Consider the following 576,716-nt stretch of genomic DNA (forward strand, 5'->3'; position numbering starts at 1 on the left):
TATCAATGGTCTGGAAATCTAATGACAGCTTCTTCCCTCCTTCTATAAGGAGTTGAAATGGACAGATCAGAAGTTCAAGTTTGGAGTTTTGGCCACAGATTTCAGTGAACTTGAACCCTACTCAAACCTAATGTGCTTTTATTTGCTTTGTGATATATTCCATTGCAGTGCCAGCTTTAGGAGATAGCTAGTTCAGGATGTAGTCCTACGGAGCTCAGGGAGAATGAGCGAGCTAAATGTCTCCCCTTGCAATGCTGCAATGCCACAGTTGCATGACCAAACTTGGATATGTACAGCAGATTCACACAGGCTAATTTCACAAGGATCTGAATGTTTTCCCATGAACCATTCATCCTACTCTAATAAGTAGCCTCAAGCTGTATGCTGGAAATGTTCAGGTTGATTGAGATAATACATTTTTAGATTCACATGGAAATTTACTCCCTCGGAACCAAAAACTTGAAGAAACAACACCAAAAACCCTCTAGCACATAAATTGGTCAATTGTTTGCTGAAAAGGCAATAATCTGTGATAACCATTTTTTCAAAAAAGTTTATTTTTTTATTACTGCTCTGAAGAAAGGCAAAGGGTCATTGCTCTTGCTTTTCCTCCCAGGAAAGTATTAAACAGCAATAGGGAAAGGGTTCCTGAAAGAGCAGAAGTTAAGTGGTATAAATGGACTAACACACTCATGATTCCATATAGGCCCAAGTTCACATTTTGCTTTAATCATAAGTGAAATAAGGTTAGGGATCTCAATCTAGTGTCTAAACAGAAATTCATCCTTAGCATAAAACCCTCAATTAACTTGCACCAACTGAGAGTCTGTGTTTTAGAGACACCATTTGCTATAATAATAGGAGTAGAAAGAAGCACTGGGGGATCATGATTAAATTCAATGGCAGAACTAGGTTGAGTAGTATGAACAAAGCTGTCAAATGTTGCCACCTCTTTATGGCCTATAAAGATCCATTTCTAGAGCTGCGCTGCAAAAAGCTTACATAACGCTCTGACCCCACACAAAGTCACACCGTGAGGCCAGTTGCAAATTATGTAATCTCCAATTGCTTTGAAAGACTAAAACACAACATGCAAATGAAAAGGGGCTATTTTATTTAATTCATTTATATACTTTATTACATTTTTTTTTCATTTACAGTACTTGGAAAATGAAGTTGACAGATGTAACCAAATATTTTAATTACATTAATTGCTTGCACAATAAACACTTGCAGCATGGTAAATCATCTTGAATTAAACATAGTACTCAGTCAGATACATGATTTTTTGAACGCAGGACAGTCTGCAAATAATAGATAAAATAGATATTGACAGATGTTCACATTAGTCATAAAGCCTTTCCAAACTGAGTTTAGCTAATACATTAACTCTTTATGAATGCTGTCATAAAACTGCTAAAGAGAAAGAAATAAAGAACTTCTACATCTCCCTCTGGAAGATTAGATTTATGATGTAACTTTTTGCTAAATACTAAAGTGCTGAATGAATAAATAGCCACTGGAAACAGGAAAACTAGGCCAATTTAATTGCACAAAAGTATTCACTGGAATAGAAAAAGTCTGTTGCAAAACAACACCTCTCACATCTCTGTCCATTTTGGGGGATACATTGTATCTCCAGGCCATATAGGGACACATTCAGCTTGCTTTTATCACATGAGCAGTATTTGGGCTATCATGCACAAACAGTTGTTAGCATTAGCAAATAGCAGTACCAGATGGGAAACTTGTATGGCTGTGCTCTTTCCCTGCTAGATAAATTCATTTTTCAGAGAACAGCACTGTTCATGTACATAGGGCCCATTTCACCTTTGCTTACATGTCTGTAGTTGGCACGAAGTTTTGTGTTGGAAGTGTTGTCACAAGTACTGGAGGCCAGCTGGGATTCTCCAGGTCACAGTCCCACAATTTGAGGTGTTCTCAGGAAAGGGGTTCCCAACTCAAGGATGTAGTTCTTACCTGTCTTGGTCCAGCAGAGCCCAAGCTGCTTGACATAACTCCTGTGGGAATTCTGCGCCACTGTATATGTGCAGAATTTATGTCCCCCACTGATTTCTTTGTGTCCCTGCAGAAAAATGACTTTCTGAAAGGGAAGAAAAGGGAAGCCACAAGAGCAGTCATGTGACCCTCCCGAGCAGTATGTTTTGGGTGTCCAGGGAGAAGGTCCCTGAGGCAGAAAGAAGGTAAATCATGGTGGGGCAAGGGGCAGGACTGGGGAAAACCAGGCTGGTGGCTCCTACCCTGCGCTGGGCTCAGCTGCTAGTCCCAGCTGGGCTGGGAAGGACAGGATTCCTCTTCCCCTGAATGGCATCCGGGGCTGGGTCAGACCCACCTCCATTTCTCCCCCAACTGCAGGAAAGCTCTGCAAACTCCACCCCCCACTTCCTGCACCCATTGTCCCTCAGCTGAAGGGGGATGGATCCCTTTACAGAGGGCTGTTCTCCCATCCTCCCAAACCCCAGGCATCCAGACTCTCGCATACCCAGATCCTCTGGCCAAGCCTCACCCTCCCATACTCAGAACACCCCCGACCAGTCCCACTCCCCCTGCACCTGGACTACCCTAACAAGCCACCCGCATCCAGCTCCCCACCCCACTGAGCCCCACTTCCCCAGCATCTGGGCCCCTCACTAAACCCTCCACACCCAGAGCCCCCGGTCGAGCTCTATCATCCCCCCACCACAGATCTCCTCCCGCTGAGCCCCAACCACCTTCACCTGGACCCCTCTGCAGAGTCCAATTACCATTGTACCCAGAACCCCCCAACAAGCCCCTGTGCATCCAGATCCCCCCCTGCACCCAGATCCCTCACTGAGCTGCCTGTACCCAGATTGCCCCACACAGAACCCTCTCAACCCACACCTGAATCCCCCTGCACTAAGCCCTTCCACACTTGGATTCTGTCTTGCTGAGCCTGCCTGCCCACACCTGGTGCACCTGGCATGGAGGGACAGGGCTGGGTCTTGTGCAGTGTCAGGGTTGGGTGCAGCCTCACCACTGAGTCTGTGTCCTGGGCGGGGGAAGCTGCACAGTGATCCCTCACTTCTGTGCAGCCAGTGGTCTGTGCTCCCCAATGCCATGCTGGAGGCTCCACATTTATTTGACAGACAAAATGTGCAGAATTTTGCAGAATTTTAAAATATTGTGCACTGAATTTTTATTTTTTTTGGTGCAGAATGCCCTCAGGAGGCTAGCATTCAGGACACATTACAAATCCTGTCTATTTCCTCAGGTCTTTTTCTGATGGGGTGAGTTGAATATGGAGAGAAGTAGGTTGAGGATGGGAAGCTTTAGTTTTTAGGCTGGATGGGGTTTGGGAGTGATTAGTCCATTGGTCTGTGCCTGTGAAATCACTCCCCTTGTGCTCCATACTGAAGGTATAAGAGGCCCGGTGGACTAACACTTCTCCAGTTCCTTCTTACAGCTGCATGGCATGAGTTGGAATCCTCTGTGTATTTTTAGTGTTTGTGTTTTTTAGTCTAGTTAGTATAGTTTAGTTTCTCTCTGCCTTAGGGACCCTCTCCCTGGGGAGAAGGACTATGCCTAGAGTCCTGGGATTTAAGACTGTCCCGGGGTTTAACTGTGTCACCTGCCTCCGTTCCTTCTTGGTCAGTGACAAACATCAGCACTGCCTTTACTGCCTGGGGGAGGCTCATATCTCTGCCAAGTGCAGCATTTGCTACTTCTTCCCTCCCCGAACCAAGGAGGGATGCGAACTTTGACTGAGGAAGTACCTCAGGGAGAAGACCATGAGACTCTCCTCCCACTTTATACATTGGCTTTGGCCTGCAATGAATTGGAAAGGAGATGACCAATAGAGATAAGATGTTCACAGAAGATGGAAGCCAAGGATGGAACCTTCAGGCAAGGTGGAGGGGTTTAGCAAGAGAAGAAATTCACATTTGACATTTACCAATAAGGAGAAATTGAAATGCTCAGAGATTAGCATATTTGTCTTTCATGTAAACCCTGTTACGGTCAGTGTGAGCATCTCTTTTGCTAAGAGAATTGAGGAAGAAACAGTCAATACATGCTTTATGGGGCATCAGTTTCCCCCGCCCCCCCCCGGATATTACTATTTCATGATGTCTCTGTTAATGCCAATTTCATTCTACATGCATTTTTCATTCACCCAAACCAAACCCCAGATTTTCATTGCTGACATTATAGCATTAGGAGGCATGTGCATTTTATGGAAAATACAGACACTTGGTAGCACGTTGTTTCCACCATTGGTACCTTGTTTACTCATCATGGTTAAGGCTACAATTTTGTCACAGAGGTCACGGTGATCATGGAAATCGTGAATTGTTGGTAGTTGCTGTAAAAACTGAATGATGTTGCGACCTAGTGCACAGGGTTGCAATGTCACTCAAGTTTGGCCTGTCTACCTCTGCCTCCATCTAAAGAGGGGCAGATGGACCAAACCTGAGTGGCATTGCAACCCCATGTGTCAGGTTGCAAAGCCTGGAGCAGGGAGCCGGGCCCAGCTCTGTGGCAGAGGAGCTGTAGGGTGGTTACAGGGTGAATGTGGGGTGGGCTTGCACTCCAGTCTTCCCCCTGAATTATTGTTTTTTCTCCCACACCTCTGCCGGGAAATTTACTAAACATTTCTGTGCCAAAATTGTGGACTTTATCATGGTTATAACTTCAACTTGTAAATACGACAGTTTATTGTACAGTGAGCTCTACAGAGATCCAGTGCAGTCACCCACAAGTTGAATTCCTGCTGTGAAATCTTCAGGGCATTTAAATGTTTGATTGAGGAAGCACTAAAATATAAATGTAGGAGTCAGTGACATTTCCTTGGCCTGATGTTGTTTTTAAGGCCTTTGGTAAACACTTCCTATCTTATATGTTTTACAGGGCATCTCTATAAATATTTCCCTGACATATTCATTCTTAGAGAAGGAAAAGCTTCATTGTGGTTAATTAGTTTGCATGCTGTGATAAAAGGTATGTTCTGATCTTCAGTGCTTGTTAAATGTCAAATATCTTACCTCTGAATGAGGAGTGTTATGAGTTTGTTTTTTTTAAGAAGACCAAGATTTTGCCTTTGCTTGAGTGAAAGAATCATAATCACTGACTCATGGCTGAGTAATGAGGCTGCTTCTAAAACAAAATATTTTGTTGTTTCAATTACTAGACCTGCTTATTAAAAACAAGTGAGAGTACAGCATGCACATGAATAGCACTTCTGCTTTAAAACTTGAGGCCAGAATTTTCAAAAACATCTCGTTGCCTAAATCACCAGCTTGGTGCCTAATTGAGCAGCCGAATGAAAGGTGTGTGGGGGGGGGCGGGGCGGGGGGGAGATAAGTGATTTTCAAAGGATTTTCAGAGGCACAGGTAGGAGTTCTTCCTTTGAGGTGGCCCATACCCAGTTTAAGAAACTCACATGAGTGCTTATTCCTTTATACTCCCTATCTTCCATTCATGGTCATATGGAAAACTCCTCCCATTGGTTATTCCAGTGTATTTTCAAAAGTGACTTAGGAACCTAAATCAATGTCATGCAGGCTCCCTGGTGCCTAAACATTTTTTTGAAAATGGGAGTTAGGCTCTTAATTCATTTAGGCACTTTTGAAAATTTTACCCTTACATCCTTGCACGGGTACCTCATCCAAGCTCTAAATAAGTAATATGTGGTTATTTCTTGGAAGTTCTGTGTAGGCACACTGAACTTCGATATCATTTGCCCACATCAGAAAGATCTGCCACATTCACCGAGCACACAATTAACACCAAACCAGTGAAACTGTCATTTCATTTTTTCACACATTTTCTTTTATATTGTGTATCTCACTGGAATTTAACACACTTCCTTCCCCGCAGCTCATTGTCACAAACGAATGGACTGTAATATAAAACAAAACAAAAACTCCACTCACCACACAAAGGGCCAGCTTCCTCCAGGACAGAACTGCCTTCCTCCACAAATTCTGCAACATTAACAACCTCCCTCAGAAAACTGTCCTTGCCACCATGGACGTCACTTCCCTGACACTAACATCCCTCACTGTGATGGTGTAGCTGCCTGCCTCACATATTTACAAGACAATGGACAACCCTCAGATATCCACCCCAAACACATGGCCAAACTTGTCCATTTCATCCTCACCCATAACAATTTTACATTCAACAACAAAAACTTTGTCCAAACCATGGGAACAGCTATGGGTACTAGGATGCCCCCCAAAAGTACCAAACTCTTCTTGGGCCACCTTGAAGAAGAATTTCTGGACAAGTGCACTATGAAACTAATGATATACCTGAGATACTTCAATGATATTTTCATCCTCTGGACAGATGACTTAAACTACATCATAGATTTTTACCACAACTTCAACAACCACCACCCGTCCATTATTCTCTCTCTGGAACACTCCCACACTAGCATCAACTTCCTGGACACAACAATCAGCTTCAACAATGGAGCCATATAGACATCTATATACAAGAAACCCACATATCACCACACCTACCTTCATAGATCTAGTAACAACCCCAAACACACCAAGAAGTCTGTTATTTACAGCCAGACACTCATACCACAGAATATGCTCTGAGGAGAAAGTCTGGGATATACACCTTAACACACTCAAAACTGCCTTCAGCAAACAAGGATACTTCACCAGAGAAGTAGATTGCATCATGAAATAGGCCACCGAAATAGCCCAAGAGAACCTGCTTCAGTACAGAAATAAACCCACCTCTGACCACACACCCCTTGTTGTCACCTACCACCCCACCCTGGACCCCATATCGGGTACCATCAAACAACTACAATCCATACTCAAGGCGGATCCCATCCTAAAATCTTTCCTGACCCCCCCACCCCCACTTCTGACCTTCAAACAACCCCCCCAACCTCTCCATGCTCATTATCAGAAGCAACCTCCCCAGACCAGGACACACCAACTCAAAGTGGCACCAGACCCTGCCAGAACAACAGATGCAAAACCTGCAGACATCTCACAACTACTACAATGATCAACACCCCCCACAACCCACCTTTCAAGATCCCTGGGTTCTACACATGCTTATCACATGTGGTGTACCTCACCAGTGCACTAAATGCCCCAATAACAACTATATGGGTGAAACTAGATAATCACTATGCTGTCAAATGAACTCACACAGGAAAATGATAAAAGATAAAACCATCCTATCACCTGTGGGTGAACACTTTTCACACAGCGATCACTCTATATCTGACCTATCAATCCTCATCCTCAAAGGGAACCTGCACAACACTTTCAAAAGATGAACGTGGGCGCTTAAATTCATAACTGGATTGATGGCTTATTACAACAATCTGTACTCCACTAACCCCATTTTTTGTCTTATGCCTAAAAGGGCGTTAACCAGCCACTTCACCTGGAATGTTCCCTTAGCACATATTCTAACTACATATGCTAAACTGCGTTCAATCTTTTATTTAGCTGTGACACTCTGAGTACCTTTCTCATACCTGAGGAAGAGCTCTGTGTAGCTTGAAAGCTTGTCTCTCACCAACAGAAGTTGGTCCAATAAAAGATATTACCTCACCCACCTGGTCTCTCTAATAAGAAAAAAAAGAGGCAGACAATGAAACATAGGGGAAAAATCACAAAAGAAAAAGCTGGCCTCAGCAAGTCGTCTGGTCCAACTGTGATGGGGTAGAGGTTCTGCTTCATCCAACAATTTCTGCTGCTGCTGTGGCCAGTGTTTTTTTGGTACTTTCCATAAGATGAGTAGCTTCTTATTGCGAGTCTGAGAGAAACAACTGTACTACTGAGCAACATTATTGGCCATGGATTTTCTGCTCCTTCTCCACTAAGTTAGCTGCCTTCTCAAGCTAAAACAGAGCTTCTAATCTTCCCCAACCAAGCCTCCCTACTACTTCCTTTCTTGGTTACTATGGAAAATAACACCATCCTTACCTGCTTCTCATCTTCAACTTGGACCTCTCTCTTGGTCTTCACCCCCAGGCTATGTCTAAATTTTGCCAGTGTAGATCATCTGTAAGAGAGAGCCTTTCCTGTCCATCCAGCTAAAACTTGTGAAAGCTCTCATCATTGCATGACTTGATTACTGCAACATCCTTCTTTATTTCATTGACAAATGCAATCTTGCCCGTCTCATATCCATTCAGAATGCTGAAGCAAAGATAATTTCCCTAGCCCAGGGGTCGGCAACCTTTCAGAAGTGGTGTGCCGAGTCTTCTTTTATTCACTCTAATTTAAGGTTTCATGTGCCAGTAATACATTTTAATGTTTGTAAAGGTCTCTTTCCATAAGTCTATAATATATAACTAAACTATTGTTGTATGTAAAGTAAATAAGGTTTTTAAAATGTTTAAGAAGCTTCATTTAAAATTAAATTAAAATGCAGAGCTCCCTGGACTGGTGGCCAGGAACCGGGCAGTGTGAGTGCCACTGAAAATCAGCTCACGTGCTGCCTTTGGCACACATGCCATAGGTTGCCTAACCCTGCCCTAGCCTGTGGCTTTGACCATGTCACTTCCTCTTCGCATTCCCCATTGTCTCCCCCTTCTCTACTGCATAAAACATAAGCTGCTTGTCTTCACTTTCTAGGCCCTTCACGCTCTATCCTCATGCTACCAATCCTCTCTTATTTGTTACCAAGTTGTTGACACAAGCCTCCAATGCACATTTGTTAAACTTTCCAACAAGCACCTTTGTGCTTTCTCATGCTGTCCCTCTGCTAGGGAAAGAAAAGGCTAAAGAATATTTAGGTAAGTTAGATGTATTCAGGTCAGCAGAGCCTAATGAAATTAATTCTATGGTGCTTCAGCTAGTTCCTGAAGTACATCTTGGAACCATTAGCGATTATCTTTGAGAAGTCATGGAGGATGGTTGAGGCCCCAGAGGACTGGAGGAAGGCAAACAAAGTACCTATCTTTAAAAAGAAAAAGGACTTGGAGAATTATAGACCACTCAGCGCAACATTAACTGGACACTTGAACAAATTATTAAACAATCATTTTGTAAGCACCTAGAGCATAATAGGGTTAAGAACAAATCATGTTGAAACTACTTTATTTTTTTTCTTTGAAAGGGTTACTACCTTGAGGGGTGGTGGTGGTGGGAAGCACTAGACTTATATATCTTGATTTTAGTAAGGCTTTTCACATAGTCCCACATGACATTTTCATAAACAAACTAGGGAAATGTGAAACACATCAAAGATTCTGAAGCATTCAGACAATACAGTAAGGGGGCCATATAAGTACCTAAGATAATAGATAGAGAGGGGTGAGAGAGGGATCCAGTAGAGAACGAAACACAATACAAGGATGTCTTTTTTTTTCTTGTTATTCCTCTTCTGTAATCTTTCTTTGGGGCCATTGTGTGACACCTTAGGCCCTAAGGTGTTCCGTCACTGCCTGCCCTGTAACCACGGGTACCTCTCTGCTGTGCAGCTTTGGCTCAGAGCCCTGATGCCAACAGCATGCCCACAGCACGGTAGCCTCACCTTGGCTTCCATCATCCTGGTTACTCATTGTAGGGTAACACCAACAGTCATTCTGGTCCTGAGTCTCCCTAAAACTATCTCCACTGTAGTGTCCAGTCCCTCTCACTGGGCCCTCACAGAAGATATTAAGTTTGCTGCCTCCAAAGAGACACCATATGTCCCAGCCTGCTAGTTTAGCTGAAGGCCTGCCCACATGTGGTTGAAATGCACAGCATTCAGATGGTTTGTGGTAAAACTAAAACTAAGCTCATTAACCAAAAATTTAGGATTAAGTGGGTTTCTAGTACAAATGAAAGAGATATGAAAAGTTACAAACTATACATGCTTTCTAGTGACTACATTTAACTTCAGGAAGTCTGAATATAAGGAGGTTTCTCATTTATCTTCAGTTTCCAGAGACTTTCAGCCTCCTTGGTTGAAAATCTCTATTTGTTTTTCCTCAGATATACAAGACCACTGGCCTCTTGTATCTGTCCAGTAATGGCTACCAAAATGGCTCTCTATCTTTGCTTATCTCTTCCAAAGTTCAATAACCTTATCCTCAGGAGGCAAGGAGGTTTCTTGGAGTTGCATCTTCCATCATCCATTGTTAAGAGGCCATCCCCCACACTGGTTTGCCTGATGACTTTGTCTACTTTGCATGTAAATGTAATTCCGTTGTCTCTCCTTGCTCAATTTACATTGGAAACACATTCAAGCAGGCAGAACCACATACCTTTGTCTAAGGTGGGGATGGTCTTAAATCCTGTTTGCCAAACACATGTTAAGAAAATATTTCCTGCACATATTTATAATTATTCATATATCAGCTGTACATACACCACACACTAATATTAATGATCAACATGTCACCAGTTTACATATAATATCTTCCAGGGCACCTTTTAGGTACAGATGATGACAATAGCGAGTTGGAGCAAGGAGAGTGCCAGGCCTGATATGAGTTATATTATGGTGTGCCCTCTGCCAGCTGGCACTGAAGGGCTCCCTAGGTCACACATTGCTATCCCCTTTGCTGTGGCTACAGGGGGACCCAGATGGAGTGGGATTAGAGTTGTCTTGTGCAAGGTCTTGGGAGGTAGAATTTGGAAAGCCAGCTCAGGGGTCTACACTGGGAATACATTGCAGAGCCAAGTTGTGTGTGGCTCTGTCAGGATCTCTGTACAATGGCTTTGGCAGTGCAGAGCTGGCAGATGGCCTGGGGGCTGCCACTATGCAGAGCCACTGCTGTTGTCCTTTGTAGAGTGGCAATGCAGTGGCTGGTGAGCTGCAGTAGCATCCACAGAGTATTTTTTCCTCTTGCTCTTGCACTAAGCCTGACTACTTGGGCAGGGTGCAGGAAGAGGACTTGGTGCTCTATGTTTTGATGTATTTTGTTTGTCAGCCTGCTGTGATGAACGCACGTGAGACAAAGACTAGCATAGTCCATTTTGGTGTAATTTCCCTAGGTTCCAAATTATCCATTTATTTTTTTAAACTATCACCAAACAATTTGAGTTCTCATGTTAATCATATCAGGCACCCCGGGAGTTTGGAATTTCTGTACCTCTACTGCAGACAACACATCTTTGTTATTGCACATCTCCTACAGAAAACACACACACACTGCAGTCATTGTAGACAACAATGAGCAGTTGGCTCATACTTTCAATTTATTATCAAAAGGTTTTCCCCAGATGACAAACTCAGAAAGCTAAAATGAACATAGTTTTTTAATTACAGTATACCCATTATAGAAGTCATTGGAGGTATGTGGTGTTTATTTTTGGAAGTCTTAACTGGCTTCGATACAAGAAGCAGTAAGTTCCTTGGCAACCTGCACGAGGGCATTTCATATATATCATAGTGTATTTAAAGCCTTTTGCCAGTACCGATTAAGGGTCCAATCTTGCAAACACTTATATAACTCTAATGACATAACCAGTCTCATTGACTTCAAATGGACTACTCACATCAACAAAGTCAAAGTATTTCCTGGATCAGGCCCTAAAAATTGAAAAAGTGAGTCTGAAAAGTTGTTTTTTTGTGCATCCCTTTAGAGATCTGTTTTATAGGCTTTGTCATATTATATCATACTATGTGTAACTAAAATTTCTCAATTATGCTGCCACTGATCAAATATATAACAATAACTTCAAGTCATAAGTGTAGCTCAGAATTAAATATAAAAACTATGATTTATATATTACTACAAATCTTTTAAAAAGACCAAGTTTAGAGAGAACAAGAAAACCCTTAGAAAACTGTGAAGGGGTCTTAGATCACAACATTACTGATTATAAACTCAAAAATTAATAAATTAGCTACATTTTCATTTTGGCTGGAAAGTAGTAAATAAAACCAAGTAAATAGTGAATTCAGCCTTTAAACATTGGAATAATTACTGAGAAATTATTTAAGTGAATTACAACAGGTCTTTGGACTTTTCTAATATAAATCATTTCAAGTAAAAATGAAAACAAACATTTGGTAGAACACATTTATCATGACAGAAGAGGGCACAGAGTCCGACATTTTTTATATGAACTGTTGTCTCATTATATTTTGGTGTCCAAGATAGGGTGTTACTTAATATCTTCTTCCTCCATCTGATCAGAAATATTAGCATACATTCTCAAAGGAGTAGATGATTAAGTGTTCCCCAGTGAGAATAAAAAAATCTGTAGACCAAATGGGAAACAGAATTAAACTATAACAACAATGTTGTTTAAAAGTGAAGCAATAGGTACACAATTAAGTGATTTATATTTTGCAAAGTTTGGTCATAAAAAAGCAGCTTATATATTTGTTGCCTTGGCTATAAACCTTAATTTGAAGAATCGATTGTTTTGAATCTCTGATCTCACAGATATTGTTGGGTTTTTTTTGTCCGCTAACAAATGACTTTTGTCATTTCCTTCCCCCAGTCCTCCCAGGAAGTTCCAAATTTCTGTTTGCATGGGAAGTTTGTCCTTGGGCTGCCTGGTTTATAGCTCTGTCACCAAACACGGCACTTTTTTGCAGGGTCCATGTACTCTGTCGTGGTGCATGAAAAGGCTTCGGTAAACTCTGCAGAGTTCTGCAATGATCCTATGACCCTTTAAAACAAAAACAAAAAGAAGTTGGCACCACTGATTCTCTTTAAGACGCAACTTAAAATAAAAGCTAACTGTTATTTTCTGCATCTCAAAATATTTCAAGAAACATCCATAATTCTAAGCTTTTTCAAGTTATCCCCCTTTCTCCTCTAAAATTGTAGTGGCCTAACTAAATTTTTATTTTTCCAATTTGCATATTCCCTATCACATACAAAAGAAGATGACCCGTAGAAACACAGGCCTGATATTATTTCCATTGATGTCTATTGGAGTCAAACTCTCATTGACATAATAGGAACAGGGTAATGGCCTTTCGTTAGTTTTGGTGAAAAATTTTCAGACAGCTCCACTTGTGCTTTAAGTCCTCTGTAAAAAGTAGGTAAAACCTAGAGCTGGAGGAATATTGAAGAAGTTTTTTGTTAGGATTCATTGCATTTGACTATAGTCATGCCCCTTTTTCTGGTCACTGTCCACAAATATTCTAGTGAACAAGTTTTCTGGAAGAAATGTTGACATAAACAGTAGATTTTAAGTGAATTTTGGGAAATGCTAGTAAAAAGCAATTTTCAGATTTGTATTGTGAAACCTGATTCTAAGAATTACACCCCTCCCATGGCAGAAATATACCCTGTGACCTATACATCTAGTCAAAACAACTCCAGTATTTAATGTCAAATATCAAATAGTGGCACTGAATTGATTGTGAAAAAGAATTATTTGCAGAAATCATTTTCTGAATAATTTCAATAACAATTAGATTCAATATAATCAAGACCTGTCTGTGGAAATTGTGAGCAGTAATAGAGGTGAAGCAGTTTATCAGATTACATTTGTTACGAATTACTGGATCGGCCCTGTAAAATCAAAAGGGGAATATTTGGTAAGTATTGTCAGGAGCCATCAGCAGCACATGGGACCAAATAGAAGAGAGAAAAGAAAACAAAGATGGCTTTCTAGTAAGTGATCCAGCAAAGCCTTGACCAACCCCAGGGCTGGAGTCACTGAAGTGGGATTTTGCCAAAAACATAGCCAAAGATATTCTGTGTGTAATAAAATCTGACTTACAGCTGGCATTATTTTTGATCTATTGGCAGTGGAGAACAAATCCTGCTTTTTTTTAGTTATGTCATTAGTACCATAAGGTGAGTCACATGAGCAGGATTTGACTTGTATCTGTTGTTATATCTGATTTGTTTTAACATGGAATAACAATCAAATGCAAATTAGCTGAAAAATTACTTCATTTCTTTTTCCTCCGTTAGTGACACCTAAATCTAAGGCTTCCTTTCACATTTATTTTATTGTGGTTAGATATTGTATTCTATTGCTACATTTATTCAAATTGTAACAAATGTAATCTGATCAACAACTTCAGGTTTCTACAAGCTTCTGTTATTCCCCATCCAGTGCTCAAAACACCCAATCCATACATTAAAAAACATATAATGCAAATAACAGAGCAATATAAAGAACTGCCCATCCCACCTTGACAGAGAAATAAATCAGCTCCAGCAAATGCAACAGGCATAAAATAAACCTATACATTTTGAGTCCATATTACTTTTTGATACAAGTTTTATATATTTAAATTAAATATATTGTAGTTTTAGATATGATTCTAATATGTACAAAGATGCTTTATATTTTAGAGTTTTATGTTGGGCCTGATCCTGCAAATCATTACATTAATATCAATGAGATTTCTCATGTAAGATGACTTGTGTGAGTAAAAGTCTGCAGGATTAGGCACATGTCTTGTTTGTAGCCACCTATATAGATATAAAATAGTAGTGAGATTTAATGTATGACATTGAAGCAAAGTGCATCCAAATATAAATGCATAAAGACATCAAGCCGATTAATTTACAAGAACTAATGAACTGTACAAATTAATAACACAAATATGAGGCAAAGCTATAAAGAACTGCCGCAGACCCACATTAACATTGTGCCTAGATTCAGCGGATTGCAGGAGTTTTAAATATAATTGCCTTGGGGAGAGGTTTGCAGATTACACAGAAACGCCCACACCAAAATGCCAGTTTAATGACAACCGCAGGAACAGTCACTGCTTTCACCAAATATTTGAATATGTGGGATAAGCAATAATTCTCTGGTAAAGAGTGAGGGTTAAGAAAGAAAGCCCTTTGGAAGTGATGTGATGAACTGTAGCAGAAAATAATGTGATCAGCGGGAGTGCAAGTGCTGTAGGGTTCACAATGATTTTTGTGGCTAGCACAGTTATTGTGGCATCCACCAATTGGATTTATAAGAACAAACACCGTGTTTTTATGTTGCTCAAACTGAATGTTGTGCTGGTTTAGGTTAAAATGTAAGAGTCCTAATCAGCCCACACTGTCTGCAGCATCTCGGCACCTAAACCTCATAAGCAGGGCCAGGGGCGGCTCTAGACATTTTGCCGCCGCAAGCACGGCGGCATGCCATGGGGGGCGCTCTGCCGGTCGCCGGTCCCGTGGCTCTGGTGGACCTCCCGCAGGCATGCCTGCGGAGGGTCCGCTGGTCCCGCGGCTTTGATGGAACCGCGGGACCAGCGGACCCTCTGCAGGCACGCCTGCGGGAGGTCCACTGGAGTCGCCTGCCGCCCTCCCGGCGACCGGCAGAGCGCCCCACATGGCATGCCGCCCCAAGCACGCGCTTGGCGTGCTGGGGCCTGGAGCCACCCCTGAGTAGGGCCCTACCAAATTCAGAGTCCATTTTGGTCAGTTTCATGACCAGGGTTTTTTTAAATTAGTCAATTTCACATTTTCAGAAGTTTACCTCTGAAATTTCAAGGTGTGGTAACCAGGGGGGGTCCCAGCCCAAAAGTGGAGGGTTGCAAGGCTATTGTAGGGGGGCCATGGGATTGCCACCCTCACTTCTGCCTTGGTGCTGGCAGGGGTGCTGCCTTCAGAGCTGGGCAGCCAGAGAAGAAGGCTGCTGATTGGGTGCCCGGCTCCAAAGCCACTGCCAGCAGCACACAGAAGTGAGGGTAACAGGTTATGGGAGCGTGGGTTACCATCTCTGTGGTTTTCCCAGCAGTCTTCTACCCGAGTGGGGGGCTGACAGCTGGAGCTGCAGCCTCCGCGTGGGGGAGGAGGGGTGACATCTGGAGCAGCCTCTCTGAGTGGGGAGGACACAGCTGGAGCCGTGGAGCTTACTGCAGCTGGGGGAGATTCCGGAGGTGGGTCTGAACTGCCCTGGGAGCAGCCCCTGCAGGGGAAAAGGAAGTCAGGCAGCCTAGCTGACTCTTTAGACTGTCAGGAGTACTGAGCAAGTGCAGCTGCAGGGCCTTCCTCCTGACACCCCCTCAGACACGGAGTCAGCTTTCTCTAAAATTGGTCGGCTTGTCAGGGGGAAGGCCTGCAGCTGCACCTGCTTGGTAATCCTGAGAGCCCAACAAGTCAGCTAGGCTGGCTGACGGACTGCCCTGCCTGACTGGCTGAGGAAGCTAGCAGGCCGGTTCTCAAGTCAGCAGGAGCAGTAGGTTGCCGGTTGCTCAATGCACATGTCCACAGATCTGCTTCCCTGTGCTTGTCTCTCTTTCCAAGCTCTTCTCCGCCACTGCTCCAGCCTAGACCCTGCCCTGCTCCCAGTCCTGTCCCAGCTTTGCTTTTGCCTCTGAAACAGCCCTACTGCTGCCTTCCCTGACTCCTGGTAATGCACTTCTGACCCTCGGTTCTGATTCCTGGCTCCCACCCTATCTTGCCCCTTGGTTCTGGCATTTGGACTCCTACCCCTAGGCATGACCAGCTATGACTCTACTCTCCATCACACCACAGTGCATGGGTCTGTTGTTGCTCAAGGGATGGAGAATCTCTGTCACCAGCCTTTTTTTTTCTTCCCTCTTGTTAGGGATAGGGAGGGAACAGGGACCTTGTTTCCCTTGTTTGTGTACAGTGCCCAGTACAATGTTGCCCGAGTCCTGTTTGTGGCCCTACCTCAGTATAATTAAATAGTAATAATGTAGGTCTAGGGATACAGTCACACTGTCTGTGCAATACCAGTGAAGGAAAAGACCCAATTCAGACAATAAAAAACAAAACAAAAATACCCCTGGAGTTCTGGAGGGTGCTCCTGCTTCTGATTTGGTGTGATGCCTGCATATCTTTACGCAACGACTCCCACCATAGAGAGAGGCCCATCCTCCTCCCTTTCATTATCCCTATTTGTGGAGAGACCATTTGATTTCTTCATCTTTCCCTGACTGAGCCCTCTCCCCTTAGAGCTGTCAAGAGAGACATACAAAGTGAAATCCTTGCCCCGATGAAATCAGTGGGAGTTTTGCCATTGACTTCAGCAGAGCCAGGATTTCAATCCTAGCCTTCAGGCCACGCAGCCCCTTAAGTCACTTCCCTGTCTGTCTTTCAGCCATCTTGGGGAGAACCTTAGCAGAGGCTCCCTGCTCTAACTTAAATGAACATGATCATAGGAGGCAACATGGAAAGGACACAGGCCTGGAAGTCTGCAATCTATTCCCGGCTCTGTCACTGACCTGCTGTCTGACCTTGAGATAGTCATGTCACTTCTTTGTGTCACATCCATAAAATGAGGATAATGATACTTGCCCTGCTTTGTAGAGTGCTCTGATATCTACAATGAAAAGCTACCTTACAGCCGAGGATGATGATTATAAACACTGACCTGAATTTGCCTGGGCTATGCGAATCAGTTTTAATGGAGTTGACAGCATATTCTGGACGGTATGTTCCACACCATATCTAGAAACATATCAGAAAGAAAGTGATCTGTTGTGAATAAGATTTTTCAGGAGAAGTGCTGCTTTAGTTTTATTACGAAACATTTAATGCTGGAGAACACATTTCAAATTGGACCACAGTGAAAATATGTGGATTCTATAAAACCCCACATACTGTAGTGCATTTTCACAGGCATTTGAGCCTAGCAGACTTACTCCTGCATGAATTCAAGTGTGTAGCTAGGATTAACATCCTGTCTGCTTTGCTATGGCCACTGCTCAATTTAACAATCCTGCCAGCTCTTGTTAGAATGAGAAAAGTCAGACTGCTGTTCCAGCTTACAGTGAAATTGTAACTCAAAATGATTGTCAAACCTTCAGTCAAGAAGGATACAATACCTGTGCAAAGTTCAGGAAGAACAGCTGCTTATGGTTCATGTCAAGCCCGGGAAGCAGTTTTTCTTTTCCATTTTTTTTGACAAAGTTTTCATAGGCCTGCAAAACAAATGGAGCAGAAATGTTATGATTTCCTATTTCCCTTATCAAAATGGCACTATAATGAGAAGGAACATGGATTATTTGACATACTACAGCAAGACTATCTTAGGTATCCTCTCTGGCTGAATACCACCGATGTGCAGCATAGGAAAGAAATGCAATGGCCTGATTGACCCAGGGCCTGATTCTCCTCTCAGATCAGTTTTACAGTGGTGTAGCTCCACAGAGTTCAGGCAGTTACTCCAGATTTATACTGGGGTAAGTGAGGGGAGGCTTAGGCCCAAGGAATGCAATTTACTGACAGAAAAGGAAACACAGCGATAGCATTGTCTCAGTAGGAAAGGTGTGATAGCTGGTAATATGTCATGCCCTCGGCATCTAGATGTCATGCACTTTTTTATAGGAAAGATAATGTACAGGAGAAGAATTGTGCTTGTATGACAATAACAATATAGACTGTAGGCAATAACTCTAGACAATAACCTCCCCACTTCAGCAAGCTTTACATTAGTTAATATTTTATCAGATCCCATTTAACTGTCATGTACTTGCGCTGCATTTCCCAGCATTACTAATTACCTAGGGCTAGATTGTCCCCCACCATGGTAAAAACCATGGCAGGGGGCTTCTGGGAGATTCCCTCATATCCAAGGTTTACATCCTTATAGAGTATTTCCTGGAGTCCTCCTCCCCATCCCTCTCCCCAAATCCTATAAAGACTCTAGGGGGGGTTGAAAAATGTTTACCAGAGCTCTGCTCCAGACAGCACCAGCTGAATTTAAGCCCTGCTCATATCATCTCCTTGTGGACGGGGGGATTGAACTTCCACAGACAAGAGTGAGGGGCCAACTTCCAAATCTGGCAGGCCCCAGAGAGCCAATCACATGGAGGCCCTGACCCTCAGTCACTCTAACAGGGACTACCCCACCGTGGCCCCCAGAGCCTGGGGCTATGTAGAAAAGTTAATGCAGCCTGATGCTGTGCTGTCTTCCTAAAGTACAGTGCCTGAGACCAGAATAAGGAGACGATGTTCATCTCACCCACCCATTCTTCCTCTCAGACCACCTGGACGCTGCACTATGCAGAGTGAGCTCTGCTGCCTAGGTGAAGGGACAGCAGTGGGAGTGGACTGAGCAGCTTCTGCGCATGAAGGAGCCCTCTGTGCCTGGGCTCAAGGGGGCACAATCTGTCTCCAAGATGATTAGTGTATAAACAGAGGCTTTATTCTGCTGTTTAATCAGCTAACATTTCTAGCCTGATCCTTTCCATGATATTACAGTTAGAGCTGTGGGGTTACAAGTTTCAGTTGCAGCAAAAATCACCATCTTCTCCAATTTCACACAATACACAAATGTTATTCTTTTCCCAAATTCTTTGTTTTCTCCATGACTGTAAGTAATTTCAAATTATTTAATTAAATTAAATCCATAGGCTGTTACCACAGGAATTACGACAATGCTTCAGTTATAAGATCTATTAGATCAGAATCTGGTCTGACTCATGTGGTGTGAATGTGGAGTAACTTCACTCCTCTTACGCCATATTTACACAGTAGGCAATCAGAATCTGATTCATACCCACTTCTGGTGTAAAACTGATTTTGTGGTGACAAATGCAACATTTCTTGATGAAAAAGAAAATTTCCCCATGGCTTCTTTTATGAAAATGCAGGCCATTTTCAGGCTGTAATTAAGTTGATTTGTTAGTCTGTAGGTTCTTTTTATTTTGAAAAGAAGAAAAAGTGTTCATTGGCAGAAATGGTGAAACTTTTCCCTGAAATAAATTCTTGTAAAATCTTGCAAAAAATCTGTTGTCATCAAGTGAAACTTGCTCCTCTCACATGTTCATAATACAGCCCATATCTGTGATATCACAGTAACTCTGAAGACCCAGTTCCTTCGTGGTAGTACTGCTGACTTGCGAGTATTCCCTATACTAGTTTTGCTCTGGCTCCCATTGACTTGAGTCAGGATAATGTCCTGTGTATTTGTGCTGTCTTGTTTAAATGCTAAATATTCCACTAAACCAGGGCTTGGATTGAGCTTTTAGGTAGCAGTATGACATACCAGCTCCTCTTTCTGGCTGCTGCTTCGTTCTCCAGAATCTAAGCTTTCCAGGAACTCTCTAGTGAACTGAGCATAACTGATGCAGTGATTCCTGTGTTTGCAGAACCTGAAACAATAGCTCTGAGAGGTCCGAGCTGCCCCATTTGTTCCAGGGGTGCTCTGGTGTGGAGTGATAATTCATTAAGTGTCAAAATTGTGAAATATTTCACTCTGATTAAAGTGGAAAAGGGGAGGGCAGGTCATATTATGAGGATCTACATCATCTGCTGTTATGGACAGCTCACTGTGATGCCACAAGAGTGGAACTGGGAAAGTACTGCCATTTGCCCATCCCAAACCTAAGAAGCCTAGAAGAGCCTAGCAAGGCATCTGGGCCTAGGGTTGCCAACCCTCTAGGATTGGCCTGGAGTCTCCCGGAATCGGCATTGATCTCCTGGTGACTATTGAAAGCAATCCAGGAGATTTTAATAGGATATTTTAAGAAAATGACATTATGTTGGGAAAAAAAAAATCTCCCGGAATAGCTTCAGTCAGAGTGGGAACCCTATTTGGGTCCCCACTAGGGTGACCATATGTCCTGATTTCATAGGGACAGTCCCGATTTTTGGGTCATTTTCTTATATAGGCTCCTATTACCCCCCCGTCCTGATTTTTCACATTTGCTGTCTGGTCACCCTAGCCCCCACCCAGGGGTAGCCTAGCACAAGGAGCCCACAGAGCTGATGGGTGTATTTGGACCTCAGTAAGGGGGAACTAAGCCCTGAAAGCAAGCAGGATCATATTTTGAACATCTGAGCAATCTACTGTGAATGGCGTTCCATGTGGGCGGAGACTGTTTTGTGGGTGGAGCTTGGAAGACTACTGTTACCTTTCCCTGCCATTCATAAACAGAATGCTGGTGAACAGACATAGACAACAGGTCAATATGATAATTCAGTCAGGTTAAAGTTTGTGTGCCATTGATTCACTAAGTGTTTTCATTCTACAAATTCTTTATGCCCAATGAGTAATAGTGAGAGAGACCTATAATGGGCAATAATAAACGAAAGAACACTAGGAATAGAGAATCCCTTCTCTAAAGTGAGTAATATACTGAACAAAAGGTAACAAGGTTTCCGTTGTTTTCAAAGCTGACTCGGTGACAGAGAATTACAGTAAAGTGTCATTCTGTCTTTGCCACATAAAAACTGCTTCCCTCCACCAAGGCACTTTATTAAATTTGTTTCAACAGTAATAATCTCAACTGTGAGGACAGAGAGAAAATGGATCTTTCTCACCTTATAAGCTTGTCTAACACCTCCATTATCAGCAATGTTTTCTCCCAGTGTATTGATTCCACTCAGCTGCAAAGAGAGAAATGAAAAAGTTGCAGGTTTTCTGGCAGGAAAAGCTTCTCTATCCTGGGAATTACAGTGCTAAACTTCTGAATATCTCCTGTTTATTTACCCACTTTGGCCTTGACTAGAGGTCTCAGGTTCCAAAGCAGAGATGAGTGAATGGCAAAAATTTCAAGAAAGCCCCCCCAAATTTGAATGTTTAACAGAAGATTTAAGTTAATGCATCTGAACATTGTCTGCCTCTCTTGTCTCCAAACCCTAATTCCCTCCTTCTTGATACAATAAGCATTTTATGGCTGTCATATCTTTCTTGCCCAGACTTTCTGATGTCTGCTGATTAATTCACTTTCTTGTTCTTTGTGTCCTTAACATCTAGCTTCTTATCTTTCTCAAACCCATCCTCCTTACTTTTGCTATAATCTCAACAGTGGGTCTTGCTGATTCGGTGTGGTTTTATCATCATTGCTCAAGGTCTCCAGGCCAATGGTGGCCAGAATACACTGGAAACCCATGAAGCAGGGAAGATCCAGACTTCATGATGTTGGAAGACATCAGTTAACAGAACCAAGACTGGCAAATCTGCTGGAACCTTACTAGGAATTTTGCTGAATATCAGGCAAGGTGGGTGCCTGATACCTTAACTTCATGGTCTAATCAACACACTGAGACAGATCCTCAGTGGGTGTAAATCAGCATATTAACACTAAAGATAATGGAGCTATGCTAGTGGAGAACCTGGCTCTTTATTTTTATTGAAAAACTTTGCCAGTCCTTAATCCAAAACTGCATGTCATCTGAAGTCATAAAACTGCAACTCATCATTAGATTCAATTCTGAGGGTGGATAAACATCAGAACAAAAACCTGCACTGTTATTTCCTCGAAATTATTTTAAAAGGATTCTGGTGATCTTATTGGTATAGCTGTTAGATTGAAAACTCCTCAGGATGGGAGTTTGTCTTTGCATGTTCTGTATGGCAACGAACAGACTTGTCAGCTGTCAACAAAAAGACAATAAGAGTCAAAGTTACAGCTGGGAGCAACCCCTCATTCATCACTTGCAGCAGGAGGTTCCATCCCATTGAAACTCTGCTCTTTATACAAATAGCTTTCAGCACTGCTGAACACTGCATGTGGTTATCCGGAGAAGTCCAAAATAAACAAGATAGATGTTGTAAGAACTGGCCTTTCACAATGGAATTGGGTGCTATTGTTAACACCTTCCTCCCATTTACTGTCTAACAGTGTTTCAGGAGCTCATGCTCATTTGCTGTGTGACCTCCTCTGTGAAAGAAACAGCAACGCAAACTGGAAAGCACATTAGTGCAGTACAAGCCTTTACAAGCTGTCCACAGAGAATGCAGGCAGCTCAGCAGAGACTTCAGGTGAAAGAGCATTGAAACCCAGTCTTTGAAATGTGAGAAATGCAAGTTTGGAACTGCAAAGACACTCAAAGTCTGCTTTACTTCTGCCTAGTTCTATCCGCCTTTCTCAACTAGCCTAGATTATTAGGGCTCTTTCTGTGTCAACATTTCTTTGCGCTGTTTGGTTAGGAGGATGCTTTTTTTCAGTGCATTTTTAGTTTGAAGGAGGTTCACTGGGATAAGTTCTGTGGGACAAGTCACAGGATATGGCTGGTGTTCTAGTGAACCACCAAACTTTGTACAAACCCATGCAAATGTATGCATTCCAAACCGTGGATTGTAGATACATGAGATTTAACAGTTATTTATCGGCTTTTCTGTGGTGATATTTGAGTGCCTCACATACATTAATGAATTCATTCTCACAACATCCTGATGAAGTAGGGAAGTGATGTTATCCCAGTTTTACAGATGGGGACTGGGGACAAAGAGAGCTTATATGATTTGCCCAAGATCACACAAGGAAATCAGCAAATCCAAGATTAGAACCCACATAACCTTAAATCCTAATCCAGGTCTTTAACTATAAGACCCTTCCTCTATGAGAGAGCCACAGTTGTTTGAATGCCAACTTTGCTTAACTTCACAGCCTGTGAATATATATGCAAAATGGTTCTGACAAATTCATGAAGCTGTTCAAATTGAACTTTGAAGGGTTCACAGCTCTGCTTAGACTCTAAGCAAATTCCAGACCAAAGGAGTAGAGGAGACTGCAGCAATGGAAGGAAAATGTGCTAATATAGGTGTCTGTTTATAAGAGAAATAGAAATACACTGATATGACTGAGTATCCTTCAATACTTCTTCAACTGAAAATTTTGCCATTTGAGTTAAATGGGCTGGACCCATATTCAGTTTAAAAAAAAGAAGACAGATGTTATTGTCACCTGCTTTTATGAGTTAATGGAATGTTAAACATGCACAAACAGACTAAGGGCCTGAACCTGCAAGCCTCTACTTATTCAGGACTCAAGATACTATAGTGATGAATACCATAGCTCTCTCCAGATGCACCGGAGGCCTGTCTCTATGGTTTGGGATCTGTGTTGCTGACAATGCAGGGGGAGAGACTGAGTGGGCCAGGGAAAGTCGCAGGTAGGGATGAGTTTAGACTGGGAGGTACACTATCCCCACCTCCAGCTCCAAGGAAATGAAGCCAAAAATATAGCAGATTATCTTTCCTGTTCTACCAGGAAGTTGAAGGGGGAGGGGTGGACTTTCAGAGCCCAATGCTGGTGCAGATTTGCAGTCACAACCATGGTCTTACAAAGGGAGGTAAACCCTGGCCCCTGCTGGGACAGACAGTGTGTATGTGATCTTCTTGGATCACCAAAGTCTCCTTCCATAGGTTTTTCTGAGGGGGGCTAATCTGGGCCATACACCACAATGGCACTACTGTCATGAATAAGAGTTTGTGGGATTGGGCCTTAAATGTCCATCTTACTTCATTTAAAATGACATTGTAGAGACATGCATCCGACGAAGTGGGTATTCACCCACGAAAGCTCATGCTCCAAAACGTCTGTTAGTCTATAAGGTGCCACAGGACTCTTTGCTGCTTTTTCAGATCCAGACTATCACGGCTACCCCTCTGCTACTTGATTGTAGAGACAGAAATTATGAATGACCTACATGTTTTCCACCTGCTAGGTCCCATGAAAAGTTTCCATACTGGTATACCATACACTGGGACTGATCCTTAAAATGTTGTGCTGATTCTTGCGTCCACCAGTCTATGAGGTCCCCATTTTCATTAAAATTTCTACCTGTAATGATATGTGCACAGAATGATGTATGTACGAAACAAGCTGATGATGTAGTAATGAAGGGCAATAAAAGTTACTTTCTCAGTTAGAAGAAAATATATTACAGTATAATTATCCATGCAAATAGGTGTTTCTATAATGAAGCAATCACAGAAATGATGCCCTTTTCTTCTTTCAAAACAAGCCTGTGTTCTAGCCAGGAAGGACAGGTACTGTTGCCTACAACATACGGCTCTCTCCACAAGAGCATACAAGGGGCTTTGGGAATAGCCTGGGGGAAAAGCAGAAGATCCACTAGTCAAAAAACCATGATGGAGGGAGAGCATCTGCTGTGCTACTGCTCAGGAGTGACGGAAGCTTCTTAAAAGTGTGTGTGGGGGGGGACCAGTGCCTGAACCATGGTCCCACCTCCTGTGGTGCCCCTTCCCCTTAAGGCCCCACCTTCATGCTGCCTCTTCTCCCCAAGACCCCGCCTCCTTCTTGCTCCTCACTTTTAAAAGTGGTGGGGCCATGGCCCTCTGGACCTCCCAGTTCCGGAGCCCCTGCTATTGCTGCAGCCCTGAGGCTAATCTAGTGCCTCTGTAGTGCTTTGGCTGTTGCTCTCAGAGAATACCAGTGCAAATCACACGGAAATATGATTGAGTCCTAGAAGCACCATCTTTTTATCTTCTACCTTGAATGACTAGATTGCAAAGTATGCAGTCAAAAATGTAATATCTACAAAAAATAAAAATCCTGACCCTTACCATTGTCATCAAATCCATGAGTGATTTCGTGGCCAATGACCATACCAATGCCACCATAATTCAGTGATTTGGATTGAGAGGCACTGAAGAAAGGTGGTTGCAAAATGCCTGCAGGGAAGACTGCAAAGGAAGAAAACACAATAAGATGCCGATTCATTATTTCATGCACTCAACTTTAATAAGTAATTCATTCATATGGGATCTCTTACAAGAAATGTATTTTATTACAGAATCATTTACATAGATTTCAGTGAGGAAGTCAAGCTGTTTGCCCTCAAATAGAACAGCAAGGATAAATATATTTACATATGAAGGCTCTCTGAGAAGCCAAGAGAAATGAGCAAATAAATAAATAAATATATCAGACATGGGGCAAAAGGAAACATCCCTTCAAACATTTGCTCAGCGCCTCACAACTGGCTTTTACATTGGATCTTTGCTGTTATGTGCAGCACAAAGAAGTAATGGTACGTAGCTATTATACAGCTTTTGGCACCCCCAAACCACTATAGCAATGCTAATTAATCCTCACGACACCCAGTGAGGTCAGAGACCATAACAGGAAAGAGAATAAATTGTTTGATCAAAGCCCCACAGGGAGTCATTGTCAGAGATAAGACCTTATTCTCCCAGCAATGGATATGAATTGATTCCATGAGAACCAATATGAGCAAGTTATATGCAGTAGGGGAAGATTTGGGCCACAGGGGTTCCTTTCACCCAGTTCTGTGATCATTTCTTTAGGCCATTAACAGAAAATCAGAAAAACAGACACAAATAAATAAATCAATTAAATCAATTAAATTAAATGCATGTTTCAATTGTGTAAAGATGAAGAATTAAAAAAATCTTTAAAAACTTGTTTCCCTCAAACATAAATTAGAGAATTCTGTTCTATTTTGTACTCTATGCAGGTTCTTGTTCTACACTCATCACTGGGGGTTCCCCAGAAAACAAGGGATTAATTCCCATTGTGAATGGTATGATTGTGGAACTACAATATAACTGGAGTGAGGAATTAGTGGACAATTTTTCCATAAGGAGAATAGAGAAAATAGATACATTCAGTATTTTGCTATAAATCCTAGTTTGGTTCAAGTCCTTCCTCAAAATATTGAGGGAGGGGGAATAGGAAAATATTAAAAAGGCAAAATAAAACGCCACAGTAATTGTCCATGCATTCTGCCTACTGAGAATAATCAGCAGATTGATTAATCACCACAATTTGTACTGTAGAACTAATGTCCAAATGCTTTGATGTTAAATATTTTCAGGAAATGCAATAGAAATGAAAAGAAATGAATGACATTGCAGCTACTTTGTGACAACTTAACTATTGGCAAAACTGGGCAATATCAAACAAAGCATCAGCTGTTTATATTCCTATGGAGGTGTGACAGAAGGCACTCCTCTATTCACACCCTGTACCAGTGGTGGGCAACCTGTGGCCCATCAGGGTAATCCACAGGTAGGCCACAAGACAGTTTGTTTACATTTGCACGGCTGCCCGCAGCTCCCAGTGGCTGTGGTTTGCCATTCCCGGCCAATGAGAGCTGTGGGAAGCTGGCGTGCTGGCCACTACTTCCCGCAGCTCCCATTGGCCGGGAACGACAAACTGTGGCCACTGGGAGCTGTGGGCGGCCGTGCGAATGTAAACAAATTGTCTGGCGGCCGGCCAGCGGATTACCCAGATGTGTTGCGAGCGGCCCACCGGTTGCCCACCACTGCCCTATACACTACTGTAGTAATATTTGTACAAAGTATGCCTTGTGAGGTATCATCTGAAAACGTATAACTTGCTGATCAGTAATATCATGGTAAAATGTGTGTAGCAGCAGTATGTGTAAAGTTATACATTTCCCCCTTTATGATATTAAAAATATATGTTCAGACTCACATAACATCAAACAGATCTGTCTTGAACAAAGGAGTGTGTGTTTGCCTTAATTTGCATTTAAGATGTAAACAGAATCATCAAGCAGAGAAGGGGAAGGGAGGAAACAAAACGAAACCTGCATGTGAGCATACAGTTGAAAGCAACTCAGCAGGGAACATTCTTCCACACAGACTCTTTGGTTCCTGGTTCTCAGCTAGAAATGCTTTTCAAAAGGGGGACTGAAACTCTACAAAGGAGGGGCAAATACCCCAAAGGTACCTCTCTTTTCTCTCCCTGTCTATCTCACTCTTTGCACCTGAGAAGACAAAAGAAGCAGCCGTTGGACTCTGGGGACGAGTCCTGACTTAGACATTGGTCAGTAATACTGCTGGAAGCATGTGGTGAGAAACTTTACTTGGATCTAATATAGATTGAAATGTCTGGGTAATTCCATTTAAGGTGTATAGTTATTGTATAGTATTCCCTTAAAGGAATAAGGGACTCTAAATACAAGAAAAATGTATCGAACAAACATGAATCTGTCCAGTGTATCAAAAGCATTTGATACAGTCAGTAGAGGAGGATTATGGATGATCCTCAGCAAACTTGGTTGCCCACCAAAACTGGTAAAGACCATTTATTTCATGAGGAGATGCAAGGGCAGGTACTTGGTAATGCAGATCTCACTGACTCTTCCCAGTTCAAATGGAGTCAAACAAGGCTGTGTCCTTGCCCCTGTACTGTTCAACCTCTTCTTCACCCAGGTTCTCAACCATGCTACAGATGGGCTCAACAGCGGTATATTCATCAGATACAGACACGACCGCTCAGTCTTCAATCTTACAAGGCTTAAAGCAAAAACAAAAGTAACAGAACTACTAATAAGAGAAGCACTTTTTGCGGATGATTGTGCCCTCCTAGCTCACACAGAGGGAGATCTCCAGTGCATTGTAGATCACTTTGCTGAAGCATCAAAATTGTTTGGCCTCACAAGCAGCCTGTAAAAAACTGTGGTGTTGCACCAGTCATCTTCACCGCTCCATGCAATATCTCCTAGCATATACATTACAGGAATCCAACTAAAGCAAGTTGGCAGTTTTATCTCTCTCGGCAGCAACATCTCCACAGATGGATCTCTTGACAAAGGGATCATGAACAGGATAGAGAAAGCTTCTCAGTCATTAGGAAAGCTATGTAGCAAAGTCCTGAATCCCAGAACATAACCCTCTCAACAAAAATAAAACTTTGCAATGCTTTTGTGCTCACATCTCTTCTCTATGGCTGTGCGACCTGGACACCATACAAATGGAGCATCAAACAGCTAGAGGCCTCCCATATGTGGTCTCTGCACATCATTATGGGGATCCGCTGGCAGGACGAAATTACCAACCTGGAGGTTCTCCAAAAGTCAAAGACCACAAGCATCAAGGCTATGCTGATAAAAGCCCAACTACGCTGGGTTGGACACATCATTAGGATGCCTGAATATCGACTTCCCAGAAAAATTTTCTATGGATAATTGGCACAAAAACACGGGAATCAAGGCTGCCCCAGAAAGCGCCACAAGGACAGCATCAAGAACAGCACACACTTTGGTGCAATAAAACCAGATGATGTTGAGAAGACTGCATTAAGTAGAGCAGCATGGCAACACACAGCACTCAGAGCTTTCCAAGCCTTTGAAGAGGACAGAAATAACTGATTGTTTGCTGCAAGGGAAAAGCATCATACTACTGCTGTAGCACCAAGATGCTCACCAATGACTTTGTCTGCCCGATCTGCTCATGAGCATGCGTGTCACGCTTTGGACTTCAGAGTCACTCCAGAATACACAAATGAAAGAGCATGAAAATGTCATCATCGAACACACACACAGACACACGAACACACAGACACATGAGGGCTGGACAGTGAAGACATCCTGTCAGGACTCATGGGTTTTTACCCACGCTCCTATAAGAGCATTGATTCCATGACTCCTGTTACATAACAAAATCCTGACTTAACTAGAGTTACCTGAGGCACTATAAAGTTATGAGGTACATTCAGAGTGGAAATTTTAAAAGAGACCATGTGCAACTCCTGCTGAGCATCAAGAGCCTGAGTGTGCCCTGCTCCTCTGTGGACTCTTAGGCACCTCACCACACCAGCCCTGTGCACACCTGCACAACACAGCTCTGGTTCCTGAAGCGCAAAACCTGCTTCCTCTAGGCACTCCTAAGATGCAAGATACCCCAAAGACGACAGGAACATGGGTCCACCTCCTCCTTCCCATATACCTGCCAACAGAGACAGCTGGCTGCATGGGGGGATCTATGGTGCACCTTCTGAAGGTCTCTAGCAGTGGGCTATTCCCATCATTCCCCTTGCACGCCCAACAGCTTAGGGAGAATTCTCTTTGAGGCAGAGTGCCTCCCAGAGGTCCTACTGGATCCATACCACCCCTGCCCTCGGCTGTACTGAAGCACCAGGACAGAGTCCTAAATTCCCTAAGCACTGTGCTGAAAGCTCTGCTTTAGAAGAAATCTTCTTAAGTGTGTTACTAAGCTATCCAAGCATCAACTTTAAAGATCATTCTGCTTTAATTATAAAGTGACACGCCACAGCTCAAGGATGAGATAAGAATTTATGGCTCATATTTACTGTCAGTCATTAGCTTCAAGCTTCCAAATTATGACTCCTGTTCAACTGATTACTAAGCAAAAGCTATTTTAAACAAAGCTCTGTGAGCAGATTTTTATGCTGCATGTTGTTCCTGCTGCGGGAGGTGGAGTGCCGCGGCTGGGAGCTGGCGGAGTGGAGCGGGCTGGGATCGCGCTGCTCCACTTCCACTGCTGCCAGTGAGTGCCGGGGGGATCCCTTCCCCCAAACCCCTTCCCCAAGGGGTTTGGCAGGGGCCGGGGCGAGGGAAGCAGAGCCGTCTGATCCTGGCCCTCTGCTAATCCCCAAGGCCACTCTGGGACTGCGGGCCCCCCCAAAATGCCTTCCTCCTCAGCTCCTGTCTCCCAGACCCTGGGGGGGTAAGCCCATGACCCTCCCTGAGACCCTTTGCCCCTTATCCAACTCCTTGGCCCCGGCCCAGCACCCTTAACACGCTGCTCAGAGCACCGTGTCAGAGCTTTACCGCGTTGTATGTGAACCCGCGTTATATCGGGTCACGTTATATTGGGGTAGAGGTGTATTTCCAAATTATGTATAATCAAAGGTGGGCCTGATAGGCTGATATTAGAAGGTTTCTAGCTATACCCAAAAGCATTGCTAAAGCTATTTGATTGTTATTGTGTCTTCTTCTCTTCTTTAAGCTGTTTTTGTGCTGAGTTTAATCTACCAGGTTGACATTTTTTCCCCCCAGTACAAAGGAAACCAGAATTAAAGAGAGATGAAACATGTGACAGACCAGAAGTTTCAGGTCATCTGACAGATGACAAATGCTTAGCAGAAATAGGAACCAGGGAGCCCCTAGTCTCAACAAGATTTTACAGAGCTGTACTTTAGAGAATGTGCCTTGTGATTGTAGGTTTAAGATAAAAAAATGACAATGCCAGCTGAGCCTATTGCAGTGTAAACAGATCTCTTTACAGGCTAAAGCGAGTTACACTCATATTTCAAGATGATTTAACATAGGGCCATCTTCTGTTACCTTGCCAAAAGGACATTTCTCTGAGAGTAGCCCCATTGATTTAGATGAGAATACTCCCAGGGAAACGTACCTCTCCATGTACGTAAGGGCAGGAGATTTATGGCCTATAAGGAAGACATGAAAAGGGATGTTAAGGGATTGTAAGGAATACGTTCAGTAAGTTCATGCTCCCGTTATTCAGCTGGATGAAATTCACTGTCCTGACTAAAGCTAGAGTAAATAGGCTTTGTGTGAAGGAGCTATGGAAGAGTTGTAAGGAACAGAATCCTCCTCTAATCTACAGACAGAGCCCTGGGCAGCTCAGGCCACTGCTTCCTCTCTCAGGCTGGTACAGTTACTGCAACTCCTGGGCATCCCCTAGGCAAGGGTTGTGGTCACTGGACCTATGTAATCTTTGACCCACTGGCCACATCTCTTTCCCTTCCACAGCTGAACTCCAAGCTCTTTTCCTTGCTGGTCTATGCAGAGATGGCCCACTTCCCAGTTCTTCCATGTACAGAAGATGTGGAGTCCCCAGCCGCGTGTGAGAGCCCCACAATTACCTACTCTCCAAGTAATGAAACCTCTGTGGGTCTGCTAGACTGAGGGCCTTCTGCAGTCCATATGCTACTGGGTTCATATCACTTTCACAGCTTACAAACAAATAACCAGGCCATTAAAGAATTGTACCTTCAGTATGTTAGTAAACCTTACCTATCTGATTCCTGCTTGCAGAATAAAAGGCATTGACGACAGCAGCCCCACTTATCCACCTGCAGAAAATACACAAGAAGTCTAGTTAGAAATACAGTTTTTAAAAGCAAGCTCAAATGGGCCTGGGAGCAGACCAGGAAAGTGACCCTCTTCTTTACCTGTTACTGAAAATATTTAGATTTCCTTTTACTGGCACTAGAAGATTTCACTGGCAAAATTTAAAACACAAAAAAATCATCATGAATCCAGATTGCATATCTTCAAGTAGTGATAAACACCAGCATAGATTAGTATGATTTCAAAGTATTTATGATTCATTTAAAATTGCATTTACAGTCTTATATGTCAGTGTTTTCAGGATCCATCATCAGCTATAAGTCCAGAAATCTAGATAGTGACTTGATCCTGTGGTCATTATGCAGGGATGTAAGGCTTACACAGGTCTAGAATCCAGTTCTATAGAGCTACTAATATATAATAAGGAGATATACCTATCTCTTAGAACTGGAAGAGACCTTGAAAGGTCATTGAGTCCAGCCCCCTGCCTTCACTGGCAGGACCAAGTACTGATTTTTGCCCCAAATCCCTAAGTGGCCCCCTCAAGGATTGAACTCACAACCCTGGGTTTAGCAGGCCAATGCTCAAACCACTGAGCTATCCCTCCCCACTAAGGCAGCTCGCCACCCCAGGCTGCTACCCAGCAGCAGCAGCTATAACTGACTTGTGCTCCATTTCCCATGACCCATTGTGGACACAGACCATGGAAAGTTTTGCCTCAAGTGTTTGACAGACAGCAGCCCCGTGGCTCCTGATTGGCTTCCTGACCTATATAAACCCAAGGGGCATTCCAGGGAGTGCCTAGGCAACACTGTGGTTATTCTGTGGCTGCCATGACTGGTCCTGCTCCTTGCTGTTGAATTCCTGGCTTGACCTCAGCTTGATTTGGACTTCACTGCCTGACTCAGCCTCTGACCCGTGATATCAACCCTGGTCTGGATCTGACTATGAACTCCCCTGCCACTGCCAGCCTTGAGTTTGCCCCTGCTCGGACCCTTGGCCCTGATTGACCTTGCTGGAATCCTGACAGGGCAAATCTTCCAGTCCAACTGATGAGAATTATACCTCCATAAGACCGCAGCACTGAGCCCTTATTTACTATAAAAAAACATTCCTATCTAAAAGGGGTTGAGTCTGCAGAGTACTAAGCACCTTGAATTCCTTTAAACTGGAGTTTATAGGTGCTCAGCATACAATTTGCTTTATAAGCATTTCAGTGTTGTTCATCACTGTATCTTGGGGCCTCACAAATAAATTATGAGGTAGGAAACTATTACTCCCTTTAACAGAAAAGAAAACCCAGGCACAGGGTCAAACAGGAGGGCTGTCACCGAGCCAGGTCTTCTTGGCTTTCAATCCTGTGCCTTAACCAAAAGACAACCTCTCCTCCCCTTGTAGGGTCAAGCCTACTGTCTGGAAAATACTTGAAAAGTCTTGGCCGTTTTTAGCATCAGACATTTTTTACTGCTTTTCACTGGTACTCAGTTTAAGATGCTTTCCTAAGCAGACACCTAGGACTAGACCTTCAGTGAAGAAGCTTCAGCAGCATCGGTACTGCACACGTTCAACTTGCAGTATTGGAGCTAAGGGCGACATTTCACACCTGTACAGAGGGCCAGAATGAGGCCTATGCATCAGCTAAGTCTTACTTAAGATCCGAGACACGAGGAGCGTAAGTGGTGCTTGTGACTTCTGCTGGCCCACTGCATAGGGGTTTATTTCACCCTCAGTGATTAATTTAGAAAAATACCTCAGAAGATACCTTTGCCCCAGTAATCTCTTGATGATAAAGACCCAACGGGGGATATTTGGGAGGGGTGGGGCACGGCTAAGTGCTCATTGGAGAAAGGTGATACAATTGGCAGAAATGGTCTGTCTACTGTCAACTTGATATTTATATTATATGACGTGAAAGTCATGAAAAGGTCAGCCAACTTTGTGATTTCACTGACTATAAAAGTTTAATTTATAGAATCAACATAAAAGCAAAAAACACACACACAAAGGATTTTTGAATTGTTAGTAAGAATGGTTTCTTGTGCCTATCTTTCACATACCCATAAACCAATGTGTTGTGTTGTTCATTTATGTTCTGTTCTCAAATACAGTCCTGATGTAACGCCACTGACTTCACTGAAGCTGAGCCTGCTTACACTAATGCTGAATTTGGCTCTGGAGTCCTGATTCTGTGTCTCACTGGTACACTTCAGGAATATATCGATTTGAAGTCAATGGAGTTATATTAAGGTGAGAAAGGTCAGAATCAAGCCCTGTATCTTCCATAGCACTCAGCAATGTATAGGATCTGGCCCAATGTTCTGGCTTATGATAAGAGGATAGGTTTTTGCTTCACATCAATAAAAGCTGAGCCCATATATTCCAAGCCGGAATATAACCCTAATTGTTTTATTAGGCTTAATAAATATTAATATTTATTAGGCTTTATATTCTACTTGAAGTTTTCCAAGCAGACTTTGGACTAGTAGGATGATATTGTAAATGGTCTATTGGATAATTTATTGCCTATAAGTAATAAGTTACTGTGCTAGAGTCCATCATTTAAATGACAATAAACAAGTGGACTGTGTGAAAGATCAGCTACTCTTGCATGGCTCATACCTGATATAAAGTAAAATGAATATTAAGAATGAATAACGAGTCATATATAATAAATCATTTGGGCCTGATTCTCCTCTCACTTACTCAAGTTTTATACCATGGAACTCTACTGACTTCGGTGGCGTTACTCCTGCCTAGCACGCTGGTGTAAGGCTATGGCTTCATTAGAAATGCTGCAGCCACACTGCTGTATCGCTTCACTGCAGACACTCACTACAGCGACAGGAGGGACTGTTAATCTACCTCCCCAAGTGGCAGTAGCTAGGTCGATGGAAGAATTCTTCTAGGTCGGCTTAACTGTATCGCTCCGGGGTGTGGATTTTTCACACCATAGCTGGGCTGACCTGGCCTAAGGGTATGAATACACTACAAGCGCTACAGCAGCACAGCTGCAGCTACACCACTGTAGCATAGACACCTGCTACAATGACAGAAAGGGTTTTCCACCGCCGTAGTAAATCTACCTTTGAGAGGCAGTAGCTGGGCAGATGGAAGAATTTGCCCATCCACCTAGAAGTCTACACCAGGGCGTAGGTTGGCTTAAATATGTCTCTCAGAGGTGTGAATTTTTCACACCCTTAAGCGACCTACCTAGCTTGACCTAAGTTTTAGGTGTAGACCAGGCCTTCATGAGAGCATAGACAGACCAAACTTGATCCAGCCTAACAATTCTAGCCTGGACAACTAACATGAGAGAGCCTGGTAGTGAAGACAGAACAGAGACTAGGCAGCCATTGCAGTGGGGAATATATCTTTAGGGTAATAAGATGTGAAAAAAGAACAGGAAAATCAGTAACTGCAATTGTTTATCTAACGCGAGGAATGCAATTCTGAATTGATAGGCGATACAGACAATAGACTGGACAAGAGAGGCACTGACAAGAGGAACACCACAAGAGTGAGATAAGCAAGGCACTGCAAAAAATACCTTAAAAGCATCAGAGGACTATGAGTTAGATAAAAGAAAGCAAAGACACAAGACAGAGTGGTGAGGGGGTCTCTGACAGGCTGACTTGATGGGTAGTGAGAGGGGAGAAAGGAGAATGTATTCTTTGGGGATGTCTTCATTTCTCCCATTGTAACTAACCTAAGAGGTACCTCTCTAAGTTAACGCTTACTGAATACAAGGATACATGGGTCATGCAGGCTGCTGCTTTTGTATTAGTATGATTTTTCTCTCTTCTAAACAGATTGAGTTTTTAATTCTGCTTGAGTCTTACTTCGCTGGGGAGTTTCCTGCTGACCTTCCCAGAGACGTAAAACAACCTTCAACCTTTAAAAAGATGTAGTCAAAGAAGGGTGCCTGGAGCCTACTCTGCCCAGGATTCTTGGTCAAAGGGGAACAGACTAAAGTCCCCTCCAAGAAGGTGTATCCCGTGCAAAGCTGCAGTCCAGTGGGTGCATAGGGAATACCTAGTGACCATAGACAAAAAACAAGTGTAAGGCAGTAAGGTGACAGGCTGGAAAAGATTACCTGTAATCCTTTGGACTCTGCCAAAACAGAGTTAAAAACTATAAACCAGCTATAAGGATAAATTGAACAAACTCACTTCTGCAGGTCTTACTTATGAGAATAGTCCTGCTTTTGTGGTGATTCATGCTGGCCATAATCCCCTCTCTGCTTGGGTCCTGCAAGTGGCTAAAGTAGCCAAAAAAGTGGGCAGCGCTGGCAGGGGAGGGATGTGGCCAGGACAACCAGGAACTGGGCAGATACAGCACATGCCTGTTTCAGCCTTCGAGTGGAAAGAAAAGCTGCCCTCCCCCATGGACACTAGCCACCCTCTTCAAGTGATGAATCCTCACCCCATTTTGCCATGGGTTTTGGTGGAACAGTCCTTGTATGCCAGCAGGGGGCAGATCCGGTCAAATAGCCACAAAGTATATTATCTCACAACAGGTGAGAAAACAGAGAATTTGTTGATGCATTAAGGCAGTTTCTGGTCCGAAACAAAAAGAAGCATCAGCCAGTGAATCACAGCCTTTGAACCCATCCACAACAGTTAAGTTTTTCCATTCTGGTACTGGTCAATCCTGAACATTTTCTCAAAAGATGGACAAAGAAAGTTTTAAAAAAGCTAAAGGCTGAAAAATGAAATTGTAGCTTCGAGATACGCTAGTGAAAGCAGAGTTTAGCTGAGCCCAGACAAGAGAACTGGGTAATAGGGCAATGTATTGTAAAAGTAGAGTGTAAATGAAACTAATAACAAGAGAAGTAGGTAAGAGAGCACTGCAAGGGAGCCAGCTGGAGAGAGGGATGTGCACAAATTTAGTAGTTAGCTGCACTCATACAGTTGCACAGATGTACATGCTTAGATCAGTTGCTTTCAGTCTGTAAGAGTTACATGCTGTGTCACTAAATTAAATGACCTAAGTGAAGTATCATAGTAATATTTCAGGTTGGAAGGAGGTTCCCATGACAATTTAGGGCCACCTATTGTTTAGCTTTTTTATATTAGCTTCTCTACCTCTAAGGGTATGTCTACACTACAAACACGACGGTGGGACAGCAGCAGCGCTGCAGCTACACCACACTGTAGTGTAGACACTTTATTGTAGAGATGGAAGCGGTTTTTCCATCGCTGTAGCAAATCCAGCCCCTTGAGAGATGGTAGTTAAGCATCACTGGAAGAATTCTTTCTTTGACCTAGTGATGTCTACACTGGGGCTTAGGTAAGCTTCACTACAACTCTCAGGGGCGTTAATTTTTCACACCCCGTGAGCAACGTAGCTAGGTCAACCTAAGTTTTAGGTGTAGACCAGAGCTAAAGTGTTTGTCTAACTCCTTTTTGTGACTTATCTTATAAGATTTGCACAGAATGTGTATAGTAATTAAGAGCCATTTCCTGCATAGCTAGGTAGACAAACCTCCCATTGATTTCACTGTGCCTCACAGCCGGATAGTATTTATAAGATAAATGTATACACGAACGATTGCATTTGTAATATAACTGCATTATGTTTCAGTGCCTCTAAGCTGTTATTCTGGTATCATTCTCAACTCAGTACCTCACAAGGTCAAGCTCCCAAAAAACTCACCAATATACATGCTGCATTCTTTTATATTACTGAAATAAATGTTATCACCTTTCTTGTTTTGATAAACACGCAGGCACCCGATCTTTCCTGAATTCAGATCTATCTTCAAACACCAATTAATGAGAGAACATCTGGAGAACGTAGATCCCTGGTAACATCTGTGCTGACTTAGGGTGAACAAGCAAGTCAAAGTGCTAATGCTCAGCTTGGCACTACTCACATAGTGTGGAGAAATGTGCACAGTGCTCAGTAAACTTCTTGGCCACATGGAACTGAGCCCTGGTGAAAAGGGAAGTGCTGGGGATGAGTGTGGCTAATCCTAGGCGCTTACCTGAAAGCCAGTTTTATGTCTTACTTTAAGCACACTTGATAAACACTACACGGATATTTAAAATACATACTGTTCCTTGTCCACCTTTTCTCTGAGCTTCTTCAGCCGCTTCCTTTGGCTAAATAGCAAACTTTGAATGATGTTCTCAAAGTATTCCTCCTCTTTGTAGTTCAGCTTAAAAAAAGAGAAATAAAAGAAAAATGATATTGCAGTTTTGTTACTTGACTGCTACTGAAGAGGGACTGGGTTTAAAAAGTCCATTTTGAGCATGGTGCTCAGAGTGATAAATTTCCTATGAAAATTTCTAAACTGCAAAAGCAGATCTTGGGTTTGCAGTGCTCTGTAACATCATTCATTGGGTATCACAGCTACATCAGCACCAGGACATATGCTAATGTAATGTAGCAGTGCAGTGTATCCCAAAGGATCATTATTTGCCACCACTATTTCCTGTTTGTAGATTTAGGGCTGGATTCTGCCATCATTACTTGGAGTGAGTAGTACCCTATTCTGGGAATCACCTAATTCACATCAACGGTGCTACCTGCCTGGTAAGGTGCTGCTCCCCAGGAGTATGCATGTCATGCATTTTTGTCCATAGGTTATTTTAAGAAGATATTCTGATTTTTTTTATGACTCTCCATTCTTTTTTAGCTTTAAAAATATTAACAGCACTTTGCACTCCTACACCACCTTCTATCTGAGGATCTCAACATGCTTTACATACTTTAATGAAAGTAACTCATGATATCCCTGCAAGGCAGGAGAGAATTATGAGCAACACTTTGCAGATGCACAAACTGAGATATAGTTTACACTAGGTGACTTGCAGAAGGTCACAAATGAAGGGCCAAATTCAACCCTGATGTAAATGGGCACAACTTCATTGACTTCCATGAAACTGCAGTCACTTAAATAGGGCTGTTTAATTTACACACAGTCAGTGGAAATACTGAGCCTGATTCTCCATTGCACTACTCCAGTTCTATGCTGATATAAAACCATTGGAATCTACACTTATATGCCCTATCCCCTGGGCATGTCTCGGCCTATACCAGCAGCAAATTACACCACTACCCATGCTGGATCAGTCTTCTGTGCCACACTGCATGTGGGGGAAGGAGGGCAGAAGTGCAGAGCCTAAACTCCACCCACTACCTGACTCCTGCACCCCAAACTCGATATCCATGTAGCCCATGTGGAGGTGAAATCTTATGCCTTATATCCCTGCATAGGCATGTAATACAATCACAGTCTAGTTCTTAAGAGCCTTTGCTAATAATTGTTTGCATGATGACTTTATGAATACTTACATCTTGGTATTCGTTATTCAGTTTACTGTTATCCGTTATGATATCATCTGGATAGCCGATCCTCTCTGTAATTGCTGTAGCCTAAAGGACATAATAATATTTAAATTGGTTCACTATTACATGCCAATCCAAATACAGCTATACCTTTGAGATGATCAGATACTAGTAATATTCCAGATGTTTACAGGCACCAATTTGGAAATACCTGTGTAGGAGCCTTCAATCTCATTTATATCGTTTTTGTTGAGGTTTTTTTTTTCCTTTTCTTTTATGGATTTTAAGGATTGTAAAGTCCTATGATTAATTACTTTATGACTCCAAAAGAATTCAGAAAATGTGTCCCATTCAACAGAAATACTATCATATGCTTTTTTTCGATAAAACTGTATGCTATAGCCAGACCCCACATCTCAGCAGCAGTTTCAAATGAAATATTTATTTCAGTGAATGGAAGGTTTTCCCAATGTATCTGATATTTCTACAAGACAGAAATTAAATTAATAATTATAATTTGTGTAACTTCAACACAAGGCAGGCAAAATGGTCCTGTTAATATCTGCGGGGATAGGTACATTATATGGAGAGATGGGATCAAATTGAAACCCTGAATCTGAACATATCCCAGCTTTCAAAGACAAGAATCTTCAGAATCTGAATCTGGATCCAAATTTCAAAGCAGGCTCCTACATCTACCATTGACTGAACCCAACTTTTGGATTTGAATACCCCTGTACATTGAGGTGTTTGTTTGAAATCCACATCCAAGCTTTTCAGTCCAGACCCATTCAATGTCCATTACTTTGTGTAATTGATCAGTCTTTTTTATTTGATGCTGCTGCCAGAAGTTATAAAAAGCCTCATGATAGTAATGGCCTCCTTGGCAATCCTTTCTGACATTTTCAATATACAAATGCCAGAATGAATGTAACTGTTAAACCAATTTAACTGATATGTCTGTAAGTAATGGTCTGACTGGCTATGCACACAAATAAGCAATATAAGTAACTCATCTCAGTACATTTAGGTATCTTAGAGCTTGTCTACACTTACCGGGGGATTGACGAGCGGCGATCAATGCATTGGCGGTCGATTTAGCGGGTCTAGTGAAGACCTGCTAAATCAACCACAGATCGCTCTCCCATTGACTCCTGTACTCCACCAGCTCGAGAAGAGTAGAGGGAGTCAATGGGAGAGCGTCTCCCGTCGACATAGCATAGTGTTGACCCTGTGGTAAGTAGGTCTAAGCTACGTTAATTTGAGTTACGCTATTCACGTAACTCAAATTGTGTAGCTTAGACAGAATTTCCCTTGTAGTACAGACAAGGCCTAATACTAATGAGTTTGAAATGTAATGATGTTAGTCAAAGGCTCATCCATGTGAATCTGCATAGTCTTGCAAATGTTTCTTAGGTTGGAGAAGCTGAGCATATATAACATCCAGAACTAATTACAGTACAGAGTTGTCATAGGTCTCACCCCCACTTGGAGCTGTTGGGTTCACAAGATGGGGACCTGCATGGATCCTTCTAAACTTAAATCCTAGTTTAGATCTGGTAAAAAAAGCACACCACACCACCACCCAATAATATTGGACACAGGTCAGTCCCCAAAAAAATCCTTGGGGATCCCAGAGCCCCCAAAAGTTCTTCTTCTTAGGAGAAGAGAAATAAACCATTTCCCTTCTTCTCTCCTCCCCCTTCTTTCTTTGGAGAGATACCGATCCAACACAGAGAGCCTCTCTCCCCTCCTCCCCTTTCCCTGAGAATTCAGATCAACCAAGTCCTTAGTTAGAAAAGAAAAGATTTATTTAAAAAAGAAAAAAAACTGTCTCTGTAATACCAAAAAATACAAATAACACACAGTAACCTATAAAACTATAGAGAATTCCCTTTCCCCTTTCTTTTCTTTCTAGCAAAGTAACAGCAAAGTAACAAAAAGAGATCTGAGCATAATCCGCCTTTCTAATTAATACTCACTATTGGATAGTAGGAACTCCTCCAGGAGAATTTGGACACTGACTGCTCTCTCAACAAAGAGGAGAGACTCAAAGAACACACACAAAGGCTTCCTCCCTCCAGATATATAACATCCAGTACTAATTACAGTACAGAGTGTACTATGGGTGCTCAATATACTACCCTACTTAAAATACCATTCTTGGAACCAACCTACTGCATTGTTGAACTGTTGATCTAGATTGTTCTCTATGACCATGGATGTACATAAATATAATATGGTATTATTGCATCTACATTGCATAAGCATGTAATGAAAGACACTAACGTAAAGCAAAATGTGCAGGGGAGCATGGTTCAACTCATTGGGGAACACCAGGGCTGGCTCTACTGTTTTTGCCGCTCCAAGCAGCGGGCCGAATTGCCACCGCGGACGGCGGGGGCAGTCTGTGTGCCGTTAAGGCGGCATACGCGTTTCCGTGACGGCAGCAATTCGGCGGCAGCTTCTGTCTTCAGCCGGAAGACAAAAGCTGCGCCGCCGCAGACAGCTGAACATGGAAGCTGCCACCGAATTGCTGCCGCTGCGGAAACGCGCGTGCTGCCCTAACGGCACATGGACTGCTCCCGCCATCCGTGGCGGCAATTTGGTGCACTGCTTGGGGGAAAAAACACACAGACTGCCGCCCCTTTCAGATTGCTGCTCCAAGCACCTGCTTGAAATGCTGGTGCCTGGAGCCGGCCCTGGGGAACACTAACTTTGAACTTCCTGACTGTAATGTTGCAATAATAGTGTTATTTTATATGTTGCAGAATCTAGAGTCTGTTGAAAAAACAGTAATACATTTCACAGGAATTTTTCAAAAACAAATTAATGTTTTTTTCCAAATTTTGAAAAAATACATTTGTCAAAAAAATTGACCAGCTCGATAGTAGGTAGAAAAATCCCATTTTCAGGGTTTTCTTTTTAAAAAAATTGGAGACAGAAATTGATGAAAAATGTCATTAAAATACTCAAAATTGGGAAAATGTCAACCAGCTCTAGAATATTGTTGGTACATGCAAAGTAATGCACATACTCCCAACTATGCATACAAAATGATGGGGTCTAAATTAGCTGTTACCACTCAAAGAGATTTTGGAGTTACTCTGAGTAGTTCTCTGAAAACACCTGCTCAATCTGGAGCAGCAGTCAAACATGCTAACAGAATGGTAGGAACCATTAGGAAAGAGATAGATAAGGAAGAAAATATCAGAACACCACTGTATAAATCCATGGTACACCCACACTTTGAATACAGTGTGCAGTTCTGGTCAGCCCATTTCAAAATAGATATATTAGAATTAGAAAAGGTGCAGAGAAGGGCAACAAAAATGATTGGGGGTATTCAACAGCTTCCATCTAAGGAGAGATTAAAAACACTGGGACTGTTCAGCTTAGAAAAGAGATGACTAAGGGGGGATATGATAGAAATCTATAAAATCATGACTTGTGTGGAGAAAATGAATAGGGAAGTGTTATTTACCCCTTCACATAACACAAGAACCAGACTCACTCAAGGAAATTAATAGGCAGCATATCTAAAACCAACATAAGTGTCAGGAATTAGGGACTGCAGCAGAGCTAGTCTCTAAGCAGGCTCATCAGTACAGCTGACCAGCAGAAGGCTGCCTAATTAGCGACACCACCTGATTGGCTGTTGAGGCCAGAAGGCTGGCTTTGAAGTCAGCAGCAGCAGCTTGCTGGCTTCTCAGTGATCATACTGTTCTCCTCTCCTCCCTCATATGCCTGCTCCTGCCTTTCACCTAGCCGCTCTTCTGTCCTGACCATGCCTTGAACCCCTCCTTGCCTGCTACCCTGCTGGATCCAGTTCCTGACCTCCTCTGACCCTCAGCTCTGGCTCCTGACTATGGACTCCAGCTTGACCCTTGTATCTGGTACTCAGTTTCTGCCTTCTGGTTTGACCCTGGGCTCCCAATGACTGACTATGGCTCTGACTCTGGCCACTAGGCTAGACTGCCCATGGCTCTGACTCTGGCCACTAGGCTAGACTGCCCTCATCTCGATCAGCCGACAATAAGGAAGTATTTTTTCACACAATGCACAGTCAACCTGTGGAACTTGTTGCCAGGAGATGTTGTGAAGGCCAAAAGTATAACTGGGCTCAAAAAAGAATTACCTAAGTTCATGGAGGATCGGTCCATCAATGGGTATTAACCAAGATAGTCAGGGATGCAACACAATGCTCTAGGTGACCCTAAATATTGGGCTGCCAGAAGCTGGGACTGGACAACAAGGGATGGATCACTCTGAAGCATCTGGCACCAGCCACTGTTGGAAGACAGGATACTGGGCTAGGTGGACCACTGGTCTGACCACTATGGCCATTCTTATGTTCTTATTAGAAATCATTCCATTTGGTTATCTCCCCTGCAAAAGAAGGATGGTCTCCTACAGTATGTTGTCTAGTGTTTAATTCAGCCTAGTTTTAAATGTCTAAAGCAATAGGACTTTATCTCTGCCCTTAGAAGACTGTTCTACAGATCTTGCTGTCCAGGAGTTTTTCACAATATTCAGTCTAAATGTTTCCCTTCTTAATTCCATCCCATTACTCCTACAGTCATTTTAGCTCAGTGAATTACCTTAAATCATTCCTTTCCATCTTGGTCTTTATAACTGTCTACAAATATTGTATTTGAAAGGGTATCTACTCCTTTTGTCCCTGCTCAGCCCAGCGATTCTCAACGTTTTCTGTACAGGGATCTCCTGTTCCATGCCAGGATCCTCCAATGTAACCAGGACTTAACTGAGACTCCCTTCTATTCAGTAATATGGGAAAGGCAGAGTGGTTGTGACTCCTCGCCCCTAGTTAAAAGCCCATGGAGTAGTCAAACCATGCATATTTACCTTTTTTAACCTTTCCTCATCAATCATTCCCAGTCAATCTGAAAACTGCTAATGTAGCATGTGGAGCTTTAAAAACTATGATTATATGTGTTTTAAGATCTGGAAAAATTCTGTGTTGTAGAGTCTGAGTCTGATCAGTTGTAGCTGTGTTGACTGGAAACTGACCCTCAGAATGAAATGGGATTGGCTATATAGTTTGTAAACAAGGGATCTCCATATTGTACTAACTTGATCACTGTTATTCTGATCTAACTAAAGTAATAGTAGATAAATGCAATGGTATGACTGATTAAATTATTTAGTCAATTTAAGTTAACACTCTTTACAACAGGGTAATAAAACAAATCAAAACTTGTTTTTTCACTTACTTTTTGTTCTGCTTTCTTTTTGGTTTCTGCATCCATCCAGGTGAGTTCATTTAACGTTGTTATAAAAACCTCACGGATTTGTGTAATCATTTCTTGCACCTGGGAAAAGCCATCAGAATACGTAAGACCATCCAGTCATTTTTTTCCTAAATCTTAATCTGTTTTGTACATTCTTGTTGTTATTCAAATGGCATATTAATTGAGCAACAAATAAACAAAATCTTAAGGCCAATCTTATCAGAAAGCAAAGTTTCCAAGTGGAAAGTGTTAATTATAACAATTACCTTTGTTATTTAAAGAATCAAAAGTTAAAAGTGGCTATTTCTTATTGCAGCAATAATTATTTGGGAAGATGTTATGGTCAGTGATACTAAAGAATTTATGATTAGACAATAACCCTGTAATAACCACAAAGGAAAAATCATGTATTTTTACATCATTAGCCATAATAAAATACTGTTTTAAATAACTAAATCACCCTCCTTTCACTGAGAAAATATACCTTACATATTTAATTCATCAATTTATTTTAATTAAGTTGATTTAAAAGAGTTTGTTTTCAGAAAAGGTAATCAAATTCAGTGCCGTGCTCTGTAATCTTCTCTGCTTTATGATATTGCCAGCTGTAGTTTGCAATGGCTTCTCCTAATCTTCACTGACATCCATTCTTAGCATCATTTGCTAATTGCTTGTTTTAGTGTCCTGGAAAAGGTACATAATCCCATCACCACAGACTGCTGACATGGGTGCTTCCCAACATATTGCTGAGTAGCATTTTCTTCCCTGTTCTTAATCCAACCTTAACATCTGAATGTGGGAAATAACATTTTATGCTTTGGCAATTAGTGTTCCCTCTGTAGTGGATGAGGGAACTAAATCTATTTGCTTGGAAACATTAGCAGATTAGTACTGCATGATGATATACTGTGTAATGTTTGTCAGATAACTCAAAGATTCTCTTGAATTGATAAGCTTGCTTTTCCTTTTTCTGATCCAGCCCCTGGTAGCCATTAGCATAGGAATGAAACAAAGCTATTATACTTTCAAGGAACAAATTCTGACACTGGATGAATGAGTGGTGCAGCTCCCATTTATGTCAGTTGGAGCAGCTGCAAGCATCCCAAGACAGAATTTGCCCTGGGCATCTGCAGTGGAATGAAATGAATGACATCAGCAATAATTGGGTTTCTACAACTCTAATATGAAGCCAATTTCTATTAAATCATCATCTAGTAAACTTAACCACTTGGATGGTGCACAAGTTAAGTGAATTGAAAACGTTACCACATGTTTACTGTCTCCAGAAAATGCTTCCTCTACATACAGCCGTCCCACTGCATTCTCCATATTGCCATTGACATAGTTAGCACAGCGCCGCCAAACAGCCGTTTCTGATGTTGTGCCATAAAGTGCCTGTTAAACATTAGATAAAGGAATGACATCTGGGTCAACATAAACAGAAGGAGAATGGTGGCTGATTGCCAGACTATGAGTTTTGGAGGAGTCTAATCTACCCTCACTGACTGCATTTAATTCTCATTAGAGTTAGTGGGGATGAGAGGTACTCTCTAAATTGAACACCCATCTGAGGAAACATACGGGAGTCACTGGCAACATTCCCAATACCCCCAGCAGCCATGGAAGGGGAGAGGGGTGGAAGAAATACACCCCTAATAGCTACAAAAGGGAGAGATAAGGAAGGTGTTGCTGCACATCGCTGCCTCTGGTGCCTGGATTTGAACTGCAACCCCTTGCTCCACTAAGGACCACTGTGACCAGATGGCAGATTTACACCCAGAGGAGGACGGTGGAGCTTTCCACCACAGCCCTGCCGGCAGCTCCATAAGAGTGCCACTGGTGGTATCTGAGCAGGGGATCCCCCTAGTCAGTGCCCCAGATACACAGGCTACACCACCTTTCCAGTGAGAGCCACACATTTTTGGGGCAGCCCTGACTGCTTGAAGGGAGGCTGTTGGTATCTTGTACTATCAATGTACATGTTGCAAAGATTTTGTCATGATATTTCATTAATAACGATGCAGAGATGTTGATGTGATGGTGTGACATCATAACAAAACGATTACAATGTTAGGGAGTCGCTCTGTGATTATCTGGAGGCTCCCTGGAGCCCCGTTCAGCGAGGAAACAGTTATCCTTCTCTTCAAGATTGTAGATTGGGGACTTCATGTATTAAGAGCTCCATAATTCCTGCACCTTGCACTGAATTAATGTTTGTGAAAAGGAAAACTGCTGATACTTCCTTTCACCCCAACAAATACATAAAGAATTAGGAGGAGAGGAAAGGTCTTCTGAAAATGTTATCAGCGGCACACAGTATAGAACTGTCTACAACAGGCTTCCCTGAAGACCTTGCATTGTTGCAGCTTTTCCATGACTCTTACGTGATTCAACACTGCCACTGACTAGAATAGAAATTCCCCTATTTCTAATTTTGCTTCCTTTTTCACACACAGACACACACATATACCCTACATCAGGGGAAATAGGCATGTAATACAATACTGGCACAGTATGCTGGGACTGATTCACTTTTAACCACAAAAAGCAGCAGACATAGCAAAAATAAATGCAAAAAAAATTACACTGTCATGTTATGGTAGAGATTTTATACCCCCAAATCAGGGGGTCAGCCAAGCTGTGCTCAGCACAAGTCCAATGGGAGACCATGAAAGTGTCCTCAGTGCTGCTCAATCTTACACCAGCTGCCCACAAACCAAAATGGTGGGGGGGGGTTGTTGCTGCAGCTGTTTCTCAGGTGCTCCCTTATACCTGGCCACACCCCACATACATGGGTTAGAATAGCCAGGAGAGATTGCAGTGCTCTTTGTTGCTCAGGAATTCTCCTTCACCTGTGGAATCCTCAGGAAGCTGCTTTTAAGTCTGTTTTGCCTCACCAGCATGGCACCATGAACTGGTGAATCTGGCCCTGGAAATCCAATATTATGCTTCCTACAACAATGGAAACTCATCTGCTCTGCATGTGATTATCAATGGTGCTAAACTACAATGCATTAATATAGAGTCATATGTGTAATGTGACCATTATGGTTCCATTAGAAACCATACCACTAACTTTCATTACTGTATTGTGCATAAACTCTCAATTACAGTGTTGCACTAATATAGCTTTTAACATTTAATTTCTGTTTTTAAATAATAATAATAGAAAAAGGAAGGTGCCAGTGCCTTTCTTTAAAGGAAATAACTATATCCACAGTTGTACAGTCACTTCAATTCCAAGTGCTATGCGTCACCATACTAATGTGCATGCCATTTTCACTGCCTTTCCAAGTCTGTCAAAAATAGATCTGCTGGAGGGGCAGCAACTATGATGGTGCAACCTAACAGTTTGGCCTCAGGGAACAGAATGGAACTCCAGTGAGCTAGGGTCATAGTCTTGCCTTTGTAACAGATGGAGGCTTATTTGAATATGCAGTCTAGCAATCTGTCAGGCTTCTTCTGCTGAGATTCTAAAAAGTGGTGGCAACAGGTTTGATGGCCTTTTTGCTAGGGCCCTGGCATCTTCACCTGCGAATTTCAAGCATTCTGTGCTCCAGCTCCAGACCATGTGAAATTTTAAATCAACAACTGACCAAATGGTCTAACCTTCAGAGAAACATGCTAGGGGCGAATCAGGGGAAAGGATCTTAACGTGGTTATGTTAGGAAGGTAGATTAACTACAGTGATGGGAGAACCCCTCCCGTCACCGTGATGAGTGTTTACACTGATGTGCTACAGCATTTTAAGTGTAGACACAGTCAGTACTTGGCATCTTACAGGATTGTGCCATTAATGACAGCAATATTGGGCCCATAATGTTTGGCTATGGGTCATGATACTGTAAGGTGCTCAGAAGCTTGAGCTTGCAGCAAGTCAATAGGAGTTGAGGAACCATAGTTATTTGCATTAAAATATTACTGTACTGCCACAAAACTGATCATGCATTCACTTGATTGACTCAAATTCAGAATAACACAGAGACAGATCTTAGAACAATATCTTTCCAACCCACTTTCCAAGTATCAAGAATACATCATATAAATTATAAACACACTCCAGCAGGAGCATCAGCAAACATCTACAGCTTTGTGTGTTGCAAAGTTCAAAATGTATTTAAAAATGTATATGGTGTAGCTGGCTCTCAGAAAACATTTATCTTTGTTGGGTGTTAAAAAGTCATATTTAAAATTTTAAAAGAGAGAGGAATTTCTGCACCTTACGAAAAGCATTCCTTGTGTCCTTGTAGTTACGGCTTAGACTGTTTACAAGATCCATTACGTATCGCCAAATCATGTAATTTTGAATGTCTCTGTGTAATAAAACAACAATAATAAGCTGGTGATGTTTCTAGGCTTTTGGAACTTATTGGCAATAAAATGCAAATTTTAAAAACATACCTGACATACCTACCTGGAAGTATATTTATTAAGAATAGGCTTTAGTTTGGTTAGATATTCTGGAGCATAAACAACCACATCTTCTGCATTCTCAACATTAATTTTCACAGTTGACATTATATTATTTATGAATTCTGACCAGTTGAATTGCTGGAAAAAACATGCATTTTAAGGATAAGTAGTAAATAAGATATAAAATAATGTGAGTGTTACCCATTTCTTTTTGGGATTCAACTATGTTTGAGTGAAACAAATGTTTCAGTTAATCTTTAGTTTTTCTAATATCGACACTACTGTAACTGGAGCTATAATGGTAATACTTGATTTTGGAGGACTTGAAATTATATTACCCCAGGCATTAGTGTGCAGGATATAGATTTTTTTTAAAGTACAGTGATTTAAATGGTTATGGTACTGTAAAATAAATCTGGAAAAGTGGAAATGATACTTTAGGCAGTTTCAGGGGCTCTTTTCTTTTCTAATTTCTAGTCAAAAGTTTTTAAAATAATAATTCACTGAGAACCTTATTTTCATTTACTCTAAGGCCCCTCTTTACTGCTCTGGGAGTGTAATAGGGCCTTAGTATATATGATAATCTGGTCCTGAGACTTTCATATGCATTAAGGGCCTGATACACAGCACAATGAAATCAATAAGATGTATTCCAGTGGGCTTTGGAATATACCCTGAATCCTTTTACTCTTGCTCCCCAGCCTGCCATATTTTCACTAAAATGAGAGAGTTGAAAAAGATCTGGTTGAAAGCAATACTGTTTGCAGTGTAAAGAGGCAGTTAAATCTCAGACTAAGGTTAGTGCTTGTCTTTGGAGACCACATTATAATATCAATAAATTAAACAATGCCTTTGTATTTATACTGAGCGTGTACAATGAGATCAATGCAGGCTACAATAAAAAAAGAGCCATTGTGAATGGCAGGTACACACCTGCATAAAAGCAAACAGTTTGGACACATCTCTGGATGAGCACCCTAGAACATGGGCATCCCACATTCTGGCTTGTGCAAAATGTTTCCTCTCAGAATTCCATGTCATTCACATGTGAACAAGGTACACAGTCTGAAACAGATCACGTCTATGGCTTATGAGGGTGAGTTACACTCTAACATTACAGTAAGGTGCCTTTTCTCCTCCTCTTCTGTCCTCCAACCCCAAATTCCTTTGTGCTGCTGTTCATTATTACATGGTCTTCAGAGCTTGGGCCAACAGCTATCAACGCAATTTTCTATTAAGCAAATTCTAATTGAGAAATGCCTATGCAGTCTGCACAGTGTGTTGTTTTAAAATGTGAACATGTTAAATTTGAAACTGTGTGAAGGTATAAGAGATATCATTCCTCAGGGGTCAGAAGCCTGCAGCTGGCTGGCTGATTAGCCTCACCAGTTGCACCTGGGGAAAAAGAGCTGGCACTGAATTGGTTCATCCTCATTAAAAAAGGTAGCAGAAAATGGAGGGAGGAGTTAGTAGTACCTTCCAGAAAACTGATGGGCTAGTGGCTGTTTGCAATAGACTGCTGCTAGACCAATTATGTTACTAAGGCTGTGAGGTAAGAGTCATGAAATTTTGGGTTGATGAACTTACTGGTGTGAGGAGCAGACTTGGGGAAGGGACTACTCAGCCTGCACAGATATTAAGTCTGTGAGGTTTTGTTTTCTTGTGTTAAGAAGGCTTGAAATAAAAAAAAAAACAACTAACTGTGTGGAGAACTGCTTCCCTGGATTCTATGAGAGACCATCAGACAGAATTACCCTAGGGAATGAGCTGGCTCAGCAAGAGCAAAACCTGGCCTGGTAGGAGGAAGGTGCTGTAAGATAGGCCTCCAATCCTTTATGCTCTGTAATTGTGAACAACCTTTGAATAAGAAATATCATTGCTTGCCATTATGTTTTCTGTTTAATAGCACTTTGCTCAAGGAACTAGATGGATGAAAGTAGAGTGACCAGATGTCCTGTTTTTAAAGGGACAGTCCTGTTTTTTGGGACTTTTTCTTATATAGGTGCCTATTACCCACCACCTTCTGTCCTGTTTTTTCACAGTTGCTATCTGGTCACCCTAGATGAAAGGATTGGTAAGAGGTTATAGAACCTTTCATTGAACACTGAATTTGTCTCGCATACAGGCAGTAGTTATTAAAAATTGTTGACAGCTGGAGACCACTTTGTGGATTATGAGGAATGAGTTACTGGTCTCACTCTATTATGTAGTGGGACAGTATTTGTACTACAAACCCCATCAGCAACATGGCATCTTTGTTCATAGTTTCAACAAAGAACAAGATCTGAGTAAAAATGGAGAATATACTTCTACAACCTATACATGCTCCTTCTAGGTCAGTACTGAAGCATATTGGCAGAGTAATGGCCTTTTCCACAGACAATTATATTGACAGCACTGGAAAATGTGATACTTTTCATATGCATTACACTCCTATTGGCCTTATCCTGTGTGGCTCTGAAGACTACATGGAAGATGCTTAACTCCTTCAACTACCAGAAACCTCAATGGAAGTTGCAGGATGAAAAAACAAAAAAAATACATTGCAGGATGAAAATACAAACCCCTTCTCATTCATCACTTTACCAAATGAGCTTCCACTGTGGGTAGATGATATGGCAGTTTCCATTAGGAAAACCGTGAATATACACTGCTTTGTGTAGAAGTTCACATGATTTGTTAAAATCTCCATATTAGCCTGTAACTCCCTGTTCTGTTGTACTGGTATTCAAGATGAAAAGAGGGCTGCAGAGCCTCTGTGGGCCAATGTGAAGACTGAGGGGGTGGAAATTAGAGAAGAAGATGGTTGTCATTGGAGACAATAATTGAGCTATTCAGTATTTCCCCCCCTGTTCAGTTAAATCTGCTCTTTAAATAGTTGAGGAAAGTTACTGTATCTAGCACAAGCACCCTTGTCCTTTGACACCTGAGGAAGTTTGTCACTCAAAATGGTCTGCCTCTTATTTTGGAAAGTGGTTTGGTCTTGATTTGTACCTTTTGAGGCATTCTTGGACAGACTTTCAGGACAGAGGTGGCTGTTTATTTTTAATTCACGGGGAAATTAACAGAGTAGTAATATTTTATGAGCAAACTAAATAAATTCCTGATACCATGGTTTATGTATAGTAATTGTTTTACTGAGATCTGTGGGTGTATATGACTCGTATGAAATCAGAAGTACGATAAACTTAGCTAAATTAAATTATTATTTAGGTTGGGAAATTTAAGGTCATTGACAGTCTTTGAGATTAAGAAGGATATGTAACAGGCAGTGGCAGGAGGTGTATTTCAAAGTACATTACTTGGGCTGAAACACTCAATAATAATACACTCCTGCCTATCATTCCAAGTTCTCTTCTAGTGACTATTAGCTAAGACTGTATTTCCAGAAGTTGCAAGTTTCACCCTCCTGCCCTGCCAAGAGTAAATCAAACCCACATAATTTGTTTTTAATGAGAATTTTCTCTCATCTTCTCTAACCTTTCCATGGGGTGGGTGGGGTGTGACAGGGGCAAGGGCAGCCATAATCTGGCTCAGAATAATGTCTTTAGCAGTCAAATGTAGAGACATGTGGATAACTTTATTTTTCATGCTGCTGGCTGTTCTGAAAAATAAAAAACAACTTGCTTTGGGTCAACAAAACATTTTGTTTAAGCTGTAATGGAACAATTCATCTTGATTTCTGGATTTATTTTTATTTTTTTTACTTTTTGTTTTGAAATGTCCTTCAATTTTTATTTTAAAAATGTAATTTTTGAATCATAAAAATGAAAGGTTTCATTTAGAAAATGTTGAAACAAAACCTTCTGTATTGGGGGTTTATTTTTTCAATTGAAACCATTTGGTGAATTCAACATATGCACAAAACATTTTGGTTTACCAAGTCTGCATTTTTTGGTTGTCTCCTCCCCCTTTTATTCCCCCCCCCAAAAAAATTTATGTTGAAAAATTTTGACCATCTCTAGTCAATGCTCTTCCAGCAATCCTGAGTATTGGCTTTAAAAGAGCACCTCCTTGTTTTCAATTTAGTGGCATCAAATCAGCCAGTAATACCCTATCATCTTCAAGCACTTCATGTACATAGTTCAACTTTAAAATCTCAGTTCTAGATATAAAAGCTTTATTTCAAAAAGAATTCTAATATTACAGTTTCTTTTATCAGGCACTAATAGGACTTGAAAATATTGGGATATTAACCACTCACCTTATGATTGATCTCCAAAGAGAAGTTATTTTGGAGTTCTGTTAATGTCATTTTATTGTACAGCAGAACTGGATCGCTTCTGTCTTCAGGTTTAGTTGTGGCCTACACATGTTAATTACAGAAGAAGACTATATAAGTTGAGGAAATTTATAGCAATACCAGGAAAAAGAAGTGAAAATGATGAAAGAAATGAAGTTCTTACGGCTTGATACATGTCTACTGTATATGGGCAGTACATAATATTGCTCAATGTCTTGCAGGTACATGTTGTAGGCTTGAGTCAAAAGAGAGGACAAAATTACACTGACAAAACCTCTGTTAATACTATAGGTCTCCGCTTTTAGGATTAGAGAGCCAATATCACTGACTTTCCAAAAAGCTCTCTTGCTTTGCTAAAAGACTTTCAACCCATAGGATATACTCCTACTCTTTTCTCATGCACCATGGATATCCCCAGTTAAGTTGCTTAAACAGCCATCTGGTACATGTTCTCTTGTCCTCAAAGATCCACCCTTCATTCCTGGGTTTCCATCTGTCCTTTCCAATGTACAGCATCTGCCCCTGAGCCAGATCTGCCCAAAGGGTAGGAGAGAAGCAAGCACTTGCATGATGCAGCACTGAGCAGGGAAATACAGCTCCTTGGACTTTTTGCCCTGGGGGTGCCGTACTGCTGCTTCCCCTTTATCTCCTCCCATTGCAGCTTGTCTGACTAGAGAGGGGGAGGAAGTATCATCTGGTGGCATATCGTCCTTGTGTCCCTTCTTACCTTGGCTCCTATGATGGTGAGTTGAGAACGCAAAACAATAAGGATCCAAGTGATTTCTCAAAGGAAGGTGGTCTATCCAAGGCAGAATCTCCTGCCTCTGTTGACACAGCCAATTCTGCTGGTGTAGGGGTAGCAAACTTTGGCCACTCCATTCATTTTTAACTTAGAAATTCTCTCCCCAGCTCCAGTCCTTTTTAAGACTTCCTTTAGATTTATTTTTTTCATTCCCTCTTCCCTGTTCCATTATTCCTCACTCAGCTTCATCATATATTTTTCTCTGCACTCCTTTTCCTACAGGCTTCTCTAAGCAGAATGCAGATTCCACATTCCTTACAGCTCAAACTGGAGCTGAACTTTCAAATTTAGGTCAAATGGGTTTAAAATTAGGCAACGGCAGCTTGCCCATCACTAAGCATGGCATTTGCCAATAGCGAGTGCTATAGAGAAGTGTCAGATGTGATTTCCTTTCTAACTTGCCTTTTCAATCCCTCAAATCTTTATCCAATAAACTCCTTTTGGTTGAAAGTAACTTCATAACTGTTTATAATGTTCTTTCCTAAGTGTTCCTACTGGTTATCTCTTTTAACCTGCAATAAAGTCAGTTATGTAAAACCCACAAAGAAAAGTTTCCTTACATTGGCAATCTCTATCTCCAGATCCATAACTCTTTCCATTTCTTTAGAAATCTGGCTTTCATTGATAGTGAGATTTTTTTCTTGGAGAATTAGCTTAGCCACAGAAATCATGAAAGACACATAGGCTGAACATGCCTGCAAAAAAGAATCAAACAATTTCAAGACAAACCTTTTCAAAGTACTGTGTATCAGACAAATCTTAGACTAACTTTGATTTTTGTGAATTATTGTTCTTGGCACTTCTTAGCTACATTTCTAAAGAACAAAATGTAGTACTACATTCTGAAATGCTGCGTTATAACGTGGAAATTAACTTTAAAATTTCGTCATGGCAAATTGCTATATGGTTGCAGCACTAATCAAGGCTAAACATTGCGATCTGTTGTGCCATGCACTCATTATTTAAAATTAAGATGTTTCCTAGTCCATACTTAAATCCCACCCCTCGTGTTTGTCTGGGAATTACCCTAAATTTCCTAATCATTTTACTTAAATTATAATTTCTGAAAATAGTGCCTCCAGGCAGCAGAAGCAGAAACATTAAATGAGGGAAATGCTGATGGGATAGTGCTGAATTAGCATTTGGGAAATATCACTCCCAGAAACAATGATTCTTTCTTAGTCAAGTAACTACTATATCTTTCTTGTGAGTCTATAGGAACCTCTGTACTATTGGGTTATCCGGGAGAGGGGGCGGGCGGAAGCCCGCCCCATGCTAACGGATCCCCCCCCAGCCTAAGGGGAGGATCCACAGGGCACCAAAAACCCACAGGGCGGGGGGACAACTAAAAAAAGAACAGGGAGGAGGAGGTGGGGGGGGGGGAGGAAGGGAGGAGGGAGATGGGGACAGAGAGCAGAGAACCCCCCCCAGCCGCCCCACTGCCGTCAGGAGCCAGCGGGAGCCAGCCGCCGCCGCCAGAGCGCCCGAGACGTGAGACGAGGAGGAGGCAAGCCCCCCCCCCCACAGTCAGTCCCTCCCTCCCCCTCCTCCTCCTCTCCTGGTCGGGGGGCCTTTTTAGGCGGGAGGGGAGGGGGGGGGGAGGAGGAGGGTCTTGTGGGGTGGGGCCACAGAGTGAGGAGTGGAGGAGAGGGGGGGGGAGGGAAAAGGAAAAGTGAGCAGAGAATGGCGTGAGGCTCTGTGCTGGGCAGTTTCCTCAGTCTACAGCGATATGTACTTTCTATCAGAACATCCTGAGGTCTCACTAATGGCCGTGCACTCCTTAGGCCATCAAAGGCTAGGGAAAAAATGTTCTGTATACAGCTTTTTATAAATTGTGTTGGCTAAATAGTCTGTATCAGGGACATTTCTGCAGCTCCTGTAGAATTTAACAGACAACAATAACCTGTCTATAGGCTTTCAGATCATCCTATTCTATCTAATGAAAAATAATATCCCAGCTATGGATATCTATAGGGTGGTTCACATATAGTACGGATATAATTTTATAAGATTGAACTTCTATAGAACCCTCTTGGTATCGTCTGTTCAATTCTATCGGACTTTTCCATAAAGGAAAGTAGGGCAGGAATTTCATTACAATGCCTCTTTATAATTCCCATTCATTTTGCTTTACCTTCTCCCTGATAGGAATCCTGCTTTCAACATGCTCCCTGAATGCAAATATAAATAAATTAAACTAAATAGAAAAACAATATAATTTTTAAAAATATATGTGCATTTAAGGAACTATATTGGGATGTTTTGATGTCTGCTCACAAACTGACAGAATGTGTCCTGAAATGAGACATTCAGATGGACATTTTAGTGACTACCACCAATGCCATTCATCTGCAGTTAGCCTCTCATATGTGTGTTAAAAGGCAGTGCTGGTTACAGTCTGTATGCACTTGGGGCTTCAACCTGTGGGCCCTCAGTGGTACTTGTCATGAGTTAGAAAAGAACACTTTAACAGGGAGGAAATGGCATGAAGATCCTGGCAGCTACAATGACAAATTGTACCATGGGGCGTGCTCGTCAAGCCCAGAAACACCATTTACGAGTACGCAGATATGTACACAAATCTTAAGCTTTCTATGGGCCTATTCCAAAGCTCACTGAAGTTAATGGCAGTCCTTTAATTGCCTTCAATGAACTGTGGATCAGGCCTAACCTGGAGACCATTGTTCCCAGGTGCCATGCAATCAGAACAGCCAAGAAGACAATTCAGCTGATCTCTAGCTACAGTTCTAAATAGGTGCTAATATACTGCAATCTTAAAGGGCATTCAGGGTCAAAAATAACTGTCAGCAGTAGTGTGAAATGGTTTCTGAGGTACCATTAGTTTAAAAAAAACTCTCATACAGATTCCACATGTAGTTTTGGGGTGAGAAACACTCTGATAAAGCTGAAAATGCTTAGGTTAAAGAACAGGAGATGGACCATCTGTCTGTTCGCCACATACAGCTCAAGGATAAAAGCAGAATGACACAGCGGGAACCAGAGCCAAGAAAAGGCTGCTGGCAGAGTGCAGGTGGTTACTCTGTTGGGAAGAGACTTTTCTCATTCTCTTGAAGTCTTCGGGGTGGTGGGAATATTTAGAATCTGCCTGCCTAGTGCTTACTCTTGGCATTGCTAAGAGGTTTTTTGTTTTTTGTTTTTGGTTTGTTTTTGGGTGCTCCTCCCCCAAACATTTGTCCATACTTTCTTCATTATTTAGTGGTGGAATGTTTGAGGTTTTGATGGTAACTAATCTTTCAGGTCACAATGTAACACCATCTAATTTGTTCACTAAATTCTGTATCAAAACAAATACTAAAACCAAGTATCTTGCCTTTAGAAGTCCCAACAAATAGCTATTGTTACAGCCCAGATGCATCCTTAAGGTGGATGGAATTTGGATTAAAATTTGAACGGGATGCCAGCACTTTCATGTTAAACATTGCACAGATTTGTATATCTGAGAACTCAGTGGCCTGATTCCCCTCTCACTTAAGCTTGTGTAAATCACAATCTGCTCCACTGAAGTCATTCGTGCTATACTTTGTAAAAACTATTGTAAGATCAAAATCAGGCCCATAGTCAGCCCAAATGAAAATACCAGCAAGAATCACAGTTCACACAATTTATATAATTTTCTCATGACCTACTTTCTGGTAGGCTGTAAGCTCTTTGGGACAGGGGCCATCTTTTTGTTCTGTGTTTGTACAGCACCTAGCACAGTGGGGTACTCGTCTATGAAAGGGGCTCCTAGGAACTATGGTAATATGAATAATTAGTGGTTGTCTTTATTAGTAAGTAAACTCTAACTAAACATAACTAGTATAAATTGTAACATTAAGTATCATATGTTAGCAAAAATCAACAAAACACAATCATGTATTTCCCACCACTTCTGCCTTTAATTATATGATGGGAAAACTGGATAATTAAAGGCACAGTTTTAGCACTTAGATGACTTCAGTAAATATTTATTTATTTATTTATTTAACTCCTTCGGGGTTAAGGTGCACCCCTTGTTGGCAATGGGGGAATATACAATTCTAGTATCAAGGAGTTAATGAAAATATGCATGCATGGTAAGTAAATATGAATTAAAGAAGATCAGCTAGAACTATAAACAGCTTTAGTAATTCTAATGGCATGATGTGATGTAGGTGCTATGCTCTTTGCTTACCTTCAAGCTTGAGATACACTTAGACCTTTTCTGCTAAACCATGCAATACAATAGTTCTGACTGGAGGCTCCTTTTTGACTGTAGGCTTCCTATTCTCTTTGTCCCATTAAACATACCAGTGACAACTAATATTTAACAATTTTTTTCAAAATGATCAAATCATAGAAGCTAACATCAATCATAGAATAGCAGGGTTGGAAGGGGCCTCAGGAGGTTTCTAGTCCAACCCCCTGCTCAAAGCAGGACCAATCCCCAGACAGATATTTGCCCCAGATCCCTAAATGCCCCCCAGATTGAACTCACAACCCTGGGTTTAACAAGCCAATGCTCAAACCACTGAGCCTATCCCTCCCCAAATGTCATTGCCATTCTTAATCTTGTTTTCAAAAGTCAATGAATCCACTAACTCTAACTCTGGTCTATAAGCTCCCAGGACAAGAACCTCAAGAAGATGGCAGCAAATCTGTAAAGCCTGGCCTCCACTGACACTCTAGACTCTTTCCAGTCTGGCTTCATCCAATATGTACAGAAGTGGCCTTGGCTGAACTGATGAGACAACTTCCTCACGATGCTGGAACACCAGGGCTGAGACCAAAGCTTCCATATTAAATGCTTTTAACACTGCCAGTTTGAACTATCCTGGCTTGTTTTTTGTGTCCATTTTGGGGAACGGCTGCTGTTCTGTAAGAGCTTCAACTTGCATGCTCACACAAGGCTCAGCCTCATCATTGCTCTTCTTTGACATCTATGTGCAGCCACTAGGGATGACCATGAGGCAACATGAGCTATGTGCATCCTTCTCATCCAGCACAGAATATTCCCACTATCTCAGTGCATATGTGGAACTTGATTTTGGCTAGAGAACAGCTGGCTCAGAGTGCACTCGGGAAAAATGAACCAAGTCCCTACCTTTACTGAATCATATTCACAGCAGCACCTCAGCCCTACAGGCTCTTGTCCCCTTCCACTACTCTCATTTGTATCTCCTTGCCTTCTCACTTGCTACTCATATTCATATTCAATGTTTCCTTTTCCTGTACCTGATTTTTGTGCCTTTCTTCATGTTCCTTCCTCCCTCTTCTCTCTGCTAAGCACACTCTCCTTGCTATCAAATCAATCTCTTCTTAAAACTCATTATACCCATGAACCTCTCTGTTCCCCCCCACCAGTGAGGTTTCCATGGGAGTTAGATTGCAGGCTCTTTGGGCCAGGGACGGTTCTCCTTTCAGTATTGCCTGTGCACATGGGGAGAGACTGTGCACCCCTACTTGTTAGCCATGGCTTACCTCCTTATATGCACCAGTACATTCATAGTAGTCTCGAGAAGGCAGACCAAGCCCAGGTTGATCAATCTACAAAAACAATTAAAAAAATAGCTTACAGACAAAATTGTCCCACCCTGTAGCAAACCAAAATTTTGGAAATGATGAAAGTATTGCTCTCTGATTTCATTCTTGCCTTAATATTGCAAATCCACAGGCTGACTGAGGTGGAACGCTTTCTCTCTCTTTTCCTACCTTCCTCTCCCTCCCCCCTCTTCTTTTTCCTCTCTTTTTTTCCTTCCTATTACTGGAAAACTTTACATCAAGACTGAATGCTTCCCTAAAAGCCATGCTGTAATTCAAACACAGACATTGGACTTGAGGAGGGGATTAATACAGGAAAGTCCTCTAGCCTGTGTCCTGCAGGATGTCAGATTAGATAATCACAGTGGAACCTTCTGGCCTTAAAATTTATGAATCATCTCCTCTTAGCTCTTTCCCTCTGCTGCCCTATGAACAATACAGTCCATTGTGGCATTGTCTTCAGAGGTAAGCAGACAACGCAACTGGTGGCAAGGAATACACAGACAAATCTACCGGTGGGCACCATGGCTCTTGCATACTCTATATAATGTGTACAACAGAATAGATTCACCATTGCTAAGGGTTGCATGAGAAAGCTGGGTTGCAGATGGATTCACTAGTGCACTTCCCCAGATATTCTGCTATGGGAGACTATTTTAAATTATGGCCAGGGTAGGCTGCACAGCAGCTGCCTGGAAAATGCGCTATTTAATCAACAAATAGACTGGTCACTCTGGCCACATCCCTTTCAGAGCTCTGCTCAGCAGATCCTGCAGTGGAGTAAGGGGTGTGACTGTCTTCTACACCTGCAACTCCCTTCTTGGTGGGTTTTCTGCCTTAGGGTCTTGGAATCCTGAGTTATGCTGGCTGAGCATAGTCCAGCGAGTACAAGAAAATACGCTGCATGCATACGGTTTTCACACCTATACAGATATTTGTCACAGTCCTATTAAGTGTAATTAAAAACCCTCAGTAACTGAGATTCTCTGTACCAGACAGATAAAAGCTTTAAATACAAAGGTACAAACATTCATAAGATTTGCTATTGCTTAACTGCCAAAATTCAAATCAGTAAATTTTTCCTTCTGACTTCTTATAGCTAATAGAGTGAAATGTGTATGGCTCAGGATTATTTAGCCAATGTCATCCTAGCAGACTTACATGAATGATATGTGCTGTGGAGTTCTTATCATCTGTGCCAACAAAAAAATTAATAAGGACCCTTTTCCCATATTGTGAATTCAGTTGTGCAATAGCTGTTTCAGCTGTCCAACTGGCACCTAACGAAATGATAGATGCATTTAGTCTCAGTATTTTTGGAAAATAAAGAAAAAATACAATCATTTAGAAATTTCTAACAGAAAAATAAACAGACAAAAGTTGTCCTACCATATGCAGAGTCCCAGTTATCTGTTGCTACAGGCCATTCAGACACCCGTGGCAATATATTGATCAAAGGTTTTCCACCTCTACTATCAATAATAGCTTTTGGAAACAAGAAAATTAATACAGTATGAGTTATATGCCCAGATATTTTAAAACATCCAAATACTATATTGACTTGTATAAAAGGTTCTCCATATTCCAGGATTCTGCAGCTGAAAGACTTTCCCACAGAACACACCCACCAGCAGCACCGCAGATTTGTGCTCCAGAATCTGAGATTTCTTTTTTAAAAAATCCTCTCATGGATGAAAAACAAACCAACCAAATAAAAAACTTCAAAATGTAAGCCAGAGTAAACTGAAGTACAGTCTGCTGCAATCACCTTCAAACAATAGCTCTGAAAAGTTTCAGAGAAAGGGCTACATTGTTAGCTATTTTACTGCTGATCATTTTAGTAGAAACATCTGGCTAACGTTCTTATCCCTAAAATCTAACGTTTCACTCTGACACCTAACAATGATAATTCAAAGGGCTACATTGTTAGCTATTTTACTGCTGATCATTTTAGTAGAAACATTTGGCTAACGTTCTTATCCCTAAAATCCAAAACTGTCTCCCTATGCCTTTCCTGATGTCAGAAGTCCCAAATGACTGCTACCCAGCACTCAATCTCCATCTTACCCCTCAAGAATTTCTACAGTGCAGTTCTAAGTTGCTGACAAAAGGCAGCAGCACAGAGAATACTGAAAATGCATGGGAAGAGTAATCTAAACTGATATCAAAATTAATAACATGGGCTACTGTACTGATATTGATATTTAATTAAATAAAAATCTACATAAGAACAGCCATACTGGGTCAGACCAAAGGTCCATCTAGCCCAATATCCTGTCTTCTGACAGTGGCCAATGCTAGGTGCCCCAGGGAGAATGAACGGAACAGGTAATCATCAAGTGATCCATCCCCTGTTGCCCATTCCCAACTTCTGGCAAACAGAGTCTAGGGACACCTAATTTAGTTTACATGAAGTTGGGTCAGAATTTCCAGTTTGCTTCCCGAGATGGCTCCAGAAGCTGGGAGTCTTGTAACATTTAGGTATAGCTCCCATGCACTGTGCAGTATATGGATTATGCCCATATTTATATAGAAATTTTATGTACAGTAATTTGTGGAGAAACTTACTTTCATTTATACATGATCTGTACAGAGTTTTTGCTTTCTGCACTGCCACTATGTCATTGCTGTTGTCCCTGTCAAGGACGTCTGAAACAAAGAACACATACATGGACAAATATTACAGCATCTCATCTGCAATGGGAGGAGCCTGGAGAAAAACATGATGGAAACCAACTGGGAGCACAAGTATGGGGGATCAATAACTCTTCGGCATGCTCCCTGTTCATAGCAAATCCCATAGAAGCCTCTCCACTCCAAGTCTGAGAGGACAGGGCCCTGGAGGTGGCATGGCTGAGTGAGGAGTGGTGAGACTCTTGAGACAGCTACTCTCCATGGTATCACCTCTAGTCTACAGATGTTTCCCAGTAATGTTTGCCAGGTAAACCTTCTATGGAGTCCCCCTCTGTAGAATGAAAATTCCCTGACCCGGGCAGGAGAGTTTGCAGATGGTGGGGAAGCTCTGTGAGTAGAGGGAGCTGTGTTGCCATGCAAGAGGTGAAGCCTAGGAAACAGTACAAGAATATTGGGTTTCCTTGCAAAGGCCTATTACCACCGGGGATGCTCTGAGTTTTGCAGGTTGTGTCCCCAAAATGATCTGCTGGGGGTAGCTGGGAAGGGTGCTAGCTTCCCACCCCCTGGAATGGAATGATTAGAAGAATACCCTATGTGTGGAAACTCAAGGGAGGGATTATATAGGCCACAATCCTGAATTTGGTCTTAATACCTTGTGACATCTTGATATGCCTTGACCTTAACATTTAGAAAGGGGTCAGCCTGTTTGGCTGCAGCTGAAGGACTACTGACATGCAGAATGTAAAGCTGGCACAGAGCAACTTCCAGCATGTGGAGCAGTGCTCCAAGGGGTCACACAGAGTGAAAGTCCTTTCTTCCCCTCACTGGAACAGCTGTCACTTATAGGTCATGAGGGTAATGAATCGGGTTTCAGCTGTTGTAATAGGTGGATAAGTGCACAGAATTCAGTCCTCACAGAGGTCAGTTCTGGACAAGTCTGCTTCAGTGGTCAGCTATTATTTTTCAGAAACAACAGCATAACCACCAAAGCTCAAATTACTAGCCAAGCAAATATTCTGGCTTGACTTATGCTGAACTGAATACAGAAGAATCTTGACTATTCTATCATGTATAAACCTTTATTAGATAACGTGTTTTTGTTCTGATTACACATAAGCCAAAGAGGAAACTTTTATATGGTCCAGCTTTCTAGTACATGAACAAACTCCACTGACCTTTCAAAACAACTTCTAGTTCGTCTCTTAAAATGTCAAAGTTGCTGTAACGGGAGCTGGTCTCTGGAATGACATTCTTCTTTAACCATCCTCCACAGGCATATTGGTAAAAATCTTTACAAGGTTCTGCAGTAGTGTCCATAGCCTCAATGATTCGGGCTGCTGTAATATGAGACAGATCAACATGTAGAAACCTTAGAGAAAATAAATAAATCTGGATTCTGAGGTGGAAAGGGACTAATATAATTCCTGAGTTTAGGATATCCTGGCTTCCCCCTTCCCTCTCCAAAACACCTACACAATCTTCTTAAGTTAAATTAAAAGATTTTTTTTCTAAACTAGCCAGTAAATTTTAATATCTTTAAAGCCCTGGGTTGACAATGATGAATTCATCCTCATGACAGCCCTGCGGGTTGGGTGGGTATTATCTCCATGTTACTAATGGGAACACTGAGATAGTAAGGTAAAGTAACTTACCCAAGGCAGAGTCAGTGTGAGAACCAGGATTAGAACTTAGAATCACCTGACTCCCAACCCTGTGCTCATTCTTCCAGACCACACCACCTTTCTAATTCATACTATAATATGATAAATACTAAATTGATATCTGATATTGTTCACTGAAAGCTCTTCATCCTCAAAGGGCAGTAGAGCTGGACCCACATGTAGTGGTGAGTAAGCAGCCTTAAAGCAAAACTCCAGTGATTTGTTTGTTATCTAAAAGGTATTTTAAAAAAAAAAACCAAAACATTTTTGTGCATATTCCTACTCAGTATGCATTTAAAAATGTCAAAGCATCTTTTCAAAATCCTAGTTGCTTATTTAGGATCAAATGCTGAAGTACTTTCTTAATTTAATCCTTACTCAGGTAAATCTGCCATTGATTTTAATGTGCCTAGATGTGGAGCTACTACTAAACATTCCACAAAATGCAACACGTACAATCATTTTTTTTAGTAACCAGTTTTTTTTTCTAATTGTATTTGGCATCATAAGATTTTCAAGATAATCAGTCATGGGGTCATCATTTGTTTTTTAATTATATACAAGGTACTTATGTTTCCTTTACTCATTTACACTTCTTTGTAATAAAATGTGGCTAGAATAGCATTTAAATTACACAGAGAGGGAGACATTTTCAGAGGAGATTGGAGTCTGGTGAATGAAGGAAACTAGGGATTGGAGGTGAATGTTAGGAGTTAAGTCTCCTAGAAAGGGTAGTGCTCAGTCTACAGAATTAAAATTATATTTTGGTGGAGTTGGAGATTTGAGGGCCTGCTTGTGCACAAATCCCTACCATTTGAGCTAAAAGAATAACCGTTAAGTGAAAGCAATGGTAAACGGTTAGCCTCTATGTAAACTAGCCACCAGAGCAGGACAGTTTTCAAGCACACTTAATTTGCAGTAGTGGTAGAAAGGCTCCCAGGAGCCAAACTAGAAGGAATGAAAGACAGAGCCTACAGTAGAAGAAATCAAGCACAAGGCTGTCAGCAAAAGGAAAAGACATCTGGGATTTTGAGTAGAGATGAAGATTTAAGGTTCTGGAATAAAGATTGAGTGTGTGTTGAAAATGTGTGGAAAAGAAGACAAATAGATGCTTGAAGCAGAAAGAGAGACAAAACCCTGCAAATGAAAAGTCAAAGCACATCACCAAGAAATTCTAAAAAGTTTGGTAAAAAGTTACCAAAACACGTCATTACTCCATTCCTGTATTGTTCCTTAGAAATCTATATTTTGAGTAAATAAAGTTTAAAAATTGTATACCACTAGCATTTTATACATAATACATAGTGTGGTCTGCTGCCAATTACTTTTTTTAAAAAAAACTATTTTGTATATTTCTTCACATGAGGCAAACTGTACACTCACAATGGAGAGAATGTTAAATTATTTTTATTACATTTTTTTGGATGAACAATATACTCTGAAAATCCTATGGGGAGTCACTGCAGCTTGAATGATGAATTTGTGTCTCAGTTAAATTTGAACTTTATCACTTTCCCCAAGGCACTACTGATCTTGTTTTCCTTTATTTGTCCATGCTGCAGCTCTTGGTTTTATTGGGCCTGCTCCTGCTCTCATTGAGATCAGTAGCTAAACTCCTATTAACTACAGTAAGAGCAGACCCACAGAGCTCAATCAATTGGCATCTATAATGCAAGACCTTCATTTTAACCCTTTTCAGGGGCTTGTACATACTGCAAAGTTTTTGAAAATGAACACACAAAACTGTCCCAGTACATCGTTCATATCTGTAAGTTCAAGGCTTTACCAGTTTATTTAATTTCTATCCCTAATAAAATTGTGCTGATTCAATTTCTTTTGCGACCTCTGTATAATTTCCTTGGGTTAGTAATTTGATCAGATACTTTCCATGTGTGAACTGCTGCCATAGTACTACTGAAAGTAACCTGAGCAGCTTATCCCACTTGGCCTTGATACCAAAGTCCAAACAGATATTCAATGGACACCAACTATTGATTTAAATTCTGAACTCAGAGTCACAGTTTATCACAGTGGAAACATTAATAATACATAGTAACTAATATAGATTGACAACTATTTCTCTGGTTTAAGGGATTTTTTTATTATACCAGTCTTTCGCAACAGAGTGAATTTTATCATGCCATTGAATCACTTCTTAATGGTGCAAAACTCATGAAAACCACTATATTACCAAATCTTTTGAACTGCTGGGTGCCTTGAACTCCCACCAACTAGCCATTACAGAACACTGGCTTAGGGTTGGAGTTTGGAGACCCCATTTGCAATAGCGAGCATTTAAACCCAGGAGTAGTCGTGTGGGTGAATGAGTATGTGCTCACAGACATGAACAAGGACTCCACAATCTGGCCCTTAGGTCATGTGCCATATTTATAGGTCTGACCTCCTACATAAAATAGGCCACAAGACTTCCCTGGAAGAAGAAGAATGCAGAATACATGATGGGTTATACGGTTTAAGGGTTTTATGGGTGCTTGTTTGGAATGAGCTGTGTTATTCACAAGGCTTATCTCAAATTCATACTAATAATTTTATCTATGATTATTCACATAGAGCATATAGAACAAATGGAATGTTCTCTGGGTCTCTGCCCAAAGGAATTTACAGTCTAACTCTCATAAATATGATATATGGACAACAGTTCGAAGATGAGTAGATGCAGAGAACTGTATTTTTGTATCCCAATGAAAACCAAGTAAAGGCGAGACTGTGGCTGTAAGCTGCTGGACTGAGTTGGTGATGTCTCTCTGTGACATTGGAGTCAGTGGCAAAACTCCCATTGACTTCAGCTGGGCCAGTATTTCACTCATTGTGCCTGAGGCAATACAATGTTTCCTGAAGCACTGGGTGAGTGCCCACAGCAAGGGCATCTGCTACTACCATAGTGCAGTATGTGCTTCCCTCTTTCCCGTGGCAGCCAATGATGAAGGAATGATGAAGGAAATTCTATTGCTCCTCTTAGCAGTATAGTCCCCCAGTCCTTTTACTCTAAAGGGCCAATGACTGGCTGTGCTTAGAGAAGTTAAGTGGGGTACAAGGTTCCTTGCTTCCTCTTCACCTCAGCCTCTTTCATATGCCCATGCAGGGCAGTGCACAATTTAGAAGATGGAGGATGAAATCTGGAAGATACAGGGTAAAATCCTGCCCCACTGGAATCAATAGGAGTTTTGCAATCGACTTCAATGAGGCCAGGATTTCACCCATAAAAGATAAATCACTACCCTTGATTTTACCCTTGAAGGCTTGATCCTGATCTCAGCCATGCAGAGAAGCTGAATTTTACAAGAGAGTCAACAATGAAGGCCTGTGTTTTGAGATCAGGACTGAGGTTTTAATATGCTTTAAAAAAGTAAGTGAACCATTGCTGCTATATTTCATGAATTAAAAGTATGATATACAATTAAATCAATTAATTTTACCAAACATTTTAATTAAACTTAAATAAAACTGATATTATAAAACTCCCACAAAAGTATCTACTACAAACACGTAAAGACCATATGAAATCAATACTCTTTCAGTGCCATTGCTTTCCTGAAACAGCTAACGTGTTACTAAATAAATGAGAGATTTGTGAAGAGGGGAATATTTAAGGTAAGCAGGGTGACAATGTATAATGGATTTCATAAAGTACTTATACAGGCAAAAGTATTAGAATCAGTTGAAAAGCTATATATCCTTACCTGATTTTATACAGTCTGAAGACTTGCAAACACCATCTGAAAAAAGTTATGGGACAAAAATTCAAATCCTTAATTTCCAGTTGAAAGTCTCCTTAATGTACACTACTCTAAATTTTAATTTCAGTGCTACCATCATTTCAGAATTGAATTTAAAGGCAATGCAGAGACTAACCACCACCTAAAATTTTAATTCATTAAGGGCCTGATCCCTGCAAACACTTATACAATTGAATATAATGCTAACTGCTATGTCCTATTGGCATCAGTGGATACTCACAATAGTTAGTGCTTCAACTGGTAAGTAAGTGTTTTCAGGATCAGGCCCTAAGATTGCTAACATCTTCATTTAGTTAGGGTCATGCACTGCTTTTGATCCTTCTGATGAAATTCCGATTGACAACAATGGGAGCCGTACTGCAAATCAAGAGCCTTAGTTAGGAAGAATGGAGTTTTCATGCTGGGTACAGTAAGGATGTACAGAAAGCTTTTCCATTTCATTTATCTTTTCACCAGCATATTGAATACTCTGTGCTTCACTGTGTAATTATAGACTGTAAACTACAGAATTAGTATATTGGAACAAACAGGGTTTTTTTTAAATATAGCATTTGCCACATTCTGTTTCTTGAAGTAAAAATTGTTGGATAAGGAATGTTCATAGTAAATCGGAACTTTAAATGAAATATTAAATTTGGATTAATTTTTAAATTTCAGTTGACCATTTAATGCTGTCTAATGACTCTTATCGTCAGCTGCCAATAAATGGCAGCTGTTAATCAGCTCATTTTATACACAATACTTTGTATGATTATAAAAAGTATAACATAGTAGTGACAGGCAATTAAATTCTTGGCTGAGCCCCTCTAGGTCAAACATAAAATGTTTTTTTCTTTTATTAGCTAAATAATTTAGTTAGCAATATATATGCACTCAAACATACTGAAACGTTAACGTTGCATTTGAGCCTATGTCACTTGAGTGCTATTACCTTATTCTATCAGGTTCATTCTATTCTTGAAGACTTTTTTTGCAGAATATTAACAACTTTAACATTCAAATTGCAGTCAGATGAACATCCACTTACCATCATATGTTGCATACAGAACTATCATTGTGATAGATATAATAGTTAGGAGAATCACTACAACAACCAGCCCTATTTCGAGGGCGCTCCATCGCAGTTTTTTCTTTGGTTTTGGAGTGTTCATTTCAGTTATATCCATCTGGCTTTCCGACTTGCCCATAACCCAAATTCTGAGAAGGAAAAAGCCAAATTCACTGAGAGCCTAATTGAATCATATTTCCCAAATACATCTAGCCACTTAGTTCATCAGCTACTAGGATGTTTTCCGTGGTGAGCTAGGAAAAAACATTGGCTTGTTTACACATCTGAGTAGCATGTTAGTCATGAAATTAAAGTGACTATAACCACACAGTTGTTTTGCCACTCACAGTTCACAGGACAGTTCTTCTTTCACATATACAACCCACCGAAAAGGAAAGAACACAAACCCAAGGTTTTAACACTTACCCTTGTGATTTAATCATACATCTTGGTACAAGAGTTCACAGACAAGCAAAAGGCAACTATTACTGTCTGAATAAAAATTAACTTAACATTCCAATCTTTGATCTAATGCCAAAGGTCAAATGTTGTTTTTTGCCTCAGTGGCATTTTTTTAAATCATTTCAGCAATTAAAGATTGTAGTGTTGAGGCTATGACTAAATAGAAGCAAGAAAAATGCTTTGTTCTGGGCTCAAACCCACTCACACTGAAATTAGTGGGAGTCTTTATGTTAATTTTAATGGGAGTAGGATCAAGACCACTGATCTAACTTTAGATGGGTGTAAATTAGGAATAACTCCAAGAAAGTCAGATAAAACTAGTGGAAGTGAGGTCAGGGAATGTGCAGGTAGTAGGACATGGCTGTGGTGACAGCCCTTTTTGTTTGTATTTCTTTAAAGGCAGTTTTTGGTTTGCCTCTTACAGTACTGCTGATCTTATATCCACTCCTTGCATCCTCATTTGAATATTGCCATTCAAATGGGGCCCGTTCATTCCCTCTTCTTCTGCAATATTGGGTCAGATTCTCCTTGATGCAAGGTAATTCTCCCCGCCACAGAATGGGGACTCTGACAGTGTCAACTCAGAGTTTCCTTGAGATTCTTTTATCCCTGCCCTTTCTACTCTACAGGGAAGAATATTGGATTTCTACCAGCAGGAATTGTGGAAATCCTCAAACTCTCTGGGCTTGTTCCCCAAAGTAACAAACCAAGGGCACAGCAACAAGTCAGGACCTTTGAGTCCTCCTGCCTCCATCATATCCAGAGGAATCCCCCTGGGGCATCTGGCCCAGTGGCCCTCCTTGCCATCATCCAATAAGGAACAACAGCTGGTGGTGACCTTCTCGGGAATCTTGACATCAAAACTCAATCAGCTCTGAGGCTTGTTCTCTCTCTCTCTCTCTATTATTTACTGTATTGCTATTGGTGGCTGGTTCTGCTTCATCCCTATCCTCTCCTACCACCATAGCCATTCAACTGCCCAACCTCATTTCCTTCCCCATACAGATTGTGAGTCCCACTCATTCCCACTCTTTTATACCTATGACCTCTTCCTCCCCTCCTTTCAATTTCAAGATCTCTGCACCCCCTCCCAAAAAAAAACCCTAGCCCGCTATAACTAGTATTTGTAAATCAATAAATAAAATATGTAAAAGAATTCAACAGCCTGGAGCTAACTTTCCACCTGTCCCATCACCCTGATCACTTTGTGTAAATGTTCCCCAACTCTTCCTCTTTTTTAGACTCTAGGCTCTCCTGGGCAGGGCTGGTGTATGTTTGTCCAGCATCAAGCTCAATGGAGTCTGCGGCCCTGAGCCTGACTGGTGCCTTTGGAGGACTATGGGAACAATAATAACAAGAGTAAATAAATGAATAGGATGATATGCCCTCCCATTGTCTCCAAGTTCTACTTGCAGTCCCCAGGTGTCACAGTGCTTACAGGCTTTCCTGACTCACAGCTGCTCACTTAAGGGATAGTTCTGGAACCACACAGCAAGGAGGCACAGGAGGTCCCTAGGAGATTGGAATCCTGCATAGCTTGTCTAGCCCCTCTCTTTTCAAACATATAGCGACCACCAGAGCCCTACCTTCCTTCCAGTCCACATGGGCCCTGTTTTGCTGTGAATTACAGGCCTTTCATCAAATAAGTTACAGCTTGCCACACATAAGAGTGGAATCCCATAGAAAATGGATACAGAAGAGCGAGAACTTCCCATGATTGGGAGAACTGGGTCCTATATTAACCTGTGAAATCTAAATTCACAGATAAAAATGTATAACTTTTAAATTGCTTTTATCTTTTCACCTCCACACACAGCAAGCAATAAGAATTGCTCTTTATTTATATTAAGAGCTGACCAATGCTCAAAATGTTACAAACACTCTCCTCCGAAATTAGAATATAGTACACTCTTCTGATTTTGGAAGTGTTTTTAGTGCCCTGGAAAGGCAGCTTTTCAGAGCTACAAGAAGTGTATCTTTCATGTGCAAATGTGCTTCTTGCAGTCAGCAACTTTTTCCAAGTGAACTAATCTTTCTGCTGCTGCAGGAGTGTTCCTCTTATTTAAAGGTATCCCACTGATTCATTCTTACTTTTAGTTCTTTGTAAAACCTATAAAGTCTGCATTAAAGAACACCTAGTAAAAGCCTTTTTATGTGTTAATTGCAGACACAACAAAAGCCTAGGAGTAATTTAAGCAGATATGACCTTAGGTATTATAGTTTCATTATGTTTCTCCCAGTGCTCCTGTGATCCTCTACTAGCTCCCCATTAAGGCTTAGACAAAACAGACATCCATAATTATTTTGACTGACTGGCCTAGGTGGTAGAGTGAGTTAATGCATTAGCTTTTCACTTCTGGATGTATATGTTTAAAACTGACTTCTGAGATGAGCCATGTGTTCTCAATCAAATCTCTAAAGAAATGTATGTGTCCCAAAAGTACCACACACTTCCACATGAGTTAAAACTTATGTCCTGAGGAACTGAGGAGTAGACATACCTGGTGTGTTACAGTAAGAGTAGGAAAGGATTGACAGAGATGACTAACGAATGCCTTCAGCCATCACTCAGATAAGCATGAACTCTTGGGCTAGGGCCACTGTCTCTTCTACATTTTATCAGACATGTGAATGTGATCTTGGAGTAACTATATATACCTGCAACAACCTTCGCCATTTACAAATATAATTCATTTTTAATTAAAAAGCGAACACAGAGTATTTGTTACAGCCATACCACTTTGTGCTATGATTTTGTCAGCTCCTACAAGCTAAGTAGTGGCCTGGATCAAGAAAAGGGGTATCAGAACCCTATTGACACTACTGATTATTCAGTAGGTAGCAATTTGGTTATGGCATCCATTGTTCATCCTTTGGAGGAGATGTAAAACCAAAGTTACCAAAGGTATAAGACCAGAGTCACGATCATTTCAGTAGGATGACTTCCATAAGTAAAGGGTGCAGGATGTGGCCTCTGGAACACTAAGCTGGATCCTGCAGGGTACTTAGCTAGGAGCTGGATGTGCTCAGCATCTCACTGCTTTTATAGCATCTCACTGGTGGCACTAAGTTTCTTGCAGGTTCAAAACCATAGTGATTTAATAAGTTTTATGAAATGTGTAATATCAACTTTTATGTAAAAGACAATGTGAAAAAATAACCAAATGCCCTCAAAGCATAATCAGTATCACTGTAAATTACATTTGAGTCCAGTGGAGGAAAACAGGGTACTTGTAAATAAGGTATGTATGGCTTCATGATGACAAAAGTAGCAGAAGACCGAAACAACATACATCTAGATAGTGTTAACTATATGCTGTATATAATTAAAAATCACAGTCCAATGAAGGCTTGGCCACCATAACATCAATATCCATAACATTAAGAGGAGACTCCGCTGCATGTTCCAGGGCACGTTTGTTGAAGAGAAGGACAGCCAAGTAACTGTGTACAGGGAGGTGTGATAGTCACAGAGAGAAAGCAGTTTTCTAAACTATCTCCATAGCTCTCCAGTTGCATCTTCTCCCTGTCCTCCTCTTCCTCCCTCACTTCCAGAACCTCTCCCTGTCCGACCCCACTCTCATTCTCTTCCCCTTTTCCAGTCTCCTTCTCTCCACTTCAAATCTCCCTCCCCCCTTCTCCAGCCCATATGCCCTCGCCCTGTCCTCTCCCCGCTGCCCTGGCTCCTCTCGCTACCCCTCTCCCCCTGCCAGTCCCGCTGCCCGGTCTCCTCTCCCGGGACTCACCAGCTGATGTTCGGAGAAGTTCGGTGCGGATGTAAATAGACACATCACCGACCAATGAAAAAGCGAAGGCAGCCTTGGGTGTCCCCGGCTGAGCAGTCGCCGGGAGCCGGCGGGACAGCGGCTGGGCTGGGCTGAGCGGGGCACAGACTCTGCTCCTGGGGCGCTGGGCTCAGACTCCGGCTGCAGCACGGCCAGGGGCGAGGAGCTGCGGCATCTCCAAGACATCAAAGCCCAGCAGAGCGCTGCCTGCTTCCCGCACCGGCTGCGGTGGGAGTTTGGCGGCGGCTGCTGCAGAGCCAGGCTTCGCTGGCGGCAAGAAACCAGCCCTTGTCTCCCGGCGGCCGGCTGGGCAGGTCCCTGCGGGGAGCCGAAGGCTTCCCCGGGCGATCGTACAGTGGGATGGGGGCAGGAGGATGAGCCCCTCGTCACCTCGCTGCCCACACCGGGCGGGGGAGGAGGGGGTTGGCCAGGCACTCCCGCCACAGCGCGCTCGGGGATGGCAAGGGAAGGAGGCGCCTGCTGGTGGCCCTCAGCGCCGGGGAGCACTGGTCCGATGGAGGTGCCCCATTTCCTGACTCGGGACTGGAGGCTTGGGGCAGACTTTCGCCTGCCGCGCGCTCTCGCGTGTGTGAAACACGCACACAGGCCGTATGCAAAGTGACAGCCGAGCTGCAGCGGGAGCTCAGACTGCACCTTCCTTCCCGGGGTTTTCGTGTCTCCCCAGGCTCAGCCCAAGGAGGGGGCGGGGGGGGAGGTTAGCAGTGGAAGTTCTGCCGTGCACAATGCAGGCGCGTTGCCTTTGTCACATGAATGCGGTCCCATCGCTTCTCTGCAAGCTTCCTTTCCCCACGCGCACTTCATGATTTCTGAAGACGGAGAGACAGACAGGAGAGACTTTTTGCATTCAGAAGGGGGCTGGGTATAGAAATGGCCCTGAACTGCACTTTTCTCAAGATCCTCTGGCAAACTAGATAGGCATGTGCACCTTTGGCGCCATAATAGTAGAAATCACGCTACTATCTACATAGTTAACAAGGGCAGTCGTTGGATTTCTGTCACTAACGTGCCAAACAGGCAACTGATAGATTTTTATTACCATTCCCCACACCCACTTTCCTAGAAACCCATATTGTGTTTCAGGGTAGCAAGTGCCAACTGAAATGTCTCAACTCTGATATTACCAGCTCCGCAAACTAAAATATCTGCCACCCTCAGAGATGCAACCTTTCTTTAATGGAGAAGGGTGAACACTGAGAACTAATTTCCTTTCTGAGCTGCACAGCAAATGGTCCCAACCACCCATCAGTAAGAGGAGGAGGCTGTGCAGCCTATAGTTAAGTAGGAAGCCTATTAAAGGAATAAAAAGGAACATAAGTTTTTAGACTGAGCAGAAAGGCAGAGAAGCATCCAATGAAGGCAAGAAAAGGGCTCATTCAAAAAGTTATCAGAACAGAGATACCCCATTTTCTTCCAGTGTAAATCTAAATGCAAAGTAATAACCACCCTACTCTAATCTTTTCTAGAGACTCATTAATTAAAACGTCTCAATTTCAACCTTTCATGCATTAGTCTTTCATTCCTGCCACTTCAGTTATTACAGCAAGCCATCTGCTTCCAGGACTATCCATCTTTCTGCTGCCTTAAAATCACCCTTTACACAGTCATAATTCCAACCCTTCAACCCATTATCCTTCTTACAAATGGTGATGGCAGATAAGTCATTTAAAAACATTTTAAAATGAGTCTAATTATGTGAGGGTAGTAGGTTTCCCCCAACCGCCTGATATTTAAAGTACAGTAAAGTTCCAGAAGTAGAGGGAAATTGGAGTGGTCTGAAATAAAATGAGCCTCACCGTTTCATTTTTCAAAATGTTCTGAGGTGAACAAAAGAAGTGCCAATACTTTGCAGAAGGAGGAAGGAGGGAAAGTAACATTAAAATCTGTTCAAAGGGGACTAAAATGCCTGAGTCTGCATCCCTTATTTGTCCTGTTGTTTTTAGAGCCCCTAGTTTGGAGGGGGTGGGGGGAGAGAAGATATTACAAGCTAGCCCATATGGGGCTAATCAGTTGTATAATCTGTGGATCAAATTCTGAAGTTCTTCCTCAGTCTTTATTCAGGCAAGAATCCCATATAAATGTATCCTGTTTAAGAGGTGAGTGACCAGGTAACAGTTTGGGCTCAATGGGCCTCTTCTTCAGCTAGTGTCAATTTGCACAGCTCCCTTTACTTCAGTAGGGCAACGCCCATTTTCACCAGTTGAGGGTCTGGCCAGTGCAGTAAAGGGTACTAATATGAAAGGATCATAGAATCATAGAATATCAGGGTTGGAAGGGACCTCAGGAGGTCATCGAGTCCAACCCCCTGCTCAAAGCAGGACTGATCCCCAACTAAATCAATACACTTGTCTGCGTATCCACTAAGACACAATAGCTAAGAAGACTTCAGAACTATATTCTCTAATCTTTTTATGTACTGCCTTTTTTAGAGATAACAAAAAGGTCATTCCATTCATGGAAATATTAAATATATTTATTAGATATTCCTCTACTGCCATGATGAGCCAAAGAAATGACAATATAATGCTTTAACTCATGTGATGTTCTCTCAAAATATTTGTGTGCACGATCAGATTCCTTACTGTAATTCAGTTTGCTCATTTGTTCATGTTATTTAAAAAACAAACAAAGAAAAAAAACCCAGAAACAAGTTCTCTCTAAATTTTAAAATAGTTAATAATAGTTTATAATCCCAGGCATTTTGGTGTTATAATAAATGGTCGGACCTCTCAAATTGTACTCATGTAAGTAACACTTACTCCACTGAGTAGTCATATTGGTTTCAGTGAGAATAACCACAGGAGTAAGGGTTCGTAGGATCAGGCACTATGTTGTAACTTTAATGGGATCTCAGGTTACTCCCTGATAACTTTCTGTACTTCTAACAGATGACTACTAAGTTGAAGCTGATACATTAAAAAGTGGTAATTTGGTATTCAAAGAGAATACAGCATGCCACTTACAGAATCAGAGACTGGGAATAGTATTAATAGAATGTCTCTGGCTTGAAACATACAGGTTTCTGTGCCAGCTATTTGTCTAAGGGAGCTCTGATGGCAGTCCTTCATACTAATGACATGATCTCTTCAAAAGACGAGGTTAAAGAAATCTGCTTCTCCTGAAACTTTACTTCCAGGTACTTTCCCCACCCCCCAGCCCCATGCATCACAAGTCATTATCCACATTGTTCAGCCATCTAACTGCTGCATCATTGAGAGTAGTAAGGTGTTGCAGTCCACCATCCAGTCTTCTAATTGTGCACTCCACCACGTTTGATTGTCTGCGTCACTGCTCTGCAGTCACACTGTGAAGACTGGGCTAAGCCAAATTTTTGCATTGTGGGACCCACTATGTCCATTCTAGTTAGTAGCCTATTAAGCCTAGTTCAGGGTATGCATCCTAGATTGTAAACTAGGGCTTCTGAAGTTTATTGGCATGCCTGTTTCTCTATCCCAGAGTTGCTGCCACTCCATAAAGTCATAGCTGCTGGCCCTGATATGTTGTTTATTTGAGATAGGCACTGGATCGGCAGCACTGGACATGAATGCACGAATGGCCACCTCAAAAGGATATTGCAAAGTCAGTTGTGGAAAGTCATCAGGAACTACAGGGGTATGTGTTTTCTTCTGAGTTGCTTATTTGCATGTATTGGAACCATTGTCAGGCGTTGTGTGCAGCAGGTGGTTTCATCTATCCTATCCCGCATGCAGTTTTAAGGGTGATGGCATCTCATCAAAGTTTTGGGGGAGCTATGTGAGCCAACAAATATAAATTAGATGTTAATGTGTGGCTAAGGCAGCCACTAATGATACGGTGACTGTGTTCAGCTCCAAATCAATGAGATGCTGGGCCATCTTTTGCCCCACACTGCTGCACTGTATTCCTCTGAAGCGAACACCAGTGCCAGAACTGAGGTTTTATAGAATATTTGCCTCTGCTTCCCAGGAGGTTCCTGCTGACTTTTGGATCAACACAGTGTAGGAGATAATCTTTTTCTTTGTGTTCTACATGGGACCATTAAGATAGACTAAAGTCCAATTTGACTCCTAAATTAGTGGCAACTAGCTAAAAAGGGAGTGAACAATCCTCAACAGAGACTGGTAAGCAGTAGATTGGTTATAATAGGTGAACAGTTGGGCTGTTTTGAGGGAACTCTTGGTAAACCCAGGAGGGGGAAATAGTTGAGCTATTGTGGGGGTATTTAACTTCTGTTTTCAGGGTAACAAGTGGAGTCTAAGACAGTGGCCACAATCTTCCATCTAAATGATCGCCTGGCCAATCTGTTCTCCTCAGGTACGGGTCTCCAGGGTGTCTAAGGAATTTCTAGAGGATATGGATACATACATTTGCTTGTGTCAAATGATTGACACAAGCAGTGTTCCAAAACAAAGCACCCTTTATTGGTGCAAACACAAATAACACAAATCCCTAACACAATAACAACCTAACAACACCCCTTATTGATGCTATAAAGTGCAAATCCCTCACAACAAGCTAGAGAGCACCCCAAACTCCATTACCATACAGTTTGAAGTGATACTAAATGGCTGTGCCTTGCTTCAGATGGCCAGTCTTCCACAGGTTGCTGACAGCTGCTGGTAACAGTCTTTCAATGTCTTTCACATTAAGTTTAATCTCTCATTGGATCCTTCTCTGGTTTCTGCTCCAACTTCTACATGCACTCTCAGACTCTGTCTCTCTGCACAGTCTCTACACTCCTTGCACCTTCTCTTCTGCTATCTGTATCTCTGACACTCTCTTTATATACTATGCTGACAGGCTTGATAGACAGTTGTTTTGCTTACTTTTGCTAATATTTTCCTGTCAGAGTTCTACAGAGCACATACCACATCACAATATTTTTTAATGTACACAACTTCATGATCAACAACTGCCTCACCTCTGCTTTTGCTGCCAATTTCTCTCCTGCCAATTTCAGTGCTAAGTGACCTACAGCTTTCATCTAATGTGACTCTTGCTCACCCATGGAGTGACTCTTGCTCATTCAAAATAGATGCTAGAGATATAAGATGGAGTCTGGGGACTTCAAAATGACAAAGGTAAGTGGCCAGAGCATTTGTGTCTTGGCAGAGTAACCCTTCAATATTGTGTATGTAACCCTTCTGCCCACCTGAGTTGGCAGCAACAGGGGTCAGGTTCAGTATCTAGGGGTTCTGTTTCAATAACACAATGCAAAACCAGCTTGAGCCCCCACCCAGAGACCTGGGACAATTACATACCACTCCCCAGGTGCCTCTGAGAGGCAATACTTCCCCTCTCGCAAGCACGAAGTCCGAGTGTAGCAAAATCCTTTTAATAAAGGAGGGAAACAATGTGGCATTATGTTGGGGAAACACCACAAACACAGTTCATAACACAAACCATGAGTAAAAGACCCACCCTCAAGTACATTTGGCAGTATCCTTTTCCCCTCAGGGTCTTAAGTCCAGCAACCCAAAAATCACCCAAAAGTCCAACAACCCAAAAGTCTCTGTCCCTGGTCAGTGCAGCCCCAGAGTTCAAAAGTTTATCTGCAGAGTTTTACCTCCCAGCCTGGGGGGAGAAGGGGGACACAGCAGTGTTAAGGGGCACCTTACATGGTCCAAGGCCAACTGCCTCGCCTCTCCATGGGGTTCTGCTGCAGCCTTCACAGCGAGCCACTACGCCAGCCGCTCCACTCCACCAGCCATCCTGTAAGCTGCTCCAGCCATTCTGTAAACTGCTCCACTCCACCAGCTGCTCCGCTAGCTGTTCCGTGAGCCACTCCAGCTGTCCCACAAACTGCTCTGCTCCGCCAGCTGCTCAGCAACATATCTTCAGCCCCACCCCCACCACTCAGTAATTTTAGCTCTTCAGTGATTGCAGCTTGTAGTAGGGGAGCCTCAGTGCAGGTGCACCATTGGCCCAAAGTGCATTCAGCTCAGCAGTCTGTAACTAGACTCCTAATGGGATTTAAATTAGCTCTGATATTCCACAGTAGAGAGAGGAGGAGGTGCAATTGGTACTTCAGGCCCTCAAAAGGGGCCCATATCATCAGATACAAATGTCCATCCCCAGCCTCTCTCAATTCACTGGGTTTTGGAACCCATGTCCCTTATCTAGCGAGTGCTACTTAGTTGAGGGCGAGTCCCTCTGTCATAAAACAGTTCCATTGTCCTTGATTCACATAGTCCAGGTAACAACACTTTATTCTTCCTGCCCCAATAACAGAGAAACTGGGGGTCCCACAGCAGCCAAAGTGACCATTTGGGGTGGACTCATGCTAGGCAGAGTGGGTGTGCCTATGCAAACAAGATCAGCCCCTGAAGTTCTTTTCCACAACTCAGCACAATTCACCACCAGATGTCAGGGTAGAGCTCATCCTGACTCTGCTTACATGTAGAATGTTATCCACATCAGTGGGATGGATGTGATCAGTATATACATACTAATTAGCTTAGGTGTTGGTAGTTTCTAAGTATGTATGTTGAAAAGGAGAGGAGCTAGAATGGATCGTTGTGGAAGTCTATAACAGAGATGCCTAAGGCAACAGACTTTGTCTCCTGCTTGCAAGATGAAGCATCAATTCATTATGATTTCCATGATGAACCGTACCATGGGCTTGCAGTCTGGAACAACTTGGGGGTCAGACAGTGTTATATGTATCCTATATGTTATATGTATGCAGACAGTGTTATATGAAGCTAACATGGATGGAACCAACTTTCTTGCCCTTCTCAAAGGCATCTTCAATGTCTTGTATTAAGCAAATGACTTGATCTTAGGCACACCATCCTCATTTGAAGGCAGTTGTGGTTTGATAACCTCATTGATGGACATCAGAATCTGTCTCTCCATAAGCTTGCATAGGCACAAAGGAGAAGAATGGTTTGATAGCTCTTGGGATCTGCCACCAGTTTTTCTGGTTTCAGAATGGGTACAATTTTTGCCCTGCACCAGATTTTTGAAATGCAGTTGTCCTGGAAACATAGGATGAAAAACCAAAGCAGCCAGATTTTGGCTGTCAGGCTTCTGTGAAGTAGGAACTCTATATGGATATAATCCAGGCCTTTCCTGTTTTCATAAGCTTTATGGCCAGGTCCAGCTCTTTGTCTGAAAAAGGCGCCATCAGGTTTGAATCTGCACTCAGAGCCTGCCACCTCTTTGTAACCTCAGCTTTGATCACACAGATGAAAGGTTTATCCAAGTTCAGTGTACGGCTGGGTTGTGATAGAATTTGTGGAGACTGGAAACTCCATTTTGCTGAGTCTGGAATCTCCAGAATGTCTTTTGATGGTCTGCTAGGCTTTCTGGCTAGAATGAGTAATGTCCATCTTTGTGACTGTTTCTCTCCATCTATTGCACCTACTTTGATCCAGCAGTTGAATGAGCTCCCTGTTCTTATTAACAACTTTACATTTATTATCAGCAGATTGAATTCCTGTTAGACCTTAATTGCATCTGACAACCACTCAGGGATATACCGTCAGCGATAGCCTCTAGGGATTGATGTCTTTGCAGCTAGCTGAACTAATTCACAGAAAATTTGTTAGGAATCATTTATATTGGTTGGCTATATCAAATCCAACTCAGCCAGTTCACTGAAAGACCTCCCATAAGCTTTCCAAAAATTTCACTGGGCTTTCTGTAAGCTGTTTCTTATTGATATCCACAGACCCAGGTGATCAAAGTTGGCTGATGTTGAGACTTTGGCAAAGCTTCAAGCACCTTCTGCTTTATGGCAGCAGTTGCCCAGAAGATCATAGAATCTCAGGGTTGGAAGGGACCTCAGATAATGTTGGGTGAAGAGCCTGTTGTCCATTTGCTACTATGAAAGCTTAATATTTGCTTTGGTTTGTAGAGGAGTTGTAGGTCAGCGATTAATGCCCACTCCATTAGAATCTCTCCATCTCCATTGCTGTCAGGGTATCCCCAATTGACATGGTAGGAATTGAAGTCGCCACAGTAGATGGAAGCATCTGGAAAGCTGACATGAGATAATGCTGAGAAAAGTTGATATGTTGCCTTTGAAAGCTGGTCATTTTGATGAGATCTAATGTCCACCCTTAATATATAAATTATATTACAAAACACGACATTAAAAGAACATTAGGTTGAAAAGTCAAGCTTTTGAAAGTTAGGAAAGGCCAGAATTAGGGTTGCCTGGACTACCTCCTCTCAGGTCCTGCATGCAGTGCCAGAGCGATCCACATCAGCCAGAAACAGCTATTGCAAGGAAAGTCCTGCTCAGCCCTTGCATTCCCAAGAGGGAGCATGCTCAGTGCAGATGGAATCTTCAGAGAATGTAACTGCTAATCTCCAACAAATCTCTATTGAGCATGAGCAAACAGATTTTTCAGAGGCTTATAGCTTGTCCAAATGTGTGGCAATTTTCATGGAGACTGCACAACCCTGGCACCATGTCAACTCCTCCCACCCACCACTGGCCAAATTACAAGTCTTTGCTCTAAAGTATGGAGGTAATAGAAATTCTCAACAAAACAGTTGTAAGAAATTTTAACATGGGAAAAACAACATATATTTCCTAACTTTGTTCTGAGAAATTGCTGAACTAGTTTAGCTGAAATTTGAATGAAATAAAATAAAGTCAGCCTGATGCAGCCACCTGGCATGGAAAATTTCAGCTGAAATGATTAAAGTTGGGCAAAGTTATAAACTACTGAAAATAGGGTCTTCTAATGGAAATTGTGAAGCAACTATAGGCATTGCTGGCTGTGCTGCCTATAGTAATAAAAATTTCCCGCACTCAGGTAGCATTTCCCACTTGAACCTCTCAAAACATTTTGTGAATTTTAATAAATTAATCTTCTCAGTGAGGTACGTTATTATTATTACAATATTATCTCAATTTTACAGATTTGGAAACTGAGACACAGACAGGTTAGATTACCTGTCTAGGGTCACACAGCAAGTGAGTGGGAATTGAATTTTCATCTCCTGACTTTCCATCTCCTGTTTTTTATCTACTAAACCATACTTCCTAAATTATCACTCTCCACACCCAAATTTAGGGGCACAATTTCTCAGTAAGAAGCTGTCAGCTCAGTCAGATACTTCTTCCTTGCTGTACCCAGCACTGCAGCTTGTTTTGATTGAGGTTGATTTATTTATTTATTTCTAGAATTTTTGTCTTCTTTCCCAGACTTAAATTCAACTCCTGGCTAGCAATGTGGCATTCTCCTATAATATTATATAACTGTAATGTCTCCTCTACTGTATCTAAACAAGTCTGTGGCCTGACTATTTTGCTTTGTAAATTATTCATTTAAGAAGATGGTTTCCTCCAATTGACTCAGTGTAGAGTAAAGCAAGGCAGGTTTAACATTGTCTATTTTGGTATGAGGGCCTTGATTTAAACTGTCAACTTCCTCATGCTTCAGCAGCTTAGGAATCATCCAGGAGGTTGACGGACCAGATGATAGTTGCTGTAAAACAGATTGTGAATTCATGGCTCCAGGTTCATCATATACAAGATTCAGAATTCCTTTCTTTGTGTTTCATATGATTGCAGACTAATTGGATTATAATCCCTGGATTCCAAAGGGATCACAGCTCACAAAAGGTTTGTTAGAATTTCTAAACGATTCAGATGTTAGTAGTAGAGTACTGTAAACCCCTCTAGGGCTGGCATGAGCAGGTTGATATGTTTTATATCATACCTGATTCAGATGAGTTTGCAATCCTTGACGTTTGAAAAGGTTTGGCTGCAAACACATCTGGTTTGCCGTATGTTTGAATCTCACTGCAAACCCACAGGCAAAGTTTGAGTTAACATGGGTTCACTGGCTCACTGGGACCAGAAACTGGACTAATGACCATGTTGGAAAATATGATCGTAAGTGTTTATTAGAAGACAACACAAAGGCCTTTTCTTTTATGAGAGGGGGGAGCAAATTAACTAGAGATAATAAGTGACACACACACTTTATACATGGGGAAGAGGGGACACCACATTGGATGAGCATAATATAAATGCAGTAAGAAAGAGAGAAGGAGAAAGCAAGCATTTTGGGAGATTGTGGTAATAAGGGCAGTAGGCAGATGGAGTGATAACCTGGGAGGCAGGTGCAGTCTGCTGGTGATCAGATTAGAGTGTGGTCTATCTTTGGGGACCATTTTCCTACAGGAGATACCAATCAGATTGTCACTCACAATCAGTGCTGCAAAGCGGTGAACTGTGGTCTGGAAGGAACATAGGAACTATAGTTATGTGGGAGGATAAATAAATATATGACTATGTTACAAGGGTAGTGTGATTATAACAGTGATCTTGGGGTGACAGAGCAACACTGTGGCTGAGGGAAGACGCATGTATGAGCATCTGCTGGGTAGCCAGAGCAGATAGCTGGAGCTGTAGAAAAGTTGGACCTGGTTGGCACAGGATGTAGTGGCATTAGCTGAACCAGGATTTTGAGTCAGAGAACTTTTCTCTTGCAAAGCTATACAAGTAATACATATAATTAGGCTAAATAATAATAATTTAGTTTTCCACTAACTGATGGAATGAAGGCTAGTAACATACGGGCCTAGACTACTGCCCAAGGCTGAGTTGAAATGTTTATTTTCTCTGACTTTTCTGTCTGATAAGTGACATTAACTTAACCACAGCCTAAGAAACAAAATGATATAGTTTCTGCCTTCCCTTCTTATTGCTCACAGTAGGCACCACTAGTCAAGGACACTGGGGATGTGCTATGTAACTTGTCTCAGTTCAGAACTGAAATGCACAATAGCCTCAAAGTGTCCGTGAACTGGGATAGAGTAAAGAAACTCCTAACCTGCTTTGATAGAGCATTCACAGACTCAAGCAAATTTGTGTGAATCATTGCTAGTTTCTGAATGCAGGCTGGATTTGTGTTAAAGTTCAAACTGAATGTGTTGCATAACTCTGCTTTTTAGTAGGCACTAGTTGGTGAGTTTAAGAAAGAAACCAGACAACTATATATGGAGATATACCTATCTCATAGAACTGGAAAGGACCCTGAAAGGTCATTGAGTCCAGCCCCCTGCCTTCACTAGCAGGATCAAGTACTGATTTTGCCCCAGATCCCTAAGTGGCCCCCTCAAGGGTTGATCTCACAATGCTAGGTTTAGCAGGCCAATGCTCAAACCACTGAGCTATCCCTCCATGCTCTGCCCCCCCCCCCCAATCAAGTGAGGGAGATTACAGTGAGGATGGGCCCTCCTACTTTTAGAATGGGAGTTGAGGGATCTGGGCATGAATCACTGGAAATATTTTAGATATACAGTAGTTCTGTCCGGGGTAATTTGGGATTATAACTCTTCTTGGGGGTTGATTTTTAGAGATTGTGAAGTGTGATATGCAGTCAGAGGGAATGGCAAATCCATGAAATGAGACTTTATTCAAGTGTGTAAACTGCAGACTTCATCAGCTCCTTGCATGCTGTATGCTGACTTAATGTCTGCAAATTCAATTATTCAGGGAATCAGGGAAACATTTCACGAGATTATCCAGATCAGTGAAAAGCAATTCCAGGTCACATTTACTATGTACCTATTCAACATGAAAATCAGTTGATAATAAAACATAAAAGAATCAGTTCCATCTTGATCTTAGTTCCATTTAGGGTGACCAGACAGCAAGTGTGAAAAATCGGGACAGGGGGTTGGAGGTAATAGGAGTCTATATAAGAAAAAGACCCCAAAATTGGGACTTTCCCTATAAAATTGGGACATCTGGTCACCCTAGTTCCACTAACCTAGTTGAGAAGGAAAAAGTTGATGTTTCCAAAGGCATTTTCTACTGAGGAGTTACAGTACTGCCTGGTAAATGAAGCTAAAATTGTGTATAATGAAAAAAACTGCTTGTTAAGGGAACATTATTTCTGCAAAATGCTAGAATTAAGTTCTAGAAGGTACCTTAACTCAGGCACGGAGGACTTGCATGGTTAGACTTTATAATGTGCAGCATCGCATGGTATATGTTTGAATGAGGAGAGTAGTTTTATGTGATTTTTCATTAATATTTTTGGTTTAGCTGCTTGGTATTCACAGGCATGTACTTAGTATTTTTCTGTGCCTGTACTGTGGTATTATACATTGTTTGTATGAAAAATTAACAGCACTTCAATATTGTATTTGACCTTGGTTTGAACTGTTTTCTTTTGTTTTATTATCACTACCTTTTAAACTTTAATATTTGCCTGTACACTAGCAAACCTGGAGCAATGGCAGTATCTTTTTTTGTTAACAGTTTCTGGCATATGAACATTGCAGGGAGGGAGGGAGATTGTTGTGAACTCTCTTTTATAGTAACTGGCTTTTAAATGCTTATCTGCTGTATACTAGCTTAGAGATACATGCAGTGCTTCACTTTGTGTTTACAGTGCTTGGCATATTAAAGTTAGAGTCATAGCATTTAAGGCCAGATCACATAACTTCACCTGCTGTATATCACAGGCCACAAACACCAACCCCCACACTAAACCCAACAAACAAAACGAGACCAATGTATTACAGTCTACAGGAGACTAAACTATTATGTTCACAGGGAGGGAATAGGAGGGATCGGGCTGCATCAGTGCCCAAGGCCCCCACAATGGCAGGGTAATTATTAAATGAGATATGCCCAGATAATCCTCACAAGTGACCGACACCCACATGGTGCATATGAAGAGAAATCCCTCCCCCAAGATTACTGCCAATCTGACTAGGAGGAAAATTCTTTTCCGAACCCATATATGATGATCATATGCATTTGTTCCTTCCTAGTTATGCAATGGTTGACTGAATTTTTATATTGTCTTCCTGCTCCTCTCCTCCTTGCAATCAGAGACCACTGTTATTTTGCATTTGGATTCTATTCTTAACTGAAAGCTATGAGATAATCTATTTAAATTATAATTTAGCTGTCTTGAAAGATTGTGTGTGTATATTTTCCCTCATGTTTTCTTTTGGGTGGGTAATACTTTCCTTTTCATGCAATCTGTACATTTCAAAGTCAAAAATTCCTCTTTGGTATTTTTACTGCATATAAATTGTACTCCTCATTTCTATAGCTCCTAATCCCTGTGAATTCTCTAAATTTAGTAAATATTGTGTTCACTTTTTGTAATGCTTAGCACTTTTCAAGGCCTAGCAATTTTAAGTGCTCAGAGCTGCATGCCACATATAGGCAGGATGTGCCTCTTTCTCTGACCATTAACTCTCTCTAGGGGCAGATCTGCTTCTGCTTGCTACATCTTGAATCAGACAGTCCGACTACCAATGAAAATCAACAAAATTTGGGGGCGATAATAAGCTACCCTATTGCTGCCTTCTTAAATGGTGCACCTGGAAAAATGCCTTTTATTTTTTTTAACACAGGGATGTGGCAATAATTCATTTGGGCTATAATGTTGTAGAAAAGAAGTACTTTCTTGTGCTGCATTGGATGGCTGAATAACTGAATTCAAAGAACAAGCTCAGCAAATTCAGTTTGGCTCAAAATAAAGTCTGGCACAAGTACATTCTGCACTTTATTACACCAAAATAACTGGTTTGGGGAATAGCGGAAATGTAGTGGACATAAATATGTGGACTTCAGCAAGGCTTTTGATACAGTCCCACATGACATTCTGGTAAGTAAGCTGGAGAAATGTGGGCTTGGTGGAACTACCATTCAGTGGATACATAATTGGTTAAACAACTGCGAACAAAGAATAACTATTAATGGAATGATGTCAGATTGGAGAGAGGTCTCAAGTGGGGTTCCACGGGGATCTGTTCTTGGTACGGAGTTGATTAATGTCTTTATTAATGACCTGGATGTAGGGATAGAGAGCAAACTGATCAAACTGGCAGATGACACAAAACTAGAGGGAATTGCCAACACATTGGATGATAGAGGCAAGATTCAGAGAAAAGATTCCTGATGAATTGAAGAATTGAGCTATAGACAACAAAATGAAATTACACAAAGACAAATGTCAGGTGCTACACTTAGGGAAGAAAAAACAAATACAAAAATACAGAATGGGGGATAACTGGCTTGGCAGCAGCACTGCTGAGAAGGATCTGGGAGTTGTGGTGGATCACAACCTCGAAATGAGTAAGCAATGTGATGCTGTTGCAAAAAAAGCAAATGCTATTTTAGGTTGCATTAACAGAAGCATAGTGTGCAAGTCACAGGAAGTGATAGTACTGCTCTTCTCGGCACTGGTTAGGCCTCAGTACTGTGTCCAGATTTGGTCACCACCATATGGAAAGGATGTAGAAAGACTGGAAAGGATCCATATGAGCCACATGAGCAAAGGCTGAAGGAACTGGGTATGTTTAGTTTGGAAAAGAGACGACTGAGGGGGGACATGATAGCAGTCTTCCAATACTTTAAAGGCTGCCATAAAAAGATGGAGAAAAGATGGAGGCTGCCACAGAAGGCAGGACAAGAGGAAATGGGTTCAAACTACCGTGTAGTAGATTTAATCTAAATTTCAAGAAACTCTTCCTAACTGTAAGAACAGTTTCCCCAGTTGTGAAAAGGAACTTAGGTGGTAACCATTTCTCTCCACAACTCTACATTCCCTCTTCTAAGTAGGGCACAGAGAACCCCAATAGTAGCTTACTTTTATCCCTCAATCCCCATACCTGAGAAAGGAATGAATAAGTCCAGCAAAGACAGTAGGAGGCCAATGGCATCTCCTTCCTCTACCTAACAACTATATCATGAGACAAGGGCAGGAAAATCCCCTGGCTTCCCATTCCTCCAACCTGAAACCCAAGTTGGGAAAATCAGCAGCTCATTTCTCTTCTTCCGATCTCCTGTTGGACAGAGGTTGGGAAAACTTGGGGGCTAGGTGCTGCAGGGTTCTACCAGTTATAAGTACGACTTTTGGGGGAGAGGATGGGTCTCTTTACAGCGCCCCCTGCCCTTCCCTCTCTCTCTTCCACTGCACCTAATCACAGGAGGTAAATATACTGATAAGCTGGCTGTTTCTACTAAAATGGGCAGCAGTGAAATAGTTAACATTAGCTTTTAAATTGTAATCACTGAGTTTCAGCACTAACACCAGGTGAGATTAACGGAAAAGTTTATCTCTCGTATTGTGTTTTTAGGGACTCAGTACGCAGCAGCAGAGGCTCATATTTGAAGCTCATATTTGACTAAAAGAGCCAGGAACTTAGGCCAAAAATTTCAAATGTCTGAAGTTAGGCAGTTAAATCCCCTACCTGAGGACCTAAGCAAGTGGCTGGATTTTTAGAGCGGTAGGTCAGACCACTTAGGCCTGCACCTTGAAAGTCAATGGGAGCTTTGCCATGGACTTCAAAGAAGGTAGGATCAAGCCCTTATTTAGATGCTTCGCTATGCATTTGGTTGTCTATTTTTAGGCACTGTATGCATATTTTGGCCTTTAAGGTTTTTTTAAGAAACTGCAGAAACTAATGTGGACTGTTCAGAATGGCCATTCTTTCCCTCTCCCCAGATCTATTGCTGGAAGTAATGTAAGAAACATGATTTGGATTTGATTACGTGAGAATTCTCACTGTGGTCTGACAGCCAGGACACCCAAAGGGACAAGGATTTCCTTTCTCTTTTTTTCCATTTTTCTACAGGCTTTATGCTGTGCAACATTCTCCCAAATGGCTGCACTTATGTGAAAGCATCCAAGTACCAGCTGATGCAGGCAACATCAGAAACATATATCACGGGATCAAGAAAGTCTTGGGTCCAACTTCAAAGAAGACAGTCCCATTGAAATCAACAACAGGGAAACTATCAACAACCACATCAAGCAGATGGATTGCTGGGTAGAACTCTACTCTGAGCTTTACTCTAATGAAAATATTGCTACGGACGCAGTCATCAACACCATCATAAGTCAGCCTGTTATGAACCAACTCGATGATGAACTGAATGTTGAGGAGCTTAGCCTTGCCATAGATGGCCTCCCCAATAGAAAGGCCCCTGGAAAAGACTGCATACTGTCCAAAGTCATAAAATGTGTAATACCTATTCTACTGCAACATCTTCATGAATTGCTCTGCTTGTGCTGGAAAGAAGTACCACAAGAAATAAGAGACACCAACATCATCTCTCTCTATAAAAACAAGGGTGACGAGCGACTGTAACAACTATCATGGCATTTCCTTTCTTAGTATTATGGGAAAAGCCTTTGCCCGAGTTGTCCTGAACAGACTTCAGAACCCTGTAGACAGAATCTATCCTAATTACAATGCGGCTTCAGAGCTGAAAGGTCTATCATCAATATGATCTTATCGCTGAGACAACTACAAGAGAAATGCAGAGAACAAAAAAAGCCCCTCTATATAGCCTCTGTCAGCCTTGCAAAGGCTTTTGACTTTCTCAGTAGAAGTGAACTATTCTCGCTTCTAGAAAAGATTGGATGTCCCCCCAAGCTCTTAAGCATGATTCAATCCTTCCATGAAAACATGTACGGCACAGTCCAATATGATGGCTCAGTGTCTGAGACTTTCCAGAGTCGTAGTGGAGTTAAGTTAGGTTGTGTACTTTCCCCAACTCTGTTTGGGATCTTCTTCTCCCTGCTACTGAAACAAGCTTTTGGTTCCTCAACTGAAGGAATCTACTTGCACACAAGATCTGATGGAAAGCTGTTCAATCTTGCAAGACTCAGATCTAAAACCAAGACTTGGGAGGCCCTTATCCAAACCACCTCTTCGCTGACGATGCAGCAGTGACAACCCACACAGAAACCCATTTCCAAAACCTTATGGACAGTTTTTTCCAAAGCCTGCCAAGACTTCAGGCTTACTATAAGCCTAAAAAAAGATGAACATAATGAGCCAAGGAGTTGAGGAAGCACCCTCCATCAAGATCAACAACTATGAGCTTGAAGTGGTGAACAAGTTCACATATCTGGGGTACACTATTGCAGTCAACCTTTCGTTGAAATAGAACTCAGCCTCTGCATTGGAACAATATCTAGACTGAACAAGAGGGTATGGCAAAACAACAAACTGACAGAACACACAAAGATCTGTGTGTATCATGAATGTGTTATCAGCACACTTTTGTATGGGAGCGAGACATGGACCTTGTACTCTCATCAGGAAAAGAGGCTCAACAGCTTTCATATGTGTTGCCTTCATTTAATCTTTGGAATCTCCTGGCGGGACAGAGTCACCAACACTGAGGTGCTCAAACAGGCCAGCATACCCAGCATGCAAACACTGCTCAAACAGAGACACCTCCGCTGGCTTGGGCATGTGTGCCAAATGAATGACAGGCCCATCCCAAAGGGCACTGTCTACGGCAAATTGATATCTGGAAAAAGACCCAAAGGACATCCAAAATTGCATTTCAAGGATGTGTGCAAGCGAGACCTCAAAGAAATGGACATGGATGTGGACAAATGGGAAGATCACACTCAAGACTGAAGCCTTTGGAAACAAGAGCTTAACAAAGGTCTCTGGAGTGCCGAGAGGAAGCTGTCCAGCTAAGCAGAGGAGAAAAGAGAAGGCAGAAGGCAGAGCCCAAAGGGTCGAAACATCACCTTTAAATGTGACGGATGCAGCAGAAATTGTCTCTCTTGAGTGGGTCTCTTCAGCCATGTTTGTAGCTGCCATAAAACCAACTGAGTAAATTCTTTACCTCTTGGGGACACATATCCATGGTCTCTCAAGAGTGACGGATGCCTACTAATTATGCTGTGCAAGCCTTGTATTTTGTCATCTGGGATAAAAAGACCCAAAAAAGACACTTAAATAATGGGTTTTGCTCAAATTATCTCATTGTGCAGGGACATAGAGCCAGCTAATCTGTGACATGGAACTAGACCTTGTTTTTCTTTCAGGCTATTTGCTTACATCATTGGGAAGGGGAAATGAGACTACAATATAAGTTTTAAACACAGTGTGAAGGATGTGGGTTGAAACTCTATAGTTGCATTGATTTGTTGCTGCAGTGGATGAAGTGCTGTGGTTTGTAATTTTGTAAGGTTGTGAAATATTTGTCCAGTGCTCTAGATGTTACTTTGAAACAATTTATATATTTTTTTCTTCCTATGTTTAGACCAGATTCTGCCCCCATTACTTACATCAAGCAGTGCCTTGCTTCCTGAGTAATACCATTGATTACAATGGTACTCAACAGGAGTAAGACTGGCACAGTGTAGCCCTTTGTATTTAGCACATATATAAGTGTACAATCCATCTTCCATCCATGGCTCGTTGTATTATAACAAGGAAAACTGTACCCAGTATTCTTAGATTCTGTATAAGGCTATGTCTACACTTATCACAGCATGTACAATACATACATGCTCTCCAGCAGGAGTATATATAGCAATATATACAGTGAGGCACTGCTTATGCCAGTAGAGTAATGAGACGACAGATCCTTAGGGTCCTGCACAGTCCTCTGCATGCAGAGAAAGGCTCTGACAGGGGAGGCAGCAAAGCATTGGTAACTATTCTTTGAGTAGGGTCTTTCAAACTTTGACAATCTGCCCCTCTTTGCAGCAGTCAGTAAGAAAAATCTGTCTTTTTTTCCCCTCTTCTCAATTTCTGTCATATATCTCATTTTCTTTTAAAGATTAATATTCAGAGCATATTATATACATGAATTTACTGCAGTTATGCATCCATACTACTGAACTACTACACTATCCCTTATAATGGGTTAGATCCTGATCCTTAGACAGTGATCAACTTCTTTTGAATTACCAAAATCATAACTCACACTCTGTGTTTATTTTTGTTTTCACTGAGATCCGTGTTAGATTATCCTGATATATATAATCTATCACTATTACTATCTTTATTAGAAGCCATTCTGTAAACTCTACTAAGTAGGACAATTAAATCTGTACTGTAGATTCCAAAGTGTTTTTAACAATAAGTTGGAAAGATAGTTTGTAAATACAAGTGGCTAATAATTTGATTACACCAGAATAATTTAGGAGTATTTCTAGTAATGTGAATGATTTACTTTAGATTTATTTTCATAAAATCATAAGGTTAGAAGGGACCGCAAGAGTTATCTAGTCTAACCCCCTGCCAAGATTCAGGATTTGTTGTGTCTAAACTATCTAAACTGTCTAAACTATTCAAGACAGATAGCTATCCAGCCTCCTTTTGCAAACCTCCAGGAAAGGAGCTTCCATTATGCCCCTAGGCAGTCTGTTACATTGTGTGGGCTCTGATGGTGGCAGCATACTTTCCTGTCCTATCTCTTTTCTCCACTTCCTATGTGGACACCCAACTGAAGTGAGAATTAGGGATGGCTGAACCTTGTGGAGTTTGAGATTTGGCAAACTGCTTGAAGTACTCTTTCAGGTTAGCAGAGTTCACAAAACTTGCTCTACTACAGAGGTGGGCAAACTATGGCCTGCGGGCCACATCCGGCCCGCTGGACCGGCCTGCCTGGCCCCTGAGCTCCCGGCTGGGGAGGCTAGCCCCTGGCCTTGCCCCCGCTGTCCCCTCCCCCACAGCAGGGGGCGGTTGGATGGGGTGGAGGTTCTTGGGGGTGGATGGGGTGGGAGTTGGATAAGCGTGGGAGTCCCAGGGGGGCCTTTCAGGGGCCGGGGGTGTGGATGGGATCAGGGGAAGGGGAACGGGGGGTTGGATAGGGGGTGGGGTCCTGGGGGCAGTTATGGGCGTGGGGTCCCGGGAGGGGGCGGTTAGGGGACAAGGAGCAGGGGTGGGTTGGACGGGTCAGGGATTCTGAGGGGGGTAGTCAGGGGGCGGGAAGTGGGAGGGGTCAGATATGGGGCAGGGGCCAGGCTGTTTGGGGAGGCACAGCCTTCCCTACCCAGCCCTCCACACAGTTTTGCAATCCCAGTGTGGCCCTCGGGCCAAAAAGTTTGCCCACCCCTGGCCTAGTATATGAACCTTTTATTTCTGTAATTTAAATCCTTTAAAAAATAAAAGGAATGCTTTGCAAATATTCATGTCATGCTTGTGCAGAGGCCATGCTAATTGTATCTGCATTGTTCCAGCATCTTTATGGTGCCAATCAAGCAGGGTTATTTCCTAAGGGTGATTCAATTTAAAAAAGTTAATCTAACTGAAAGAGAGCCTGTGCAATGTATGAAAGCAAGCTAGAATCCCTCCCTCCACTCCCACATAAAGATACGATATGACAAATGGGTACTCACTGTTGTAGATTGTTCATTTTGTAATTAGAATTTTTTCACTCCCAACCCCCAGACTTTCAGGGGGGTTCAACCTTACCCTTGTGTTTTCAGTCTGCCCACTCTCTGCTCCAATTTCCACTTTGTTCTTACCCTCTCTTCTTCCCTTTTTGACAGCATCTCCAAAGTACAAAGTGAACCAAATATTGTTCAAGGTTAAACCAAACCCTTGAACTCACAATGTTTAAATAGGTTTGTAATTAGCCCACCCACCCCTACTGAGAAAAGGACAGCCTTGGAATTTGCCTGGATTTTCAGGGGGATTTAGTAGTCTGCTTACAGGCCTCTTAAATGCCCCTCAGCTCAGCTGAGCATAAGGCATTCCAAAGACACCACACACTGAGACTAGAGAGGATTTTGAATGAAGCTACCTCAGCCTACATACAAAAGCCTAAAGGAATAAGGAAAATTATTTTTTTAGAAAAATAATTTAAGAAAATAAAAGTGAGAGAGTTTTAAAGTTTTTTTTTTCATCTAAAATGGAAAATAGCATCTTAAAACTTTGTAAAAGTGATAGGGGCCTTTCAAAAATCAACTGGGCAAAACTTTGCTGGTTTGGTTCCAAATGATATGATTTTTCTGTTAGTATTTGAGCTGGCATACAAATAAATATGTGCATGTTAAAAGGTATGCCTGCCAGACACTGCACCTCACACTATCGGTCCACTAAAACACAGTGTTTGTGAACAAGGAATTTCACAAATTCCCTTTTCCCTGGTGACGGTTTGAAATGGGTTTGTTGAACTCAGGAAGAGACCTGCTCCCCAAACCTTCACCTTCCTAGATCCTCAGATGCAAGGTGTCTGTTAAGCATCAAGTTTTATTGCTGTGTTCGTATTATGAAAATAAGAACATATGAATGACCATACTGGTTAAGAACAATGGTCCATCTCACCCAGTTTCTTGTCTTCTGACTGTGGCCAGTTCCAGATGCTTCAGAGGGAATGAACAGAACAGGGCAACTATTGAATGATCCATCCTCAGACGTCCATTCCCAGCTTCTGGCAGTTGGAGGTTTCAAGACACCTGGAACATGGGGTTGTGTCCCTGACCACTCAGCTACTAGCCATTGATGGAACTATGCTCCATTAATTTACCTAATTCTTTTTTTGAATCAAGTTGTACTTTTGACCTTCACAATATCCCCTGGCAACAAGTTCCTGCCCTTAGTTGTCTCTCCTTTCTAAAATGAATAGTCCCCGTCTTTTTAATCTCTCCTTGCATAGTAGCTGCTCCATACCCTGAAACATTTTTGTTGCCCTTCTCTGTACCTTTTCCAATTCTAATTTATATTTTTTGGGATGGGACTACCGGAACTACACGCAGTATTCAAGGTGTGGGTGCAACATGGATTTATATAGTGGCACTTACATATTTTCTGTCTTATTATCTATCCTTTTCTAACGGTTCCTAACATTCTGTTAGCATTTTTGACTGCTGCTGCACATTGAGTGGATGTTTTCAGAGAAATATTCAACAGTGACTCCAAGATCTCGTTAATACCAGTAAAGAGTAATTAGCCCACTCACATTCTTCCTGACTACAAGGGCAGACCTCCACTGTAGCTTTCCTGGCCAGGAAGAGAGTGCAAACCAAGTTCTTTAACTGGGATCTAAGTGAGTAGCCCACTTTTCAGTGCTGCTAGTTGAAAATAGCAGTGTATGTGTGTTAGAATAAAGGGATAGAAGTAGAGCAAATCGTTGTTTTTGAGGCAACATGACATTGCTTTTTCTTCCAGTTTGGGCATGTTCTGATTAGATATGGGCTTGAGCTGTAAAATTTGGCTCCAGAGCCAAACCCAAACTTTCCCAAAGTCCAATGGGGAGTGGGATCTGGGGTTCTGACTTGGGCCTATCTCTAGTTTTATTGTCCAGCCAGACCTTCTTGCCAACATAAGATCTCTCCATTTCGTTCCCACTGAATTCACAGCTCAGCCCTCATAAATGAAATGGAATGGATGTAAATGAATGAGAAATCATTACGTTTTGCTTCAACTACTAGCAGTGCTTCAATCCACCCTGTGCCTGAGTCATCTAAGATGGCTTTGCATCCAAAAAGAGTGTATTTAAGAGCTAATAACTCATCTGTTACAGTGGCCACTCAGTGTCTCCCTCAGCTTCTCCATTACTGGTCTGGTGACATCTGTAGTGCTGAAAGTGAATGCCTAATAGTATTAATATACAGATTTAATGCTCTGTTGTGCCTGATATTGGGGTATACAGGAAAACATTAGGGGTTTTCACTTGGTTTTTGGCCTATGCCTTGGATGTATAATGAGACATGAGGCTGAAGGCATAGATCCAAAATCTGTGCTCATTTACATAGGTAAAACTCCAGAGTTCCTCTATTACCTGCAACTGAAGATATTCCATTGCAGTCCTTAGAGTTATATTGGATTTACACTCACAATCATATAACTGGGAGTATAGTTTGGCCCTTATTTTTTAAATAAGAGTAGTAGCAGCAGCAGCAGAAAATAGTTCATTGTGTCACACTGTGAATTCCCAAAATGTAGCCTGAACTATAAATCTGAAGAGTTTCTGGAAAATAAAATTGCTATTTGAACATCAAGCACACACTGTCCCTTCCTCTTCCTTGACTGAATTAGCTTTTAAAAGGCCAAGAGCTGCTGCAGAGATAACAAGGACTAAAGAATTTACAGCAGGTGGTACCAACTGTGCAAGTATAACTCCAAGCCAAAATAATATGACACCCAGCTGTGTAGAAGCCTTGGGGATCTGAGAGTGACTAGTTAGGCGGAAGTGAGAGTAGAGGATCTGGTCGAGCCCCCGGCCTTCCAGAAGTGTGTTACTATTCTCTCTTACTCTGTGAGATAACCCGGAGGGAATACGATGTTAAAATTAAAATAACCTCCTGGCTAGGCAGCAAGCAGATACAGTCAAGAATACTTGTGGACCAGTTAGAAAATCTCCATCCCTATACACAGAGGAATTGCAGAACAAAGCTATGAAACATTGTGTCAAACAGTGGTGCTCCCAGTATAGTTTGAGAAGTAGAAGTTCATAAATATTATAAAATCATGCCATTCCATACATGATGCTAAAAACAGTCATAAATCAGTATAAAATATGTTACAGGGAGCCAGTAAACTCCTCCTGAGTTTGAATCTGCCTCTGCCACTGATTAGCTATGTGGATTTGAGTAAGTCATAGTGTTATCGTCCAGTGGACAGAAATAGCTGTGAGGAGGTTTCTGCTCTATACTTGGCTCTGCCACTGAATCACAATATAGTCTTGGATATATCACTTAACTGCTCTGTGCTTTGGTTTTCTCATCTGTAAAATGAGTCTGATTGTACTTTTATTGTATCCACCTCTACAAAGCACTTTCAGTTCTATGGGGGAAAACTGCTAAGTGTTAACAGTAAGAAGAAACAATGGTATTTTTATATTATAAAAACCTCTCTGTATTTCAGTTTTTCCTTCTGTAAATTGGGGATTGTAATACTTATCCACCTAGGGCGTGCGAAGATAATTCTCACCTTTTGTGGAACCGTAGAAAATTCACATTTTTAAACCCCAGGAAATAGCTGCTTTATGTGAAAAGTGTGAAATTCACACACATTTTATGTGGATTTTACTGGCAATTGCTGTCAATTTTGTGAAAATTAACACACAGTACTGTGTTGGCCTAAGTTCCTTATATTTTCACAAGCATTTACCTTTCTGCGTGATTAAAATATCGTTATTCTCACCATTTGACATTGGCTCCAATGGGATTACTTGAGAAGGAAGGGCAGGTGAATCAGTGGGATAAAGGGAAATGGATAGACTCTTCCAGATATAGTAGCTGGTTGCATGACAGCCAAAGACTTTACTTTTATCTTGTCTTACAGCATTTTGGGGTGTTTCTCAGAGGACGGTTGTAGAAGTGGGTGCAAGACTATGATTCCAATCTAGTTTCCAATGGCATCAGATATGGGAGCTTGATTCTGCTCTCACGCTGGTTCTATGCCCATGTAACTCTTTTGACTTCAGTGAAGTTGCTCCTGAGGTAAACAAATACTTCTCTCTGATGGTTGCAAAATAATATTGCATATGCCTTAACTACTAAAGAGTTACACTTTATTGTCCTTTTACTATTCCTTATTCCAGGGGTATGCTTTTTCAGTATTGTAACTCTTTCCACAATTTTCAAAGTAGTCTTCTTTCTAGCAACTTTTCTTTTTTTTATTTTTGCATGGGGATATTATGTCTCTCCAGCAGTTCTTTCCTTCTCTGAGTGATCCAAAATGTGTACAGATATTGAAAGCATGTGCTTGAAGATATCCAGTAGAATGCTCACCCTCAGGAAAATCCTACATAAGCTGTGCCAGACAGCTGAGAAACCAAAGCTCGTATGTGAGTTTGTTATTGCACAATGAGCGTACAACATTGTCAGTGATGATAAAACTGGGGGAAGACTTTTAGCGGTATGCCCCATGTTTGTTTAGTCTTTCAGAGCAGATGGTACAGTTGTGCTGAGGGTTGTGTGATCTTGTTATAACCAGAGGTGCACAGTGCAGCTTTCACTTGAAAGTCAATTCCAGTGGTCGAAACAGATACTATGTAGAATGACACCGTAATGAGCTCAGACACTCATAGAGTTGTTTGTCTGTCTGTCTATATAGCTATTTATGCTACATTCAGTCTAAGACCAGATATGTAGGGGAGAGAGCTAGTTTGGACTAAGTTGCCTTTATATTCTTCTTATTCTGGGCCTGTCCTCACTACTTAACCCAACACGGTTCTGAATGAGGTGTATCTATATGGACAACTAACCCGTTCTGCAGATTATTTTCCCATCTCAAACAGCTCGTATCAATCTTTGCTAAATAAAAGCTGGTCACATTATTTGCTGCAAATATTTTTTCAGAGATTTTAGCCCAGAGGCGACATGTGGCGGGAGTCACGTGGAGTCACATGTCCCTACAGGGTGGGAGTTTAGACTCAGAGCAGCTTAGGGGGATGTGCCTTGGAAAGGCACTGACACCTAGTGCTCCTGCCTAGTCCTGCTAGGAGGCACCCGGAGCAGAGAAGAGAAACCAGAATGGCAGCACCGCTCTGCCAGATGGGGTGCAGAGAAACCCACTGAGTCCCATCCCTTCCTCGCCTGGACCTGCAGTTACCTGCTTGACAGCCCGCTCCAGCCTGCACCATGCCTGTAGTGGGAAGGCGATGGAAGCAGTGGGGAAGGAACTCTGAGAGGAGCCAGGGCAAGGTAGTGCTGGCTTGGAGCGGTGTGGGAGGTACAGGGTGAGTGGGAAAGGGCCCTGAGGCAATGCGTGGGGCGGTCACATGTCCCCCAACCTTTAATTGTGCCTCCCACCATCAGGTTGTCTCTGTGTTCTGCTCACAAATTGTCTATGAACATATTACAATTTTCAAAGTTTGTTCTTTGTTCAAACTCGTTTGCTGAATGGTTTATGAATACATGTCAGTTAGTGGATTGTTCACATATTGTTCAAAGTGGTCCTTCAACTTTTGGACTTTGCTGTTCAAGCTGCATGATGAGTCATATGATGTTACTGATTTTTGACTGCCTGGATGCTCCAATATTTATAAACAGCATCTACTTCTATGCAAAATGCATTTTATGCCTTGGTTCACAGATCTTGGCTCCAGGTTTAAATTAACTTTCTATGAGCCTCTCCTCCTGTGAACAAGGCTGGACTGAAACGTAATTCAGAATTCACAAAAATGTTCATAAATACTTCCCCCCACTATTTGCCCAGCTCCAGCTACAATGTATTATGAGTATACCTCCTGGGTGTACCTCCGATAGCTTGACCATCCTTTTGACGTCGGTGGTGATAATCTTTGGGGGGAAACTGAATGATAATGACAATACTTTAGTACTTGCTTTTTCTCTTTTAAGTTAATTGCATGTTTAGTCTGGCTGGTCTATGTGTTAAATTCAAGGTGGGAGAAGGGAAAACAGATGACCTTTTTCTGAGACAGACCATGGATCTATGAGATAAACAGGAGTGAGTTATCTTGTCCACATGTGGTGTAGGATCACATCAAATCAGTATTACTGCTTCTGATATGGTCCGTTTCTAATTGTATGGTATAGTCCTCTAATTATTCACCATAGTCTGAAAATTGTACAGTTGCTTTTTGTTCACTGCATGATTCCTGATTCGTTCCCTGACTACAGCCTTGAATATGTCCCACATAGAGTTATATGGAAACTCCTGGCTCTCATTCAGCCTATTGAAATCCATCATTTTAGAAATGTTTCCACATGAAGTCAGACCCTTTAACAGAAGCGCATTATGAGCCAATGTGAATCTTCCTACTGACTTCAGTGGGCACTGAATCAAGCCTTATACCTCCTTCTACAGTCACTGGTATTGATGGGTGATCCTCAGCAGGTTCAGAAATTCGTTAGGATAAGCACACTGCTCATCCGAACTATCAACTTTTTTTTGTGTGTGCTCCATGTTGTTGGATGGCCTGGAAATACCGCAGGAGCATCTTTCTCATGATATCTTGGCACATCAAGTTTGTTCCAGTTAGAAAGAGGATGTGTGGAAGTAGCATCAGTAAATATCTATATCATGGTAGCACTCAAAACCCTCAATCCTGACTGTGGCCCCATTGTGCTGTGTGCTGTATAAACACATAGAAGAGACAATCCCTGCCCCAGAAGGATTACAACAGAAAAAATACAAACAAAGGGCAAGTGATGGAAATATGACACACAAACAAACCAGTGTGGCACAGCTTTGTTAATTACATGTGGTAGTGGTGGCATTTAATACAGGGAAAAGTAGGCAGTAAGGGAGTAGGAAAAGAAAGAAAAGGAAGAAGAACAATCACAGATTGTCACCTATCTAGCCATTATGTATCTGGATTTCAGAGGCATCATGACTGAAATGACTCGTAAGGAGGAATTTCAAGAAAGATAAGCTAGTGGCTGGACAGATTTTGTCAGGGAGTTTTCCCAATGCATAAGGGAGTGTGATGGGGTATGTAAACCCCACACAGGACACAGAAGGTTAACTGGATCTGGAGAGCTTTATTAGCCTCACCTAGTGCACCTAAGTGTGAGTGGTAGGCTGAGGGAGGAAGCTAAGTAGGGAGTATAGGGGCAGTCAAAGGGAGAAGGCTCTGGGGAGAGGAGGTTTTGGATCCTCTCCTGTGAGAGGAGTGGCAAGAGACAGGGATAAGGGGATTCATGAAAGTGGAAGGAGAGGATTCTTTTTGGGGGAGCCTGGGAAAGGACAAAACTTGAGGGGAGAGGCCTTGTGAGTCAACATCCTGAGAATAGGATGGTGAACTGAGAGGAATGGGAAGAGAGACTGGAATTTCATGCCCTGCAGGGCTGAGGACTGGAGGTTGGTTTTTTGTTTGTTTGTTTGTTACTTCTCAGCAGAGACACTGGTACTGAAAAGAGACCACAGAGGAACAAAAGACATTTGAGTTGAGTATATATAATTTGCCAGCTATGGTGGACATTATTTGGAATTCTAAGGACCAGTTGAACCCAGGAAGGGGTGGGGCTAGAATGTGACCTGGCCAAGACACCATGATGCCATATCACTGAAGTCCTGAGGGAGAGCCAAGGCAGAGTCATGGAAATATCACGTCACATCACAAGGGGGTACACTGGGATGATAAGTCAGTTAGAGGGAGAAAGGTGAAGCTATTTAATGGAGAAGGCAATGATGGGTAATACAGGCTGGGAACATTGGAGGAGTGGTGGTGAGGTTGTTGTAATAAGTTACAAAATTAGCTAGATAGAGTGGGCTTAATTGTGAAGGTCCTTAAAGATAAGGACAAGACACTTGTGTGGAACTGGTTTGCGTCTTCTCTTTCCAATCTGATCTATATTTCATAGAGGGATACCAGACTTGGCTGACTCATATAAATACAGGCACAATCTACAATAGTGATAATAATAGCTGCAGTTTCCCTTTTGTTCTGCCATGCTACCCTTCCAGGACCTAACTCCTATCTAAATCATGTGTTAATGAAGAATATTTTCTAAAGCTTTAACTTTATGGGCATATGTAATTGGCCAGATTTTATATACACATTGACCTGGAACATTCATAGTGGATTCTTTGAATGCCATGAGGGTTTTTCCATGTGGGTTATTCAGTTGGCTAGTGGAGGAACTTTTATTGAACTTCTAGGTTGATACTAATCTTGGCCTGACTTCTCAGGTGATGATTATGTTGGAAGTATGGTCCAATAAAGATGGAAGTAACCTAGGAAGCTATGCCTACAAAAGCAACTGGACCGATACATCTGGCAAGGAAAGGGTAAAAATGGGGAGGAAGCACTGAATAGAGGTGTGCTTTCTGAGATTTTGGTCCTCTATCATTCCCTGGGCAAATTCACTTGTTAGGATTAGGATCTATTATTTCTGAGGAGGGATGAATTACACTAAATAATATTGGATCACTTCAAATGTCTGAACATTTTTTAAAAAATTGTATCATGCCTAAAATTACAAAATTTAGGAAAAGGTTGAGGATATGCAACAGGATATTTAGAGTTTTCACACGAACAGGATCATATGAAAACTGATTTAGATACTTTAAAGACATTAGCTACCACTATAGCTCAAGAAAATGTTGTCTTACACCATGAGTTAGAAACGTAATCAAACAAATGAAGAGCTGTTACTCCTCATAACCCAGGAAGGAGGATTAGGCAGTATGATTGCTGTTGTTTCTTTGCAAAATCTTTTGGAAGAGACAGTAGCAGCATTTGAATCTTCACTATGTGTTGAGAAATTATGTAGCCTTCCAGATGTAATGTAAGCTTTTGTACAAGATTATGGCCCTATGGGAAAGTAGATCTGCTGGACGCTTCTGAACATGTTTCACTCAGTTGTTGTGAAAGACAAAATTGCATCATATATTAAAAAGGGAAAATAATTTCAGTTGAAAGGAAATGACTACTAATGTTCTCTAGTACTGCTAGAAAGATTTAAAGTAGAGGGGTAAGACTCAAGCTTTTCATATCTTTACAAATATTAGTGCTGAAATGTTAGTCTTAACATTTAATTTAATGTATTTTACCCTCAAAATTAACTCTTAAATGTTTTTACTGATTATGACAAAACAAAACATTTCTCTTTGAGTCTGAGCCAAGAGTTACTAAGGCATTATACACCAAAGCTGGTTTGGAATCTAAAAATTACCCATTCCTAGAGTACAGAATTATAGATAGTGAGAAATGTGAATTGTCTTCTGTCCAGTTGCTATAATCTTCATTAGTGTGCAAAGCTTTATTCTAAGGTTAAAAGTTTTGGCACGTAATACTCTGCTCTTGACTGTCTGCCCTGGATGTGATTGAATAACATGTTAATGTCACTCCATATAATCAAAGATGAGTGCTACTGTTGTCAGGTATGATCTGTCAGATATTTAAAAAAGAAGAATCCATCTACATTAGCGACTCAAAATATATGTGGAAATGAAGTTCAGATGTATTTGTTCAGCTGCTCAGATGCCTTGGTGAAGAGCGTGGTAGAAATGCACAGATAGATAAAGCCTGCCAGTTGGTGGTCAGACACTAGAGCAAACAACCAAATATCAAGATTCCTCTGCTGCTGACCATGCAGTATGGTCACCCCACATATAACCATAGCTGAGACTCAGACTAAGAGGCTCTGAGGTTTGGTTTGTGGAGAGTCAGGAGCTTCTGAATTATATTGCCACTACTGCTATTGAATTTCTGTGTGGTCATGGGAAGTAGCTTCACTTCGGAGTCTGTTTACTCTTCTATAGAATGGAGATAAAAATTATCTACTTAACAGTGATGTCACAAGAGGTAGTTATTTAGGCTCTGATTCAGCAAGGTGCTCAACCCTTTCATTAAGTACATGAACAGACTTATGCTTAAAGTTAAACTCATGCTTAAGTACCTTATTGAATATGGGCCTTAAGGCTTTTCTAGACAAATAGCATACAGCAAGCTGAGTTGTAAATCTACAGCACACCAGCATGCTGCACATCATAGACCTGTCTACACTATGGGGACTGTAGTGGAATAGCTATGGCACTGTAGCCATGCCAGCATAACCCCGTAACATAGACAAATCCTACAGGGACTGAAGAGGTTTTTCCTTTGTTGTAGAAACTCCACCTCTTAGAACAACAGTAGTTTAGGTCAACAAAAGCCTTCTTCCATTGACCTATCTGTGTTTACACTGGGGGCTAGATTGGCCTGCCTAACTGTCCGGGCAGACCATGCTACCACACATTAAAAGTTCCCTAGTGCTTTGAAATGGGAGTAGTCATTATGTACTAGGGAATTGTTAGTGTGCAGCCGCAAGGTCCACTTGGACATGTTAGAGCACTGTAGATTTATATCCTAGCTTGCTGTGTGCTACCAGTTTGTCTAGAAAAACCCTTAGTGCTTGTACGGTGCTTTCAAACTGGAAAGTGTTCCATAAGTATTATTACTGAAGTCAACAAACAGTGTAGTAGCTCTGCCAGACGAGCCAAATGGAATCTCTTTCTAGTTGATCTGAGTTCAACTTGGCTCCGTTAGAAGTTGCTTTTTCCATCTATACTGACAATCCATTCTCCATGCCCAGTTGCTGCTTTGATTTGATCTTTTCCATTCAATAATTTGGTTATCAAAATAGGCAGCCCAGTTTTTCATAGAGTCAGTTATTACCCCATTTTCCTCCTAGACTCCCCCAGTGAGAATTCAACCTCAGAGACCTATTACCTAGTTTGCTGTGAAGATTCCTGGGCAGAGAGATGCATTTTTAAAATAAGAGCAACACTATATTGTTTTATAAAAATGTCAGGAATTTGTTATATTTTATTAGGTGATTTTCCCTTTTGCATTCTAGGATTCCATATTCATAGAGGAAGTGAATGATTTCTGACCAGTTTCCTCTGACCATTTGACACATTCTTTTTAGAATTTAGCTTTTCTAAGCACAGTATACCTACTGCAAGACAACCCCCCCCCCATCATACAGTATAATACTTAGGTAGCTGAGAACAAAAAAAGGCATAAAGGGCATTAATATTTGACCAGCTGTGAAAGGGCATTTTGAGTGCACATGACCAGTCAGTCCATAGTAGCCAAGAGCCTGCACAAAGTAATGAATGAAATAAAAAGCTCTTACTGTCTATGGCTATCCAACAGAGCTCCCAGTGCAAAAGAAAGGGCTTAATTCTGATCTCACACCAGTTTGCATTAACATTAATGAGATTACTCCTGATTTATTCTGGTGTGAGATGCCCAGAATGTCCATGATGACAGTTGCTATGGTTGCTCCTTAAGGAATAATGAGAGCTCTTCCATATAAGGATTTTCATTCTGAAAGATTGTAGCAATCCATTATATACATGGGCCCACAGGGTCTAAGTGTATTCTTGCAGGATGCAGATGAATTAGCTAACATTCTATATATATGTTTAGGCTGAGATTTGCAGAGCTGCCCAAAGGACTTGGACACCCAATTCCCATTAAAGTTAAGTGGAAATTGAGTAGCTTTGAAAGTAGTTGCTCTTAATAAATCAACTCATGTTTGAATATTGTCCTGAAGATATTCAGTCAGAAACAAATTTACCCTGGACTGGATGGTTAGGAGACTGTTAATGGGGTATGGCTCTAGGTCTCTGGATGTGTGAGGGTACCAGCCTTTAGCAGGTCCATATTTGGTCAAATATTGAGCCTCATCTCATCAAAGTATTCAGGTAATAACCACTTTGGCTGAAGTCCTGCTCATACGCCTTCTTCCCAAAGCCTTAGAGAAGGAATTATCAGGTTATGGGTATCTCTCCTCACACACTCTCTCCTGTCCTCAGGAAGAGGGGCCACACAGCCTGGAGGGAACTTCTCAATTTCCACTTTTCCAGCCTTCAGGAAGCAAGAGCCAAGCTGTCTGAGTAATTTTACCTCCTGAAGCATCAGGAGTCTGGCTTGCCAAGATCTTACTCCCTTTGCATCCAGGGAAGGGAGCTAGACCATTTGAATAGTCAATCTCTTCCAACTGGAACTAGGAGAGCAGTAACAGAAGTATCATTTTCTCGCCCTCCCTCTCCAAGATTTGTAGAAGTGAGGTGAGCCGGAGAAGGGGGATGGTAGAGATGAGCCACTGCTGGGCTTACAGGTGTGAGCTAGCTGAATGAGGGGTGGATCTATGCTTCTTTGCTTCTTCCTGTCAGATGGACACCAGCTGGATCACCAATCAGCCTGTCATTCTTCCTGGTGGTCTTTGGCATCATGCTTTCCTGAATCTCATTTCCTGTCCCTGAATCATGACTTATCTAAATAGCTCTGAATATTAGTGATTTTTGGTATTTCTCTGAACCCAGCTGTCACCAATTTAAGATGATTTGGGTAATTTATTATTCACTCGGCCCACCTGGAGTCATATGTTTAAATCCAACCCAAATCAGCTGTAACTGTAAGGGGTTGTCTCTGAAGGCTGTTCAGTGGAATGAGCCATTGGTCAGTATCGGGATGTTGGTGGACAGGTGGCCAAATTACCAAAATCATCACAAAAAGGGAACTTAACGCTGCTGAAAATTCACTGCCAACAAGGAGGCATATTGAGCAGGGAGAAGACATGTCAGGATGGGAAGGGGTGGAGCCAGAGTGCAATATGTTAAGGTGATCATGGTCCATGGAACTGCTCCAGAAAGTGTAAGCTTCAGCAGTCCTGTGGCCACTCTGACCTACAGTAAGAGCTGGCTATTGGATTGGGGCAAATGGAAAGATGGCTAAGTGCCCAAAATGTTCAAGGCACTTTCCAAACACAGGAAGGTGTAGCCCCTGCCCCCAAAAGCATAGCCTGGTTTTTCTCAGCAGGCCATAACTGATGCTGTGCTGTCTTTCAAGAGATAGTTTTGTTTCGGTGGCTGTACCCTAATTACATTTGAAAATATGCAATTCATTTATGGAGGGGAGGAATAAAATTGTATTTTTTTTAAAGTATTGACTTTGGTTTACAGTGTTGTTTTATCTAGATAAGTTTATGGAGGAGATGGTATGATAGGATAACGGGCTTAGTCAATAGGTCAATTAAGTGCCACACTGGTAATTAGTACAATGGGTCAATGATAGGATATTGTTAGCCTTTTTCCAGAGGGTATGGCTGGAGAGCCTTGCCCGCATGCTCGGGGTTCAGCTGACCGCCATATTTGGGGTCGGGAAGGAATTTTCCTCCAGGGTAGATTGGCAGTGGCCCTGGAGGTTTTTCGCCTTCCTCCGAAGCATGGGGCAGGGGTCGCTTGCTTAAGGAGTGGGTGGATCGGCTTATGTGGCCTGCATCTTGCAGGAGGTCAGACTAGATGATCATAATGGTCCCTTCTGATCTTGAATTCTATGATTCTATGATCTTTTTTTAAAAGACACTGTTCTGACACTTTCTCATAAATACTAATATAATTTGTTTTTAAAAATAAATTAACAAAAGTAAGACACTTGAGCTCACAGAGCTACACAAATTCTTGCTCAAAAGTGTCTGATAGTGCATAAATAGGCAATATGCATTAAATGCATATATTATTACATGTATATGGAATCCACTATCTTGGTAGACAGCTATGTCCTAGACGGCTTGCATGCATCCTGATTTGTAAGATCTCACATCTAATTAGGATTATCCATGGACTGAAGCTCTGCTTGGCACCACAGATACCCAGCTGGCATAAATTAGACCAGCCCTGAGGCTGCTCTAATTCACGTTTGGGCTGACACCAGTAGAGATTAACCCATGGAATCAGGGAGTCATAATCAGATTTGTGATGACTTCCTTGACCCTGCGCTGAGTGGATCTCAGACGCAGGAGAGAATCAAGCCCATCTTCGTAGCTGGAATATCCATTTTGACTAACATTCGCAAAAGCGTCCACTAACTTTGGCTCTTCCATTTTTGGGTGCCCAGCCTGAGACACAAAATAAAGGCACCTCAAATTAGGTGGCTTTTAAAAATTTTTTTGCCATAGGTTCTTCATGTTAGATGCCCCAACACTGAGGAAATCCAAAGTAGCGGAAACTTTTCAAAAGTTTGTCCGTTATGTTTTAGGTAGGAAAGGACCATATTACTATTCACCATATAGAAAATTTGTATTACTCCAAGCTGAAAGCCCATGCTGTGGAACAGGTGTGGCATTTGGGCCAAGTAATCTACCATCTGTGCAGTCTCCCTCGTATAACCAATGTAACCGTTACATGCAAATTAGCTGTAGAGTAAGGGTGGTGATTGATTGAGTTACTGCTGATCTCACACTGTTCTAGGACTCTTGGCCTTAGATACATGCCTTACTGTAGCTGTAAATGGCGTAGGTGTAATTCATAAAGTCAAAATGGCTGAGAACTTAAAATTTGGACAGTAGTAGACAGCGAATCCCATTGATGGTTGAACCTGGTGGTATTCTAAACAAAAAGAGCTCTCAGCCTTTTTTGTATTTCTTTTCATTGCTTCACTCTGACTCAGATATTCTAGACTTCAGAGTGACAATCCTGGAATCTTATTATGTAGATGGAATTTAAAAGGGGTAGCTCCATGTTATAGGGATTCAGAGTTGATTGCAATAATACATTGCAATTCAGCAATGTATTATTACACTTTTAAATGTATCAAAATATTCACTGCATCATAGCAAACGTTCAAAGCAAAGAAAAGACAACGTGCCTTTATATTATCAGACAATTTTTAAATATTATCTTTGCTATATTTAGATTTGCTTGTTCCTTTACTAAAATAATACAGTTGTTTTTTCCCTAGTGTGGTTTAAAAAAATTCCTGTATGTAGAATTTTTCTTTCAACACTTCCAGTTTCCATATAAATTATGACGTAGAAAAACATTCATCTGGACGTTTGGTGTTCGCTGTAACACTGTATCATTGTGCTGCTCAGAAGATGTTTGTAATGACCTTGAGACTAGGAGATTTTAGATATGTAGTTTAAGGGACTGCAATCTGAAAATATGATAGGACTATAATAAAGACACTTTTTTCCATTCATCCCAGCTAGCTTGAAACATACAGTCCAACAGACACCAATAAACATAGGTATAGAAGGACTAAGAAAAGGAATGTATCAGATTTAAATTAACGAGGAAGAAGGGAACCTGGTGACAGACATAGAATGGATTTTGATGCCAAGGCGGGGCTGTAGCACCCACATTTTTAATATTAGATTTGAATTTACCAAACATGCTGATTGAAAATATAGTTCTCCACAAACCTGGTTTATTTAAGGTATAATTTCCCATCAGCCCATCTCCTTTTTTCCCCCTGGAAAAATGCAATAACTAAACCACTGATGAATTGAATCATCACCTCTTGAAATGGCCAGATATGCCGAATCATTTAAATGAAACAAAGCTTTTATCTGAATGTAAACAAAATAACAGAAACTTATTCATACATTTCTTTTTTGCATAGCATATCAAATTCAATTGATCTGCTAACTAAGGAATGTTAATTCAGTTTGCTATTTCTTCCCACTGTCCATCTTTTTCTCATCAAATACAATTAAAATGAAATATTAAACAAATTGCTATGCACAGTAATGGAATAGGATGAACTAAACTATAATTTAAGCACATGTAAATGGACTGAGTGAGCAGATCAATTTCAATGATTGAAGTTATCACAAAAGAAAGAAGAGTAGCCATCTCATAACCTAAGCAGGTAGTGGAGAGGATATAAAAAGAACAATTCTTGTGATCAACATTAAGTTTGCATTTACTGCACTATTTGCTAAATTTAGAAAGGGAGCTCACATTCCAATATAAAAAGGGCACCTTGATTAAACAAGAAATCATCCAGGGAGATTGTGTAACTGACTTTCCATGAATAGTTATTTAGTTAAGAGAAAATTAATGACTTTGTTTCACAGGAAATATTTTTTTCTGTGACACTGAAGTTTAAAGGCAGAAAAAGTGGAATCCATCAAAATAAACTCAAAGGAATACAGCTGGAATACTTACATCAGTATATTAAGTGCTTGCAACTAACCATAATAACCTTTACTAAATGGTTCCAAAAAGTTGCCAACAGGCTTTCCGGTCTCTGAACTTAAACATTCATAGTTTATTAAGTAGATTTATGGGAACTAGGCTGGTACGGTGTTCTAGTGTGTTAGAAAAGAAAATGCATTGAACCCTGCCTCCCAAAGGCCCCTCACCACTATCACTAGGAAAGGTTAAACAAGCACAATATTTGTACTGTTTTTTTTTTAATTCTTGGAAGACTATATAAATGTTCTCATTAAATATTTACTATTGCCAAATTTAGTCATCCGGATTATCTCATGGCTGTTTTAATAGCATTACCAATAAGGCTTTATGCAATATTTAGCTTCAAAAAGGTTTATTACAGGCTGTTACCATAAATCTCATTGAGCATAATTCTTATTTATACTACAGCTTCTTTACACCGGTCTGGCAGTGTCATTTGCTGCTGCTTCCATTTGCTCTCTGGTGTTGAGATCGACTATTCTTTCTCTGATGCTGTCTGGGTGACTCATGAACGTGGGTGCCAAACTCAGAGCAGACTGTCAGGAAATAGGGCACAACCCCCAAATTGGTTGTATGTTCTATAATTAGATTTCATCAACCAAATAACAAGTGTCAACTGCACAAACTCTACAACAGCCTTACCATGGAGTCACAGACAGTCCCCTTGGGCACTCTGGTCTATCTTACCACCCTAGGCAAGTCCGCCTCTTTGATAGATCATCTCTTATACCAAAAATCACAGCAATAGTCAGGTTACTCCTAATCCCAAAGGACCAGTCTCTTACCCAGGTCAACTGTACTCAGATCTCAAACCAAAGACAATGCTTGCAGTTAGTAAGAAATTAACTAACATTTATTAACCAGGAAAAAGAAATGAGAGTTATTTACAAGGTTAAACAGGGAACACACCCACTCAAATGAGTTACAGTCTTAGGTTCTAAAAGATAGAAACTTCTATAATAAGCAAACTCTATATGTTCTTTGTTGTCTTTTGTTTAGGCTTAGTGATTCTTGTCCCTTTAGAGTCCAAGCAGCAAAAAGAACCAAGTTTCTTCTTGTTGGGTTTCTATCCCCTTCACCCCAGAGCCCATGCTGATGGGATGAGTTCATGCACAGGTCTCCTTTCCCTGGAGCAGGGAGGTGAGCACTTAAGGCCTTTGTTCTTTTAATGGGTCATGTTGGCTCATTTGGTTTTAAAGGCCTCCTTGTTGGTCAGAACCTAGCATCTTCTGTAAGAAGCCAGGATTTGCACTAAAGAAGGCGTCTTTCCTGTTTGATGAGTTACGCATTTACATGCTCTATAACATGGGGTACAGATAAGTGAGACTAATACAGCATATTACAAGCTATTCATAAGGTCTAAACACCAAACACATTCTTACAACTCTAATATCTATCTTAACAATACTGCCATACAGATAAGCCAGAATGGTTTCCATGCTGATTTGTTCAGTGAGGCAGGGGCACTTGGCATGAGCTGGCACCAGGTCTGTCAGAATCACACTGTCCTGCCTCCCAGGTTCTTCTTAAGGTTTCTCTTGGGCTCCCTCGTTTCCTCACCCTCAGATGGTTTCCATTTGACAGCTGCATGCGGAAGTCTGTGTGTTGGAATCATATATAGCAGACTCCAAACCAGATTCCTAAAATTGGTAGTCATACAGAGGAATATAGTGATGAGGATAAAGATGAGTTCTACAATTGCTTCCAAAATATGATTGACAGAATACTTAAACATGATTTACCTCTTGTGATGGTCGACTTTAATGCTGAAGTACAATATGCAACCAAAGAACTGAAAGAACAGTGGGGAAGCACACAATGGGAACCATCAACCAAAATGGCAAGGGATTCATTGAATTGTTTGGTGTCCAACTTAGTTCTTGCAAGTACCCTGTGCCGTCATAAAGATCCACACAAAGAAACATGGAATTCACTAGATGGCAAAACAAAAAATAAGATTGACACATCTGTGTTAATTTGAGATTCAGGTCATCTATCCACATCACAAGGGAATGTTGAACAGCAGATGTTAGCAGTAACCACAATCTTTGCAATTGCAAACTGAAATTCAATTTGAAAAGGATCAACTTTAAGCAGAAAGCAGGAAAGAATATCAACAGTACTGTGAAAACAAAAGAGTACTGTGAAAAATTCCAGTCTGAACGAAGGAATCATTTTGAGCTCTGTTGTAACCTTCATTTATTGGTATTCATTTCAAAATTGTACTTGTCTTTTACTTGACTTCTGGTTTTCAAATAGTATGTCTTGTCCATTGCCTTTTGTTTCTTCTCAACACCCTTTGTCAATTCAGCTTGTGTTTTAGTTGTAGTTTTTACTATCTCTCTCTTGTGAATTAATGCCTCTTTTAGCTCTTTACACGCCATCTTAGTTCACCCTGCTGCTTCACTTTTGTGTTGAAGGACAATATTTCCATCATATTATGTGCTGTTCAGCAGAGATCTCCAAATTTAATTTCTAACTGCTTCTGTTTCTCTAGTTTTCTACTATTCTACTTTGTAGGGATATAAAATGATATTTTAATTGCATCTGGAAAAACCTGTATGGAAGATTGCAGGCGTAATATAAACATGGCTTACAAATGTAATTGAACCCTTCCTTTCTTAAGTGTGATTTATACATTGTATAAATGCTTTCATGAAAACTTGCATTAAATGCCCTGCTGTGAAATCATGATTATACTGGGACTAATCAGTTTAACTAAATGGAATCATTTAAAAATGCCATATTAAAGGAAACTGTTGGTGTATGTCTTTTTGAAATAGCACAATATCTCCCTTTTTCATGAAAGCCAAATAGGATTCAGGATGAAAGTGAGCGGAAATGCATGCCTCTGGAAACACAGCTGTTTTTCTTTTCCTTGAAATTCTTCTCTTTAATAACCTTTATGGGAATTCTTTTCCCCTTCTGTTCATGTGAAGGTCTGCAGGGACACTTTGCCAGAAACATAGGACACACCAGGACAACATTTTCAAATGTGGGTGCTAAGCACTAGGCACCCAAATACCTAAATAAGTGGACGGCTGTTTAGAGGTGCTGAGCACCTTGCCTTGAGATCAGTGGGAGCTGTAATTTCCCAACACCTCCAATAGTGCCACGTTTTTCCAAGATATTCTCCCCTGGAGTATTCTGTACTCTTCTATGGTATAGAAAAGCAATCCAAGAAGGTCTGAAAACCTGCAGTGGCTTAACTCTTAAATGGGGTGAAAGTCCCTCTGAACATATAACTCCAGTACTTTATGAGCTGTGGTGGCTTCCTGTTTGTTTCTGGATGCAATTCAAGTACTGATAAACCTTTTTAAGTCGAGGATTCAGGTATCTGAAAGATAGGGAAGAGGCAATCTCTGTCCCCACAGTTGAGATCTGCTGGAAAATTCTTGCTGTTTCCTGAAATGGAATTATCCAGGAGAAGGTAGCAAGACATTATCAGTTTAAGATTCTTGGGTGGGATTTTCAAGAGCTGTAGTCACTTATAGCAGCTGAGTTTCAGTGGGCCTGCATAGATTACATTGACAGTTTATAAAGCCACAAGGGACCATTGTGATCATCTAATCTGATCTCCTGTATAGAACTTCCTTGGTCACTTAAGTGCTTTTGAAAAGTCCACTCCTTTTCTATAAATTTTGCTCCTTTTGATGATCTATCAGAATATGAGTTCAGCAATATTCAGAATGTGGTATGATCAGGTTCTTAAATTAATCAACCAACCATCACCATTGCTAGGGGTTTGTGTTTAATTTCATTTAGTTAACTGTTTGTGTAGTTTCTTTCAATGTATTCAACAATTTTGTTTTAATTTCAAGTGAGATGCCCAGCTAGTATGGAATGGATGCTGCATCGCAACATCAATAAATGAATTGGCTTAAACATTCTTTGAAATTCTCCAAGGACATTTCTAGAAATGAAATGGGTGCTTTGAAAGAGGGGATGCTGTCACAGCAATAGGATCATCTGTGAAAAGGCATTGTCCCATAGTAGTGTCAGATTCATTTAGCAAGACAGTAGGATGACTGAGAAGCAGTTTGGAGGACAGGATTAGAATTCAAAATGACCTTGAGAAGTTGGAGAATTGGTCTGAAATCAACAAAAGTGAAATTCAATAAAGACAAGTCCAAAGTACTACACTTAGGAAAGAAAAATTAAATCCCCAACTACAAAATGGGGAGTTACTGGCTCAGGAGTAGTGCTGCTGAAAACGATTTGGGTGTTATAATGGATCACAACTGAATGAGTTGACAATGCAGTGCAGCTGCAAAACAGGCTAATATTATTCTGAGATGTATTGATAGAATTTCTGTATGCAATATACTCTGATTGAAGATAATTGTCCAGTTCTACTCAGCACTGACAAGGCATCAGCAGCAGAACTGTGTCCAGTTCTGGGTGCCACACTTTAGGAAAGATGTGGACAAAGTGGAGAGGGTCCAGAGGAGAGCAACAAAAATGATAAAAAGTTCAGAAAACCTCACCTCTGAGGAAAGGTGAAAATATCTGGGCATGTTTATTCTTGAGAAAAGAAGACTGAGGGGGAACTTGATAACAGATTTCCAATATGTTGAGGGCTGTCAGAAAGAGGATGTTGATCAATTGTTCTCCATGTCCACTGAAGGTAGGACAAGAAATAATGAGTTTAATAAGCAGCAAGGAAGACTTAGGTTAGATATTAGAGGTTGTAGAATCCCCATCATTGGAGATTATGAAGGAGAGATTAGACAAACATCTTTCAGGGATAGTCTAGGTATACTTGTCGTGCCTCAGCGCGGTGGGCTGGCCAGGATGACCCCCTTCCAGCACTGCATTTCAATTATTCTATTTTTGGAATTTACTTCATGCTCCAGTAAGAACTGTCAAAATCCTTGGTATCACAAGAGTCTTCCCTTACAATGAGAGATAAAGTAGAAATACTCCCTTACCTGCAAAGGAAAAGGCAAATTATGTATGAGGCCATCAGTAATGTGGAAATAGAATGTAGACTCAACTGCTAGCAACAGGCTACATTTTTCCAGCACACACAGACTTCTCAGTATTGTTTTACTAAAAATTTACTAAATCATTCACCTGATTTACAGAGGTGCTGAGCCCCTGCAACTCCCATCAGAGTGCTCTGTAGATCTAAAAATCAGACAAAATTCTCAAATCAACCAGTTTTTTCCAGTTCAGAGTCTTGGATTCCCCCACCCAGGGGCGGCTCCAGGCATCAGCATGCCGAGCACGTGCTTGGGGTGGCAAGCCACGGGGGGCGCTCTGCTGGTCGCTGCAAGGGCGGCAGGCAGGCTGCCTTCGGCGGCATGCCTGCGGAGGGTCCGCTGGTCCCGCGGCTTCGGCGGACCTCCCGCAGGCAAGCCGCTGAATCCACGGGACCGGGGACCTCCCGCAGGCAAGCCGCGGAAGGCAGCCTGCCTGCTGTGCTTGGGGCGGCAAAATACCTAGAGCTGCCCCTGCCCCCCCACCCAATATTCTCCAGGTTTTTTTTACAAGACTAATATGTCCCATAACTGTCACATTTTTGTTCTATGGTTTGGATCTACCTAAACCTTTTTATTAATGCACTTTACTCCCATTCTCCCACTTCTATGCGCCTTTTTATCTTCCCAAGTTTATCCTTGGGGATGGGAAGAGTAAAAGAAAGACTCACATGTGACAGATGCTAGACACATCAATTAATGCGTTTCTGGAAGGTTCTCAGATGTTACAGTGATGGAGGTTGTATAAGCCCTGAATAGAATGGAACAGCATATGTTTGGAGCAGGACCCATTTTCCAGTGCACCAAATGTTCTTACTGTCCTTCACATTTCTCCTTCAAATGTCTTCTGCATTTTATTTTCTCTTATGGGCAGAGTGGTCCTGTGGGAAGAGTACAGAGATCTGGATTCATTCTCAGCACTGCCACAGTCTTCATGAGTGAGCCTGGGCTAGTCACTTAGGGCTAGGTCCACAAAAATACTTAGGTGCCTAACTGCCTTCTTAGGCGCCTAAGTCCAACATCTAGGCAACACTGAGATCTCCAAACCCTTCACTCAGTGGATGCTTTGCTCTGTAGGTGCCTAGATTTCTGCCACAACAGCCTCCGTCTAGTGACCACTCACCTACCTCATGCCATAGCCCCAGTGGGATCCTCTGACTAGCATTAGGGGGAGGGATAGCTCAGTGGTCTGAGCATTGGCCTGCTAAACCCAGGGTTGTGAGTTCAATCCTTGAGGGGGCCACTTAGGGATCTGGGGCATAAATCAGTACTTGGGCCTGCTAGTGAAGGCAGGGGGCTGGACTCAGTGACCTTTCAGGGTCCCTTCCAGTTCTATGAGATAGGTATATCTCCATCTCTCTCTCTATATATAATATTCCCCACCTATCTCACCTGCAGGGCCTGAGCTGGATGCTCTCAGAGCTATCCTAACCCCCTACAAAAGAAGTGGTGATGCCCTCACAATGGTTAGTCCAGTGATTAGAGGGCTCCCTTATGATGTGGGAGACCTAGCTTCAATTTCTCCTTCTATAAGTCCAGCTTCCAAATTTCAGCAGACAGAGTGGTGCTTTCAAAACCCCTTGTTAGTACTAAATCATTTACTGGGGTTGCTGCTGAGTTATGCAAGGCTCATGTTTCACCCTGACCTCTATGTGCTTCACCGCTAAAATGCTGAAAACTAGATTGGTCTGGAAATCAGACGTGGGTCTTTAACATGTCTCCACAAAGAGTTGTAACCAATCTCTATTTAGAGAACTTTGAATGCTCTCCAATGTGTTTCAATACTATCTTGCTTCAGAGGAAAATATCACTTTTCCAATCTGCATAACATTTTAGTGACATCAGTAGAATAAAATTTTAAAAATGAAATATGTTAATACATGAAACCCCAATAATTTGGCTATATATTCACATCTCATTCTTTGCTCCTCCCACACCTACTTATTTAATTTACTTTAATTTAATTTAATTTAAAGAAAATGTACCAGAGATATGATTTAGTTTAGTTTAATGTTAATGTCTGATGCACCTTCAGAGCAAGGCTTTGCAATGTACTGCAGCAGCTCTGACCTTGAAGAGTCAATTTGCTATTATGTTTGTTTTTTGTCATTTTCTTTATCCAAAAACAAAATAAAGAATAATAAAATAAAATAGTTTGTTCCAAAGTGATTCATGTTAAGGTCTGAAAACATAAGCATGCAATACAATCACTTATCTGTTAGTTTAAATTTGTTTGATGGAACAATTATTGTAGGTAGTCACATTTAAAGGATTCATACCAAGGACATCTATTATATAAAATACAAAATAGTATTTTCAAATATACAATGAATTCAAGATAGCTAGGCAGTCTCATGCAATTAGATTTAACAATCTCATAACTGAAGATATAGGACTTAAGTATCAGAGGGGTAGCCGTGTTAGTCTGGTGCTCATGCTGCAAAACATCTGTTAGTCTATAAGGTGCCACAGGATATAGGACTTAGTATTATAGATAAAGCCATGCCTGGATACTGGATCTAAAACGCTTGAATTTTGGCACATTTTATACTTACCATCAATTCTGGCTCTGAGTTTAATATTTCATGGCCATTTATTCCTGAATATTAAAATTTTATTTAATTATGTTATGTAAACAATTAGGGGGAAAGTATGCAATTTGCAGTAGTTCATATTTGAAGAAAAACAAGTAAACAGAATGCACAGATTAGTTTAAATCAAAGTATGGTGACCTAGTCTGATTGATAGGTAACAGACTTGCATTTTTTGTAGAAAATAGGAAAAAATTGCAATCTGATATTACCGTACTGTGTACAGTAGCAGATGTAGGAAGATGTACAATGGAAGATCCTAATTTGGTCTGCATGAAATAACTTCATTGTTGTTTAAAAGTGCTCGTTCACTGCTGACTGTCGCCCACGAGTAAGAAGAAATATACTGTTCACCAGCTCTTTGAATTAGCAGACTTTCTAACATTTAAATGCAGAACACAGATTAGCTTTATATACACAAACATTTCACTATTTCACAGTTTGAAAGAAGCAGTAGGTGACACCAGGCAGTGCAGGTGTGGTGGGACGTGCAGGCCATTGGGTGCTACTTGGTGGCCCTAGGAGCAGGGCTCACTGAGCCAGATAGTGGTGTGGAGTTTGCTAGGTTTCATTGCTGCAGGGCCTCCAGAGTTCCAGCTGGCTGTGCCTCCCAGAGCTGAAGCAATCAGGGGCATCTGAGCCTAGCTGAGCTCAGACCCTTAAAAGGGGTGAAAAGAGGATGGCCTGACTTTATGGGGGCAGATATGGGATGTTTGCTATGTAGAAGCTAGGCCAATGAGCTCTGGAGGAAAAACAGCTGTCCCATTTAAATTGTTTTGTTGAGTTGTATATTGTTTGTGCAGTTTACAGGGAATGTATGAAGGGAATGTGGCCACAGAGTTTGCTTTGTGTTCTGTTAGTTGAACAAAAAATCGAAAGCAGAAAAACGCAGAGAGGGAGTTTTGGTTTAATCTGGGCCTTTTATATCCCAAGCAGCTGAGCCTCTGGACCACCTGTAGTAGGGCAGATGATTGGGATCCCAAAGTGAACCTAAGAAAGCAGGGAATGGTTGAGCAGGTAGGTTCCATGGACACATTGCTCCAGTCTTGAGGTTTTCTTTGTCCTAAGACTCAGTGCCTTTCATCAAATCTCTTTCTGTGCCTCTTATATCACACAAATGACATGCTTTATTACAAAAACAAGAATGAGAAGACCAGCCACTGACAAAAAATCAGAGTGGAAAATGGGAATCCCAGCCTCCCCACAAGGGCTCTTCAACCTTTCTTTGAGTTGTGGGTCTGGATCTCTGAATATAGATCAGTGCAGGCTGCCATGGCCACTGCAGGCCAGACATTTGCCAGGCTAAACCAAAACCAGTTTGTGAAAAAGGAGCCAAAAAAAAAAAAAAGAAAAAAGAAAGTGATTATCTTCCCAGTGTAGCTATAAACAAATAACAAGGATGTGACACTAAAGGTAGTGTGGACTGGGTGTGGTCTAATGGCTAGAGGAAGGGGCCTGGAAGCCAGGCACTTGTGTGTTTTAGTTCTTGGTCTGACTTACTCTGTGGCCTGGGGCAAGTCACACACGGCAAAAGTTTTGAAAGTGACGCCTAAATTTAGATACCTAAATCCACCCCACTTAGTGCCTAAGAGGTGATTTTTAGATTTTCATAGTACTGGGTATGTGTAGTTCCCATTGACCTGTTTAAACATATTGCTCTAACCTCAGGATGGCTCATTTTCACCATGTGGAATGGGGATGATAATTCTTCCATGCAGTTTTGTGAGACATCACTCCTTAATTGGCAAGATTCGCCCTCCAGACATGGAGTCTGGGGGAGTACAATTTGCATCCTCCTGTGCCTGCAGGGGAGAATTCATCCGTGGGTGAATAACATACCTCCTAGCGCTAGACCCAAGGAGCTCAATCTGTTTATTTTAGCCAAGAAAAAGTTAAGGGGTGACTTGATCACAGTCTATAAGTACCTACATTGGGACCAAATATTTGATAATGGGCCTTTCAGTCTAGCAGACAAAGGTTATAACAAGATCCAATTGCTGGAAGTTAAAGCTCGATACATGTAAACTGGAAAGAAGGCATACATTTTTTAACAGTGAAGGATATTACTCAATGAAAGAATTGACCATGGTTTGTGATGGATTACTGGAAATGTTTAAATCAAGATTGGATACATTTCTAAAAGAATTCTTTCAGGGAGGTACTATGGCTTGTCGTATACAGGAGATCAGGCTAGATGATCACAGTGAATCTATACTGACATTGCCCTTTCCAAGGAATTCCACCCTGGGAGGGCAGCTTTAAAATCCTCATTTATTAGAATTCTCACTCTTGAGACTGCAATAGACAATTCAAGGGTCCTGGCAGGATGCTGGCTTAGGCAGCTTACACCAATGAGCCTCCATTCCAGGTGCATATTATATGTGTATATATTGGGGGGCATTTATGGAGCTAAGTAATGACACTGTGCAGCCATTGTTTTCTCACTCTACTGTACTGGGAAGAATGTCAACAAGTAGTTCTACTGAATGGTTTGACTACTGAGCCTTTAGCTAAGTGTTTATTGCCTGCAGATAGTCTTTCTGTCTCACATGCTTACACACATCTTTCCAGAATAATCATTTTCTATAATTTTTTTCTCCAGGAGTTTGGGGAGTGGAGATACAGATCTATTATTTTAGGCACTTAAACCAAGAAATAGTAAAATTATATTGAGGTGAAACATAATGTTAATATTGTCTAGTCATGCCAGAAAGTACAGAAAACAAAGCCAAAGACTGGCACATATAAAAGAATTCCAAATCCTCTTTGTAAGAGTACAAGGCATCCTTTTTCCTGATAACAGACTTCACATCAAACTTCTAAAACAATAAGCTGTCAATTGTCAGCACTTCATTGAGCATTATCGCAAGTGTGTCCTGCAGAAAATGAAATGCTTGTCTCTTCCTCTTATCTTCTAATCACTCTCAGTGTAGTGCTCCTTATTGGCTGGAACAACTTAAATGAGTAACCACTGAAATTAGGTTAATCACATGATGGGTGAAAGTGTAAGTAAGATTTCCACTCCTGCTTCAGTGGTGAGTTAAATACAAACCCAATCCATTGCATGTGTTGACAAAAGACCAGACTCAGAACCATAAGACTCTAACAGCTTTTAGTCACTACCAACCTGAACTAGTTTCTAGCCAGGGACCTGGATATGAAAGAATCTGAATCCTGTTTCAAAGCCCAGTGCCTTATAATAGACCTGTTAATCAAAGCGTTATTCATGCTGCTATGTGGACATGCATGTCTGTATAGCTGGGTACCCATCACTGCAAGTACTTGAAACTCATGTAGCAAAAGGTATATCAGATTTCCACAAAAGAAGACCGAGGAAGTCATATGATGCATAATCGAATGTTTGAATGCTATTGACAGCAGGGATGGGCTGCAAGGATTTCAGGAACAATTGCTACGTCAATCTTAAAATTTTAAGTCTAATACCAAATGGGATTTACTTGTTGCTGTTACACAAAGCTCAAATTCTCATCTGTCACTTATCTTGGGTTATTTCTCAGCAGAGCATGACAGGTTGTTTCCCTTTGGGATGACAAGTAGGTATGGAGGGTTCCCCATGGTATCACTGTGGAATGTCTGGCACTTCAGAGCTGGAAATGGCCTCACATGCACTGGTTAGCAACTGACACCTCCAGATTGGATGTGAATGCCAGGAGAATTGAAATCTCTAAACTGGCAAGTTGGGTTCCTCCTCTGAAATCTTTCCCCTTTTTTCTCTCTCTGTCCAGAGTCTTCAGCACAGCCAGTCTTTGTGATTTACATGGTTCCTTCCTCTCGGGTGCTAGTGGCAGTCAAGAATGTCTGGAAATGAATTATTTCCTACCATTGTAGGAGAGGGAGGTAGGGCTGGACTCTGAGTTAGGAGAGTTTGCATGGGAAGTTGAGCCATCAGAACAACAGAGTCCTAAGATCTGCTTGCTCTGCTTGTGCTTAAAGCTAACTCTAATCAAGAGACTACAAAGGCACCACCTAGTTTCCTTGATAGGGATGTCAGACTCCCAACAGCAGACAGCTTCGATTTTCCATTGGAGTGGTTGGAAGCAAGAAACAAGGGGAAGAAGTGGGTCGGGGAGAGAGATTCTTACAGACGCAGAAGCTTTGCCATGCCTGACCCAATCCTGTGAGATGCCCAGTGCTTCCTGCACAATGCTGAGAGCCCTCTATTCCCAGATGCTGACTGGGAGTTGAGCAGGGTTCAGCAACTGGTGGGAAACACTTGGCATCCAATAGACCCAGAGTTTGTGCTGAGGTTTTGTGTAAACTAATCTTTCAGGCTAACTTTTGAGGCCTGAATCCTTCACAGAAATTCATTTATTTTCTTTTGGAAGGCATGGAGAAGTGAAAAATATCTTTGGTTTCCCTTTCTTTTCTCCCTACTCACTTCCCCTGCCTCTACCTGCAAGCTCTTCCTTGCAGTGCAACGTTGTATTAGGGACTAGAGTTCCCTCAGCTGCTAGCTTTGTATCTCAGGTTCTCATAATGCATAGTCCTCCACCATTTAGATTACCTGCCAGTTTTTCCTGTCTTTTCAATACACTCAGCATAGGGATGCGTCCTACTGGTGATGTAAACAAAACAATGCATGAAAAAAAGGACCTTTCAGCATGCTTATGAGATGCAGAGGTCAGCACAAGGGAGTGTGATTTAGGGTTCCTTGTTCTCTTCCCAGCTCACTCTTTGGTGTACGAGCGTACTTTTTAAACATTGTCTATGAGCCCAGGGACAACTGTACTAGCACAGTTTTCATAGCTGCATGTCAGGGTGTAACAGAGTAGATACAGTGTATATAACAGTTCTTATCTGCAGGAAGTTACTTAAAAGATCTAATTCTGTTCCCACAGAAGTCAATGGGAGTTAATAAAATAATTGCATTTTGAATCGTGACAATTTTTTACTAATTAAGATTATAAATATTATGCAAATATTTTAACTAATATAGCAAAATTAGCTTGGATAACCATTTTTATGCCTGTAAACAAAACACTTTTCCCACTGAGAATTCCCATTATAGCCTAGCTGACATTGATACTGGTCTATGCTATTTTACTCTCCTGTATTGTGTTTTTGTTTTACATGTTAAACTACGTAAAATGGCTGTTATTAAACACAGATGCCGTGAGCTGTTTTGCAATGACCTGAAGTCTGTCGCTGTAGGGTGAGGCACCGGCCCCATTTCAAACCATTCCAAGCAGAAGAGGCAAGGGGGCTGTTAACAACATTGAGCTAGTGCGCAGTCAGAATCAGGTCACTGCGTTATGAGCTGGTTCTCAATATGACTTTTGTGGGTATGTAATGTTTGAACATCACCCAGACTTGAAAAGCATAAAGCATGCATTAAGCCCCAACAGAACTGTTACCCTGGAAGTGCTTTTCCCCAAGAATTAGACACATCTGTGAAGAAGAAACCCTGTATTCAGCCTCCCAAAGAGCACATCTAATATGTTATAGTTTGTCTAGTGAGCATTGGTCTGTCTTAGTTTATTTGAATTCCTTATTAATTTCAGGACAGATTCTGATCTAAGAGACTTTAGTTTAAACCCACAGTGACTCCAGTGGCCAATAAATGCCTAGTACACTTGGGGGCACTGTAAAATAATTCTTCCTCCCCCTCCACATTGTTGTTGCTTGTTTAACACACATTGTGATAACACCTGGAGGCTTCCACCAGGTTGGGCCCCAAATTAGGCTAGATACTACACAAATATAAGTAGATAGCAGCCCTAGTCCCAAATATCTGGCCCTACCTATTTAATTGTTACACTAAAATTTTGTTAAAGGAATACAAGACAAAAATACACAGCACCTTTCTTTTTTAAGGGGGATATGAATGCCCTGTAGAATGTTGAGACTCATGGGGAAGAGAAGACAGAGAGCCTGGGACATGATGCATTGCACACACTGTTTTTCATCACAGGGAAAGGGATTTAGATAAGATTGTTAACCCTTTGCCTCTGTCAGCATAGTATTGGTTGAAATCTGATTGAGCAGCTTTGTGTCAAATGAGGTGATTACCTTGGTTAATCTGGATTGTCTCTGCTTGGTTGCTGATGCGAGTCTTCCCAATATGAAGAAATGTCTGTTTACTTTGCAGTTAATATCAACTAGCATCAGACCAAACTGTCTGCGTCTATGAAGGTAGGGCCTTACTGAGATGGGACAATGCTAGTTCGTCTATGCTTGATTTACCAATGTCATTTACAGAGGCTCTGGTCGTGCTGGGAAGACATTTGTGTCGCAACCTGTACTTTGAATCATTGTTCCTTCCTGGCTGGTGAAGGCCTGTGGGGAAATACTGAGTTCTTTGCTGGTAGAGATTGTCAATTCTTCCTTTGAGGAGGGCAGGTTGCTGTCTGCTTTAAAAGACACATGCATTCAGCCTGGGCTCAGAAAGCCATCTCTTGATGTTGACAATCTATCCAGCTATTAACCTGTATTAAAACATCCAATCTTGGTTGGACAGTATGCCAACAGTCATGGGGAGGCAACTCACAGATTATCTGGATGCCTCTGACTTCTTTGACCCTTGTCATATGGAGTTCGAATCTGGGTAGAGCATAGAACCTGCACTGGTTGATGATCTTTCTGGTGTGGCAAAGATCAGGGACCAAATCTCTGGTCTTTTTAAAATCCTCTTTGCTCCCATAATCCATGCCTTTGTCACCTGTAGACTGGACTACAGTAATGTGGGCTCTATACAGTTCAGATGCTGAAGCTATTGAAGACTATAGTGGCTCATCTGAAGTGGAGTACCTCAATGTGAGCACAGGTCATCAGTGATCTGTGACCTGCAGTGGCAGCCCATTGCCTTCTGGGCAAAGTTTAAGATTATGACTGTTGTCCTACAGAGCCCTTTCTGAGAGAACCATCCTCCTCTGGGCCACAGTACCATGGCTGGGATCAGTTGAAGCACTCAAGCTGGAGTTCTCTTGATCTATAGAAGAGAGGCGGATGCAGTCAGGGCATTCTCTGTGAGTGCCCCTTGAGTTGGGGGACTCCTCACCTCCGGGGTATGTGGTCTAGTTTATCTTTTTGAGCAGGGCTGAAATGACTAAGATTAGGGTTTCTTTGCAAATCTATAGTTGCAAGGAGGAAATATAGTTCGGTTTCTGCTCTATTTTACTGCCTGACAGTGTTATGAATAGTGAGAAACGTGTTGCTGGTCTGGTTTTGTAATGATTTTTCTAGTGTATTTTAATTGGTGACAAGGACACCTGAAGCCTGGGCATGGGTGTTTTATAAAATCCAAACAAATAAATGCATACATGTAAGTGTGTGGTGTTTATTTTATTTTAATATTTTAAATGGCTGCTAAATAGAACCAAAGGAATGTTTTTATTTTAAAGCAAATGTGAGTGTGCTTTCCTTGTCCCCTTCTGTGCCTGATCCACAGAGGATACGAGTCTGTTACAGCCAGACCTAACACTCCTTGGTGTTTAGCTTAAACTAGAGTAGTTCATGCTTTTTGTTCTGGAGATCCCTAGTTCAGTCTTTGTTGTTTCAGCCAAGATAGCATCTGTGATATAAGGGGACTCATCCAGGATTCAAACTGCTGTGGGCCACTGACACTCACTATCCAGTGGGTCATATATGTATGCTGCACGCACATATACACAAACAATGTGGTGGTGATATCCAAATTACATGTATCATGAACCTCTGACCCAGCACACCTACATTGTGTATAATAATCCAGAAACCTCTGGAACTGCAGTACTTCTAACATTGCCTGGGGAATGTAATATGCCAATATTTCCTTCTTGTCTGCACAAATATGGAATTTCCTTCCAAAAATACGCTTACTTGAAGCTCAAAGTACTAATATTTTGTGCTGTATCATTGATAGGTTTAAGGTGAAATATATCATGATCCTTCAGCCTAGCAAGTGACATTTTTATTGATAGAAAACCTAATTTTTAGAGCCATTTAAAATTTATCAGCTATATATTTTTTTCTTTCCCTCACTGCTCTGTAGAATTCAGCTCATGGTACAAAGGGACCATAGCTTTATTTAGTATACTGGTTTATTTCTCTTTCTAGATACAGAAGATGCCATCCATAGGTCTGGGCACATCCACACTATCACAACCAGTGTTAAATATAATCATCAGTAAACTAGAAACCTTCAGCAATCTCCGATACCGACCAATTAGTGACTGTCTGGATTAAGGTCAAAGCAACCTCCTAAATACCTGAGAGAACAGATGATCTTTTCAACATGCATGGAATGGCAACAAATCTGGGCTCCAGACGGTCCAGGGGAAGCACATTCCTGAGTCAAGGCCTGATGGAGAATACCCTGCCAGCTGCTTCCTTCCATTTCTCACAAAGGAGCTCTGTGCTGAGTGCCTCTGTGGATCACAACTCTGGATGTATTGTATGGGGAGAAAGATGATCTCTTAGGTAGCTGCATCCTAAACCATTTAGAGCATTATAGGTTAAAGCTAACATCTTAAGATCCATCCAGGCAGCTAGGGCAGCTTATAGAGGGTATTGGTTTTATGTACTCTGAGTGAAGTTTCACTTAGACAGCAGGCAGCTGCATTCTGCACCAGCTTCAGTGTCCAAGTGATCCCAGGATGTAGCCCCATGTAGAGCACATTGTAGCCTTGAGGTGAGAAACAAGTGATTAATTATAGCAATCAGATAGAAATACATACATGCAAATGAAAAATAGAACTCTGCAACAGCTATCCCCTGAGCATCAAGAGCAGATACCTGTATCATGCAAGATCACCTAAAAGGTTGTTACAAGGAGAAGGGAGGTAAACAGTTCTCATTAACCTCTGAGGATAGGACAAGAAGCAATGGGCTTAAATTGCAGCCAGGGTGGTTTAAGTTGGACATTAGGAAAAACTTTCTAGATAAGCATTGGAATAAATTGCCTAGGGAGGTTGTGGAATCTCCATCATTGGAGATTTTTAAGAGCAGGTTAGACAAATACTCCCTCAGGGATGGTCCAGATAATACTTAGTCCTGCCATGAACTCAGGGGACTGGACTAGATGACCTCTCGAGGTCCCTTCCAGTCCTACAATTCTATTATTCTAAGTTTCACTATGCAAGATTTCACAGATGTTATGGTAGAGGTAAAATTTGATGATTTTTAGAGTGAACCTAAGCATGATGACATTTAGGGTCAGTGGCCCCTAAGTAAAAAATAATTTAAAATCAATTAAAGACATCAACTGAGTGGTCTGCTGGCAAGGTACAGGAATTCAATACAGCCACTAGGCAAACCATGCAAACAGTTAACGTTTGACAGGTACAACAAAGCAGAAGGGAAAATATCAGAGTCTTTCAGTCTTCCAAAAAGTAATGGAAAGTATAACTTGGGGGGCTAACCATTATATACTTTGATGACAAATTCAGATGTGATATTGATGGAGTTGTTGGTTTATATATGGCTGACTTTGGTCCAGTGACTCAAATGACCTTAAACTCTTAGGGAATTGTAATAGTGAGTAAAAAAGCCTAGATAAAGAACCTTGGATCACATGGTCACTGCTACAACTAGTGACAAACTGGCACCCTACAGCTGTTCAGAACCCTATGTCAAACAAGTTCCTAAGGTCTGAGTACTGTCCATTCCTTGTGGACAGGTGTCTATCACAAAACCCACTGCCATAACAGACACTGATTGGCACTCTTGTTGGCAGTGTCAATGGAGAAGCCAAGGACTGAATAAGACTCAAGTATAAATTGTTATTTTTACAAGACTTGACTTGAGGCCTACTGGCAGGGTAGGAACACGTGCACTTCAGAGAGCAGGTTTCGGTATGCTCTTCGGTGACCTGGGAGTGCTATCATGCTCTGTGATTTTCTTAATGGAAAGTTTAAAAAAGTCTATTCCTCCACCGCCTTTTTATTAGCTAAATTTGAGGCCACTTGGATATAATAATTAAAGGCTAGCCTGTGGCCAGCTGCTCAGCTGGTCCACCAGGAGAGAGGGTAAGTCTACAGAATCTTGGATCATGGTGTAGCGGCTGTGCACAATTCCCTGTGCAGTCCACAGGGGACAAGACACCACAAAGAGGGTGGGGAGGATGCCAGGGGAATTATTGAGTAATCCGTGAAAAATTGTATCAGAGGTGCACTCCCTTTCTTGTTGATAAAAATCCCATATTTCCACAAGTTCCCTTTGGAATGCTGCAGCTTCTTCATCATCCTCAATGCATGTCTGAGCCCTAAGTATTTTCTTAGCATAATTCAATGCATTAGAATGTATTAAAATAGATCAGAGATGTTGATTGTACAAATCTGAATCTTCTTCTAAAAGAGGTAGAGCTTGTTTCTTTTAATTTAGTTTAAATTAAACATAGATGTGGAGTGACTGTGGCTTTGTAGTTTAATAATTAAAGATACCATCACAAACATATTTTGCAATCTGCACAGTGCTTCCTCTGGACACCACTATATTCAGCTTAAGAGAACAAGCTTTGAAACATTTAAAGAGCTTTAGGATCTTTCTTGATGAGAATATTGGACCATATTCACTGGAATGCTCTGGCAGCTTTATGCATCTGGCATTATTAGGCATTATTGTTAAAAAAAATGAATGTGAACATAGTCATATAGCCAATGCCTATTGAATAGAAAATGTTTGGCCTTTTAAATATCAGTCACTGGTGGATGCATTTCAAATATAAACAGCTAGCTGCATCTCTAAGGTAGATCCTCCACCAGTATAAATGGCCATAGCTCCATTTAAACTAGTTGAAGATCTAGCCCTCCGGATTACATGGCAACTGAAATACTGTACCATGAACATTTAAACATTTGCACAGATTTCTTTCTGAGAATGTTATCTCTGACATATTGGAAGAGCAGAGCAAGATGGACATTTTACCTTGTTCCCTCACTTTTCTCTAGCAAATTTCTAATCTTCCCTCCCATATTCAGGCCTCTCCCTTTCTCCAGCCCCATCTTCCTCTCCCCCACAGCTCTCAGCTTTGGAGTCTTTGTTGACTCTTCTCTTCATTTCCTTCTTCACACCTAGTGTGACACTTCCCAGGGGTGACCAGAGCTATGAGGCACCTTGCTACCACCTGCTCTTAGCATGAGGAAGCCTTGTCTGTGCACGCTGTGGGTCAGCTGCCCCACTCCACCAGCCAGGGGCAACACAAGCCCTCCCCTCTAGGCCTCACAGTCCTGCTGTTACTTTACAGGTTAGTGATTGGCACAGCCCAAGCTTGAGCCCTCCAAGCATCTCCCTCTGGCGTCTCCAGTCCCTGGTCCACTGGACACTTGCAGTGTTCACAGGTTTGCTGCTTCTAAAGAAGCCATGAATCCCAGCTTGCCACATTCACATCAGGTCATTGCTCCACTTAACACACAGCACTTAGATTTGTATATAGTGAAAACAAGTATAAATAAGTGTATTTAACAAAGCATAGAGCTTCAAGTAGACGTATTGGAACAAATGGTAACATATAAAACATGCATTCTAGAGCCTAGACTTATTAACAAGACCTCCTTTGTGTCTGGTAGAGCAGTGGTTGTCAAACTAGGGCCGCTGCTTGTTCAGGAAAAGCCCCTGGTGGGCCGGGCCGGTTTGTGTACCTACCGCGTCTGCAGGTTCGGCTGATTGCGGCTCCCACTGGCCGCAGTTCGCCGCTCCAGGCCAATGGGGGCTGCAGAAAGGGTAGCCAGCATGTCCCTCAGCCCGCGCCACTTCCTGCTGTTTGTTTCATCTTGTAAATTTCCTTTCTTGTAGATTTGAAATCTCTCATTCCGCTCCTGGCTCAGTATCCATATACACATACTGTGTGAGGCATACAATATACATTACGCAAAGGGACAGACAGGGAGATAGGCATCTGTTACCTACTGTCTGAAAGGAACATTTCTGAGGTATGTCACTTCCTGGTGGCTTTAAGAATGCAATTTTCAATATAGATGCGTAATGCGTACACACATATCACAATGATTATGACAACCAGTGGGCTCTGGGCTGTTGGTAGAGACCTCACATCCCACCTTTAAGTGAACTGTTACACATATATCTGACCCAAGGCGTCCCTGTAAAACCATATGCACCTCCTGTGCCTTCTGCCAGTTGGCACCAAGGGATTGCTGGGTCACACTCAGGCTCTTGCCAGTTTCTGTTACTACTGCCTCTACAATAGCACCGCAATCCACTCCATCCTTTCTAGCCCCACTGCCTAAATGCTCATCCATGCCTCTCTATCAGCCTCCTCTGGCTGTTCTCAATGGTGCTGCAGTAATGAAAGATCTAGATGCCACCATCAGCATTCTCCACCCCATTCCCTGCTGTACTCGCCATCATGTTGCTGGAGACAAGAGGGGAGAGAGAGTTTGTAATTGGTTTACACCCCCCAGCCCCATTACCAGCTGTCATTTGTAGCAGACAGAGAGGATTCGCAGCTGGACAAGAAAAATGACTGGAGGCATGGAAAAACTTCTGTATAAAAAAATGAAACTAATGGGATTGTTTTGTTTAGAGAGAAGATAATGACTGGCATAGGAAGGTAAATCAGACAGCCCTATATTTATTCTCTTATATACAAGAACAAGAGGCACTGAAGGAAATTTAAAGGAAACATTGAAACTTGATGAAAGAAAATACTTTTAAAAATACAGTTTTCTATTCACTGTTATTAAATTGCATATGACATATCTTTTGCAAAAACAAAAGGAAAAACATACACTGTGTAAAACACCACCAACATCCATATACTACATATAGTACATTAAAATGTCAATCATAACTTGAAAAACTCTCTTTGTCAAGTCAGTGCTAAAAGGGCAAAAATTGCCATTGATTTAATTACTACCGGGGATTGAGAAAATAGTTAAAACATTATCTTTTATGATGTGATAGATTCTTTTTTATACAAAAGAGGTAAAATCCAGTGTGCTCTCAGAAGCTGAAAAATTCTATAATCCAAAAGATAATGAGGTGGCTCTTCCAATGCTCCAGATTTACATGGGCAAAACACAGATTTTAAGGGAATTTTCCACATGTACCTTTAAGGACAGCACTTATTTTAAAAATATAAACTCTTTATGGCAGTTCCCTTTATTTCCCCTCTTCTCTCCTGCAATGAAATATATCCATGGAACTCATTGCTACAAGAATTCACTGAGGCCAAAAGCTTTAGAAAGATTCAAAAACGTTTATATGGATAAAGAGAAAATCTGTAGGTATATCAGATAGAATAAAATGATGTAAGGGATATAAAGTCTTACACTTAACCCCCAACCTCTAACTGTGGGGGTTTGAAAGTAACTTCTCTTATGGACTGGTTATTTTGTAATTGCCTATATAGGTCTGATCCAAAATGGAAGCTCTTATGGTCCTATATTCTTAGAAAATCAGTAAGGGTTGGCACTCAGAACAACTCTCTTCTCCCCATCTGCCTCAACAATAAATTATAGGAATTGTATTGATCAGTGTAATTTCTGTGTTGTACAGGTGACAGTAAAGGCCCTATGAGGCAATCCTTACTTATGGAATACATTCCCAAGTCATTTATCAAGGTACCAAAAAAAAAAAAAGAAGAGGAAATGTATTAATGTAAAAAATCATGCAATAGAGCTTCGTTCTCTATTATCAGCAGAATTTAATTAAGTCTGAAGGTAGTCAAGAAATATTCGGGGATATACTAATTTTGTGTTTCCATTCAGCATGCCAGGTGAAGAGTTCTATTTTCCTAAATTGCAGATATAGAATAGTCACAGATCAGGACGAGTCAGTCTAACAAAGGGTGAAAGTGACAGGAGGGCAATTTGACAGTCAGGTTGACAAATAAGCCTGTCAGGTAAGAGTCAAATGTCTGGTCTGGCTGTGACATCTTGTTGTTGTGAAGAAAAACTGAGCCTAATGAAAGGCTCTCAGTTTTCATTTAGAGATGTCCTGCCGGTCACACATGTGTGCGTACCTCCACACCACTTCTATCCCCCTTACCCCTGAGGTCAATTATATCATTGCACTTATGTAGGTGGGTGTCAGAGTTTCGGCAGCAATTCTATCACAACCTCTGCCTTTTTTGGAATGAAGATAGAAGAGGAGATATTGTTGGTGCCACAGGCGCAGAACAGGTTGACCTGAATTTTCAAAGCTGATGAAGAGCACAATTAAAAAATGATGACTAGCAGCATAACCAATGCTCCGGCTGCACGACAGGAAAGGAATAATTTAAGATATGAAGTAACTTTTGCACTTGATCCCTGGTGGCGTCACTGAAGTAAACATGTTGGAACATATCCTGAGAAGACCATTCTGAAGTTTTTTCTAGCTCTCCTGTTGATCCAGTACTTTGCCAAGAAAGCCCAGCAACTATGCCTGCATAGCTACTAGAACATAAGGGTCAGAATATTGCTGTCTTTAGATGCTTTTCATATTACCTTTTAAGATGGTGAGATGTTCTAATTCCAAAAAAATACTATTTATTTAATACATTTATAAGGCACCTATCATCTAAGTGCAACACAGTCAGATCACAAATCAAAGGACATCAATAATAATAATAATGAAAAAATCCAACAGCTCAAACAGATCCCCAGCCAGCGCCAAAGGGCAGATGTCGTAGTTCTCAGGCAAGCCATCTTGCCAAATAAAATGCAACAATTCTCAGTTCACATGCAAAATATTGAAGAAATGCAAAAACTGAAGAAATCTAATTCTATCTCACCACATTCCCTCCCATCCACCCCAACAACATCAATGACAGAGTCAGGATTGTTGGCTCCCATTGTGTTCCCCCCAGCAAGGGATTCCAGGTTCTTCTATTCTGTGGGAGAGAATTCCACAAGCAAGACCCAGAACAAGAAATTTGTGCTGCTGGCTTAGTCCTGGTCCTGCATGGATGTAGGGCACAGGATCCCACCCACTGATTGACTAACTACTGGGCAGTGATTTATGGAGAGGGCACAATTCTTGTCCTTAAACCCCAGATTATGAAAGGCTTTATATACAATATATGAAAACCTTGAATTGTACTGAATTAATTTACATATCATTCAGATCAGCTGTGCAGTTTTATGGGTGAAGAAGAAGCCTACAAACCATAATGGTGATTGAGGGAGAAGCAGAATCCTCATTGACATTTTTCACTTAGTATTCAGCTGGCTGCTAAATGTTTGGCATCTGACCAAACTGATTTGAATCATAATCAAATAATTCTTTCGCACATGTGTCTGGGTCAAGTGCAGGTGGCTGACAGCATAAGCCTCAGAGAGCACAAACACCCAGTCACAGCAAAGCTCCTCTGGTTGAGCAATTCATGAAATATCATTGTCTTGAGTGAGCAAGATTGTATCAGGTTATGAATTATTTCCTTGTATGAGATTTTAGTGTATAATTTGGACAATTCCTTACCGACTTCTATCACGAAGATAGCTGCAGGTGTGGTACAGATTAGTATTTGAACTAGAGTTTCTGGGCTTGAGCCTCAGTTGTTTGAAGTTAGTGGAGCTATGCCAGTTTACACCACCTGAGGGTTGAGACCTTAAAAGTTCATTATTTGTTTTGCATCCATTGATGGACGTTGCCTAGACAGCTGTGACTGAATCCCAATGCTGAATGCCACATGCTTTAGCTTGCTGAGGTTAGCCAGTTTAGGCACTGTGCTGGCTTTGGGTTTCTAGCTAAGCATTCCAGGTCCAGACCTAATGTTTGACACCCCTCTTGGCAGTGGGGGCTCCATGGGGTGAAACTAGTGTCTCCCACAAAGCTCCCAGGCAGCTCTAGCATGTTCCCTAGAATCCTGCTGAAGGTGTGAGTGAGCCTTCTGGTTTACAGAATACCTCTTCAGAGAGATGTGACAGTGAGAGTCAACAAACACAGACTTTGCACAAGATTCTAATACATTATTATTCTTTACTTATGTTTCACAAGAAATACACAGTTCTATACAAAATAATTGTAAGCAGGGCCTGCTGAATGCTTCCCTGACAGCTAGCTGGGAGGGGAAGAGACTTCAAGAGCAAACTGTTTACATGAACACACCTACTCTCATAGGTGATGGAACATAGGGGCTGCAGCACCCCCTGGCTTGAAGTGGTTTCCATCATATACAGGGTTTACAGTTTGGTTCAATGGCTCTCAGCACCCCCACTATACAAACTGTTACAGTGCCCCTGCCTACTCTGCTTAGATATCCAGCAGATAAAGCGGTGTGTTGCTCAAAGTGATCAACTTTGGCTGGTGTTGGGTTACAAATCACCTTAGTACTGAATGCAGGGGTAGTGAAATGCTGTTACCAATGTTGGCAATATTTTGAATGAAGGGGAGCAGAACTGTGTCCAGTCAGGAAGTATGTGGACCCTCCCTAAGGGTCCTCCCCCAGACTGGTTTAACCTGTTCCTCCCCACTGTTCATTAGGAGCCTCTTTGTTAATTTAAATGCTCAATCAGAGCTGAAATCAGTTGTGGTAGGACTGTGTTTCTGCCCTGCCTGATAAGAGCTAAAAATCACTGAGAGCTGAAATCACTTGAGATGGGGCGGTGTTTCTGCCCAGCCTGCAAAGAGCTGAAAATTACTGAAAGACTGACCAGCAGAGAGGCAGGTAGCAGCAGAAGGTGACTGACAGTTGGCTGGTGAGCTAATGGCTGGTGAGGCAGCAGGAGCAGCGGCTGGTGGGACGGCCAGGAGGCGAGAAGCAGCGGCTGGCGGGACTGCCAGCCAAAGGAAGTGCTCAGATGCCTGAGCAAGCAAGGTGCCTTCTTCCCCAGGTGGGAAGCGAACTCACACAGATGTGGCTCTGAACCCTGGGGTCCTCTCTGACCAAGGATGACCATTGTGACAGGGGTATGGTGAGGGAGCAGATAGGGGCACAGAAAAGGAACTTTTGGTTGTAGAACTCAAGAACATGAGGCAGAAGGCACTGCCCCACACTCTCTGGGGTGGGTGTCCTGCTCACAGTTTTATTATTATGAATTCTGCTCATGGCATTTTCCCTAATTAACGTCAGGTGACTTCACTCCTTTCATTAAAAGTTTATTTTCTACACTCAGAATCTGTGCTTGCGAGTAAGGAAGTATTGCCTCTCAGAGGCACCTGCGAGGGTGAGTAATTTTCCCAGGTTACTGGGTGGCGGCTCGAGCCAGGTTCTGTGGTGTATTGATGGAAAGGAACCCTTAGATATTGAACCCAGCCCTGGCTCCACCTGGCAGAAGGGTTACATAATAAACACAGCTATACACATTTTCCCTGCCACAACCCCCTCACCACTTGGGAGAGTTCTTTGGGCATAGTCAAGAGTCCTAGGAAGAATCCAATATCCTTTCACTCCCCTCTGCTTTCCTGTATGTGGTTTTTCCTCCAGAATATAGAATCTCAGGGTGTTTGTCTTTGTCCCTTCCCAGTTTCAAAATGGCTGCTGAGAGACCCTCTCATTCGTAATCTCCAGCCAGCTTTGTCACGTGACTCCCTGATCAGCCTCAACAGGTAACCACAGACCCCTACCAGGTGACTTTATTGCAAGTCAACCTCTCCCTTGATAAATTATTTCTCCTGGGTAGGAGCCAGGCTATTGCCTAGAGGCTTCGATTTGAATAGAGGACTATCCAGATTCAACCACTCTCTCTATTTTTAGCCCTCACTTTACTATCTTTTGGAAGTCCAGTCCAACATGGAAGTAAAAGACAACTGCGAAGGCAAAGAAGCTGCACATTCAAAATGGAGTTTTCAGCTTGACAAAGACACATACAGAGAGTTCATAATTGCACACACAATTTATCAGCTGTATAAAAACTGGTTCCCCAAATCATGACAGCAATAAGCAACAATAATCATGGTGTCTGAGCTATCAAGAGATTTATCCCCCTTATCTAGAAATGAGTCCCCCTTACAATAGAATCCTGTAAGGGGATGGATTGAGGAAGAGGAAACATAAAAATTGGGTTTCATTGGTATTGCACAATAGCAGCTACAGCAATCTTGGGACTTCCATTGAACATATATATGTTTGCAAAGCTTTGTTCCATGCCATCACCAACCCTGGGACTGATAGAGTCCTGCTCCTGTACTCAAAGTAGCGGAAAAAATGGTCCTGGGAGTGATTTATCCAGTGATACATTCTTACCTTGTAAATAGGAAGCACTTCAATGTTTCTGTGATGCAAGCTTTTAGATGGTCCTCCTGTGATTCCAGTCTGAACTTGCAATAAAGATGCTTTCTTGGAGGATCTTAGTGCCTGAAAACTGAACGTTAAATAGGTGTAAACCAAATATCTTCAAAGAAATCAAGAGGAGGACCTTGTTGGGCTAGATGAGATGCAGTGCAAGAGCCTGCTTTCTAAATGCTTCACAATTGAAAAAAGCCTGAGTGAGCTAAACAGAAAGACTCTTACAAAATCTGTTTTGTGGGTATATCTTCCTCATACTTTATAGTTTAAAAAGTACTCTGCATTGTTATAACTCAGCTCCCACAGAGGTCAATGGAACAACTCCCATTGACTCCAGTGGAGAGCCTAGTTGGTCAAGGCAAATGCCTTTGAAAAATCCTATCCTGTGATTTTCTTTAATTATTTGTATTCCCGCCAATTTCAGTTGTTCTGCTCTCATTGCTTACAAGAGTTCATTGTCCCTCATTAAAGCAGCTGTCACTCTTTATAGATCCAAATTTTCCTGTGTGTCTCATAAGTCTGGTGTTCCTTTTTATTAGCAGTATGTGTTCTTGCAAGGTACGTCCTTCAGAAAGCAAACCCATGAGACCAGCTGTGAGAAATGTTAATGAACGAATCCCATATCATTTACAGAAAAGCAGTATTATTATTTTTGTGTAACCCTCATTTGACTCTCTCTTATGTCAAGAAGCCTGTTTATAAAAGAACACGATTGTAAACAGGGTTATATGACTTTATTGAGCCCTTTTCTCTGAATCAGGACCACTCAGGGCTGTAACCAGGGTGGGGAGAGAGGGGCAGCCTCTAGTGTCTACAGAAAAGTGTCTACAGTTTTCTTTCTTCTATCATGTTCAATTCTAAGAATCCAGATTATCTCTGCCGACTGATTGATGATGGGTCTTAAGCCAAACGATTAGCTTGTTTTCATTAATTGGAATAATTCACCTTAATATTTAAGCGTATTTTATTAGTTTGTTTTATATCTTTAAAGCAATATCCTCATTATATCTGGACAGGCTAAAAAAAACTATATTCAGAGAACTGTTCCATGGCTTCCACTAATGTCCACCTTCATATGAGCTTAAGGCATTAAATATTTACTAGTTTAGTTAAACTATCTTTTCTAGTGGCTGTATGGGGATGTGATATATATTTAATTCATGCATTTTAGTGGATACAGCCTAAACAAAAACAGATTTCTTAATTAGCATACAGTGGGACTAATTGCCACAAACTCAGATGCCAAAGGCTGCACACAAAAATGCCTAATTTTCACCTGCTCACCATCTTTCAATGAACAAATTATGTTAATAGTGCATATGTTTTTCCTTAGAGCCCTGGACTTCTGAAGTTTAGAAAAATCAGACCCGGGGAGTTTATATTTGGTATAACTTTCTTAACATATTCAGCATTTCTTATGGATTGTGATAGGCCAATTAATTTGTCCACGATTCATATTGGATATGGAGTAGTCAGTGTGATACCTGCAACAAAGCATGGCCATGAAGAGCTGTGCAAAAAGTTGACAGATTTGTAGATATGTTATACTTAGTTGAGGCAATAAGGTGGAACAGGAACACAGGATTTGAACAGTTTGGGCACAGCAAAAATTATAACCAAGAGTGGTTCTGGAGAAGACCCGGGGGTTTACCACTTGGCAGTAGGGAGCTGACTGGCATTATAAAATGCCAGGCATGCTGGAGGAACCTGAAAGGCTTGTGTGAGGGAAAGAGAGCAGACTTGAAACCATCAGGGTGAGTGGCTGAAAGGTCAGCAAAGAGAAAAGGAGAACAACACATTAGATATAGAATCATAGAATCTCAGGGTTGGAAGGGACCTCAGGAGGTCATCTAGTCCAACCCCCTGCTCAAAGCAGGACCAAACCCAACTAAATCATCCCAGCCAGGGCTTTGTCAAGCCTGACCTTAAAAACCTCTAAGGAAGGAGATTCCACCACCTCCCTAGGTAACCCATTCCAGTTCTTCACCACCCTACTAGTGAAAAAGTTTTTCCTAATGTCCAACCTAAACCTCCCCCTCTGCAACTTGAGACCATTACTCCTTGTTCTGTCATCTTCTACCAGTGACAAATCCCCCCTCATTCTTCTCTTCTGCAGGCTAAACAATCCCAGTTCCCTCAGCCTCTCCTCATAAGTCATGTGCTCCAGCCCCCTAATCATTTTTGTTGCCCTCCGCTGGACTATCTCCAATTTATCCACATCCTTCTTGTAATGTGGGGCCCAAAACTGGACACAGTACTCCAAATGAGGCCTCACCAGTGCTGAATAGAGGGGAATGATCACATCCCTCGATCTGCTGGAAATGCCCCTACGTATACAACCCAAAATGCCATTAGCCTTCTTGGCAACAAGGGCACACTGTTGACTCATATTCAGCTTTTCATCCACCGTAACCCCTAGGTCCTTTTCTGCAGAACTGCTGCCCAGCCATTTGGTCCCTAGTCTGTAGCAGTGCATGGGATTCTTCCGTCCTAAGTGCAGGACTCTGCACTTGTCCTTGTTGAACCTCATCAGATTTCTTTTGGCCCAATCCTCTAATTTGTCTAGGTCCCTCTGTATCCTATCCCTACCCTCCAGCGTATCAACCACTCCTCCCAGTTTAGTGTCATCTGCAAACTTGCTAAGGGTGCAGTCCACACCACCCTCCAGATCGTTAATGAAGATATTGAACAAAACCGGCCCCAGCACCGACCCTTGGGGCACTCCACTTGATACCGGCTGCCAACTAGACATGGAACCATTGATCACTACCCGTTGAGCCCGACCATCTAGCCAGTTTTCTATCCACCTTACTGTCCATTCATCCAGCCCATACTTCTTTAACTTGCTAGCAAGAATACTGTGGGAGACTGTATCAAAAGCTTTGCTAAAGTCCAGAAATAGCACATCCACTGCTTTCCCCTCATCCACAGAACCGGTTAGCTCATCATAGAAGGCAATTAGGTTAGTCAGGCATGACTTGCCCTTGGTGAATCCATGCTGACTGTTCATGATCACTTTCCCCTCCTTTAAGTGGTTCAGAATTGATTCCTTGAGGACCTGTTCCATGATTTTTCCAGGGACTGAGGTGAGACTGACTGGCCTGTAGTTCCCTGGATCTTCCTTCTTCCCTTTTTTAAAGATGGGCACTACATTAGCTTTTTTCCAGTCATCCAGGACCTCCCCCAATCGCCATGATTTTTCAAAGATAATGGCCAATGGCTCTGCAATCTCATCGGCCAACTCCTTTAGCACCCTCGGATGCAGTGCATCCGGCCCCATGGACTTGTGCTCGTCCAGCTTTTCTAAATAGTCCCGAACTATTTCTTTCTCCACAGAGAGCTGGTCACCTCCTCCCCATACCGTGCTGCAGAGTGCAGCTGTCTGGGAGCTGACCTTGTCTGTGAAGACAGAGGCAAAAAAAGCATTGAGTACACTAGGTTTCTCCACATCCTCTGTCACTAGGTTCCCTCCCTCATTCAGCAAGGGGCCCACACTTTCCTTGACTTTCTTCTTGTTGCTAACATACCTGAAGAAACCCTTCTTGTTACTCCTAACATCTCCGGCTAGCTGCAACTCCAAGCGTGATTTGGCCTTCCTAATTTCACTCCTGCATGCCTGAGCAATACTTTTATACTCCTCCCTGGTTATTTGTCCAATCTTCCACTTCTTGTAAGCTGTTTTTTTGTGTTTAAGACAAGCAAGGATTTCACTGTTAAGCCAAGCTGGTCGCCTGCCATATTTACTTTTCTTCCTACACATCGGGATGATTTGTTCCTGCAACCTCAATAAGGAATCTTTAAAATACAGCCAGCTTTCCTCGCCTCCTTTCCCCGTCATGTTATTCTCCCAGGGGACCTTGCCTATCAGTTCCCTGAGGGAGTCGAAGTCTGCTTTTCTGAAGTCCAGGGTCTCTGTTCTACTGCTCTCCTTTCTCCCTTGTATCAGGCCCTGAACTCGATCATCTCATGGTCACTACCTCCCAGGTTCCCATCCACTATTGCTTTCTTCCCTGTTTGTGAGCAGCAGGTCAAGAAGAGCTTTTTCCCTAGTTGGTTCCTCCAGCACTTGCACCAGGAAATTGTCCCCTACACTTTCCAGAAACTTCCTGGATTGTCTGTGCACTGCTGTATTGCTCTCCCAGCAGATATCAGGGTGATTAAAGTCACCCATGAGAACCAGGGCCTGTGATCTAGCAACTTATGTTAGTTGCTGGAAGAAAGCCTCGTCCACCTCATCCCCCTGGTCTGGTGGTCTGTAGCAGACTCCCACCATGACATCACTCTGGTTGTTCATACTTCTAAATTTAATCCAGAGACTCTCAGGTTTTTCTGCAGTTTCATACTGGAGCTCTGAGCAGTCATACTGCTCTCTTACATACAACGCAACTCCCTGCCTATCCTTCCTGAACAGTTTATATCCATCCATGACAGTACTCCAATCATGTGAGTTATCCCACCAAGTCTCTGTTGTTCCAATTACATCATAATTCCTTGACTGTGCCAGGACTTCTAGTTCTCCCTGCTTGTTCCCCAGGCTTCTTGCATTTGTGTATAGGCATGTAAGATAACTCACTGATCGTCCTGGTGTCCCAGTAGGGGGCTGGAGCCCTCCCCCCTTGCACTCACCTACTTGTGCTTTCTCCCGATATCCCACTTCCTCACTTACCTCGGGGCTTTTGTCTCCTTCCCCCAGTGAACCTAGTTTAAAGCCCTCCTCACTAGGTTAGCCAGCCTGCTTGCAAAGATGCTCTTCCCTCTCTTCGTGAGGGGGAGCCCGTCTCTGCCTAGCAATCCTTCTTCTTGGAAGACCATCCCATTGTCAAAGAATCCAAACCCTTTTCTCCGACACCATCTGCGTAGCCATTCGTTGATTTCCACGATTCGACGGTCTCTACCCTGGCCTTTTCCTGCCACAGGGAGGATAGACAAGAACACCACTTGCGCCTCAAACTCCTTTATCCTTCTTCCCAGAGCCACGTAGTCTGCAGTGATACGCTCGAGGTCATTCTTGGCAGTATCATTGGTGCCCACGTGGAGAAGCAGGAAGGGGTAGCGATCTGAGGGCTTGATGAGTCTCGGCAGTCTCTCCGTCACATCATGAATCCTAGCCCCTGGCAAGCAGCACACCTCTCAGTTTTCCCGGTCAGGGCGGCAGATAGATGACTCAGTCCCCCTGAGGAGAGAGTCCCTGACCACCACCACCCTCCTCCTCCTCCTTTTGGGAGTGGTGGTCGTGGAACCCCCATCCCTAGGACGGCGCATCTCATGCCTTCCAATCAGTGGAGTCTCCTTCTGCTCTGTTCCCTCAGATGTATCATCCACTCCACCCTCTGCACTAGTACCTGCGGAGAGAACATGAAAACGGTTGCTCACCTGCATCTGTGTTACTGGTATATGGACGTTTCTGGTACTCTTTCCTCTTCTGGAAGTCACATGCCGCCAATTATCCTCGCTGGCCTTCTGTACCCGCTGCGTAGCCTGCTCTGAATCTTCAGAACATTGTGCCCGCTGAAGCTGATCCTGACGTCTATCCAGGAAATCCTCATTTTCTTTTATGGAACACAGGGTTGATATTCGTTTCTCCAGACCTTGAATCTTCTCTTCCAATATGGAGATCAGCTTGCACTTTGTACAGACAAAGTCGCTTCTATCCTGTGGAAGGAAGACGAACATGGCGCATCCTGTGCAGGTCACAACAGCGGATCGCTCCACATCCATAGTCTCTTCCTTCTAAGAGCCTCCTTACTTGTGGCAGACGCTACTCAGAGACACCTGTGAGGGGGGGCCTCGGTAGGCTCTCTCCAGGCGAACTCCCAGGCAAACTCCTTCTGTTTGCCTCTCTGCTGTTCGCTGCTCAGCTGGTTCGCAGCTGACTGCCTTTTTATAACAGTCAGGCCCAGCTGGAACAAAGCACTCCCAGGTCACACTGGTCAAACAAGCAATCAAACATTCAAGCACACGGTCAAACTGCCAAACTGTCCCCTCAACAGACATTCAGATACTCACCAGCTTATACATACCTAGAGCTTAGTTTAAGCCAGCTATGAAACTGGGTATGTTCTGTACTATGTGTATTTTGGTTTAGGTGGGTTTTCTTTATATAGTCATAATAAATCTTGCTTTCTTTTTTTAACCAGACCTTTTGACTGTGTTGAGATAAAGTCAGGGAGGTATGTCCTTGAAGCGAAGATGATCTTCTGACCTCTTAGGAGAGGAAGCTGGGGGGAAAACAGTGCCTATCCTGGAGCACTCAGCTGAGGCAGGCCTGTGAGAAATGCCATCTAGACACTGGCTGCTGGGAGCAGGGACACAGGAAAAGCTGGTGCACATAAGGACTGGCAGGAATAAGGAACCAAAGATTACAGGGATTGTAGGGAGCCGGGGTGGCCCCCTACTGAGCCGGTCCAGGACGCGCCGCGTTCTCCGCCGGAGGGGGCGGGGCCAGGGCGCGTTCGCTCCGTCCCCAGCTGTGGGAGGGGAGGAGCGAACCGGGACGCGCCGCGGTCTCCGCCAGAGAGGGCGGGGCCAGGGCGCGTTCGCTCCGTCCCCAGCTGTGGGAGGGGCGGAGCGAGGAATACAAAGGGCAGGACCCTTTGCTCCGAACGGGTGGCACCACGGATGGAGGTAAGGCCCGACGCCGAGCCGCTTCTGCCCGACCCAGCTGCCGACTCCGGGGAGGCGGAGGACCCGGCAACCCTCAAGGAGCCGGAGCTGCCCGCCGCGGTCTACCCGACCGACCCAGAGGTTCATATACCTGGACATTGGCCCGCGTCCCCCTGCTAGAGGGGCACGCTCGGGACTTTTGCCAGCATTCCCCTGCTAGAGGGGCACGCTAGAGACTACGACCGGCGCTCCCCTGCCTGAGGGGCGCGCTGTGGACAGTTACCAGCGTTCCTCTGCTAGAGGGGCGCGCTAGAGACTACGACCGGTGCTCCCCTGCCTGAGGGGCGCGCTGTGGACAGTTACCAGCGTTCCCCTGCTAGAGGGGCACGCTAGAGACTACGACCGGCGCTCCCCTGCCTGAGGTGCGTGTTGTGGACGTTTGCCAGCGTTCCCCTGCTAGAGGGGCACGCTAGAGACTACAACCGGCGCTCCCCTGCCTGAGGGGCGCACTCTGGACATTGGCCAGCGTCCCCCTGCTGGGGGGGGCACGCTAGGGACTCGTGCCGGCGCTCCCCTGTCTGAGGGGCACGCCGTGGGCATTTGCCAGCGGTCCCCCTGCCCGAGGGACGTGCCCGGGACCCCTCCACCGCCGCCGGCGGAGGTAGCGAAGGACCCCCCGGCTTACAGGGACATGTTCCCCTTCCCATTGGGTGTAACTAAGGGCAAAACTTGGCCCATTATATTTAACTTAAAAGAAGAATTCTTGAAATAAAACTTCTAAAAATAAAAGTTAAGAGTCACATGGTTCTGAGGCCTCCCGCCCTGCTCTCTTCATAGTAGAATGGAAGGCTGATTGGAAAGTCACCAGTCCATCTGTCAATATGTGGCTCCACAGACCTAACTCCCCCATGAGCACGTGCAAGGAACCCTTCTGCTTCAAACCAGGGGCTGCGAATGCCTGCACAGTCATGGCACACAGACTCAGAGGATTCCTTACTTCCAGCCCCTCTTAGATTCCCCTTTCAAAAGCCCATTTGCTTGGGCAACTTATGGGAGAAGAAGATTTAGGGCAGCAGTTTGACTCAGAGTCTGTCTGTTGACTACTGTATTTTGCAAAAGTGTATTACGTTTTCTTTTTTTAAAAATCTTTTTTCTTACTAGAAGATCAAAACTAATAGCAAGAGCATCCTGCACTGTGAGCTTTTCAGTTTGTCTAGCTAAGCAGTATTTGGTTGGATGACCACAAAGAGAACGCTGGGAGTTGTAAGCAGCAGTGATGCCGTAGTAAATAGTGTTTTTCCCTTTCTGCCAGCGCTAAGGAGTGCTGTATTTATGAGTAGAATTATGGATGAAAAGCCTATCCATTTGCATTCATTATAGATCTGATGACATTTGATGCACAAATAGGAGTTTAAGCCCTGATATCACAGCCATATTGTGACTTGGGAAGTTATATTTCTGTGCTATCTGTATCTAACATTAAGATGTTAATCAATTCTTAGAAAAAGTGCCAAGCACCCACAGTTTGCTTTGAAGTCAACAGGAGCTTTGAGTGCTCAGCACCTCTAAAAGTCACTGCTCCAGTGTCATGTTTCCTTCCTAGTAGTGGGTGCATTTCACTGGGGTGTAACGTAATCCCTACGCATGCAGGGTAAAATTTGACCCACACATGTAGAACAGAGTGTCTTGTAAGGGCTCTATGAACAAGGGAGTCTATTTCACTCACAATCTGCAGAACACTGGGTTGGCATTGTAAATTATTATTAGTTCACATCAATATATATTCTTTGCATGATTTGTGTTAGCTTTATTACACTGTGTCACTATTAATACAAAACTAATTTGCACATGTCAGCTGAGAATGTAATAGACTTGTTACCTTTCTTTGACAGCTCACCATTAAGTTGCTATCTGGTTGTTTGCATTCAAAGAGAAAACAAGTTCTGCACCAGGAATAACAATTTATTTTTCTGTTATTAATCAGAAATGTCTTCAGTGTGAGGTCTAGCATTTATCCAGGAAGAGATAAGCCCAATAGGTTTTCTTGTATTAGGCCTTTTTATTTTGAATGGCCTGTAGCCAATTTGGCTAGTTGTACAAGAACAAGAAACAGTTCTCATGACGTGTGCATCTATGTTCCCTTTGTGTTTAATATTAATCCCAAACCAGTGTTGTCTGAATGAAGTTCAGTGGTGTTGCAAATAAGGTAGTGTGTACTAAGGTCTGCAATGCACTGCAGCTACATCCCATCCTGTGTAAACTATTCGCTGACAGGATGCCCACATATATCCCACTAGAAAAGTATATCATCAGGAACTGAAGAAGCTGTAAGATTGGCTAGTTAGGATTCAGGAGTAGCACCTCCAGGGCAGGAAGGCGGGATTCCTTAGAAGAATTTCATTTGAATTGTATAATAGCTGGTCATAGACGCTATAGTGCCATAAGTTGGTTTGGGTTTAAGCCTTATTGGGCTTTTTCTCTTACGGTAACTTGTTTCTTGGACTGGTTATGCTCAACTCTCTTCTCAGCTACACCACATTGAAGTCAGCATTTGAAGCCCCATATCCCTTTCTTTCTCTTTTCTCCGCCAAGTCTTATTGTCTGGAATAATTGGATTTCCACCCTGCTTCTTTCCTTTGCTCTGGCCAGTCTCTCCCTCCATTTACATGCTCTGAAAAAAAGCACTAGATTTCTGGTTGTTCATGTTATTTGTGCAGTTGGATCAAAGGAAATTAAACGAAGACTGCACATTTTAATTTGATGGGTTTGCAGTAGAGCAGCTGTGGCTTAATCCTGCCAGAGAAACTTCGGGGATTTTGCTCTGGAAGTGTGGAATGGCATAAATTCTTGGAAGCAGAGAAATTTTCTACCTGAAGTACCGTAGTTACTATAAAACCTGCTTGCACACAGAATAAGACAGTGCTTATAATAATAGGCTGATATACGCTTTCTCCAGGAATATTTTACATAAAAGAGTTCTCTCTGATCAGCAGTAAATTGTTAGCTTTGCATATACAGTGCATGCCATGTAAATGGAACATGCTAAGCAAGGACCAACATATTATTGGAATGTTTCCCAGGAAATCAAGTTAGCGTAATGATAGCCAATATCATCTGCTTAGTCAGAAGAATGCTTGCAAAAGTTCTGCTTAACAGGAACATGGTTAGTGCCAAGAAAATAAATGGTACCTACCCTGGTGTTCTACAGATATGTAGCTGCACACTTACTTTTTATTACAAGGGGCCACATTGTGGCCTCCCTGACATCAATGGGAATTGTACCTATGTAAGGGAGGGAAGAAATCGGCCTTACTTGTTAATGGGTAGATACAGTAACACATATGATGACAATGAAAATCATAAAGGCTCTTGGTGTATTATTTATATTAATTCATCACATTTGACTGTTGCATTTGGTGAACATAAGGGACAAATTTTGCTCTCAGTTATAGCTGTGAAACCCATCACATCAGGTGGGTATCATGAGTGTAACTGAGGACAGATGCCCTCCAATGAGTGTTTCATTGTGAAACTTCATTTAACACATTAGTATGGACAACATTGTTCTTTTTAAGCTTATAGATAACTATTATCATGACTTTCTCAACAGCACAAGACTTGAACAGAAGAGAAACGGGACGATGAAGGATACAGCATCAAGATTATTGGTGCTAGATGGACTACAGTCACTGCAAATCAAGGCATCCAATTAAGGAAGATCCAGGAAGCACGATGTGCTTTATTGGCTTGACTATCTGTTCAGATTTAAATGATATTCTATGACACACAAATAGTTGGTGGAGTTAGATGGGCAAAAGATTTCTGTGAGGCTTCCATGTTCTACTCTTATCTAGCTGGCAATCTCCTTTGCTTTAGTTTCTGAAAAAAGGGAACTAATCAAACTGTCTTTCCATAGTAACATCTTGGGTTTGTCTTAGTATTTCGCTGGAAAAAAAACATCTTTTACATCATCTGTAGACTCCTGTGTTGTGGGCCAGATGGTCTGGTGAGTGTTAAGAGCCCCTCTACCTTCCTGCATGTGCAGATCCCACCTTCCTCCATGGAAGTGTATGGGGGGCTGACACCTTCATGGCATCAGTACCAAACCTCCTGAATTTCCTCTGTGGAATCAGAGATCTGCAGCTTGAAATGGGTAGTGGGGGGGAATGGGAGTGAGAGGGTCATGTGTGAGGGAGACACAGTTAATTTGTCAATGGATTACAATACCAGTGTAACCCTTTTCCAGGTGTTCTCAGCAGCAACAAGGACCAGGTTCAAATATCTAGAGATTCCTCTTAAAATTAACATACCATTGGCTCAAGCCCCTACCTAGCGACCTGAGAAAACTGGGCACCCTTAATAGGCAATATTTCCCCACTCACAGGCACTGAGTCTGTATGCGAAACCCTCACAGCAGTGGTAACTTTGGGAGTCATCCTTTACCTCAATTCCCCACTAGAACATTTGATAGGCGAATGTCCCTTTAACATGTCACTTTCCACCTTCCCCCTGAACTACTCCATGGTTGGTGTCAGAGGTTAGTGTAGCTCCAGAGAGCACTTGGGTGGTTCTGTCTGCAGCCACTAGGCAAAGTGATGGCCGATCCAGTCCTGAGGTTCTGCCACCTAACCCTGCTGTTGAGACTTCAGCTTGTTTTGATGCTGGGTAGGGAGGACCTCAGCAGAATTCATGGAGCTCTGTTGCTGCCCCTGTGACTTCAGCAAAGAGCTACCTCAGTGCTGTGTCTCTGCAAAGCATGATCCTATCACAAGGTCTTCAGTGGAGGGGGCGAATGGCCTATAGGACTCCTGAGTAGAGTCCCTTTCCCCTCCCTCTGTCTCTGTTAAATTCCACTACCTCACCAATTCCCATCACTCACTGACACCCCATCTGACTTGCATCACCACTTGGATAGTTTCTGGGTGGAAAGCTTATGTAAATGGACTCTCTCTAGGCATACATTTCCCCTGGGAGTACTGAGCTCCTTACCTTCTAGAGCAGCAGTTCCCAAACTGTGGGTCAGGACCCCAAAGTGGGTCGTGACCCCATTTTAATGGGGTCACCAGGTTGGCTTAGATTTGCTGGGGCCCAGGTCCAAAGCCAAAGCCCAAGCCCCACAGCCCAGGGCCGAAGTCCGAGAGCTTCAGCACTGGGTGGCAGGACTCAGTTTATAGGCTCCCTGCCTGAGACTGAAGCCCCTAAGATTCTGCTTTGGCTCCCCCACCCGCAGCTGGTGCTCAGGCAGGCTCAGGCTTCAGTCCCCCTTCCTGGGGTTGTGTAGTAATTTTTGTTGTCAGAAGGGGGTCTCAGTGCAATGAAGTTTGAGAACTGCTGCTCTAGAGTGTGGAGAGGGCTCATGCATTATTTTAATATGGTATACTATTAACTTCTAACTGTCCATTTCCACTTCTAGGAAGTCTAGGAGGCTTCAACTCCCAGTGACTTCAGTAGGAATAAAGTCATTCTGCATGATCAGGCCCTTGATTGTCAGGAGTCATAAACAATAAGTAAGAAAACGATACGAGAGCATGATAAAAAGTGAAAGACTTTATCTAGTGATCAGCCATCTGCCTGCTCTGCTTCCCCACGCCAGCTTGTTTCTGAAGCCACAGTTTTTACTGAGCTGACTCAAGGCACCAAAAGAATTCAACAGTTCTGCAGTTACTGCCAAAGAAGAGAATGCTGTGGGAGGGTAACTTCAGAAGTTATCATGACACAAGAAGTGCAATACATCATAATCACTGACCTCCAGAAGACTGCGCTCTTAAGCACTGTGAGAATTTTGAGGAAAGTGGAGAATGAGTGCCTTTGAGCACCTAAAATGCAGGAACTCTCTGGAGGGTTTAATAAAACTCCTGACTACCCAAACCTACAGAGTCAGTGCATGGTCAGATGTATTGGTGACTCCAGGAGATACATTTTAGACAGTAGCTTCCCCTTTTATATGCTTAAAGATCTTGTATGTTATGAAGGCTATTTGTCTGAAACAAACACATCCCATGATGTAATGCTGAGGGATAATAATGATAGTAAGTTAGAAAGCAGAGAATGGGATGATTTCTGCAGTGTAATTACTTTATTCATGCTACCTGTAATGGAGTGGCCTTTTGGAACTGGAATAACTTCTCCCTTTCTTTACATTTTACCTTAAATCTTTTATTACGAATCTGTCAGGAGTGATGATTTGAAGTCGTTCATTTTAACAAAGTCTGTTCATAATTAAGAGCTATGTTGTGCCTAGTATTATTTCATAAACAAAAACGTATTTAAAAAGGGTTAAGGTTATTGTGTATTTCATTGGAGTCTGGCTAACACTCAATTACATTTTCTTTACAAAAATTCTACAACCTCAGCATCAGTTGTTGGGAGTGACCTACATCTACCCTGATCTAATTGGCCCTGTCAACACTGGTTCTCCAATTGTGAGGTAACTCCCTTCTCTTCATGTGTCACTATAATCATGCCTGCATCTAATTCTCACTCCATGCATCTGAAGAAGTGGGTTTTTACCCACAAAAGCTTATGCCCAAATAAATCTGTTAGTCTTTAAGGTGCCACCGGATTCCATGTTATTTTTGTGGATACAGACTAACATGCTATCCCCTGATACTTGACAACCTCAACAAAAACTCCCAACATTGGGGATGAACAATTAAGGGATCCAGCTACTTGCCCACTACCATCACTCACTGATACCCCATCTGACTTGCACTACCACTCCCAACCTAAAGTTTTCCCCCTAAAATTTGCAAAATTATATTCAAAGAAACAAATTACCAAGAGGTTTACATAATCCCACTTCCTACTCAAGGGAACCACAGATATTAACATCAACATGTTACAACATTCCTAACTGTAAAAATGCCTGACCTATATTAGTTGCTACAGAATGTTGTTTAAAAAAAGCCACCAAATTTGTAAGCTCTACATGCACTTATTAAACCTACAACAACATACAAATCATGTGGATTTTTGTAAAATCAAATAGCTAAATTGTTACATTTCATGTCCCTCACTTCTCAATCCAAAATTTCTGTTTTCATTGTACTGTATTCTGATTATTTGTGCACCTCCATTTTAAAAGCCAGTGTTAATTCTTTGTTTTAAAGGATTGAGAACTGAGAAATGCACATATTGTGGTATACCTTCAGCCAGGTGGAAGATGGGCCTTCCACTTTGTGTGTGCAATTTGTGCTAACATTTTCTTCCAGTAAAATGAATAGCGGCACAAATCTGTGTTGTTGTGCCTCTAACCACTTGCCCATATGAAAAAGTCCTGTAGAAATTATTAATGATGAGGCCAACAGGGTTCTATAGGAATTAAAGTGCTTTCTGTAGAAATTACTTTAAAAATACCATAGAATTTATTAGTGGAATATATCTTTCTGTTGAATTTTTAACACAAACTATAGCAACTATACGGGAGAGGGATAGCTCAGTGGTTTGAGCATTGGCCTGCTAAACCGAGGGTTGTGAGTTCAATCCTTGAGGGGGCCATTTGGGGATTAGTCCTGCCTTGAGCAGGGGGTTGGACTTAGATCTCTTGAGGTCCCTTCCAACCCTAATGATCTATGAACTAGGATGCAGGGAGTCTCTGCAAAACTCTGTTCCATGGCTCACAGTGTGTATATATATATATATATATATATATGTAGATCTGCATGAGTTCCTGGCATCCTGCTCCTGCCTGGGCAACAGAACACACCTATGCAGGACAAGATTTCTCCATCCTTCTGTATCCAGAACTCCCATTCACTCCACTAAAGATTTCTATGAATTAGAGCATCACTGCAGCAGAGAGGTCTTAAAATAGGTTTTTAAAATATTTTGGGCTGGAGGAGAAGTCATCCATGTTGGAACTAAAATGGCAGGTAAGCCTTGAAATATTGCAAGTGTCTGGCCTCTGGGGTGGGTAGAAAAGGAGAATTTTCTTACGAGGAGAGGTAATAAATGGATACTAGAGGGAATCATAAAAGATTGGAGAATTTTCTAAATTCTTGCTGAAAGGCAAGTGAGTGTTCTGGGACAGAGGTTCTCAAACTGTGGTCTGTGGACCACCAGTGGTCCGCGAGCTCCATTCAGGTGGTCCTCAGAAAGTTCCTCTACAGTGCGTGCCTAGGAGGCCGCACACAAGAGAATGAAGGGCCACCCAGCTAATTAGTGGAGCCACGCATAATTAGGTGCCTGGACCCCGGAGAAGATGCACATGTAAGGTGAAGTGGTGGTCTTGGGGGAATAGGGGGCAGGTGGGAGGGGGCAGTGGGATGAGAAGAGGGGGTGGGGGAATTTGGAATGTGCAGGGCTGTGGCAGCCAGAGAAAGAGGTGACTTTCCCCAGCTCCAGGGCTGTGGCTGCTGAGGAGAGATGGCGCTCCTTCCCAGCCTCAGCTCTGTGGCTGCTGTAGTGAGAGAGAGACCCACCTGCTTCGCAGCCCCAGCTTGGGGGCTGCCGCGGAGAGGAGGAGAGGGCACATCCATTGCATTGGAAAGGTAAGACTACTGATATTACAATATGAGTTGTGTGCTTTTATTTGTAGAACCAAAAATGTTAATTATTATTAATTTTTTTATATAGCGCTTTTATCCAAAGCGCTTTACAATAGTTATTTAACAGTACAAACAACATTTGGAAAGATCATTAAGTGGTCCGCCAAGACCCTCAGCAATTTTCAAATGGTCCGTGAAAAAAAAAGTTTGAGAACCACTGTTCTAGAAGAAATTCATGTGGTAGGCACTGATATAAGGCAAATGGATTCTAGTTTGGTGAAAAGGGGTTTGTCCTTCATATCAGTGAATTCAGATTGCAAGCAGGATATAGCAGTAAAACCTTGTTGGCAGGAATTGCTGTTTGCCTGCTGTCTGCACAAATTCTATTACTATGTATTAGATTACCTTAAGTCCTGGACTGTTCCGCTACCACAGCTGTAATTTACTAGAGAACATTTTTAGCCACTAAGCGATTATGGACAGTGTGGTCCACTAAAATGATTGACTGAGGAGCATGCCTGTAATATGCCATACAGCAGACTGGGGGCAATACCCTCTGAATTCAGTGAGTCATAGCAGCTGCCGTACAGGGCACTAGCTGAGGCAGCATCACAAGGGAGTGTTGCACCTTCAACTCCTGCACAATATGTGCTTTTCAGTATGATCCTCCTTTAACCCAGATTTACATTTAGGTTGTTGAGTCATAAAGAGGTTGTGAACTTGGGTATCTCAGCCTGGATTTAAGCCCAGGATCCTTACCCTCGCTAACCCTTTGCTGTAAGCAACAGACCATAATGTTCTTCCTTCTTTCTCTCCCTCTTCCCAAACAAGCAAAAGGATCATATGTATTTTAAGCATAAAGCAAACATCAGGATGAACCAGATTCATTTTTCATGACTTTCCAATATGGTTTTGCAGCACATGGTAGTTAAGTTATTGAAAACTGGATTTCTCTACAATTTAATGAGCATTTAATTCACACTGTCTCTGCATAATGAAATATTAAATGAAATACAGGCCTTAAATGATAAAAGAGGGAAACATTTTTACTGGAGATGTTCAGAACAAACCCCAGTTAAACTAATGTAACCGCACATTCATACTGGAGCTTTGTCAACACACATGAAAAAATGCTTCATCAGTTTATCCCATTTAGTTTGCTAAGAGAACCTTGGGTGAACATTGCTTCTAAATGAATTAAGAGAACCAGCCACTCTAGAAAATAACCCTTTTGAATGTTTAATTTTACAGGTGCATAATGCACCAGCTGATGTACATGTCGTCTCAGAAGACATCTTACAAAGCAACATCACACTAACAATTAAAGAGCAGAGGGATTTTGTATGTCTGTCATTTTTTGTTTGTATATTGTTTTGGGCACAATTCTACAAACACTATTGACTTTAAAGAGGCTACTCAGGGTAGTCAGTACTTGTTGGCTCAGGGCTTTTCTTTGTTCCTTTTTTGGTTGGCGGTTTCTTTTGGGACCTAAACTAAACCCCATAGAAATCAATGGAGAGACTCCCATTGCTTTCAATGAGTTTTGGAGGAGGCCTCTGATGAGGGATTGTGAATGCTGGGCCTGATTCTTTCACCCCTATTTAATTTAAACCAGTGGACTCCCTGCATTCACCATGAGTAAGGGCTAACAGACATTGGCTTGTATGTTAGAAAGAGAAAACAATCAGTAACAATTGGAAATAAAAAGGGAGGCAACACAATAATTTTGTGATCGTCATGAGCTATTTTAAAAACTCATTTTAAAAAAATCCTCTGAATAATACAGGATTCCTTTCTTCATAGGAAAAAAGTAAAACATGCTTAAAGAAAAGCAAATGATCCATTTATTCTGTAAAGCAATAATAGTTTTATACCACTGAGCATAAAGTAAAATAAATATACAGAGCTTAACTGAATGGGTAATTAAGAATTTTCTTCATGGGTTTTTTTCCCCGTCATTTGTTCATGTCTTACTCTTTCTCTGCACTAAATACTTGCTACTGCTTGGAACACCAGCTGATATCTGGTGAAGCACTTTTGGAATTTGAACAATGACAGTGATTCACTAGGGTTTTCAAACATAATTCCATAAAAAATAAATAAATACAATAAAAGTATTTTCTACCTATGAGGAGAAAAGGAAAAAAAATAGGTCAGCCAGCATAGTAACTCTTCAGGGTAAAATTGATTAGTTATGACACTATACACAAGGGTAATGTTTTCTTGGACACAGCTGCAAGAATTTCTGAAGCACAGGAAACGGGTATGAGGCAGTCAGTAAAGGCAGAATGGGTGGTTTCCTGTTTATTAAATAGTGCATTTGCTATTGATTTACACCTGGCTATAGTTAGAGACCCACTTGAAAAAGGTTTCACTTCATTAAGATACTTTGGGCTGTTTTCTTTTGGGTACTAACTTGCTGCACTTTTCCTTCTTCCTGCTCCGTCACCCACAAACCAATATACATATTTCTGGGCACATGCTAAGGAGAGGCTTTATGGTGTGGACTGACTTACCATACAGCCCCTGAAAGAGTAGCCACTTTGGGTCATCACTTACGTCATTGGCACACAGTATAGGGGGCCATCAAAATATACCTGCCTCTTCATTATCTGAATTTTACTATATTTGAATGCTTGTTTCTTACACTACTAGAACTTTAGCCCTCTTGAGCTAAACTTTTCCACCTCCATAAAATAACAGGCTTTCAGACTCCCTCTTTGCCATACTCTTGTCATTTATGCATGTTTGCCCTCGTGGTTGCCAGGACATATGAAGGACCTTTATATAGGGTGTGGAGGGAACCAAGTACTATATTTTTGTAATTTTAAAGTTTAATCAGGATGATATTTTAAAATTGTAAGCTTGGGCTAGATCTTACCATCCTCATTTAGGTCAATAGAAGTTTTGCATATGTGAGAAATGAAGGACTGGGCCTATGTTTGTTTGTTTGTCTGTTTTAAATCTTGTCAGACAGCATTCCACACACCATTTTTCTGCAATATACATCTGAGGTTCATAATTAACCCCAAGTCCAACTGTTAGAAAGGAGGTATTCTTGGTCATTTTTGTTATTTTACTACTATTCCCCTGCTAGGGGCAAAAAAAAAAAATCCCGCATAACACTCAGTGTGATTCTCTGTTACTCAGTGTAACTGGTAACTTTAGGTGAGTTATTCCTGATTTATACAAGTGCATCTAAGATCATAATCAATAACTTTAGGGACAATCATCCCCTGAACTACCTCATTAAAACAAACATTGTAGAAAATTAACACTTTAGTAAAAACATGTCATTACATTGCCAGAGATTAAAAATTATAGTGTTAATAAACTTTTATTTCACACTAAGCCCATTTTTAACAAGGTTTTTATTTTTAACATTATAAACAACAAGATCGTACATGTCCTCTTGTGATGAGGTATTCACCCCCCACTCGCCTAGAAGGGTTTATAAGGCTGAGAAGGGGCAATTAGCCAGATAGGCCATTGCTGAGGGGAATTAGGTCGCCTAAGTAACCCGTGAATAATGATGAAGCCAAGCTGAGAAGGAACAGACAGGGCTAGTATAAAGCCAGACAGTCGGCAGCAGAAAAGGGATGTAGGGAAGAAGCCTGCAGTCACTCTCTGGCCATTAGCGAGGGAAAGGAGGAAAACCAGGATGGTAGGAATAGAAACCCTGGGGATCCAGTCCATGAAGGGGGCTTATCCAGAAGGGGATGGAGCAAAAATCTGAGAGAGGCAAAGTAGGAAAAGGCTCAGGGAAACAGCAGCAAGGTGAAACTCTGCAGACCCTGGCTGCTGATTAAGAGGGTCCTTGAGCTGAAAATTGGAGTACAGGGCAGGCCTGGGTTCCCCCACCAGCTACTGGGGAAGTGGCACAGTCCAGGCAGTGGAGTTGGAGATTGGCTGGGATGGTTTGTTTTGTGATACTTTGATACCCCCTGCAAGGGGAAAACACATAGGGTATGTCTACCCTGCAATTAAACACTTGTCATTGGCCCATGTCTGCTGACTCAGGCTCATGGGCTTCATACTACAGGCTGTTTAATTGTGGTGTAGATTTTCAGGCTTGGCAGGACCTGAACCTGGGCTTCATAGACTTTAAAGCCACAAGGGACCATCATGATCTAGTCTGTCCTCATGCACATTGCAGACCACAGAACCTCACCCACCCACTCCTGTAATAGACCCATAACCTCTGGCTGAGTCACTAAAGACCCCAAATCATGATTTAAAGACTTCAAATTGCAGAGATTCCACCATTTAAACTTGTAAGTGACCCATGCTGCAGAGGAAGGCAAAGACAATGAACAAAAAATGCAGGGTCTCTGCTAATCTGACCTGGGGGAAAATTCCTTCCTGACCTCAAATATGGAGATCAGTTAGACCCTGAGCATGTGGGCAAGACCCACCAGCCAAACACCTGGGAAAGAATTCTCTGTAGTAACTCAGCGCCCTCCCCATCTAGCGCCCCCTCACTGTCCATTGGAGATATTGCTGCTAGCTATCACAAATCAGCTACATGCCATTGTAGGCAGCCTCTGCTCATTAGCCCAGTTTTAAATGCCACATCTGAGCTGGTTTACACTTTTGCATCAGTATCAAACAAAATGGACAGTTTTTCATGGTTTTGACATGAAACCCAGTGTGAACTGAGTTTTGCTTTGAGATTTTAGGTTCACTTGAATCAGAAACACAGCGTAAAATGCAAAGGGTGTGTGGAAGCAAATGTAATCTTTGTATGCAATCTTACGAAGGAAAACCACTGAACTGCATGAAGCTCTAAAAATAACTTAGTTTGCTGTCTCACTCTTCCTCATCACTTCATTCCTTCAGCAGTAGTAGTCTCAGTTAGAAATGGCTAAACAACTTTGGGAAATCTGGTCAGATTTTTCTGAAAGGAACCACGGAAATTTAAAGTGTACCATATCCAAATCCAAACTTTACTGATGATGTGTGGGTATAGGAAAGACAACCCATTATTTTATTTTTAGAACAGTTTAGATTTTTTTCAAATGCTTCATCTAGATCAATGTCAACACTCATATGAACAGCAGGTAGGTTCAAAATCTAAGCATGTCGTCTATTTGAATATCATGCTACACGTCAAAGGGGCTTTGAATTGTGGTCTAGCAGTACATAAGGCAGCTTCTCCATCCATATCTATACTCCATGACCTTTCTCTGAAAGGCACCAACACTGTACACCATATTTTAAACCAGGATGTTTTCATCTACACTAGAATCATGCATAACATAAGAGACTAAACCAGATTCTGAACCTGTACCTCTAAGCATTACAGAATGTCTGATGACAATAAGTAATATTTAAGATACTAGTACACATTGAGAGGACACAAATTCCATAAGACATTTTCTGCCTTGCCATCACCACAAAAACAAGTTTTATTAGGATAGTGCAAACAGCTGTTTTTGTGTAATCTGACTAGTGTAGTCAACACATTTGGTATGACCTGAACAAATAGAACATCAAAAATACAAAAACAATTTTTGACTAAAGATATTTGCTATTTCACAATGTGGCATGAAAGCACAGATTTTTAACAAATCTAGATCCCTGCAGTGGTGTACTTGTGATGAGAGGTGGTATACTGAACTGAAGGCAATCGGAGTTGGATTGAGCTCAAAGATGTCATAGAATTCTTATCAACCCTGAGTTTAACCACCTCTACAAGCAAGCAATGCAACAATACCTGAGCAATGCCATCATCTTGAGGGCATATTTTTCTATACTAGGAACTCCTGGTTTTTTTTTTTAAGTTAGTCCAATATTGGTTCTGATTCTCTTCTCACATCAGTTTTATTCCTATCTAACTCCACTGAGATTACTGGAACTACTCCTCATGTACAACAGGAGAACCAGGTTGTTCTTCATTTCTGCCATGTAGTGGTTGGTTAGTCATGGGACTGGAACAAGCTTTTGAATGTGCCCATGCTAAGTAAAAAATTGATTAATATACTAAAACTGATGTGACTTTCAGCCAAATTCAGTACCAAGAAAACCAGGATGGATGAGAAAGGAACCCAAAAGAGAGTTTTGGACATTATGGAACATGGGGATGGAACATCTGGTAAAAGAATGTGTGACTAAAGGCCAAGAGACTCCACTAGTGTGATGAATGACCCACTGCCCACTCCTGAATTAATTATACACGACCGATTTATTCTCCAAACCATCGTCAGATTAAAGTGATTCCAGTACCTACCCTCATGAAGAGGCTTAACTGACATACTCATTGAATCATTGCAATCATTTCATTGAACAAATTTTCAAAATATTTAAAATGGTAAAGGGATGAGATGTGGCTGGCTAATGCACAATAGCACTACTTGGCATGTGAACTGTTACATCTGAAAGCTCTCCTCACCTAGCAAAACAGTGCTGACTTTGAGACAGTTGTAGGACTAGAAAATACTCAGTGTCTCTGTCGGAATGTGAAAACCCCTTGCGCCATGGGCTCTTCTCTTTCGATCAAAATGAAGTGCCCGCGGAAAACCTTAAACTCAGTATGAAGCGGGGAAAAGTACTGGAGGGAAGTGCTTTGGCAACGATTACCACAATAAAGCTTTTGGCCAAACAAAATAGACCTTCCATTACAGATAATGAAGATTCGTTCACTCTAAATAATGGAAATTAACTAGTATGTCTTGAATATCTGAGCATATGGAGGCATAATCCTTCCCAGAGCTACTAGCTGTGCAAGGGAAGTCTACATGCTGCATCTTCCCATCAGATAGTTCCAGCCCCTCCCTTCTGAGCACAGGGAGTGCAACTATTCCTGGCCTTAACATAAGGAATACAAGGGGGGGGGGGGAGTTTTCTTGTACTTGCCTCTCCTGTGAACCTGCTCAAGGCCCCGGCAGAGTCTGAGTCTACACAAAATCTTTACTTATATAAGCGGTGACTCGTTTGGATTCCTTTTACCATTCATCCAATTTCCAATCATGTTATTAAGCACTTATTATTTATATAGAGCTGGAAGTGTGCTTTGTGCTTTACAAATGTATTCCTCTGACAGGTGATGTTGCTAGCAACAAGGGCTAGGTTCAATATCTAGGGATTCCTCTAAACATTACACAATAGCTAGGGATTCCTCTAAACATTATACAACATTCTTGAGCCTCCACCCAGAAATCTGGGAAAACTAACTTCCTACCCCAGGCCTCATGGTATTAGTTTAACAGAGAGGTTAAGGGGTGATTTGATCACAGTTTATAAGTACCTCATCCAAACCACCAAATTAAAGTTGACATACAAGAATGTCTTCATCGGATTGAAGTCAATCATTCCTGCCTTTGGAACCTTATGCTATATCACATTCTAGTCATTTCTGCCCATCCATCATACAAACTGTTTATATATAAAAAAAGCCATGACAAGATTCAACCTAGAAAAAGACATATAGGGAATGACTGTGAAAATATCCAATGTTGAAAGGGATGCATTTAGCATATCATCGCAACGGGCCATGCAAAAACAAAATGTGACTGTCTTCTGAATGCTGAGTCATAGGATGCCTGTCACTGGGAGTTTTTGTTTTCTTTAAAAATAATTATATTCTTCTGTATATTTCAGTTAGAGAGAAGTAGAAAGGACTATCAGAGATCATTCAGGAAGCCACACTCATGTCTCCAGTTACAACTGACAGCTTTACAACACCCAAAAGAACATTTCTCCTAATTTTGATGTTGTTATTGAAACTGAAAATAAGAATCTTATTATAAATAATGGGTCAGATTCTCATTTATACTAAGGCCTCTTTACACCTCTCTGGCAGTGTCAAGGAGCCTTACAGTGGGTGAAAATTACCTCTTTAAGTGCAACAGCTCCAAATTGCTGTCCTGTAACCAGAGAGATTAATGTTTCCTAGTCTTGAGGAGGGAGCAGTGTAGTATCGTTGATGTAGGTGTGGTTCACTATACAATTTATTACTTCCAAAGTCTCCCTTTTGTTAAAAAAAATGTATTGAATTGAGTGTTAATGAAAAGTTCACAGCATTGGAGACTAGAGTTGTCTGTTTAAACCCAGAATAGCATGGGCAATGTTAGTGCAAGCTGTTACATCCACCCTGCCTATGTACCTCAGTCTGAATTTGGTAGAGGGTCTATAACATCAATCCTTATATCCTCAGTCAATGTTTACTCTAAATATACAGAATGAGACACATTTTCATGATTTGGTCTAAAAAGTAAATCAAGGAGCTTGTTCAAGATGTCTTAAAAATAATAGACTTGGAATCATTACAAAAATAACATTGCTCACAAATTTGAGATTGTATAAATGTGATTTATCATAAATTGCTATGGTTAATACACCAACCATCCAGAGATGCACATGCATAACAGCTGGTTGAAAATTTTTTAACAAAACATTTTTATCATACAAAAACTGAAATATTTCATGGAATCATTTTGGTTTCAACAAACTTCTTCTGAAACACAGGCAGGGTTCCAATGGAAAGCTCTATTTTTCAAACTGTTGGAATTTCCAAAGGAACAGAAATTCCAACGTTTGACCAGCTATATATAGGATACTTTTTTTTTAAGGGGCAAGTATATTTTCTCCTCATTGCCAAGTATCACATCTGTCTCTTCCACATTGAATAATCTCAGTCTAGTCGTCTGTTACAGAATACAGTTTAAGGGATGCTATCAGTCAAGAGTCCGGTGGCACCTGAAAGACTAACAGATTTATTTGGGCATAAGAAGATTCATCTGAAGAAGTGAGGTTTTTTTACCCACGAAAGCTTACGCCCAAATAAATCTATTAGTCTTTAAGGTGCGACCGGACTCCTTGTTGTTTTTGTGGATACAGACTAACACGGCTACCGCCTGATACTATCAGTCAATACCTACACCACTAATAATTAATTAACATTATTTAGGATTCATCCCATTTGGAACAACATTTAATCCACAGTTGTCTTTGTCAAAAATCCTATCAGATTTGATACCCACATTGAAATCTCTTTGAAGTGCAAATCAGCAATTTTAGCAGAGACATAAATACAATTCAGACCATTCATTGCAGCCTCTATTCTCTAACGAACACAAAAAGACAAACTGGATTACTAATAATTACTGAGATAAACACATAATAGGTAGGAAAGGGCATGCTTTATACAAGTTATTGTTGCTGAGAGCCAAGAGACTTGATCTGCTTTGCAGCTGAGTTATTTAACTTGTGCACTTTGTAACCTAAGTTATACTGAAAAACAATATTATTTATCAAACATGTGCAATAATGTGTACGAGTCAAATCATGGTGAGTGAAAATGAAGTGGCATATAGCAAGTGCATCCTCATAAGAAAAGGGTTACAGGATCTGATCATAGAAAAACCCATATGTCAATGAAAAAAAGGCTAGAAATGCATCCTGACCATGTGCTCATCAGAAACAATTTAAATGCCTCAATAAAATGTGGGATTTACAGAGAAAAAAATCATTTAATTTCTACCTCACATTTCAAACTAACCCTTCACTCATTACTATCTCTGGGCTAGATTTACACTGAGCTTTGCCGTCATCACGCTGGGCAGGTTTCCCAGTCGCTGACAGTCCATCTGGATAGAGGTTGCAGTAACTTAAGTTGCCCACAACCTTCCCTTTGTTTAGGATCCAACAGTCATCTAGCCCTGGCCCAGCAGTGGGCAGAGCTGTCTGGGAAGCATGCATAGCCAGCCAGGGAGCTGGGATGTGAGCTGGGCAGCCTTCTCTTACTTAGCCCAATGGCAACTTGAACTGCTTCACGGTCAGACCCCTCAAGGGAAGGAGGGCAGCAATACCTTTCCTGTGTGTGACTCCCACCCAGGGCACAGGGCAGTGCACTGAACCCTCACACTGCCTTGTTACACTGCCCTGTGTGCCTCCAGAGGTTGCCTCTATGCAGCCTGTGCAATGCATGCGTCTTATATTTCACTGAAAACACAAAGTGAGTTGCATTTTATACAAGAGACCTGACAAGTTTGTTTTATTTTGCTGTTGCAGTGGGTGGGCAGCATTGTGAAAACAGCCCTGAAACAAAAGAAAACACTCATTCAGTCAAATTGTCCTTTTACTTAAACTCATATAAACCCACTGGAGTCAACAGATGGCAGCAGTGGACCTGAGAGGAGAATTTCACCCTTTTAATTTATATTCCACAGATCACTGAAACACTCACTAGCTTCTGAAGTTTACTGGGGCAGGGGGTGGGAATGGAAACTGTTCATTGAGGCGAATATGAAGAGGCCAGGCCCAAGCGCTGAATCTAGATGGATCCAGATGTCAAATGCACAACAGGTAAAGGAGGCCTTGGAAAGCCATTTCCCTCCCGCCAATTGGCTTTCCCATGCAGGACCAAACAGAGTCCCTTGGGATTGAGTGGTGTATCCTGGCAGGGGGTTAAAAACTATTTAAAGTATAGCCAAGGACACCTATTATTATTATTTATTTGTATTGCAGTAGCACCTACAATCCACAATCATGGACAAGGACCTCACTGTGCTAGGTGCTGTACAAACACAGAACAAAAAGATGGTCCCTGCCGCAAGGAGCTTACAACTTATGTAAATCTAGCAGGATCAGTCACTCTCTGACTAGAGAGAAGGAATCCAGCATTTTCCCTCAGAAGCTTGTGTAAGTTGTGAGAGTGTATTAGAAACTGGAATCTGAATAAATTATATATTCATATCTGAACTCAGGAAACATACAGGAAACATATTTCTAAGGGAAAAAACAGGTTGAGAGAGTTGGCAGTTTGTGAAAGAGACATTATTAAGGGCACAAGAGCAAACTATCCCACTGCATAGGAAAGATCAGAAGTATGGTAAGAGATCACCCTGGCTTACCCAGGAGATCTTCAATTATCTGAAACTCAAAAAAGAGTCCTAAAAAAAAGTGGAAACTGGATCAAATTATGAAGGATGAATATAAAAAACAGCACAAGTATGCAGGGGCAAAATTAGGAAGGCCAAGGCACAAAATGAGATAAAACTAGCTAGAGACATAAAGGGTAACAAGAAAACATTCTATAAATACATAAGAAGCAAGAGGAAGACCAAGGACAAGGTAAGCCCATTACTCATTGAGGGGGGAAAGACAATAACAGAAAATGTGAAATGGCAGAAGTGCTAAATGCCTTTTTTGTTTCAGTTTTCACCAAAAAGTTTAGTAGCGATCGGCCATCTGACATAGCGAAAGACAGTGAAAATGGTGTAGGATCTGAGGCTAAAATAGGGAAAGAACAAGTTAAAAATTACTTAGACAAGGTAGATGTCTTCAAGTCGGCAGGCCCTGATGAAATACATCCTAGAATACTCAATGAGCTGGCTGAGGAGATATCTGAGCCATTTGTGATTATCTTTGAAAACTCATGGAAGATGGGATAGATTCCAAAAGGATTGAAAGAGGGCAAATATAGTGCCCATCTATAAAAATGGGAATAAGGACAACCTGGGAAATGACAGACCAGTCAGTATAACTTCAATACCCAGAAAGATAATGGAGCACATAATCAAGCAATTAATTTGCAAACACCTAGAAGATAATAAGGTGATAAGTAATAGTCAGCTTGGATTTTTCAAGAACAAATAGTATCAAACCAACCTAATAGCTTTCGTTGACAGGGTAATAAGCCTTGTATATCTTGACTTTAGTAAAGCTTTTGATACTATCTCACATGACCTTATCATAAACAAACTAGAGAAGTACAACCTAGATGGAGCTACTGAAAGGTGGATGCATAATTGGTTGGAAAAAAACATTCCCAGAGAGTAGGTATCAGTGATTCATAGTCATGCTGGGAGGGCATATCAAGTGGGGTCCCGCAGGGATCAGTTCTGGGTCCAGTTCTGTTCAATATCTTCATCAATGATTTAAATAATGGCATAGAGCGTACACTTATAAAGTTTGAGGACGATACCAAGCTGGGAGGGGTTGCAAGTGCACTGGAGGATAGGATTAAAATTCAAAATGATCTGGACAAACTAGAGAAATGGACTGAAGTAAATAGGATGAAATTCAATAAGGACAAATGCAAAGTACTTAGGAAGGAACAATCATTTGCACACATACAAAATGGGAAATGACTATCTAGGAATGAGTACTGTGGAAAGGGATCTAGGGGTCATAGTGAATCACAAGCTAAATATGAGTCAACAGCATAACACTATTGCAAAAAAAGCAAACTTCATTCTGGGATGTAATAGCAGGAGTGTTGTAAGCAAGACAGGAGAAGTAATTCTTCCGCTCTACTCTGCACTGATAAGGCCTCAACTGAAGTATTGGGTCCAGTTCTGGGCACCACATTTAAGAAAAGATATGGACAAATTGGAGAAAGTTCAGAGAAGAGCAGCAAAAATGATTAAAGGCCTAGAAGACATGACCTATGAGGGAAGATTGAAAAAATTGGATTTGTTTAGACTGTAGAAGAAAAGACTGGGTGAGGGGCGGGGGGATATAATAGTTTTCAAGTACATAAAAGATTGTTACAAGGAGGAGGGTGAAAAATTGTTCTCCTTAACCTCTGAGGGTAGGACAAGAAGCAATAGGCTTAAATTGCAGCAAGGGAGATTTAGATTGGACATTAGATAAAACTCCTTCCTTATTGCCAGGGTAGTTAATCACTGGAACAAATTGTCTAGGGAGGTTGTGGAATCTCCATCGTTGGAAGTTTTAAGAACAGGTAGGAAAAACATCTGTCAGGAATGGTTTAGTCCTGCCTTGAGTGCAGAGAACTGGACTATATGATCTATTGAGATCCCCTCCAGTCCTACACATCTATAATTCTATGTTTGTGATGTGCTTTACATTGTTGTCATTGATACAGGAGCCCAAAGAGAGGATATGGGCATTTGAGTACTTAGTGTTTGGGCATATCACAGTTAATCATCTTTGGCACAATGAGGAGGCAGTAATGAGCTTTCTCCTTTGTTTTATTGGTCCCACAATCCAAATGCAGGATTCAGACTTGGGCTTAAAGTTTGATGGTTTCTGGGATCCTCCTGAATGCAAACATTGTGGATTTAGCAGTGAAGGCAGATGTAAAGCAGGGCCCATCTGGTGATGGCCACCTGATGAGTGAGTCAGAGAAAGACATCATGATAACAGCTGGGGCCAGACTTCAGGCTGCAGATTGGGAATGAGGCACAGAAGTTCCTTTCTTTTTCACATGGTCTGATTGCACATTTGAAAACCACAGAGGCCTCTTGCTGGGTATACAGGCCCACACACAGTTACGACATATTTAATAAAGCAGCCTACAGTCTTTCTGCACTTACCTTTTGTGTCTTTTTTTATTTCACCTTGAGCTGTGATGGCAGCAAATAATAAATTTCAATATTGCCTATAGAAAAACAGGGATTCACCTTAATCCTCTTTGGCTTCTCTCTGTAATGAAGAGTCAGGAGTATCCAGGTACATCAGAGCTTTCAGCCCACAGAACGGAAGGTAGGAATTTGACAGATCAGTGTGAGCTGCACAAAATGAGAATAATTTCAAATATGTGGTTTGACATTATTATTAACCAAGAGTTACCATGGTGATTTTATTTTAGTAACGTTGTGTTCCTCTTCCTGTGATACCTGGGCACAGCACATGCAAAAACTCTCAGTATACAAAACCCCACAAAAGGGCATCCAGGCCAGCTGTCCCACAATTAACCATTCATCTACCACAAAGGAAATTAAGGGAAGTAGGGAAAGACAAGATGTTGCCATCCTTAAAACCCATTCACAAAGCTTGGCTGAAAGTTAAACCCAGGCTCTGATGGGCCATATGAACCGGACTGTCCGATCCTGATATTTGAATTCATGCAAAGAACTTCCCTTCTTTATCAACACTTATACTTGGCTATATGAGAAATATTATGTGAAACCAGCTCCCTCTAGTGATAACAACCATCATGTCCCATCTTTCTTTGCAAATAATATTGCACTGGATAACAAAGTGCTCACAGTCTGAGGCCATGATTCAACAAACCATTTAGAAGCATAGGACATAGGGCTGGAAGGGACCTCCTGGGCAGGCAACCCCATAATAGAATCTTGTTCATAAGCTCATGCCCCAATGCTCCTATTGGAAGGTTGTTCCAGAACCTCTCTCCTCTGATGGTTAGAAACCTTCTCATTTTCAGCCTAATATCCATGGCTAGCTTATACCCATTTGTTCTTGTCCCAACATTGTCCTTTAGCTTAAGTAGTTCTTTACCCTCCCAGCCGTGTCCCGTCCCCGAACCCCAATTTATTTGTGGAGAGCAATAATATCTCTTGTCAGCCTTCATTTTGCTAGACTAAATAAGCCAAGCTCTTTTACTCTCCTCTTGTAAAATAGGCCCTCCGTTCCCCTGATCATTCTAGTAACCCTTCTCGGCACTTGCTCCAGTTTGAATTTGTCTTTCTTGAAATGGGTGAGTAGAGTAGGGTGACCAGATGTCCCTATAAAATCGGGACAGTCCTGATTTTGGGAGCTTTTTCTTATATAGTCTCCTATTACCCCCAACTCCCTGTCCCGATTTTTCACACTTGCTGTCTGGTCACCCTAGAGTAGAGTTGTACATAGTATTTCAGATGAGGTCATATCAGTGCCTTGTACAATGGCATTAATACTTCCTCATTTCTGATGGAAATACCTTGTCTGATACATCTACTGTCACGTTTGTCTTTTTAATGGCTGAATCACATGGGTGGCTCATAGTCATCCTGTGATTTACTAATACCCTGAGATCTTTTTGCTCTTCTGTTATTTTCAAATTATGAGCTTCCATCTTACAGCAGAAATTCCTGTTGTTAGTCCCTAAGTTCATGACCTTGCACTTTGTACTATTAAATTTCATAAGAACATAAGAACGGCCATACCAGGTCAGACCAAAGGTCCATCTAGCCCAGTATCCTGTCTACCGACAGTGGCCAATGCCAGGTGCCCCAGAAGGAGTGGACCTAACAGGCAATGATCAAGTGATCTCTCTCCTGCCATCCATCTCCATCCTCTGACAAACAGAGTGAAGGGACACCACTCCTTACCCATCCTGGCTAATAGCCATTAATGGACTTAACCACCATGAATTTATCCAGTTCTCTTTTAAACGCTGTTATAGTCCTAGCCTTCACAACCTCCTCAGGTAAGTAGTTCCACAAGTTGACTGTGCGCTGCGTGAAGAAGAACTTCCTTGTATTTGTTTTAAACCTGCTGCCTAGTAATTTCATTTGGTGACCCCTAGTTCTTGTATTATGGGAATAAGTAAATAACTTTTCCTTATCCACTTTCTCCACATCACTCATGATTTTATATACCTCTATCATATCCCCCCTTAGTCTCCTCTTTTCCAAGCTGAAGAGTCCTAGCCTCTTTAATCTCTCCTCATATGGGACCTGTTCCAAACTCCTAATCATTTTAGTTGCCCTTTTCTGAACCTTTTCTAGTGCCAGCATATCTTTTTTGAGATGAAGAGACCACACCTGTACACAGTATTCGAGATGTGGGCATACCATCAATTTATCTAAGGGCAATAATATATTCTTAGTCTTATTCTCTGTCCCCTTTTAAATGATTCCTAACATTCTGTTTGCTTTTTTGACCGCCTCTGCACACTGCGTGAACATCTCCAGAGAACTATCCACGATAACTCCAAGATCTTTTTCCTGACTTGTTGTAGCTAAATTAGCCCCCATCATATTGTATGTATAGTTGAGGTTATTTTTTCCAATGTGCATTACTTTACATTTATCCACATTTATCTACATTTATTCACATTTCATCCCAGCTAGTGCCATTTAAACACATGGATAACTTTAAGCATGTGACTAGTCCTGTTAACTTCACTATGATTACTCACATGCTTAAAGTTATGCACATGGTTAAGTGTTCTGATGGACTGGGGCCTGAATGTATAGTCAAGTTATTAGTAGTAGTATAGTATTTGTTTAGTGTGTGTCAAAGGACATATTTCATATTTTAAAACTCAAATGGCATTTCAATTACAACAGAGTTGTGACAGAAATCCACAGCAGTTTCTGGAGATTCTTGAGTTTTCATTTTGCTTCTTTAACAGCTCGATTCTTTTTAAGCCCACCGGCTCCAGTGTTTTTGCCGCCCCAAGCTGCGGGGAAAAAAAAAAGCCGTGATCGGCAGCACTTTGGTGGGAGCTCTACCGCTGCCGCTTCATTCTTTTGTGGCAATTCAGCGGCAGGTCCTTCCCCCCGAGAGGGACTGAGGGACCTGCCGCCAAATTGCCACCAAAAAGCCGGACGTGCCGCCCCTCTCTGTTGGCCGCCCCAAGCACCTGCTTTCTGAGCTGGTGCCTGGAGCCAGCCCTGAAGCCCACAAACTACAATTAACCAGTTAGCCAGGATGCTAAATGCATTGCTTATGCTAAAATTTACCTGCAGTTATCAAACCTTGTTTTCCATATACTGTGATTTGGATTTTGCACTTTTAGAAAAATAACAGAAACTACAAAAGGCTACATGGCTTGATCTTGCAAGGTGTTTGGCACCTTGATCCAGCAAACCACAGAAGCATGTGCTTATCTTTAAACACAAGTAGTCCTGTAGAGGTCTACTATGTGCTTAAAGTAAATCACGCGCTTAAGTGCTTGGCTAAATCAGGCCAGAATTCTCATCATCTTGCAGGATCTAGCCCTATTTTGCTCTTATTCACAAAAAAAGTGTATAAGGGAGTGTTATAGTCTAGTGAACATGCCAATGTAACTTATACTGTAATGAAAGTAGTTGAGCCTGGCACATTAAAATAGCATTTTAGTTTCTAAGAGAGCTATTTTTTTGCTAAGTAAGGGTCAAATCTTGCAGTCCTTACATTCCGGTACTCGCTGCAAGTATCTCTTTACACTATTTTTCTGTATACTTCACTTTTACTTTTCTAGGCTGAGAAGCTGGTCCGTTTTGTTAGGCAGATCCAATGGAGTATATGTGCCCTCTCCTCTCGCTCTTTCTCTCTGACATGTTCTTTCTTGTTGTTTTCTCTTAACCTACAATAAAAGTCTTTGAGACTGAATGAATGTGGTTACTCTTTGTACATCGGAAACATATCCCATTATGCAGGCCCTGATTCTGTAGGTCTCATTCTGAATGCCTTTGTGAGTTTTGCCTGAGTAAGGACTGCAGTATTTGGCTCCTTAAGAAGCAATATAAAGTCAGCACTGCTTTCGGGGTGCTTTATCCTGATTTCTCCCAAATCAAAGCAGTTATTTTCATAACACCTTTATCAGCCTCTTATATCACCATTGTTCTCTTTTGCTCTGAATGATGTTTACCTGGTCCTGACATGTTCTACTTTTGCATCTTGTCCATTGATTATTTTTAGCTAACCAACTGCAAAATCTATTTTTTTAATGGAAGCAAGTAAGTCTCATCAAACACCTTCCACGGAAAACACACTGGTTGTACTTAAAGAGGCTCAGTGGAGAATCAATAATGAAGAAGCATAGGAAAGAAGATATTTTACTGCACATTGGCAAAATGTCATATTTATTTGAGAATGTGAAGCAAAACACAAGATTAAAAAATAAAAAGTACAGAGTAAAAACACCACTCAGCGGTCGATAATTTTTCTGTCATGATCATAACTTGACATTGATTCTATATGTTAACATAGGGATGAATTCTGATGACCTTATGCACATGAGTTAGGCCCATTGAAGTCAATGGGCTCAAAATTCACCAGTAATGTAAGTGATGATGCAATGGTAAACTGGACTGAAAATGAGGGCTTGTCTATTTGTTGGGGAATGAGCACTATGGGGGTCTGATTTCCATAGTACCTTTACAGAACAATGATTCCTCCAGATGCCATCTGTGCAGTGCAGGGTCAAAGCCTTTCATTGTCTCTTTTGTGTGGAAATGGCATGATATATATACGTGATCCTCTGTTTTTCTGCACTCAGGTTTTTCCTTCCCAACCCATTCTCATATCGCTTTGCCATTTCCCAACATGGCCCCAGTCCTGCTGCCATTGAAGAGGATGGTAGTTTTGCCACTGATTTAATCAGGAACAGCATTAGGCTTTGGGTGCTTCTTAAAACTTTACAGGCAATGGCTTAATTTTTCTTGGCTGGAGTAGGTCTGAGGAATTTTTAACTGATGTGATCACTCTGCATCCAGAACTCTGATTGACTTCAGTGGGAAACCTGCATGCAGAATATTATCAGGTCCCAGAATTAGGATCACTGTGTAAAATAGTGGTTTACTGATGACAAAGGGCTCAGGCCTGCCAGTGTCTGAGCACCCTCATGTCCCAATGGAAATTGAAGGGGTACAGTTAAAGGATAAGGACCTTAACAAAAAAACACACTTCAGTTTTACAGGCCAAATCCTTCTTACCCTACTTAACTAGATACACAGGAGGTAACTGAGAGCAGCATGGCCCTTTGCCTTTTTTAGCCAAGCTAAACCCAAACAGAAACTGTCGCAATTCATTTTCAAATATATTTTTCAGCAGTTAGATATAATTCTGCTCTCAAATTCTCAACTGAAGCTTGATCAGCACTGAGAAACATGCAAAGAGGAAATGCCACGAGTGCTAAAAATTCATAGTGTAGGAAAGAAAGACATAGACCAGGAAGCAGGAAGCAGCTTGGAGCATGATTTGGAAATCCTTTCTTCAGCATTGTACCTAGAACATTCCAATATGTACCTAATATCAATCTGGGATGCATTAATGGGATTGTTGTCTATAACACAAGGGAGATAATTGTCTTGTTCTACTCAGCATTGGTGAGGCCTCAGTTGGAGTACCGTGTCCAGCTCTGGGTGCCACACTTTAGGAAAGATGTGAACAAATTGGAGAAACTGAACAGGAGAACAACAAAAGTGATAAAAGGTTTAGAAAACTTAACCTATGAGGAAAGGTTAAAAAAATTGGGCATGTTTAGTTTTGAAAAAAGAAGACTGAGTGGGGACCCAATAAGACTTCAGAGATGTTAAGGGCTGTTTTCAAGAAGGTAGGACATGAAGGAATGGGTTTAATCCACAGCAAAGGAGATTTAGGTTAGATATTAGGAAAAACTTTCCAATTATAAAGGTAGTCAAGGTCTGCAATAGGCTCCCAATGAAGGTGGTAGAATCCCCATTATGGGAGGTTTTTAAGAACAGGTCAGACAAACACCTGTCAGAGATGGCCTAGGTTTACGTGGTCCTGCCTAAGCTCAGGGGGCTGGATTTGATGACTTCTTCAGGTCCCTTCCTGTCCTGCATCTATATGATTCTATGCGATGTAAAATCTGAGAGTTAGCATATTAGAGTTTACCTCACACATTCTGGGCAGAAAACTCTCAAAGGCTGAATAAAGAATAGAAGAAACAATAAAATTATACCTGGTATTCGTGGGTTAAAGGAATAACTAGAAAAACAACCAAAGCAAAGAAAAAATGGCTAATGCACACATCGTAATGCTTGAGCACCCATGCTGGAGGTATAAGCTTGGGCAATCTTCTTGCACCCTCCAGGCCAGCAGCCTATCGTTATCTCTTCTCCCCATGCTCCAAAGGGACACAGGAAGTAGTATGTGTAAAAATTACAATATTGTTCTGGCAAAACTGGCAAAGAAAGCATTGCTTAGTAAGGAGCCCAGAAGTGACTTCAGATTGCTCTTCCTGAAGTAAAACCTTTGACATTCCCCATGAACAATTGCCAAGTACATCCCACCAGCCTCAGTTTCTGGCTCTAGGTTTATAGTCCAAATAAAATCAATTTAATTAAATGAGTAAGGCTTATATTTAAAAAAATAATGTCTTTTCCAAATTCTGTCATTATTAATTCATGACTATCTCAAACTGTCTCTTGAGAGGAAACCTTTCCTTCAGCCTCAGACATATTGGCTCCAGTTCTCTGAAATCTTTTAACAGCACAATATCTCTTGACGGGAGACAGGACTCTAATCCATTGCTTCATGTATTTGTACTCTGAGATATAAACCTAAAACCCATTTTCTGGCCTCAGTGCATGTACAGAGGAGACTGTTAACAAAAATTGGTTTCCTTGACTCCACTGGCTGATGTTTGGCTGCAAAAGTTTTTTTTTTTTTGATGTTCCCACTCTACTTTTAGGGATGTTTTCTTTAGCCTATGCACTGAGAAGATAAAAATAGAACAAAACAGCACTCGTGAGCAGCGATCACGCAGTGCTTAAGATGCTTGCAAGAGCCCAGCTTTATTCTGAGTCTGCTTTCAAATGGGTGTGCATAACAACAAGAGTTTCACAGCACCTTGACTTTCTGGCAACTCTCTGGCCTTTAAAGGCAGGGCCCGTAATACAATAGGACTACATTAATGCAAACTAGGTACCTTTTCCTTCATGCCAGCTGTGTCCACACAGGGCAGTTACAATGCAACAGTTTGGTGTGCTCTGCAATTCACACCCTATAGTCCACACAGAGACGCAGTGTAGACATAGCTTAAGCTAAACATGTCGTAGAGTGAGCATAGCAGAACTGAAATGTGTCTGTATCCCAGTGCATCTCACCTGACGCCCTTGCTTTTACGGAAGAGAGGTCTACAAAAAATTCAACAGTACACTATGAAAAACAGTGTTTCTATATTTTGGGTTTTATCCCTAAGTACTATCCTTTGAGTTGTTTGAAACTAGAAATCCCATATACTTAGGAAAAAGAGAGCATGTTGGTCATATCACCAGGGAAGGTTTTTGACTGTTTTCATCAAATAAGTTATATCAAAATTTTGTGTCTGTGACTCAAATAGACATTTCAGACAATGAACCACAGTCCCTAGAACAGTTCTTATTTTGTGCCAGCCACCAATTTCATTTCCTTCTCTAATACCTTTAAAAGCAGTCCCTGCTGAACGCACTGCCAGTATCTTCATTCTTCAAGCTTTCTGATCATCCTGACTTTGAACCTGAGTAACTTCCCTGAAGTCAATGGAATCACACAGGAGCAAAAATAAGAGGAGAATTAAGCACTATTCATTCTTGGACTACTTAGAAAAAAATACAGCTCTACGATGACATTGGGAAAGAGGGTAGCTCTATTCTTCTTGCTTCTGGTGAGGCCAGAAAAAATACACCTTTCTCTTCCTACCTGGCCACTTACATTTCACATCCCAGTCAGAACCTGGAAGTACAGAAGCATGTAAGAATGCAGATGACTTCAGTAAAGTTCATTGAACTTGTTCCATCACAGAACAGTCTCCCCTTGGGCTGAATTCCAGTGTTAAGCAGAGGCTTCAATCAGTTCTTATTCTGTCTGAACCATCGCTGCTGCACACATCAATTTTCCATTACAAACTATAAAGGGCCATGAAATAAGAATACCCTTTACATCTGTCATGTCCTTGCTATTAATGGGCAAAAAGTTTCACACCTATTGTCACGGTGCAGTGAGATATATGCCAAATTCAACAGAAATATCTGACATGTCAGGGCAGGTAATACAGTTTCATGATTATTGGCTTCACCTGTGAGCCAAACCTGGAAAAACAGAAGTCCATAATAACAAGGTCTTCTTGGCACTTACAGTGGGTTCTGTAAGAGGAGCTCAAAAATATTCACAGACAATGGATTTAGTCCCACATCACCTTTGTGAGACAGATTACTATTGTTATCCCCATTTAAAGATGGGTAAATTGAGGTTAAAGGGCTAGTGCTGCATTCGACATCTTAGGGTACATTTTCACTACTCGCCGTATCGGCGGGTAGCAATCGATTTCTCGGGGATCGATATATCGCGTCTCATCTAGACGCGATATATCGATCCCCGAACGCGCTCATGTCGACTCCGTAACTCCACCAACGTGAACGGCGGTAGTGGAGTCGACATGGGGAGCCGCGGACGTTGATCCCGCGCCGTGAGGACAGTAAGTAATTCGATATCAGATACTTCGTTATTCACGTAGCTGAAGTTGCGTATCTTATATCGATTTTCCCCCATAGTGTAGACCTGCCCTTATTGTCATGGCCAAGGTCAAGTGTGTGGTACAGCTGAGAACAGAACCCACATTTGTTTCCCAGTTCTTTGCTTTAATCACAAAGTCAATCCAAAGTTAAATTTGAACACAGTTGCTTCAAAGTCTTCATTACTATAGAAGGTACATTATCTAGCACTTTTAGCTGTTTGCAGCTCATTTTATCTGACATTTTAATTAGCAAATTACAGGCTATCTTTCTACCTATCAGTGACAATGAACAATCTGAAATCTTAAGAAAAACAGAAGCACAGGGAAAGACATTGTCAAGTGTAATTTTATTATCATGTGTAATTTTAAAACTGAGTTTAAAGAGGTTCTATCATCATTCTTAGAATTCTCACATCTAGCTTCCACCATGAGATGTAAATTACTCTCTGAAATCTCAATAATACTTTATGAACCTTCTTCTATTAAAAGATGAACAACTCTTTTTCTTTCAAAGTTGTCTTTTTGATGGTTGGGGTAGGAGAAGATGATGGGAGAAACTCAAAGGTTTTTGAGGAATGTTATTGGTATTAATTTATTTATGGTGTCACCTATGATTCCCTAAGCACTTTTCATGGAGACGTAGTCCCATCTCAAGGATCTCACAGCCTAAGAGAGGAAAGTAGACAGAAGTTACAGGAAGGGGGTAAACAAAAAAGGAAATGTTCATCTAAAGTTTATCCATACTACCCAGAGAGCTACGAATATAAAATTGGGCTGGAAATCTCAGAAGATTAAGCTTTCCATTAGATTTCTTCCTGCTTTCAGTTGAGCTAGAAATACCATAAAAGCAACAAAGAATCCTGTGGCACCTTATACTAGAACAGACAGCATGAGCTTTGAGCTTGAAGTGAATACCCACTTTCTTGAGAAGAGAAAGAAGAAGAAGAGAAGTGGGTATTCACCCACAGCTCATCATGCTGCAAAACGTCTGTTAGTCTAAAGGTGCACAGATTTTTTTTTGTTGCTTTTACAGATCCAGACTAACACGGCTACCCCTCTGATACTAGAAATACCATGAGTCTTTTTCACAGAGTTTTTGACTTTCTGCTTCCAGTCCCAATCAGAACCATATCATTCAAAAATATGTGACAATGAAAAATAATGTGAGGAGTAAACCAAACTTTCTGAACTTCCAAAAAGATTTAATTTTAGTTTGGATCAAAGATTCAGAATGGCTCTCATTTTATCTGAATTAGTTCACCCATCTTTGTGTGGACCAGGTTCTATTTTTATGCTGGGTTTGCATTGCTGTGTATCTGAGTACAAAAAAGAACCTATGTAACCATTTCCTTTATTGTTTGAATTTTAGTACTATGGTATTGAGCAACTACACCTCTACCCTGATATAACGCGACCCAATATAACGCGAATTAGGATATAAAGCAGCACTCTGGGGGGGGAGGGGAGGCTGCGCACTCCGGCGGATCAAATCAAGTTCGCTATAACATGGTTTCACCTATAATGCGGTAAGATTTTTTGGCTTCCTAGGACAGCGTTATATCGGGGTAGAGGTGTATTTTGGTTGAGATCACTGTGCCCATATGTTGCTATGATGGTTCACAGTATTAGTATACTTAGAATTATTCATTTTATTCTCTCTATTTTCCAGCAGACCCACTGACCATTTAACAACATGGATCAAATCTACTCTGATATAATAATAATGTTCTACTTAAACAAATTAATGCCATTCAGATTAAATTAGACACTTGAAATTAATAAAATGAGATATTTTATGGAAGCATTATGTTTTTCTGGTCAGTCTGGTTGTATAGAAATTATCAGCAGGAAAGATATGGTTTACTAAAGTATGACTAAGTATATCTTTGCAAACTCTGATATGTCATTGCGATCTAGGGAAATCAAATAAATGAAAATGTAAACTATTGTTAGTGTTATTTTAAAGGATCTTTACAACAAAGGACGTTAAATAAAAAATGGAGGGTAGGAAGAGAGAGATTTTTTTCTTTCTCCTGCCCTCGATTTAAAATATAGCTGTGTGATACTATTAAAAATTGAAAATTCCAGCCTGATGTGGTACCATGTTACAGATGTTGGGCCTGATCCTGAGAGGTGCTGAATACCTGTAATGCCTATTGACTTTAACATCTTACACGGGTATAGTACTTTACATAATCCTTTGTTTGGGTTTCCTAGGCCAGGGGCTCTCAACCTTTCCATACTACTGTACCCCTTTCAGGAGTCTGATTTGTCTTGCATACCCCCAAGTTTCACCTCATTTAAAAACTACTTGCCTACAAAATCAGACAGAAGTGTCACAGCAGACTATTACTGAACAATTGCTGACTTTCTCATTTTTACCATATAATTATAAAATAAATCAATTGGAATAAAAATTTTGTACTTACATTTCAGTGTATAGTAAAGGTCTGAATATGGCTTTGGGGATGGCATTTTCAAGAGCACACAAGTGAATTAAGAGCACAAGTCCCACTGACTTTCTATATGACTTATGCTCTTCAGTCACTTGGGCACTTTTGATCCTAGAAGACTAACTTTAAGCACCTATTTTTGAAAATCTCAGCCCAGGTCTCCTGATTCCCAACTCTACATCTAGTGCACTAAACCACATAACCTCTTTTGCAAGCCTCTTTGTATGTCTACAGATCAGTATCCTTATCAGTTCCCCTAATTGTGTGCTCCTCTATTGTTTGCTCCTTCGCCTCAGTTCTTTGTCCAGGACCCCCTCACTGTAGAACCAGATTCCAAGGACCGTGCCGTTATCCACTTTTCTTATACCTTGACACTGTGTACTTAAACTTATACATTCTGTGATTATTTTCTTCGTCAGCACAGAAAATAAACATGAATTACCATTAGATTAGAACGCATCTGGAGTTAGTTAACGTCATGACCGCGCTACAATGATACATTGTCATTTATTCATTGCTCCTCTATTTTGTGACTGCTTGAGAAATTGGTTATTGGTCCCAGTTTTGCCCTAAGCGATAGACTCAACTGAACTCTGAAGTCAATGTGAGTTCCACCTGTGTCACTGAGGGAAGCACTGGCTCCTGTATCCCTTAACCTTGTCTCGGCACTGTGGGAATCAAAGTGTTATCCACTTTTGCAAATCACAAACAGAAAAGAAAAACAGTTTTATTCTGAGGTCACACTGTTCTGTAGCTTGAGAATTCTACACACTCTCTTATGCACTTCTAAGACATCTATCACCATGGTATCTAAGCCCCACATCAATATATTGAGCATTTCAGTGTATCCTGCTTTAATTTGTGTGTCTCCGTGGTTTTATTTTTCTTTGGCTCTCCTGTGCCTTCGTTCCTTCTTCCTTGCTTACCTTTCTTCTTTCTCTCTCCTCATCCCAGACAAATGGTGCAATGTGAAGGTGATGTAATTGGGGAAACGCTGAACTATACCTTTATACCTGAACAGACACTTTGGATAATGACACCATTTGCCAATGTGTAGAAATTGATTAATTTGCTGTTGGACCACCGCTACGAAGTCTCTCCGGAGAGAAATTGAATTCTTCTCTGGAATGAAATTTTTTCCCTCATCCTTTTGATCTTGACAGATTCCATCTTGGGGCTGGGATTCTAGAAGCTCTGCCACTAAACATGGGAAGGGAGACAACAAATGAACTTTGCTAGAAACCCTTTACCCATTTGTGCTAAGGGTATCAGACTATGACTTGCTTGGCTTTTTTTTAATGTAAAACTTTAGTTTTCTTCCTTTTATGAAATCCCCTCCTATCCCAAGTCTTGTCTTGCACCAACATTCTGTTTATTTCTTAGTATCCTGATATCCTTCTTCCCCCTGTTATGGAAGCAGAGATTTCACACGTCAGGTGAGTCACTGGAGGGCTTCGGGGCTATGCATTAAATACCATTGTCCTTCTTTTTGATGAAATACTTTAATCAACAATTTGGTACCATTGTATGAAAACTTGACACTGCATCTGAAAACAGCAACAGTGGCAGTGCTGATTTTGTGTGACAAAGAAAATCTGATCTCCAATTTTGTTCATACATTGGCACATACAATAGGGCAATTAAAGGGACAGGTGTTGCATCGGCATGCAAGATAACTATTGGCAAATGACAATATGGTATTTGCACAAAAAACAAGTCTCTGTGCAGTTTTTCACAGGAAAAGTCAAAGCCAACATGTTGAAAATACTTCATTGCCTCAACCTTTTGCCACAGCCCTGAGTGATGTCACTGCTGACCCACTTACTATTCTCTCTTATTTACATGGTCATATCCTTCACTAAATTTGATTTTTGAATGCCACTGGGAACCAGTATTGGTTTGGCTTTGGGGATTTCTATACATTTGGACTTGCCATTAATTCAGGTTTGTTACTGGAGTACTAGATTTTGTTCCACAGCACTACACCATACAGAAAATAATCAACTCCCATTAAAATGTACAAGGCTGACACAATATTTATCATACTAGTCATGTCCCATTTTGCATTATGCTGATTGTTTATGTCTCCTTTCTCTTGTTGCCCCATTTGCTTTTGATGACCTTCAATCATTGTGTCCATAGCAACTAACAGAATGGGTTGTTAACAAGAAGAAATGCTACTGAATTTCAGAAAACCTGCGTCTCCAAGGTTTGATACACATGTTTTATTACGCTAAATTGTGTTAAAGAAGCTACACTGAGAGAACTTCAAGGTTGCATGGTAAAGCACTCAAAGCCGGGAAATCACAATATTAAGGTTACACACATGACCTCAACTCTGTCCCTTTCTGCATACATTCTAGTCCTCCCAGGGAGCCTCACTGCAGGGAGCTGCAGGGACACAGGAGTGCATCACCCCACAAATGAACAATTCAAGAGGAACTCCACAAGGGGAATCGTGTAGAATTATCTTCCCCCTTCACTATGGGAAGGTGCAGCCAGGCCTTATACTAAAAGTGGTCTAAGCCAGTCAAACCTAACTTCCCTCTCTACCTGTTTCATGGAGCCAAAGCCCACTATCTTTGGACAAGTGTTTACTAAAGACTAAAACCCATATTTTTCATGAGTACAATGATGCCAAAGTCATCTTATTAACAATGTAGAAGGAAGATCATTTAATGACAAAGCTGTAGCCCCGATGATAACCAGTACTTTTCCTCTGGCAGTGAAACTCCATGGTGCCCAACTCTGCAGTGCTCAGATCAGGAGCTTAAAAGCCACAATGTAGCCCAACATGCCACTTGTAATTTAAGAGTAAAAACTATGAAAATTGAACTTGATTTTCCTATCCTGATGCAGCATTTGCTTAGCTGCTGGGGTTTTGGAGAAGTCCACTGTGTAAGTTTTTTATTAACAAATACATGAGGAAACTTGTAAATGAAGGAGGAATTTGGAACATGATGTTTGTCTTCAAGAACTCTCTAACAAGGAAAATGAATACACTAGTTACATAAAGTGCCGAGCATTTATGAGAGCCATTTTCTTTCAGCTGCAGCCCACGTGCTGACGCAGAGATTGCTTTTATGTTTGTACCTGAATTTCATAGACCTGTTTGTGATAAAACTGTGCATTTCATTTCTGATTTTTAAAAAAGAAAGAAAATGCAAACAAGTGATCTCTGCAAGTGAGAGGTGGTTCAGTGTTATAAAAATTTACACTAAGCTAAGTGAGCTCAGCAAAGATCTTTCTAAAAATTACAGGCAGACTTTCAAAATCATGGAGAGAACCAGCTAAGGGCCCAGTCTTGCCTTTCTTATCACAGGAGAGTAGTTAGTATGACCTTCATAGGGACAACCCACTCCTAGTGTCAAAATGAGATTTCACTCACAGTAGATTGTTCTGCATTGTTCTGTCACACAAGTAGCAACATGTCTTGATGGAATATAGCCTATGACCCTCTGCATGTCCAGACAGAAAGTTTAATTTCCAAGGCCACACAGTGAATCAACAGCAGAGCTGATATTACCTTTGTGGAGTTTCTGGTTCCCAGGCCTAATATCAATCCAGTAGACTCATAGACTTTAAGGCCAGAGGGGACCATCATGATCGTCTAGTCTGCCCTCCTGCACATTCCAGGTCACAGAACCTCACTCACCCTCTCATGTAATAGACCCATAACCTCTGGCTGAGTTACTGAAGTCCTCAAGTCATGATTTAAAGACCTCAAGTTGCAGAGAATCCACCCTTTATGCTACTTTAAACCTGCAAGTGACCCACGCCCCCACGTTGCAGGGGAAGACAAAAAACCTCTGCCAGTCTCACCCGGCAGGAAAATTCCTTTCCAACCCTAAATATGGCGATCAGTTAGACCTTGAGCATGTGGGCAAGTACCAGGGAATGAACTCTGTAGTAACTCAGAGCCCTCCCACATCTGGTGCCCCATCTCTGGCCATTGGGGATATTTGCGACTAGTAGTCACAGATCGTCTACATAACATTGTAGGCAGTCTCATCATACCATCCCCTCCATAAACTTCTCAAGCTCAGTCTTGAAGCCAGTTAGGTTTTATTGCCCCCACTGCTCCCCTTGGAGGGCTGTCCCAGATTAATCCCAATCCACATGCTGCCTGCTCAAAACTCCAAGATGCTTGGTGCCTAGTAGGGAAGCTACTGGACCCTTATAGTGATCCAGCTACTGCTGCTGCCACTACTGTGGAGTAGGGCTGCTGAGTATTTTCCAATCGTTTTTTAAGGATAATTTAAAGGAAAATAGTTGTTGCTTTTTTTTTAAAAAAGCAATGTTTAATCAAACCCTCAGAGCAACTAGTACACAATGCATAATACATTTGAAAAAGCCCAGCAGACATCCATCGCACACACACTGTTCCAGGAGGAAGGTGCCCCTCTTCAGAAATGCGCCCCAGGGCAGTTTGTGTGCAGTGAACCTGCAAGGTCTTCCCACTAGTTTTTAACTTCTTGAAATGACTGTAAGACTAAGCAAGGCCTTAGGCTAACTCTCTAGTGTCTGTAGCACACTGTCTCTGAATTTAGCAGGAAGTTTGCCTACATTTATTAAGTTCTTGTTTTCCTCCATGAAAGGAATATGCCACTGTTTCCATATTCCATGGAAAAATACTATGAATTCTGATATTTTTCCATGGAAGATGGAAACAGTGACATGTTCCATGTACAACAGTTTCATTGAAGGGCAAATCTTGCTCTCACTGAAGACATTGAGAGTATTGTTATCACTTTTAATAGATATGAGTTTCAGTGAAGGGTTTATGGCCCAGACAGGCAGAATGGGCGGACACACAGAGCAGCAAAGTACTAGGAATGGTACATTGTTCAGTATTTCTTTGTGTCTCTGTGAGCCAGTGGGGATGGACATTTGCCAATTTGCATAAGGCAGCCCAAACTCAGTGACGCACTGTCCCCTTCTACCACTTTAGTCTGCAGTTTGTTCTGTTGATCCTTGATCAGGAAAGTCTGCTGGCCAGTTAGCTGAAGAATTACCCAGCAGGCTACACCAACTGAGAGGCCTTGAACTTTGAAGATCTTGAGCACAGACCTCAAAGTCTGCTCAAATGGCTTTCCCAAATATCTTTAATACTTTTTGGGCTGACGTCTGATTCCAGCATGTTATGGACTGAGTCTTGTAGTCTTTATTCAGGCACTGAAGTCAACATTAGAGTCAGTGCTCACTTTACCTGAGTAAGAATCAAATGAATCAAAGGTAGCATGGCCTGAAGACTAGGGCACAGGACTGAGCATCTAGAAAGCTGGGGTTTATTTCCATCTTGGTCACTGACCTGCTGTGTGACCTCGGGCACGTCACTTCACCTCATCATGACTCTGTTTCCTTTTCCATCCTTCGTCTGTCTTGTGTATTTAGATCGTAAACAGGGGGTGTCTGTTGCTATGTGTATACAGTGCCCATCAAAAAGGTCTCCTAGGTGTTACTGTTATATAAATAACTATTGTAATATTGAGAACTGCAGAACTTGCCCCAAGACTATGTGAAAACAGACCTCTGAAGACTCACTGACCTTTAGAGATCTGAGAGTTTATATTAACAAGTATTCAGCTAAATGAGATTTGACTATGCTTCTAAGGCAAAAAAACAAAGAAACCCAAACACCCATGTGTGTCTTATACAACGGAGGGCCATACTCATATTCTTAGTGCATTCAACCCCTTTATTAAAAGATTTTAAATTAACTATTTGATGTAAAATAACATGAAAAGGGTGAGGAGAGAGAGAGAACAACACAGAATATTATAGTGGCAAACACATCGGAAATGAGAGCAAATAAATGGCTCTATAGGAAAATAAAAGCTTTGCATTTGTCAGGACATGTGGAAGCTTTCACAGTATCTTCTCGAGAATGGGTAACACTCTGACAGGGTAATGCTGACTCATCAATGTTTCTTTAATTATCAACAGCATCAGGTTTTCCAGATTGAACGTATCACATACGCTGCAGCAACAAGCAGTAGCAGCTGGGGAATATTTTCCTTTCCAGTATTTGGCCAGCAAGCAGCTGTTGCAAACAATGAAGGTGAAACTATGCTGGTGCTTTTTGTGAGCAAAAAATAAGTGGTAAATTAGTAGGATAAATTATTTGCAATGATGAATCTGACCAGCTATCAGTCCCATTCCAGAAAAGCTGTCCACGTGGCTGGATCCTTCTGTCCACAAGGAGTCCCAGCCAAGTCAATGGGACTACATGTGGGTCAGAGGGTCTGCTCATGTGGATCACTATGCAAAATCAAGACCATACTTATTACTATTCCATCCTCAGTTTGGAATTTCTTTAACCTTTTCACATCTTGGATACTGCGAACATAATATTTTGGCTCCAAATATGTAAACTGGAGACTAGAAGCCAGTTTAAATATTTTACACAGGGCTTTTATGACTATTATTGCTCATCATTAAAACACTATCCCATCCACTGCAGACCTATTCCCCCAGATCCCTTCCAGGGAGACATTTAATATATTCCATTTTCTGTGCATCAGTTTAACGCAATTTTTTAAATTAATAAACCTAATAAATCTTAGGGAGATCTCAGCAACCTTGTGTTCAGTACATGACCAATGTTTAGAAGAGTATCCATAGTATCAAGCTGTTAAGGAACATAATTATGCTGCCCAGAAATACCTAATTCAATTGTGACTTGCCAGACCTTCCTTCAGAATGTCTGTGTAGTCATTTTATTTATGATAGGCAGCTTGTTGCCCAATTAAACTGTAGGGCCTTTGTTTGATGCACCTTTTTAGAGTTTTCTAATGGGAAATTTTACACTAACAGGAAGAACTTTGTTAAAAAGAGTCTTTCACTGCATGCCTTACAGCACACCCGAGATGCCTGTTTGTCAAATCATGCCTTGTCATTTGTTATTGCTTACATAAATCATGGGTGTCAGGAGAAATCACAGGTAAGCTTTGGGATACCCTTTGTACACTCTTGTGATACAATCAATCTCTTTCCCTTTCCAGGCTCAGAGATGTATCAGCCTACTTACTAGCATTGCAATCCGTGGGGAAGACAAGGAGCCTAACTGAGCTCTGCATTACTTTAGCTTTAAGCTGGTGGAGAGTCAGACCTATCTAATTAAAATAGCTCACCACAGAAAATGCACAGAGCTGCCCACAATTTGCTCTGGAGGGCCTAATTCTGATCTCACACCCACACAAATCAGGAAAAACTCCACAGAAGTCAGAATCAGACCAAAGCATTTAAAACAGACCAAGAAGGCAGTTTTAGGCCTAATTCAATGTTTTCCTTTACTTTCTATTGCCAAAGACTTTAATTGCTGGTAATGCCAGCCCGACTTCCTATGCTGTAAGGACTGGCCATTGAAAGCCGTTCTAGAATAGCGAAACTAGCCTTGCTCGCAACAGGCCAACAGCTCCACTCCTGTTTTATTGTGCTCATATTTCAGGGTGACCAAAATAGCTGCACTCAAGACAAGGCACTGAAGAGTCTTGTTAGTTTTCTTGATTCGGTGCCTAAAATGACAAACATTACCTTTTTAATGATGCCCACTATCATAATGCATAATGCCCTATGTCTAGGTATAATCAATTTATTCTCTTGTTTAAATGTGCATATATCTATAAATAACATTTCTTCTGTGCTAAAGTAGACGTAATAAGTTTATTAATCCCCCACCATACCTATCATAATAATGGTGCGTATATATAACTCTCTGAGTAAGCTTTAAATCATCATAGAAGGACTTTAAGGAGTAAAGCACAAAAATAGCTCGCTACAAGGAACTGATACAAGTCAGAACCCATTACAGACACATGCAGCCTCCTAAAGAGCGTTAGCTGACAAAGACATGAAATATTTTTCCATTAATATAATTACATTTCCACTTTAGCACTGAGATTTCAATCTAGGCTACACTGAAAACCTTCTCAAAGGACCTGATCCTGCAAGGTGCTGAGCAGGTGGATTTCAGTGGGAGTTTAGAGTGCTCAGCACTTTGCAGGAGGAGCATAACACTTTACCGGATCAGGCCCTAACAGAGCAAAGAGTGGTTTCGAAAAGCACAATTTCAGAATGACAGAACAAACCTGCATTTCTGGAAAAGACCCTGAAGGCTGACAACTAAGTGGTAATTGTGGTTTGTCTTTGCAAGCATTTGTCAGCACTGGAGTATTAGTGCCACACTTGCTAAGAAGGCCTTTTATTTTTTCTTTTAACATTGCTAATCGATTAATATAAATCCAGGATTCCTGAGCCCATGCGATATCCTGGGGGGAAACCCTGTAAGGCGAGTGCTGGCAAACAATTGGGGGGGGGGGCTCTTTGCAAAAGCATTTTTTAAAAATGCAACTAATGAACATTTTAAACCAGAGACTCCACTGCTGCAAAACCCCAGCAAGGAGGAGGTAAATAGGAGGAGAAAATTCAGCCAGGTAAAATTTGACCCCTAATCAATAACTTTCTCCACGAAGCAGGAAGTGTTGTCTAGTGATTATAACAGTCAAATGAGGGTCATGGGACCTTGTCCTGTTGCTGCTGTGTGACTTCTCTCATTCCACCTCTGTTCTTTCATCCACCCGTTGGTGAAATATATATATTAATGTCACCTTGCAGCCATGCTGGGTGGCTGAAATTTGCCAAGGACCTTGAGCTATGTGAAGTGAAGTAAAGTAGGGAGAACAACAATCCATCTGGCTTTCACTGCAGCCAGCTGTGCAGTAAGCTCCAGCACAGAGACAAGTGGCCCGGTGAAGGCTGGGAATGTTTCACTGAAGTCTGAGTTCATCAAACCCAACTTGAAACTGAAGGGGCTGCTTCATAGTCAGCCCCTTGCAAGCCAAATGGCTGTTTACCAGCAGCATCATTCATGAGAAAAGCACTGAGGGCTCACACAGCTCTAGCAGCAACCAGAAAATGAAGTTAGTAACATTAGCTTACGGGCATCAGGGTTGTGGCAAGCTGAGGTTCCTGCCTACAATGCCAAATGGTTTGGTTTCACTGTTCCTTGCCCTGCCAACCCCAACCCTTGTTATATCTTGTGATAAACGTCTATTGCAGGCTCTGTGAGGCAAGGTGTGTTTTCTTATGCTGGTTTGTATAGCACTGAGCACAATGAGGCTCTGCTCCTTGGCTGGGGCCCCCAGAAGTTACTGTAGTAGCAGTAGCAAAGTAATAATAATAATAAGAAGAAGAAGTACAAATATAATTATAATAATCTAAACAGAAATGAAAGCATCAGTAGAATCAATCAAACAATTATGAGCTAGAACCTTTTTCATCAAAAAGGCCCTTATGCAAAAATAAAAAATTTCACATAAAATTGTCTGTTCCTTTGAGCATTTTTAGTTCCCAAATTTTTTGACAAAAATTTTACATATAAAGTTTAGCCAGTAAATTTTTACCAATTTCAAAACAGAACCAGGATTAAATATTTGATTAAAAAGCCACAGAAAAATGAAAAATCAGACATATTATAATATGTATAATGTAATGAATGTGTATATATTAATTATAATTATTCTATTAAATTATTATTATGCACAATAATTATTTTATTATAATAATATTTCAACATTTTGATGAACAATGTTTTGTTTTTCTCCAGACTCTCTAAACCAGTGAGTAAAAAGTTGCGTAAAGTATATTCGACTGCTCAGAAGAAGAACACAGGGTGAGATTATATAATATATTTTTGAAATCTAATAACACACTAGTCATAAATGTCACAGTGAAATGTTTATAAAAACTCTGTAGGTGAAATTATGGTTATTCTCTGATATAATGTCCTGGAGATTGTAAACAGACAAAGGTGACAAAACAGGTTTCTTCTATATAAAGAGGAAAGAAAATATAGCGGCAGATGCCCTGTCCAGGAAAGAGGGCTCTGACCTGCTGCCTCCAGGTCAGCCAGTGGCTAACCTTCCTGCAGCTTGGTAAACAAGGAGGTGTGATCCTAAGAGCATCCCAGTGCCAGAGGGCAAGGGGCTCACTGGTACCAGGTAATGAGTTCTAGCTGGCCTGACCACTTCAGTGTGCCTCAGCTCACTGTGGTTATAATCTGTATCTAAAAGGTGTCATGTAAGATATCATTGGAAAACTAAGAACTCGCTGATCATTAATATTTCTGCATTATGTATGCACAGGGTGTGTACAAAAATTTCTGAATATGCCCTAGAATTATATTCTTAAAATGTGATGTGTCTTTAGAGGAACAAACAAACCAACCTGTTATTTCTCTGAACCGTCCAAAAGAGGGCTGGACATTTCAGGGCAGACAGTCTTGGAGAAATTTAGGACTTGGGAGTGGTTTGGGGTCACCTTGCTGGTTGTAAATATGGCTGGTGGAAGCCAAAGTGGGGCTAGACGGGCTCTTGGGGTCAGGGTGGGACCTACAGTGTGTGACCTCCAGCAGTGGCCAGAACCAGATGCTTCAGAGGAAGCAGTGATCAAGCGGTTTATAAGGTTAGTATAGCCTGCCCAATGCTGCAGAGGTGTACTATGAGGTATGGCAGGAATCTCCAGTTTTAAATGTAATTCATTTTCTTATTTGGGATAATCCCTGAGCATCTGAAATAACTGGCAATGGCAAATCTAAGCATGGGTGAGTGATAGTATTAATGGGGATTGCATGGAGCAAGAAGCTTCACTTGAAAAAATAATAATAAGCTGATTTCTTCCTGTGTGATTGAATTTCCCAATTTCGCAGTTCAGCTCCTTGTGAGAGGCTAGACAGGCACCAGGTTGAAATGTCAGAGCAGGGCAGCTGAAGAATAGAGCACCGCCTGGAGAGCAAGCCTCAGACTAACAAATCTCAGATTAATGGTTTGTCCCATCTGGGTTTAAAATAATTTAACTCATCCAAGTGTTTTGGGAATTAAGTCATAACAGAGTTCAGAGCGGCTTGGGTTTTTTTTGGGTGGTGTTGGTTTTTTTGTAACAGCGTAGAAAGGGTTAAAGTATATCTAATAAATGTAAACCAAAGAGAACAAGCTGTAATTTAATATATGTCAGACAGGCTATAAAGAAAAAAACCCATTCCAAACCCACTACTTTTTAGTGTTCTAGCCACATGTCTGTCTAGCCTTTGTCAGGAAACTAAACCGTGTTAGGATTTTATTATTGATAGTCTTTACAACCTGGATGGACTGACTTTATTGGGCTTTGAGATTTTTATTGCTTATATTTATATTTCCATTGGGGCACTGAACTTCCTATTTGAAAAGTTATGAGAGAAGAAATTTGAGTACATTTCCTCTGTGAAAGAGCTCCTGTAATTATATCAGGGAGTGCTGAAAATTGGATATTGGATTGGCGGATAACCCAAGGAAATGTGACACTGGTGGAAGTGCACAGACAGAGCTATATGCTTTAGTATATCCAGCCTTTTGGACGCTTCTAACAGACCTTTTCAAAAGGCTTTAGGATTTTACCCCTCCCCACTTGTACTTCTTGTTATTCTAACGTTAGGAATCTTTGTTAAACAGCTTTTTCTGTGTGAGGGGATTACCTTGATACAATAATGAACTGGCTAGTGTGTACGTATGGCACTTCCCTCTACTGGATGCAATTGGAACTGCTCAGCTGTGGAAAATAGACCTTATTCTGATGATAAATTAAAATGCATTTCTTTCATTTCAGTTAGCAGGGCCCTGTGCTTTTGCAGCTGGAAGAGTTGTAATAATTCAGATGTTTCTGTGAGGAGCTCAATACAGCTACACAGATAAATAGGGTCTATTCTCTACTCAGCTGCCCTGTTGTAAATCAGGAGCCACCCAAGTTATGTGAATGGAGTTACATCAATAAGTGAGAAGAGAATCAAGCCAATACAGTTCTAACTCTGCAGGTGCTGTGCAGGTCAAAGCAGGCATGGTGTGCTCTGAATCATAATGACAATGGTGAAGTCCCTAAGGGTATGAATACACTGCAATTAAAAATCCACGGCTGGCCCATGCCAACAGGCTCAGGCTCGCGGGGCTCAGGCCAAAGGGGCTGTTTCATTGTGGTGTAGATGTCTGAGCTCAGGCTACAGCCTGAGTTCTGGGACCCTCCCCCCTCATGGGGGGCTTCACCTGGAAAACGCTGAAGCCCAAACATCTGCACCACAAGGAAAGAGCACCTTAGACCAAGCCCCATGAGCCTGAGTCAGCTGGCATGGGCCAGCCATGGGTTCTTAACTGCCGGGTACACGCATTCCAAGTGGCCTTGGATTTGTTACAATTTGTTACTAGGTATTTTGAGTGAAGGGCCCAATGCAGTGAAAATATCCTCAGATCTCTAATATGTGGGTGGAGTGCTTTGGCTATATTTCTCCCAAGCTCCCTTAGAAAAACCACCATGAAACCACTGAAAACAATTTCCTCTTCTTGAACTAGACATTTTTTGCCCAGAACATGTAAAGTGACTGCAGTGAAGCTGGGAAGGGTGTAACGTTTTTATACGATGGCAAAATGGGTTGCATTGGCAACCAAGTGCAGCTATGGTGTAGTATTTATGAAATCTGGGGCAAGACTCTGGCTTGACCTTGCAGGGGAGAGGAGAGAGCAAGAAACCTGGATAGATATGTACCCTGGCATACCCTGCATCCAGGCCAGTTACAGCTCAGGAGAGCGCAGGGCTTTCACCCTCCCTTTTCCCAGTGGGATGCACCCTAAAGGAGGAGGGCAGTGAAGGCAGGGCCATGGGTGGGGAGAACTTCACTCTCTGAGGGGGTTGTAGGAGCAGGCACACTGTGCATTGGGGAGCTCAAAAAGGATTTTCTGGGGCAGAATATCTTCCTCAAGCGCCTCCATGGGGTGATGCACCCCCCTTTGGACTGTGGGCAGTTTGCACAACTTTGCCTGTACTTTTAGCTAAGTCATAGAAAGCCAAAACATCATCAAAGGATGAGAACGGATTTCTATTCCAGATGTAAAGCTATGAAGAACATAACCTGAATAAACAGATTTTTAATGGTGCTGGCTAATGATATTGTGTTTATGTGATTTCTGTTACTTTATTTCTTTTTGAATTTATCAATGGAAACTCATTTACTATGGATAAAATATTAATCTTAATGCCAGACAAACTCCCACTGCATTACTCATTGGCTTGTGTTGATTTTGAAATTAATTGCTGGGCCTTTAGGTGTATTGTGTCTAGTTATGCTAATAAACAACATAGAGTGGTTTTCTTTGCTAGTAATTTGCTGCTCACTAAAGAAACAATTCCATATCCTGAAGAACCTAGGATCTGATTGATAATCAGTGTCAGGATGGCAATTACTCTAACCTTATTCTCACACAGGATGTCATATCATCCTTAATATGAACATTTTCCCGGTGCTGGAAGTGTGCATTGTCAATAATTATAGCATGTTACTATTCTAATTAAACTCATTATGGTAAACATACGGTAACAGCTTAAAGCTTTGAAGAAATCTTTAAATGTACTTTCACGTTTTAATATCAGAGTGACTTTGTATGTGGTTTCTGCTTACTGTGTACTCTATAGTTACTTCAACCCATTTTCTACCTAGGACCTGTATACTCCACTTTCATGAAAAAATGAAAACCAATGAGAAGAGAAAGTGTATGTTGAAAATGCCTGGGGATTCTATGCATGGACAATATACCACATCAACCCTACTTTGAGGAAGAGTAGATGGTGCTCTATAAGGGAAGAGGAAAACATAACCCACAGATGTTAGCTTAGTGCACTCCATGGTCTAGCCTACAAAGTGCCCCAATCCAGCATAGTACTTAAACATGTACTTCTACTGTAAGCATATGGTAATCCTACTGCCTTCAATCTCTGAATGGATAGTGTCTCCCAGAACCTCCACTCCCACGAAGTCTGCAGTAAGGCTGGCTCCATAATGCCACTATATAAATCCATGGAACACTCACAGCCTGAATATTGCATATAGTTCTGGTCATCCCATTTCAGAAAGATATATTGGAATTGGACATGGTGCAGAGAAGGGCAAGAAAAATGATTAGGGGTATGGAACAGCTTCCATATGTCGAGAGATTAAAAAGACTTGGGCTGTTCATCTTAGAAAAGAGACAACTAAGGGGGGGATATGATAGAGGTCTATAAAATCAAGAAAGGTGGGGGTGGGGAATTAATAGGCAAGTATTATTTACCCCTTCACATAACACACAAGAACCAGGGATCACCCAATGAAATTAATAGGCTTAAAACAAACAATAGGAAGTACTTCTTCACACAACACATAGTCAACCTGTGGAACTTGTTAATGGGATGTTGTGGAGGCTAAAAGTTTAACTAGGTTCAAAAAATAATAGGTCCATTGATGGCTGTTAGGGACATAACCCCATGCTTCCGGTGTCCCTAAACCTCCAACTGCCAGAAGCTGGGACTGGTCAACAGGGAACAGATCACTCAGAATTGCCCCATTCTGTCCATTCCCTCTGAAGCATCTGGTACTGGCCACCGTCAGAGACAGGATATTGGGCTAGATGGACCATTGGTCTGACCACTATGGCCATTCTTATGTTCCTATAAATAACAGCAGTCATACCATCTTTGGTGTGAGATGAAAAACCAAGGTCCTGAGCACTTGTGATCATAAAAATCCCATTGTAGTTTGGTAAAGACTTGGCATGCCAGCCAGATCAAAAGTAGAGGAATTATATTCAGCCCTAGAGAACCTACATTCCCTCCTAAAGTGACAGTTGGATAGGGTAAATCTTCTTCACTTCCGCTTCTACTACTGGATACTCTGGCCTCAGTTTAGCAGAGCACTGAGCCCTGCACTAAACTGTAAGCACAAAAATCAATGGAAGGCCCCAAATGCAGTGGATTCGCCATGGTCCCAGTGGGCCATGGTGAGCAGGCCATGCAGGGAACATGGGGACATGGATCAGAGCTGTGGTGCATCTTGTCCAGTATCCTGTTTCCAGCTGTGGTCAGATGCCTGAGAGAAAGATGCAAGAACCCCACAGTAGGCAGATGTGGCATAACCTGCCCTTTGAATGTCTCATCCTAATTTGTAATAGTTACTACCTGCATCATGAAGTTTTTATCCCTTCCAAAACCCTTTGTGTTCATTAGCTCAATAACTCTGAATATTTGTGTTATCCATATAAATGTCCAAACCCTCTTTGCCTATAAGTTCTTGGTCTTGATGACATGCTGTGGCAATGAGTTCCACAGTATGAGACATATGCAAGGCATCCTGGCATCCTTTGTGTGCCACAGAGCAGTGTTGCACAGTGGTTCTGCAGCAGGAGGAAAGGGTCTTGGGCAGGCCAGGAAAGAGTCAAAGGCAAGCGGCCTGATCCAATTTCTGTTGAAGTCAATGGAAGTCCCTTTCCATTGATTTCAGTGGGTTGTGGATTGTGTCTCTGACCAGAGGGTCCACAGCTACATGGATCCACTTGTGAAAACTTTGAATGCAGAGCATCAGCCTTTACTACAGTCTTGTAGTGGTTATATTAATAGCCGTGGAGCAGCTACACTGATACTATGGAGTCTGAGGAGCGGAGGATTCCTTTCCTTCTGGGTCCTGCACAGGCTTTGTACAGAGTACCAGTACCATCCAGCCGCGTGTGTGTGTTTTCACTGAAAGCAGGGAAGTTAGTTGCTAATATCAGCGTTACACCTGCTTGGTGAATAAGGAGATGATTTCTGATATTTCCATGAGGCAAACCTCTTTGCAAATCACCAGTGAGTCATTAACCATGACATTTGAGAGAGGCAATGGACAGGATAACAAAAGAGTATTTAAAGATATTGCTTGTACTCAGCACTAAACAGGAGAAATACTTCTAGTTTTAATACCAGACTATACAAAATGCAAGCCATGCCTTCATTTTCTCTACATTTTGGTTTTCTCCTTTGCAGCCATCTGAAATGAATGATATAGACAGCTCCTGGGATCGATGGTATAAATAATCTAGAGGAACTACTGGCTATAATTCCCATTTCTGCTTATGTGGGGCATTCAGAAATGTCCATTCACAATAAATAGCAATTAATGGAGGTGAGAAAAAAGAACTGGACATCTGATAGGCTTGTCAATTACTACCCATCCTGTTGTGTGCAGGATGAGCCTCAGTCGTGTGTCACATAAGCACTGCTAGCAGGAGATTCCAGGCTGCCAGAATCACTTTTGGGGCATATTAAGTCGAAGCCTTACATTCACATGTGAAGGTGTTTGGACACAATATAATCTCACACAAGGTCAGTCTATCAAGAGGGCTGAGCAGACGACAGTCCCCGAGTGCAGTTTGGCATGCTACTAGTTGAAAGTGTAGACAATTTTCAGTGCACTATAGCAGTGTCCACATGGGACGTTACTGCATAGCAAGCTGATGTGTTGTAGATTCACACTGGGTTAGTGCTGTGCAGTAAGTTGCCACGTAGACAAGCCCTCTAGGACTTGCTCAAACAGGCTAAAGGGTGAGTCTAGAATCCAGGATACCTGACTCTAGAATACCAGTCGTCTTCTCAGCCCTCTTGATATAGTGACTTTGTGTCAGATTACAGTGTGTCCAACCATCTTAACATGCGAATGTAACACTGATATGCCCCAAGAATGATTCTGCCAACCAGGAATCTCCTACTAGCAATTGGCTATCCCAGCTATTGGCTGTTTAGGCACAACTTCTTTCCCATTTCTCCACAGCTGCAGAGGGCCCAGCCCACCGTGGAATCAATGGCTTTATGCTTCATGGAGAGAGTGGCAGGATCTGGACTCTCCTGCAGATTGTTCACCCCTTTTGCCTGTCCAAGATCAGGAGCTCCTTCTGCATCCCTGGCAGGTTAGGGCATTTGTGGGCAGGGAAACAAACATGGGCAGGGCAGCAGTACAACCTACTGCAGGCTAGAGTGCAGGCAATCCACTACTGCTCCATAGCCATGTAGGGAAGGGTTCTACCTTTCTCTCTCACAAACACACCCTGTCCAAACTCAGCGACTCTGGTTTGATGCAGGAGAGTAGAATTTGTCCCCTAAGCTCTCTTTGCCTCATTGAGTGTTCTGAAAAATGGGTATAATACTGAGGTTCAGACAGATATTGTGAAGCTTACTTAAATCATTAATATTGTTGAAGGGCTTTGAGATACTCAGATGAAAGTCTTATGTAAGTGCAGATGTGTTATGAATGTTACTACATTATATGGTGACGTGCTGACAGAAGGATAAGCTCCTTAAACTGAAGTATTTCGAGGCAGTGTAGTCTAAGGTCATAACACAGATCTGGGAGTGAGGAACTCTTGAGTTTTACACCTGAATCCAATTTACAGCTCTGTGCCTCAGTTTCCCTAGCTGCTGATAGTATTGAATTACCTGTTATAGAGAATGATTAGTCAATGTCTGTACAATGCTTTAAATGGCAGTGCTAATTATTAAGAATGAAAGCGATAATTTCAAAAAAAGTTTTGTCCTATGCCAGAATATTCATAGATAATCATTTTAGCAACTCATCAAGGTGAGGATGTGATTACTTTAGCACTGCTGTGAAATATTGATCATCCACCTGTTCTCATTTATGACATTTTAAAATAAAAAGTAAGAACTGCCATACAGGGTCAGACCAAATGTCCATCTAGCCCAGAATCCTGTCTTCCAATAGTGGCCAAGGCCAGGTGCCCCAGAGGGAATGAACAGAGCAGGTAATCATCAAGTGATCCATTCCCTGTCGCCCATTCCCAGCTTCACCATAAAAATAAACAGGAAACCAGCTTCACCATAAAAATAGCTCAAAGGAACTAAAGGTAGGTCCATTAATAGGCACCTAACCAATAAAATATTGGCCAGCTTGTTAGCTTTGATTTTGCAATATTTTCATAGTGAAATAGTTACTAAAGCCCTTATTCTGCAAATGGATCTATCTGAGTACCTATATAGCTAGTGGGACTCCATGCAGGAAGAAGGGTTCACGTGAGAGGGTCACTTTGCAGAATCTAGGTCTAGTTCACCATGTACGGATATGATGCTGCTCATGGCCTCCTATTTGACTGCAATTAGTGGCTATGCAGCCACTATAAGGCGGAACATTCCATTTCTGAGCCCCGTTAGTACATACCTAGCACAGAGCATAAGTCCTTTTATGGAGCAGGGATGGGGAAATGTGCTTTGCTTGTTGCCCAGGATTTTACCTGTTCTGTTTCATGGAATGCAAAAAGAGAAAATTGATAGAAACATAAACTACTCCTCCTGGAAGGTTACAGTGTAACACTCCTTTATTTCTTAGAATAACACACAAGAACTCCAAAAACCCAGAGAGAGAGACAAAGCAGACTGCTCCCTAAAACAAAGAGGCACAACTCACCCCACTTTACTGTAAGCTAGCAGTGTGCAAAACTGGTTCAGATGGTACTCAGATCACATGGCTTCCCTCAAAGCCTCCTAGCCTGCAAGCAGAATAAGGACATTTTTTTAAATTTACAGTGATAGCTTGTCATTTTTAACACAGTGTCTGATATACCACATTGCCCAGAATGAATACTGGGGGTTAATAATCATTTTGTATCAGGAAGGGTTATAGTGGAATTTTTTTTACAACTTGTGTGAAAATTCCTTCAGTGCTGCCTAATTATTAACATGTAACCCAGCAGAAATGATCATAGTAAATGGCAATTCTGATATCTAAGCCTAGATATTGTTAGCCAAAAGGGCTTGTTCTCCCCGGAGCTAGCCAATTACCCCAAGGAGGCACAGAGACCAAGATGGAGTATAAACAGATAGCAGCCCTTTATTAAACGATCAGCTGAGCGGGTGCCCCCCTCGGTTCATACCAGAGGAGTGACACCCTGATACAGAGCAGTGAGTACATATATATATACCATTTTTGACGTCATATCAGACCATAGTGATACAGCATATTTTCAGGATTTTGCAGACGTGGGGTACATAGGTCTATTTACTTGTACTCTAAACATTCTACGTTTCCCTTGACCATGATACTGTTCAATATTTATTATTGGTTATGCAAGCAGGTCATAGATCATTTAGCAATAGCATCATTTCCTAGAACAACCAAGCACATTCCCAAAACAGACAACTAAGCACAAATCATATTATCTATTTATCTATCAATATGTGAACATAATGACTTTATTGACAGCGAACTGATTAAAAATACTGGAGTTTAAATCAAATCCTGGAAGCAATAAATCACACACAAAAATGTGTGAAAAGGAAATCTAAAATGTCATACAGTGATATATTCTCTTTCCTCTGTTCTGGCAGTATCCAGAGACATGTTAAAAGTGGCAGTGTTTCAAATATTTGATTCCTCTTCCATTCTTTGAGGGACAACTATTTTGGTCCATATTTGATTATTAATTATTGAGCATTAACTGTGTGAATAGAATCATAGATCCATAGGGTTAGAAGGAACCACAACGGTCAGCTAGTCTAACCCCCTGCCAAGATGCAGGATTTGTTGTGTCTAAACTATCCAAGACAGATGGCTATTTAGCTCCTTTTGAAAACCTCCAGCAAAGGAGGTTCCACAACCTCCCGAAGCATCTGTTCCATTGTCCTACTGTTCTTACAGTTAGGAAGTTTTTTCCTGAGATTGAATCTAAATCTGTTATGCTGTAGTTTGAATCCATTGCCTCTTGTCCTGTCCTCTGTGGGAAAAGAGAACAATTTTTCTCCATCTTTTTTACAGAAGCCTTTAAAGTATTTGAAGACCACTATCATATCTCCCCCTTAATATCTTCTTTTCCAAACTAAACAAACCCAGTTCCTTCAGCCTTTGCTCATATGGCTTGCATTCCATCCCTTTGATTATCTTTGTTGTCCACCTCTGGATCCTTTCCAGTTTCTCTACATCCTTTCTATACAGTGGTGACAAAAACTGGGCACAGTACTCCAGCTGAGGCCTAACCAGTGCCAAGTAGAGTGGTACTATCACCGCCCAGGACTTTCATGCTATGCCTCTGTTGATGCGACCCAAAATTGCTTTTTTTTTTTTTTGGAACAGCATTGCATTGTTGACTCATTTTGAGGTTGTGATCAACCACACCTCTGAACCACACCTCCTTCTCAGCAGTGCTGCTGCCAAACCAGTTATCCCCCATTCTGTATTTTTGCATTTGGTTTTTTATCCCTAAGTGTAGCACCTTACATTTCAACTTGTTGAATTTCATTTTGTTTTCTATAACCCAGTTCTCCAATTATCAATATCCCTTGAATTTTAGTTCTATCCTCCAAAGTGTTTGCACACACACACAGAGCTTTGTGTCATCTGCCAATGTGATCAGTGTGCTCTCTATTCCTACATCCAGGTAATTAATGAAGATGTTAAATAAAACCAGACCCAGAACAGATCCCTGTGGAACACCACTTGAGACTTCCTTCCAATCTGACATCATTCCATTAATATCTACTCTTTGTTTGCGGTGGTTTAACCAATTATAAAGCCATTATAAAATGGTAGTTCTACTGAGCCCTGTTGTATCAACCAGGCAAGGTACTAACAAACTTCAACAGGACTTTATTTTTAAAGTAGAAGCCTCTTTACCAAGCTGCTGCTGCACCCTCTGTAACTCTCACTCTGCCTCCTCAACTCCTCCCCCACCTTCCTGTTTCCTGTTCTTTCAGACTCCCAGCAGCCAGTGCTCCCAGTTCTAATAATCACAAGCAACATCTAAACACCCAAGTCCGCATTTCTCCAGCTTACTTGTAAGAATGTCATGTGGGCCTTGCTGAAGTCCAGGTATATTATGTCCACCGCATTCTCCCTGTCCACCAAACCAGTTATTTTGTCAAAGAAGGAAATCAAGATGGTTTGGCATGATTTGCTCTTAGTAAATCCGTACTGGCTGCTAGTGATCACCCCTTCATCCTCCAGGTATTTTCAAACTGAATGTTTTATACATTGCTTCAGTAGCTTTCCAGATATCGCAGTCAAGCTGACTGGTCTATAGTTTCCTGGCTCCTCCTTTTCCCCCTTTTAAAAGATGGGCACTATATGCTGTAGAAAACATAGAACAACAACATTACCTAGTTCTTATATAGCTCTTTTCATCAATAGATCTCTAAGTGCTTTACAAAAAAGGTAAGACTTGTTATTCCCATTTTACAGATGGGGAAACTGAAGCACAGAGAGGTCAAATGACTTGTCCCAGGTCACCTAGCTGCAGAACCAGGAACAGAAATCTGATCTTCTATGTCCCAGGAGCTACCACTAGGCCGCATTGCCTCCCCTTCAGACAAAGAAAATCCCTACTTGAAGGAACTCACAAGCTATAATAAACAACTTGATACAGTATTTCTGTGAAGGCGACTTTAACTTTTATTTTGGCAGTAAAAGCCTTTCTGGGTCTCTCTGATACATTCAGAGTGTGAGATGAATACATGTAGGCTTAGCAGAATTCATTTTTAATTTTGATAAATGAATTCACATAATTTTGACGATAACTATTCATGTTTATTTTTAAGCATTTTTTAGATTTTCATATGTTTAAATTTGCATAGTTGCGTGACATTATGAGAGGGTCAGAGAGTTATTTAATGACTGCAGATGTTGAGATTCAAAAAATTAAATTTTTATAAACTGTTAAAACACAAATTGTCAATATCACATGTCCAAATGTACAAAGTAAGTAGTCTTAAATCAACAAACCACCCCTTTTTTTAACTATTCATTTGCTAGTCCATTTGTAGCCAGCCTAATTCAAAAGTCTAAATCACTGAATTTAGTAAAGTCTCAAGCAGCTAGGTTGTCATCTGTCTTTATTAAAGTCTCAAGCAGCATTTTTCTTACTTTGCCTATCTGTAAATTTTGAATATTATCAATGGAAATTGTTATTGGTCTGTAGATGTTCGGTGAAACTGATGTTTACCGACATTTAGAAATAAAAAATCTAATCCTTCCAAGCCTAAATACTTGGCACTAACTATGGAAATGGAAGGATCTTTCCTTGGTTTCCCTTCACATTATGCTGTCTCTTCTCTTTTTAAAAGTAACCTTCTTAGAGCCCCAAGATTGTTCAGGGCAGCTGCAGAAGTCAGAAGAAAAAGTATGATGTTTGCCCACCTCTGATCTAAGAGCTACACACGTCACTTCAGAATTTATCCCACGGTGTCATATGTAGGGCTCTTAGTGGAACTGTCACAAATGACCTCAAAACAAGAATATGCTTCCAGCATTAGGCTCAGAGAGGCCAGTAAAAAATACTGTAAAATATTTTTAAAACAGATCTCTACTTCTCATTTTAATCATGGTGAAAAATGCTGCTTGACTTGTGAGCTACCAGCTGGCTGGCTTGTAGCTCTTTGCCTTGAATTACATCTAAAGAAAGCAAGCTTATAGCAAACACTTACTAAAGAAGGGCCATTTATAGATCCAGCACATGTACTGTGTATCTGTCTGCTCGGCAACATCCGTGTTTTATATTGTGCGAGACATGAGACATTATATTGTGTGAGATATTTTGGTACTGACCTTCAGTATGTACTAACCCAGTTAATACATCATCTACTCGAAAGTACACTATTGTCTCAGTTATCTAAGTGTATCTAGCATATGGACAAAGTAATAAACCTACGCTAACAGTATGTGTCTTTAATTAGGTAAACAGGATAAATGGTGGTGTGATAAACAACCTGATTAGGTCCAGCAACCCTTATAATATAGGACTTAATTTTGCAAGGTTCTTAAGCATGTGCATAATTTTAAGCATTTGAGTAGTCTCTCCGAAGTCAGTGGGATTACTTATGTGTTAAAAATTATTCACATGCTTACGTATCTTGCTGAACTGCAGCCATAATGAGTAAGCAGTATTTCAGTTAAAAGGGCCATAAGTACTAAGGGCCTTATCCTGCAAATTTTTACTGATTTGAGTAGTTCTTATTCACAGTAGTAGGTTTATTGGAGCCAATGAGATTAATGAGCCAATGTAATGATTGCTCACATAAGTACAGGTTGCAAAATTAGGCCCCAAAAGAAGGGGACATTCTTTTTTCTTTTTAAATTGCAAATTGCTAAGAATTGATTTTGTGACAAGCTGATCAATGCTACCTAATTCATCCAACCAGACCAGCTGAAAAATAAATATTCCATAGCAGATACTAACAACTGAACTTAGTCCCAATTACAGACATTCACAGAAAAAAATCCCACCAGCCTATTGTAAGGAGATGTAATGTTAGTTTCTATGATCCTGATAACAGGATGGCCTGCCCCTTTAAGAGCCAGGAAACCTGGGACTAGCTAGCCCTGTTCAGTCAGCCCAGCTGTGCCATTATTAGCTACCTCGCAGACTAAGGGGCTGCACTAATTGGTTCAGGTAACACCCTGAAACACCTGGGTCTGATGAAAGGGCAGAGAAAAGTCAGTTTGAGGAGGAATCACATGCAGCAAGTGGGTTCTTATAGAAGGCATCTGAGCTTGTGAGGGGATTATCAGGAAGGAGGTTGGGAAATGGGTGCTATCTCAGAGCCAGAGAGATTTAAAGGTAACCTAGAAGGTGGGCTGAAGAGGAGCCCAAGCAAGTAGACAAACTTTTTGTTTGTATGACCTTCTGGTGGATTTTTGTTATCCCAGGAAGAGTCTGGATTAGACAAGGCTTAGCTGAAGGGCTAGTTGCAGATGGAAAGAGGCCATTGCAGGGCCACAGAGGTGACCTTCAGAAGGTATTAGAGACAAAGATCCCTGCAGTGTCACGCCCTGATGGCCGGTGATGCTGAGGCAGTGAGTGGAACAGTTTATAATTCTCTATGTCAGGGGTTGTCAAGCTTTTTTCAAGGCCCCGCCTTTCCCAACATGCTGTAAAAATTCCACAGCCCACCAGTGTCACAACTACTGTTTTTCTGCATATTCAGTAAAAAGCCAGGGCTGGTGTTAGGGGACAGCAAGCAAGGCAATTAACTGGGGCCCCACTATGCTAAGTTGCTGAGCTTTGGCTTCAGTCCTGGGCTTTTTTCCCCTGGGCCCCAGCAAGTCTAATGCCAGCCCTGCTCTCTGGTTTATTTTGGCAGACCCCCTGCAACTGGCTTGTGGCTCCTCAGGGGGGCCCAGACCCCTGGTTGAGAGCTGCTGCTCTACATCATATAAAATGTCCAGAATGTCAGTGCAGCGCTAAGCAGCCTGATGCTGCATAGTTGGTGTTGAGTGCCTCTTGGGAGGCAGATTCTCTGTGCCTTATAATATTGGACTCCGGGGACAAAAGCTGTCACTGGGACTATTCAATATATAAAGTTCAGAAGATGCTGAAGCCTTTGCAGGTTAGCAGCCCTCTTGGGTATAGGTTGCTGGCCTGGGTTATCTGCTTGGATTAAGATAAAAAAGGCCAAATACCTGACTTATTTGCCAGCCTTTAATCATTCTTCTATTCAAAATTTGTTAAACCAACCCAACATGCTATAACAGAGGGTACACAATAACTTAGGGAAAGTTGAATGACCCAAATTCGTTCAAGAGGCAGTACACAAGTCTTACACACAACATGATATTGTTCTTTACTCATTTCACAGAAAACTTTGAAAACAAAAACCAGGAAAGATGTTTTGTTTTTTTGTTGTAAGCAGAAGTCAGTTTCATTTACTGAAACTACATTTTGCTTTGCAAAGTCAAGTAAATCAAAATCCTAAAGACATCTCTATAGTGAGGGTTCCGAGGGTGAAGCAAATGCCATAGTAAAAGTGACTATTGTTCGAACTAAGAAGCTTAAGGGGTTAGGAAGCCTTTAATCAATCTTCCTCTCTCTGTACCACACTTAGCAGAGTGGAATATTGAGTGGAGCTGGGTGAGAAATGGTTTTCCCATCCTGTGAAACTTTTGAGAATTCAAACAATTTTTTTGTCCTCACTAGGATGAAAAGTCAGAATCTTGAAAATTTTCATGACCTGAAAAAATCCAGAATTGATTCAGGTAAGTGGAAATGGTTCATTTTTATTGATTGATTTTATTACTATAAGTAACTTACATTTAGAAATGAAAAGCTGTTTTGCACCAGAACAGATTTTTTTGCTTTGGAAAGTGTCACAACTAAATGTTTTTGACAACTTCAGAACTCTCTTAAATTTCAAGTCAAGAAACTGACTCTTTCCATGAAAAGTTTTGTTTTGACCAAATTGCCAATTTCTGATAGAAAAAATATTTAACTTTGACATTTAATTGAAATATTCCCAACCAGTTGTAGCTTTCTTCAGGAGAGATCCTCCCCCCAGTCATTCTGTATTTTAATCTCTTGTGTTTTACAATCTGCTGCATTTCAAAGGCAAAAATCCCTTGTTTCAGAATTATCTTGATAAACTACAGATATAAATTAATCCCTGGAAAGGATGTATGGCAGCATCCAATTTGGGATGAACTTCAGTAGAAGCAGGGAACTCTTCCCCTTGTTCTCATTTTAATAATAAAAAATTAATCAACACTACTAAGTGGACATCTCTGGTGAAATACAGAAAAACTGTACAACTTGCTCACTGACAATTTGTGAACAGGAGAGAGAAGGCAAAATGATTCATCTTAAATTATCTGGCCAACTTTACTTACTGTTAGCAGACAAAGTGATTGATTGTGTGGTGTTTGTTTTTTATTTTGGGTTGGGGTTTTTTTGATCACTTTTTCTGCTCAGAAGTTTAAAAATTAAGAGGCTCTTTTACCATTTCAGAAACATCTGAACATGTTTGGAAAAAATGTGGTTTTGCTGTCAATATTTTTGGGGGGAATGAGGGGAAATAGATTCTTGGGGAAAGGACGGGAGCTTTGAATAATAGGAAGCATGGCTGCTCAGCAGTTTCCCCCATGTAATGTGCAGTTCTTAGACAGCTGCTGTCAAGGGAGAAGTTTGAATTTCTCACTGATGTCAATTCTTTATGCATTTACATCATGCTGACGCATATGCCGTATATTAAATAGGCTAGATGGATCACTGTTCTCCTAGTAGAGGAAGCATTTTCTTTAAGACCTGAACTGGAAGATGAGTATTTATTCATTTTCACAGTACATGTATATTTACTAATTCTGTTATTGAAACTTGTTCTCTGACTCCCAGTGCATATCCCTTAGGGAAAACATCTGCAGTTTTCTCTCATTTGAAAAAATACTAATTCACTCTTTCAGGTTTTTGCCACAGCCAATATTTATTATTTGTACAGCCATAACATCAGGGAACTCCAGTCATGGAGCAGGAGCTCATCATACTAGGCGCTGTTCAAATACAGAACAAAAAGGCTGTCCCTGCTCCAGGGAGCTAGCTTCTCCTTCACTATTGCATCAAATATAAGCTGCTTATATTGGCGTTCAAGGCCCTTCACAGACAGTCTCCACCCTCCCTGTCCTCTCTCGGTTGCTATCAAGCTGTCTCTGCTCACCTCTCATTGACTCATGATGCCCATCTCCACTGACCTCTTGTTTGTTTGAAAATTAACACTTTTATGCTTCTTCCCATGCTGCTCTTCATGCTTGGGAGATGTTTCCTGTAAGTATCCACAAAGCCACCTCATTACCCACCTTCAAATCCCTCCTTTGCTGTGATGCCTACAGAAAACTTGACAATGGTTAGACAGCTAGTGGGGAGAGACCTCTGCCTCTCATGCTACCCAATATTGTCTCATTGTTGACTTGTACTCCCCCAGCTGTTTGTATCATTCTGCTGTGTCTTGTCTCAGACTTAGACTGGAAGCTCCTTGGGGCAGGGACCGTTTTTGTCCTATGTTTGTACTGTGTCCAGCACAATGGGGCTCTAGTCTTGAGTAGGGTTCCTAGATATTGTGTAAGTGGAGAAAGGGATACAGGGAATTTGAACATAAAGATCTTAGTCTCTAGGAATAGAGCAAGAGTCAGACTAACAAAGTCAGGCTGACACTGACCCTAATAACGCGAGTCTTGAATCTTTATGTTCAAATTCCCTTTATCCCTTTCTCCACTTCCACAATCTTATGGTAATACAAATAATAAGATGAGACAAACGATGGATTCAGACAAATGAGGGAGCACAAGGAAACAATGAGACAATACTGGTCAGCCTGAGAGGCAGTGACATCAGTGCACCAGCATGAGGCTTTTTTGTAGGTATCATGTCTGTGATTTGAGTTTCTGTTTATCCAACTTCTCTAACATTTCTTAAATTGTATAAAAATGTCTCCATGTGACAAAATCATAGCTCCATGTGACAAAGCACCGTAGTAAAGGATGTTGCTGTTCTCACACAATGGCCCAGTTTCTGGAAAGTAACTTCTTTCTTTCTTTAGATTCCAACAAAGAGATCCCTTTTTTCAGGCAGTACGAATTGCATATTTTTGCTATTGATTAAATATACTTTCATCCCCCTGGGTTCTGCAATGATAGATTGCCCTTCTCAGCACTGTGAAGAAAGGTTTTCTTGTAACTCTGGAAAAAAAATAATCACAAAGAGCCTGATCTGGGACAATCTGCATGAGTTAAGGGGTTTGAAGGACCAGATACCAATTGAATTTGTGATAAGTCAAATTATTTATTCTTTTCTTATTGAAACTTTATCAATAGTGAATAATGCACAGCAGTGTTCTGGTCCTCAGGCTGAATAAGTGAAAGCTTCTTTTTCTGCAGTATCTTCCGTGTTGCTGAAATATCTTCTGATTCTAGGAGGGAAGAAAGATCAAGCATTTTGCAACATCCACACAGGGCCAGACTTTCAAGTGCTCAGCATTCACTAGTGGGGCCAGCACATTGGATATTTGCAGTGCGTAAAGTTAAGCACAAGCAGAAGCCTTTGTTGGATCAGGGCCATTGTGTGCACAACTAGACTGTGTGAAAATGTGCCCATACAACTGTTAGCTCATCTTCCCTTAGTCCGCTTCCCGTTTGTTTCATCCGTCTGTTACATCATACCATCAACCTAGACAGTATGTCCTAAAAGGCAGTGACTGTCTCTTTACTCCATGTTTGTGCAGCACCTACCACAGTAGGGCCCTGATTCCTGAATAAAGACTCCGGAAGCTTCTGTAGTCCCACGTTATAATAATCATAACCTCAAATATTTTCCTGAAGTATGATTCGTGAAGCAGATCTTTTCAAGAATGTTCTCACAAGACAAAACCCGTTGAAAGGGGGAAAACGATGCAATCACATTCTGTTTGAAATATGTTGCAGATGGCTACTTAGGGGTGCACTTCATGGCACATGTAGCTCATTTCTCATGATGGGACAATCCTCTGACTTCCTGAATGTTCCTTCCAGATTCCATGACAGCAGATGCAATAATGACTAGGGCCCTACCAAATTCATGGTCCATTATGGTCAATTTCACAGCCATAGGACTTGAAAATTGGTCAATTTCACCTTTTCAGATGTTTAAAAATCTGAAATTTCATGGTGTTGTAACTGTGGAGGTCCCGACCCAAAAGAGGATTGCCACCTCACTTCCTTGCTGCCTTCAGAGCTGGACAGCGTGGGGATGAAAGGAGATATCTGCAGCCAGAAGAGAGACCCAAGAGCAGCCCTGCAGGGAAAGAGCAAGTCCTGTCCTGCCCCAGCCATGCCTGGAGTAGCAGCTAGGAGCCCCCTTTGCTGGGGTGCTCCCAGCAGCACAGGGAAGATTGGATCTTACTTCACAAGCTTCCTCCAGCTGCAGGGACCTCTGGGGCTGCTGCCCAGCCCCAGGGCGTCCTGCAGCAGCTGGAGGCACCCGGAGGTGGGTCTGGTCTCCTCCTTCTCCCCCAGCCTCTCTGCAGTGGCAGTGCAGGGGATGTACAAGTCCTGTTCCTCCCCAGCCCAACTGGAGCTAGGAGCCTTTGCTGGGGCGCTCCTAGGAATAAGGGGACATCAGATTTCACAAAGAAGGGCTTATTTCACAGTCTGTGTCAGGTTTTTCATGGCTGTGAAATTGGTAGGGCCCTAATAATGACCATATTTACAGCTGTTGGCTGCTCATACTGACATTTCTGTGAGTGAATGCAAAAGGCAACTGCATGAAATAGGAGTTTTCGGGTCTCTAATACATTCAAGTGATTGGTGTTTTGGGTTTGTTTGTTTTTAAAGCAATTTTATTGAGCACAGCTAAAAACAGGTACTAATTTTGCCTTTCATATACAAGGCTTTATTCAGATCACTTGAAAACAGTCAAATAAATCAGAACAGTGTCTTCCAGGGCACTTCTTCCCCAGGTAGATACTTTAGAACACAGTCCATTATGAAATTATAAATGAAGGCTTGTTACCGGCAACTAGTAACAGTCGGTTTAAGCAGGTGCAAACAGGGAGAAGCCAGGGTGGCCAGGATTTGTTATGGGCAAGCTTTTCTGTTCAAGGCAGAATGATGGCTGTGGTCTGGGTTTAGATTCAATAGCACTGAAATCTTCTGTACATTTTTCATGAGAGTTCATCCTAAAATAGTGAGGTGTGGGGAGATCAGTTCTTATGAAATTTTGGGTGCCTGCCGTTATGGTTTGTGGTACAACATAAACAACATACACAGGTGCAAGGGAAGCATCCATATCTAAGGAGACTCAACTACAATCTCTTCTGAGGCTCAGTGGGCTCACAATTGAGATGCCAGCTTTGGCTTAGTTGTGCGTGAAAGGTTCCAAAAAGCAATGATAAAAATATGGTTCTGAAAACTGTGTAAATTATCTTCAAAATATTCTTTGGGAAAAAATGTATCTGCTTAGGTGATCATGGTGAAGCTCTTGTTGGTGCTTTCAGTCCTGACCAAGTTTGTCAGCAAGCATCCTATCTTATGTATCCGGTGTGCCTTCAGTGCGTTTCATGAGAACCCATCATCACTTCCAGAATGTCCATCTCTCACCCTGAAAAGGAAGAAGGCTTCTGATGTAAATCCAGCTTCTTTTATTTTTGGTGACTTTCAAGGTCCATTCTTTGTTCTAAACAATACAGTCATTCTGTCAGGGTGATTTCATGTGGTTTCATATTCAATGTATGGTAAAAGCAGAATCTCTGAAACATATTCTCCAAAAGGATTCTTAACACTTTCCAAATCGCATTTCAGTTATACTCCTATTCCAGCCAGTTTGTTTCTAGTAATGTAATAGTTTCTCAACATTTCTTCCTCCATTCCAGTACTCTGCCTCCTGTCTCATTTGTTGTTCATCTCAACTTTTGTCAAGTTTGTCTTTCAGTTTCAGCTGTTAAATCTTTCCCTTCCACTTGTACTCATGAAATCTCTGGTTCCCCTAGAATCTCCCTAAGACGAATGCTTACATCAGCTGGTGGAGCTCGTTTATACCTACAGCCTTCCAGGAAGGACAGTCTTAGCAAGGCTGTGTAACACGCAGGCCTGTTAAATGGAAGGAAGCTAATGCCCAAATAAATCTGTTAGTCTTTAAGGTGCCACTGGCCTCCTTGTTGTTTAAATGGACAGGTTAGCTTTGACATCATGACAATCTGGTGCTAGCTTTTGGAACAGAATGTGCAGCCAAGGGATAAGTGGACATTTTGACCTCCTTGAGATGAGTAGCCTGCTTGGGTACAGTTGCTAAAAGGCCCTCAGACCATCTATGGGTCATCTGTTGGCTGAGATTCTTAGAGGAGGCATTCACAAAAATGCAGCCTTCCGCACACTTGGGTTTCCCCCTCTCCCTTTGCAATAGGGATTGGGGGTTAAATTTTTAGCAGTCCCTATTCTTTCTTTGACTGATCTTTTTTCTTTAAAAAGTCATATGAAGGGAGACTGATCCCCTCAGATGTGATGCTAACACCAATGTGTTATCAGAGGTGAAAGTAAGCCGGGACGGTCAGGTACGGCATACCAACTGGCTTCTCTGGCGGTGATTTAAAGGGCACAGGGCTCCAGCCACTGCAAGGAGCCCCAGGCCCTTTAAATCACCGCCAGCGCTCCAGCAGCCAGGCTCGGGTGGGGATTTAAAGGTCCCAGAGCTCCAGCCCCTGTGGGGAGCCCCAGACCCTTTAAAGCACTGCCCAAGCCCCACTGCTGGAGCTCCGGTGGCTCTTTAAAAAGCCCGGGGCTCCCTGCAGAGGCCAAAGCCCCAGGCCCTTTAAATCCCCACCTGAGCTCTGCCTTGGCAGCCAGGATCCAGTGGTGATTTAAAGCTCTGCAGAGGCCGGAGCCCTGGGCCCTTAAAATCACCACCAGACCTCTGCCGACGCTACCCCAGCCCTAGCCCAAGCCCTGCTGCCCCAGAGTAGAGGCGGCAGGGCTCCCGCGGTGATTTAAAGGGCCTGGAGCTCCGAGACGGCCGGAGGCCTGGGCCCTTTAATTCACCCCTGAGCCCTGGGGCTCCCAGCCACCTCTGTAGCTGGAGCCCCAGGGCCTTCCAATCTTGAAAGGCCCCTCCTCTTCCAGTTGAGGCCATGCCCCGCACAGGACTCCGGCATACCGGTTAGTCCTTTAAGTCAGTGCTTCTCAAAGCCGGTCCGCCGCTTGTTCAGGGAAAGCCCCTGGAGGTCCGGTCCAGTTTGTTTACCTGCCGCATCTGCAGGTTCAGCCGATCGTGGTTCCCACTGGCTGCGGTTCGCCGCTCTAGGCCAATGGGGGCTGCGGGAAGCGGCGTGGGCCAAGGGATGTGCTGGACGCCCTTCCCGCAGCCCCCATTGGCCTGGAGCAGCGAACCGCAGCCAGTGGGAGCTGCGATCGGCCCAACCTGCAGACGCGGCAGGTAAACAGACCGGACCGCCGGGGCTTTCCCTGAACAAGTGGCAGACCGGCTTTGAGAAGCACTGCTTTAAGTTACTTTCACCCCTGTGTGTTACTGAGACTCTTTCCTGTAAGGGTGCTAGGCGAATCCCCGGTTCACATAGATAGCAATATCACTGCCCAAAAATGGAATATTTTAACAATAAGTCTTATTTGGGGCAGGGACGGTCATTGACAAACAGAAATGTAGGGCTGGAAGGGACCTTGAAAAGTCAAGTCCAGCCCCCTGCACTGAGGCACAACCAAGTAAACCAAGACCATCCCTGACAGGTGTTTGTCTAACCTGTTTTTAAAAGCCTCCAGTGATGTATTCCACAACCTCCCTTGGAAGCCCATTCCAGAGCTTAACTATTCTTATAGTTAGAATGTTTTTTCTAATATCTAAACTAAGTCTCCCGTGAGGCTGATTAAGCCCGTTGCATCTCATCTTACCTTCAGTGGACATGGAGAAAAAATTGATCACAGTCCTCCTAATAACAGCCCTTAACATATTTGAAGACTGTTATCAGGTCCCACCCCCACCCCCCAGTCTTCTTTTCTCAAGACTAAACATGCATAGTTTTTTTTTTTTTAAGCTTTCCTCATAGGTCAGGTTTTCTCAACCAGTTACCATCTTTTTTGTTCTCCTCAGCACTTTGCAGTTTGTCCACATCTTTCCTAAAGTGTGGCATCCAGAATTGGACACTAATCCAGCTGAGGCCTCACCAGTGCTGAATAGAGCAGGACATTTACCTCACTTGTATTACATGCAATGCTCTTGTTAATACACCCCTGAAATATTAGCCTTTTTCACAGTTGCATCACATTGTTGATTCATATTCAATTTGTGATCCTCTATAATTCTCAGATCCTTTTCAGCAGCACTAACACTTAGCCAGTTATTCCCATTTTGTAGTTGTGTATTTGATTTTTTTTTCCTTCCTAAGTGAATTTTCTTCTTCACTGAATTTTATCTTGCTGAATTTGGATGAATTCTCTATTTTCAAGGTTTTGAATTGTAACACCAGGCATAATGGGGCCCTGACCTGCTTGGCTAAGTGCTACCTTGGTATAAATCTTATATCTGTAAGAATACAATGTATGATCTTTGGCATGTGCTGATTCCTCTAATAATAAGCCTCCTAGTGGATATAGAGGATAATTGGCACCTATCTAGCTATTTGCATATGCATGTAATGGGAGACATTTAAGGCAGGACCTGTGCATATCAGTAAGTCCTTGCCCTTCCTCTAAGATTCATTCTGAGAAACTATTGTTGCATCTGTTGCTGCTTGGGTGTGGACCCAGTTGTGATCCAGCCTGAATAAAGGGCTTTTGTTTAAACTGCCTGGTTTGGCCTTTCTTTATTCTGGCTAAACTTTATTTAGGGTCAGAAATGTGATCATGTAAAAATGGCATCTCTGTGCTCAACAGAGCTGCTCCCTGTCTGTATTCAGAATCAATTTTCTATCTTTAGTGACAAAAATAACTTCTTACTCCTGTTAGTACTGCTGAGCCAATATTGCTATGGGAGGCTGGGATTTCCTTCTGACTCCTGCACACCCACAGAAGTGCTGATTTAAGTTCTGTTCCTAGACTCTTTATCTCAAGGTGACTGCTCAATTACACATTAACTGCTCTAGTAACACACCTAGGTAGACCAGGAAGATGATTTGTGAGCCACAAACAGTTTGATTTTCAGATCTCAGGTGGAGTTTTCAGGGCTAGCACTGAAGAAAAAAAACATCATTTGATACATGAAGTGAGCAAAACTGATCTAGAATCAATGAAACCAGTTTTCATGGAGCCCCATTCCTAGCACTATTATACTGCGCCAAGTTCTGTACTTTGCAAATTATTAGAGCTATAATATACGTTTTGGAGTTAAAAGTGAAAGTAGTCAGAGAGAATCTTTGAAGTGCCTGGGATGGAGCTGTGGAAGTGGATTATCAGTGGTAGTTTTGAACTTTGGCTGGGCCAAACTGGAGTGAGCGCCATTGAGGTGTGGCCTGGCCAAAAAGTGACCAGGCCAAGGCCCATGTGCCTCCCTGGTGCTGTGGCCTATGATTTGTTACACTTAGAATCTAACCAGATTACTCATCACTGCCACTCAGCAGAGGGGTGATGCTAGTCTCAGAATGTGACATTTAGTCAGCTGAATGGTGGCAATATTGATCAGATATTCTCCCAGCTCTATGAGGGGCAAATAATGAAGGGGGGGGGGGGAAGCTGGATAAGTTATTTTAAAAATATAGTGAAATTTATTAAATTGACACACTTGATTTGACAAGCTGCATCACTTAATGACTAAAATAAACTCATCCAGGGCTTCATCTCCCCTGATGCTGCCAATCTTCTGCTGCCAATCTTCTGCTGTGGATCTTGATGCATTGTGGTCCAAAAGCCTGATTCCTGCCAATGACTCTGAATATGTGGCCTCCCTGTGTTCACATAGATCACACTGAAGTTAATAGGGCACTGTGAAGGTGCAGGATCTCCCCGAGCATAGCCATTTGAAAATTATTAGAGCTCTCCATAATTGGGAAGAGATCTATTTGCATGCATTACACATGTGAACGTTTAAGCTTATTGTCAGTACTGCAATGATTATTGTAATTATAATTATCAATAGCACCATGTTTCTATTACCCTGCCCTTTTCTCAGGGGCAGTTAACATTTTTTAGAGCAGAAAGCTAAACTGGCCTTTCCTTTATGCCAGACTCTTTAATCCAAGGTACTGAGCTTATCCTTTGAGATGTTTTCACAAATGTAGGTACACACCACTAATATGCTGCAAAGCTTGATTGAATCTGTTTGCAAATTTAAATGGACTGTAGTGAAAGCACTCTTTTTATTTAAACAAAGACTGAGTGAAACAATAGACTACTATCACAGGATAGGCAAAAGAACAAGAGGGAAACTGCAGGGCAATTTAACTTTTTTTTATTGCTGCTTTTGGGATAAGTATCTAGCAAAATAATATTATTTTTTTTAAGAATGGAGGTCTGCTTGAAAGTTTAATGTATGCACAGCTGGCATTTTATGGGTTTTGTAATATTTGTAAAGTTCTTCATTTGTGCCAGGCCATCAGAGGAAGCAACTAAAATGAAGAGAAACAATGCAATTTTGTAATTGAAGTAAATTTTGCATATCGTGGCACTGTAAAATATGTCCTGGTCATGTGAGAACCCAAACAAAAATAAGATTACTAATTTCCACCACTTTAAGATTATTTATTTATTTATTATTGCAATAGCATCTAGAGGCCTTAACTAAGATGAGAACCCCACTGAGAATGTCACTGTACAGTGGGGGTTGGCAACCTTTCAGAAGTGGTGTGCCGAGTCTTCATTTACTCACTCTAATTTGGTTTCACATGCCAGTAATTCATTAACGTTTTTAGAAGGTCTCTTTCTATGAGTCTATAATATATAACTAAACTATTGTTGTATGTAAATTAAATAAGGTTTTTAAAATGATTAAGAAGCTTCATTTAAAATTAAATTAAAATGCAGAGCCCCCCAGACCGGTGGCCAGGACCCGGGCAGTGTGAGTGCCACTGAAAATCAGCTTGCGTGCCGACTTCGGCACACGTGCCATAGGTTGCCTACCCCTGCTGTACAATCATACAGTAAGAGATGGTTCCTGCCCCCAACAGCTTACGATCTAAGGGTACATCTAAATTGCAGCTGGGAGTTGTGATTCCCAGTTCAAGGAGACATACAGGGGATAGCTCTGCTTTACCTAGCACAATAAACATAGCAGCATGGCCACGGCAGCACAAGCAATGGCTCAGGCTAGCAGCCCAAATACATACCTATGACCATGGGCAAGATTGTACTCGAGCAGCAAGCCCAAGCCACTGTCCGTGCCACTAAGGCCACACTGCTATTTTTAGCATGCACCTGTATGTCTGTCTGAACTGGGAATGACCTCTCCCAGCGGCAGTTTAGATCTATCCGGAACAGACTAAGTGACCTACCTAGTTGCACAGAAGGAATAGTTGCGGTCAGCTGACTTCCTAAGGGTCTGACCTTGTGAGATGCTGAGCATCTCCTGCAAACTGTGCTGCACCCTTCATTAAAGTCCGCACCTCACATATCAGGACCTAAAGATGTGCAACTGAAGATTTCTAGTTCTACACCATGGACCTCATCTGCTGGTTTGCCTGTTTACATAAAAACTTCTTTTCCTAGTTGATTTTGTTTGCCACAAGTTTGCATCAGGCGTAAGTGACGGGTCAAATGTATTTGGAATATCCCCCTCATTCATCACATCTATCATGTTGGGATAAAGTATCATAGAACCAGGCCATATTTTTACTTCATGTTGACTTTCAGTTCCCTGAAGATAAGATGCCACTGAAATAGAAGTGCCTTGTATAATATCAAGATATTTATTTGAAAACTGAAGAGAGGTAGAAGCAAGGGAACTTAGGTAAGACTGATTGTACTGTACTTGTGCTGTGTTAGCATGATTCTATGCTCTAGCATGGGGACTGTTAGAAATCAGCGCTATGGAAGAGAAACAATAAAACCCACCTCATCGCCATGACTACGTCCAGGAAGCGGGAGCACTGTGTTAACTGCGTTAACTTTAATTTCCATGGCTAGGGAGTTTTAGATGCGCCTTGGGAATTAACAGACAATGCTGTGTATTTTTCCTCATTTTAAATTTAGAATGGGATTTGAAAGGGAATTTATGCTAATAAGCATGTGTAGAATGAACCCTTTAGAGAGATCTTAGAAACTGCTGAAATTGGGTTTTATCCTCTTTATCCTTCCACAAAGGATATACAGCAGCAAGAGAGAAGAAGCTTCTTGTCTTTCGTTAAAATCAGATATGGCATGAGCTGCAGATTTTTGATCCTCATGTCCCCATATTTCAAGGGGTTAGCCTACTAAAAAGCTAGTGGCTAGCTGAGAGGTTTGGATCTAAACACTCAATGTTTGTTGGCTATTTGAATCCAGGGCTTAAATTTTGAGTCCTCACGAATTAAAGTGTACTCTGTGTGTATACATTTGGCCATAAAAGATACTGGAATTTAGGTAATCATTTACTATGGTGATGACCCTGGTACAAATGCCTAAGGACAGGAGAATGAGTGTTCTGGATGCATGAGACAGTATGCAATGGGCTACACTTCAGTCTGGGCTGAATGATTCACAGCCTATCAACTCGAAGATCAAAAGGAAATAAAAGATAAAAGAACACCAATTAATGTTGTGGAAACAGGGACCTAATCACATAATCAGATGCTACCAGCACTAACTCCAAAACTGCTTCAGTCTTCTAAATGTCTGATATGAATGCATAAATCTAACAGATATATACTGATCCGTAAAGAAGCAAAGCTATATAATGCTCTGCAGGCAGTGTAAACACTGAAAGGACCTGAGCACATGTCTCTGCGTACCTGCTACTGGAGCTCATTAGGTAATTCCACCCTAGGCAAGAAATTCAAAATTGTAGAGGGCATTGAGCACTGAATTTGTAGTGTGCTGCAGACAGAGTACCAAATTCTGCTCTCTTGCACTAGGATAAATCTGAAATAACTCCACTTGTCTCAAAGAAGTTTTTGTGGATTTACACGAAGGCAGAATCCAGCCCCATGTTTCCACTTGACTCTCAGAAGGCTTATCTCCTCTAGGAAGCTATTGAACTGTTGCTGAAAATTTAATTTAATCCTGAGTTAGTTTGAGGTATTCAGTCTGGATAAAGGTCTGAGTAGTCCTAACTTGGAGGGCTGCAGCACTGTGTCTGAGCCGCTAATCTCTCTATATAGATCCTGTGTTCGTTCTTATTAAAGAATTGCTTTACTGAAGAAGAAAGATACATCAGACAAAATAAAGCAGAGGCCTATGTGTATGATTTGGAGCTACCTCCTTCTTTTCTGCATTCTGGTTGACTTTACAAATTTTTTAAAATATTGTTGTGCTTTAGAAAAAATATTCTTAGCTTTTAGTCTGTCTTCATCTCCCCCACTTTCATTATTTATACTTTCTTTCCAAGATGCAGATGCTGAATGTGCAGTGTAGTGCACCAAATCTTATTCCTGACAGACAAGTGTGTGTGTACGTGTACACACACACACACACACACACACACACACACACACACACACAATATCAATCATTTTTGGCTAGTTTAAATCAGTGCAGTCCATTTACTTCCAAGGAGTTATGTTGATTCACACAGCTGGGGATGTGTATGACCAATTTTTATTTTAGTTTAGATAAAATTGACACATCTTATAAATAAAACATCTTGCACTGAATACTTTTTCCATTGATGTACTGCACTGATATGCAAGTAGCATTATACTGACTTATTTCCTTAATAATATTGTGGAATCTGAATGTTGTTAGGAATGTGTCAGAGCATAGAAGACCTAGTTCTTCTATTGATGGAAACTTGCTTTTGTGGTATAGTTGTTTCTGGTACTTCATTGTTATACATCAGAGCGTAAGCTGGACAGAAAACAGATGTAAAGGGTGTAAGTGAGAGTATAGCATAGTTACTAGATAATGTTTTCATCGCTTCTCGGCCTTCTGGCTAAGAGAGGTGAAAACATTATCTAGTAACTATGCTGATCTAAAGCCCACTGTAATCAGTGGAAAGACTCCCATTAACTTCAATAGACTTTTGGAGCTGGTGCTGGGTTGGCAGTCCCTACACAAGCAAAAGGAGAGTAACGGAGCAGAAATAGGTGGGTAGCAGGAAAAGTGGTCTGAGAGGAGGGGGCCTGGTTTATCTGACATGCCTGTTATTAGTTGCATTTCCTACTATTCTTCTACCTCTTCTGCTCCTCAGCAAGTCAGTTACGTTTTAGGTATGTGTACCCTGAGATCACTGTGTGTGATTGCAGCTGGTGTAGAGGTATCCAAGCTAGCTTTAATCAAAGTAGCTCAGGTCCCGGAACACTGAAGTTGCAGTACAGTGCAAGTAACTCCCCAGGTTTCCAGGTGGGTTTGTACAGCCGGCACTGATACGTGTGCTGCTGCAGCTTCAGTGCTCCAATACGTGAGCTAGCTAAATTATACCTAGCTTGCGTGTGTCTACACAAGCTGCAATCATACCCTCGGGCTGCAGTGTAGTTCTCTTAGGCCTGGTCCATATATCGACAGCAATCTGAGCTCGGATGCAGTGGCAGGTAGAGACAGAAAAAAGCCAGCGAACTTTTGATTTTTCCTGTTTGCCCAGTGGAGCTAAAATCAAAATAAAGGAAGATGAAATTCAAAATCATTTTTAAAAATCTCCAGACAGTGGACTGGAGGACTCAAGCTATCCCACAGTTCCTGCAGTCTCCTCTTGGCTGAGCTCCAAATGCGTCAAACACAGTGTCAAACAATCCTGTCTTGACTCTTTAACATGTCACCCTATCTTTACTGAATGCTGCAGATAGACCCGATGCTGCAGCACTCGGTGGCTGATGGTGCAATACTACTGGTACCCGTCCTCATCATCAGCCTATTGGCAAAAAGGACTGGTAACCATGATGACCAGCATCTGTTAGGTTGATCAAGGGTGCCTGGTTTTCATGGTAGATGGTGCAATATGGCTGATAACCATCATCGTCATAGAAAACAGGGCTGGAGCTCCATCAGCCCCCCCCCTTCATGTGTGAAGAAAGATTCAAGTGCCCCTGAACTAGCAGAGGGGATGCTGGCTCTCCTCCACACTCCTTACTGTCCTGTCTGGACTATCATAGCAGCTGGAGGCTGCCTTCCACTCATATCACTGTGTCTTATTCCTGCATTCTTTATTACTTCATCACACAAGTGGGGACAATGCTATGGTAGCCCAGGAAGGCTGAGGGAAGAACGGAATCAACAGGTGGGGTTGTTGCAGGAGCACCCCCTGTGAATAGAATACAGCTCATAATTTCTGCAGGATCTGACACAGAGCAGCTGTGCTCTCTGGTTCTCTGATACAGTGGTTCTCTAGTACACTTGCCCATATTCTAGGCAGGACTAGGGGACTTGCCCATAGGGGACTTGCCCATATTCTAGGCATGACTGATTCTATTTTTAGATACCAAAAGGAGGGATTGACTCAGGAGTCATTCCCAATGGAACAGTGCAAAAGGACTGGTAGCCACAATCATCTTATTACCAATTTATGGTATGGTAGATGGTGCAATATGGCTGATAACCATCCCTGCTATCATGCAAAAGCAAAGCATGCTGCGACAGTCACAAAAGCTACACAGGGCTCCATGATTGCCATGCTATGGCATCTGCCAGGGGCAATCCAGGAAAAGGCATGAAATGCTTGTCTGATTTAATGTGTTTAAAATCTGTTTTACCTTATAGTTATACTAGAGGGGCTTAATGCTACAGAGCCACCGCTCCTGTCCTTGTGTGCTGCTAGCCCCATTCTGTTTCTTTTTGGAGGTCTTCTCCCAGCTCACGTGAAAGAGTGTCAGACACTCATTGCTTAGCATTCAACAAAAGTACTGAACGTATCCAATGAGAAACTAAAGAAATGTATTGTGTTAGCAATCAATCAGCACTTCTAGAGGACATTTTAGGGAAGATTATTAAGAATAAGCTTTAAAATCATTTTAGTGTGGGACCATGTTGACTAAAAGAGGATAATCGGTTTGATGATATTAAAATGACAAAACAGGAATTCTGAAATATTTTAATTCAATGTGATGTATTCAACTGACACCACATTTTTAAAAATGTTTCTACAGTCATATTTTTAATTCAGTATCCTCTCTACATCCACCCTCCAATATCTTGGATGTCAGAGTTATTGTAATTTAATTAGAAAAACTACTTTCAAGTAACATTTAGGTGCTCACTTCAATCTAGAGGGGCCAAGGTAATCCAAAATTAAGAGTGAAACTCTGAGCGGGCGTGTGAGAATGTCAGCTCCAGATGACAGGCGTGTTGTAATGGAGCTGCGCTAAATGTTTGACTCACCCAGAAAGCATACTCAGTGCTAACCTTGTCTGAAGTTCAACTGTGGGTTGGGAACCGGGCGTGATTCATTAGAACTTTCTTTGTACCCACAACCTGTGTGACAAAGATCTTTGTGAATTTTCGGCCTATCCATGAGCATTGTGAGGCTGCCATTCATGGTGATTTTTAGATTGAATTGTTTTCACTGGAAAATGTTACTGGAGCTGGCCATGTGATGTTTTCCACTAGTTCCACTTCTGGTGCCAGTGGACAACAAACCTGTTGAAATAAGGAAATTGGGGGCACAACCCCCATGACCCCACCTTCATGCTATCTAGCTGGCGTAACAGCAGATTTCACAGTTACCTCAAATAGGAGCTCTCTGCAGCTGCAGGCAAGCATCAGTTACACTGTGTTCATATTTTTAAACTTTGCTTTACACCCAGTAGGGCTGGAAACACTTCTTTTTAAGTGCACTAAGATTCTGATTTCATTATGTGAATTCAGGAACTGGGCCCCACGGTCTGGGCCTAAATTCCTATGCCTTCATCCAACCCCAGTGAATCTGAACCTGGTGTGTGTAAAAAGGGGCCTAAGACCACTTTATGAAAGTTTCAATGTTGTTTTCACCATTTATAGAAAAAAAAACGGAACTCATACCTAATTGGTATATAACTGGTGCTTCAACAGTGTGTTTGTTTATAATTCTAAATGTTTGTAAGCCTGTTATTTTATTTGGTGACCTGAGCTATGTATTTGTGTGTATGTGGGGGCGGGGTGGTAGTGTTGCCCAGATCACTTTTTGAGACACATAAGAGGGCAGATAGCAAAGGAAATTTTGCCCAAGGTGAATGGGTGCTGAACATTCCTGTTTAATATATCAGATGGTCAAGGAGCTGAGCCTGAGCAGTGCTGTCCTAAGAAGAGTCACAACTGGATTGCTCAAGGAGACACTGCAACCGATGCTGGGACTATCCTAGAAGGAGCCTAACTGGACTGGGCCAAAGGGAAAATCCATACTAGATCAGAATGGTGACAGAATGGTTATGGGGAAGATGTGGGATGGAAATGGGTTATATAGGGTGAAGCCTATTATCTGATTTTGATGTTTGAAGCTTAGTGGGTTCCAGGTGTATTCTGATTTCCCACCCTAACAGATTCCTGTATGTATCAAAAGGGGTTTACTGAACTACACAGTTGAGCTGTAATGTTCTTACGTTGCGTTGTTTTTAATGAAATCTGGTTTACTTCATGTCATTCAGAATGAGGTTTTCAAAAGTAGATACTTTCTGAGACCTGATTTCTACACCTAAATAAGTGTGTAAGTGGTCTAAAATCAAAAATGCTGAGCACTCAGCAGCTCCCAATAAGAAATAGTGACTTTGGCTAGGTAAGCTACAAGACCAAATGTATTTTTCTCATTCTTTATTCTGATTATTTATACACCCAAAGCATAAAGTTATTTTGTGGCATTGAATTTTTTTTAACCATCTGCTTAATGCTACATCATTCAATCTTTTTCAGTTAAGTGTCTCCTTAAGTAGCTTGTAGGAGAAAAGTGAGTGGTAAGCTTGTTGTCCTGGTGGATCAGTAAATCACTCCAAAAAGGCTGTCTGGGATTATTGATTAGTATGTCTTCGTTGTGCAGTGGTATTGTATATACGTCAGTTCTTTATAGATAATATCCAGACTGCTACAAAAATGTCCAAGGACATACTTTTGTCCTTTTAACTGTGGTGTCTCTAAGATGCTCTGTTTGAGTGGTGTGGGGGAAATAAAGTGAAATGTATTGTTAGAACTGGACATTTTTAAAGCTTACCTGGGAAATTCAACCTCCCCACCTTATCCTCCCAAAAACACCCCAAAAAAGAGAACCTTTCTACCTCCAATGTGCTGGAAAAATTGGGGGCTGGATTCTCATTTATTCCAAGGTCTCTTTACGTCAATCTGGCTGTGTAAAGGGGTCTAACACTCCCTTTAACTGTAACTTTTATCCACTTTAGGCCCCATTATACTGCCAGAGCTATGTGAAGAAGCCTTAGTGTAAATGAGAAGTGGGCCCAGAGTTCTTCAGTAGGTGCAAAAACATTTCTAAATGACAAGGTTCTCTCGCATCAAACTTTCCACCAGCCTGCTTTTTACCTATATGCTTTTTGTGAATTAATAGTTGTGTGTGAATTTTTTTCCATTGGAATGTTGGCATCTGGTGATCAAAACTCTGTTTGATCCACAGAATAGCAACAGAGAAGCAGTGTGCCTATATACCTTGACCTTCCCCTGTAGGGACCATCTCCCAGGTTCAGTCTCCAAGCCCATTTAATCTCTGGTCTCACTGCTGGGACTCCATAAGAGTTAATTTGTGTCAAGTAAGGTGTTCTTTTGTGAAGTGGTCCCAGTCCACTGGAAAGATGATTGAGCTGCATGTACTCTAAAAGTGATATAACCTTCTGGCAGGGTGTTTTCTAAGTTATAAATATCTTTGGAAAAAACCTGAACTTGTTACAGAGAGACAAACTTGCAAGCATACAGTAACCACTTTCTGTGAAAGAATGTTTTGCTTTCTCTGATGGGATGTATTAACCCAAGGATCCCCAACGTGGGGCGTCTAAGTGTGCCCGCATACTGGCCGGTGAACGAGCATCCGCCGAAATGCCACCGACAACCTGCATCATCCAGAGGTGTCACCACTGATTTTCGGCGGTATTTCGGCAGCAACGCCTCTGGATGACACTGCTTGTCGGCGGCATTTTGGCGGCGATGACTATTGACGTTGCCGCTTGTTGGCAGATGCTTGTCCGCTGCCACGATCCTCCATGGCTCGTCGTCTGGCGCCCGCCAGACAAAAAAGGTTGGGGACCACTGTATTAACCCCTTAAATTCTAGGGTGGGGTTTCAGAGCAACTCTGTGCCCAGGTGACCATCCACACTTCCAGAGCATGGCAGCTGGAGGTGAGGCTCAGAGGGGGGGCTGCAAGGCAGGGAGAAGGAGCTGCTCTCAGCGTGCCTGAGGAAAGGCACTACAACAACCTTCTCCTGGAGAGGAAGAGCTTGGCTGCTAAGCCCAGAGGGGCTGAAGGTTCATTTAGTATCTTTGCTCTTACTAATTCTTCAGACTTTGAGACTTTGACAAGAAATTGGGTGGTAGGAATTGGCCCAGGGAGGCAGCCTTAAGGCACTTCTGGGTGCTTGACATTGGTAACCCTTACAGGACCCTGGCCTGGAGCCTGGTGGAGTGAGAGGGCCTGGGCTTCCCTACCCAACTCACCCCCGCCCCTCATTAAGAAGGGAATGAAAACCCTTACCTGCTAGACTCCCCCTGCAGGGAAGGAAGGAAAGGTTAAATACCTTTTGAAACCCTGTCTGGGATCAGAAAGTCAGGGGAGGGGCGTCAATAACCAAACCGCATATATTGCTAGGAATCCCGTCATGGCAGGGGGAGAGGATCGAGTGGTAACCTGACCAGAGGGTCAAATCAACCCCCAATAAAAGACACATTGACCCGAAGCATAGAGGTGGTCTGGGGAAAAGAATAGAGATGTGGTGAACAGGGACCTCACCTCCTAACAACTAGGTGATGCCACCAGCAGACACTGTCCATCACTGTCATGTTTTCACACTGGCCTCCTATGTGCACAAGCACATTTTACGCACTCATGGGTACCTCGATAGCCATAAGTTCATGCAAAAAGAGGTACATTTAGCAATCTAGGTCATTCCAAGTGACTACCTAGCATTGCCTATTTGTGCACACAACTCTGTGACCTAATGGCCAATGGAAAAATTCACACTGTGTTTATCTCAAAGCCATTTTGGCACTGTATAAAGTACATTATACTATTTTGTTGAAGGGAAAACTGGTACAATTTTGGAAAAAGAAAAGAGGCCCAACAGTCAAAACCTGGTCCCTGACCCAGTACTGGTGCATGAGGTTCCATGGTGGATGTGTGTTTGTGAGCGGGTGGAGCGGTGGGAAAGGAAGGAACTGAACTCTTCCCACCTAAACCACAGAGCTGTAGCAGTGTTACTTTGTGGCTAGTACTGCAGCCTCAGTACCATTGTGCCATCTGTGTGCCTGCTATTCTGTAGGAGAGTTTGGTTAGTGGCTCCAACTAATAGCTGTGCCACTGGAATCTTACTTGCCCACAGCCTCCACCCAGTGATGAGCTGCGAAAATCTTAACAACCGGTTCTCTATAAAAAGTTCTGATTTCAGGGATGTGCTAGAGCATGTATTTTTTGTACCAATAGGGTTACCATACGTCCGTATTTTCCCGGGAGGAATTTTTAAATTTTAAAAATTCTGCCCAGACAGCGATTTAAGAACTGAAAAGCCTGACAAATCCAGGAAAATACAGATGTATGTTAACCCTACCTAAAGTTCTTTTTTAAAAAGATGGGCCTGAACTAGAAATGAGCTCCTTTTCACATGTGTGGGTCCCCGCCACTCCCTTAGGGTGTGCTAGGGTAATAGGTAATAATTGGAGCTATACCAATCTCCTAGAACTGGAAGGACCTTGAAAGGTCATTGAGTCCAGCCCCCTGCCTTCACTAGCAGGACCAATTTTTGCCCCAGATCCCTAAGTGGCCCCCTCAAGGATTGAACTCACAACCCTGGGTTAGGTAGGCTAATGCTCAAACCACTGAGCTATCCCTCCTTATAGGGACAGTCTCAATTTTTGGGTCTTTTTCTTATATAGGCTCCTATTAACCCTCACCCTCTGTCCCGATTTTTCACACTTGCTGTCTGGTCACCCTAGGGTGTGCACATGTGTGGGTCCCAGCTGCTCCCTACCCCCCGTCATTGAAGCAGATGTGCAGGGTTACTGCCCTGAGAACTGCAGGACACAGTGGACATGGGGCTGGCTGCAGACAGGGGCATGGGGCAGGGCTAGCTGGAGGCAGGGAGTGTGACATGGGCTGGCTGCAAGAGGGGCTGGCTGTGGGCAGATGATGCAGACAGGGGCGGGCAGAGGGTGGCTGGGGGCAGAGGCTGGCTGTGGGCAGAGGCTGTGAGCAGAGGGTGGCTGTGGATGGCTGTGGGCAGAGGGTGGCTGTGGGCAGGGGCTCACTGTGAGTGGCTGTGGGCAGGGGCTGGCTGTGGGCAGAGGGTGGCTGCAGCAGGGGCTGGCAGAGGCTGGCTGTGGGCAGAGGCTGGCTATGGGTAGAGGGTGGCTGCGGGCAGGGGCTGGCTGTGGGTGGCTGCGGGCAGAGGGTGGCTGCGGGCAGAGGGTGGCTGCGGGCAGGGGCTGGCTGTGGATGGCTGCAGGCAGAGGGTGGCTGTGGCAGCGGCTGGCAGAGGGTGGCTGTGGGCAGAGGGTGGTTGTGGGTGGCTGTGGCAGGGGATGGCTGCGGGCGGCTGTGGGCAGAGGGTGGCTGCGGGCAGGGGGCAGGGGCTGGCTGCAGGTAGCTATGGCAGGGGCTGGTTGTGGGTTGCTGCGGGCAGAGGGTGGCTGTGGGTTGCTGCGGGCAGAGGGTGCCTGTGGCAGGGGCTGGCTGTGGCTGGCTGCAGGCAGAGGGTGGCTGTGGCTGGCTGTGGGCAGGGGCTGGCTGTGGGCGGCTGTGGCAGGGGATGGCTGCGGGTGGCTGTGGGCAGGGGCTGTCTGCAGGTGGCTGTGGGCAGGGGCTGGCTGTGGGCAGGGGCTGGCTGTGAGTGGCTGTGGGCAGAGAGTGGCTGTGGCAGGGGCTGGCTGCAGGTGGCTGTGGCTGCGGGCGGCTGTGGGCCGGGGGTGGCTGCGGGCGGCTGTGGGCAGAGGGTGGCTGCGGGTGGCTGTGGCAGGGGCTGGCTGCGGGCGGCTGTGGCAGGGGCTGGCTGCGGGCGGCTGTGGGCAGAGGGCGGCTGTGGGCAGAGGGTGGCTGTGGACAGAGGGTGGCTGCGGGTAGCTGTGGCAGGGGATGGCTGCGGGCGGCTGTGGCAGGGGATGGCTGCGGGTGGCTGTGGGCAGAGGGTGGCTGCGGGCAGTGGGGGGCTGCGCGAGGGGGTGGCTGCGGGCAGCTGTGGGCAGAGGGTGGCTGTGGCAGGGGATGGCTGCAGGTGGTTGTGGGCAGGGGATGGCTGTGGTCAGAGGGTGGCTGTGGTCAGAGGGTGGCTGTGGTCAGAGGGTGGCTGTGGGTGGCTGTGGCAGAGGGTGGGCAGAGGGCGGCTGTGGGCAGAGGGCGGCTGTGCCAGGGGATGGCGGCAGGTGGCTGTGGGCAGAGGGTGGCTGCAGGTGGCTGTGGCAGGGGATGGCTGCGGGAGGCTGTGGGCAGAGGGTGGCTGCGGGTGGCTGTGCCAGGGGATGGCTGTGGGAGGCTGTGGGGAGAGGGTGGCTGCGGGCGGCTGTGGGCAGGGGATGGCTGCGGCTGTGGGCAGGGGATGGCTGTGGCTGCGGGCGGCTGTGGGTGGCTGTGGCTGCGGGCGGCTGTGGGTGGCTGTGGCTGCGGGCGGCTGTGGGCAGGGGATGCCTGTGGGCAGTGGCTGGGAGCGGAGGGTGGCTGTGGGCGGCTGTGGGCAGAGGGCGGCTGTGGGCAGAGGGCGGCTGTGGGCAGGGGATGGCTGCGGGCAGCTGTGGGCAGAGGCTGGCTGCGGGCGGCTGTGGGCAGGGGCTGGCTGCGGGCGGCTGTGGGCAGGGGCTGGCTGCGGGCGGCTGTGGCAGGGGATGGCTGTGGGCAGGGGCTGGCTGCGGGCGGTTGCAGCTGGGGCAGGGGCAGGGGCTGTGACAGGTGGTGGCTGGGGCAGAGGCTGTGGGCAGAGGGCGGCTGCAGGTGGCTGTGGGCAGAGGGTGGCTGTGGGCAGAGAGTGGCTGCAGGTGGCTGTGGCAGGGGGCGGCTGTGGCAGGGGATGGCTGCGGGCGGCTGTGGGCAGAGGGTGGCTGTGGCCAGGGGTGGCTGCGGGCAGGGGTGGCTGCGGGCGGTTGCAGCTGGGGCAGGGGCAGGGGCTGTGATAGGTGGTGGCTGGGGCAGGGGCTGTGGGCAGAGGGTGGCTGCGGGCGGCTGTGGCAGGGGATGGCTGCAGGTGGCTGCGGGCGGCTGTGGGCAGAGGGTGGCTGCGGGCGGCTGTGGGCAGAGGGTGGCAGGGGGCAGGGGCTGGCTGCGGGCAGGGGGCAGAGGGCAGGGGATGGCTGCGGGTGGCTGTGGGCAGAGGGTGGCTGCGGGCAGGGGGCAGGGGCTGGCTGCGGGCAGGGGCAGGGGCTGGCTGCGGGCAGGGGCAGAGGGTGGCTGTGGGCAGGGGCGGCTGTGGGCAGGGGTGGTTGCGGGCGGCTGCAGCTGGGGCAGGGGCTGTGATAGGTGGGGCTGCGGGCAGGGGGAAGAGGGCAGGGGCTGGCTGCGGGCGGCTGCGGGCAGAGGGTGGCTGTGGCCAGGGGTGGCTGCGGCGGGTGTGGCCAGAGGGCGGCTGCAGGTGGCTGTGCCAGGGGCTGGCTGCGGCGGCAGGGGCAGGGGCGGGCAGGGGGCAGAGGCGGGCAGAGGGTGGCTGCGGGCAGGGGGCAGAGGGCAGGGGCTGGCTGCGGGCAGAGGGCAGGGGCTGGCTGCGGGTGGCTGTGCCAGGGGATGGCTGCGGGCGGCTGCAGCTGGGGCAGGGGCAGGGGCTGTGACAGGTGGGGGCTGGGGCAGGGGCTGTGGGCAGAGGATGCAGGTTCTCACAGGGGGAGAGCGGCTGGGAGCAGCCGGGAACTCACCAGGCAGCAGCGGCAGCCCCCAGGCACAGAGGTCCGAGGAGCAGCAGCAGCAACTGGGCCAGGAGGCAGCCGACATGGCTCCCGCAGCACAGCATGGCGCCGCCTGGCGGCCGGGAGGAGGAATTACATCCTTCCCAGCCAGAGCCCATCAAAGCTTCCCTCGCAGGGAAGCCAGTTAACAAGCGGTTCTAAAACCGCTTCTAAATTTAACAACCGGTTTGTGCGAACCGGTGTGAACCGGCTCCAGCTCACCCCTGCCTCCACCCGCACATGTTAGGGTAGAGGGAACTTTTCCAGAACACAGCTCAGTTGTGTGCAGTGGATGAGGACGGCTTGCACAGTCCTCCATACAGTGTGCACTGATTCCATTCCAAAAGCGCTGGTATCATTTCACACTGTACAGTTCCATTCCAGAAGCAAACATAAAAATTACAGGATGCTAGACCCACTGACCATCCTTGTTTGTATTCTGCTGTTATCAAACATTGAAGTAGTAACCTTTTGCATCTCATCCCCAATCCCAGTTACATTTATCTCTGAGTTCATGCTACTTTTCTACTTCAGTGTGTTTTTCATTTATCTTCCCCCTCCCCCCATTTAAACCCTCACACTTTTATTACATCCTTCTTGCACTAATGTTGGAGCACAGGGTGGAAATTAGTCTCTTCCATCCCTCTGTCATTAGCTGCTATTTCCATCTCTCTGCGGTGTTCAGATTGACTCTTCTGCCTGCCCTGCAAAAGGTTTTTCTTAAGGTTTCTCTTGGGTGCCCTTGTTTCCTCACACCAAGCGGTTTCCACTTGACAGCTTCATGTGGAAGTCTCTGTTTGGCACCTGAAGTACGTGCCTGAAATATTTCCAGCGCTTCCTTCTGAGTCTGTGGAGATGAGCTGCTGGCTGGCGATTTCTTGGATCTCTTTATTGTTGATAGTTTCTTCATCCAGTGCCCAGAAGATTTTGTGAGCATCTATTTTCAAAGGCATCGAGTTTTCTGTCTAACGTTTTTAGTAGATCTCCAGCTCTCACAGCCATATGTTAGCCCTGAGAACGCTAGGCCCAATGTGTCATCATTTATTGAACTGCTTTATTTTAAATTTCTCATTTTGAAGTTTTCAAAGCATACCCATTGGTTCAATTCAGAGCCCATGAATCAGAAAATTATGGGACTGGACGAGACCTTGAGTGGTCTTCTAGTCCAGTCCCCTGCACTCAAGGCAGCACTAAGTATTATCTAGACCAGTGTTTCTCGAACTGGGGGTCCCAACCCAAAAGGCTAGTGTAGGGGGTTGTGAGATCACAAAAAATATTGTGGGAGAGATTGGGAGGGGGGATACAGCAGCTGGCCACTCAGCTCTGAAGGCAGCGCCGCTGCCAGCAGCAGCACAGAAATAAGGGTGGCAATACCATGAGTATGCTTGTATGAGTATGTACAGTAATTTGCTATCACTTTTGTTTGGGGGGGTGGAGGGGGTTCCCAGAGCCTGAAATATTTTCAAGGGGGGCCCCAGCAAAAAAAAGTTGGAGAACCCCAATCTAGATCATTCCTGACAGGTGTTTGTCTAACCTGCTCTTAAAAATCTCCAGTGATGGAGTTTCCACACCCTCCCTAGGCAATTTATTCCAGTGCTTAACAATGTGATTTTAAAAACAAAATAAATCATTTATTGATCAACATCAGCCTTTGATAAGTACTATGATTCAGAATAAAGCTGAGCACAGTTGATACACAGAAAGCTCTGAACTGTTAGGTGGCTTTTCAGAACATACTTAGTTGTACTTCATTACCATATTTGTTTGCAAACATTTTGCAATCACCAATCTGTTGATAGTGTGAATTTTTTCTACCCAAATTCAAGATGTTGATTGTGCATAAGAAAAAATGAGCCAAGGCTTTTTTTCTCATATAAAATATTGTAATAATTTGGAGGCCAGATTATGCCTTACTTATTTCTGGCAAAACAATTGAAGGCAATACCTACAGGGTTGGAACCAGGTGAGAGGAAGGATGGTCCAGTAGCTAGGGTGGTAGTCTGAGACTTGGGAGATCTAGGTTCACTTCCCTGCTCAGCCATAGCTTTCCTGTGTTGCCTTGGGAAAGTTACCTACACCCACAAAGGAACTGGGGTGCCTAAGTCTCAGTTTTGGATCTGCTGTGATCCATAAAACTCCTGCAGAACCAAGTAGGTGACTAAACTCACTCAGTGCCTAAGATTTCAGGGTCAAAGTTCCCTAGGGGCCTCTGTTCCTGCCTCTGGGCATGTGCATGGCTGTCTCACTCTCAGCGTCCAGCAACCTGTCTCCCCTCTAAGCCCCAGAGTGATTCACAACTGGAGAAGGGGGGACTGGACCCAGGGTCTCCCACCACCCAGCAGGGCTTCCTAATCACTGGGCTACAGAATCATTCTCTTGCTCACTCGCTCTCTCACCCCCACCCCTCTGACCCAATGACTATTTAAGCATTTATTTACCCAGAGTGGAACAGTCACTGGGCCAGACAACAAGAGGGGCTGTCTAGTCCACTTGGTGCCCTCACCACTGGGAGACCCCGGGTCCAGCCCCCCGGTCCAATCATCGCTCTTTCATTATTTATTCACAGGGGAACAGCTGCAACAGGAGAGATTGAGGGAAACCCACTTCACAATATCCCATAACTCAATGGTTAGAGCGCTCTCCTGAGAGGTGGGAGACCTCCCCCCCACCCCAACCTGTTCAAATCCTTTCTCCCGCTCTGCCTGGAGGATGCTCTAATCACTGGGTTAAATGTTACAGGTGGGTGGGGGCTGCACCACTCCCTTCTCCTCTGGCTGTTACATGTGGAGCGAGGCAGGAGCCTAACTCATTCTTGCAAGAAACACTTGAGGTGCCTAAGCTGCTGAGCTCCTATTCGTGGATCACTAAGCAGCAATAGGCACCTCCCTGCAGCCCCGACTTAGATCCCCCTCCCCAGAGAGGGATGAGGCTGAGCACACACTCTGGTCATTGGCAACCCCCACTAGCTAGCTTAGGAAGCTCTGCACTTACCATGGATTGCATTCTTAGGTGCCTCTCTCTCCCTATTCATCATATAGGGAACCTAAGTGCCTCACTTAGCTTTGTGGATCAGAGTGCTGTTTCTGTGATTTTCTTTCTCTTTCTAGGGACCTAAAAGTTACCCTCAGCATTGCCTAAGTCTCTTCCTGGAGCCTACACTTCGTCTTTTTGTGCCTCAGTTCCCCAACTGCAAATTGGGGATAATAGCACTTCCCTACCTCACAGGGGTGGTCTGACCATAGGTACATTAAAGACTGTGCTAAGATAATATAGTGATGGGGGGTGGCATATAAATATCTTCAATTTTAAAAGGCCCAACACTGGCTATGGTTAAAAGAAATGTCATTAGTGGATTGGCTTTAGCTCTTTAGTTCAATAGTGCATGTTGTTATATTTGCATCAGCAATATGCAGAAGTTTCCAAACAAACAGCATTGAAATGCAGTTTGGGAGCCCTTGCAATTACTAGGGCATGTTGCTGTGCTTTTTAAAGCACGTGCCATGCTAGTAGGTATAACAAGATGATCCAGGGAAATCTGTAAGCAAAGATAACAGATTGGCCCAAGCAATCACTTGCTGTTAGCCGCTTTGCTGAAGTGAGAACCGTTGCTTTAAGGGAATCCATGTGTTTTTCCCCCTTCATAGACTGTCTAGCTCATAAATCCTCCAGATTCAATAAAATATTATTAGTGCCACTGAAATATTCATTTATGGTGTATGCTGCAATTCTCAGTATAGTAGGTGGGAATTCAAATACCATTCTGGAACTTTGGGAGAGAGGAACCTTATCTTCTCCTCTCCTCGCCTACTTCTCCAGATCTGCAGGCAATGAAGGCCCTCCACACCTGGATGTTTTCCCTCCCCATTAGTCAGAAGTGGGGCTCAGCCACCTTCATACCCGGTTTCTCTCCTCACACTCATACAGGCTCCTTTGCTGATGTGGGGATTTGCTCAGGGGAAGGAGTGGGGACTTGACAGACACAAGAGAAGCATGGGAGGGCAGGGTGGAGAGACATGTAGCATCCCCACCTCCAAGCTGCACAGAGTTTACAACCTTAGGCTGTATTATCCTTTCCATGAAATTGCCTCTGTAGCTTTTATGGGGAGGTGCCTCAGGCCTGGGGGATTTCACAATAGCTGTGGGCACTGCCCTTGTGCACCAGGAAGACTCTTACCCCCTGCCTTTGAGACACCCACTAGGGCATCTGCACACTTCCATCTACACAGAGCAATACCTTAATGGAACAACTGAGTCCATAGGCCTAATTCTCCTCTGGTTAGAGACTCCAGTGACTTCATTGTAGTTACTCCTGACAGGCCCTGTGGTCAGAAGCTCCAGAGGGAAAAACTCTCTACTCCCTCCATTAGTGAAAAGTGCTGCCATAGAGAACTTCATTTGCGTAGGCTACTTACCCACAATTCCTGACTTGGAGAGTCACCATGACTATATAGTGTCGTGGAAAAATTGACCACACGCTTGAATTTAGGGTCAGACACAGCCTGATGGCTCTTTTATTCGAGTATGCATACAAGGAAGGTCGACAGATCCCCCAGCATGGGGTCCGGCCGCCTTGGCAACTTTTCAGGGCTTCTAGCTTTTAAGGATAAAAACCGCAAAGCGTCATCACACATTACAAATCTTATTATCCTTATTAGGTATATTCTTAATAGCAGACCTATCAGAAATCCCCTGGGGCCGCACTTTGGACCCGACTACCTTGTAGGGCCTTTCCTGTTTTTCTCTAAGGGCCTTGGATTTCACCAATCTTCCCTTCTTGCCCCAACTTATCTTGCGTATCTTATTGTTTACTAAATTGCTTAATATAATTGCAGTTAAATGTCTTGTACAATAAGCTTTATTTCCCAAGTACCCCTCGTGCCCCCCTACGTGCGGTTTCGACTGTACAAGACCTAAATTTTCCATTGCTATCACATTATAATATAAGACCAAGGTTCATAATTGCCTATTGGTGGTAGTTCCTCTTTTCTTCAGGCTTGATTTTATTACGCCACATCATATTATTGCAAATTTTTCCACTTGGTCTATAGTAGCCTACTGTTACTTATGCTAAGCTAACTGAGGGCTAGGCCTATTGCTCATGCTAAGCCGGGACCACACGCTTGGCCTGGGAAGCAGAGTCCTGGGGTCTTATGCAGGGGTGTATTAAGCGGGGTCCTGGAAAAATCCCCCACAATTCCCTCCTCTTGATGCTCTATGCATCAACCATCTATGCCCTCAATATGGATGGTCATGAGACCATGGACCTCGGGGTGTTCTTCCTGAGGTGTCTCATACCCGCTGTAATAAGTTATTTCCAGGGTATCATAAACTGGAGATTCAGGCTCTAACACAGATTCCCTCAGAGGGGCAAGAGGCACTGGGTCGGGATATGGGGGCGGTGGTGCAAAGGTGAGAACAGTGGGAGTAATGGGCCGGGCACGGCAACGGGTGCAACAGCAGTAGCAGGTGCAGAAGCTTAATAGGAGACCTCCCCCAACAAATCCCCAAAACAGGAACCGATTCATCTGAGGGGGGTGCAATGCCCTGGAGATAAAACAGAGAAGATCCGAGCCAGTGCAAAGGGTTGTAACCCGATGGGCTGTTTCGAAGGCTCGGAGTTCGGAATTATAGGTGGTTTCCAGGACATCAATCTGGGCCTTTAGCTTGGAAAGTTTACGAATTTCAGGCAAAAGGGTCTCAAGGGAATGAAAGCGGTCCAATGTTAGAGCAGCCCAGTCGAAGGGAATAGAGAATGATAAAGAAACCTGATAGCGTCGGTCCGCAGGCCAGTACACAACCTGCGAGCCCGAGGCAGTGGTTAAATTAAAGACAGTGTCTAGTGACGTTGAGGAGTTAACAAGGACACAGCTGTCATTGGCCTCGAGGATGGTCCTAGAACCTAATGTGGCTAATCTACCCCAGCCCTCCCAGCAAACGTGCTCGTGGAGGACAACAATTTCCCCGGGCCTTAATTTACGGATGCATCGGAGCTGAGGGGGTTGTAAAGGCCAGAGGGTCCATAATGAACCCTGGCCGAACCAAAGATCAGGGGTTATCTCCGCAGCACTGACTAGGAACCTGTTGGGGCCGTGGGGCGGTTTGATCTCCCAAACGTCCTGATGGATAACCCAATCCCACAGACATCCGCCCCAGGGGCCAGGGAGGATCCGATAAGTGGGGGCCCAAATTCCACCTACAGGCCCATAGGCCTGGAAAGAGCACTGGGAGCGTTGGCAACCCCAATCGGAAAACCTCCATGTATGCCTCCAGGGCCATAGTTCTGGGGGAACACCCGAGGTGTTTCGAAGGGCAGCGGGCCATGCCTGGTGCCGGAGGTCCTCTTGAATCTCTGCCAGCTGAGTGTTGAGGAAGTCCTGAACCTCCGAGCATGCAAGGTCCCACTGCAATGCCTTCCCGGCCCCAGAAATATGGTATACCATCTGGGAGAGGAGATCGTGGGTCAGGACGTTAAGGGTGGAGATAACATGCAATTCCCCTATCCCCGCCTTAAGTCCCGTCACCTGTGCCGCAGAGATAAGACCGGATGCATGCTCGAGCTGGCCCAATCGGGCTTCATGTTGGGAGGTCTTAAAAACATTCCAAGCCGAGGCTGCACTGTTGGCTCCCTTCCATAACGTATCGGCTAGTCCCCGTTTTCTCCGCTGCCCCCTCATTAGGAAGTGCTGTTGCACGAGTCTCATGGCCGCCCCCTTGGAACAGTTAGGGTAAGTAGCAGCTATTTGGAAATGGGATAGAGGGAGGGAAAATCTGATCGTCCCCAGAGTGGCATTTAAAATGGTCCATCGGAACCCCGTAATGTCTCCCTTTCCCACTGTTTCATACCAGAGCTGATGGGTATGCACATGGAGGGTCCTTTTAGCCATGGATATATTGGCGAATAGGGTGGGGGTGTATTGAATTAAGGTACAGGTAAAATTTTCTGTAAGGGGAAGGGTCTGTTCACAAGTGAAGTTAGGGGTAACAGGGCAATGCCTGCTGGTAAAGGCTGTAGTTCTAGTGGCCTGGGTAATCAGATAACACAGAGAACCGGATTCATCCTTGGTTTGGCACGAACCGGGAAGCAACATAGCGTCCACACCGTCTCGCCAACCGGGCATAGTGTAGTTTTTTACCTTAGGCTGGGACGTAGGGTCGGAGGAAATATTGACAGGATCGATAAACACAGTGCCCATGGATTCCCAAGAGATGATTCGCTGGTACAACTGGCTCGGGTAGTTTCGGGGGGAGAAGAACAACCGGGCAGAGCAATAGGAGAATAAATCTCCGGAAAGGGAAGGCCTAGGCCATTGCAGGACAGTAGTATATTCGGTTATTAAGCGGAAGGCGTGAGGGGCAGCTGCCCGAGGGGACCGGGAAGCTCCTTTAGGAGGGGGAGAGGTGGGAGGAGGGGGGGTAAACACGGGAGGAGGTGGAGGGGTGGGAGGAGCAGCGGGATAAAACTCAGGGAGGGTAATGCAAGGCCAAGCGACTTGGCCTTCTGCACATCGCCCCGTTCGCGGGATGAATCCCAAGATCCAATCAACGCCACACTGCCATGAATCAGTCCCGCAATTTCCTCCCTGCCAGTACACAACATAGCGTCTTTTCCACCAGGGCCAATTTCTAACCTCATCGAAAGTTACAGGCGGGGGTCTCACCCCTTTCCCTTGCCCCGTCGATAGGGACCTCCGCCCCCGCTTGGGAGTAGTGGCGGAGGACTCCAACTCCTGCGTTGGGGGGCCTCAAGGGATGTTACAGGTGGGTGAGGAGGGGGCCTTGGCCTTAACGGGGGCCCAAAAGGACATGAAAGAGTAATGAAAGTTCAAGAGCAGTAAGAGCAACATAGTAATACAGATAAACCAAATGGAGGGCATAAGCCACCTCCGCACCATCGCGGATTCTCTTATGGCCCTAGGAGCAGCCATGTTCAAATGAGTCCTGCAAGGGACCAGTTCCCTTTGAGTCCTTTAACGTCTCTCCCTGAGGTTATATCTGGATCCAGCGGGGGGAACGACGGGAGGGGGGTCCTCTGGATCCGGGGGTATTGGAACCTCGGGAGCAGGAATCTCAGGAACAGGAATTTCACGGACCTCAGGAGTATCCGGCACCACAGACATGCCAGGGCGGTCCACACGGACTGGAGAACGTTTACACTGTGAGGCGTGGACCCAGCCGGCAAGCCCTTCGCACTTTACCGCCGTATGGGTGGTCAGCAGCACCTGGTAGGGGCCTTTCCAGCGAGGCTCAAGGGAGGACTTGCGTTGGTGCACCTTAGTGTAAACCCAATCTCCTGGCTGCAACGGATGGCATGCAGAATCCGCCGGCTTGGGGAGGGCTTCACGGACCTGGGAATGAACAGACCTGACAGAGCGAATTAGGGACTTGCAGTATTCGAGCACGGTATCATCAATAAGCTGTAAGTCTACCTGGCTGGGGGGTAAGGGCGGGGAAACAGGCATCCTCATTGGGCGGGCCATGAGAATCTCGTGTGGAGACAGGCCATGCTTGCGCCCCGGAGTGTTTCGCATTTGCATTAAGACTAGGGGCAAGGCATCGGGCCATTTGAGACCCGTCTCAGCACACAGCTTTGCCAGCTTGTTCTTAAGTTCCCCATTCTTGCGTTCCACGGCACCTGCACTCTGTGGGTGGTGTGCACAGTGGAGTCGCTGGTCAATGTGAAGGGCCTTGCAAATGCCCTGCATAATTTGTCCGGTGAAATGTGTGCCTCTATCGCTATTGATAGAGAGTGGCAAGCCAAACCTGGGAATAAAATCCTTTAGGAGGCGCTTTACTACTGTGATAGCATCAGCCTTCGCACACGGATAAGCTTCTACCCATCCCGAGTACGTACACACACAGACCAATACATATTCGTAAGAGCAGCATTTAGGCATACTGATAAAATCAACCTGTATATTCACAAAGGGTCCCCATGGGGTTGGGTGGGCCGCTTGTTTGGTGCGGACTGGTTTTCCCCTGTTGTGGGCCAGGCAGATAGGGCAGGAATCACAGTACTGCTTGGCCACGCTTGAGAAGCGCGGGGCGTGCCAGTGCTTGGCTACTGCTGCAACCATTCCCCCTTTTCCTATGTGGGCCAACCCATGGGCCAAACGGGCCAAATGAGGGAGTAGGGCCTGGGGCGCAACCGGGCGACCATCTGGGTCGCGCCACAAGGCGTCCTCAGGGTGCTGCACACACCCTGACAGTTTCCAGGCTACCTTTTCCTTGTCAGAGGCAGCATCCTGGAGCCCCGCCAGATCCCGGAGGGGATCTTCCTGTAACGCGGGTTTAGAAGTGCAGAGGGGAAGGAGAGTGGTGGGAGCCGGAGGCCCGGAAAGGGCCGCTAACCTGGCGGCGTTATCCGCCAGGGCATTTCCTTTAGTAACATCATCACAGGGTTTCTGGTGGGCTGGACACTTGACTACAGCAATAGAAGAAGGAGCTTGAAGCGCGGACAGAAGAGCAGCAACATAAGGGCCGTGACAAATAGGTGAACCGCTGGAAGTGAGGAATCCTCTGTACTTCCAGAGCTGCCCATAGTCATGTACAACCCCAAAGGCATATCTGGAGTCGGTGAAAATAGTCACCGACTGTCCGGTGGCTAAAAGACAGGCCCGAGTGAGGGCAACCAATTCTGCCACTTGGGCAGAGCCTACGGCTGGGAGGGAGAAAGCCTCCACTGTCCCATGTGAGTCACAGACTGCGTACCCCGCTACAAGCTGGCCAGTGGGATCCCGGAGGCAAGAGCCATCCACGAAGAATATCAAATCAGGATTAGAGAGGGGAATATCCTGCAAATCCTGCCTGGGGACTACAAGCGTGTTAGTAACAGAAACACAGTCGTGGGGTTCCCCATCAGCTGCTGAAGGCAATAAAGAAGCCGGATTAAGAACAGGGCATCGGGCCAAAGTAACGTTAGCTGCATTTAAAAGCAACATTTCATATTTAGTGAGACGTGAGTTAGAAAGATGCTGGGTTTTTCCCTTAGTTAATAAAGCTGTGACTGCATGTGGTACGGCGACGGTTAATGGGTGTCCTAACACCAGTGAAGCGGAAGCTTCCACCAGGCTCGCTGCCGCCGCAACTGACTTTAAACATGGCGGTAAGCCAGCAGCTACAGAGTCTAAAGAGGAACTAAAGTAAGCGATGGGCCTGTGCCTGTCGCCATGCAGCTGGGTGAGCACTCCCTGGGCGAACCCCCCCTTCTCATGACAATACAGGGTAAATGGTTTTCGATAATCAGCTAGCCCCAAGGCAGGGGCCCCGGCCAGGGCACTCTTCAAGCTCTGGAAAGCCTCCATAGCCTCCTCTGTCCACGGGACGGGGTCAGGGACCTTGTTCAGTGTCAAATCCTGCAGAGGCCGGGCCAAGGAGGCATACCCCAGAATCCACTGACGGCAATACCCTGCCATGCCCAGAAATCCTCGCAGCTGTCTTTTGGTGACAGGCCTGGGGATTTTTAAAATAGCCTGTACACGGGAGGGGGATAGACTGCGCTGACCTGCTGAGATATCATGCCCCAAGTAATGGACCTCGGGCAGACAAAGCTGCAATTTTGCCTTAGAAACCTTATGGCCCTTTCGGGCCAGGGCCTGAAGTAACACAAGTGTGTCTGCCTGAGAGGCTTCCAGGTTGTCAGAAGCAAGCAGTAGGTCATCTACATACTGGATCAGCACTGAACCCTGAGGGAACACAATGTCATCTAAATCCCTTTTTAAAATCTGAGAAAAGATGGTAGGGGATTCAGTGTAACCCTGTGGCAGTCTAGTCCAGGTGTACTGGAAACCCTGGTAGGTGAAGGCGAACAAATACTGGCTATCGGGATGGATCGGGATAGAGAAAAAGGCAGAACACAAGTCTATAACAGAGAAGTATTGTGCAGTCGCAGGGATGCAGGAGAGAATGGTGGCAGGGTTTGGGACTACAGGAAAACTGGGGATAACAACAGCATTAACAGCCCTAAGGTCCTGCACAAAGCGCCAAGAGTTCTTTCCTGGCTTCTTGACAGGTAAAATAGGGGAATTGCATTCACTGATAGTCGGTATAATGACCCCCTGTTCCAACAGGGTGTTGATCACAGGCTGAATGCCTTCCTCGGCCTGCTTTGACAGCGGATACTGACGAACCCTGGGAAGCGGCTTTGCTGGGTTTACACGAATTTTAACCGGTTGGGCAGAACCAATACGCCCTACCTGGTTGGCATGCTCTGCCCACAGTGAAGGAGGGACCTTTGCCAGCAATTCCTGTTGCAACAAGGAAGGGCTGGGTTGGGTCTCTCCCCTTGAGGCATGCTCGTCCTGCAGCAGAGCTAAAACTGCATTCTGAGCAGGATCGGGCACCTCCAAGTACACCCCGTCCGGGGTGCAATATATTGTACAGTTTAATTTACACAGCAAATCTTTTCCCAATAAGTTAGCAGGAGAACAGGGGCTGAGAAGGAACGCATGCTGATCAGACAATGGTCCGATAGAGACTGACAAGGGGGAGGTAACAGGGTGGGGGATGGGAGCATTCCCCACTCCTATTGCCGAAACAACCTCAGACGTAAGGGGTGCCGAGGGGAATTCCTGTGCTCTTAAGGTGGAGCGCGAGGCTCCAGTATCAATCAGGCAGGTAGTAGGAATGCCATTAATTATGCAGGAGACAGTCGGACCCTCCTGGTCAATGGGAAGGAATGGGCAGATGATGTTACAAGCCTCCTGGCCCTCCTAATAGCTAACTAACTGGGGAGGTGGATTAGGCAATGCCTGAGGTTCGGGGAAAGAAGAGGGGCATGTCTGGGGGGGGCACGCCTGGTCTGGGCGGGGAAAATATTGGGTAGCTCGAGGTGGGCGCGCTGGGCACCCCCCAGAGGAGTGGCCCAGCTGCTTGCAGTACGCGCAGCGGGGAGGATGGGGACATTGAGCCCGCCAGTGGCCCCCTTGGCCACAGTTAAAGCATGTGTCCGGGCTGGGGCGTGGAGCCCCATACGCCATGGGCACTTCTGGATTGGGATTATAGGGCCCAGCCTTGACTTTCTGCCCTCTAGGGCCCTGCAAGGATTTCAGCTGCAAGGCCATCAACTGAGTTTCACTATCGTCCTTTTTCTTTTCCACCTGCCTATAAAAATGCTGCGCAGCAGCCAGAATTCCCTCGATATCCTTGCCCTCCCAATCCACTACTCCCAACTTCAAGGGTTCACTAACTTTTGGAAGGAGTCCCTGTACATAGGCGGCTACTACGGCTTGGCGAGCTGTCTCCTCTGCTCTTTCTATCCCAGAGTAGCGCTCGAAAGCCTGTTTCAGGCGCTCCATGTAATCGGCCGGGTTTTCTCCCTTTTGCTGTTTACAGGAGTTAATTTTGGTCCAGTCAGTCCGCTTAGGGCAGACTTCCAGGACCGCTCGAATCAGATTATCCCTCGCAGCTGTTAGTGCTTCTTCACTAAGTGCCGCCCCTCCCTGCCCAGGCCAGCCCGCCTTGGTGTAGAGGCGGTTTAGAGTTTCTCTTGGCAACATTGCCCGGAGGAGTTGATCTAGATCAGCCCAGGATGGGTTATAACACTGGACAACCATCCGCAATTGCTCCTGAAATTTTTCCGGGTCTTCACGAATCTTGGGGAACTTGTCAATCAAATTATACAAGTCCCCTGGAGACCAGGGAGCATGCACAGTGACCAAGTGGCCATCGGCTCCCCCTGGCAATTCCCTCAGGGGTAGTAGTAACCTCCCTGATCGGGGGTCAAACAATTCCCTCCCCAAATCTCCCAACTGCTCCCGCCCCCTCGCTAACAGGGTCTGATATCGAGTATTGTAAACCGGGGGCGTTTCTGGGGACTTAACAAGGGCCTTCATTTTTTCGAAGGCATCTGACAGGCGCCTAACGGGATCAGGGTCCTCTGAGTCCCCGCAGTGGCTTGACGCCTGAGCGAGCTCATCCTCGATTTGCTTAGCCAATATCTCGAGGCGCTGTTGGGCTTCTGGGGAGCTTCGGGCAGAACCCAGCCCCGCAGAGGAGCTCGCGCTATCGGAGGGGGATTGGGTGATCTGGGAGGACCCAACCTCCTCCTCATCCCTAGAAGAGGCACCACTCGCTGAAGAGTAGGAAGGTGGCTCAGTCCGGGCACCGTTCCCTTCCCCTCCCTCCCGAGCAGGGGCCGCCGCGGGCCACTGCCTGCATTCTATAAACAAGTCAATCAGGTCTTGAGAAGGGGCTGATGGAGCTCTTGGAGCCGCCCCTGTTTGCTTTCTCTGTTTCTCTCCCCGCACCGGGAAGAGGGAAGGGGGGTGGTCTTTACGTATCTGCGGCTGCCCAAAGCCATTCATAAGTTCCAGCTTTTTCTGAGCCTCATTAAGTTTCTGCTGGAGCTTTTCCTGGGAATCTTTCAATCCCCTAACCTTAGACTCCTGACGTCTTTTCTCCATTTCATCGTACCACAGAAAATAGGCATCAAACTGTCCCTGGGGCACCGTGTTGGCAAGAAGGGCTCCCCTGAGGTGCACCATCCTGTCAAGATCAAAGCTACCCTCGAGGGGAAACTGCAGTTTTGGATTATCTCTAGTATACCAGTTCCACTTATCTAAATATTTACACGTCGACGATCCATAATGTACGTACATATAAGCAGCAGGCGTGCCTTTGGGTGGGACCGGCAGGACTTTCGATCCCTTGGCCCCCATGCTCACCACAGCACACTTCACTCAAGCCAATCGCACCAGGATGCTAACTCGGGGGTTACCACAGTTCTACACTAATGGCCCAACTCGGCCTGCCCTTGTTTCATGGCAGGAACACAAGGGAGCAGGTTCCCAGGCATTTTCCCTCTGGCGAGCCTGCAGGAAGGCGGACAAGGGGGGCGGGCTGACTGAACAACCCGTGGTCCCCGTACGTCCCTCTCCAGCCCTGGGCACCAGCCTTCAAGCCAACGGTGCTGCAGTAGCTTTTGAGCTGGCCAGTGCGGTTTCCTGGGCTTCCCTCCTCTCCGAGGAAGGGAAGGGAGCTTATGGCTCCAGGGGGACAAAGAGGGACTCTGTGGCCTTTTACAAGGCAGTGCTCAAAGGGCGGTCACAGGGCCATGGGGATATGGAGGGGTAAGGGACACAGGATAGGGAACACACAAGCACCCTGACAGGCTAGCCACTTACCAAAGCCTGCCAGTCAGGGAAGCTTTTCAATCTCTCTTCAAGCAGGCTGTGGAGCTTGCTTTCAGAACACCTCCGGTCATGAGCAAATTTGCTTCGCAGAGGGTCTGGGGCGTCTTTCCACAGCCAACTCACTCCGGCCGCTCGGCCTTATACACACGCACAGGCCGCACGGCCTCACTCACACTGGCACGTTTCCTGGCATAGCTCGCCAGGGCTGAAACTACCCCTGGTCCCTCCCAACCTAGTGGCTCCGGGACGCCGAACGCCCAGCTCTAATAGGCGATCAGTTTTCTCCGGACCCAAAGAGCGTGGTCCGAGGGGCTGCCGGCACAACTCCGCCTCCCGGCGAGACTGAGACTATAACTCAGCCTGACTTCCGCCTCCCGGCAATCCGCCTCCCGGCAAGACTGAGACTATAACTCAGCCTGACTCTACCCGCCTCCCGGCGAGACTGAGACTATAACTCAGCCTAACTTTACAATTGCACGTCTCCCGACGACTTAGTTCCCATTCCCTCCCAAACCCCAGCTCGAGTCTATCAAGGCCTAAGCAAGGGCCTCAGGGGTGTCTGACCATGTCCCAAGGTTGGATCCAGCTTGTGACTTACCCCAGCCAGAGCCTACGGACCAGTCCTCTCCCAAGTCCCTAGCAGCAGAGATTTCAAAAGGTCTCTTACCTCTCAGATGGGCCCTGGGGTTGGGAGGGAACTGCCCGCGGTCCTCTGATCCAGGGATGTCATCTGTGGATCCCGGACGAGCCCCCAAATTGTCGTGGAAAAATTGACCACACGCTTGAATTTAGGGTCAGACACAGCCTGATGGCTCTTTTATTCGAGTATGCATACAAGGAAGGTCGACAGATCCCCCAGCATGGGGTCCGGCCGCCTTGGCAACTTTTCAGGGCTTCTAGCTTTTAAGGATAAAAACCGCAAAGCGTCATCACACATTACAAATCTTATTATCCTTATTAGGTATATTCTTAATAGCAGACCTATCAGAAATCCCCTGGGGCCGTACTTTGGACCCAACTACCTTGTAGGGCCTTTCCTGTTTTTCTCTAAGGGCCTTGGATTTCACCAATCTTCCCTTCTTGCCCCAACCTATCTTGCGTATCTTATTGTTTACTAAATTGCTTAATATAATTGCAGTTAAATGTCTTGTACAATAAGCTTTATTTCCCAAGTACCCCTCGTGCCCCCCTACGTGCGGTTTCGACTGTACAAGACCTAAATTTTCCATTGCTATCACACTATAATATAAGACCAAGGTTCATAATTGCCTATTGGTGGTAGTTCCTCTTTTCTTCAGGCTTGATTTTATTACGCCACATCATATTATTGCAAATTTTTCCACTTGGTCTATAGTAGCCTACTGTTACTTATGCTAAGCTAACTGAGGGCTAGGCCTATTGCTCATGCTAAGCCGGGACCACACGCTTGGCCTGGGAAGCAGAGTCCTGGGGTCTTATGCAGGGGTGTATTAAGCGGGGTCCTGGAAAAATCCCCCACAATTGTAACTTGGATTTTGAGGGAAAGTTGGCTTCCAGAGATGTTTAAAGAGATAAAAAACTAATTCCTAAGTTGCTGGGACTCTGCACATGGGTTTTAAGTGTTTTTTGGTTCTTTGCCTGTGAGCTTTTCACTGTGAGAGACAATGGAGACTGAGGACTTTGCTTTGAGAGATGATGCAGTAGACTCTACAGGAAGTGATGATACAAACTAGGGACTTTGCTGAGAGCGTATCACAAAGGACACAGATCATGCAGAGGACAGCAGCAGAACTGAGTGGGCTCTGGTGAGACCCTGCTTACACAACATTTGATAAAGCTGAATCACTGAGCTGGGTAAGATGGTGGTGCCTTCAGGTGGGACAAGGCAAGTAGATACCTTGGGACAGGAGACAGGCCTGCAAAGAGACACTTGGACTATGGCTATTCCCTGATCCAAACCGTGAGTAGGGTTTGGTGGGTGTGTGAGGTGGTGTGGTTAAGGGACTATTATCGGCAGGACGTGCTCATCAGTAGGAGGGAAGGGAGTAGGACTACTGCCTAAGTCACTAGTAGGGGTGGTATTTTATTCTTTAGCTGCATATCTATTGTGTTTCTGTGTTTTCCCAAGTTTGATTGTGTTCCCTTTTCCCTAACAGAGATTTCCCTCTGTGTACACAGTCTTAGAATGTTGTGAGTGGGGAAGTTCTGACTATTCAGGTCACTCCAGAAGTGTAAATTTGGGTTACTGGGTGGGGACTCAAGATGGTTTTGCTACTTGTCAAGAGGGAGCCTACATATATCCCTTATTATGGCTGATAATACCTGGCAGAAGGGTAACACTGCTTTAAATAAAGAAAATTGGGCCCCGTGGTTATTAAATATGGAAAGTCTATGCCAGTATGTATGGCTGACCATTTCCCATTGACACTGTACTTGAGAAGTAGATAGAGGGTATTCAGCTGGGAAAGCAGCAAAAATCCATTTTCTTGTGAAATGCTGTTCAGATCTATCCTTACTATAAAGCCTCTCAAAATACTAAAGCTAACCTTCTTCCAAAACACATTTAACCTTGAAAAAGAACAGGAAAGTGAACACACTTTCTATACCGTTGCATCATCATTAGTTAAGGACAAAAGGTGGCAAAGTTTATAAGGATTTTTAAATGACTGATGCTGCAAATGACAAATAATAGTACAGCTGTTCTTTTTTTTTTTAAACTGCTACCTATTTCAATTTTCTTAAAAAGCCTAATCTGAAAGTTTAAGGCCATGTATCAAATATCTTTTTAAAGGTCTGTTTTTCAGCAAAGCACGGTTATTCAAAGCCATAGTTAATTAGTGTGTCAGCAGAGATGTCAGTGTGTGAATGAGCAGGGAAGTTGAACAACCCTCGCAACAAAAGATGCAATTCCTCCAAGACAGGACATGTACTTCCACTGTCAGTACTGTACCTTTTCAGTGGCTAAAGAGAAGGATTAAGTCTATAGGTCTGTACATCTATATTAACTTTTTTTTAAAAAAGCTATTGGAAAAATAAAACAAACAAAACAGTCCTTTGTTTTTGCCTACTAGGGCCTTGATCTAACATACCACTGAAGTCAATGGGAGTCTCTCCATTGACTTGAATGGGATTTGAATCAGGCTCTAGATAAGATGATTTAGGAGAGGATAGATTGTGAAATCCATAGTCATTTGCATACCTAACTTCCTGAATTAACCTATGTGGGGCTTTTGTTCTGGTAAATGGAAAGGCAGGTGGCAAGGGAAAAAGGGCACGGGGGGTGGGTCATTTTCATGATCCAATAAGTGGGGGGGTGGGGGCCTGGGAGGAAAGGAGAAGAAAGCAAACAGCACCCACAGTGCTGACTCAGCCCAGCTCAGATCTGCACAGGATAACAGCAGCTTCCAAACCAGTCACCTCTGAGCTCTGATTCTATAATAATAAATTATACATCATGGCTTCTGAGCTGTTATAAAACATAGTCCAGCAGTGGATTAATAGTTTCCTTGTTTGGAGAGAAATGAGTTGACTCAGGATGCTATATCTCAGGCTAATTTATATGCCAACCTGTGAACTCTTGAGCTGGGATATAAGATGTCAAGCAGCATACAGCTCACAGAAGTAGCATGCCCTTATCAGAACCTTCAGCGGAGTTCGACTCTATCACCCAGCCAGACTCCTCCTTGCAAATGGTCTTTCATCTGCACTGTGACTGTGTTCACCACATACCAGACTGTCTTCATCCAACCCCTGCCGCACCCCCCTGCCCGAAGCCAGCTAGCCCCACACCCCCTGTCTCCATCCAACCCCTGCCACACCCCCATGCCCAAAGCCAGCCAGCCCCACGCCCTGTCAGATTATTCATTTATTTTCATTAAATATGTAGACTAAGGGGGGAGGGATAGTTCAGTGGTTTGAGCACTGGCCTGCTAAACCAGGGTTGTGAGCTCAATCCTGCAGGGGGCCACTTAGGGATCTGGGGCAAAATCAGTACTTGGTCCTGCTATTGAAGGCAGGGGGCTGGACTCAATGACCTTTCAGTTCTAGGAGGGAGATTGGTATATCTCCAATTATTACTTTAAGTAATGAAATTAATAAATTTTCAAGCCGAATGTGTACTAATGCTAATGAACAATGCCACATTATGTAGTATTCATTTGTGAAAGTTTATAATAAGCGATGCTCCGGAGGGAGGAGTGGGGGCAGGGGGCGCAAGGTGGAAGTTTTTCCTAGGGCGCAAAATATCCTTGCACCGGCCCTGATGTCAGTGGAGTTCTTCGTGGCTGGCTTGGGAGTGAGAGCACAGGTGGCTGGTACCTCAGTGGCAGTTAAACTCTTCTGTAAGGAGCCTCTTCTCCATCTTACCTACACAATTATTGATCAATGGATTTATTTTTTTCCAATAATAACAATAATAATAAAAAGAAAAAGGGGTCACAATTGTTGTCTAAGGTATGCCTCTGAGTATTAGCATAAGTTTCTTTTAGGGTATTCTAGTTGATCAAAAAAAAACCCTGATCCTCAAGTAGCTTCTTTTTCAGTAGAGGATCAAGATGGAGAAGTGTAAAACTTTGGCTAGCAGAAATAAATGGACCTTCTCTGCTGCATTGTTGCCAACTCTCTCAATTTTAATGTGAGTCTTGCAATATCCATGTTTTCCAAAGCCTCAGCTCCAGGAGTCACGTGTTTAGATGAGAATCTCAGCTTTCATTTTAAATTAAAAGTAAATTTCTAGCCCTCATGGTTGCAGAGAAAAACTTAAAGATGTGACCAGAGTCTCAGAAACCATGATCCCCAAAGTTATGATTTTTAAAAATCTGTTTGGTTTTTTTTTGTTTGTTTGTTTTTGAGGCCTGACTCATTTCTCATTTGCTATCTGAGAAACAACAGCAGCAGCAGCAGCAGCATGTTCCCCCTTCAAATATAGCCATATAGAAATTTTGTTCTGGAGACAGGCATTGGGGTTATATTTTGGTGTGACTGCTGGGGAATGAATCATGCTTTGCCTCTAATACTAAAAGCCATGGCTTTTTATACAGAACTTTCATATCATGAGATCAGTATAAATCCTGCTAATGGCATATTGGGCTGCATTAGTAGGAGCATTGTCAACCGGTCAAGGGAAGTGATTATTTCCCACTATTCAGCACTGGTGAGGCCACATCTGGAGTATTGTGTCCCATTTTGGGGCCCCCAGTAGAGAGGATGTGGACAAATTAGAGAGAGTCCAACAGACGGCAACAAAAATGATTAGGTGGCTGGGGCACATGGCTTATGAGGAGAGACTGAGGGAACTGGGCTTATGAGGGGGGATTTGATAGCAGCCTTCAACTACCTGAAGGGGGGGTTCCAATGAGGATGGAGTTTGGCTGTTCTCAGTGGTGGCAGATGACAGAACAAGGAGCAATGGTCTCAAGTTGCAGTGGGGGAGGTCTAGGTTGGATATTAGGAAAAAACTATTTCACTAGGAGGGTGGTGAAGCATGGAATGGGTTACCTAGGGAGGTGGTGGAATCTCCATCCTCAGAGGTTTTTAAGGCCCGGCTTGACAAAGCCCTGGCTGGGATGATTTAATTGGGGTTGGTCCTGCTTTGAGCAGGGGGTTGGACTAGATGACCTCTTGAGGTCTCTTCCAACCCTAATCTTCAACCTTAACTCATAGTGTAGACCAGGGCTATGATTCCTCTTTTTGAGACATCAGAGACAAAGTCCTAAAGTGAAAGCAGCAGTAAAGCAGAAAGTACCACCTGTCAGGGTCTACAGGAATGACTATGTCAGAAAGTCCTGGAGCTCTGCAGAAGGAAGGCAAGGGTTAACCTTTAGGGCTAGAAAACAGCTGGAGCCTGTTGGCTTTCCCAAATATTCATGAGGAAGTCAGCTGTTGGAAGTGGGTGGATTGTCAACTATGCTACTCCTGTCAAGGAATGAGCACCCCTCTAAGTTTGTGATGTTGGAGACTGGTTTCTCCTCTGGAACAAGAAAGGATATACAGATTTTTGCTCTATTCCTCCATGAGAAAAGAGGGATTTAGAGACTTTTTATTATATTTACTTCTCTTGTTTAACCAGGCTGAGGGCTTTAATCTCCATCTTAAAGGGGAGGACACAGGCGTGTGGTGGTTATGAGAAAGAGTGAGTAGTCTTGGGAGAGCAGAAAGAGCTGAAGGACTTTCCCAGACTAATGTCTTGGTACCAGGCCTGGAACAGGAGCTTGAAGGTGTGCAGTAACCCAAAATGTTCAAACTTGGATTTCAAAAATTAAGACACTAAATCCATGTTTGAATGTGTAAATAATTGACCTTTTCTTCAGAGATGTGGGGTGCTTGTAGCTCCCATTTGCTTCTAAATCTAATGGCAACACTTCCAGAGTTGACATTAACTATTGATTGTTGATCATTTGAACAGACTGTATGTATGTGAAACTCAGACATTCTTCTTGCCTGTGCCAGCATGCCTCTTCCATGGCTCCAGCTTTCAGTGTGAATCCATTTTCCCCAACATCATGTATTGCCTTACCTACCTTTGGAGGGAAATGTTATTGTGAGAAAGGTCTGCCAAAGAAAGGAGTCTTTTTGTTTGTTTGTCTGTTTCTCCTTGATGGCCAAAACTGACTCCAGTAGGTTTACTTCTGTTAATAAAGTAAGCTGCAATTTGGAAATTAAAACAGATGCATTGAAATGCTTATTAGGTTCATACCAGTCAGAATATCCATAATAACTGAACATCTGTCTTACTCATTTTTTATTTAGTAATCTTCAATGCTACACATTTCCATGCAAATATGTATAATTCAAGAACATACCTTTTAATGTATGTTTTTAATGAATAAATCTAGTGAAACAGCATTGCCTGGAGAAAATTATTGTATGTGTTTAATACATCTGTAAAATTACATTATCACATACATTGTAGACCTGCTTCCAATATAAAGCAGATCTGCTTTATTAATATCTTAATTTTTATTTCAGGTCAAACCAGCTGTCCTAATCTATTTTTAATATTCAGTATGATCGAAGAGTTAATATGTTTTGGTGCTACTGATGTCTGGAAACTATTTCAGTAAAGCACATTTTTTAAATTAAATATTAACTTTAGTAATGGAACATTAATAAAAATAAAGACCCCCCTCCCAAAAAAAACCTTGATACTACTGCCATTGAAATCAATGGGAGCTCAGATATTGATTTAAATGGAAGAGGGACGGGAGTAGGCCCTAAATTAGTAAAGTAGCCAAGTAACAGCTTTTATCAATAATCTGAAGTGTGATCAGACAGAAGAAAGATCACTTTTCTTATGAGTTCTGCTTTGCTACTTCATCAGAGGTTTTAGGACATTAAAAACCTAACCAGGTTAGGTTTGGCATTCTGCAGGGTACAAGAAAGTGTGCCAAGCTAGTGCCTCAATCTGCAGAGGGGGCTATTCAGATGAATAAGAGCTGCAGGATCTGGCCACTGGACATGGCTTAGTCCTGCACAGTTTGTTTTTTCTCAACGTTTGCTGATGTGTAAGGAATGATGTGAGGTATTTCTATACCTTGACTTAGAGTTCTTGTGGAGAATGTTACTGCCATGTGGTTCATATAATTCATGGACCCAGCAGATGCAGCTTCCTCTAATTATATGGGGACTTTAGGTGCCAAATCCATGCTGTCTCCTCCCCATACTTGGGAAGAGACAGACAAGCAAAGCACAACTTTTGTGTCACATTTCCACCAAAACCTGTGGAGTGCACATGCTGTAAGTTCTTTGTGGCTGGAGCCATGGAAGAGGCATTTTGAATCAGGCTTATGGTGAGGGACATAGTAAGATCCTTATAGTGCATTTTAGCACATGTCCCTCTGTTCCTGACATTACTGATGCTTTGTGGGCATCCAGGTCTGGCTGACCAGAATACAGGTGAAAATATTACTTTTGCAGCATTATTTTGCTTGTGTTTCTGGGGCAATAATAAGAGGAGCCCGGGTTAGGCCTATGAAGTGATAATGGATTTCGGCTATGATATCATTCCCAACAGAGATGCCTCCGGGAAGCAATATTTATGAAAAACTACACTGAATAGCTGCTTATCTGGCAGCAGATGGTACCCATTAATACAGGCAATGAGTGGATATTTTTAAACCTACTTTAGTTAAGTTGGTGGTTTTTAGTTTTTGCTGATTCTTATTCCAAGTCTTATCACAATACATTCATGGACCCTCAGGACCCAATCCTGGGACTCCCAACTTGGTCAAAACTATGATCTGTCTCAACGTGACATTTGTCTGAGATCAGTTATTAGAGTGCAAGGTACTACTAAGTGCCAAATGAGAGGTGACGAACATCATCAACTTGCCTCGTGCTCCATATCTGGCAGGACTGAGCTGAACAGTAAGAAGAAGGTGGAAGAAAGCCTTTGTCAATCCTGCAAAGACTGAAGCATGTACTTAACTTTACACACTGTTAGTAGCCCCATTCATTGACTGTAACTATTCAGTGTGTACAGTTAAATATGTGGCTTAAATTTTTGTAGGATCGGGGCCCTATTGTATTTGGATTTGTTGTAGATACTCAGCTTAGGAGAACTACAAAGAACCCTCTTTTTTACGTGTGGTGGGTTTTTTTGTTTTTTGTTTTGGTACCAAAATGGCCACTAATGATTAACCAAGATATGTTTTGTTTGTACAAGTTCTGTACATAGCCTGCAGTTTCCACAGTTCCCAAGGGACACCAAACTGTCTGATGGCACATCTATTATTTATAAAGCCTTAATTAGGCTCTCTACTTAATGATAAGATTAAAATTTGCCAACAAATGGGGCATGTTAATGTGAATACACAGTGTCACAACACAAGCACTGTAGAATTAGCAGCTGTCCATTTTTGCCGACAGTAACCCTATTCTCATATTTCTCACAGCCTAATTAAAAGGACACTATCTTTTTTTTTATATAAAATTAATTCTTGCCATAAGCTTTTAACAACCTAACTGGCTATCTTAGATAAGAGAAATTCTTGTATTTAATTGTTATTTCTCTTATGCAATGTTTACTGCTAGCTTGGTGGTTTGAATTCTAGTGATTTATTAAATCATTTCTGTGCAACAATTCCCCAAACCTTTAAAGAATGGTATTTTCTTGAGCAATTTGTTATTCATGAGTTGCTAGTACCAAGCTGCAAATTTCTAATTCCAAGTTTGTGCAGCATTTTTAAAATACCGTATAAATGCTATACTGTATTATAGCTTATTAATAACTAGAAGTTTTACAACAGGGCCTCAGTGGAAAAGCCGGGATGCTGAGAGCAACAAAATGGAACCTCTCCAATCAAATGCTATAAAATAGACATCTGTTTTTCTTTTCTACCCAGAGCCCTCATGTTTAATCAAGACTGCAGGTATTGGGTCACGCTACTGAGACTTCATATAAATGAGGAGCACCAAACACATCACTCGTTACTCAAAAGCTATTCCTCCTTCAAGGGAGATTGCCTCTCTCCTTACCCCTCTACTTATTATTGAGAGTCGAGAGAGGTAGCTCACTATATTTATTATAGTGTAGCAGAAGTGGCTGGGGCATTTAAGTTTAAACTTGGCACAGAAGAGTGAGTGTCTTGGAGTATTGGAGTGAAAAGCAGTTTTCATTTCTGTGTTGTGACCCTTTGAAAAACACATTGGCTTGCGTGGGAGTACTGGCATGTAAAATAAGCATTTGAGTAAGTGTTTGCACAATCACTGCCTAAATTTGAACATTTATTGTATCTATATTTTTGATGGTTATTGGCTAATTAGTTCTTACAATTTTTTTAAAAAGAGATTCAGGTCTAAAGAATGCCATAACTATACCACTTAAATGGCTAACATTTTTCTAATGTGCCTTTTTTAAGAGCGAGATCATCTCACCTTTATGACTTTTTAAAATTTGGCTTTTTATGTGTGACATGCTTTAGAGCAGATGAATTATACTGGCAGACATGATGCAAAACCTGAATGCAACTAAATAAATTACTGAGCAACAGCTTCTGAAGTGGATGATCTCATACAACTTATCACTGCGAACTGAGTCATTGCTGTGACTGTAGCCAGGTTACATAAAGAGCGGTGCCGCTGCTACCTACCTAATTTGTTGGTGAATCTAGGACATCTCTGTACGTGTGTAGGGCACAATTCTATACTTCTCGTAGTGGAGATGCGAGGAGCAGGGAGCCAGTTGTGGCTCCCTGCTCCTGTGGGCCTGTTTAGCTGCTTTAAACTACACCCAGGGTGCAACAGTCCCCAGGGAGCACTCGGCTAGCCAGGAATGGCAGGAGCACAGTGCACTCCAGCCATGCACTCTCCCTCTGCACACCCACTCGGCAGGAAGCTGAGCAGGAGTGACACAGAGGCAGCTTTACACTACCTGTGAATTACTCACCAAGGGAATCCCAGCTCACTGTATAAGCCAGTTATATGGCCCCTTTGTGCTGCTCCAAAGGGCTGTAGTGGGGCCTAGGATTGAGTCCCAACCCTACCATGTCCCTTACGCTACATCATCCACAGAGCCCACAAGCCCGTGGGTGCCCTATTCCACTCACAAGGATGATGAGTCAGAGCTTTACATAGTGACCCCATCTAGAATTTCCTGAATAACTTTTCTCCTACTGAGGGACTGATGCGATAACCCTTAGTCATTAGTTGGGCAAAGGCCCTATTGGCAGGAGCACCTAGATGGGAGGGTTCCTATTTGTATAAATCTAAATAAATAAGAGTGAACTGGGGTGAAAACAAATGTGGCTGAATTGAAGTCAATGCAGTCATGCCTGCTTGTATCAGGGATGAGTTTGACCCTTTCAGTACAATGGGAGTTGTCTCAATAGCGACTGAATAAGGACTGAAGGATTTGACCCTTTGGTAACTGATCATAAATTAATGTCATAAGGTCACGATAAAATTATACAGAAAAATGAATGGCAGGGCACAGAGAAAGTAGATTGGGTGCTGCTATTTACCCTTTACTGTGATATAAGAACAAAGGGATAGCCTACGAACATAGAACTTTTGCTCTACACTGTGTTTTACAAATCCTAACTAGTCCTCACAGCACCCATGAGATAATTCGATGTCAGACATGTTATGGATGGAGATACTGATGCAGAGAAGTTAAGTGATGATACTGCAGTGTATTTAATGTGAAATGCTACATTTTGCATTGACAGTGCCTCACAGCCCCTCCTGTATGTGACAGGAACAGCAAACACATCTCAGACAACTTGATAGCTATTGTTCTATTGTACTGGCTCAGTAACATATCATTAATTACAATTTACAATGCCATATGGCTCTTCTTTTCTTTAGCTGTCTTAGCATTCTGTCAGCTATCTCTGTAAATCATCTCTGCAAGTTTCAGATTGCCCTCTCCCCATCTGTGTGGACTCTCTGTTGTGCACCACAGCCAGATGCCAATTTTCACTGGAACATTAGGTCACCTAGTGGAAGTCAAACATGGAGCAAACCATTCCTCTTCCCATGAAGCAACCTGTGGACAGAGGCCACTTTCTTCCAAAATATTTTATAGATCATTCTGGCCCTGACCCAACAAAGCATTTAAGCATGTACTTAACTTTGTGTCTATGTAGTTCCTTGGACTCTGGCACCCCTGTCATGCTTAAAGTGAAGCACATGTGTAGGTGTTTTTCTCGGTTGAGTTCTCTGTTAGGGAGGACAAGATTTACGTTCCCTGCCCAGAATAATTGGGGATTCAGCAACCGGAACCCACAGATCCCCTGGAATGGGTTTGAGGTCAGAGTCATCCTGTATTTTCACACTGCCTCAGAGCCTCTGCTTTCCCGTCTGCCATGGCTCTGATGGAGTGACTTAGTACTTTGTCATATTATAATATGAAATTCTAAACATTGCATTAATAATACTTCACAAAAACATTCCCTTCTTCTTGTGTGTGACTGGCACAGTAAATACCTCTTAGACGACTTGATAGCCATTGTTCTACTGCAGATTCAGCTGCCTTGTCTGACAAACAAAACGCAGAAATGTGCACAAAGCAGACCCAATCCTGGAGTGAATGCCAGCTTCAATGAGTTGAGAACACTCTGTATATTCTGGAATGGGACTTATGATAGTATTAATGGCTGTCAACACGTGATTTGCAGGGCTGGTAAAATTCATTCTATAGAAACTTGTTTTCAGTGGCAAATTTGTGTTTTCCGCTAAACAAAATTTTAATTTTTTTGTCTGCTTTCCACAGAAAATTTCAACTTTTCATCAACAAACAAACACAAAAGCTAAAACTCAAAAAAATCATCTAGAAAAACCCAAATCACAGACTGATCCCATTCATACTGTGACTAATCATGATGACAGATAAAATTGAAGGGATCTAGAAAAATAAATTAGTCATTTCCATCTCAATTCCACGCCTTCTTCGTTCTCCTTAGCCTGTTAACTAAACACACACCACACACTTAACCAGGGTAATTGTTATCCCTATTCCTTCTGTTGCACACTGTGGGCTTGGTTTGATCTATCTTACTTGGGTTTTACTCTCATACGAGGCCACTGAAGTCAATGCAGTTATTTTTAATTTATGTGTGTGAAAGAGACATCAGAATTCTGCCACAGGGCCAAGTTAACATAAAGTCCTAACATGAATGTGTTTTAGAGTCATTGTGACCAATTCTGTCCCCTCTCTCTCTCTCTCTGCCCCCAGTGTAAAACTGGACCACCTGCACTGAAGTCAGAGTTAAATTGGTGTAAGTAAGAAAATAATGGGACCTAGTGCATATGGTAGATGGTAGCCTATTCCAGGATGGGGCAAACTGGCCAACTCCAGAGGCCTGATTCTCCACTGTCTTGTTTAGTCATCTGTGCAAAGTGAATGTAAAATGCTGAAATCGATTTTAAGAGCCCTTTAAGTCAACAGAAATGACTTTGTTGTGTGGACGGGTGCACGGTAAAATCGATCTAAGGCTGCTAAATTTGACCTAAACTCATAGCGTAGACCAAGGCTGAGACAACACTTGAACATCCATGCTGCTTTATAAACCCAGGCCTCAGAGGTGTACTGATGCGTCCATGATGCACCACACAGACTTGAGTCAGACCTTCTGATTCTGGGGGCATATCTGATCATATCTCAGGATTCCTAGTGCCCTCACCAGGGTTTGGTTCATAGTGACTGTGGAAGGGCTTGTCTATCCATCCTGTGGGATGTGACGAGAAGTGGTTTGAGTGGTTTTAGCCTGTGAACACGTCCAACCAACCCATTTTGGGTCCACACACTCCCACCAAGCTCCCAGAAACTAGGGCTATCAATATGAATCATGTATCAGAGGGGTAGCCGTGTTAGTCTGGTTCTGTAGAAGCAGCAAAGAATCCTGTGGCACCTTATAGACTAACAGACGTTTTGCAGCATGAGCTTTCGTGGGTGAATACCCACTTCTTCAGATGCAAGCAGTGGAAATTTCCAGGGGCAGGTGTATATATAAGCAAGCAAGAAGCAAGCTAGAGATAACGAGGTTAGATCAATCAGGGAGGATGAGGCCCTGTTCCAGCAGCTGAGGTGTGAAAACCAAGGGAGGAGAAACTGGTTCTGTAATTGGCAACTCCACATGGACTCCTCCTGAGGTTCGAAATGACAGTCTGGACCTATACATTGAATGCTTCCGCCGACGTGCACAGGCAGAAATTGTGGAAAAACAACATTGCTTGCCTCACAACCTAAGTCGTGCGGAACGCAATGCCATCCACAGCCTCAGAAACCATCCTGACATTATAATCAAAGAGGCTGATAAAGGAGGTGCTGTTGTCATCATGAACAGGTCTGACTACCAAAAGGAGGCCGCCAGACAACTCTCCAATACCAAATTTTACAGGCTACTTCCCTCAGATCCCACTGAGGAATACACTAAGAAACTGCACCATCTACTCAGGACACTCCCTACACTAACACCGGAACAAATCAACATACCCTTAGAACCCCGACCAGGGTTATTCTATCTACTACCCAAGATCCACAAACCCGGAAATCCTGGACGCCCCATCATCTCTGCATTGGAACTCTCACTGAAGGACTGTCTGGATATGTGGACTCTCTACTCAGACCCTATGTTACCAGCACTCCCAGCTATCTCCGTGACACCACTGATTTCCTGAGGAAACTACAATGCATTGGTGACCTTCCAGAAAACACCATCCTAGCCACCATGGATGTAGAGGCTCTCTACACAAACATCTCACACACTGATGGAATACAAGCTGTCAGGAACAGTATCCCTGATGATGCCACAGCACAACTGGTTGCTGAGCTCTGTGCCTTTATCATCACACACAACTATTTCAAATTTAATGACAATATATATCTCCAGATCAGTGGCACCGCTATGGGCACCCGCATGGCCCCACAATATGCCAATATTTTTATGGCCGACCTGGAACAACGCTTCCTCAGCTCCCGTCCACTCACGCCCCTTCTCTACCTACGCTACATTGATGACATCTTCATCATCTGGACCCATGGGAAGGAGACTGGAAAAATTCCACCATGATTTCAACAGCTTCCACCCCTCCATCAACCTCAGCCTGGACCAATCTACACGGGAGGTCCACTTCCTAAACACCACGGTGCAAATAAGTGGTGGTCACATTAACACCACCCTATGCCGAAAACCTACCGACCACTATGCCTACCTTCATGCCTCCAGCTTCCATCCCAGGCACACCACAAGATCCATTGTCTACAGCCAAGCACTGAGGTACAACCGTATCTGCTCTAACCCCGCAGACAGAGACCAACACCTAGAAAATCTCCACCAAGCATTCTCAAGACTACAGTACCCACACGAAGAAATAAGGAAACAGATCAACAGAGCCAGATGTGTACCCAGAAGCCTCCTACTGCAAGACAAACCCAAGAAAGAAACCAACAGGACTCCACTGGCCATCACATACAGTCCCCAGCTCAAACCCCTCCAACGCATCATCAGGGATCTACAACCCATCTTGAACAATGATCCCACACTTTCACAGGCCTTGGGTGGCAGGCCAGTCCTCGCCCACAGACAACCTGCCAACCTGAAGCATATTCTCACCAACAACTGCACACCGCACCATAGTAACTCTAGCTCAGGAACCAACCCATGCAACAAACCTCGATGCCAACTCTGCCCACATATCTACACCAGCAACACCATCACAGGACCTAACCAGATCAGCCACACCATCACCGGTTCATTCACCTGCACGTCCACCAATGTAATATACGCCATCATATGCCAGCAATGCCCCTCTGCTATGTACATCGGCCAAACTGGACAGTCTCTAAGGAAAAGGATAAATGGACACAAATCAGACATTAGGAATGGCAATATACAAAAACCTGTAGGAGAACACTTCAACCTCCCTGGCCACACAATAGCAGATTTTAAGGTGGCCATCTTACAGCAAAAAAACTTTAGGTTTTAGTTTTCTCCAAAGAGAAACTGCTGAGCTCCAGTTCATCTGCAAATTTAACACCATCAGCTTAGGACTAAACAAAGACTGTGAATGGCTTGCCAATTACAGAACCAGTTTCTCCTCCCTTGGTTTTCACACCTCAGCTGCTGGAACAGGGCCCCATCCTCCCTGATTGATCTAACCTCGTTATCTTTAGCTTGCTTCTTGCTTGCTTATATATACACACCTGCCCCTGGAAATTTCCACTGCTTGCATCCGAAGAAGTGGGTATTCACCCACGAAAGCTCATGCTGCAAAACGTCTGTTAGTCTATAAGGTGCCACAGGACTCTTTGCTGCTTCTACAGAACCAGACTAACACGGCTACCCCTCTGATACTTTAATCACTCCGATATCTGCTGGGAGAGCAATACAGCGGTGCACAGACAATCCAGGAAGTTTCTGGAAAGTGTAGGGGACAATTTCCTGGTGCAAGTGCTGGAGGGTTTAATTCCATTTCTAAAGATGATACTTTTTATCAGTAGGCTTTATTTAATTCACACACAAACACACCGGCCACTTCAGACAGCCCCTGGAGCAGCATAGAAAGCGATCACACACTATGGTCAGATACACATACAAGATTAAATTAAGATGATTTATAAACCCCCACCATTTTTGCTGGGAAGAGGGTGTCAGGTCATATGAGGTGGTGCTGTCTCTAGCTATGGTTTACAATCCTGTCAGACTTGGCAGGCTCTGAAGAACATGGATATTCTGGAGGTCCCTGAGGAGAAGTGTGAACTTCTGCTCCAGGCTAGCAGAGGACAGCTATCCATTTCTGCTAGGGAGATTATTAGGCATCTGTTAACTAACCAGTAGATAGCCAAGTGGCGGGAGATCATGAGCTACAGAAGTGGCCCTAATAAGCACACCCTGCCCCAGAATATAACTGACCATCTGGAGTTCCTGCTCCGTGAGAAGTTTGCTTTCATCACCAGCCAGCAATGAGTGAAAAATCATGCTAAAATCAACAAGATGCTGATGTAGCACGGAGAAATAGTACAGCCTCTTTACAAGCACCCTGTGTTCATGGACAGCCCCAACTGACTGCCAGCCATGGGGACCCCGAACGGAGACAGACAGGCACCCTCCACTGTAATTTGGATTCATTTTTCAGCCAGCAATTGATCAAATATACACTCCAGTTTTGTTTGGACTCATTACAACCAGCTTTTTTCCCCCACTCAGTTTACCATCAGTCTGAGACGGTATGGGTCTGGCCAATTTATAAGGTGTACTGTATTGGCAGGGAAGGGTATGTGAGGCTCCAACCCCTATTTCTAACCATGTGCCAGTAGTTAGTAAAAATTTCATAACTGCTTATTTAACTCCCCCCCCCTCAGTTTCCGGTGTCCATTTTGAATCCCCCATAGCGCTGGGTGCAAGGAGGTGGGGATGGTGCCAGGGCTGCCCAGAGTGGGGGTCAAGTGGGGCAATTTGCCCCAGGCCCCGCAGGGTCCCCCACAAGAGTTTTTTGGGGCCTCTGGAGCGGGATCCTTCAGTCGCTCCGGGGGCCCTGGAAAACTCTCGCGGGGCCTGGGCCCCCGGAGCTGCTTCTGCTCCGCGTCATCATCAGCAATTCGGCGGCAGGGAGTGGAAGGACCCCCCACCACCGAAGACCCGGCACTTTGATAGTGGGTCCTGCTTCAGTGGTAATTCGGCGGCGGGGGGCCCCCGCTGCAGGTGTTTGGGGCACTTCAGCAGTGGGTCCCGGAGTGGAAGGACCTCTGCCACCGAATTACCGCCAAAGCGGGGGCCCCCTACCGCCGAAGACCCCAGGGCCCCTGAATCCTCTGGGCGGCCCTGGATGGTGCTAGGGAAATGATGTGAACAGAGGCACACTATACACCCAGCTTGTATTAATAACCAACCAGGGTGGTAAGTCAGAAATCCTTCCCATCCAGCGATTAATAACAACAAACATGGCAGCAGAGACTTAGCTGGCTCCTGTGGTGCTTCCTCTTCCCCCGGACCATCCCCAAACAGCCCCTCCACATATGGACCCAGGATGTGCTGCAGCTGCTCAGGCAGCATAGCCTCTTCGGTGACCAGCCTTAGCACTAGGGTCAGTTCTGTTGGCTGACTCTCCTCTGGTAGTGCCTGTGATGGGATAATCAGAGCCCTGTCCCCGCCTAGCAGATTGTCATGCTCCGCTGCGGGCTCAGTGCTTGCTGAAGGTTGAATTCCTCATGAAAGAGGCAGGAAGATGAATAGTTTCCCGCCACGCCATTAGCATCCTTGGCTTTGTGGTAGTCAGTGTTGCTGTCCAGTTGATCCCCAAGGCTGCCAGCTGCTCAGATATAGCTTTGTAGGCGTGATAATTTCTAGTGCTCTTGCTGACATTGAACATCTTGCTCACTTTGCACCAGAGGTTAAGCAGGATCCTCCTGTGTTCCTCTGACTGGCCAGCAGGACTCCTGGTTACTGCTAGCTATAGTTCACTCATTTGAGGATTAACTATATTACAAGTTGAGCAGTCCATATGGAAATGAAGGTTTAAACACCAAGCAGCTGCATTTGGATGAAGAGATTGCTTCTGGTTCCTGGGAATTGGATGGGAAGTTTTGGGGTGGCAGGACTGGGAAACGCTGGCTTAGGAGATTGTGGGCTAGTGTTGGTGGACTATCCAGACCCGAGTCTAGCAACCAGGACTTGAGCTGCATCCACACTACAAAATGCTTGGGTTTGAACCTGTGTCAGAGTGGGGGCTTGGGTTCATACCTATACCCTTGTGTGACGGGGTCTGCTTACCCCGCACTAGCCCAGACAGGGTTAAGCCCATGATATTGAAAACAGAAGTCCTGCCTCCCTGGCAAGACTGGGCATGCTCCAAGTGCTCTAGTAGTATAAAAGGAGGGAGACCAGCTCATTCTGGGTGGGAAGCTGCAGGAGAAGGACTTGCCAGCCACAGCCTCTGACTGCACCGGGAATTGAAGCCGTCCATGGCCCGCCTGCACCCCGGCAACTGGAGGAAACCCTGGAGACGACTGGCCCTGTCGAACACAGAGGACACAGCGGACACGAGATCTCATGAAAAACCCCAAGACTCTGGTAGGAAGTGACCCAGGGAGGGTGACGGAGTGGTACCTCCCGCCTGGGGAAACTCAGCGTGTTTCGGTAGGACCCCCCCGCTGAGTTAGGGGCCTCGTGGAGTTGGGTGGGCGCGGGCCCCCCTACCAGGGGTGCCCCAACGCTATAGACTCTGGCCACTAGGCCATGCTGCCTGGCAACAAAAGGCTGCTTTATGGATTCCGGCCGTTAGGCCCCACTGCCCTGTAGCCAAGGGCGGCTTTATAGACTCTGGCCATTAGGACATGCTACCCTGCACCGAAGGGTGGTGCTACAGACTCTGGTCACTAGGCCACGCCGCCCTGCACCGAAGGGTGGTGCTCAGGGGCGGCTCTAGGATTTCCGCCGCCCCAAGCAGGGCGGCACGCCGCAGGGGGCGCTCTGGCGATCGCCGGTCCCGTGGCTCCGGTGGACCTCCCGCAGATGTGCCTGTGGAGGGTCTGCTGGTCCCGTGGCTACGGTGGACCTCTGCAGGCATGCCTGCGGATGCTCCACCGAAGCCGCGGGACCAGCGGACCCTCTGCAGGCACGTCTGCGGGAGGTCCACCGGAGCTGTGGGACCAGCGGACCTTCCGCAGGCATGCGCTGGCGCTGGGGTCTGGAGCCGGCCCTGGTGGTGCTACAGACTCTGGTCACTAGGCCACGCCTCCCTGCACTGAAGGGTGGCCCTATAGACTCTGGTCGCTAGGCCACGCTGCCCTGACCCTAGGGGTGTGGACCGTCACACCTTGGCAGGGTCCATGTGCCTGCCTTTTGAAGTCAGAGTGATTTGTGCCTGGATGGAAGGGAGGAGTCAGAGCCCGAGTTTACTATGAAGTGCAGAGATACCCAAAGACCCTGATTGGTGCTAATGGATAAAGATTGCAGGATCAGGAGCCAATAATAGTAAAACTGGTAAATGTCCAGTAAAACTGGTGCTTAATTGGCAAACAAATTACTACTTGTGAATGACTGTTTCAATACTAATGAAATAATAATGCCCAGATGTAAGGAAAATCAATAAAATATGTATTATTTAACAGTGTTTATTAAACTATGTAATGATTCGCTAATATTCAAATATCTTAGTGGTGTATTATCAGTATTTGTAATAGAATTATTTATAGGTGTGACAAACTACTTGTTTTAAAATGAGGAAGTAAATTATTATTTTTGACAGTAGAATAATTGGTTAAACAAAAGAATGTTTCTGAGGCACAGTTTGTCACACTGATACAAATCAAAAATATTTAGAGGCTAAATCAGCCTAGAGGAGATGCATGCAAGGAGAAATGAGCTCCATAACTCTGAATGGACAAGTAAAGAATTAGAAACATATATATCATCATGAGTAACCTAAGAATGGATGTGTTCTCCAGTAACTAACTCTTGATGAAATCTGGAAGAGCAAATTATAGAGAAATGTGGTCATTTGAAGAGAAGACATTTTTGTCTGTTTACCCAGAAGTCATTACTATTCCAGTCAGTTAAGGGAATAAAAAATTACAGTACTTACCTTAGGCCCAGTCCTATTCCTGATTCATAGCCCACTGAAGTCATGGCATAACTCCTAGTGAGTTCAAGAGGCTTTGGGTAGGACCCTAATCAACAGCAAAATTCCTATTGCTTTCCATAGAACTTCCGTAGAATTAACAGGGCCAGACTCAAGAGGAATATTTGCCTTCTGTGAAAGATAAGGGTAGTTAGATTCATTGCTCGCCACCCAAAATTCCTAGTAGGTTATTTCCTGTGTTTAGATTTTTGCTTTTTTGTGTGTAAGTCCTTAAAAATGAGCAATCTAAAACATTTAAAAGCAGCAATTTGCAAGGAAGACTAATTGTTCAAATTGGATTTCAGCAATGCCTTTCTGAATTTTCAAATGATGCAGTAAGATTAAAAATTCATGATCTGAAACTGAGAAATGCCTGGAAATGTAATACAATACATGGCAAGTGAATAGCGTGGCTCTGAGAAAGCTACATTATTATTAAGACTAATCTATTTTCACTGTATGAAATCTTAATGTGATCAGAAGAATGTGATTCCTGCAGTCTATTGGCTTTGGGACTGCAAATTTCTTTCAGATAATTAAAGTCAGTTGGTCCTGGATATGGCTATAAGCAAGACTATAACCACCTGTGAGTACATTCTCTGTGAAACAACTACATAAAGCCCAGGCATAGCAGATCTGAGTGTCACACCCAGATTTTTTAAAACAACTTTCTTTTCAGGGCCCAGCTGGTATACCCTCCATCTTTGTGGCTGACCCCTTCAGATTTCCCAAATTCCTAGGCTGAGTATGGCCAAACCTCAAATTCTTTAACAGCAAATAAATGACTTAACTGGTTCCCCTATCGCTTGCTTGGTGTGAAACAATTAGAATGGGTTTAGTTCCAACATGTTAGTGAATTCAGAGTGTACCCCTATTAAAAACACCAAAAGATTTTTTTTTCTTTAGCCTCTCTTCAGAACCTTTAAAACTCCTTTCTGTGGGAAAAACAGGCCTCCCCGTGTAAGTATAAAGCAATTTCTTAAAGAATAAAATTTGGGTGGGTGGTTGTGTAATTTGCCCAACTTTCATAATTACCAGCTATCTTTTATACTCCAGCAAGGCATGCCGAGTGGTGATGTTCTCATGATGGGCTCTGACTACAAAGCACAATCAAGCCCCCAGTGAGTAAGGCAATGTGTCAAAGCCTCTTCTTTCCTTAAATACCATAATCTTGTTTAATGTGATTAACTCCTCGCTCCAGTACAATACCTTAATATTAACTGGTAAAACTTTTAGTTCATCACTTCCTGCCCCCTCTTCAGAGGAATGTGGTGGGTAGCAGGGGTTGGTGACCTGGTCTCCCCCGCACCCTTGAATATTAGAGAGGCTTCTCAGCACCCTAATATGCTGTTTAGCACCATCCAGCACCCAGAATCTAGAGGACAGGGCAGTCTGTTGTTCTCCATCCCCAAATAACTAAGTCTAGCACAGGTAAGCTTGGGACATAGAAGAGGTGGATACAGGGCTTGTTGGGGGAAGGGAAGGAGGCTTGCTGGTGAGAGCTAAGTACTCTGTTTGTACAAAAGGTCCCTCATATATTGACTAAACTTGGCAGCATTGGCACGGATTCAGCTGGAGGAGGTTTGATAGGAAATGTATTACTGTACCGTGTAGTTCCAGTCTAGTATAGATCAGTCTTACATGAAGTGGCTCTGTTTGCTGTAGGGTTTGTTTGGCTGGGTCATGCTGTTCAATTTAAACTCTTCAGCCATGAACAGAATTTTTCAGAGAGGATGGGGAGATGCTCCTTTAGGTTGATGACTATCCCCCCTTTGGAACATTGTCAGCTGAAGGCCAGATGTTACACAAAAGGTTTGTTACTGCAAGGCCAATATGTTTGCCCTGGCTCAGGCACTTCATAATTTTCAACTGTAGAAAAACTAACAGTTTCTGTCGGCTTTGAATGCAAATTAAATCAGAGCACATCCGCACAAAGGAAGATGAGTGCAGCAGCCACACAAGTAGATTTATATGACAGTAACAACTCAGCCAACAGATTTTTTTTTAGAGTAAAAATTGTACTAAAAGTCTAGTAATTCAATGCATGAAAACTGTGTGTGTTAAGAAACAAAGCATGAGTTGGGGTGGCGTAGAGCTGCACTACTTCAGGAGGGCCTCAGGATGCCATAATTCCTCCCCCCAGGGTATGGGAAGTCGATTCCTAGGCTCTATGATAATATAAGTAATTATGCAATTTTTCTTTCCATCTCTTGTTCACTATAGCGTGCTTGGCCCTCCCTGGGCCAGCTCCAAAATCCATTCAAGTCAAGAGAGGTCTTTTTCCATTGACTCTGTAGGGCTCTGGATCAGACCCCTCATGGGCTGGAGCTATGACCTTCCATCACCCCTGCCCTTCCTGCTCAGCTGGGGCTCAGAGGGAGAGGAGCTAGACACTGGGTTTGCATTCAAGCTGTCTCCTGCTCTGTTCCTGAGAGCCCTCGATCAGATTACATAAAGGAAATCTTGAAGGGAAAAAGTCTGTCTTGGGCACAGTCTGAAAAGAGAAAACACTTAAAACTCACTGTGCAAGTGCTGTTCTCCCCAATTTCCCTCTCAGTCTCTGGGATTCTTCTTTAGATAAAAATGCTTTTAAAAGAGGAGTTTTGACATTTCCCCCTTTCTCATCTCTTATTTGCTTCGTGAAAGAGAATAAAAGCCTTCAAGGTAATGGTCTGTAACTTAACCCATGAACCTCATCTCCTGTCTCACTGATGCTTTTTAGTTGAAAAAAGGACTCCAATCTTCTGTGTTCAGTTGTATTGCTTTATTCTACATGTCCATTTGCCACTGACTTCCAGAGCCACCTTCCTAGTGCAGAAAGTGTGTTTAGGAGACAACTTTTTGCCAAGCTGTACATGTTTGGGGGCTAGATTGCAGGGCTGCCCAGAGGGGCGGGCAAGTGGGGCAATTTTCCCCAGGCCCCGCAGGGGCCCCCACGAGAGTTTTTCGGGGCCCCTGGAGCAGGGTCCTTCACTCACTCCAGGGGCCCTGGAAAACTCTTGTGGGGCCCGGGCCCCTGGAGCTTCTTCCGCTCTGGGTCTTCGGCGGCGGGGGGTCCTTCCACTCCGGGACGCGCCGTCGAAGTGCCCCGAAGACCCGTGGCGGGGGGTCCTTCCACCCCGGAACCTGCCGCTGAAGTGCCGGGTCTTTGGCGGCCCCCTGAATCCTCTGGGCAGCCCTGCTAGATTCTAAGTTTATACTCTGCCCTGAGTAAGAAATGGTATGCATCTGCACTGCCTCAGAAGCAGAAAAGAGAGGGGCATGTTACACTCCCACCCTGTTCAATCCCCTTCTGTACCCCTCTTGTTTCCGAAGAAAGGTCCTACTGGTGTATGCCACTACAACTGGTCTATATCAGTGGTCAACTGTACTTCCTCCTCTGCGCTGGTACAGCAACAGTACCTGGTGCATTGAAGAGGTGGACCCTTTCCTAACCCTGTTTGCCCACCCACCTGTGTCTGCAGTCTCAGCTGAAGATCGCTATACACAGAACTAGCCATATTTCTAATCTTGACAATGTAATTATTTTCATAATGCCAACAGACCAGCTCTGAATGAAGGGTCTTCCTTGTCAGTGTCTCTACTACCTCTCTCTGTCTCACAAATATCACTGTATGGAAAAAGGAGAGTGCAAGGCTGTAAGTGGAACATAGGCGTAAGTTCTATACAACTATTATTACACTCCCCTTTCCTGCATGACAGCTTAACTCTTTGTGCAGGCCAGAGTTCTGTCTATTCAGGACAATTTGGAAAGCACTATGTAGAGTCAAACCCGGGGCTACTGTATTCAAACCCCTGAATTTAGGTGTTAGGAACAGCTTCCAGAAGCCCACAACTGCTTGGTCTTTTTAAAAATCTATCTATCTAGGTATTTATATAGATCCCATTACTGTACTATCTGAGCACTTCACAATGTTTACTACATTTATTCTCTCAACACACTGAGGTAGATAGGGAAGTGCTATTATCTTCACAGGGAACTGAGGTACACAGAGGCTAAGTGACTTGTCCAAGGTCACACGCAGTCTGTTGCAGGCCCGAGACTTGAACCCAGGTCTCCAAAGTCCTAGGCTTGTGCCCTAACTATTGGATCATCTTTCCTCTCACTAAACAAATACATTTAATACAACAAAAGCATAGTAAACAGGGTTTGAAATGTGTCTTAACACACCTAAACAACAGCAATCTGCGAGTGTTCTTCTCATTGAGACTTCCACAATCTCTTCTACAGTCACCACCATGCACGCTCGTGGAGTGAAAGTTCGGTTTGTACCAGCTGCATTACAATGTTAGCACATACGCATAAACTCATTCCTTCCCCCTCCAAACTTTCAGAGATGATTTGTCGGTCCACAGTGTGCCCTAACACGTTGTGTGTGTCACCCAGATTCTTAACTGCAGCATCTCAGTCCAAAATCCAAACACTTCCACCTTATCAGCAAACAAATCTGGTGGCTCCTTCTACCAGGCAGTGTCCTTTGTTGATAGGTGATTTGCTGTCCTCAGCTTGTATGGTCAGATAGGCTTTTAGACCAAGCCTGGAGTAAATGCCTCTCATACCTAGTATTTACCATAACCCTTTTGGATGTTTCTAAGCCCTTCCAGCCAAGCTCCTCTGCCTTGCTCCCTGCACATGTGCAGAAACTAATACAGATCATTCAGACATAACCATGACTCATCTCTGCTGCTCTTCTCCCTTTCTTTGGACTTAAAAACAAACTACAGCAATATAAAGCATGTAGTTTACACAAGCTGTTTTGTCTTCAACCTCAACCTGGACTCTGCCTGGGCAATTTTCTGCCAATAGATCTACCACAGAAGATGTCTGTTGTCTCTGGAGACTTCCTTAGCCCCATCAGACATCTTTCCTGCGTATACTGTTCCACTGGCTCTTGATGGAGGACCTCAGATATACTCTCTTTTTGGGATAGGGGCCACTGCATCACCACAGGCACCTTGAAGTAACTTCCTCTTTCCATATCCACAGCACATTAACCTCCTTCCCCTTTCTTTTCCTCTAAGGGGTTGGACATATCACAAGTCCAAACAGACAGAGGCCTAAGAGCTCATTGAAAACTCCTTACCTCAGCTGCCTGGAGCGCCCGGGGAACCTAAAAATAAATAAATAATACCTAAACAGAATAGCACTTTACATGTTGGAAGCGCACTCTGCTCTAACAGTGTTGCCATCTCATGATTTTATCATGAGCCTCGCAATGTTTTTTTTTTTCTTAAAGCCTTAACTGCTTGTCTTGTGATTTGTGAGAATCTTAGCTTTTTAAAGAAAGTTTCTAGCCTTCAGGGTTGCAGAGCAAAACTTGAAAACATAATCCCTAACAACTCAAAACCCAGAAGGCAAATAAAAAGAACCCAGAAATTTTGCCTTAAAAATCTCATTATTTTTAAAAATATCTCATCATTTTGGGGCTGCCTGACTCATTGTTTTTGAATGCTTTGGGTTGGCAATTGGCATACTGTATCTTTATTGCCCTTTAAATCAAATAGTTCCCTGTAATTCTTCTGTGGACTTGTTTGATGCTTCGGTATAATATTGAGGAGATTGGGGTATTCCAACTCCTGTCCCTCTTGTTTTTATGAATGTACATATTTCTGTTCTAGATCTAATAGCTTGTATGGATGAAGTGAAGTGCACTAGAGTAATTGTGTATTTGAACAGCATATAGTCTTTCATTTAAAAAAAAAACATTTGGGGAAAACAAAAGTGGTTCAAACTGTTCACCGATGCAGACAGCATATGGTCATTTTTTATTTGGCAGCTGGTCGAACGGCACAGCGACTGCTGAAATTTAATTGTTCAAATGTACTTCTTCTTGTTTGCCACTAGACATTACTAAAAATGTTTCACGTTTCCTGGAGAAATGCCTCAAGATACCTTCAACGCTGTTATAATTTCTATTGGCCAACAAAATCAGTTTATTTTTCCCCCATCTTTGTTTATTTCTAGCAGGAATGAGGCAATTGTTGCTGGCTGAAAAACAGCCAAATGAATGATTTCTCGTTCTACAGTACATTGGGATGGAGCGAACCAACACTCCACATCAAAGCAGTATACCGTGGGACCTAATTATAAGGAACTTTGTTTGATTCTCACTCCCTTATTGATCAATTGGTCAGTGGTACGTTTAATTAGAATAACTTTTCCAAAGTTGCTGTGAGTTTTTTACTCTTTGACATTTCATAATCATGACTAGAAAAGGGATGAGTGAATGTACTGTGGAGTTGTTTAACAGGTGCTTGTTAAATGTACTGTAATTATTCGATGGTCTAGATGGCCTTGTTTTCCAGGGCTGAGGTCCCAGCTGTTCATCCTTGTGTGTTAATATAGTTATATGCAAAGGCCCAGCTGGCTAATCTGAACATGGCTCTGGAAAGTCGGTCCGCACAGACATATTCTGATGCATTTCTATTAAGTTGAGAGTGAAGGTCAAACTTTAGGTCCCGTAAGAGGGTGCAGTTCCATCAACAGCAATGGAGTTGCAATTGCTTATACCCTTGCTTATACCTGGACTGAAGCCTGAGAATGGGTCAATATCTTCCCAAAGCAGCTACCCTGTGTGTACCCAGTCTGGCTTGTCTTTTTACATGTTACTGAACAACCATTTCTGTCATACACTCTTACTCTTGGGAATGAGATTCCACTGGCACATAGGGAGTTCTGGATCTCCACAGGCCAATGCTCTTGGACCTGGCTCCTGGCAACAGTGGTTCAAAGCCTACCAGCCACCCGCATAAGCCAGAAAATATGGGAGACTTTCAGCCTGGCATCTCTCCTCTTAGCCTTACACCTTGAGTGAACAAGGGAAGTTTTTTCAGGACTACAAGATGCCTCCGTCCTGCCCTCTGAGGGAGTTGTCTTCACTGCAAAATGATTCAGATTGTGAAAAATCAGGTTAGCTGATGTAATTGTGAAGAATTTGTCACATTCTGAGGTGCAGTTCAGACCAGTGAGGGGCTGTGCCACTGCCTGCCCTGTAACCCCAAATGCCTGAAAATGCTCCACTGCTGTAGCTATCTTGTCTGGTCACTTCCAGCCAGCAGACAAGCATGCACTGAGCGTCTGTGTGAAGCAGCTCTGAATCCAGCAGCCTGCTTGTTAAAGCACTGCCATACTCTGGCCTCCACCAGCCTTGGTTACACCTGGGAAGATAACCCCAGCATCCCCCAGTCTCAGATTATCCCCAAACTGTTTTCTCTGCAAGGACCAGCCCTCTCTTGGACAATTCAGAGAGAGATGAAGGTTTGTTTGTTTCTTTCAAGATACAATACCCAGCAGCTTGCCCCATTAACTGGAATTGCCATTCACTTTAAATCAAACACAGCACTTCGTTGGTTTAGATTAAAATCAAAACAAGTTTATTAACAAAAGGATATAGGATTTTAAGTGAGTTTTCAAGTATAAAGGATGCATCGCTGCATCCGAGAGTGCTAAAGGAGTTGGCCGATGAGATTGCAGAGCCATTGGCCATTATCTTTGAAAAATCATGGCGATCGGGGGAGGTCCCGGATGACTGGAAAAAAGCTAATGTAGTGCCCATCTTTAAAAAAGGGAAGAAGGAAGATCCAGGGAACTACAGGCCAGTCAGTCTCACCTCAGTCCCTGGAAAAATCATGGAACAGGTCCTCAAGGAATCAATCCTGAACCACTTAAAGGAGGGGAAAGTGATCAGGAACAGTCAGCATGGATTCACCAAGGGCAAGTCATGCCTGACTAACCTAATTGCCTTCTATGACGAGATAACCGGCTCTGTGGATGAGGGGAAAGCAGTGGATGTACTATTTCTGGATTTTAGCAAAGCTTTTGATACAGTCTCCCACAGTATTCTTGCCAGCAAGTTAAAGAAGTCTGGGCTGGATGAATGGACGGTAAGGTGGATAGAAAACTGGCTAGATGGTCGGGCTCAACGGGTAGTGATCAATGGTTCCATGTCTAGTTGGCAGCCGGTATCAAGTGGAGTGCCCCAAGGGTCGGTGCTGGGGCTGGTTTTGTTCAATATCTTCATTAACGATTTGGAGGATGGTGTGGACTGCACCCTTTGCAAGTTTGCAGATGACACTAAACTGGGAGGAGTGGTTGATATGCTGGAGGGTAGGGATAGTATACAGAGGGACCTAGACAAATTAGAGGATTGGGCCAAAAGAAATATGATGAGGTTCAACAAGGACAAGTGCAGAGTCCTGCACTTAGGACGGAAGAATCCCATGTGCTGCTACAGACTAGGGACCAAATGGCTGGGTAGCAGTTCTGCAGAAAAGGACCTAGGGGTTACGGTGGACGAAAAGCTGAATATGAGTCAACAGTGTGCCCTTGTTGCCAAGAAGGCTAATGCCCCTACTTATACAACCCAAAATGCCATTTCCAGCAGATCAAGGGATGTGATCATTCCCCTCTATTCAGCACTGGTGAAGCCTCATTTGGAGTACTGTGTCCAGTTTTGGGCCCCACACTACAAGAAGGATGTGGATAAATTGGAGAGAGTCCAGCGGAGGGCAACAAAAATGATTAGGGGACTGGAGCACATGACTTATGAGGAGAGGCTGAGGGAACTGGGATTGTTTAGTCTGCAGGAGAGAAGAATGAGGGGGGATTTGATAGCTGCTTTCAACTACCTGAAAGGGGGTTCCCAAGAGGATGGATCTAGACTGTTCTCAGTGGTAGAAGATGACAGAACAAGGAGTAATGGTCTCAAGTTGCAGAGGGGGAGGTTTAGGTTGGATATTAGGAAAAACTTTTTCACTAGGAGGGTGGTGAAGAACTGGAATGGGTTACCTAGGGAGGTAGTGGAATCTCCTTCCTTAGAGGTTTTTAAGGTCAGGCTTGACAAAGCCCTGGCTGGGATGATTTAGTTGGGTTTGGTCCTGCTTTGAGCAGGGGGTTGGACTAGATGACCTCCTGAGGTCCCTTCCAACCCTGAGATTCTATGATTCTATGAGTTAGAAATGATTACAAGCAAATAAAAGTGATACATGCTTTCCAGAGCTAATACTTAACACAAGAAGCTACAACCTTGTTGAAGGCAGTGTCCTTTCCAATCTACCTCTCCGCAAGATGCCTGACCACGCCTCGCATCAGAATCTCCCACCAAGTCCAAAGTGCTTGATTCCTTAGGTGAAAGATAACTAAGGGTTCTTTGCCTCTCTCTTTTATACTCTCTGAAGTGGATTTTTCTGAAGATTCCTCCCTTCCCCCCAAAGTAAAGTTCATGCTGTGAGAAGGCAACATGGAGTCTTCTGGCACAGAAAGTTCCATGCTGGTTTCAACCTCCCATTGATGTTTGCTAAAATGTAAATTGATCTGTTTCCTGCAATCTCCTCCCCCTGCTGTTATGCTGAGCGGTTGTCTCCTTCCTTTGTAGGCATGATGGTTTTGTTAACCTTCTATGTAAATTGTCTTCCCGTTGTCGCTTATTTTACCTTGCAAATACCTTTCAGGTGGCAGAACCACATTCCTTTGTCTAGGGTGGAGTAACTGTAGCAGACACACTTCGGTAACATAATTTCCAACATGTCTGTAATCTTGAATTTGTTCTCTGTACATATCCCACACCACACAATATTAATGATCAGTATGTTGTTCGCTCTCTATTGATATCTTACGTGACACCGTCTAGATAACAGGGTACAACATTAGTGAGTTGGGGCACACTGAATGCATCAGACCAGCTGAAACTTACTACCAGATAACAGTGAGAATCTTGCCCTCTTGCACTGGGATGCTGTTAGGGTCACAGAATTACCATTCTGACCACAGCTTCTGTACAACTGCGTAATGTAGAGCAACCTTATGTGTTACTGCTGGCCATGGATGCAGAGCGCATGAAGGCATGGGTTAGATTAGGAAATAATCAGTAGTGGTACTCTCCCAAATTCCAACCACAAACCAAGCTCTGCCTGCTCAAGAAGCCAAAATAAGATGCTACTTGCAGCAAGGTGTGCAGATCTTCATAACGTGGTTCCTCCTCCTTCTTTTTTTTTTAATGTGTTGGATCAGCAGCAATATAGTTAATAATTGTGCCATTTCACTGTCATGCTTGTCCTTCGCTGCTAGCATCGCTGAAGGTGGATGAAAACACACCATAACTTTCTTAGAGCTTTTTGGCCAGATCCTCAGCTGAAATCAGTGGAACTAAGCTGATTTACACCAGCTGAGCATTTGACCCATTGTGTCAGGCTCTCTGCATACCCTAGCTGACCTCACTGCACTGCTGACAGTGTATTCATACTTCAAAGTTCTTTTTTCTTTTGCAGCCAGAAGTGCTAGAAATCTTTTTTTTTTTAATTAAAAATTAATTCTGGAGCAAAAGATGGTAGCAATCATGGAAATGATCCAGGTCACGTAGCTGCTGCAAACCTGGGCCCAGGGATTCCATGGCTGCCAGCCTCTACGACAGCAACATGATCCTGCAGGAGGCGTCCCAATGAGTGTGCATGGCTACCTAGCAGGAGAAGCATTTGCTATGCAAGGTGGGGGGGAGGGGAAGAAGGGGTGACTTCAAGATAGCTGCAGGGTTGTTTTTTCACAGGACTGGTGTTGAAGGGGAAGAAAAGGTTAAAAATATTCTGCCAGATTTGGCAGCATATTTTTAATCCTCTCATCAATAAACATGTCATGTAGAAGCTGATGTGCAGCTCCAGGGGCTTGTGACAAACATACTCCAAATGCTGACAGAAGTCGAACATCAAGGGGCTCTGCGAACCACAAATTGGGTAGATCTTGTAAACCAACAAGTTTGGGTTTTTTAATGGTGACAGAATGAGCTAGAAGTAAGATTGTGACTGAAATGGTTTCCCCTGCCACAGTAGCATTTTAAACCTTCTGTGCATTGTTTTGTTGAGAGAGGGGGAAATGCATAATAAGAACAAATGATCAAGTGCTTAGAAAATGTGAGTAGAGAAAGGAACAGAATAAACGTGTCTAATGCTGGCAGAAATTGTGGACGGCATGATAGTTGACATAGGGGAATAAAAAAGCCATCATCATCCATTACCTCTTTAAGCTTAAAGCCAAATTTTTTTTAAAGTGCTTTTCCCAAGATAAATGCAGGCACATATGGTATATAGATGTGTTCAGGATCCCTTTTCAATAACTGCACTGTGTCATGTCATGCTTTTAAAGGCACAATAGGAAACAAATCACTCCTAGGCAGAAACTTTCACCAGAGACACTAGCTTCAATATTAATTACAGGACAGCATTGTAACTTGGCAGGGGGAAGAACTGGAATTCTGTTGTCCTCTTCTGTTAGTGGTACCCACATGCGCAACTACATCTTGATGGCACAGATTTAATATGGGAATATATTTTCCTGGTCAGGTCACTGACTGATTGGTTACTCAGTTCATGGCTGTGCAAGTTGATTATGGGTCCCAAGCTTGGGTCTTAGCTTCCTGCTCAGGTAGAAGGAATGATGTAAGGCTTTGGAGGCTAGTGTGGTGAGGAACGAGGAATTCCTCCCAAATAACATCCCCTGCACAAACCAAAATATGTATTTCTGGAGAAAGCCAAGGAAGTGTTTTAAGTGGGTGCACCAAAAGTTAATGTGCAGTCAGCAACTGATCTTCACACCAAAGCTAAAATCTAATAAACAAAAAGGAATTCCCTCTGTAATACAGCACTAATGGTGCTGTTAAAGGAACAGACCTGCTGAAAGAATACAAATATGGCAGGCACGTGTAGGGCCTAATCTTCTAAACTCTTGAACAAGTAGTTACATTGACTTCAGTGGAGCTGCTTGTGTGCTGGAGTTGTGGCAGGCACTAGCCTCTGTAAAGCAGACATAAAGGGCTGAGGCAAAATTGGGGTCAACTTCCCTAACCCCCGACTCTTTCTGATGTATCAACCAGGCAAGGTACTAACAAACTTCAACAGGACTTTATTTTTAAAGTGGAAACCTTTTTACCAAGCTGCTGCTGCACCCTCTGTAACTCTCACTCTGCCTCCTCAACTCCTCCCCCATCCTTCCTGGTTCCTGTCCTTTCAGGCTCCCAACAGCCAGTGCTCCCAGTTCTAATCAGGGGCAGCTCTAGACATTTCGCCGCCCCAAGCAGGGCGGCATGCCACGGGGGGCGCTCTGCCAGTCGCCGGGAGGGTGGCAGGCAGCTCCGGTGGACCTCCTGCAGGCGTGCCTGCGGAGGGTCCGCTGGAGCCACCTGCCGTGCGACCAGCAGTGCGCCCCCGTGGCATGCCGCCCCAAGCAAGTGCTTGGCGTGCTGGAGCCTGGAGCCGCCCCCGGTTCTAATAATCACAAGCAACATCCAAACACCACACTTTCCAACTAGTGGAGCTGGCCAGGCTGAGGGGAACAGACTCTGCATCTTCTCCGAGTGCGCTGCAGTTGCTGCACTCCCCAAGTTTGGGGGCTATGGGAGACATACCTGCCTGAGAGCAAAAAGGAGGAGCCAAACAGAATGTTTGTCAATCTGCACATGTGAGGTATTGAAATTTCTTTGTCATCATTTCATCCAAAACACTTGTAAATGGGTTACTTTGTTTTCTCTTCCTTGAAGTCCATGTTTGGGTAGAGCTTGTTAGCAAAACGGGTCACCATAAGTACAAAGGGCTGCAAGAAAATGAGGCCTTTCTGTTGCAAAGCAGTTGGGAGTGTACTGTGCCTGTAGTGACTGTGTCTGGTTCTTGTTTGGTGAGGAGCATTCTGCTGTCAAGAAGGCTGTCTGGTTTCTCTTACTTTAATAGGAGTAAATTTGATTGGATTTGGGTTGCCTAATAGAGGAAAAAAGCAGAGCTTGACTGGAGCTATTCTGAGAGAAACAGGATCCAACCAGGTTTAACAATATCATTACTAGGGCTGCTCAGTGCTACAGCAAACCCCTTGTGCCACTCACTCATGCATCAGTGGTACCATGGCAAGCGCTGAAGGCACTTCAGCTGCTAGACCCTATATTCTCTAATCCTTGTGGGTCCCAGGAACTCAGACATACAGCTAAAGTGAAGGGATATTTTACTAGGGCTGGCAGGAAAGGGAAAAGGCTGTAAACACACTAGGTTCAGCTACTTAAGCAGGTTCATTTCAAGGCAAATGTAGCAATTCCTGGCTAGCACCTGGGAGCAGGCCTCTAGAGGGGTTAGGGCTCCTCAGGTCTCGGGGTGCACTCTCTCATCCATTTCAGTTAGGTAGTTATGTAACCTGCAGGTTTTCTGGCCAGTATTTATGTGGTGTGTCTTGTTGGGGGAGCCCCCTCCTCTGCCTGTCCTCTGCTGACAGAGCTTGTGGCAGAACTGCTAGCAGATTGCTGCAATTGTGGTGGTAATTAGGCTTAAACCCACCCCCCACCCCCATCATCCTGGGGTGTATATATAACTGCCCTTTAAAAGGATGGTAATTGGTAACCCCTTCTCTTGGGTCCCGCCCCATCAGAGGACACTAACTTTTATTTTATAGGGAGCCTGAGCTGGCTTTGTGTCCCTAAGATTTCTTTGTAGAGGCCCCCCCCGCCGCCTTCTCAGCCCTGTGGCTGCAGGATCCCTGCTCAGCTTCTGCTACTTTCCACAAGTTATGCACAGACCTGAATCTTGCTACAGTGTCAACCACTTACAGCTCACCCGCCATGTAGCTCCTCCATTTTTGCTCGCTAGGTGGTAGGCTTCCTGCTTTGCGGGCCACTCCTCAGCTTCCTGTAGCCTGCTCAAAAATCACCATGTGGCCCCTCCAGCAACTTTCCAGCTTTTGCTTCTGGGCTTTCCTACCACTTGGTTCCACAGCTTGTCATGCTCCACTTCCTTCTGAGAGAGATTGAAAGAGAGAAATCATTTCCACGGTGAGGCCCTTTCAAAGTTTCCTAATGGTAGGAAAGGGGACTGGGTCTGTTCTGCCACCCTTGGGGGTCATAGCTCTCAGATAGGGAGCCAGTGTGAATAACCTTTTGTTCAGTAGATTCATCTCACCCAGCAAGGAGAAGCTGGGTCAGCCCCTCTCTGTTCTGAGAGTAGCCAGCCCATGATATTAAAACTCCACAGTAGGGAAAGTCTGGTTCTGATTCATACCGAACACTTTCCTCATTTTAAAATAGTATTCCAAGTAGACAAGAGTTTTGCTAGAAACTATTTACACTATTACAATAATATCGTCATACTGAATAATATTAGCATGTTATATGGCATGACAAGGTTATATCATAACTGCTCTGTAATAACTGACCCTAAATATGGCTTCTTTTAGTTTGTGTTGTGGGGTATTTGAGATTCTTCTGTTTAATTCAAGATTCAGAAATGAGCATTAATTTTTTTCTCCTTCATCCCAGTGTGAAAAATACCATGTAGTAACATGTTCCTATAACAATTTTATTAGTCTGTGCATACTTAAGCAAGATTAAGTATGTGATTACTTTGTGATGATATCTCAGAGTATTTTTGACCATTTTTGGCATAAAAATATATAATATGTGGTTATAGAAATTCATCTAATCATGTATTTGGTGGGATTAATTGTTTCTGTGAAATAGTGAATAATCACACTTGTTCTGTTGAAAAGCCACCAGGATTTCCAAAGGAAATACAGTAACCTAAGTACTATATACATGTGTAAATGCATGCAGCACTCTATTTTATAGAGCTGTATGGAATTCATAAAAAACAAGATGACCCAGCTGGTGATAAGAAATCAATGGCGCCATAAAAATTCATATCGGGTGAGGAACGGCCCACAAACATTTCATATCCAACTGTCTGATAAAATGCATCATGTTGTCCAAGGGGTTTTCCCCGATAGCTTCTTTGACTGTGTGGCAAAAACTGACCTCTATTTTCTTTCTGACAAATAGCACTGGAGGCCGGTTAGTTATGAGTCTTGTGTCTTTGTGCTTGTACAACCAGAAAACTTAAACTGCCTTTAAAAATAAACTGGTGCAGCTAGAGATGGCCAGAATATTTTCAGTGTAACTATGTTTCGCTGAAATGGGTGTAGCGCCCCCTCTCAACCCGGTTATCTTCTTTAATGCCAATCTGCTGACAGGTTTTGATGGACAGGCCTGGATCCCACCACCCACTCAGCAGGGTGTATCTTCTTTATTTTTTCCTATGAATTTATTTGGTGGTGCCTCCACCCCCTCGCTCCTTCCTGACAGGGTCACCAGGGCAGCTTGGGAGGAAAACTCTAACCCTGTTCTGCCTGATTCAGAGTGCTCTGGGATGAAAAATTCTGCTGTGCATCAGGCAAAGCACAGACATGAGTGTGACTCTCCCACATCCCAGGCCAGTGTGCTCGCCACTAGGCTGCACACACTGTCTCCAGGCTCTGATCCAAGAGCGAGCATTTCAGCACAATTTTGTTTTCAGCTCCAGGTGTAACTGGTTAGTCCAAAGTATACAGAATACTAAATTGGGCAATTTTGTATTACTTGGACACGGGGAATTACTCAGACATGGGGAATTCCTCTGCCAATGCATGGCTACTCTTGGTCTGGTCCTGTCCCCATGCAAATGAGGAGGCTGCCTTATGCCATTTTCTTCTTTGGTGCTCAGCCCAGCCCCTTCCCATCAAGAGCTTATAGGCACTCCCAGACCCTAGAAAACTTCCAAACAAGAACTACCACATTACTTCAATGTATTGGCAAATCCTAGAAAACCCTTTTACAGGTAAGACAGAATTGTCCCATCATCAGACTAGAATCCAGCTGCCAAACTGCAACTCTGGTACCTCTCTCTACAAGGTGTAGAAAGCAATAGGATAAAAGGAGGGGAGAAGCAGCAGGAGAAAATAAGTATTCACTCACCATAAAATAAGGGAACTAACTCAGAAAAGGAGAGGACAGACAGAAGTAATGCAGCTTCCTCCTAGAACAAACTTCCCTTTTAAAAGAAAACAAAGCAAAGCAGGGCCAGTCTTGAGGATCTGATTGCTAACCAAGGCATGTACAGTGGGCTCCCTCCTGCAGCCCCTGCTAGCATGATGGTCTCATTGAAATCTGTCTTAATTGGGTATTGCCTGTGGGAAGGGGCTCAGTCATTAAAATCTTCGTATCACAGATGGGCTGGGGTGTAGTATGTGGTATTGTGACACATCTCTGTAATCTAATACCCAGACCTAGTACCCTTTTCCTTTACCCTCCAGCTACGTTTTTAGCCCCAAATTCTCAGAAGTCACTTGTGATCTTGTTGCCTTATTTTCTGGTTGACCAACTTGAGACACCTTAAAGGTGCCTGATTTTCTTAGGGTGATTGCTCACATATCTCAAATTGGGCACACAAAAATTGAGGATCCAAGATCACTACTTACTTTTGGAAAATTTGGCCCTTTGAGTGTAAGCTCTTTAGAGTAGGAAATGTGCCTTCCATGTTTGCACCTTTGGGACACTTAAACAACCAAATCCTTATGTTTTTACTCAGTTTTGACTCAATCTGGAATTCACAGTACTTAATGAAGCTTCACAAACAATCCTAGCAGCAGTTTATCTAATCTTGCCACTTATAACTTTCCAGCACTGTCCTCAATAATATTTGCTGCTTCCTCTTCCCTCCTGTCACATCGCGCACGTACACATTTGCACGCGCACACCCCTATTATAGTTGTTATTGGAAATTAATACAAGGAATTGGTATCTACAAATGTACTGTTTGTAAATGCTCTATGCTGATAAAATAGGAAGTGCGTGTCTCCTCAAACAGAACACACACCATCTGTGGCTATTGGAAAGCTTTACAACTTTTCTTTTCAGAAAAGAAAAACAAGGATTGGACGTGTGCTTTGCCAGAGCTGAATGGTTGTGCATGATGACAGGCATTCAGACTGCATTATCATTGTAGGTGTATGACTAACAAAGCAGCTTTGGGACTTTGCCAAGCTAATTATACCAAGCACTCTGTGTCCTCACGTGTATTCCTGCCAAAATTTAAATACTGTGACTGGTTCTTTAGCATAGCATGGACAACATTGCTGTAAATGTTTAGCACATATTCTGCTTTCATTCATAGTTGTAACTTAAATGGCAAACATGACACTGGATGAAAGCTTGTCTACTGGTTAGACCAGAGAAACTGAAGATGCTGGATGGTTTTCTAGTTTTGCTCCTGATTCTCACTGAGACCTCTGTTGTCTTATGTAAACACTTACCTCACAGAAGTGTTGTGAGGGTAGCTAATGTTTAGTGTATATTGAAAGCATCTGCTGAATTTGAGCTCTATATATATATAATTTTTTTTAAAGTCAATTAAAAGTATATGCGGAAAATTTTTTGGCATGTGATTTCTTACAGAAATTACCAAACATAAATCCTGATTGAATCAATAGGACCTGAATCAACACAACATTTAAGCATGTGAATACCTTAAGCCCATGAGTAGCCCCAGTGACACTACATGCATAACTTTAAGCAGGCAAGTACCTAAGTGGCTGCATTGGATTAGGGCCATAGTCACATTGTGTGTGTGCACGCATGTACACAACCTACACAAGTTAGCTTGCCATTGTAACTGCCAGTAAGATACTTTATTTATCTGAAACAAAAATATTTTTCATTTGAGGTGGAGAAAGATGGATGTGTGGGAGAGTGGTTTTTTTAATGTTCATTGCTGTCGTTTCACACTTGCAGGCCATCCGTGATTTATGCACCAGCTATTAATGTACAATTTATCCATAATATTTACTACTTGCATTAAAATAGCTAATTGTTAAAGTAGCCACATGGCCATGTTCACTTGCAAGCTCTCTAAGAGCCAACTTGTATGCTGCTCCACTCATGAATTATATGTTAATTATTTTTGCACTGGCATATCAAGGAGCCCAATGCATCTCCAAAGAGTGTGTTGGCTACTGGTATATAGTTTTTGGTTTAATAGTCATTTAAATATAAATGATTTTAGAAACTGTATAAAGATGGCCTTTTGCATTCATTCAGCAGTCCTAGACCATTATAATTTATAGATGTTTACTCCACTTCACACATGCTGTGGAAATTCACCATGCCAGCCGGTGACATTTATATTTTATCAGATGGGATTTCCACTTTGACAGTGACGTCAAAACCGTAGCCACATTACATGTTCCTTTTTCTTCAGATAAAATGCAGTACAAAGAAGTGTCCTATTTTAATAATTCATTTAAGTCATCACAGGTCTTTCATACTGACAAGTATATTAGCATCCGCGACAAAAAGGAAGCTAGTATTCATTATTGCTCTGTGACTACAACTGCTCTACACAAGGGATGCATATGAAACAAGTGATTGTCTTTATATTACAGAGGACAGGATTTTAATGGAAATTTGTTTTCCTCTAGAACATAATGTAATCTGACCCCTGCTATTCCAGTCGAGGAGGGGAGAGAGTTAGGTTTTATTAGTGTTTGTGTTTTTTAAACCAAAGCCCCAGCAATGCATTTGGTTGCATTTCTCCATTGTTTTGTGAAACACTAAAAGTGATTGTTCTGCTGCTTTATGCTGAATATGAAGTATTTAGTTTTAATGGAGCCATGAGGTTTTAGGAAAATGCATCTACTAAGGCATATTCACTGTTCTGAAAAAAAAACTCATCAAATTCATAAGGCTGGATGGAGCTCAATTAAAGTGAATGTAGAAATTAGAACAGAGAACTAGAGATAATAAACAGAGAGTAGCAAGAAGAACGCCACCTTTCCCCTCCTAAGTACGTTGTTTCTGATTTGTAGTCATTAATTTTCCCTTCTGCCATTTCTTCTCTGCTGCTTTTCTTGGATGCTTGACCCAGTTGTATTCTAGAATAGTAGCCTATATCAAATGGCTGAAAAAGTGAGAGGCAGAATAGGAAAATACGTGACCACTTGCAATGATAAAATTGTGTTGGCAACCAGTAATAAAGCATAACAATATCTTTTATTTCAAGTTAATAGTCTTTTCAGAGGTGCTACAACAGACATTCTCCCTAATACTGTGCTAAAAAGCCAGATTACTTGCTTTAGATGGATTATTGTTAAAATCTGACAATAATAAAAAATAGTACAGTGTTTGTAGTCCCCATGTAAGGTGATACTCTGAGTATTGCAGGAAAGAGAACTTTACCAAACTGCAGTATTTAAGCTATCAATGATGGCCTCTGTGTGAGTCAAAATTACAGATAATTAAAAAATAAATTTGTGTTAATGCCAGACAATGTGATAGAATCACAGCAGAAAGTTATGTATAGAGGGCATAGGGCTGCAAATCGGCACCATATATAAGGACTCCTGTAAGTAGAAACAATCCCTGTCGTGTGGTGATGTTTGCTCTGTGCTACGCAGCTAAACAACATGCAACTCACAGAGACTTAATCAGAAAAGTCCTTAGTGCCAAGAAGAACCTCATGATAACACCAAAACACTCTGTAGTGAAGTCAGATATTTCTTTTCAGTCCTGTTTGTTCTGTCCCACCCACCAGCAGGAAGTTGTTAATCTGGAGTTTCTCTATTTAGAACCAAACCTTTCTTCACAAGTAGCCCTCTGAAATATCACTTTTTGAAATTTATCTTCTACATATTTTGGAATAGTTTTAATATAAAATGTATTATAAAATTGTGTCCCTTAGAATAATATTGTGGCATACAGGAAATGAGCCCTGATCCTTCTGGGGATTTGCCATTAACTTCAGTAGAAGAGTATGGGACCCATATTCTCAGAGATTTTTCTTCAGTTTGAAAAGTTACTTAAAACTGAATCCTGGACATGAGAGTTTTTATAGAATGGTGGAAATGTATTGGGGCAAATTCATTTCTGGTGTTACTCCATTAAGCTTCAACAGTTACCCCAAAGATGAATTTGGCCCAGTTGATGTCATTTCTGGAAAGATTTTGTTCAGGCAGCAGTTTTTCCGGCACATGTTAACCATGGTGAATCAGAGTATTCCAAATGCTAGATAATGACATATCTGATATTTTTTCCTCTTGTAGTGTATCAATTTGAAGTATAACTTTTGTTGGAACTATAATATTATATTGCGTTATATCAGGATTCCCAAATTTTGCCTCACCATGGGCTGTCTGTCAAAAAAATTGTACATTGATCTTCAAAGTAGCATTTATTATAAAATTGCGAACAAAGGTCATGCTGTTTGCTTGTACTTGTCTCTCTCCACCTACTTTGAGTTCAGCCTTAAAAACCACCAATAATGATCATTCCTTTCTTCACCCTGTAGTCAGAAGGAGAGAGTAACCCCTGGTGGGGTATTAAGACTTCACAGTAGGAGCACCTCCTGCAGTACTTTATATGAAGTACCATTCATTTACACTGATGAGAGGGGTGGTGACAATGTAGTGAAGTCCAAAATATTTTGTAAAAGCAGCAAAGAGTTCTGTGGCACCTTATAGACTAACAGACGTATTGGAGCATGAGCTTTCGTGGGTGAATACCCACTTCGTCGGATGCAGCTGTTGAGCTCCACAGACAAGTCCTGGTGATGACATGGAACCCTACTGCCCTGAGTAAGTCTGTCTATTGTGCTGTTTTCCCTCACAGGTGAACTCCAGGTTCATATAGAACACAAATCCTGTCCTTTTGATTAAAACAAGAAGTTAAGGGACAGAGCTGAGTGAAAAATGCAGATCTGGGCCCAAGGTAAACTTGGGAGCAGTCTGCAAAGCAAAAGTGCTGAGCAATTCTTGCAATAAAAGTTGATTTTTAAAAAGCTCTTACTCTGACTGTGTCATATGTTATAATGTAATATTTGATCTGTTGCTGCAAATTTAATTCTTGAAAGAAATTCAAAATAACCTTCATCTACTTTGTGACTTTGCAGTAAAGATGTTGCTAGCTAACGTATGCATCGGCTGACCTTTAAACAGTCCGGGAACTGCAGCAAGACAGACTGCTAAGGGAAAACCTCAGACTGGCAGAGAAGGTGTTTCTAAGTACTTGTTGTAAGCTGTCCTGAAACATTTGGCTTAAATGAAAGCTCTAGAGGCCTCTGCAGTAGTTGATCTTTGTAAGCTAGTAAGCATGCAGAATGGCAGAGTGTTCTTGCATGCAGGCCTGTTTGAGGTCACCGATAGGTTTTTCATTGCTGTGTAAAGCAATTTTACATTTAGCCCCAAATATTTCTAGGATAATTGATGTAAGATCAAAATGTGAGCTTATTACCCAATTGCGCTTGTAGATCTCTTGCTGAAAGCCCACAAAGTTTAGAGTGGACATAGGTACTGGTAATTAGAACTGTATGCAAATCCAGATTAAAATGGTTGTGGCGGGAGATTTCACAGCTCTGATGTCTTCTAAATGATAGGCTTGTGGCATTTGCGCTGATACAACCAAGAGTGAATTTGCCTTCAGGGTAAAATACATTCTGTGACTAAACACCATGCAGTTATCATTAGTTAGGTGACCTTTCTTGTCTTATTAATTCAAATCTAACAGTAGATAAATGGCACACCAACCTGTTAAAGAATCCAAGGACAATAAAAAGAATGTATAAATATTTCTCCAACAAGGGGAGAAAAGGAAAATACGTATTTGTTTTCATGAGTTTTCTTATCTGTAAGCAACAGGAAAACATCACTTTAATTTTTAAAAGGCTCTTTTAATGTTTTCATTGCATGTTATTTAAAAATAATCACACTGTTCATTTAATGCTGTAGAACTAAGTCTTATTTTTTCCCATGCACTGTTTGAGATCCACATTAAAGGCTCCATCCTGATATGAGTAAAACTCCCATTAATGTCAGCAGCAAAGTTTTCCTACATTGGATCTGCATTATCAGGCACTTAATTGTAAAATACAATTCCTATATTATATTTATTTTTGAAAAACAGATTCATCCTCCTAGCTGGTTGTCCTGGGATATTCAAGTTGTTAGTCTATCCATTACCAGCTGATTATATCTGTACTTAAATGACTTATAAGAAGTCATTAGCTCTTATTTTATCGTTAAGCTATAAAATCCATAGTTAATTATCTGGGGAAAATGCTATTTTGATGTATATGGCCTAATAAGTAGGGGGAATGGTCTTGAAGAAATGTGTTTCTTCAGATAACTGGAAGATTATAAAATATAATGCTTGATGTTATACTCATGATTTTTTTTTTTTTGTATTTGTCTGACCTGGAATTTCTCTGAGTTCAGGAAAGATGTAAGACAATAAGAAATCTACTTTTAGAAGTCATCTAAAGCGGGGAAAGCACTGGCTTGCTGAGACTGTTCTTGGGCACATATTGAAGGTCTCAAGAGTAATAATGAAGGATGGTCGGCAGCTCACGTACACCATAAGCACTGCCTAACCCCATGACACAGCATGGATTTTTCCAGCACTAGGACAAAAGTATAAATGAGGGACAGTGACATCACCACTCCCCCCCCCACCGCCATCTCTATTGAAACTAGATTGCTTGAAAGACTTTGCACTGGGGAGATTGGTCCCCAGCTGGGAAGGGAATCCAGTCTGTGTACTGAGAACTGTGAATTGCCTCCAATATACAGAGGGGTGAGAAAAGCTGTTTGCGTCTAGAATTATTAGCTTGATAAAGTTTAGGATTTAGATTGCATTTTTGCCATTTAATTTCCTTCTGTAATCAGTTTTGATCTTCTACGCCAGGAGTGGGCAAACTACAGCCCATGGGCCACATCTGGCCCTTGAGCTCCCACCGGGAAGCAGGGTCCGGGGCTTGCCCCGCTCCAGCCAGGGTGCGGGATTTGTGGGCTTGCCCTGCTCCATGCATGCCGTGGCTTCGCACAGCTCTGGGAAACAGCAGCATGTCCCCTCTCCGGCTCCTACATGTAGGGGCAGCTGGGGGTTCTGCACGCTGCCCCTTCCCCAAGCATTGCCCCTGCAGCTCCCATTGGCTAGGAACTGCAGCCACTGAGCGCTGCAGGGGCGGCACCTGCAGACCAGGCAGCACGGAGAAGTGCCTGGCTGCGCCTCCGCCTAGGAGCCGGAGGAGAACATGCCGCTGCCTCCAGGAGCTGCTTGAGGTAAGCACCACCCGGAGCCTGCACCCCGACTGCCTCCTTCACCCCAACCCCCTGCCCCAGCCCTGATCACCCTCCTGCCCTCCGAACCCCTCTGCCCCAGTCCAGAGCTCCCTCCAGCACCCTGAACTCCCCATTTCTGGCCCCACCCCAGAGTCTGCACCCCCAGCCGGAGCCCGCACCCCAACCCTCAATTTTGTGAGCATTTGTGACCTGCCATACAATTTCCATACCCAGATGTGGCCCTTAGGCCAAAAAGTTTGCCCACCTCTGTTCTATGCCAATACCACTTAATCTCTTAAAATTTTTCTGTAGTTAATAACCTTATTTTAATGTTCAATCAAAACCACACTGACTTAGATAAAAGTTTAGGGAATCTAATCAGGGATAAAGGCTGGTGCATATTTGTACCCTTTGATGGTATGATGAACTAATTAATGAGCTGACTTCAATCAAGGGGGGGTCTAGAACAGTGTAAGAGGAACATTTCTGGGTTGCAAGGCTGGGACTGGGAGAATTTGCTGCTGTCTCTCTGTATACAGTTCATGAGTGGCTATGAGAGCCTTCATGTAACTTTGCTGGGTGTGCCTCTGCACGCTGATGGCCAAGTGAACAGGGCCTGGAGGGGTTTGCTGTTCACTAGTATCACAGTGTAGGAGACAACCTGGGCAGGAGAGTTAAAGGGCACAGTGGTTCCACAGTCCAGATTGCACCCCAGGGAATGTCTCACCCCCAACATATACTGAATTGTATTAAACATACTTCTTCAATGTGTAGCTAAAGTGTAGGAAAGACCTTGTTCTGACTTTCTCACTGCTTGGATGAAAAAGTAAAATGCATTAATAAATTAGGTGCCTGTCCCTTCCCTCATTGAAGTTAATGGAAGCAAGGTCAGGTCCCAAATCTCATGTGGACGGATATATAATCTTATGAGAAGTAAGGATTGTACAGGCTCCAAATTTTATAGCTCTATTATAAAAATGTTTTCTTTGTAATTCTCAGTACTGTCTTTATTGTACTCAGGGAGCAAGGTGAGCCCTCCATCAGAGAATGTAACACCTTTAAATTTGCATGGACATTGTAAACAGTTTGTGTACCTCCATTATCTTTCTGAGATACTGCACTGAAATTCTCCTAAGGCTTTTGTTTGTTTATAATTAAAAATCTTTCCTCCCTACTTCCTCTCCCTTCCCCTCCTTCCCTCATTTGCAGCCTGGTCCCGCAACCTGAAAGCACAAAAAGCTCTCATTGACTCCAAGGGGGAATATGCATAGGTAAAAGCCTTTGAATAAAATAGATCATTTCATTTTCCACACTAAAGTATCTTTAGTGTCGAAAATATTCAAGGCCTGATAATAAGGTTGATATGTATCTGTGTGTGTGTTTGTAATCAGACACTCATTTGAACATGGCTTTCTTGGAGACATCAAAACCTACTTGGTTAGTGACGTGCTTCAAAATACACATGGGGAGACCAGCTGTAGAATAAAAAAGTGCCCTTTTTATATGGAGTCGCTCTTCTGTTTGGCGACACTTCAAAGGAAGCTAGCTTTAACCCAGCTCGGACATAGAAAAGAGGCTTTTTGGATACCAAGAACTGTGTTTTTCCCATGTAAGAGGAGAGTAATACAAGCAAGAGCATATCAGAGAATCTGGCAGACAGAATTGGATGATTAGAATGAAACAAAAGCATTTCTCTGGCACCAGCAAAAGAGCGAGAGACAGGGGCGGCTCCAGGCACCAGCACGCCAAGCGCGTTCCTGGGGCGGCAAGCTACGGGGGGTGCTCTGCCGGTTGCTGCGAGGGCGGCAGGCAGGTTGCCTTCGGCGGCAGGCAGGTTGCCTTCGGCGGCATGCCTGCGGAGGGTCCGCTGGTCCCGTGGCTTTGGTGGACCTCCTGCAGGCATGCCGCCGAATCCGCGGGACCAGGGACCTCCCGTAGGCAAGCCGCCGAAGGCAGCCTGCCTGCCGTGCTTGGGGCGGCAAAATACCTAGAGCCACCCCTGGCGAGACAACACCAAAGGCTATGCAGCCCCACACTCAAATCAGGACACGCACCATCAAGCTTTACCAACACAAGACCAGAGATAGTAAATGTGGGGGGGAGGGTTATTATTATTTACAGTTACCAACAATGCATTTAAAAAACAAATTAAAATCAAATGGCACAAGTCTTGTTTCTTTCACCCATATTAGAAGACAAATTAAATGTCATCCTGAAATGACAGGAACGAATGATAAAGCTCTTTTATTGGACCAACTTCTGTTGGTGAGAGGGACAAGCTTTTGGGCCACACAGAACTGGTCTTCTGTGGCTCGAAAGCTTGTCTCTCTCATCAGGGGTGGCTCCAGGCACTAGCGCGCCAAGCATGTGCCTGGGGCAGCAAGCCGTGGGAGGGGGGCGGTTTGATGGTCGCTGTGAGGGCAGCAGTCAGGCTGCCTTTGGCGGCATGCCTGCGGGAGGTCCGCCTGTCCCGCGGCTTCAGCGGTAATTCGGCAGCGGGGACACTGAAGGTGCGGGACCGGTGGACCTCCCGCAGGCATGCCGCCGAATCCGCATTACCAGCAGACCTCCCACAGGCATGCCGCCGAAAGCCGTCTGCCTGCTGTGCTTGGGGTGGCAAAATACATAGAGCCGCCCCTGTCTCTCACCAACAGAAGTTGGTCCAATAAAAGAGATTGCCTCATCCACCTTGTCTCTGCAGAGCTGGTGAAAATAATTTAACAAAGCAGAATTCAGCCAATGGTCCTGGACCTCTCTTGCCAATCGTTACATATTGTGCAGCGGGCTCAGCAGTAAGCACAAACAGTCACTTTCAGATGTGACCAGAGTTGAGGTATGAGGTCAGCTAAAAGTAAAGTGTATTTCCCTAGTGTGTCACACAGCTCTCTATCCAAAACAAGAAACTTAGTTCTAAAGACTGGAAGGAGAGAGAGAGTGTGTGTGTGTGTGTGTGTGTGAGAGAGAGAGAGAGAGATTCTGGATTGCTTTTAAATGATCAGAAGTTATGGGCCAAATTCAGAGCTGATGTAAGTGCAGTTCCACTGAAGTCAACCTCCACTCCATATTTGGGTCCCGATTCATCAACATACTTAACCATATGCATAACTTTAAGTTTGTGAATAATTCATTGAAGTTAATGGGAATACTTGTGTTCTAAAATGTAAACACATGCTTAAAGGCCTTGCTGACTAGGGGTCTTGTTTTGGATTTAATAGCTAGGCTTCAAAACATTATAAAAGACCAATTATAGATAATGCATGGTCACATTAAAAAGAAGAAAGAAGAAATGCATCCAAAATCTGAAAGAAAATACCCATTTGTTACATTCTTTCACATAGATAGGGGGCCTGATCCTGCAAACCCCATCCTCACATGAATGGCCCTATCTAAATCAAGGGTATCACATAAGGTGAGTAATAATTATTTGAGGAAGGTTTGGCAGGATCAGGAACATGATTTTCCAAATCTAAAAGCATAGAGGTCCTGTCCATATAAGAGGCCCAATCCTGCACAGCTCATGTGGGTAAGGGCTTCAGCATCGTGTGACGTTGTCTGCATTTACAGCTCAACATGATTACAAAATGTGCTAGACCCCTGTTTGTGGAGATGGGATTTTAGTTTATAACCATTTCTGCTTGAGCAATTAAAAAAAATTGTTCCCAGGGGACAATGAAACCTGCCAAATCTGACCAGCTCTCTGTTTTGATAGCCATTTATAAACACAGTTGTAGCTGGCACAGTTCTGCTCCCATGTGGATAATGTGACTGTCTCTGTTTAAACTCAGAACACATAATTTCTGTTGTGGAAGAAAATATTAAATTCATGATTGATTGCTCTGCACCATGTCTCAGGCTGATGTAATGGCATGCGTAGTAATGTAGCAAAGTTTTTAGGAAAGGACTTGTTTTAAATGTATAATGTGTTTGTCACATTTGTCAGAGCACAAAAACAGACAATGACAGGTCAAGGCCTGCTGGGAATGTGTGTGCTCAAATATTTGTTTCTTGTAAACGTAAGTGTAGTTTCTACTGTTCTGTGAAATAGAACAAGAGCAGTTCCTAAATTCTCAAATGTCTCATAGTTAGGGTGACCAGCTGTCCTGATTTTATAGGGACAGTTCTGATATTTGGGGCTTTTTCTTATATCGACGCCTATTATCCTCCACCCTCTGTCCTGATTTTTTACACTTGCTGCCTGGTCACCCTACTCATAGTTGAAGGTTAGAGATGATTTTGTTAACTGAGTACACATCAGGCAATACCAAATAGTTCCTTTACGATTAAAATAGTATACTGGAGGAAGATTAGGGGCAATATCAAGCAAGTATGTAATGGAATGTTATGTTTCTTCTTAGAGAAGACTCACCATGTAAATGACTCACATAGCAGAATTTAGATAAACACATAGGTGCCCTGAGTGGGCAAAATGAAATGACATCTTTACTGTTAAAAAGGCTTGTGACAGATTTTACAGGGAGTGTGCAGGGATCTTTTTTACCTATGATGGATTAAAAGAATAAAATACTCCAGAATAGAAGCTGATTCAGAAAGCAGATGCATCTAAGAACATGATGCAGGCTGCATGCTACAAACTTATCAGATGCTTGGATGATGATAGTTACAGTGAGTGACTACAAAACTTTAATAAAAGTGTGGGGAAAAAATCTGACAATTATTGCTTCCACACGTGGAAAAATCTCCCTTCTATCCCCTGCAGCTTGTTTTGTCATCCCTGAGTGCCAATGAAGAGGAGAGCCCAATTTTGACATCTGATGTAACTCCCAGCCAATACACTAGAGCCTTTTTGATGCTAGGGAATTTTTTGAAAAGGTTCTAGCAAGTTTGGGAGTCCTGGTTCAGGCAGCTATTGACACATTGCTGAAAATGGTGCTATCCAACCTTTCTGGGAGTAAGTCTAATTTACAACTGATTCTGTGTTTGCAATGGTGGGAACTCTTTCCATAAGTCTCTTAGTGGGGACAAAGCCTGGGAACTGAGAGTGTGTGGCAGAACAGAATCCAAAGATTGGATTGATGTAATATGATAAAGCAGCATTGTGTTCTTGAATGCATCTACCTTTTGAGTCCTACCTACATCATTACTCATGTAAGCAGAGTCAGGATGAGCTCTACCCTGACATCTGGTGGTAAATTATGGGGAGTGCAGAAAGAAGTTTCGAGTATTCGCATTAGCATTTCAATTATTTGCATTGGCACTCCCACCCCACTTAGCATACCGCACAGCAGCCTGGGATGGTTATTTTCACAGCTGTGGGAGCCCCAATTTCAGGGGCAGGAGCAATAAAATGTTGTCACCCCGATTAAGTAAATGAGGAACTACAAAACTGTCTTATGATAGAAGGTTTCATTGTCAGCTGGATAGCGCTTGCTAGACGGGGGACATGGGTTCCAAAACCCATTGAAAAGAGAGAGGCTGGGGACAGATATCTGTACTTGGTGGTGCAGGCTCCTTGTGTGAGCCAGAAGCACCAGTTCTACCAGTGCCTCTCTCCACTGTGGAATGTCAGAGTTAGTGTTTGATTCCCTTAAGAATCTAGATACAGGTTACTGAGCTGAACTCACTGGCACTGGGGCTCCCCCACTATGAGCTGGAATCACTAAGAGCTGAAATCACTGAAGAGCTGGACTTGCTGAGCTGAGAGCACTGAGTACTGTGCTAATGAGTGGGGGAGCCTGAAGCAATACCGCAGAGCAGCTGGCAGAGCGGAGTGGAGCAGTTTGTGCAGCCACTGGGTGAGTGGAGCTGAGCAGCTCGCGAGGATGGCTGGAGTGGCTCGCAGGACCGCTGGTGGACCAGAGCAGCTGGCAGAGTGGAGCAGCCCACAGAGCGAGCGGAGCGGAGCTGTTTGCGGGGACGACTAGTGGAAGCAGAACCCCACGAAGAGGCAGGGCAGTTGGCCCCGAAACCACGTAAGGTGCCCCTTTCTACCCAGGCTGGGGAGGGGACCTCTGCAGAGAGACTCTTGAACTCTGGGGCTGCACTGACCCGGGACAGAGACTTTTGGATTGTGGGACTTTTGGGATTGTGGGTGATTTGGGGGTTGCTGGATTCAAGGGCCCCGAGAGAAGGACACAGCCCAATTTGCTGGGGTGGGTCTTTGCTCACGGTTTGACCTATGAACTCTAGCTGAGGTATTTTCCCAATTTAATGCTTGTTGTTTATCATGTAATTAAACCTTTTCTGATACACCAAGACTCTGTGCTTCCGAGAGGGGAAGTATTGCCTCCTCGAGGCACCCAGGGGTGTGTGTAAGATTTTCCCAGGTCAGTGGGTGGGGGCTCGAGCTGGTTTTGCATTATGTTGTGGGGAAGGGACCCCTATGTATTGAACCCGGCCCTTGCTGCTATCGTTTCGGCCCGGCAGAAACACTCATATATTTTTGTTTATTGAATAACTTCTATTTAATAAGTAAATGGTTTCATTATTCAGCCTTATTTTAAAAGAATGTAATGTGTATTTGCAGCATTTTTTCCAAAGGATACATCTAGGGATTCTGTGGGTTCAGTCTGTATTCTACCCTAAACCACCCCAAATCATGTTGCCTTTCACTGGCAACAAGGTGCTAAGACCTGCTGGGTCTGACACCACTTGACAGCCCCACATGTGCAGTGCAAAACAGGCTGTGTCTACACTATGGAGACTGCACCAGCTTAGCTACATTGGGGTAGCTATGCCAACTTACCCTTGTAGTGTAGACACAACCTATGCTGACAGAAGGGGCTTTTCTGTCAGTGTAGGAACACCACCTCTCTGTAGCTAGCGTCATTCATCAACAGAAGCATTCTTTTGTCAACATCACTGTGTCTACACTAGGGATTGGGGTCAGCCTAGCTATGTCAGTCAAGAGTGTGGAGTTTTTTTTATATATATTTAATGTCCTCAGCTTTTGGGGGGAAAAAAACCTTGATGTGGCATTGTGGTTCAGTACAATTAGACTTTATAGCCATCCAAAAAATATGTAACTCTGACAGTGACCATGAAAGTCTTATGCACATGCGTAGCCTAGTCCCACCTATGCTATATTAATACTGTAACTAAATCTGTTCAGGAACTGTTTACTGCTTCTATTCGAAAGAGTTTGTAAATTAGTCCATTATCTTGACATTTGTTTCATCATACTTGCCAGGCAACTATTCCTTAGTGCTCATTGGCCACATCTGAAATTTGCATTTTTAACATTTTCGCCCCTTTTTCTTCCCCCTCCCTCCCAAAGAACTTAAGCATTTTTTTGGAGAAAAAATGGGAAAACTGTATTTTTTTTAACTCATCTACTTCAAAATTTCTGAATGGATTTTGTGTAGAGTTCCTAATCTTTAGAAAAGTCCATGTTTGGTCCCAAGGTCAAATTTACACAACAAAGGAGATTTTTTTATTAAAATTGAGAGAGAATGAGTATGGGGGATTTTAATAGAGGTATTTTTTCCTTGTTTACATATTTATATTGCAGTTATGCTAGGTGCTTTATAAACATATACAAGGACATGATCTCTGCCCTGAAGAGCTTTTAAATGTTGAGTTGGAACCTTAACAAGGTTTTCCAAGGCAGGGGGTTTGTTCACTTTTAACTGCACAATCTGTAACATACCTCTAAATTCAAGGCTGCTGCGGTGGGGAAATAGATTGGGTACAAGAACTGATGTGGAAAAAGTCAAAGGGTGGACCCTTGCATTCTTCTACTGGATAATATTGCTTTCTGACAGTGAATGGAAAAAAATAGGTTATCTTCACCTGATTCAGAAAAATCGGATTTGTCACTGAGGGGGTTCTATTCACATAGCCATGCTGTGTTTATAATCCGTTTGTATCAGTCCCTCTTACAACTAGACCTATCTGCTCAGAGCTATAAAGCTATAGATCCCAGTGGAAGTAAGGCTGCAGATTTCCTAAAAAGCATGCCTGCCTGTCACCTTGGTTTCTATACTGAGGGCCTGTAGCTTTCCATCACCTATCTAAAACAAGAAATTTTAAATTGAGATATGTAAAATTTTCTTGCCTGGCCTCCATTTTCTCACCTTACTCCCAAAACCTGGTGGTTGCTTTCTAATTGTTTTAAATTAATTAACTATTTACTTTTTAAATCAGAAAAATAATCTCTCCATGTTTTTAGATACATATAATTTCCATTCATTTTTTAATAAAGTAACATAAAACAATTGGGCACAACTACTGCTGTAAGCATTAGGCCAGGAGAACACTGTGTCTCCAAGCAGTAATGGAGGTAAGCTTTCTGACATTAACAGGTTCAGGCTAATACATGAGCACTACCTCTCAATAAAACTGTAGGACAGATGAAGCCAGCAGTGCTCCCCAACCAGCACTTACAATCTCACTCCCTGTCCACTGGCATCTCCAGCTCTGCCCAGATATGCCCCATCTGTGCTAGTTAGAACAGCTAGCAGAGCTATCTAGCCCTAGCCTCTTGTGCTTAATCCAAATTATGGGTTCCCCCTGCATGACTATGATGGGGGGAGGGGGGAGAGAAAACCAGGCACCTACACACCACTCCACCTAGTGCACCTACACACCACTCCACCTAGTACACCAACTCAAGGCCAGACATCATCAGGCCCTAAGAAGATAAGCATAAAAGAGGAGATTTCCAAAGGCATAAATGGCAGTTAGAAAGTCAATGGGATTAAACACCCAATTGCAGTTTGAGCCTGTGAAAATCTCTTTGAAAGCACAACTCCATGCAGGTACATAAAGATGGACATATACAACCTGGGCAAACAATAGATGTTGGGTAAAATATTCAGTGCCACCTGCATCCCACTGAAAGTCAATAGGACTTTGGTGCTTTCGACAGTTTTATCCATAATAAATTTAACTGTAGTTATTAACTATGTATTAGGGTAGTGCCAAAGGGCCAGCCCCCTCGTGTTTTACAATCCAAATAGACCAGATACCTGGTGGGGGAAGGGGCTGACCACAAAAGCAGAGTGACCTGCCATGCAGCAAACGGCAGGTTAGTTCTGTGATTTTTATTTATTTATTTATTTATTGGAGTACATTTAGTTAGAGGGGATCAGCTAAATGGAAAGCAAAGGGCACTGAGGGGTGGGGGTGAGCAAGGGAGGAGAGGTTGGTGTAGAATGGAGCTGAGGTGAAGACAGAGACTAAGCAGGAGGGGGACAGGATTGGAGCGAACAGCCAATCAGCGCAGGGCAGAAAAATTTCTGTCAAAACTAGAAAGTTTCTCCGAAAGTCACCAGGTCCCTGCTTTGGCTGGTTCTGCTCCTAAAGCTTGGCATCTCCAGCTGGCTCCTCTCTGCAATTCTTCCCCCTGGGTCCGAGTGCCCCTATAAATCTACCCTACACACAGGTCAGGGTCCAGAGACCTGCATACAACGTTTCTCTACGGAGTAACTTCATGCACTGACTTGCAGCTAACCAGAACAAAACTCTTAAACAGGATGTAACATTCAACCCGCACAAACTTAAGACTTGCTGCTATTGTGTGGACCTCGAGGCTAAAGAAATGATGGCAGGATCTTCCCCCAGAGAGTCACATGGAGTGGGGCTCAGGAGTCTCCATGGCTTTCCCTAGACTCTGCAATGTGGGAGGATATAGGCAATAGGAGGAACAAGCAATTCAGAGACAGGACTCCAGCACTCTGGGCAGGAAAGAAATATAGCTTTGGGCCTGCATTACTTTTCTATGGCCCTCCCATCTTTTATAGTGAAATCTCCCTTAAGGGGTACCTTGGGAGCAGTCACAGTAAGGAGAGTTCTTGGAAGTGCAGCTGACTTGGAGCCAGAGTTGCTGAGTAGGCAAAGAGCTTTCTCTGATTCCTCCCCGCTTCCCCCGCAGATCTGTGCAGCTCCCAGGAGACTGCAGGTGTTTCTGGGCAGATAGAAAGTGAACGTCATACTCTCCTCTGTGGGTATCAACAGAAATCAGATGTCAAACAGATCAGTAAATGATGCAGACAAAGATGTGACCCTCCTGCGTCGAAGACCAGATTACATACACACATGCTACTTCTTTGTCTCAACAAATCTGGTACTAACAAATGTGCAAGTCCATAATGCCACGTGGTTGGTATATTTTATATGGGAAGGGACTTTGCTTGCCACAGCAAGAGGATTGTGTTCCTAACTCCCTTTGCCAGAACCCTGAGAGTTCAACCCTATCTGAGATGAAATTATAACTCAGCAAGACAAGGCTCTACTGCACCCTTTGAAGCTAGGGCAATGCACACACAAACACACAATTACTTAGTGTGAATCTGATGAAAGAAAACTAAATTTAGACTCTGCACCCAGCCAATAAGTCTGACGGTAACCTAATTTTCTAGAAATGATGCCTCTGGCAAGTGTGCAGCTCTGGAAGGAAAAGGTTCAAAATCTTCTAAAATTCCCTAATCCTGTTTGTCTGCTACTTCCCCCCGGACAGATGCAAAACTCCATTGGTTGTTTCAAAGAGCTGCACTCTGCTTGCCAGGAAACAGAAACAATACAATGTGATGTACAGTTTGTGACCAATCACAACTGAGCAACACAGGTCCTATTTTGAATATCTTACAGAAAAATGACCATAACCAAGCCAGAGAGTGAAAAAAAATTGTGAGAAGAATGTATTAAAGCAAATCCCAATACTAAAAAAGTAAGAAAATGGTGACTGGCTCGTAGAGAAATGAATTTGCCACTAGCCTGCTTTGTGACCTTGAACAGGTCAGATCACCTCTCCGTCCCTGTTTCTCTTCCCAGACTTTTGGCCTGTCTATTTAGACCAGTGGTTCTCAACCTGCGGCTTGTGGGCTGCTTGTGGCCCAATCAGCACACACAGCTGCGGCCCATGTGACATCCTCAGGGTCATAAAGGTAGTATTGGGTATGGCCCACGTAACACACTGTGGGCCACATATATGGCCCACAATGGTAAATAGCTTGAGAATCACTGATTTAGACTGTATGTTCCTTGCGGAGTGGAATATCTCTTACTAAGTATATGTACAGAACCTTGCACAAGGCAGCCCTGATCTCACTTGGGGCATTGAGGTGCTATTGTAATAGCCATCACTTAGTCCTTACAGTTAAAATTCTTCCAGTGTACCTCTGAGGTTAATCAATGCAAGTTTAAGAAAGTTTCTAATTTGCATTAATTCTCCCAAGCCCAGCAGTGAAGTTAAATATAGTCTAGTTTTTTTTAAGTACAAAACACAAGGTACTATATAAGCATACAAAGCAGGCTGACTCTTGAAGCACAGTAAAGAGGAAGCATACAACTGTTCAAATCAGAATGAAGAAATACTGCATCCTAATCAAATTTGAGCACATGAATATTTCATAAGTACATCTTATGCAAACCAAATACGATATAAAATATTGTGGCACAGTATTAGGTTATACATTTATTAATCTCTTTAGCTTCTTCATTACAAACTAAATAGGCTTTCACTGCACAAGGCAATGGTAATGCGGCACATATTTTTTTTAATCCTGCAAAAGAGATACTAATAAAACTGTATGTAAGTCAAATTTTTGGTATTATATTTCCTGGTGCTTTTCTCCACAGATAAAGTGGATTCTTTTCTGCTCAGTTTAGTTAAATGTGTGTTTAAAACCAACCCTTTTTTTTATTACTTGGCTACTGTGAGAAATGTGCTCATTTATGAGGGTTACAATGTGATAGATATAAGGAGGAAGAAGACAAAACAGAGTCTTTTATCTGCTTAAAGAAGGGTGCTTAGGATAGTCATAGAACTCAGAGGGCCGAATTCTGCTTAGCATATGGTCGCTTTTGTTAAGAGTCTCAGCCTATTGTGTACCTCTGTTTTCTGGGACTTAAATTCAGCTATCATAAATTGCATTTGCCTCAACACTTTAAAAAAATGCTGTAAATGATTTTAGTTCTTTTATATTTAAGGGGGGGGAATAAATAAAAAATCCTGTTAATTTTTTTGTCATGTTGCTGTATACAGAACACCTCAAGACGGTAACTGCTAGCACTAGCTTTGTAAGATTTCCAGGGGTACCGGCTTATGTGAGCTGCAGTGCTCGTGTTGGGTAGTTTGTAGATGCTGCCTGGAAAAAATGGGGAAACACTTGGAATCTGGCATTAGTGAGCTGCATGGTAAGGAGATATATTGGACATCTAATGGCAGAAAAATAAGCAGAAATGCAATAACTTCCTGTGAGTAGGTGTTTCCATTCTTAAATTAATTTGCTTCAGTCACGTTCTCAGTTCTTATAGGATTGCTTTCCAGAAATAGTTGCTTGGTCAATTTTTACTAGAACATAAGACTCTGAATAGAAAAATCAAATACATACCTACAAAATGGGGACTAGCTGGCTGAAAAGGATCTGGGGGATATAGTGAGTCACAAATTAAATGAGACAACAATGTGATGCAGTTGTGGAAAAGGCTAATATAATTCTAAGGTGTATTAACAGGAGTGTCGTATGTAAGACATGAGAGCTATTGTCCTGCTCTACTTGGCTCTGCTGAGGCCTCAGCTAGAGTACTGTGTCCAGTTCTGCGTGCCACACCTTAACAAAGATGGGGACATATTGGAAAGAGTGTAGAGGAGGGCTACAAAAATGATAAAAGGATTAGAAAACCTGATCTATGACGAAAGGTTAAAAAAACTGGGCATGTTTAGTCTTGGAAAAAGAAGACTGAGTGGGAATCTGATAGTCTTCAGTTGATTATAAAGAGAATCAACTGTTATCCTTGTCCACTGAAGGCAGGAAAAATAGTAGGCTCAATTGGCAGCAAGGGAGATTTAGGTTAGATATTAGGAAAATATTTCCAACTATAAGGGTAGTTAAATTCTGGAATAGGCTTCAAGGGAGGTTTTGGAATTCTGGTCATTGGAGGTTTCTAAGAACAGATTGAACAAATATCTGTCAGGGAAGGTATAAATATACAGGTATTTGGTTTTGCCTCATTGCAGGGGCCTGGATTAGACAACTTCTCAAGTCTCCTTCCAGCCCTGCATGTCTGTGATTCTATGTTTTACATCTCTTCTTCTAGCCTCTTTCTTAAGACTTGTGGAAATTCTTGCGCAGCACGTACCACATGTTCTGCATCTTCTCTGGACCATACTTTGTTTGTTACTGGGACACACACATCTTCATATGATGATGATAATATTTTTATAAAAGCAACAAAGAGTCCTGTGGCACCTTATAGACTAACAGATGTATTGGAGCATGAGCTTTAGTGGGTGAATACATCCGACGAAGTGGGTATACGTCTGTTAGTCTATAAGGTGCCACAGGACTCTTTGCTGCTTTTACAGATCCAGACTAACACGGCTACCCCTCTGATACTGAATATTTTTATGTTGTTCTATGTTGTTTTTCTGTCTCTCTATGGCATATATCCTCTTAATGAGACCAAGTACCTCACGTGTGTAGACCCAAGGCTGGTTGCTTGCTTGTGTGTACCACCACAAAGTCTTGTTTTGTCATTTTTTCTTTATATTTAAGTATTAATATGCACTGTCCCAACAGTGGAATTTTTCCTCCATTATAGTCTTCACAGACACTTCTGACTTCGCTACTTTTATGTGCTCCTTGCAGCTCTCTATTTATGTTTTTGTTATTACACTTGCTTACACCCAAGTGTCAATCTTGTATGTCACATAAGTGTCATTTGTTCACATTTTAATTAACTAATATTTTGAGTTTTCGGTTTCTGTTATTGTGCTTAAGAACAGCTCTTCCTCTTCACTTGTGGAATCCATTTTTGTACTTCATACATGCTCTTTCCTGCTTTCTCTGCATATTTCTGTGCATAATGGTTGGGTTTATTACAGTTTCTACATACACCTCTACCCCGATATAAGGTGACCTGATATAACATGAATTCAGATATAACGTGATAAAGGAGTGTTCCGAGGGGGCAGGGCTGCGCACTCCAGCGGATCAAAGCAAGTTCAATATAACATGGTTTCACCTATAATGCGGTAAGTTTTTTTGGCTCCCAAGGACAGCATTATATCAGGGTAGACGTGTATTTGCCCAAATGCTGGCCATTTCCGACACTCATGCTAGTTGCCACATCCCTGGCACTGTTTCCTGCTTTCTATTTTTCTGTCCCTGGCCAATTTAATTTCTGAGAATTTTTCCCTTGCTGCTTTATGTACTCACAGTCATATGCTCTATGGGTTTCTCTAGCACTTTTATTTGTGTTTTGGTTTGTTCTGCTGCTTAGCATAATCACATTGCCTTTTCTAGTGTTAAATCTATCTCCTTCAGTAACTGTTCATGGACATTTTTATTGGTACACTCCAGGACAACACGGTCTTTAATTAGAGAGGCTTTTTCTATTCAATATTCACAGGACTGGCTTTTTAGTATTAAGTCTGTGACAAACTACTCTGTGGTTTCCCCATGGTTCTGTGTTCTCATCCTGAATGTATATCTTCCATCAATAACATTTTGGGGATGGGGGGGGGCAATAATCTTCAAACATTTTCATTATTTCTGCAAAGCTTTCCTGTCTCTCCTCACCACCATCTATATAGAATGCCTTGTATACAGTGAGGGCTTCTCTGCCTGCCGCTGTTAAGAGCAGAGCAATCTTTTGCTCATCCCAGTGGCATAACTTGGAATGGAAATTTGAGCAGGCCCCAACGCATGGTGGACAGGCAGTGACCAATGCCCTGATTTCCCCTTCCCCTCAGGGTCTGCCCCAGGTGGCCAGAGTCAAGTTCCCTAATCTTTCCTTCCCCCACTACCCAGCCTTCCCTCGGCTCCTCTCGGGCACTCTGACCTTGTTGGAGAAGGGAAGCCCCAGCTAAGGCAGGGCCCAGAGGTCCTCCTGCTCTGTCGACCTAAAAATGATCTCGAACTGCTGTGCCCCAGCTCTGGCCCCATAGAAGGCAGCCAGGCTGCTGCTCGTCTGTCCACAAGAGCGGCTCAGGCCAAAGTAGACCCCAACCAGCAGGACCAGAGCCGCAACTGCTCCCTCCTCCACATCTTGGGGGTGACCATATGTCCCGTTTTGGCAGGGACAGTCCCTTTTTTAAGCCCTGTCCTAATGTGTTTTTTTTTTTTTTTTTTTTTTTTTTGCAAAACTGGGCATTTGTCCCATTTGCTCTTGGCAACTTGATCCGTTGGCAACAGCAAACGGAACAAATGGCCACTTTTGTCCCCAAAATGGGGTGTGCGGGAAGTGATGACGCCAACCCCGCGCAAGGGGCAGGCAGAGCTTGGGCAAGCAGTGATGCCCCCCTGTGCAGGGAGGAAGGGGCAGGGCTCTAGTGAGTGGCTCAGGCCAGCCCTGTGCAGTGGCGTGGGGAGGGCTAGCCCCACGCAGTGTCCTGTTTTCCTTTTGCGAAATATGGGGGCCCTGCACATCCAGGGCCCCTAGCGCCTCGCCCAGGGCACCCGACATTCTCTCACCCGGCAGTTGCCTCCCTCCATTCTGCACAGCATCATACTGCCTGCCCGGTCGTCGACAGGCAGGATTGAACCGGGGACCTCGGGAGCTTAGTGCATGAGCCTCTGTAGCAAAAAGCCACCTGGCTGTTAGCTAAGGCTGTAGATCAGACTCATTAATTGCTCTCTAAGTGGTCTTGATACCACTAGATGAACCCCACATCCAGGAGGTGTGTGGGTTACACTGTCAGAGTCGAGCGCAGAAAATGACAAGGCAGAGCTGCCAGAGCATAGCTCCATCCTGGATTTCAGGTGCCAGACTGACAGCAATACCCACCTGTTTGCCTGATACTGGAGCTCCCACCTTTAACAGTGTGGTTAAAAAAAAGAAAAGAAAAAACCCTGTTAATAAATTGATTTAAACTTGGCATTGGCACAGGCTCAGAGTTGGGTGGGGCTGGGTACTAACTGGGTGGGCCATGGTCCATCCATGTCCACGGCCTTGGACTATAACGATATTCATATCCTAGACGCAGGTTTTAAAACAACACTAAAGATAGTGTGGAAGGAAATGTTACAAGGAGAGGTATCGTTCCAAACTGGACCACTGGGGGTCGCTGTATATTGCAGCTCTTGTCGGGCAGGCCAGCCTGTTGTTCTGAGAAGGTGCAGGTGGGTGGGAGCGGGAAAGGTGATCCTGGGAGAAAAGAGGGAGTGAGATACAGCAGCTCGGGAGGTTGTGTGGAGATGGCTGGGCATATGACAGAGCTACTTTTCTATTGTATTGGGTGGGCTGTTGGACAATCCGGGAAACCCAATGCAAAGGGGAGTTCAGGCTGGGAAGACCTCTATGAAACGGAGAGCCCTGACCATGGAGTTGAGGAGCACCAGGAGAAGTTAAGGTAAGTGACTGTATCTGCATTAGTACAGTGAAGTTTTCTGCCTTTTAATTCTTCTCTTCCATACAGATTGCAAAAATGCCCCCGCCCCCCCCTTCACTGTTCTGGTTTGGGGATTTGCCCCTGGAACTGTTCGGTGGATTTTCACCATCCAGGGAAGCTCCTTGTCTCACTTTTACATATTACTTCAGTTTCTCAACATTTGTCACAGAGTTTAAGGCCACAAGGGGCCTGATCATTTGGTCTGACCTCCTGTATGTAAGCAGGGGAATGATCCTGCTATTGTGGGGAACTTTCCTGGCTCATACACAACCCTGGTGAAATGGGCTAGCGAAAGGCTCTGAGTCCTCACTCCCACGTCCTTTACCCAGAGGCCTTGAGGGCTCCCCGTCCACTCTCCTGTGTGCAGAGTCCTCATAACCCCAACAGGGCTGGGCCCAGGATTCCTGGGGGGCTCGACCCCCAATCTTGTTGTGGTCATTTGGGACAGAGACTAGGGTGTCCCCACCCCGGGGTGCTCTCTCTGTACTGGATGCTTCCTGGACACACTGATCATTACATACAGTTCAAAGCAAATACAATTTATTAAACAGCAATCAATTTAAAAAATGTAAGGAAAAATGGGAAAGGTTAAAGGAAAACACGTAACCCATCACAAACAGTTGTCTCTGGGATGTCAGGGCAGTTCAGAGTCAGTTCCCCACATGTCCCGGACCTCCTCCTCAGGCCCTGGCTGTGCTGCAGGGATGCTGCGGGTCGGACACGTGCTCTGGCGGTTGCCACATGCCTTCAGGCTCTAGGTGGCAGGACCCTTCTTCCCAGCATCGCCCCCGCCCTGTCAGGGTTACAATCTGCCTCCAAGTCTGTCCTGCAAGGCCTCTTGGCTGCACTGGGCCTGCTGCCCAGGAGGATCCCCACTTGCTCTCCCCAGCTGCTCAATGCACCCGGCTCTGGACTGCTCCAGCTCCAGCCCCACTTTGCCTCAGCACTGCTGCTGCTCTGCCTCCAGCTCCATAAGCTGCTTTTTCTGGCCCCTCTGGCTCTGGTTGTTGCAGTTCTCCTCCCAGTACAGGGCTGCTCCCTGGGCTGCTTCTCTGGTTCTCTCTGGCTGGCACAGCTCTGCTCCCAGCTCAGCTCGGGCTCCTGCTCTCTCCTTAGCTTGGCCCCACTCTGTTCCAGGCAATTCCAGCTCACGCTCTAAGATGGGACCTCAGGCCTCCTAGCCACCTGCTGTATCAATCAGGCTGACCCGGAGCATTGGCCTCTCTCCATTGTTCCTGAGGACTGTCCGTCTCAGGGCCCTGATTTCCCTTTGACCCTTCCCCTTACTTTTGGTACTGGGAGCTAGCCAACCAAAACACCCACACTGAGTTTTACTAAAGGGCCAGCAGTCCCCTTACATGTATATCACAGGTCACCAACACCACTCAGCACCTGTATGCTAAACCCAACAGCTGAAATTAGACTTAGACAATACAACCCGCAGGAGACTGAACTATTATGTGTCACAGGCAGAGAATAAGAGGGGCCGAGATGTACCAGTGCCCAAGATCCTTGCACTGTCAGGGAAATCATTAAGTGGGACATACCCAGATAATCCTGGCAAGTGACCTGCACCCACACACTGCAGAGGAAGGCAAAACAAAAATTTTTACCCCAAGATCACTGCTAATCTGTCCTGGGGTAAAATTCCTTCCCAACTCCACATATGGGGATCAGTTAGACCCTGAGCATGTGAACAAGAACCACCCAGCAAGCACCTGAGAGAAAGAATGCTCAGTACCATGGCAGAGCCCACCCTGCCCAATGTCCCAAAAGTTGTTTAATTCATTCAATTTCTCCTTTGAGAAATAGTGGATAATAAAGGCAAGGTTTTGCTTTTCCCTGAAGGAGTACAGAAATGCCAGCCATGTGTTCAACTCCAGAGCTGTATCCTACTGTCTCGGAGCAGAATGGCTCAAGGTGACATTACATAATATGCTGCTACCTGCTTCTCTGAGCAGAAGAATTGTACATGCCTTCCTAGTGCCTGATGCCTCCCACCATGTGGGAGAAGTATAGGGAGTAGACGGGCTTGAGAAGAAAGATAAAAGGAGTTTAGTTCTCACTACCTTAAATTGGAGTTGGCCGCAGGACAGCTAAGAGGAGCTGTTGAAGAGATAGCCGGAGATTCAGGAGTGAACAGACTTAGAATTTGCTGTTGAAAGGTAGTAAATAGAGATCATAGCTAAAAATGTGAGAACAGATGTGGTCACCCAGGAATAGGAAGCAGATGGAGAAGAGAAACCTGAAGAATATCATCTGAGAGTGGGGAGGGAGGGTGAAGGAGACAGCATCACAGAGATGCTGAAGGAGCAGATAGAGTGGCTAGAAGAAAGTCACAAAAGCACACAGTCATAAAAGTCTGAGGAAAGAGAACCCAGAAGAGAGTCATTAAGTTTGTCAACAGTAGCATAGGAAGTCGTGGGGGATGAGACTAGTGAAGAGGTGTCAAACTGGTTGAACTATTTGTGGTGAGCAATTTTGTTTACTAATTATAACTCCCTCCCACCCCCAGTCGTGACTTATCTGTGAACAGATCATGGTTTTTAAAAACCTGTTTGTTATCTGAAATTGCTCAGTGCATAGTTTTTATGAATATCTTTAAGCTGTGAGTTGTCTGTGAGCTGTTTTGCAATCAGTACTCAGTAGATTATTTGATGTTCCAATTTAGCTATTAGACATTTGTGACTGGCCACGTGGTATTGTTGAGATGGAATGATCTAACACTGATAAACTGCTTCTGCATGAAACAAAATGCAAGTTTACAATTAAATGAATTTAGTTTCTTGTTTAAATGAGTCTCTGATTTGGGTCCAAAATTGACTCTTTGCGAGTATTGATTCAAGCAAAACCGTGGCTGTATGAATGTTGTTAATAGAGACTAAAAACATTACTCAAAGAGGCTGAATTGAAACTCAGTGTCTGATTCAGTGAACTGTTTGTGAACAAAGTTTTGCGCTCTTCATTCAGTTCTGTTGTTCACAATGGTAAATGCTGCTTCCCCGGAAAGCTAGCAACTAGATTGAATGGGAGTCAAGGGAGAGAGAGTTGACGTGGTAGATAACAAGATACCAACATTAAATCATAGAGGTAATGGAGCTTTAGTGTAGTCATAAATTACAGTCACTATACAGACATGGTCTTGAAGCAGTTTAGTGATGACTCGCTTTTTTGGAAATTATGGCTACATCTTACTTTCCGGGATTAGAAAAGAAAGTACAGAAATAATAAATTAGATGAGTGTTTAAAAATGAATAGATTAAGATAAAACTGATCTCCTTGAGCAGCCTCTATGTTCTTTATGCCTTTATGTACCTGCATCTAAAACTGCATCTTAGTTAAGCCCTAATGGTCGGCCTATTTTAGAAGATACTTCCTAGCTGAACCCATGAAACAACATATTCCTTTTTATTTAAGCTGATTAGTCTCTAAACTACTCTCTGGAAAAGCAACATTTTGTTTTTAGTCAGATTAGATTAATGCAATAGATGCCATCAGGCCTGATATTTACTGGCTTTTTTTTATGTTGAGTTGATATTCCTATACTTTATTACTCAGGAAGAGCATTTACAGGCAGCCAGCTCTTTTTCACTGGAGGAATAAATAGCTCCTCTTTCACATTGCTGTCAGTAGTCGTAATTATGGCAAGTATCATAGAATCATAGAATTCAAGATCAGAAGGGACCATTATGATCATCTAGTCTGACCTCCTGCTAGATGCAGGCCACATAAGCCGATCCACCCACTCCTTTAGCAAGCGACCCCTGCCCCATGCTTCGGAGGAAGGCGAAAAACCTCCAGGGCCACTGCCAATCTTCCCTGGAGGAAAATTCCTTCCCGACCCCAAATATGGCGGTCAGCTGAACCCCGAGCATGCGGGCAAGACTCTCCAGCCATACCCTCTGGAAAAAGGTTATATCATATCATTGACCCATTGTACTATTTACCAGTGTGGCACTTAATTGACCTATTGACTAAGCCCGTTATCCTATCATACCATCTCCTCCATAAACTTATCTAGCTTAATCTTAAAGTCATGGAGGTCCTTCGCCCCCACTGTTTCCCTCGGTAGGCTGTTCCAGTATTGCACTCCCCTGATGGTTAGAAACCAAGTATAATAGGAATCAGTGTGTGGTTTTTTAGCAAACCTATATTCTGTGTGATCAATGGTCTAGATCTTCGGCTGTGCTAAACTGCACAGGACAGTCTAATGCTCATCTTTGCATTCGCCTGATCCTGCTGCTGTTCTATACAAGTCAGTCCTCCTGTGTTGTGTTAGAGCAGCCTGATGGCGGTTCTAATTTATGCGAGGCTGCAGGGGGCTGTAGGATCAGCATAGCTCTGGAGTGTTGATCTATCTTAGGCTGGTCTACACTATGCGTTTATACCAAATTTAGCAGCGTTAAACTGATTTAATCCTGCACCCGTCCACACAACGAAGCCCTTTATATCGATCTAAAGGGCTCTTAAAACTGATGTCTGTACTCCTCCCTGATGAGGGGAGTAGCGCTGAAATCGGTATTGTCATGTCAGATTAGGGTTAGTTGGCCGCAATTCGACGGTATTGGCCTCCGGGCGGTATCCGACAGTGCACCATTGTGACCGCTCTGGAAAGCAATCTGAACTCGGATGCATTGGCCAGGTAGACAGGAAAAGCCCCGCGAACTTTTGAATTTCATTTCCTGCTTGCCCAACATGGAGCTCTGATCAGCACGGGTGGCCATGTAGTCCCAAATCCAAAAAGAGCTCCAGCATGGACCGTACGGGAGATACTGGATCTGATCGCTGTAGGGGGAGACAAATCTGTTCTATCAGAGCTCCGTTACAGAAGACGAAATGCCAAAGCATTTGAAAAAATCTCCAGGCTATGATAGACAGAGGCCACAGCAGGGACTCAACACAGTGCTGTGTGACAACGGTAATGGAAAGCCAAAGAATCAAATGGACGCTCATGGAGGGAGGGAGGGGGGACTGAGGACTCAAGCTATTCCACAGTTCCTGAAGTCTCCGAAAAGCATTTGCATTCTTGGCTGAGCTCCCAATGCCTGAAGGGTCAAAAACATTGTCGCCAGTGGTTCAGGGAATATGTCGTCAATTTACCCCTCCTTCCCCTTCCCAAAGAAAAGGGAAAAAAATAGTTTCTCGCCTCTTTTCAATGTCACCGTATGTCTACTGGATGCTGCTGGTAGACAGGGTGCTGCATAAAGAAGGGAATGACCTGGGGAGTCATTCCCATTTTTGTCCATGCACCCCCGGCCGACCTCAGCGAGGCCAGCCAGGCGCACCCATGACAGCAGCAAGCGGTACAATATGACTGGTAACCGTCATCGCCAATTTCCAAAGCAACAGACGGTGCAATAGGGCTGGTAACTGTCTCTGCTACCTTGCAAAGGCAAATGAATGCTGCTGTGTCTGTCAGCAGCATCCAGTACACATACGGTGACAGTGAAAAAAGGCTAAACAGGCTCCATGATTACCATGCTATGGCGTCTGCCAGGGCAATCCAGAGAAAAAGGGCACAAAATGATTGTCAGCCGTTGCTTTCACGGAGGAAGGATTGAGTGACCACATTTACCCAGAATCACCCGCGACACTGTTTTTGCTCCATCATGCATTGTGATCTCAACCCAGAATTCCAATGGGCGGGGGAGACTGCGGGAACTATGGGATAGCTATCGGATAGCTACCCACAGTGCAACGCTCTGGAAATCGACGCTAGCCTCGGTACATGGATGCACACCACCGAATTAATGTGCTTAGTGTGGCTGCGTGCACTCGACTTTATACAATCTGTTTTAAAAAAACAGTTTATGTAAAATAGGAATAATCCCGTAGTGTAGACATACCCTTAGTCTGCAGATAGTCTTATCTGAGGATCAACATAATTCTGGAGTTGTACCTCCTTTTCTCCAGCTGCACACTGCTATTTTAGGGTTGCCAACCCTGCAGGATTGTCCTGGAGTCTCCAGGAATTAAAGATGAGTCTTTAAAAGATTGTCATGTGATGAAATGTCCAGGAATACGTCCTACCAAAACTGGCAAGCCTATGCTATATTCAGTGACAGCAGGGATGGTAAGTGGCATTAGAACCCATAGGTCCGCTCTGTGCCACTGGAGCATGAATCTTCAACTGCAGAAATTCTTCATGGGCCAGATATATTAGTGTTACAGCTGGAATATGCTGATGGTGCCATGCAGAGAACTTGTCCATGCCAAGGACTCTGGCCCATTACTTCTGAGAACTGAAGAGATGATTTTTTATAGATTTAACATATTCTCTATTTTAAACATTTATTTTTACACATATTGAAAATGTCTCTGTAATTTAAAACACCTCACAATCCTTTGCAAATGACACACTTACCTCTTGGTTGTACTGAAATTAACTTGTGCTTTCTCTAGTATTCAGTATAATTACACTACCTATAATAAATTCCAAACTAATTTGGTTGCAATTTATCATCAGTTAATTTCCACTTATTATAATGTTCGCCATAACTATAATGTATGATATTAAGGGTCTGATTCTCTTCTATCTTTCTTTAGAAGTGAGATCAAGATCAGGTCCAGTGTGCCTCTAGATCCTGGACTAAATTTTGTTCTCAGTCATGCTGATGTAAACCTGGAGTTGCTCCATTGACTCCACTGAATTTGCATAATTGTAAAGGTTGTATTTTGGGGGACAGATTTTGGTACCCTTCCTCCTGTGGAGGAGTGCCTTATTCTGCAAAGAGTCTCATAGATGGAGGAAGATACTGTTCATCATGAGTAAGGTGGAAGGATATGACCTTCATTAAATAGTATTAGCTCTTTTTCCTCTCTACCAAATTGATTACTGTGAACCTCTAACTCACACTTATGAGCAGTTACTTGCAGGAGACGTCTCCGTGACTTCATTGACACTACTTCTGCACGTAAAATGACTGGTGTTCAAAGAAACAATTTAACATGTCCTTAAAACAGGAGTCCCCAAATTGTTTACCTTGTGCCCCCTCTAATTCTTGTCCATGTTTCCCTCCCACTACCCTCGAGAGCCATGGTTGGGAGCGGAGCTGCGGTTGAGGGCAGAGGCGGCGGCCGAGGCCAGGTCTGGGGTTGGGAGTGGGGCCGCATGTGGGAGTGGAGCCGTGGCCAGGTCACAGCCGGGGCCACAGCTGGATGTGGAGCTGTGACTGGGCTGGGTGCCAGGGGACGAAGCTGGGGCTGCAGCTTGGGGCACAGCCAGGGCTGGAGCAGAGCTGGGGTCAGAGCAAGCATGGGTGGAGCTCCCTCCCTGTCCCCCCTAAGGGCTGGCCAGGCCCCGCCACGTGCCCCAAAAGTTCCTCCATGCACCCCAGTGGGGTACACCCCACAGTTTGGGGACTACTGCCTTAAGACTTGCATAGTCTTCATTCTCTATGAAAAGTATGCTGTGCACCTCGGGCATGGGGTTAGGCACAAATGCTAACTGATAGCAGTACTCTGCAGTTGGTGGTGATACAGAAGAGAATCATCTTAAGGGTCAAATTACCTTCAAGAAGCAAGAAGGCCACAGAATTGGTATTAGAGGGGATGCCAAGAGAAAAGATGTAAGTGTGGTTCTAGCTCCAGTAAACCTTATAACATTATTGACAATTTGAAATCATCATTAGACTGAAGTCATTTTCTTTACTCCCAAAGAGCCACAGTTACAGCTTGTAATGGGATGTCATTGTGACAAACAGGCAACAGGAAAAAAAGGGAAAGATTTTTTTTTAAAAATTAGGAATACTTGCTTTAACAATAGCAAGTAGATCCTGACTAAGTGTTCACAGCAGGACCCGAATCATTGCATCTCTTCTCACTTGTGTACCATTAAATCAGTGAAGTAAAATAAATGAACAGTGAGACAATAGGATTCTCATTTTCAGGTGTACCATGATTGAGCCGAATGGCTTGGCACTGACACTGTTAGAAGCCATTTAGACGGCCTATCAGCATGAGAATGACTGGTATGCTCATAGCTTCCCAAAAGGGAGAGGGGTTACGATTTCAAAGAGGGAACTAATGAAGGTTCCCAGAACGATGGGCTGACACTTCCGTCCCTCTCAGGACTGACTTTTGAGTTGAGCTAGGCTCATGCTGAGAGGCAGAGTGGGAGGGGAAAGGGGAGTGCTCCCATGCCCACAAAGTTCTTTTATTAAAGGGTAGATTCATTTCATAATCACTGAGAGACTGTATTTTAATATAAATGGAGGTCCTATCAAAGGCTTTGGTATTGATTTTGTTGCTAACCACTTCGTAGGTGTCAGTGAAGAAGGTAGAGTCTAAGACTTCTTATTCTCAGTGCTTCCTGCTGATTCTGACAGTGCACAAAGACAATGCAATCTGACAGGGCATTTCTCATAAGCCTGTGAGCAATTTTACCTGACCTGGGTGAAAAAGAAATAAAATTCCTCTGTGTTTCATCATAATAGTTAATAAATCAGTTTCAAATAGAAGTTGCTCAGGTGCTGAGATGAGGGGTGCAGCATAAGGACCTAAATAGAATAAAATAGAAAAGTCCGATTGAGCTGATCTTGTCCCTGTAAATAACTGCCATAGCCTTTGTTTGTTTACATACTTGTGTTTTATAATTCAAAGCCATCTAGGGTAGTGATTCCCAAACTGTGGTCTCTGGCAATCCCCGGGTTCATTATGTTCATTTTAAAGATGATCATGGTAGCTTGCAGAAGCAACTGGAAACAATCAGTAGGAGTCAGCTTAGCTGCACCTAAATAATTGCTACAAGAGTGGGATTGTGGCTGGGAGGGTATGCAGTTGTGAATGGCAGGGAAGGTGGTCCAAGACATCTCTCTGTTCAGCTGTGGTCCATAATGTGAAAATGTTTGACAGCCCCTGATCAGAATTATGCCTCTGAGATCAGCTTCAGCAGATCTTTACTTAAGCTTCAAGGCAATTTATCAGGACTGTGTGAAACTTTCATAGTCAAATAAGAGAGCAGGCAACGCTCTGTTGGCTTTCATTTACAAAGCCCACGCTCCTCACATCTTAGCTCAAGTTCTCTCGAAAGACTTAACCTGCTTTAACTGAGTGTCAAGAAAACACCCTTTCTCTCCACTGGTTTCAGTGAATGGTTCTGTAAAGTTTCTACATTCAGAAATGGTTTAGAGTAAGAATCAGGCAAAACTTAGTGGGTTTTTGTCTGTTTACTCATTTTAAGATTTGTTGTTCAATCAAACCCGAAACCCAAAGCGAAATGAAGGAGATGTGAACCCATGAAGAGCCAAACATAAAACCACATTTTTAACCACCTGCAAACTGGGACTGCCAGTTTGTCTACAGCTTGCTGCCTGGGCCCAGGCCAGCCCCCCCACACACAGGGGGCAGGGAGGGAGCGCCATCCAGTCCTGCTCTACCCCCAGCTCCAGTACGGCTCCCGGCCTCTAACTCTGCTCCTGGCCACGACTCCCAGGCCCATTCGCCTACCCTGGCTGCGGCTTCACTCCCAGCCCTGGCCAGCCCCCATGGGGGAGGGGGGGGAGGAGGGAGCTCCACCCAGCTCTGGCCCCGGCCTCACCCCCAGCAGACACCATGGCTTCAACTCCTGGCCCTGCCCGTGGACCGGCTCCCAGCCCAGCCTCAGCCCCTGGTCCCGGCTCCCAGGGGGTGCAGACAGATTGCATTATGGGTAAGGGGAGAGGGGCATCACATAAAAAGTTTGGGGACTACTGCACTCACAGTAAAACAAGACGAGCCAAACAATTTAATTAACTATACTAAATGAAAATCACAAATTCTGTAGATATGGCTGTGTCTCTTTCTTAAAAGAACCAGAGACGCTGTGCTGCTTTTGCATGAAGTTAGGAAATTCCACACATGAACGGCATGATACTCATAGAACCTGTAGATGAAGAGTCAGGTTGGGATTCTTTGCAGTCAGAAGCAAGGACCTTGGAAAGTGTATCTAATCCACATAAAAGGCCTTTCAGCTTTTACTTTCAGCACTGGTTCTTGCTCCATCAACTAACTGAAAGTTGTGTTTCTTTATACTCCTAACTCCTCCATCTTCCCTCAAATGTTTTTTTCCTCCCAGTGTTGTTCCTGTAGTACTCACTTGGACTGCCTGCACTTATGCTTGGTTCTTGCCTTTGGAGATACTTCTTAATGAAGGATGGAAAGATTACTCTGTAGAAAGTGCTGTAAATTCTGTCCAAAATAGTTGGTGTTTTTCTTCAAAATCTCTCCCTTTTTGGGGGGGTGGGGTGGGAGGGTGGGCAGGGGGCTTTTTGCTGAAATGAAATCTTGAATACTCATTAGGGTTTCCCTCCTTTTTAACTCTGTTTCCAGACAGGGGACCATAGCAGCCACCAATTCCTTTCACAGCCTGCTAATGCTGTTCCTTGAATCCTGTTGCAGAGTTGAGCCACCACTCCCCTGATTTAGGAAGTGTGTAGCACTCCCAGGCCTGGCAAGTGGAAATGTGAATTTAAGAATGACATCTGGGCCTCTTGTGTGGCAAGATATAGCACTATGGTTAGTTAACTAGATCAATCAATTACTTGTGTTTAATTACGGCTTTTAATAGACAACTCTCGTAATAATACTTTCAAGCCAGGTTCCTCATTTAAGTAAGTACTGTAATTATATCAGACTTTTTAGGGAATCTTTCTTGTGCTCAACAAGTACTTCAATCCCTTTGATAACATAGCATCCTAACAATACTCAGATTTTTCAGTAAGCTCAAAATCTTCAGTCATTAAATGATAAGGCTCTGCAATAAGCTTGAATTTTCCCAGTTTTATCCTCTTAGCTCAAGTATGTCTGGAAGAAACCTAACTATCCTGATTTTTAAAGCCTCTTGATGGCCTTTAATACTGTTTATCCACATTAGAAAATCAGCATTGCCTACACAACTCTCATAGCTTTCCTCACAATACTCCTGTAAACAAATGCAGTGGTTAGGAAATAAAATTTTTGCATGCATGGGTGTTTTGTTTTTGACATCTTATGTAATATACTTCATTACCAGCAAGGAAAGACAGTATTCCTTATTACTATAGCATACCTGCCAATGACGGGGCCCAACCCTGCAGCCATGTTGGATCAACCAGGCAAGGTACTAACAAACTTCAACAGGACTTTAAAAATAAAGTGGAAACCTCTTTACCAAGCTGTTGCTGCACCCTCTGTAACTCTCACTCTGCCTCCTCAACTCCTCCCCCCTCTCCTTCCTGTTTCCTGTCCTGTCAGACTCCCAACAGCCCATGCTCCCAGTTCTAATAATTTCAAGCAACATCTAAAAACCACAAGCCGTCACTCAAATGAGTAATCCCATTTACTTCCACAGGACTACTGCCATGAGTAAGGGTGGCAGGACGGTTGCAGGATCAGGCCATGAATTCTTTTTCACTCTTCCTTTGCTTTCTATAACTGTATACAGTGCATGATGTTGGAATCTATACTGCACCATTGTATTGTGCCTGGTTTTAGCATTCATAAATCAGTCCCAACTGAAGTGGTGTCTTCTCAGTTACTGACAGGAGTCACACCTCTGAAAAGACAGACTCCAGAGTGTTGGAGAAAGGTATCTTTCTGGCAGATGAACATATTTAAACAATTGTGAGACTTTTAGATATGTTCCATTAAATAATTTGTGCAGAGCAGAAACAGGAGATGAAGAGGAAGGGAGATAATGGGGAAAGGAGAGAAAACACAGGATAGAATGAAATGCAGAAGAGATGAAGGAGAAAGGTAGAAAGAATACAGGAAAAAGGAAGGAAGGGGGATAGATGGAAGAAAAAAAATAAAAGCAAAGAGAAAAGGTATAGAAGAAAATGGTGGAGGACTGGTGAAAAGAAGAGAGGAGGAAATGAAGGGGAAGGCAAAAGATGATTCAGAAGAGGAGTGAAAAATAGATTCTAGAAACCATACAGAGAGATAAAAGAAAGAAAATGAAAAGAGGCTTAAAGATGAGGGAAGAGAATAGAATGAGAGAGCGAGTGAGAGAGCACTTATCTTCTCAACTTTATGCTGTGATATCTTCTGGCTCTTTATTTTCTATCCTCTCTACATACTACTTCCTCAGTTTACCACCCCTTCTCTATTTCCATACCCTCTGCCCTCATTCTTTTTCTCCAAGTATCTTGTTATTTAAGGAAGATGCAAAAATTGAAACCTCTTTGATCTAGAAGTTGGGCCAGTTACCATGTAATAACCATGTAATATTTTCAGTACTTCGTCTTTGCTATAGAAATACCATGATTTAGTAATCTCTTTCAGGCCAGGCTGAAACTAAAAACATGATAGACCAGATCCTCAGTTAGAGTAAATCAGCCACAAATCTATTGCCTTCAGTGGATCTTAGGCCAATATGTTTTTAGTTTTTAATAACATTAACTTTATTGAACCTCAGAAACTGTTTGAGTTACAGTTGGTTCAAGTTTTAGCAAAGTTTTGTGTCATTTCTTGGTTTTGGACATCCTAACTGTTTGTACCATTTTTCTAAAACAACACAGAGACATCCCTATAGTCTCACCATGTATGATGGTCTGAAAGATAAGTATAATTACACTTTTTTTTAAATTTTACAAGATGGAAATCATGAGTTTATTTTCATTTTAAATCTTGGGTCTTCATTATTGTATACAGTAAGCCAAGTTTTCAATACAGAGTAATGCACATTGGAAAAAATAACCCCAACTATACATACAACATGATGGGGGCTAATTTAACTACAACGAGTCAGGAAAAAGATCTTGGCGTCATCGTGGATAGTTGTCTAAAGATGTCCACGCAGTGTGCAGAGGCGGTCAAAAAAGCAAACAGGATGTTAGGATCATTAAAAAGGGGATAGAAAATAAGACTGAGAATATATTATTGCCCTTATATAAATCCATGGTATGCCCACATCTCGAATACTGTGTACAGATGTGGTCTCCTCACCTCAAAAAAGATATTCTAGCACTAGAAAAGGTTCAGAAAAGGGCAACTAAAATGATTAGGGGTTTAGAGAGGGTCCCATACGAGGAAAGATTAAAGAGGCTAGGACTCTTCAGCTTGGAAAAGAGAAGACTAAGGGGGGACATGATAGAGGTATATAAAATCATGAGTGATATTGAGAAAGTGGATAAGGAAAAGTTATTTACTTATTCCCATAATACAAGAACTAGGGGTCACCAAATGAAATTAATAGGCAGCAGGTTTAAAACAAATACAAGGAAGTTCTTCTTCACGCAGCGCACAGTCAACTTGTGGAACTCCTTACCTGAGGAGGTTGTGAAGGCTAGGACTATAACAATGTTTAAAAGGGGACTGGATAAATTCATGGTGGCTAAGTCCATAAATGGCTATTAGCCAGGATGGGTAAGAATGGTGTCCCTAGCCTCTGTTCGTCAGAGGATGGAGATGGATGGCAGGAGAGAGATCACTTGATCATTGCCTGTTAGGTTCACTCCCTCTGGGGCACCTGGCATTGGCCACTGTCGGTAGACAGATACTGGGCTAGATGGACCTTTGGTCTGACCCGGTACGGCCTTTCTTATGTTCTTACAGATTTCTTACATTAAATTATATTATTTAACTAAACCATAAATGTTTACAGAGACCAATTCTGGTTAATACATTTAGGACAATCATAGATGAGAAATCATTGAATGAAAAAGCATTTATATCTTCCGTCTTGGACCAGTGTAAATCAAGAGTGCTGGTAACTCAGCTGAAATCAAAGGAGAAACACAAGTGTAAAGCTGTAGTCTCTGGGCTAGCCTATTCTACCGCACTAGATTGGCACGGTATCTCCTGTCGGCATAATTACTCTACCTAAATGAGAGGTGGAAGCTATGTCGGTGGGCGAGCATCGCCCACCAACATAGCACAGTGTTGACAGCACTTTAAGTCCATATAACTTACGTCGCTCAAGAGGGTGGCTTTTACAGATTCCTGAGTGACGATTGACTTAAGTGGTAGCATAGTCAAGCCCTCTGAGAAGAGTCAGGCTGCATGTGTAGCTCAGACAGCTGGTAGCAGTTTCTCAGTGCACAACAGCAAGGGGAAAACTGATTATTTTTTAAACTTCTCATTTCAGGTTGGAGATTGATTAAATTCCTAATGGATATTGGAAAAGCTGGCACTTTGCCTATCAATAATAATAAAATCATGAAGAAATATAATACTTGTCCTTTTTCCAGCATCCTGAAAAGGACAAAGTTTTAATGCATATTTCATTTTTCATGTTACCAATCTAGCATTGTAAAAAAAAGTGTTTATAATTAAAATTTGTAGTGTTCTAGACTATGGAAAATTGATCCTATGCACATTTCCTCAGGAAATATAATACTTAAATGCAATAAAGGCTGTTTTTAAGTATGACTACCTGTATGAAGTTATAAACTATAGTCAGTAACATAAGAATGAGCAGGTAAATAAGAAAAAAGATAAATTGGTGCCTGCATCTGACAAACAAATAAAATACATTTTATCTAATAAATAAAAATGTATATTATGGATCTGATTCTCCTTTCACATGCATTGGTTTTACACCAGTGAAACTCAGTTGTCCTCAGTGGAGTTAGTCCTGATCTTCTTTGGCTGTCCCTCGATGCATGGATGATGTCTGCCATAGGGTTCATTAGTGGGTTTTTAAGTGTCTGAAGAGCCCAATTCGTGTTCTGCAGATTTTCCCACAGAAGTGACAGGTGTAGTCTTGGAGGAGACATAGTTGTTGGCTGGACTGTTGTGCCCTTTCTGTGGCTTGGTGTATGGCAGGGGTCGAGCCAGTTTGTTTATCTGCCACTGTGTACGTATGCCTGACCCTCGCCTCCCAAAGCAAGTACTCTTCTCTCGGTAAGTAAGGAAATAAGGGCTCGTGGAGGACAGTGGAAGTGCTTCAAAGACATACTGAAAGTACACCTTGGAAAGGGAGGCATCAACCCAACAAACTGAGAGGACCCCGCACAGAATAGAACACAGTGGAGCCACACCATACACCAGGGGTTGGCAACCTCTAGCACACGGGCCAGTTTGTTTATCTGCCGTGTCGGCAGGTTCGGTGGACCGCGGCTCCCACTGGCTGCAGTTCGCCATCCCAGGCCAATGAGAGTGGCGGGAAGCACTGCGGGTGAGGGATGTGCTGGCCGTGGCTTTCTGCCACCCCCATTGGCCTGGGATGGCGAACCATGGCCAGTGGGAGCCGCGGTCCACCGAACCTGCCGACACGGCAGATAAACAAACTGGCCCGGCCCGCCAGGGTGCTTACCCTGGCGAGCCGCGTGCTAGAGGTTGCCAACCCCTGGTGTATGGTGTGGCTCCACTGTGTTCTATTCTGTGCGGGGTCCTCCCAGTTTGTTGGGTTGATGCCTCCCTTTCCAAGGTGTACTTTCAGTATGTCTTTGAAGCACTTCCAGTGGCGAGGGTCAGGCATACGTACACAGTGGCCAGCCCAGCAGAGTTGTTGTTTCATGACTTGCGCTTCTATACTGCTGATGTTGGCTGCAGAGAGAACACTGATATTAGTGCATTGGTCTTCCCAGCTGTTCCTGAGAATCCTTCTGAGGCAGAACTGCTGGAACCGTTCCAGTCACTTGAGATGACATCTGTAGATTACCCAGGTCTCACACTCATAGAGAAGGGTGGGGATGACAACTGCCTTGCAAACCAAGATCTTGGTGCCTGTTTGCAGATCCCTATCATTGAAGACTCATTTGAGTAGTCTTTCAAAGGATGTGCTGGCACAGCAGATCCTGTATTCAATTTCTTTGTCAATGCTGGGGTTTGGGAGAGGTTGCTGCCAATGTGTGGAAAATGATCCACATTTTCCAGGGGTTCTCCACCGATGGTGATTTGTGGAGTATGAAGAGTAGTTTGTGCAAGTGAGGGCTGGTAGAGTACCTCAGTTTTCCCGATATTGAGAGAGACACCCAGGCTGTAATAGGCATCTGCAAAAAGATTTAGGGTACTTTGCAGGTCAGCCTCTGTGTGTGCGAGAGTGACCCAGTCATCTGCATACTGAAGACCAATGATGCCAATTCTCGTGATCTTAGTTATTGTTTGGAAACATCAGAGATCGAGGAGTTCACCGTCCATATGAAACTCAATCTCGATTCCATCAGGAAGGTGGTCATGGATGAGAATCAGGATCACAGCAAGGTAAATGGAGAAGAGTGTTGGAGCAATGACACAGCCCTGACACCAGTGCAAATGATGAATGGTTCGGTCTCTGAGCCATTGCACAGAATAGTGGCAGTCATCCCATCATGGAATATTACTCTGTGGTTGTGAAGGTGGATGAGGGCTGCAGCAGGAGGAAGGCCACCGGTTGTCTTGAATCTCCTTGCCACTGGGTCAGGATTTTCCTCCTGTCAAGTCTCATGTGGTCACTGCCTGTGCACCAGTTTCCCCATGTTAAAAGATTTCATGCGCAGGCCTCTGCCAAAGGACTCACACCCACACAAAGCCCTGCAGTGATGGACGAGTGGTGGTGAGGACAGGAGCAGTGATCTCTGGGAGTCTTTAGTCACAAATCTGCATGCAGGCGGCAGCCGGGTGATGGTCGTCTTGTGTTTGGATATGAGAAGTGCATTTCGCAGCAGCGGCTCGAGCAGGCCTTTTTAGGATCACCTCTGTTTACCCCAAATGGGGAGGTGTCTAGAAAAGGTGCCCCAAACGTAGGCTTTCTCACGCTTCTGAGACTAGATGGCCGCATCCAGTGGGATCACTCAACTCCACGGCCGAAACGAGATGTAACAATGAATTTCATTACCTGGAATGTCCGCACCCCAGGTAATGAAATCTCAGCTCAGTGAATGCCCAGAAAGAAGAACTGCCATAATTGCCAGAGAACTGGCGAGACTCAACATTGACATTGCAGCTCTTAGTGAGACCCACCAGGCCGATGAGGGCCAATTAAAAGAGGATGGAGGTGGCTGCACCTTCTTTTGGAAAGGAAAGCCACCTGAAGAGAGACGCATTCATGGGATTGGCTTTACCATAAAAAAAATAGTCCTGATATACTCCAGTGTAAATGAAAATAGAATCAGGCCCTATAAATGAAATATTACATTTATAATTATTCATTTATTGTGATTTTTAACAGTCTTTTTACAAATGCCGTTAACAGTCTTTACTGAATTTATTCAGTTTGTTAGCCACAGAATACATAGGTTCCATAATTTCAGAGACACATTAGCTCTATAATTCCACAAGTAGATAATCCCACAATCATACTTAACAAATCACCTCACCCCCTGTATGTATGTTGAATTTGAGAGCACAACATTACAATCCCAGTTGAGAAACAGATATAAGGCCAAATTCTGCCCACAGTAAACCTCATGTGAATGGATGGGTTACTATACAGTTGCACTGGTGGGCGCATAATCCTGCAACTTGCTGTGCACCCTAAACCTAATCAAGTAAATCCTTAATTTTCGTTCCTTAATTTTTCTGTGGAAAAGTCCTGTAAATACCATTTGTATGCAAACTCAGTAAGGACCTCAGGATTTTTTTCACGGTGTTTAGCTTCTTCACCATATAAAAATTAATGAGGAAGGAGATTTTTCCCACATGTATTTTGTCTAAATTTTTCTCAGTGGATGGAAAACATAGTAACATGACTTTTTGTATGTGATGTTAGAGGTAAAGTCTCTGTAAAAACAGTAGGTTAATACAGTGCCTACTTGTTCTAATCTGGAATCCCAGATTCCTCCTTTTAATCCTAGTAATGGTTTCAAGTCACCAGCATCTGCTCTTAACCTTACTCGTTAGGAAACTAGCTGACCCTCATGTAAGTATCAATGGATCCTGGCAAATTCCCATGATCTGGGGGGCTACAATAAAGGATGTTGCGGCATAGAGGGGGGACATGTTGGGACTTTTGGCTAGTGACAGTTCCCACTGATTTCCTCTCTTCTGTGCTGGAAACATCACCCATTTATGTCCACTACCGCTGAGGCTTGGTGCAAAAACTGGATATGAATCTGGAGGTGAGGCTGGAAGTTAGAGTGAGGTGGAGGGAGCCTGAGACTTAGTGCCCTGTTCTGATGCTCACAGGGTAAAGGACTTGCTAGAGAGGTCGGAAGGACCGACACGGGAGAAAGCAGAAGGGAACAGCAAGTCTCCTTCTGCTTCTGAGGGATGGGGAGAAGATACTTTAAAAACAAGCATCTTCATCTTCAGAGCCTCAGTCCATTTAGTGAGGATGTGTATTCATCTACTGTGTCCTAAGGGTTAAATAAAGACACTAAAAACTCAATTGATAATTTAAATGGAAAGTTAATTAAGCAAGAAACAAATGAGGGATCTGGCCTTGAGTCAGTTCTTATGTTAATTACGTTCATAATGTTTTGTTTCTGCCTCAATCAAGAATTATGTTGTGTATTACCAAAATGCACTTTGAATAGGGAACTTCAGTGATTGTTTTTCAACATTATAAATGGATGAATCTACATGGATTAGACAATTGAATTAGATGAATCATTTTTAATATCCCTGCAAAACTATTTTAATAATCCCATATTGGCAATAAAATACATACAGGGAAAAAGAGAGTTATTAGAGAAATCTCACAGAAGTCTTTATGCACCCAGGCACTGCAGACTTAATGTCAACCCTAATGCTCGTGCTAGATTATGATAAACAACCCAAGATGAGTCCATTATTGCGTAAATTATTACCATGATTTTGAACAAACAGAATCTATTTTCTTTTTCTATTACTGTTTCTCTATATTTGTATTAGTTTGATCTATGTTTTTTCTGGTAAATTTCACCCAGTATACTTTGTATAAAATAGGTCTCTTGTGAAAAAAAACAATAATCCTAAATAATAATTAGAGTATAATTATGATACCTTGCTAAATCTATGAAGCTGTGATTAAGGAGCTGAAAATATATGTATTAAAATATTTTGTCCTATAATATATCTCTGCGCATAGGTAGAGAGTCTCACCCTTTGATTTCTTTCCTCTCAGGAAAATGATTTACACTCCATCAAATAAGTTAATGGCTGCAAAGGAATAGACTACATGACCATCAAAACTTGACAGCTTTGTGCTTAATAAACTAAAATTATGCCAAATTTTCTGCAATATCAAATAAGCACCCTATGGCATTTAAAAAAAAAATAATCTTTCTGCTTGCACATTGAAAAGTCTGCTTAATCAAAATAAGGCTACCTCCTAAATAAAGATGGAATTCATGGATGATAAAAACATCAGCTTTTATAAAAGAGGCAGAGGTCTGACGCATGTTTCACTCTTTAAATCTTCAAAAATCCCTGAAGACTCAGTCCACCAAAAAAGCCTGACATGAAACTAACAACATGAACAAGAAACAAGATGTGTGTGGTGCTTTCAGAGGAAACTGAATTCATCAGGGACTTGACACAGATGAAAATTATGATTATCAAATAAACATGAGAAAAAAGTAGGAGATTGCAATAGACTAAATAGCTAGGATGCATAAAGAAAAGTATCTCTAGAATGTCAATTAACATAAACATTTATGGCATGATTAACTGAAAATTAGTCTGTGGGAGACTGGATGACTCAAGGGACTGTCCGGTGGACATGGTGCTTTTTGGCCTTCTGTATCACCAGGTCAGAACTGACCAGGTTAGTACTGCCTGACCATCATCCTTGTTACCTTCTGATGACCGTTCACATCCATCATCATGGATAAAATTAAATGAGGGTGATAAGCCCTAATTTAGTACGTTGTATTACAGTTGGGGTTTGATGGCAGTTACAGCAAAAAAGACAAGGCTTGGCCTTAGAGATTGTTCTGTCAGCTATAGTTTGAGTAACATTGCCCTGCCAATGTGGCAGAGCTAATACGACCATTACATGCATTCTACGTATTACATTAAAGAACTCCACTCTCCAGAGTCTGTAACTTTTTTTATCTTCGTTTTAACAAGAAGTGAAATGAAACATTGGAATCAGAAGGTTCCGGGGTCGCTAGGAATGATAATTGGAGTTCAGCAGTTGGAGTCCAAGTGTAAGTACTTTGACTGCTGGACTCCTAAACTCCTGCTTCTTGAAAGCCATCAGGAGAGCCTTTTTAGTCCATGTTAATTAACTTTACTATATGCAGTGTTGTTGTAGCCATGTTGGTCCCAGGATATTAGAGAGACAAGGTGGGTTGGTAATGGCTTTTATTGGACCAACTTTTGTTGGTCTGAGGGAGAGAAACTTTCGAGCTTGCACAGAGCTCTCTCTCTCACCAACAGAAGTTGGACCAATAAAAGTCATAACCCTCATTCACCTTGTCTCTCTAATTGACTCTGCTGTCATTTATATTGATTGCATGTGTGCCCAGAATAATGGATGGACACCCGATTGATAAAATCTCAACTGCTCTAGTAATGTAGAAGGAGAAATGTGGTCTTCTGTAAGAGGCTAGGAGTGGGTCCAAACCATTTAGGGCTCCAGAGGTCAAAACAAGCATCTTGAACTGTACTCCGAAGCAGTGCACATTACAGAGCATGGATTTAATAGTCTCTCTAAGTAAGCAAAAGCTTGGATTTAAAAAAAAAAAAGCTTGTGTTCATTGTGTAGAGCAGGGGTCGGCAACCTTTCAGAAGTGGTGTGCCAAGTCTTCATTTATTCACTCTCATTTAAGGTTTCGCATGCCAGTAATACATTTTAACATTTTAGAAGGTCTCTTTCTATAATATATAACTAAACTATTGTTGTATGTAAAGTAAATAAGGTTTTTAAAATGTTTAAGAAACTTCATTTAAAATTAAATTAAAATGCAGAGCCCCCCCGGACCAGTGGCCAGGACCCGGGCAGTGTGAGTGCTACTGAAAATCAGCTCGCGTGCCGCCTTCGGCACACGTGCCATAGGTTACCTACCCCTAGTGTAGAGTTTCCAAGCCTTATTATATCTGAAAGCTAGATATGAAATGCATGTGCCTCAAATCAAAAGGAAAAAGGAAACTGAACTGAAAATCAACAAAACAAAATGACAGAAAAGCTATATAAGAAGACAGCTTAGTAAAAAGAATCTCCTGAAATAAGACAATGTCAGCACTTTAACATAAGACTAATTCAAATACTCAGACATGCTGTTGGTATGTTATTGCAGAAAAACATGATCAAATAGAAGTAGAAATAGACAAAGTAAATGCAAGAGTATCAATAAGACCCTCTCAAGTAGTCATTGTTGGTTTAGTATGCAAATCCTTGTTGCTGCTTGTCTAAAAGGTTATAGGGCTTTCCATAACTGAAAACCGAGCCGGATGTTCATTTGGGATAAATTGACTTTGATGGAGCTACATTAATTTACACCAGCTGAGAATCTTGCCAGCAAATCCTATGGTGTATTTTTTCTTAAGCACTTTTCTCACTTTATTCTAAATAAAAAGTTATTTGTGCAAATCCCCTGTGTGCTAAATCTAGTAATATATAATTCGGGTGCTAAAATGTAAGTGTGAAGCATAGATATTGGTGTGAGGTGGGCGAGAGAAGTACTTTTAGGTTATGAATGTGATCACAAAAATAATGCTTTCATATATTTCCAATAAAATTATGCACAGAGACTTTAAAAATATTTGAGATGCAAGATGATTCAAGGAAAAAACATAATCTATTCATGTGTTATTAAAAAGTAATGCAGTAGGGAGGCTGTGCACTTTACGCCTGATTAATCTGTTATACACCATGCTTTCTCTGCACTATGACTAAGGCTGCTTATTGAAACAGTTCCATTTTCTTTGGAGAGTGATTAAACCATATTGAGAATGTACATAATTTACACTCATAAACCAATAACCAATGTCCCTTCACTGGAAACACCATATGGGCCAAATGCATCCTTGGTATAACTCCATGACTCTGCTGAGAGTTATACTGTAAATAAAATGTCACCAGTAGTTTAAGGCCAAACTTTTTAAACATGGTAGCCATAAAATTAGGCTCCAAAATCCATATTTAGGCATTCATCCTGCCATTGATAGCTTGCAAGAAGACTGCTGCCTGTGCCTGTGTACTATCAGTGGCAGGATCAGGGAAAGTGGCCTGATTTTCAAAGGTGCTGATGACCTGCAGTCCCTACAGCTGTCACCAGGTGATCTGCACTTTTGAAAATCAGGCCCCCTTTAAGTGCAAAAACATGGATTTAAGAGTCTAACTTGAAGCCAAATTGTGTTCCATGGATGCAAGGTCTGTCAAAATTGTACAAACATACAAGGCCAAATCCTGATCCCATGGAAGACAAAGCCAAAATGTTCTTTGGGTAAAATTTACTATATCAGTTATGCCAGTGTAGAACTGGAGTAACTCTATTGACTTTACATGGCATTGCTAGGATATACTAGGCTAATTTAGAGCAGCATTTGGTCCAGTCATGATTCCTTTCTTATTCCCCTACCCTCCACCTTGCTTCAGCAGGGGAAGTCCTCTGCTACTGGCCCATATCAATACCAGATGCTTCCCTGTGCATGTCTGCTCAAATGCATTTAATTAATGGAATTATAATGGGATAAAATCAGTGCAGTGGGGAATGCTTAATGGTCCCTTTGACAGATGGTGATGTGATAGGGCTGGCCTTGGACCAACAATAACATAATGATCATACATGAAAACCCAAACTTGGCCCAAGGACATCTACTGTATGAGAAGTATGATAAATTTTTTAAAAATCCATCTTTGGGGATGTCTGAAATTTTCCACATATCTTTTGGCCTGCCTTTAGATCTTATTCTCTCTTTCTCTGCCATCTTCATCTTTCTGAGAGGAGCAATGAGTGGTTTTTATCCAGCCTGATGGAAACAATCTATTTATCTCAAGGCTCCTAATATATTCTTATTATACTTCTGCCATAAAATATCCAGTTTGTTGGCTCAGAGCCTAGACTCTCCAGTCCATTTATTAATTTGAGTCTCAGAATCTGCAGATCAAATGAGCTGGACTTGTCATCAGGTTTGAGGAATTTTCTTCTAAGTAAGTTAGTCTTGCTAAGAAAGTTCTCCATCACAATCTCATTAAGAGATCCTCAAGACTTATCTAAAAATAAAAACAAAAAAAAATTCAGACTACTCTGAATACAGTGAACTTCTGAACCTGCCTGCAGAGTGGTTGGGTATTTTTTTATTGCAAATGTTCCTGTATTAAGTATAGATTTACCTGTTTGATTCTTTTTATTTCAGGGAGAGTAGCATTGTTAATTACTGTCACCCACTAGCAGCATCAAAAGAGCTAAACAGGATTTCAGATGCAATAAATATTTCACAAATATCCATTTCTGTCATGTGACCACTTTTGTTATGAAGTGATGTTGTGTTGTTCATGCAGAGATCCAAGTAAATTGATACTAGGGATGGGATTTTCAGAAGCACTCAGCACTGACCTAACTTAGCTCTCATTAAAGTCAATAGTAAAAGTCACACTGATTTCAACCAGAACAGAGTTAGGCTCACACTGAGCACTTGGGAAAGTATGGGGTGGGTGCAATTTTCAAATCTGAGATACGAGTTTTTTAGAATAGAACAAAAGATAAAATCAAAGGAAAATAACAGAAGTGTCAGAGCTGCAATCATCAGAAAATCAGAAGACCTCATTTGAAGTGTCTGTTTTAATAGTACTGAAGTGTTGTTTGATTTCTTCTTGCTTATGCTTGACTTGCACAGCAAATGAAAGGCCAGGGTCAGTCAGTTCCTCAGGGGGAGTGGGAAGGAAGGTAGCACAGAGACTGCTCCTTAAGTTTCCCAGACCTGAAGAAGAGCTCTGTGTTAGCTCAAAACAGCTTGTGTCTCTCACCAGAAGAAGTTGGTCCAATAAAAGATATTACCACACCCACTTTACCTCTCAGAAAGATCCATTGTAATTTTGGACTCTCTCTCTTTGCCATCATGATGTTTTCTCAGCATTGTTGGTGTGTTGGGGTATCTGATGCCAAGCATAAGTGATTGTATCACCACCCTTGCTGTGGAGGACTGTGCCACTTTAATTTACAGCAATACTCTGTAGCCTTTTGGAATGCCCTAAATCTGGCATCAAAAGACTTAGCCAGGGCCCTGCTGTCTACATCACCCACTCGTTGGGCTGTGGAGCAAGGGTTGTGGGTTCCTTGCTTTGTCCTCCCTACTCTCTTCCCCATCCAAACTTTCAGTTGACAGGAGCCTGACATCTGGGTCTACCTCCAGGGAACAGAGCCCCGTGTGTGTATCCTGTCGTTCTGCTGTATTTATTTTTCCCTGCCTCCTAGTCCAGCCCACTGCATTGCTGATGTCCCTCCCTCCACCCCCCCAAGTGCCTGCCTACTTAGCAGGAAAGGAGAGCTAATAACAGATGACATCAAGATGGCCAATTTGTTTAATGCCTATTTTGCTTCAGGGCTTACAGCACTGCAGCAGCACAGCTGTGTCGCTCTAGCGCTTAGTGAAGACACTACCTATGCTGATGGAAGAGCTTCTCCTGTCAATGTAGGATAATCCAATTCCCCAAGAGGCAATGGCTATGTCAACGGGAGAAGCCCTTTTGTTGACATAGTGCTGTCTACACTGGGAGTTTGGTCTGTATAACTGCATTGCTCAGGGGTATGGAAAATCCACACCCCTGAGTGACGTAGTTATACTGACATAAGTTGGTAGTGTAGACCAGGGCTCAAGGTTAATTATGACCAGGTACTTAACACAATTAATATTAACAACAAGAGAGAAGCAACACATGCCACAATACGGAAAGAATAGTTTAAAGAATAAATAGATAAGTTAGATGTGTTGAAGTTAGCCAGGCCTGTTTAATTTCATCCTTAAGGAATTACCTGAAGCAATCTTGGAACCATTAGCAATTATCTTTGAGAACTCATGGAGAACAAGGAGGTCCCAGAGGACTGGAGAATGGAAAACATAGTACCTAGCTTTAGAAAGGGGAACAAAGAGGACCCAGAGAATAATAAACCAGTCAGCCTAACCTGGATAGCTGGAAAGATATTGGAACAAATTATTAAACAATCAATTTGTAAGCATTGTAAAGGATAATAGGGTTATAAAATAATAGCTAATTTCCTTTTTTGACAGTGTTACTGGCCTAGTAGTTAAGTGGGGAGCAGTAGACTTGATATATCTTGATTTTAGTAAGACTTTTGACACAGGCCCACAAAATATTCTCATAAGCAAACAAGGGAAATATGGTCTAGATAAAATTACTGTAAGGTGGGTGCAAAAGAGGTTGAATGACAGTACTCAGAGAGAAGTTATCAATGGTTCTCCATCAAACTGGGAGGACATGGGGTCTTCCCTGGATCTAGTATGATTCAGTATTTGACTTGGATAATGGAGTGGAGAGTATGCTTATAAAATTTGCAGATGACACCAAGCTGAGGGGGGTTGCTAGCACTCTGGAATACAGGATTATAATTCAGAATGACCTTGTCAAATTGGAGAATTGGTCTGAAATCAACCAGATGAAATTCAATAAAGACAAGTACAAAGTACTAAGGAAAAATCAAACGCACAACTACAAAATGGAAAATAACTGGCTACGCAGTGATACTCCTGAAAAGGATCTGAGGGTTATAGTGGATCACAAATTAAATGAGTCAACAATGTGCTGCAGTTACAAAAAAGGCTAATACATATGACACTCCTGCTAATGCACTCCAGAGTAAGACACAGAAGGTAAATTTTCCCACTCTCCTCAGCATTCAGATGGAGTATTGGGACCAGTTCTTAAAAAGATGTGGACAAGATGTAAGAGTGCAAAGGAGAGCTACAATAATGATAAATGGTTTAGAAAACTTGACCTATGAGGAAAGCTTTAAAAAACTGGATAAGTTTAGCCTCGAGAAAAGAAGACTATGGGGGGACCTGATAAGTTTTCCAATTTGTTAAGGGCTGTTATAAAGGGGACAGTGATCAATAGTTCTCCATGTCTACTGAAGGTAGAACAGGAAGTGAAATGGGCTTAATCTGCAGCAAGGGAGATTTAAGTTAGATGTTTGGAAAAGGAATAGGTTTTCCAGGGAGGTTGTGGAATCCCCATCATTGGAGGTTTTAAAGAAAAGGTTAGATGTGCACCTGACAGGGATGGTCTAGGTCAGTGATTCTCAAACTGTGAATTTTAATGGGGTCACCAGGGCTGGTTTAGACTTGCTGCGGCCTAGGGCCAAAGCCCAAGCCCAAGCTTCACCGCCCGGGGCCAAAGCCCGAGGTCTTCAGCCCTGGGTGGCAGGGCTCAGGTTACAGGCCCCCTGCCTGTGGCTGAAGCCCTTGAGTTTGGGCTTTGGCCCCCTTGCCCAGGCAAAGGGGCCTGGGCTTTGCCCCCCACCCCAACTGGGATGGCGGGGTGCAGGCTTCAGTCTCCCCTCTTGAGGTTGTGTAGTAAATTTTGTTGTCAGAAGGGAGCCATGATGCAATGAAGTCTGAGAACCCCTGGTCTAGGTTTACTTGGCCCTGCCTCAGCCCAGGGAGCTGGATTAGATGACCTGTCAAGGTCCCTTCCAGGCCTGCATTTCTATAATTTTCAAAGGATGTACAGTAATTTAAGCTTGCAATTGTTTGCACAAATATGTTCTCATGAACATATTTACCATATTGCAGTCAAAGTACCTATTGTATAAGAAAATGAAGGATGTTGTAGGCCCAGTTGCATGAGTTTATGAGAACTCAGGAACACAGCTGCACATGAAAAATATCATTACGTTTTTTTTCTTGTTGTCTTTTATATCAGTTCAAGGAAATAGAGCCTACGCTTGCTTATCTTCTAATCTCATTGAAGTAACTGAAACTACTTGTGTTACTAAGGTGAAAAGGTTTTAGCCCCAGGAGGTGTCACCGTTTTGTGCTTCAAACTGTACACTGATTAACGCCTTCTAGTTCATTTTCATCCTACAGTAGCTGTACCTTCATCTGTGCTACATAAACAGCCTCTAAGAGCTCTTTTCTGTTTCACAAAAAAAAGAAAGAAGCTAATGAAAGCCCACTTTTACTGATGCTAAAGAAAATTACTTGCCAAAACCAATATTGGGCAATGTAACATATTACCTGGCAAATAATGCATTGTAATATATGAAAAAAATGTTCTTTTTAAACTACTGCTTTATTCATATATGTAATATTCTATGCTAATACATAGGCTCTTAAGATGAACGTTAATTCTGTTCCAGCTTTAAAACTGTCTGAATAATCAGATACCTATTAAACTGGACCTTTTCTTTTAATCTCTTTGCAGTAGAGATGTCTCTTGTTGTGTAGCACAATAGGGTCCTTATCCTGGTAGCTATTGTACAACAAATTAATAATAATAATAACTGTATATTCTTTTTGCCCCATATACTGAATTCACTAGAGCTGGATGAAAAATTTTCAATGAACCTTTTTCTGTTAAAAATAAGATGTTTTGTCAAAATTGAAACGTTTTATGGAAATGTCTGTCTCAATGAAAATTATGTCAAAAAGGTTTTTTGGTGGGTTGAGAGAGACCTCGGAAGATCCAATAGCCTGATGGTTAGGGCACTCACATGTATGTAGAAGACCTGAGGTCAAGTTAGGAGCCTTTCTTTAGCCCCACCTGGCTTTGAAAATGTAGGTAGTCGCCTGTATTATTTATTAAATATAAGACTCAAGATTTTCTGACTCCATTAATGTACGGTTTGAATTATTTTGTGACAAAAAGTTAAAATAATCCCATTTTGTCTGCCCCTAGGTGCTTTGCTATTTGGAGTTGAGTTTTACGTATTTGTGGCAAATTGCTTGGCATGTAGACATAGTGAATAGTTAATAAGGTTAAGGAATAAGAAACTTTCCCAGAGCACAGTGCAATAGCATTATTAATTAGGAATTTGCCAACATGTTGTGTAGCTTATCCAGGTGGAACTGACAAATCAATGTTAAAACCTTATCTTAATGAAAGTACTGTATTGTTAAACATTGTATTCTCCTTAACTAACGCAATGATTTCCTTCTTTGGCAGAGTAACTGATTTGGTGGATAGGGGAAATGCAGTGGATATAATATACCTGGACTTCAGCAAGGCTTTTGACACAGTCCCACATGACTTTCTGATAAGTAAACTGGAGAAATGTGGGCTCAATGGAACTACCATTAAGTGGATACATAATTGGTTAAACAACCGCAAAAAAATGGAATGATGTCAGATTGGAGGGAGGTCTTAAGTGGGGTTCCACAGGCATCTGTTCTGGGTTTGGTGTTTAACATCTCTATCAATGACCTGGATGTAGGTATGAGAACATACTGATCAAGTTTGCAGATTACACAAAGCTGGGAAGGGGGTTGCCAATACTTAGGAAGATAGAGCTAAAATTCAGAGGTATCCTGATAAAGTGGAGAACTGGACTTTCAACAACAAAATGAAATTCAGCAAAGACAAATGTAAGATGCTACATTTAGGGAAGAAAAACCAAATGCAGAAATACAGAATGGGGGATATCCGGGTTGGTAGCAGCACTGCTGGGAAGGATCTGGGAGTTGTGGTGAATCACAACCTAAACATGAGTCAGCAATGCGATGCTCTTGCAAAAAAAAGCAAATGCAGTTTTAGGTTGCATTAACAGAGGCATAGCATGCAAGTCATGGAAGATGATAGTATGGCTTTATTTGGCGCTGGTTGGGCCTCAGCTGGAGTACTGTGTCCAGTTTTGATGACCAATGTATAGAATGGATATGAAGAAACTGGAAAGGATCCAGAGGCGCACGACAAAGATGGTCAAAGGGATGGAATACAAGCCATATGAGCAAAGGCTGAAGGAACTAGGTATGTTTAGTTTGGAAAAGAGGAAACTGAGCGTGGACAAGATAGCAGTGGTCAGATACTTCAAGGGCTGCCATAAAAAAGATGGAGAAAAATTGTTCTCTTTTGCTACAGAGGGCAGGACAAGAAACAATGGGTTCTAACTACAGAATAGCAGATTTAATCTAAATCTTATGAAAAACTTCTTAACTTTAGAACAGTAGGACAATGGAATGGAATGCCTCAGGAGGTTGTGGAAGGTTTTCAAAAGGAGGCTGGAGAGCCATCTGTTTTGCATGGTTTAGACACAACAAATCCTGCATCTGGGCAGAGGGTTAGACTAGATAACTTCGGACCCTATGATTCTATTATTCTAATAGAATGCTATAGAATTAATTAGATGTCTTATTCTTGTTCCCCTCTCTTTAAATATAGGGATGCTAGTGAAATGTACATTTGCAAGCTTGTACAGGGCTGAAAAGATGTTAGGTCTGCTATTAAATTAAGTCATACAGAGAATAGCGTGTTGAAAAATGTGTGAGATCTATTTTTATTGGAGCATAGATTCTTCTGGGGAACATGGTCCTTAAAAATGTCTGTCATTCATGTAGCTGAGACAATAAGGCTGACAAATTAAACAAGGTTGAATAACTGGTGACTCCAACCAATCCAACAGCAAATGAGATGGTTTACCAGCCCAGCTGTTTCCAAAGACTCTTACTCTACACTCTGTTGCTGCAGATATTATTTTTTAAGAAAGAACGAACCCTCAATGCCTAGTATTTCAAGAGATGCTAACTTCATCCACCATGATAACTGAATGTGAGAGATACCTGGAAAAACAAAACAATTTTGGGTGCAATTTTCAAGGGTAGTTAAGATAGTTAAGTTACATTGAAAGTTAGTGGCCATTGAGCATCTAACTCCTTTAGATATCTTTGAAAATCTTACTCTTTATAAACAGATCACTGGAAAATATGAAGGAGATGCTGGCTCTAACAAGGAGACTCAAGGTTAGGAATAGAGCTGCTAGAAATTTTGCAGATTTGTTCAGAAAAGAGGTAAGGATTTTTGGAAAAATTTTGTTCAGTAGGAAGTTCTGCCATTTTTTTCAACCAACTGGCTAGGAACCAAATAGTAAACATGCCTGAAAGGAAGATAATCATGGGCCTTGATCCAAAGCTCACTGAAATCAATGGGAGTTTTTCCATTGACTTCAAAGGGCTTTGCATCAGGTCTTTGGCCATCTATTTATGTAGGGACTATGATCCAAATTCATGTTGATGTTACTTCTACTGACTTGACAGGAGCTATACTAGGGAAGAGATTAACCCTATATATTGATTGTTAATTTGCCAGTACCCTATTTGTCACCAGGTTGTTGTCATTGGGTTGGGTGGAAGAAAGCTGTGAATGCTGACTATAATTTAAAAAGATAATAGGTTTAGTTATTTGCCTATAATAACATAGCTGTACTATACTCCATGTAGGACAGAAACAAAAGGGAAGTTTGTATGATGTATCTAGCCTGGTTTTAACTAAAAACATTCAATAACACTATAAATATCATATTGAAAATGTAAAATTTAAAAGAGTGAAGAAGGGGGAAATGTAAGGTTTTTTTTTTATAAATCATCGTGAAAATGACCATCAATTGAACACGTGGTGACTTTTCCAATGAGAGAAAATGTGCGGTCCTATTGGCTTCAATGGAGTGAGAAACAGACCCAGAACATTTATCTATTAATTTCTCATCCATGACTTTTAATTTCTTTCTGAAACTTATCAAATATGTAACTTCAAAATACATAGGTAAGGTTGGTAACTCACTGTACTGTGACTCTTTTATGTTTAGATGGAAGTTGCACTCATCGCCTGGGGATCTGCATCAGAAATTTACTTGTTTTGACAGTTGCATCTGGTTTGCATAATTTCTTTAGCTCTTTAACTGACAATCAGTTTCTTAAATTAAATGTAATTATTTCAAAAAGTAAAGTTGAGGTCTTTTCCAAAGAACATATGGAGGGCTCTGTTCCTAATGAAATCACAACTTCAGCATATGACTTTTGTCATATAGTATTCAGTTTAATGGAGCATAGTACATGCACTATGGGCATGTCTACACTACAGCCCTAAGTCAACCTACGCTAGGTCAATTTACAGCCACCGCCGTAATTACTGTGTCGCCCTAACTACACCGACATAAGCGCTACATCTCTCATGGAGATGGGGTTATTATGTCAGTGTAGTGGGGTACTTACATCGGCGGGACAAGGCTGTAGTGTGTACACTGACATAATTAGGCTGCCTTACGTTGACATAACTGTGTAGTGTAGACCAGGCCTAGGGTAGGCAAAGAGGTTTGTTTTGTAGCATTCCCTTAAGTACTTACAAATGAGAGAACGCACAAAAATTCCAAGTCATTTTTCCCACATAAACTCTGCTGCAATGCATCTTTTCTTCAAACAATGTGTGGGAGTTAAACAGTGTCACCACTCATCATACAGACAGTTGAGTTATTATAACTTCTTAATCATCTTAACTTTGCTAACAGGTTTCAACAAGGCACATACAGTGTCTGCAATGAGGGATGGGAAAGAAAGGAATGTTGCCCTATACTGTTTGTGTGCATCCAAGAGTGGAAAAGTACACTGTTCAAGATATTTGACTCGTTTCAGTCTCTGGCCCTAGTCCTTCCATCTTGCTTTTGTCTAGTGTTGAGTCATCACTTCTAATGGAAATGCTTCCTCTTACTGCCTGTCAGAAAATGTTACCTCCAGCAGTGCCAGTTCAGCTTGGATGATGGCATGACAGGTAGGCTAAGCAGCCGGGTAAAAGCTTTTATACAAAGATAAAGTTGAAACTAAAAAAAACAAAGAGATGTGAGTCCACATAAGAAAGAATACAACCACTCCTACAGTCTGTAGGGTTTTTGTGAAGGTGTCTTTATGGCAGAGACAGCCTGTCTCTCCATTGTTTTAGTCTGTTCCTGGTTTCTGAATTATCATTTTATGTGTATGTTTATCCCATTTCAAAGTGTGAAAGGCAGTACTGCCCTGGGAAGAAAAAGTAGGAAAACTTTGAAAGCCTTCAGATCAACTATATCTGAAATTCTGAATATGAATTCATTTCAATTAAATAAAGATAAGAGTGTCAGTAAAAACATCATTCAGAGAACATCATTACTTTGAAAAAACAAGGAGGAGTTATTGTGGCACCTTAGAGACTAACAAATTTATTTGGGCATAAGCTTTCTTGGAATATAACCCACTTCATCAGATGCATGGAGTGGAAAATATAATAAGCAGGTAAAAATATACAGCACATGAAAAGATGTGAGTTGCCTTACCAAGTTGGAGGTCAGTGCAAAAAAAGGCCAGTTCCCCACAGTTGACAAGAAAGGGTGAATGTGAACAGAATGAAAATTATTTTTTGTAGTGCTAACAAGGCCAATTTAATCAAATTCTGCTGTTTGGAGAACATAACCGCTAAAAACTTGTAGCAGATAAAATAGACTATGGAGGAGATTTTCAAAAAAGGATGAGTGGCTTAGAAACAAGTCCATTGACTTTCATTTTGTGCTCCCTCTCTCTGTATTTAGGTTAAAATCTTCAAAGGTTTCTTTAAAGACTTTTTGGTGCTCCTTTGCCTATTTGAATACAGAACACTACTTAATCAGAACATGCTTCATTGGGAAAGCTCGCTTTAGTGATCTGAAAAAGTAAGGTAAACTTACTAGCAATGAATACTGCTTAATGAGAAAGCAGTGCCACTGCTTTTAATGGGGATGCCATCAGGTGATGTTTGGACCTTTTATGTGATTCATTCTCATGATGGATCTGTTTGCTCTTCTAACCTATTATATAGTCCCTCCCTAATGGATACATACAGAAAGTGTATTAATTGCTTCGGTATTCTTGTACCTGCTCCTTACTGTTAGTTTTACTTATTCCCCATACCATCTACTCTACATATGTTGGGCATCCATGGTGAGGCCCCTGACACTAGGCAGACAGCAGACTCAGTCCAGTAATGTAATGTCTCTTCAGTTCCCCTGAAGAGCACCACTACTATTTATTAATATTCTATGTATTGTTAATTGGAAAGTCTCATAACGGGTCTAAAGGCCACCCACAGAAGTGACCTGATTAAGAGGATTCTACTGTGTAACTAAAATCACTTGTGGTTGTTGTCTGTTTGCAAATACAAACCGGCGTCAAGTCAAGTGTATAAGTTTACGTTGTCTCCTGCACAGCCATCATGAATACCTTGTTAAATTAGCCCCAAACCTCAATTGAACATATTCTGAAGTTCATAAAAGTTTGGTTAACTTTTTTCCCTCCCCTCTAGACTTCCGTATTCTATTGGAATGAAAAGTGCCAAATGCCACAAGGAATGTTATTCATATGTTGCTCCCACCCTGACATCTCAAAACAAACCTTGTTTTCATAATTCTACCATAATTTTTCAGCCTCGGTATGTAAGTAGAGTTTACTTAAGCTTTATATAAGCACCTGAGCTGCTGACTGTGTGTCCCAATTCTTTGAAAAAGTTTGAGGTTCACCAATCATTGCGTTCAGTGAGTCAAGTCTGCAGGACTGTACTGGGGTTTAACTTAATCCTCATTCAAGCAGACTCCTTTTGAAGGCTAATGGGAATTTGCCTAAGTATCTCATGATTTGGAGCTATATTTACAAATTAGATATCTGGTCCTTTCCCATCCATTTTTCCCTATAGTTACTGGGACTCTAAGCAGTCAAAGGCTGCAAGTCATTATAGACTTTGCAAGGAAGTAACTTTCAACAGTGATATATTTTTGATCAGAACTTACTAAATGAGAATCTGGACCTACAACTAGAACTGATCTCCTGGTTAGAAAACTCATCTAGAAACTGGATACTGTGTCACCAAAATAAATGTGCATTAAGAAAACACAATAGATCCGTAGATTTTATGGCCAGAAGAGAATAAAACAGGCCCTAGAATTTCACCAAGTAATTCCTGCATCAACCAATCGTTAATGCATTTCATAATAAACTGTAGTGTTGTCTGAGAGAATAAAATAGGGGAATCTTCCAGTCTCAACTACCTCAAATCTTTGTGCTCTAGTACATTTTATACCATGCTTTGGAAATACCTTAGAAAGGTATCATTTTAGCTAGATGTGCTTGAGGAAATCTGTAGGCAAACAGGCTGTATAGCAGTACCTTGATCCCTTTTTGTGCTTGCTTTGTTATATTTTCTGGCTGAAGAGTTAATAGATTACAGTACTGAAAATTTTCACAATTCTGTGAAGGACAATTCTGTGCTGGTATATAGCTATATAGTCTTGAAGAATGAGGTCATGTTTTGGCTCACATAATGTGCCTACAGAGAATAACTACTTTTCCAATTAAGACCGTGAATCTTTTTAATAAGAAAGAGGAATTCTTTCTTCTCACATTAAACAAACTATAGCTCTTATTAAATCTGGCTGTAATAGTGACTGTAATAAAACTCGTAGACCAAGGTTGGCTGGGAACAAGTGTCAGGAAAAATATGTTGTTGTTAAATGACTTTTTTTTCCATTTTGCATTAAGATTAAATGTCTCTGAATTCAATCCTCATTGCCTGAACAAACAGCTTTCTGTCTTGTCTGAGATCTCAAAATCTGCTATCATTGAACAAAGTATTATGGTTACCCTGTGTTTATTCAGATCTATCACTTGTATTTGTATCATTTCATAAAATTGTTCTACTCAGATTTATGGGGGATTACTTTTTCTGATCTGAAACATAATAGTTTTCTTATGATTAAACTCTGCATTCAGAACTTTTTATTTTTGAAAGATGTAACTTTATTGGGAGTTACCAGATGATTCTATTACAGATAGGCTTACAAAGTCTATTTAACTGACTGTAAAGGAAGTTAGTTCTTGGGAAAATGCTTATTGTTAGTTGTGGTGCATTTGTTTTAGAAGCTGCATATGTCACCAGTAACAGTGTGTTATGTGTGTCCATCCCACTTTACTAGGTTCTTAAATGACATTTACAACCATTATAGCTGAGTCCCTGAATCTCTTTCACTGAAATAATTTCTTAAGTGCGGAGTTACTGCCTGCAGGTTGTGCAAATAAACAAATACATGGAGTTATACCAAAACATCGTAGGAGGTATGCTGCTTTTTAAAAAAAGTACAAAGCCATCATATTTTTCTATATTTATACTGAATTTCTGACTAGTTTTCTCCTTGTTTTAGAAAGCCTACATTGTTTTGTTCATTTCCATTCTGTGTTAGAAAGTAGTACACATTTTATGTTGATTTTCCAATTGTTTTATTTTGGAAAGGGTTACTTTCAAGGTACATCCAATATTTCCTGTTCTTTGTCCTTTATTACGTTCCTTGTCCAAGCTATCGATCAATCTGATTTGAATCAAGAGTACTGAGTGGGTGCAGGTTGATGTAAAATTGTCCTTTGTATTACTGACATTGTTATTCTTGATGGAAACAGAAATGTATTCTTTCTCTTCTACGTGTTTGGAAGAATATACAAAAAACTCAGGATATAAAACCATTCTAGGAAAATCAAGTTTTATCTATGTGACAACGAAGGCCAAGATTTTAAATAGTGGATGCCTAAAGTGAGGTTCCTGGATCATATTTAGGAACCAAAACCAGTGGCTTGATTTTTAAAATTGCAGGGTATCCAACTGCTACCACTGAAATCAACACTGCTAATAAACTCGTGAATTAGAATATTCACAGAAGGTGACTACCATTGCTATTAAACTAGCAAAGGGAATTCCATTTTTTATTTGAGCAAATGTTTATGGAGATGTTTTTTGTTAGTTGCTCAGCTCTAGTTGATGCTACCGGATACTCACTTAGACCACTATTTAGTACTACTATTATTGTATTACCATACCACATAGGAGCACTGGCCATGGGCCAGGATCCCACTGTGCTAGGGACTGTATAAACAGAACCCAAAATATAGTCCCTAATCATCTTTGTCCTCTTTAAGGCGTCAGTTCAGCAAAGCACTCAAGGGACTTACGGATGAGCTTAACTTTAGACAGGTGCTTAAGTCCCATTCAAGTCAATTAAGTCCTTTATTGAATAAAGATGAACTGCTGAATCCATGCCTCACAGTGCTGCTCTCATTGTACATCATCATCATCACTCCCATAACCGCACTGGCCATTGGGGCACCATCACTGATGAGCAATCAACCAGTTGTCTCCACCCCTGACAATTGTGTGTCAGTGCTTGAGTCACCACGAAGTCCATTCCTGTCCACTCTTTTATGTTGTCAGTCCATCTCTTCTATCTCCCTTTTCTTCTCTTCCCCGTACTGTCCCTTGGACGATGATTTTGGATAGGCCAGATGATCCTGTTACATGGCCGTACCATTTCAGCTTGCGCTTCTTCACGGTCGTCAGGAGGTCTTCATGTGATCCAGCACATTGGGTGGTGATGATACGGACCTCTTCATTAGTGACATGGTCAAAGTAGGAGATGCTCAGGATTTTATGGAAGTATCTCATCTCTACTACCTGTATTTTCCGTTCAAGTTCTGCCATAAGGGTCCATATCTCTCACACATACAGAAAAATCGAGATGACCAATGTGTGCAGCAGTTTCAGTTTGGATTCCAGGGAGATGTTCTTATTCCTCCAAATTGACTTTAACTTTGCCACTGCTGCTGCTGTTTGCGCAGTTCTTGCCTGAATTTCTGCCTTGGATCCTTCATCAATGATGATTGTCCCCAAATACTTGAACTGTTTCACTGTCTCCAGATCTTGTCCACTGACGGTGATATGTGAGCTGAGCCTATCATGTTTGTCATCAGCTTGGTTTTCTCTGCACTGATTTCCATGCCATATTTTGCAGAGGTTTTATCCAATCATTTCACAAGGTTGGCAAGTTCATCTTCGCTGCCTGCCAGGCCATCAATGTCATCAGCAAACTTAAGATTTGAGATTGTTCACCCCCCCAATGCTGACTGTGCACACTGATCTTCTAGGGCATCAGTCGTTGTGTGCGCCAAGTAGATGTTGAACAGTGTGGGCAAAAGAAGGCAGCCTTGTCGGACTCCAGCAGTGGTGCGAAACCACTCTCCTATTGTGCCATTGATGAGAACTGCACTGCTGGCTTTAGCATACAGTTGTTTAATGGTAAGAATAAGCTTACAACCAACATTGTACTTGTTCATGGTTGCCCAGAGAGCTTCATACCATACTCTGTCAAACGCCTTCTTGAAGTCAACAAAGACGTGGTAGATGTCCTGCTGGCATTGTAAGTACTTCTCACATAGAACACGAAGGTTGAAAATCTGTTCTGTGACACTTCTTCCAGCATGGAAGCCAGCCTGTTCTTCAGCAATGATATTCTCAGCTCGTGGTTTCAATCTGTTCAATATGACTTTCAACATCACTTTGCTGGGATGGCTAATTAAACGTATGGTCCAGTAATTTTGACACAATTGCAGGTTGCCTTTCTTTGGCAGAGTGATGATTAGTGACTGTGTCCACGTGGAGGGCCACTCACCGGTCTGCCAGATCTTGGTGAGTACATCTATTACTATTTCTCCTCCGAAGGTCATCAGAGTGATTTCACAGCTGTCTCCACTTCTTCATGTAGTATCGGAAAGTCATCCTCCTCTGTTGAATCTGGGCTGTCTAAGACACTAGGATCTCCATTTGTCTGGTGGTTGTATAGATCAGAGCAGTAGTTTTTCCACCTATTGATGATGTCCTTTCTTCTGCAAGACTGTTCCCTTCTTTGTCTTGAATTGCATTAGCTTTGGTCCACCTTTAATTCATCAGATCTTTTACAACCTGGATGGCTCGTTTGCTATTTTTATTATTGATAAACTCTTCAATTTTAGAGCATTGTTTTTCAGTCCATATCTCCTTGGCCACCTTCATTCCTTTCTTGATCTTTCTGCCAATCGCTCTGTATTTATCAGCTCACTCAGTGCTGTTCTCGTCTCTCTGAAGTTCTCTTCTAATGTCACACATTTTTAGTATTTCATTTGTGACCCATGTTTTTGTCTTCTTACAGTGTTTCCCAAGGATGTCCATTGCTGCCTCATACATTACAGCATCTTAATTGTTGGTCATTGGTTCTACATCTTCCTTTAGAGCAAGCAGTGGGACAAATTTTCCACCAATCATTGCTTTGAATGACTCTTCAATGTTTCAGTCTCTGAGTCTTTCTAAGTCAAACTTGGTTCTGGTGAACTTTGGCCTGATGATTTTCCGTAGCCACAGCCAAAAATTTAGCATCACAAGGTCATAATCACTTCCAATATCAGCACCAGGGAAGCTCCTGTTTTAGCTCTGTTAATCCCAGAACAAAATTGGTTTTGCACATGATGTAGTCGATCTGGCTGTGATGTAGACCATTAGGTGCATGCCGTGTTGATTGTCTGGATGCTTAAAGTGCTCCTAATGTGTTTACAAGAACCAGTTTGTTATAGCTGGCAAACTCCAGAAGTCTCAGTCCTCTCTCAATGGTTACCACATTACAGAAAGGGCCCCAATAATCTCACCAATTTGCCTGTGCGTCAGTACCCACTTTAGCATTCCAATCTCATTCCAATCATTGTATATACTGAGATGAAATAGCTGCCTTTCTTGTCCTGCTCTATATCAGCATACTGTGTTTATTTCAAAAAATGAAATAAAAAGCCACATATAATCCAGAGTAGATATTATTACATCAAAAATAAACTACATTAAAAGAATGTTATTTAGATGGCAAAGTCAAGCACTTGTAAATTAGGAAGTATTAGAAGTATGGTTTCTAATGCAGCCTTAATTCTACCCTTGTGTGTGTCCGAGCTGTGCACTGAATGTGGCAGGAGTCCTGTGGAAAGAATATGTGATCATTTAATTAGGGACTGTATCATAATACATACACGCAAAAGGACAGAATTAAACCATAAACCTCACATTTTCTATCTTTTGAGTGCTTAACTTTGCCACTTAAATGTTTATTTTTTTTTGTAATCTTCTAGGATTTTTAATAAAGGAAAAAGGTGTAAAAAATGTTGCTCCTTGCAAGTGTAACAGTGCGCTCACTGTGCATCAGCAGCAGGAGTGGGACCCTGAGCCTGCAGCCCAGCTTGTTACCACTTCAGCTACAGAACTAACAGCATTAACTGGTAATAGAAAAAGGCTGTTTCCCAGATGCGGAATGGATCACTAGGGATTGGTTGGGGTAGGGAGACCTGAGCCCAGCCAGCCTCCTCGCTCTCTCCCTATTCCCTGGGAATTGGGGATCTCCAGCTGGATGTGGTGCCCCGAGGGGCGAAGGGGATTTATGGTGGGGAGCTCAGCCTGACTGTCTCCCTTGCACCCAGCAGGAGATGTGGAAAGGGGTGTTCTGCCCAATGTGATGCCCCCAAAGCAAGGCATGGGCCACTGGAACTGTATGCTGGGTTCAGGGTTGTTGGGGAGCTCTGCCTAGCTGTCTTCTCCCACCACACCCCTACAGCTGTTTGGCAGCTCCCCGGTGTTCCCAATACAGTGTGTTACTGCTGATGCTTTGGGGTAGCATCAGCTCAGCCTTAGAACAGTCACGTTCAGCTATTATTTTGGCAGGCTGAGGAATGAAGGAGAGAGAGTGGTTTTAACAGTTTATATCCCTGAAAAAGCTGGATGGAATTTCATGGGGCAAAGAAAAGACAATTCTGTAGTCTGAGGATATTCCCTTTGCTGAATAGCAAAGACCTGTTGCAAACAAAGGATAACGTGAGAGCTTCTGAAAGAAAAAGTTTGAAGACTCTTTTATAATGGAAAGCATTAAGCATTCTAAATATTGGGGTGGCCACCAGCCCCACTATCTCAAATGTTTGTTTTGCACCCAACCATAACTGTAGAATGGAGCCTCGCATTCATTTCAGTTTGAAGACTCTTTTATAATGGAAAGCATTAAGCATTCTAAATATTGGGGGGCCACCAACCCCACTATCTCAAATGTTTGTTTTGCACCCAACCATAACTGTAGAATGGAGCCTCGCATTCATTTCAGTTTGAATAAAACAGAAGGACCTACTGCAGAAAAAGACTCGAGTAATGAGGGCCTGGTTCCAAGAGATGCTAAGGACCAAGAGTTCCCACTGGAGTCAATGGAACTCAGGATGCTCTGGGCTTTGATGGGTGTACTCGATGCCTTGAAGGAGGATGTTTGCAAATATTTAAAAAAATGTATTGCAAACCTTGAGCAAGTGAGAGCCACTTAGAAAAATTTACAACTGAAAGGTACCATACTGTGAAAAGAGTGTGTTCTCTCACGCACATGCACACGCCGCCTAGTGAGGGATAATAGGAAAGTACACCTGGCTTTTTGCCAGTTTTCAGTGCCACTTCCTTCTAGTGCTTCAGATTTCATGAATACACTTTCCTTTTGACAAAACACATACTTTTAATTAAATCTTTAGACTCATTGCTATTTTTTTCTTTTTATTCTGCAAGTGGAAAAATTTCATTTACTCTCAGCTACTCTTTTGCTGCCTTTCTCATCCTTTCTAGTTCCAGCCTAGGCATGCTTTACATCAGCAGAGTTAATAGACCCTTTTCCTGTCAATCAAAATTAATTAGTAGCCCTTTCCTTATCAAGTATGTTCCATGGACTCTGAAAAATACTTTTCTAAGGCATGCACAAAGGTTCTTTCAGGAAGGTGTTGAAGGATTCTGTTATGTTAGGATGCACAGTTTTTAGGGATTTGGAACACAGATATAAAGATTACCAGCTGGCATACACTTTTGCAGCCCCAAATAATTTTTAACACCTTTTCAAACTAACTTAGGCTAGGGAAGCAAAAATAGAGCTTAAAGAGATTCATTGGGTTTTCTTTTAACTTTAGATTGTCCATTACAGAATCTGTAAAATAAAATCAACCTAACTTTCCATGGCTCCTATTTTATTTTCTGGGTTTACTTTGTTTGTTTCCATTTTTACCTTTTGTTGTTGGCTCTCTTTAATTTTATTTTAAAATTAAAACTCAGCTTATCGGAGTTAGTAAATTTCAGGAGGAAATTTCCACACACAATTTTGATTTGCCCCCCCTTTTTTTTCAATGACCTCTACTACGGATTGATTCTTTTAAACAGTACAAACTGAGTTTAGTTGTTAAAATATCAGTGAATCCAGCAAGTGTTGTGTGCAGAATCACAGGGGCTAAAGGTGATCACCGGGTGAACTCTCCAATAGATTGTCACAGCAAAGCCAAGATTAATTTATGCAAGTTGTCCCAAAGAGGTGCCAATAAAATGTTATATCCCTGATCCCTGCTCAGGCCCTGATGCTCTTTCTTTCCCTGAGAAAGATTGTTTTTAATGAGGAGTCACAGTGATGGAGCCATGCTGCTAGGGATTCCACCACCAAGCCCCTGCCCCTGGAACTCCCACTTAGAATTAATCTGCTTGCCTGTTCCACAGGTTGGGAGGGAACGATGGTATGGAAACTCTCTGTGCCTCCATCCCAATTTGTGCCCTCCACGTCCACTGAACCCATATCCAGAGGGCCTGCCATATGTTTGCAGGAAAGAGACAAGTTGCTGCAGAGTTGGCAGTCATCTTCTCCCCTCCATGAATTTTGGACCAGATCTGCAGGTTTGTGCTATTCTCCGCTCACATGTAGGTCAAATTTTGGCCTTGAACACGAAGGTAATCCCCCACTTTTATGAATGATATATTAAGTGATCTTTTATACAAGTAGAACAGGCAGGACCTCATTTTTTATGATCTTACTGTAGATGCCATGTGCAGTAAGCCTTATGACATACACTTTATCCACCATGAAAGGCCAAATCACCCCAAAGGGATTTAATGTTATAGTCTCTGGAAAGTAGGTATTCCAAACATGGTACTTAGACCACAAAGTACCCCTCCCCAGGCTTCGCTGCAAATGTATTTATAGTGAATACCAGTTTTTCCTCAGGAAATAGGTCATACTTAAAGGGAAGATACTCTAAAATGGGAGTGACCTCATATGAGACTGACATGAGAGTGAAGAGCTCACCTGTCACAGCAAAGATACACACATTCCAAACTCTGTATACACAGAATTTGGTTCCTAGAGTTTTACGTCTTTCAAAGTGTCCCTTGATTTTAAATCCACTCGTAGCTGTTGTAAATCCCAGTGTTTAATTCCCATCTGTACTGATTCAGCCTTCCTTAATAGTTAACAGGAGAAAAGAATGTGAGGGGAAGAAAGTAAAAGAGAAATGAAGTGCCAAAAAAAGGCAGAGGACATGGCAGGGCTATATGACAGTGAAATGAGCAAAGGAAGTTATATACATAGTTACTTTTAATTTTATTACTAGCAAAAACAGTGCTGCCTTAAAGTTGGTTTTCCTGCTGTTTTCAGACGGGGTCACAGCTAGGTCATTCCAAGGCAGATGACTTTTTCAGTTTTGTTTCCTCACAAAAGAAGTGATTGTTCCTTTCAAACTGTTTGGGTCATTCAGTTACCCTCTCATTGCTGCATTCCACTTCATTTTCCATGCTCTGTTAGAGTGCAGCACGGTACCTGTGAAGTGCTGATGTCCAGACAAGCCACCTAGATTGCTCAGCAAGTGACGTGATTTTTGTCCTGTACACTGCACATTTTAAAAATTCTAATACTCTACCTACTTTTATATTATTATTTGTATTAGCAAAGCACCTAGGAATCCTAGAGGATCCTATTGTGCTAGATGCTGAACAAACACAGGATAAAAATGGTCCCTGCCTCAAAGATCTTACAATGTAATTATAAGACAAGAAACAAAGATGGATACAAACAGACAAAGGAGGTCAAGGAAACAATGAGACAACCCCATAGACCAAAATAGCTCTGGCCTGTGCTTAGATATGATCTTACTAATAGAGCTGTATGAAATGTGTGCAGTAAAATTTAAAACGTTCATGAGATGCTGCTCCTTGAGTTGGAGGGATATTTTTTTAAAGAGTAGGTAATGTGGCCAGGAGGGCCTGCAGAAGCCATTTGGGCTCTGTCTCTTTGAAGCAAAGGTTTAAATTGCTCTCTGTGAACTATAAAAATACATTTTTTTGAAGAGAGTCCATGCTCTGATCCCAGTAATACCAGTGTAGATGAGAGTGAAGCCCATGAAGTTAATTTAATTTACACTGCTATTATGGATATCAGAATAAAGCTCCTTGTCTCAGTGCAGTTTTCCCAATGTTTCCCTCCCAACGCACCACATTTCTAATTTATTAAACCTTAGCCTGGAGAACCAAGAAATGGGGGATAAGGCGGAGGTGTAGGCTGTCCACAGAGGCCATATTGATGATGCCACATTTTGAGATCAGGATTTCTTCCATGTGTCAGTTCTTGGGAAATAGATGAGTATGCTGCATCCCCCAGGACCCAGGAGTAGTAATGAGAAGGAGGAGCAGAAAGGTACTGAGGAGTTAATGACCATGAGGTAGTTATAATGGGGAGGTGGATACTACATTGTAGGACACAGTTTAGGAATGTAACCAATATAACGGAGGAGAAGCCATTTCATCTGAGTGTGATGTGTCAGGGCAAAGGCCCCAGCTACCAGGAAGACAGAGCATTTGATGTAGCAGCACCATGTGTGCAAGACTGCTACTGCCACAGCTTTTTCTTGATTCCTGTTATCTCCATGGCATCCCTGTGTGATGCCCAAGGAGCAGCAGCCAGGGGAGGAATGCATGTGATGGTGTGCGTGCAGTGCCCAGGGTAGAATGATAAGAGGGGCTGGTTGCTTCTCCGTAGTTACAGCTGCAACCAACTTGCTTTAGAAACAGTCGCTGTGAGGAGGTGCGTGGAGGCACGGCTTCTCCAAAGGTTGCCCGTGCCTCCCTTGTCAGCTTTCTAAGTGGTGTTGTGAGCTTCTCAGCAGCACTGCTCTGACTGCTCAGCCATTCCACCCCAGCAACCTCTAGAACCTCCGATCCCTCCCTACTGCCTAGCATTCAGGCTAATCCCCGACCCTGAGCCACCAGCTCTGCTCTCATCCCTTTCGTGTCACTTATTGGAAGACACACCTCCCTAAACCCAAATGACTTTTTCTCCCCCTACTGCCCACCCAGATTCGATTCCCTCTCCTCCCCTTTCGCAATGGCCGCCCCCAGAATCAACCATGTGTCTGCTGCCTCTGCCTGTCATCTCTTCTGTTTATCCTGCTACTGTTGATGTTTCCTGAGGAAGAACAGTATTGACCTCTGTGCTTACTTAGCCTAAATTGAATCATACCCACCTCACAGCCATCTTGTTTGATGCCAAGTTGACAAAAGTGCTGGCACTTCCTTTCCAGACATTCTCTTTTGCTGACTTGTGAAGGTGCCTGGAAAAGAAAATTTATTTCACAACTGTCCTCACAATCACAACACACAGGTGGGCTACTTGTCAAACCAGGGATATTATGGGCCTGGTTCTGACCTCAAGTCAGTTGCAAATAGAAGTATCTATATATGGGTGAGGTTATGACACTTTTACTCTCAGGGAGGAGAACATTGCTCCACAAATGGCCCCATTGACTTCAATAGGACCATGTGTGAAGTTAGCTACTATTCAACATAAATTAAAGATGCTGCAATCTAACCCAAAGGGAATAAAGGGTTGCTGAATTAAGCTCAATTCTTTAATTTAAACATTTACTCCTGATTTATACTGCTCTAATTACTCTTGATCAGTAGCCACCCTTTATCTAGCAGTCACCTCTTTCTTAGGCAATAATACCATGTAAACCACAGAGGGAAAATAATTAAATTTATTAGAACCTGTCTTTGTATTAGAAGTCACCCTCGATTTAAATCTTCAGGGGCAAGTAATTGGATTAAACAGAAGCTGCAGCTTCTAAACATTTTATATATTCTATATGGATGTCTGTTCCCAACAGACCAAGTATGACACGTATTTTTTAAAGAAAGCTTAAATATGTACACTTTTTAAACCTATTAAACCAATAGCTAGGACTGGTAAGAAATTGTCTATCTCATATTAGTTTGCAGACTAGATTGCAAAGATGGGGATTGGTCCTGCTTTGAGCAGGACTAGGTGACCTCCTGAGGTCCCTTCCAACCCTGAGATTCTATGATTCTGTGTTTATACATAACATGTAACTATAGCCGTAGAGAATATATCACCTCTTAAAGTGAAATGCTTTCAATTTTCATAGCATAATAACCCTATCCGTCTTGAGTGACAAAGAGAAACAAAACCGTAAGTCAGTGACAAGACCACTGTCTGAAAAGACCATGACTGAAAAGAAGATGTGTAACTCACCCTAAAAAGTGATGCATTTTTAATAACTTATTTGTTGACTATGTTTTATGAATGATTGGTGAACATTTGATTTTCTTTACATATGTTCTTGAATTGCTAGATGCTCTGTGCCTGGTAGAAATCCTAAGGAGTGTCAAGTGCTGCTGACTCTTTCTTTAAATAGAGGCATTGCTTTGCAGCACTGTTTGAAATCAGGCCATAAATGAGATTTCCATGTTTAATATATTGCCTCTCTGAGACCATTTGTTAACAGCAGGAGTTTACACCATTAAAAAAGAGTGTGTGTAAATAATGCAGAAAGCACAGACTCCCTAACCTTCGGGGTCTTGTACGTGCTAAGCTAAGCATTATCGTTCATATTCTGAGTGAAGATGTAATGCTTTTATATTCCAGGTATGTGTTTATAAATATGAGTTATTGCACGTTTTATAATTGGATTAAGCACAATAAGGCTGAAAGCACTGAAAGACAGATGCACGCTGTGTTATCTGTGTTATTCTTTCTATCTTTCTTTATATTTGTGTAATTCGGTGGTTCAGCAAACATGAGAAAACAATTTTAAACTGGCCTGCTGATATTCTGCAGTCTAGTCATGGATTCTGCATATATCTGATACTTTATAGGTCTGCACAATACTGCAGTATCTGTTACCAATGAGTACAGAGGACTTGATTCCTGACGCAGCTCTGATTTTATTACAGTAGTGAGCATCCAATGCTGGAAAGTAGAGTGACCCTCACACCCAAATCATCATGCTCCAGGATTTGTGGCCTTGGTGCAAATGATCCTTTTGTTCATTCCAAACCAGCACCTGGTGCTTCCTCCAATAACCAACATCTATCCAACCCAGGGCAGCTGCAACATAAGTAACTCTTAATAGGCAGATTGGAATTTATAAACCACCAACTAAAAACAACGATGAGTCCTTGTGGCACTTTAGAGACTAACAAATGTATGTGGGTATAAGCTTTCATGGGCTAACACCCACTTCATCAGATGCATGGAGTGGAACATACAGTAGGGGGGTATAAATACACAGCATAGGGTGACCAGATGTCCTGATTTTATAGGGATACTCCCGATTTTTGGGTCTTTTTCTTATAAGGCTCCTATTACCTCCCACTCCCTGTCCCGATCTTTCACACTTGCTGTCTGGTCACCCTAACACAGCATATGAAAAGATGGGAGTTACCTTACCAAGTGGGGAGTCAGTGCTAAGGAGACAATTCAATGTAAGTTGGAAGTAGGCAATTCTCAACAGTTGACAAGAACTTCCAATGTACATTGAATTAGCTCGTAAGCACTGACCCCCCACTTGGTAAGGCAACTCCCATCTTTTCATATGCTGTGTAGTTATACCTCTCTACTGTATGTTCCACTCCATGAATCTGATGAAGTGGGTATTAGCTCACGAAAGCTTATGCCCAAATAAATTTGTTAGTAAGTGCCACAAGTATGCCTCATTGGTTTTGCTGATACAGACTAACATGGCTACCACTCTGAAAAGTACCAAGTAATATCCCACAAGGTGGCATGTGTATAGGGAAAGTGATAAAGAACTTGCAATTTGGGAGGTTAAGTAATGCATGCCATAAATTAAACAGTAAATGTCTTAAGCAACCTACAGAAACAGCCCTTGCCTGAAAGTAGTCTGAATCCACTGCACATCCAGTGATGGCTTAGCAGCAGGTGAATTTGCCTTCTTGCTACTGTGTTTTTTCAGCACAGGAAGATCTTCAGCTAGGGCTTCTCTTTGCTATACTGTGGAACAGAATGTCAGCAGTCCCTTCAGAGGTGAGTGAGGACCGGTTGTGCCAGTACACGCATAGTGTGACTTCTCAGTCCAGCTTTTTCTTTTGGTGTCTACCATCCAGAAGCTTGTCCTAAAATGGATGCCAAAGAACCCCCTCATTGAGCCTGTTTCACACTACTAGGAGCTCTCTAAGCATATGATGCATCTCCCAAGGGACCTGCCCTCTGATACACACAGATGCCACTTAGAAGTTAAGAAAGAGATGTGGGTGGTATGAAGATGTGTACTGTTTGTTTAAAACCATAGAAGGAAGCCAGGAGGTGGAACAGAAGCTCTACAATGAAGCAGAGAGAGCAAGAATGCAGTTTTAGGAATAATACTGTTTTTCTTGTTCCAACAAAGTTCCTTCTTCAATGTTACAAAAAAGTGACTTTTCCTGGGAGTCTTTACCATTTTCTTTACCATTGTACCGTTGTTCCACTTTGACATCGTGTCAAAGGTTGACTCATTTTGAACTAACATAAATAAGAGGAAAAGAAAATGCTAATGTTCATCCATCCATATGACTTTCAGTTTTATAAAGCCATGGAATGACCTGAGTGGAAGAAGTGCTTCACCATATTTCAAATTGCAATAAAGTTTACCCCAGAGTGGCGAGGTGCATATCAGCTCATTTAATTTACTAAGAGGTGAGTGAGGCTGAAAATCTGTATAAATTGTTTGTTTTTGCTGAGGAAGGGGATTAAAAAATACCTTGCCATTGTTCTTAATGAGTCTAATGAGCGTTTCATTCCAAACAGGAATGGAATACATGAGTGGGAGTGATTTTACCAAAGGGTCCAGATGGTCAGAGATAGTGTGAAGGCCCTCTTTGAACAAACAAAACCATGTGACTTTGCATTCAGTGAAGAAATCCACATATGAGATTGTTTGGTAGGTGAGATTTTAAACAAGGAACTCCAAGAAATTGAAGTTGATAGCTGAGCTAGCTCTGGAACAGTTATCACACCTACTGTAAATGCACATAGTAGAAGCATGATGCAAGAAGTAGCAAAGAAAAATTTCCCAGGAGGAAAAAGGGAAGTGCCATCAAGAAAGCCTCTTAAGAACACTGAGGTCCCTCAGCAGAAATGTGACAAGAGAGAACATTGCAGATGAAGTCCACCCAGCCAGCGGGAGCATGTGCAGAGAATGTAAGTGTAACCCCCATTTCTTTTTATTACTTCATGGTGGTCAGCCAAAAACACTTACTGCTGTAATTACAGCTGCTGTTTCTACTTGCTCTCAAACAAGGTGGCAGTAAAGGGCCTTGAATGGCTGCAAAGAAGTAGTTGCTATTTCAGCGTGCTACAGGGAGTGCGGGAAATTGTTAACCGTGCTCAGTAGTTGTTTTGAAGCTGGTGTAGAAGCTTCATTAAGGGCAGACTTTCCTGCATGTACACGCGTACACCAAGAGAGAAGCTGGAAGCTCCTGGCCAATCAGTAGTGAGTTATGTCAGGGGCACAAAACTGGCAGCCTTGGTGAGCACTGGTCAGATCCAGCCCAGCCCTGCAGGGAGAAGCTAGAGCTGCTAGGGGTAACCCAGACTGAATCTCTGGGTTGGATCTTAATGCAGCTGCCTGTAATTTTAAAGAAGTCAGTGGGATTGAGACTGGGACCGAACCATAAAGGAGCGATCGCAGACCTGATGCCAAATGTCTTCAGCAGCTGCACTACATCATTAAACCAAAAACTGTGTGTGAGCCTAACAGCTACAGTCATTGTCAGTTTTTCTTTCTTTCTTTCTTATTTGAAGTGTTGTTTGTGCCCAATATTGGGGATGCTGAAACAACTGGCTATATAGTACAATCAAATGTTTTATTTAATTGTCAGTGTAATACCCTGGGTGATCCTACGTTAAAGCAGAAAATCTCCCATTGTCAGAAGTCCCTGTATTTATTTAGTGTCTAGGCCCGGTGTTATATTCTTCAATTTAAAGGAAAATAAATTTCTAGTTAGGGTACATTGTAACTGCTGTGCTGTAACAGGGGTGTATTTTTTAATGTTATTCATAATTATCAACTGTGTGTGCACGTAACTGTCTTGTGATTAACGCTATGATTTAGTGATGGGTATTTTTAGTAAAAGTCTTGGACAGGTCAGGGGCAATAAAAAAAAAAAGTCCCGGCCGCTGAGCTGTCCGTGACTTTTACTAAAAATACCCATCACTAAATCTTAGGGGCTTGGAGATGCTCCTGCGGATGATGATGCTCCTGGGGAGGACTCCAGGGCCCCACCGCTGCTGCTGCCCTGGGCAGGGGGGCAGCACCCTTGGCCCCTGCTGCTGTGGCTCCGGGTGGAGAGCCTAGAGCGCTGCTGCTGCTGCAGCTTTGGGTGGTGGAGGTGGCAGCCTGGGGCCCTTCTGCTGCTCTGGGCAGGCGGACAGCATACTGGGGCAAGGCTGCTGCTGCCCTGCTGCTGCCACTGCTGCTCCTGGACCGCTGCTCTGGGGAAGCCTGGGGCCAACTGCCTGGGGCCACCTGAGCAGCGGCTGGTGCCCAGCTGCTCAGCTGGCCCTGGGGTCAGCCGCACAGGCCCCTGCAGAAGTCACGGAGGTACCAGAAAGTCACGTAATCCATGACCTCCGTGAAAGACTGGTAGCCGCTGCTAGTGTGGACAAGGCCTTAGAGTAGTCTCAAGGTTGTTCTGAGCTGTTGTAGCCCTCAAGGGGCTGTTCAGTATCTGGGGAATCACTGGACAGCAGCAATACCCCTTTCTCCCAGCCACACCCTCCTATGATGATCAGATCATCAACTGGCCAGTCAAGTTGTCTTTTCATCTGTTTTGCGCTGCTAGAGCTATACAAAGCCTGTAGAACAGGGGCCAAGATCAGGTCTTTGCTGACATACATCACAAGTGAAATGAATGTGGAGGTGTCAATCACATTTTAGTGCCAGTCTACAGCAGTCTTAGCCTTAAACAATAATACAATTAAACAGAGACTGTCTGTCGTGCTATGGGTACACCCAAAGCCAGTATTTGAATAGCAGCACTGTTCCTGATCAGAATGGAGAGGCAGAGCTCTGCAAAAAGGTTGCATTCCACCTCCCTGCCTGCATAATGGCAGGCTCTTGCCAATACTGTCAATTTATCAGTTTGACCAGCATCACATTTACTAAATGTAAAATATCTCATAGACTCATAGACTTTAAGGTCAGAAAGGACCATTATGATCATCTAGTCTGAGCTCCTGCACAACACAGGCCACAGAATCACATCCACCCACTCCTGTAACAAACCCCTGACCTATGTCTGAGCTATTGAAGTCCTCAACTTGTGGTTTAAAGACTTCAAGGTGCAGAGAATCTGTACATCTCCAAAGGCACACTATGTGCTGGTTTGCCTGCATTTAGTCAAAAGACAGTATTCGTTCAGTACTGGATGCTCTTTGTATTTGAACGGTCTTTTATGGAATAAAAGTTTATGTGCCCCCGCTAGACCGATGCTAATCCATAACAAAGCGAGCACACAACTTGCCAAATTGTGCTGCTGATTGCTCTCTGTCTGGAACAACCTTTTGTCACTGTTGTCAATGTAGAAATATATATATATATATTATAGTTACACACACACATACAGTTGGAGTAAGAATAAAAAGGGAAAACAGGATGCACCGTTTCATCTTTTATAAAAGGCTTTTTCAGCTTTCCCCATCTCCATGCTCAGAGTACAGAAAATATAGTAAGAATAAAAGCAGCTCTCCAGCTTGTGATGCACAGCTGTGGAGCAGCCCTGGGCTTTCAGGGATGACATTTATGGCTGCCATCAGGTCTGAGTATTTGCATTGGATTTTAGTGTCAGCATTGGAGGTGGGGCTTACCAAGGACTCTGTTTTGTGTTTCTGATCTAGCTAAGAGGCAGCTCTGCCTGGAAAGATACTAATTTCCCCCCTTTCTGCTATCCTGCTTGGATCTGACTCCTCCCTCCTGCAGCGCTGAACAGCGCAGGCTGAATCAAAGAGCCTCTCATTCTCTACTATGTTTCTCCCTGAACCAGTAGGGCTTGAGCATACCTGACATTCTGCCTTCATTTCAACTGAACTCTCGAGTAAGGCACATTGTCTGCTATCTGTCAAAAGTGAATGGCATTTTATTCCCACAAGAGCCCAATTTAATCATCCTCTTGTACTTGGAAGGATTATAAAGAACCAGCTCAAACCCCAAAGTCTGTTTTAAGGAGGAATTGCTTTTTTATCTGCATCGTGCACTCTTTGGTACATGTGTTAATGTTTCCTTTGATGGAGCCTGCTTTTTGTGTGTGAGTTATCCTGGGCATAGAGGACACACACACACCTGAATGTATCCTGATCAAGTATCAAAAAGGAGAGTCTATGAAAACAAAGAAGAAACTTCTGATGTGGAGCAGTTCCGATTCATCTGACGAAAACTTGCGGAGTCGGTGAGAAGGCAAAATAAAATTCCTAACTACCATGTCGGTAACACCTAGTCATTTCCCACTGAATGGGACAAGCCTCTTTACTGAAAATCATGGCATTATGGATATAACCAATGGACAAAGAACTTTGAATATCTTTCTTTTTTGCTTGACGTTTATAATTACGCTCACTACCCTGCTGGGCAGCATTTATTCACTAGTTTCCTTACTGAACATTCAAAACAAAACCACACTTTCAATGATTGTGACTTCCTTGTCTGTGGATGATTTGATAAGCGTGGTGCCAGTGACTATCTTTATGCTCATGCAGTGGTCAAGCGAGGTGCTCCCCCAGCCTCTGTGCACCACATCAGCGCTGCTTTATTTATTTCAGGGCATTTCTAGCAATCTGAAAGGTACTCTTATAGTTTCTTACAACTTCTACACGATCAACAAAACTGTGATGTGGAGTCAGCGGGCCTCCAAACAGCCAGTGAGCATGATATGGGCCATTCTCACTATCTGGATTGTCAGCTTGCTGGTGTGCATTTTGCCTCTCTGTGGTTGGGGCACCTATGTCCCCACCTCTTGGGGTTGCCTCACAGACTACACCAGTTCCTACGTCCTGTTTTTATTCATTGTCTACTCGCTGTGCTTCTGCCTGCTCACCGTGCTTTCTGTCCCTCTAACTTACCAACTGTTGTGCTCAGATGAGCAACAGCGTCTTTATGTCGATTACCAGGAAATCACCCGAGGCTATTTCACCCCTGGGACGCCCCCAGTCTGTAGCACCACCCTATCCCTTTCTCCGGAGGACCCCGTGGATAAAACCCTGAAGCATTTCCGAAACGCCTGCCCCAGCTCGGAGATAGTATTCAGGCAAAGCCCAGCTGAGAGCTGCGGGCTGGACTCCCATTGCACAAACAGTGTGCAGAGCAGAAGCTACACTGTGGAGTTTGCTCAGAAACGATTCTCACTGATTCTTGCGTTGACAAAAGTCATTCTCTGGCTTCCAACCATGGTAAAAAGTCAGACTTCTTTGCATATTTGTAATGATTTCTTTACACAGGGACTGGGTTTATGTGATATTAATTTAAACAGACATCCAGCAATTATGAGCAGCATAAATCATATCCATAGAATTCATTTCAAATAGAGCTGTGTTTGTGTATGTATTTATCTGGCTTTCTTCAGGATTGATACATTCATACAAAATCAGTGCATTTTAAAAATGAAAAGCCAGATTCATCATTGTTTTTCCAGTTTTACATCAGTGTAACTCCACTGAACCCAGCATAGAGCTAGGCTAATGGTAGGGGTGAATCAGGTTTTGTGTTTCAAGCAGTCTGGCAGGCATTAGGTTGACTCTGAGATCTGTGAGTTTTACTAAGGCAGATTTTTTTTTCCTCCATCCTCACAGTTCTGAGTCACGCCCTTTGCCAGTCATCTCTGGGTAAGAAACTGAAGCTTGTCTGAGAAGTGATGAAGAATGTTTGTATCTTTGTAATTGTTGAAGCATTACTACATTTTGATGCAATGTATGGGAAGGATAAATATAACAAAGGATACTTACAAGTGAGTCCTTTGCTGGGCATGTGAACATGTTGGGAATTGTTCAGTGTCATCCTTGTCCTTTGATGTGTATGGAGTCAGCTTCTCAGCTTCTTTCCATAAAGAATGAGAATTATAATGCGTGTGAAGCCCAATCCTGCCTGGCACTGAGTGCCCTCAAACCCCATTGACTTTGGGAGTGGAGGATGCTCAGCACCTCACCGGATTGGCTCAGTAATCCCTAAGAATTGCTTGGAATCTGAGCTGCTTCTTTGGCAGACCTCAGGCATCAATATTTATCATTTCATTTGCAGCATAAGGCATTCTGAGAAATAGAGAGAAAGGGAGAGGGACTGTATAAGGACATTTGTCTTCTAGCATCTGTCAAAGTCACAAAGCCTAGCGGGAAATCAATGAAAATCTGTGACCTCTATTTTTGTCACATTAACAATGTGATGCTTTTGTTATTCCTGGAAATTCAGTATGTGACTGAAGTGATTTAATTTCTTAATGTTCTGCTTTTCAGATACAGATGGCTGTCCAGCACATAGTTGGTTTTCAAAGCCTTTCCTTTGAGACATTCAGTTTTCTGCTGACTTTACTAGCTGCCACGGTCACCCCTGTATTTGTTTTGTCAGAACGCTGGATCCACCTGCCCTGTGGCTGCATCATTAACTGCAGGAGGAATGCATATGCCATTTCTTCAGAAGAAAGGAAAAGTAAGTGCGGGAGGTTGAAGGATGGGATATTGTCTTAAGTGATGTTCCATATGGCAACAGACTGTTAGAGTAAATTTTATAGTAGATTGCATAGAAAGCTGTCTGCAACAGTAATAATACTCTGCACTCCTGTAACATATTTCATATGAGGATCTGAAAGGCTTATTTAATTAATGTCCATGAAAACCTAACAACATACCTATAAGATGGCTAGAGAGTATTATTATCCCATTTTACAGTCAGGGAAATTGAGGCACAGAGAAGTTAAGTGACTTGCCCAAGACCACACCGCGAATCATTGTCAAACCTTTTAACAGAAACTATGGGTTCAAACTCACTCCTCCTCTAGCCTCTAGACAATACTCTCTCCCTAGAAAAGCACATCTGCCACAATGACATGCATTAAGAAAATACATTGACTGTGCTAAACACATTTTAAAGACAGGCAAAAACACCTCTGAATTCTGAGTGACATCATGCCCCTGAATTACAGGAATTTTGTCAATGAGAGAAAAGGCCCTTCACATCCTACTGCTCACACATCCATCCACTGAGAGGCCTTCGGTGTCGACAGGACCTCACAGTCACAGCAATGTGTTGCAATTACTTTCACATATAATAATTATAATAGTTTTCTGTATTAGCCATTCAGCAGTGACCCATAGAAAATTTAAATCAGTAGAAAAATTCTCATTGACATCAATTGGTTTTGGATTAAACTCTTGTTCCCTAGTTATACTGGTGTAACTCCATTGACTTCAGTGGGTTTACTCCTGATTCTCATGGGAGTAAATGAGAGCAGAACAAGGCTCATGAAGTTCAGAAAAGCACCTTTTGGCTCAAGTCATTTGTTCTCTCTGAACTGGATTCTTCTTTCAAATCCAGACCATGAACTTTTAACCACTATCCCAAAGAGAGTGACTGCAGTTTGTCAAGAAAACTATTCATTCCAGATACAGCTTTGCTCTGAATCTAATCTAATACTTACAGAGGTAAACTTATGATGATGGTAAAGAAACAATTGTATGATAATGTAAATAGTAGGGCTGTCAAGCAATTAAAAAAAATAATCGTGATTAATTGCACTGTTAAGCAATAATAGAATACCATTTATTTAAATATTTTGGATGTTTTCTATATTTTCAAATATATTGATTTTAATTACAACACAGAATACAAAGTGTACAGTGCTCATTTTTTATTTATTTTTGATTACAAGTATTTACACTGTAAAAAATCTGAAAGAAATAGTATTTTTCAGTTCACCTAATACAAGTACTGTAGTGCAATCACTTTATCATGAAAGTTGAACTTACAAATATAGAATTATTACAAAAAAACTGCATTCAAAAATAAAACAATGTAAAATTTTAGAGCCTGCATATCCATTCAGTCCTACTTCTTATTCAGCCAATCACTCAGACAAACAAGTTTATTTATATTTGCAGGAGATAATGCTGCCTGCTTCTTATTTACGATGGCACCTGAAAGTGAGAACAGGCACTCGCATGGCACTGTTGTAGCTGGTGTTGCAGGATATTTACATGCCAGATGCACTAAAGATTCATATGTCCCTTCATGCTTCAACCATCATTCCAAGGGACATGCATCCATGCTGATGACGGGTTCTGCTTGATAATAAACCAAAGTAGTGCGGACCGACGCATGTTCATTTTCATCATCATGAGTCAGATGCCACCAGCAGAAGGTTGATTTTCTTTTTTGGTGGTTCAGGTTCTGTAGTTTCTGCATTGGAGCGTTGCTCTTTTAAGACTTCTGAAAGCATGCTCCACACCTCGTCCCTCTCAGATTTTGGAAGGCACTTCAGATTCTTAAACCTAAGTCTCACATTGGTACCTTCTTTGTGTTTTGTCAAATCTGCAGTGAAAGTGTTCTTAAAATGAACAACATGTGCTGGGTCATCATCCGAGATTGCTATAACATTGAATATATGGCAGAATGCAGGTAAAACAGAGCTGGGGACATATAATTCTCCCCCAAGGAGTTCAGTCACAAATTTAATTAATGTATATTTTTTAATGAGTGTCATCAGCATGGAAGAATGTCTTCTGGAATGGTGGCCGAAGAATGAAGGGGCATACAAATGTTTAGCATATCTGGCATGTAAATACCTTGCAGTGCCAGCTACAAAAGTGCCATGCAGATGCTTGTTCTCACTTTCTGGTGACATTGTAAATAAGAAGAGGGCAGCATTATCTCCTGTAAATGTAAATAAACTTGTTTGTTTTAGCGATTAGCTGAACAAGAAGTAGGACTGAGTGGACCTGTAGGCTCTGAAGTTTTATATTGTTATGGTTTTGAGTGCAGTTATCTAAAAAAAAAATCTACATTTGTAAATTGCACTTTCACGACAAAGAGATTGTACTACAGTAATTATATGAGGTGAATTGAAAAATGTTATTTCTTTTGTTTATCATTTTTACAGTGCAAATATTTGTAATCAAAAATAATTTACACTTCGATTTCAATTACAACACAGAATACAATATATATGAAAATGTAGAAAAACATCCAAAATATTTAATAAATTTCAATTGGTATTCTATTGTTTAACAGTGTGATTAATTGCGATTAATTTTTTAAATTAATCATGTGAGTTAACTGTGATTAATCGACAGTCCTAGTAAATAGAAATGCTTTGTTTTTAGGATGTTCATGCTAAAAGCTATTCTGAATTTTTAATAGAATAATTGTTGAGTTTGTAATTTGGACACGAGAACAAATGGATATAAATTGGCAGTCGGGAAGTTTAGGCTTGAAATTAGACGAAGGTTTCTAACCATCAGGGGAGTGAAATTCTGGAACAGCCTTCCGAGGGAAACAGTGGGGGCGAAGGACCTCTCTGGCTTTAAGATTAAGCTTGATAAGTTTATGGAGGGAATGGTTTGATAGGATAACGTGATTTAGTCAATAGGTCAATAACGTGCGACCACTAGTAATTAGTACCGAGGGTCAATGCTGGGATATTGAAAGTCTTTTTCCTGAGTGTCTGGCTGGAGAGTCTTGCCCACATGCTCGGGGTTCAGCTGATCACCATATTTGGGGTCGGGAAGGAATTTTCCTCCACGGTAGATTGGCAGTGGCCCTGGAGGTTTTTCGCCTTCCTCCACAGCATGGGGCAGGGGTCGCTTGCTGGAGGATTATCTGCTACTTGAAGTCTTTAAATCAGGATTTGGGGACTTCAACAGCTGAGTCAAGGGAGAGAATTATTTCAGGAGTGGGTGGGTCAGCTTTTGTGGCCTGCATCTTGCGGGAGGTCAGACTAGATGATCATAATGGTCCCTTCTGATCTCAAGTTCTATGATTGATTCTATGATATGATTTCACACTTAATACTATCTTTTGAGAAACAGAATCTGTATGCTGAATAAAGACACTATTTTATAAATGGTTCTCTGTACTTTGTGTCTTAAAATGTTCTTAGGTAGATTTGATAGGAAGATGCTTTCATGATTTGATAAGAGACATACCTTTAATTACTGTATCTAGTAATTTGAAAATGGGAATGGAGGGAGTTTATGATAGAGGAGAGAAGTAATTAAGGGAATATGTGGCAGTAGAGCACTCTTATCTTAATTCCTGAACTACTATATCATCTAAAATAATTAGCCAGGGTACTGATGTTGGGATATAATTTTATGTGTGGAGTGTATATATTGTCTCTGTATGAAGGTAAGATGATTATGGAATTAGTTCACCTACATGATTGTGTTCTAACGTAGAAATGTATTTTTCTTATTTGCCTCTTGGCACTGAAGTACAGTTCTGATTGATTCTCAGAAGTAGAACGTAAGGAGGCTGTGTAATTGCTGGAGGTTTTTAAGAACAGGTTAGACAAACACCTGTCAGGGATTGTCTAGATAATACTTAGTCCTGCCTCAGTGCAGGTGACCAAACTAGATAACCTATTGAGGTGCCTCCCAGTCCTACATTTCTATTTTTCTAAGTGTATTTTTCTGAAAGCATGTTATGTTATCTTTTTTGGGTTTGGGGAATTTCTCATTAGCTGAAACTGAGATATACCTCAAAATGAGCCATAATTTGGTTATTTACTTCTAGTAGAACTTTTATAAGGCTTTGCAAATCCTGTTCTTTAAAAATGATGGGTGAAACTATTCCTATTTTCTGGCAAACAACCACCTTCAAAACATAGAAATTCCAGCGTGTTTTGACAAAGGAATAAATAAGCTAATTAACTGTGTGTATATAACGCTATGGTTAATATTTAATTTTCCATAATAATTCATACATTATACATACCAAAAAGTCTGTTATTAAAAGTAACCAACTTGTATTTTAGTTTTAAATTTACAGATAAAATTAGGGCTTTTTTAAAATATATTTTCTAATTGTGTTTCTTGTATGTAACTTTTTAATATTTTAATTATAGAAGCTTTTCTCTTTCTGTTTAGCAAAAAGGAGGGGTTTTGAATTCAATCTGTCATTCCAACAAGGTTATGGAATCTACAAGATATCCCATGAAAACCACCACCATGATGATGATGGTGATGATAACTCTATATCATATCACAACCTGATGAACTATGACTGTGAAAACACACAAGAATCTCAGAAAGAGAGCAACAAAATCCTTAAATCTGCCAAAATTGAGTTCAGCACCATGCCCATAGAGGATAGCTCCATGTTTAAAGATTTCAACAAGGGCAAAAATATGGAGACCAAACAAGAACTTGACAAGGACAAAAGCATGGACTGTCTTCTTTCAGACAAACTAGGAGCCTTTAAAAGAGAGGAGGTCAGAAACTTTGACAAATCAACATTTTTTGAAGCGCAGGAAAGAAGGCTGTCTCACGAGGAGAGCCGTAAACCAGAACTCTCAGATTGGGAGTGGTGCAGGAGCAAATCTGAAAGGACTCCTCGTCAGGTAGAGCATGGTTTTGTTCTTCATTCCTTTTTTCTTCTTTTGAAGAGTTTTAAAGAGTTCTTGTATAAAATCATCTTAAATACATTTCTGATTTTGTTGAAAAATTCCCTCCAGCTCAATTATTTGTAATAAAAATACTAAACAGGTTCTAATTCCAGACATATAAAGCCCTATATTTTGGCAACCTCTACTCACTTCCCATCTATTTTCTAATTCTGCTCTTGGAATTGTGTCCCATTTGAACCAGTAGTCATGGATTTTCCTTATGTGACGTGCTACATGTGTTGAGGTGGTTCACTATAATAAAAAGTTCAGTGTGAAGGGTTTAAAATGATTTTAAGTTTACATTGTGACACAATACTCCGATTAAACAAACGATCACAGTTTCAAAAGCAGTTTTTAAATGTGTGCCAACACTTTTTCATGCCTAAATTTTGGATGGGCAAAAATGTGTAAGCATGAAAAAATGAATATGTAGAAATACAGGAGTGAAGAACATGTGTGCAGAAATGGGCGTGCCTAATTGTAGAAGTTCAAAATACAGTAACTCCTCACTTAAAGTCATCCTGGCTAACGTCGTTACGTTGCTGATCAATTAGGGAACATGCTCGTTTAAAGTTGTGCAATGCTCCCTTCTAACGTAGTTTGGCAGCCGCCTGCTTTGTCCACTGCTTGCAGGAAGAGCAGCCCATTGCAGCTGGCTGGTGGGGGCTTGGAACCAAGGTGGACCCGCAGCCCCCTATCAGTCCTCCTATCAGCTGCCCGCTCCCCTAAGTTCCTTGTGCAACAGCTGCCCAGCAGGCTATCAATTGTCGGCAGTTCAGCTGTCCCTCCCCCCACTGCCATGTGCTGTTCCTGCCCTCTGCCTTGGAGCTGCTCCCGAGACTCCTGCTTGCTGTGGGAGGGGAAGGGAGGAAGAAGGGGGGCTAATGTCAGGGTGTCCCCCTCCCCCTTGCTCCTGCACCCCGCTTACCCCATCTTCCATAGAGCAGGGGGGACACACGACAGGGCTCAGGACTGAGGGAGCTTGCTGGCAGCACCTGCGGTCTCAGCAAGCTGATCTAATTAACAAGGCAGTGTACTTAAGAGTAGAGTCAGCGTAATTAAAGGGGAAATGCGCATCTCTCTCTCACACACACACATGGTGTGTGTCTCTGGCTCTGTCTGCGATGCTGTCTCCCCTCCCTCCATTCTTGCTGCCTTGTGCAAGTGTGAGAATTAACCCTTGAGGACTCAGCCAATTGCTAGTTCATCATTTAGCAGTAAGGCATTCCCTGGGAAATATCCCACCCTCTGACTCCTCTACCTCAACCAAGCTTCACAATCATCATCGCTGTGTACCAATATTAAATTGTTTGTTTAAAACTTATATTGTCTGTGTGTATGTTGGGGGGTTAGGTTCCAGCAATTTTTTTTTCACCAGACCAAAGACTATATTAATATATAATATATATTATACTCTTGTCTGGTGAAAAAAATTTCCCTGGAACCTAACCCCCTCATTTACATTAATTCTTATGGGGAAATTGGATTCGCTTAACATCGTTTCGCTTTAAGACGCATTTTTCAGGAACATAACTACAACATTAAGTGAGGAGTTACTGTAGCTATAATATATAACAGTGATCTTAGTTGATTCGCCTCTGATGTGTTAGTTCTCTAGAAAGGAAAACAAAACCAAACATATTTAAAATCTCTAAAATGAACATTAATACATTCTGCATTTCATAATTAAACAACATATAGATGCTTTAATGTTTTGAGCTTTTACATGTGTAGCTTTTCCTATGAGACTCTTCTGTGTGTGAAAATGGATGTATTAACCACACAGGGCAAGATTACGGCCCTTGCTGTATGCTTGTCCAGGAGAGTAAAGGACATAAAGAACCCTCTTCTTCTCCTGCCTTTGCTACCAGGGCCGGCTCAGGCTTTTTTGCCGCCCCAAGCGGCGAAGGAGAAATAAAAAAAGCCGTGATCGGCGACACTTCGGCAGCAGCTCAACCGCGCTGCTTCATTCCTTGGCGGCAATTCGGCAGCAGGTCCTTTGGTCCGAGAGGGCCGGAGGGACTTGCCACCGAAGACCCGGACATGCCGCCCCTTCCCATTGGCCACCCCAAGCACCTGCTTTGTTCGCTGGTGCCTGGAGCCGGCCCTGCTTGCTACCCGTTTTGAGGAGAACAGCTGGCATTAATCTCCTCCCACTCAGTGGGCAGGGAGTGCGTGGAGCCTTGGATTCCCCTCCCCTAACATGCCAGCCAGTGCATCTGAGCTGGCACAGAGTGGGAGGGCTGGCACTTTACTTCCCCCATGGAGCAAGAGAGGAAAGGGACTGAACTGTGACTCTGACACGAGTTGTTCTTACTCAGCGCAGACTATCAGATGGGAATCTATCTCATGGTAGGTGTTTTAGCAGAAAACCCAAATGAAATGTGACATCCTTTGGATGACATGCCAGGTATTTATTCATTCATACAACTGAGTGAAATGCAGTTGACTGTGGATTTCAATATGGGTATCAAGATTACCGTTCTTTTTGACCCAGAACATTGCAAGTCTTAGTATGATTATGCCTTTGTTTGCTTTATAACTTGGCTAGTTACTAACAATAAGCAGTGCTCAGGAACTGATTAGTCTTCCAGAGCACTGTGGAATAACTGGTTCAAGATAAACTCCTTATATATGTCATTTTAGTTTAATGATCTACTAGGTGTCCATAAACTGGTCTCTTATTGTCCTATAGATATAGGGCCTGATTCTGCTCTCACACTCAATTTACAGTGGTTTAATTTCATTGACTTTGATGTAGTTAATTATGGCTTAGACCAGAGTAACAGGGGCATCAAGGGCACAGGATGTATGTCATGTAAAACTGGGCTGGTCCTGATCCTGCAATCTGGACTGACTCATATGGCTGCAGAGAGTCCCACTGAAGTCATTCTAGTTTCTGCATGGTGACTGGGGTCTGCCCATGGGGATCAGTTTGCATGATTGGGGCCTACATGCTCCCTCTTCCACATGCCCCAGAACTCATTCGTGTACTCTCTACCATGCTGATGACATATCAAGAACTGTTGTGACATAAAATGAATACTGCTCTCCTTAACCTGATGACATTTTGCTCTGAGAGCTCCACTCCTAATGTCATTGCACATTCTTGGGTGTTGGGGACACGGGAGTTTTTGCATTGATTTCTGACTATAATTGAGTTCAGTACCTAAAAGAATTACTGTTACTGGTGATTACTTAAAGCTGTCATTTGTAACAATGGCACTGATAATTTGAAAAGGGATCCAAAAAAATAAGCATGGGTATAGAACAAACCTACGCCACATTAATGTCTTGTATACTGTATGAAGGACACAACAGACCTCAAACAGAAATGGGTACGACTATTTGATTTTCCATAATTAATGTGTTTGTTTTATGGGGGTGGAAAGGCCTAACAAGAAGTGATGCTGAGGAAAATCATGTTGTGCCTAACAGAAGGGAGAAAATATTGTTAGCTGAGCTCATCTGTATTGAATGCAAAGATTGTTGGTAATGCAGTCAATGAGCACTTGGATTTTCTGCCTCCTAAAAGTTAATGATTATGAACTAAAGGCCAAATACTGGCTTCAGGATACATACAACCCTCACCAGCTATAATGGAACCTGTAGTGAGCAAGTGTCGCATCTCAATCCTGTCTCCCCCATGACTGTTGAGTTTACAGTCCAGAGACTCTTTACGTGTTGAGCTGTGGAAAACATTCCAGGACTGGCTTTAGAAGTGATAAAGGGTAATGCATGTGTTGTTATTGCACAGCCCTATGATCTGCCCATAGCTTGCATATGCCTTCTCTAGCTCAGAGGGTTCATGCTTCTGCACACGATTTTTGGCCTGCCTTAAATAATGCCAATAATGCTATTTTAATAAGCATGAATGTGTGCCCATTTTCAAGTTAAACCCCATGGAGTCTCTTTGAGGGGAGAGTTGCCTACCTTGTTCTATGTCTGATAGTCTAATCACTGCTGTAAATTGGTTCTGAGATGCTTTTAAATATCAGCTTTGCCTACTCACTTTCAGATGTCACCAGGCTCCTTCGGTTAAATCCTGAAGGATGTGATCTGAAAATGAGATGTCCAAGAACAAACAAGGGCACACAGGCAAAAGAATGTAATGCAAACACTAATACAGAGCTTTCTTCATTATTGAATTACTGGTCAATTTGATCCTTCATTTTATTTGATTGAAACCTCAGGAATCAGGTCACTTGTTTTGTAAATAACAAAATTTCTGACCTTTATTCTGATTGCATTTGACACTAAGGAGTGTTTAATTAGTTCATTGGCCATAGGAAAATGCCATTTCATCAATAAGGTAGTCTCCTACTGGCTTTTATACAGGATTGTAACTCTGAAGAAAAACAAGAATCTCTCTCCTTAAATTAACAAGGAAAATATTACACATAAAATGTAAGACTAGAATGCTCAAGAAAGATGGTTAAAATTAAAAAAGCTGTGTTACAGCATCAGTGACATTATAGGACACTACTGGGCTGTGAGACTTATTATAGGGCCACTGCCCTCCAGTGGTCACACACACATAACAATCAGTTGCCTATCCAAGTGATAGGAAAAAGTGGAAGACTCTGTAAACTCCTGGAACACATTTCCAGGGGAGGTGATAGGGTTTAATCATCCCACTGCCAGAAAGCAGGAAAAAGGGGTTAATAAGCTTTCTGGGAAGAGAGGGAAAGTACCTGCCACACCCCGCAGGGAATATCTAAACTGCCTAGGTATGGGGGGAGGAGATGACAGCTGGGTCTGATTAAGAAAGTAGGCTTTTGAAAAAGGCAGGATTAGGTCATGGGTGTGGTCATACTCCCAGGGTGGAATTTGCCTTTCCTATGAGAACCCCACCTATAGGAGCCAGTGCTCAAGAGCATGGTGGGTGAGACATTGATCTTGGACTGTTTGGGATTCCTGGTCCTATTTGTGTAGCATTCCCTGCAGAATGGGGCATGTGGTGCAAGTTGTTTTTTCCAAAGGATCAGGGTCTAACTGAGAGCCACACTGGGGTCAGGAAGGAATTTCCACTCCTGGCAGGGACCCTGGGGGTTTTCGCCTTCCTCTGCAGTGTGGGGCACGGGTCACTTGCTGGCTTGAACTAGAGTAAATGGTGAAGTTTTTAAACCAAGATTTGAGGACTTCGGTAACTCAGCCAGAGGTTATGGGTGTATTACAAGAATACGTGGGTGAAGTTCTGTGGCCTGCAATGTGCAAGAGGGTCAGACTAGATAATCATGATGGCCTTAAAGTCTGTGTTTGAAAGGCTTTCATCAGGACGTACAAGTGGAGGGGTGTGCCATCGTTTGTTTGAACCCTGACACCACCTGAAACCCTGTTGGAGCTGCCACAGTGAGCTCAAGTTAAATCAATAGGGGCAGATATTTGGGGCTGGATGGCTCCGACCTGTTCATAAAATAAAAGAGACCATTTGAATATGTTGGATTTACTCTCCCTTTTTTAAAAAATGCAAGTGTTTGGTCACTTACAGCCTGCAGTGATGAACAGATGTGCTCTTAGCAAAAAGTAAATGATTATTCAGCAGTTTTAATGTATTGGCCTTTGCTCACATATCCTGTATAATCTAGTTGACAAAGTCAGATTATTCTGTTGTAGGTTTATCACTAACTGTGACTGTCCTTGCGGTAGCCTCCAGTCACTTTTTCAACAAGAACTCCTCTACCATGTTCTTTGGCTGTCCTTTCAAATTGCTAGTCCTGTTGTGACTTCTGCTTATAGCTAATGCCAGCATCTCTCTGTGAAGCAGCAAACAGTGACTGCATGTGGCTGGCTTCCTTTGCCCCGAAGACTGTGTTTGTCACTTCTTACACAGACTTGCCATTGCCCAGAATCCCAATTGGTGCTTTACTGACATTTTCCAAATTCTAACACAGTGTGTGGTTGTCAGGCTATCGTGCTTCGAAGGTCTAAAGTTCAAGATGCTAGTTACAGGATCTCTTTGTTTCTGACATTCAACTCTAACTTGCAGATCTCCACAATGCTGACATTTGCCCCATTGGTGAGAAGGGCAAGATACAGAGATTCCCACCAGGATTAAAAGCAGAATTAAACTGCTGGGATCTTGGGCTGACTTGGTAGATAAATTCAACAGCAAAAAGGATTGTACGTGATTAATAATACATGTGGGTTAATTAATGTTTGCAAAGTGCTTTGAAAAAGCAAGGTACAGTATAAGTGCTAAGCAATATTGGGCCAGGTCCTCAGCTAGTATAAATCGGCATAACTTCATTGACTTCACTGGGGTGGGATCAGCTCTCAGATCTGTAAAGAGGAATTTTAATAACTTAGTACAAGGGACATAAAGTTAAAAGTGAACTTTAAATATTGTTGCAACCAACTAAGTGAACATACATTTTTATGTGTTGAATACCCAAATAGCAAAGGACCTGGGACACTCAGCTTAAAAACTAGTTTTGGGCTAACTTTTCAAAAACTAAATATCCGGTATTCTGCGGGTTATACTCATTGGAGCAATGGACCTGAACCATAAGGATGTGGGCAGGTGTTATCTAGTTGTAAAGGTTTTTTTCAATAGCTGTTTCCAAAGGTTCTGAAAAACAATAATTGTAGAACTTTCAAAATCATGTAATGTTCTTTGGCGAGGGGAGAGATCAACACTCCTTTAGCTTTATACTGGCTAACTTACATTCAGGAGGTACATTGCAACTGGTCTTGATGCTTTCGTGCTAGGGAGGAGCATGGTATGCCATATTGCTTCCTGTCTGAGAGTGGAAGGCATCACATTTCCACCATTTAAGTGCATGTTATCAGACAAGAATGCTATCAGTTCTGTCATATTGTTTTCCTTAGGGCAGGTCAGTGCTGTGCACCAGTTTCAAGGTCTGGATACAAGATGAGAGAAAAGCAACATGGGGGAGAGAGGGAAAGGGGAGTACGCTCAGTCACATACCCATGTTACTTAGAGCAAAATAGTTGTACGTCCACTTTGTTAAATGGCAACTCTCAGGAGCCAGATAAAAAAGCACTATTTAAATGCAGCATAGAAATGAAGAATGCACTTCTCTAACCCAACTAACCTCCTTTTTCCAGTCTACCTTTTAAGGAGACCATTAATTAATTTACCACCCTCATTCTCCTTCACCCAACTAATTGCAGTCAGCCAGTTCTAGTGATTACGTAACTGCTCTTTAACAGCACAGAAATAAATGATTACTACAAAGGAGCAGGGTATGAAGTGTTCTGTTCAAAACCCTGTGGTCACTCTATCGTAACCTCTAATGTTTTGGGCTAGCCCTGCTGATTATGTATTGCAGTACATTTTATATGGGCTCCCATCAAAATGAACGTGGAGTAGATTTGACTGGGTCTCTTCACAGACTGTTGTCTCACTCTATCTTTGAGAGTTGACCCACATGCTACTGTACCAGTTTGGGGTCTAATACAGGGGTGGGCAAACTTTTTGGCCCCAGGGCCACATCTGGATGGGGAAATTGTATGCAGGGCCATGAATGTAGGGCTGGGGGGGGTTGAAATGCGGGTATGGGAGGGATGCAGTGTGCAGGAAGGGGCTCAGGGCAGGGGGTTGGGGTGCAGGAGGGGGCTCAAGGCAGGGGTTGGGGGATCAGGGCAGGGGGTTGGGTGAGGGATGCAGAAGGGGTTCAGTGTGTGTGCTCTGGCCCGGCATCGCTTACTTTGAGTGGCTTCAGGGTGGCAGCGGCTCCCTGCCTGCCCTGGCCCCTCACCACTCCCGGAAGTGGCCAGCATGTCCGGCAGTAGCTCCTGGGGGTGGAATGGGGCAGGCAGCTCCCCCATGCACTGCCTTCACCTGCGGGTACCACCCCTGAAGCTCCCATTGGCTGAGGTTCCCCGTTCCCAGCCAATGGGAGCTGTGGGGACAGTACCTGCAGGTGAGGGCAGCTCATGGAGCCCTCTCTTCCCTCCCCTCCTGGGGCCAGAGAGACATGGGGCTTGCTGCTTCTGAGAGCAGCGTGGGGCCAGGGCAGGCAGGGAGCCTGCTGTAGCCCTGCTGCGCCCCGGGGCTGCCAATCCTACAGGTCAGATCGAAAGCCCTGATGGGCCGGATCTGGCCTGCAGGCCATAGTTTGCCCTCCCCTGGTCTAATATATAGTATTCTAGTCAGAGCCTAGTCCAGATGTTAGACCAAACTTCTCTCTGGTGTAACTCATTTTCTCTTCAGTGCAATTACCTCAAGGATTAATCTGATGGGTGCATTTCACCAGTGCATTGCAACAGCTTTATATTGCTGTAACTCCACTTATTTTTCTTTGTCACAGCTATGTTTGCTGCATGCATTTTCTATGCCATTTTGTGTGAGGATTATTGTTGTTCTTTGAGTAACATTCACAGAATTATAGAATCAACATAATGCTGCTAGAACTATGAGTTGAGCTTCAACAATTCTCTTTACTGCATGTGTAGGCTATTAGCTCTTTGGGCCCTATCCTGTGATATTTTTTACGAGCAGTCATGGCACAAATAGTCCTTGTGAAGTCAAGTAGTCTCTGTTAGTATTCATGTAAGAACTCCAGGTTTGGGCCCCTTACTTAGCTTAACTCTACTTGCTGGGTGCAAGGAAGCACATCTGAGAGAGCGGGGAATGAAAATGTCTGATAGAACATAAAAAGCTTCTTCTTCCACTTTTAAGCCTTCCAGAACAGACAGTTTCAGCTAGAAGTAAACTCATCATTGCTTTTTTATGAAAAGTATAATATGCTCCCATTTCCAGTCAAAGCCACTCTTCCTCTTTATGGGGTTTAGTTCAGGTATATTGGGAATTAGATTTGCAGGCTGCCTGAATTATTGTGAATTTTTGTTACTTTAAATCTAATCATGAAGGTTGAGATTTCAAAGCTATCTATGGGATGTAGATGCACAGTTCCTATTGAAACAGATGGGAGTTGACCACCTAAATCCGTGGGCAGCTTTGAAAATCTCAGTGGAATTGTGTTTTCTCTGATAGATGGTTCTTTAAAAACAATATTTACAAATGTTCTCCATAGTGTTTATTTTGATCATGTCCATGTTTGTTTGTGCAAACGTTCGGGGAATGGCTGTTTTCCCTCCAAATACTTGGATGCATATGTGAACAAGGCTATTCACTATTGGTTACTCATCACTCATTATTTTCTTGCTTTGAAAGTTCCCCTTGACCAATCAGGGAGCAGAAATAGTACCATATTAAAAGAGCCTATATTGTCAATAACTTAGTTACGACTAAGAAGCAGACCAGGTCTAGCTCTGTATTGGAACTCATAAATGCAATAAATCACAATGGTTACTTTAAAATAAAATTTGGAAATTAAGGTAGGAAGCAGTTCCTATTTACTTGCTTGATAAAGTTTGTGAAATCCTGGAATGTCAGAGTCGTTGGGAGGCAGAATACAAGGTCTGGCAAACATGAGGTCAGCTCCTTAGCTGGTGAAAATGGAGCTATTAACAAGAAGACTTCCCCACTTAGTGTGGCAGCCTTGATAGCTATAGGCTGAGAATGAAGTAGTCAGTTATGCTTCTGCCAGGCAAAATACAGGTGTTGGAAAGTTAAGGATCTCCAGCTTTACAAAAATGTAAGATGTAGGACACAGACACTTAGAGTTGGAGATCCAGATCCAAGTAGCTGTGATGGGAAGGGAGAAGAGCTTTAGTCTCAGCCTAGGGGGGGGATTACTGAAGCTGGAGTGGCTGTAATGTGCCCTCTCTGCAAAGGGAGGCTGAGAGTAGCTATGTAGTGGCAGATACTTTGGAGTCTCTGCGTTGCCATAATCCCAGTCTGACCCATATGCTGCATGCTGGCAAATAGGGAGTCACCCTGGTTCTCAGTTCCATACTGCACAGGAGATGTGAGCCTACTGCATTTCCTTGCCCCCGACTTGCATATCAGAACTGAACCACTTTTGGAGCTATGGAGGAGGAGGAGCAGAATTTGTCCCTAAGATGCACATCATCAAAATAATCTTACAATACCTTCATATTTTCAATAAATGACGGTAAAATAGACTTAGGGCAGCAAACTTCTCCTGTTGTGGAACACCTAAACCCTGCAGGAATTCAGTCTTTTAGGAGCTATAGATAGCACCTGCTCCTCTCCTTTTTCTGTATTGTGTCTGTTTAGCATGTGGACATCTGCAACAGGATAGTCTCATCTGTTTGTAAAGGATCCAGCACCCTGTTGGTGCCATATAAATAAACGTAATACAATATTCACTTGCTCCTTTTTGGTCAAATCAGCACCAGGTGGCATAGCCAGTCCCCTGAGAGGCAAGCAGAGGAGGACTCAAAATTAAATCTACTGCTGGCTCAGGCTCAGAGACCTGTGGGCAGTTCTACTCAGAGATTTCCCTGTCAGAAATTTAACCACAGATTACCTTTTTAAAAATTAATTTTCTATTCAGTCACAATAGAGAGAAATAGAACAATTTCCTTGGCCATTCTTCTGGTTTCTTTAAATGCCATATTTATACAGAGCTCCATTTCTGGAAACACCCTACTCTGAGTGGCCCATTGACCTCAGTGGGACTACTTGTGGAGCAAGGAACTATACAGGATGAGTGGGGGGATCAGAATGTGGCTCACTGTGGTTAAGAAATGAGTGGAAGTAATCAGCATGGTAAACTAAATGCTAACCTGATTAATGAGAACATGCATATCTTGTAACACTAGTTCACATTTTATCTATCTTTAGATTGGCATGTGCTCCTATTTGTCACTTCTCATCTATTTATATACTCCAACACCTCTCTATCCTCTTCTCCCTTCCTCCTCAAGTTCCTTCCTTGCTCCTCTGTCCCCATTTAGTAGATTTGCTTGACTATCTTGTTGCCCCAAGAGCTATGTTCTGCCTCTATTTTAACTATGGTAAAATATTAACACAAAAATAAAGCTTCTGAATTTTTTTTTTCTGCAGAGCAAGCAAGGTCTCTGCTGAAAAGATGTGGGTAGAGGCAGAATTAACAGATGCAGTGTTTTGTACTAAATCACAGTGTAGATTAATCAAAGCTATCGAGGGATATTTTGCTTCTCCCATTAATGTTAATGGAAGTCAAGTGGCTAAATCCACACACAGTACTTCTAAACCTGTCTAGTACATTTTCTTCCAGGTCTGTTCCAACACAATGTGTGTTCAAAGTTCATGCTGGTGGTTATATGCAGTATTCGCTTAGTCACTAGGTAACTCCAGTCTCGTACATTCTAAAATCTTCCTTTTTGACAGGAAAATAATTCATTTTATGAGACACAGTGTACCTTTCCCTCATCATCAAACTTACAGATGTTGGGAAAGGTGTTCTTCTGTACTGCCAGATTTTCTATCTAAAAACCCTGTAGGGAAAGTGCACTGAGATGGGAGCCATGAGTTCTGATCTCACCTTGGTGTCACTTCAGGCACAGCTGAGAATAGCACCTGGGTCTCTGATATGACAGAACCAAGTTTTATCCATTCAGCTACACTGCATCTCAGAATGAATGTGCAAAATCTATGGATATCCTGTCTGTAGTCATTGTGCTACCCATTAGACACACTCCCTCTCAAAGACGGACGTAAAATCTCCAGTAGACTATTCGAATCCGAATCTCCAGGAGACTATTATTGTCTAGCAAATAGTTTTGTAATCCACTAGTCAAGTTTGTGTTGAGTCCCTTTCTACAGAGTGGTCCACTTAGGGGATAACAATTGCTCCTTTAGCTTAGCTAGTAAATATGTGTGCTGGAGATCTCAGAATATGGAGTTCAAACTCAGCTGATAAACCCCTGTGAGGGAATTCTTATTTCTGCACATGATGGAATTTGTCTTTCTAGTTTTTTTAAAAAGCTAATTCATACAGTGAGATGGCATCCTTTTTATAGTTGCACGCCATTATCTATCATTGCGTATGGTACAGATATTAAGGGCATTTCAGTCCTTTTGTCACATTTTGTGTCATACAGTTTTGAAGGTTGAGAGTTAGACTGTCTGACCTTGTTCTAAAAATACTGGGGGAAAGAAGAGAGGGGAAGCAAAGCTTAAAAATAAATAGTGCTAAAAAGTAAAACTGGCTCAAGGGAACAAATGCAATAATCCAGTAGCTGAGGATATGTAGTTTGGGGTAGTGGTGGGGGTTTGAAGGTCAGAGATTTCCAGGGATGTTGGAACAATTTGTATAGTCGGGGTGCTGAGAGCCATTGAACTAAACTGTAAACCCTGTATATGATCGACACCACTTCAAGGTGGGGGTGCGGTAGCACCCCTAGTTCCAGCACCTGTGGAGATTTCTGATCTGCTTAGGCAGCTCTGAACAATGCAAACTTTTTCAAAATTAGAAAAATTATTTTACTGAAGCTGGTGAATAATGACAGTCTGCCAAAAAACAACTAAGGTCCAACTTTTGCAGTTCTTGGCCAGGCAAAACTCCCATGTTACGTAACAGTAATTTTGTCTCAGTAAAGGATTCATCCCAAAGCTTTCACAGTTAGAACAGTCATTGCTTACTTTATTCTTGGTCAGAGTTTGGGAAAAATTCTAGTACTGCTTCATGTGGACATAACTTGTAAAGAGACTGAACATTCTTCAGGGTACTCTACTGTTCCCCAAGATGGATCATTCCGGAAGAGGAGTGGGGTAGGGTCTCAGACTGTGTGTAATACTCACTTACCTGAAGTAATTCAAGAAAATAGGAAAGGCATGAATAATCCTGTTTTACAACTGCCTCCTCACCTTGCTTGCTGACTCACTCTTCATTATCCAGCGATGCACATGTAAGGGTGCCCATTTTAATTTGTATCTTAGAAAGCAGCATTGTCCTTTTTTTGTTATTTTAAGACCCTTAAAGAAAAATGTAAAGGGCACCAATCATTTTCATTTAATGTTTTCAAGAAATAGGTTCCAAGAGACTATATGTTGGACCCCTAGATAGTATGTTGGAGCCTTGGATATGTAGGAGTCTGTTGCCTGATTGTCTTCTCACTTTTTAATGTAATGAATCAAAAATAACTCCACTGATGTCAATGAGAGTTACTCCAGGGCTGCCCGGGGGGGAAAGGGGGGCAAGTGGGGCAATTTGCCCCAGGCCCTGCAGGGGCCCCCATGAGAATAAAGTATTCTATAGTATTGCAACTTTTTTTTATGGAAGGGGCCCCTGAAATTGCTTTGCCCCAGGCCCCCTGAATCCTCTGGGCACTATAAAACTGGTGTCATAGGGTAATAAGGCCCTCTGTCTTATATACCCACACACTAGCTCCTGTAAATGGTATTGGAAAAGAGAAGTGCTCAAAACAAAAAAGGCTTAGAAAAATTATATTTGTCACTTGCTAACTCCTCAGCTGCAATTAAAAGAAATATCTTTAACATTTTATGAAACCTTGTAGTTTTTTTTCTCTCTTAGAAAGCATGGTGGGTTGAACAGTGCGTGCCTATGTGATAATGTATCACGTTTCCCTCCAGCTAGGTGCCTTTAGGCAGCAGAAATCTGTCAGAACCCCTGAGAATCTAATATATTATTTTATAGGCTTTACTGATTTTTCTCCTGACTTGATATCTCATGTACTGGCTGCCTGAAGCAAACTCTTTCAAGAGGCTCTTACATATATAGGTCTCATTTATGTGCACTGAAAATAGAAGGAATGAAAGGATTTGTAGTTTATTTTGCTTAGCTGGACTGAATGTTATATCAGCTCACCTGTTTACAGTCGAAGATGTTTCGCACTGACTCATAGTCAGGGCTGGCTCCAGCTTTTTTGCCGCTGAGGGACCCGCCACCAAATTTCTGCCGAAGACCCGGACGTGCCGCACCTGTCCATTGTCCGCCCCAAGCACCTGCTTCCTTTGCTGGTGCCTGGAGTCTGGAGCCGGCCCTGCTCATGGTGACAAATACAGAATTAGATAGTGATCTCTGCATAGAATCACGCGTGCCATAGGTTGCCTACCCCTGGTCTACAGCCAAGCTCTAAGATACAACCACATTTGCTCTGATCCCTCAGACAGAGACAAACACCTACAGGATCTCTATCAAGCGTTCTTAAAACTACAATACCCACCTGGTGAAGTGAAGAAACAGATTGACAGAGCCAGAAGGCTTCCCAGAAGTCACCTACTACAAGACAGGCCCAACAAAGAAAGTAACAGAACACCATTAGCCGTTACCACTAGCCCCCAACTAAAACCTCTCCAGTGCATCATCAAGGTTCTACAACCTATCCTGAAGGACGATCCCTCACTCTCACAGGCCTTGGGAGACAGGCCAGTCCTTGCTTACAGACAGCTCCCCAACCTGAAGCAAATACTCACCAGCATCCACACACCACACAACAAAAACACCAACCCAGGAACCAAGCCCTGCTACAAACCCCGGTGCCAACTCTGTCCACATATCTATTCAAGGGACACCATCATAGGACCTAACCACATCAGCCACACCATCAGGGGCTTGTTCACCTGCACATCTAACAATGTGATATATGCTATCATGTGCCAGCAATGCCCCTCTGCCATGTACATTGGCCAAACCGAACAGTGTCTATGTAAAAGAATAACTGGACACAAATCTGACATCAGGAATCATAACATTCAAAAACCAGTAGGAGAACACTTCAGTCTCTGGTCAGGGCCAGCACCAGCTCAGCAAGTAGGTGCTTGGGACGGCCAAGGGGAAGGGGCGGCATGTCGGGCTCTTTGGGGACAGGTCCCTCGGTCCCTCTCAGAGGGAGGGACCTGCTGCCGAATTACCGCCGAAGAAGAAAGCAGCGTGGTGGAGCTGCCACCGATCGCGGCTTTTTTTTTTTCGCTGCTTGGGGCGGCAAAATCCTGGAGCCGGCCCTGTCTCTGGTCACTCAATAACAGACCTAAAAATGGCAATTCTTCAACAAAAAATCTTCAAAAACAGACACCAACTTGAAGCTGCAGAACTGGAATTAATTTGCAAACTGGATACCATCAGATTAGGCCTGAATAAAGTCTGGGAGTGGTTTGGTCATTACAAAACCTAAACCTAATTTCCCCAATACTGATTTCTCCCTACTGTTACTCACACCTTCTTGTCAACTGTCTGTAATGGGCCATTCTCTTACCACTTCAATAGTTATTTTTCCTCTCTGGGTATCCTGCTGTTAATTGATTTATCTTGTTAGACTGACCTCACACTTGGTAAATCACCCCCATCCTTTCATGTATTTATACTTGCTCCTGTATTTTTCACTCCATGCACCTGATGAAGTGGGTTCTAGCCCACAAAAGCTTATGCCCAAATACATTTGTTAGTCTCTAAGATGCCACAAGGACTCCTCGTCATTTTTGCGGATACAGACTAACACGACTACCACTCTGAAACCTGTCACCATGCAAGGCACTTCTTTTGAACAGTGTCTGTTGCTCCTTTTTATATGAATTTGCTCCAAGTACAGATCTGGACAGATTGCCATTGTCCTACCCAATTACTGGTTTCCAAGTCACTTGGGGTGACCTCATCTCTTCCTTTAACTACCAGCCTCTAAATTTACTGCAGTCAGCCTTCCAAAGGCCAAATTACTTCAGTAATAAATGTTACTGCAGTTAATTTTTATTTTAGGGGATTTGAAGACTGTCTATTTTAAAGTAAACAGAAAAAACATTGTCCATGAAAAGCAACAATGAAGGCGTCAGTGGAAACATTCTAAAAATATAGTTCAGCTATAGTCTACATTCCATTAAAGTTATTAGGCGCACAAACCCCTTAGAGCAGAGGTGGGCAAAACTACAGCCCACAGGCCACATCCAGCCTGCGGGACCCTCCTGCCTGACCCCCAAGCTCCTGGCCCAGGAGGCTCGCCCCCGGCCCATCCCCCACTGTTCCCCCTTCTCCACAGCTTCAGCTTGCCCTGCTACCGCCGCAATGCTCTGGGCAGCGGGGCTACGAGCTCCTGGGGCAGCGCAGCTGCAGAGCCCAGCCTGATCCGGTGCTCTGTGCTGTGCGGTGACATAGCTGGCTCCAGCCAGGAGGCGTGGCTGTGGCTCCAGCCAGGTGGCGCCAGCCACCGGTGCTCCAGGCAGTGCGGGAAAGAGGCAGGGTGGATAGAGGGCAGGGGAGTTCAGGGGTGGTGGTCAGGGGGTGGGGGGTGGACAGGGGTCGGGGCGGGGAACAGGGGAGTTGAATGGGGGTAGGGTTCTGGGGCGGTCAGGGGACAGGGAACGGGGGTGGATGGGGTAGGGGGTCCCAGGAGGGTCATCAAGGAACAGGGGGAGTTGGATGGGGCAGGAGTCCCAGGGGGGCCGTCAGGGGGCGAGAAGCAGGGGGCGGTTGGATAGGGGGCAGGGGCCGGGCCACACCTGGCTGTTTGGGAAGGCACAGCCTCCCCTAACCGGCCCTCCATACAATTTCGGAAACCTGATGTGGCTCTCAGGTCAAAAAGTTTGCCTGCCCCTGTCTTAGAGGTTTACTCAGTTTTACTGTTATTTTGCCACAGGCCGAGGAGATCAGGGTTCTATTCCTGGCTTTGCTGCTGGGTGACCTTGGGTATGTCGCTTCACCTTTCTGTGCCTCAGTTTTTCCATCTGTAAAATGAGGATAAGAGTGATCTCCTTTATAAAGTATTCTGACATCTAGGAAGGAAAAGCACTACATTGCTTTTATTATTAAGGAGTAGACTCTTTGGGTTTTGCTATGGACTTCAATGGGGCAAGGATTTCATCCTCTGTGTTTAAGTTTATAACTAGCTTTTTGTTGAAAACCTCTTTTTAGCCCTCTGTCAGGGTATAGTACCTGTCTAGGTCCCAAGAGGGGCAAAGGTGACAGGGTGAGAAAGCCCTGGAGCTCCAGACCAGCAAAGCAAGGGTTAACCAGCAGAGCTAGGAAACAACTGTATACAAGGAGGTACAAATCAATAACAGCTGTTGAAAGTGAGGAAGCAATTTGGGATGACAGGCCAAGCCGAGCTCTATTTCTCACAAGGTTACAGCTTCTATGGACTTGTCTACACAGGGTTACTCAGAAAATTAATCTGAATAAATTAAGGGTGCGAATTTAAAGTGGATTACTTAAATTGCATTAAGTGTCTGTGTGGTTGTTCTTATTCAGAATTAAAGTGGCATTAAATTCAATTAAGCCTAATTTACTTCCACAATTAAAAGATTTTGAGTTTCTTGTAGCATGCCTCAGATCTTTTCTTGAAGGAGGAGAAGGAACACCAAAGAAGTGTTCCTAACAAGTGTGCTTCCACGTCTGGCTTTATTTTTTGTTTTGAGGAATAAAGGATCTCTACCAGGCTGTTTTCTAGCATCTTGCTATTCCCAAGTTACTTAATGCTGGTCATAGGTGAAAATCCTCCTACGTTATTTTGACTGTGGCTGTCTGCAGGCTAGCTACAAACTTTACTCAGTTCGTGTGGCTTTGAAGAGGGGGAGGAAGTGATCTTGTAGGAAACAAATCCCAGGGGCTATTTAGATATGAGACTAGGATGTCAAAGAACAGGGTAGATCACAAGAAATGGCTCATATGTGGCCTTCTCCAGAGGAGAATGTTGGTTTGTAATGTGATAAAGTATTGATGAGAAACTATTCTAATTTATCTGAAGTCGGTGGAGTTACTGTAGATTTACATTTGTGTAACTGAGATCTTAGTCTAGTTCTACATGAAACCACTTCTAAAGAGTCCCTGTTTAGTATCCTCCAGTCTCATTGCATGATTCTCCAGTCAGAAACAGGTATTCACACCCATGCTGATAAGTAGGCACAGCTATGGTACAGAGCACTCCCACCTCTCCAGGTTGAGAATCTTCATACTTGCAGTGCTCCTGCTTTCTGCAGAAATCAAACACTGGACTGACAAACCATGATGTGATCTCTGATCCAGTGTGAAGCAATGTCCCTGGTTCCCCAGTGTTTACAGTTGTGTGAATAAATATTTATGGTAGCCAGGTCTTATCCCCTCCTATTGTGCGTAGATGTGCAAAGGTCCTCAGAATGAGGATGATAAATACAGACCATAGATGCACAGTACATAATGATAAAACAATTTCATTCTTAATGCTGAATAATTTTTGCCTTTAATATTTTAATATCTTCTTCTGTTTCTAAACAAATTGCAGTTTCTAGCCCTTAAGGTTGTAGAGAAAAAGCTTGAAAACATGAACCTAAGGATTCCCAAACCAGAAGAAAAATAAGAAGAATCCAGAATGTATTTTTCTTAATTCAGATTCTTATGCAAACATCATGATTGGAGGGAGGGAATAATTCATGATTTTTTGAATGCTTGGGGCTGGCAATATAGCTGCAGTCATTTTTGTCTCACTATTTCACTGTGTCGGAAATTACTTGAACTATCATTCAACCTCTGTTTTGTTGCAGAGCACTTTTTCTCTGCTTTTAGCACAAGGCAGATGCTAACACAAGTATTATCAGGCTGAAGACATACTCTTGGAGCAGATTTGACTTTATTCTCTGGATAGAGAAAATTAATAATCAATAAGGACATTCAGAGATTGGAGCTGGATTTTTCCCTTTGCCACTATGTAGTTCCTGCTAACAAATCTTTCCTTGAATGCTTCTTAGTAGGAGTTAAGCATGTGCTTAAATGACTGCACAGGGTACAAGGCATTGGAGACTCATATCCACTGAGTTCATGTTCCTCATGTGTGAACAGAATAAGGTCAGTTGTGTTCAGTACAAAATGTCAAATATGCATAGAAAAGTTTCCCTGGTGAAATTAAGGTATACTGATAAATCATTCTCAAACAACACTTTTTGCCTCATTTTCTAGGCTCCCGCTAGCGAAATAAATACTTCATCTCCTCCCAACTCACACTTCTAAACAAAAATATTTTGCACCTGAAATATAATTCCCACAAGAAGCAGAATACATAATTGATTATAGCGAGATCTAACTGAGGAGCACATTAATTGCTTTACTGTGAGGGTGCTCAGCAACACCTATTGAAATCAATGGGAGTTAAAGGCATACGGTACCTTTTTAGCTGGTGCCTGACACTTTGCAGGAGCAAGCCCTATTTCAGCATGTTATGACTTCCCTTAACTATGTACTTGCAAGTTACAATCACTTTATTACTCTTTCCTGGGTGCATAACCAACATTTCTTGCAAAACTGGATCAAGAAGTTTTTTTGCCAGTTTACAAAGGGAAATACAGAAGAAGATTCTAAAACTTTTTTTTCCCCACAGAACATCTTTATTATGGGTCAGATCCTTCAGTTTCTACTCAGGCAACATTTCTAGTGAGTTCGGACTGCAGAGAGACTACCGGATTAGGCTCCATAAATAGAGCTTGATGATAACAAGAATTGCAGTTTATGCGTCCGGATGCATTCAAACAATTTGAGACTCTGGGGTTTATATTGCAGCCCTTTCTCTTGTGAGTAGTGCCATTGATTTCAGTGAAGTTACTCATGCGTCTGGCAGCAGAACTTGCCATTTTACTTTAGCTTTGCTGTAAACAAGCTATATGCTGCGCACAACCAGCAGTCTTTCTATCTTGGCCTCCTTTGGATATGAAATCTTACGGATAAGACACAGCCCTGGACCCTTTCCTGCACTGTGATCTGCTCAGCACAGGAGCAAGAGGAAGCCATCAGAGAGTGAGCTATGCCTCTGTGTTTCTCATGGTGAATCTGAAGCAGCCCTAGACTGTTGGTGTTACAGCAGCTCTAACTTACGCCAACAGCTTGGCCATGTGCCAGTTGACTATATTGCTAGACCACAGCTGCCCCCCTTTTTCACTCCCTCTGCCATGGCTCCTTGGCCAGGTGGGCGTAGCTATGCCTCTCTGCACCAGCTGAGAGCTCCACAACATGGGGGAATTCTTAGCTGGTGAGCTAGGCTCAGATTCTGCCTAAGCTGCACAAAGTAGCCAGAAGAGGAGGGAGAATCTAGCTCACTCTGTATGTGTGAGTGGGGGGAGTGTCAGACCTGCCTCATACAGGGAGGAGTATTTTCAATTCTCCACAAACATAATAGGCTACAGTGTGAGACTTACATCAACAAAAAAGGATTTGCTGCAGTGATTCTGCAGAGATTCCTTTGCTCGGAATGACTGCTGCTGAGGTATGAATGATGTATGTGAGGTATGAACACATCTGTTATTTATTCCACTGTAACTTTTCATTTCTTCTTGTTAAAAAATGAATGTACCGGTATATGTAGTCCTCCAGTGAAAACGATGTCCCAGATTCCAACAGACAGGATTGCCTACAGCTATCCAGACAGGAATTCATACAGATGAAAGGCCCTGTGGTGAGACATGATGGAAATGCACACTGTTCACACAGTAAAAATAGAAAATAAAGGGCTTGATTCTGCATACACACTGTGTGCAAGGAACTCTTAGGGAAGTTAGTGCAACTTGTGCACATGGAATTGGGCCCCAAATCTTTACTTTTTACTAAATCGCATGTTTCTGGCATAGCATCACAGAAGCAGAAATAATATATTTAAGCATCTTTTAAAATATTAACAATTTTTTATTTTTTTCAGATTGAAGCACTTACATTTTAGTGGAAAACAAACTTGACCGATGTAAGGTGCACTGTACATACTGCTAGTTAAATTGTTCTTTGTGAGCAAGGACCAGATCCTAGGCCCCGTTCTACAGCTCTCGCGAGACACTTCGCTCTATGTGTCTGAGCCCAGGGGCGGCTCCAGGCCCCAGCACGCCAAGCGCGTGCTTGGGGCGGCAAGCCACTGGGGGCGCTCTACTGGTCGCCGCAAGGGTGGCAGGCAGGCTGTCTTTGGCGGCTTGCCTGCAGAGGGTCCGCTGGTCCCGTGGCTTCAGCGGACCCCCCACAGGTGTGCCTGCGGAGGGTCTGCTGGTTCCGTGGCTTCGGTGGACCCTCCGCAGGCAAGCCGCCAAAGGCAGCCTGTCTGCCGTGCTTGGGACAGCAAAATGCCTAGAGCCACCCCGTCTGAGCCTCAAAGGCCTGAGCATCCTTTGCTCCCATCAGTTACACTGGGAGTTGAAGGTGATGAGAAGCTCTTGAAAGAGCTACTTGTTACCATACTGGACTAGGTTTTCTAAAATGAATTCAAGTGTCCATTTGGCCTGAAGAGTTACAATAAAAAAAGATTGGTAGTGGCAGCATTTTGTTAAGAACACATGCAGATCAGAATTCTGTGGCCTGCCTTCATGAAACTATAACAACTCATGGCAGAACTAACACAATGTTAGACTTAAAGAATTTGTAAGCAATATTCTAAATCTTACTCTAGCAGATTATGCTCTCTAATATGTGAATCTAATATGCAGCTAGACTGCCTGTATATCAGGGATACTAAAAAGCATTTTCACTAGAAAGAGGGAGCTTTTTTTATTTCTAATAGCTGTTCACCCCTATGCAAATGCATAATTCCCTGCTGCATTCAAATGGATGATGCATTAAGTCAAGACATCTTCAAAATTCTGGCTCTCTGAAGATGATCAAGAGAATCAGACTATCAGTAGGCTTCCTGTTCCTTAGTTAAAGAACCTTTATAATTATGCTTTTAAAAGAGGAGATGTAGTATATACTGTGTGGGAGGAGTCTGAATTTAAATTTATTTTAGAAATCATACCTTTTTTTTTTAAGTGTACTATTGTAATGTACGGTGTAGGAAGGAAGGAATGTTGAAAGAGACAAAAAGATGGAGTCTTCCTCCAAAAACATTTTGGGCTTGTGAAGAGCGCTGTAAAAGAGAACAGTGGATCGCTTTCTAATTTAATTGTATTAAAAAAGAATCATATCCCTGCTACAATTGCAGATACCACTGTTTCACTTAGGTAACACAATGAGGGTGGTAAATGAACCTGACTAGAATAAATGGGAGTCCATCACTCAGACAGCTTCCTCTTTTTTAATGTTTTTAAATTAAAATCGCATTAAAAGATTTATAATCAAAACATAAAATTAGGTTTACAAAGAAATAGAAGGCAAAATTCTGCCTCACAGAATGTACCAGAATCAGGCTTGTTTTGGGACAGAAGTCATACTCCAAATGCTGTACTTAATATTGGATTAGTAAGAGGTGCTGAAGTAGAAATAGTAGACCCATAATGGACATCTTTAAATAAATAAAATCAACAGCCAGCTCTGAAACACCACCACTTTGTAGACATACAATGACAAGACACACTATTTAATGTTACATACTTGTAGGCAAACAATACCTTATTTTATAAAGATAATCAAACTTAATAGACGCTAAGGTCACACTTTGCTCTTATTCATACCAGTTTACATCCAAAGTAACTCCACAGAAGTCAATGGAGTTACTCCAAGTTTACATGGGTGTAGACAAGACCTGTATCTGGTCTTCTCTCACAGAATTAACAAAGTTCTTCCTGTTCCAAATCTATTCTCCCTTATATTAAATATGATATGTGAGATACAGTTCCTACTTAGGCTATTTCATTCATGCATGAGATTTGCAACACAAGCAAACCAGCCTAGGTAAGAGATGTGAATCCACAATAGACTTTAACCTTTGGCTCACATTGTTCAGTTCATTTTCAGTTACTAACAAGTCTACATGAATGAGTGTCAGATCTTGTTTGCTTTACTGAGACGTAAATAGAGGACTAAACACAGTGGATTTGATTTAAATCACTAGTCAGGAAGACTCAATTTAATCATAGATTTCTACAGAAAAGTGCATTCTTGTTGGTTGGTATAACCTTAATACATATTCTTCACAACTCAAAGATAGATGTAGGTTTCATTTTTAGAAGGTACACACTATACATTTTTAAGTGATTTATTTTGAAAACTTTTAAGATTAGTTTTACAGCTGTATCAGAAAATGAATGATTGTTTGGTTATTTCATTTACCAAAGGTAATTGAAGCAGATATTTATGAAGTCATTGGGAAGTGAACTATCTCTAAAGCAACAGGTTAATCATTTATATTTGGAGGATTTTCTTGCCATTGTGTGACAGTGCCATCTGTTTTTTCATGATTTGGCTCACAAACTGTCATCAGATTTCACCAGTTCTTGATATAGTGCTCAAAACAGTCCACTGCTGAGTTCCATCGCACGTCTTGTGGGAGAGTTAGCTTGGTTCCTCCCACTTTTTTCAGAGCAGCTGCTGCAAAGTGGTTGTTACGGAAGTATTTTGCAATTTCAACATTAGCCTTTATTTCGGGAACACTGAAGTCTTTGGCTAGGAGGTGCATCAAATGAGCACTGCAACCGTATGTTATTAGCTTGGGATGCTCTTCACTCTCTTCTAAATTTCTTCTCATCTTGGATACCATTTGCAGTGTGACCAAGATGCATACTAGACATTTGAATATTTTTTCACAGTTTGTTATAGCTTTTACTGCTACTTCTTGTAAGTATTCTGCTGTGTGCACATTTCCTGATGTATCAATTGTTTCTGAAAGGAAGACATTCTCTTCTTCTGTTGTCACACAAGCACATACAACAGGATCATTGTGGACACTGCTCCACCCATCAAGACTCAGGTTAACAATTTCACCCTCTAGATCTTTTGCACACTGCTCAATTTCTTTTTCATACACTTTATCCAGCAATTTGCCTGTGACATCTGCTCTGTTGGGTGGACTGTATCCTGGTCTTAATGATTGAACCATGTTAATGAAGTATGGGTTCTCAATCATATGGAAAGGAGAGTTTGTTGCATAAACAATCCGGGCAATTTTTTTCATTAATTACCTCTTTTGTAATCTGCTGGTTCTTATCACAAACTTATCAACGGTTGTTTCTGGATGGTGGAGATTTTTTTTTCTTTTTGCAAGAGGTGATATACTGTGGCTATGTGACATACATGATGTGACTGAAACACTATCATTGGCAGATAACTCTGAAACTATAGAAAATGATGGTGATCTTGAAGGTGGATAATCTTCAGAATCCTGTATGTTGAGGATGGATTCTCCTAAACAAAATAAGTCAATGCAGTTATTTAATTATTATTACCATACTGTTCATTTAGTATTACTCATTGCATTCACTGACACTCAGTACTACTTTAAAGGTGAAATTGTAAAAGGAAAATCTACCTATTTCAGCTATTTATTTTTTATCACAACTGCATCTAAAATGATAGTACCATAGAGTAACAACTATATTTTTTGCTCAAACATGAGAATTGAAGAATAGTCCAGAAGGAAGACAGGCAGTCCTTAAGAAAGAAGTATGAAATAAAAAACTTTACCAACCTGAAGATCCTACATGATCAGACATGTTCCTTTCATCATCTTCAGTGCAGCTTCCTCCTGAGAAGGAACACTTCTCATGATGTTGTTTCATGTGGGCAACCAGACCTTGCATTTCTTTGTTGCACTGTTTGCATTTTGCATGTATGCCTCTCTTACCCACAGGTAGAGGAACTTCATTAAAATATTCCCAAACTGGGTCTCTTTTACGGCCTGCTGCCATTATAGGTTTTCCCTTCTAGTGAGAGAATGCTATGGTAGGTCTCAAATCAGTGAAGGCTATGCTCAGAAAGACCTCAAGACTTCTGGAATATGCTGCTCAAACAGTTTCACTTCTGTTTCTGCTGCCTGTCCCTCCCTTCTCACATTTATCTCCACACTTCTTCCCCTCATCCAGATCTATTCCGCCCCCCAACAATCTTCTATTCATTGAACTTTTTGAAACTTTGCACTTTTAGAGAGAGGTAAGGGATTGACTCAATGTACACAAATTTGCAGAGAGACAATAGGGCTGAGGTCTCTTATTTCTCACCTCTATATATTATTTATTTATTTATTTATTTTAAAACATTTTTGCTGTTAACAAGCATATTATCTCTGGAGACACAAATCCACAGTTTGAGAACCACAAAACTAAGCATCTCCGATGGTATCTTCTACACTGAGCACTGAGTCCCATTGGGTAGATAGAAAGATTAACCTAAATAATCAATACAGAAACCCCTGGAACCCCATAAAATCGGGTCCCTAATCCATGAACTATTGGAACTCATTTAGAAAACTTTTCTTAAACATTACATGACTATATTATCTCATACTATAGGATTAGATCCCTATTCCATGATGAGATATCTTTGAGCTATAATGTATCTTAATTAAAACTGTCTTTAGACAGGTTTTTTCTTCAAAAAGCATTTTATCAAAGTCCAATTTAAATTTAAAAAATCCAATCATTAAAAAAGAAAAATTTAAATCATTGATTTTTCTCCACCCTGGGACTAATGGCCTTGTGCTAACTCAGTAGATTAATAGGGTACTAGATTCCGCAAGTGTTCAAAGAAGGTCAACTGCTTAGACAGCTTTCATCATCTCTGGCTAGTCAGGAGGAGGCTGCAACCACTCCAGGGGACCACTCAGTTCTCCTTCATGGCCCTGTACCTTCCAGGCAAGACTATAGTAATACATTCTGATTAGAGCTACACTTGCTGACCGAGTTTCACTAGTGTAGAGTGCAGAAGCACTACTCTTTAATGTGGTCAGCCAGTGTGAACATGGAATATCAATACTCAAATCTCTGTCCTGGCTCTCACTTCATCTCCTAGTGCAATAACAGGTGTTACTATAGAGGGGGAGAGAGAGCCCAGAATGCTTTTGGATGCAGTTAGTAACCAGAGCTAATTGAGAATTTTTCTATGTTCTGTTGGAAAAAATGACAATTTGTCAAAACTGAAACTTCATGAGAAAGAGTCAGTTTTGAAAAAATGTGAAAAAAGTTTTGAAACTGTCAAAACATCCCACTTCAACATTTCAAAATAAATTCTGGATTTTGGTTCACAATGGCTTTTCACTTTGAAATTTGAGTGAATTATAGAGTGAATTAAAGTCAACGTCAAAATTAAACATTTCAAAATTATCAAAATGAAATATTTTTAATTGACCAAAACCCAATTTATTTTAAAGTTTTTTCACTTTACGAAATTTTTGAGATTTCAATATTTCTTCCCAATTTGGGAAAGGGAAAAAAGTTTGAAATCTCAAAAATGTTCTTGGGACGGGAGAATCATTTTCTCCCCAGCTCTATTAGTAAACACCATGGGACAATATAAGGCCCATTATCTTTATTTAGTATTAGGTTGATTTGGGTTTTTGTCATAATATTTTGCATTGTTTAACATGTTTGTTTAATTAACATTTGCTCTGTTAAGGCATGTAGGGGATAGATTACTGGACATTTGTGCGTTTATGCTTTAAATTCTGTGTCTGCTACAGCTATAATGGCTATGAAGATAAATAATATTTATTTTCCATTAATACACAGCTAAATTATAATGTAACTATTGAAATTATATAGTTCACTGAACACCGGGAAAAGTATAAATTTGGCATGAACATTTGGCTACTTAAGATGGATGTTGATCTCTTACTTAAAAATAAACTATGCAGAAAGAGCAGTGAGAACTATGGCAGTGGCAATTACTCATTCTGTTCAAGAAAGAATTCACTCTGATGGCCTCGGATATACTCTGTCCTTTAGACATCCAATTTTACAAATCTGTAATATCTTAAACAAGAATCTAACCTTGCGCTTAATAGGTGCTAGAATGTTCAGTCCTTATTGATCTTGTTTTTTCATACACTCCAGATGTCCTTCAGAACCTAAGTGTGTTTTTTAGAAAGTACTCCAGACTCTGAACCAGATTAGCTGCCAGAAATGCAGACACTAATTGACCCTTGAACAGAGAACTTCAAACGGTGTAGACTAGGAGCCTGCACAGCACAAAGAAAGCAGCTAGAACCAGGGCTGAGAATTGAGTCCTAAGTCTTATCACTTATTTGGAAATGAATTTCTGAACTACTGCACTCTCCGGCCCACTATCCTCCACTGCTGCAAGCCACACCATTCCTGCCCTCCGTATGAATTCAGTATTACGCTGTGAATTGAATCGGGCTTTCACACACTTATAGACAGAACTAAAAGTTGGACCCAGACACAGAACATCAGCTGCCTCTGTTACTTAATGTAAACTGGGGGAATTCTTGACAAATTCTTTCTCTGACAAATCTATAAAGAAGGCAAATTTTGTTTTATTTCCTTCCAGCAAAGCAGGCCAATTTCTGGCAGGGCAAATCAACTTCTTTTCAGGCTAGTTGCTTTGTCCAAGCTTGAATAGGCCTGAGTCTAATAAGATTCTCTTGCACAATAAGATCCCATTTTTCTTTGCAAGTATCTGTGTTAAGGATTCATACAACTTTATTAGCGGCATGGCAACCCTGTAAATCTCCTGACTTATTCTACCAGGTTTCATCACAAGATCTTTTCCTTAATAACCCACAAATAATTGCCTTCCTTGCCCTCTCAAGAGTAAATTTACCTTTCACCAGGGCCGCCCAGAGGGGGGGGCAAGAGGGGCAATTTGCCCCAGGCCCCGTCCCAGCAGGGGCCCCCACGAGAGTTTTTCGGGGGCCCTGGAAGCAGGGTCCTTCACTCGCTCCGGGGGCCCCGGAAAACTCTTGCGGGGCCCAGGCCCCCGGTCTTCGCTGGCGGGGGGTCCTTCCTCTCTGGGATAGAAGGACCCCCCCACCCCCGCCGCCGAATTACAGCCGAAGTGGGACCCGCCGCTGGAGTGCAGCCGGGTCTTCAGCAGTAATTCGGTGGCGGGGGCGGGGGGGTCCTTCCGGTCCGGGACCCGCCGCCGAAGTGCCCCGAAGACCCGCGGTGGGGGCTGCACTTCGGCGGCGGGTCCCGCTTCAGCGGTAATTCAGCGGAGGGAGGTCCCTGCCGTGGGTCTTTGGGACACTTTGGCGGCGGGTCCCGGAACGGAAGGACCCCCCGCTGACGACTTACCGCCGAAGCGGGGCCCCTGCCGCCGAAGACCCCGGGCCCCCGGAATCTTCTGGGCGGTCCTGCCTTTCACGTCAGTGGGCTAAACTGCTTTGATACTAAAGATTTGCTCAGCTTGACTGTGAAGGGAGATGAAAATCAGGGCCAGTCAAAATGGAGGAACCATCTTTCAGTTCCCAAGTAATCCCAATACACATCCCTGCTTCCAGTTAGTTAGTCATTAGAGAGAATATAGCCCCTCTGCTAGCATTAGCTGACAGAGTGTCCCTTTGACTCAAGCAGTGAAGGCCTGTAGTTTTTGGAACTGAGGAACTAGGGTTCTACTCTGAGCTCTCTGCCGTGTAGGATTTATCTAATATTCATGTCTGCCAGCTGTATGTGGCTTCATCACAATCGTATCACAAATCAGGGGGAAATTTTGCTGACCTTAAATACTTTCCATCCCACCCCTTTTTTAAGCCCTCTCCAATCCTGGTTTTCTGTGGGTTTTTCCCTCCTTGTCATCCTTTTTCTTTCTGTTTATTGGCAGCCCTCTTTTGGCTGATTCTTCTCCTCTCCCTTCCTCCTCTGGTTACTTCATTCCCCAGTTTACCAGAAAGCTAAGACTACTGCATTGTAGCAGCAGATGGGGAAGGGGTCCAGAGAAGAGTAACTGGGGCTGGGGATTGCTTCCTGAACCTTCAGCCCTGTATACAGCAGCTAAGGTGACCAGATGTCCCGATTTTATAGGGACAGTCCCAATATTTGGGGCTTCTTCTTATATAGGCTCCTATTACCCCCCACCCCCTGTCCCAAGTTTTCACACTTGCTGTCTGATACCCTAACAGCAGCTGCTCCCGTAGCCAGCTATGTTGGACCCATAACATGAGCAGGGAGGAACTCTGAGTGACTCTCAAAGAGCTACCTGAGGCCTTGCCTGCAGAGGTGGCAGACACTTAAGGTCTGTCTGCACTGCAACTGGAAGGTGTAAAATACCTGTACTGGTTCTGACTGAGCTAGCATGCTAAAAATAGAAGGGGTAGCCATTGTAGCGAGAGGGACTAGCCACCCCAAGTACGATCCCATCCTGGACCCTAGATACATACTCAGTGTGACTAGTTCCTCCCACTGCTCACGCCACCAGGGTTATACTTCTATTTTTAGGGTGCTTGCTCTATCAAAGCTGATGCAGGTACATCTGCTTGGGCTGGAAATTATATCTTCCAGCTCCAATGTAGATGTACTAAGTGTCTGGGGGTGTGGATTTGGGCTCTGCAGCTTCCCAGAGTCACAGTGATTTTCTCCTCTGCCCTGCATCCTTCCTCTTAACTATTCTGGCACCTCCTCCCAGGGTGGCCCACTGCAAAGGTGGCAAGTATTCGTCTGCCTTAGACAAGGCTCCTCCTGCTTTGGAATAAGGCTAATTAGAGATGCTGACCACTGCCCCTCTGGGGACACTCAAGGCCCAAACTGTAGCAGATCTGCTGGGGAGCAGGAGGTAGAGAAGCCCTGCAGGGGCAACTCTCCAATCCCTGTGTGCCAGGTAGCTCAGCCATTTGTAGTCCTTCTCACGCAGATCCTTTCAATGACTCTCTTTGTAATGCCTGTACCTTTACTAACATGTTTTTGGGGAGGAATGTAACTTTCGGAGAGACTTTTCTCTGTATAAACTCAAATGCGAATGCTAAGAATTCCTGGCTGCAGCATTACACAAGGTAGTTCAGGACTGCAATGGAGATCACTTTCCAATGGTTTTAACATAGTGACTGTTCCTCTGTTCCAGGGGGGACTGCAACCCTTTAAAATCCTGATTTGCTCTGGGAGCAGAACAGTGCTTGCTACTGTACAACCACGTTGAAGCATGGTAGTTGCTAGCGGGGTTCTAACACCATTTCGGTGTAACCAAGTTAGTTCTGTGATAAATCTGTCCTATAGAGTGCCAGCTGGCAGAGTTTATCTAGCACCCTTTTCACCATTCCCTCTTCTTCCCGTCCCACCCCCTGTCCCATACTGGCTTGGGAAACTGACAGAATCTCCCATTGCCAACTGTGCTTAAATATGTTCAGAGCTAGCACAGTCCTGATCCCCATGTAGACCAGGCTTTGATTACATTTAAATCCTATGAATTCTTATAACGAAGTCACTTTGTGTCCGTGCATATAACTGAGTCATAGTCACTCTTGTGGTAATAACCTTGCCTTTTATATTAAAATGCATCATAAAGAGCCTTGCTCACTGAAAACAATAGGTGCTTTAAACCCTTTTAAAAAAATCATACTGTTGATTTAAGTACCGGGCTTCTAATGTTCCTAGAGAAAATGTACAGTAGTGAAAGCAGGCTAATAAACTAGGCATAATTGGCTTGTTTATAATGGATTCTGACTTCAGAAATGAACATTAAATAATGGCAATTCTCTTTCTTTCCAGCGCTCAGGTGGGGCCTTAGCTATTCCTTTATGTGCATTTCAAGGGACTGTATCTCTCCATGCACCCACGGGAAAAACTCTCTCTTTATCTACCTACGAGGTAAGCACTGAAGGGCAAAAAATAACACCCACATCAAAGAAAATTGAAGTATATCGATCAAAGAGTGTTGGTCATGAGCCAAACCCTGAGGATTCTCCTACTACATTTGCAGACACAAATGTTAAAATTCATTTAGAAGTTCTTGAAATTTGCGACAATGAAGAGGCCATGGATACTGTATCAATCATCAGTAATATCAGCCAGTCGTCTACCCAGGTCAGATCCCCATCCTTGCGTTATTCACGGAAAGAAAACAGGTTTGTTTCATGCGATTTAGGAGAAACTGCTTCCTACTCTCTCTTTATACCATCAAACAATCCTGACAGCGATATTAACATATCAATTCCAGATACTGTTGAAGCTCATAGGCGGAATAGTAAAAAGCAGCATATGGAGAGAGATGGTTATCAGGAAGAAATACAATTGTTAAATAAAGCATACAGAAAAAGGGAAGAAGATGGCAAAAGCAATTAAAAGACACTTAGAGTAGTAAATCTGATTTGACTGACACTCTTCCTCTGCTTCAATTGATCTATCAAACACAATGACTTTTCTCTTCTGTAACAAGTAATTTTGTTTTGTTTGGCTATACCAATGGTTCTCAACATGCGACCCATGGGCCACTTGCGGCCCAATCAACACACAGCTGCGGCACATGTGACATCCTCAGGGCCATACAGGTACATCGTGTGGTTTTGGCCCACATAACGAGCTGCATACATGGCCCACAATAGCTAAAAGGTTGAGAACCACTGGACCATACCAATAAGTAGGTTTTTTAAAATGTATGGATGGGAAAACATCAAATAGTTAATAGCTTTTTATAATATTGATTAGAGAATTGCAACACTGGTGGTGGTGGTTGTGTTTTAGCTTTTGTTTTTTGTTACTATAATTTCTAAAACCTTTTCTGAATAGAAGCTTAGAAGCTGCTTTGGTTGCTTGTTGGCACTGGGCAATCTACCCATGGAAACCTGTGAACACTGACTGATCAAACCATTCCCATCTAAGGAAAGATTCTTAACATTTTTTGGCCTTCTGTCACAATTCTGCTATGACTGATGTCTTGTGCCTGAAGTATTTATCAGAAAAAAACAGCTAAAGCCAGAAGCTGAATACAGGATTTGGTTAAATACAGGATAAAAGAGGCCTAAGTGCTTTAAGTTTCCACTGTTATGTACACAATTCCTATGTACCACATAAGTAACTAACCATTATAATATCAACGTTGAATCTGGGTAGCTGAAATGTAAGCATGCACATTCTGTAAATATGGTAACATGTATTTCAACAAAGTTCTAATCGCTCAACATTCCTTTGTACACGTGTATCAATGTTCACTTTACTTATCCCATGGAATCTAAGGAACCCGCTTCCTGCCCCCACCTTCTCTTCCCATGTAAGCAAAAGAGGCTTTCCAACCTTACAGGGTGTCCATACTTGATCCAAACAAGGGTCAGGTTGGGAACATGCCAGGAACAACACCATCATGCTTAAATTTGCATAAAATGCAGCTGCCTTCATCTTTAAAGGTTATCAAGGCCAGAGTCATCCCCATACAAGCACTAGCATAGAAAGTGTGGGTGACATGCACCCCACCTCTTCAGAGGCTGCCAGGGATGGTGCAACCCAAGGCACAACCCTGAGAGTGGCCCTAACTTGCACCATTATTGCAATAGCCCCTACATGCCATTGCAGAGTCACAGTATGGCTGAGGTGCAGGTCTGTCCCAGCCACACATCCTCCTTCAAGGGATCCGTTATCTCTCTCCTCCACAGCCTGCCTGAGAATACCCCCAGGGCTATGAGAGGGAGGAGCCTGCTGCCGAGCTGGTAGAGCCAGAAGGGAGGGATTGCACTTGTTCTTTGACCCCTTTGTATCAGTCTAGCAAAAGGACTGTAGCAAAATGATGCATCAAGCCCTTTTCTTCCAACTATTTGTCAGGCATTTGAGTTGAAATAGGGATGAAAAAAATTAAGAGTTTTAAACAAAGATCACATTCCCTGTCAATCAGCTTTCATTTTCATGGTTTATGTGATGCCCTAATCTCTTGTAGAGCTATAATGGTCCCAAATTTTCCAGGAGAGAAGTCTAGAAAAGGCCTGAATTTCTAAGGGATGGGGGGAAATAAGCAGAAACCCTTTCAGCCCTTCTTTAGAGACCACAAAGAAGCAAAACAAAACACGGGGCTGACTTTATTTTGCTTTGCAGTTAACCCTCAATATGGAGGTGTGAGCACAAATGACCTGTTTCCCCTCTCAGTTCTGTAAATCAGAAATAATTCCATTGAAATCACTGGGGTTACACTGGTGTAAATCTGAGGAGAATGAGGCCCGAAGACTGGAGGTTGCTAAGATGGAGATGGATCATGCTGTGCTAGGAGCTGTGGTTTAATGTGCCGCTCTTCTACACTGAAATTGAGGATGGTAACACTATAGCTGCTTCTGCATTTCAGATTTAACTAGAAACTATATTGTCAAGAAAAATCTATTCTAAGATCTATTCCATAAAAAAAAAAATCTATATTCTTTTAACAAATCGTAAATGGGCACCCTGCTATTTCTGAAGTTACTGCTTTCTGCTGTCTTCTACAGAAAACAGGTAGAAGGCATTGTAGGAGCACAGCTTGATCTGATAAGCCCTTCTCAGTTGAATTCCAGTCTAAAGCATCAGATCAAAGGATTGTAAACATCTTGCTAGATACAAGTCTTGGGGCCCAGCAAGAAGACTTGGCACTCTTTAAAACTGGAATGCTTGGCTCAAAAATGAGGTGGCAACTTTTCTCACAGCCTTGTTCAGGGCAGGAAAAAAATCCCAACTAAGTTTAAGCAAGTGCTTTCCTCAGAGCAGCGATGTATTAATCTATGGGCCACTTACCCCAAGCCCAGGACAAGAGGAAATGAAGGGTGAAATCCAGTAGCCAAGATTGAAAAGCAATACACAGATGGAGTCCTCTTAAAGTGGCTCCACTTTCCTTTTGCTTTGACTTGGTGGTATGTTTTGCTATTGCCCACTGGATGCCATCTGATTACTTGAACATGTGTCCAATGTGTTCCTGGATATAAGTTTTGTTTATTTGCTAAATTCAGCATCGATACCCTAGGTAGCACCCCAACTGGGGCAACATACCCATAGGGGGAGTGGGCTAGAGGGGCAACATTTTTCCCTGAGGGTACCAAAAAGGGTTAATCCATCATTACCTTGGAGTCTTCTTTGTTGATTGGTTGGTTTTCACCACCTCCTCCACCCCTCCCAAAGAGAGACTAGTATTGTGTGTAGGAAGAATATTAACTGATGGTGTGTTAACATCTGATTGTATTTAGGAGGGATTAAAATGCAATCTAGATGCAGCCCTCAACTTGACCTAATTGTAAAGTACTGTCTTACTGGTCTATAATAAATATGTTTTCTTTTATGATGATTCTGTAAATAATTTGGTAATGTATTAAATGTCTATTTTATGTTTTGTTTTAAAACAGTTGCTACAATTAAACATTTGAAACAGTGTGAACACCCATGTCTTAATTATTCAACAGATACGAGCCATTTGCAAAGTGCTCCAGAAAACTCGCTTCGTTTTCTCCTGGTTCATGTATTAGGACTGGTCTACACTACAAAGTTAGGTTGCTGTAAGCGGCGTTGCATAGACCTCGTTGTGCGTGTGTCTACACTTAATTTGTCTGCCATCGATACAGGTTCCCTGTTACAGTAACATCACCTCCCTGAGCAGCACTGAGCAATGGTTGATGTAGTGAGGTTGACACAGCATAAGTGTAGACACGGTGTTACCTATGTCGACCCTAACAGTCTCCAGCAGCTGCCCCACAATGCCCAACACTGATCGCTCTGGTCACAATTGTTAACTCCACTGCTTAGAAGATCACTGACACTGAAAGTCCCTCCCTCTCCTTTAAAGCCCTGTGAATTTTTTAAATGCCTTTTCTGATTCTCCAGCCTGGCAAGCACACATAGCAGGTCTCCTTTGTTCTGTGCAACTGTGCAACCCCATCTCCCCCAACTCAACAGGACACAGCTGACTTTTCATTAATTTACTCATACTAGAAGAGGTAGCAATACAATAATGAGGGGTGGAGTTATCCGCTTTTCATGCCTCTGTAGAGTTAGGTAGGGGAGGTCATGTGGAGCATTTTGTTTATGCGCACAGAAATGTCCCTGGAATCCTCCTGAGAGATCACAATGAGCCTTTCATTACTCTGCAATCCTCTCCCTCAGGGTTTTAGGGATGGCAACCTTATTTCTTCCTCTGTGGTAGGACACTTTCCCATGCCAGTCAGTGATAACTTCAGGTGACATCATTGCAATAAACGGGCTAACAGCACATGGGCCTAGATGGCTCTGGAATGTGAGTAGCAGCTGTGCTGTCTGTGCTTTTGTTACCCTCAAGAGTGAGAGATCAGCTAAAATCACCACCACCTGTGGAAAACAGTGCCAGTATTCAGTGCCGTTTCATGCAACTGAGCAATTCCCTTGTCATTACCCCAGCCAGAGCATTCTCTGTGGCTCGTTCTGAGTGGTGCTGTGCACAAGCACTCTGAAGCAGAAGTGTCAATAGGCATGTCTTGTTTATGCTTTAGAGGAGCAAGGGAAGAGAGTTCTGAATCTTAACTTTTGCATTCCAATGGGTCTATACCGACAGTGGTACCTCTGTGTTTTATCTGCATCCGCTTCCATTGCAGCCTTGAGTGGTACCCCTCCACACTGTGGAACGCCTGAGCCGGGGGGAGGGAGGAGGGAAGGAGAAAGAAGAAGACTGGGGGTGACATGTTCAATGAGACTGTGCAAGCCAGTGCTGCCTCAGACCGTGAGAAATATGTCTGGAGGGTGAACACTGCAGACAGCCTGGAGAGGGAAAGAGCGGACAGGAGAGAGGCCCAGGAGTCCCAGCAGAAAAAGGAGAGGGAATCACACCAGGGCATAATGGGGCTTCTCTGGCAGCAAATATAGATGCTGCAGACACTTGTGGACCTGCAGGTTCTACAATCATGGACTCGCCTCCCTTGGCAATCCATAGAAAACTCCAGCATAGCGTCTCCCTACATCCCACCCAACATTCCACATGGCATCAGGAGCCACATCCCTTCCCCTGCCACTCCATCCCAGGGGACAGTAAGGATAACCACAGCTTCACATACACTGACCAAGGAAAGCCACAGTTACAGTATGAGTAGGTAAAATGTTCTCTCTCCTCGTAAATTTCTGTTAAATTAATTTATTAAATTTTTTATGCATTTGCTTTTAAATTATACCACTTTTTCTTTGCACTGGTTTTATTATGAATGAAATTCTATTATTTGGAAAATAATTCATCTTTATTAGTTTACAACATATGCTGCAGAGTACTTAGCAGTTGTGAAAACACTCACTTGTTATTGTACAATGTGACAACTCATCGGATCAGTGAAAAAACAGTGTCGTAATCATAAATGTACAGCAAGCATACAAAATTAATAGATGCATTGACAGTGTTATGTTCATAGATGTACATCAAGCACCACACAGTTCCTAACTGGCCCCAAAACAACAGGGCCAGGTAGAGCACAGACCACAACGATGCAGTCCTGTCGCTCACAGTCAAAATGCTCTTTCAAAGTCTCCCTGAGCTCCAAGTTGAGCTCTTCTAATAGCACTTGTGTCTGGCCAATCAGACAACCATTCCAACTCCACCCCAGCAGCAATTTTTCCCCATTTGCTTCAAATATATTATGCAGGACACAGCAGACAGCTATAACCATTAGGATGGGTTTTCTTTTCAGTGAGATCCAATCTTGTGAGTAAGCCATGCCAGCGTCCCTTCTATCAACCAAAAGTGCATTCAACTGTCATTCTGCACCTGCTGAACCAGTAGCTGAATCTTTCCTTGGGGATGTCAAGGTGGTCAGGGGATGTCAAGGTGGCAGGGAGTAGGCAGGTTCCCCCAGGATCACTATTGGCATTTCAACATCATCAATGGTAATTTGCCAGTCAGGAAAGAAAGTCCCTGCTTTTAGTTTTCTGAACAGTCCTGTGTTCTTAAAGCTGTGAGTCATGCACCTTCCCTGAGCAGCCAACACTGATGTCAGTGAAGCATCCCCAGTGATCCACCAACACGTGAAAAAACCATAAAAAAGTAGCTCATTCTGTTGATGTACTCTGTCGCAAGGTTGTCTGGTGCCAAAATAGGGAATATATGTGACGTCTATTGCTCCACCCATTGTTGCAAATCCATCCAGTGTGTCCTGCACATTGCTGAGAGTCACAGTGCTGCAGATCAGAAGGCAATTAATGCCCCTGCACACTTGCATGATGGTGATTCCACAAGAGATTTTCCAGCTCTAAAATGATTTCTCATTGACCAGTAGCAGTCTGGCATTGCAAGTTTCCACACAGTGATTCACCACTCGCTTGTCCACTGTCATGGCAGCTCTCATTCTGATGTCCCTGCGCGGGAGGGCTAGGGTGCACTCGGTACACAGATCCAGGAATGTGGCAGGAAAGTTCTGCAGCCTCTGCTCATCATCCCAAACCTGATTACGATTCTATCCCACCAGTCAGTGCTTGCTTCTTGGGCCCAGAAGTGGTGTGCCACTATCTGCAGCTGCTCTGTGAATGCCATCAACAACCCTGACTTGATTCCCCCTATGTCCCAAAGCAATCTGTCCTCCAAGAAATGATCACATTACGCACTGAGTCAGTTCTTCTTATGGCTCTGCAAATACCAGAGGATTATGCGTCCTGTGCTTGCAATGCTTATTACAATAGTGGAGAGCTCTGCAGGCACCATGCTTCTGTCAGGGATGGCGGACAGTGAGGAGGGCTGTGCAGGTTCATGGGATTTTGAAAAAAGGCATGAAAATTATGGGATATAGATGACATAAGGGGTTCCATACTGGGAAGTTGGCCCCCTTGCTCCCAGTCACCCCAGTATGACTCATTTCTGCCTCACCATGTAGTGCCAAAACTTTCCAAAAGACAAGTGTGCTGGATGGTGCTGCGTTTCACAATGGGATATCTACCCATGGTGGGCCACACTGTGCATTGACACAAGCACTCCTAGGGAGTATGCACAGCACTGTTGTCAGGAACCAAATATACATGCACCCAAGGTATATATACTAACTGTGGTGGCTTTATGCCGATGTCACGTGCATCGACCAAAGGTTGTAGCATAGACATGGCCTAGTAAACACTGTAAACTGGGCTCACTTATCACTTCTAGAAATCTAGTTGGATTTAATTTTTAAAACCCTCTTGTAATAACTAGTAAAAAATATTCATATCCCTTTTCCCTTTGAATTATTTTTTCCGGCTGACCTTTCGTGCTTGTTTCAACAACAGCTTGACATTTGTGGGCAGAGGGATGGTTGTCAAAGTGACCTTTTGAAGGTGACTTCAAAGAGAAGAGCTCCATCTCTGTACAGAAACCCAATAAGTTGAAACAGAAAAAAAAGTCCCTTGGAAAATATGACGTGTGTCTAGCACCTGAGCATCTGTTTGTAACTTTAACTATTGAATAATGCAAAGCACATTGCATTGGAAGCTGAGGAAAGAATATGCAGGGCAATTTCTGATAAACAGTATATCCATTGGGCCAGGTTCTATTCCAACAACACCAGCCTAAAACGGGAGTAACTGTAAGTTAACAGCAAAGGTAAAGTTGATGCATGTAAGACCAGAACCAGATCCTGTATGACATAGCTCAGGGGAATATGTTTGGTTTTTTTACATCATAATGATGTAAGGTATTTTTACTATTTCACATTATTTTAACATCTTATTCCCTGAGAGTGTAGGCTGCAGCAGGCCAGTGCACCTACGCAGATGGGCCGCCAATTAGAAAAGGGCTTGTTGGGAGCCAATCGGGGCCAAGATTGGAGACAGCCAATCAGGGCCAGGCTCAGCCCTATATAAAGGCTGCCCAGGAAGGAAGCAAACAGTCTATCCCAGACCTTCAACAGGGGAAGGTGTGTCTCCAGAGCAGGGAGACTGCACCGTGGACAGACAGAGCAGTGCTGGCTGGGCTCTGGGGGCAGAAGAGAGTTCTAGCCCAAAGCCTGCCAGGCTACAGGCCCTGAAGGGAAGGGCCTAGCGGGTGCAAGGGGCCATAGGGGAAGCAGCCCAGGGAAGTGGACAGATGAGAGAAGAGGAGGAGGACAGTGAGGCTGCTGCCGGACGGTCCCTGGGTCGGTTCCCCCTTCCCCCCCCCCGCCCCCCCGCTGCAGTACACCCAGCCATTGGCCGTGGGGAGTGGCCATCATAGATTACGCCAGATCCCTGACAAGAGGGATTAGACTTTGGGGGCATGGTTGGACATGGTGGCTGGAGTGTAGAAGGACTGCTGATCACCCCCTTTCCCTCCCCGCGGAAGGGGGTGTGGATGGATGGAGGGGCACTGCCAGAGGGCAGTGGTCCGGAAGAGGACGCTGCGAGCTGGGGAGCAACATGGGCTCAGATGCCAACCAAGGGCAAGACAACAGGCGGGACACCACCAGGAGAGGGAGCTCCACTGGGCTGAGCTAATTCCCAGAGACAACCAGTAGGAGGCGCTGGGTGATGAGTCCCAACACTGTCACACCTGTAAATCGGTAATGAAATAACTGCAAATATTTTATGTTTATAGGTTTTGTGTTAATGGGTGACTTCTAGAACTGGAGTACATTAGAACTTCCCAACATTTATCAATATAATGAAATCAAAGATGAGGGCACATGTTTATGTATTGTTTCACTGCCATAATGTATTTTATGGCATTAGACAATGTTCGCAGACAGACTAAATTTTGCTTTCTTAGACTCAAACCAAAGCTTTTCATATGAATTACAACACCTATGTATAACTCTTGTAGATTTTGAGAAAATCTAATAAGTATTTCAGATCCTTACAGGGATAATCCTTATACAAATAATCTTTATTAGCAGAAGTAGTCCCACTGACTACTTGCATTGCTACTTGCATTAGTAAGGATTACACACTGTAATTGTACAGTTAGGCCATTTATTGTCATACCTCCTCATTTTCAATAGCATCTTCATTGTACTATAGTACAACCTTAGAGTTACAAACTGACCAGTGAACCACACACCTCATTTAGAACTGGAAGTACACCATCAGGCAGCAGCAGAGATTTAAAAAAAGCAAACACAGTACAGGACCGTGTTAAACATAAAGTACTAAAAAAAAGGGAAATTTAAAAAAAAAAAGATTTGACAAGGCAAGGAAACTGTTTCTGTGCTTGTCTCATTTAAATTAAGATGGTTAAAAGCAGCATTTTTCTTCTGCATAGTGAAGTTTCAAAGCTATATTAAGTCAATGTTCAGTTGTAAACTTCTGAAAGAACGTTTTGTTCAGTTATGAATATTTCAGAGTTACAAACAACCTCCATTCCTAAGATGTTCTTAACTCTGAGGTTCTACTATATAGACTTCTATGTAAAATTGTCCTTTCACATTATAATGCTTAAGTATTTTTTCCTTACAAATGCCACTTTATTTAATGGGGCTCTACCTCTTACTTTCAGCTACTGAAAGAAATGTATTATCTTTCATCTTTTTAAAATATGCTACTATGCAAGAATCCATCCTGTGAGGGTTCATAATTTTACATCAGGATAATGTGCTATTGAATTGGACACACAATTAATATGAACAGCAACCAAAAAAAGGGACTGGAAAAAGCATGGCAATTTTTCAACTCACTAAGATTATACTAAGAAATGTCTAATTTTATTCAGATTATAAATGCCACTTACGTGTATGTGCTATAATAAATTTAACCACACTAAAAATCTTTGCATTTTTATTTCATTACTTTTTTTAAAAAATGTGCATTATCCTACTTTTTAAAAAACCTGATTGAAATGTAACAATTTTCTGTATGAAGCCTTCAGTCTTGCATAATTTCCAGTATGGGCTTAAATCCCATTGATTTCAAGCATGAGTTTAGATGCTTTGCTGAAGTGGGGCCTATATTCATCTAAAATGTCAGCTGATAATGAAAAATATCTGCCATTCATGTAATAGAAGAATTCAGTGGAGAATCTCTGCCAGTGAATCTGTGGCAGACCAAAGAATATAAACTAGGATTCCCAAATCCCACTCCCCTAACCACAAGACCTCAGTCTTCCTGGGTAGTTCATGCTTTGGTAACTTTAGGGTATGTCTACAGTGCAAATGAAGATGGGATTATAGCACTAGTAGGCATGCCCATGCTAGCTTTAATCTAGCTAGCACAGGTAATAGTAGTGCTGTAGATGTGGCAGCACAAACTTCAGAGTGAGCTAGCCACGCCAGAGAAGCCCACTAGGGAGCCTGGGTAAATACTGGGGTTGCTAGCTCATGCTGAAGTCTGTGCTGTCACGTACACACTGCTATGGTTACCTGCCTTAGCTAAATTAAAGTTAGTGCAGGTATGCCTACCTGTGCTATGATCACACCTTCAATGGCAGTGTAAACATACCCTTAGCTACATACAAATTATCACTGAAACACATTTGATTAATTGAAATTACAGAAACTACAAAGGGCCTTAAGTGGTAGAGAATTTTCTGGTCTTAAGTACTGTCTCTGGAGGTGGAATAAATTAGCACAAAATAAGAGCTAAGTGGTCTAGGAGCATAAAGGCTGAGTAGCAGTACCATGCTGATGGAGTGGTCTTATTATAACCAGGACTGAGATATTGCCACTGCAATGCTCAGAAATGCCCACGTTCTCTCAGTGCATGTTGAAACAGACATGAAACTACTAGACAGATTTTTTTGTGCTAATAATACTGATTGATTCCAAATGACCCAGGATATAATCATGTAGAGATACTGGGCCAAATGGAGCAACTCCAGTGAAGTTACATGACCATTCTTCCTGCAAGGTGGTGATGAAATCTGAAAAATTTGATTTTAAAAAAATCATTTGCTTTGACTCTTCCTTCGTATCTGCTTACGTGGAGAGGCTAAGTATCATATTTGCCTGACTTGTAAATATAAATCTATGTGATATTTATTCATATAAATGAATTCAGCTACTAATCAATATTTTCTGTGTTTTGAGCATAATAAAGTTTGGTTCTATTTTCTGGGCATCCTGATTTGTCATTGTGGTATCTATTTCAGAAACACATGCGGAGATAAGGTAAGTCCTTCTAACCTGGTGGAGTACCCATTCAGCTCCATATAGTCAACATATTCATTGTAAAGAGTCAAAACGTCACTCTCTCCTGGATTTAGTTGTATTAATGAAAAGTAAATTCAAACTAATATGACATAAACCCCAGCCTTGACCTCCTATCCTGACTTAGCTACACCTAGGTTTCCTCCCTTTAGACCCTGTTTGTCCCAGCTCTTCACCTCTTTCCAAGAGGGTTAGGTTGTCTTCTCTTAGGGCATGTCTATGCTACAACGGCACTGCTATGAGTCTGCAGCTGTGCTGCTGTAGTCCTGTGGTGTAGACACTTCCCACATTGACAGAAAGGGTTTTCCCATTAATGTAGTTAATCCTTCTCTCCGAGAGGTGTGGCTAGGTCGATGGAAGAATTCTTCTGTCACCCTAGCCATATCTACAGGAGATGTCAAACTATAGGACTCAGGGTGCAAAATTTTTCACAGCCCTGAACTATGAAGCTAGGTTAATCTAATTTTTAAGTGTAGACCAGGCCTTATATTCATTGTGAAGTCTAATGAGTCTTTGAGCCAGCAGTAATTAATTGAGCCTTGGAGGCTGCCAACAATTGTTTAAAAACATGGGAGGAATAGAAGACTCCCCTTATTCAAGCCTTATTTATACGGTTTTGATTTAAAAAAATTGGCATCAATACCTGAGAACATTACTGGCTGACATCATAAGAGGCCAGATGAATATTTGCATGTGAAAAACAATCTAGTTTTGTTTGCCTCCCATAAACAGAATTATTTTTTTCTTAAAATAAAAGGTAATTTCTCTTTTCCTTCAAAAATTGGAACCTGTGACTTCTGATTTAAGCAGGTCCTGAGGACCTTTCCTTGAATAATGTGAAAGAAATATAAAAACAAATAGGTTTCCAAAGGCTTAAACATGCACATAGAAGTTAATGCAAGATGCTGCTTGAATTATAGCCACATTCAAGAAACGTATTGTTTCCCTTTTTCAACTTGAGCAACTAGTCAAGGTTTGGGGCTTTGAGGATGTTCCAGTTAGAAGTAGAAATTGGTGATAGTCAGGTATTTCCTCGATGCAGTTTTGTTTATTTACAAAGAATGTACCAAGTCCTGTGTCTCTGAATGCAGCAGGACTCAAGAACAAAAGGAGCAATTTCTTCGCTTACAGTCGAAAGTCTCTTCAGCCAAGAGGCCCGAATAGCGTTGCCAACTTCCAAATTTCTTAAAACCAGATACTACAGCCCCCAACCGCTGGGTCGCTCACTCCCTTCTGTGCCTCGTTGCTTGCCCACTCTCCCTCCCCCTCTCCCAGTTGCTCGATTGCTCCCCCCACCCCGGGACTCACCTGCCTCCTGCAGAGCCGGGCTGGGAGCTAACATGGAGCCTGCCTGCCCACGAGATGCAGGTAGGAGGTGGACTCCGACTGAGAAGGGGCTGGCATGGGTTGATGACCACCCACCCCCAGGCAGGGGGCAGGCTGGCAATGGCATTTCCAGGCAGTGACCCCCGTTTCAGCACCCCTGCGGGCAGTAACTGGACTTTTGGTGTCTAGTCAGTTCTGACCAGACACCCTTCAGGTCCCCTTTTGACTGGACTGTCCAGTCAAAAACAGGGCACATGGCAACCCTAGGCCCAAAAGCTTTTCCCAGGGTCACATTGTGCTTACAGACTCCAGCTTGGCTTTTTCTTGTCTCTTGTCTTCTGTTCTTGTCTGTGACCTCAATATCTGCTTGTTTTCTCACACTCCGACACATGGTTACCCAACTTAATATTCAACCCAAAAGCTCCTGGGCAGGTACACATACACCTTTTTGTCTTAAGTGAGGCTCATATTTACTGTTAACTGAAGGGTGAATTCACACCTATCAACCTCAATGGGGTTTTAACCCAACCCATAACCCAACCTCAGTTCTTACTAGTACACTGAACTGAACATTGCTACAGGGACAAACAATTTAAGCACCCAACGGTGGTAAGTGCTACAAATGTCCATCGAATTATGATAAATCATTTCCTTTTAGCCCCTGACTGGTTTCAAACTGTTGTAGGGCACTTCTCCTGCAGGCTATGTCGATTGATTTAAATCACTGGCTTCTAAATTAGAGATGCACTAATTGTTTTGGTTTATACTCATCAAAAGGCTTAAATCCAGACAAAAAAAAAAAAAACACTTTCACGTCCATCACCTTACATTAGTTTTAAGAGGATGAGGGTTGGGAAGCAAGACCAACATTAAAAGGGCATGACAATTCCTACTTGATACTGTAGCTACCTGAGGGACTCTCCACTGCCTGAGATCTCAGATTAGCTAAATAGCTGTTGAAAGGTCAGAGCTGCACTGTATTAGAAGAAGCAAGAGAACTTCCTCTTTGTCATAGGGTTGGAACTGCAAATTGTCCCACTGCACAAACAAGCTGAAGAAGATGGGGTACACAGATCCTTTTCTCTCTCTCACCCCTTCTTTCTGTTCCTCTTAGGAGAATGCAGCTGTGGAATTCTCTCTCACTCAACACACAAGCATGTTGGTGGCATGTTTCACAAATGAGCCCTAAACTTTTTTAAACACCTTTTAAGAATTCTCAGTGTTTATTTTGTGTGATCTTGTTTGGCTATTTTCTGCATGTCTATTTAGTGTGACTTTTTTTCTAATTGCCAATCTATCTTTATTCCCTCCAGAATCTGTGGCCCGTTGGGGATTCTTTCAAGAATTTGGTGTATTCATCATAAATTTGCTGTGAGGTGATATGTGCCTCCTGAATAATGCTGAGCCCCCTCAGCTCCCATTGATTTCAGTGGGAATAGGGGACATTCAACACTCACAGGCTTAATAGATTGAATTTGTATTGAAACACACAAAAGCCTCACACATGGGCACTTCATAACTATTACATATTCATGCTATAGAACATATTTGCATTTGGCAAACTCATTTGTCCATCTCAGAATGGGAGATAGGGACACTGTATCATCCCCCTGATAATGATGAACTTGCTCCCCTGTAAAAAGTTGCCAGACTACCAGCTATCTCAGTATCTCCAAAGAATGATTTGATACCACACTGATTTTTGTGTATCTAGGTGAAAAAATAAAATGGCCAATAGTAAGTGGGAAATTACTTAGTACAATTTGCAAAGCATGATAACACTCCAAATTATGGACATTACAATGCTATATTACTTTTGGCACAATTTCAGCTTTGGGGAAAATTGTATTAGTGCTTAATTGTGTTTGAACATGCTTCCTCTTAGGCACCTTTGAAAATTTCCCTCCCATTAATTATAAGCAAAAAGCGTTGTTGTTTCTATAGCCAATCTTATAATCCTACATTGGAAGAATATGTACAGAAAAAAGATATCTTTTTCTAATTTCCTCCTCTTATTAAATCTACAAATGTAGTGTTCATGAGAGACACCAGATTGGCAGTGCTGGAAACTAGAGTCCAGTGTCTATCAACTGAACAGGTACAGTATGGACTAGACCTGTGTAATCTATGCCAAGATGGACCTAAACTGTGTAGCATGTTCCCTGTTTCCATGGCATCTGTTCTGAATTCTACAGAAAACTGGATGTTCTGTCTCAGATTCTTTGGTCTGGGCACTGTATGTGTGGTGCAGCACCAGAGTGTGGGAAGTTGGGAAAGGGGCTTTGTGTATCTTTGCTGGTCTACATTGTGTTGTGCTAAACCAGGGATCGACAACCTTTGGCATGCGACCCATCAGGGAAATCTGATGGCGGGCCGGGATGGTTTGTTTACCTGCAGCGTCCACAGGCTCGGCCAATTGCAGCTCCCACTGGCTGCGGTTCGCCCTTTCAGGCCAATGGGGGCTGTGGGAAGCGGCGCAGGCTGAGGGATGTCTGCTAAATTGATCGCCTATGCATGAATCAACGCTGCAGCGATCATCCAGTAAGAATAGACAAGCCCTAACACTAGTGTGGGAGAAGAACATAGCACAATTGGAGATGACGGTGGCTGAGAGGTGCAGTGTAATGAGCTCCCCCGGGTGATCACACACTGCTTAAGGTGCTTGCAAGAACTCTGTTTTATTCTGTGTCCAGTTCTAGCTGGCTGTGCATGAGCTTCACAGACTCCCTGTCAGGGAATCTCAGCTCCAAAAGACACATTTCCAATACCATACCCATTAGCTGGGTTGCAAATGTGTGTGGCTTGAGAGAGGCAGGTGAAATAGGATTTGAAATAAAGTGCTGTTGTGGTGGGCGGTGCTGACTGTTGTCAGCTTTAGGGAAGGCAAATGCTGCAGTGTCAGGGCTCTGGCTGCATTAAAATTAGTTGGATTTTTAAATAATGTGCTCTCACTTCCATTCCTTTGTTATTATCATCTTTCTTCTATCTGTAAAGAACACCTCCATCTTCCACTATTTTAAAAATTAAGAGCACTTTCTCAAACATGGGCAGGTAATGATGTACACTGACAAAGGAAATAGAGAGAATAAAAGCAGGAGGCTGACATTCAAATATGCATTAAAACAGGATGTGACCAATTTTAATCCAGCATTGCTCACAAGAGATAGAGCTATACTGTATTGCTAATATTACTGCTACTCATTTACATGAGCTGAATGTTTGTAAAATCAAAATGCCCTAGAAAGAATAATGTCTGGATGTGAATCCAGGGCATATGAAGTGTGCTATGCTAAAATATTTTAAATTATTTAACACAGAGAAAACACAGCACACTGCATTAGGTCATGATTCATATTTATGGAGCTTCAACAACCACCTACTGTGTTATTTGGTTTCTTCTGCCTTCTTTAATTTTATAATGTTACAGTCAGATAACTTACTAAAAAAGCTTTATGAAGCTAAAAATTGATGACTTTGTGCCAAATTTAAACAAAGGTAAATGAAGCATCTTCAGTGGTTTGTAGCAAAATCTAATATTTATTTACTTATTTTATTTCTCAAACAAAAATGCACCTGTCCAAACTTCTAGGCACCCTGCAAGCTCCTAAAATGACATTTAAAAAAAAATAGTAATACACCTCACTCAGCTTTGGCTCTTAACAAAATCCAGCTGTACTAAAAACAACCATTCCATCTCAGCTCCTACCCTGTTCTCTATATCCAAGAGAGCCTCTTTCAAGCCCCAGAAAACAAAGGAATCTTGCAACATGCTGTGACATCCTGCTTGGGGTACCCAGAACTGTGAGCCACTATGTTACCCACCCACCCCCAGTCTCACCAAATGAGAGCTTTGCTGCTGCTAAGTTGTGTCAGCTCCCTGACACACTACCTCATCTGCCTTGCCAGAAAACTCTTCAGGACTCTGCCAGTCCAAACCTTGTCTTGCAGGTAACAATCAGTGAATCCCAATTCCTGAATTCCCCAGAGATGTCTGCCTGCAGTGTCCAGTCCCTCCAACTGGACACTCACAGATGTTATTAAGTTTGTTGCCCTCAAAGAGACAGAGCCCACACCAGCCTGTTAGGTTAGCTGAAGACTCACATTTCACTGTAATACACAGTCCTGTGATGGTTTTGTAAAGAAACAAGAATAAGTTTATTAACAAAGAACAGAGGTTTAATTGATGATAAGGAAGAATAAAAGAAACAGGTGTGGTTACAAGTAAAACAAAACAAAATATGATTTCTAGTGACTAAAACTTAATTTCAGCAAGTTTTTATTTTTGTCTTAGCAGGTTTCTCACCTATATGCAGTTTCCAGCTACTCTTGCCTCCCAGGCCAAGATGATCCAACTTTCAGAGAGCACTGAACCCTAAGTTTGAGACCAGCGTGTTACCAGTTTGCATACAATCACTTATATGACATCTTTAAGATACACATTATGACAGTAGTGTGTTCGGGAAATGAGTGTGTCAGACCAGATGTGAGTAACAGTATGGTGTGCCCTCTGCCAGTTGCTATTGAGTGGCTCCTAGAGACACACGTGCCCTGAGTGTCAACATATCTGGGCTTTTTCAGACTAAGACAGGGAGTGAATTCCAAAGCTGAGGAGCCCTGCCTGCAGATGCTTCCCTTAGCATATAAGGGATCCAGTTTGAGCATATTGCTTGAAGTCAGTTCCCACAGGATAGCACGGGAAACGGAAAGTGAAAGAAAATCTGTCCTGGTCACAGATGCTAGTTGGTCATCTAAAAGCATCTTTCAGAGTATCAGCAGTATCCGCATCTGTATCCGCAAAAAGAACAGGAGTACTCATGGCACCTTAGAGACTAACAAATTTATTTGAGCATAAGCTTTCGTGGGCTACAGCCCACTTCATCAGATGCATAGAATGGAACATATAGTAAGAAGAGATTTTATATATATATATACAACCTCTTCTTCTATATATATATATACAGAGAAGATGAAAAAGTGGAAGTAGCCATACCAATCGTAAGAGGCTAATTAATTAAGATGAGCTATAATCAGCAGGACAAGAAAAAAAACTTTCGTACTGATTTTTTTTTCTCTTGCTGATTATAGCTCATCTTAATTAATTAGCCTCTTACAGTTGGTATGGCTACTTCCACTATTTCATGTTCTCTGTATGTATATACAATCTTCTTACTATATGTTCCATTCTAAGCATTTGATGAAGTGGGCTGTAGCCCACGAAAGCTTATGCTCAAATGAATTTGTTAGTCTCTAAGGTGCCACAAGTACTCCTGTTCTAAAAGCATCTGATGGTCTAACCTGACCCCCAACTTATGACTACTGGATGGCTTAAAAAGGATGAATATCAGATGTCCAAATATGAATGAATGTTTTCAGCTACTATGCATGCTCTCAGGTTTTCAGTCCTTACATGCCCCCTGTTGCTGTACAAAAACAAACAAAAAATCCTGCCTGACACTGTCCTAACTGGGATACTTCACCCTGTACCCCACTTCTTAGCTTACGGTGGATTTTGAGAGGTGGGAAGTATAGGCTTGAAGTTGTACATCCCCTCCTGTATGATGTCTTTTAGGGTGACTGGTCCCTCCCCAAATACAGGCTTCAGAGGCAGGGTCAGCAGACACCCTCCATCCCTACCCCCTACCAATCTGTGTTAAAATCTGAAGGAGCTGGCTGCCTCCAGTTCTATAGTGGGGCAGGAAAAGCTCTTGCTACTATTGCCCAGGTACCTAGGACTCCACAGAAAGCAATTGCATGCAGTAACTAGGGAAAGCCTGCATGGTCTACAGTGATGACTTTGAGCACTCCCACTGCCCTTGTAAAGACTCCCTTTATTATTAATGAAGGGATATATGACTATAAGAACTCTGGATATAGAGATCTCAAACCCAGTGCTCCAATAGTTCTTAAACCATGAGTTGAGCAGCACTTATAGATTGTGTCCAGAGTTGCTTCCATCACAATGTTAAGCATGAACCAGTAAAAGAGAGGGAGAGAGATGGATTCAATTATGCATTCACCTGTCTCAAACAAAAGGCTGTGGCTTGGTTAATCATGTAGTCAAGCAGCTGCCCCCATTATGTATCTGTGTTTATTTTCATCTTGTCTCCAGAGTACTGTTTTACTATTATTTTATGTAACCAAGTGCTGGAATTGTAAGATTAGGTCGGGGTAAACTGTAGCATTGGGACTTGGGAGGGAAATTAGTCCACGAGAACAGATCTGTTTTAAGAGGTGATTGTTAACATGAAACAAATTTGAGAACTAGTGCACTGGATAGTTGGTATTTTGGAAAATCAGACTTCAAAGCATCTGCTGTGAAGAGTGGTAGATTGACAACAAAGCTGATAAGGCAAAGAATGCTGTAGAGCAGGGGTCTCAAAGTCCCAGCCCACGGGCCATCTGCAGCCCGAGAACCTCCCCAATGTGGCCCACGGGGCTCCAGCAATTTTGGGGCCGGGTCTCTCCCTTGGCCCTGCCTACTGCCTGCTGCCACCGGGCGCTCTCCCCCCCCCCCTCCGCATCACATGGGTGATTTAAAATGGCCTGGGGCCCCACCCACCACCAGCAGCAGAGCAGAGCTGAGTGGCTTCGTGCATGCTCACTCCAGGTGGCTACTGGTCCTTCCCTGTGGCCCCAGGGTGGGGTGGGACTGTGCCTCCCCGTGCTACCTCCTGAAACCTATCTGGGGATGATGCAAATGATGATGCAACATTACAAAATATATATCACAATAGTGTAATGTGATAACTTTGTCTTAGTGGACAATGCCCAAGAACAGTGGCAATACTTGATCTAGCTTCCAGTACATAGTCCCCACCTGTCTGTTGTGCTCCTGGAGTTAGTGCAGGGGTTCTCAAACTAGGGGTCGGGACCCCTCAGGGCATTGTGAGGTTATTACCTGGGGGGTTGTGTTGGCCTCCACCCCAACCCCGCTTTGCCTCCAGCATTTATAATGGTGTTAGATATATTTAAAAGTGTTTTTAATTTATTGGGGGGGGGTTCGCACTCAGAGGCTTGCTACGCAAAAGGGGTGGTCACCAGTACAAAAGTTTGAGAACTGCTGAAGTGGCTCCTTAACTCAAGGCACTTACTTGACAGTGCAGCACATGGCTTCTATTCTGTAGCAAGGTGCCTGGGTGCTGCAGGACTGTAGTGAATTTTTTTCAGTGTCTATGTAACATGTACTGACCCTGGTTGGTGGCAGGTGGGTTCAAACCTGGGACGTGTGAAGCTTAATGCATGAGTCAAAAGCCACATGCCTGTTAGATAGGGCTGTAGCAGATTCATTAATCGCTCAGTGGTCTTGGTGACATTAGAGGGGACAGAACACCACACCCAGGAGGCGTGCGGTTACATCCACAGCTATGTTTTTACATGGAGCTTTTATTTAAGTGTGACATGACTAGTAAAAGGAGCGTAGTAGCCCCTGCATTTTACCCAGTTCCCACATTTCCGGCTGGTAAGGCTAGACACTGGTGTTGTCTGTAGGTTTCAGAGTTAACAGAGTCAGTAGACATGGATTCTAGGCTTGCTTTCTCAAAGGGAGAAAAGGTCTGAGTGGGGGTTGCGTCCTGCAGCTTTACTAGCGCTGTACAGAGACCAACCCCGCCTAGGCAAGGGCCCTGTGAGCTCACAGTGAGACAGCCACGACGCTTCACGGACCGGGGAGGGGACGACAGTGTGATTTAGCAAAGCCCCGCCCGTGCGCGCAGCCGCGGTACAAGGCTGCTACTCGCACCACTGCCACAGCCGAGGACCCCGAACTCGCTAACGCCTCCGCCACAGCGGCCCCCGCCCGGCTCGAACGAGCAGCGCGCGCCGCCCGCCCGGCCTCCGTCATAGCGAAACGCCGGCGCCCTAGGAGGCGGAACGGAAATGAGGAAGGGGAAAGAGCCGGTCGACTTCCGGTTCCGCTAGGCGCTGCTGCCGGCTCCGCTGCCTGTCCAGCGACCCGCGCGCAGGAGGATGAGCTTCGAGCACCGCAGGGACTGGAGCCGCGGCGGAGGAGGGGGCCCCCGGCCTTCCTCCTCCTCCGCGGGGGGACACGAAGGCCGAGGGGGCCGGGGGCGGCATCCCAGTCACCTCAAGGGCCGCGACATCGGGCTGTGGTACGCGCGGAAGCAGAGCCAGAAAAGCAAAGAGCCCGACAGGCAGCAGGTAACGTCGGGCGCCTCTCGTCCGCCCCCCATGTCCTGCTCGCTCCTTTCCTCCCCCTGGGCCCGGGGCTTAGCCGCCGCTGCTCCCCGGCCCCGGCTCTTCTCCCTCTGCCCCTGGTCCTGCCCCGCTTGATGGGCCGCCAGCCCCTGGCACTGAGACGTTGCCCGGGCAGCGAGCGGGTGCAGCCCGGGTTCTGCTGCGCTGGACCCTGGGCCCATTGTCAGCTACTGTTGTGTGGTGTGTCGCTGTCTTCCTGCACGTTCACACCCCCAACTTATACGTGACGCCCCTGGGGGAGGGGGCACATGATGGTCTCAGCCACGGAGCCACATAAATCCTGCAGTCAGACCCACCCCCGGTACCAGACTACATGCATAAAGAAAGCCCTTGATCTTGGAGCTACCTAGGGTGCAGAACAGTAGGCAGCTAGTAGGATGTGCTGTTTGGGCCGGGGTCAGGCCTGGGAGTTCTGGCCAAGGTTGCAAGAAACAAAACTTTCCTCTGAAGACAAGTGTCATGAAATGTTTGGGCACATAGAGTAGACAAATTAGTTTTTAAGGTTTTGCTCCCCCCTCCCTTCCCCCCCAAAACCACCCGACACGCCCTACTAACAGTAATCTGTAGCGAACATAACCCAATTTAAAGATGATATGCTGTGTTGAGTTTGCTGAGTATTGAAACTGGCTTCAGGCTGTGTCTTACCCCTTTTTCAGCTATTGTCTCCCAGATAGTTATTCAAACTCCAGAAAACCGTAAAAGAAGTACCCCCCCCCCCCGTGTCTGAAAAGCTAAATGGTTAAAAGCAGGTAGCATGGAAGAACACTATTCGTGTTTGTGTGCTTTACTCATCCCTGTTTTTAAAACTTCTCTGCAGAAAAGGTTGCTCTTGCACTTTTTGCTTCTCTAGCAGCAACATAAAGAGCTGTAGCAGGAAAACTGAGGATTCTCAGGGGGTTGTTTTTTTTTCTGCTATGGGAAGTGTATGCAACAGTACAGGTATTTCTAATAACATGTATTGTCTAAAAGTTGTATCTGTACACCTCCACAGGTACAGAAAAGATAGGAGGCAGGGAATGTAGAGGAAGAGAGAGAAACTCTTTTTAAAAAGCAATGAAAAAATTATTATTCTGGTTTTGTAATTAATAGCTAAACATTGAAAAGACCTAAATATATCAAAGCTTTTCTTAACTTGCTAAAATGGTCAGAAAAAGTCTCCTTGGTGGCTATTAACAGGTTTTACTGTAAGTAAGGGGTTTGGGGATGTCAAGGTGACTAAAAAGATTAGCATTCTAGAGGTGAGCATGTGATAGCTCAGTTTCTTAAATTGGGGTTCTCCTTATATCTGTAATGCAAAGAATACCACCACTTAAAAATCTTCCTTACAAATAATAATTTGTGCATGACTTTGACTGTAAGTATATAGATAAGTCAAAATCTGTGTGGTTGCTAAAATGTCTTGTGTGGCATGTTGGAAAGATCCACTCATCTCTACATTGTGGATAAACAAGTTTAATTTAGTAGTCCCATAAATTGTACTACTGTTACAATTGCAGGAAAATGAAAAACATTTTTGTAGTTAAACCAAGTATGCAACTAAATGTTGAACATGACTATATGCTCTTAAACACTAGTGGAAAAGCTGTTTTTCTTTCCTCAAATTAGAGAGCTGTTGTGCGTATGGATGAACACAGGGAAGAACAGATTGTACAGTTGCTGAATACTGTCCAGACTAGAAATGAAAAAGAACAAGAAACTGTGTCATGGTGGTCCGGTGAGGAAGAAGGGTAAAAAAATCAATCACTTATGCTATCTGTTTCTCTCCTAGAAAATGGTGGCAAAAGATTTCAGTAGAAACTGCTAAAGTGAAAAGTGGTGTCATTATCATGTGGGTTAGAATCAGGGCTGCCCAGAGGATTCAGGAGGCCTGGGGCAAAGCAATTTTGGGGGCCCCTTCCATTAAAAAAAAGTTTCAATACTATAGAATACTATATTCTTGTGGGGGGCCCAGGGCCTGGGGCAAATTGCCCCACTTGCCGTCCCCCTCCCCCCGGCAGCCCTGGTTAGAATAAATAAATAACATGTTATAAATGCTGATTTTTTTTTAATATAGTAACTCATGCAGGAAATAATTAGTATGACCATTGTTTTCAAACAATTTTCTAGGTTATGCTTGAGTTCTGGGTTTGAAATTTTTACACACAACAGAAGACTAAACATACTAACCATAAGCCAATAGGCAAGAACCTTCATTTTTGCTTTTATTTTGTTTACCTGGGCACTTATAAGTGTTTATTACAAAAATTTTAATGGTTGAAAATTGGTGCAAAAAATTAACTTCACAGTTTTCTGGATAAATATCGGGGTTACTATTGGGAGGAACAGGATGACAGGAAGAAGCAACAAATAGTGGAAAAGATAAGAATATTGAAAGTAAAAGCAGTATAATGTTGTGGATTATTTAATGAATGTACACATATGCACGCCCATGTCTCTGTGTGTATCTTCCACCACACTGTCTTTCTTAGCCTTGCATTTACACGTGGACTAATTTACTATCATATAAATCCATCTACCTAATATAATGGATTGGATTTTCTTAATGTAACCAGTATTTTCATGTACTTGCAAATTCAGGTGAAAATCAGTAAAAACTGAATAATAGCTTTTGTAAAATGTGGGGAAATGTTGATTTAAAAAAAAAAATCAAAGAGCCATACTAATAGGAAATATTAGGGGTAGGAGGTGGAGGAAGAGGGGGGTATCTTCACCCAGTGAGTTCCACAGATTTACCTCTTTTCATTCCCAGCTGCTGGGAGGGAGGGGGCAGGATTCTGGACTTCCAAGGATGCTTGTGAACTCCATTTTTGGATACAGTTTCTCTCTGGTCTTATGCTAGCAAACTTTATAGTTGTAATTCACCATCAGTGGCAACAACTGTAGAAGCTATAGTGTAGAGAAGACTCTTCTTTGCCACTGTATTTATTCCTACTCAGTTTAGATGTAAGAATTCCTGACTCTCTCACCACTGCAGCTTGGATCTTTTAAGAGTGCATAATTAAGTCCCTGAAGCCAGATTTTTAAGCATGTTTTTGTGCCAAAACTACTTTTGAAATCAATGAGTTAGGTATCTAACTACCTTTGGCCTGGCATACTCTTAAAACATCAAAATTAATCTTGAGTATCAGACTCTGGCTAGCAAGTATCTGATAAATGTTGAGGCTCCCCTTGCCGTTGGAAGGGAAGAGTGCTGTCTTTCCCACCCCAAAGACTTCTGGGGGAATGGCTGTGGTGCTGAAACTCTGCCTCTGGCATTTGGGATGCAGAATACTATCCTACTCTATTCTTCCCTGGCCTCCATTTTTTTTTGGGTTCTCCTTGTGAATAGGTTCAGCCTCAGTTAATGTTTTCCAAGCTGAAGTGAAATAGGCACACTTCTTGACAATTTAATTTCTACCCACAGGAGTCTCAGTAGGTAATGAAACTAACCACCAGAATCTTGTTAATTTCACTCTGCCACAAAGGAAAAAGTTATGGTCCTAATCTTCCAGTCATTCCCAATTATGAGATGGGAGAATGAGAATGGCTAAGGCAGTAGTTCTGTCTGCAGACTTAGACACCATTACATTGGTTTACAGTAGGTATTCTCTGCTACATAAGTAGGAGAAACCTATTTTTAGACACAGGCTTAAAGGAACACCCTGTAATAATCCTATGTTGTAAATAAAAAGTCTTATACTTTTATTGTAATAAAATAGACACCATCTGCTTAGCAGTAACACTTCTATCTCAATATTTTACTTGCTACTGTGATAAATTTCATGTATTTGACAGCAATTTGTATCTAGTTTTCCACAGCTTTTATGGATCTTTCACATAGCAATGGGGATAAATATTTTTAAAAGCAGAAAAAAATAATTTGTAGAGCCATAAAAAGTGTCAGAGTGCTGGCAAGCGTAGTTCCTGAAATGAATTTTAACTAACTTCAAAAAATTACCAATTTGAGATATAGTCAATCTTTTTAACTCCAAAGATTATTAAAATTGAGAGCTTTAAAAAATCCTATTTACTTGTCACTATACTCTTATACCTTTTTGCATTTCTCTCAGATTGAATAATGGAACTCAAAATAACTTTGTTTAGTCAGTTTCACTTGTAGATGGCTTGTATGGCAGTGATTGGGTTTCAAACACTGCAGTGGAATAGTTTGTTAAACTGTTTGAAAAAATATATAATTTTAATTATAGTAATACTGTATTTCTATTGGTACATGTAAAAAACAATTCTACCAAATTATATTCTAGGGCAAATTTAATTTACACTTATCTTAAATTTTGCAGAAATTGATAACGTCCCCATGCTCACCAGGGAAACTTTTGTACTTACCTCTGCTGAGTGGACTTTTTCAAACTATGCCTGAGTTGATATATTCAAGTATATTTTTGGTGAAAAGTGCAAGACTGTTAAGACACATTGTCTTCCCGCAGAAAGGCCAACTAAGTTTGTAGCCTTGTTTTTTTTTTTCAAAGAGAGAGAGACTAGGAATCTATCAAAGGGAGCCCTGTTTTGTACTTGTTTCAGTAGCCAAGTATATGTTGGATTATCTCCTCTTAGAAAGATTTTAATGTGGAAATTGCATCATAACCAAATCTTTGTTTCTGATATAGTCAAGAGGTACCTGTAGAGAAACCAGCCTTGGCAAAGACTTCTGTAAAGCGGAGGCCAATTTTGGAGAAAACATTCCTAGATCGAGATTCAGAATATCTCTTTCAAGAAAATGAGCCGGATATTGATTTGAATGAGAAATTCAGAGAAGAGTTAAGAAAGAAGAAATTTGATCCTAGATACATTGAAATGCAGGTACTAGATAATGGTTAACTAGAAGACGCAACTGATGCTAATGTTTTTATTTATAATAGTTTTTTATTTTTATAAGCAAAAATTAGTTACTTTTTATAGCCTCGTTAATGGAAAAGTGTCGTTATGAAAATCTGTTTAGTGTTAATTTATGTGAAAATACTTTTTTTTGACGGTGTCATGATGTTACTTTATGCAATTTATCAGCTGTCCACCATTTCAATAAACACTTGTACATAGCAATTAGCAATAGTAAAACATTTGGAAAATATTAAAAATCCTGTGAATACTTCTGAACATAAACATGTATTTTGTGTAATAATTTTCATGTGAATTTAATCCTAAAATGCTAATATTTAAATCCAAGGTAGTGGACAGCATATGATATTATTTTTAAGTGAATGAATTAGATAATTCATCCATAAAACCAGTAATCTGCCTTTAGACCAGTTTATGGTCTAGAAATCATGCTGGTTGCTCTGGTGGTGGTGAAACAAGGCAGTGTTGATATGGACATATTAGTTGCTTTTGTCACAGTTTATCATAAGGTGGTGCTGATCTGCTTTCAAGGACTTAAGTAGGAGGATGGACTCATATCAGCTGATTTCAACTATTCCTCTGTGGCCAAATCCAGAAGGTCATAATCTGACTCTAAGGCAGGGGTCTCAAACACGCGGCCCGCGGAGCTCTTCCCTGCGGCCCACCAAGCTCCCCGTGGCCCGCCCCAACCACACACAGTTACTTCCTGTTGCTGCCAAACTCCCCTCACTTCCCCCCACCCCCGAATTATTTGCTGTGGCCGCTAAGCTCCCCGCACACTGCTCCCCAATGTTTTGGGCTGGGTCTCTCCCCTAGCCCCGCCTGCTGCCCCCATGCGCATCCCCCATGTGTCCCCCGGCCCCCACTTGCTGCCCCCTCACCGCTCTGGAGCCTGCAGCTCATGCTGACTCCGCGGCATCACCTGCTGCCGCAGGGTCCTAGTGCCCCCCTTAACAAGAGCCCTGGCAGGCTGCCCTTCCCCTGCCCTTCTGCCCTAGTCCTGAGCCTCTCCAATGCCCCAAACCCCTCATCCTCAGCCCCACAGCCCTCACCCCTGTACCCCCTCCTATCCCCAAACTCTGTCCCAGAGCCTGCACTCCTCACCTCTTTCTGCACCCCCACCCCCTGCCCCAGCCCGGAGCCTGCACCCAGCACCCAAACTCCATCCCAGAGCCTGCACCCCAGAGCCCCTCCTCCATCCAAACTCCTTCCCAGAACCTTAGGCAGGTGGGGGCATAGTTTGGGGGGGGACAGATTCTGGGCACCACCAAAATTGCTACAAACCTACCACCCCTGGAAGAGGCGGAGCAGGGATGGAGTGGTGGTGCAGCCCAGTGTGTGTGTTAGGGGGAAGGGGGGGAACACTTTAACAGAAGTAAATCTAACTGTGTGTTTTGTCCTTTGAGTGAGGTGCATTACTGAGTGTATAGATTTTATTAAAGCTGCTTGGAAATGACTTCATCGAAAAAAAGAAAACTCATGGAAGAAAAGAGTTTTCCAAGACACATGGGAGAATTTATATTTTTTTCACAGAGGTAAAAGATAAAATTCAATGCCTTATTTGTCAGCAAATGATTGCTGTTCCCAAGGAGTATAACGTGTGTCGGCACTACGACACGATGCACTGTGAAAAATATGCATTCACCAGAAAAATCTGAGAGGGGAAAAAGTTCAGCAACTTACATCAGCATTTGCCAAGCAAAGAAGTTTATTTTTGGTGATTGACAAGTCTAACAAAGATTCAGTAAGAGCAAGTTTTGTAATAAGCTAAATGATATGTAAATCATCACAACCTTTTAAAGAAGGCTTATTCATAAAAGAACGTCTTATGAAGGCCAGTGAAATTTTATGTCCTGTGACACCATTTTGAAGCAGAAGTATACAGATGTTGGAATTCCAGAATTCTACAGGTTTCTTTCACAAGAAAGATTTCCCATATTATCCTCTGCTTCTGCAAGGATAATGGCAATGTTTGGAAGTACATATATATGTGAACAGTTTTTCTCTTCCATGAAGATTAACAAATCTGTGTTAAGGTCAAGGCTCACTGATGAACATTTGAAAGCAACACTGAGATTGGTTTCGTCTCAGGATATCAAACCTAATATTGATGCTCTGGTTGATGCAAAACGCTGCCAGCTAATTGGCCAAAAATGAAATGACTGTCAAAATTAGCACTGACTTTTCACATTATAATTAAAGAAGTTAATAAATTGACTTTTAATACCATACTATATTTTAATACTATACTACCATATTACTCTTCATCTTTTTTCTGCCTACCTCCAGGCGCTTCCCGCTGCCAAACAGCTGTTGGTGGTGCTTAGCACCTTCTGAGGAGTGGGGAGTTGCGTACTCAGCGGAGGAGGTGGAGAAGCGATGGGGCAGGAGCGGGGCCTCATGAAAGGGGTGGAGTGGGGCCGGGGCCAGGGCAGCATCGGGGGGTGTCAGTGATGCGGCCCTCGGGCCCATGCACTAGTCCTCATGTGGCCTTCATGGTCATTTGAGTTTGAGACCCCTGCTCTAAGGCCCCAATCTTGCAAATGCTCTCTCTCTCTCTCTCACACACTCACACACACTCACATACACGTAAGTATGTGAATAGTCTCGCTGGCTTCAATGCAGCTACATACAAACTTAGAGTTAAGCATACACATAAGCGTTTGCAGGACCTAGGGCTAAGCATGTACAATTTGTTATACTAGTAAGTTATCTTTTTTCAGGTTAAATTTTTGTTGATCATAGACAAAACTGATTGTATTTTTTTTACCTCCAAAGCATAAGTGTATTTTAAAAATGAATATAACTTTGTTTTTTTCCCCAGAGATTCCGAGAGAAACTTCCTTCATATGGGATAAGAAGGGTAAATATATTTATTTTTACTCTGAAATCCAGTGCACCTCTGCTATTTTGTTATAAACATAGGAAAATCAGGGTTTGTAATTCAGACTAAAAATATGATTTTTGGACCCAGATTTATAATAGAAGGCCTCTGTTTTGAAATATCTTTAAAGGAAATGTTATAAAGAATCTTACCACCTTCTAAAGACGTCAGAACGTGGGAGGCTTCATAATTACAGCTAATTTCTTTCTAGAAAAGATTTCGGGCCCACAGACATGCAATGTAGGGAAGCTCACTCTACTTACGTTGAACCATACAGTTTTACAGCTAGACAGCCGTCTCCATGGAAACCAGACATGAGCACCAAGTATATTTAAAATACTATATAGCTTTTTCATCCTTCACTTTGCAGATTTAACTTTTAAAATGTTGCATGTTATTTGAAACTAAGGTGACTAATTGCCCTGGTTACTTGTAATTTTAATAAACATTTTATTTACTGTATTATATCTTAAATTGCCAGATGTGGCTGTCTTTATTGCTGGTCATGATATGTTTGTATGACTTATGATTGAACGTTGATTAAATTTGTCTTTATTCCGTTTTAGTCTCTAAATCACACTCTTCTGGCTGCATGCTGTTTTATGCTACCTATGCACAATCAGTGAATTAACGACCATTTTAGCCAAAGGGGGTTATTTTCATTTGAGTTTAAATAACTTGTATATTACACGCCAGGGTGAAAGTACTCCATAAGCTTTGGTTTGTAGGTTTAATTGTCTCTTTAAAAGGAAAAAAAAATCTAAAACAAATAGTTTCATTGCTCTTCAGATTGCAGTAACTTTTTTGTGGGGTTTTAAACATTCCCTTGCTGTGATTGCAGCACAAACACTGAAACATCGTGCTAAAATATGTGAGATGGAATGTGCTGCTGAATATAAATGAGAAAAAGACTAGTCTCTCTTCAGTGCCTGAGCTGAATGAAATGCAAAAGCCAAACAAACAGGAAAAGTGAGAAGTTAAGCTTTCAGTTTCAGTTATCTAGGACTAGCTATATTTTCAAAGGGGTTTCAAACCCTAAGTGTTTGTGCAGGATTGTTAATTATGCAACCCTATTTTCATAAATGATAGTATTCATTCTGTCCACACAAGTAATTTGTGCATGGCCTTAGTCATATATTTAAAGTGCATGACACACTTTGACTCTCTGGCCCTAAATGTTAATAAAATGGGTATCTAAGTGTGTCCCTTTAAAGTACTGTGGCTTGTTCTTTTAAATTGAATTCAAAAGAATAGGGAATTCTAGAAGGCCTCCTACAGTTTAAAAAGACTATTTGTCAACATAACATTACATTTTTCTTTTCCTTTTAAAATAGGAACTGGTAACTGTGATAAATAATAATCAGGTGACTGTGATCAGTGGTGAGACTGGTTGTGGAAAGACTACACAAGTTACTCAGTTCATTCTGGATGACTATATAGAGAGAGGGAAAGGATCTGCTTGCAGAATTGTATGTACCCAACCCAGGAGGATCAGTGCTATCTCAGTAAGTGCAGTGCTGAAAAACTGAATTGTTTCATTGAATGTTAATTTCCTTTTGCAACAGAGAAATTGTGGGACACATTTATTTACTACTTGTATTGCACTACTGCCCAAAGTTCCTAATCAGAACCAGGCCTCATTTTGTTAGGCACTATACAAGCATATAGGATGTCATTCCCCCAAAGAGTTTACAATGTTTAATTCCCAATTCTGTGAACACTTGCATCCATAATTAATGTATTTGAGTAGTTGTATTGAAGCCTTTGGGCTAGCAAGTATGTGTCTGCAGGATTGGAGTTCAGTGTTGCTCTTCTGAAGTAAACAGCATTGAAGCTGAACTCTTTGGCAGTTCTGTGCAATCTGCAAGGGTAGTGGAAGTTCACCCAGAGCTTACCTATAGACCTTTGTGGGTCTTATTAGTTGAGTTTCCTGCTCAGCACTCTTACCTAATATGGGTAAAGTAAGGGTAAGGAAAACATGAAAGGGTCTGTACTTGGACTCTGGCTTTTTGGATACCTTATGTTTTGCTCTTCTTGAGCTGCCCAGAAAGTGTTTTCCCATCACTTTACTGGACGAAGTGGCATAGCTTCAAAAACTAGTCTTTTACACTTTCAGCCTCATTTCTCAATACTGTGCGATAGTCAGAGAATAATAATAATAGTCACAGAACAATGGTTGAACTTTAATGTTACTTAACCATTGCTAAACAATTCAGTCTAAAACTATTGATAAAGAAAATTAGAGGTGAGCATTTCTCAGCTTGGTTGATCACATGAAGTTTGACCGCTAGAATGTACAAAATGCAGTTTCCATTAAGTAGAAATATGAGGTGCAGGGTTGTAAGGAGTTCCACTACTCAGGACGAGTTGCATGTCATGCTGTTAAGTTATAAGGGGGAAATACTTTTAGTTCCATTGTATATAAAACCGCTCCACTGTCTTTTGAAATATATTTTGGGTTCTACACCAGTTCCTGGATTGTGGCAAAAGAGTGCTGTATCCATCAGAGGAAGGTATTAAAGGTAGTTTTAGCGTTGTTATAAACTGACATGTAACTTCTTCATGGTAGATAAGTTCCTACTGAAGAATACCTATAAATTCAGATAAGCTGCTTTTTAAAATTTATTTATTTATTTTTAACATGATGCTATTTGGTTTGATTTTAAGGTGGCAGAGAGAGTTGCAGCTGAAAGGGCAGAAGTGTGTGGTAATGGCAAGAGTACAGGATACCAGATTCGTCTCCAGAGGTAATTTATAGGTTTTTTTGGTGTTTGTACGCTGACTTGAACAGGAAAATTTGAAATACTATTTTAAACATAGAGGGAACATACTTAACTGCTTTCACACAGAGGGGATTCCTGAGTAATTTTCCCATAAATGATTGGGAGGAAAAATAAGTACATACTTGAAAGCTTGACTACAATGGTTGAACTTTAATGTTACTTAAATTGGTGAGAAGCCAATTTTTGTACTTTGCTGGGGGAGCAAGTTTACATCTGTAATTCTGTTAATTTAAAGGGGATAAACCAAATGAACACCATATGGTGGAAGAATTACAAATAGCACAGGGTAAACAGGTTATCAATACGCACATCTTAAACTGTTAAAAGTTGAGATAAGAGATGCTGGTTGAAGCAGAGGAGGAACAAAACAATTATGTTTCAAAGACTTAAAAATACCTTGTGTACTAATCCCGGTTACACTGGAAACCATTTGAATGGTCAAATTGCAAATCACAGCTTGTGCAGTTTCCAATCTGGAAACACCCTTATTACAACAGATATATAGAAGGGAGTGTTAAAAGTTAAAAATGTAAACAGGTTTAGGCCCTGATCCTGTGAACACTTATGCATGTTAAGCATGTTGCATCAGTGTTTGCTGGCTTAGGGCTTTAGTGTAAGTACTGATGTATCTGGAATAATCCTTAAATGAAAAACTGATCTGAGAAGCTAAAAATAGAGAATATGGCCCTAGTTGTGAACAAAAACAACACTGGAATATCAGATTACAAGTGTTTTTATTGAGGATGTAAAATTATTCATGGAGCTAAATTATATTCTCAAGTATAAATGCTGTTTAACAGAGAACAATATTTTGCCTTGTTTTTAGTCTAACAACAATTTGGGATGAGTAGAGAAAAGCTAATCCTGAAACAGTGACAAATAATGGCTGTAAAGCCTGGTACTGTCAGATTGCAAATGATCCATTCCTCATCATAGGCATACTATGGCCTAGCCCTGACTTAATCCCCTCTTGCACTAATTTAGTTCTAAATGAGCAGGCCTAGAGAATGAGTTGAATGATGTAGATTGTCATTATAGACACTTTAAAGGGTATTCTGCTTTGGAGCTTTTAAAGTACTTTGTAAAATATTAGAAAAGAGAATTTAAGAATTCTTAATGCATCTCTTTTCAGTCGGTTACCAAGGAAACAAGGTTCCATTCTGTACTGTACAACAGGAATCGTCCTACAGTGGCTCCAATCAGACAAGTAAGTAGTTGTATTCACTAGTTTCTTTTTAAATATAAATATCAGAGTTTTAGTGAGCTAGCTTTTTAATGGTTCTGTGTTTTGTTTCCATTCTTTAGTACTTGTCTCATTTTTTTTGTTTTTTTGTTTTAATGCCTTGCTTCTGCTAAACATAAATGTTATCAACTTTGCATTCTTTTATTTTAGGCAATTGTCCAGTGTTAGTCATGTTATTCTTGATGAAATCCATGAAAGAAATCTTCAATCAGATGTCTTAATGACTATTATTAAAGATCTTCTAAATGTTCGACCAGATCTGAAAGTAATACTGATGAGTGCTACTTTGAATGCTGAGAAATTTTCAGAATATTTTGGTGGGTGATATGCTTGTACCGTAATATTGATTAGATATGTAACGTACTTAATATATATATATTTATTTATTTATTGGACTTGTACTGTTTAATAATGCAGTTTTTAAAAAAAGAAAAGTGTGAGTTTGACTTAAATTAAAAATGATTATTTCAGTGTTAGCCGTAGCTGTCACCTGTTAAGAGGTCTCAAAGTAGGGTGCAATGCAAGGTTCCTTGATTTATCCCATCATGGTTATATGTTGCTGCTTTTGTTTTCCTCCATGAAATGTCTTTCAGAAGAATAGAGGTTAATACACACTATAAGTTGCCAAACAGAGGTTGGCATTATCTTTAATTTTTAAAACTCTCATTTAGCACCCTTAGAGGCCATGAGTGAGTGGATTTGCAGTGCAAATCTTCCTATGGTATGCCAGCCAGTCTACAAGTGGTTCATCTGCCTTGGGTTTCAGTCACATTGGCTAGAACATAAGGAAACATGCATTGCTGTTGCCTGTGGTGGTCTATTTAGTGACTTTTTGGGGGTGTTTAACTTGATACTTTTCACAAGCATTAAGTGTACATGAAAATCAAACTTAATAGGTATGCATTGTTATTTTTTCTAACAATTTTTGATATAGACTAGTGTTACAGTATTAAGTATATTTTATTTATTTTCTAAGAATTAATAAGTTACACTCTTCCTCAATAGACAATTGTCCCATGATCCATATACCTGGATTCACTTTCCCTGTTGTGGAATATCTTTTGGAAGATGTAATTGAAAAGTTAAGGTCAGTCTGTTTCTGAAAGTAAAGATCCACATAACTGTATTGGATGCTACTAGGCATATACATAGAATGATGATCACTTTTGCTCAGCCTGGCAGTCTGGATTTTCCACAGTAGCAAATCACATCTCACCATGAACAAACCAATGTTTATTTCAGTTTTGTTTCAAATGATAACTGACATTTCTGAACTGATGGCAGACATCTTGTTTTAAAAAAGCATTTTTGACCATGGGAAAATTCAATAGCTTTTTCTGTGTTTTCATAAATGACATCATATTTTTAGCAAGATGCTATCAGTAGTCAAAATAAAATTTTAAAAAAAGTCTCAACTTGAAGTCCTTTGTTCCCCACCCCCCCCTCCTGAACTAGGTCAGTTATTCACGTTAAAATGCTTGATTATCTTTGCATTTACAGGTAGCTAGATTGAGCTAAATTCTTTTTCTGCTTATTTTTATGCTTTGTAGAAATGGAGCCCACTTTGTAGATAAGGCTTCTTCAGCTTTTTTTCTTTAAGGCATAATATTACAAGCTACAACTAAAATCTTGCACGTTATTGTCAGTGGGTTGAATCACCAATGTATTTGTTAGCTTTTAAGAAGTTTTTTTTTAAATTTTTTAAATTAAAATAATATTAAATGACTCTAATAATTGTGTACTTTTAGATATACTCCAGAAGATACAGATTACAGACCACGGCGGAAGAAGGGCTTTATGCAAGGACAGATAAGCAGACCAGAAAAGGAAGAGAAAGAAGAAATCTATAGAGAACGATGGCCAGATTATCTAAGGCAGCTGCGAGGAAGGTAGGTCTTATTTGTTCACTTCTATGCTGCCAGGTATTACCAATTATCTATGTACTTCTCCAGCTGAGAAATATAAAATTATACTATGCAATTAATTAGTTTTTATAACACAATTACCAATTACATAGAGATGGCTATAACATTGTGAGTAGTGCAGTTCAGTGCTAAGTTTGTCATACATGAGTCAACATACTAGCACAGTATCACACATGATTGGTTAAACTAAAAGTTGCAAACTCCAAGTCTGACATAGGGGAAGAAGTCACAATCAGCCATTTACTATTGGCATGCACATGTATAGTCCACAATTCTTTCTATTCATCAAATTGTCAGGCTGCTTATACTCTGATTCCTAACTCTTTCCCTGGTGGCTTCCCTACTTGTGCTATCTTTCCCTTTGTAGTAGATACTGCTAGTAATCTGGCCTCATAATCAACAAAACAGAAGAGTAAACATTCCACAACTTTTTAAAAAATATTTTTGACATCGTTTTCTTCAGACTATTCTGTCATAACCCTTTAAACAAATAGATTGGATTAAAAATAACATAAACCAAACCTTTGTTATACTTACCATTTTAACTGATATTCTTTGATTTTTTCAGTCCTTTCCCTTTGGTTGCTTACACTGCTTTGCTCTCGAGGACATTACAGTGGTTATTTCAAGAGGCATGAGATAATCCATCCTAGAAGTCCCTTTTTTATGAATGGACAACTCAACCAATCCTTCTCCCAGGACTGCATGAATTACATCTTTCTCTCTTCCCTATCTCACTAACCATTTAATCCATTCTGAGGCCATACTCCAAAACTGAATTATAAATATGTGGCTCAATTGCTTGCCTACACTTGAACACACAGCTACAAAGATTCTACCCACAAATGACCACTTGGAAGCCTAAATTCCATTTACAAGTTTTGCAAGTGGACCTTTTTTTGAAAACATGTCCCTCTGTGGGAGATTTTGTTTGAGAAAAATGCATTGGTCAGCTATGATGAGAAAAACAAATTGTAGCAGCATTAATATCCCAGGCAGTTAAGCCTTCTTACCCACAGGCTTTTGAGGAGTAGTTTCTTGCAGGAGGGGGAAGGGAAATAGAGTGACTGGGGAGCAAAAGTTATCTTAACCCCTTCATGTCTCACCTGTTTTCCTTCAATAAGGGTTATGACAGGGTTAATGAAGGGTGATCTCCCTTTCAGGAACCTAGTAAACACCTTTTTTGCCCCACTTTTCAGAGCTTTACAGCATTCAAGCAGTGGATAATTTTTTTTTTTTTTAAAAACAGTTGTGAAACATGTTCCCCACCACAGAGACACATTACTTCACTTCTCACCCCTGTCTTTTTCAAAGTTCATCACTTTCTCCTCTCAGGCTTCTCTTCCTTCCCCTCTTTGCTGGAACTTCAGTGATTTTTAATGACACATGTATAATGCATTCCAAGGTCTTCACTGATTGGATAACTGCTGGCTTGCAGAGTTAAGTCCCTGAGGCAGTTAATTAGTTTGAATGGTGAAGCATGAAATATTCGGCTGCAGCAACTTTGTTAGACTAAATAATTAATTTAGCTTAATTTGGACATGTTGTTATATTCAGAAACTTGACACTTCACCTTACTTATCTATGGAACTCAAAACATTTTGTATATGTTAAGTACTTGGGCTAAATGTTATGTAGTCTTTCTTTGCACTAATTTGATGTATGTCATAGTGTGACCTAACTGTCTCAAATTATTTAGAGCAATGTATCATTGTCTTAAAGCTCTCACATTATTCCAGACTCTAAATCTAGGGAAAATATGGTATAGATTTATGCAAGTCTAGCGTGTAAACAAAAGAGAACTATATCGTACAAGAATACTGCATTTTCTTTGCTGTCAAATTGCAATAGCCTTGTAATAGAAACACTTGAAATGAGTGGATGGGTTTTTTTTCTTAGACTTGTCATTATGTACACACATTATCTATAGGTATTCAGCAGGTACTATAGATGCGTTAGAAATGATGGATGATGACAAGATTGATCTTGACCTTATAGCTGCACTTATCAGACATATTGTCCTAGAGGAGGAGGTGAGTTTTCTGTATGATTTGCATAACTTATTTAAATAAGTTAATTTTCTTTCTAGCTAAATCACTTGACTCATGCTGTCTAACAGTTTTCACAAAGCTTGATTGTAATTATAGATTTGAATTATGCTGAAACTAAAAATCTGCCACTATCAATCAATCCTATAATCAATCTCAAGTCATATAGCGTAGCAAACTGTTTTTCCACCCACTAGGAGCTACATATCTAAAGAACAAAAGCCTTATATGGGCTTGTGCATGCTCCCGTTGGATTTATATTCTTTACAAAATCACTCACTCAAATAAAATATTTAAGTTAAGATTCTTCTCTGCTTACATAGTGTTACAATATAAATGTTAGGTGTGATCTATTTTAACAGCCATGGGAAAAGGATACATAGTTAGAACATGACACCATACTTCAGGAAATTCTGCACTGTGGTCAGTAGTCACTAAAAATGTCAAAACATAGTGGAAATTATTTTGGGTTACATCACTACATTGAGGCTGAGATTTTCAAAACCACCTGTAGGCTTTAGGTGCATAATTTTCATTTAAGGCCCTGATTCAGGAATGCACTTAAGCACATGCCTTGTTGAAGTCAATAAGATTTAAGCATGTGTTTAAAGTAAGCATGTGCCTAAGTGCCTTTGAATAGGGGCCATTGACAAGAGTTTGCATTTAAATCTTCATAGCAGCTTTGAAAATCTTACCCTAAAAATTCATGCTTCTCTTAGTGATAACTACTGAGCCATATTACGTAGCTCTTATTACTTAGACAGTGGGCATTGTTTAGTGAATAAAGCACAGAGTTAGATGTCTGAAGCTCTCCTACTAGTTCTGACACAACTTGTTTTTTCTCATCTGTTAAGTGGGGGTAATAGTTGGATATTAAGACTTAATAAATGATTTGTGAAGTTTTTCAGTCTTTTGATGGAAGATAGCATAACATTTAAATGAATTTGTTGCCAGTTGGTATCTTTAAATTCATTGTTGTATTCAGTCTATGTCAAAATCAACATCAGTAGCGTAGTAATCAAAGAATGTAGTGAAGAATTTAATTGTGCAAAAATCACTTTAAAAAACTTCATGAACGTAAAAGTAAATCACCAGCCTTTCACCTTCTTGCTCTTTGTTGACAAATGGGTAGAAAAATTAACTGTACTGTTTTGAGTTGTAATTTACTTCTTTACAGTATCATGTACTGGGCAAATAGACTTTAAATTATTTCAGCTGGGTAAATAGATGTATTAAAAAATGTTGATGCAGTGAAACCTGTGAATTATTATAACTTAATGGTATCATATTAATTCAGATGTTTACTACATACACAACTAGGAGGCTCTTGTCCCGGCTTGTTTTAAGACTGTTAACTTGTAAACTATAAACTTAGTATTAATATTTAATACAGCATTTGTATTTTTTTACTTAACCCTGGATTTACATTAGCCCATTACATCTCTCTATGTGCCTAATTACACATCTAACACAATCAGTTATGTTTTGTTTGCTTAAAAATTAATGGACTTAAATTCTTACTATTGCTTACCTCTGCAGCATCATGTTTTTGCTGCTGCTAGAGGCAGGATACCAAACTAGATTGCCATTGGGTCTGATTGAGTGTGGTAATTCTTGTTTTCTCTTTAAATTAATCTTATTTAGAATTCAAGTTTCATTCTACTGGTTTTTATTTGAGAAAGTATGTCATGGAATATGCAGGCATACATTAGTGATTAAAATTCCTAATGAAATTCTGAGAAAAAGATATTTCATTTACTTATATACATTGTCAAAAAGGTTCTACACTTGAGACAGTGTAATAAATATCAAGCACTGCAATATGAGTTAATTATAGGAAGAAATAAGTGGACCATGGAATAATTCTGCCTTCTTTGGACAAGCAACACATTGTTGACTGTTACCTTATTTTAAAGGGATTGTCAGGTATCAAAAAAAATTTATAAATATCAGATTTCATATGTTACAAATAACTCATTAGATAATTAAAACCTGAGAGAGAGAACTTTTGCTGTTTGTGCTTCTTTTGTTTGGAAAATTAAAATAGACTTGTTCATCGTTCTCTTATTTAGTTGCACTGTCAGTTTCTCAAACTAGTGCAGAGCTACAATATTTTGGATTGCAAACACTACAGAAGAATGTTTGTTTGTTTTAAAACAAATTTCCATTGGAATCTTTTTAAAATCCAGATGAAATTTATACAGTCACTCCTGTTTAAAAGCAAGCTCATAAAATTTTGTGGAATATTTGATTCAGTAGTGCCTCAAGTTAAATGTCATCTATCCAAGGTATTTACACAAACATACAAATGTTGAGTATTTAGTGTGTAATTTAATCTTTTTTTCCCTTCATATATAGGATGGTGCAATACTGGTGTTTCTCCCAGGCTGGGACAATATTAGCACTTTACATGACCTCTTGATGTCACAAGTCATGTTTAAGTCAGGTAAAAAATAATAAGAATAACATTTTGTTCTTTCTTAGTGACCATTTCCTTAGCAACTTCTCTGGTTCATCAGCTTCCCCCACCTTTGTTGGCATCCCTCTATTATTTTTCTAGCTCCTTCTTCTCCGTGCTCATCATTATATATACGATATCTTTTCAGTTATGTATTGTTGTTCATCCAGAGATCTTGCTGGTGACATTTATTCCCATGTTTGAGTTTCCATCTCCATGTTGATGACTCTAAAACCCACATCTCCCTCCTTCTGTCCATTCTGATACACAGAACTCTCCTGGATGGTCCATCTCTATCCAAATATGAAATTTCCTTTCTTCCTTCCTCTTTGCTGTTGACAACTCCTTTTAAAACTTGTTTCTTCTAGGAAGCTTTGTTATATTCCCATCCCCTGTGATGCCTTTATTCCCTCCTGCCACTGAACTCTTTGCCCTGTGCTACAATTAAAAACCTGTGGCTGTCTTGTGTCAGCTGACTCGGGCTAAGGGGCTGTTTAATTGCGGTATAGATGTTCAGAATGGAGCCTGGGCTCTGGGACCTTCCCATCTCTAGGACCCTGTGAGATGAGTGTTCCAGAGCGCGGACTCCAGCCCAAGGTGGAACGTCTATACCGCAGTTAAACAGCCCCTTAGCCCGAGTCAGCTGACACAAGCCAGTCAGCATGGGCCAGCCATGGTTTTTTAATTGCAGTGTAGACATAGCCTAAGTATTGAAGTGGACTGGTATATTTAAGTTTCTAGAAATTGAAAATACACTTTAAAACAAACATTGATATTATCCATTGAAATTTTTCAAAAAAAAAAATTAAATTGAATTTAGCCATGCTTATATATAAAGAATTAACTTCTGGACTCGTAAGTTATTACGAGAGTACGGGTGTACAAACTACTATTGTATAAAAACACAAACATGGAGTATATCTGTTCCTGCTGCTTATTCCTACCTCAAATGATAATACCCAAGATGGTAATTTCCACAGCAACAAATTGTTGCCACATTTGATACTAGGTATAGATAAAACAGTAAAGATAGATGATCTCTTACACACCACTCTTGGTATATTGCAAATGCTTTCAATCAAGCATCTGCAGAATTGATGCTAAATGATTTTTTGGTTTTTGCATATTTAGAAGCTCCCAAGTTGTGCTAACCAGTCCCAAATATAATACAGCACAGATATGCTTAGAGGGTCACAATAAATAGATACTATCATTTTTAGAATTAAACCAAAGACAGTAGTTTAAAATATTTTCCTATGGCTGACTCCCGCCTTTCTCTTCTTTTTGCTGATGACTTTGCTGTTGACTAACCAGAAGGCCATTGGCTCATATATTCAATGCTGACAATCAGTCAGTTTCCTGTTAAGCACTTCATCTGTCATTAACCAGCCAGTACTGCATTGCCAGCAGAAGCCACCTATGTTCTCGGTAGTATTGCTTATATGTTAATGTGGAACCTGAACAATTCATGTGATAGAATATGGATTGAAGATGCAACTGATCACATAATTCAACTCATTAGAAATGTGTGCTAACTTCTAAAAACTCCATGGAAACTGGTAATTTTTCCATAACGTATCAGTTAAATTAAACTGCAGTATTTCATATGACTTTTTTAATCCCCAAATCAAATGGTGTAACACAAAGGTACAATTTTGTCACAATTGCAAAAGCCTGCAGCACTTAAGAAAAAGATCTTAAAATGAAAGTGTTACATCTGTATCTCAACAGAATGCTCTGTATGTTTTTCTATTTAAGTTTCACCATATTGGGTGAGAACACACTTTTGCCCTTGATCCTTTGTTCAAGGTTAACACTTGAGTAGAATTTTTAGGGCTGCTGCCCTTAATGTAGCGCATATAGAACACGCTTACCCCTCCTGTTTTCAGAATCTTAGAGTCCATTCACAATAACTGAGTGGTCATTTGAATCAACATGTTTCTTGAATTGATGGTACATGAATCTGACTTCATAGAATATCAGGGTTGGAAGGGACCTCAGGAGGTCATCTAGTCCAACCCCCTGCTCAAAGCAGGACCAATCCCCAGATAGATTTTTATTTTATTTTTTGCCCCAGATCCCTAAATGGCCCCCTCAAGGATTGAACTCACGACCGTGGGTTTAGCAGGCCAATGCTCAAACCACTGTTGTACTAGATCCAAAATGGAAAACTCTTCATAGAGAGAAGTGAATTCTTTATCAAGAGAAACTGCATGATTGCCATGTAGCTATGCTTATCAAAAACCTCAGCATTATTTTAGCTAAACATTATTTTAATATGCTGCTGTTTGGCCCAGGAATGTGTGGGGTTTTTTTTTTTTTTTACTTTAATTGTAGATGCTCATATCCTGAACAACCTAACACAGATATGACCTGTTCAGACAGGGACATAATTCTGTTTTTAGTAAGTTTTTTTTTTTTTCTTTCCCTTTCTCCAATAAAAATTTGGACTAATGCTGTGTAGCTGGATGTGGTGTGGTCAAAAGAAGTGTTGGGTATAATGATGATGTATTACCAAAGTACTGGAAAGTACATTTGATGCCAGTTTGAAGAAAGGTGACTAGGAATGAGAAACAGTAGATTTACATATGCCTTTTTATCCTTTGTGTCCAGATGATTAGTTTTGCTGTACAGCATTGAATTTTCCATGACATACCATTGTTTACTGTTTTAACTTTCAGATAGGTTCATTATTATACCTCTGCATTCACTGATGCCTACTGTTAACCAGACACAGGTATGTTTCATTACTTACAATATTCTTAACTTTTATTGTGCATTAAACTATAGTAAACATTGGTAAATTATAGTAAATGTCTCTTATTTTAAGTGAAATCTTCTAGACACAGGTTTTGCAGATAAAATTGGTTTGGTTTTTTTTGTTTTTTTCAACTATAGCCTATGCATAATTTGAAATAAAGCTAAGTGAATGTTAAATTTCTCTTTGGTTTGTAGTAAATAGTCCATTTGTATTTTTATAGTATTTATCTATCCAGATGGCACTGCTGCAGGTACCTTCGAACATAGTGTTGATTATGGCATTATTTAGCGCATACAAAACATGAGGGCAAGTGTAACTGTTCAGACCTGCAGAACACTCAAAATGATTTTGTGCTTTGTTTGGTTTTGATAAATAGTCTGTTTTACTTCTGTTAATTATGTATCTTTTCAGGTTTTTAAAAAGACCCCTCCTGGAGTACGGAAAATTGTAATTGCTACCAACATTGCAGAGACTAGGTAAAACATATTTTTGTTTCTGTGTAGGTAGCCACATTTGTCAAATAACACAATTCTTGCAAAATAAATGCTAAATCATAACATTAAAGCAAAAGTGAAAACTGTTAAATATTTCTAATAAAATGCATTTGGTTATTCATAAATAGGTGGTACAGTGAATTAGGAATTTTTCTTTACAAGTATGCTAGACTAGATTGATTAAATCTTCAGATCTTTTTATTGGAAGCTGATTGTGGAAAGTGACTCAGTGAACAGATCTATTGTATTATTAATCTGAGCTACTTACTATTCCTGACAAGCTTTATACCCCTATGTTTAAATCCTGTTACCACTGCAGAGCCTGGTTAGGCTCTTTTTTGCATTGCTTATCAACATGACTGTCTACTGCATTCCACTGCAGAACATTGATAGTTCATGATTAAGAAAATATACAACTTGACTGTTAGATCCCATGTTGTTTGCAGAGCTGATAGTTAAACCAACTTTTCACTTGTAAACTGAGAAAATATAGAAGTTAAGACAATAAACATGAGCTTCCATAATGCCATCATTAGATGCTTGAAGCTTTTTAAGTATTGGTCAGACTTTTCATATAAATTAAGCTAATGTACATTAGCTCCTTTTTTACCATGCTTACATTTTCTAAAGTTCTGTCCATTTCCTTCTATAGTTATTTAAAACTAGAGCACCCTTCTGTAAATCTTCCATACTTTCTTATAACATGTAATGTAAACTATGCCAGATAGTTCCAGCTATGAGTCCTGCTGAAGCATGGAGATCGTCTACAGGGGCTCTATGTAAGTGTCGTTTTCAGTTCATGGCAAAGCTTTAGAAATTCTTTTAGCATATGGCATGGTTTTGGAGAATTAAACTTACTGTTTTTGGTATATGAAATGTGTTTTTAAAAAAACGCACATCTTCCACTTATCTGTCCCTTTTAGAATGATTCTATGGTAATGTGACATCTACTAGTGAGTGATACCAAGTATTATCACAATATTATACTTGCTTGTGTACGTCAGCAGAGCAGGAGCTGGTTAGCCTTACTTCAGAGAAATGTGAAATGAATGTTTTTAAAATGTGTGCAGCATTGTCCCTCTCTTTTTTGACGTGCAGCAAGTAAGTTTCATTTGTTGTATTTGCAGAGCACTTAAAATTACACCAATGAAGTTTGTAAATATAATGCATCATCTAATATTGCAAGTAGATAAAGTATATCCTGCACTCTGTAGACTAACTTTTCTATGCATACTGTAAAGCTAAGAAAACCACTTATTTTTGACAGCATTACCATCGATGATGTGGTATACGTTATAGATGGAGGAAAAATAAAAGAAACTCACTTCGATACGCAGAACAACATTAGCACAATGGCAGCAGAGTGGGTTAGTAAAGCTAATGCCAAACAAAGGAAAGGTCGAGCAGGAAGGTAAGAGAAATGACTATCGATATTAGAAAATTTCTGTGGCAATAAACTTTAAAAGGGAAACAAATTTGTTCACATTGGAAGTTGAGAACTTTTAATGTCTAATAAATTACATTAGTGTATCTTAAGACACTTTCAAGTGCTTTCTATTCTGTTTTTCACTTTCCATTATAAAGCATAAGCCAGTATGACGCTCTCATTCTTTTACTGATGGAATGACTTTGGCATAGTTCTGGGAATGAGTTCTTATTTAACTTGATTGGCTTTTGAATATTTCTAGTAGTAGTACTGAATTTTTTTAAACTCCATGGTGTTAGTAGTCTTATGTTACCTCTTCATCTTTACACCTTGGGAGAATATTGAAGCAAAAATTTGTCTGTAAACTTAAAAACTGCTTTCCTTGTCAAACACATGGAGCACCTGTTGTCTAGCTCATAGATCTTGTTTGTGCTCCCCCCTCCTCCAGCCTTTTCACTGCTCCTTCATTAAATGTTGCTGCTGTTGGTTTGTAGTTCTCTAGTGCTCCTGCTGTCTGAAACATTCCTCCTGTATCTTTCTGCCTTATTGGCTTTTCATTGTATTTCAAAACTCCGAAATTGCTTTTTTTGAATACATCTTTTAACTTGTATACCTTTATTTTAATGCCTTGAAGTGTTTGGGGATATACTATGAATTTTGGGAATTTTTGATTTTCAGGGAATATACTATTAATTGTTGAGTGTTTGGGAGAAGCTGTCAATGTAGTTGTAAGTATTGTTGAAAGACAAAATATTTCTTACACATTTTGAATATTAGAGTCCAGCCGGGTCACTGTTATCATCTATATAATGGTCTACGTGCCAGCCTACTGGATGATTATCAATTACCGGAAATCCTAAGGACACCTTTGGAAGAACTTTGTTTACAAATCAAGGTAATTATCTGATATGGGCTAGTTGTTCTAATACATTATAAACTTTCCAGGCTGATAAGAGAGTGAAGGGTTTGGCATTGGGTACTATGCTCAAAAACTTTGAGCCTGAGATTGTTCCTAAGCATAACTTGATGTAACAGATTACCACTGTTGTTTCAACAGACTATTTGACAGACTACACTTTTAAGTATATTTGTACTAAAGTCTCCTAAATACCTGGTTTAATATTTAATAAAAGACAAACTCTGTTAAAGTAAATCTGAATTATGCTGTTTCCCTGAATTCATATGCCCACAAGCCAGAGAATTTTTTTCTTCCTGTTCACCAACAGGTCATAAGACATGGCACCTTAAAGATGGGTGTCACATAACTTACTAAAAACAGTTAAAACTGACTGAGTTCACTGGCTTGCTGCTTTGTGTCATTACTTTTATTGTTTGTTTTCTTTAGTAGTTTTGACATGGCAATTCTCAGGGAAATTGGCTGAAGTATTTGCTATTACTCACACATCCTCAAATGTAAAGTCATGGAGATAATTTAAGCAAAAACTATGACGTTCGTGACTTGTAACAATTGTTAACACAAGTGCTGGACGTGTACCTCAGATGAGGAGTGGATCCCTAAACAAAACTTGTGACTACAATAATACCTTTTCATTTTTATCAGAATTTAACTGATTGTAGGAAAATAAAGGAACACTTGATAAATCTGAGTACTAACCTAGTGAAATTCAAACTTTAAAAGTTCTGATGTATTAGTAACTTTGCAAATTAGGCAGTAGCTTCTCAGAGGTCTGCAAATGTGTACTGAATTAATGGTAACACATAACTCAGAATCATATCTGTCAGAACTTGCATCTCTTTTATTTCAGATTCTAAGGCTTGGTGGAATTGCTTATTTTCTGAGTAGGCTAATGGATCCACCATCTCGTGAAGCTGTGATGTTGTCCATAAATCATCTAATGGAACTGGTAAACTAATACTTAAACATATGCTAGAGTATGTTATGTTCAAGTTCAGTGTGCTGACTTATCGAACTACAGAAGTCACTCTAAGATCAGTACTGAGTAATGTTGCTGAGTTACCTTATTATAAGATAATTTAGACATTGCTGATTATATGCATTTTGGTTATTGGAGCCACTCAGCTTCTAGTGGCTCTCTATGCATCCAAACTGTACTTTACTGCACTGGAGGCACTATATTTTCTCTCATGCCTTAAGAGGTATGCAGTGACTGGTACTAACCAGTGTCCTGCCTTCCAGGGTGCTGTGTGACTGAGGAACAAAGGGGAAATAATTTTAATTTTATTTTAAATATTGAAAATGTTTTCTGTGCCAGATTAAAGTCACTCTTCAGGATCTTGACTTTCTAAATTATTCACATTTATGCAACCTTTTCTTGAGGTTTCCCAGCTGAGCTTTAATTCCCCTGTCTCTGCTGCTTGAAAACTGTGCCAGCTGCTTATGACTCTGTCTAGCTAAGACTTCCCAGACTATCCAGATCAATGAAATGTTTGAGATTTTTCCATGGAAAATAAAAGTAATTGGGAAGAAGAATCTAATTGTGAACAGCCACTTGAATGGTAATGGGATAACAGGCATAAGTGGGGACTGAGGCCAATAAACAAAGTAAGATAGAAAAGTCACTTTGAAGTGTCAATCAGTTGTCAAGTGTAGCTTTGCTTTTCATATGATGGGGTTTAGTGACACACTTGTGCTGATGATTTTTCAGTTGATACTTTTTGTTACCTGTACGTATCAATTGAAGCAGCCTGTTCGGTTGCAGGGCAGCAGCATTGGGAAGGATCCACAACTCTTATTCACAGGTTGGAGGGATTCTGAACAAGTTTAAGTAGAAGGAAAAACTCAGCAGCATAGTTGGTAGGGGCGTGGGAAGAGAAAGTTAGTAGCAAAGGGCGGGGGTGAACAGAAAGGGGAAAAGATGTAGGAATGGTAACATGGAGTAAAAAAAAAAAACAGGAGGGCACTGAGAAAAGAGCTCTATAAAATATCTTCAAATCTATTGACTCTTTTCCATCTAGGGTAGTGCCTTCAACATACTCAAGAAGTACTTTGTCCAATAAGCTTTTACTAACACCAATAAACTTTTTAAAGCCTAAATAAAAGGATGATTGTTGTTAAAGTAGCCTTCTTAAAGACATTCTAGCGCTCCATGTTTGGTATTGAGTAATACATAAATTTAAACTAAAAAAAATTCAAGTTTGATTGCTTTTTCAGCTGTCATGTTCCCCCCCCCCCCCCCCTTTCTCCACTAGGCACATTGCCCGTTTTCAAAAAATTCTTCTGTCCCCAAATTCAAGAAGTGTGTGTTTTTTTTCTAACAGAATGCTTTGGATAGACAAGAAGAACTGACTCCATTAGGTGTCCACTTGGCACGATTGCCAGTTGAGCCACATATTGGAAAAATGATCCTCTTTGGAGCTCTATTCTGTTGCTTAGATCCAGTACTCACAATTGCAGCCAGCCTCAGCTTCAAGGACCCCTTTGTGATTCCACTGGTAAAGTATCTAAAAAGAGAATTGCAAATAAAATGAACAAATTCTTTACATTTTAAAACTTGGTAGGATATTAGTAAGAGGCAGCATAAATACTTTAGCGTAAAAACTTCAATCTAAATTTAAGTTTTCCATAAGTGTGGCCCACCAATCTGTCACAATAGAGTGCTGTTGTTGGCTATTTGGAGGTCTCTTTAATTTGCATGCATAGAGTACCACTACGTTTGACCTTACTTTAAAAAAAGAAAATTGGGAGAATAATAGCGTGCCAGAGTCCTGGATGTGTGGTATGCTCTAATTTCTTTTTTCTTTAAAGGGCAAAGAGAAAGTAGCAGATGCTAGAAGAAAAGAATTATCAAAGAATACTAAAAGTGACCATCTAACTATTGTGAATGCTTTTGCGGTAAGTCTGTTTTAATTAAATGTTCAGTTGACTTAGCCTTTGAAGTTGTGCTTTCAGTTTAACTGAAGAACTCTTGAAACAAAATACTTGATTCAAAATCAAATCTCATCCCCATACACCCGCAAAGCATTTGTATATGGCCTCTTCACACAACCGTGTTTGCCCTGCTTGTCTTTAAGAACCTTGTTTCTGAGATAGTAGTAGTACTAATAACCTAATTCCCTGTTGGTAGCATTAGGGAGAGGTGGGGACAAAGGGTAACTTCATAGATATGTTGCAGATGTCTAAATATCTGTTAAACATAAAATGCTTTGTATTGAATATATAGATATCAAACCTTTTCTTTTTAGTTTTAGTCGCTTCCACTCATCCTCCCTTAAAAATCAGTGAAGTCCATAATTTTTCTCTTGGGTGGGGGGGCAGGACTGACTGCACCAGTCTTGAGGAGATTCTCTCTTTAGTTTTTCCCATGTGTCAATGAGAACTAAGGAAATACTTGGCCTAAAAGTCCTGCTGCACTATTAGCTCCAGGCTACTGCTATTATCATCAAGAACTGTTGTTCGCAGTGAGTGGAGTTCTAACAGCAAAGGTTAGAGCTCAGTCCTAACTTTTAACGAATAAATATGCAATGCGCAACTAGACTGATAAAAAATGAATCAAAATGTCATTTTACTTTTTCTATATACTATCTGTTACCTTCACCTGGCAGATTATTTGCATTACATGAAAATCAAACATTAAAGGGTGCACTTCTGATCCCTTGGGGAAAAGTATAGCTATACTTTTTGTCCTTTTCTCTTTTTTACATATAGATATTAGTAAATATGTGCCCCTTTGAACTGTAGTTGAAAGTAGTTTCTATTTTCAGGGCTGGGAAGAGGTCCGGCGACGTGGTTTCAGAAGTGAAAAGGACTATTGCTGGGAGTATTTTCTCTCTTCAAATACACTTCAGGTAATCATCTTAGTAGTGTGATGTGGCAGAAAATGTTTACTTGTGGGGGGAAAAAATGTTTGACAGAGCATCATTCTCCAAGAAGAGTTATGTTGTACCCTGATATTGTACCATAGATGCTGCTTAACATGAAAGGACAGTTTGCTGAACATCTCCTTGCGGCTGGGTTTGTGAGTAGCAAAAACCCCCGAGATCCCAAATCTAATACCAACTCAGGTAAACAGTGGGAAAAGAGGATATTTGATAGACTAATTCATGGTTTGTAGAATGAATTATTTACTTTGTTGTCTTCTACAGATAATGAGAAGTTACTCAAAGCAGTCATCTGTGCTGGTTTATATCCAAAAGTTGCAAAGATCCGTAAAAGCTTTAGCAAAAAGAGAAAAATGTAAGGCTTTAATCTCATGTTTGTATTCAAATTCTTTGCTGCATAGTTAGTTTTTAGGTGTTAACCAGTATCTTTCAAGTACTTAAATGCAATCTTCTGTGTAACTGATCATAGATGTGGATTAATTTATGTGAGCTATGGAGTTAATTAAATCAGCAGTACTTACAGTTGGAGACCTGCAAATACATCATTTAAAATGATGACCTGACAATGTTACATAAACATGTAGTGTCACAAATATGGAAACAGCACGACTGTCAAAGAATCACACTCTGTTTTTTTTCTCTGCAATTACACTTGAGACATTACATCCTCTCCCTTCCTCTTCAGTGGTTGGAAAGAAAGAGACCCCAGCAGCACTATCCACTTGCGTACCACTTCCTACTATCTACATTTTCCTCATATTAATAGCATGGGTAGTGCACCTTTTGACCAACATTCCACTTTGATGAAGACTCAGTTCTTGTTGCCACTCAGCCTGAACTGAACCTAGTCTGCTTGATCAGGTGCTGGAGATCAGCTTTAGTAACAGTCACCCACCTTACCATTTTTCAAAGTCAAAACTAAAGGTAAACCAGTCCTAAGATCATTTTCTGTAGCTTCCTCATTCAATTCACTAGGATGGTGCAACACTGCATTTCTGCCACCAGGTTAAGCTAGGTGAGTGTAAATGAGCAGCACTGGCCCAGTTGCAGGATTCTACTGCTGCATAAAACAGTTGTTTTGTTCTACAGACCACTTTACAAGGGGTTCTCCTATTGACTGCCTCTCTTTCCAACACCCCAGTGCCCACTTTGTAAAACACTCCCTTCTGTGGGCCAGTAGCAAGCAAGGCTTTATGAGCCACATTTGGAGAATCACTGCCCTGAAGTAAGTGTACTCAATTCTGGAACTCTACAATAATGAGTTCCAGAAAGAAGAAAATAACTATGCAATGTACATATTGCAGTTGGTTTCTCCTCCTCTTGTTCCCTTGGGGGCTCAGTTAGATTTCAGAAAGGGGATTTGATTTCCTGTAGGTTATCCATGAAGTATCCTTTTACTTGTTTACTGGGCTAATTATTGCTGTAAATAATATTTTGTTCTATATTCCTACATTTTCTGAATCCCAAGTACCTGTTATAGAGAGAGCTCACATATGCAGGTGACTTGCATGTTTTCCAAAAAAATTATGGCAATTTGCATTGTACACCCACTTTTCTAAGTAAACTCATAAGTGCTCCCTTTTGAGAGAGGGTGAAAATGTCATGAATGTTTCCCTGTTTGAAAGAACTGGGTGCCATATTCTAGCTTCACTAACAAGGGACAGCTTAACCTCTAATATGCATTCTTAACCAGGTACAGCTTTATGGGAAAAAGGTAAAACTGTTTTTGAATGTCAGTTATTTTCAGAAGTTTAGAACAATGTAGTGCAGAATTTGATGAAAAGACTATCAATTTTTTGATAAAATACTGATGTACCTTTTCAGAATCTGTGAATATCTATTTACCTCTAACTGGAGAAAAATCTTTTTTTATAAAGGGTGAAAGTTTGCACCAAGACAGATGGAACAGTTAACATTCATCCTAAATCTGTTAACGTGGAAGAGACAGAATTCCATTATAACTGGCTTGTGTATCATTTGAAGATGAGAACTAGCAGTGTAAGTGAACACTTTTACTACTTTCTGAATCTGTATGTTAATATATTTTTTAAACTAAAATAAGTAAACTTTTTAAAACACAAAGCAGCATTTTGCATTTGGTACAACTTAATATTTGACATAATAAAGTGGACAGGTAACTTTTGTTAAAATCAAGCCAATATTGCATTTTATAAATGTATATAACTAGCTCATTAATTGCAACTACTTGGTATCTTGACTATGAAAACATTGTCTTAAAAAAATAGTATCTTATGTTTTCAAGCAGAAGTGGGTTACCATCTGGTGTGATGCCAACTCTTAAATCTTTTCATACTGAAATGCTAAGTATCTTAAATATTTTAATCTGCACTCCAGAAAGCCTTATTAGCTGCAATTACTACCTGTCATGTACTTGTACAAGGTAAACCCCCTGAATCTTCAGGAAGCTTGGTAGCTAATGTGAATCCATAGGTGGTAGTTGGCTTGACTGCTGCAAACCTCATACTGCTGACCATCTCTGCTCTTAGTACTTTCCTCTGTGCCCATCTATCTCCTCTTAATCCCTCCAAAACTCAGCTCCTGAGATGCCTTTTCCTGCTGGGGTGACAAATCACCTCCTGCTCTCTTTAGCTTCTCTCCAAATTCTAACTTTCCAACCCCTGCTACACCTTTTCCCACATCTCCTTCTGCACTCCTTCATGTTCCCTTTACTCTGCCCATATTTCTGTTTTTGACAGCCCCCTGGGCTCTCTTTCCCCACGTTAGAATTTGTGCCTCTGGTGCCATCCCATTCTTCAGGAACAGTCTTAAACTTAATGTGTGTCAATCTCCCTCTGTTTGCTTCTTGAGGATTGAGGAAAATTTTGAAGGGCCTGCCTTTGCCATGTAGAATTCTGCCTGTAATATGCCCACTTCTTTTTTTGTACTCTTCTGAACTTACATGCCTGCAGATTGTCAGTTCCCTGGGGTAGAGACCTGGGTTCAGCACACTGCATCTATAATGTAGTGCATTGTGTACTGATACCGTTGGATAAGTCCAGTGGTAAAAGAACTGCTTCTAACAAGATTGTTCCTTCACTTGATACCATTAAGTGCATCTGGAAAGGAAAGGTTTTTTTGCTCAAACTGGGACTCCCATGCAACTACCTTAACTAGGGGGATAAGTAATTTGTTTGACTTCAACAAAACTTTGTACTAAAGGAAATTGTCAGCATTCATGAACACTTTCATTCTTCACGTTAATCAAAAAATATGATTATATAATAAGTGTTTTGAACTAGTGATTCACTACAGGATTGAAATTAAGTTGATTTATTGATTCAGAAATAACTTTAAACAAATCATTTTAGGTAATTTTTTTTATTTTTATTAAGCAACCTAGTAATGTCATTTTGGATGTAGTAATATGCTTTCTAGTGTTACTGAATACTTTTGACTTGTTACAGATTTACCTGTATGATTGTACAGAGGTCTCTCCATACTGTCTTTTGTTCTTTGGAGGAGATATTTCCATCCAGAAGGATAAAGATCAGGATACCATTGCAGTGGATGACTGGATTGTCTTTGAGTCTCCAGCAAGGATAGGAAATCTAGTTAAGGTAATAGTCCATTTGCCTTTCTTTTATGCAGCTTTTCATAGTAATATCAAAAATAACAACTTGCTTAGACAGAAGGGCTCTTCAAATAACAGATCGCGGAATAACTATTTACAAATTAGTGTATGGAGTTTATCAGGTTTTGAATCTTTCATCTAACTAGTCCTTTTTAATTTGACTTCGTGTTTTTAAAAAAACTAGGCTTTGTGTTTATTCTTTAAATGCCTATTTACACAGGAGGTTCTTAGAACCATAAAGAACTACTATTGGATAAAAACTAGGTAGTCTTAGAAAATATGTAAATATCCAAAAATTGGTTAAATTCTAGTAGGTATGCACTTATATATTTGATTCTTCTGATTACCATTTTTCTTCCCAACTCCACTTAAATTTAGATCAGTACTTTGTTTCTTCCCATTTGAAAACTGGTAATGGAATTCATAACTGTCTTGTTCTACTGGTTCTTGATAGTGACTGTCCTGTCCACCAACAGAAAGATATTCCCTTACCAACCTTGTCTCTCGCTCGCTTGCTCTTAAAATCATGTGTGACTCAGAGAGTAAGATGCATGTGGATGGCAATCAAAATGACATGATTAAAGGTTTTTTGCAGTGTTGTAGCCGTGTTGGTCCCAGGATATGAGAGACAAGGTGAGCGAGATAATATATTTTATGGGACCAACTTCTGTTGGTGGAAGAGGCAGAGACAAGCTTTCAGGCTACTCAGAGTTGGTCCCATAAAAGAGATTCTCATCTACCTAGTGTTTCTCGTGATTTTAAATGTCATAACTGACCTGCAAGGCTAATAAATGAATGAAAAGCTGAGAATCCTAGTTTCAGCATAGAGCACCGATATTTCTGGTGGGATCTGACAGGAATCAGTTCTCAGCTCTACACTATATTTAATTTTATCAGTGATCAGGAGGAAGGTGGGGACATAAAATCACTACCTATAGAGCTTGTAGATGACACAAAGATTGGGAGAGTAGTAACTAATGAAGATGACAGATCATTGATCCAGAGAGATTGGGATCACCTTGATAAGCTGAACTCAAGTAATGTCATACATCTAGGAACAAAGAATGGTAGGCCATACTTACAAGATGGGGGACTCTATCCTGGGAATCAGTGACTCTGAAAAAGACTTGGGAGTCATGTTGGATAATGAGCAGAATGTGAGGTCCAGCGGCGGCCAGAAGGGCTAATGAAATCCTTGGATATATAAACAGAGATCTCAGAGTAAGAGTAAAAAGGTTATATTGCCCTCTATATTTGACACTGATGCAACTGCTAGTGGAATACTGTGTCCACTTCTTGACTTGTGGACCCTACAATATTGAGAAATTGGAGAGGGTTCAGAGAAGAGCCACAAGAATGATTAAAGGATTTTAAAAAGCCTTATTGTGAGAGTTAAGGAGCTCAATCTATTTAGCTTATGAAAGAAAAGGTTAAATGGTGACACAGTCAGTCTATAAATACCTACATGGGGAGCAGAAATTTATAAGAGCACTCTTCAGTCTAGTACAGGGGTGGGCAAACTCTGGCCTGGAAGCAGTTTTAAGCCAGCCTGCGAGCTCCCGCTGGGGTGCCAGGTCAGGGACCGCACCACGCATCTCGGCCCTGCTCCGGCGCTCCAGTTGGGGCACCAGGTCGGGGGCCGCACCACGCGGCTCCCGGAAGCCGCGGCATGGCCCTGCTCCAAGGGTCATGGGCCTCTCCGTGCCTAGAAGGGACATGCCACTGCTTCCGGGAGCCACTTGAGGTAAGCGCCATTCGGAGCCTGCATCCCTGAGCCTCTCCCCATGCCCCAACCCCCTGCTCCAGCCCTGATCCCCCCCACTCTTCAAACACCTCAATCCCAACACGGAGCACCCTCCTGCACCCCAAATCTCTCAGCCCCTCCCCAGAGCCCGCACCCCCAGCTGGAACCTGACCCCCCTCCAAACCTCTCAGTCCCAGCCCAGAGTACACTCCTACACACCAAACTCCTCATCCCCAGAGCCCACACCCCCAACGTGGGGGCAGTGATATAACATGATCCAGTGGCCAGAAGGTGAAGGGTAAACAAATCAGCCTAGAATTCAGGTGCAGTTTTTTAACAGTGAGAGTAACTAACCATTGTAACAATTTAACATGGGTTGTGATGGATCACTGGAAACTTTTTAAAATCAAGATTGGATATCTTTCTTTAAAAAAAAAAAAAAGCTCTGATTCAAACAGGAATTATCTTAGGGAAGTCCTATGGTCTGTGTTATGCAGGTCAAACTATATGATCAAAATGATCACATCTGGCCTTAAAATCTATTAATCTGGTTTCCGATGATAAAAGGTATTAATCTCTAACGCTCTAAAATAATCTCTAATCTCTAAAATATGGACCTTTTAGAATTATTTCTTGTCCCTTGGCTAACAGTTGAATTTTGCCATTGATCCTCTGCTGGAAAGAGTAAAGTCTGGTCCTTGAACCATATCTTAATCCCATTTCCAAGTATTTTAGAAATTGAAGTAGTTTGATTGCCAAGAGTGCAGAAGTATGAAAAGAGTAAATATTTTGCACTTTAATAACTTTAATGGACAAATCAGTTTTTATGTAGAAAAATACTGACCTAGTTTCTAGCATTTTTATGTCAGACTTACAAAACAGCATTAACTTGAAATCTAATTTTTTTTTAATTTATCGTGTCTGCCCTTGAGTTTTCCTGTCACTTTAGTTTTTCCAATCACTTTTTCCTATGGTGTGGGGTTTTTTTTTTAAATTTCTCACCCACAGTCGGTGTGGGGGAACCTCATGCAAATAGGGTGGAGTTGTCTAAAGAGGAGAACGCTGAAATTAATTAGATACAAAATGCTGACAAATGCACAAAGTAAAGTGAGTGGGGGTGAATTTTTTTACTCAGTATTTCAGTCCTAATGTTGCAGATTACTTGTAACTATAGAAAAAGAAAAATCACAATTTATTAAGTTGATTGAATTCTTAACCTTGAAAATAGTGGGAATTAATGGAAATACTGGCCTTTTACTGGCCAGGAGAACAAGATATTCAGAGATGCACATATATTTATACTTCTGTAAAGAGGACGTAGCTCAGAAACATCACCTGGTAGTCCATTATTAAGAACAAATTACTTACAATTGTTCTATGCAGTTTTGTTGTAACCATGTGGGTCCTGGGATATTAGACAGAGAGAAGGTGGGTAAGGTAATATTTTTCATTGGGCCAGCTTCTGTTAATGAAAGAGAAACAAGTTATTGAGCTTACACAGAGCTCTTCTTTAAGTCAGTTCTTCCTGAAGAAGAACCTGAACAAGGGCTCTGTGTAATCTCAAAAGCTTGTGTCTCTTTCACCTACAGAAGTTGATCCAATAAAAGATATTACCTCACTCACCTTGTTTCTTTGCTTACTTTAAAAGCAGCTTTTATCTTTCAAGTGACAATATTGAAATTAGTTGATATTATGGCTGCCATGGGGTTATGATGGCTATTTATAGCAGGATGAAAGATACTTGTACACCTGAGGGTCCACATGATTTTTAATAACTCACATAGCAGTGTTAAACTAATTTTCTAGCTTGTATCTATTTTTATTCCAACAAACTTTCTTATTACAGGATTTAAGAGGAGAACTGGATGACCTTCTACAAGAAAAAATTGAAAACCCACACCCTGTGGACTGGAATGACACTAAATCCAGGGACACTGCAGTGCTGACTGCCATTATAGACCTAATCACAACACAGGAGAATGAAAGTCCCAGAAACTATGCCCCTCGATTTCAGAATGAACGTTACAGTTGACACTATTATATTGGTGTTTGAGAAGATGACAATTTCACTAGTTTCCTTTTATTTTATAGCTTTTTGTCTAGCTAGATGAAAGACTTTTTAGGGCAACTCAGTAATTCCACTCGTATTGAAGAGCAGTTAATTTCAGTAGTTTATAATGGCTGTAGGTGCATGGCATCCAATGTTTAATGCAGCTTTTTAAATATGACAGTGCAATGCTGTTGGTGTCCATTAGTGTATGTGGTTTATTTTGTCCTGTCTATACTTGGCTTCTTTATAACTGTAACTCTTTTTCAAGGAAAAAGGTGTGTAAAATTCAAAATATTGTGTTATATTGTACTATCTAATTCATCAGATGTTTTGCTGTCCATGGAAAATGTCACATTAAGGTTTTTGGGGAAAAGTAATCAGGTCTAGTAGTTATCAAAAGGGGTTCAAACCAAGCAGCATCTTTCTTTCAAAACTTTCAACTGAAAGTAACTATATTCATATTTAAATATAAACTACGTTCAATTTCTAGGCAAAGCAGCTATTAAAGTGTACAGTGGTAAGAATCAAAATAATCTTCAAAACTTTTCTCCCTCCTTCATCCCAATTATTCCATCACTCTTGCTTTTCCTTTTGTACCCAGTGATCAGTATTGACTGAAATTTCAGAATAAGGCAGTGCCTTATCGTAGATAAAAATCATGGCAGGAATAAGCTGTGCAGGATTAGTTACATTCTAAATTTTCCTGTAGAAACTGGAGTAAATGTTTTTTTGCTAAAGCTACACTTGTTATATTACTAGTTGTGTTTCATGTTTGAATGCAATATGCTATTTGAAATTCCTTTTGTGACTCCTCCCTTAAGTGATGACACATTTGCCTTCTTTAGGATTTAGCACATCCTCATATGTTGGGTTAGGGAATTCCAAGCCTTAACTTGAAGAAAATTGACCTAAAACAGTGTATCAGTCTTTAGTCTCAGTTAATTTTTTAAAAATGTAAATCCTACACAACATATCCTTACCTAGTGGGATGTAAGGATTTGCATTAACTCTCTAACATGACAGATAAACATGTCTACCTTTTGGATTGTTGCCATCATGAAAGAAATCTAACTTATTGGAAGCCTTACTTTTTCCACTTACACTATATACAAAAAGTACTCATATTAAACTCCGGGTGCCCTGACATCCATTTAAAAAACATGCATTACAACAATTAGCTTGCCACAATAGATACACAAGGGAGACTTAAAGAGGTGCGGGGAGTGTCCGCTCTCACTACTCAATCTCACAAATCACCCCTCTGCTGCTGGGAGTACTCCCTGAAGGTTGATAAACTGGGCCTACAGACCAGTGGAAGGAGGGAACTGCGGAGAATGCCCTGCCAGCTTCCCTCCTCTCATATCACTGGTGCTCAACCTCAAGTACCTCTCCCTGCAGGCTTGTGCTGATGATTAAAATTTCAAGGAGAGATGTGGGAGTTTGTGGGAGATGATACTTGCTGATCCATTAGAAAAATGCAACACTAGGAAAATAAGTTACAGATCCAGATAAAACAAGTATATATGTTCCCAGCCCAGGTATCCACTAAATCCTACTTTTAAGAGTATCAAGAGCTGCTCTGCTTTGGGAAACACATGGAATACATGGTGGATTCTTCTGGCCTCTGGTTTTGTTTCATCCCACATGCACAGTGGCATTTGGTTTCCAGGTCAGTGGTCTTTATGTTTAGAAAAAAATTCTTTAGCTTCTGGCCGCTGGAAACTTGTTTGAAAGCTAGTGCATTCATTGCAAGATTTAAAGAACAGCATGGTATTCTTCTGATTGTATTCCTCGACTATAAATAGAGGGAGAGTGTCGGTCTCCAGCCACATGAATTGTACAATGTGGAAATTCAGTGTTTATGAACAAATGCACAAAACCTATCTTTTTCCCCCATTTACTACTTTCTCTGTATTCTACTCAAGTTGCATCCAATGTCACTTGCTGAATGTAGCATTCTGCAAGTATTTCTAGGCTGTTCCACTAGTATAGCTAAGATTGTAAGATGAAACTGTTTCAAAACTCAAGTCTGAGTTTTGCTTTGTGTTTTAAAAAAAAAAAATCCCTACTTTGAAGGTTTGCATGTAGCACTATTCTTATATCTGAATTACTGTTTTCCCATGCATTTGATTTACGTTAAAACTGCCATTTCATTTTACTTGGTCAGATGTACATTTTAATGTATTGTACACCGAATCAGTTATTCACTGAGATGGTACACACTAATATATATCACAAACATATTTTAAAATCTTAAGTTGCTTGATGAATTTCTGAATCTAACTCTTTCCCACATTGTTTGGGGGCATGAACAAATCTCAGCCATCCGTGCCTAACCTGGGTTGCGTTTTGCTAGGGCTAGCCGGAAAACAAAAACAAAAATTCTGATTCACAAAAAAATTCAAGGTTTATTGGAAACTTTGTTTTCTTTCCCTTGGAACAAAAATGAGAACTTTTAAAAAAAAATTTCTGTGAAAATCACAAGGGACCCCAGTAACTAGGGCACTCACCTAGGATGTGTGAGACATACTTTCAAATCCCTGTTCTGCCTAACACAGAGGAGGGACTTGAAGCTGGGTGTTTCACATCCCACATGGGTACCCTAACCACTCAGCTATGGGCTAGTCTGCAGCCTCTCTCTCTGGTTTTCACCAGAATTTCCACCCTGGACCTGAGAATTTTCCCTGTTGCAAGTTCTTCCAAAACTGACACTTTTCCACAAAATTTCTGTTTTGACTAATCAGCGTTTTTGACAGGTTTTTTGTCAAAAAATTTCAACAAGTGCTACGCTTTGCATGTCCTCTATGTTAAATCTCATAAGGTTTCCCTTGAAGTACTGTTCAGTGGAGGGATTCTTTCAACTGGACCCATTCACATGTTGCACCAGCTGCCCAATGGCATGCCTGCCATGGCAGACCCTCTGGTTTTATTCTTAACACATGCTAGATATTTCTATCTTTTCTAGATAACGTTGGAGATCAGTTGTTGAACTTTCTGGTGAATCTTAGCATTTGTTATAAATTCATTCCTTTTCATATCTACTATCTTCTTCAAGGAATTTGACATCTGTCCATGCCTTTGGTGTATTTCCAGTTTTCACATCCATATGTTAAAGTAGAAATAAAATTTTGAGTTGATTTGTAGTTTTGTCTTTAAATTGTAGATTTTTGATGACCAAATCTTGTTTAATCTTGTGAATTCAGCTGCCATCTTGCCAAGTTGTGATATTCTTTCCTTCTGGATATCCCCATGGACTTGCATGTGACTGCCAAGGTGTATGAATTGCTTTCCTTTGCCCTCTAACATACTGTTTGAGTTGACAGTTACTGAAATTCTCATTAATTTTCTTTTTCATAATTTCATATTTTGCAATACTGGAGAGTGTTTTTTGCTATTTGCTTGTATGTTGGTTGATCTGTCACTTAGAGCTATGTTGTCAGCAAAATGGAAATCTCCCAGTCTACTGTTAAGTTATGTGATGCCTATGTAGTATCTGTCTAGTCTATTTCTCATAATAAAGTCAACGGTAATACCAAACAGGACAGTGCATCCTTGTTTGACACCAGTGTATATATTAAACTATTTGCTTAAGTCTGCGTTTGCTTTAACTGCAAGCTGCATCTGGATTTTTAAAAAAAGCCTTAATCTTGAGTTTTTATTGGCATACCATAACACTTCAAAATGTTGCAAAGTGAATCACAATGGAGGCTGTAAAATGTTTTCTTAAACTGTATGATGAATGGGTTTTGCCACTCGATGTGCTCTTCAGTGATTATTCTTAAAATGAAAATCTGGTCAGCCCATGACCTTCCAGGTCAAAATCTAGCTTTTCCCTCAGCTATCCCTCAACTTCTTTCTTTATCCTATTTAAGATGATGCAGAAGACTTTGCCGATCACTAAAAGGGAATGTAATACCTAACCACTTATTGCAGTCGCTTAGGTCACCTTTCTTTGGTATTTTGACTATAAAGCTATTTTTCAATTGTTCTGGAAGCTTTTTCCAGTTGTATACTGTGAAAAGTACAGTGATTTTTTTTTTTTTATCAGTGGTCTCATCACAAGCTTTCACTTCCTTGGTGACTTGGTCTTCACCTGTAGCTGTTGTCTGAGGTTTTAACTTTTATTGAATCTTCCATTTGCTTGTGATATGAGATGTTACAGTGTCTGGTTCTAGGTGTTAACATTCTTTGTCAGTCAACAGTTTCTTACAGTGTTCTGTTTAGCACCTCTGAAAAGTGCACTGCCCATCATTCTTTGTTCTTTTTCTGTTCAGAGCTTTCCTTGTTTATCCCTAACTAGGTCCTCCAGCTGGTATAAACTTGTCAGATAGAAACTTATTGGCTGATAAACTGTTCTTCTGCCACCTCATTCAGCAACTGCTTCAGCTTCTTTGGCAATATTAGCCACAATCTTCCTTTTGTCTCTTTTTTGTTTTTATACAGCTTTTGCTGCTGTGTTTTTTTGTTTTTTTTTGAAGAGTTGATATTTCCTTTGGTGGTTTTCCTTTCTTACAGATAGTTTCACCTGTCCTCACTTAATCAGACTACAGGTTTGCTTCTCTGGAAAGTAAGGGTATGTCTACACTACCTGCTGGATCGGCAGGCAGCGATCGATTCAGCGGGGATCGATTTATCATGTCTAGTCTAGACGTGATAAATCGACCCGAGTGCTCTCCCGTCGAGTTGATGGGGAAGCGGCAGCAGTTGACTCACTGCAGTGAAGACACCACGGTAAGTCAATCTAGGGCTTACTACAGTTGTACGATTCTACCGTAGTGTCAAACAGAAAGGACCATGACATATCAATGTTGACTACTTATGGTAGATCTAAGGGCTTGTCTCCACTTACCAGGGGAGCGACACGTGGCGCTTGATCCACCGGGGGTCGATTTAGCGGGTCTCCCATCGACTTTGGTACTCCACCGGAATGAGAAGCATAAGATAAGTTGATGGGAGAGTTTCTCCCGTTGACCCAGCATGGTGTAGACACCACAATAAGTCGACCTGACGTACATTGACTCCAGCTACGTTAGTCATGTAGCTGGAGTTGCGTAACTTAGGTCACCTTAGCCCCATAGTGTAGACCTTTAAATTTTGTAGCACCTGAAATCTGTTCTTCGATTCAGTTTGAAATTGCTGCTGTAATGTCTAGTCTGTTTGTCATTTGCTGACAATTTTCTGGGTGCTTTTTGGGTTGGTTTGGTTTTTCTCAAGTTTGATCTTCAGTCTTTCCACGTGCAAATTATGGTGCCTTCAGATATATGCTCTGACCTTCTGGAGAGTTGATCTAAATTTCCTTCCAGTACTATGGTTAGCCTGATTCCTAGTGACTTCATCTGAGGAATTCCAAGTTACTTAATAGGTATTTTTGTGTGAAAATAGTATTCCACTAATTATGAGGCCTGATGGCAGGCACAGTTATACCAGTTATGATAAATGAAAGTGGGGTAGCTCCCTTTTATGGACAGCCACCCAGCCAGTTAGCTATAAAATCCCTTTTAGTGGCTGTTCTCTACTTGCTTTACCTGTAAAGGGTTAAAAAGTCCATAGGTAAAAGGAAGGGAGTGGGCACCTGACTAAAAGAGCCAATGGAAGGGCTAGAAATTTTTAAAATTAAAACGAGTCCCCTTTTGTCTGTTTGGGTTGTTCTCCCATAGAGCAAGGACAGGGCTGAAACTATGCTGTAAGAACTTGTGCCAGGTATGAAAAATCATCCAGTCATACCTAGAACCTATTCATTTGAAACCCCAAATATGTAAGTAGATCAAGAAATGTCTAGGAAGACGCGATTAGGTTTATCTCTATTTCTGAAAGGCTTGTGGACTCTTCTGTGCTAACCCCCAAATGCTTTTGTTTTGCTTGTAACCATTAACCTCAAGAAAACCATTCTTGATGCTTAATTTATTATATTTGCTGTTTTTAAATCTAGCAATAGCCTAAATTCCATATATATATATATTATTTTTAATAAAATTTACCTTTTTTTGTGTGTCCTAAGAGTTTTGCCACCAGCTAATTCAACAATGTGCAAAACAGCTGATTTCCTTTGTTTTTCTTTGCTCTTCCTGGGGAGGGGGTGGGGGCGGTAAGGACTTGAGGGTACCCCATAGGAAGGAATTCCCAAGTGCGCCTTCCTGAGTCCAAAAAGGTGGAGGGGGGGTTGCACTTGGATGGTGGCAGCATCTACCCATCCAAGGTCAGAGAAAAGCTGTAACCTTGGGAACTTAATACCAACCTGGAGTGGCCAGTATAAATTTTTTTAGATCCTTGCGGGCCCCACCTTCTGCACTCAAAGTGCCAGAATGGGGAATCAGCCTTGACACCAGTCTTTAACTTCTCTTATTTTGGGAACCAAGGCTAGTCTTGCCCATTCCTTTTTCTCTGTTATCCCCAACCTTGGCACTGAAGTTCCCCAATACTAAGCAGATGTCATGATTGAGAATATTGTCAGAATTCATAGGCAAATGCAAAATGGATCTCACTGTTGATCTCATCATTGGTGTGTAACATTGTAGAATTGTGATGTTCATACATAGTGTTTGAAACCTACCTTGGAGCAGTTGGCTCTGAGTCTATAAGTGATTTCTCTGGTTTGGAAGTCATTTAGTACTAGACCCTTTGAGTGGTAGTTATCTTACCTCCCCAAATATATTATGGCTTTATTTTAATTTCTGAATTGCTTTTTCTCAGATCTTGGCCATTGACATTCACTTGCTCATAGGATTTTTAAGATTACATGTGTCTTTTTTCTTTCTTCAGCTGCCCGTCTTTTGTTGCGATAGCCATTGTTCTAATATTCCAGAAACCTACTTCCATAGATTTTTACCTTTATTAATGAACTTCTTACTCTGGGCTTCCTGATGCCTTTCACTAAGGCTTGTCATTCCTGTGGAGCCAGACTTCATTATTTTGGCATGCTGTTTGATGGAATTGCTACCTTGTTGAGTTTCATTAACTTAAACATATTCATTACTATGTATTGTTACCATGTGTTAGCTATCACACCTTAAAATCTAAAGGCCACACTACAGATCTACTGAGTAAAAAGGTGCACTTTTCACCATCACTTACCAGAGTAGTTCCACTTTAAAGCATTTGAAACATTTTCAGAATATCGCTGTAGCTAAGCTGTTTAAAGTCTGTTTTTGTTTGCTAGATTCATGGTTTCATTCAGTAGGAGGCTCATTATATGAGTACAATGTAAGAACATGGAAAATAACCTAAGTGAAAAGTACTGTACAAGACATAGTTTATAACAATTAACTACACTATTTATGGTCCTGAATCAGTTTAAAAAATTTTGATGGCCTCTAATCCCATGCTTCTGAAGATAGCAGACACTAGTGATGAAGGAAGATGATGCAGACTTTTCCTTCATGCAATGCCTTTCAAGGTTCTTTACCATTGTGCTTAACCTACAACCTTCCTATGTGTCATCTCACTCCATTTTATCCTTGCTACTTCTTTGTGTGACATTGCACTCCATATGATTTTATGAAAATATGCTTCATGCAAATGGTCTCTTGTAAGATATAATTACAAAGCTGATAATTTACTGAGTGTGGTCATCTTATTTGTATAAAGATATCATTCTTATATCACCTGGTGCTTTTCCATTTAGAAGGAGGGGTGGAGACCTAGAGAGACAAACGATTCCTGTCTTGTGCCAAAACTGTATAAGGGGGTGGAACAGAACAAAGGAAATTCTAGTCATGAGAAATTCCCTAGCTACCACCTGAGCTGGAGCTAAACAGGAACTGTACCAGGGAAAGGATTGGGCCCAGACTAGGAAGGCATCTAGTCTGTGAAAAAATATCACCCTCAGATGTTCCAATAAGCTTCTATCTGTAAGCAGTTTTTTTTGTTGTAACCCTTCTGCCAGGCTGAGTTGATAGCAGCAAGGACTGGGTTCAGTACATAGGGGGTCCTCTTCCAACAACATAATGCAAAACCAGCTCGAGTCCCCATCTGGTGACCTGGGAAAATCTTACACACACCCCTGGGCACCTTGAATCATAGAAGATGAGGGTTGGAAGGGACTTTACGAGATCATCTAGTCTAACCCCCCCTGCTCAAAGCAGGACCAATCCCCAAATGGCCCCCTCAAGGATTGAGCTCACAACCCTGCGTTTAGCAGGCCAATGCTCAAACCACTGAGCTATCCCGAAGAGGCAATACTTCCCCTCTTGCAAGCAGAGTCTCAGTATAGCAGAAACTGTTTAATAACATGAGATAAATGACATCAGCATTAAATTGGGAAAACACCACAACTAGAGTTCATAGACCAAATCATGAGCGAAGACCCACCCCAGCAAACTGGGCCATGTCCTTTCTGTTTGGTTCTTGAGTCCAGCAACTCAAAGTCCCCCAACCCAAAAGTCTCTGTCCTGGGTCAGTGTAGCCCTAGACATCAAAAGTTTATCTGCCGTTTTACTCCCCCCCCCCCGGGGTGGAAAGTGTGTGGGTGTATGTGCATGCAGGGTGTTAAGGGGCACCTTATGTGATCTGAGGCAGACTGCCCTACCTCTCCATGGAGTTCTGCTTCTGCCTTCACCATGAACTGCTCCACTCCTCTAGCCATCCCTGCAAACTGCTATGCTCCACCAGCTGTCCCATGAGCTGCTCCAGCTGTCCCACTCCACTAGCTGCTTAGCAATATAGCTTCTGGCTCCCCCACTAGTTAACACAGCACTCAGTAACTTAACCTGAAATCACTGAAGAGCTAATAGTAGAGAAGCCTTAGTGCTGGTGCACCATTCACCCAAAGTGAATTCAACTCAGTAGCCTGTAACTAGATTCCTAATAAAATCAAAAGTAGCTCTGACATTCAACAACAGAAAGAAAAAGAGATAGTATGGGTGTTTCAGACTCACAAAAAAAAAGCTCATACCATCACCTACAAATATAACCCCCTACCCTTAGCTCAATCTACTGGGTTTTGGAACCCACGTCTAGCGAGTGCTACTTAAGTGATGGTGAGACCCTCTGTCATAAATGTTGTCATTGTCTTTGATTCACATTATCAGGGTAACAATACTTTATTCCTCCTGCCCCAATAACAGAGAAACTGGGGGTCCCACAGCTGCCAAAGTGACCATTTTGGGCTGCTGTGGGCGCATGTTATGCAGGGTGGGTATGCCTATGCAAACGATCAGTCCTGAAGTGCTTTTCCACACTCACCACAATTCACCACCAGATGTCAGGGTAGAGCTCATCCTGACTGCTTACAATGTATTAGGCTTAGATGTGCTTGTTTTGCTTGGTAACTTACTTTGGTCTGTTATTACTTGGAACCACTTAAATCCTACTTGTTAAACCTAAGGAAATCACCTTTGTTTAGTAATTAACCCTGAGTGAGTAATACCTGATGGAGCAAACAGCTGTGCTTATCTCGCTATCAGTGTTATAGTGTGCGGACAATTTATGAGTTTACCCTTGTAAAACCTTAATACAGAGTAAAACAGATTCATTTGGGGTTTGGATCCCATTAGGAGCTGGATGTCTAAGTCATTTTCAGTTAAGGCTGCAGCTTTGGGGAATGTGGTTCAGACTTGGGGCTGTGTTTGCAGCATGCTAGCGTGTCTGGCTCAACAAGGATTCTGAAGTCTCAAACTGACAGGGAAAACGGGCTCAGAAGTAGTCGCAGCACATCAGGCGACAGGCCTGGGGGCGGGGTGGAGCGTGTCTCTGTGACTGAACCTGTCACACTGTGAGGTTTTTGTTATTTTTTTACTTGCTCCCATTCTCAGTAATGTGCTTTCCTTGATGATGCCCTATGTTCTTGGACCAGACTTTCATTTCCCATCTGCCAACAGTCCTCCTTCAAATCCTTCCTTAAGACACTTTTTTATTTATAGAATCTTTATGTTGTCATTCCTGGTCCTGTTTTGAACCCTTGTCCCCTGTACGCTGCGTTTGCTATTCACCCTCACAGAGTTTACAGGCTCAGGTTTTTAAGTGTTTTTCAAAGGGCTATCAGCCAATGTGTGTGCAAACAAAACTCTTGTGATTGTGAAAATGTCTTGTGTGGAGTGATTGGCAGAGCCATGCGCACCTCTAGTGTGTATGTTAAACTTCTACATTACAATACTACCACCCCTGTAGCATCGTCTATGCCCTGTAAGCGTAAACAGGCGCCTAGATGCTGTAACAGTGAAAGAGCTTTAGTGCTAGGAAACAAGGTGTATGGTGCAGGTGACAGTCTCACACCGATGGTGTAGACGTGAAGGCAGGTCTGTCAGCACAATAGGCTGCAGTTCAGGATCTTCCATCTCCAGTAGCTGGGCTTTAAGGGCTCAACCTGCTGAGAGACCGGCGCATGAGAGAGGCTGGAAGCGGGGCAGGTGAAAAAAAAAACCAACAGCCCCCAAGGCAGCTCCCGAGGGCGCGGCCCCGACCACGCCGAGCGCTAAAACCCAGCGGGCCTGAGCTCCGGCGCGGGGAGCGGAGCGGGGCCCAACGGGCTCTAGCCCCAGGGTTGGGGCTGGGACACTCCCGTTACGCTGCGCACCCCGCATCCAGCCCAGCGACGGGGCAAGGCGCTGCGGCGGGCGGGCGGGATTAACCAACGGGCGCTCGGCGAGCGTTACTGCCGCTCCCGCAGCCCGGGCGGGGCCGCGCTGGCCTGAGCGGGGCGCGGGCTGGCTGCGGTGAGCGAGCCCGACAGCCCCCGGCTCTCCGCGGCGCCCGGCTGGAGCGTGGGCGGTGCCCTCCGCCCCGGTGTTGGGCCCCAGCCGCCGCCGCCGCCGCCCGCGCGAGCAGCAGCCGCCTGAGCCGCCCTCGCGTCTTTCCCGCCTCTTTGCCCGCGTGGGGCCGGGCCATGGCGGCGGCGGGGCCGCTGTGCGCGGGCTTTTCCGTGGCGCTGCTGCTGGGCTCCCTGCTGCCTACCGCGGGCGGTGGTGGGGCCGCAGGGCTTCCCCGCTACCAGGTGACGGTGCCCCGGCGGCTGGCGCCTCCTGCGGGCCGGGAGGCCGAGGGGCAGGTGTCCTACCAGCTGCAGGTGGGTGGGAGGCTGCTGGTTGCTCACCTGCAGCAGAAGGGCCTGTTCCTGGCCGGCCACCTCCCTGTGTTCACCTACGAGCGGGGTGAGCTGGTGATGAGCCAGCCCTTCCTCCCAAGCCACTGCTACTACGAGGGCTACGTGGAGGGCGTCCCAGAGTCACTGGTGGTGCTGAGCACCTGCTCTGGGGGGCTGCGGGGACTGCTGTGCATCGAGGGGACGAGCTACGGGATCGAGCCCATCAAGGCCTCCGCCACCTGCCAGCACCTCCTCTATCAGCTGGGGGACGTGGAGGGCACGCCTGCCTCATGTGGGGTGACCACTGAGGCGCTGCAACACCAAGGAACCAAGCGCCAGGACGTGGGGCCTGCTGTGGCAGCCAGACATCAAAGATGGACACATGCCACGTATATTGAGTTCTGTGTGGTGGTGGAGAAAGAGCAGTTCATCCTTTATAGAGGGAATGAAAGCCTCCTGACCAACCAGGTCCTCGAAGTGATCAATATGGTGGACTCCTTTTATCGTGCTCTGGGAGCTCATGTCATCCTGGTTGGACTAGAGATCTGGACCGAAAACAACCTCATCACATTACCCGATACTATAGACAATGCTCTTACTGAATTTAACCGTTGGAGGAATGATGTGCTCTATCGTCGCCTGCAGCATGATGCTGGACAGCTATTTATGGCTAAAATATACAGAGGGCGTGCTGGGAGAGCATATGTAGGAGGCATCTGCCTTGTGACAGATGCAGCATCCATTGTCACGTGGCGTTTTGCTTCTGTGCCTTTTTTTTCAGTCACTGTTGCACATGAATTGGGTCATAATCTTGGCATGTATCATGACTATGATAAATGTCATTGTAACAGAACTGTTGGCTGCATCATGGCTGCTGTGCACGTAACTACCAATCAGTTCAGTGACTGCAGTCGTGAAGTATATTTTAATCTCCTCCGTGATGGCGCTGGATTCTGCCTATATAACATCCCAGCGCCCAGCAAAATATTTAGGAGGAAGCACTGTGGTAACAAGGTGGTGGAAGGGGAAGAAGAATGTGACTGTGGCTCAGAACTGGAATGCAAAAAAGACTTGTGCTGTCAGTCCACGTGCAAACTGAAACCAGGTATGGTTTGTGCTTTTGGAAAGTGCTGTAAAAAATGTCAAATTCTTGCTAAAGGAAAACTATGCAGAGCAGCTGTTGATGAGTGTGACCTTCCTGAGTATTGCAATGGGACTTCAAAGTGGTGCCAAGATGATGTGTATGTACAAGATGGAACTCCATGCAGTGACATGGGCTACTGTTATCGGGGAAGCTGCCATAACCACAATAAACAGTGTGCAGATATCTTTGGAAGAGAGGCACAAAAAGCTCCTCTAAGTTGCTTCAGTAACCTGAACACTCGAGGTGACCGGTTTGGCAATTGTGGTGGTGGTGAAACTGGAGCAAATTACAAAAAATGTAAAATCAGTGATGTCTTGTGTGGAAGGATTCAGTGTAAAAATGTAAAAAAAATACCTCCTTTGAAGGAACATAGTACTGTTGTACAAACGCCCATGGGTCATATCTGGTGTTGGGGTACAGACCATCATGCTGGGACTGATGTAATTGATACTGGGGCAGTGAAAGATGGCACATTTTGTGGTAATGGGAAAATTTGCCTTGGTAGGACATGTGCAAGTGTGTCGCATCTAAATTTCGATTGCGATGCTAAGAAAAAATGCAACAGTAGGGGAGTATGCACCAATACTAAAAATTGCCACTGTAACTATGGGTGGGCCCCTCCAGACTGTAAATTCCGAGGATATGGAGGAAGCATTGACAGTGGACCTGTTCCAGTGTCTAAGCCTGTGGTAAGTATATGGAGTGGCAGTTTGGGTAATGTTATCTGGATAATAATTGGCATCAGTTTTGTTCCTGCCCTTGTTTCAGTACTTAGAAAAATTGGATGGGTGAAAGCGTTTAGAAGGCTAGATGTTACACAGAGAAAACAAACTGCTGCTTCTTCTGCTGGTGATAGACAGAGCCTCTATAAGAATGGCAGCATTAGTTCAAAAAAGTAAAAGACACAACATTTTTTCTAGAAGGGCAACAGATGTTTTGCAGGTCAAAAGATCAGAGTTTGTTATCAAAGCAGTCATTGAAAGAATCTACCTCTGAGTCTATGCTGAGGTAGCCATGTCTTGGCCTTGCCTGATCCCAAATATAATGTAACAATGTATTATAGTTAAATAATAAAAAATGTAGCATTTTGGGTGGGAGAGAGTGTCTCTCTTTTTAAAAAAAATGTAAATAAAAAATAGGTTTTTATTTTTTTTAAAATAGGAAAGTAATGGAAAACATTTTGCATTCCTCAGAAAGAGATCTTGTGAGTGATATTTCCCCAAATGCCCAGCCATTTGGTCATTGTATAAGTTGATGCTGTAGTAATATTACACAATGTAGTGTTTTATAGAGCTATAGTGAAGACATATTAGAGCTGCACACAGAAAATGGGCAGTTTCTCTTCCGGCAAGCTTCCTAGTTGTATTGTGCACTTAGTGGAGGTGGGGTCATCCTTCATCTCGGAGATGCTGATGTAATTTGGGGGTCTCTGGGATTTTGTAATACCATGGACTCCATTGTAAATCATTAATTCTCCTTGGAAAGTTGTAGAATGTACTGGGGCCTAAAAGAGAAAACAGGATTCCTTTAAGAAGGGGGAATAGAGCTGCTGAAAACCAGCTAATGAAGAAAGAAGAGCACCCCTATGAAAATACCTCCATGCCAATTATCAGCAACCAAGCCTGCCTTCTTCCATCCTGATCCCACTCTATGACATGTGCACCAAAACTAGCAGCATGCCCTTCCTCTATGCTGGTGACGTGTAACTTCCAGTTGTTGTGAATGATTTTAAATTACAATATTTTCAATAAATAATTTAAATCAGCTTTTTCTTGTACTCACATTGGTGCATAGACATATTAAAATCAGATTTTAAATGACAAATTACTCAAAAAATTGTATCTGCATTAGGGCTGTCGATTAATTGCAGTTAACTCGCATGATTAACTAAAAAAAATTAACTGTGATGAAAAAAAATGAATCGCGCTGTTAAACAATACCAATTGAAATTTATTAAATATTTTGGGTGTTTTTCTATGTTTTCAAATATATTGATTTCTATTACAGCACAGAATACAAAGTATACAGTGCTCACTTTATATTATTTTTGCTAAACAAAAGAAATAGTATTTTTCAATTCACCTCATACAAGTACTGTAGTGCAATCTCTATGGTGAAAGTGTAATTTACAAATGTAGATTTTTTTTTGTAACCGATATTGCAAGATATTTACATGCCAGATATGCTAGACATTAGTATGCCCCTTCTGGCTTCAACCACCATTCTAGAGGATATGCTTCCATGCTGATGATGCTAGTTAAAAAAATAATGCATTAATTAAATTTGAGACTGAATTCCTTGTGGGGAGAATTTTATGTCGCCTGTTCTGTTTTACCCACATTCTGCCATATATTTCATGTTATAGCAGTCTTGGATGATGACCCAACACATGTTCATGTTAAGAACACTTTCACAGCAGATTTGACAAAACGCAAAGAAGGTATCAATGTGAGAGTTCTAAAAATAGCTACAGCACTCGACTCAAGGTTTAAAAATCTGAAGTGCCTTCCAAAATCTGAGAGGGACAAGGTGCGGTGCAAACATTGAAGAAGTACCCCGCTCGCCCGTCCACCTGGAGACCACTTTGTCAGGTAGGCTCGGTGGGTGGATGGCTTCCTACTTTCTAGGAAGACATGTCTGACCCCCTCTGAACACCTTCTCTCCTCTGCATCTTACCATTGAGCAGCCACATTGTCAAGTGGAGGATGTGCAGGTTGGGGTGAGTCCTGGGAGAGTAGATCTGGGCAGAACGGCAACAGCCGTGGAGGGGCCACCAGCAAGCCCAGGAGGGTCCCGTACCAATGTTGCTGGGACCAAGCTGGGGTGATCAGGAGAACACGTGCCTTGTCCATTTTTATGTTCTCTAGGACTTTGCCGATGAGAGGGAAAGGTGTAGAGGAGCTAGCCCGACCATGACATGAGGAAGGCATCTGAGATTGCGTTCTCCCTTCTCTCCCCCAGAACAGAACCAGTGGCAACGCTGGTTCTGTCAGGTTGCAAATAGGTCTACTTGGGGAGTGCCCCACGCTCGGAAGAGCTGGTGAGTGACCTCCGAGTGGAGCAACCACTCGGGAGGAGAAAACCCTGCTCAAGTGATCGGTCTGTGTGTTGTCGACGCCTGGAAGGTGGAAAGCCTTCAGGGAGATGTCGTGGGTTATACAGAACTCCCAGAGGCTGAGGGCTTCCCGGCAGACGGCTGAGGATCTCGCCCCACCTTGCCTGTTGATGTAAAACATTGTGGCGGTATTGTCCATGAGTACCCTGACCACCTTGCCGCCAGTTGTGCGCTGAATGCCACACAGGCTAGTCGTATTGCCCTTAGCTCCTTGACATTTATGTGAAGGGACAACTCCATGGTTGACCACATCCCCTGGGTTTGTGAGTTCCCTACGTGGGCCCCCCAGCCCAAGTCCGACACATTGGACACGAGGTTTAGTGATGGGGTCGGGTCCCAGAAGGGAATGCCCTGGAGCATATTGGCAGGCCCACCATTGGAGCGAGGTGATCACCGGTGCCGGTACTGTGAGGACTTTGTCCAGACTCCGGGCGTGGGAGAACACTGAGGCCAGCAAGAGTTGGAGGGGCCTCATCCAAAGTCTGGCGTGGCGGACCACATATGTGCATGCCACCATGTGGCCCAGGAGCTGCAGGCATACCCTGGACGTGGTCATGGGGAACTCCGTAACCGAGGCTATGAGCCCCTTCAGGGTCTGGAACCTGCCCAGAGGAAGGGATGCTGTGGCTGTGGAGGCATCCAGGAGAGTGCCTATGAATTCTATGCGCTGTACCAGAACCAGTGTCGACTTGGCCTTGTTTACTAGGAGGCCTAGGTTGGCACACATAGCTAAGAGCAGCGCCACATGGTCCTGTACCTGGGACCGCGAGCTGCCCTTGAGCAGCCAGTCATTGAGGTAGGGAAATATTTGGACCCCCCGGTGCCTGAGGTGGGCCGCCACTACCGCCATACACTTTGTGAACATCCTGGGCGCAGTGGACAGGCCAAATGGGAGGACCGTAAACTGGTAGTGGTCCTGTCCCACCAGGAAACCAAGGAAGCGTCTGTGCCCCTCGAATATATGGATATGGAAGTATGCATCCTGAAGGTCCAGGGCTGCATACCAATCACCAGGGTCTAGAGCGGGTATGATACATGCCAGAGAGACCATGCGGAACCAGCCTTTGGCCATGAACCGATTGAGGTCTCGCAAGTCCAGGATAGGCCTGAGCCCCCCTTTCACCTTTGGGATAAGGAAGTAACGGGAGTAAAACCCCTTTCCCCGGAACTCCCTCCACAGCTCCCAAGCTGAGGAGCCTACCCACTTCCTGCTCTAGCAGGAGCAAATGTAACGGGTCTCCCCTGCTGTCCGGAGGGGTGGAGGTGAGACAAATTGCAGCGTGTAGCCCTGGGAAATGGTGTTGAGGACCCAGCGGTCCGATGTTATTCGGGACCATTCCATAAGGAACACACACAAGCAGTTGCTGAAGGCAAACTTTATTGATAGGAAGGTCCTCTCGGGGGACACCCAGGTACCCTCCTGCAAGCAGTCAAAAGCGCCTCTTGGCTTGCTGCTTGCCCGTCGTGGGGTAGAGCGAGACTGCCTTTGAGGTCGTCTGCTTTGGGTCTTGGACCTCTTGTAGGCAGGTTCATATTTTGTCTAGGTTGCTGGGGCAGAAGCTTGCAGTTTAGGCTTTTCCTTGGGTGGGACATAAAGCCCGAGGGTTTGAAGGGTTGTACGTGAGTCCTTCATGCCATGAAGTTTCATGTCTGTTTGTTCCACGAACAGGTTCTTGCCATCAAAGGGGCATCACAGACTGCGCTTCTGTGGAGAGCCTGGACAGCAGTAGCCACGATGCCCTGTGCATGGACACCGCTGAGGCCATGGACCGGGCAGCCATGTCAGCTGCATCTGATGCTGCCTGCAGAGCAGCCTTTGCAGCAGCAGCACCCTCCTCTATGAGTGCCTTGAATTCCTTCCCTTCAAGGAAGGGAAGGTTTGAATTTAGGCAGTGACCCACACAGGTCACTCATAATGGCTGAGGAGGGCTTGGTGGTTGGCCACCCAGAGCTGGAAACTGGATGACGAATAAAGTTTCCTATCAAATGAGTCCAGACTTCTAGAGTCTTTATTTTTTGGTGTGGGTCCCGGTTGACCCTGTCTCTGATTTAGACTCCACCACGAGGGAGTTGGGGGGGGGGGCGAGTGGGTATAGAGGTACTCATGCCTTTTTGTGGGCACAAAATATTTGCTCTCCGCCTTTTTCGATATTGGCACGAGGGAGGCCGGTGTTTGCCAGAGGGCATTGGAAATGTTGGCCACCCCTTCGTGCAGTGGCAGGGCTACTCTGCCCGGTGCCGAAGGCAAGAGCACATTGAAGAGCGAGTCTGAGGGTCCCTCTATCTCCTCAGCTTGGAGATGGAGGCTCGACGCAACTCGCTTCAGTAGCTCTTGGTGAGCCCTGAAGGCCTCCTGTGGTGCGGAGGGGGGAGGGGCTGCAACCTTGTCATCCGATACTGGGGAGGAGGCCGGTATGGAGCTCTAGGCATCGGTCAGCGCTGTGGGATCTACCCCTTGGTCGGACTCCGCGTGCGGTGCCAAGGATCCATGACCCACCGACCTATCCCATGGAGGCCTGGATAGTGAGGCAGAGGGAGCCTCTGAAGCCCCTGCTACCGAATGAGTCCTCGGCTGGGCATGCGCGGGGCCATGGGGGCTCTTGCCATTGACTATGCTGCGGCACCGGCGGCACCAGATGGTCAGGTTGTCCGGGCTGAGACGTAGGGGGCCTTGTGTGGGTCATGGTCGGGGTTACCAACGACCTAGCAGTACCATGGGAGCGGTACGGTCAATGGTGCCGAGAACGACGTCTACCACGGGACCAGGACTCAGACATCACGGAACGGTGCCGTCTTGCGCTACTACTTCTCGAGATGCTATGACACCGAGATCTGTGATGGAGTGGAGACGGCGATCCCCACCGGGAGTTGTGGGCACAGTGCCTCGAGGAATAGCTAGGATGGCTCCGACGAGAAGTAGAGCGCCTATGGCGCCTATGCCTGTCTCATCAATACTCTCTGCTTGGCATGGAACCGTGCCTGGAACTCCAATCTGATGGCACCCAACCAGACAACATGGTGTCCTGACAGAACGCTGAGTGGAGAGCAGGCCCAAGAGTGGTCCCCTGACCGGGATCTGCGTCGGGTAGGGGTCGACTGTCTAGAGTCCAGTGGTGGCTTGGCTCTAGAGCAGGGCCTGGGTGCTGGTGGTGCCCCGGATATCTGAAGAGTCATAATGTCTTGGGCCACCTGCAGGGCCTCCAGCGTCCAAGGCACCTGGAGAGGCTTGAGTCGCTGCCACCAGACTGCTCTGCTCAACGTGAGTCAGAGCTCTGGAGCCTGGGGAACTGGGGCTGCCCAACGCGGGTCTAGCTTCTCCCCGCTTTCTCTCGGCGGTGCTGAGGATGGGGCCTTTCTCTGTTTCTTAGACGGAGAGTGGTACTGGGCACCGGAAGGTGCCGGGGGAATCACTGTGCACTGAAGACGAGGTGCCCAGTGCTGAATCTGCTCGGCGCACCAGGGGTGGGACCAGTGCCGACACCATGAGAAGGGCCCGAAGTCTCATGTCGCTTTCTTTTTTAGGTCCAGGTTTAAAGGACCTGCAGATCTTACAGCGGTCACTAATATGGGATTCACCCAAGCAGCGGAGACAGTCAGCGTGTGGGTCACTTCTGGGCATCAAACACCTGCAAGAGTCACAAGATTTAAACCCTGGGGCCAGGGGCATGCCCCGGCCCAAATGCTAACTAACTGAACTGAAACTTGTTGAACTAATGGGTACCACTAACAACGAACAATGAGTTCTGGGACGAGCTGCAGCGAAGCTGGAGCAGTAGTTCCAACGCACCCTCACTGGCGGCAAGAAGGAACTGAGGGTGGGAGGAGTGCACAGCTCCCCTTATAGTGCTATAGAGGCGCCACTCCAGGGGTCGCAGAGGTGCTCCCCCCCCTATGGGTACTGCTAGGGGAAAAACTTCCGGCACCGGTGCACGTGGTGAGCATGCACACCTACTGTGGAATACACATGAGCAAGCACTTGAAGAACTGTCTAGTGTGGGATTTCTTCCTAAGAAGCAGCTGCTACTGGCCCCTGTCAGAGACCTGGTACTGGACTAAATGGGCCACTGATTTCTTCTGCTATGGCAACAGTTATGTTTCTAAATGAACCCTCAAATTAGCTTGCATTAAGAGAATGTTTTTTTTCCCAAAAATCTCTGTTATTGATATTATGCTAATGGCAGTGGATAGGGAATAAAAAGAGGTGATACGCAGGGTGTCAAAACAGGAGTGAATGGAGGAAGTGTGTGTGTGGGGTCAATGAGGCTGCATATCAGGGCAGTGGGGTCACAGGTGAGTATTTTGGCAGCAGATGGAGGGGTTAATAAGTGAATGTCTGAAGCTAGTGGCGTCATGCAGGGGGTCAATGATATTGAGTATCAATGCAGTGGGGATAACACTGGAAAGCAAGCTTGGAGAGTAGTAGGGGGTAACCACTGCTAATTTTGGAAGTAGTCAGGGTCTTGGAGCATGGGCGGCAGGTTTGTATAATTTTTGGTGGTGCCCAAGTGGATCCGTCCCATCCATAGGATGCCTACCTCTACCTTTTGCTTCAGGGGGACGTGGGGTCCAGGGTGGCCTGGGGGGGTTAGCGGGGTGCCTGGCGCCAACAGCAGCGAGCAACCCTGTTCCACCCAGCCTCTTCCCACACCGCCTCCCCCACTCCACCTCTTCCCCGAAGGCCCTGCCCCTGAGCAATGCCGGGAGCTGGCGAGGTTGAACAGAGTAGGCTGGGGCCAGGTCACTCACTGCTGCCAGTGCCAGGCCCCCCGCTAACGCCCCAGGCTGCCCTGGACCACATCACCCCCTGAAGCACAAGGTAGGGGTAGGCACCACCATGTTGTGCAACAAACACTTGACAAAATTACTGGACTTGGACAATGTGGGCAGGTGGATATTATATCATTCAACCCATAAAATTGCACACATTTTGCCTCAGTGAAATTAAATATCCAGAGAATTACTGGGCCTGTGATGATGATGACCAGGGCTTGCTCACCTGTGGCTCGGGCTCCCCCTCCCTGTGCTGTGGAGGCACAGCCAGGCAGGTCTGCATCTGCAAGCAGGCCCCCTGCCTCAGGTGCAGCTCCCATGGACCCTGCTAGCCAATAGACTGGGAGCCTCCCGGCCAATGGAATGGGCTGGGCTGGGGGGCGGAAGGCAAAGGGGGAGATTGTAGGGAGCTTTGGAGGAGGGGAGTCAGTGGGGGAGGGGAGTGGGCTGGCACAAAGGGGAGGGCTCTCTGGAGAGGAGTGACAGGGGCACAGGGGTCATTGGGTCTCTCGAGGGGGCAGAGGGTTGTGTGGGTCTCTGTGGGGCAGGGGGCTGTGATGAGCGGAGCCAGCTGCAACCTGGGTCTGCTCTGCGGGGGGTGTTGCTATAGTCCCCTCAGGAAGCCCCTCTCGTCCTGTGTATTTTATGCCAGCCCCGTGGTGCCCATTGCTGCTTCTTTCTCCCACCCACGGCTCCATCTGTCTGTCCCCACAACCCCTGGCTGTGTCTGTCTGTCCCCACCACCCCCGGCTGTGTCCGTGTGTCTGGCTGCCCCCACAGCTCACCGGCTGTGTCAGTCCGACAGGAACAGACCCTGCTGCTCGCTCTGCCCAGGGCTCAGAGCCGCTGCCTGTGGCTCCCTCCTGCTCCCTGCTGTGGAAGCGTGGCCAGGCAGCTCTGGCACCGCCCCCTGCAACTCCCATTGGCTGGGGTTCCCGGCCAATGGGCTGTAAGCCGAGTTAGCGCTGGGGCCTCTCCGGGGAGCTGCTTGTGGGGAGTAGGAGAGCTGCCCCTGAGGTGAGAGCGCCCACATTGCCGACCCCTGGTGTGGGGACCCCCAAAGCACAGGGCCTGGGGCCCAAACATTGGTGGAGCTGGGCCCACCTTCGGGAATATTGCTGGAGCATGGGCCCCACGGGCCCATATAACTCGCCGCCTATATCTTGGAGGGGTCCAGAAAAGATTGTCTGCAGGTAGCGGGTCAGTGAGGTAGATTATCCAATTAGTGGAGTCACATGTGGGAGCTACCCTGGGGGCAGTCAGGGTCATGCAGAAGTCACTGGTGATCAGTTTGGATGCAGATGAGGTCACCGAGAGGTCAATAAGGGCATATTTCTAGGTAGTGGGGTCATGCTGCAGTCAATGAGACTGAAGGGAAAAATATATGCCATGCTCTTTAGGCACCAAGAACTAGGCTGAAGCATTAGCAGGCGTTGGTCAGTGTGTAGATGGAGTCAAGACATCCTGAAGAAACAGTACTTCTCCCATTCTCCTATCATTGGTGGGTGAGGATTGTCTCATGGTAACTGAAATTATTCAGCTTTCTTGCTGTCCTCTTAAAGGTATTTGGCTTGGCTATCCGTAACAATTCGGAAAAATTTTAATCAGTTCTTTTAAGAAAATTATCTGTAAAAATCTTACACAGCAAAAATAGTTAACTTTTCTATTTAAGTGATATAGACTTTACTTAAGGACTTTTTTCTGCTCTTGCCTGCACACCAAAAAAAGTGGGTAAGGGAGAGAAATGCATTGATCAGGCCTTTCATTTATCATACAGTTTGTGCATCTGGCATATTAGCACTGGGAGAGAGAAGTATCAGGACTTCCATCTACATACCAAGAGACTTTCCACTTCTGTAACTCTCACAACCATTAAAAAGAAAATCCCATGAGACATTTAAAAGTAATCAGTGTAGTTATCATGCTTTATAGCTTCAAAGCATTAGAAAAAGTATGGAGGAGGGTCACCATGCCACAATTAACCTTCTATAGGCAGGTATGTGCAAGACTCATCAAATCTATAGATGTCCCAAGAGCCACAGGGAAACACAATGGTTCTAGGGACATCCAAGCAGGCAAAGGTACCTCTGAACATTACCCAGCCTCTTCGAATGCTATCCAGTGCAATCACCTGCAGACACAATGTTGTGGGTTTGTAGGAGCATGATCCTACAGAGAGTAGTTATCCCCTGGCCCTCCCACCATGACATACCACTCCCTCAAGTTCAGGGAGTCCAAATCCCATGGATCTGGGGTGGAGGGAGAAGTATGCCATGGAGCTATTGCTCTCCCCTATTTATGGCTCCTAGACTTTCATCGCTCTTAGCAGCGAGGTGCATATGGTCCAATTAAATTATGGCTTTGTTTTAAACAAAAAAGACAAAGGTTAAAAAGATCAGAACTAATTTCAGCAAAAAGCTTTTTTTTTTAGTAAAGTTTTTAAAAGCATTTTATTGATTGTTGTCCTATAAAGTCACTGATGTCTAATTCCTGCAGAATTGTATCTGATAAAAGGAGAAATGGAAACATTTATAAAAACATCTGGAAAAACTAGATGTGAAAAATATATACAATGTATTTAAAAACCTGAATAAAATTAATATCTGGATTTATACATTCAGTTACTGTGTTAAACATCTGGCTGTATACAGTAGGGTTTTTTTAATTATTTGTTAAAAAATTAGCAGTATTTTTACCTATGTTAAATAACACTGTGTTCAATTTACAAAGATTACAATATGCTCATTACTGTTTCATTGGTCCACTTATAAATTAATTCACAAGGGCATATAACCAAGTGTCAAACTTCCAAGGTTGGGGATCTTCAAATTACTTTATACAAAACTATTGCTCTTCTAATAGATTTTGAAGTGTAGTGTTACAGGGATACCTTAAGAACATTAAACTCATTTACAAATCTTCAACATATTACAGTATATATTACAACATGCAGCCCCTCCAAAAATGGAGTGAAAATATTACAAGCAGAAAGCCTTTCTACTATAAGTTTTTACCTCATTTGTGTGCTAACGTTTATTCAACCCTGCTGAGTGATCAGCTGTGTCTTAAAAGGATTAACATATTTATAATACATACAGTGTGCAAACCGTAACACCTAGTTACAGAGAAGATGTTTTGAAAATTATTTCCTGTTTACAAGTGCATCTTGGTCAGACAACATTAAATGGTTGTTTCTCCTGTGAAATGTGAGCTTCTACTATTCCCTCTCCCACCGTCGTGTGCACAATAGGTCAGGTCATAATTGGGAATGGGAAGGCAAAGTTGACAAAACATCATATTACTCTATACTCCCTGCAAATCCTCCCTGATTGCGAGGCCTTTTCATCTTCTCCAATATGAACTCTATGACCAAGAGTTTAAGTCAATACTAGTGCTGCTCTCCTATAATGTTTTCCCTTCCTGTATCTGTAGTAATTAACATGTAACAAGGACTGAAGGTGAAGGTATCCTGGAGTTCTGGTTCATATACCTCTTTCCCGCTCCTTCCTCAACAAAAAAACAGGAAATTAATTTGACCACCTCTGCTACCGAAGTGGAAAAAAGATAAAAAAGCACTCCACTCTCCCTGCAAAACCTTGAACTGAAGCAACAACACATCTTGAGATCCTAGTTAAAAGATATAGGCAAAACTGGAATTGAAATGAAATGATTAATAGACTATTTCCCAGAGATCAACATCCTCATGTATTTTCAAAATAAACCAAGAATTCAGCATTATAATCCTTACCGTGTGGGAGTGGAAGTTAAGGCACAAACTGGTAACATTCAGATCTTAAGATACCCCTGCAAGTGTTCAAATGCAACTGTGTAACTGAGTATTTTTTGTAGCCACAACTTACAGCATGAGTTTTAAAAATGTGTCTGTAAATGTATAAAAGTGCCAACTGCTCAAAAAGATACTGTAATGCTACCATAATGGACAACAGTGGGAGCCAAATCCTACATCTCAGCTTGTGTTTAGCCTCCACAGACATCAAATGAGCACGTGCACGTGTGTGCTCCAGAGCACAGAAGATTAGTTTATTTTGTGCATAACAGGGCTCAGGGAAGGCAAGAGAAACGACACAAGAGAAGGTGTCGGAATCAGCTGGCGTGGGACTCCAGTGAAATACTGTGTGGAATTGGATAAGCTTGGAGAGAATTATAACACTATCAGTCAGGCAATCTGATTTTCTATCAGGGACACAGAGGAGCAGAGCAGAGCACAGAGCTGCTTATACTTATGGAGAATATTTTTTACAAAGAACAAGCTGAAACAAGCTAAGGTATCTTACGAGCACGTATTCAGGGTGGCTAGCCCATCCTGTTGCTCATGCTACCGGGGCTATGTTCTGATTTTACTGTTCTAACTCAATTGGAATAGTCTAAGTAAGTCTCCTTGAGCTGGGAATTACATCCCCAGCTAAAAGGGTAGACATACCGTAAGGCTGGTCTGTTCTGGGGATGGAGGCTGGAGCCTTGGAGACCAAGCTTACTTTTCTACACTACAAAAGTTCACTGCATACTTCTTGATTTGAAAACCCTTCCTGGCACTCTGAACACTGAAGCAACACTGGAAGGAAACAAAATCTGAGCTGCTTGAATAGATGAAACATCATCAGCAGCAAATAAGACCAACAGAAAACCATTCTGGATTTCCCCTCTCAGTCCCTGGAGAACACATTAGCTTTGCTAGCTGGGACAGAGGTACTTTAATCACTGCTTTTCAAATGACAGCATTTAAAAAAAAATCACGTGTGTGAAATAAGAAGCCATCATTGGGGAGGAGGAAGCCCAAGGAGCTAAGGTTTTAAAGGATGAACACGAAAGATAATCTAACGTTATGAAAACCCTTCACTAAAACAGACATATAGCTAGATGTAGACAGAGAGCCACAAGGAGAAAGATGAGAAGACCCAACAGAAGGATGCTCTTATATTACAAAAGTAGAGAGCTGTGCACTCTTAACTTAGTGGAATATCTCTTTACTTGGTGTGTGTCTTCTCTGGAGCCTAGGGAGCACCTTATACAGTGCGTGCTCATGGGTTCCATTTTAGGCCATATGAGGGGTTAGAGAGCTGCTATTTATCCTCACACATAGCACCATCTTGTGCTAGCAGTACAGCACTGAAACTCTCCCTTGAGGAGTAGGAAATCCCCAAATGTTAGTTTGTTGTTGCTGCTTGCTTGCAGGGCAACATGTTTCTGGGTGGCTGGTGGTTGGCCTCGCCAGAGGAAGCTAAGGTGTTTTTAAACGACTGGAAAAAACAAACAAGAAAAAAAGAGTGTGTGTTTGGTTGGACGGGTGTGGGTTAGGAACCAGCACAAAAAGGTAAAGGGAGTGGAGCAGATAAAGACAAAGGGAGGTGAAGTCAAAGATATGTGGAGCTGCTCTCCAGAGCCTACCGCTCAGACCCAGTTAGGATTTAGTGCAGATCAGACCTTGACTCCGTTAGCTCTCTTACACTGTAAAACAAGGAAGATGTCTAAAGATCTAAAGATGTCACCTGCATTTTGTTATGGGAACTTTAGAAGTTAATTTACTTTTTAAGGGCTTTTAACTTAAAGTAGCCTGGATACAGAGTGAGCTGCTGACTTCCCCCCCCCCCCCGCCCTTCCTCCTATCACTGATTTTACAAATCTGTGATTCACAGCTCCCACGCTACAGCTATAGTGGGACAACAAGCACAAAACCAAGCCACCACTGATGGCCCTTAGTGCAAATCCTGCAGCAAAGAAAAAATAGATTTCAGAGACTCTATACATTTGTTTCAAGTCCAAGCAAACGTCCCATCCGTTCCATGTTTTTGTCAATTGTGGCTTGACATGTGATTTCCTTGGCACACTCCATTGGAAACCAACCTCTCTCACCATCCCGCAATCGTTCACCTTCATACCAACCTGCAAGGGAGAATGGGGAGTCAACAATAAATACATGTGTAAGATACTGTGTGTGGCATGTTTATAGAGAGACTCCTGCACACACAGTCTGTCATTGCATCTGTAATATGGCTATGTTTACAATGAGTAAAATCTAAGGTATGGCCAGACCATGTTATTTGGAAACATTGTGCACGCAGATTAGGAATAATAAAAATAAAGCAGTAAAGATACAGTATATTTAAAAACCACACCCCTTCTTTGGATCTCAGGAATATAAACAAACAAATCAACCTGAGGTTTTTCCTTTGTTTTTTACTCTTTATAAGTGACAGTAAACAACTGGGGTAGAGCTAAGGGTTGCCTCTGCAAGGTGCTGAGCACTCTCAAGTCCCACTGAAACTACTGTGAGTTGACTGTACTCAGCATCTTTGCAGGACATGCTCAGCATTGTTATTAACATTTGTATTGTGGTAGCAATACCCAGGTTGGGCCCCAATGTGACTGGCATTTACATAACAAATGACAGTCCCTGCCTCATATGCTGCAAGACTACCCCTTAGAGAGTAACAATGTTCTGAAGCACAGCACAAGATGTAAATACCTTGAATGTGTGGAGTATTCAGACAAATCAACAAGTACATTGCTCACAAAGCAATGATGACTCTTGAGAGCTAGATTTTTAAAGAGGCCTTAACCTAGTTTCTTCTTTATGGGCACATGGCTCCTGGAAAAAAAATCATACCCACATTGCTGCACCTGCAATTAATTATCTATGCAAATCCTCTGAGTTGGATGGAAATTTACTTGAATGTGGCCACAATGCCCGCATAAAGAGTGTCTGTCCTTCAAGAACCTGGGCCTAATCCTATGGCTTTCTGTAGCATTTCTTCTAGGCTGACACCCCATTTCATTGTAAAGCCAATACTAGATGGAAACTTGCATTCTCTAGGACTGTTTCCCAGTTTGACTAATCTATCTTGGTGGTAGCTAACCGCAAAACTGTTTACTCACCATCATTCACTTTTTGATAAACCAGAACCACATCAGCAACCTGAAGGGATAGTTCATCTGACTGCTTTGCAGTGTAAGTTCTGACAATCTCTACCTGTGTCAATGCTAAGGAAGAAATAGGATATATTGAACCACATGATGTGTATAAGCAACCGAATACCTTTATATTTTAGCAACATACACAAAAGTCATTTTAACATCCCATTTTAGAATGTGCCAAAACAAAACCACCCAAGTAATCTCAGTAATGGAGCACATTAAACATGCTGGCTTCCCCCTGGGGAGCTACACACAAACATGAATTTGGGTCAGACACAAAATCAGCTTGCACTCTCAACTTAGTCACTAATAGGCCGATACAACTGGCCAAACCAGTTTCAATGAATGCAAGTAAAATAACTCCTAGTACCACAAAAACCCTGAAAAAAATTCCTCGGAAACGCTCTTGAGAAACAGCATCCACAGAACGTCACAAAGGAAATCTGGATAATTTGTTTTTTTGGAAGGAAACACATTTATTCTTACAGTCTACACTTATTCAAGCTATCCACTGAGGGGCAGTATATTTCTGTTTTCACATTAAGTCTCTGAAAAGTCTTCTTGTCTCTCACTTACTTGTCCTGTCTGCATTCTGTCTGTCACTGTTCTGTCCAAGTGCAGTAATCCAGCGAGCTCTTTCACTCCTGCAAACAACAGAGACAAATTCAGTTTCCAAGACACCTGGCCCTTAGAGTGCTAGAGATCACACCTTTTTCAGGACCCTAGATTTAAATCTTTCCTCTTTCTCCTGGGAAGAAACCATATTACGTTTATTTTTATTTTTTTTAGTCAAGAGCTTTCTTAAACATAGCAAGATATATTTTCCTGTAAACACTTCATGATTCAAGTAAAGTGAAAGATATTAAGTGACCAACAATAATGGATTGCTTAGCAGAGGCGGTATTCCAATAAAGGAGGAACAGAATAGTATTCTGTACATTTGGGAATTGTCTTAAGAAGGTTGCCTAAAAAGTGTGGTCTCATGTGCATATTTTCATTGTTTTCATTAAGCATAATTAAAATAAGCTTTGTCCTAGTATCTGCAACGAATGGCCTTAATATTAATTACTAGTCTAACACAGACCACAGAAACTTAAATAAAAATAACAGTTTAAATGTGTATTTATTAGCAGCCTTCTCTACAAAAAATATGCAGATTATCTGGCAGATTTAATGGGCACGGCACACCATTCATATGTAATGTAAGCAGACAAAAATCTTCTGTAACTAACAATTGGCTGGATGTATATTTGAAAAGGAAAGCAACCATCTGAGTGTGTGAGAATCCCTTTAACAAGACAAAAGAATTAGTTTAACTGAAACACTCACATTTTGTATTGTACCAAGGCATGATGCATCAAATTCAGATCTTACAAAAATCAAACTGTGCTCTGAAAGGGCCAAGTTCTGTCATTGATGTGTTCACTTGGGAAGTCAGGGATGCGTTACAAACATCCAAGAGCAGAATTGTGCCGTACAAGAATCATTTGAACTTAACCTTGGATAACTAGATAATAAGGTAAATAATTGATTTCAGCTAGAATATCTCAATATTTCTGAAGAGACGGGCAGAGGAATAATTAAATTCTAAGTATCACAAAGTTCTCTCAAAGGAACAAATTGTTGACAGAACAATTTTTGAGGGGATTGATGGGGGGTGGAATGGGGGTAAGAGAGAGATAATGGACAGGAGATGAAGGAAAATGGTTAGAGATTATGTAAATGATATCTAAATCGACAGATGAGCCATAATAATTAAATCCAAATGGATTTGGGTTTTGACAAATGAAGATCTGAATGTGATGCATCATGCCTTGGTACAATACAAAGTGTGAGGGTTCAGTTAAACTAATTATTTTGTCTTGTTAAAGGGATTCTCACACACTCAGATGGTTTAGGCAGCAGGAGAAATGCCACCCACCTGCCTCAGTGGGTGGGGGAAACTTGATGGGGCCGGTAGTGAAAGTCGGAGTCCCAGCAGCTAGCAAGGGAGACCCTTGCTGAGGAACACGAGATAGCTCCTCCCACCAGGAGTCTCTGGCAGTCATTGGCCTGCTGGGGCGGAAGGAGTCTCTAGCAGTCTTTGGGCCAGCATTCCCTAGCTCCCAGGATTTAACCCGGCATGGGGGCCACGCGGAGCCTCTTTTGGCTCTGTTCCAGCAGGCCACCCTACCCACCTGTCAGAATCCAGCCTGACAGAAGCTGCAAGTCTAGCTGATCACCTGTTTGGGGGTCAGTAAGGAATTTTTTCTCCCACAGGCCAATTGGCAGAGGACCAGGAAGGTTTTTTAGCCTTATTCGCAGCACCTCCTAGCCAGGAACATGCATGGAACCTAACTGAGGAACTTGCGGCCAGTTACCAGTGTGGTTAAGAAAATAAAATGAATGGTTCCCAGAGGTAAAAGACATGGGATTTTGGTGATGGGCCTTGGGCTCACAGGATAGGGTGAGACCTTGTGGCCCTTGAAGGCCATGGTCCTCACCCTATAGCATCCTCTGTTCTCATGTGGGTTGAGGAGGAGGAGGAGATGCTAGGACTCAGAGAGAGCCAAGTCCAGGGGTGTATTCTGAGGAGAGCCTACCTCAAGTTACGGGTTATATGGTAAGGAGCCATGTAACTTCCACACTGGAACCAATTAAATATCTGGTATGAGTGATGGCAGGTAGCGCCCCTCTCCTGTGCTAAAGTTAAATAAAAGTTGCAGCCAGTTACTTCATTCCATGTATGTGTCTGTCCTCCTTTTGCCACTGTGTCTGCATCAATTAAATTTCAGTAAAAGGTTAGAGTGCTTTTAAAATCTGAAATCAAAATTACTTTTAAAAAAAACAGTTACTGTACATGTAAAAGATCAAAAGCCTTTATATCCCATGTTTCAGATGAACAATAGATGTGCATGAAACTGGCAACATGCTCAGAGGTTTATCAACTAATAAAATATTTCAGTATATCAAAAACTGTTTTCACTGGAATAAGAAATCAAGAGAACTGAAAAACAGAAGCGTTAGGGCAGTCTGAAAAGGTCACCAGAAAAGAGAATGTCATCTTGAAATCTCCTCTTGCTCCCCTCCAGTCTTTTGAAATGCTGCTGCTAAAAACATCATCTGCCATTTTGATCATGTCCTCTCCCTCTTTGAAACGCTTTCCCTGGCTTCCCCTCAACCTCCCATGTCAAATTCAGAGTAGAGATGGTGATGAAACATAATCCTGGATGTGAACTTTGAGGTGTTTGGAACCTAAGCCTTACAGCTGGTTCCCCTTTCTATTGTGAGTAAAAATCCTTTATGCAAACCACACTGTGGGGTTTAAAAATCCCAAATATGAACCAGTGCCCCAAGACTCAGTTCTGATTTGGGCTCCCATCTCCTTCAAAGCTCTGTACAACTCTGTCACTGCCTCCATTTTGGCTATCATGTGCTCAAGATCCTCATCTTGCTGCCTGTACTCCTCCCAAACTTCTCATTTGAGCTGCCTAATCTCATGCCATATTCTGGGCTTGGCTCTTCCCTCCACATGTGCAAATTCCTCCTTGGAATACACTTGTCCCACAAGTCCTCTCCATTATACCCTCCTACAGGATGCTGGCTTGACTCAAGTGGCGGTTATACAATAAAAGTCTAATGATATTGTGTTCTCTCTCTTATGAAGCATTGGTTATACTGCCTTTGGGGCATAGTGTTGTTTAAGTTACCTTATTTGAAGAAAACTATGATTAAATTAAGGACACAATAGTGTAAGGCAACAAAGAGGATAAATGGAATAAAGAGTTGTACTTAGATTGACAAAATTAGGATTATTTAGTTTTGAGAGAGGATGCTTCAAGGGTGACATGATTTAGCTGAGGGTTATTACCTCCTGATTATTGGTGGTTGCTGGGCACACCAGAACGAGGAGATAAAGGTTTAAGTTGAGAGAGGGAACGTATGTTGAAAGAATCTGAGGTATTAATTTACAGAGTGACAAATAGTTGGAATGGACTTCCAACTTAATATACATGATCAAAAATTAGATATTATATGAATAATATTTTAATACTGTACATTAAATTCAGCAAGTTAATGAGTTCCATTGGTGCCCCCACAAAATATGGCTATAAAGGGGCTCTCCCAGTTTTAGGGGACCCCTTTTTTGGCAATGCAAGCATCACATTTCTTGCACCAATTTCTACATCCTGCCCACATTTTACCCAATACCAATTCTCCCTTTCCCTGACAAAGGTTTTTTGCACCCTCAAAATATCCAGCAGTTTTAAGATCATGACAATCTCAGAACCTCCTTTTTCAAAGTGTCTGATACAACTGGCTGGTACCTGTATCCCTCACCTGGTGATTTCTCCCATCTCCTATACCAGGAGTAGCCAAACCGTGGTTCGCAAGCCGCATGTGGCTCTTTTAAAGTGCAGCTTGCAGAACCCCCAACCTCCCCCAATTCTCCACCTACCAAACTGGGGGGAGGAGCAGTGAGGTGGTGTGGCAGGAGCTTCTCCCCAGCGGGGAGGGGGGTCTTGGGGCTTCAGCAGGAGCAGGGCTGAAGCTCTGAGCCCTGGCAGATGCCTCCTGCAGGGCTCAAGCCCCAAGCAAAATGGCCAGACGTAATCAAACTGTGGCTAAGAAATTAAGTGCATCTTTGAATTAACAACAATGCGTTCTATTTAGAAATGCGGCACTCTCTACACCTGTAAGCATCTCTTACCCACTCAGTTTGGCCTGCTTAGTGCAGATATTTTCCTTCTTTGCTTTCTCCACTTTTAGCATCCAGTCTTAAAAGAGAGTATAGACTGCTATCAAATTCCTGTCTGGATTCTTCCTCTCACCGAACTTTGTGGGATTGGTATTTTTGTTTTTTACTAGTGCCATATAACAAAGTAATTCTGTAATTGTCAAGAACACAAATTAGTAAAATAGTAAAGTTTTACTACCCCCCACAAACAACTAAAAAAAAGCACACATTTTTTGCCCCGAAGCATGTCATTCCAGAACAAGTTTGACTCATCCTCTGATTACAGTAATGAGATCTTTACAGAATCATTAATGATCTATAGCTTCTTTCAGGGTTATTCTAAACTTTGAAAGCAAATCTAAAAGAGTAAAACTTTCCGAGCACAGATAGGCCCAGAGCATTGTGTGGTTAATGTTTTAATGTGTTCCCTCCCATCTTTACTGTCCACTGAGACAGATAAAATCTTTCACTTTTGTGGAGGGCAGCTTGGATGCTAATGGCATCTCAGAGATGGCCTCTCACAGGGATTTGTACCAGAGAGAACAAGACACTACTTGTTGCTGTTGTCTAAAGCAGAACACTCCCTGAAACAGCTCCAATAGAACAAGGACCACCTCTATCACTGCTTCCCCACGGCAATGCAAAGTTCTTCCAACACAGCAACTACTGTTTAACAGAATGCTGTATCCTACGCCTGTATCTTCCAAGCGCTGTGGTAAATAATACTCCACAAATCAGTCACAAGAGAACAAGAATTACAGCCTATCATTTTTTTGTTATCCCTAATCTGTTACATCTTAAATTAGGACTGAGATTTGCCACAGCTCCTGATTGTACTAACACGGCTACCCCTCTGATACTTGACACTACAGTCTGTATCTAGACCTAATTTTATAAAATGCTAAGATGCTAAAATATTAACCAACAGTCAAGACTGATATTCTACTAAACCAATGAGGGAAAAGGTTCAGAAGGAATTAAGGATGCAGAGGAATTGTTTATGTCACTGTGGTCAGTGTTATTTACAATTTCGGGACTCATTCTGAAAGGGGGCCTTTAATTGCAACCTTTATAAAACCAGCATTTTTTCCTGCTTTTCTGCTCACTTTTGGTTGCTTGATTACCCAACATGCACAGGCAAATATGAAATTTCACAAACAGGTGTGCCGGAAATATTTATGAATGCAGTTAGGGAGAGTATGAAAATGTGGCCCTTGACATTTAATTTGCCTTTGAAAAATTCTTTCCTTTGAGATTTTAAAACATGAATTGGTTATCTCAGAGACTGGAGCTATTAGTGCTCCAAACTATTTGGATGAATAGACATCCATGCTTTCAAATAAATGCATATTATTTACCCTTCCAGTTTACTATATGCACTTATTCTCTGGACATATGCTAGGAATTATAGCCACCACCACCACTTTATGCTATCCTTCATCAGAGAATGTAAAAGCACTTTACAAATATTAAGCTGCACAAGGCAGGAAATATCATACCAGTTCTTCAGATAGGTAAACTTAAGCAAGAAGATGTTAAGTCAGCACACCAAGAATAGAGTCCAGGTCTCTGGAGTCCCAGTCCTCAGTGCCAACACTTAAACCAGTGTTGTCGAGTGGATGGGAATCAGAGTAGTCCACATTATCTCTTAGTTTGAAAAACAAACAAAAAGCAATAAAACTTAGTGCCTGGTCATGTGCTTTAGTCACTTCTGAAAGAGACCAGGTAGGTGAGCTAATTACCTCACCACCTTGTGTCTCTAATATCCTGTGACCGACACAGCTACAATTATAGTCACTTTCTGTAATGCAATACCCCAGCTCTTTGATTAGTTTCCTTTAGAATATCTAAAACAATTAGACCACGGTATTGACATAACACTTACAAATTTTGGTAGCATTTTCATGCATTTAAACTCAAAATTGTATTTCATGTGCTACGACTTCGATTGAAAATAGTCAAAATGACTTAAATTTAGGGGGGAGGGGGGAACCTCCCAAATGGAGATTTAAATTGCAGCTCTGACTGAATTGTTAAGGCCATCTTTCAAGGAAAAAGAGACTTCACAAAAGAAGTCACTTCTTCCTACTATCAATACGTGCACAGGAGGGTGAAAGTGAAGTGACAGGAGTAGAGGCCTGGCTTGGTGGGATACACAGTGAACCCTACACTTCCTCCTCATTCTCAGACACTTTTAGACCTAATTTTTCTGACCTAAATCCCTTCCCTACAGTGCTTACTTGTTTTCTTCTTCTTTCATGATTGAAAGAGCTTTGGTTATCCAAACTATTACTGCATGAGCTGTGAAAAGCCACCAAATGGCCTTGTGCAGAAGTATTAGCATACAAACCTTTTTCTTTTTTAAATCTGCACAAAATCAAATTGTTAAAAATACCCAGTGCCAGTAGGCTAATTCTTCAGTTTAAAGAGACAGTGAAACAAATCAAGACTTTATATTTTGGATTAGAACACTCAGTCTACATTTTTGGCATAACTGGACACTGGAAAATGCCTATGTTCCTAGCATGCAATAAGCCGTAAGTGGTAGAACTGAGTATGGGGAAATAGTCCTCCCCCGCAACATAAGACTTGTAAACATAAGACTTGTATATGTATTTCTCTCTGTCCTGTACTTTGGAGAAGACATGCTTTGGGAACATCCCTAATAACTGTGCTCTGCTGCCAATGTAAACAGTCAACTGTTTTAGTGCTCCAGATGTCTCCTTGCTTTGTCTACATGGTAGAGCCAGCCCTGCAGGATATAAACCTAATGGCTTAAAGGCAAATATCCTTGTAATTTTGATGCCTTTATAAGGTCTAAATCAAACAAAAATTATAACAAACAACATAAATGGGGAAACATAGCAGGGATGGGAAGATTCAACAGTGCACACCACTTAGAAACACAGTACATAGAAACAATAATAATCAGCATAGCAGAAGTTGATAATCATTTGCTCTGCCTCTTCTTAAAAACACATTAGTCCTATCAATCTAATTAATCCTTTAAACGTAACAGTCAGTAGCTGCAAATTAGAACTCACAACTACTTCTTTTAGTATCTGCAATACAGTTCCCAAATGTGATGATGCTGCCCGTGGGAGCCAGCTGAGGTCACTCAATTAGGGTGAACTGCAAACAAAACGGGGCAGAGAAAAACCCCCAAACGCTGGTGGTTATTCCAATACTTAGTTTACCAAGCCAGCACAGAACAGCTTCTATAGTACCTCACTGGTTACTCAGAAGTCCAAACAACACAGTTCCCTTAAAGTACCCAGCCTCAGGCCTCCCTCCAGACACACACGTCAGATATGATGATGATTACTGAAAATCTTATCTCATCATATAAAAGAAAAGGTTCTTCCAATACCAAAGGATCAGCCACACACCCAGGTCCAATTATAACTTAGATCTTACCCCAAATTCACGCTTATAGCCAATTCTTATTAACTAAGCCAAAAATTATTAAAAAAAGAAAAGAGAGTGAGTGTTGGTTAAAAGATCAATATACATACAGACTTGAATTCAATTCTTGAGGTTCAGATACATAGCAGAGATGAGCTTGTAGTTGCCAAAAGTCCTTTTAGATATATTTCGTAGGTTATAGTCCAACGTCCATATTCAGGGTGACTCCAGTCAGTGATTGGGGATCTCAATTCTTATGGCTTAGGGTTTCCCCCTCTTGAAACCCAAAGCAGATCTGAGATGAAGAAGGATTGTGTCCCAGGGTTTTTATACATTTCCAGCAGCCTTTTGGCCTGAGAAAACAATAGGCTTAACTCTCCTTCTCCCAAACATCCTGGCAATTAGCACAGGGTAATTTATCCATTAAACGGTTCAGATACAGGTTACCACAAACTTCAAAAGAGACATATAGACAATAATACTATCTCATTCAAGTGTCTTCCTAAATGTTAATATTCCTTTTTTGATCTTTGAATCAAAGCTATAGTAATAGACAAGACTTCTTTGCTTACATCACAAGACCTGAGCAAACATCTACCCTTCTACCTTTAACAATGCAGACTTGCATTTCAAAGCTCTATTCATTTATATATCTTCCTAACCAGTCTCTAAAGTTCGGCCATGGGTCAGGTCAGTCTGTGAGTTAATTAACTCTTTCTGGCCCTGTCATCTTTCAATGAGATATTATATTACACTCATAACGTCACACCAAATTAGACTGATTATATGGCTTTTTCCTCAAATTGTGTGAAGATAAACCAGTATGAGTGAATGGCAATTAATATGATTGTGTCCTTCCCTACAACCTTCCCTCAGATTTTTGCTTTGAATTTTCTCATTGATATAAGGAATTATCCTAGTAAAAAGACTGTCAATTTACTTCCTGATGTTGATTAAATTTTTAAAGAAAAAATGCATTCATCCAATTGTCTCAAGGACTGGTTACTTGGATGGCTTATTACTGATTGCTTTCACCATGTCTCCCTTTGTTATGAGAGGAAACGGATTTTCAATTACTACTGGGGGGGTGGGGTGTAAAAACACCTTTTCTTCCTACTCAAATCACAAAATTAAATCTGAATAATTTACTGCATGTTGATCAAGCATGCTGATAATTCTTGACACACACCAGGTGGATGAGGTAATATTTTTTTATTGGACCAACTTCTGCTGATGAAAGAGACAAGCCTTCGAGCTCCACAGAGCTCTTCTTCAGTGCTGTGTGTGGAGCTTGAAAACTTGTGTCATTCACCAACAGAAGTTGGTTCAATAAAATATATTCCCTCACCTACCTTGTGTCTGTCATATCCTGGGACCAACATGGCCACAACACTGCAAACAACTAATAATTCTTAGCATTCAGTGGACTTATCCCAGTTGAAAAATAGCTCAGATTCATTTGTCTACTTTGAAGAATATATTGTGTTGTAATTTCTGTTGTCAATGTCAGCTGCAAGCATTCGTGTTTCATCTTGATGAATACACACAAAAGGGTTGTTCAGGTGGGTTTTTTTGGCTTGCATTTTCCTCTTGGAGAGAGTAGACCTAGACTGCCTTGACTTCAATGGGCTTTGGATCAGGACCCTAATCCAGGCACAGTTGTGCCCTGTACTGCAACCTGCAATATGTACAGCTAATAACTGGAAGGAATTGTATTAATTGTAACTTTCCAAAATGCATGTAAAACTACATGAAGTGCTTTTACATTTACAATTTTAATCAATTTTGTTATGTCATAACAAAAAATAAATAAAACATTCACAAGATAACAAAGCTTGATAGTCATTTTATATTTAAGTATCAACTTTAATCTATGAGCACCCCAAAGTGGGTTGAAAACTAGATATATGTACAAATGACTTTGCCTACCACTGTATTACAGTGACACAGGTGAAACAAAGCATTTGTGAAAGAGAGCAATCATTTAACAGCAATCATCAATAGTAGATAATGCCAAGGACAGGAAGTGAGAATAGAATATATTCCAATGAAAGGTGATTTTAAGTAGAAAAATTACTCAAGGTGGAATTTGACCAGGGCTAATACACTTACTGCTTCAAAAAGTGCTAGGATATTTTTAATGACCACAAGTGTCCAGGGCAGATACTGCAGACAGATAGATGGATATGACAACTGAGTATATATGAACTTTGAAATTTCTCTCCCCTGTGAACATAATCTGAACAAAAACAGAAAATCTGGATTTTCTCTATTGTATTGTATGTTGAAAAGCATCTGTTTACATTTCTCAATGAAGAAGTCACAAGTAATTAGCCAATAAATTAAGTCAAATAAATATTTGAAGTTTGCAAACATTATGGTTCAAATCCTCAGTTGTGTAAATCGGCATGGCTCCATAGGTTTAAATGGAGTTACACTGACTTACATAAGCTAAGGATCTGGCCCTCTGACTGGAAATTCCCTTGTATCTGGGAAATACCAAATGAGTTTTCCATTTATAAATGCCCTACTTCAGTGTTACTCAACAGCTGGTCCCTGAGATCTCCCTGACACAGTTTAGGAAGGCAGCAAGCTGTCCCTAGTATCAAAAAGGTTGAGAAACACTTCTAGTCAATCCCTCAGAGTCTCCTGGCAGGAAAAGCACAATACAAAGACCTGCATACGCTCCCGCCCCCCCTCCCCAGTTATTCTTCTCCATTTTAGAAGCAAGCACAGTTGCTGCCAAACTGTTCGATCATCTCAGGCAATTGTTTTAGGCCTCAAAGCATGATAACCAGTGCATTCCTGGAGTTACTGCACACCTCGGCTTCCCATCTCACTCCTTAAACCACGCAAGACAAACAGCTATGTCTATACTGGGATGGGAGAAAGCCTCCCAGCTAGGGTAGATAGACTCATGCTAGCTCCAGCCCCAACTGCAACATCCACATGGCTATTAGTATGCTAACTTGAGCCTTGCTAGCACAAGTCTGTCTACCTGGACTGGCTCATTCCCAGCTGCCAGAAAGACATACCCATCTCGTACCCCACCCTTCCCTCCAACACAAGACGTACTGCCTGGAATATTTTTTGCTGCCTATATAACACAGATTGCAAAGTCATATTTAACTATTCAGTGGGGCTCTTGATATGGGTATACAATTACTGACATCAAATCAGAATGCTCCATTTCTGACCAGGTTCTATTTCAGAACATACTAGTTTGATATGCAAATGAGTTTTGATTATGGCATTTTTTCTCCTCTTCTAACTCTATTCCTGCTCTTTTATTGCATCAGAGCCTGAAGTAACTGCTGCTAGTAATGGTATTGAGTACCTGTCTTAATAACTAGAGCTATGCCATTGTTTCAGTGACTGGAGAGTTGATAATCTTCATGGCACAGCCATTCTGATTTCTTGGCACCAAGATCTCATACAAACACTGTGATACCTCACAACAGATGCTCCAGATTTTTCAGAACCCAGGATTCTACCTCATTCACTCAATATCCCTTGTCTCCCTAGCACACAAGACCAATGAAGGAGGAGTTAAGAGCAAGTAACCACTGCATCACTGATGGTGGTACATCTCTATGGGGCCCATGCCAACTGGGGCACCCCCTCCTGCCAGGGATTGGGATCGGAGCGAGGGGGCTTGCCCTGCTCCACCTGGCACTCCTGCAAGGGCATGTGGTTAGGGAGCGGGGCTTGCCCCGCTCCGCCCACCCAGCATTCCTGCCGAGGAGCGGGGGAAGCCCCCGTGTCCCAACCCCATTTCCCCGGCAGGAGCAGGGGTGGGGAGGGGCCTCCACTTGCTCTGGCCCAGGGCCCCACAAACCCCTAATCCACCTCTGCATCCCTGACTCTTAGGACTGAATGTGTTTTCCCTGCACTAGGTAAAGTTTTAGTCTGGTCTGGAAATCAGCTACAAAAAATTACTATTATTTGTCATGTATTTATTCTCTTAAAAACTATATCCATGGACTACAAGCTGTTTAAAAAGCTCTATTTATTCTGAGTTTATGGCTCGTGAACTAACACAGCTCCTTCCTGAAACACCTCCTCATGTGAGACATCAAAACACCTACATGAACTATTGGGGGGCTCAGGCTTGGCTTCAAGGACTTAGCACACCTCTAATATATTTCAGAATCAACACAACAAATACGATCACATGCATTATTAAGGCTGTTCACGACACTGAAGTATAACTAGTGAATAAACATCCACAAAGAGGAGTTTGTTTACACACACACGGTGCAATGAGTATGCTGTATGGTTTAGTCATAAAATGCAGGGATATAGAATTACTCAATCCTTTCATGACAGGATTATATAAGACAAACTCTGCCTAGTTTGGATGTATGGTTTTTAAAAGAGTCTCTCTCTCTCTCTCTCTCTAAACATGAGTTAATGATAGCAGATTAACCTATAGCAAACAGGAGTGGAAGTTTTTGACAATGAGAAAAAATATGTCATATACATAGGTATGTTTTACAGAACATAAGAAAATTGTTTTAAGTGGTGTGATTCACCCACATCTCACTATGAAAACTGACTCCTAACAGCTGGGTTTAGCACCTTGGACTGTGCCCCTGAAGTCCATAACGTAACTCACTCATATGCACTGCGATAATTAAACACCATTACCACCTCACCGTTATATGGCAGTTTTCATCCACCTAAAAGTAGACATCTCAAAGTGTCTTACCAAGGTGGGAAAGGGTTATCCACACTTCACAGATGGGAAACTCTGACACAAAGGGGCAACTGACCCAAGATTACATTACAAAGTCAGTAGCAGAGGTAACAAAAAAATCTCATGTCTCGTGACTGCCAGTCTTGGGTTCTATCCTGTGGACCGTGGTGCCCCCATGAATCTATGACCTCACTAAGGATTTTGGAGAAGGCCAGCAAGATGGTTCTTTGGGTCTCCTCTAACTCAGACTTAACTGTCTCATTTCTTATAGTAGGGGAATGATTTATGAGCAACCACTGCCCTTCTCTGCTGCAGGATAAATGGAGCCCAGCTCCATCTATATAGCTGACAACACGTAACCATTTTTCAAGGGATAAATCTGAAAATAAAACAGGGATTTGATGGCTGGTAGGCCCTGCTCCAATCAGCCAGAAGGCTGTGCATAAATTCTAGTCAATTCTGCTTTCATCTCTAACCCAATTTTTAATCCAGAATGGGCAGTAATATCCATACTAACATAAATGCACAAAATATCCATCACATATCTTTCCCCAAAGCACGGAGATCGATGTCTGCCAATGAAGTATAATTTTATTTATGCTCCTTTATTGAACACACTAACGTCCCCATTTGTGTGTCATTTGACACTTATCTTCTTCTCCCTTTCACCTCACTCACTCCATCCACCTCCATATTTAATTTTTTCCTCTTTTTAATATCCCCTTTTCTCTGATTTAATTCTATTTCACATTCATCCACCTTCTGTTTTTAAACTGTCCAGGAAAACCTGAAGACCTGTGACAAAACAGCATTCATGAACAACGTTCAGATTGTGCCTAGATTTTACCTAAAGGCTTGTATACATTTAGTTCACAGCAGGCTGAGGTGCGACTTTACCCCATACTAACTTGCCTCACACTAACTTTCTATGTGGAGCTTACTTTAATTTTCTCCCACTGCAAAGTGGGGTTGATCAAAGCACACTAGTAAATTGTTAGTGCACATTCGTAGGGTCCACATGGACAGTTAGTGCATGGCAGGCTAGTGCACAGTAGATTCACAGCTCAGTTTGTGGCAAAAAAATGTTCATGTAGACAAGCCCTTAGATCAGTGGTTCTCAAACTTTTGTACTGGTGACCCCTTTCACACAGCAAGCCTCTCAGTGCAACCCCCCTTATAAATTAAAAACATTTGTTTATATTTAACACTTTTATAAAGGCTGGAGGCAAAGCAGGGGCTTAGAGGTGGAGGCTGAGAGCTCGTGACCCCCACATAATAACCTCAAAACCCTCTGAGGGGTCACAACCCCCAGTTGGAGACCCCCTGCCTTAGATAAATATTTCATCCAACAGCCAACATTTGTATCCTCAGAATGACTTTACTGCTAAGATATGTAAGTCTTTTTTTATTTGCTAAATTCACTGACTGACAGAGGCCAACTCACCACAGTCTACATCAGCAACAGTGTGGTGGGTTTGAGGTATGCTAGTTTAAAATTAATTTCACTGTTAGATCCTGTTTTGTGGCCAGAGAGGTTTGGCAAAAATCACTTATAACTTTTGAACAATGAGTTTGACATAAAGTAACCTCCTACACTTAACCGCTGGGCTGTCATCACTAGAAGAATGCGTGACCCATGGCTTAAAACATAGTGGTATTTTCTGTTTCAATATTTATTTGACTCTTTCATGCTTCTGAAAGAAGAGACAGTGAGGTGTTGCATTTATCCAGAGGAAGACATAGAACTATTATGTCTCTTTAGCGTTTTCCCTTAATGTTCAACCATAGCCCTCCCCTAAGAGCAGGAGTAACAAACAAACCACTCTGTCCTCAATCGCTCTTGAGCAAGTCTGATCTATGTGCTCAGCTGGAGAAATGACAACTGTTCAAAGACTGATAAGATCAGGTAAATCGGGGTTGTGATATTGAGGAAGAGGCAGTAAAAATTAGTTTTCAGAGGCCAAACACCCTGCATAAAATTGTTTGCATGTACAATGGCCACCATCACCTAGCCAGATTTAGTTAATCTCCATTTAATACAGTATATAAATATTGGCACCATTTATAAGGACTTAAGGCTGCAGTCAGTGGAAAATTATCTGGGTAAGGTTGATGTTGAAAGCTGCAGGACTGAAAATAAGGAAAACACTTCTTGCTTTGAATTCTTGTGAAAAAACTTTTTGTAAGTGATATTTCACCTGAGCCTTCGGTGACCACTCTGAAAGATTCTGCTTTGGTAAAGCCGCCAGATGCAGTGACTTATATAAACAGTGCCTTACACACTCTACAATTCCTTGTTCACTGAATTTAACACCTGCAGAATTCCATGTTCTAGCCATTAAATCTATCCTTTGGATGCAGCCAGGCACCTGACATTTTGTTCTTTCTGCCCTGCTGGGATCTGTCTGCAGCTTCTTCTTTCTGTGCTGCTCTCACCACAAGGAGAAGTGCATAAGTTGCAAATTCTCCTGCCCTGTGGCCCACAGAAGGAAACAGAAAGCAGGACAACAATTCTCCTGGCTTGTCAGAACTGCCCTTGCCTTTTTTTAAAAGAGTGCGCTCTGGTGCGCGTGATAGTCCTGGGCTGAGCTGTGGGTGCTGAGCAGAGCTCACTCCCACCAGAGATGCGAAAATGTGACTGGGAGATCTGAACAGGGCTGCAGAGGGAGAGTGGAGACAGTCAGGGACCAATTGTGAAGCACGCAAGGCTGATTCAGGCAATCTGGGGCCCTTGGCACACTATGATAAAGAGCCCCCCTGTGGCTTCACTCCCAAGACCCTCCTTCCCCATTTGAAGTGAAGATGGCAAGAAGCCTGCTCTCAGAGAGCTTTAACCAGCTTACACATGTAGATACTGTCTCCACAGGGACCCTAGGCATCTAGCCTTATTGGGAATAACTCTCCCTCTTTTACAGGGGTTCCATAGATGTTATTGCACTTCCAAAGAGGACTCAACAACGTATGATATGGGGAGGGGTCAACAAATTAAGCTCAATTAACTTTCCTGTGGAACTGAAGAGTGCTTGCCATAGAATTTGGGTCCAGTGCACCACAGAGTACATTGAGGCCCAGCTGATATACCCACAGCCAGATTTTCAAATATAGCCTCCTGAGCTGCAAGTACAGAACAGCAGTTGCCTTCCTGGGCTTCAGTGCAGTACCCAATAGTTGGCCAATTGAACCGAGTGTGTATAACAGCACACTGGGGTGTTGAGAGCTGGGACACTCTTCTGGATTAGAAAGATTTGGTGCAATTTAGAGGGAATTTGGCTATCAAAATGATCCACTGATATTGAGCAGAGTGTCAGCTGGGCTTAGAGTATATTGAAGGCCGCAGCTGGTTTGTGTGTAGATGCTAGGGAAAAGTCTGTGGCGAAGGAGGAGGAAAGAGGGCAATGGAAAGGAGTGTGCATTGTCCAAAGAAAGGTCCTGCCATAAGTCAGTTCCCTTTTCCCAGTTGCCAAACCCTTCAAACATACACATACCAGAGGCATACAGCCCTAATCACACACCTTTCCAGCTGCTAAACCGTACCACCAAAAGTAGTCATCCTATACTCTAGTCGCAGATCTCCACAGAACCTAACAGCCCGCAATGAATTATGCTAATACAAAACTGCAGATAGCTACATATTACCATTATCTCAAGCATGGAGAAGTTTGCAACAAAGTTCTCTTCTGCTGGTGCAGAAATTGTCTCTAATGCACTCCACAGATTTTTGTAATGTACAGATGTCACATAATATCCCAGGCTAACATTTCGTGTTGCTCTTTAAATATGGGCTGTATCTTGAGATGGGTTGACATTATATAATTAGTAAATCTGCATACACATTCAGAGCACAGGAGCATCCATATAGTTTCTTTGTCTTGTTCTAAGTTTAGCATGGCTCCAGTCAAGTTACTGATCTCACTAGTGAGACGTAATTATATGAGCGTAATCAGTTCAAAGAACAGATATTCTGATTTGAAAAAGATAAAAAAACCTACCTGTACGGAACCTGGAGTGGAATTCATTTGATACATATGAGAGAAATATACAAATTTTCCCAGGAGGCAAATTCAAGTGCCACTATAACGGCTCCCTTAACTGTTATGGGTTGAATTTTGCATATCTTTGTTTCTATGCCATTTTGCTCCAACATATTATAAAATTATAATAAATAGTGAATCCAACACTTAAAAACCATAAGCAAATCACATACTGTACATACTTTTAAAATCTTATATGAGTCAATAATATGCAGCTTACTTCTACTGTAAGATTAACAGGTTAAGTTATTATATTTGACCAGTACATTGTTTAGTAGAGTGGGTCTGGAATTGAAAATGCTGTTTCAATGAAACCAAAATTTTTGGTGGGAAAGGGTCAGTTTCATCAGAGTCAGAAAGCAATAGCTGCATTCTATAATAGTTGATAGCCTACTGGTTAGGGCACTCACCTAGGAGGTGGGAAAAGCAGGTTCAAGTTCCTGCTCTGCCTGATTCAGACTATTGGCTATTCTGGTGTGGGTCTCTCTCAGTCTCTGTTTTTTCACTAAAAAAACCTCAATGTAGAATGGGAAATTTTTTGAAATCACAAAATTTGTCACAGGATGGGAAAACAGCTTCTGGCCCAGCCCTACTGTCCAGTGCAGGAAGTATAACGGCTTACACAGTCCTGAGATATCTGGGTTTGGCAGCAGTTCCATTTTGTTTTGTTATTTTGACCACTACAGTTGAGGCCTGTTATCAAGATGCTGTATGGGGACTCTGCTATGTTTTTCAGACTTGCTGAACAAACAACAGAGTAGAATGAAAGGACTCTATGCTCCAGCACCCTAGCTAGAAGAAAAATGCCTCAAATGGGAGAAGAGGGAAGGAGAGTTAGAGAAGTTTTTAGTTATCTACTTACTGAGTCTCAGTCCCCAGTAGCATCTCCACCTTCTCTCCTGCGTGGTTGCTAAGGACAGTTAATCTGAAGAGGTGACTTGTAGAGCTCTGCCGAGAGTACAGCATAGTGGAACTATTCTTTACGGGTGAGGAATTCAGCTCCTCACTGTCGCATTGTTCAACCAACAGCTGGTCCCTCAAGGAATAATCTGTGACATTGTAGCTCTCCTCACTGCAAAACAAGGGAAAAAACCTAACACTTTTGCTCAGAGTAAACAATTCTCCACTAAACATGTCCAGAAGCAAATTCAGGAGTAGCACCCATTTCCCAGGCTTTTCCACAGCACATAATTATTCTGACACTTTCAGCCCTTTAGCAATATTTTTTCCTCCGAAATTTACAAAGCATCTGCTTGTCAAAGATGCAAAAGAAATTAATCTTTGCGCTTTAAGGCATTTCAGTGAGCAACACAGTTTACACGGCTTTGACACTCCTTGGGTGATGTAAGCTTAGCTTTCTCCGTAGCAAATGGAGAATAATGTCTTCTGGTTTATTTTCTGTAATTCCTAAGCAATACTTGACATCCAAAAGCAACTCTTCGTTATATGCTTTACTGGAAGTTGCACACTTTGTTGCTTTTGTAGGTTGAGCACACTACACACACCAGGGGCTCTTTGCACACCTCCCTCCCTAAGCTCTCTGTATGCCACCCTACCATCTACTTCTATTTCAGGGACTCCTGGCAACTTCCACCCTCATGCCAGGGACCCTGTGCACCTCCCCTTCCCCTACACCAGGGGCTCTCTGTCCCCGCCATCGCCCATACAATTGTCCCTCACGCTTCCCCCCATTGCGGATCTCTGGGTTCCCCTTCATAGCCCTCTTTCCCACCACACTAGGGTCCCCCATTGTTCCACTACCAGGGGTTCTGTATGCCACCCCCCAAACCCATTTTCTTTCCCCTGCCCACTCAGTATGCACCCCTAGGCCTCCAAGAGCAGGGCTCTCCATTCTCTCCCACTGCCAGACCTTTTGTTTCTGTGTTCACCCCCCATTTCTCCCATGGCTGCATCCTCCATTTTCCCCCAACCATGCCAGGGGCTCTCTGAGCATCCCCATTCCCTTCTTCCCCCATCGTTTTTTTCTCTCTCCCTTTCTGGCTCAGAGAGAAGTCATTCAGAGTGTCAATTTTTTTTTAACTGTATTAGGAGGCTGAGTAAAGCTAAGCTGAGCTGGAGGGTGTTATGCTGGAAGATGTTAATTGTTGCCATCTTTGATCTACAGACAATTACAAAGGTGGCTGAAGCTCTCTGTGTGCTAACCAGACGCCCAGGGTACTGTGCGCCCCTCATTAGGGTTTTTTTTCCTTCATATTTTCACTAAAATAGGGTTCTGCTCAATGATTCCTAGGACATTCCCTGAAATTTTGGACTTGATCAGATGCAGCATTCAAAAGTTGGAAGCTTGGAGGTGTGCTATAAGACCTGAAAGATCAGAGAACTGAAGTAAGGGAGACCCTGCCCCAGCAGGAGAGGGAGACTCCCTTCCCCAGCGTCTAAGGAGCGAAGGTACCCAACCAAGGGGGAAGAGGGTAAGAACCCACAGGGGTTGAGAGGGGCTGGGGTTCAGAGTGAGGAGCAAACCCAGATCCCTCCCATGCTTCACCTCCTCGGGCCACTAGTGGTGCCCTTGGTGCCACAAGAGCAGGGGCAAGGATTAGCATCCTAGCCTCTGCCAAGAAAAGCGCAGGACCCACCATACTAACACTGGTCATCTTGTCACAGCATGTACAGGAGCTGGACCACAATCTATTACAATGTTTCAAAACTTGGTATATGGCAATTAACGCCATTATGGCTTCAAGCAAATGGTTGATGACTGCTGTCACCTATTCTCACCTCGTACTGGCGTTGCTGAAATATAGTATAGTAATGTATATCTTTTAGACATATGATCTCTTTTCCAATATGAGATAAATAAAAACATACTATTTATTCTAGTGAATACAAAAAACAAGACCACCGTGTGAGCTCGATAACTGCACTAAAAGTATTTAAAGACATACTGACAAGAGGTAGAGCTCAAAAGCTCCACTTCATCTTACAATGCTTATTATGGGGTGGCTTTGGGGAAGAAGGTGGGCAAGGATGTGTCGTCTGAATTCTATAAATATATGTATTTTAAGATACCACTTTTTCTTTTTTTTCTTTTTTTCCTTTTTTTTAAAGTGATACTCAAGCAATACAATGCATGTACCTCCCTGCAGGCTCTGAAAGCAGCTGTTAACTGACAAACACTCATTACACTGCTAAGCACATTCCTGACAAAAATAATCAGCGGATTCTGGGCAAAAGAACTAATAAGCTATGGCTGCCTACAAATAAATACACCACAGCTGTCGGCTAACCAAACACATTGGGCAATAGACATTTGGAAACAGAAGAACTCAGGACCTCTTCTCAGTCAGGTAAGGATAGGTTGCACTAGTTCAGACGGTGGAGGGTGGGAGGTGTAGAGGGGAAAACACACACGAGAAGATGCGGCATTCCATATAGTAGTGGGTGGTGGAGCATGCATGTGCGTGCGTGCATGCACACACACACACACACACACACACGCTGTTCATTACAAACCAAGGAAGCAAAAAAAATGCATATGAAGTACTACTCTGAATCATATTCCAGGATTATTTGGACATGCAATAGCATTTTTATATATATTAAAAATTTCTGAATTACTTTTGTTTAGAGTTACTAAAATGGAAAAAAAATGGATGCCATGAAGAAATACAATTTAAAAAAATCTGTTACCCAAGCACCAAGACTTAAAAACTTACACTCCTTCTCCCTAAACAATTTAGTCATTCATCTTCCTAAATCTGAACTACTCTAGCTAATCAAGAATCTCTCTTTGCCGTGTCTTCAGCTTTTGTGTAAGAGAACGCCTGGTCAGGTCATCTTGTTACTTGAGGTTTCTGTACGCTGTCAGTAAACAGTTACTTCAACCCCTCCCGGCCTCCAATCCATTAACATTTATCTGACAACAGGTGCCTGAACTGTGGAATCTCCAGACATCTTCAGAAACATGCCTAAGCACTCCACACTGTGAATCCAAGCAGGTTTCTTTTATATTTGTTGTTTTAGCCAACTTACTAATTCATGTCCAATGAATGTAAAGAAATGCTAGAAAAGCCTTTCAAGGAGAAGTTCATCTTAATGACATTTCCAGTTCTTTAAACTGTTTACCTGCATTCAGCTACCAAAACATGATTTAAGGAGCATTCAAAAGAATTTGCACCACTTACTTTGGAAACAGAATTGCTCAGCTAGAAAAAACACAAATTGAAAGCCTTTTTTCCTTGCACTGGATAACGGGTGTGTATTTCCCGTAATTGTCTTATATGTGATTGTAAATTCACCAGCTGTTCATCAAGATGAGTTACTTTTTAAAGGCAGCTGATAACTACCTAGCTCTATCAGTTTCAGTAAGCCTACTCTGGATTGTAAACTGTGACAAGGCCCCCACTACTAAAACCAGGCAGGGTCATTTTTCAGATTTATTGTCCCCCAAGGGCTTGATGAAACAGAAAGAAAAATCCCAAATCTGGTAATCTTCTGTACAGCAGCACAGAAAAAAATGATCCCATGGTCAATATATTTCTCAATTGTTTCTGATTGTGCAGTAAGAAATTCTCCTTTTAGTTCAAACCAGTAGTATTTATAGTTATACTAACTATCCTGGTATGGACTACTAATCCACGAATTAACCAGTCACCAATATGTGAACCAATTAGATACTAACCATCTAGCAATGAGATATGAATAGAAGCCAATAATAATTCTAGGTTTCACAGCAACTGTTCTGTTTAATTTCAGAAGGTTTGCTTTATTCAACTCTCCTTAAACAGATAATCCAACGGAACCATCACTCTTTCAGAGACTTCCTGTCTCTCTCTCTCTCTCCAGTAAGTCAAAAGCTACAGCTTAGTCAAGTCACAACTTCACTTATGGCCTGTGGGGTACAATATGAGTTGCACGGCTCCACTGAGGTACAGTCTATTCTGTAGGTTTTTCCTTATTGTCTGCAGTAAAGAGATACTACTATCCACTTCTCTTAATAGCTGAAGTCTGTAAAACAAACTGACTCAAGATAATAGGTGGAAATATACAGAAAACTGAACACCTTTTAAGATGAATTTTACCTATATTATTTCATAAGAATGCCCATAAATCCTTATCAACTCAACAGTATAATAGTAAATGAATCTACATTCATATGAAGAAATGCATTTTTAATCGACTTCAGAATATTTGCTACAATGGAACAGAGCAAAAGTCCACTCTGCCTCAAAGCATGAGCCATTCCTGATGCTGTAGTGCCCTGTGAAGCACTTGGGCCATTCTTTTCTGCTCTACATAGCGAATGGTTCATTACTGAAATTTGTGAATTAGTAGTCCCTGCCAGCATAGTTTATGTAACTATGAATATTCTTCTTATTCACTCACTGGGATTGTTGACACACATTTTTACTTTTGTTCTGCACAATCTGCAAACACTGATTTTATAACTTTGTGAGAGCAAAATTTCTAAGATTTAGGGATTGAACAAAGGTCCGTTTGCATTATGTTCTGGAACCTCTGAATAGTGTGTTTTGCCCCTACTCATGTTGGCAGATATACATCAACTCACAAGCATGTGCACTGTCCAATAGAAGATGGCAGACCGAAGTCATTCATTGCCTGAAAATACTGGATACAAGCCCTGACAAAAATCACATAACTCTTTAGCACTAAAAAGATTAAACAGCAACTCAATCAAAATCCCATTTCAGATTATCTAATATCTATGTTCATCTTTTTGAGAAGACAGTAACGTTGATCTGCTTATTTCCAAGTAGTTCTTTCAAGCTTTCTTCTCTAAGCAGTAAATCACACAAAACTGACAGAGTACAGCCCCAAGCTATAAGATTTTACATCACACACTATCAATCATATTATTGTACAACCATGCAAGATAAAATCAGCACCTAGTCAAACCAGAACATATGGTATATGCTTCTTCACTACACAACTAGAGATCTCCCCCCCCATTTTTTTTTTCTGATTGATTTTTTTTTTAAAGTAACTTCTCTGCTCAGCAGAATAAAAGAGAGGTAGTTTAAGATTCATTTCAACTTCTGGAAAGCCACTTGTAATATGTCATTGACTAACAGCTCTGCTTTCCTTCTTTCTGCTTTTTGAATTCAACCAAAACAGCCAATTTAGACACTGTCAAGGTTCAGAAGGTGTTGAACTGCACAAAATCTCACTGCAAACTCAAAATGTTTAAAAATACTTGTTCTCTGTCCAAACAAAGTCTCAGTGAATTGAGTGAGTGTTTTGTTGTAGGACTATGCCAATTATTTAAATATAATTAAATAAAAAACCTGATATCTTCTAGATAAAGTTCCTCTAAGCAGTGGCAGGACACCGTGCCCTAAATCACACATTAGCACTGTACAAATCAATGTAAGCAGTACTATATAATAGAGGTACGCAAGCCAACAAAGGCATCAACCTGGTTCTGGCTTATCTCTATGTCTATGGAATACTATAAGCCAAAGAAATGCCAACCCAGTGAGTATGTTCTTGCAAGGATAACGGCCATATATAGCACTCCATGTGTTTTCTTATGAATAATTGTTTTGGACAGATTCCATCACTTGGCATGGGCTTTAACTTGGAGCTGCAGCACCTTCGTTTGTTGTAACTAGCCAGATCTATAATCTGAACCAGCAGTTCTCAAACTGTGGGTTGGGACCCCAAAGTGGGTCTCAACCCCATTAAAATGGGGTTGCCCCACTCCCCACTGGGCAGAGGAGAGGCTCAGGCTTTGGCTTCAGCCCTGGGCAGTGGGGCTGAGGTTACAGGCCCCGCCACCTGAGGTTGAAGCCGCTGGGCTTTGGACCCCCGTCCTGGGGTCGTGTAGTAGTTTTTGTTGTCAAAAGTGGTTCATGGTACAATGAAGTTTGAGAATCCCTGATCTGAACCATCATTCTAGTGCTACTGTCTTCCTTCTACTTTATTTTGAAAATATGAACATGGTAAGCATTTATGAATTAGAAATATAACAGTAATGGTGCAAGCAGCTTTTGTTTGGTCTGTCTACTGTACAGGTAAAAATGTCACTAAAGTATGTTATTTTGCAGGACTGTAGGAAATCAAAGAGTTTTAATTGTTAATATTAAGTCTCATGGTATTAAGAACAAAGTATACAATCAATGAAGCATATGCCCTCATCTCAAAAGATGTATTTCCTCTCTTGCAAAAATATAGTTTCTTTTTGTGGGGAGGGAAGTTAAATTACTTTGAGATATTTACACTCTACTGGAGGGCTGGACCTCCCAAATTTTAGGACCTCCCTATTTTAATAGTACTCTATATTTGTATAATATTATATAAAGTATAGCTGCTTAAACCAACATTTGCATATATCTTACTGCTGGCTGTCTCTATAGGGAAATACAGAATTTAATATTTTCAATTCAAGCCAGATTCTTGATCTTGATAGTTTTACACTAGCATAAAGGAATTCCTTCTGACTTACACTAGTGTAAACCAGATCAGTCAGACCCCACATCTGTTTTGTCCGCAAGGAGTGAGAAACAGCTGCAATTGCTAGACAGAATGAAATTTCAGGTTTTGCACTAAAATTAACACACACGAGTCTTCAGTCCTCACACACCCACAAAGTTAATTCCCTGAGGAAGCAGTGTGTATTGCAAAGAAAGACAGAGATAAGCACAGCTGCATTCTGTTGGGATTGTCATATTGGTGCACTAAATAATTAATATAATTCCACCTCTTAAAAAAAAACAACCACCCCTCATTCATCACAAATCTCAAAATGCCACTTGCAACCAGAAAATAGCAGTGCTGACACAGACTGACAAAATATGCAGATATGCAAAACTTCAAAAACTACACTCTAGCAAGCGATTTTAATGATTTTAAAAAAAAAAAAAAAACAAAGACCAATTTTCAGTTAGATTGTAATTTGCAAGTTAGTTTCCTAGGCACCAACTCAGCAACAATACAGTATTTCCCACAGCAAGCAAGCTCATATAAGATTGCAGAAGCTTTCATGGATATATGAGACAAAGAAGCCAGAACTATTGTGTTGCTAAACTGGACCTCCTTAAGATCTGAAGAACTCATTTTAATCCCCTAGATTAAATAATATTTTTCCAATATTGGAAAATTTCAGTAAATGTATTTTTTTTTTTAGTGACATGCAGTTTAAGAGTTACGAGCAGCTTCCACTTTTCAACAGGTAGGCAGTTAATTATTAGTTTTTGCAAGACCCCATTATAATCTACCAAGAAGCCCTAAGCCGCCAGCCCCCACCCCACCTCTTCCTGCCCCCACTCCACCTCAGGCCCCATCCCACCGCTTCCACCCATTTCTGCCCCCTCCCCAAAGCGTGCCCCATCCCTGCTCCTCCCCCCTCCCCCAGCAGCGCCTCCAGCACACCACGGAACAGCTGATCTCTGAGGTTGGAAAGCACTGGGAGGGAGAGGGAGGAGTTGATTGGTGGAGCTGCGTGTGGACGGGAGGCAGTGGGGGTGGAAGGGAGCTGGCTGCCGGTGGGTGCTAAGCACCCATTAAATTTTTTTCTGTGGTGCCTAGGCAATAAATATGTCCCGAGACCGCCCAGAAGTCTCCAGTAAAATCATGGGGGGGAGTGGAGGAAAGAGACTTGACAATTCTGATAGTTCTAAGGTAAAAGTTTAGTGCACTGGATAAGGTACACTACATGTTAGGATAGGCATGTGTGGGATCCAGGGATCTTGAAAGGTGTGTTGTGTGGGCTGTTGATCCTTGTTGCAGTAGAGATGTATCTGCAGGTTTTGCATCTGCTGTTCTGGAAGGGTCTGGTGCTGCTTTGAGAGTTGGTGTGTCCTGGTCTGCGGGGAGCTTGCTTCTGGTGATGAGCTTGGAGAGATTGTGGGGGGAAGGGGTTGTTTGAAGGTCAGAAGTGGGGGTTCAGGAAAGAACTTTCCTGAACAAATGCCCCAACAACTATGGTGCTGACCAGAGACGCCGCGACCCAGTGCTTTACATTCCGTGACCCAGTACTGGGTACCCACAGTTTGAAAACCACTGGAATAAGACATTAGTTCACCCTCCTGGCCTCTCCAGTATCCTGAGACCAACACAGCTACAAATACACTATATAAGTAAAAAAACCTGGAAAATGTACAGTAAATAAACACAAATTATTCCTTCACTCTTTCAAATGGGTCTCAAATTTGAAACCAATAAAATGTAAGTACAAATGAATCTGTTATTTTAGCTTATTACCATTAAGAATACCTGCAAGTTCCACACTGAAATCTTTAGTATTTCATTACAAAAGTTGCTTCCTTTTATTTGTGTTGAGGTATCTACTTGCCTTTTTAATTAGGAAAATGAGGTTTTTCCTTTTTTTTTTTTTTTTGGCATCTGGTGCACAAACCCAGTTTTGCAAGCAGCTGTGAACAGGTAACATTCCAAAGTATTATTTAACCTTTGGGTGGTTTCCAATTTATGAAGTCCAGCTGCATTCCATTGCTAAGATTATCTCAGGAGTTGACAAGCCATGCAGCCATTAAACAGACATGATTTTAGTGGTATCTTTAGGGGATTACAGAAAGTGAGCTGAAAACATTTAATAACTCTAAAATAGAGGTCTCCTGGCAGTTTGAGAGAAACCTTTTAATAATCTTCAATATTGCCGTTTGAGGGGTCTTTTTTGAATGGGTGAATAAAAAACCATCTGCTTCAACTATAGTTAAACATGGCATGAACTCACTACTTCTTGAGTAGAAAGGGAGGACTATAGCATGCCAGCTCAAATGCAGCCACTCCATATTGAAAGCTGGAATCCCTAACCAGACCTTCTTGACCCCTGGACCGTGTGCATAGGAGCTATCTGATCCAGGTAGGTTCAAGAGGGAGCTCTGTTCTATCCTTAGCAGAATGCTGCTAGAACGTACACTTCCAGGCTTTAGTCAGAAGTTATAGGGATGCTCCTGCAGACAGTTCATTTTCTGAGCTCTCTGACTGGTTGGGAAAATGTAAGTTATAGAAACACTGTGATAAATGGCAACATACGAATATAGTTATCTAAACCTAGCAATTCCGTAACAGTGCCTCAGGTCAAGTTCAGAATGGATATGTTTTATACACACAATTATAGCAAGGGGCGAGCGGATGGCCCTGAAGTTAAACCTGGGAGGAACACATAAAAGAAAGATTAATGTTACCTAGCAAAAATATACAGATTTCTATTGAGGTACCATTATTTTAAAGCAGCACTGTCTATATCTCAGGTGTCACATGTAAACCTTTTTATAGGTAGATTTTGCCTCCTTGAGCTATTTATGTGAAACCACATAAAATATTTGGTTTCTGTAGAACTGAATCTTTCATTTTAAAAAACTGCTTGCTCTCATAGTTGTGAAGAAAACCTTCAAGATGTGACCCAAGTACAGCCAATAAAGTGCTGTCTACCTGACTCAAAAAGCCTGAAATAATGAGTCAAGAGACAAAGGGTGTCAATTCCTCTGCCCCCTAGGATGTTTAAATTTGAAGGGTCATTACTGGACTTTAATGTGAATGTGAACCATTTCATTAGCAATCATGTTAGTAGATGGAATAGGGATGAGGATGAGCGTGAAGCACAGGGGACTAGAATTTGGCGTTGCTGCAGGAAGGAAAATGCAGAGGAAGAACAAGAAAAAAAAGAAAGAAGGATGGGAAAGGTAGAAAAAGTAAAAAAATAGTGGTGGTAATTTTTCTCATTGAGTAATGATGAATACAACATATACTGAATACATACATAACAATAATAGCTGAATATTTAGCTGTTACCTAAGGGCCACAGTCTACCATTAAATCTTTGACATCAATGGGAGAGCCACCATGCGTGGTGGTTAGTGACTGGCACTAAAGTTACACCCCAGTCCATCGACCATAAAAGTGGTATTTGAGTCTCTCCAAGAGTTGATCACGTGTTCCATCATGTGTTCAACAGATAGAAATCATAAAGGTTGTATTAAGAAGGCCAGAAAAGTTTACATAAAAAAAATCCATGTGCGATTTTTACATTAAAAATGCAGATCTTGTCTACGTCCTGGAAGACTCCACAGAAGCTGGAGAATAAACTGAATCAGGAAATCACAAGAAGCTGAATGCTAAACAATGGAGAAGGGATGGAATTTTTAGCCACTATTTAAAGCTCTGGGCCAGAAGGTAAAAAAAGATGCTGGATTCAGAATATACCATATATACTCGATCATAAGCCGGTTCGTTTATAAGCTGACACCCCCCCGTCCACAAGATGGATAAGTAAAAATGGAAAAAAATTTATAACCCGTTCATAAGCCGCCCCTATAATTCAGGGGTCAGCAAACTTTGGCTCCTGGGCCATCAGGATAAGCCGCTGATGGGCTGAGATGGTTTGTTTACCTCGAGCGTCCGCAGGCACAGAGGTAAACCTAAGAAAAGAGTGTCCTGGCACGCCAGCTGCTTACCCTGACGGGCCGGGACAGCAACTGGTGGGGAAATTTTTGGGGGGAGAACCTGGGAGTCAGGGGAGTAACCCCTGTGACCACCCCCCACATGACCCCACCCTTAGCCCAGGACCCCCACACTCTCCTCATCCCATCCCTTCCCACCTTCTCTGGGGAGGGCCAGGGGAGGATGTCTCTGGCCTGGCTGGAGCTGCTCAAGCAGGCTGGGCAGCATGGCCGCAGCCTGCTCCGGCGGGTCGAGCCGGGCCGGGCCAAGTGGCACAGCTGCAGCCTGCTCTGGGGGGCGGGACTGAGTGGCACAGCTGCAGCCTGCCAACCCGGGAGCTGCAGCTGCTTTGGAGGCTGGGGGGAGAGCAGCATGGCCAGAAGCGGAGAGACTCTGGCCCTGCCTCTTCCCTTCCGGCTCTGCTGCCTCTCCTTGCTCCCTCTGTTGGGTGGAGGGGCTGTGTCCCACCTCTCCCTCTCTATACTCGTTCATAAGCCGACCCCCTTCTCTGGTGCTTCCCTTTTTTACTAAAAAATTCGGCTTATGAATGACTGTCAATTTCCCCCAGGCAGGAGAGATGAGGAAGAGAATAATTCAGTTGAGGTATAAACAGTGGAGCCCAGGCCTCACACACTTTTGGTTGAAGGAAGAGTGAAGCGTGAAGAAGGTTCCCTCACCAGCCTTGTGGATTTATCATTGGAAATCCATTTGGTGTTAATGCTCTATGGCCAAACGGAACCATGCGGCCAGCAGACCAGCTGCACAAAAGCGCAGGGTCTCACTGGGTGTCTCCTGTGATCTGCTAGCTCCAAGGGCCAAAGCCCCCGGCTGTTCTGCAGCAGACACTGCAGTGCCCTAACCCCTCACAGAACAAGCATGCTGAAGCAACTCTGAGATTCCTGCTTCTTTATGATACACAGAAGAGTAATTGGGGGCCTAAGCGATCCCCAAAAGTGCATTTAATATTCTTATGCATGACTGGGCTGCACAGCAGCATGATGTTTAAAGCATAAGCCTCTAAAATATGTCAGAGCTGCATGGGATTTGGCCATATGATGCCCTTTGAAGCGAGGGGAATTGGGTTGCTAAATCCCATTCAGCTATTGGAGAACATAAAGGTAGGTTGTTAAGTCTGACCATTACAAATGCAGGATGAACTCAAACTAGGGGCTGTGGAGGGATCTGACTAGGAAAGTATGGCAGGAATGAAAGCATAAAACCTTATGTGGAGCATGCCTAAGCGTTCAGTGTCATGAGGTTTCTTGACCTTTATCATCTTATAGCTAAACCACACTGAACAAATGCTTTTCGGGAGTGCTTGCTCACTGTAATACACAAAGGCAGCTCTTTTAATGATGCTTCTGGTATGTAAAATATTTGTAACTTGAAGTCTTTGTATCAAGATTTGAGGACTTCGGTAACTCAGCCAGAAGTTAGGAGTCTATTACAGGAGAGGGTGGGTAAGAGTCTGGGGCCTGCGATGTGCAGGTCAGACTAGATGGTCACGATCAGGGGCGGCTCCACGCACCAGCACGCCAAGCGTGGGCCTGGGGCGGCAAGCCATGGGGGGCGCTCTGCCGGTCGCCGCGAGGGCGGCAGGCAGGTTGCCTTCAGCAGCATGCCTGCGGAGAGTCTGCTGGTCCCGCGGCTTCGGCGGACCTCCCACAGGCATGCTGTCGAATCCGCGGGACCGGGGACCTCCCGCAGGCAAGCCGCCGAAGGCAGCCTGCCTACCGTGCTTGGGGCGGCAAAATACCTAGAGCCGCCCCTGGTCACGATGGCCCCTTTTGGCCTTAAAATCTGAGTCTAAATGTAAGCACTGCTCTATATGCAGAATATTGTTGGACCAACCCTGCTTATCAGTTATCTGTGGGCCAACTTTGACATATACCATCAATCCTGGCCTTTAAAGAATTTGGACTTAATCACTCCTCATTGTGCTAACTGAGCTCTACAAATATGGTTAATAACTCGGGCAGGGCAAGTGAAAATAAGCTTCAGGATACAGAGCAAAAACTCATTTTGCACAATTTCAAGCAGCTGAATGATTAGGACTTATAATGCAGGGGTGCAGCAGAGTGATTTTTATGGCAGCCGTGAAAAATGCATGTGAAACCCAAATATGCAAATATAAATACATAGTGTTTTAAACTTGAATATCACCTTCAAAATATCCATGGTTACATCTTAAAAACTAGAGGAACTGTACCAATGATGTTAGCACAGTCATTAAATTATTTAATGTTCTAACATGTAAAAGCCAGTTCAAGTTTGACTTTGAAAAACTGCATGGAATGGATTTTTTTTGCACAGCTAAGGGGCAATGGATCGTATAAAAGAATGTAATTAGTAAGTTTGTCTGCATTTGTGCAGCACATATTTTGTGATCAGAATGACTGTGGTAGGATCACAGGAATCAATACTTTTCAACTTCATATGTTTACTTAGAAAGATCTTGGTACAGTGAATATATAAACTATCATTAAGATCAAGTTTTATTTACTGTAACTCATAGGGTCCCATGGGATATCACAGATTCCAACAGCTGGAAGATGTTATAAATCAAAAGCACCAGAGTTTGGAGACAATACATTATTACAAAAAGTTATCTATGAAGCTGGGCAACCAAGCTATCGCACAGGAAACCAATAAAGAATGTAACAACACAGATAATACACTTTTTCATTGTTTTCCAACTCAGAAGTTTACTTAGCTACCAGCACAATAAAATATTAACTTTAGTCCCGAGAACAGAAAGAAACATGCTGTTTAAAGATGCGTGGTACAAATCTGTGATGTGCTGCCAATGTTTCAAAAAGGGCTTCCATAAAAATGTTCCCTGTAGCCCAGGAGTGGGCAAACTTTTTGGTCCGAGGGCCATATCTGGGTGGGGAAATTGCATGCATGAATGTAGGTCTGGGGCAGGGGGTTGGGGAGCCGGAGGGAGTGTGGGGTGTTGGAGGGGGTACAGTGTGCAGGAAGGGGCTCAAGACAAGGGGTTGGAGTGGAGGAGGGGTGCAGGGTGTATGAGGGAGCTCAGGGCAGATGGTTGGGGCAGAATAGGGGTGCAGGGTGCAGCAGGGGGCTCAGGACAGAGGGTTGGGGTGCAGCAGGCGGTTGGGGGGCAGGAGGGGGCCAGGGTGCGAGCTCTGGTGCCGCTCACCTGGAGCGGCTCTGGGGTGGCAGCGGCGCACACCGGAGCCAGGGCAGGCTCCCTGCCTGCCTACCCTAGCACTGCGCCACTCCCAGAAGCGGCCAGCACCACGACCCTGAGGCCCCTGAGGCGGGGGAGGGAGGAGGGGAGTAGCCCTCGCTTGTGGGTACCTCCCCCGAAGCTCCCATTGGCCACGGTTCCCCGTTCTCAGCCCATGGGAGCTGTGGGGGGGCGGTGCCTGCAGGCAGTGCAGAGCCCTTTGCCCCTGCCCCGGCGCTGCAGGGACATGGTGCTGGCCACTTCCAGGAATGGCACGTGACCCGTGGAACCACAGGGGTGGCAATTCCACAGGCCGGATCCAGCCCACGGGCTGTAGTTTGCCCACCCTTGCTGTAGCCTGTGATAAACCTTGTGCCCCAGCGGCGTGCATACTACAGTGAACAGGCTAGGGAGAAATCTATTCACTTGAATATAACCAAGAACTAAGGAAGCAAATAAATCATGCTGCTCTTTATTGGAAGTGTTCACATTTTGTTTCTGAAAAATGCATAAACTACAACAGAATTATAGTACAGTGTTCAATTGTACTGTTTGAAGCACAGGCTCAAGATTTTAGAAATCTTTTTTAAAATACCTGATATTTGGTTAACCCAAAAGCAAAACATTTGCTCTTCAAAACTATTTTTTAGTAACCAGAGAAGCAAATAATCTCTGTCAGGAATGATACAGCAGCATCTGCAGAGGGCATGAACTCCACCAAAGGCAGAGGAATGACCGTAACGTTCCCTTCAATTTGGTGGTGGAATTTTAACAGGGTGCTCCCAGCAGCCTCCTCTATCACATCACTGACACAGATTCTCCATGAAAGAATAGTATGGAGAGACATTCCTGCTCTACATATTTATTTATCTTGCTAAAATGTATACCTTTGCCGAGTCACTATGATTGGATTTTCATTTCTGTTTGGCCCCCAATCAATGCAATTCTGAGTATGGTCTGATGGAGAAACAGGAGAGACTCAAAAATGCCTCCTTAATTCATTCATTCTTTGTACAGGCACAGCATACCAAAATGTATGACTACAAAATTGTAGATGTTTTGACTAAAAATGTGTTAAGTGCTGCCAACATTTCCACTTACACAAGGTTTTGTTTTTGTGCTGCAAGCATATTATGCATAACCACTTCTTATATCTTCTTCATTCACTCAAACATGAAAACGGTTCCTAAAGGAATAATCTAAAAATCCCTTGGGAACAATAAATTACACTTGAGGTAAATATTGAATAAACGTAGCCGTTGTGAAGCCAGGAAGTTTACATTCTCATTTCCCAAGGGTGACTCATGCAACATTCAAGACAATTGTGGCTTGTGTGTGATTCAAGGAATTAGACACACATGCAGTTTTATTGTGTTGAAGCTCTTACCTCTTCTTCTTTGTGATAATGAGGACATCATTGAAGAGGAAGAAGTACACTTGCTGCTTACTGGTCCTTTTAGAGAAGAGTCCAGTGTCTTCCACGTATGCTGTTAATTCACCCCTTTTCACTAACCACCGGGAAGAGGAGACCAGTGGAAATGGCTACAAAATAAGAAAGCAACATTTTAATCATAAGTCACAAGTCTTCTGAGACACAAAGGCATATCAGGATCACTTGAAAAAAATTCATGAATAAACTCAAAACACAGAAATAGGAGTATAGGCGTCAAATAGAGACTTCAAGATTCAAAGTAATGTACAATACAGGAGACACTTGCTAATAGTGGATGCTTTAGAAGTACTGGCTACCTTCACACTATATCTGCTAAAATCAATTGAAGAATAAACAGAATGTGGAATTGAGCACGCTGTGAAATGGGAGCTAACAGCATATTTCCACCTAATGTAGAACTAAGTGAATCTCTTAAGAAGGGCAGAAATAAAATGGTTTTTAAATATTCCCAGACCACAGACTCTCTTAAAGCAGAATTAAAGTTACAAACAGAAAATTTACCAGATTAGAATACTGTAGTTACTAATACACAAGAGGTCTGAAAGTCAGTAAAGTCACAGCAAAGGTTAAAACAAAAGCAAATGTTGTATCTAAAAGTCAGGAAACAGCAAAACCCGTAGCTATCAACACCTAAACATCAGAAAAAGAACAGTTACTTTCCCTACTACAGATTTCAGAGTAGCAGCCATGTTAGTCTGTATCTGCAAAAAGAACAGGAGTACTTGTGGCACCTTAGAGACTAACAAATTTATTTGAGCATAAGCTTTCATGGGCTACAGCCCACTTCATCAGATGCATAGAATGGAACATATAGTAAGAAGATATATATACCTACAGAGAACATGAAATAGTGGAAGTAGCCATACCAACTGTAAGAGGCTAATTAATTAAGATGAGCTATTATCAGCAGGAGAAAAAAAACTTTTGTAGTGATAATCAAGTTGGCCCATCTTAGACAGTTGATAAGGTTACTGTGGCTCTTGGAGATGATGTTGTCAGGTATAGATCTTATAGTAGTGCACACGTGCCCCATGTGCATGAGATCTTTTGAACAGCAGTCACTGGAGCTGCACATGCATCCTGTGCCTCCTCATGTTCCTCTATGAGAGCAAAAAGGGCAGAGCAGCTGAGACTTTCCCTTAGTTCCCCCACGGTTGCTGAGGACTCTGAAAAGCAGGGATGGAGGGTGGGCCGTGGGATCCAAACTGACTGTATCTTATAGCTATTGTAAGGTAAGTCACCCTTCTTTCTTCTCAAGTGTGTGTCAGTATGGATCCCTTTGTAGTTGACAGGCAAACAGCATCCTCTAAATGGTGGGAATGAGGTGTTTCAGAAACATTAGTGAAATAATGATTGCAGCACCGCTCCCGTGAACTTGGCATCTGACCTGGCTGCCATTTCAAGGGTCATCTTTAATGAAGGTAAGTGAGTTGCTCCATGTTGCTGCCTTGCAGATCTCAAATATCAGCATATTTCTGAAGCTGGATCAAGACACTTCCTGTGCCCTGGTGGAGTGATATTTGGAGGCACGGGACCATCGGCTATCTAATAGCAGGCAGAAACACACTGGGAGGATGACACTGAGGTGCCACGTGGGGTTGTGTCTCTAATGGGAGGGTAATATGCAGAAGGGCTTTGAAGAAAACGGATACTGTTTGATATGAGAAGATTGAGCACAACTGTACCAGAATGTGACATGACAATGTTAATACAAGGTAGACCTTGAGAGTTAAATGCTAGGCTAGACTGAAGCTCAGCACGTAGTCAAGGACTATATCTCAGAGTCTATACTCAGTCTAGATTCCGTCAGGTTACCCATATGGAAAATCTTTTTCATTTAGAGGAGTAGGATTTCCTAGTAATGGCTTCCTGCTCTGTATGAGAATTTCCTGAATTTGTATAGTGTCTGTCTGTAGCCAACACCAAACCATCAAGTGTAATAATTGTGGGTTAGAGTGCAATACCTAACCATGATTCTGAGATATTATGACTGAACAAGCTGGGAGATATATGGGAGGCCAGCTGGATATTTGCAATGGGTCTGACAGACAGAACTGCCTTGGTCAGGGAGAAAGCTTTCTAGACAAACATGGGAGTTTGATAAATTTCAGTCTTGGACACCGGAAAGCATATTTTATTATTTTGTTTGTTACCATACCTGTCTCTTTTTCTCTTGCTTAGTATCACTTAAATCTTTTTTCTTTACTATAAACCATCCCAGTGCTGTTATATTGAAGTATAGCTGAGCACTTGCACTTAACTAATAGGCTAGTGTGTGCACTGTCTCTTTGGCAAACGTAAAAAATTCTGGGAGTGTCCAGTGACAGGGACTGGACACTGCGGAGACACATCTCTGGAGAACTCTGGAACTGAGGTCCATTGACTGCTACCTGCAAGACAACATTAAGTCTGGCAGAGTCTCAGGAAGTTAGCTGATGAGGCAGGGAGCTGACACATTTTAAAGCTCCAGCAAAGCTCTTTCTTGTGAGGCAAGGAGGTAACACAGTGGCTTACACTTCTGGGTGTCCTGAGGAGAGTGTCACACCAGGTTGTTGCTAGTTCCTGGAACATGCCAAGTCAACAGGATTACCCCGAGGATGACACCATGTCCACAGCCTGATGGCTTCTTGGTAGAAAGGGGATAAATTAATGTCTCCTTGTTTGTTTGTAACAGTGCACTGAGGCGGGGTTATTTGTGAAGGTCTCCCCTGGGGAGTTCTGCAGAGCAGACAGAAATCCTATGCAGGCCAATCTTATGGCCCTGAGCTCCAGAACGTTTACAGAGTTTCAAGTCATCCTGGGACCAGGTTCCCTGCATCTGCAGATGGTTCAACCTGTCCCTGAGGTGTCTGTGAGGAGTGTCATTGTCAAGGCAGGGTCACAGCACTCTTGGGCTGCAGCCATGAATTTAGCTACCACGGGACCTGAGGTGGACCTGTGGCTCTTGTTCAAGTGGTGCCTAGAATAGTGAGTGCTCTGCCACAGAATTAGGGACTGCAGATGAAGCCTGGCAATTGGAATCACATATGTGCATGCTGACAAGCGGCCTACTAGTCCTAAGCAAGCATGCACCATTGTCATCAGATCAGATTTTATGGAATCTGTCACTGATTGAAGAGACTAGAACCTGTTCTCTGGTTGGTAGGCTCTTGCCAACTGAAAGTTTATGACAGCCCCTAGGAACTCCATCATCTGTGATGAGTTGAGAGAATTTCTCACAGTTCACTAGGAGGCCTAGCTGAGGAAACATGAAGAGGGCTGCTGCAGTCTCCTGCTGAGACCTGCCTCTGATCAGCCAGTCTTCTAGGTAATGATACATGTGAATGCCCTGTCTTCTTAAAACATGCTGCTACCACTGCCAGGCATTTTGTGAACACTCTTGATGGCATGGAGAGTCCAAAGGACAAAACCCTGTATTGGTAATGGTTGGACCTTATTATGAATCTTAGGTACGTCCTGTGGGCTGCCTGGATAGCTATATGGAAGTACACAACCTGCAAGTCGAGAAGCATAAAACCATTCTTAAGCCTGAAGAGATGGGAAGATGGAAGCAAGTGTTACCATCCTGAACCTGAGGCTGCGCATGTATATGTTGAGTCTTTGCAGGTCTAAGATAGGACGAAGATCCCCTTTCTTTTTGGGGCAAGGAGATGCCATGAGTAGAAAGAAGCCTCTTCTCCCTTCCCCCCCCGCCAATTCTGCTGGCACTTTCTCTATGGCTCTTAGATGAAGCAATGAGGCCACTTCCGTTTATAACAAGCTCTTGTGAAAAGGGTTCCTGAAGAGGGTGGGGGCAGTGGGGATGGTAGGAGCTAAGGAGCAAAATCGGATAAGGATCTCTAGCACCTATCTGTCCAACTTTATGGCGCACCGTGCCCGGTGAATGAGGAAAAGTGGATTCCAAAGGTTGCATGTTCTTAATTGGCTCTGTTGTAGTTCCTGAAAGCCCTATTAAATTTCCTAACAAGCCACAAGAGCAGGGTACATCACTGAGGAGGAGGAAGATAGCGTTTCCTGCTTCATCTGGGCTTCTCTTTGGGAGGCTAATCGGGCTGTTTAGCATTGGGGTCTGGTAACTGTATAGTTTGTAATAAGGGGCTGGGGTATAGATCCCTATGGGGTGCAAGGTGGCCTCTGTGTCCTTTAAGGAATGTAGTGTGCTATTTGTGTGCTCACTGAATAACTCCATCTCTTCAAAGGGCAGGTGTTTACTGTAATTTGCACTTCCCTGGGAATGCCAATGCTTGAAACCATGAATCCCATCGCATTGTCACTACTGTGGTGATGGATCTAGCCAGTGTTTGAAACATCCATTGCAACTTGGAGGGCGTTTTAGCCACTTACTGGCCCTCTTTGATGATATCCTTGAATACACTTCCCTGCTCTCATGTGGGAGCTTAGATAGAAAGGCTGTTAATTCATCCCAATTCAGGAAATTATTATTTGGCCAGAAAGGTCTGACAATTTGCACCTGTAGCTGAAAGGAGGCAGAGGAGTAGGATTTCTTCCCAAACAGGTTGAACTTTGTTGAGTCCTTGTGCTTTGGGATGCTTTTGCTGGATGTGGATTTCTCCTGCACTACTGAAATGACAAAGGGGTGGGTGTACAAGTACTCAAACTTTTTTTTTTTTTTTTAAGGGACTTAATACCATTTTCCCACCCTTTCTGCAGCAGATGGTATAATGGCAGGTGTTTGCCACAGGGCCTCCACAGGGTCAAGAAGTGCCCCATTTGTTGGAAGGATGATCCTGGGTGGGCCTGATGTTGCTAGTACATCAGGTTTATCAGACCCATAAGGAATGATTAAGAGGGCTGACAGCTGAGTGAGAAAATATTTTTCAAGCATGTGAAAGGTTTTCCAGAAAGCACAAGGAGGCACAGGGTGCATGCATGGCCCCAATGGCCACAGCTGTTCAAAAGACTCCAACCTTGCTTGCATGAGGCGCACATGCACCTACACTGGGAGCTGTATTGACATCATCTCAAAGACTAACATGGAAATACTTGTGCTGAGTCCCAATATCTATATTAAAAAGGTTTCTGGCAAGGATTTTTTCCCCTTTGATAATGAAAATGTCTGATATATATTTCTATTTCTCCTGTACATGACTTAAAAGTATTAATTTTCTTGGTCCCCCCCCCCAAGAATAGTTATGAAAATTGTTATAATTCTAGGTACTTGCATATATGCTTGTAAACTGTGTATAAACACAAAAAATATATACATAAAGTTTAATGACCCTTATCTGAACCAACAGGGGTTCTAGGACTATAATGTACTCTATAGATGGTTGCAGCAGGAAATCAGCCCCCACCAGTTCAACACCCAGCCACAAGAATATGAGACACCTTCTGGGACATGGGGAAATATGGAGAGAGTCACTGCTGCAGAGTTTATAAACTGTACTAGGGAGAAACTCTGACTGAATTCTTGGTGTGAAAGCCAGGCCCTATTAAAGTGAATGTCTAAACTAGGGGCAGGCAAACTTTTTGGCCCGAGGGCCACATCGGGTTTCTGAAATTGTATGGAGGGCCGGTTAGGGGAGGCTGTTCCTCCCCATACAGCCCGCCGTGGCCCGCCCCCTGGACTCCTGCCCCATCCACCCCTCCCTGTCCCCTGATCGCCCCCAGACCCTCCGCCCCGACTGCCCCCCCGCCATCCCATCCAACCCCTCCTCTCATTCCTGACTGCTCCCCACCCCAGGACCCCTGCCCCAATTAAACCCCCTTTTCCCCACCCTCTAACTGCCCTGACCCCTATCCACACCCCTGCTCCGACCTCCAGCCTGAACTCTCCTGCCCTCTAGCCAACCCCCTCTGCTCCCTACCTCCTTACCACGCTTCCTGGAGCACCGGTGGCTGGCAGTGCTACAGCCGCACCACCCAGAGCACCAGAACAGGCAGCTGCGCAGCCCAGCTGGAGCCAGCCGCACCACCGCGCTGCAGCTGCGCTGCCTGGTGAGAGCTTGCAGCCCTGCCGCCCAGAGCATTGCGCTGGTGGTGCAGTGAGCTGAGACTGCAGGGGGAGAGGGGACAGCACGAGAGGGGCTGGGGGCTAGCCTGCTGGGCCAGGAGCTCAGGGGCCAGGCAGGAGGGTCCCGCAGGCCACAGTCTGCCCACCTCTGGTCTAAACTCTCATTGACTTCAACAGGGCCAGGATTTCACTCTGTCTCTTCTGGAGCTTATAAAATTACTGAGCGTGCCAGCCTCAGCTGCTCTTTATGAGACACAAATAATCTCTGACGACCTAGCGAAAGATGCTGGGGCTGGGACCAGGGAAACCCACTGGTTCAGGGCAGACTGTGGCACTTATCAATCCTGCCTGCTCATAGTGTCTCTCTCTAGTCCTAGATGCCAAGGGATGACTGAGCATGGTGAATGTGTCTGCTCCTGCACAACTTTAAAACCCCACGTGAGTCACTGCTAAGTATCCTGAGGTGAGTGCTCATGCAGTCGACCAGAGACCCTGGGAGACTGGTTAAATTCTGGTAAAGTTACAGGCGGGTGGAGGGGGTGTCAAAACTGAGTTTATAATGGAAAGCCAAACTTTAACCACGAGGGAATATACCCTTTCACTAATATCCTTGTGTTTGATGATCACATGAACCAGAACCAGTAAAGGAAATCTGAGATGTCTTTAATCCATTACTGTGGCAGAATCCTAATACCGCTGACCATTTCCCATAGTCAATTATGAAATTTTGACTCTCACTGTCACTGTTCTATCACCACCAGTGACTGATTTTTCAGCTACTGAATTTCTCTGCACCTGAATTTAAACTTTCTTTGCTGCTGCTGAAACCCATTACCTGTCTTGTCATGTTTGACTAATGAAGACAACTACTTTCTTTTGTCTCTAGAACATCCTTTTACATGCTCGTAAAATATTTCTCCATGCAGCTGTCAGCCCTCATAATCATTCCTTATATGTCGTATTTTTCTGGCTTTTAAGTATTTTAGCTGCCCTTTCCTGAACTGTCTCCAGTTTGTCAGTATTTGTACTGTAATATTATGTCCAAAAGGGAACACAGTATTTCAGCAGTGGTCTCACTGGTGCAAGAATTAAAGGGTGAGAATAAATACATCCATAGTTATAGAGGCAACAGCTTTCTTCTTGCATACAAAATATATTACTGCATATGCCTTTTTAATGACAGTAAAATAATAAAATTGTTTACAAAGTGCCCTTCCTGCCTATGCGATACAACATATAAACGGCAATATAAAATACAGTAGATGCTGGGTCAGAATCTTGCTCCCCTCCCATGCCAGCTGCTTTTCACTGAACAAAACTTGCAAGTTCTTGTTCATGAGAACTTACCTTTTAGGTGTCCACAATTTTCTATTATCCATTAATTTAATCTCTTTTCTACTATTTCTTCCAAGTCATAAATATACTAAATATTGTTATGCCCTCCTTTAATTTATATGACACCACATAGATGCTACTGTCCAAGCAGAGAATGAACCAAACCCCAATTGCTCTCAGTGGACCAGAGCGTGCAAACAAACTGGTTTCAGAGCATTGTAATTTCATTTATTTAAATGGTGATTATTCCAATTTACACCCATGCAACAGAACAGAATTAGGTACTTTGTTTGGTTTTCTAACCAGATTTGTAACCAATTTACAATAATTCTAACCAACCTGCATTTCTCATTTTTTCCTATAAGAATATCATATAATTCCCTTTATCAGTAGCTATCTCATCTTGTCACTGTCACTCCTTTATCACCTTGTTCAAACTCACATCCTATGCAAGGTCTAATTCAGTGGTTCTCAAACTTTTGTACTGGTGACCTCTTTCAGACAGCAAGCTTCTGAGTGTGACCCCCCCCTTATAAATTAAAAACACATTTTTATATTTAACACTATTATAAATGCTGGCGGCAAGGCGGTGTTTGGGGTGGAGACTGACAGCTTGCCACGATGTAATAACCTCACAACCTTCTGAGGGGTCATGACCCCCAGTTTGAGAACCCCTGGTCTAGTTAGTTCTCCTAAGAAATGCCTCAGCACTGCAGGAAGTATTGAGTTTCATCATTATGAAATCAATGTAATAAGTTTCCACAGTTTCATAGCAATATTTGGCTTGAAATTTTGGCTTAGTTTGAACCAGAAACTCAACCCACTCAGTGGTTTGAGCATTGGCCTGCTAAACCCAGGGTTGTCAGTTCAATCCTTGAGGGGGCCATTTAGGGATCTGGGGCAAAAATCAGTACTTGGTCCTGCTAGTGAAGGCAGGGGGCTGGACTTGATGATCTTTCGAGGTCCCTTCCAGTTCTAGGAGATAGGTATATCTCCAATTATTATTATTAAAACTCAGGGATCATGAAATCATGTGAATCAAACCTAACACTGCTAAGACAAATACCTCTTCCCATCTTTCTCCACCAAATTACTAAGACTCCAATTTCTGTTGGAAGTTGGTCCAATTAAATATATTAACTCACCCATTTTCTCTCTTATCCTGAGACTGACATAGATACAACTAAATTAATATGCCAATATGTTTTCATAACTATGCAAACACAGCACTTGAGTTTCAACAACTCTCTTTGACAGCAGCAGTCACAAAATGCGTGCTGGTCCAAATAATTAAATTCTTATTTCTGTTTAAAGGGGAAAAATGCCTCTCACTTCCCCAATATGGTACATGAAATCTCAAACTGAATGACACTGAATAAATATCCTCTAATCTCGACTAAAAATTAAATCTTCAGGACAGGCAAACAGTTGAATAAGTACATAAAAAGGGAACTAAACCATTTTTGGAGTGGCTTTGGTTATTCAAGCTTCAGGAACCAAGTTAGATTGGATGAAACATTGTAACAATTCTAAGAATGTTATATGGGGGCCTAGAGATTATTTTATAGTTTAAACTATGTGTATTTCTAAGAATGACAGTCCCAAGATATTCAATTACTTTATACTTAGAAAGGGCTTAACTTTTATTTGCTATTAACTCAAAATTTCTTTCTATGCCAAATAAATTCAGCATATGGTTTCCTAACTGGTTATATTCCAGAGAACACTTGCTTTGACTTTTTAAATATTTTTTTCTGTCAAAAATATGCAATGCTGAATGCAGAATGTCTTCTTCCTATATACAACAAACAGGCTCAGCATAATAAAGTGTATTGAAACTATGCCAAGAAAAATCAGCCTTTTACAATCCAACTGGCAAACTCTCAAACCACAGATAAATTCTAAACCACCAAGGAGTCATGTTTAAGATATACAGAGTGGTACTCTAGCAAAAAAGCTAAAGAATAAAAGTAGCTTTTATTCCCATGAAACTGATTAGAGGGGGAAGTTGCAGTATACATTCTAGAAGAGGGTACACTGTAAGAGACTGATCCTTCTGCCTAAATCAAGAACAACTGATTATGGACATCTTTTGTGGTGAAAATAAAGAATATAAACCATTTTCAAGGGCATTTTGAGAGACTTTTGGCTATAAAAGCTCCTAGAACTTACTCCGACTTGAAGGCTCTGGAATGACAAATCTGAAAAGCTGTTCTACCAAATCTCTTGAGAATATTATCCTTAGGTCATTAGTGAACTTCGTGATCACCTTATAAATAATCTCTCTTTTTTTTGTTATTATAAGTGAATATTTATACCCTATTTTTCTATTTTTATTGAAAATATGTGAATAAAAATGCTGTGGACCCTTTGAAAAGTCTCACTCCAGAGTCAGGAACTTTCCCCAGCCAAGATGGGGGTACAGAAATCCTTTAAAATATACATACTTTTAAAAAAACATACACAAAATGGTACATTTTCCCACTGCATTAGTAAGAAGTATTCTTGGGAAATAATGTCATCCCATGGGTATGATATTCCACTTACAAAATTTTGTTTTAAATGAACATTTTTTGAGGTACAAAGAAGTTTTTTTTTCTATATTGTTGATACTTTGAAAATGCCACCAAAAACTTTTAAAATCACATTTGACACTTGTTGGACAGGCCACTGATAAAGGAAACAAACACCACAACCTGCAACTTTGGTTGTACTCAAAAGAAAAGATTTGGAAAATATCAGTATCATATGGCAGCTCTTTTAATAAGTACTACAGTCTAATAATTTTAATGAGTTTAACACAATATGTCAACAGACAAAATGGCTGTGAATTTAATAAAGTCTGATGCTTGTTTTTTCCTGCTAAACAATACGTAATTTACCACTTTTAAAAAATGTTTTAGTTAAATTATTAAGGTCTTTAAAAAATGCACTGTGCTTCTCATATAGTACCTTCTTAGTTTATTGAAAATATCCAAGAGCTGACAAACCCAGAAGAGGAGGGGGAGAGAAAGAAAGAGACAGAGAGAAACAGACCAATGAAGAGTTCTGTGTTTAAACACTTCTATAGAACTTCATGAGTTAAGGAGATGAGGTGAAATCCTAGCTCCTCTGAAGTCAATGGGAATTCTGTCATAAATTTCAACGGGGGGCAAGATTTCACTGACAATGAGAAGCCTTTTCTCTGAATATCCGGTTTTTACGTGCAATTCAGGTGAGTAGCATTAACTTGTGTAATTACTTTTTGTTTAAAGCTCTAGCTGCTTGATGTTAGTAACTGAGATATGGTTAGCAGTGGCCTCTGTCACTCTTTGAGCATTCATGGCTCAGAAGACAAACTTTTAGTCCTCTGTTGAAAGGTCAGTTCAGCATCATGGCTTCTGCAATCCCCAGTTAATTTACTTCATTTTCTTTGGCTGTGAATCTGTTAGTCTTAAAACTTAAGGAAAGGCAAAACTTCTGCACATGCTAAATGAGTTCAATGAATGGAAATATCATACCTTGATTCTAAATTCCAGCTGGTTGTTAATTGTGTACATCATTTCTGTCCTTTCCATTTTTCTAGCCCCTTCGTTGCATAAACGGACCAACTAGAAAGAAAAAGTGTTCCTGATTTAATGTATTTAGATACTGCATTACTAGCTTTTCCTTTACCTGGCAACTTTTCTGTGGAAATGCATACCACTGAAGAAGCAAGAAAATCAAAGAAACTGATAGTTTTATAATAAACCACAAAGAAGACTGATTATTCCACACAGAGTAGTACAAGTGGCACAAAGTATCTAACTCAAAAGGATTGCAGATCGTCCGTCCAAAAACTTAATGGGCACCCTGAGAGAATAGAAACTCTAACTTTGGCAAGTAAGTGAGTTGTGTAGTTGTGACCCAATGTTATATGCTGCCCTTACAATTGCAGACATGCAAATTGTTTATTGAAGGAAGATACCAAGGCAAACATTATGATGCTCTGTTGGCAAGCTAAGGAAGGCAGTATTTCACAAAACTATTCACTTGTGCTTTAGAATGTGATTTGAAAATGTGTTATATTCCTCTAGAGACCCCAAATAAATAAATAAATTAAAAAAAAAAAGAAGGAGGAAGATCAGGCATCTACATATGTTAAATGGAAAAAATAAAATACTCCTTAACCCCTTCCATGGGCTCCCCAAAAGTCAAAGAGCCCCTTCTTGTTTCTCACTTCCTGGAAGGAGGGAGAGAGCTGTCTGAGCAACAGCATACTCCATTGATTCACTTAGTTCCCCAGATCCTTCCAGTACCACAGCAATTCAATGAAAAGCATAGCTAATGTACTGAATGCTAACACCATGACCCCTGCTAATCCCTGCCAGTGTTGAGTGGTGGAGAGTAGGATGAAAGTAGGAACACAAATCAATTGAGTCTGTCTGGATAGCCTGTCTGGATAGCCTTCTCTAGGCTAACTTGCGGTATCAAAAGTCTAGAAATGACAAAGGAGCCTTCCAGCTTTTCTAAAAGGGAAAAAAAGCTCACCTTTTATTTTGCTATAATTGTTGTTGGGGAGATAGGAAGCAGCATGTTAGCAAGTTAGGCCGTTCTACTTTTAGTGGATTTTATATAGGAGACAAATTAAAACTATTTTGTTGCACATGACTAGGCAATGAATTCAGTGCAACAGCTGAGTAATTTGAAGAAGATGGGGACAAAGCCCTTATGCACTAAGCTCTAGGATATCCTTCCCTGAGGAAAAAACAAACAAACTGTAAAACATTTGTTCTACAGGAGGATTTTTATGAGTCAGAGATAAAAGTCATGCTTATCGGGTATAGTTAAAAAGCATCCGGAGAAAGGGGTATGAACAATATCAGTCAGGCAAATTCTCCTCCCCCTTCTCCTTTTCAGTCTGAATACTCTGTACACCACAAGAAGTTCCCACAATAAAATTCAAGTGTGTTGGCAGCAGTATTGTGTTACTGCAGCAGTTCAGAATTTTTTCTGAGAAAAAGAATGATTTAAACGTGAAGCTGATCTGTCAGTGACTGTTCCTGAATAAAGCAATTTGGCATTTTCATCCTTCATTACTCTTCTGCTTTAAAAGAAAAATTGTCAATTTCCATTCATAAATAATTTAAATGAGCCAGGAATGCTCAGAGCCTAAGGCAGTATCTAGCCCTAACATGTAGGGAACCTTATTTCCAATAGGGGGATGCCCAATCCACCAAATTTAATGACATTCAATTGCGTATCGCAGGATCTAAAATTCTAAGATCTCAGAGGCTAGTCTCTAGATTTCCATTTCAAACTGTCTTTCTTTTTATTTCAAAAAGCTTTCGAGGCCAACAGTGATTTTACAGAGTTTTCATTGTGAAGTTGGACGTTGTCACCAATGCCAAATTCTGAAACCTCATTATCAGCTTTAAAAGAAACCTATTGGAAGTTATTGTAGAATTAATTATGGGCAATATTTATGCTTTATGTATTAGTGGGTTGTTCCTCTATTGTTGTGTGTATTCAATACTTGTTCCATGCTGAAAAGAGATTTTTAACACAGCTCTTATTGACTGGAATGGTTTAATTTCACTAAAAGAATAAATCCTTAAATGTTGTTAGGAGCTCCAGTTTTCTAACTAAAAAATCCATGGCAGTTTCCAGGCTTTGGGTGTTGTATCTCTTTCCCTTTTTTTGGACAATGACGGGGGAATAGAACCAAGTTGTCCAATTTCATTATGAAATGCATAATCAAGACAAATAATGAAGGAAGCAAATAATATATCAATTAATATATAACAAATAAGGGGCCAAAGCCATTTGGAAAACCAAAAGTGAGCACGTCTCAGATTGGCATATTGAATTGTCCAAAGCACACCGCACAACTGGGGAAGAAAAGAGTCTAAATAGAAGCAGGTTGGCTGTGTAGGATTTGCTTTTTAAAAACATACCTTGCTCACTTCTTTTAAGGCGCGTTTGCAGATCTCATATTTTGGTGAATCTTTAGGGGTTTTCTGGCAGATGGTCTGAAATAAAAGTCAATCAATTCAGAGAACTGAAAACTGTATATTGTTACATCTAAATCAGATGAATACAGAATTACAATACAATTAATGAAATTAAACATGGAGGGGCAACATGGAAGCATATTTTCCTACCAACCAGAGCTCCTCGGTGCACATGGAGTGTGTATCTACTGATGTGCTCCTCAGGGAGTGCAGCATGCCAATATCAATCTATGGTCTGATGCAGAGGGAGGGGGTAAGCCACGGACCTGCCTGCTCAGAGCACCATGTCCTCTCAAAGGCCCTGGAGAGAGCAGTCCCTGTGCTCCCTTTCAATTGTCTCTGGCCCTTATGAAGACCATGGAAAGTGGGGAGGGAGGGAGGGAAGCTCTTTGCACTCTTTACTCCTACTGTATAAGGGTTAAACATAATCCAGTCACTAATCTTCAAAGCACTGTGGAACTTTTGCTGAAAGTTGGCTAACCATGTGAGTTGGTCATGAAAATAAAAGTTTGACCAAAACAAACATCTTGTATCAATATGTTCCTAATAATGAAGAGGCTAAATTATGTTCTTCAGGTGAAATTATGTTTTCACAGTCTGAATGTAAGAAGAGAATCATACTTTTCATATTTCAATTTAAGTGAAACAATGGAAACTCACTATAAAGAAAACATTTCAATATAAAGTTTAGAAAATTATCACTGAGAAAAAAAACTTTTGTAATTTTCCATTCGGTTCAGCTTGTTCGATGCTTTCATTTCTGAAGAAAAGAGGTATCCTGAATTTAAAGAGTTAGTTTGGATGTTTTGGGGTTTTTTTTTTTTTGTTTTTTTTTGTTGTTTTTTTAAAACAAACACAGGGATTTATTGAACAGTAGAGTATAGCCCATGGGGCCAGGATATATAAACTAGCAACTGTAGATATATAAAGGACTATTACTTAATCAACCACTGTGAAGTACTGAATGCATCCCCACAGATATCGCAGTATTCATAATTACAGAGGTGACTGACCTGCATAGATCCTGATCTGGGTCCTACTAAAACCAGAAATCAGGTGTGGATTTTAATCCATACCATTGGCAGCAGTGCAGATCACATTTCAGTCCTGGCATCCAAACCAAAATGCCACAGATCTCATGAGTATATATGTTTCCATCAGATTTCGACCTCCGCTTCCTAGCACTCTCCCTCGCTGTAGGCTTTCCCAATCCCTGCAGCTGTCTGTCGGAAGGGAGAACCCCCCCACCCCACCATAACAGGATGGTTACTAGCTATGGATGTAAATTATGTTTCTCTGTAGTGGCTGCCCCATTGAGGGCACAGGAGCGATTACTAAAATCGTTAGCTAAGGATCAGATTGTGACCCCCTTAATTTTCATAGTGCCAAAAGGACTATTCCTGTGAGAAAAGTGGGGTGCACAGTCTGGCCCTAAAGGAGGAGTCCTTTAGTCAGCATGGCAGAAAGCCCATGTTTTGAACTGAAGGACCAAGTTCTAGGACCAATTCTGTATGTGTGCAACTTTTATGGTAGTTGTATCTTGACTCTGACTTCGTCATTCAGTTTCATTGGAGACTGGTGCCCAATTGTTTGACTTGAACTTCTACACAGTTCCTTGGTCACTGCAAGTGCAAATAAATGTCACCACCCACTTCACAATTTCCTCTCTGTTGTTGACAGACCAGTTTATACAGCCATGGCCCCAGTCTAAACAAGGTGAGGTGGGAATGGGCCAATAACCAAAAAAAGAAAGGTTGCTTAATTTCCAAGAACACAATATACACAGAAAAAAAAATCTGTTCTCACATCCATCAGCAATGGAAGGCGTGTAACCCTCTGCATTGGAAGAATGAGGAAAGAGATCATAGGTAAATTCCTGCAGTCTTCATGGGACTCAATCCGTGACAGCACTTCCTTGAAGGCTGGATTTGTAGCTCTGAAGAAAAAAAAGAAACCATGGGTTTTTGAAAAGGTTGCTTTAATTTAGAAATGTGAATTTCTCTTTTCAAATAGCAGTGATGTCAGTAAATCAGAGGAAGGGCAGTCTGAGGGAATCTCATCCTTTTAGTGTTCAACAGTTATATTTAGAAATATTATACAAATATAACTGATATTTAGAGACATCAGTACAGTTTGCACATGCACGTACAAACTATGTAATGAACGATACAAAGGGAAAAGTATAAAAGCATTGCTATAAAGACACTAGTAAAACTATGCTTGTCAATGAAGACAATTTAGCACATGACTGCAAACAGGATTGGACTCTACAGCCAAGTATATTTTCACCCTCAATTACATCAACGGAATTAAATATGAGCCTTAAAACAAGCACGTGCTTAAGTGATATGCTGAATTGGAGCCTAGATATTATGCTTCAAGAAATCCTGATTGCTACTGTTAAGGGATGATTTTAAAACATGCATTTTAAGCACCATTTCTTACAATAGTTTCTGGAGTGTTCGCTGTTGGTAGACTTCATTAGTACAATATTTCACGTATGGGTCAAATGTTGATGCAGTATGCTTTTCAACAATATCACTGATATCCTCTATGAAGATGTTGTTCTGATGCCTTGCTTCAAGTTCTTTAAAGAACCTGCAAAGGAAGAGAAGTAATTACCAATTTCACTAAACATAATTCATAATGGTTTGTCTCTTGTAGCATTTCAAACTTCACTTGACAGGATATCGGATCATTTCACAAAACTTTTAACCACATAAACAAACAAGGGGCAATAAAGGGACAATCTGAGAAATTTGGGGACTCTGGAGGGGTGGAAAAGATTTACTGATGCAAGACCCTAATCCCATGGGCTCAACTGTACATGTATTTCTTGCACAATATATGTAAAGGAAATGTGGTGCAACCTGTCAGACTTCAGCAGAAGCAATGCTGGTCAAGTTATTTTTCACAAACAGTCAAAACAGAAAGAGTACTACTAACAGGGTTGCAACGGTACTTTTCAGCAATATGTCTGAAAATAAAGTGAAACTACTTGAAACACACCATCTACAATTCTACGAGTACTGAATCTTTTCTCCTTGTAGTAATGGACGTGCAATAGCATAGCTGCAACAATAACTGGAAAACTTCACACCAACTAAAATGTCAACTACAAAACTAAAATGAAAATTAAATTAAATTGCCAGTTGATGTGCTGAATGACCTGGTAAACAAACAGAGTTTCCACCCTGCTCCAAACAGAGCACACACTACCTGCTCTATACCATTCAGCATACCATTAACGACAAACCCAGACAGGATATACTGAAGCCTAAAACTTAGGTTGACCTAAGCTACGTCGCTCAGGGGTATGAAAAATTCACACCAGAGACACAGTTAAACCGACCCACGCCCTGGTATAGATACCGCAGGGTTGACAGAAGAATTCTTCCATCAACCTAGCCACCACCTCTCAAGGGAGGGGGATTTACTAGAGTGATGGTAAAACCCCACCCGTCACTGTAGCAAGTGTCTACACTACAGTGCATGCATCTGACGAAGTGGGTATTTACCCACGAAAGCTTATGCTCCAATACGTCTGTTAGTCTATAAGGTGCCACAGGACTCTTTGTCGCTTTTTACAGATCCAGACTAACACGGCTACCCCTCTGAAACTTGACTACAGTACTGTAGTTACTGACAAAGCTGCTGGGAAAAATTGAAGTTGGGTGGGGGTAGCTCCCTTTTATGGACTCCCAGCCAGCCAGTACCTATAAAATCCCTCCTAGTAGCTGATCTCAACTTGCTCTACCTGTAAAGAGTTAAAAAGTCTCACTGCTATGTACATGACCTGGCCTATCATTCCTGACTCGTCGTTCTGATCTCAAGTTTGTCTCCTGCTTCTGACCTCCCAGTATTCTGACCCAGCTGATTCCTGACTCCTATCTTGTGACTGTGCACTCTTGCTCTGACACCACTAGGTCTGGCTGCCTACAACCCGACTGTGACAGTTGCAGGCAGTGACTAGAAACCATTTCCACCATTTTTTTAGTTGGCAGAAACTCTTAGCATATTGCAGATTAATTTTATACAGGAAATGATGAACTATGACATTTCTTCCCATTTCATATTTTGGCATGCTGAAAAGATCATAGAAGATTAGGGTTGGAAGAGACCTCAGGAGGTCATCTAGTCCAACCCCCTGCTCAAAGCAGGAGGAACCCCAACTAAATCATCTCAGCCAGGGCTTTGTCAAGCTGGGCCTTAAAAACCTTTAAGGATGGAGATTCCACCACCTCCGTAGGTAACCCATTCCAGTGCTTCACCACCCTCCTCGTGAAATTGGTTTTCCCAATATCCAACCTAGACCTCCCCCACTGTAACTTGAGACCATTAGTCCTTGTTCTGCCATCTGCCACCACTGAGAACAGCCAAAACTCCATCCTCTTTGGAACCCCCCTTCAGGTAGTTGAAGGCTGCTAGATGTTTGACTATGTGAACTAGAACATTATCCTTACGTTTTAAAAATTAAATCTTATTTTTTGCACCAGGTGCTCAGCCCATAATCCTTTCAGGGAACAGTAAAAATCTAGGATAGGAATGTTTTAGAAGAGAAGGGAAATATCACTTATTTAAAAAAATAAATAAATAAATAAACAACCCACAACCTACCTAGAGCAGCAGGCTATTCTTATATAGAGTGCTATGAATCAAGATTTGGATCAACAGGTTCCCTTTGTGCATCCAGCTTACTATAACTTATCAGTAAACCAGCTACTTCAATAAATCCTTTTACTTTATATGTTAGAGGAGGTTTGGAGATTAAAAATTAGTTCTGATCAATCACAAGAGCTACTCAACACAAACTGCGTCTGGCCTTTTAATACCAGAAGACTTAAATAAAGTGTTGCTGTTTCCTTTAAATCTAAAAAAAATTTTCTGATTAAACTCTGAACCCATTTAAACTAAAGTCAGACAAGACCTTGAAAGAGGGTCTAATTCTTTCGCCATTATCTTTGGTAGTTAAAATAAATATCTGATCTGTAATTCTCTAATGTAAGTCAGGCTGCCTGTTTTTTAAGTGCTATAAAAACTAATTTAGAAAATGCATCTTTATTGATTTCTTAGCTCAAGGAACAATAGCCTGAGTTTTAGTCAATCCAACCTCCCCATTGAGAAAGGAAGACTCTCTCCAAATGCTTGTTGCTTTAATTTGGCAGCTCTTGTTAAGAGTCTTTCTATGTTTTAAGCTGATCACTAACCTTCAGTTAAGCATTATGCAGGAACAGTGCCTTGATATTTGTGCTGGCAGCTTGCTCATGCTATGTTTTCCTGCTAATATGAACAGTTTTAACCCTTGATTTACCATCACAAATGCCTTAAAAGCCACACAATTCATATGAGCTAACTACTGTGGGGGCCAAATCATGCCCTATTTACACGAACAAAATTCTCAAGGTAAAAGCTCTGAGCTCCCTAGAAGGAACCAACACCTTAAATCAACCCTTTCATTTTGGCAAACATTTCCTCTCAAATTCACCACAAAAGAGTTACTGAACAAGACTGACAAATCTGAAGACACTTGGCAGTTGGGTATGCATTTACCTGGACACTTGAGCCCTTTAACCAGGATAATTTCGGACTGGATCTGTCTCACATTAGAACATACTAAAGTAAATCGCATTGCTTCACAAGTGGTCAGTTTGTACCTCTATTTCTCCATGTGCTATTGATTAAAGGGGTCTCTAAGTACAGGGGTAGACAATCAGTATTTAATTTCCTTATCCTATGTGCAGTACTTAATATGAAAACTAAAACTACAGCAACAGAATATGACTAGGAAGTCTCTAGGTGTATCTGGGTTCTAGACTGCTTGTTCCATTTCCTTTGCTGTTGTAAGTTAGGGCTCCATTCTTAGAAACGTTGAGCATTGTTGCCAGGTGCTAGGCCTTCAATTCCCAACCAAAGTCACTGGCAAGTGGGAGTTCTTTGCACTTCACAGGAGTGCTCTTCACCTTGTAGGATTGAGCACTTTAAAGATCCTTTTCCATCCTCATGTTACTTAATGTCCTCCAGTCCTTAAATTCATAAAAAGCCATGAGAAACAGGCTTATTCTGCATGGATTCAGGGAGATGTGTGGATCATCTGCTGTTTCAGCCTTTTCTTCACTGGTTGTCTAGCTAAGTACAAACATTATTTGCTCTCCTCTACTCCCTACCCCCAAAGAAAAATGTCAAACTGCCCACTAAAATTATTTCCCTTATGTAATTCTCCACCCCAGGTTCTTATTATTTAAATTACAACATATTTATTGTTCCATACCAGGGACTTGGATGTGCATCATATTCTAACATGCTAATTTCTTCTACAATGTAATAGTTCGGTGGGCTTTTTAAAATCCTTCCACCAATTTCTGCGATCAATGGGTCAGATCCTCAGCTGGTGTAAGTGAGCATACCTTATTGACTTTGATGGAGCCATACTGATTCATACTAGCTGAGATCTGGCCTTAAAATAAATGGAAAAAAAACAAACAAACAAGTCAATCTTATTACTAGGAAGGTTTTAAATTAGGGCTGTCAAGCTGTCTCTTGATGTTCCAATCTCTGTTCCAGAGGACATGAGTCCATGCTGGTAACAGGTTCTGCTCAACAACAATCCAATGCAATGCGGACTGATTCATTTTCATTATCTGAGTCAGATGCCACCAGCAGAAGGTTGGTTTTCTTTTTTGGTGGTTCAGGTTCTGTAGTTTCTGCATCAGAATGTTGCTCTTTCAAGACTTCTGAGAGCATGCTCTGCGCCTCATTCCTGTCAGATTTTGGAAGGCACTTCAGATTCTTAAATCATGGGTCGAATGCTGTAGCTATCTTTAGAAATTTCCCATTGGTATCTTCTTTGCATTTTGTCAAATTTGCAGTGAAAGCGTTCTTAAAATGAACAACATGTGCTGGGTCATCATCCAAGACTGCTATAAAATGAAATATATGGCAGAATGTGGGTAAAACAGAGCAGGAGACATGCAATTCTCCCCCAAAGAATTCAGTAACAAATTTAATTAATGCATTATATTTTTAACGAACATCATCAGCCTGGAAGCATGTCCTCTAGAATGATGTCTGAAGCACAAAGAGGTATATGAGTCTTTAGCGCATCTGGCATGTAAATATCTTGCGACGCCGGCTACTACAGTGCCATGTGAACTCCTGTTCTCACTTTCAAGTGACGTTGTAAACAAGAAGCAGGCAGCATTATCTTCTGCAAATGAAAATAAACTTGTTTGTCTGAGCGGTTGGCTGAACAAGAAGTAGGACTGATTGGACTTGTAGGCGCTAAAGTTTTACATTGTTTTGTTTGAGTGCAGTTATGTAACAAAAAATACATTTGTAAATTGCACTTTCATGATAAACTACAGTACCTGGAGGAGGTGAATTGAAAATTACTATTTTTTATCATTTTTACAGTGCAAATATTTGTAATAAAAAATATAAAGTGAGCTCTGTACACTTTGTATTCTGTGTAACTGAAAAAGATGTATTTGAAAATGTAGAAAAACATCCAAAAATATTTAATACATTTCTATTGGTATTCTATTGTTTAACAGTGCGATTATTCGCGATTAATTTTTTTGAGTTAATCACGTGCGTTAACTGCGACTAATCGACAGCCCTATTTTAAATATTTATTTTTAAGCTAGAGAATATGGATATTAGAGGCTTGATGTCAGTTTCTCATCTCAGTTATGCTGGTGTAAATGTAGCATAAGTATTGGAGTCAATAGGGTTACTCCAGATTTGCACAAGCATAACTGAGATCATTATCTGCCCCTTTGTCTTCTCAAGAGGCATTTAACATATTCCGACTATTATCTAAGCATGGCGCAATGAAAGCTGGAGTTATATCATGCATTATTATTATTATTATTATTACCTATTCAGCACTTCACATGTTTCAAAAGACTTTACAGGACTTTAGAGAATTTATCTGTAAAGTATTAGCCCCACTTTACAGATCTGAAAAATGAGACAAGTGATTTGGCAATGGGAACATAGCACATCTTTTGCAGAGACAGGATAAGAATGTGTGTCTTCATAATTCTTGCTCTTGTACTCACTCCACTACTCCATTCTGCCTCATGCAATCAAAGCATTTACTCTTTGTTCACAAAAAGTCTCTCATTCTAAATGCAAAGTGTTAAATAAATAATATATATAGCACTGAAATGCTTTAGAAGCTACTCTGTTGCTGCTCTAAGGACACAAAGTTCCTTTTCTCCAGCTCAATGGTAATATAATAAGAAGGAATGCAATCAGAAACCCAACAACAACAGTAACTTGGCCATTAATAGTGTACAGTGAAGTTGCTTTAACTAACACAAAAGGTTTGCCAAAGTGCAGGATTAAAAAAAAGAAAAACAAGACTTTAAAGGAAGTAACTGTTTTGCATTAGTTAGATAACCAAAATATAAATAAAGTGATTGTATAAACCATATTGTGCTTTGCCTGATGTCAATACAGGGACTCAAAATTTTATTTGACACTGGAGTCCTCAAAGAGCATTTTAGCAAGTTCACCCAGATTAGTTAATGATCTAAACTTTAAAAATATTGAGGAAAAATGATTTTGAAGAACAAAGCAGTAGACCAGTGCAGACTGTTAAAACTGAAAGCTATCTAAGTACACAGCTAAGAGCAGTGCACATAACGATTTAAAATGGATGTGTATGAAGCCTACTGAAACATGTGCGGAAGAACACTGGGTTTAAAAAGCCAACATCACAATCTGAAAGGACCCACAAAATCTTGCTTTCTGACATCCCTGATTCCTATTTCCAATGTGCCATTGCTGAAGACCAAAGTTATTTGAATGCCTATGACCCGTGATTTATTATAACTTGGTTACTTTAATTCTTTCTTCTTGAATAATTTCTGCGGACTGAAAGCCTGATCCTGCAAGGTGCTGACCAGTTCCAGCTCCCAATCAAGTCAGCAGGTGTTTGATACTGCTCAGCAGCTTGGATTTTCAGGCCCCAGACCATAAAATACACAGCATCCAAAACTGTCCAACAGCCACAGAAATCAAACACATAGGTCACCTAAGTCGTGCTAGCAGTTAGTGTGATAATCACTTTAAAAGTCACTGAAGAATTTATTTTACATTTCGGAATACTTTGACATACAGCCTTGGAGACAGCCAGTCTCTAGCCCATTCCAACCATGAAACAGAAGTTTCTGGTGACGACCGTGCCCCCAGAAATCCACACATGGATCTCATCCCTCCAATGGCATCACCTCCCCCCCCCATTCCCTGTTTGATCAGGATATGCAGGGCAGGGGAAGGTACTGGGCATACTGAGGGCAAGCAGTGGGCAAGTATGCATTAGAAGAGACTAGGCCAAAAGGGAATACATACTCCCCCCACAAATAGGCCAAACAGATTTTTGTGAAGAAAGGCTACATTACCTTTTTCGCAGGGCCAATCCATGCTGCACAACATCCCTCTTAAAGGGGGTGTGTGTGAAATCCTAGGGTCAAGTACAGCCAAAGGAAACCCTGATGGCTCCTTTGAAGCTCCAGTGCCTGTGCTTCTGAACTGCCACCAGAGAGATAGAGCCACCACGTATATGGAGATCAGTGTGGTCCGGTGACCAGATCCATGGCCTGTTCCATGGTATGGGGAACCCTGTCCCTCACTGAATGTTTGGGAAACTCTGGAGGAAGAGGGAGAGGAATAGGAAGGGAAAGGTGGGGCTACTTCTGTATCTCAGCACTCAGCTTGTATCCATTTTGTCATCAGACTTTGTAAAGTCATTTACACTGATGAGAACAATGTGTTTCTGAAAATGCCTAACAAGTTGACCAACCAAACCTGGGACTTCATTATTTCCCTAAGGAATAAGTAAGAGCATCTCTCTGAGAAATGTTCAGTTAGACAAAGTAGTGACTGTTAACTGTAGTTTTGCAGGCAATCTACGTTTAGAGCAGAGGTTCTCAACCTTTTTCTTTCTGAGGTCCCCCCAACATGCATTTTAACTGAATTTCAATTTCCATCCAAATAGAGCTTGGCATAAATAGCAAGTAAAACTTCATCATCATCATCAGGTAAAACAGTAAGCTACGTATCTGGTTATATAAACATGTATAAACACGGTGCATCTTCCTGGTTAGCAAAAAGCAGCACCAAATTTAGTGTAAAGCTATATTTAGTTGCAAATCAAATGTTTTAATTGTTACCAACCAATTAAAAAAAATTTTAAAGGGGAAAATAACTAAAAAGTATAAATGCAAAACATGATTAGGACTGATTATTTAAATGAATCCACTCTGGACTCTCCTGATCTTAAACTTAATTATAGCCTCAATAAGTCAAAACCACAGTCTAACCACTTCAACTGAAATAGTCTTGCTTCATGAAGTCACATTTGCAATGTATTTGTTAAAAAAAATATATCCATAATATTCCCACCCTTTACACAGTGACTTTTGGTAGACAGAATCTTTAAAATACATAAAAATTACCCCCACTGGGTTCAAATGTATTCCCGTTAATTGAATGCCTGGTATCAGAGCAGTGAAAAAACATTTAAAGTATGCAAGCTTTGAGGCTACAGGGATTTTGCCAGCCAGCCTCTGAGAGCCTTTCCTGGAATGTCAACATCCCAAATTCTTTCAGAGCATGCTAACTTAATTGCAGCTGATGTCATAAATTTGGGCCACTTTCCATACACCTACATCAGGGCTTGATATGCTGTGCACTAGTCAGGTATGCATTGGTTCATCTAGGATCGTACATTATGAGGCAGCACAGAATCTGGTTAGTTTCTATAGAAGCTCCCATAAGGTAGCTCTCTCGGGGCCCCATCGTACAAATATTTGGGGATAACTTTAGTGGTACTAGACAGGAATAAACACTAACCTCATTATTAAATATGTAAAAAAAGTGTACCATTATGTAATTAAAACACTATCACAATGCATATACAACATGCTCAGCCAACCTTAATTCTCACATTTCCTAATTTTTGAGTATTTGACTTTGCAACTTTAATATTATTTTACTGTAGTTTTTGTGGATTAATTATACATAGGATCAAATCTTATCTCACCTACACTGAAACTCCTACATAAATACATTGAAGGGCTGTTTTAATTTCACCATTTTCAGCTATTTTAGATTTTTATATTAATAAAACCAAAAACTAGTACATGGCATAATATCATAATAATTAGCAACTTTTAAAATGTTTTCTTACCAAAAATATCTGATTATCGCTTATTAACAATGCGAGTGGTATATTTATTTCTAAATCAGAAGTGGCAATGAATGGAAGGGAAGAATAGTACTTTTAATCTAGAGCTACAATGGTATTGGGCAGGAGGGGAAGAAATGCTAACAATAATGTTTTGTTTCACATTTAATTTTGGTACAAAACCACAGCATGAACTGGTCTTAACTGCATAATGTTAACAGAGCAATAAAAGATTTGTTGTTTATTTTGTCAGTGTATGCTCGTGTCAAGGTTTCCTCCCCCACTCTGAACTTTAGGGTACAGATGTGGGGACCTGCATGGACCCTTCTAAGCTTAATTCCTAGCTTAGATCTGGTAACACTGCCACCAGCCAGAATTCCAGTGTCTGGCACACTCCCTGTCCCCCCAAAACTTTCCCCTCCCTGGGCTGCCTTGAGGCTTTTCCACCAAGTCCCTGGTGATACCGATCCAACCCCTTGGATCTTAACACAAGGAGAAATTAACCATTCCCCCACCAACTCCTGGTGAGTCCAGACCCAATTCCCTGGGATCTTAAAACAAGAAAGAAAAAATCAATCAGGTTCTTAAAAAGAAAGCTTTTAATTAAAGAAAGAAAGGTAAAAATTATCTCTGTAAAATCAGGATGGAAAATGCTTACAGGGTACTTAGATTCATATAGCCCAGAGGAAACCCCCTCTAGCCTCAGGTTCAAAGTTACAGCAAACAGAGGTAAAAATCCTTCCAGCAAAAAAGGAACATTTACACGTTGAGAAAACAAACATAAGACTAACATGCCTTGCCTGTGCTACTTACAAGTTTAAAACATGAGAGACTGATTCAGAAAGATTTGGAGAGCCTGGATGGATGTCCCATCCGTCTCAGTCCCAAGAGTGAACAAACTCACAAACAAAGAACTCCCTCCACCAAGATTTGAAAGTATCTTGTCCCCCTATTGGTCCTCTGGTCAGGTGTCAGCCAGGATTACTGAGCTTCTTAACCCTTTACAGGTAAAAGAGACATTAACCCTTAACTATCTGTTTATGACAGCTCGTATAAGTCAGTCACAGAAATCTGTTTGTCATCCACATTGCCAGAAATGTAGCTCAACAGCCTTGCTTTGAAAATTGTTTTGAGCACCATTTAGGGATAATACAGTAGGTCTCCCTGAAAACTGCATGTGTGCGTGCACACACACACACACACCCGCCTCTTTTTACAAGAATATAAACTATGCTTTCTAAGCTCTAATACTCAAGGACTGATTCTGGCAAAATCCCATTTCTTGCAAAACATAGGATCACCATATGATCACAGCTTCAGATTTTTGAACAACGTACTTGGAAAGATGTAAAATACATGTTTTATCAATTTATTATTTACGTACAATATTTTATATAGTTTTTCTCCAAAAATGTATAACTGGAAACAATAATTCCTTTTATATGAACACTGAAAGCTTCCTAAAGAAAGATTAAACCAGCTGTGCTGCAATAGGTACTTTTCATACTCAGAATTGGTTTCCATGAGGAGAAATAGGATGCTTCATCCGTGTAAGTCTTTTCAGAAAAAAGTATGGCAATAGATAGAACATATAATAATGTTTCACAGTACTGGCACTTACCTGAGATGACCGCATGGTTTCTGCCACTTGCAAGTTCTCTCAAATTCAAGCTGAACAACACCTTTATATCACCTCACCCCATCATACATGAATGATGTATGCAAAGACAGACCATAGAGACACAATAAGCAGCAGATGGTTTTATCAATTACACAACTGAACTGTTTATCCAATTTAACGTGTAAGCTGCTTGGGAAAAGGATGTCTTCCCCTATGCTTTGAGCATACCTTTGGCATTCAATAATAATAAATAAATGTTAATAAATTAAATATGGGGGATACTGATGACAACAATGTTCCTTTGAAGAATGTATGTGGCATTTATTAAGGTTGCAGTATTTAATTGATAAACCAATCCCTTCTCCCCTCTTACTGAATGAACTTGTGTGCTCTCTATGCTTTCCTGGGTCATAGGTTAGTCATAACATAGGGTATCACTGGTAAAATGTCAGCTTCTTAGCAGGCAGCAATGTTATGAGATTAATTCACTGTTATTGTGACGAAGGAAACATGAAGTTTGTTTCAACTATACTGAACTTCAAATGGGGCCTGAATGGTTGTGGAAGAGAAACTGATTGGGAGTAGATTTCACCAGTGTCAGAAATATTTAGGTTCAGAAAATTACACACACAGATGTCTGCTGCATTGGCTTCTCCAGGGTTTTTCCTGTACTGATTATTTAGCTTCATGCTGTCTTATATGCAACACAATTACACGTTATCCTTTCTACATAGGAGGATGGATACAGAAGGTAAGAACCTCCCCAATAAACAGATCTTATTTGACCACTAATTGATTTCTTTCTGTGTTCATAGCATCCCTAACTGGCATGTAATAACCAATTTCTCCTTCCCAATCAAATGTCAACAGTTTTTCCCCAGGTCTTCTTTAGAGCTTAGATGCGTATCTATAATCAAGCTGGGCTTTCGCCTCATGAAGCCATTTTTTAAATAAAGTAACTCATTTCACATATCCCATGCTGTATGATGCTTCCATGAAAACACAATTAATACCTTTGTGGAGGGAATTAAAAGAAGCCAGCATGAACCTTTACTTGAGCCTCAGGTAGTAGCTGTCAATCACAAATCTCACATTTGGATTTAATATAAAGCAGAAGAGCTTGTAGCTTTAATTTTGACCACATTAGCCCCCTTGGCACCTAGAAGCATGAATTCCCAAATACCAAGAACTAATGAAAAATATATTGGCTGCAAAATTTTCACTGCCAGTGCCAATTTTCTGAGAGAGCACTACCAACTCGTTGAAAAAAAAATATTATCTGCCTTTGAAGCTGGAAAAAAAGCATAAGATTATTTTTTAGAAAGCACTACATAACTTCACATGTTAATGTGGACGTGACATCCACATTGTATTTGGGAATCATCAAGGCTTGTGCCAGAAAAACACAAGTGGTACTTAAGATGTTTAAGATCTTAATGCATTTTGTCATTGTAGAAGAACTGCTATTTCCTCAATGCAACAAAAATATGATAACAGCTGCCTAAAATAGCTCGATCTTGTATAACATGTAAGATTAAGCATTTTCATTCAGTGCAGTCATAGGTATTCATTATTAAAAAAAAAAAACTGGAAAGAAGCCCCCACCCTAAGAGATGTTTCACATTTTATAGCTCTGTAACAAAGCACACTGTATTTACTGCACTTAAAATACTGATTAGAACAAAGAGTCTACTCATCATTCTAATACTGGATACTCAGTTTCATAGCATCACAGATGCTATGGCACCTACTATTTAAATCTCAGCATCTTCATGCAAGCAAACCATTCCCTATTCTGTGTACAAGAAATTTTCAAAACACACATGATTTTTTCCCTTTTGGTATTAAAATATGGGTCCACTATATTTCAGGCATCAGATAGCAAAACACACTTTTCTGATCAAATCATTAAGAAACCATTTCCTTTTCCACCCCTGCTAAAAATTATAGGAAACATACAATAGCTGGCTTTTCCTAGATGAAAAAGGGAGAAAAATACACTATAGAAGTACCAAAACCATGCATAAGGTTACTTAGGCAGTATGCACAGTATCAAACTTTTTCCAATGTCTATCTGGCATCCTCTATTATTGCTTGCAAGGCTTATATTTAATTTCCTTTAGGTTTTATGTAATTCAGCCTATATCAGGCTTCTCAGTCACTCCAAATATCAGCTTATCACCAAAGTCATACTATATAACTGTTACTTGAGTTCTAGCTTGAAAAGTGCAGAATGCTAATTACAACCTTAAATTATTTTAGATTATGAATATTTTTTAAAAGTTGTAATTACCTATCTGCTTTTCCAAAGGAGACCACAATCTAGATTTCACTATATAGCTGCCCTGATATTGACATATCACCATCAGAATAGCTAAAAAAATCCAGTGGAGTGGGAACGTCGTAAAGCCTAGTTCTTTCTTGGATATAAAGCAGTATAAAATAAAAGAATCCAAAAATAACTGCAGGCCCCAAATAGCACCAATGAAGACAGCACCGGAAAAACACTCTAGAACAGGGGTCGGCAACCTTTCAGAAGTGGTGTGCCGAGTCTTTTATTCACTTTAATTTAAGGTTTCACGTACCAGGAATACATTTTAACGTTTTAGAAGATCTCTTTCTATATGTCTATAATATATAACTAAACTATTGTTGTATGTAAAATATATAAGGGTTTTAAAACATTTAAGAAGCTTCATTTAAAATTGAATTAAAATGCAGAGCCCCCTGGACCAGTGGCCAGGACCTGGGCAGTGTGAGTACCACAGAAAATCAGCTTGTGTGCTGCCTTTGGCACGCTTGCCATAGGTTGCCTACCCCTGCTCTAGAAACTAAAACTTTTAATCAAAAGTTCACATTCCCTTTAATGCCTACAACATACCCCAATATTCTCTTTACAACATTATTTAACAATTTTTAAAACTAATAAAAGTAACAAGAAAAATACAATAGAAATCGGGAAGAAATAGGGCTGTACTTTTAAGTTTTACAATTCTGTAAAAACATTCACATTCAAAAAGTATTTACTATTACTGTGTTAAGCCAGAATCACAGCTCTTAGCAGGACAGTGGGCAGAAAAGGCTGACTTAAAAGAGAAGTGCATCTACCTTTGTTTGAAAAGGGCCTAGCACATTACAGGCACCACCACAATCAAAATAGTGGATAGTAATACACTTTTTTTTTCTTTTTTTTCTTAAACCCTGCCAGCTCCAAGGACTACAAAGCTGACAGCCCACAAGAGGTACAATTACTTAGGTAATTCCAACCTTGCAACTATGAAGAGAAATAAATAGAAGAAAATGTATGCACAATCCGCCTTTTCATTCTGTAGTCAAACAAATTAACCAGAGTCTGTCACCTTAATTTTCACCAGTCCTGTCTTAACAGTTAAGTCCATGGTGTTTAATTATTTATAGTGTGCTGGCAAAAATCCAAAACAATCAAAACATCCATGGCAACCCTGTTACTATATACTGTTCCAGTGACATTCTTAAGATAGTGATGAAGTGTTCATAGCATCCAGTTCAATGCAGTGTATTCTAGAGAGACAAACCATGATTCATTTAATAGCCACAGACCCCCATAGACCACTTTGTGCCATTGGAAATGTAAATTTTCAAGGTAAGTTATATAGACATCACACAACAGGCATCTTCATTTCAAAGCCTTTCTCATACTCAACAATGTTGCCCCTTGCAACTTACTGAGGGAGAAACAGAGACTGATAAAATCAATACTCCTTCTCTTTTGCTAATTCTCATGTCCCTTCTCTGACCACCACCATTTACTTTATTGAAGATGGTATTGCAAAACCAGAAGAAAAATCTTATTTTTAAATGCAGCAGAATTTGTAACAAAATTTGCTGCTGAGATAGTTTTAAAACTGCATCTGTAACCATAAATTATTCCATTTTAACATTTTAGCATCCATGAATATCTCAGTTACCGTTATACTATTCAATTCACACTAGACAGCTGGATGTAAAAGTTTCAAGATCAAGCAAATCTGAGCTAGTCAAAACTAATGTGGAGGTACACCACAATAGCGTTTTATTCTGGTTACTGGGTGGCAAGTCCAACAATGCGTTCAGTAATGTTGAATATTTATTTTTAGTCCTTATTTTAAGAAGGTTGGGAATGAATCTTTAAATTATTATTGCTCAGAAAAAGAGTGAACTACTGACTAGTGGGGAGATTTTCAAAGATACTAACTGCAGTTAGGCAACTACTTCTCATTGAAAGTCAATGGAAATTAGACACCTAACTGCATTTGGTGCCTTTGAAAAAATCTCTCATATTGCCCCACCCATCTCTAGCAGTGCACCTTTTAAGTAATTTTCCAACTTTGTCTTATGGGTGGGGGACTGAACTATACTTGCTCACCAAGTGCCATGGTGTTCCAAGTGAAAAGTCATCAGAAATAACTCCTAACACTACTAGGAGACATAACTTTTGGCTGGAATATTTTCAGTTTTATGGCTTTGATAACTCAGATTTCTGTGATTACTGCTGGTGCTAAACTTATTTGTTGATATATAAGTACAAAGAAATATAAGACTAATACGACCAATCTTTTTTGAGGGCTGACATACAGAGGTGTTTTCTCATTGAGGGAGCTGTTGCAAAAAAAACAAAAAAAAAGGCACATTGGTAATTTACTGACATTATCAAAGATAAAAAGTTAGGTAATAAAGAATCAGGCAAGATACGAACTATTAATTCACTTGGGAAAAACAGAAGACGACCTGAACTGAGCGTAATCCCTTCTAAACATACTTGATCCTAGAGGCAAAAGAAAACTGGGACATATAGAAGTCCTAGGCAACAGATCTGACAGAAGAGTGTAGAATAAATCCACAATTATAAAAGGGAAGACTCCAAAGGGAGCTCCTATAGTGAAACTGTTCTCATAAATATGTGCCGCAATGAGTTACATGCCATCTGTGTTGTATTTCTATAGGGAAGACACATTGATAGAATAGAATTCTCCAGAGTCATAAATCTTTCAGAAAGGAGCACAAATGGAGGGAATTCATTTGTTAGAATACTCTTAATAGAAGAATAACAGCACACAAAGAATACTGACAATCAAAACTGGAGTGAAGAAGCTTCTATAGATGGGTTGCTAGGTAATCAGATAAATTTCACTAATGCTCTGTTTTAGGTTTATCACATAATTGAGGCCAATTTATCTGAATAGGGAAAGAGCTAGAGGTAAAATACACAGAGATTTTAACAGTGGCTAGATTAATCTAAGAAAAACTGCAAAGATTATTTCTGCAGTTTAAAAAAAAAAAGGGGGGCGGGGGAGAAGAGGCACTGAACAATCCTTACCTTAACAAGCACATCAGCCATACTGTTAGGCCTCAGTGATCACATACTTCAAAACTCAAATGCATTATGCTGGAGCAGTTAAGATTACCTTTGCATTAACTTTGTTATTTCTTGACTTTGGGGTACTTAAAGGCTCTGGTGAAAACAGTTTTCTATGGAATATACATGTTATTTCTTTTACACTCTATTAGATTTGCTACTGATTCAGTTCAAGAGAGACAAGATGTATGGATTAACTATTGAAAAAGCAGAATATAGAAACGGTATTACAGGAAAGACCAAATAAAGGGCTTTTATGGGAAACACCTATAAAAACAGTAACAAATGTTTTCTCTAGCCACTCCTGTCTCCCCTAAATGTCTCTAAAGAGCACCAGTTGCCTCAAGTTTACATTAACTGTCTATCATTGCCCTAAATGCCACTTAGAAAATCATTCTTAGGAACTGAAAGTGTATTTTGTGCTGAATGGTTGACATAGTTATTGATACTGCAAATGCTAAAATTCATGTGCTGGCATCTGCAGAAATCCATGGACCATAGCTAGGAAATGGACACTGATACTCTGGAACTTGCTGCTCTAGAGCAGTAGTTTTCAAACTGGGGTACGCAAACTCTCATCAGGGGTACACAATGCATTTTATTTAGTAGGCGTGACAATTTAATCATAGCTATATTATGACCCTATCTCCGATTGGGGTACGCAGTAGACTACATTATTTGGAAAGGAGTACAAAAAAAGCTGAAAACCACTGCTCTAGAGTAAAGTCTCTGGGTTCCTTGGAATCTTGTGACAGCCACAGAAGGTGCAAAATGCAGGTTACAAGGGGACGCTGGGAAAGGCAAGGACTGCAAAGGGGAGATGCAGCTGTCGACTGCAATGCTGAGCCAAACTCTGCTGCCGATCTCTGCAGTTTTACTCTGTGTTTGGCCCAAATCTCCTACTCGGGAGTAATAGGGTACAGTCAACAAGTTAACACACAGTGCATGGGTCCACTGGCCACCAGCACTGCTGGTGCAATAGACTACAAGTAGTAAAACAACTCATGAGTTGTAACAGTAACAGCCATGAATCAGCTGTGTAGGTGCTTCTCATACCTTGCTTCCAGATTACATGGGAGGGTTTTGTCCCTCCCATCACTGTTTGTCTATCCTCTTTCTCAAATTCCATTCACTCAGACCTAGTGCTGAGGAATTAGATTTTCCCTGACAGATTAGCCCACTGTGTCCAATATGAAAAATCCAAGTTCAAATCTTCAAACATAAATTTGTTTTTATGTTGGTTTTACCTATCAGCATGCTTCCAACTTGATTTAGAAGGAACACCTTGAGAGGTTAGCCAGTAGCTCATTCTCCATGTGCATTCAGTTCAACACCTGGCCAGTTTCTGCAGAAATGGCTAAAAAAAGATGACAACTGGGATACAGACAACCCTCCACTATAAATTGGACTGAGACAACCAATTCATTTCAGGCCACTGTAGAGTTAGCAGATGGTAATGACTGTTAGTCACTGTTGTCTTAGATTGCACTCAAACTGGTGATCTAGAATTTGTGAAAAATTATTTTATTACTATTCACCTGAGCCATTCAATGCCTAATAATTTTTTAAAATGTTCTACTATACATTAATATATTACACAGAACCAGTGGGTGTTTTGGTGTCACAAAGAAAACTAAAGTCGAAACAATTCAAAATTGAAGCATCACTTCTAAAGATAAAAAAGGATTACATCCAGTGTGTCAGTTTGTACCATCTCAACAGTCTGAGAATGAGAGAACATAACAGGAATGAATATTCACCAGCAGGAAGAGTGTTATATGGCAAAAGCAAAAAGTGCACAATATCAAGATATGGGCAAGTAGAGGTACATTAGTCTGATTTACAAAGAAGTACTATGGAAAAGCCACCTGTTCCCAGCACCGGTATATCTTACATGTATAGCTCATATGCAATATACATACATATATATAAACATAAGAATGGCAGTATTCTGAGTCAGACCAATGGTTAGTCTTTCGACAGAAGCCAGTGCCAGATGCTTCAGGAAACATAAGCTCCCAATATGTGCTAGGTTCCTTACAAGCCACACACCTATGAAATCATTAGGCATTGCATAGTCTAAATAACTTTGTGAATCAATGTGTTTTCTATTTCTTTGTCTTTCTTCCCTATTAACGGTAACCTTTTGATATTCTATATGTTTCTCAACATTTGTTGGACTAATGGGAGAAAAGGGAACACCACAGTAAAACTCTCAACAGTCTTGTAAATTTGTTGTTTAGGGATGTCGGATAAACTGTTTTCAAAGATGCTTAAATAATTTCCTTTTGACTTTTCCTTTCCAAGACAGATTCTTGGGAAACTGACCCTTTTTGCTCAATGCATCGAGATTCAAGCTCTTTATTTTACTAGCAAAAGTGATTTATTCTGAGGCTACACAAACAACTATAAATCAGCCTATTACATATCCATTAGCTTCTCTCCCAAGATAGTCTGCCTTTCAATGAATTTTGATAAAATTCATGTGATTTTATACATACTGTATATGCTTTGTGAATACACATACTTATGAGACTTTAGCTTTTTGAAGTAATCTTGCAAAATTCTTTATAGGTAAACATATGACTATGCATATTGTACCCTACACAAATTATTCAAATCAACCCTTCTTTTTTGAGGAGAGAAATGTCAATAAGCTTCCAAATGCAGAGACAGACTTTGCTGTCTGTTTTCTACCTGTTACAAAGAGAGCTTTGTTCAATTAGGAATGGTCTTGTCATTTATTAGAAGCTTATCTTGACATTTCTGGGGAGATTTTCCACTGAACATGCTCAACGTCAAGATACCAGATAAAACTCCATGTGATCTTCATTTAAGGTAGTATTTTTGCCAGTGCATTTGTTTTTCAGTAGCTAACTTCTGTCTCAGAAGCCAACACATTGCAGATATTATCATAATATGCAATTTGAGACTGTGTTTTTTTGTTTTTGTTTTTTTTTAAAAAGGAAGTTTGGTTAGAATACACCATGTAAAATAGGACAGCTGTATGAAATTACTACATTTTCATACCTGGTGAATATTTTTACACCACCTTTGAAGCTTTTGAAAAGGAGGTCAAACAGTTTTGATGTACTAAGAGAAAGGTTTTAGTTGCAAAATCCTTTTCCATGGGCTTGTTTGCATAGATGAAGCTGCAGAAAGCCAGTATTTCAAAGCACCTTGCTCACTATGGTTTTACAGAATCCCATAATTTGGGAAATAAAATATGCTTTAAGTTCTAAGAAAGGAATAATTAATTCATTTTTCACTCCAAACTACAAAAATAGTTCTTGAGCCACTAACCAGATTTTCCAGACAAGTAGAAATAAAATTATAATGTTAGGCCAGTTTGTTATTTTCTATTGTTTCCCCTCCCTCCCCACCAGTTACTTTGAAGACAATTATTTAAAAGAATTAGAAAGATTTCTCTAAAAACTTTATTTTTCCTTCTACTTCTTTAAAATTCTCATTTAAAATGGTCTAAGTGAATTTAGTTATAAGAAAAGCTGATGATTAACACTGGATCCCAGTGTACACTTGATCACTGATATGCCAGTATGCTGTGCCCTACAGGAATGATCCATAGGGAAAGGAAAGTTTCTAGGCTAACTAAAGTATTGTTATGTATTAAGCTAACAAAAACAGGGGCCAATTACTACCTACTGCAAGTGTGTTTTTGTAACATGAACACCCATCCATTAAGAACTAGACAGTGATAACCAACGCATATTATTCTACCAAACAACCATCAGACAATATTGGTTTTCAGAATTGCCAACCTGGGGCCTTGGAGATCAATTACCTATACATGAAAGAGTCCATTATCAGCCATAAATGGTGGGCCATTTCTTCATTTGCAATGCCCTTACTAATAAAACTACTAATTCATTAGAATCACTATTATTTAACAAGTGGAGTATAAAACAGTTCACAAATGTGAGCGCACTCTAAGCCGTTAGACTAAAAGACTTACCTAGACAGGCTCTAGGTTCTAATTCAGACCAAAACATTCAATCTTTGTGGGCCAGATTTTCACATCCTTAGTCAGGATGCTTCTTACTCCTGTTGGCTCCATTGGGACTACTTGTGAAGTAAGGATATCAGAATCTAACCCTACCCAGCTTGGGACAAGAAACTTTTAAATGTACTTGTGCCATTTACCAGAAGTTGAGTAAAACTAAGACATCACTAGAAAAGAGATGCTATATCTGTGTTGTGCTTTACAGGGAAATTAACCCAAACACTGAAGTGTACAGACACATTCCAATCAAATAGTTATTAAGCTAATGGCAGCAGCATGCTTTCTCAAATCATTTTGTCCACTCACATCTGATATTTAAGCTAAAATCCAGATTGTGCTTGATGTATACATTAGCCACTTCCAGTTTCAAACTTTGAGAAATAAAATCATACTACAGCACAACCTTGGGCAATACGAAACTATACTATCGCACAAGGGACATAAAATTCACTGGGATACTTGAAATAAATGGGAAGCAGGAGGTGAGGTCAATGGGGCTAGGAGCCTGCAGAATTTATAAGATCCACTAGGGTGAGTGGTGAGTCTCTCCCCCCCCCCCCCCATATGGCCTACAAACTCTGCAGCCTTAAATACTAAAGAAATTCAAGCCATAGCAATTTCTACATACAAAATGAAGGACAGAAGAAGAGGAAAAACATAGCAAATGCAAACATGGAAGGATGGTCTATGGTTGAGGTGCTAGCCTGAGACTCGGGAAACCTGGGTTCAGTTTCCAGCTCTGCCATAGCCTTCCTGTATGACCTTGGGCAAGGCACATAGCGCCTCGGTGTCTCGGCTTCCCATCTGTAAAATAGGGGTACTAATCCCTACCTCAGATGGGTATTGTGAGGATCAATACATTAAAGACTGCAAGGTGATAGGGGCCTTTTTGTGTGAATCCTTCATCCAGTTTGCTGACTTTCACATTAGAATCCAGGAAGAGAAAAGAGAAAAATCAGCAAAAGCTTTAATTTCTTTTACTTATTTGGGACATAGCAATTCAGGCCTGTCAGCCAGTGTAGTACCCACTCACCAGACCATGGACAATGCACAAACTATAGTAATACAACCCCTGAGAAATTAATTGGATTGAGAATTACATATGTACCTACAAGTATAGCATATGCATACTGTCATGGAGTGTGGGGGAGACAAAGCCCTGCATCCCCAGCTTCCTGTGATTCACCATGATTCTCAGCCAGCAAAACAGAAGGTTTATTTAGACGACAGGAACGCAGTCCACAACAGGTCTTGCCGGTACAGACAACAAGGCCCCTTTAGTTAGGTCCATCTGGGGGCCCCATGGGGGCCACAGCCTGGTTGGGAAGCCCAAACTCCGTCGGGGCACCCCTCTCCATTTCCCAGCCAGCTCCAAACAAACTCCCTCCAGCCATCTCACTCAACCTCCCCCTGGCTCCTCCCCCAGGCTGTGTGTCCTTTGTCCAGTTTCCCTGGCAGAGGTATTACCTGGCCTCCAACCCCCCTCCTGGTTTCTCATGTTACATGCTCAGGTATCCTCCCTTCCCGAGTGCAGACAGTTCCTGCAAAACTCCCCTGCAACCTTTCCATGTCAATACTCCCCACTCGGCATTCAAAGAACACATCAAGAACATTCCCACTTCGTCACACATACACACTCCATGAAAAAAATTACATGCTGACATTTTTAGAGTACAAGAAAATGACTGAAAAAAAAAAGTCTTAATATAATACAAATAAAAGTTAGAACAGCTGGCCAAAAAAGAAACAAAATTAGAATTTACAACGTCAGCAACCATTTAAAGATCTGCAAACACATCCTTTTCATATGAGCTCTGCTTATCTAGCACTTCTTTCTCTCTCTGGTGACTGCCTATCCAAGAAAGATCCTTTCCAAAGACAATGCAGCTTTCTGTAGACAGGTGCTATGGCATACACAGACACTGTCCAAGAACAGTAGGGTGACTATGCACTTTCCAAAAAGATAACCACGTGAAATGGAACGTTGTACAATGAGCATTCAAGAAAAGGTAAACAGTGACTCACTGACTAAAGAATGCATTTGCAAGAGCCAGTATTTGAGGACAAATATTAAACTGTTGCTGAATTTAGGACAGTTCAATAGACTCATTAAGATTAGTTTAAAAATCCTCAAAGACTAGATTCGGCTGTTTTATTTTCCAATTTTTGGTTATAAACTGTTTAATAATAAAAACAAATGTGTTTTAAATCCAACAGGTAAATTTAAGAGTACATTAACTTATATTTTCAATTTCCCGCAATTTCTGGGTATCTATCACCACCTTCCTAATTAGAGTGTGTTAAAACAGTGTTTCATGTTCTCCTGAATTTGAAGTGAACTGCTAAGCAATAAGTTTTTGCATACTTCCTTGGAAATAGTAGACAATTCTTCAACTGTCCAGAACTGGAAGTTGTAATGGATGTAGACAAGGCACCTGTAATTGTACTGGATAATGCAGACCACTGTACCCTAGAGATGCAGTGTTCTAACATATTTAGACATATTTATATGCTCCTCCCCTCCAGCTACTATATGTCAGTTTCCCAAACTGATTGACAACAACTGGCATTTAATTAAGAATACATTCTATTATATCTAAATAATTGTCAAGACGCACTTCTGACCAGTTCCATTCAAGCATTTTCTCATCTACTCACTATAGCCACAAAAGCAAACAATTCTCTGCTGTTTATTTTGCAAGTACTACGGTGAGGAAAGCATTAGAAAAAGCTAACAAGAACAAAGGTATCTCTCAGAATAAGAGTCTGTTCAAGATACAGCCTAAGTCCTGCAAATATTATGGTAGGACCCTTAGAATACAAGATCAACAATCTCAAGAAGTTGCACATCAAGAATATACAGAAAATACAAACCAAATCATGGGACTGCTTCACTAAAGGAGTCGCTCTCTAATATAGATTTTTTTTAAAGTTAGAATTTCAGACTGGTAAAATCCAACCTATGGAAGTTAGGGTGACAGTCACGAAACATGGTTCCTCTGGCTTGAAAGCAGAGGGCTCAATCTTCAAGAGCTGCACTTTGCACATATTGAGAGAGGTGCCAGAGCTGACATTATGCCACTTGCCCATCTCCACCCAATCTTGGTCCAGCCAGAGGCCCATTGCACTGGCTTTCAACCAGCCCCCAAGGGGCCATTATTCCAGGTAAAGATTGCTATAGTAGCCCAAAGGAGGCAGGATCTGTTTCAGTTTCTCTTTCAATTAAAGCAAGTAGCAACCAAATTTGCTGGTTTGAATAACAAAGTCCATTTAACCCAGGGGTCTCAAACACGCACCCTGCGAGGTTATTTTCTGCGGCCCTCCCTGCCTGCCTGCCCGCCCTGCCCCCGCGCCGCTCCGGGAAGTGGACGCAACCTCCGGGAGGAGGGGCGCAGGGGTGTGTGTTGATGTTGCTTCAGGCACCACCTCCAGCAGCTCCCATTGGCCGCGGTTCCCCATTCCCGGCCAATGGGAGATGCTGGGGGCAGTGCCTAAAGCAACAGCAATGCACACACCTCATGCCCCTGCTACCCCACATTCCAGCCACTTCCTGGAGCAGTGTGGGGGCAGGGCAGGCAGGGAACCTGCCCTCCCCCCGAACCCTTCCTGCAGTCGAACCCCCTTCCCCGACCCCCTGCCACACCCCTCCTGCACCCCAACCCACTGCCCTGAGCCCCCTGCCGCACCCCAACCTCCTGCCGTACCCTGCACCCTGACCCCCTGCCGAGCCCCCTGCTGCACCCCGCACCCCTCCTGCACCCCAACCCCCTGCCCTGACCCCCTGCCGCACCCCTCCTGCACCCCAACCCCCTGCCCTGACCCCCTGCCGCACCCCTCCTGCACCCCAACCCCCTGCCCTGACCCCCTGCTGCACCCCACCCCCCAACTCCCTGCCCTGAGCCCCTGTCATACCCCACACCCTTCCTGCACCCCCTGGGGGCAGGGAGGGGATGGAGTTGGGGTGGGGATTTTGGGGAAGGGGTTAAAATGGGGGCAGGGATGGGGTGGGAAGAGGCGGGCCAGGGGAGGGGCTTCATGGAACGGGCGGAGTGGGGGCGGGGCCAGGGGCAGTGAGGGGGAGGTGTCAGTAATGCAGCCCTCAGGCCAATGTACTAGCCCTCATGTGGCCCTCGTGGTCATTTGAGTTTGAGACCCCTGATTTAACCCAAAGGAAAAGTTGTCTGAATCCTGAAAAAATATTGAAAATAGGCTTCTGGATGTTATCAAAAACCATTTTTTTTTTTACCATCAGTTTTTTTAGTTACCCATCTGATGCTTGTTTCCACTGATAGCTTCACTCTGGACAGCATCCTAAATGTTTAATGTATTAAAGAAAAAAATGGCACTAACAAGATGCAATTACACATAAGGTTATCCCATGACTTCTTACTACTGTAATTCACAACTTCTCTTTCCCCCTTCTTCACTCTCCATTACGGTCATCCCTTCTATCCTAGTTCAGATTAAAAACTCCATGAGGCTTGGAATTATTTTAGTTGTGTGTAACGCACCATGCACACCTATGATATTGTCCGTAACAACTAAACTCTACTTTAAAAAAGGAAGGAATATGGTCAGATTATTTTTGCAAAAGGGTTTCCTGTTAGAAGAGACCTCAAGAATTGAAAATGACATTTGATATCCCACAAATGAAGAATCTAAGTCCCTGATTCTGCAAACTTTATGTGCTTAACTCTATACGCTGCAAGTAGTTCAGTGAAGTCAGTGGGGAAGCCATATGAAACAAATCTCAAAGGACAGCAAGTAGGAATAGTATTCAAAAATCTTCTTCTTTTCCCTTCAAATACTATGATCTTCCAGGGATAGAAAGAGGTCTTTTTTCTCTTATCACTTCATTCCAGTATAATATCAGGCAGTGATTAGTTGTAAAGGAATACTACAGCCCAGGTTATAATTCTGAGCTTCTACCATGGAAGATTAAGGGCATAATCCTGAGAAGTGCTACGTAATTTCAACTCCCACTGAAGTTAACAGGAGCTGAAGGCACTCAGCATCTTATAGGGTTGGACCCTAAATGGGAGTTTAATTGTTATATAAAGCAGTATCCTTCTCGCAGAATGTTTTTCCCTCTTCTTATACTGTTCATTCTATCACAATACTTTGCTCTTTAGTATCATATTATTTCCTTCAAATTTATTGAAAAAGTAAATACAGAATAAAGTTTTAAAACTGATCTCCAGTATTTGCATTTAATGTTAATTTCCAAAAAGCTGTAGCTGAATATAAAAATATTCATAATATATCTGGATATCGATTTGGTAAAAAGAATTAGACAGAAAGAGTCAAAACTCCAAAAACTTGTCTGGATGAAAATCAGATTTGAGGATATGGTGCTTGGACAGAAATAAAAAAGTGAAAAGAGAGTCTGATAGAAATTCTACACTTTATTCAGAAGAGCCTACTTGATTTCAGAGCTTTAGGTACAAAAGGAAAGAGTAATTATATTGAATTTCAAGTTGTATAATGAAGCTAATTTACCTGTAGCATATTGGTTTTCAAATTCTGACACACAATACATGCCCCCAAACCATGTAAACAATGCAAAAATAAAATATATTGTTTAATAGAAAAAAAGAGATAGCTATGCATTCATTTCCAACTGCATAGTACACTGTTTTGTCATGAATCTTTTCGGCAACCTCAAAACAAAGGGACTAATTTGGTACTGATTTCATTTCATTCCATGCAAGACTGGGATTAATGAGCACGAAATTTGGACCAAGAACTAAAGAATGAACAAACGAACAAACAATCTCCCTCCTCCTTCACCCAAACACACATATTTGTATGTGTACTATACAAGCAAGATAAATATGGAAGTCGTTTCTGCAGCACCTCTTCAACTCATGGAAAAAGAATCACTCAAATATTTTTCTGCTGTTTTGGTTTGACTTAATTACATTCATGCTATTTCTTATTTCACATTACTAAGTACTTCAAAAGTTTTATCTCCTTTTTAAAAAACAAGAATGTTTATTTAATGCCTTAAAATATTCAAGAAGATTAACCTGTTTTGACATCTTCCCAAAATGATTTCCATTAACTTTTAATGTATTATTTAGTAGCTCATTTTTCCTCTTGGCACAGAGTTATAGTAAGGCAACAATAAATCTGTTGCTAATAACTGGTGACATACCATAACTCGACAACAGCTATTATGGAATCCATCTTCTCAAACATATTTTGTTGTTTTTAAACAATGAACAACTTCATTTCCTTGTCAATCATTAAAAAGGTAATTGAAGTACCACAATTTTAGGCTTTAGTTATTGTATTTTACTTATTCTGAACTGCTTCAAAATGTATTTTACTATTTTAAAATATGACGGGATCATCTATCATTTGAATTCATTAGTCTTTTTTTCTTTTTAAAGCATAAAATGTCAACCTTTTGTATTTGTCATTGGAGACCATTTGGTTTTAATGAAAAATAGATTTGTTTTTTTCTTGCTGTCATCACAAAATCAAGTAAAGATGCTTCCTACTAAAGTTATGAAATATAATGCACATAGTAATTTATTTATGCTGGTAACAACCACTATCAGAATTTCATGAAAATAAAAAAAGGGTTTTGTCCTTTACAATACACTTACTTTTTGCTCGCTTCACAGACATCAGCAATATTGGAGAAAAGATGGTGGTTTTCTGTTTTGGTCATTGTTAAACTCAGTTCTTTGGAATTTTTAAACATCCGGATCAGAATCTCCAAGCTCAGTAAGTATGAATGTTCAGATGATATTACTTCAAATATAGCCTGTATGGTAGAAAAAATCAGACTTACAATCAACTGTTTTGTTTTGGATGAGTTACGGTGTAAATTACAACAGAATAATTTATCATCCAGACTAAGTCTGCCAATACATGTTTAACAGTAGTCACAAAATTTACTTTTAGAAACCAAGATAAGATGCAGCCTTTTAAAATCTGACTAATAGACAAAGGGTATGTCTATACTGCAGGGCTGGTCTTACCATGAGGCCACCTAAGGTGCCAGGCTGTGGGGGGGGGGCACTACTAGGACCCAGAGTGTAAAAAATTGTGTCTGCTGCTGGTGCATATGTATTCTCTCTGCTCTAGATGCACGGAGATGGTGGAGTGCTGTGCTGGAGGAAGGAGGGCACAAAAGACAAAACAGGCAGGCCCTCTGCTGGAAGCCACATGCTCCTACTATACCCCGCCCCAGGAGAGGAGCAGCAAAGGTGCCTTCTCCAGGCCTGTCTTGAGAGGCTGCATGGAAGCAGCCAATTGCTGCTTTATTCCAGCGGGCGCAGATAAAAGGAGTCTTAGGCCTGGTCTACACTACGCGTTTAATCCGAATTTAGCAGTGTTAAACCGAATTAACCCTGCACCCGTCCACACAACGAAGCCCTTTATATTGATATAAAGGGCTCTTTAAACTGATTTCGGTACTCCTCCCCGACGAGGGGAGTAGCGCTGAAATCGGTACTGCCATGTCGGATTAGGGTTAGTGTGGCCGCAATTCGACGGTATTGGCCTCCGGGCGGTATCCCACAGTGCACCATTGTGACCGCTCTGGAAAGCAATCTGAACTCAGATGCACTGGCCAGATTGACAGGAAAAGCCCCACGAACTTTTGAATTTCATTTCCTGTTTGCCCAGCATGGAGCTTTGATCAGCACGAGTGGCGATGCAGTCCCAAATCCAAAATGAGCTCCAGCATGGACCATACGGGAGATACTGGATCTGATCGCTGTATGGGGAGACAAATCTGTTCTATCAGAGCTCCGTTACAGAAGACGAAATGACAAAGCATTTGAAAAAATTTCCAGACAGAGGCCACAGCAGGGACTCAGCACAGTGCTGCATGACAAGCGTAATGGAAAGCCAAAGAATCAAATGGACGCTCATGGAGGAAGAGAGGGGGGACTGAGGACTCCAGCTATCCCACAGTCCCTGCAGTCTCCGAAAAGCATTTGCATTCTTGGCTGAGCTCCCAATGCCTGAAGGGTCAAAAACATTGTCCGGGGTGGTTCAGGGTATATCTCGTCAATTTACCCCCCCGGCGCCCCCCGTGAAAGAAAAGGGGAAAAAATTGTTTCTCGCCTTTTTTCAATGTCACTGTAGGTCTACTGCATGCTGCTGGTAGACGCGGTGCTGCGGCACTGAACAGCAGCATCCCCTCCCCTTCCTTTCCTGATGGCAGATGGTACAACATGGTGGAAAACCATCCTCATCATCCCGTGAGTGCTCCTGGCTGGCCTCGGTGAGGTTGGCCGGGGGCGCCTGGGTAAAAATGGGGCTTGGTAACCGTCCTCATCATAGCAGCTGGAGGCTGAGCTCCATCAGCCTCCCCACTTTCATGTCTAAAGAAAAGATTCTGTACTCCCTGGACTATCAGAGCAGCGGGAGGCTGTGCTCCTCTCCCCCCCACCCTTTAATGGCCTGCCTGGACTATTATAGCAGCCGGAGGCTGCCTCCCCCTCATTTTATCTCGCTAAAAAGTCTGTGTTTTTTATTCCTGCATTCTTTATTACTTCATCACACAAATGGGGGGACACTGCCATGGTAGCCCAGGTAGGTTGGGGGAGGAGGGAAGCAATGGGTGGGGTTGTTGCAGGGGCACCCCCTAGAATGGCATGCAGCTCATCATTTCTGCGGGATCTCTGGGGCTCTGACACGGAGTGGCTGTGCTCTATGATTCTCTAGTACACTTGCCCCATATTCTAGGCAGGACTGACTCTATTTTTAGACAAAACATAAAGAAGGGAATGACCCGGGGAGTCATTCCCATTTTTGTCCATGCACCCCCAGCCGACCTCAGCGAGGCACCCATGACAGCAGCAGATGGTACAAAAGGATTGATAACCATCATCGCCAATTTCCAAATGCAAACCGTGCAAAATGACTGATAACCATCATCTCATCGCCAATTTACAATGGCGGATGGTGCAATAGGGATGGTAACCGTCTCTGCTACCTTGCAAAGGCAAATGAATGCTGCTGTTAGCACTGCAGTACCGCCTCTGTCAGCAGCATCCAGTACACATACGGAGATAATGAAAAAAGGCAAAATAGGCTCCATGGTTGCCATGCTATGGCGTCTGCCAGGGCAATCCAGGGGAAAAAGGGCGCGAAATGATTGTCTGCTGTTGCTTTCACGGAGGAAGGATTGAGTGACGACATTTACCCAGAATCACCCGCGACACTGTTTTTGCACCATCATGCACTGGGATCTCAACCCATAATTCCAATGGGCGGGGGAGACTGCGGGAACTATGGGATAGCTACAGGATAACTACCCACAGTGCAACGCTCCGGAAATCGATGCTAGCCTCGGTACATGGACGCACACCACCGAATTAATATGCTTAGTGTGGCCGCGTGCACTCGACTTTATACAATCTGTTTTAAAAAACCGGTTTCTGTAAAATCGGAATAATCCTGTAGTGTAGACATACCCTTAGTAGGTCAGGTCCTGGCTGGGAGCTCCTCTCTGGCCACAGGAGCATGACCAGCTGCATTTGCTTAAAATGGGAAAGAGAGGACCTGAGAACTTTAACCCTGACTAAATCAAGGCAACAGTACATGGCTTCTCTTTATAGGGCCCTGGGTTGGGACCCAGAGTAGTGGGCAGGCCTGGGTTCCCCCACTGGCCACTGACAAAGCAGCCTAAGCCCTGAGAAAGGGACCAGTTGCATTCAGAAGTCTGAGCGAAGAGTTGGATTTAAAGGGCCCACACACACACACACACACACACACACACACACACACATAAATAAATAAATAATCAATCACACACACGCGCACGCAGTATAAGTTTTAAACAAACAATTTAATACTGGTACAGTGATGATGATTGTGAAGCTTGGTTGAGGTGGAGGAGTCAGCGGGTGGGATATTTCCCAGGGAATGCCTTACCGCTAAATGAACTAGCAACTGACTGAGCCCTCAAGGCTTAACTCTCACAACACTCTACAAGGCAGCAGGAAAGGAGGGAGGGCAGACAGAGACACACACCCTGTGTGTGAGAGAAAATAAGGCGCATTTCCCCCTTAAGTAGCTGACCCCAGGCTTAAGTACACTGCCTTGTTAATTAAATCAGCTTGCCGAGACCTGAGACAGCAGCCTGCTCTATGGAAGATGGGGTAAGTGGGGTGCAGGAGCAGGGGGGAGGGGGAGACACCCTGACATTAGCCCCCCTTTCCCCCTCTCCCACCGTACAGCAAGCAGGAGTCTCTGGGAGCAGCTCCAAGGCAGAGGGCAGGAGCAGCACATGGCAGTGGGGGGAGAGACAGCTGCTGCACAGGGAACTTAGGGGAGTAGGGAGCTAATAGGGGGCTGCCGGTCCACCCTGGTTCCAACCACTCACCAGCTAGCTGCAACGGGCTGCTCTTCCTGCAAGCAGTGGACAAAACAGGCGACTGCCAAATAACGTTAGAAGGGAGCATTTCACAACTTTAAATGAGCATGTTCCCTAATTGATCAGCAACTTAACATCGAAACAATGTTAACCGGGATGACTTTAAGTGAGGAGTTCCTGTACTTATATGGCAAAGGTTGTCTGAACACAGCATTCTGGCCATTTTCCTTTGCTCATCACACGTATTTCTAACTTCACTCTGGCTACATTGCATATCCTCCAGCTGCACTCACCAGGACAGGATTTACTTAAAGAGAGCTGCAGAGCTCCATGACTAATTTGTTCTGATCTGTGCATTTTTGTACACAAGGGAATACACAAGCCTAGCCTTCACTGTATTATTGAGGAGCTTCTTTGTTTCTGATTTTTATGAGAGCCTTCATTGACTTCTTCCAGTTTGAGAACTGCAAGGCCATACTAGTGTGTTTGAAAGTCAGAACTAAAGCCAATTTGCTATTAATGCAAAGTACAAACTAGTTTTGGTATAATACCACTTTATACCCAAAACACTTAGCATGACAGAACAAATCAAGATAATCTTAGCTCGCATATACAGTAATAACAGTAAACAGAAATGGAGAGAGAAAAACTGAGATCATATTTACCAATTACTACTTTATAGTCCACTTAGGAGACTTTCTATGAAAGAGTCTGAAAGACTTGATTTGCATTGCATCAGCATGAGCAGATATCTCTATCTCAATAGCTAATGAGTGCTTCATGAAAATATTAACAGACAGGTGTGAACTGCAGTTTTGTGTAGTCTGCAGAAGTACATGAATTCAAGATTAAAACAACGATAGTTTAAAGGGAAGTGAATGTATTAAAAAGTATTACTATTTAGAGCATCATAATTATAGAAGTATTTCCTTTCGACACAATATACACAAAAACTTAGCATATTAACTTAAATCACAGTTATAAGTGGTGCCTCAGTTTAAAATCTTGTTCCTCTTAAACCCCACCCAACAAATAAATAAATTTTTCCAAAGTTTCCATATTGATGGTGTATTACGGAAATTTATCTAACAAATAGGCTTTTAAGTTTAAACTATACACATAATGAGAATGGTGTACAAACACCAACTGCAGGCATAGCTGCATCCTATGATTACTTCTTTTTCATTCCTGTAAAAGCTGCCTCTACTGAAACACTACCACTAAAACACAAAAACCTGACGCTTGCAAGACATCTTTTGGCTAAATCGAAAGGATCTAAACCTGAAAGGCACGAAGGACTTGCTCTCTCTGAGGAAGTATATGTAGATCTGTCTTCAGGGAAGCTGGAGTGATGACTCCTGAGGAATTCAAAGGGATGAAAAGGAGGCCCCTCTCCTAGGCAGATGACAACAGGCAGAAGGAGAATCCCTGGCTTGTTCAATGACGTGTCATGTCTCTTGGGATTTTCCTCATCCATAAATAACAAAATACATCAAAATCCTCCAGAGAGCAGGCAAGATATCCAAGGGGAGGGGGGACTTGCAGAGAAGGAGACTGTTATAAATCTTGTGTACATAATCTAGAGATAATGGCCTATGTTCTCTGCTAGAGGGTGGGAGGGATAGCACACCAGACGCTAGCTGGGCTCTGATTCTGGAGTTGGTTCCATTCTTGCCCCAGCATAGTGCAGAGGGTTTGGCTATGACTTCTAACGAGTCATCCATCAGCTAGAGTTCACTGGAGTACAGCCTGCCTCAACCACACCACCACCAAGAGCGCACAGGGGGTCGTCCCAGCTACCCAAGCTGGAGACTCGCATGCTAGGGAGATCCAGTTGGTTTCACTGTCCCTTGGTGCTGACAAAGGAGAGACAGAGAGGGAGAAAATCCAGCCCATTTTATAGAGCAGCAGAGAATGGAACTAGGATGTAACTAAAGTTGTCCCCCTTATGGACAGGTACATAAAGGAAGTGCACAAAATATCAAATCAGGTATGCTGTATATTACTAAGTAATCAACAATTAAAAATTGATTACTTAAAGAATACCTCTTGCCTCTTTCTTTCCTCCTGACTGATCGTCTGAGACAGTCCATTCTTTTTCACCTAAAAGACAAATTTTAATATTTAATATCCTTATGGAGAACAGTTTCTTTTACATTACACAATATCTAAGTAAACAAGGATTCAAGTTTTGTGCTAAAAATTAAGTGGCAGATTTTGCACACACAAGTATTTGAGCATGCAGATCTTTATTTTTAAAATTAAATAACTTAACTTGCATACACACAACATACCTGAATGCAATTTCTGAGGCCTACTTGAAAATTTGTCACTAAATATTTTCTCTCTCACCCCAGGGCCTTTTTAGAGAGATCGTTCATTGACTAAAATTTGAACCCAACATCACAAATTCACTTGAAGCAGACATTAAATTTATAATTTCGCCTGGTCTCACCTTCCCCACTCCTCCCCATCCTACTCCCCAGTCACTCAGTCTCAACTCCTGCCTATCCCCTCTAATTACGTCTCCCAACCCCAGCCTCCCCCACTACATTCTACGCTTCACAGCCCCAACACAACCCTTTTAAGCTCTGCACCATCCATTCTCCCTCCTCCCTTCAGTCTCCTTCATAGCCCACCAGTCTAATCTAAAGTTAAATCATCAGCAGCAGCCTTTTGTTCCTCTACCTCCCCCTCTGAAATTATATGCAAACTGGGATATTTCATATCTGCAGTTTGCATGTAAATTTCCAGGCTTGAACATGAACCCACCTCTGAAAAATCAAGCCACATCTAATTAGATGTCTAAATACAGACTAAGAAACCTGACGTTAGTCAGCAAAGTTTGAAAATATGAAAGTCTAGTTTTTTTCCCCCACAAGGAAAACATTTCAATAGCCCCTTTTAAAAAACAAACAAAACAAATCTGATTTAAACCTGGTGTTTATCAATAAAAACCATCAACCTTCCATATTAAGGCATCACCACAGACAGTCTCACCAAGCTAAACTTTGAGAATCATTAGAACAGGGGATCTCAAACTTCATGCATCATGACCCCCTTCTGACAACAAATATTACTACATGACCCCAAAGTTTGAGAATTGCTGCATTAGAAGGAACTGAAAATGCAGGACATTATGTGAGAGTGCAGAATGTTGAATGTTTATTTTTATGATCTAATAGTAAACAATTCCTTTTTATTAAGTATCAGAGGGGTAGCCGTGTTAGTCTGGTTCTGTAAAAGCAGCAAAGAATCCTGTGGCACCTTATAGACTAACAGACGTTTTGCAGCATGAGCTTTCGTGGGTGAATACCCACTTCTTCGGATGCAAGTGGTGGAAATTTCCTGGGGCAGGTATATATAAGCAAGCAAGAAGCAAGCTAGAGATAACGAGGTTAGATCAATCAGGGAGGATGAGGCCCTGTTCTAGCAGTTGAAGTGTGAAAACCAAGGGAGGAGAAACTGGTTCTGTAACTGGCAAGCCATTCACAGTCTTTGTTTAGTCCTGAGCTGATGGTGTCAAATTTGCAGATGAACTGGAGCTCAGCAGTTTCTCTTTGAAGTCTGGTCCTAAAGTTTTTTTGCTGTAGGATGGCCACCTTAAGATCTGCTATTGTGTGGCCAGGGAGGTTGAAGTGTTCTCCTACAGGTTTTTGTATATTGCCATTCCTAATGTCTGATTTGTGTCCATTTATCCTTTTCCTTAGAGACTGTCCAGTTTGGCCGATGTACATAGCAGAGGGGCATTGCTGGCATATGATGGCATATATTACATTGGTGGAAGTGCAGGTGAATGAACCGGTGATGTTGTAGCTGATCTGGTTTGGTCCTGTGATGGTGTTGCTGGTGTAGATATGTGGGCAGAGTTGGCATCGAGGTTTGTTGCATGGATTGGTTCCTGAGCTAGAGTTACTATGGTGCGGTGTGCAGTTGCTGGTGAGAATATGCTTCAGGTTGGCAGGTTGTCTGTAGGCGAGGGCTGGTCTGCCACCCAAGGCCTGTGAAAGTGTGGGATCATTGTCCAGGATGGGTTGTAGATCCCTGATGATGCGTTGTAGGGGTTTTAGCTGGGGACTGTATGTGATGGCCAGTGGAGTCAGCAAATTTGAAATAGTTGTGTGTGAGGATATATATATCTCCAGATCAGTGGCACTGCTATGGGCACCCGTATGGCCCCACAATATGCCAATATTTTTATGGCCGACCTGGAACAACGCTTCCTCAGCTCCCGTCCACTCACGCCCCTTCTCTACCTACGCTACATCGATGACATCTTCATCATCTGGACCCATGAGGAGACGACTCTGGAAAAATTCCACCACGATTTCAACAGCTTCCACCCCTCCATCAACCTCAGCCTGGACCAATCTACACGGGAGGTCCACTTCCTAGACACCACGGTGCAAATAAGTGATGGTCACATCAACACCACCCTATACCGAAAACCTACCGACCGGTATGCCTACCTTCATGCCTCCAGCTTCCATCCCGGACACACCACAAGATCCATTGTCTACAGCCAAGCACTGAGGTACAACCGTATCTGCTCTAACCCCGCAGACAGAGACCAACACCTAGAAAATCTCCACCAAGCATTCTCAAGACTACAGTACCCACACGAGGAAATAAGGAAACAGATCAACAAAGCCAGACGTGTACCCAGAAGCCTCCTACTGGAAGACAAACCCAAGAAAGAAACCAACAGGACTCCACTGGCCATCACATACAGTCCCCAGCTAAAACCCCTACAACGCATCATCAGGGATCTACAACCCATCCTGGACAATGATCCCACACTTTCACAGGCCTTGGGTGGCAGACCAGCCCTCGCCCACAGACAACCTGCCAACCTGAAGCATATTCTCACCAGCAACTGCACACCGCACCATAGTAACTCTAGCTCAGGAACCAATCCATGCAACAAACCTCGATGCCAACTCTGCCCACATATCTACACCAGCAACACCATCACAGGACCAAACCAGATCAGCTACAACATCACCGGTTCATTCACCTGCACTTCCACCAATGTAATATATGCCATCATATGCCAGCAATGCCCCTCTGCTATGTACATCGGCCAAACTGGACAGTCTCTAAGGAAAAGGATAAATGGACACAAATCAGACATTAGGAATGGCAATATACAAAAACCTGTAGGAGAACACTTCAACCTCCCTGGCCACACAATAGCAGATCTTAAGGTGGCCATCCTACAGCAAAAAAACTTTAGGACCAGACTTCAAAGAGAAACTGCTGAGCTCCAGTTCATCTGCAAATTTGACACCATCAGCTCAGGACTAAACAAAGACTGTGAATGGCTTGCCAATTACAGAACCAGTTTCTCCTCCCTTGGTTTTCACACTTCAACTGCTAGAACAGGGCCTCATCCTCCCTGATTGATCTAACCTCGTTATCTCTAGCTTGCTTCTTGCTTGCTTATATATACCTGCCCCAGGAAATTTCCACCACTTGCATCCGAAGAAGTGGGTATTCACCCACGAAAGCTTATGCTGCAAAACGTCTGTTAGTCTATAAGGTGCCACAGGATTCTTTGCTCCTTTTTATTAGTAATCTGATTTCAGCTTGGGTTAACTAAGTTAATAGATCATTTTCCCCCGGTTCTCGCGATGCAGGAAATATCTAAACAGAGACAGAAATACACACCCTCATGGTGCTTACCTGCCATAAACCTGGGTAAATATGCACCTAAATGGCTCTCTTTGTTTCTTCTATTACTTCCTTAATAATGGGTCATAGTATTTACTTCACCATAGAGGCAGCCTATGGAATTTCGAAAGCATTCTAGACTTACTGCCAATAGCTGGATTCAGCCAGTGTTCAACTTGTTTTCATAAGTACGCATGCTGGCCATAAAGTTCAGAAAGTAAACTTGGTCCTAAGAGATCTTTGATACAAATTATCTAAAAAATTAAGGACTGAGGAAAAATATCAGATTTTATTCAAAATCCTGAGACATAATAATGAATCCATTTCAGATATAGGTAAGATAATGAACTCAATTTATAAAACGAAATGGAAAATTAATCTTTTCAGTTCCTCTACAATGAAAGCATAAATTTTAAATGGGGGAAAAAACCCTTGAGATTAGATAAAGTGAGACTGGACTGGAAGTCACAGTGAGTTTCAGTCCCAGTTCTGGCACTGACTCATTGCCTGTGCATGCAAATTACTTGACCTTTCTCTGTGTCTCAGTTTCTCTGTCTGCAACATGGGCATAATGATACTCTTCCTTCCAAAGGTTGAGAGCTGGTTAATGAATTTAGAGCTAAATACTTCTCGGGGCCAGGATCCATATACAGAGACAAGGAATCTCAGTCAAGAGAGGTTGGGTTTTTTTGCATGCTGCTATCTCAGGGAGTGGAAGAAGTAAGCAGAACGTCTGAAAGCATTTCTATGCGTGGACCACACTTTGCCATTGCCTTCTGGAGAAAGACATGGAGGAAGGCTGGAATGTGGAAGAAAGGAAACCAGATTTCTGCAGGAGGACTACAGTGACGATAATAGTGGATGGTGGGGGGCAGATGCAATTCTGAGGGACAAAAGGAAAACCAGGTCTGATCACGTGGCCAGATTTTGTGGGGCTCATGACGACTGTGGTTTGGAGCAAGGGATCAGATATTGGGAGGGGAGTACTACTGGGACCAGACAAGAATTAGGTGTATAAATAGTGTGGGATGAGGTTGGAGAGGAGGGTGTTATTCCAATGCTCTGAAGTGTAAATTCCTCCAGTCTCAAGACTTGAAATTATAACCTTCTTCTATAAACTGTACTGACCCCGATGCCAGCATGTAGCTAGCGGCTGGGTCCAACTGGGACCTTCTGCTAGGCATGCTCCCTGTCAGCCATCTGCACCTGGGGACTCACTACTGGGTCCTGGGGCTGGCAAGGAAGGCCAGTTAACAGAGTGCACTCCAAACATTACCCACAGCTTCCTGCACCTCCACAGAAACAATCTGTTCTTAGTATTTGTAAAGTTCTATGAAGATGAAAAGTGTTTGTTATTATAAAGGGCTGTAGCTAAATGTTTCCCTCAACAAGCAGCTGGGGATCAGCGGTGAACAGGAGAGCGCGCTATGCCTTACTAGTGAAATGGAATGTTTATGCTTTTTATTTTAATTAGCAACCATAAAGTGAATAAAACGAATCACTAGGAAAGGTGGTGCCACTTTATTTTTTTTGATGCTGTTGAATATTTGCTAAAAATGTGCAGAGATAGGACGTACCTATGAACGTGTACAAGAGATCTCTATAATTCCTGTTAATACAAGTGACTACATTTCCAGTGAGGGTGCTATAGCATTTTCTGAATTAATTTTCCAAAATTTGCAGTTTTGTGTTATAATTATTTTGCTAAATATGGGTATATGAATACAAAGATAATTCCTCTTGTTGGCAAATGGTTCAGTCCTGTGCACACAGAAGTCAATGGCAGAACTTCTCTGACTTCAGTGGAAGCAGGGCTGGGACCAAAATGAGTGCAGAACTACTTTCTGTACTCTCAGAAGGACAATAGAGTTTCCACTTTGCAATGAGGCAGGGATGCTTTGGCAACAATAGGCTGAAAGTGATGGGACCACTGAGACACTAACTAGTGATCCAATTGGCTGGCAGTCTCATGGGTTGGCATATCCATACAATTGTCTGGCTCACATTCTAGCACCATTTCAGTTTCTGCTTCACTACATCTGCTGGAGAAGGTGTTTTAGGCGGTGCACTAGTCTGGGGAGCAGGACTTCCCCAGGTCACAGCCAGTTAAACACAGAAATAGCCAAAGTGGATCAGATCTGAGATCCATCTAGTCTAGTATCTTATCTCTAACAGAGGCCAGTATCAAATGCATCATAGGAAGGTATAAGAACCCTGCAGTAAGTAAATGTGGGATGTTTACCCCAGACATTAGGCCACATCCTGTTCTCCTAATAGTTAAAGGTTGGCTTAAACCCTGAAGCATGAGGTTTAATATCTCTTCCAACATTTTTATCTTGAAAACAAATCTAGATATTCTTTATATCCATATAAATTAATCTTGTTATGTTTTTGGCCTCAATGATTTCCTGTAGCAAGACAGAATACGTATTTCCTTTTATCAATTTTGAATTAGCTACCTTTTAATTTCACTGAATGTCTCCTTGTTCAGATATAATGAAAGAGGGAAATCGGAAGTTCCTGATCTACCTTTATATCATTCGTTATTTTATATATTTTTTCATGTCTCCTCTCATTAGTCTGCTTTCTAGAGTAAGCAATCATAGTCTTTTCAATTTCTTTTTTCCATGTCTCTTGTTGCCCTTCTCTGAACCTCTCTAATTCTCCAATATCTTTTTCTGCAAAAATCTAGTTTATGGGTAGAAGAGCGAGCAGAGTGATTAACAGTAAAAGGGCTGTAGCCTTAGGCAAAATAGTTAAATGATCAAATAACTGAATGAGGAAAATATTGGAAAGTAAAGCACAGAGAAGTGAGAAACAAACCTTTTTAATACACTGCATTAGCTGTAATTTTCTTTTTTATTATCTATATAGCAACAGCACCTACAACGGGCTGAAATGGCACTATCCAAAAGAATAGTGAAAGACAAACATACCTACAAAGAACTCAGAATCTAAAATGACAAACAACAAATGAAGATTTGGGGCAGGGGAAGAGAGATAACAGCCAAGTACTTTCTCAAACCAACCTTCTACTTCATTGTTAGTTAGATAATGTCTTATAGCCATCATCATGATAGAAGTGGGTCTTGAAAAGGAATTTGAACAAGAGAAGATTTAAATGCCATGACATTTTAGAGCTTTAAAATATTCTTCAAAGCTCAATGTATAGTTGTGTAGCAAGAAGATGGGAACACTAAAAATCACTAATTATACCGTCCAGGAAGATTTTGCTTATAACTCCTAAGTAACCGACTCATTACCTTCAGTTTCATATTTGTTCTAATGAAAAGGCTGACCTCAGCCCAAGCCTGCATAGCTGGTTTAGCCAAGTTCTGCGTGTCTAAAGTTACCTTTTCAGAAATGCCAGATTCATTTTATTCTTCACCTTTTTATATGTTTATAGCTCAGATAATCTATTACACCCACTTTGTTTCCCTGCCCTCGTTACAGGTTGTGAAATTTACTAGTTTGACATGATTTACTGGACAAACTCGCATTTAGTTCTTTAATACATCACTGCACCATCTAGCTTTGCCACAGAACTGAAAACATAGGCTCTCTGAGACCCAGCGTGTGTCATCTCACAGGAGCTATGCCTGGTTTTCAAAACCCTCTCTCTTACCCAGTACTCCCCTCCCTCCCTCGTCCCCCCACTTACGAAATCAAGTCAAGAACGGTAAGCAAACAACCTGGTACAAAGTTTGCTGTGCTGGGGGTGAAGGATGAAACATGTTATGTAAGGTGACCATTAATAACTACAAACATGGTATTTCAGCTCTAACTTAAATCAAACTTTTTTTATGCTATGTCTGGTGCCAGTACAAATTACCAATAAATGTTCAAAAGCAGTTATTATTGAGTATTGCCTATTACAAAATAGGTATCCAATAATGAAAAATAATACTTTAAAGAAGCTGGCTCACAGAACTAGAGAGAAAGAGGAGGCTTGGTTATCACACTAGCATGATGAATGTAACAAAGAAATAGGTGAACTCCTGCCTCCAGCCTCCTAGTAGTCTCCTTATTATTTACACAAATGCAAAGATAAAACCCTAAAACATATAGACATTTGTCTTTTGTTGAATAATGTTCATTCGTTGCAAGAGATACTACTGTAAAGTAATTTAAAATTACTTTAAATTCTCAATTTGCTAAAGAAAAATATAGACCTGTGTTGTTGGAGTTTTCTTTAAGTACTAACAAAAAACTCTTATTACATTGACTGCATTTTAAATTGATCCATAAAGAAAGATTGTTACATTGCCAGTTAATGAAATCTGTGTGATAATTCAGTCGAACTTCTAAGTACTTAAACAACCTACTCTTATAATCACAAAGGCATTTATACAGCTGTCCATAGTACAAAACTAATGAAGACTTTAACCCATTATAACTAATGCACATAAGGGTAGAACTACTCCTATTACAGTACCTGGAACTGCAAAGGAGCCAACATCAGTAAGACAGCTCTTACGAAATTTACAGCCTAAGTAGGATTTTATTGAATCTTAACAGCTAGTGCTTCAGGGTGTGAACAGCCAGTGGTTTAAGCTGTCAAGGCACACAACTTGACCTGTTAACATGTGGCCTCTTTATTTTACATCCAAGCTAATCCTTTTTGACTCCATATATAGAAAAGATGTTATCGCTTAAGAATGCAATGAACAAAACTTTCCCACTCCATAGATATCATCCACATGCCACAAAAAGCAGCATTCAGAGGATTAAGTTAGGTACAAAATCATGGAACTTCTAACTTTTTCTTATTCTCACCAGACATAAAAGTTGGAAAATCCTGAAGTTACCAATTTAGCATTATTGTTCCTTTGTTGCCATATATTAACACCTCCACGGGGTTGCTAGTAATATCGTGGTGCTGACTTAAAGAGCTGGATCTTAGTTGGTTTCCTGTCACTTCTGAGGAAGAACTACTGTGCATGCTGAATGAAAGACTGCAGTAAGAATGGGTGTCCACTACCCTTCCTTGTCTAAACACAGAATTTGCACTGGTTTAACTTACAACAGTTTAAAAATCATTTAAATCAGTGCCAAACCACTTTTATTTATAATGGCTTATTTCAGTTTAACTTAAACCTTTGCTTAAAATATGCTAGAATTTGTTTCAAGCCAAGTTTGTGTCAGTTTAAGAGTGGCCACACGTTCTTCTGCACTGATTTAACTAAAATGATTTTTAAATAACACCTGTAGTTAAACTGATGCAACTTTGCTTGTCTGTAACCCTCTATTGCCCAGAAACCAACCATGTGTGGGTGGAGAGGGGAAGATCAGAGAAACTGTCCCTTCTCTGTATTCATTTTGGAGTTACTCCTGGGAAATGAAGGGGAGTCAAAGAAAGACACCACCTGCCAAACAGAGCGAAAACGATACTGATTACTTCTGTTAACTAATCCACTTTAGAGAAGCAAAAAACAGGCTCTTACATAAGTAACAAACCTCTACCAATAGGCAAAGAAATCTGCTGAATAGTGAAGTCAAGAGTTTTTCCGACAGCCAATTCACTATATTCCTACAAAAAAGCAAACAGAAGGCTCCTCCAATAGCATGAGCCTTTCCTTTTTTACCAGTATAAGAAAATTTAGAATGCTCTAATTGTTTTGACAAACACAGCATACGTTGCTGGCACTGAGAACACAGCCTCATCCTTTTGATAGGATCATAAAAAGGAAACTCTTCAATACTCATCCATGGAGTTTCTTCCGACTCCTACAAAAGCATGTGGAAAATTCACAGAAATGCCTATAAATGTACTTAGCTTGCAAGCTCTTTGGTGCAGAGATCATCTTTTTGTGTTGTGTTTATACAGCACCTAGCACAATGGGGTCCTGGGTCCATAACTAGAGCTCTTAAGTACTATCACAACACAAACAGCAAATAATAATTTTTTGCTCTCCATCTTCCTCTGTATAAGAGGTGCAAAACTACTATGTGCATTAGAAAGACTAGTCTGGCAATCTCACAAAACATCAGACTGTGAAACTATCCCTGTGGCTGGTGGTTAGAATTCCCAGGTTTACCATCTACATTTGTTCCTTTCATATTTCATTATTAATCATGAACTCTTTGGTCACTATTTTTAATGCACCAAATATATATGTAGAAGCAAAGAAATGCAGCAAAATAAACAACATTTAGCAAAAAGTCACCACATTACATACAGCACACTGAAATGCAGCCTCTTTGGGAAAGGGATGGGGGTTGTAAAGTGTGATGCACATGTGGGGGAAGAGCAATGTTGACTAAATGCATTCAGGAAAAACTCTAGTCTTATGAAAAGTCTCATGGGAACTGAAGAGCTTTATTGCGGTCAACAGAAAAGCCTAGGGTCACATACAAAAAGCACATGTAACTGAGCACCCAATTTGCACGTGCAGTTACCACAATGGTATGCACCTAGATTGTATATGCAAGTTTTTGCATGTGAGGACATCTGGTTAAATTCCTAACTGTCCAGTTGTATCTGGAACTGTGTGCATTTATGAACTATTAAACACATGGCCTTTTCAAATTTGAAAGTCAGGAGCTATATGTTCACGCAAAGGACAAGAGCTCTCAGGTTAAAGTGAGCTTCTCAACCCACTTTCTAGGACAGTGAGTGTCGAGGGGAGTAAACCTCCAGTCCTCCATGGTCTTCTTATGAAAAGCAAGGGTTGTGTGAAAGAAAGGAAAAGGAAAAGGAAAAGGAAAAAAAGAGTTCAGTCACGGTTTATGGTCCTGATCTAAAGATTGTCCATAGCCCTCCCATGCACAGAATAGAAGTGCAAACACACAAAACTCAGTTTAATCTAAAGAAAGGGCCACGTCCACCCCACTAGAATTGAAACCACTTTTTCCAGCAAGTCTGGGTATTTTGAATGTGATGCTTCAAAGAAGGGTAAACTGCACCAGTGTAAATTCTATCTGTTCTAGGAGGTTACCCTGGTGTGGCTACACCAGTGCTAAAATCCTGGGGTAGACAAGGCCTGAGGAGTAATCATTGTGCCCTATAGGAAGTGTTTGCAAGATCAGGCCCTTACGATGGTAAGCATGCAATTCTTATCTGGATTGTGAGCATTCAGCACATCCTTTAAATTGCATTTTTTAAAATTATGTAAGCTTGCAAGTCATTTGTAAAAATGTAAAGCTGAATTGCAATACACTATCCTGCGTTTTACACACATACATTTTTAAAAATCCTTTATTTTGATTGTAGTGTTGGTGTAGCCAGGTTGGTCCAAGAATATTAGAGAAGTGAGGTAATATCTTTTATCCAACCAACTTCTGTCGATGAAAAAAAACGAGCTTTCGAGCCTACCCTGCGCTCTTCTCTTTCACCAATAGAAGTTGGTCCAATAAAAGACATTACCCCACCCACCTTGCCTCTCTGTTTATTTTGATTGACAATATATACCAAAAAATGTCCAGTCAAGATTAATCCAGAGCAATCATTTCCATTGGTACCGAACCATTCTCTTCCACAAGCGAAGACCAATATTTCTAGTAGAATGAAGTTGAAATTACTAAATCTTCAGCTCACACTCACTTTCTCCTGTTATCCACTTTATTTAATTTTTCCTTATGTTTTTGTTATATAGATACTTAATTTATCTTAACAATTCACATATACTGGCTTTTGTCTTTTTCAGCAAACAGACATTTCCAGTAGGCCTTGCTAAATCATCTCGAAGAGTAAAGGGATTTGCGCGGGTAAGATCTGAATAAAGCAGAGTTAGGACTTCAGGATTTGGCCTCATACCTGTAACACTTGGGGCAATTACAACTCCGAGTATTAATAAAATGTCCACAAACACTTTACATTTGAGAAGGGGCTGGAAGTCAAACTTCAAGCAGAAAATGCCACTGGCAGATAAAATCCTTGCTTATATACATTCTTGCATAATATATTTTTACTGTCTATGTAACCATTAAAATACTCACCACTGATAGCTGACTCCATGTTGATCTCAGAGGCTTATATTGAATAACTATCCTTTCCTCTGATTTTTGTTCTTTGGACTCAGAATCTTCATCAGAATCTATGTCCAGAGCTTTTTCTTTGTAGTTCTGATACAATACTGCAGTTTCTACAATACATAAGAAAGGGACATTAATTGACAGAAAGTTATGCCATTTGTTTTCAAAAGAGTTATAAGTAGCTTTTAAACAATGAAATAAAGGAAATTGTAGATGTTGCTCACAAGTTGCATGAACAAAGACAAAGGTAGTGTCTTATTTAAGATGGACGGTGTCACGGTAACAATGGATCACTGTACCACTATTAAAAAGATGCCTTCTGACTGAATTAAAGAACAGAGGTGTCCTTTGTTGACGAAAACAGCTTTATTTCACCCCAATTTGTTGTGCAGTGAGTCATAACTAGCTAAAGGTTTAAAAAAAAAAAGAAACATATCAAAACAGTAAGGTCAATAATCCAGGTGTATGATTATCTCATGCACATAGTAAAAGGTATTAAGAACCTATTACCAATGGCAATTTTTACACTGTTAGCCGTAACAAATTATCTTCATATTTCATTGAAGGAGGAAAAATCATCCCAAATTTTGACTTCAGAACTTTAAAATCAGGACTGACCAAGACAGAGCCTGTGGGGCCCACCCAATCATCATCTTCCGAGACATGCTAAATGTGGGGCCTGCACACTTCCATGTGCATTCAGATTCCTCTTCTATGTGCTTCAATGCTACCAGTATGAATGCAACAAAACCACATGGGGAAGGAGCACAAACATGGAGACCACCTTCTTCTAGCGCTCACACTCTTTTGCCATATATATATATTAATCACAAGCACATGGGGAAAGAGGGAACTCAAAATACAGGAACTAAGCTACAAAAAGAAGAAATGTTTTATAGGAGAAAGGCTGACAATACTTTAAAAATGGGGCAGCTGTTTTGGACAACCTATTATTTGTATGGAGGAAAGTGAAAGAGATTGAGTGAGTCTTTAAGAATCCGCTAACTTCTTTTGTCAAACTGTTTGGTCAGATTTGCTTTAGCTGCTGTGTCCATTAGCGCTTCTCCTGAAGGGTTGTACATAAGGGCTAGAGTTTATATGATGTATGTACACACCTTCTAATCATAAACACATAGTATAACTGCATATGGTGCTGTGTAACAGGGGATCACTGCCAAAAAAAATACCAAGACCTTGCCCAAAGAGTTTACAATCCAAAGAATTACAGTAAGAATATAGCGTGGGCCAGGATCATTATAGCCGGCATGCTTCAAAGACTATGTGAGATTTTTATAAACTTTTCAAGGATGGAAGCTTGGCATACAATAACTGAACCCTGAATGCCATTATAGGGAGTAAGAAGTGATCAAGAGAGACAAAGGGAGCAGTCAGAAGAAAACCCTTGATATACAATCAGGAGAGAGTAAGGAGGTATCGTAGAAAATGAAGACAGGGAATATTTGTGGACTGCTTCAAAAGCAAAGAGTTGCTTAAACAGTGCATGAGACCCGAGAAACTAAGCACGTCTACACTTATCTCCGGAGCAATTGATCCAGAGGGGGGTCAATTTATCGCGTCAAGTGAAGATGCGATAAATCAACAGCTGAGCGCATTCCTGTCAACTCCGGTACTCCACCAGAGCGAGAAGCACAGGTGGAGTCAACGGAGGAGCGTCAGCAGTCGACCTACCGCAGTGAAGACACTGCGGTAAGTAGATCTAAGTATGTTGACATTAGCTATGTTATTCACGTAGCTGAGGTTGCATAACTTAGCTCGATCCTCTCCCCCCAAGTGTAACTAGACCTAAGAAAAGAATAGGAGACAAAGCAGTGGGAAAGGAAGATGATCCTGTCAACCAGATTTTGAATGGACTTGGGGAGAGATCAAAGATGGGCAAGCAGAGAGAGTGCCGATTACCATAGTCAGGAGAGATTACAAGAGTATGGACTAATGTTTGGTTGTAAAATAGAGAGGAGGGAATACAGACAATTCATCAAAAATCAGGGTCAAAGGAGCAGGGAAGAGTGGAAACAAAGATCACATCGAGACTACAAGCTTACGGGTCAGAATGGCAACACAAGAAAGAAAGGATTATGTTAGACTGCAGGGATAATTTTCATAAGCATTGGTGAGTGCTGGTTTATTCCTAAACCCCAGAGAATGGCACCTTGCCCACCAATTCTGCAACCCGATCCACATAATCCTGACACTCACATAGCCTTTGATTTAAATCAATCAATCAAATTAATTTAAATCACTAGTCAGGAAGACTCAATTTCATCATGATTTTCTACATAAAAGTGCATTCTTATTGGTTGTTATAACCTTAATACATATTCTTCACAACTCAGAGATAGATGTAGATTTCATTTTTAGAAGGTACACACTACATATTTTTAAACAGTGATTTATTTAAAAAACTTTTCAAATTAGTTTTACAGCTATATCAGAAAATGAATGGTTGTTTGGTTATTTCATTTACCAAAGGTAACTGAAGCAAATATTTATGACATCACTGGGAGGTGAACTCTCCCCAATTCAACAGGTTAATCATTAATATTTGGAGGATTTTCTTGCCATGCTGTATTAGGAGGAGAACATCACCAGGCAGACATTTAAATTGTTTTATTTAACTAAAACAACGTTAAGTATTCTGGATTCTTTTCTTCAACAGTAAACATATAATATTTTAACAAAACAAGCATATGTTCCTCGCTTCTCACATTTATCTCCAGACTTCTTCTCCTTGTACAGATCTATTCTGCCACCAACAATCTTCTATTCATTAAACTTTTTGAAACTTTGCACTTTTAGAGAGAGGCAAGGGATTGACTCCGTGTACACAAATTTGCAGAGGGACAACAGAGTTGAGGTCTGTTATTTCTCACCTCTATATATTTATTTATTCAAAAACATTTTTACTGTTAACAAGCATATTACCTCTGGAGACACAAATCCACCCTTTGAGAACTGCAAAACTAAGCATCTCTGATGGTATCTTCTAGACTGAGCACTGAGTCCCATTGTGAAGATAGAAAGATTAATCTAAATAATCTATACAGAAGTCTGTGGAACCCCACAGGATCGGGTCCCTAATTCATGAACGATTGGAACTTATTTACAAAACTTTTCTTAAACATTACATGAATATATTGTCTCATACTATAGAATTAGCATTTATAATCCCTACTCCATAATGAGATATCTGAGCTATAATGTATCTTTAGATAGTTTTTTCCTCAAAAAGTATTTTATCAAAAAAAATCCAATTTAAATAAAAAATCCATTTTTAAAATTTTTTTTAAATAAAATCATTGATTTTTATCCACCCCGTTGGAGTCTATTTAAGACGTCTGACCACTGAAATCAGCTTTCAGGAACTGGTTTTATTTTATGCAAACCCCACAGCGTTTTTATAAGAGCTGAAGCTTAAACAATATACACAAATACATATAATAGTTCCTTTTTATATTCAAGTGTAAGGTATTTGTTTACCTGCCTTTCTCTATTCTTTAAGCATTTCTACAAACATAATATAATGGCAGTTGTATTATTATTAAAAGAATTTCCAGTTGATAATTCAAGATTTTAGATTTCAGTTAACTAACATGCTTTTCTTTGATAAAATCTACAGTATTTTGACATATTGTTCTCTTGAAGTCAGCTTCTCTTGAGATTTATTTGGTCATTTGAAAGCTTAGATTTTTATCAGAAAATGCATTCAGATAATAAAAACCAGTTTCTACAAAATCCAATGCTTACCTTCCCCATCAAATGTCCCTTGTACTTTCAGTGCTTTCTTCTAGGATGTTTTTTTTAAAGAAAAGAAACATGAAAATAAGAACACAACGCCACTGACTTCAACAAACATTATGCTATTTTATTTAATATTATCTAAGGCATTGAGTTAATTATTCCTAGATTATAAACTTTTGACAATTAGCAAATTATTCACACAACCATTGTTTCACTACAGATGTGTCATTAAAGTTGGTATGGACTTTCTTCTAATTGCTTAGTCATTCATCATGTTGCATTTTTCTTACAAACTGAATAAAAAGACCTTAAAAATGATTTCATACTGTAGCATTACAAGAGTTCAATAAACTCACATTTCATTGGCTCTGAGATATCCTATCAAGTATAAATTGTTCTTGTTAGAGTGACTAGCTTTCCTTCTTTTCATGCTACAAAAAATTGACATAAGGCACCATTGTAAGCTAGTTTCTGAGACCATAACAAGCCCTCCTAAATAAAACAAACTTATTAGTGAACTACATTTTAGAGCTTTATGTTTTACTAGTTTAACTTGTCCAAAAAACATCACACAAAAAAAAAACAACCAACAACTCCAAAATGGAACAAAACACTAGCAACAACAAAAAAGTCATCTCTGTATAAAGACAGGGCAATATAATGTCATCCTAGTTTAAGCAGAACTCCTCAGTGCTTTCATTGGGGGAGGTCTGCAGGAAAAAAATCTAATGGAATGATATGGCCTACAATCTGATCTACTGAAACTGATTGTTTGTGTAATTTCTGTGAAAGCTCCCAACCCCCAACCCCTACATTTTTAGTTTGCCTGAGAACTGTCATGCACTTGATAATTATTCTACTAGTTACATCTATTATGCCTTGCCTGGAGTGCTTTACTGCACAATTCCAAGTCACCTTGCAGAGATTTTTAATCTACCAATTTATTAAAAGCACTCAATGCTTGAAGAGTAGAATGCAAATGAAATACAACAAAAAGACAAAGATATAACACTTTTTCAAGCCATAAAAGGTTTTCACAGTTTTTTTTAGCAAGGCTTTGTGGCATAATTATAATATAATTAATTTAGCCAGAGAAAATGTAATAAAACTATTACTCAAAAAGGATTAAATCGGGAGGACTGAAATAAGACATTCTGCTTTTAGGATACACCTGAGGTTGTCTCAAGATACTTTAAAAGGCCTCTGTCAATTTAAAAAGTTCACTTCTACCTGAATTTTTTTTTAAAACATACTGTTAAAAGTAACAGGTGAGGTTACTATAATTGAAAGAGATGTGGGAGGGGGGAGTTGGACTACTTTTTTGCCACTGTATTTACTTTCTGCATTAGGCAGCACTTTGTGAAGTCAGTTTCATTGTCTCCCCTATTCAAACATATAAAGGGGTGTGATAAACATTTTTAAATATAAGTAAATATGAATGGAAAAAAAACCCTAAATCAGTAGGGGGATTCAGTGACAAATATAGAACATGAAATTACCTTTAACTCATGTTTTAAAATGGCTAGGTTTCAAATTAATGGTGTTCTTTAAAAGTACTGTTTTCATTACAGTAAAATTGAGGAAATGTTAAGTAACTATTGATACCTGTCAAAGACCACAGAGATGTTTCTAATAGTAAATAATGAACTCAAAAACATAAATGCATTAATGGAAAATACTTAGACTGCTAATCACTACCTGTAAAATGGCCAGCACCATTCAAAAGAAAGCATAAGTTTCATCTACCAGTTTACTCACCTTTATTCTTCCTAAACTAGAAAATTTCTCCTTGTCCTCCACAACAGCTTTGAGTATTGGCTGGGACATTCTATTTTTTTTCTTAAAATTTGTAGAACTGTCAAAGTCAATGCCACTCACTACTGCTCTTCGATAGGAAGTAGACCTCAAGCCTCTTCTCAATGCCCCTGGGCTATCCAGGTCACCTTCTGTCTCTTCATCACCATCAGCTACCAAAGGCATATTAAGCACCTCCAACATGCTACGGACCTTGAGGACCCTTTTGTTCGTCTCCATATTTTGGTTGCTGGTTTTGTTTGTCACTTTTATCTCAGAAGCTAAACTCTTAGGAATGATCTGTTGTTTCCCCACTTTGAGCGCAGCAGGACTATTTGTACTCAGAACTATTGACTGTTTTTCTGGGAGCTGGTTCTGATTAGATGTCAGTCTGTGGAGAGTTAAGTTTTGCTGTGAGGGAGCTGTCTGGGAAACCAATGAGGGCCCCAAAAGTGCCTTTTCTGAGTTTTTAGAAAGCTGGTCGGATTGTAACTGCAAAACAGCCATTGTGTTGTTATTCAGTGAAGGCATATTTCCAGGTAAGGACCCAGGAGTTGGCATAAAAGCAGTCTGTTCATGTTCTGGGATAAGTGCTGAATGACTGGAAATCATCATTGGATGAAGCAGTGTGTCATCTGGTGAGGTTACTGTACCACTAGCTGTAAAACTTATCAAGTTATCTGAAACCAATTTCAGGACCTGAGATGCCTGGCCAGAAGAAAGTTGGGGGGATACAATTTTATACTCTGGAGACCCTATTTTTCCATTTGGCACAGATCCCATGTTGGATTTAAAAGAGGAGGGGCTCCTCTGGACTAATCTGTTGACTGGAGAAGTAACTATTGTTTCAGCAGGCTGAGTCACAGTGAATGTACCCCTGTCTTCCACAGGGAAATCTGTGAAGAGGACCCCATTGGGGCTCTGGTAAGACTGGGGTCTAGGTTTGCTCTTGGTGTGTAGCTGGGGGGTTGATCTCCTCCTCCACCATGGCGTTACGTTGTTATTAGAAAAATCCACTTCACTTTCCCCATCCATAGCAAATTCCTTAGGGTCACCACTAGTGCAAGAAGGAAGCAACAAATCCTGCAAAGGCTCAGTCCCCGCACTACGAAGAAACAGCAGTAAGCACAACGTTGTCCTTTCCCACACAGCCCCAACAGTACTTACAGTTCTGGTAATGCCACTTACACCCGCCTCCCGCCGCTGCGGTGACAAGCCGGCGTTAGAAGCTGGAGAGTTTTCAGAGCCGGGGGGGGGGGGAAGACCCGAGAGTGCCCCCTGCCCCCCAGCAGCAGCTAGAGCTACAGCTGCTTCCCCCCGCCACGGAGCCGAACTCGGCTGGTGCAAACCCAGACCCGGCGCCAACGCGCCCCACCTGCTGGGAGCCCCACGGCCGGGGGGAGGCAGCACCCCCCCATGGCGGCGAGGAACGACGCGGCCCCTGCGCCTGCCCCACAGCTGCCCCCGCCAAGCCCGGAGCCGGGCGGAACAACTCTCCCCAGAGCGGCTGCGAGGGACTCACCGCATCGCCGCGAGCGGCCGCAGCGGGGAAAGCGCCTCTCGCCCGGGGGGCCGGCCAGCCGCTCCCGTCCCCACCTGCCGCTCAATGCCCGCCTCTGCCAGGGACTGGGGTGCACGGGCAGCGTCAGCCCCGCCGCGCTCTGCCTCAGTGGGAGCCCCAGCCACCCACCCGCCCAGCCTTCAACCTGAGCCGTCCCCGCCCGCCGGCAGCCAAGCGCCTCCCCTGCAGCCCCGCGGAGCAGGCAGGAGAGAGGCCGCCTCCCAGCGGCCGGCCGCGCTCATACCGCCCTCCCCGCGCCTGGGGAGTCACGGCTCCAGCGCCACCGCCAGCCCCCTCCTCCGCTGGGGGCAGCGCGGCCCCGGCCCCGCTGTTCCGGGGAGCTGCGAAGCCCCAGGCCCCCAGAGGTCGTGGGAAGGTTCAAGATTCCCCGACTGGCTCCAGGCAGTGCCCAGTCCCCCAGCCCCGGGCCTGGTGGAAAAGTCTGGAGCCAGGCGGTCTTTGTCTCCAGCCAGCACCACTGGCAGTTGTAACTTTGAGTTTGTAGCCGGGCAGCCCTTGGACATAGACAGCGAGGTCTAGGGTGACGAGATGTCCTGATTTTATAGGGACAGGTCCAATATTTGGGGCTCTGTCTTGTATAGATGCCTATTACTCCCACCCCCATCCTGATTTTTCACACTTACTGTCTGGTCATCCTGGCGTGGTCCAACCCACTAACACAACATGTAAACTGCAGGGGTGGAGAGCCAGTGCTGCAATAGCTGCAGTTAACACATTATGGCCAAATTGTTTCATAGGCCACCAGGCCGAGAGAAGACATTAGGCCCCATGACTGTGGGAGTAGTCCCTGTGCATACACTGCACAACTGCATCAGGTCACATCTGCTCTACCAATCCTATTCAATTTATTCATAAATGATCTGGAGAAAGGGGTAAACAGTGAGGTGGCAAAGTTTGCAGATGATACTAAACTACTCAAGATAGTTAAGACCAAAGCAGATTGTGAAGAACTTCAAAAAGATCTCACAAAACTAAGTGATTGGGCAACAAAATGGCAAATGAAATTTAATGTGGATAAATGTAAAGTAATGCACATTGGAAAAAATAACCCCAACTATACATACAACATGATGGGGGCTAATTTAGCTACAACGAGTCAGGAAAAAGATCTTGGAGTCATCGTGGATAGTTCTCTGAAGATGTCCACGCAGTGTGCAGAGGCGGTCAAAAAAGCAAACAGGATGTTAGGAATCATTAAAAAGGGGATAGAAAATAAGACTGAGAATATATTATTGCCCTTATATAAATCCATGGTACGCCCACATCTCGAATACTGTGTACAGATGTGGTCTCCTCACCTCAAAAAAGATATTCTAGCACTAGAAAAGGTTCAGAAAAGGGCAACTAAAATGATTAGGGGTTTGGAGAGGGTCCCATATGAGGAAAGATTAAAGAGGCTAGGACTCTTCAGCTTGGAAAAGAGAAGACTAAGGGGGGATATGATAGAGGTATATAAAATCATGAGTGATGTCGAGAAAGTGGATAAGGAAAAGTTATTTACTTATTCCCATAATACAAGAACTAGGGGTCACCAAATGAAATTAATAGGCAGCAGGTTTAAAACAAATAAAAGGAAGTTCTTCTTCACGCAGCGCACAGTCAACTTGTGGAACTCCTTACCTGAGGAGGTTGTGAAGGCTAGGACTATAACAATGTTTAAAAGGGGACTGGATAAATTCATGGTGGCTAAGTCCATAAATGGCTATTAGCTAGGATGGGTAAGAATGGTGTCCCTAGCCTCTGTTCATCAGAGGATGGAGATGGATGGCAGGAGAGAGATCACGTGATCATTGCCTGTTAGGTTCACTCCCTCTGGGGCACCTGGCATTGGCCACTGTCGGTAGACATATACTGGGCTAGATGGACCTTTGGTCTGACCCGGTACGGCCATTCTTATGTTCTTACACTATACATTTACACTAGTCTAACTACATTGCTCAGCGGTGTGAAAAATCCACACCCTGAGCAACAAAGTTATACTGACTTCGCGCCTGGCATAGACAATGCTATGTCAACAGTAGGGCTTCTCCAGTCAACATAGTCCACTTCTGTGAGAGGCTGTAGCTAACTACACCAACTAAAGCAGCTCTGCCAGTGGTGGAATAGCCTCTTCCCTGAAGTGCTACAGCAGCACCAACGCAGCTACAGCACTTAAGTGTAGACCTGCCCTAAGTCTAGACAGGAATAGGGGCCTCCATTAGCACCCAGCTCCCCTTTCAGAAGGTTTCTGAACTTTGTATACACAATGGTGGGTTGGGTACAGAAACCAACCAAAACTCATGTCAGGTGGACTTTGGAGAATTAATTTAAACCTGAAAAATAAGGGATCACAAACCAAGGCCTGGACCATGCTTATGCACGAGTACTCTCATCATGTCTGCATAAGTAAGCGCATTGAATTCACTACTACTGTCCATAAAGTTAAGGGTTTGTATAAGTGCTTGCAGAATTCGAGACTACGTCTGAAAGAGAAAGTCATACCATGGAAGAACTACCACCCAATTCAGATCATCCAGGGTAGAACTCAAAGTTGTACGTGTGTGAACAAAGGGATGTTGTAAATGGAGTTGGAAATTTCAGTGGCCCTCTACACCCCAGTCAGACATTTTATTTTCTTATTAAATACTAATCCAATCAAAAGTGGCAGTGACAAAAAGTTATTACTAGCTGAGTAAGGTGAGTTTTGAGGCCTAAGCCTGGTTCCCAGTAGATAAGTCTCCATATCACATAGACCAGCACCCTTGTACATAGTACAAGCTTACAGTTCTGTAGTGCGCGAACATTCCAAGAGGCCATAGATTGAATGTACATTGTCAATGAAATACCATCTCACCCTGAAAGGCAATTCCTCCCTTGTTCAGGGTTGAGACAAACTAAGGGTCACAGCCTTTCAGTACAAATATGTACATAAACAGGAGACTGCAGTCTCCAGAAAAGACAATCCGGCACTTTCCAAGAGAACCACAAATACATTTTAACACTATACATACTAAAAATACTTAATGTAGTATTTAAAAAACAAATCACAAAAGCCAGGATTTTGTAACAAAATTGCTGGACAACAGTACCATCTCAAGTTGTGTCTTCCTGTGTATATTTAGAGATTTGTGGGGGAGGCCACTGGCCATACTGAAGTTGGCCAAAGGTTTACGTGAATAAACACTTTCTTCCAGCAAACTTGCTCTTCTAGAGAGGGAATCAGAGTTGGCTAGCTCAGATTCTTTTGCTGCATGCCAAACAAAGCTTAGAACAAATCTGGGAAAAGGGTAGAACTTTTACTAAGAAAATAGGAAATACACAGCAATTCTATTGGCAGTTAATTCTTATGAATTACGTAAGCTTGAAAAATTGTGGTTGTAATGATTTTGCAACTTTTATATGGCTTTGGTACATAATGTATCTTTTCAAGGGAAATAAAAACAGACTAGGTATTGGGGGTGGGGAGGAAATCAAAGCTCCTGCTTCACACATATTCCTCATTGACTGTAAAAGACTCCTCTCCTATGTACCATACTATGATTCAACACTCAACTCATATAATGCAGGCTTCAACTCAAGGACATTGAAAGTTGTACCTGTGGTAAATCTCGCTCACTTATTTTAGAAGAGACAATTGTGCCCTTATTCTCTGGATCTGTACTATTTGTCCAGCTAGTAGGGTCAGAGACCCCCCCACCCCCCCCAAGGATGGATGCTCTCTTAGGGCTGGGCTGGCACCTTGCAATCCAATTTGAGTAAGGGGCAACGTATAGTTGTGGAGCACCATGCTCGAAGGAGGGAAGTAAGCTGCTCTAGCCCTTTTCCAGCTGCAGTTTACTTCCACTCAGTAAGGTTAGTTGTGCTGCGTCAGTGCAGGAGAGGGTAGGACCAAGATTCTCCTCTTTCCCTCACTCCTGCCCATGTACCTGTACAGGAAAGGAAGTAGCATCTCAGTAGTAGTGATTCTCTTCCCCACGCATAGGCAGCAGATGCAGGTTGTTTCCTGTGTAAAGAGCGATGCTGAAGCAGGTTAAGTTGGACAAGTGAAATTTTATTAATCCCTTTAGCCTGTTCTGTCAATGTAGCCCTGTTCTGTCAATGTAGATACCATATCTTGCAAAGTGGGCCTTCTGTTTGACAATTACTGACTTGCTTCTTATATCAGGCAGGATATTGGCCTCCCAATTTTGAATCGTATTCCACTGCAATACAATACTGCTTTTCCTTTTAAGTAAATAAGTCCTTTCCCACTGGTCAGGTGGGCAGCTCATGTGGTAACAATCATACAACTGGCAGGTTTCATACCCTTCTAACAAGGAGTGGAGTTGTGTATTTATTCCCAGGTAGTAAACACGGTTGTCAATGTGTGAGGCATGTATTTTTTTTTTGGATGACATCCTTTCATAATGGTATAAGACAGCTCCCTGTCTTGAAAATATGATTCCATCCTGCACACACAACTCATCTTTAATTTGAAAATGTGGTTCTGCTCCTACCGGTAGTTGGCTTTTGTCTTCTGGCCACTCTTCTAGTATTGTTCTCTTGACTGCCTGTAGTTGGATGTTCTTTTTCTGTAACCTCTTTGATTTCTATCAGCTTTGCTGTTGAAACTGAGAGAGAGCGAGCAGCATGTTAACAGAGTCAGTGTCCTGATCTCCTTCCTGCAACTCGCTGATGCTAGATATATATGGCCTGGATTCTAACACCAGTAATTGTCCTGAACAATGTCTGATCTCTATCTGGTAGCACTGCAGGCACCTCTACCTGTTACAATCTCTTTGGAGCACTAAGGAGGGACTTTGCCATGATTAGGGCCGTCGTCCCCAAACTCTGAGGCATGCCCCCCCTAGGGGCACAGAGGAACATCCGGGGGGCACATGCGCATGGGTCAGCCCCATAGGATGAGCAGGGAATGCCACCCTGCCCCGCTGTGCCCCCAGTTCTGCTCCGGCCTCAGCCACAGCCACAGTTCCCTGCTGCAGCCCCCTGGCCAAAGGTTGCCAGGTGCCTGGTTTTCGACCAGGAAGTCCGGTTGGAAAAGGGACCTGGCAATGTCCAGTCAGCACTCAGGGATGGCAACAGAGATACTGGTGGCTCCCCCACCCTGTCCCCTCTTGGAGCAGGCTCCCTCTCCCCCACCTTGCCCCCCTCTTGGATCACATGGCTCCCCCTCCCCTTCCCCTTCCCCCACCATCCCCAGAGCATGTCTCCCCCACTCCCATCCTGCTCCACTCATCCTACCACCGCCTACCCCAGCTCCCAGGGTGGGCATGCATCACGCAAGAGGGAGGCGCAATTGAAAAAGTTTGGGGACCACTGCTCTAGGGGTTTGTGGTCTGATTACACTGTTACTGGATGGCCATTGGTGTACTGATAGAATCACTCCACTCCAAATACCACAGTCCAAAGCTCTCTTTGTATTTGGGCATATCCCTGTTCAGTCTGTGACAGAGCTCTGTGGACAGGGCTCCTGCAAATGAGCTACACCCACTCCTTTCTCCAAAGCATCACACTGGAGTGTCAGTGGCTCTCCTGGCTGGTAGTGCTTTAGTATGTTACATTATCAGTTTCAGTGTGTTAGATGATTGCTGCTGGGGACCTGCTCAGTCCCACTCAACATCCTGCCTTATAAGTTAACATACGGGTTCTGCTACTACAGCCAGGTGTGACAGAACTTGGACAGAAAATTTATCATTCCAAAGAGGCACGGTACCACTTTCACATCCACTGAAGCTGGCATGCCTCAGACTCCTTGATCTTATTGGAATCTGTTCAATCCCCCAGTTGTGAGCAGATATCCAAAGTATGTCACCTCATGCTATCTGAGTCCTATTTTTGCTGGGTTGAGTTTTATGTTGTTCCTGCATCATTGTAGAAAAGCTTATAGTTTTCTGGCATGGTCTCGTTCAGCTTCTGTATCATTACTCCCTTCACCTACAATGAGGCAATCACCTGCAATTATTTTCCACTCCAGGCAGTCCTTCCAATGCTTGGGTGAATCTCCTCTGGACCACCTCTAGTGCTGGGCCTATGTCCATCAGCATGAGCAGCCATCTGTTGTGACCAAATAGCATTGCAAAAGTTATCAGCATGCTGGAGTCTTTATCCAGGCTTATGTGCCAAAACCCATTCCTCACATCACAGACCATGAAGATTTTGGCTTTGGAAAGTTCAGGTAAGATGTCATCACTTGTGGCCAGTGGATACAGTGGCATCTTTTCAATGCTCACTTCAGTGGCTTTATCGTAATACAGATGTGTAATCTGCCTGATGACTTCTTTGTCACCACCATGTTGCTTACCAAGGTTATACTGGCCTCTGTTGACTTTTGAGCTCCTAGTGTACTTGATTATGTAGTACCCCTTGAATTTTCCTTTGTGATAAGCATGCAGGTTCCATTGTCGGGTCTACTTCAAATCACAGATTTCCTTTGAGGCACCAATTGTCTTGGGAAAACATTCCCATATGCTTTCAAAATTGCCTCCATTATCTATGGACTCACGGAGAGAGTCATGATGTTACCACCACCAACTGATGTGCCATCCCCCTCTTGTACAAGTCTGAATTAATCTTTCTGAGACCTTCCTCTGCTCTTGCATACACTGCTAAAATGTCTGAACTAGCCACATTCCATGCAATGCTATCCTAGTGTGAGGCACTTCTCCTTTACCTGTTTGTGCTGTGTCCCACAGGAAATGCATCTCACTATAGGTATGGAACTCTGACCACTTGCTCTCCTTTGCAGTTGTCTCACTGCATGTACTTCTGGGAGTGTGGTGCTCGGGCTTACATCCTCTCTCAAGGCTTCTGCTGCACACCCCATGTCTAAGCATCTGTCTAATACAGAGGTGGGAAAACTACAGCCCAGGGGCCACATCCAGCCCTCCAGATGTTTTAATCCAGCCCTCAAGCTCCCACCAGGAAGTGGGGTCTGGGGCTTGCCTTGCTCCAGCGCTCCAGCTGGGGAGTGGGGTGGGGGTCTTGCCCCACTCCACATGGCTCCCGGAAGCAGCAGTACATCCCCATGCTGGCGCCTATGCGTAGGGACAGCCAGAGGGCTCCGCACACTGCCCCCACCCCAATCGCCACCCACACAGCTCCCATTGGCCGGGAACCCTAGCCAATGGGAGCTGCAGGGGCGGTGCCTGTGCACAGGGTAGCGCAGAGAGCCATGCCTCTGCATAGGAGCCAGAGGGGGACATGTTGCTGTTTCTGGGAGCTGCTTGAGGTAAATGCCACTTCACATAATACAAGAGCCAGCAATCACCCAATGAAATTAATAGGCAGCAGGCTAACAAAAGGAAGTACTTTTTTACACAACACAGTCATTGCCAGGAGCTACTTTGAAGACCAAAACTATAAGAGTTCAATAAAAAACTATATACATTCCTGGAAGATAGGTCCATCAATGGCTATTAGCCAGGATCATCAGGAATGCAACCCCATATTCTAAGTGTCCATAGCCACTGATTGCCAGAAACTGAGAGTGGACCATGAAGGATGGATCATTTGATGACTGACTGTTCTTTTCATCCCTTCTGATGCACCTGGCATTGGCCACTGCTGGAAGACAGGATACTGGGCTATATGGACCATTGGTCTGACCCCGTATGGCTGTTCTTATGTAGAGTAAAACAATAGTTTTACTTATCCGTTGTTGTTGGCCTCCTGCATGGCCAGGTCTCTGGACAGCTCAAACTCCATCTTACAGACCTTGCCCAGTGATAGACACAGTGTGTCTAGAAAATCCAGGGCTCTGAAGGAGGAGTTAGACTGAGATCCATGGTTCATGCTGTCAGCTGCTGCACTTCAGAGAACTCACAGCATCAATACTTTTTGCTTGCAAAGAGTGATGCTGAATTTAGGTTAAGTTGAACAAGTGGAAATTTATTAAAATTCTTTGGACTGTTCTGTCCGTGTGGCTGCGTAGGTTCCAGCCTGACTTCCCAGTGGCAGCATTCCGTTTCCCTGGTGGCCTGTCAATAACAGTCCCACCAGAGAACATGGACCCTTTCACTCCAGTTCTGCTGGTCGTGATACACAGGTAGCCCTCACAGCTGAGTAGAGAGGTGCCTTATACCCAATTTTCTCCCTTGTGCAGAAATGTAGCAGAATTCACAACTGAGCAGTATGCTTCAATCAGATGCACTGGGGGGACAGACTGTTCAATAAGATTTGGTCCAGGCGTTATAAATTAGCACTTATCACTAGCTAGAAAAAACAAAGCATGGATAACATGACAGAAATGCAAAATATATTGTACAGAAAACACATTAGTAAAGCTGACTATTAAGATGTTCATGCTATTAGAAAGTTATGTATAGCTGAGGACTTCTCTCTGTCTTACGTATTCATAGTGTAATAGTCCTGGTAGCATTTAGGTACTCTAATTCCACCTTTTCCTTCTAGACTTAAAACAATTAAAATCTGTTTCATTTTAACTGAAATTTAAAATTAATGAAAAAAAATTAAAAAGTGACATTTCAGAATACTTAACTAATTTTTTTAGGTCCAGTATTAATTGTTCACATCAGGGGACATATGCTAAAAGGCCACCAGAATATATTTAGGGTACCGAGGGTATATTTAGGGTACACAGGAACACTGATTTGGTATCTCCTCAGATCTGAACTTCATAGCTCAACTTCAACCTCAGTATAATGGACCTGAACTGGAACACCAGAGCAGAAATCTCTTGAATTGTGAGGACATCTAAATTCAGATCTTCACTGTTTGGCTCATGACCCTCTCCAGACTGTAGCTTCATTTACAAAAACAGAAAACCCGCCACAACTGGGAATGTGTGGTGCATGCCTACTATCTATTGCTGTTAATCTTGGCCTGGGCTGTCAAGTCTTCTGCCACCCAAATTAGTTTTTGAAATACTTAGGTCATTTCTGTCTGAAACAGAGTTTAAGGAAACAGCTGAAGTAGCTGAAGCCAACAAGTGCTTTGTTATACTTAATCCAGATTTCCTTACACCTGGTTGAGAGGGCACTGTGCTTTCACTACCTGCAAGATGTGAACTTGATTTTGCCACAGATTTTAACTTAAAAACAATAATACAAAAAAGCTTTGAACTTGAGCCTACAGCCAATCTATTCTACAACATGCAATAGTAATACAACAGAGGAAATGCTTTGCAAAGTGGAGATCTGCCACCTAGCAACCATTTGGAAGTGTTTTCTTCAGTAGCCTGAGACCCACTACGCAGACTTTAAAGAAGAAAGCTTGGGGGCTAGGGGGAAGGTTGCAAGACAACTACTCTGCATCTGTGACACAGACAATTGTTGAATGAGTGATCAGGAGACTTCATTCTCAGGGGAAAAACATGCAGATTAAGAGACCTGTTTCAGTCAGATTCTGCTGTTGACAGGGATAAGGGAAGTTCATTTTGGGGGAAAATGTGTTTACATTAAAAAAGGAAGGATCCTGTTTCATAGAGGCTTTGGACTCTGCAGATGACATTTCTGTGATGATGGTCATGTTTGTTCTGAGGTGGGGATTTACTTGATGCAAAATTATTATAGGAGATTTGATTACTTTGAGAGTGAGAACAACTAAAATAAGGACAGATTTCATGGCAAAGTGGATTACAAAAACCTCTGGACTCCCCACAAATATACACAGGAGGATTATGGAATCAGTAGGATGAAAGCCGGCATGTAACCACATGAGTGTTTCCTCAAACGGGCCCTGATTCAACCAGGTACTTAAGCACATGCCTAACTTTAATCATGTGAATCAGCTCACTGAAGTCAATGGGATGATTCATGTGCTTAAAGATAGGCACATGCTTAACCAGTTGGCTGAACAGGTACTTAGGAAATGCATCAGAAGTGGCAGAATAATTTGAAATTTAGCAAAACTCTCTTCACAAAAAACCCTCAGATTATTGCTAGCAGGTTTCCTTTCTTCACAGGTTATCAAGCAAAATTGTAACTTCCCAGACAAGAGCCAAATTTCTACTCAATGCCATATTTCTGACCACAGAGCAGAATATTACGAATAGATATGATACAGATGACAGTAAGTTAATTGCCTTACATTCACTTGAAGTTATATAATTTGACTGAAGGAAAAAAAATATCAAAAAGAACATATTAAAAGTTCTTTAATATTAAAAAGGTAAAGAAGATTTGTCCTAAGCCTTCTTAAAGGGTGGGTCTAGGTCTCTGAAACAGAATGTAAATAAAATCATTACTAAAAAAAACAAACAGAAACCTATTGGGGGAAAACAAAGCAACATCTGGGGACAAGCCAAGCACATGCACAAAGACAGATAAAGCCTAAACAAATGAAACATACTCCACAAACAATGCAGGAAACATAAAATCTGACTAAAAATAAAATGAAACAAACTAGGAAAAAAAATCAAATGAATAAAAAATGTATGTCTCAACAATGAGACAGAACTCCACACAGTCATATGAGAAAAACACATGCTTCTCTATCAAAAACAAGCGCGAGGGGGGGAAGAAGGAATGCCACAGCCATAAGTGAGGGAAAACATAATACATTAACTTCAACCACAGATTTCTATCTCTACTAACAGCAGAATACAAGGGAAAACACACATCCCAAAATTTAAAAAAGGAACAGATAGTTCAATTGTCAGTTATTGTTTCATAACACGTGAATGTGAGTGTTACTAGTATGTAGCCAGTATTTCTTTTTGAATAATCTTCAGAAAGTTTCTTTTGTATACTTTTCATCTGTTTTACCATCAAATCTAACTCATCATACAACATAATTAAGAGGTTTGGTATTGCTCCAGGCACATTACTGAAATAATCAGCATTCCTAAATCCACCATAATTAATAATTGCAATACCACATTTTACAAGATTGATTACACAGTTCTTTAAATTATGCTGTAATTAACAATTGTGTTTCTATAGCAACCCCCATTCCCCCACACACTGCATTTTAGACACTGTACAACAGAATACAAATTTATACAAAAAATATTAAAAATATAAACAAAAATAAATGTGGTCTTCAAATGTTTAATGAGGAAAGAAATAGATATATTGCAAATAAAGGCTGTTATAAAAACAACTTAGAAGAGGAAAAGCTTTCAGATGTTTTTCTGAAAGCAACAAAGAATGAAATAAAATAAAGTTCAAGGGAAAGTGAGTTACACATCCAGGGGCAGCTCTAGGCATTCTGCCGCC

The 576,716-nt window shown here is 42.2% G+C and overlaps 6 protein-coding genes, 3 long non-coding RNA genes and 1 pseudogene across 17 annotated transcripts; 4 read left to right on the plus strand and 6 right to left on the minus strand.

The window, feature by feature from the left end:
* Positions 1-11,112: 11,112 nt before the first annotated feature.
* Positions 11,113-78,042, minus strand: MME (membrane metalloendopeptidase). 3 transcript variants are annotated; one of them, XM_039487277.1, is made up of 23 exons: positions 77,862-78,042; positions 67,979-68,148; positions 66,895-66,930; positions 62,708-62,869; positions 61,467-61,547; positions 60,288-60,383; positions 60,060-60,178; positions 58,839-58,904; positions 53,939-54,073; positions 52,538-52,639; positions 48,335-48,471; positions 48,140-48,233; positions 45,187-45,315; positions 43,903-44,001; positions 38,675-38,755; positions 37,432-37,535; positions 31,319-31,377; positions 25,110-25,229; positions 24,230-24,363; positions 21,116-21,181; positions 17,674-17,769; positions 17,220-17,296; positions 11,113-12,578 (listed from the first exon to the last, which is right to left on the minus strand). In XM_039487277.1, the coding sequence occupies exons 1-23, from the start codon at positions 77,891-77,893 to the stop codon at positions 12,479-12,481; spliced, it is 2,295 nt and encodes a 764-aa protein (XP_039343211.1). In that variant the 5' UTR covers positions 77,894-78,042; the 3' UTR covers positions 11,113-12,478. The 3 variants fall into 3 exon arrangements, with proteins under 3 accessions (XP_039343211.1, XP_039343213.1, XP_039343212.1); XM_039487279.1 differs by lacking the exon at positions 77,862-78,042 and adding an exon at positions 72,208-72,921; XM_039487278.1 differs by lacking the exon at positions 77,862-78,042 and adding an exon at positions 68,426-68,548.
* A 14,061-nt stretch (positions 78,043-92,103) lies between these two features.
* Positions 92,104-92,204, minus strand: LOC120372724 (annotated as a pseudogene).
* Positions 92,205-109,327: 17,123 nt separating this feature from the next.
* Positions 109,328-134,353, minus strand: LOC120371497. Its single transcript, XR_005584402.1, has 5 exons — positions 133,971-134,353; positions 113,987-114,196; positions 113,410-113,463; positions 110,076-110,266; positions 109,328-109,973 (listed from the first exon to the last, which is right to left on the minus strand). It is a non-coding gene; the product is annotated as an uncharacterized LOC120371497 (long non-coding RNA).
* A 14,578-nt stretch (positions 134,354-148,931) lies between these two features.
* On the plus strand, positions 148,932-386,754 carry GPR149 (G protein-coupled receptor 149). Of its 4 annotated transcripts, XM_039488658.1 has the most exons (7): positions 148,932-149,104; positions 174,803-174,855; positions 183,027-183,092; positions 198,196-198,254; positions 348,146-348,226; positions 352,660-353,132; positions 383,248-386,754. In XM_039488658.1, the coding sequence occupies exons 2-7, from the start codon at positions 174,830-174,832 to the stop codon at positions 383,818-383,820; spliced, it is 1,278 nt and encodes a 425-aa protein (XP_039344592.1). In that variant the 5' UTR covers positions 148,932-149,104; positions 174,803-174,829; the 3' UTR covers positions 383,821-386,754. The 4 variants fall into 4 exon arrangements, 2 of the variants coding, with proteins under 2 accessions (XP_039344592.1, XP_039344591.1); XR_005584696.1 differs by lacking the exons at positions 148,932-149,104; positions 174,803-174,855; positions 183,027-183,092; ... (1 more) ...; positions 352,660-353,132; positions 383,248-386,754 and adding exons at positions 196,761-196,839; positions 196,929-197,075; positions 214,757-216,294; XR_005584697.1 differs by lacking the exons at positions 148,932-149,104; positions 174,803-174,855; positions 183,027-183,092; ... (1 more) ...; positions 352,660-353,132; positions 383,248-386,754 and adding exons at positions 196,761-196,839; positions 214,757-214,904; positions 216,106-216,294.
* On the minus strand, positions 158,385-191,782 carry LOC120372018. The gene is made up of 3 exons (XR_005584699.1): positions 191,700-191,782; positions 162,472-162,579; positions 158,385-159,139 (listed from the first exon to the last, which is right to left on the minus strand). It is a non-coding gene; the product is annotated as an uncharacterized LOC120372018 (long non-coding RNA).
* LOC120372016 lies at positions 226,035-237,171 on the minus strand. Of its 2 annotated transcripts, none has more exons than XM_039488661.1 (2): positions 237,122-237,171; positions 226,035-228,234 (listed from the first exon to the last, which is right to left on the minus strand). In XM_039488661.1, exon 2 carries the CDS (start codon positions 228,225-228,227, stop codon positions 226,773-226,775), a length of 1,455 nt encoding a protein of 484 aa, XP_039344595.1. In that variant the 5' UTR covers positions 228,228-228,234; positions 237,122-237,171; the 3' UTR covers positions 226,035-226,772. The 2 variants fall into 2 exon arrangements, with proteins under 2 accessions (XP_039344595.1, XP_039344593.1); XM_039488659.1 differs by lacking the exon at positions 237,122-237,171 and adding an exon at positions 236,350-236,383 and having other exon boundaries at positions 226,035-229,914.
* LOC120372017 lies at positions 324,229-325,493 on the plus strand. The gene is made up of 3 exons (XR_005584698.1): positions 324,229-324,362; positions 324,505-324,601; positions 325,396-325,493. It is a non-coding gene; the product is annotated as an uncharacterized LOC120372017 (long non-coding RNA).
* A 17,042-nt stretch (positions 386,755-403,796) lies between the features above and the next one.
* On the plus strand, positions 403,797-442,626 carry DHX36 (DEAH-box helicase 36). Its single transcript, XM_039487912.1, has 25 exons — positions 403,797-403,988; positions 405,651-405,772; positions 408,653-408,845; positions 411,706-411,744; positions 413,100-413,270; positions 414,433-414,512; positions 415,681-415,755; positions 415,942-416,108; positions 416,797-416,878; positions 417,540-417,680; positions 419,647-419,749; positions 422,123-422,210; positions 424,904-424,959; positions 425,395-425,459; positions 426,745-426,888; positions 427,681-427,798; positions 428,670-428,768; positions 430,144-430,317; positions 430,631-430,717; positions 431,587-431,670; positions 431,787-431,886; positions 431,968-432,058; positions 433,581-433,701; positions 435,129-435,281; positions 438,886-442,626. Exons 1-25 carry the CDS (start codon positions 403,797-403,799, stop codon positions 439,069-439,071), a joined length of 2,931 nt encoding a protein of 976 aa, XP_039343846.1. The 3' UTR covers positions 439,072-442,626.
* Positions 442,627-449,649: 7,023 nt separating this feature from the next.
* On the plus strand, positions 449,650-453,083 carry LOC120371745 (disintegrin and metalloproteinase domain-containing protein 20-like). Its single transcript, XM_039487913.1, has 2 exons — positions 449,650-451,939; positions 452,736-453,083. Exons 1-2 carry the CDS (start codon positions 449,909-449,911, stop codon positions 452,739-452,741), a joined length of 2,037 nt encoding a protein of 678 aa, XP_039343847.1. The 5' UTR covers positions 449,650-449,908; the 3' UTR covers positions 452,742-453,083.
* An 8,513-nt stretch (positions 453,084-461,596) lies between these two features.
* Positions 461,597-565,642, minus strand: ARHGEF26 (Rho guanine nucleotide exchange factor 26). 3 transcript variants are annotated; one of them, XM_039489590.1, is made up of 16 exons: positions 565,501-565,642; positions 563,943-565,083; positions 562,191-562,227; positions 558,393-558,538; positions 546,828-546,884; positions 541,054-541,214; positions 514,675-514,827; positions 514,036-514,165; positions 512,173-512,247; positions 509,758-509,847; positions 498,883-499,037; positions 483,783-483,992; positions 466,645-466,712; positions 466,030-466,134; positions 464,900-465,036; positions 461,597-461,639 (listed from the first exon to the last, which is right to left on the minus strand). In XM_039489590.1, the coding sequence occupies exons 1-16, from the start codon at positions 565,503-565,505 to the stop codon at positions 461,619-461,621; spliced, it is 2,691 nt and encodes an 896-aa protein (XP_039345524.1). In that variant the 5' UTR covers positions 565,506-565,642; the 3' UTR covers positions 461,597-461,618. The 3 variants fall into 3 exon arrangements, with proteins under 3 accessions (XP_039345524.1, XP_039345523.1, XP_039345525.1); XM_039489589.1 differs by having other exon boundaries at positions 562,191-562,230; XM_039489591.1 differs by lacking the exon at positions 461,597-461,639 and having other exon boundaries at positions 464,752-465,036; positions 562,191-562,230.
* Positions 565,643-576,716: the final 11,074 nt, after the last annotated feature.

This window comes from Mauremys reevesii, linkage group 9 (assembly GCF_016161935.1).
Source record: "Mauremys reevesii isolate NIE-2019 linkage group 9, ASM1616193v1, whole genome shotgun sequence".
In the NCBI taxonomy this organism is placed as follows: domain Eukaryota; kingdom Metazoa; phylum Chordata; order Testudines; family Geoemydidae; genus Mauremys; species Mauremys reevesii.

Bases quoted from the DNA above. Each gene is read 5' to 3' on its own strand.
- MME (XM_039487277.1), bottom strand. From the start codon at position 77,893: ATGGAGAGGCGAGGCAGTTGGCCTTGGACCAT. The intron at 61,548-62,707 runs GTCAGTGGAGTT...TCTTTGTTTCAG, and splicing joins ACTAGAAGTTGTTTTGAAAG to ACGTCCTTGACAGGGACAAC. The intron at 45,316-48,139 runs GTGCAGAAATTC...AATGTTTAACAG, and splicing joins CAAGGAATGCTTTTCGTAAG to GCACTTTATGGCACAACATC.
- LOC120372016 (XM_039488659.1), bottom strand. From the start codon at position 228,746: ATGGGCACTGTGTTTATCGATCCTGTCAATATTTCCTCCGACCCTACG.
- GPR149 (XM_039488657.1), top strand. From the start codon at position 346,012: ATGTCGGTAACACCTAGTCATTTCCCACTGAATGGGACAAGCCTCTTT. The intron at 348,227-352,659 runs GTAAGTGCGGGA...CTTTCTGTTTAG, and splicing joins TTCTTCAGAAGAAAGGAAAA to CAAAAAGGAGGGGTTTTGAA. The intron at 353,133-383,247 runs GTAGAGCATGGT...CTTTCTTTCCAG, and splicing joins CTGAAAGGACTCCTCGTCAG to CGCTCAGGTGGGGCCTTAGC.
- DHX36 (XM_039487912.1), top strand. From the start codon at position 403,797: ATGAGCTTCGAGCACCGCAGGGACTGGAGCCGCGGCGGAGGAGGGGGC. The intron at 428,769-430,143 runs GTAAACTAATAC...TTTTTCTAACAG, and splicing joins TAAATCATCTAATGGAACTG to AATGCTTTGGATAGACAAGA. The intron at 431,887-431,967 runs GTAAACAGTGGG...TGTCTTCTACAG, and splicing joins CAAATCTAATACCAACTCAG to ATAATGAGAAGTTACTCAAA.
- LOC120371745 (XM_039487913.1), top strand. From the start codon at position 449,909: ATGGCGGCGGCGGGGCCGCTGTGCGCGGGCTTTTCCGTGGCGCTGCTG.
- ARHGEF26 (XM_039489589.1), bottom strand. The intron at 562,231-563,942 runs GTGAGTAAACTG...AAAACATCCTAG, and splicing joins CTAGTTTAGGAAGAATAAAG to AAGAAAGCACTGAAAGTACA. The intron at 514,828-541,053 runs GTAAGTGTATTG...CTTCCTTTGCAG, and splicing joins GTCTGTGAAGCGAGCAAAAA to GTTCTTTAAAGAACTTGAAG.